The sequence below is a fragment of the Ovis canadensis genome, chromosome 17 (genome assembly GCF_042477335.2).
Source record: "Ovis canadensis isolate MfBH-ARS-UI-01 breed Bighorn chromosome 17, ARS-UI_OviCan_v2, whole genome shotgun sequence".
In the NCBI taxonomy this organism is placed as follows: domain Eukaryota; kingdom Metazoa; phylum Chordata; class Mammalia; order Artiodactyla; family Bovidae; genus Ovis; species Ovis canadensis.
The window spans coordinates 67580475-68157190 of NC_091261.1; the positions used below are offsets into that span (position 1 = coordinate 67580475).

The 576716-nt window shown below is 46.4% G+C and overlaps 1 protein-coding gene, 1 long non-coding RNA gene and 1 other non-coding gene across 3 annotated transcripts; 1 reads left to right on the forward strand and 2 right to left on the reverse strand.

Moving 5' to 3' along the window:
- Positions 1–5715: 5715 nt before the first annotated feature.
- On the forward strand, positions 5716–460683 carry KSR2 (kinase suppressor of ras 2). The gene is made up of 19 exons (XM_069557572.1): positions 5716–5895; positions 97931–98071; positions 101789–101939; positions 176946–177459; positions 263789–263973; positions 353104–353173; positions 356083–356166; positions 373720–373785; positions 376919–377045; positions 386156–386324; positions 394747–394788; positions 395455–395527; positions 398447–398495; positions 400323–400690; positions 447781–447877; positions 448837–448970; positions 453267–453398; positions 459430–459559; positions 460546–460683. The coding sequence occupies exons 1-19, from the start codon at positions 5716–5718 to the stop codon at positions 460681–460683; spliced, it is 2850 nt and encodes a 949-aa protein (XP_069413673.1).
- A 37046-nt stretch (positions 460684–497729) lies between these two features.
- Positions 497730–499695, reverse strand: LOC138422313 (uncharacterized). The gene is made up of 2 exons (XR_011249833.1): positions 499611–499695; positions 497730–497962 (listed from the first exon to the last, which is right to left on the reverse strand). It is a non-coding gene; the product is annotated as an uncharacterized lncRNA (long non-coding RNA).
- Positions 499696–548908: 49213 nt separating this feature from the next.
- TRNAE-CUC (transfer RNA glutamic acid (anticodon CUC)) lies at positions 548909–548981 on the reverse strand. Its single transcript has one exon. It is a non-coding gene; the product is annotated as a tRNA-Glu (tRNA).
- Positions 548982–576716: the final 27735 nt, after the last annotated feature.

A 576716-nucleotide genomic window follows, 5' to 3' on the forward strand; every position in this document is an offset into this window, starting at 1 on the left:
ATCATAGCACGTGCTTTGAGTCTCCACATGGTCCCCACGGAGGTCTCCAAAGATCCACCCCCACTGTGCACCCCTATGTGAAAGAACCAGCATGTAAGGACTCACCAGGACATGGTGGGGGGGTGGGTGGGATCTGACACTCAAATGTCAGATATATCTGTTCTCACTTGTTTCATCTATAGGTCCCTTGCACTCATTCCTCTGCTCCTGAACACCAGCAAGAGAAGCTGGAGAAAAGGCAGGAAAGGACATGCCCACCCTAGTCTCCATTGCACGTTCCTGAGCCATCTACGGTCATACCAGAGAGGGTGGGGAAGAGGCATTAAACTGAATGTGAGAATGAAGCATTGGTTTGGACTACAATGGACTTCTAATATGCAAAATTGAGATCATTCTTAATGGTTGAAACTAAAAGCTATGGGATCTTATGAGGGTTTGCCAAGTTCAGCTCATTCAGTAGCCCAGTAACAATAATTTATTTCCACTATTGATGAAGCTACTCTGAGATTTTCATCATTCAGAGCTCAAATGCAGTTTCTGGTGTGAAATACGATTCTCATCAGTTAGTTTCCAGGAAGGGAGCTGCTTCTTGGGGACAGAGAAGCCACAAAACTTTTGGCAGCCTTCTAAGGTTGGAAAGACAAAACTGGGAACTTGAAAGGCTGCTAAGTCACTTCAGTCTTGTCCGACTCTGTGCGACCCCATAGACCGCAGCCCACCAGGCTCCCCCATCCCTGGGATTCTCCAGGCAAGAACACTGGAGTGGGTTGCCATTTCCTTCTCCAATGCATGAAAGTGAAAAGTGAAAGTGAAGTCACTCAGTCGTGTCCGACTTTTAGCGACCCCATGGACTGCAGCCTACCAGGCTCCTCTGTCCATGGGATTTTCCAGGCAAGAGTACTGGAGTGGGGTGCCATTGCCTTCTCCTCTTGAAAGGCTAATACTGTGTAAAGAGGGAGTGGGGGACAGAAAAGTGAGCTTGATAGATGGCAATTTCCCACTTAAGACATTTGGCAAATTCTGAAACAGTGCAGGCCAAGAGGCTAAGGAGCCAAGCAAAACGTTTCTGAGAAACAGCAGAGTTTTCAACAGTCTTGTCATATTATGGAGACAAGGAGTAGAACCTAGGACCAGGGGGAGGGGCCTTGGTGAACACCTAAACTTCTCAGTTAGAAATACTGAAAGGCAAGGATTTAGAAGTGAGAGCCAGAGTTAAATGGTGTCTTATCAAAACTGCTATGCAGCCTCCTTCCAGCTCAGCCTCTGATTGGATTAGGATGGTTAGTCTTCATGCCATCTGTTTTGCAGAGAAAGGATGAGCCCTCTCCAGAGTTAGACAACATCAATCGGAGACTCTAGATATTTTTTTCATACACAGATACTGTATTGCATTCAAGAAACATTACAAGGCCTGCCAAGAGATAGGACCAAATCACCGAAAACAAAGAGAAAAATAGTCAATAGAAATAGACCCCCCTCCCCCCAGCTGACTGAGGCATTGGAGTTAGACAGGGGCTTTAAGACAACCATAATTAATATTTTCAAGAAAAACAAAAGTTGGAAAAAATGAATGAAGAGAGAATTTTCCCAGAGAACTGGAATTTGTAAATTTCATAATCCAAAAGATTGAGAACGAGAGAACACACTTGAGCTCCTCATGGATGGGGGGAAAATTTTGAAAATGCTGATTCAGCTCTGTTTGAGCCATTAAACCCCATGGGCCCACAGTCTAAGAAAAAGTTTGATATCTCCAGTTATCATTCTACATCTTAAGCAACTTCCTTTAAGGAATACATATTACCATGAGTTCTGAATCTACTCTGCTCTATAAGCCCAATCCCTGGAATGGAGCTCTGTTCACCTGAAGAAAGAGGTGCCTTTTGCCAATTATCCTAAATATATCCTTCGGGCAATGCGTCTTGGGAGTACTATCAGTCAAGATGGTCAGGGAAATGAAGCCTTTCTGAGATGACATTTGAGTTGACACAAAGTGACAGGAGTCAATCAGAAAAGTATTGGGGGAAATGTGACCTGGGGAGAGGAGACATAGGGTACAAAGATCTCTAAGACAAGAGCATGTTTGGCAAAAGTATGTTTAACCTGGGGATAGCAAACTTTTTGGTAAAGGGCTAGATAGTAAATATTTTAGGTGTTCCAGGTCATACAGTATCTGCTGCAACTAAATTCTGCTGTTATAATGCAAAGGTAAAGACACAAAATAAATAAATGTGTGGCAGTATTTCAATAAAACTTTATTTATGAACACAAATTAGAATTCCTTGTTAATTTTCACAACAAAATATTCTTTTGATTTTTTCTGAACCATTAAAAAATGTAAAATCCATTCTTTAAAGAACTTTTTTTATTGGAGTATCATTGACTTACAATGTTGTGTTTGTTTCTGCTGCACAGCAAAGTGAATCAGTCATACATATACATGTATCCACTCTTTTAAAGATTCTTTTCCCATGTAGGTCATTACAGAGTATTGAGTGGAGTTCCCTGACCATACAGTATAGTTCTTTATTAGCTGTCTATTTTGTATATGATAGTGTGTACATGTCAATCTCAACTCCCAATTTATCCTCCCCCTCCTTTATTTCCTGGTAACCATAAGATGGTTTTCTATATCTGTAACTCTATTTCTGTTTTGTAAATGAGTTCATTTGTACCTTTTTTAGATTCCACATATAAACAATATTATGATATTCATCTTTCTCTGACTTACTTCACTCAGTATGACAATCTCTAGGTTTCTTCATGTTGCTGCAGATGGCCTTCTTTCTTTCTTTTTTTTTTATGGCTGAGTAATAAGCAACAGTTAGAACTGGACGTGGGACAATGGACTGGTTCCAAATTGGGAAAGGAGTAGGTCAAAGCTGTATATTGTTACCCTGCTTATTTAACTTATATGCAGAGTACATCATGCAAAATGCTGGGCTGGAGGAAGCTCAAACTGGAATCAAGATTGCTGGGAGAAATATCAATAACTTCAGATATGCAGTTGACACTACCCTTATGGCAGAAAGCAAAGAGGAACTAAAGAGCCTCTTGATGAAAGTGAAAGAGGAGAATGAAAAAGCTGGCTTAAAACTCAACATTCAAAAAGCGAAGGTCACGGCATCCAGTTCCTTCACTTCATGGCAAATTAGATGGGGAAACAATGGAAACAGTGATAGACTTTATTTTCTTGGGCTCCAAAATCACTGCAGATGGTGACTGCAGCCATGAAATTAAAAGATGCTTGCTCCTTGGAAGAAAAGCTATGATCAATCTAGACAGCATATTAAAAAGCAGAGACATTACTTTACCAACAAAATGTCCATCTAGTCAAAGCTATGGTTTTTCCAGTAGTCGTGTATGGATGTGAGAGTTGGACCATAAAGAAAGCTGAGCACCGAAGAATTGATACTTTTGAACTGTGGTGTTGGAGAAGACTCTTGAGAGTCTCTTGGACTGCAAGATCATACCAGTCAATCCTAAAGGAAATCAGTCCTGAATATTCATTGGAAAGACTGATGCTGAAGCTGAAGTTCCAATAATTGGGCCACCTGATGTGAAGAACGGACTCACTGGAAAAGACCCTGATGCTGGGAAAGACTGAAGGCAGGAGAAGGGGATGACAGAGGATGAGATGATTGGATGGAGTTACCGACTCGATGGACATGAGTTTGAGCAAGCTTTGTGAGTTGTTGATGGACAGGGAGCCTAGTGTGCTGCAGTCCATGGGGTTGCAAAGAGTCTGGCATGACTGAGCAACTGAACTGAACTGAATATTCCATTGTGTACATGCACCGCACCACATCTTCTTTATCCATTCCTCTGTCAGGGGACATTTAGGCTGCTTCCATGTACTGGCTATTGTAAATAGTGCTGCACTGAACATTGGCGTGCACATATTTTTTCAAATTATGATCTTCTCCAGATGTATGCCCAGGAGTGGTGTTGCTGGATCATATGGTAGCTTTATTTTAAGTTTTTTAAGAACCTCCCCTACTGTTCTCCATAGTGGCTGCATCAACTTACATTTCCACAGTGTAGGAGGATGCCCTTCTCTTCAAACCCTCTCCAGCATATATTGTTTGTAGCATAAAATCCATTTGTAATTCTGGGACCATAGTTTGCTGATAGAAGGTCAGTTAGGTATTCTGGGATCAGATCATGCAGGACATGTAGGACACGGTTAACAATCAGATTAAGGCAAAGCCCCTTTCACTCTCCAAATGGAAAGTCACCCATTAGGGCGATTGAAGGCCTGGGTGTCAGTTCTGGGAGGCAGTTTCCTACAGCCCAAGGGAGAGCATCAGGTTTGTCCCCCTCCCCCCTGCCCCCACATACCATCAAGGGAGGACAAGCAAACACACGCACACCCCACGCCCCACCACACACCTACACCCACCCACCCACACCCACACACCCTTCTAGCCAGAAAGCCAGAGCGGACGTGCCCAGGTTCACGCTGACGTTTTTCCAGCACGCACTATGGGGTTTAAAGTTGGACACACACCTGCTCCCAGCCAGAGCGCACCTGCTGAGCCGCGCGCCGGCCTCCTCTCGCGAGAGCGGTGCAGTAGTAGTGTCCCCCACCCCCGCCCGGCCACCAAATCCCTCTCCCCGCCCCCTCGCCCAGTCTCCGCGCTCTGGCACACTCCCTGCCTTCTCCACCGCCCCCAGGAGCAGCCTCAGCCGCCGCGCGCGCTTCCCCCGCCCCCCGCCTGCCGATCGCTCGCTCGCACGCACGCCCGGTAGTAATTTCACTTTGCCACGCGAGCTCCGCATCCCCTAGAAATCCCGCCCTCCGCTCCCCGTACCCGCGCCGGGAGCCGTCCCTTTCCCCGGCCAGGTGCGCGAGCCTGCGCGCTCCACCTCCGCCTTCTCCAGCGGGTCCCTGGCGCGCCGGAGCCGGGGCCCGGCGGGGGCGGATGCGCGCACGGCGCCTCTCCACCAACCCGCTCCCCTGCAGGTCTCTCGCTCGCTCTCCATCCCTCGCCGGCGCTCCCTCGCTCCCCCCTCCCCGTGATTGACAGGCAAGATGTCGGTGTGGAGCGAGGCAGGAGCGAATGCAGCAGCCGTCACCCCCGGAGCCCGGCGGCGGCAGCAGCAGCAGCGCGAGGACGAGACAGCAGCCAGCCGCAGTCGCCGCCGCAGCCGCGGGAGCAATGCAGACAGCATCTTGAGAACGCGCTAAAGCACCCCAAACGGTGGACAATGCCGTGTAACTGCAGCTGGGAGGGGGGCAAACCAGATTTTTTTTGACATAAAAGCCAGCCAGCCAAAAATATATAATTTTGTCCTTCACGGAGCCGGTGTGTAAAGAGTGAGCGCTATTTTCCTTCTCCTCCTCCTCTCCCTCCCCCTCCTCCTTCTCCCCCGCCCCCCCGCTAAGTGTACAGACAGCATCACATCACCTGGTTTGCTTCTGAGAAACAGCATCTCTTCTTCTCAGGGACCAGAGACTCAGAGAGGGGAGACGTTCTAATGGAGTCTGCTTGACACCCCAAAATAAAATAATAAATTTTGGCTCTTGTCCCCTCCTCCCACCCCCACCCCCTCAACCCTGTGTGAGATGTTGGGTTTCTTCTTCATGAGACACTGTTGAGAAGTCGCAGTGGTTGGAGAGGCGTAGGGGATAGACTACCTCTACTCCCCCCCCCCACACCCCCCTTTTTTCTCTCTGGGAGGAGGAGGAGGGGAAGGGGGCTTGCAGAGCAAGCGATGGATGAGGAAAACATGACGAAAAGCGAGGAGCAGCAGCCTCTGAGTTTGCAAAAAGCCTTACAGCAGTGCGAGTTGGTCCAAAACATGATAGACCTGAGCATCTCCAACCTGGAAGGGCTTAGGACCAAATGTGCTACCTCCAACGACCTCACACAAAAAGAAATCCGGACCTTGGAGGTAGGTGTTGCCTATGGAAAAAAAAGAAAAAAAAGCAATCCTTCCTCCCCTCCCCTTTCTCCCCCACCATCCCCTTTTTCCTTGATTCTGTTTGTTGGGGGTGGGGTGGAGGGGGTGGGAGGATTGCAAGGTGGGCACGGTTCGGTCTTCGATCTTCTGTGATTTATCTTGCAAACCCTGCGCTTGGATGTCCCTTCACTGTACCGCTGTCGGCTGCCGCTTGGCTGGGTGGTGGGAGCAGTAGTAGTAATTGTTATTCTTTATTATTGTTCTGGCGGCTGTGGTTATCGTTCGCTTCCTCTCTGAGGAGTGAGTTCTCTCTTTTTTCCGCTTGTGGATTTGTTGATATGCCGCGGGGGGCTTGTGTGCAGGGTAAAGACATTAAGGCGCTGCAGAGAACCCACGTGACCTTGCGCATTCTGCAGGTGGTCAAAAGGTGGTTTTTGCTTGCGGAATGGGGCTGCCTGTAAATGTAGACCTCGTCTTTCTTGGTCTCCTTCCCAGCCCTCCCACCGCCCCCCACCCTGGGCTCCTTGGATTTGGCTTGTTTGTTTTCAGGGGTACACAAGTCAGGAGGCAAGATGCCTGAAAAAGAATTCCCCGTTGAGCTCCCCATTTCCAGTCGAATCATTTTGATGCAGGGAGCTGTTGCAGGCCTGAAGCATGCTTTTTTTTTTTTTTTTTTAAGAAAAAGCCTGGATCGGCACACACAGGTGGTGTGAGAAAATACTCTGGAATCTTGGTGGGACGGTGAAAGAAAAGGAGGGTGGTCGGGAGGAGGAGTTATCTTTGGCGTGTTATAACATTCTCTCTAACAGAACTTGAGGGGGAGTTTGAAGCAATTTTGTCCGGGGGGGAGGGGGGTGGGGTGGGGTGGGAGGTAGGATGGATGCAAAGTTACTCAGAAAGAAGATGGCAGAAATTATTCCTTTCCAAGGCCATCTGGTCAAAGGAAGGAGGTTTCAAGAGGTTTAGAAAATGCCTGGCATCCACGTTGTTCCAAACACCTGAAGGGTTTAACTCACCTCCCTCCCTCAAACCCGCCGGTGGTACACATGGCTTGAGGCTTGATGAAATGTGGGAACTCCCATTACTTGGCATTTGCTGAGGGTGGTGGCCATGGGCTGGGAGCAGAGGAAAGTGGTTCTCCTGTGGTGGAGCTGGCGTGTGCAGAGCTGGGAGGGCCCTTCGTTCCAGCCCGAGTGTTTCCAAGGCCTGCACTCTTCAATCCTGGACTGAATCTTTTAGCCTTTGTGCTCCTGTCCCAGCATGGATGAGCACCTCTCCCTGATTCACTTTCAAGTCTTTCTCCTCCATGGTTTTAAATTTGGCCAGATGTCAGTCAGCAGGCAGGAAGGTCACCAATTTGAAAGTGGAAGTTAGTGTGTGTGTGTGTCTGTGTATATTGAATATGCTATTTGCTCCCCTAGAATGTGTCTCTGTATGCACCTGTCACCTGGGAAAATAACTGTCAGAAATGAAATAAGTGTCAAGGGGTAGCAGAGGCGTGGGAATTCTGTTGGGAGGCACAGGTATTTTCTTTCTCAGAGCTTTGGAGAGCCATGCAGGGTGGGACTCTGCCGATGGAAGAAAAAGTGTGGGATGCCCTGGCCCAGCCTTCCGTCTCTGTTCGAGCAGTGCCTCAGAGAAGATTCTGTTCAGAATTGCATGCTGTAAATAAAGAAATAACCCAAAAGGGCCACCGGAGGTCTCTTCTGATCCTCTGAGTCAGAAGTCCCAAATGCTAGCTTGTGTATTAGTATGTAACTTTCTCTAGTTTTCTTTTCTTTTCAACATGCTTCATCCTCTGAGAGCTCTGTGGCTCATGGTGATTGTTGCAGTGGGCCACTGATTCCATTGCTTCTTTTCTGCATAGAGAGGTATTTTAAACTGGGAGAGGTAGGCATTGGTATGGTGGGAGGTGGCAATTACTGGGAGTGCATCTGTTTGTTTCCTAATCCCAGTATGCCGCAGAGCGTGCCAACTACTTTATCTATATTGCCCAAGAAAGGGTCTTGAGCAATTAATGCCAATTTAGGCTTTCTAGATCTCCAGGGCTAAGGTGGGGCCCCTGAGGAGGGCTGGTGCCTTAGGGTCCAGCCAGGTGCTGCCAAACCTCACATAGGTTTTGGATCCACAGTTGTTGTTGTTTTTGAATCCCAGAAGTTGTCAAATTGTTTGTATCAAAATCACCTGGGGGAGCTTATTGCAAATGCCCATTCTCAGCCTTTAACCCCAGAGATTCTAATTCAGTTGGGATTGGAGGGGGCCCAGTAAACTGTTTAATAAACAGTCAGGTGTTTCTGATGCATGCTTTCTGATTGACACCATGGAAAGACTAAATAGGAGATAGAGGCCATATTTCAGCTATTCGACGATGACCTCTCTCTGCTCACAAGCACTAAAGAAAGCAGTAAATTGAACAGACCATTCCTGAAATTCTTGCCTATACCCCTGTGGAAACAAAAATGTACGACATGGACTTAGCCTCCAAGAAGCATACTTTATGATGAGAGAGACGAGTAATAACGTACGTGTGAGATAATGATTAAGTTCAACAGTAAGTGATATGGGAGACTGCATCTGCATCCATTAGAAATGTGTTCAGCTGCGTGAAACAGGAAACCCAACCGGCGTGGTAGAGTAAATAATGGTTTCTTTCTCTTAAGTAACAAGAAATCTGGAGGTATATAGCTGCTTGAGTTGGCTCAGTGACTTAATAACATCAGGACTGATAGCTTTGTGAATTCTCATGGCCTCTATCTTACAGTTTCAAGATGGCTGCTGAAGCTTTCACCATTACACCCAGGTTCAAGGCAGGGAAGAGAGGGACCAGGTGAGTGGGAGGGAATAAAGGCATCATATCTTTGTTTGGCTTCCATAAAACACCTCTCCTCCTTACCCCACAAATGTTGTTTTAGTATGTCTTCTTGGCCAGCACTAGGTCAAATCACTCATCCAAGCTGCAAAGCAATGGGACCACTGCCATGACTGGTTTAGGTGGTTGCAATCCATTGCCTGGTTTGACCTGTTGCTACTGTGTATAAAACCAGGGTTCTGCTAGCAGAAGAGAGCTAGAAGGGATATTGGGTGGACAGCCAGCCATGCTGGCCACAGTACATTATCAGGAGGCACTCTGGCAGAGAAGAAAGGTCATGAGCTTTGGAGTTAGACCTATGCAGTCTTGTGTTCTTGCTTTTCCACCTATTTTATCTTGGCCTAGTGATTTAAGTTTTCTGACCCATGGTTTCATTTTTGGCAAAAGAGCAGTGGAAGAATAACATTACCTACCTCAGAGGTGGTTGTAAGGATGAAAAGAGATGACGTTTTCAAGGGTCTAACACTGTCTGTAGGCAATGCTTGCTCCTTTGATGGTGATGATGATCATCACGTGGTGTGGAGTCGATGACATGGGAGGGAACAGCTCAGATTAGAGGGACAGCAGAAGGAGCTCAAGCAGCGTTTCCAAAGTATGTTTTGTGGAACCCTAGTTCTGGGGGATGTCGACACTATTCATTTTTTCAACAAGTGCTGAATTCCAGCCACGGTACTAGATGTTGGTGGTCAACAACATAAAAATAAATAAATCCCATAGTTTACTCATTGGGGAAAGGCTGAGTTCAGCAAAAGAGATAGAAAGGTATCTTTCTATCTGCAGGACTTCTCAGAGCCTTTAATATACCATATTTGTACACTGTGACTCCAAGGAAGGTGAACACCTGCAGACGTCTTTTTCCAAAGATGTCTTTTGGGCTTGATGTTCCATAGAATTCACCCAGGGAAACATGGGGCAGAGTGGTTAGGGGAGCATTCTTGGCTAAAGAGCTGCGACTCTGAGTGGAGAGAAGGATGGAGAGGGTTGAAATTGCAGCGGGCCACGGGAGCATTCTGGGCTAGAACAACGAACGATAGAGGCACTGTCCTGCCTTCAAGGGGCAGCTTACAAACGGTTTGGCCCAGAATGATGAGTACCTGGGAGAGTGTCGTAGGAAACAAATTCAGGTCACAAACTCCTGGGGTCTGCGTTAGGACGGGGAAGTCAGACCAATAAAGTTTTTATCTCTTTGAGGGAGGAGGTAGAAATCTTTAAAGGTTTTGGAATGAATACAATTAAAAAGTTGCTTAAAGTTTAGTCCAATGGCAGGAGGGACTAACAGGAGGGACCAGCCGGCTTTTCCTGTGAAGGGACAGATAGTAAGTTGTTAAGGCTTTGTGAGCATGAGGTTTTCATTGCAACCACTCAGCTCTGCTGCTGTAGCTTGCAGTAGCCATGGACAATCCAGAAATAAATGTGTTCTTATAAAAAAATCACCTAGGGACCCTGAACCTTGAATTTGATATAATTTTCACATGTCATGAAACATTATTTTCCTTCTAATTTTTTTTGACATTAAAAATGTTTTCTTAGGGTTCAGGTCAAGCCTTACAAAAATGGGTGGTGGTCAGATTTGGCCCATGGGCTGTAGTTTGCTGATCCTTGATCTTTAGGGTAGATGGGGTGAGAAAGAACCTGGAGGCACAGAGACCATCTGAAAGATGACTGAGTGGCCCTAGGACTGGTGGGCAATGGCTAGGTGTGGGTGGTCCTGCTGCTGCTGCTGCTAGGTCGCTTCAGTCATGTCTGACTGTGAGACCCCATAGACGGCAGCCCACCAGGCTCTCCCGTCCCTGGGATTCTCCAGGCAAGAACACGGGTGGGTTGCCATTTCCTTCTCCAATGGTCCTGAGTTGGGTTCTATTTTGGTTAAATTATAAGAGGAGGGAGGTATCAGGGATTGGGTTGGGGGATCAGTAACAGAATCTCCTTTTACAGCATGAGCATTCTAGCCATTACTTATCAATTACTTGTTTTTAATCTGTTCTATCTCAATTATTAATAATGGTTAGAGAGACCATGCTGCTGCTGCTGCTAAGTTGCTGCAGTCGTGTCCGACTCTGTGTGACCCCATAGACGGCAGCCCACCAGGCTCCCCCGTCCCTGGGATTCTCCAGACAAGAACACTGGAGTGGGTTGCCATTTCCTTCTCCAATGCATGAAAGTAAAAAGTGAAAGTGAAGTCGCTCAGTTGTGTCCGACTGTTAGCGACCCCGTGGACTGCAGCCCACCAGGCTCCTCCATCCATGGGACTTTCCAGGCAAGAGTACTGGAGTGGGGTAGGTACCTAGACTTAATTACGTTTGGGAAACTGGACCTCAGACAATATCCCATTATTTTCAGTGATTCTGTGGGTTGGGATCAGCTGGGAAGTTCTGCTGGTCTGGCCTGGACTTACCGTGTGGCCACATTCAGCTGGCAGATGCAGTGGCTGCTGAGAGAGCTGAGCCTTTCCTTCCACGTGGACTCTCCAGTGGGATCACCTGGGTTTCTACATGGTCCCAGTATTCCAAGAGGGTCACAGGGAAAGTTGCAAGGGTCTTGAGATTCAGAAGTGACACAATGTCACTTTCATTGCCTTTTATGTGTTGGCACAAGTCACATGCCAGCCTGAATTTAGATGTTGGGGAAAGAGACTCTGCCACTAAGTGGGAGGAGCTGCAAAGCCCCTTTGGCCATATTTAATTTCTGACAGGTGTAGATACTTAGTGAACACTCACCGTGTGCCCAGAGTTGTTTTATGTACTAGAAACACAGTGGTAAATAAGGCAGGTGAGGCCCCTGCTCTCACGGTGCTTACATTTATGGGTGAATGTATTAGTTAGGAGAAGCTATATATACCCCCAAATTTGTAATGGCTCCAGTAGAGTAGAAGTCTTACTCTTGCTCTCTTGGTTGGGGGGTGTTTCTCTCATGGTCCAGGCCCCTTCCATTCTGCAACATTGTCATTTGTTTGCATCCAGAAAGGGACAAAAGTGTGGAGAAAACAAAGCCTCTTAAAAGCCTCACCCCTGAACGTGCCCTCATCAGTTCTGTTTGCATTCTTTTGGCTAGAATTTAGTCACAACATTGCCAACAGGATGGTGAAGTGGGCCCACACTGACTGAAGAGCTGGTAGTTCTCTGCCACGGCTAGTGAGAAGCTAGTGTAACAGTAACCTACTGCTCTAAAACTAGCCAACCCAGGACTTAGTGGTTTAAAACAACAGTTATTTATCTGCTTACAAGTCTGCATTTGGGACTGGACTCAGCCGGCCAGTTCTGCTGATCTTGCCTGGGCCCCTTGTGTAGTTGTGGTTATCTGGTGGGTCCATTGAGACTGAATGGTCCAGTGTGGACTCACGTGGCTGATGGTTGGCTAGTGGTTGGCTGAGGCACCTCACTTCTCTTCCACATGGCCTTTCCAGCAGGACACCCCAGATTCCTTCTTTCCTTCCTTCTATTCTGTCTCCTTAAAATTGAGGTATAGTTGATTTATAGTGTCTTCCAGGTTTCTTACATGGTGGCAGCAGCAAGTGTTCCAAGAAGGCTGGCTCTAATTCATAGCCCACTTTCAGCCTCTGCTTCTGTAACCTTTGCTAATGTCCCGTTGGCCAAAGCAAATTATGTAGTTGAGCCCGTGGTCTGTGTGGGAGTTAATATTCAAGGGTATGGATTTGGCAGGTGTGGTTCTTTGGGGACTAGTGAACAATCTGATGTAACTGAACCACATGGAGAAATTCCCAAATAAACCCAAAAGAGCATAGGAAAGAGAGAGAGGGGTATGGGATGATCAGCAAAGGCCCTCCCCCTTGGGGAGATCTCACAGATGTGAGGGAGCAAAACATGAAATATCTGGGGAGTGTACAAGGCAGACGGAATAGCAGGTACAGAGTTCTTGGGTGGGAATACATTCCACATATTATGAGAACAGCATGGGGGCCACTGTATTTGGAGCAGAGTGAGTGGGGAAGGGATGAGGGGCACAGTAGGAGGAAGACACGGGGCCCTGGTCATGGAGGGCTTGGCTGAGATACTTGGATTTTGTTCTAACTGTGAAAAGGGTGGGGGATTGACTTATTTAAAAGATCCTTTTGATTGCTGCAGGGAAAATAGTTGATAGGGGCCTAAGACTGGGAGCAGGGAAACAAACTGACAGGCTAGTGTGGGAGTCAAAGCCAGGAATGATGGTCCTTTTGATTCAAGTGATGATGAGGAGATGGAGCAAGTAGCTGGACTCAGAAGTTCACGGGCGTGAGAGGTTGCTCATGAATCCATGTGAGGAGCAAAGGAAAATACAGAACTGAGGTTTTTCGCAGGTGTTTGGCCTAAGAACTAAGTGAATGGCGGTGCCATTATTTGAAGTGTGAAGACTGGGGGTGCGTCAGATTGGGCTTGACGATTCAGTCCTGTTTAGACATTTAATGTTTGTGAAGTAGACAGTTGGGTTTGTGAGCCTGGAGATTTGAGGAAGACTGGATATATAAAGTTCACTTAATATGTCAAGAATATCTTTTCATCTTATTAAACAATATTTTTAATGGTTGTATAGTGTTATATGAATATACCAAAATTTATTTAACTTATTTAATGTAATTCTGTCAGTTGTATATGTTTACCATTTTCTACTATTATAAATAATACTGTGGTAGACATCCTCATGGCCTGTAGTAATGCTTGTCTTTGATTCACGAAGTAGAATTGCTGGATCTGGCAATATGCAAAGTTTCTGGACATTTGATAGGTCTTGCCAAATTACCTTTTACTTAAAGTTTGGGAAAGGACCTGCTTTTCCATATCCTTAGTCTGGATTTATGTTTTATTTTGGTTTTTGGTTGCCTGTATTTTGATGACCAAGAGCTTGGGTTTAAGGAGGCAGTTGTCTAGGCCAGAATTTCATCTTTCCAGTTTCTGGTTGAGAAGGACCTGGGAACCTGCGTAGACGAGAGGAGCACGTGGTTTTCCACAGACAGTGGCCAGCCTGCAGTGACCCAGCTCTGCCTTTTTCTCATAGAGACATGGGTGGAGCGTGGTCCCAAACATCTGAATCAGTGACAAGAGGTATTTCTGAAGGGTTCTCTGTGGATGCTCTGGGGTTTGGGAGTGGGTTCTACTAGGGAGCTCTAATCCTTCCTCCAATGGGTAGAAACTGAGGCGTCTTCCTCCTCTCCCTGAGGATGGCTGGTTTTCTGGGCTCTCTTCCAGCCATCCGCACCGGGCTCTATCTGTGGGACCGGGGCTTCCTCCTTGCTGCTCTGGAGCTGGGCAATGGAAGGTACTCAAAGGCCAAGGAAGCCAAGGGGGACATGGCAGCCAGGAAGGAGGATGGAGAAGATGAGGGCTGGGGAGGGAAAAGGGGCAAACATGGGAGAGGAGAAAAAAGCCTGATTTTCTTTGGCAGGGTTTCTGTGACCCTTGGAATGTCTCTCCAGTGGGGAGTGACCATAACTATAGTTGTTCCTGTTTTACAAGCCAGTTGCCTGAGGTTTGGAGTCACTGATCTAACCCCAATCCTGCAAATTCAGGGAGCCTTGGGTCTGGGAAGAGCTTGACAGCTTCTTCCTGGAGTCCCAAAGAGGGCCTGACCTGGAAGCAAAGAAAGCAAAGCTGAGGGCAAGTGCAGGTGAAGGAGGAAGGACAGACAATCAGAGCAGTGTGATCTGAGATGGGAGCTGGGGGATTCATGAGAAAGGTGAGGATGGAATACTCCACCACTCACACGCTCCCATCAGTGACCATTCCAGATGACGACGGAAGAGAAATACAGAACTGATGGAGACAAAGTAGGGCATTCACAGAGAAAAGGAAAGATGAGAAGAGGATTGTAGATCTGAAAGGTCCAGCCATTGGCCACTTTGGCTATTGATCAGTTGAAATGTGGCGAGTTCTAATTGAAATGTGCTATAGTTGTAAACTTCATGTGCTATGTGCATGCCAAGTCGCTCCAGTCGTGTCTGACTCTTTGCGACCCTATGGACTGTAGCCTGCCAGGTTCCTCTATCGATGGTATTCCCAGGCAAGAAGACTGGAGCAGGTTGCCATGCCCCGCTCCAGGGCATCTTCCCGACCCCGGGATCCAACTTGCATCTCCTACAGCTCCTGTATTGCAGGCAGATTCTTTACCACTGAGCCACCGAGGAAAGTGAAAGTGAAGTAGCTCAGCCATGTCTGACTCTGCAACCCCGTGGACTGTAGCCTACCAGGCTCCTCCCTCCATGGGATTCTCCAGGCAAGAATACTGGAGTGGGTTGCCACTTCCTTCTCCAGGGGATCTTCCCAACCCAGGGATAGAACCCTGGTCTCCCGCACTGCAGGCAGACACTTTAACCTCTGAGCCACCAGGGAAGCCCGAGCCACCGGGGAAGCCCCTGTGAAATACACACCAGATCCCAAACTCTTAGAATGAAGAATAGAATGTGAAATAGCTCACTGATTTTTTTTTTATATTGACAACATGTTGAAATTATACTACTTTAGACATATTGGGTTAAATAAACTATGTTAAAATTAATTTCATCTGCATCTTATTTTTTTCCTGAGGCTATTAGAACATTTTAAATGATACAGCCAGCTCAAAGTGTATTTCAGTTGCTCAGTGCTACTCTTGAGCGTTGAGGTGATTTCAGGCTTCCCTGGTGGCTCAGATGGTAAAGAATCTGACTACAATGCAGGAGACCCCGGTTTGGTCCCTGGGTCAGGAAAATCCCCTGGAGAAGGGCATGGTAACCCACTCTAGTTTTCTTGCTTGGAGAATCCCATGCACAAAGGAGTCCACAAGGTTGCAAAGAATAGACATGACTGAGCGACTAACGCTTTCACTTTCTTTCTTTCTGTGTTTTGTCATAATGGAAAGCTTGTTCTTGATAAAGACTGAAAGCATGGGCCCCCTGGAGTTACTAGGCAGCCATTGATTAAAGCCATGGATGCATTCCAAAGATGGATGCCTTCGATTTCCCTGGACCAGGAGAGAAAAATGAGATGAAGTCTCAAAAATTATAGCATAATTAGTCCTTGGAAATTTGGGTCAGTGCTCGAAGCAGTAGAGCTAAGTAGTTGGGAAGGCTTGGGCTCTGCAGTAAGACTGCTTGGATCCCAGTCTGAGTTCAGGATTTACTAGCTCAGTAACCTGAGGGTCAATGAGCTCTCCTTGCTGAGCCTCAGTTTTCTTGCTCATAAAATTGGGACAGTTTGACATGGGGTTGTTATGGTGATTCAGTGGACTCATGTATTACAAAGCTGTGTTAAGTGCCTGGCACACGGCAAATGCTTACTAGCTTCAGAGGTTTTGATGATCATACCCTCTGTAGATGGTCACGGGGAGGTGAGATGCTTCAGCCCTGGGTAGTTGATGGGGAGTTTCATTTATTCAGTCATTGATCACTGAGGCCACGGTGTGTGAGAGGCAGGGACTAACACAGCAAGACGTGAAAAGGAGAAGCCCATGGAAGCCTTCTATGGGATAATGGCATACCCGCTGGGCTGCAGGTGACATAAGCAATCAAGATTCTTATACCAGGACTGCATCTTTGAATTTGCTCACAGATGACTCACTTCACATCAGTGCCTGGCAGGCTTTAGTCTTTAAACCACGTGCTCATCATAACTCCAAGTTTGATAACAAAATACCAGTTATGGGGCTGGGCCTTACTACCCTTGAACTTGTCTCAAGCTTTTGAGGCAAAGAGAAGAGTCAGAAGCTGCGATATCCAAGGGCTTGAAAAGTGTGTTCTCTCAAGGTTAGAGGACCCTAGAGGTTGTGTGGGCCCACATCCTGCCCATGTCCAGCTTTGGCTAGGTGATTTGGGGCAAGCGCTACTTCACAAAGCTGCCTTTTAAAATTTTTTCGTTTTTTAAAAAATTGTGGTTATATATATATATATATATATATATATAAAACCTGAAATTTACCATTTTAACTGTTTTTAAATGTACAGTTCAGTGGCCTTAAGGACATTCACGGTGTTATGCAACCATCATCACCATCCATCTGCATAACTTTTTCATCACTCCAAATAAAAATTCTGTATCCTTTCTGTACCTGCCCCCGGCCACATGATCACGTCTATTCTATTTTCTCTCTCTAGGAATTTGACTAGTTATCTCATGTAAGTTGAATCGTACACTGTGTGTCCTTCGTGTCCAGCTTTTTTCATATAGCATAATATTTCTAAGGGTCATTCATGTTATAGTATATATACCAGTGTTTCATTCCTTTTTATGGCTGAATAATATTACATTGTGTGGATAGTCTATGTTTTCTTTATCTGTCCTGTGTTGATAGACCTTGAGTTATTTTCATCTTTTGACTCTTGTGAATAATGCTGCTGTGAACACTATTTTACGAGTATCTGTTTGGGTCCCTGCTTTGAATTCTTTGGGGTCATATATCTAGAGTGGAATTGCTGGGTCATATGCTAATTCTGTGTTAAATATTTTGAGAAACCATCATACTGTTTTCCACAGTGACTGTACCATTTTCTGTTTCCACCAGCAATGCCCCAGGGTTCCAATTTCTCTACCTCCTTGGCAATACCTACGATTTTCTGATTTTTTGAATGTGGTTTTGATTTGCATTTCCCTACTGACTATTTGCATTTCCTAGGTGGCGCTAGTGGTAAAGAACCTGTCTGCCAATGCAGATGAAAGAGACATGGGTTCTGTCCCTGGGTTGGGAAGATCCCCTGGAGGAGGGCACGGCAACCCACTCCAGTGTTCTTGCCTGGAGAATCCCATGGACACTGGAGCCAGGCAGGCTATAGTTCATAGGGTCTCGAAGAGTCAGACACAACCGAAGTGGCTTAGCACAGCACAGCACAGTGATTAATGAATTAGGCATCTTTTCATGTGCTGATTGACCACTTGTATATCCTCTTGGGAGAAATGTCTATTCAAGCCCTTTTGTAAGTCAGCCTTTTGATATGGGTGAGTTATAAAGGTTGGAATTACCCTCTTTATGTATACCTGTATCTGCTCTCTGATGACTTCTATCCTTGGTTCTACTCTCTGAGGAAAAGTCAGTCCTTCCTTTGGCTGACGAAGTCTCAAGAAGTGTTTGCATTTAGATCTGGAACCCGCCAGGCAGAGACAAGAGATAGCCGCTTCCACAGATTTCTGACAAGTCTCCAACCCAGATTTTGCAGCCACTGCCTCCCTGCTTTGTCCTGTGTGGGTTCTATTCTTACAGAATTCTGGATGCTGGGGTCACTATTGATGGCGACATTTCCTTTGCCTGTGCACCAATTCTACCCAGAGTATCGCACCAATCAGAAATTGTCATGAATATATCTCTTTGTGCCCATCCACAAAGGCATTGGCATGGTGCCTTGGGCAGTGTTGGGCAGCCTGGACTTGAGCAATGAGACTAATAGGTATAATAAAGAACTCATCAGGTATAAAAAAGAACCCATCCAGGGGCTTTGTTTTTATTGTTGTTGTTTAGTTGTTCAGTTGTATCATCTGACTTTTTGCGACCCCACAGACTGCAGCATGCCCAGTTTCCCTGTCCTTCACTGTCTCCTGGAGTTTGTTCAAACTCGTGTCTATTGAGTTGATGAAGCCATCCAATCATCCTGTCCTCTGTCATCCTCTTCTCCTGCCTTCAATCTTTCCCAGCATCAGGGTCTTTTCCAGTGAGTCAGCTCTTTGCATCAGGTGGCCAGAGTATTGGAGCTTCAGCTTCAGCATCAGTCCTTCCAATAAATAAATATTTAGGGTTGATTTCCTTTATGACTGACTGGTTGGATCTTGCTGTCTAAGGGACTCTCAAGAGTCTTCTCCAACTCTACAGTTTGAAAAACATAAATTCTTTGGCTCTCAAGCCTTCTTTATGGTCCAACTCTCACATTGTAAAAGTGTTAGTATTAGTTGCTCAGTCATGTCTGACTCTTTGCTATCCCATCGACTGTGGCCAACCAGGCTCCTCTGTCCTTGGAATTCTCCAGGTAAGAATACTGGGGTGGGTTGCCATTTCCTTCTCCAGGGGATCTTCCCAACCCAGGGATTAAACCTGGGTTTCCTGCATTGCAGGCAGATTCTTTACCTTCTAACTACTGGAAAAACCATAGCTTTGACTATATGGACATTTGTTATTATTATTATTAGGTAGGAGGTAGAGCAAAGTTCGGAGAAGGCAATGGCACCCCACTCCAGTACTCTTGCCTGGAAAGTCCCATGGATGGAGGAGCCTGAAAGGCTGCAGTCCATGGGGTCGCTGAGGGTCGGACACGACTGAGCAACTTCACTTTCACTTTTCACTTTCATGCGTTGGAGAAGGAAATGGCAACCCACTCCAGTGTTCTTGCCTGGAGACTCCCAGGGATGGGGGAGCCTGGTGGGCTGCCGTCTATGGGGTCACACAGAGTCGGACATGACTGAAGCGACTTAGCAGCAGCAGAGCAAAGTTAGTTGACACTTTTTATATTGTTATGCTTATCTGACTGGGAGAAACAGTACATTGTGATAAACCCCCAAAGCCATATTATCCTTTTAATATGTTGCTATACTATTATTTTAATGTTGCTGGATTTGATTCCTTAGTATTTTATTGAGGGTTTTCTGTGTCTTCATAAGGGATATTGTCTGTGGTTTCCTTTTTTGTACCATCTTTATTTAATTATCAGGGTAATACTGACCTCATAACATGAGTTGGGAATTGTTTCCTCTACTTCTCTTTCCTGGAAGAGATTGTGGAGAATTGGTGTTATTTCATCTTTAGATTGGAGATGGCAATGCCAACCCACTCCAGTACTCTTGCCTGAAAAATCCCATGGATGGAGGAGCCTGGTAGGCTGCAGTCCATGGGGTTGCGACTTTTCACTTTCATGGTTTGGAGAAGGAAATGGCAACCCACCCCAGTGTTCTTGCCTGGAGAATCCCAGGGACGGCAGAGCCTCGTGGGCTGCCGTCTATGGGGTCGCACAGAGTCAGATACGACTGAAGCAACTTAGCAGCAGCAGCAGCAGCATCTTTAGATGCTGGTAGAATTCACCAGTGAAACTATGTGGAGTAGAGACTTAATTTCAATGTTTTGTGGAAGATTTTTAACTACAACTTCAGTTTCTTTAATTTATTCTTGGGTGAATTTTAGTAGTTTGTGGATCTGAAGGAATTGGTACAATTTTTCTAAATTGCTGAATTTACATCCAGAGAGTTGCTCGTAGTATTTCCCTATTATTCTTTTAGTGAGGTCTTACATTCCTAACGTTGGTAATGTATGTTCTTTCTCTTCTATTCTGTGTTTCTGGCTAGAGATTTATTAATTTTAGTTTTATTTTCAGAGAACCAATTTTTAGCTTCATTTATTTTCTCTATTGTTTTTCTGTTTTTAATTTTATTCATTTTTTGTTCTTCTTCTTATTATTTCCTTTCTCCTGCTTGCTTTGGGTTTATTTTGTGCCTCTTTATTCTGTTTTTTGAGGTGGACACTTTGTTGAGTTGAGACCTTTTTCCTTTACTAATGTAAGTATTACTTTAACTATGTCCCACAAGTTTTGGTATGTCATATTTTCATTTCCCTTTAGTGCACCTATTTTATAGTTTGTTTTGAAGCTTTCCCTTTGATGCATATGTTCTTTAGGAGTGTGTCATTTAATTTCCAAGTACTGTGGATGTTTCCCGTTATTTTTCTGTTACTGACTTCTTTTAATAGTTCAATTCAGTTATGATGAGTGAACACATATTATATTGATTCTTTTAAAGTGTTTAAGGTTTATTTTGTCACTTAGAATATATTCTCTCTTGGTGAAGCTAATGGGTGCACTTGAAAAGAATGTGAATTCTGGTATCCATAGGTGCAGTATTGTATAAATATCAGTTAGGTCCAGTTGGTTGATGGTACTAAGTCCTCTATATCCTTGCAGGTTTTCTCTTAAGTTTTATTGATTACACAGAGGTAATCTGTGTTGGTATCTCCTACTCTAAATGTGGATTTCTCCATTTCTCCTTGTAGTTCCATCAGTTTTGGTTTTTATGTATTTTGAGCTGTTTTTAAGTTTATACAAATGTGGGACAGTTGTTTTCTTGGTGACTTCACCCTTCAGCATTATGTAAAGTTACTTTTTATCCTGATAATTTTCCATGCTCTGAAAACTATTTCTCTGATATTAATGTAGCCACCCCAGCTTTTCTTTTTCTAGGTTTTTAAAAATTGAGGTAAAATATGCATAACAAAAAGTCACCATTTAAATGCTCCTAAAGTATACAATTGAATGACTTTTCGTATGTGTGCAGTGTTGTGCAACCATTGACCCCATCTAACTTTAGAACATCTCTATCACCACACATGCAAAAAAACAAAACCAAAAAACTCAACAACCAAGAAAACTAAAACTAAACCTTGTACTTGTTAGCAGTCCATCCCAGTTTTCCAGTCCTCCATCCCCTGGCAACCTTTCATCTATTTTTGGTATGTTTTTTTCCTCTTCTGGGTATTTCATATAAATGAAATCATACAGTACTCAGCCTCTTATGCATGGCTGCTTTCACGTAACACAACGTCCTCAAGGTCGATCCATGGGGTGACGTGTCCCAGTACTTCATTCCTTTTTATGGCTGAATAGTATTCCATTGTATGGATCTGCCCATTTTGTTTATCCATCCATCAGTCAGCATTTGAGTTGTCTCTACCTTATGACTATTTGTGACTAGTGCTGCTGTGAATGTTTGTTTGCCTAAGAGGACGGGGCTGTTTAGGGGAGGAAACTGTTTTGCTTCTGCTACAAATGAAAGAAAGATGCCCCCAGGTTCAGGCTGGCACAGAGTTAGGAACTCTGGAGCTAGAAGTCCCTTCCATACCCTTTGTGATTGTACATGATGGTCTCTGGGACATTTCCCTGGAGATCTTGCAGGTGCTTCTGTGGCTCTTCAGGTTACGTATGCCAGGTTATGAGTCGTTCACACTGACTTCAGAAATGGAACTCATTAAATAAAATAGTGATTTAAAAGACATTTATAGCCATTAAAGCAAAGTATATTCACCCAAGGAAAAAAAGAGAATGTGCATTTAATAAAAAAGAAAAATGAGCACACTTATAATGCCACCATCCACAGATCAGCACTGCTAATACCTTGTTATAGAGCCTTACAGATTTTCCTCCATGCATATGTGTACTTCCATATGACTTTTATGAACAACTATATTTTATTTATTTCATAATGTTCTCCTATTTATTTCTTTTTCCTCTTAAAATTTGACTTAAGACATGAATGTCTTTCCCTGCCAAATCCATTTTTTTTTTTAATAGCAATTCAAATGGCTGGTAACACTCCAGCATAAAGATGTAGCATAATTGAGTTAAACAACCCCCTTTAGTGAGTTAGATTTATTTCTGGTTTCTTGCTCTCATAAACACAGCCTTAGTGACTACTTTTGAAATGAAATCTTTGTAAGCATCTTAAGAAATATGCCTAGAAGTAGAATTACTGTGTGCTTATAAGGCTTCTTCTCATGTATGACCATGGTCCTTTAGAAGGAGTGTCCATTTATAAAGCTCTCAAAGTTTATGAGAGTAGAGTTTAAATTGTTTTGCATCTGCAGGAATGACAACTGTGAGAGGCAAATGTTACTAGCAAATCTGTAACTTAATAGAATATATATGTAAAGTCACTTTACTACATCTGTGAATCCGCTTGTGATGAGCTAAGAAACTTGAGGCAGGCTTGGTTTTTAAAAATACATACTTTCAGTTGAAATAAATGCAGTTATAATCATGTTAATAGCTAGGACACCTAATTTAAGATGAAATTTTTCTGAAATGATTTCAGAAAGGGACATGAGTTTTACAGATGAGGTCATCTGGTTTCAGGGGATCACGCAGTCAGTTGTTTTCTGGAACCAGACAGGGAACGCACAGAAGGAAAACAGGCCAGGGGCTGGATACTTGGGAGGAGACATAAGGGCCATGATGAACTGGAGAGCGTATGTCATGTTTACAGATGTCAGAGTTGTCAATGAATTGGATGTAAGCTTCATTTTATCATGGAATTTCCATTTTCCAGCAGAACTCAGAAATCAAAACTGTAAGTAAAAAGCAGACACTGACTAATGATTATCTGATCAAGAACCTCACCAGAGACTTCCCTGGTGATCCAGTAAGACTGCATAATCAGGGGGCGCGGGTTTGATCCCTAGTTGGGGAACTAAGATCCCGCATGCCTTATGGCATGGCCAAAGTAAATAAAATAATAAGAGTAATAAATTAATTTTAAAAATAAATACTTTTTTAAAGGAACCTCACCATCCTCTCTCTTAGTATACTTAATGTTGGGTAAGGAAAAGGAAAGTACAGATAATCAGTGCTGTCTTGCCCCAGCTCTGCTGACATAACTTTAGACCGTCTTGAAAACTGTCTTCAGAGTCACGTTACAAGAAAACAAATCTCTATTTTCTCTTGACCTTAAATAATAGCCTTCAAAATGGAAAGCTACCATCTTAACTTGGCTTGATTGATTCTTGATGATTTTTGTCTGTTTAAAACAAACAAACAAAAAATAGGCAAGTCCACTCTCAAACAGGCCATGTTGCCATTGCAGATGATCCTGACAGTGCTCTGGGCAGTGTGTCTAAGAGGAAACTTGAGGAGAAGAGTCGTAGGTTTGATGTTGGGATAAGTGTTCAGCCATTTGCAATGTCTGTTCTGAAAGGTGACCTGGTTGATTAGTTTCAACATTCACTCACTCACTTATTCATTCATTCATTCATTCCATTTTGTGTCAAATGCATTAGACATACAAAGGAGACTGGCAAGACTTACAAAGTCTTGCCCATATGGGGCTTAGGATGTATGTATTTATATACAGCACATAAGGCAATGTTCTAAGTACTGGGACCTGGAATATATTGCCTCATGGATCTAGTGATGTGATGCTACAGCTAAGACATGAAGGGCCATGGAGTTAACTTGAGTTGAGGAAAAGCTCTTCCAGGGAGAGGGAAAGTGTGTGCAAAAAGCCTAGAGGTAGGAGCCAGTCTGGGGCTTCTGAGGGACCCGATGGAGCCCAGCATGGCTGGCACGCCAAGTGCTTCAGGCCCATTGGAAGGCAAAGGGATGGGACAGCTTGCTTTCCTTTCTCTAAACTGAGTTCCTTCACATCTTCTTCCGACTTCATCTCCTCATTATAGAAAAGTGAGGCATCTCATTTGCCAAATTGAATCAAGCTCTCTAATGTATGATCACCACTTCTCAAATACGACTTGAAAGCTTCACATGAGTTTATTGCTACCTGACCTGCCTCTTGAGAAATCTGTATGCAGGTCAGGAAGCAACAGTTAGAACTGGACATGGAACAACAGACTGGTTCCAAATAGGAAAAGGAGTATGTCAAGGCTGTATATTGTCACCCTGCTTATTTAACTTATATGCAGAGTACATCATGAGAAACGCTGGGCTGGAGGAAATACAAGCTGGAATCAAGATTGCCGGGAGAAATATCAATAACCTCAGATAAGTAGATGACACCACCCTTATGGCAGAAAGTGAAGAGGAACTAAAAAGCCTCTTGATGAAAGTGAAAGAGGAGAGTGAAAAAGTTGGCTTAAAGCTCAACATTCAGAAAATGAAGATCATGGCATCTGGTTCCATCACTTCATGGGAAATAGATGGGGAAACAGTAGAAACAGTGTCAGACTTTATTTTGGGGGGCTCCAAAATCACTGCAGATGGTGACTGCAGCCATGAAATTAAAAGATGCTTACTCCTTGAAAGGAAAGTTATGACCAACCTAGATAGCACACAAAAGCAGAGACATTACTTTGCCAACAAAGGTCCATCTAGTCAAGGCTATGGTTTTTCCAGTGGTCATGTATGGATGTGAGAGTTGGATGGTGAAGAAAGCTGAGCACCGAAGAACTGATGCTTTTGAACTGTGGTGTTGGAGAAGACTCTTGAGAGTCCCTTGGACTGTAAGGAGATCCAACCAGTCTATTCTGAAGGAGATCAGCCCTGGGTGTTCTTTGGAAGGAATGATGCTAAAGCTGAAACTCCAGAACTTTGGCCACCTCATGCGAAGAGTTGACTCATTGGAAAAGACTCTGATGCTGGGAGGGATTGGGGGCAGGAGGAGAAGGGGATGACAGAGGATGAAATGGCTGGATGGCATCACTGACTCGACAGATGTGAGTCTGAGTGAACTCCGGGAGTTGGTGATGGACAGGGAGGCCTGGCATGCTGCGGTTCATGGGGTCGCAGAGTCGGACATGACTGAGCGACTGAACTGAAGGTGGGGACAAGTTCTTTAACACCATGACAAATACAAGGCATTCCATAATAATCATTGATGCGCAAGACCTTGAGAAGGGTGACCTGGAGGGAGGGAAAATAAAGCCAGGAGAGAGAGAGTTGGCAAAATGGAAATACATTTTCAATCCCATGCTTTGTGGTTTATTATTAACAGCAAAGCAGAAAACATCTCTACAGAGTTATGAAAAATTCATCAGCAGCATGCTACAGGTCTGAGAAGCTGGTCATTGTTTGATCAGATTAATGATAATGAGAGCAGTCTTATATTAACTCAGATTAAGAGGAGGACTCTTCCCCCTACTATTCAGTCATTCACATATAATCACATTTCCTCACAGCCAGTTGCCCTTAGTTGTCTGCTAAGATGGGAACTAGGGTCTCTGCAAAGATAGACCAGGATGGCAGAGGGTGGGTTGAGCCCAGATGCCACTTTGAACCTGGGGTCCAATAGAGGAAGAGTCTCTAGACCTTCCCCTGTGCTTCGGCTTTTGTCTAGTCTCCCTGACACTGCCCTTCTGTTTTTCAGATCTAACTTCCTCCTAAACCTGTGTCATCCCAACTCATGATTTCTCAGTGTGGAGTCCCTGCAGTGTTCTGTGTGGTGTTCTAGGTGCCAGGGATACATGCAAGTGTAAAACGGGCACAGAGCCCTGCTGTAGTGCAGCTCACATTCCAACTGGTGGAGACAGACAATAAATACATGTAAAAAAAAAAAAGGAAATATCACCTTTTCCAGCTTCATGGAAAAGGTGACATTTGAGCAAAGACTTAAAGGAAGTAAGGGAGCCATCCATGAAGCTGTCTAGGGCAGGGGAAGGAACATTTAGAGCAAGGCAACATCTGGTACAAAGGCCCTGAGGCCTTGGAGAAAGCTTGTATGACTGGTGTGGAGTGTTGAGGATAAGGTCAGAGCAACAGAGTGAGACCAGATCAGTAGGGTCTTTTGTTATTATTTAGTTGCTAATTCGTGTCTGACTCCTTTGTGACCCCATGGACTATAGCCCACAGGCTCCTTTGTCTTTGGGATTTTCCAGGAAAGAATACTGGAGTGGATTGTTGTTTCCTTCTCCAGGAGATCTTCCTGACCCAGGGATTGAACCCACTTATCCTGCATTACAGGCAGATCCTTTACTACTGAGCCACCTGGAAAGCCCAAGTTTCTTTTAGGCGAGTGTAAAATTTTTACTAAGTGCGACGAGGTGCACTGGAGGGTTTTGAGCAGAGGAGAAACATGACCTGTCTTGAGTTTTATTTATTTATTTTTAATTTATTGTTATTTTAAAAGGTGTTTATTTACTTATTTAGTTTTGGTGGTGCTGGATCTTTGTTGCTGCGCATGGGCTTTCTCTGGTTGTGGGGATCAGGGGCTGCTCTCTTATGCAGTGTGCAGGCTTCTCATTGCAATGGCTTTTCTTGCTGTGGAGCAAGGACTCAAGGGCACCTGGTGTTCAGTAGTTGTGACACACAGGCTTAGTTGCTCTGAGGCATGTGGGATACTGTTTCGGGATCAGGGATTGAACCCGTGTCCCCTGCATTGGCAGGTGGGCTCTCAACCACTAGGCCACCAGGGAAGTCCCTTTCTTGAGTTTTAATAGCATCTTTCTAAGTAACAGACCATAGAAGGCAAGAGTAGAAGAAGGCAGACGAGTTGGAAGATTATCATCGATGGGAGACAATGGTGGGTCACACCAGGCTGGTGAGCTGTGGTTGGATTTTGGATATGTTTAGAAATTACGGCAAATAGGATTTCCATATATTTTTTACCTTGCCTATTGATTGATGTAAAAAATGATTATGCTTACTGGTTGCATTAATCTGAACTGTTTTGGTCACAAGTGACAGAAACATAACTTAAATTGTTTGTATAGAAAGTGGGAATTCTTTGGCTTATGTAACTGAGAAGTCGGCGCGGGCAGCTGACTGGTGTCTCAGAACCATGGCTGAGGCTGACGGGCTGCGGCAGCGCCAGCCCCTGTGGCCACAGGTGGTCACGGACGACAACCGGACACCGGAGGCCAAGGGCGGCAGGTAGGCCTGGCCTGGAGCGGGGCTGTGCCCCGAAGGTGGCGACAGCAGCTGGTGCCTCATTTAGTCCTCGGCAGCCTCACTTCGGGAGAAGGCAGTGGCACCCCACTCCAGTACTCTTACCTGGAAAATCCCATGGGCTTAGGAGCCTGGTAGGCTGCAGTCCATGAGGTCACTAAGAGTCGGACACGACTGAGTGACTTCACTTTCACTTTTCACTTTCATGCATTGGAGAAGGAAATGGCAACCCACTCCAGTATTCTTGCCTGGAGAATCCCAGGGATGGGGGAGCCCTTGCCTGGAGAATCCCAGGGATGGGGGAGCCTGGTGGGCTGCCATCTATGGGGTCACAAAGAGTTGGACATGACTGAAGCGACTTAGCAGCAGCAGCTTCAGTGTGGGTGAATCTAGATACTTATAGAGGGCAGACAGTACCTCTCTCTCCATATCTCAGCTCTGCTTTTGTCCTCTCTTGTCTTCGTCCAGTCTTTCTGTCACCTTAGCTACTATGGAGGAAGAGCACTGTTGTTTCCTAGGAGCTCCAGTGAATGTCTGGGATAGCCTTTCCGCTGATCAGGTTTGGTTCATTCCTGTACTCCTCCTCTCTACAGGAGGGCAGAGCATTCTTATAGGTCAGTTTTGGAACCAGGGTGAAAGATCGGCACTTTCAGGCCTCATGGACTGAGTAGGGATGTTCTAACCAGAAGATAATAAGTTCGGCTGGAGGGAACACTAGATTCTCATTCAGCAAATGTCAGGAATTTCAGCAAATGTCAGGAATTCTAAGGAGGATATAAGGAGCAAAGGGTAGAGCATACCCTGGGAATGTTGAGGTGCTTTGGAGTGGGATATTTCAGAGATCTTTTAACCCAGTGTTCACACAATCAGCAAATGTATCTAATAGTCTTACTCTGGTAGTCGGCTCTGGGCCTAAGGAACCTTTGCTTCCAATGCGTTCTCATGACTGACCTCCCTTTTGAGATGGGCTATGTATCTCTCTTGGGACAGTGATTAGATGGAGAGTTAGTATACAACATATGGGTCCCAGTTCTGCCACCCTCTTGCCACACAGATTTAGGCAAATTACATAACTTTAATGAACCATAGAGGATATTGGCAGGATCAAAGGAAAGACACTTTTTATTTTTAACGTTACTCTTTGGCCCCGCTGCAAGGCATGCGAGATTTTCGCTGTTTGACCAGGGATTGAATTTGAGCTCCATGGACTGGGAGTATGGAGTCTTAACCACTGGACCACCAGGGAAGTCCTGAAAGATACTTTTTAAAGTGCTTGGGAAAATGGACCCACGTGTCAGGGCCTTGGCTGGATTGCTCCTAGTTAAAGACTGCTTTGTATTTTCTGATCATGGGGTTGCCAGGTAAAATACAGGATATTCATTAAACTTGAATTTTGGATAGATAATGAATATTTTTCCAGTGCAAGTGTGCCCCAATATTATACAGGACGTGCTTATATCAAAAATCATTTTTGTATACATGTTAGAATGTCATTCTCCCAAATCATCCCACCCTCTCCCTCTCCCTCTGAGTCCAAAAGTCCATTATACACATCTGTGTCTCTTTCCCTGTCTTGCATACAGGGTCATCATTGCCATCTTCCTAAATTCCATATATATGTGTTAGTATACTGTATTGGTGTTTTTCTTTCTGGCTTACTTCACTCTGTATAATCGGCTCCAGTTTCATCCATCTCATCAGAACTGATTCAAATGAATTCTTTTTAACGGCTGAGTAATACTCCATTGTGTATATGTACCACAGCTTTCTTATCCATTCATCTGCTGATGGATCATGTGAATTGAATCGCCAGTCTATGTCTGACGCAGGATGCAGCATGCTTGGGGCTGGTGCATGGGGATGACCCAGAAAGATGTTCTGGGGAGGGAGGTGGGAGGGGGGTTCATGTTTGGGAATGCATGTAAGAATTAAAGATTTTAAAATTTAAAAAATAAAAAACTAAAAATTAAAAAAAAAAAAGATCCAGCACAGCCAAAAATAAATAAATAAACATTTTAAAGACAAAAAAAAAAAAAAAAAGAAAAGCATTCCAATTATCTTCAGATTCTTTGGATAGGAAGAACTTGGTCTTTTCAGTTTAGATTTATTTTTGTCCTCGGCAACTTTTTGTGAACTTTTGAGTCTGTACAATTTCTCTTGAATGCTGTTTATTCCATTAGCATTCTGTATTCAAATAAACGGCAAGAACCTTGAAAAACTAAAAAAAAAAAAAAATCATTTTTGTATATGAGACATTCAGATTTAGCTAACTATTCTTTTATTTGCTAAACCTGACAGCCCTGGGTGATCATGACAAGGGAAATAAATGTGTTATTATTACTGATTGCCCATGACTGTCTACTGACAATTCATACAAGGAGACATGACTAGTGTTCTCAGATTGGACATAAATGGATTTTTTGTTCTCTTTTTGGACTGTGGGTTTATGGCTAAGTTTAAATTCTTAAATTTGACTGTGTTAGAGTCATATATGTCAATCCTGCTGCTGCTGCTAAGTCGCTTCAGTCGTGACCAACTCTGTGCGACCCCATAGATGGCAGCCCACCAGGCTCTGCCATCCCTGGGATTCTCCAGGCAAGAACACTGGAGTGGGTTGCCATTTCCTTCTCCAATGCGTGAAAGTGAAAAGTGAAAGTGAAGTCACTCAGTCGTGTCCGACTCTTCGTGACCCCATGGACTGCAGCCCACCAGGCTCCTCCGTCCATGGGATTTTCCAGGCAAGAGTCAATCCTATACTACTATATTTTGAAATTCTCATTGTAAGAAAGATTTAAATCTTGGATAATAGTGTTGCTTCTTCCAGTTATGAGTCATAACCTTGGGCTTAACCTTCTCCGTGTCTCAGTTTTCCCATCTGTACAAACAGGAAGATGACAGTACTTACCTCATAGTGTTGTTATGAGGATTGGATAATATATGCAAAGTGCTTAGCTCAGTGTCTGGCATGTGACAAGAGCTCAATAAGCATTAGCTGCTGCAGTTATGGCAAAGCTCTAGAAATTAATCTGGTTCAGAAAAATATGTGTTTAGTTTTCCAAATTAATTTCTCAGCTCTATTTGGAAAATTTGGGGTTGAATTGTCCTATGGTTTGGGCTTTATGCTTACTAGATTGAACTCTTGAAGCAGCGTAACAAGATAGAGACTTGAACTTGACATATATGAACAGTTTTGACCTCCAAACTGTGAGATGAGAGAGAAATGAGGAGTGAAAACTAACAGTGATTTGGATTGTTGTTCCCAGGCTTGATTTTGGGCATGATTTTGGCAGTCTTAGCTCAAGATTTTGCCCCACATCCAAGGAGGCATGCCCTGTTTAGCAGGAGGATGGATGTAGGAACACGACTTGGATTCCAAGGCTATGGAGCTGTTCTCCTTTTTGAATCATTTTCTGCAGCTCCTATTTCTGATTCTCTCTATTCCTCACTCCATGGCAAATGCCAGGATTGAGTACAGATGAACTCTTGGTCTCCAGAAGTGTTTGAGGGCTGCCCGAGAACCGAGTCTGGACAGGGCCTGCCCAAGGTTCATCCTGTGTGCTATGCATGCTTCTTTTTCCTTGGCATCATTTAACATGGAAATGTTTTCAACCTGGGTGTTTTTATTCATATGCTGTTGTAAGAGGAAAGTTTTTAGACAACTGTGGGAGACCCAGTGGCTGAAGTCTCTGCAAGATTCTTGTAACTTCTGTAAAAAGAGTGTGCTTGGGGGTTATGAAAATTTCAAAGGCAAATCAAAACGTGCTGGTGTATACTGAATCCTAAGCACTCACCTGAGCTTCAGGTACATGGTTCCCCACAGTGTGGCCCACGGACAAGTGGTGTCAGTGCCACTTGGGGGCTGGTTAGAAATACAGAGGCTCAAACTCATCCACTTAGTTTATTTGTTTGTTTATTTTTGGTTGCATTGAGTCTTGGTTGCTTTGCGGCAAGTTACGGCATGCAGGGGCTCTTCGTTGTACTCAGGCTTCATTACGGTGCTTCTCTTGCGGTGGAGCATGGGTTCTAGGCCCATGGATGCAGCACGTGGGCTCAGTAGTTGTGGCCTGTGGGCTTAGTTGTTCCATGGCATGTGGAATCTTCCTGGACCAGGGATCAAACCCATGTCCCCTGCACTGGCAGATGGATTCTTATCTACTGTACCACCAGGGAAGTCCTGAATTGCATTTTAATACAATCAGATTATCTGCATGCACATTAAATTTTGTGAAGCACCAGTTTAATCCTTAGAACAACCCCAATATTATTAGTTCCATTAAAAATGCTTTTCTTGTGGTAAAATGTGCATGATATTTACCATTTTAACCATTGGTAGGTATACAGTTCAGTGATGTTAAATATATTTACAATGTGGTATAATAATCACCACTGTCTATACCCCAAACTTTTTCATCACCCCCAGGAAAAACTCTGTAACCATTGAAACAGTCACTCCCCCCTCCCACCTCTTCCATCCCTTGGTAACACCTATTCTCCTTTCTGTCTCTATGAATTTGCACATTCTAAATATCTCATATAAGTGGAATCATACAGTATCTGTTCATTTGTGTCTGACTTATTTCACTTAGTATAGTGTCTTCCAGGGTCATCTATGTTGCCATGTGTATCATCACCTCATTCCTTTTTACATCTGCATAATATTCCATGTCAAAGTGAAAGTTGTTCAGTTGTGTCTGACTCTTTGAAACCCCATGGACTGTAGCTTGCCAGGCTCCTCTGTCCATGGAATTCTCCAGGCAAGAATACTGGAGTGGGTAGCCTCCAGGGAAGCCCAAGAATACTGGAATGGATAGCCTATCCCTTCTCCAGGGGATATGCCTGACCTAGGGATTGAACTGGGGTCTCCTGCATTGCAGGTAGATTCCTTACCAGCTGAGCCACCATCTGAGCTACCATATAATATCCCATTATATGGAGAGGTCGCATTTTGTTTATCCATTCATCTGTTGATGGACACTGAAGAGTCATTCCTACCTCCTGACTATGGTGAATAATGCTGCTATGAATATTCATGTATAAATATCTGTTTGTAATTTTCCTGCTTTCAGTCCTTTTGGATGTATTCCTAGGAGCATTAACTCCATTTACACATGAAGAAATTGAGAGCAGAGACGTGAAGGAACTCGTCTCAAGTCATCCAGCTGCTAGGTGATAGCGCTAGGTTTCTGGATTTTTAAAAAGTGTTTTAGCTGCTGCACCTTGTGGCATGTGGAATCTTAGTTCCCTGACTAGGGACTGAACCTGTGCCCCCTTGCATTGGAAGGCAGAGTCATTACCACTGGACTGCCAGGGAAGTCCTTGGGTTTCTGCATTTATTTGGTTGCTTCTCTTGTTTCCAGGGGCCACATGAACAATTAAAGAGAAAGACAAGTATTGTTCTTCCTTTCTAAGGGATGACAGTGTGGCCTGGTGGTAAATATTGGGCTTAGGGGCCTTCCAGCTCTGAGTTGAAATCCCAGCATCTGCCCTTGCTAAGTTCAGTGTCTTGCACTTATTACCTGTCTAGTCTTAAGTTCCATTTTTCCATCTGTAAAGTCATAATACCCACCTATGGGAATTGCTGTGAGAGTTAAATGGGAAAAAGTAATGCAAATTCCTGGTTTGTAAATATTTAAGAAGCATTATTTACCATTAAAAATAAGGAGGCACCTTAAAAAATTAAACATAGAAATATTATATGATCTAGCAATTCCACTTCTGGATATATATCCATCAGGACTGACAGCAGAGACTCAAATAGATATTTCTACATGAATATTCATAGAGGGATTGTTCACAGTACCCAAGAGGGTGGAAACAACCCAATCGTCCATCAACTAATGAATGAATAAACAAAATATGGTCCATCCATACAATTGAATGTTATTTAGCCATGAAAAGGAATAAAGTACTGACACATGCTAAAACATGGATGATCCTTGAAAACATTATGCTAAGTGAAATAAACCAAACACAAAAGAATTAGCACTGTCTTTTTCTATTTTCATGTGATACCCGGCATGGTGAAATTCATACAAGCAGAAAGTAGAATTGTGGTTGTCTGGGGCTGGGAGAGAGGGAAATGGGAATTTATTGTTTAATGGGCATGGAGTTTCAGCTTAGGAAGATGAAGAGATTAATGAGATGGATGATGGTGATGGTTGCACAAAAATAGGGATATGCTAAAATGGTATATTTTGTTATATATATTTTACTACAGTATAAACATAAGGAGGAAAGGAAAGGGAAGAATGATTTTTCTAGGTACTAATTTTTTGCTGGTATGTCCCGACTACCTTGTTTTCAGCATACCAGTGTTTGACTGGTGTCCAGGAAAGGCTGAGTCCTTTATAATGATTATAAAATCATTACCCATAAGTGATCAGTGTTGTTATTGGATGCTGACAGTGCTGGGCAAACCCCTTTCCCTATATTATTCTATTTTCATCCACACAGCAACCCTGCGAGGTGGGTGCCCTCATATTCAACACATGCAAAAACTGAGGGATTAAATAACTTTCTGAAGGACACACAGTTAGTTGTTGATGGAGGCAGAATTTGAGAGCTTCAGGACCTGCTGTCCTACAAACCAAGCCATGCTGCCTCCCAGGATGTGCACCCAAAGGTGACCTGCACAGGGCACCCTCAGACCATACTTATGCCTCTCTATTGCAGGAAGAGGGTAGGTGGTGAAAGTCACTGGGCTATCTGTGGCTTTCCCTACCAGTAGCTACTGAATGAATTTTCTCCTCTGGGTAGGAATGAATGCATGACAGGAGAAGGGGTGTTCAGGGGACCTCCCTTGGTGCCAGAAAGAGCTCTTGGAAATAGTACCAGTGGATTCCCTCCCAGGAGAGATCAACTAGTTTCCTCTGTTTAAAGCAGCCTTGACATATGCAAATCAAATTTATAATTCACCTCAAAAGCAGCAGCTTCCAGATTCCTAACTGAGAGATGCTAATTAGGAATTACAGAGTGTTTGTCATCCTTGGGGTGCTTCGCACATGATGCTCGGTGCTCATAGCATCCTTGTCAACAAGTTATCAGGACTTTGTTTTTGTGGCAGAAAACAAGATGAGCTAGTGAAGCTTTGCCTGGTTTCCTAAGAAGGAAACCAAGGCGAGGATGGGGAGAGAGCTGACTTTTCTTCTCTTTTCTCTGTCGTTTACTTCCAGATCTACATGAGAAAGATAGACGGGCAGCCATTACTTCGTTTCTTAGAATGCCTTGAGCAGCATTCCATGTCAGATAAGCACACAGTTTAGAGTCAGCCCTGGGTTCAAATCTTGAATTTGCCATTTATTAGCTATGTGTCTTTGAACAACTCTATCAGTTTTATCATCTGTAAAATACAGAGTGTAACAAAACCTACCTCTCAGGGTCAGAATTTAATGAGATAATGCATGTAAAATGCCTTATATCAGGCATGCAGGAAGTAATAATATTAATACCCACAGCTATTGTCATTATTGTTGTTCAGTCACTGAGTCATGTCCAATTCTTTGTAACCCCTTGGACTGCAGCACGCCAGTCTTCCTTGTCCTTCATTGTCTTGCAGAGGTTGCTCACACTTACATCCATTGAGTCGATGATGTCATACAACCATCTTGTCCTGTTGCCTCCTTCTCCTCCTGCCCTCAGTCTTTCCCAGCATCAGGGTCTTTTCCAGTGAGTCGGCTCTTCGCATCAAGTGGCCGAAGTGTTGGAGCTTCAGCTTCAGCATCAGTCCTTCCAATGAATATTCAGGGTTGATTTCCTTTAGGATTGACTGGTTTGATCTCCTTGCTGTCCAAGGGACTCTCAAAAGTCTTGTCCAGCACCACAATTTGAAAGCATCAGTTCTTCAGTGCTCAGCCTTCTTTATAGTTAAACTCTCACATCTGTACCGGACTACTGGAAAAACCATAGCTTTGACTATAGGTACCTTTGTCACAAAATGATGTTTCTGCTTTTTAATATACTGTCTAGGTTTGTCATAGCATTTCTTCCAAGGAGTGAACAGTGTCTTTTAATTTCATGGCTGCAGTCACCATCTGCAGTGATTTTGGAGCCCAAGAAAATAAAATCTGTCACTATTTCTACTTTTTCCCCATTTATTTACCATAGAGTGATGGGACTAGATGCCATGATCCTGGTTTTTTGATTGTTGAGTGTTAAGCCAGCTATTTCACTCTCCTCTTTCACTCTCATCAAGAAGCTCTTTAATTCCTCTTCACTTTTTCCCACTAGAGTGGTATCATCTGCATATCTGAAGTTATTGATATTTCTCCTGGCAATCTGGATTCCAGCTTGTGATTCATCCAGGCTGGCATTTTGCGTGACGTACTCAGCATATAAGTTAAATAAGCAGGGTGACAATATACAGCCTTCATGTACTCCTTTCCCAGTTTTGAACCAGTCCATTGTTCCATGTCTGGTTCTAACTGTTGCTTCTCTAACCTGCATGCAGATATCTCAGGAGGCAGGTTAGGTGGTCTGGTATTCCCATCTCTTTAAGAATTTTCCACAGTGGGTTGTGATCCACACAGTCAAAGGCTTTAGCATAGTCAGTGAAGCAGAAGTAGATGTTTTTCTGGAATTCCCTTGCTTTCTCTATGATCCAGTGGATGTTGACAGTCTGCCTTTTCTAAATCAAGCTTGTACATCTAGAAGTTCTTGGTTCACATGCTGCTGAAGCCTCGCTTGAAGGATTCTGAACATTGCCTTACTAGCATGTGAAGTGAGTGTAACTGTACAGAAGTTTGAGCATTCTTTGGCATTGCCTTTCTTTTGATTGGAATGAAAACTGACCTTTTCCAATCCTATGGCCACTGCTGAGTTTTCCAGATTTGCTGGTATGTTCACCTCCACTAGGTTTGTTCACAATAATGCTTTCTAAGGCTCACTTGACTTCACACTCCAGGATGTCTGGCTCTAACCAGTGACCACACCATTGTGGTTATCTGGTCATTAAGACCTTTTTTTGTACAGTTCTTCTGTGTATTCTTGCCACCTCTTCTCAATCTCTTCTGTTTGTGTTAAGTCCTTGCTGTTTCTGTCCTTAATTGTGCCCATTCTTTCGTGAAATGTTCCCTTGGTACCTCGAATTTTCTTAAAGAGAACTCTAGCCTTTCCCATTCTGTTGTCTTCCTCTATTTCTTTGCATTGTTCACTAAAGAAGGCGTTCTTGTATCTTCTTGCTGTTCTCTGGAACCCTGCATTCATTTGGGTATATCTTTCCCTTTCTTCTTTGCCTTCCACTTCTCTCCTTTTCTCAACTATTTGAAAGGGCTTCTCAGACAACCACTTTGCCTTCTTGCATTTTTTTTTTCCTTTGGGAAGATTTTGGTCACTGCTTCCTGTACAATGTTATGGACCTCTGTCCATGGATCTTTAGGCACTCGGTCTACCAGATCTAATCCCTTGAATCTATTCATCACCTCCACTGTATAATCATAAGGGATTTGATTTAGGTCATACCTGAATGGTCTAGTGGTTTTCCCTACTTTCTTTATTTAAGCCTGAGTTTTGCAATAAGAAAAGTTGTCATTATTATACAGTTACTATCATGTAAAATATCACCACGTGTTAAAAATTGTCAGCATTAACTATCTTTTCCTATAAAGAGTAAGGTAAACAGGAGACTATTTAAAGTCTTTTTTAATGGAAAAAAGTAACAGATTGAGCAATAATCAGCATTTTGCTAGTCTTGTTTCATTTGTCTGTGTGTGTGTGTTAGCAGTGTTTTGAAGCAAATCTTAAGTGTTGTAAACTTTTATCTGTACTTCAGCATGTGTCTCAATCAGGTCAATAAACCTTTTAAAATAATATAACCACAAAGCTGTTAACCACAGATGCCAATATAAAAACTAATTTCTTAATGCAATTTAGTACACAGTTCATGTTCAGAGTTCTCCATGTGCTTTTAAACTGTCTTTTCGTAGCTGATTTGTTTAAATCAAGATCCATATGAGGGTCTTATATTGCCTTTGGTTGGTGTGTCTCTTAAGTTCTTAATCTTGATAGTTCCTGGTCCTTTTGCCCCACGTTACTTATTTGTTGATAAAACAGATTCATTTGTCCTGTAAAGTTTGTATGCTTCCTTGGAGTATGGTTTAACTTGTCCCTCTATCCACATGTTTCCTATCAAAGTGAAAGTGAAAGTCGGTCAGTCGCGTCGTGTCCGACTCTTTGCAACCCCATGGACTGTACAGTCCATGGAATTCTCCAGGCCAGAACAGTGGAGTGGGTAGCCTTTCCCTTCTCCAGGGGACTTTCCCAACCCAGGGATCGAAGCCAGGTCTCCCACATTACAGGCAGATTCTTTACCAAGGGCACTATTAGGGAAGCCCATGTTTCCTGTCAAATGATAGCTAAATCTAGAGATGTTTGATTAAGTTCAGGTTTACTTTTTCTTTTGCAAGAATACGTCATAGGTGATGCTGAGCATTTTGTAATGATCACACCAGAAAACACATAACATCTAAATACCGCCTTTTCAGTGACGTGAACATGGATCACACAGGATCATGTGCTGCCAACCTGATGTACCCATTATGTGTTCCAACAGTCTTTCACCTAATGACTGGCATCCACTGATAACCACAGCTAGGTCCTTGATTCCCTTCGGGGGTTGCAGTATCATGCTTTTCTAATTTGGTCATTCCTTCTGCATTTTAAGCTAGAAATACTTTATAAATAACCTTTCAGTTCAGTTCAGTTCAGTCGCTCAGTTGTGTCCGACTCTTTGTGACCCCATGAATCACAGCACGCCAGGCCTCCCTGTCCATCACCAACTCTTGGAGTTCACTCAAACTCATGTCCATCAAGTCAGTGATGCCATCCAGCCATTTCATCCTTGGTCGTCCCCTTCTCCTCCTGCCCCCAATCCCTCCCAGCATCAGAGTCTTTTCCAATGAGTCAACTCTTCGCATGAGGTGGCCGAAGTACTGGAGTTTCAGCTTTAGCATCATTCCTTCCAAAGAACACCCAGGGCTGACCTCCTTTAGAATGGACTGGTTGGATCTCCTTGCAGTCCAAGGGACTCTCAAGAGTCTTCTCCAATACCACAGTTCAAAAGCATCAATTCTTTGGCACTCAGCTTTCTTCACAGTCGAACTCTCACATCTATAGATGACTACTGGAAAAACCATAGCTTTGACTAGATGGACCTTTGTTGGCAAAGTAATGTCTCTGCTTTTGAATATGCTATCTAGGTTGGTCATAACTTTCCTTCCAAGGAGTAAGCATCTTTTAATTTCGTGGCTGCAATCACCATCTGCAGTGATTTTGGAGGCCCCAGAAATAAAGTCTGACACTGTTTCCACTGCTTCCCCATCTATTTCCCATGAAGTGATGGGACCAGATGCCATGATCTTCGTTTTCTGAATGTTGAGCTTTAAGCCAACTTTTTCACTCACCTCTTTCACTTTCATCAAGAGGCTTTTAAATTCCTCTTCACTTTCTGCCATAAGGGTGGTGTCATCTGCTTATCTAAGGTTATTGATATTTCTCCTGGCAATCTTGATTCCAGCTTGTGCTTCTTCCAGCCCAGTGTGTCTCATGATGTACTCTGCATAGAAGTTAAATAAGCAGGGTGGCAGTACATAGCCTTGATGTACTCCTTTTCCTATTTGGAACCAATAACCTTTACTTATCTCCTATATGGTTACTTTGAAATCAACTGATAACCTCATCAGTTGATCTAAATATTTAAAAGTTTAAATGGAAAGGCAGGAGAAACGTTGATCATTTCCCTTTACTTAACCAGTTTTTCAAATGTAGAGAGGGAAAAATGGCCAGTGATTTTAAAAGAATATGTATTCTTTGGCTGTGCTTTGCAGCAAGCAGGATCTTAGTTCCCTGATCAGGCATCAAACCCACACCTCCTGCTTTGGGAGTATGGAATCTTAACCACTGGAACACTGAGGAAGTCCCTTAATATTATTCTGAAGTCATGAATTTCAAAAATGTACTTGATGTGTTACAATCCACAACAGCCATGACTCTTTTTTGAAGCTCAAAATGCTCCATCTTTGACCAGTCAAAGCCCCTTTAAGCTGCCTCCCAAGTTCTTCAGACATGGTCTTGGTTGCCTTGAATGGCTTCCATGCCTTCTGGCACAAGTCTTGCCCAAATTATTATTTTGTTCCATTCTTAAAGAAGTCCTGCTTCCTTTGAGAGAAAATGGAATTTAAAAACCAAGTTGGGCACTGGGGGTGCTCATTGCTACTTTTGTAGATAGACTTAGAAGATATAAATTTTTCAAAGAGAGGAAAATGAACATAATTTAAATCTAAGATTATATAATTTTACTTAACTTTTGATTTTATATTTGTACTTCATTTCTCTTAAGCTAAGAATCTTGATTTCTATGTTGATCTTAATACTAATTATACATAATTCAAAATAATGATTTTTATACTGCTACTATTAAATAAGAATACTGAATATAATTAATATATTTTGAGTTTCTTTTTTGTCATTATGATGTCTTACTCAACAAAAACAGTTGAAACATTGTGTTTTAAAATCGCATGAATTTTTCCTCTATATAATTATGTCACTAACTTGATACACAGATTCATTTGTTTTAAGTTTTATTTTTTTAAGCTCCATTATTAAAGCAAATATTTATTATATATAGGCAAATATATACATATATGACAAATATATTAATTAATATTACCCCCGTTCTACATAAAAGGTAGAATACTATCTACACTATATACCCTAATAGTCTGAATAAAGTTCCCCTGTTTAGTTCTATTTCAGCTAAGTTGTTGGCTTTGTTGTGTTTATAGATTTGATTGAGTTGATTCTTGTTATTCATGGCAGTTATGTTCTATAAAGTCATCGCTGAGTTCACAAATACTGAACCATTGCCCAAGGGAAGATAGAAGGTTAGGTAGGTTCCCGCAAGCCTCTGGTCATAGTTTTGCCAACTGATCAGGACATAACCTTGCTTTATGTGTGTTACCATTTAAAGATATCTTATTTAGTATCACGACCAACTCTACTATAGCTCACACCTGACTGAACCTTATCTAACACAGGTGTTTTCTCCATAAGTCACATTCCCAGTTTTCTTAGGAACTCTAAACAGCTTTTCAGCCCTATGCTTGAGTGTCATTTGAAAAAGTGCAGTCTTTAAAAAAGAAGAAGGCACAAAAAGTGGCTCTAAATAACCCTGAAAAGGACACTTGTTTATAGAACCAGAGCTGAAACAAGAAGCCAGAGTGTCACTCCATTCAGCCTCATCTGACAACATACAGTGGGCAGCGGAATAGTTTCACTGCTTTGCGTATGTCCCCAAATGACTGTGAAAATGCTGTGAGTAAAGATTTGGGGGTTACAAATGCATTTTAGCAAGTAGGCAAATTTGCAACAGGAAATCTGTGAATAATGAGGATGGATTGCGTTTTATTTGCCTATCTTTATCTTCTTTCTCCTTCATTCTCCACTGCTGTAAGCTCCAGGAGGGGAGAGCTGGTATGTGTATGTGTCTTGGATGTGGTAGAAGCTTAATAATGATGGATGAATGAATTCCCAAATGAGAATGGGTATTTTCTACTTTGGGTCATATAGCTCTAACTATTGGTGTTTAATTTGGTTTAGACATGTTTCCATTCTTCTGAAATAGTAGTTTTTTGTCAGTAAGGCACTGGCCTAGCATATTAATCATAGAATCTATCAACTCTGTTGGTTCCAGGTCTTCAGAAATGTCTTACATGAAGTCAGACTCATGTAAAATTTCTCAAGTGCTTCATTTGTGACTGTTGGTCACCCTACCATATGATTTACCCAGGTTTTCTTTAAATAGGGGACTCTACTAATATGTGAAAAGTGTGCTTTCCTTTACCCCAAGTTGATTGATACGTACTGGTAGGTGATCTTCAGCCATGAATTTTTTTTAAACTTGTTAGGCAGAATTTCTCACAGAATTTCTCTGAGAAGAGGTTAAAACATTTGCATTAGATTGGTTGATGAGATTTTTTTAGATGTTTCTAATTTGAAACTCGCTGGGTTTGCCCTGTCTTCAGATAGGTGGGAACATTTCTGGGTGTGATTAGAAGCCTAAATATACCATGTCATCTTGCCTGCAAAGGAGTTAGGCTTCCAGAGAGCTTGGGAAAGAGTCCTGGCTTCTGTCTGGGGATGGCTTCTATTACAGCCTTCACCATATTTTGTTTACGTATAGTGTATCAAATTCTAGGCAAATAAAAGCATGCAGCCTCCATAAATAGCTGTCACACAAACATATATTTGCTAACCTCTTTAGGGATTTGTATGTGAATTTGTTAGGAAGAGCAACTACTATTTACTGATTACTTCCTGTTATTCTGAAAGGTTCAAACCACTTTACTAGCTACACATCCTCCTTGGTTGCCCTTATAACATTATTTGTGATGGAAAGGGAGTAGGATTAAGTGCACCCAATGCGGTGACTTAGTTGCTGATAGTGCTTACTGTTATTTTAATATTTATTATGTTCTAGACATTGTGCTAAGAGCTATATATTGATTGCGTTGAATTCCCCCAGCAGTTCTGAGGGAATAGTCTCAATAACTTACAGATGAGGAAGTTGAAGCTCAGAGAGGTGAAGCAATCTACCCAAAGTTACACAGCCTGTTAGTAGCAGAGTCTAAGTCAGCCTGATTCCAAAGCCTGTGTGTTGACCACCTCAGTTAGAAAAGTCTCTAAAAGCCTCTTTGTGATAAGCTTTCACTGTGTGGCCTCAAAGACAGTCTTATTCAACTTGCTTAATATGTATTGAACAGGTATCATATGCTAGACACCCCAGTAGGCTTTTATGGAATTAATAATAGTAGCAGCTATTACTTAATGTAGTATTTAATGTGCTCCACGCTATTCTGAGGATTTTACATATATTGGCTCTTATAATCATTATAACAACCATTGGAGGTAGGTTTTGTTATTGCTATCACCAGACAGATGAGGAAACTGAGGCCAAGAGTAGTTAAATAAGAAGTCAGAGTCACAAAGTGAGTGAATAGCAGCCAGGCCTCATGCCCAGCTGGACCACTGCACTCTGACTGCCTCTCAGATGTAAATCAAGAACCAGTATGGGGGTAAGAACAGTACCTCAAAAGCCATAATTTAGCACGAGGAGGGTTTTGTGCTTCTATCCACAGTGGGTCCACAGTTTTCCCCTAGATTTATATTTTTCCACTTGGGAGTTTGCCATCTGTGGACTGCAAACCCATTTTGAAGCCAGGTGGTCTCCGGGTTCAGAAACCCTGCTGCTTTGTGCTTGAATTTTTCCTCCCCTCTACCTTGTGCTACAGTGTGGGCCGTCACTCTGCCATCTCCACGTGAGCCCTGTGTTTCCTTATAGATGGTAGGAGACTGCATTTCAGGATGTAATCTTAGGAAGGGCTTCTCTGGTAGCTTGGATAGTAAAGAGTCTGCCTGCAGTGCAGGAGACCCAGGTTCAATCCCTGGGTCAGGAAGATCGCCTGAAGAAGAGAATGGCAACCCTCTTCAGTATTCTTGCCTGGAAAATCCCATGGACAGAGGCGCCTGATGGGCTATAGTCCATAGGGGCGCTAAGATTTGGCCATTTACCTTCTCAACTCATTGTGTCTTTATTTAAACCTGAGAGACCATAATTGCACCTCTCCCATGGGACTCTTGTGAGGTTTTAAGTTAATGCATACAAAGTAGCTGGTTTAGTGCCTGGCATATAGAAAGTGCTCAATAAATGGCATCAATGTCTTACTATTATTCATCTGTCTTATTTTAATCCAGGCAATTGTTTCTTAACTTTTCTTTATTCCAAGTCAAATCCACTATCATCAGACCTGTTTTACTTTTCTTTCATTTATATTGGTAAAACATTATTCATATAATGTATGACTCATTATCTTGGTAAAAAATTAGAGTATCACGGATAGCATTAAAATACCCTTAAACACCCCTCCAATTCTATGGTTTGTTTCCTGCTCCCCAGAGCTAACTAGTATGATTGGCTTGCTATGTAGACTGTTATCTGTATGTTTACGTATACATATATGCACTTGTAGGAAATACCTATCATTGTTTTGTTTGTATATAAATATATATTTATACCTTTATACGTTATTCTGTATTTTTTTTCACTTAATGTGAATCAGTTCCTACTTTTTCCAGCCTTCTCCATTTTTGCTGATTTTGTCTATGTCTATCATTTGTTGAGAGTGGAGTATTGAAGTCTCCAACTATTAGTATTAGATTGTTTTTTCCTCCCTTCAGTTCTGTGAGTTTTTAGTTCTTGTATTTTGGAGCTTTGTTGTTAGATGTGTATTTTGTATGGTTTAGCCTCATCTTTTAGAGTGCTGCATCGCATTCTATAGATTATGTGCCAGTCAGCACGGGTTAAGAAATGCTGCAGTGACAAATAATCCTCACATTTCAGTAGTTTAACACAACAACAGTTTATCCTTATTTCATGCTACGTGCTCAGCACAGGCCGGCGGGGATTTTGGATAATCAGAGCCGCTCATGGGTGTAGGCTGATGGAGGCTTCAACTTCCCAATCACAGAGGCAGATAAGGCAGATAAAGGGGATGTAGAGATGACCACACCGGCCCTTGAAGGCTTCCATTTGGATATGACACATGTCACTTCTGCTTGTGTTTCATTGGTCAGAGCAGGTCACATGGCCATGCCTTACTTTAAAGGATGTGGGGACGTGTAGTCTTTTGTGAGGCTTCCCACATGGTGCTAGGGGTAAAGAACCTGCCTGACAATGCAGGAGATGAAAGTGATGCGGGTTCGATCCCTGGGTCAGGAAGATCCTCTGGAGAATGGAATGGCTACCCACTCCAGTATTCTTGCCCGGAGAATCCCATAGACAGAGGAGCCTGGCCTGCTGCTATCCATGTGTCACAAAGAGTTGGACACGACTGAAACAACTTAGCACTAGTCCTTTGTGACAAATGAATATGGAATTAGTGAGTAGCACTAAGGAAAGCCATAAAGTGGATGTTTGGTGGTTTGACATTTTACTAGTAAAAGTCATCTAGGATACTTTTGACTATTTTTTTTATTACAACCATTATTGCAACAAATAGCCTAGTACATGCCTACTGGGGGATTTACCTTCTGCCACATTGTGTTTAAAGCTGAGGATGCTCCTACTTATTCCTTGGGGCTCTGGGACTTGTTCACCAACAAACTATATGTACAGCACAGGAGTTATTGAAAGCAGGGTCAAGATCTTGCCTGGTCTGATGGACCAGATAAGGTTTATCAGATACAGTATATGAAATGCGTATTGAAAGGTGGCTAGGAGACAATAGTGGGTAAGTGATAGGGTAATTAAGTAGCCGACAGGGCTTTCCTGGTGGTTGAGCAGTCAAGAATCAGCCTGCCAATACACGTCTGATCCCTAGGTTGGGAAGATCCCCTTTAGAAGGAAATGGCAACCCACTCCAGTATTCTTGCCTGGGAAAAGCCATGGACAGGGGAGCCTGGTGGGGCTCCATGGGGTTGCAAAGAATTGGACACAACTCAGCGACTAAACAACAGCAAGTAGGGGACAGGGCAAGGACGTTTGGAGTTTGTCGTGGAGCACACGGAAGTTGACTATTGAGACTGGGGCCATATCATCAAGAGCTTTGAATACTTAGTTTGGTGAGCAGTGGGAGACAGTAAAATTTCATGAGCAGGAAAGTGGCATGATCAGAGTCGTGTTTTAGGATGCTGTGCAAGGCATTATGTAGGGCTTAGGTTTGCAAACTCCAGTGCTTAGAGATGCCAAAGAGGCCATGATAATGAATGGGGTAGTGTCCCCTGAAATAAACATACGGTCGAAGCTGCTTGCTAGCTCAGGGCATTTCAGGTCAGCCTCCTCTTTGAATCAGAAAGCCATCCCTGGTGGAGCTGCTGCTGACTGGATGAAAGATAATAAGCAGAGGAGGGCAGGGAGGAGACAGAACAGGCTGGAAAGTGGAGACACCGGTACTGTGTTCCAGCTGGGGTTTCCAGGCACAGATGTGGGCTTAGAATTGCTGGACCTTCTGTTTGTTTTTCAGGAGAAGTCAGACATGTAGATTTTTCATGATTTCCCCTAACTTTCAAAGTTTGGCAACTAATGCACAATTAAAAGGACACTTTTATGGGCTGGATCTGACCTGTGAGTTGTCCATTTTTATCCCCTGGTGCTGGGCAGAGAACAGAACACAAAGAGGCCAGATACAGTAAGAATTCAGAGTATTGATTACATTCCAATATATCTACAGATATATCCATCTGTATCAGATATGATACTCTGTCAGTTGAAGTTTCTCAAACTCACAGAATATTCCTTTTATAAAGGAAAAAAGACTTTCAGAAATTTATATAGATTTGATAATTTTAAGTAAATAATTGTTTAATTAAATCTCTACTGACATAAGCTAAGTTCTTAACTTGGGCTGGATTTGCCCTTTCCCAGAGGTCCTTTGGAGAAATCTGGCGACAGTTTTGGTTGTCATGATTTTGGGGAGGATGACGTACCACTAGCCTCCTGTATGGAGAGGACACTGATCAACATCCTGCAATGCACAAGATGGCCCCAACAACAAAGGATTATCTGGCTCCAAATATCAGTAGTGCCCATATGGAGATTCCCCCCAACTCTCCCATCCCCCACCCTACCGCTGCACTGCCCTTGCACAAACTTAGATGTAAATGACTTATGCTGATAGATGTTAAACAGTGATTAAAACAACACACATTTGCAAAATTTAAACACAGACTGTTTCACAAACCCAGTATATTCCAGTGGAGCCCATCAGTGGGGCAAGCGCTACTTTACTTGAAGCCAGCTGTTTCCTGGGAGCCTAATGGGGCTCCACTTACTCCTGTATGGCTGCTTTGTCTTAGGTGAGGCTCAGGTGTGTGCCTAGGTGACCAAGTGCTTCTGTCCTGTGAGGAAGGAAGAACGGTAGGATTTGGCCTTCACGGGGAGCCTGTTATCTCTGTATTAAGTCCGCATCAGTCCGATGCTCATTAACCTGTGATAATTAAAGCAGAACAGCTCGGCACCAAAAGGCTCATAAATTACAAGCACTGAAATTGCCAGGCAGGACTGGTTTCCAAGGTGGGCATCCAGCAGGTATTTGTGTGTGTGTGTATATATATATAAATATATATATATATACATACATACATAGATATATGCATACATACATTCATATATATATATCCTGTGCCATTAAAAAAATTAGCTTTGAAGTGAAAACTCAAAATTAAATACTCATGTGAAATTTACAGACCTGCTTTCCCCAACCCCCACCACGCTGAAAGAATTCATCTGAGGAGCCTCAAGCTTTTAGGTATCCTAGTTTGAGGATCCAGAGAAGACGATGGCACCCCACTCCAGTACTCTTCCTGGAAAATCCCATGAACAGAGGAGCCTGGTAGGCTGTTGTCCATGGGGCCCCGAAGAGTTGGACATGACTGAGCGACTTCACTTTGACTTTTCACTTTCATGCATTGGAGAAGAAAATGGCACCCCACTCCAGTGTTCTTGCCTGGAGAATCCCAGGGACGGGGGGGCCTGGTGGGCTGCCGTCTATGGGGTCGCACAGAGTCGGACACGAGTGAAGCGACAGCAGCAGCAGCAGCAGTTTGAGGATCACCAGTGTGGACAATGTCAGAGTTGTTGAGTTGGGGGAAAAAGGGAGAAATGGAAATGGAATGATTTTGCTAATCTTGCAGTTGGCAAAAATGATAAATTGGCCATTTCCTCCAAGTCTGCTTAATGGTAGAGAAGGTTTTGGTACTCTGTGTGTGGGGGAGAGGGTGGGAGGGTGTTCTGGGTGTGCAGGCCGAGAGTATGCAGTTCCTCAAGGCTTAAAGAGGCTCTGAGGTGGAGGAGCTATTTGAATCAGGTCTTGAAAGAGGGGGGACATTTTTAGGGTATATCTCAAGCCAAAGCTTCTAAACTTGTGAGGGTCCACAGAAAATACACAGACAGGACAGTTTTCCCTGGAATTGCCAGGACAGGTTTAGTCTGGGATCAGCCTGATGGCAGAGGCCATATCTGTGTTCCTCTCCATTGCGTGCCTGCTGTCTGGTATGTATGAGTATGCAGCTGAGTATCTATTAAAAGGTTGAGTGCGTGGTCATCTCAGCTGAGAGTTCTCTGCCCCAGCATTCTCCTAAGTGTACTGGGGGCTCGTTAGATCTCGAATCTAGATTTTGGGGTAGAAAATAGGGGGCACAGACTGATGCTGGTACAGTAATGGCTCTGGGTGACCTTGTACCTCCCACTGACACTTGCTGTTGTGGACCTTCACCCTGTGACTGTAATCCTGGGTACCTGAGTGTCCTTTATTGACCTCATCCCTCTGAGATGCTCTGCTGACTCAGAGTCCCCCCACCCCCTTCAGATCCCTATATTCACACTGTATTTAGCTATTGCATGTGAAAATTTATCACTCATCATTTTCTTTTTTTGAAAAAAATTTATTTATTTATAGCTGCACTGGGTCTTCGTTGCTGTGCACAGGCTTTCTCGAGTTGCAGCGAGTGGGCTTTTCATTGTGGTGGTTTCTCCTGTTGCGGAGCACGGACTCTAGGCTCACAGGCTTCAGTAGTTGTGGCTTGCAGGCTCTAGAGCACAGGCTCAGTAGTTGTGGGCATGGGCTTAGTTGCCCCTCGGCATGTGGAATCTGCCTGGGCCAAGGATTGGACCCATGTCCCTTGCATTGGCAGGCAGATTCTTAATCACTGGACCATCAAGGAAGTCCTCACTTGTCATTTTCATTAAAGTGCTGTCCAGCACTTATTACCAGACACTGAGACAGAGGCAGGGTTGTGTGTGTGTGTGTATGTGTGTGTGGGTTAGCCGTTCAGTCATGTCTGACTCTTTGTGACCCAATGGACTGTAGCACGCCAGTCTCCTCTGTCCATGGGATTTCCCAGTCAGGAATACTGGAGTGGGTAGCTATTCCCTACTCCAGAGGATCTTCCTAACCCAGGGATTGAACCCAAGTCTCCCGCATTGCAGGCAGATTCTTTAGTTTGAGCCACCAGGGAAGCCCCAGAGGCAGTCATAGATGAGACAAATCAGGGATCTTATAAAGGCTCAATGCCCAATAGTAAAAATTCAGCCCTCTGAGCTTTGCTTTTTCATCTATGTAACCGGGATAATAACTTATACTTTGCAAATTTACTGTTAGGCTCAAACAACTCACAAAGTGGAAGCAGTTTGCAAACTGTAAAGGGATACCATTTTTGGAATTTATTATCTAGCGACTGCTAATTTTCCTGCCCAGTTTCAGAAACCTTAGAATCATTCATTATTCTCTCAGCTCCACTTTTATCCAAGGCTGTGCAGATCAGCTTAGGAAAAACTGTCAATGAAAGGGGCATAAATAGTTGAGTAAAAGCATCACCAGATAGGAGAGAGAAAATCAGTTGGATATTTCTTAAGTGTTAGTTGCTGTGCTAAATGCTTTGCATAGATGACTTCTTTGATCATCCTAGTAATAGAATACACCTAACACATTATTCTTCCAGTTTTCAGATGAGAAATCTGATGCTCCAGGAATTTAATGTAATATATATCCAGTGTCACACAGCCAGTAAGTGGCAGGACCCCCTTAGAACCATTTTGGGGCCACTTGCCCCCTTTGGAATGAAGAGAGCAACAGAGAAGTCACAGGGAGAGGGTGATGTGTCAGAGCTGGGTTCATGGGGCCAGGGTGGAGAACTTGGGGCGGTAGGTGTCTTCATTACATGGGGCTGCTGTAACAAAATGCCACAAATTTACTATAGAAATGTATTCTCTCGAAGTTCCACAGATCAGAAGTCCCCATGGAGGCATCAGCAGGGCCATGCTCCTTCCGAAGGCTCCAGGGCAGGGCCCTTCCTGGCCGCTTCCAGCTTCTGGTGGCTCCAGGTGTCCCTTGGCTTGCGGCTGCATCATCCAATCTCTTCCTCTGTCTTCACGTGGCCTTCTTTCCTGTGTCTCTCTGTGTGTCCTATTTCTGTTTCTAATAAGGACACGCTCATTGGATTCAGGGCCCACCCTAATTTAGTGTGATCTCCTCTCAATGTTTACCTTAATTACATCTTCAAGGACTCTGTTTCCAAATAAGGTCACATCCTAAGATTCCAGCGGAACATGAATTTTGGAGGGGACGCAACTCAGCACTACAGTAGCATGGACAGGTTTAAAGAAAGAGAGGCCTGGATCGGGAGGGAGTGTGGGCAGAAAGGCTGGCAGTCGTTACTGCCCCATGGTTCAGGGTGGTGGTGACTGCTTCCCTGGGGGCGACTTTCAGAGCTCCCGCAGCTCACTGGCACGTGAGCATCTCACAGCCAAAAGAAACCAGGTCCCTGCGTCCTGTTCTAGAAACTCATCGTTCAAATCCCAGGATGTTTCTCCTTTTGGGCCACGTGCGGATGGGGGTACTCTGCTTCTCAGACAATCTTGGGGTGGGGAGAAGATATGCCATTCATTTCCTGGTCTGAAGACTTCCTCACTCACTGTTCCTGGCTCCCCTGCTTGGGATAGGGCCTCTCACCTCTGGGCCTGCTGGAGATACTCATCAAAAGGTTAATTTGGAACAAACTGTTTTCAGAACTGCTGGAAACAGTGTCTGCCCTGAGGGGACTGACTGCCAATGAATTTTTTTTTCTTTTAACTAAGTAAGCCTCCCTAGCTGGCATTTCACTGTCTTTACAGGTCCCTGCTTGCATCTTCCTGAAATACAGCATTCAAGGGGCCAAGATCAGAGAAAACTCTATATCCTCTGGAGTGTTAAGCGCAAATCACTCTGCCTTTTAATCTGTTCCCTGTATTTTATATTTTAAAATCTGGCTTCCTGTTGAACATTTGGATAGTATGTAAAAGTGTTAAAGCGTACAAAGCAGTCCAATAATCGTACCACCCAAAAGCATTCACCAAAACATTTTTTATATTTTTTCCACTTTATAATATCAAGGTGATCTGCATTTAATACTTTAAATCTTGCTCTTCTTGCTTAATCCTATTTTCTTTTTTTGCACTTTTAAAAACAGCTTCAAAATCTTATATTCTTATTTGACCATTTCTCTGTTATTTCAAAACTCTTGGACTTTAGATCCCTGTGGACAAACAGATCTGTGGTTTTCCGTGAGTTTCTGTTTCATTATAACAGAAATCTCTGGCAAGGTTTTACTGTAAGTAAAACCATGCTTCCAAATGTTCTTAAAGTCACAAGTTTATTTTTTGTTTTTTGTTTGTTTTTTTCCTGAAGAACGTAATCTACTATCATTTGAGTAATATTAATCTCTACTTTTATTTTTAACAAGGAAGTTAAGACAAAGCATTAATCAGGGTTATAGATCCAAATAGCTAAGTACCAGCAAAATAGCTTTTCCCCAGTCAACTTGGCTGCTTAATCTGTTCTTGGGAGAAGTTAATTTTCATATATAGTATATAAGGCACTGAACATGTAAGATTCTTGTTTATTCAACACTTCCTAGAGGTTGAGAGCAATCTAGGCGATGTTCCTTCTGTTTAGTTTCCTGGTATGTTGGAAATGAAGAAAAATAAGGAGAGGCCCAAACAAGATTATGCAAGTTGGTGATTTGTTTTAAATGTTTTCATTTAGGAAATCAATACATTTTACCCTCACAATGTAGTGGGATTTTTGGCATTTTGAGATGGTATTGGATGTCTGGGTCCAAGATTCTTTGTGGATTCAAACCTAAGGATAGGTGGCCCTCTTAACCTAAGAAGCCTAAGCCCTGGCTTCTTGCCAAGCAGTATGTTGGTGTGTTTAAAAATCCAGCTCATGTTTGCTATCTTATGCCTGTCGTGATTGAGAATTTGTAGTCATGGTGAATTGCAGTATCTGTCCAGTCAACGCTAGTATATCAAATACCTGTCATATAAGAAACTGGAAGAGATATGGTTCCTGCCTGCAAGGAGCTGTCTTATAAGGACCTGGACTTGTACATAAGAGCACTTAGAGCATGGTAAGTCCTTGAATAGAGACGTGTTCAAGTACCGTCATAGTGGAGGAGGGGGTCTGGATACAGCGTGTATCAGATGACCGAAAAGTAATGCCAGGGTCGAGGGCATGCCCTTTGAGGGCAGGGGGACCAGCGAACCTTGCCTTCCTGAGCCTAATACAGGAACAGGCATAAAGTAAGATCCCATGAGCTGACACTGGTTGTTTTCTATGCCAGGAACTGAGCTGGGCGCCTTTCACGTATCTATTTTGAACCTCACACCATCCTATGAGGCAAGTATTGTTATTACAAATGAGGAAATAGAGACACCTGCTTAGAAGAAGGAGATTAGCAAACACTAGGAAGTTGTTAAGGACAGAATAGCACTAAGCTGAGACTCTTTTGGGATAATCTTGATGTAGTTGAAAACGAATCGGAGAAGGCGAATACGTTTCATACCACGTGATTCTGTGTGATTTAATGCCATGTGCAGGCACCAGCTAGATATCCCCTGATATTAACAGGAGTACGTATACCACACTTGGGTAGATTGTATCTTAGGTAATTGTTCTGGAGGGTAAAGCCAGTTGAAAGACACAGGAGCTGCAGTGGGGGCAGTGGAGGGACAAGTGAAAGTGCAGAGAAGTGTTCTCATTCTTTTATCACCGTCCTTTCAGTAAACAATGTCAGATAACTTAGACCCGGTAGGGAGGGAACTAGTGAATTTGCTTTATAGGAGACAACAACTGGGGTAATAACCTTTTTTCCAAGTGAAATCTTAAAGACTTCTATATAAAAAGTAGATGAAAGTCAAACTACTAGGTTGAAGCAGTTGGGGTTACTGGAACCCTGAGAGTTCCATGGAACATTGTTTTGTGCATATCCTTAGACATAGACCTTGGTCCTAGGAGGCACAACCAAGTGTGAGTCTCGGTGCTGGGGTCAACTTGCTTCTTGGCTTTGCATATTCACATCACCCCTTGGAGTCTTTCCGCACTTACAGTTGGATTTGATGAGAGGCCCTCAGGCTCACTTTCGTTTTCAGTGTTCTCTAGAGTTATATGTTGCAGTGAATTAAATACTGGAATTGAAAGTGATATTTCATTGCCCAGCTACCTCGTTGTCTTAATAGTACAAAAGAAATTCTGTAACTTGCTTTTGAACCTCAAGTGGGGGGGGCTTATGCAAAGTTCATAACTTTTCCCTGTATTGTGGTTGTTTTTTTTTTTCCTAAGTCGCTTCAATCGTGTCCAACTCTGTGTGGCCCCAGAGACGGCAGCCCACCAGGCACCCCCGTCCCTGGGACTCTCCAGGCAAGAACACTGGAGTGGGTTGCCATTTCCTTCTCCACTGCATGAAAGTGAAAAGTGAAAGAGAAGTCGCTCAGTCCTGTCTGACTCCTAGCGACCCCATTAGAATGGTGATTTATTAGCTGTATAGCACATAACTTCACCTTCTTAACAGGTTGTTTTCTCTTTTTTGCTGTTTTTATTTTATCTTACTTTTAAATTTGTTTGGCCACACCACAAGGAATGTGGGATCTTAGTTCCCCCACCAGGGGTTAAACCAGTGCATCCTCTGCATTGGAAGCATGAAGTCTTAACCACTGGACTGCTAGGGAAGTCCCAACGACTTCACATTCTTGTAAGAGTCACAGCACATTGAAGCCTCTTCAACCTCAGAGTGGCTGTTATAACAGCTAGCATCTCTTTGACCTTTGACCTCTGTGGATTTAGATCCCAAAGACAGGATTATCTTTGTGATTTTTGTGTGTCCTAGAGATATATTTAAAGAGCAGACATCCTTCAGATAGTAGAAAGGGCAGCTTTCGGGAATTGTGCTTCTGTTTACCATTCTATTCCTAAGGCTGGTTGCTTAGGAATATTTTGCCTTGACGAAGTCCCTTAAAGGTGAAGGTAGGTGTTCATTTCCACATTTGTTCATATTTCAGAAGACTTGTTTCTCCTCTCAAGGCAGCCTCACTCAGTAAACATGCCAGCAGATTCTAAAATATAATCCCGAAGAAAGCCAAACTCAGTAAAGAATTAGTCTTGCAAGAAAGCATAAACAGGGCCACAGTGAATGAGTTTTCCAGTTATTTTTTTTCCGGATGTTTATTTGGAAATGTGTATAAATGGATATATGACAGGTTCTATTTAAATATAATCTGTGTTTTGCTTTTCCATATATGGATTGTTTTCATTTCAACATGAGATACAAATAGAAGATATTGATGCCACTTTGTAAATTGATTACTGTTAACCACTCTATCCTGCAAATACTCACCCAAATATTTCTTTTTCTCATTACATTCTTCTTTGTAACTAATTAACACTTTACCTTTAACAACTTGAATCTTCCAGTATCTTCCAGCCCTCACTAGAAACTTTCACTTGATTCTTTTCTCTCTAAAAGACAAACAGTGTGATTATATTGAATACTTTTCCTGTAAGTTGGCAGATCCCAGGAGGCGCTTATCAACTCAAAGGGCATGAGTTTGAGCAAACTCTGGGAGATAGTGAAGAACAAAGAAGCCTGGTGTGCTGCAGTCCATAGGGGTCACAAAGAGTCAGATACAACTGAGCAACTTGAACAACAACAGCAACGAAGAGGCAGTGAAAGGATTATTAGGAAGCCAGTATCATATAGCTTTAGAGAAAGGAAAAAGGAAAAAATAAAGATGTGGCTACAAGTCCCCCCTCCAAATATTTCTGGAACCTTGCACATGAATTTCTCTTCATTTGCATTTTATGATTCAACAGTGTGAGGTCAGCTTCCTTTGACCTTGTACTCTTACAGGTGGTTGGTTTGCTTGCAGATTTTTCCATTCACTTTTTCTGATATTCTTCCTCTCTCCCTCTGCCTCTCTCTCTTTCTCTCTCTGTCTCCCCCTCCCCTTCTCTGTTCTGTGCTCTCTTAATCTCTAAACAGGTCAGGGCAGGAGAGCAGTTTCCACTGTGGCTGACGTCAATCCAGCCCTGCAGATTAGTTATCCCAGGGTGTTGCGAGAGGGGTGCAGCTGTTGTGCCTTCACCTGGAGACCAGGTCTCACCTGAGATGCCTGGTGAGTGTCATCTTGAGCTCCCAGACCAGGAACGTCCAGGCTTACAGGCTGGAGGATCGTTTCTTTGAGTTTTATACATTCTGGCAGGAAGAAAGTGCACCTGTTCAACCTTCGCTGAATCAGCACGGCAGGACCACCCTCCTGCCCCTCAAACAAAGACAGCTTATTGCAGTGGCAAATTTCAGAGATCCTGTAGTCAGAAAGAGCCGGGTGTGAATCTCGGTACTGTCCCTTACTGTGTTACTTTGAGCAAGTCATTTAATCTCTCTGAGCTTCAGTTTTTCCAGCTGTCCAACAAAGAAAATACAAGTACCTTTCTTATAGACTTGCTGAAAGGCAGTGGTTGCCAAAGAGGGGCCCCCAACCAGCAGCGTGAATAAACGTCACCTTGATACATATTGTGCTGTGCTTAGTTGCTCATTCATGTCCAACTCTGTGACCCCATGGGCTGTAGCCCTCCAGGCTCCTCTGTCCATGGGATTCTCCAGGCAAGAATACTAGAGCAGGTTGCCATGCCCTCCTCCAGTGATCTTCCCAACCCAGGGATCAGATCCCATTCCAGGACCCACTGAATCAGCAACTTTGAGAGTGAGACCCAGGCATCTGCGTATTAGCAAGTCCTCCAGGGAATTTGATGCACCCTAAACTTTGAGAACCACTGCCATAAGGAATCAAGGAAAGACTTGTTGGCACATCAGAAGCTTCTACCTCTGTAGAGCAGAAGTTTGGTGAAGACTAGTGATTTTATAATATATTTCACCCATATCCCAGCCCCAGGCCTTGCATATAATAGATACTCAACAAATATTTGTAGAATGAATGAATGAATGAATATTAACTATGATCCTAATCACCCAATTATCCTATCTTCCTACTTTTTAAGTCATGGAATCAGATGAGAAAAAGGGGAAGGTTGTATAATTTAGTCCAAATCTCTTCAGAAGGATAAGGATATACGATTCCCATTTTGTGGTTATGACTCTCGTGACCCCATGTGTTGCAGCCCACCAGGCTCCTCTGTCCATAGAATTTTTCAGGCAAGAATACTGGAGTGAGTTGCCATTTCCTCCTCCAGGGGATTGTTCCAACACAGGGACTGAAACCCCATCTCCTGTGTATCCTGCTCATTGCAGGTGAATTCTTTATCAGCTGAGCCATCAGGAAAGCCCATTTTACTTATTATTTTCCTCTTATTATGGCTCAGTGTCTAGTCCCCAGGCGTAAGGCAGAACTGTGATTTCAACCCTTGTCACCCACCTCCCAGGGTAATGCTTTTCTGCTGCAGAAAATATGTTCTTAGTGATGCAGAATTTTTTGTAGCTGCAGTGCATAGCCTACCCATTATCTTAGCTTTTTCTCTTTCCTCCTTTGGGTGCCTGCCTCCTTTTATTGTTTTTGCTGTTTCCAGAGTTTCAAGCATCCCAGACTGGCAAATTGACCAGCAATGGTACATGTACATAGTGGTTTAGGCCCAGGGTGTGGCACCTGGGCAAAACACTTTGCATTTTAAATAGTTACACGTTTAGTTTTATTTGTATTAAAAACACAGTACTAGCATATTAAAATTATGGCCTCCCAGACATTATGATGTAGGACAAGGCCAGAATGAGTAGTGATATTACTACTGAAGAAGTAGTAGTAGTTTTCCACTAACTTGAAGACAAATTTTAAAGAAATAACAATTGTGAATTTTAAAGACATGGCAGTGCCCATGGCGAAGGTCAGTAGAGTGGTATACAGGTGACAAGTTTTGGAAACTGGCCCAGGGACTAAAAGCGTCATATTTGAGGTTAAACACAGCTGGGTGTGAGTTCAGGATCTGCTGTTTACCAGCTCTGTGTGTACATGCATGCTAAGTCACTTTAGTTCTGTTGGACTCTCTGTGACCCTATGGACTGTAGCCTGCCTGGCTCCTCTGTCCATGAGATTCTCCAGGCAAGAATACTGGAGTTGGTTGCCATTCTCTCATCCAGGGGATCTTTCCCATCCAGGGATCAAATCCGTGTTTCTTGCATTGACTGGTGGATTATTTACCACTCAGCCATCTGAGAAGCCCCTACCAGCTCTGCTGCTGCTGCTGCTGCTAAGTCGCTTCAGTCGTGTCCAACTCTATGCGACCCCATAGACGGCAGCCCACCAGGCTCCCCTGTCCCTGGGATTCTCCAGGCAAGAGTACTGGAGTGGGGCCATGCCCTCTTCCAGGGGATCTTTCCCATCCAGGGATCAAATCCGTGTTTCTTGCATTGACTGGTGGATTATTTACCACTCAGCCATCTGAGAAGCCCCTACCAGCTCTGTAACCTCAGCCAAATCATTAAACATCCTTAAGCAATTATTTTGTTTATTTGGCTGCTTTGGGTTTCAGTTGTGACACATGGGATCTTCACTCCTAGTTGTGCCATGTGGCACCTAGTTCCCTGACCAGAGATCAAACCTGGGCCCCCTGCATTGGGAATGTAGAGTCACTGGACCACCAGGGAAGTCCCAGGCAACTGTTTCCTCATCCATAAAGTGGGAATATATTTTTCTTTCACAGGTAGTAGGGAGGAGTAAATGAGAAATGTATCCAAAATGCTTAGCAGAGTGCTGGTGCTTAGTATGTGCCCAATATGTGTGTGTGTTAATCGCTCAGTTGTGTCTGACTCTTTGCAATCCCATGGACTGTAGCCCGCCAGGCCCCTCTGTCCATGGGGTTCTCCAGGCAAGAATACTGGAGTGGGTTGCCATGCCCTCCTCTAGGGTATCTCCCCAACCAGGGATTGAATCCAGGTCTCCCACATTGCAGGCAGATCATTTACAGGCTGAGTCACCAGGGAAGCCCTGAATGCGCAATATACAGAAGCCCAATATGTTTAGGAGAGGAAGGGGTTATAATGCCATTGAAATCTGTTTTCTAGATTCTTAAAGATGGTCTGAATTTAAACAGTGTTGATGTGGAAATGTTAATATGAATGGTATGATAGTCCTCCATTTTTCAGCTCAGAGAGGTGAAGGGAACTTGCCCAAGGTCACACAGCTCGTAGGCGGTCAGTGCAGTTCAGTCGCTCAGTCGTGTCCGACTCTCTGTGACCCCATGAGCCACAGCACGCCAGGCCTCACTGTCCATCACCAACTGCCGGAGTCTACACAAACCCATGTCCATTGAGTCAGTGATGCCATCTAACCATCTCATCCTCTGTCATCCCCTTCTCCTCCCGCCCTCAATCTTTCCCAGCATCAGGGAAAGATTTCAAATGAGTCAGCTCTTCACATCAGGTGGCCATAGTATTGGAGTTTCAGCTTCAACATCAGTCCCTCCAATGAACACTCAGGACTGATCTCCTTTAGGATAGACTGGTTGATCTCCTTGCAGTCCAAAGGACTCTCAAGAGCGTTCTCCAACACCACAGTTCAAAAGCATCAATTCTTCAGCACTCAGCTTTATGGTCCAACTCTCACGTCATAGGCGGTAGAGTCAGGATTTGAATCCAAGCAGTTTGGCTCCAGAGACTGTTGTTGATCTCTCTGCATTGTTCAGTATATGTTTAAGATGAATCCATAAATGAAACCTTTGGAACCTTTGGAGAAATTTTTCCATCAGATCTGGTTTAGCAGAGACTCCTTAAAATAGAAGTCTATTGACGTTTGTTCCAAAGACTTCCTTTTCCTTTCCTGGTAATTCACCTTTAGCAAGAATAGACAAATTTTGCTGTATCCAGAATTTTCAAATTTTCAAACAGTTTGAAATTGTGTTCATTGTGTTTGGCCATTCAGTGTATATAAAGATGAAAGGATTTGACTGCTGACTGCTGTCCAGGAAAGGTGGTTTTGATAGTGTGGAGCAGAATCACACTGAGGCATGATGGGATAGGAAAAACGTGCTCCTCTCTATGTCTCTCTCAAGAGATCTGCCCAGGGAGTTCTCTGGCGGTTCAGTGGTTAGGACTCTGTGCTCTCATTGTCAAGGGTGAGGGTTCATTCCCTGGTCAGGGAACTGAGATCCTGCAAGCCACATGTCATAGCTCCCCGCCAAAAAAAAGATCTTCTTATATTCTGAGCTAAGTGGGAAAGTTAGTAAAAGCTCTACAATAAAAAGCATGACTACATGTAAAGCCTGCATTGTCCCATCTCTGAATGTCATTGTCGACCCCCCGAACCTGCTCAGTGGGGGATGTGGTGGCCTTACAGGTCTAGGGCTGATTGGAAAGGAAAACGCCTATTGCATACTAATTCAGGTTCTTAAAATGAACCATCAACAATGGCCTGTCTTTTAGAAATACTTGACTATTTTGTTCGTGAATCATTTTTTCCATTTTTGGGGAAATGTGTATTTTATTTATATTTTTATACATTTATTTACATTTTATTATTTACTTGTCATTTTCTGGCTGTTGGGTGTTTTGGCACTCCTTAACTTTTTTTGGTGGCAAACAATTTTTTGAGACTTTATTTTATTGAAGTATAGTTGATTTACAATGTTGTGTGAATTTCTGCTGGATAGCAAAGTGATTCAGTTACACATATACATATGTACTTTTTTAATATTCTTTTCCATCACAGTTTATCACAGCATATTGAATGTAGTTCCCAGTGCTATACAGTAGGACCTTGCTGTTTGTCCATTCTATATATAATAGCTTGCCTCTGCTAACCCCAAATTCCCAGTTCCATCCCTCTCCCTCCCGTCACCCTTGACCACCATAAGACTGTCCTCTGTGTCTGTGGAACTCCTTACATTTTGTATCCAAGGTGAATGCCTCGGCTGCATCACCCTAGCCCTGGTCCCTCCACTTCAGTGACCCTGCTCTGTGCTGTTTCATTCTTGAGCATTTGTCACAATGTACTCTCTTCACGGATATTAAGCTGACTTTTTGGTAAAAGTCTGTGATGCTTTTGAATTTACTTTCCCAACAGATTCTCTGCTAAGAAAGGTGAATATGTCTTTTGGTTTTAATGATTCAATGTCTTGCCATGCTGTTCTAAGCATTTTGAAGAGAAAGCATGCCTTTGCCAAAATACAGATTGGTTGGGAGGCATGGGAATGTATTGTGTCTAATCAAGCATCCATGTAGTCCAGAACTTGTCCCCCTTACATGTTGACCCATCACATTTGCTCATCGCAATAGACAGTATGGTCTAATGTCAGTTTATTCAAAACCTTATCAATGCTGAGTGCATTCTTAAACATAAGTTTTGGCTATGATGCTGATGTTCTTATGATAGGAAAAAAAAAACAGTGGGTTACAAGTTGTAGGTTGGGTTATATCTCTGGTGAAGATGAAACATATAAAGTCCCTGTCATGGTGCCTGGCACACACTAGATTTTCAATAAGTGATAGTCTTTATTACTTTGAATTTTATGTCTATCTTTCTGTTTTTCTCTCCTTTCTCTTACTGCATCCATGAAATGTTCTTTGATTACACACTGTGTGGTAAAGACTGACTGTAGCACCTTTCGTATAGGGTCTGTTCCTGATGGCAATATCTTCCTGGTGTTATGTTTCTTTCCAGCTGTGTAGAAAAATATACACCTGAAATATGTATGGGATTAGAGTTAATAAACCTCTGTACTGGATATTGGATGAGAGCCTGTGTGAAGTGTGAAGTTGCTCAGTCGTGTCCAACTCTTTGCAACCCCACGGACTGTAGCCTACCAGGCTCCTCTCTCCATGAGATTCTCCTTCAGCTCTTAATAGGTATTTAAGGATCTTTGTATTAGTTTTAGGTGCTGCATACAGATTATCACAATTTTAGCACCTTGAAACATACACATTTATTATCTCAGTTTCCATGGGCTGTCTGTCCAGACATGGCTTAGCTGGGTGCTGTGCTCAGAGTCACACAGGGCTGCAGTCAAGGTGTTGACTGGGCTGCATTCTCATCTAAGGCTTGACTGGAGAATAATGTGCTTCCAAGTTCATTCATGTTGTTGGCAGAATTTATCTCCTGGCAGGTCTATGCCTGAGGACCCCAGCTTCTTACTGACCGTTTGCCCGGAGTCCACCCTTACGGCCCAGAAGTGAGCCATGGTTCCCTGACCATATGGCCATCTCTGTAGTGGTTCACAACGTAGCTCTTTGTTTCTTCAAGGCCAGCAGAGAAGTCTTGTTCCCCAGTCCACTGGGATGGGAGTTTTATAGAATGATTCCTAATTATAGGAAAGATATTCCATCACCTTCACCATATTCTATTGGTTAGAAGCAAGCCACATATTCTACCCACACTCAAAAAGTAAGGGTTGTACAAGGACATAACAGGTCATGTTGTTGTTCAGTCACTAAGTCATGTCCAACTCTTTGTGACCTAATGTATTGCAGCCAGGCTTCTCCGTCCTCCACTGTCTCTGGAGTTTGCTCAAATTCATGTCCATTGACTTGATGATGTTATCTAATCACCTCATCCTCTGTCACGCCCTTCTCCTTTTGCCTTCAGTTTTTCCCACGATCAGGGTCTTTTCCAATGCGTCAGCTCTCTGCATCAGATGGCCAAAGAATTGGTGCTTCAGCTTCAACCACACCTTCCAGTGAATATTCAGGGTTGATTCCCTTTAGGATTGATTGATTTGATCTCCTTGCAGCCCAAGGGACTCTCAAGTCTTCTCCAGCACTCCAATTCAAAAGCATCAAATCTCCAGCATTCAACCTTCTGTGGTCTTACTTTTACACCCGTCCATGACTACTGGAAAAAACCATAGCTTTGAGTATATGGACCTTTATCAGCAAAGTGATGTCTCTGCTTTTTAATACACCAAGTTTGTCATAGCTTTCCTTCCAAGGAGCAAGCGTCTTTTAATTTTATGGGCCCTCTTAGAATTCTGGCTACTATAGCCTTCTTGGAGAAAACATGTCGATTTTAGTGCATGGGCCTCATTAACACTAACTTTTCGTAGGACCTCATCTACAGTTTACTTTATGGTTGTGGCTCAAAGTGGGGAAGTTGCTGGAAGTGTGGCCTGGGAATAAGTAGTGACTTCTGTGTGTTTATCACATTAAGTATCCATGATAGACCAATCAAATTTATGTAGCTATTGAGATTATCTGTGTTTATGTTGGGATCCATCATATCAAGGTTTTATGAAAGGGGGGACTTTCAACAACAGTTTGCATGGAAGGAAGAATCTGAGGTCATCTGATCTTGCTTCCTGCCTCTAAGGAGGAATTTAGCTAGTTCTTACCCCTCCCAAACAAAAACAACCCAGGAGACAAAACAGCCCCGCAAATACCCCCTAATGTTTTCTTAAAAGAAAGTGGAAAAAAGAAAAGCTTCACTAACCTCTCCTTCAGCTGGAGGACTTTTGAAGTATGATTGCATTTGGCTCTCTACTAAGAAGACAGTTGTTGAGAGAGGGGTGATTGACCATCAGTGTCTGTGTTCACAGTCCCAACACCCTTTTGAAGTGCCTTTGAGTGTCTTAACCCTTGGAGATGGGGAACTAGTTTGCAGGAGGTTGATGTGCAAATGATGGCTTTCAGGAAGCCACCTGGGAGGGGTGCTAAGTTGCTGAGCTGAGGGTAATATATGACTGTATGCATGCACTCCCTTGTGCTTGTGCACATACGCGCATGCACACACACGCACACACACACACATGCTCATACACTCTGGCGAGGTGCACAATAAATTGCCAACCCTTTTGTGTGGGTGGACATATTCTCAAGCCAAGTGAAACTTATGCGGGGGTGTTTTCATAGAAGACTTCAAAATAAAACAATATTCCCGACAATTTTGGGACGTCAGACCATTATATTTGTGGGGCATCTGCTTGGTGGTTTCTGCTGCTTTAATGATCTGGCGTCACCAGGTTTCTTTGCCCTGCAGACAGCTAGCACCCAAGTCACCCAGCTCACACTGAAAAAAAAAAAAGAAATAGGAAAATAACCAACCCAGTGCTTATTTTTGTACCAAAGGGGATTTCCACAGGGGGAGAATTTTCCTCCCTTCTGAAGGCTGTTGCTACCTCAAAGGCATGTCTGCTGAGCCAGGTAATGGGGACAAGTATGCAGACAGAAAGAAGCCAGGACTTGGCCCCTTGCATGGGAATCGCAGGAGACGCTACTAAGCTTTGATTGTATTTTTGGACACGGCAAAGCTGATGTGGTTTCCTAGTCAACCTTTCATGCTTCCTGATAATAGAGGCTGCTGGGAAGACTGGAGTGCTTGCTTTTTCTCTTAAAAGAAGCCGAGATCTCAGACTGCTGGGTCAGGGAAAGCAACCTTCTCACCTTTCTGCACAGCATACTGAGCGCCAAAGCTATTCTTAGTTCGCGTGTATTTCCTTGGCATCCATGCCGTGGTTGTTTTTTTTTCCCCCTCTCTCCAGATCATTTCTGCTGTGGATAACGTGGCTTGAAACTGGCATCTGCCACAGCTTGGGAGACAGATCCTAATGAGGCGATAACTCCTGATAAGGGAAGATGCTACCCACTTCCTCCCCCACCCCCCACCTGGAGCTGAGGACCAGTCCCTGTTGATTTGGGCAAGGAGGAACAGGGCGAAGGGGAAGAAACTGTTCCTCTCTAACACCTTCTGGTTAGTGGAGGAAGTGGCACAGCCCTGCCCTGTCAAGCTCCCCGAATCTGATTGCTATCGGAGCCCTGACCTTGCTGAGATGGGCAACTACCAGCACACCCATTTTATGAAGATGGAGACTTGACTGCATGTTAGTGTCATGTGGAGGCCTTTTTTTTTCTAATTGAGATATAATTCACATAATATAAAATCTCCTCCTTTTGTGTGTACAGTTCAATTGCTTTTTGCATAAGGAGCAAGGTTGTGCAACCATCACCACTATCCAATTCCAGAATATTTTCATCACTCCAGGAAAATATTTGCATCACCCCAGGGGCATGCTCTGTAGACTGGAGTCTGTTCTCACCCACCTCTGGCAACCACCAACCTACTTTCTGTCTCTGTAGATTTACCTATTCTAGATATTTCATATAAATGTAATCATACAATACATGGCCTTTTGCGTCTGGCTTCTTGCACTCAGCATAATATGTTCAAGGTTCATACCTCGAACCTTGAAAATGTTGTAGCCTATGTCTGTACCTCATTCATTTTTATGGTCAAGTAATATTCCATCATATGGCTAGACCACATTTTGTTTATCTCTTCTTCAGTGGGTAGACATTTGGATTGTATCCACACTTGGGCTACTGTGAATAGTGCTGCTGTATACTTTTGTGTGCAAGTTTTTGTATGAACATAACGTTTTCCAGTTTTCTTGGTCTATACCTAGTAGTGGGCTTCCCCCAATGACTCAAGCAGTAAAGAATCCTCTTGCTAGCCATCCGTATGTCTTCTTTGGAGAAATGTCTATTTAGTTCTTTGGCCCATTTTTTGATTGGGTCGTTTATTTTTCTGGAATTGAGCTGCATAAGTTGCTTGTATATTTTTGAGATTAGTTGTTTGTCAGTTGCTTCATTTGCTATTATTTTCTCCCATTCAGAAGGCTGTCTTTTCACCTTGCTTATATTTTCCTTTGTTGTGCAGACGCTTTTAATTTTAATTAGATCCCATTTGTTTATTTTTGCTTTTATTTCCAGAATTCTGGGAGGTGGATCATAGAGGATCCTGCTCTGATTTATGTCTGAGAGTGTTTTGCCTATGTTCTCCTCTAGGAGTTTTATAGTTTCTGATCTTACATTTAGATCTTTAATCCATTTTGAGTTTATTTTTGTGTGCGGTGTTAGAAAGTGATCTAGTTTCATTCTTTTACAAGTGGTTGACCAGTTTTCCCAGCACCACTTGTTAAAGAGATTGTTTTTACTCCATTGTATATTCTTCCCTCCTTTGTCAAAGATAAGGTGTCCATATGTGTGTGGATTTATCTCTGGGCTTTCTATTTTGTTCCATTGATCTATATGTCTGTCTTTGTGCCAGTACCATACTGTCTTGATGACTGTGGCTTTGTAGTAGAGCCTGAAGTCAGGCAAGTTGATTCCTCCAGTTCCATTCTTCTTTCTCAAGATTGCTTTGGCTATTCGAGGTTTTTTGTATTTTCATACAAATCTTGAAATTATTTGTTCTAGTTCTGTGAAAAATGTGGCTGGTAGCTTGATAGGGATTGCATTGAATTTGTAAATTGCTTTGGGTAGTATACTCATTTTCACTATATTGATTCTTCTGATCCATGAACATGCTCAACATCACTCATTATTAGAGAAATGCAAATCAAAACCACAATGAGGTACCACTTCACACCAGTCAGAATGGCTGCGATCCAAAAATCTGCAAGCAATAAATGCTGGAGAGGGTGTGGAGAAAAGGAAACCCTCCTACACTGTTGGTGGGAATGCAAACTAGTACAGCCACTATGGAGAACAGTGTGGAGATTCCTTAAAAAATTGCAGATAGAACTATCTTATGACCCAGCAATCCCACTGCTGGGCATACACACCGAGGAAACCAGGATTGAAAGAGACACATGTACCCCAATGTTCATTGCAGCACTGTTTATAATAGCCAGGACATGGAAACAACCTAGATGTCCATCAGCAGATGAATGGATAAGAAAGCTGTGGTACATATACACAATGGAGTATTACTCAGCCGTTAAAAAGAATTCATTTGAATCAGTTCTGATGAGATGGATGAAACTGGAGCCAATTATACAGAGTGAAGTAAGCCAGAAAGAAAAACACCAATACAGTATACTAACACATATATATGGAATTTAGGAAGATGGCAATGACGACCCTGTATGCAAGACAGGAAAAAGGACACAGATGTGTATAACGGACTTTTGGACTCAGAGGGAGAGGGAGAGGGTGGGATGATTTGGGAGAATGGCATTCTAACATGTATACTATCATGTAAGAATTGAATCGCCAGTCTATGTCTGACGCAGGGTGCAGCATGCCTGGGGCTGGTGCGTGGGGATGACCCAGAGAGATGTTGTGGGGAGGGAGGTGGGAGGGGGGTTCATGTTTGGGAATGCATGTAAGAATTAAAGATTTTAAAATTAAAAAAATAATTAAAAAAAAAAAAAAAAGAATCCTCTTGCTATGCAGGAGACCCAGGAGATGCAGGTTTGATCCCTGGGTCAGGAAGATCCCCTGGAGGAGGAAATGGCAATCTGCCCCAGTATTCTTGCCTGGAAAATTCCATGGACAGAGAAGCCTGGCAGGCTATAGTCCATGGGGTCATAAAGAGTCAGACATGACTGAGTGGCTGAGCACACACAGTACTTACTAGCAGAATCTCCCATGTGGTAACTCTGTTTAGATTATGAGGAATCACCAAACTGTGTTCCACAGCAGCTGCACCATTTGACATTCCCGCCAGCAATGTATGTGAGTTCCAGTTTCACCACAACCTCACCAACACTTGTCTGTCTTTTTGATGATAGACATCCTAGCAAGTGGATGTGAAGTGGCTGTTGTTCAGTCGTTCAGTCATGTCCGACTCTTTGCAGCCCCATGGACTGCAGCATGCCAGGCTTCCCTGCCCTTCACCATCTCCTGAAATTGACTCAAACTCATGTACACTGAGTCATGATGCCGTCTAATCATCTCATCCTTTGTCATCCCCTTCTCCTCCTGCCTTCAGTCTTTCCCAACATCAGGGTCTTTCCCAATGAGTTGGCTCTTTGCATCAGGTGGCCAAAGTATTGGAGCTTCAGCTTCAGCAGGGGAAGTGGTTAGGATATCTTTTTAAAAAATACCAAATGTCCATACCACCTGCATCTCTCTTCATTCCAATGAATTGGTCTGGGGGCTGGGCGTGGGCATCAATTTTATCATTGTGTGCTAGATTGCTAGTCATGTCCAACTCTTTGCAACCCTATGGACTGTAGCCCTTCAGGCTCTTCTGTCCATGGGGTTCTCCAGGCTTGAGTTGGTTGCCATGCCCTGCTTCAGGGGATCTTCCCAACTCAGGGATCAAACCCACGTCTCTTATGTCTCCTGCATTGGCAGGTGAGTTCTTTAATACTAGCACTGCCTGGGAACACATGGTTTTATTATTACCATATTTTAAATTCCCCTGATTGATTTTCTTGTACAGCCAGGTTTTACAACCATGGGCCTGGGAGCACTTTCTAGCACATTAGTAGATATTTTGTAGGGCTCTACCCAGGGCTGGGGGTAGGTGAGGTATGCAAGGCACTCCACTTGGGCACAAAATTTAAGGGCCAGATGTGAAAAAAAAGTCAGTGATCAAGATATCTAATATTTTAATGCAATATTTAAAAATCAAAATTAATGCAAAAAGTTCTTGATAAACAAAATACCACAGTTTATATAAAGACAGCCTATGACCCCAAACTGGCATGACTTACCTCATTCCCCTCACCCTAATCCTGGTACTATTAGATCCTATTTTTATTTAAGATTGTGAGCCTGATGCTGGGAAGGATTGAAGGCAGGAGGAGAAGGGGACAACAGAGGATGAGATGGTTGGATGTCATCACTGATGTGATGGACATGAGTTTGAGTAACCTCTGGGAGTTGGTGATGGACAGGGAAGCCTGGCGTGCTGCAGTCCATGGGGTCGCGAAGAGTCAGACATGACTGAGCAACTGAACTGACTGCGAGCTTTTATTCTTTGTAGATTTTTTTTTGGTATTAATTTTGATTTTTTAAAAAATATTGCATTAAAGTAGAATCCAACTTGAATTTTGATGCCTCCTTGAATTTTGCATCCAAGGTGAATGCATCACTCTCCTCAACTCTCTCCCATCCCTGCCTTTACCTGCTTCTAGATATGGTGAAAATTAAGCACTTACTATGTTCTAGTTACTTTTAGTTGCTCTACCTGACTTCATTTTATCACACCTAATTCTCTCAGCAATCTGCTTAAAGTAGGTGATAGAACTCTCAGTTCATGGATGAAGATACAGGGTTCAGAGATATGGTGAAAAGCGAAAGCGTTAGTCTCTCAGTTGTGTCTGACTCTTCGTGACCCCATGGACTGTAGCCCACCAGGCTACCTTGTCCATGGAATTCTCTAGGCAAGAACGCTGGAGTGGGTTGCCATTGCCTTTTCCAGAGGATCTTCCCAACCCAGTGATTGAACATGTGTCTCCCACGACTCCTGCACTGCAAGCAAATTCTTTACTGCCGAGCCACTGGAGAGATAGTGACTGTGACCCAAATCCCGCAGGTAGCACGGGTGGTAAGGCTGGGTTTGGACTCAGATCTTTGTGCCACCAAATGGTGCTTTTTGTATAGCACTGTGCTGCTGCCTGCTGGGGTGTCTGACATGTTCACATTCACAAGCCTCAACTAACTCTGTAAAGTAGCAAGGATGGAAAATGTGAGTCCCCATGTGCAGATGAGAAAGCTGAGCCTTAGTCACTAATTCATTGGAGACTTGGTCACTTTTTCTGAAAAGGCTTTTTCAGTTTACATAGAATCTCATTCTGTTTTTCCCTTAAATTTAATTAGTAATTTATTTATTTGGCTCAGCAAATAATTACTGAATCTAGCTATGTGCACTCTTTCATATTGGTTGTGGAGTCAGCAACAAGATGGCCAAAGTCCTATGTGTGGATTAGTGATGCAGTACTATTCGTAAAAATGTATTTTACAAGCAATTCTCATGAAATTGATTTTTAGTTTTGTATGTGGAGCAGGGGTTAGCAAACTTTTCAATAAGAAGCCAGATGGCAAATATTTTGAGCTTTCCAGGTTCTGCAGTCTCTGCAGCAACTATTCAACTCTGCAATTATAGCACGAAAGCTGTCACAGACAATATGTAAATAAACGGGTGAGTCTGTGTTTCAATAAAACTTTATTTACAAAAACAAAATAAGGTCCAGATTTGACCTGTGGGCAATAATTTGCTAACCCCGGGTGTAAAGGAAGGTGTATCTTTCACCAGAAGCCAGTATGTGGGGAAAAAAATGCTTGGGAATCTCTGAAATTGGCCTGTGGAACATAGAATCTTGAAAGGCTGGAAACAAAACGAATTCTAAATGGAAGAGGTGGAAATACTGTGTTGTGAGAATCCTTAGCCTTTCAGGCATTAGGGGAATGAGAAACAAAAAAGATGTGCCAGTTTTTGAGGGGATGTGAGGACTTAGTTTTTAATTTAATCTTGAATTTTAAATAGGGAGGGGAAATGAGAATGTAAGTTAGAACAAAGATGTTGAAAAGGATATATAACCTGCTTTTTTTTTTTTTGCTTGACTCTCAATTGTCTTTTAACAAATTATTAAAAATTTTTATTGTGGTAAGAACATTTAACATGAGACACACCCTTTTAATAGTTTTAAGTGTATAATACACTACTGTGAGATTTCTATGGTCACAATGTTGTATATCAGATCTCTAGAACTCTTATCATCTTGCATAAGTGGAATTTTATACTTCTTGGTTAGCAACTCCCCATTTCCCCCTCCTCCCAACCAATTTTGAATGTCACTTTAGATATAATAAGACATTAAATTTTTTTTTATTTTCTCCTCTTTTGGCTGTGCAGCCCAGCATGTAGAACCTTCCTTTCCTGACCAGGGATCAAACCTGTGCCCTCTGCAGTGGAAGGGTATAGTCTTAACCAACTGGACTGCCAGGGAAGTCCCAAGACATTTCTAATAAAAGAAATGAGCACTAGTGATTGGAACTAGAGGCCTAAGAATCGAGGAACCTCACTTACTTTCTCCCCCCCTGACATAAACACTTCTCCTGTGAACTTTGAATGATTTAAAGGGATGACAGTGCTTAACCACATAGCAAGGTGACCCAGTGGTAATTCCTTGTCCACAAGGGAACAGTAGCCCTTGGAGGGAGAGAATGGGCTGTTGCAATATTCCACTTTGAGACTTCCTTTTCCCATCTGCTGGAACCCAAGTCTCCTGGCTCCTAGTCCAGTGCTATTTCCATTACACCATTCGAGTGTGATGCAAGATTTGGCAGAAAAATGTCCCATGGTGGATCCAAGTGGGAAGAAAAAAACCCTATGGTTTATGGATATATAAACAACTTTAAAGGCAGTAAAATGGATGGATCTGAATGAAACATGGGGAAGGGGTCCCCACCTAAAGTCAATCAGGCATGAAATCATGGGTGAAATATTTCTTCTATATTAAATTTCTACAACCCACAAAAGGCTTTAACACAGAAAGGACTGTTAAATAGTGATCTTATTTAAAAATATTAGATTTGTAAGCAGTGTTTCCTGGAGAACATGATTATGGAATTCTAAGCTTGGTCCCCTTATTCTAAAACTTAGAAGCTTCACTGATAGAGGATTGTGGTTGCAGAAGGCACTTGCAAATGGTACTATCCTGGCTTCCAGGCCACAGTGGCTGCACGCTAAAGCCTTTGGGTCCACATGGAGGCTGGAGAGTGTATACATCTGAGCTTGAATACTGGTTCTGTCATTTAGTAGCTTGAGTGACTCTGGGCAACCCTTGTCCCCTTTAGAGCTTTTGTTCTCATATTCATAAGGTAGGAAGAACAGTGTTAATGCCTCAAGACTGTTGTGAGGATGACTCAAGTCAGTGCATCTCCCACTGTTGTCCCTGGACCAGCAGCATCAGCATCACCTGGTTGGATATGAAGTTGGGCCTCTCCCCAGACCTACTGAATCGCAGCTCTGAGGGTGCAGTCCAGCAATCTCCATTTTTAACAGGCCTTCCAGGGGATTCTGATGCAGCTCAAGTTTGAGAGCCATTGGCCTAGGAGAGGGTTTCTCAGCGTCTGCACTACTGAAATTTGGGGCTGGAGAATTGTTTGTGTGGGGGGCGATGGGAGAAAATGGGGGATTATCCTGCACACTATAGGATACTGAGCAGGAGGGAGCCCTGGCTTTTACCCAACTGATGAGCGTAGCAACCAGCCCTCCGCCCCCGCCACAAGTTGTGATAATCAAAAATGTCACCAGACTTTGCCAAACATCCCCTGGGAGCCAAAATCACCCCTAGTTGGCAACCACTACTTTAGTATAAAGCAAGTTCCTAGAACTATAGTAGACTGTTAATTAAGCGTTAACTTGCTTAACTTTCTTCTATGGTTTAGCCATTTGAATTGTAATAAGAAAAAAAGGAAAAAAGTGAGATGAAAGTTTTTTTTTTTCTTTTCTTTTAACTTCTGTTGGGTGTGCTGACATTGTGGCCTGATGTTTCATTTAAAAATAGTCACACCCTTTAAACTTTCTAACAAAATTTTCCTTTAGGTTGAAGCTAAACATGGAAAATCTCAGCCTTGGGGACCCGCGTTAATTCTCCCCCAAGAACTAAGTGGCTGCACATGGGGATTTTGGTGGAAAGTTTTAGGCCGTGGTGAGTGCAGGGCTTGCTGCCTAGATGCGCGCACATGCTGGCCCTGCACTTCATCTTGGGCTTCTCTCCCGTGAGAGCCACACAGCTGGTGCCCTCCACACCCGGCTTCTTGGCCTGGCTAATAATAACCAGAGGAGATCTGTTTTCCTTTGCTGGTGAACTGTCACTGGTGCTGGATTTTCCTTTGACATGTGCCCTGAGTGTGAAGAGGCATCCGAGGCTGGGGAAGGGGGGCATCATCCCCGTGTGATGCCTCGGAATTGGGTGACCCTGGTTCTAACTCTGCCTCTGCCGCTGACTTGCATGGGAGATGCCAGGCAAGTCGTTCGGTTTCTACATCTGTAAAATGGACACTACAGTACCTGGGGCTTCTGTGGGAGCATGATTTTTCTTTTATTTGTAAGATACACACATAACATGTTGTTGTTCAGTCGCTAGGTCCTGTCTGACTCTATGCGATCCCATGAACTGCAGCACCCCAGTCTTCCCTGTCCTTCACTATCTCCTGGAGTTTGCTCAGATTCATGTCCATTGAGTTCATTGACGCCATCCAACCATCTCATCCTATATCACCCCCTCCTCCTCTTGCCCTCAATCTTTCCCAGCATCAGTCTTTTCCAATGAGTTGGCTCTTCAAATCAGTTGGCCAAAGTATAAAACTGTTTGAACTGTACAATTTAGTATTAAGTTTATTGGCATGTTGTGTAACCATCACCATGATCCATTGCCCAGAACTTTTTCATCCATCCCAAACTCAAACTCTGTATCCCTTAACTCCCAGTCAGCCAGGGTTGCCATAACAAAATATCACAGAGTGGGTGGCTTTAACAATATGCATTTATTTTCTCACAGTTCTGAAGATTGGAAGTCTAAGATCATGGTGCCAGCATGGTCAGGTTCTGGTGGGGGCTCCCTTTCTGACTTGCAGACAGCTGCCCTCCTGCTGTATCCTCACGTGGTGGAGAGAGTGCTTGGGTTCCTTCCTTCTCTTATAAGGCCACTCATCCCTTCACTGGGGCCTCACTCTCCTGACCTCATCTAAATCTTGCTTAGTCACTTCAGTCATGTCTGACTCTTTGAGACCCTATGGACTGTAGCCCACCAGGCTCCTCTGTCCATGAGATTTTCCTGGCAAGAATATTGGAGTGGGTGGCCATGCCCTCCTCCAGGGGATCTTCCCAACCCAGGGATCAGGCCTGCATCTCCTGTCTTGTAGGCAGATTCATTACCACTGAGCCACCAGGGAAGCCCCATTTAAACCTTATTGCCTCCTAAAGTTCCCAGCTCCAAATGCCATCACATTGGGGATCAGGGTTTCAGCATATGAATTTTGGGGAGACTCATTCAGCCCATAATGCTTCCTATCCCTCCCCCGCAGACCTCTACTCTAGTTTCTGTCTCTGTGAATTTGACTATTCTAGACACCTCACATAAGTGGAATCGTCCGATATTCGTCCTTTCCGAGGATGTACTTTTGATATGGTGGAAGCTCTTATTTGTAGTATTGGCCCTCTTTGAGTTTTCCCAGAAGCCTCATTGAGGGCTGAATTGAAACCCTGGTGGAAAGTTTGGAAGTGCCCTGGGGAAAAACCAAAGGTCAAACATCTGAATAAAAACTAAAAAAAAAAAAAAATTCTGGTGGTTTTAGGGTTATCCTTAATAGGGGTTTAAACCACAAGTTATCTGGGGCTGAAGTGAGATAAACACTGGGTGTGGCAGACACTCTTGTTTGCCTGTCCAAAGTCATCCATCTTCCTCCCTGCTTCCTGAATTCTAATATGATTTTGTTTGTGTTCATTTGAGTACCACTGCCCTTCAATGTGGAGAAGCCAGTGGCACCCCACTCCAGTACTCTTGCCTGGAAAATCCCATGGACGGAGGAGCCTGGTAGGCTGCAGTCCATGGGGTCGCTGAGAGTGGGACACGACTGAGCGACTTCACTTTCACTTTTCACTTTGATGCATTGGGGAAGGAAATGGCAACCCACTCCAGTGTTCTTGCCTGGAGAATCCCAGGGCCGGCGGAGCCTGGTGGGCTGCCGTCTATGGGGTAGGACAGAATCGGACACGACTGAAGCGATTTAGCAGCAGCAGCCCTTCAATGGGTCACTCCTGACTGGTCCAAGTCAATGACATTCTCTTTGCAATGATTGGCTAGTTCTTACCACATGACCGCCCCATTCTGGCCAATGGGATGCAGGGAAGGTCTAGAAGGAGGTGGGCTCCTGGAAAACGTATGTATCACTCATAGAAAGAGACCCTTGGTGAAAATGTTGCCCCTTCGTTGTCACCTATGGGGAACTGCTGCAGCCACTTGGTGCCCACTAGGAAAGAAATCATTCATGGGTCCTTGCTGGTGGCAAAGAGCCAAAGAATGAACCAACCCCAGGAGCTACCAGCCTCTGAATTTCTTGCTCTGTGACTGAAAGAGTCCTCTGTTGAAGCCAGTTTTAAGTTTTTAGCTCCCTAAAACAGAGCATCCTATGGATAGGCTTGATTCTCAGGAATTGATCCTGGACCTGTGTGGTTTCATTGAGACCTGTGTATACTGGATTTTGACCGAGGTGGAACTGCATGTAAATATCACAGGCACCTCCTTCCTTCGCTTTCAACATCTCTTCTTAGGACCTTTATACAAAATAAGACAAGATATTTTTTTCCTCTTCCCCAGGGGGATGACCCAGTGTTTTTTAATAACCCAGGTAATAGTTGCATTAAAATGCATAAAATGCATAGCAACCCCCCCAAAAAAAGATATACTTAACAATTAGATATATACATCTGTATGTGTGTATGTAATGGTGTTACCCATTTGTGTATATACACATATGATTTCATGTATATTATAAAGATAGGGTATGTACGGCACACATGCACACACACACACTTTTGCCCCAGAGATAACCCTGGCAGGGTAACATAGTGGTTGGGTGTCTGGGCTCCAAGCAAGACCTCCTGCATTCATTTTCAGGCTCCATCTTCTCTGGTTGTGGAATCTTGGGCAAGGTGACTAACCTCTCTGTGTGTCAGTCTCCTTATCTGTAAAAAGTGATTAATAATAATAATTAAGTTTATTGGCATGTTGTGTAACCATCACCATGATCCTGCTTCATAGTTTTGTGGCGCAGATCAAATGAGATATGCATGCAAAGTGCTTAGCCCAATGCCAAGTGTATAGCGAGCTCTCAATAATTAGGGACAGTAATGACTCCTGTGACATTCACTGGCAAGACTTGGATTCCAGGTCCAGCTATGCCGCCTTGTAGCTGTGTAACCCTGAAGGAACCCTTTTGTCTCTCTCAGCCTGGGCTTGGCCATCTGCACCCAACAGGGCTGTTGTGATCATGCCCGTTGCAGTGGGATCCAAGACCCAGGTAGATGAAGTGACGTGTCCAAGGACACCCAAGTCAGCTCTGTCTTCCCTCCTCCGGGCTGTGGCATCCTTTGGCATTACCTATTGAACATTGGGAGGGAAGACAGAAATGCATTAGTTACGTGCAGTTTTTCTACATGGCAGGTGCTATTTTTGCTTCTACTCCCATTTGTGAGACTTAAAGAGAAGGACCTGAGTGGACGGTAGAGAGGCTGGACACAGACAGGGCTGGAGAATTCTAGTGCCTCATTCCCTGAGTTGGGTTTTGCGGAGGTCTGTTCAGTGCCATATTTTGCTTCTGCCTCTCTCCTTTCCACTCACTTACTATGCAACAGCTGCAGAGGTCAGAAATTTTCATTTTATTTTTTAATAACTCCTGCCAGATTGCTTTTCATAAATATATGACTTCTTGCACATCCACCAGAAATATAAGATGGTGTGTTTCCCTCAGTCTCAAGGCAGTATTTTTTTTGGCAGCACTCTTCTGAGTATCATCTTTTGGTGGAAGCTGAATATATGAGGCTGGCCGGCCATCAGGATTCTGGGAAGCCTTTTTTTTTTTCCCCCACCACTACAAGTAATAGGTTTTCAGAAATTTCCCTTTGAGAAGACCATTTTAGTTCTGGGAATAGCTGGTGTCATTGAGGATTTTGGCTGTGTGATATGGAGACAAAAATGTCCATCTGAGCTCCAGGACATGCTCATTAATGTTTGCTGTGCTGAGGCCTCGCTGGAGACAGGATTCCCCCTCATCCCCGGTTTCATGTCTTCTTTTCTCTCTTTTTGCTTCTATCATTTGCTCTGGGATTGGGGATTATGCTGGGGTATATTTTGTAGAAGAGCCTTTACTGTTAGAAGGCAGGAGGAGGCTGAAATGGCCAGCTGGAATGGGTTGCAGAGTTACAGATCCAGAACAGATGGAGAAGCCCCTTAATCACCTGGTGCCTCTGTTTACCCATTTGTAAAATGGGCATAGTGACATTGGCCAGACCCATCTCTCATAAGGTTGCAGATGAGATTGTTTACTCGTTTTATCAGGTAATAGCACCTCTTGCTTAAAAAACTTCTGCAACATGGATAGACCTAGAAAGTATCATACTGAGTAAAGAATTGGCTTGCCAATGCAAGAGACTCAGGTTTGATCCCTGGGTCAGGAAGATCCCCTGGAGGAGGGTATGACAACTCGACTCTAGTATTCTTGCCTGGAGAACCCCATAGACAGAGGAGCCTGGTGCTACAGTCCATGGGGTCACAAAGAGTTAGACACAACTGAAGTGACATAGCACTTATCACAAGCCACAGAAAGACAGATATTATATGACATCACTTATAGGTTGAATCTACAGATAATACAAATGAACTTATTTACAAAACAGAAACAGACTCATAGACATAGAAAACTTATGGTTCTCAAAGGGGAAAGGGAGGGGGTAGGAATACACTAGGCGTTCAGGATTTGCAGATACAAACTACTATATATAAAATAGATAAACAAAAAGGAATTACTGTATAGCACAGGGAACTAGATTCAGCATTTTTAAATAACATATAATGGAAAATAATCTGAAAAAGATATATATATATATATATATATATATAAATGAATCACTTTACTGTACATTTGAAGTTAACACAATATTGTAAATTAACTATAGTTCAAGAAAAACAATACAAAGTAAAACCAAAAATCATCTACTGCTCCCTACGGCATAGAGATAAAACCTCACTCCTGGCGATGACTATAATAGACCCATGTGACCTAGCCCCTGCCTGCATCTTTGACCTCATCTCCTCCTTTTCTTCCCTTTGCCTATGATAATCCAGCTCTCAGATCCTGAAACATGCCAAGTACTTTCTCACCTCAGGGCCTTTGCACACACTGTGCTTGGCTGCATAGTCCCTGACGCAGGGAGATTTCCTCTGGCTGGTTCAGGCACCCATCTTTCCCTGCTATATTCTCTAAGCTCTTTTTTACAACCATAGTAGTTATCACAATCTGTGATTAACATTTCTTAGTTGTTGTTTCTCTCTCCCAAGATAGAAGTTCCATGAGGGCAGGGACCAAGCCTACCTCATTCATCATTTTATCACAGTGCTTAGCACAGTGGTTGACACTTGCAGGAAATCAGCCATTTACTGATTGTCTACTATGTGCCAGGCACAATGAGAAGCACTTTTAAAACAATATCTTATTCTACTGTGTGGTTGTTTGTAAACTAACTTTATTGTCAAGACTAGTAGAAATGTATATCACTTAGGTATAACAACTACCCAAAGCATGAAGTGCCCAGTGTGATGTCAGTGGCTTTCAAGATGGGAATCCATCCTGGCTTCCCTGTGTTTTCATCATATGGTGCTAGGCAGGTACCATCAACGACATGCTTATGTGATGAATGGATGATTGCATGGATGAGTGGATGGAAGGAGGAGTAAGTGGGTGAGTGGGTGAATGGGTAGATGTTTGATGGGTAGATGGATGGGAAAGGAGAATGGCTAGGTTCCAGATCTCTGCAATCATAGGATACCAGGGTGGAAAGGAACCTCCAGATTCATCCAGTTCAATCCCCATCCACATGTAGCTCCCCTCTGCTCAAATGAAAGCTGGTGTGGATGTGTTTTTGTGTGTAGGGGACAGATGAATGGTGACTGGGAACACAGGAAATCATGAATGTCTGACAAGGCTGGCCTTGGATGCTGCTTCCTCTGGGGGATTTTCTCAGATTGTCCCTCTCAGAAGTCATCTCCCTGTCCTTGGAACACTTGGAGCTGTTTCCCCTGTCACTGGTTGAAGGAGCTGTGTGTGTACCTGGCCACTTCACTACCCTCCCAGCTCCTTGAGAGCGGGGCCTGTTTGGGAGCTGCAAGGTGCTTTCATCTTGAGGTTGTCTGCCCTTTTATACCTGCTGACATGGACATCACCAGATGGTCAACACCAAAATCAGACTGATTATATTCTTTGCAGCCAAAGATGGAGAAGCTCTATACAGTCAACAAAAACAAGACCAGGAGCTGACTGTGGCTCAGATCATAAACTCCTTATTACCAAATTCAGACTCAAATTGAAGAAACTAGGGAAAACCGCTAGACCATTCAGGTATGACCTAAATCAAATCCCTTATGATTATACAGTGGAAGTGAGAAATAGATTTAAGGGCCTAGATCTGATAGACAGAGTGCCTGATGAACTATGGAATGAGGTTTGTAACATTGTACAGGAGACAGGGATCAAGACCATCCCCATGGAAAAGAAATGCAAAAAAGCAAAATGGCTGTCTGGGGAGGCCTTACAAATAGCTGTGAAAAGAAGAGAGGTGAAAAGCAAAGGAGAAAAGGAAAGATATAAGCATCTGAATGCAGAGTTCCAAAGAATAGCAAGAAGAGATAAGAAAGCCTTCTTCAGCGATCAATGCAAAGAAATAGAGGAAAACAACAGAATGAAAAAGACTAGAGATCTCTTCAAGAAAATTGGAGATACCAAGGGAACATTTCATGCAAAGATGGGCTCGATAAAGGACAGAAATGGTCTGGACCTAACAGAAGAAGAAGATATTAAGAAGAGGTGGCAAGAATACACGGAAGAACTGTACAAAAAAGATCTTCACGACCCAGATAATCATGATGATGTGATCACTAATCTAGAGCCAGACATCTTGGAGTGTGAAGTCAAGTGGGCCTTGGAAAGCATTGCTACGAACAAAGCTAGTGGAGGTGATGGAATTCCAGTTGAGCTGTTTCAAATCCTGAAAGATGATGCTGTGAAAGTGCTGCACTCAATATGTCAGCAAGTTTAGAAAACTCAGCAGTGGCCACAGGACTGGAAAAGGTCAGTTTTCATTCCAATCCCAAAGAAAGGCAATGCAAAAGAATGCTCAAACTACCGCACAATTTCACTCATCTCACACACTAGTAAAGTAATGCTCAAAATTCTCCAAGCCAGGCTTCAGCAATACGTGAACCATGAACTCCCTGATGTTCAAGCTGGTTTCAGAAAGGGCAGAGGAACCAGAGATCAAATTGCTAACATCCGCTGGATCATGGAAAAAGAGAGACAGTTCCAGAAAAACATCTATTTCTGCTTTCTTGACTATGCCAAAGTCTTTAACTGTGTGGATCACAATAAACTGTGGAAAATTCTGAAAGAGATGGGAATACCAGACCACCTGACCTGCCTCTTGAGAAATCTGTATGCAGGTCAGGAAGCAACAGTTAGAACTGGACATGGAACAACAGACTGCTTCCAAATAGGAAAAGGAGTACGTCAAGGCTGTATATTGTCACCCTGCTTATTTAACTTATATGCAGAGTACGTCATGAGAAACACTGGACTGGAAGAAACACAAGCTGGAATCAAGATTGCCAGGAGAAATATCAATAACCTCAGATATGCAGATGACACCACCCTCATGGCAGAAAGTGAAGAGGAGGTAAAAAGCCTCTTGATGAAAGTGAAAGTGGAGAGTGAAAAAGTTGGCTTAAAGCTCAACATTCAGAAAACGAAGATCATGGCATCTGGTCCCATCACTTCATGGGAAATAGATGGGAAAACAGTGGAAACAGTGACAGACTTTATTTTTTTGGGCTCCAAAATCACTGCAGATGGTGATTGCAGCCATGAAATTAAAAGACGCTTACTCCTTGGAAGAAAAGTTATGACCAACCGAGATAGTATATTCAAAAGCAGAGACATTACTTTGCCGACTAAGGTCCGTCTAGTCAAGGCTATGGTTTTTCCTGTGGTCATATATGGATGTGAGAGTTGGACTGTGAAGAAGGTTGAGCACCGAAGAAGTGATGCTTTTGAACTGTGGTGTTGGAGAAGACTCTTGAGAGTCCCTTGGACTGCAAGGAGATCCAACCAGTCCATCCTAAAGGAGATCAGTCCTGGGATTTCTTTGGAAGGAATGATGCTAAAGCTGAAGCTCCAGTACTTTGGCCACCTCATGCGAAGAGTTGACTCATTGGAAAAGACTCTGATGCTGGGAGGGTTGGGGGCAGGAGGAGAAGGGGACGACCAAAGATGAGATGGCTGGATGGCATCACTGACTCGATGGATGTGAGTCTGAGTGAACTCCAGGAGATGGTGATGGACAGGGAGGCCTGGCGTGCTGTGATTCATGCAGTTGCAAAGAGTCAGACACGACTGAGTGACTGAACTGAGGTATGTATTTTATACTTGCTGAGGTGTTTCCCTGCTGAGGGCTATAACTGCCTGCAGGTTTTCAAGGAAACGTATGTCTTCTGTAAATGTACCCAGGACACCTCAGCATCCCCTTTGAGGGGCTCTGGATAGGACTGTGGTCCTGGGGTGAGGCCCTAAGCTATTCAGTGTCCTGTCCTCTCTCTGTTCTCATGATCTTGAGGGATGAATTGGACTAAGATGCATAGAGTCACTAACCCTGCTAGACTTGACCACAACCTTGGCCTCTGATTCCACCTCTTACCAACTCAACTGGCCATCGTGGCTGTGGAAGCCCTTTGGCTTTGAAGCAGACAGCCCGGGGGTCAGCTCTGCCACTGGCCAGCTAGCGTTGCCCCGGACAAGTCCACCGACCCCCTGCTTTTCTCATTTGCAAAATGGAAAAAGTGAAGCCAATCACGTAGGTTTGCAGTAAGGATTGGAGAGGATATACATAAAGAGCCTGAAAAACGGAGTCTGCTGTTGCCATTTATTAGCTGCTGAGATGACTAGGAGAAATGACACTGCAGGGGCTGTAGGATGGTCACTGTGCTAAAGAGGGTCAAGTGATCAAAAGAGTCTCTCTTTTGGAAAAGAATAGCTTTCCGCTTCTCTCTGTTGCCAACGACCTCATCTCTTGGTGAGTAGCAGATGGTTGGAGTTATCAGTCTGTTGTGTTTGCATACCAAACCCCCTCCACACCCCAAAACACACCCAAACAAATGAAATAAAATGGTAATCCAGAGTTGAGGGTGGGAATCCGAAGCTAGGACCTGTGGGGCAGCTGTGGGTTTTGGGAATGGAGGCCTTCCCTTTGGTCATTTTTGCGCATCTCTCATTCATTCATGAATCCATTCTGCTGTTTTAATTATTTCCTATGGGGACATCACTCTGTTCATCGATGGGAGAATGCAAAGGTAGTAAAGACAAGGCCCCTTGCCCGTAAGATACTTAAAATCTGGTGGGAGAATTAAGACATGAATAGACCCCCCTTTAAAACAAGGGAATACATTTTAGCTGTCAGGGATAAACATTGTGGTCTTTGAGTTGTAGATGGTGGATTGTACTTTTGGGTGGTTAGAGAAAAAAGAAGGCTTCCAGGGAGAGTGAGCATTGGAGCTAGAACTTGAAGGATGAACAGGAGGCTGAAGGGTAGGTAGGTTATTTCTGAAGCCCAGAAGGGCCTAGAGCGAGAGCTCCCACACTTGAACGTGCATCAGAATCACCTTATGAAAAACACATTGCTGGGTCAACCCCCAGAGTTTCATTCAGTGGTTCTGGGGTGGGGCCTGAGAATTTGCATCACTAACAAGTTCCCAGCTGATGTTGATGGCCCTAGTCTGGGGACCCCACTTTGAGATTCCCCTGATGAAGGTAAAGGGGCAGAGGAAGAAAGTCTAAGAGATCTTTCATTCACCCACTTTCCCGTCAAACAGGTATTACACACTATGCATCAGGCCCTGTGCTAGGTGTTGAGGATACGGAGGAGGATAAGAGAGACTGCTGTCAGGGCAGGGAGAGAAACATGTTAAGCAGAGACATCAGGGGATTATGATTGGAAGCTGTGGTAAGTGCTATGAAGGAAAAGAACGTGGTGATACAGGGGATAATAACAGAGTGGGGGGTCTCATCTGTTTTGCTGGAATGGACATGGCATATGCGGAGGCTCTGCAGGATAAGAAGGATCTGACAAGACGTTTGTAGGGAAGGTTCCTTGCGAAGGGCCAGCATATGCAAAGGCCTTGGGGGTAGTAGCGAGCTTGGCTTGTTTGAGGAGTGGAAGAACCTTCTCATGGACTTGGAATAAAGAGTTGTGGGGTTCATGGTGGAGTAGAAGTGGGCAGAGCCCTGCAGCCAGAGTAAGGCATTTGGATGGTACTCTGAGTGCACTGGATATCTATCAAACGCACGTCTTGGGGGAGAAGTGGAGAGAGTTTAGGCCACAGGACAGGAAGATCTTGGATGACAATCTCAGGACTCTGGACCTTTACCCATGACCACAGAAAGATCTGAACGGGGACTGCCCTGAGCTAGGCTGCACAGTGCCACGTCATACCTCCGAAGGGACCTGCTCTTAGCAAACCCTCAATCCTCCACAGTAGTTCCTTTGTTCAACCCCTAAACATGCCTGGAAGGTAGGGAGCAGCAGGCGTGGGTTCTTGCTGAGGGGGAGGAAAATGGGGAGAAGAAACACCATGGAGAAGGGCTACATCAATGCTGTCCAAGATGGTAGCCACTGGCTGCAGGTGGCTATTGAAAACTAATCAATGTGAAATACGACTTTGAATTCAGCTCCTCGGTCACATGGAGAAGCGACACTTCAGGCACTCAGTTGCCACAGGTGACTGTGGCTCCCATCTTGGATGCTGCCCGTACCAGGCATTGGATAAGTGCTGCTATAAGCAAGATTCTATCAGTTTGTCAGATGGGACAGTCAGATGGGACCCCGGTCTCCTGAACAGCTCCCAGCATGGAACTCTTTTTGCTCCACGATTTCCTGTCCATGGCAGCCACCTGTGCCATCACATGTATGGACATCTCCCTGCTCTCTCAGCTTTGCTTGCTCGCACGCAAGGCCAGGAGGCTGGTGCCTCAACCCCGAGCCCTGCCTGCCTGGCCAGGATTCTCTTCTGAAAACTGACCCTGTTCACAAGACCCTAAGTGCAACACAAGGAGACACAAAAATGGTTTTTCCCTGCCCAGCGAGGTCAAGACAAGTGTGTAAAACTTGGTAGGAAGGTTTTGCTTTTCCTTCATCAGTGTCACTTCTAAGAATAATCCTGAAATCTCTGAACTTGGGGTCACTCTGGAGAGTACTTCTAAATCTTTCACTGAATGGATAAACGAGCCTGTGAGGGCTCATGGGGCTTGCCTGGCACCTCATGGTTTCTTAGTTACTAAGCAGAGAGTTGAATGCAGCCCCCTGACTTTTAGTCTTTTTCCACCCTGGCATTCAAAGAGCACAGTGATGTCGTATGGTTCATCTTTAGCTATACCTTTTTCTGGCTCATTTGCAAATTTCCAAGTTTATTTTTGGGTCAGAATCCTTTAGGTTGCCTGTGAAATGTAGCAAATGGGGGAAGAAAACCAAGCTCAATTAAACCACTCCCTGGTTCCCGGTTCAGAGCCGCTCAGTACTGAGTGGGGATCAGAGTGAGAGCAATATCGAGAATTTGGCAAAACTCCATCATCAAATAAAATGGACAGGGGTAGAGGTTTATCGCTTGTATGCTTCCTCCTGCAGACTTTTATGGATTGTCTTCATTCTGGAGTAAATTTCACAGCCAGCATTCCCTGTACTGTTCTCCGTCTCTCCCATCCCAAGTCCCCTCTGGAGCTTGCCTCTTGTCTTCAGGAGCCTGCATTTCCCAAGCATTTTCCAGTCCTGAACATCTTGGAAAGAGTCAAGTTGTCCCCTCTGGGGGGAAAGGCTTTGGGGTGTTTGTTTCCTAAGAGATCTGCTAAAAGCTGGAGATGTGTGTAGGGGAAACACCCTATGAGTGACGGACATAGTCTACTTTTGTGTTGTTCAGCACCACAGCTGCTGGCCACACATGGCTGCCGACGACCTGAAATGTGGGTAGTGCAACTGAAGAAAGGAATTTTTACTTTTATGTAATTATTTTTTGGTCTTAGAAGTTAATAGTTTATTAAAGCAAAATTTTTTTCAATACCCTTATTCTCCTTATGCTTTAAATTCAGCTGACAGGCAGTATAATTCTAGTCATATACGTTCAGGACATTTTAGCAATCACATATAAGGGAATTTTGCATAACGTTTGCGTCCGTTGACAACCTTAGTGAATTAAACACCTTCAAACAATTTTAACTATATTTATAAATTTGAGATACAGAATTTTTGAGTACTCAGTTGACAGACAAGCCTCCCCAACTACTTACAGAGCACATGGAAATCTAAAAAAATAAACTTGTAAAATATACTGGGCCTTAAGCCACTTTCTAATATAGTACATGAATGGAGTACAATTTCAACTTAAAATGTAAACCAGTTATTCAGTTACACATTTGAAATTAGAATTAGGAAGGTGAAGTCTTCCCCTAATTGACCCTATGTAAAACATTAAGAGAATGTAAAAGAAATACTCCAAAGGCACAGACTCTTTAATTTAAATATTACTATTACAGGTTTAATTATCTTAAATATGTCTAATAATTCATCATAGATTTTCCCAGAGCCTAAAGATGCTAACCTGTTCAGGAAACTAGTTTACCTCATGCAATTATAAGCTTCCATTTTAATGATGTTTTTGGGAGGTGAATTCTCTGATTGTCTGAGGTCACTTAATGGCCAGTCTGGATTTTTGCTAGATGTTGCTTTCTGGATTTTTGTTAGCAGTACGCATAAGCTGCCTCAACCTTGTTTAGTCAGTATGTTGATTATTTATGTAATTTTAGTTAATTTAAAGGTACCTATACCGAGCCATGTGTGCTGAGTGGCTGGTTATTGGAAAGCACAGCTCTAGATGGAATAGGTTTCCAGCATTAAGCTGGAGTAGTTGCCTGGAAAATCCCATGGACGGAGGAGCCTGGTGGGCTGCCATCCAAGGGGTCGCGAAGAGTCGGACACGACTGAGCAACTTCACTTTCACTTTTCACTTTCATGCATTGGAGAAGGAAATGGCAACCCATTCCAGTGTTCTTGCCTGGAGAACCCCAGGGACGGGGGAGCCTGGTGGGCTGCCGTCTATGGGGTCGCATAAAGTCGGACACGACTGAAGCGACTTAGCAGCAGCAGCAGCAGCAGCAGCAGCAGTTGCCCAAATGAGACCTGCTTTCAGTGTTCGCAGGTTTTGTGTTTTTCCCTTGCGTCGTCTGGTCTTGCTTTATGCCTGTAAGTTCTACTTTCCCTCTCATTTGGACAGTGAAGAGTAAGGCAGCACAAGGCCCAGGCCAGACCTTCCACAGATGTTCTTGTCTGCTCCTCTTTTGAGTCTGGCTTTCTTCCCCCAGTAGCACAGGGACCACAGACAGGGCCCCCCAAAACTTCCAGCCATGCCTCCTCTTATGCCATGCCCACCCACTGGTCTTTTTTTTTTTTTTTTTCTTTTTTAAATAACTTCATCTATCTTTGTCACTTGCCAGGAAGTCTCATGCTTCGCAGTGTAGGTACAAAGCGTGCGTCCCCACCCTGAAAGCTTATATTTCTCTGTACAGCTTGGTCCCTGGTGGACGATTAAGGGAGGAGGGCCAGGGGATGGGCAGTGAGAGGTCATTTTGACTGTCTGGCTTTGCCCTCCTCAAGCCGGTCCTGGTCAAAAGTGTGTGCTATTTCTTATTACTCTTCACACAGGCTGTCCTTGTTCCAGAAAGGTTGGGAGAGGTTACAGCGGGGACACAAGCTAAGGTTTCCTGAGGGGACCCTGCAATCTTATTTTCCCCCTGCTTCTCCTCATTTTCAGGACGATTGGTCACTAAGCCCTCTCCGGAATTCGAGCCCCTCCAGACTCCCTCGTTTAATCAGATCACCTAATTGGCGCTGCAGTGGCAGTGGCTAATAAAGAACCCTTCGGCAGTGGTTCTGCACCTCTCTGCCTCTGTCAGAACTCTCTGGGGACCTTGTTTAAAAGGAACAAGAAGAAAAGCCACCCCCCACCCCCGTTCTCAGGAGTATTTGATTCTGCACGTGTGGGTTGGGGGGAGCAGGGGCTCAGCCTGTGTGCTCTTAACAAGCTCCCCTAAGGGAGCTAAAGGTCGACATATTTAAAGTGTGGAATGGAAATAAGGAACGGACCAGGCTTTCAGCCCCTTCTTGTTATCTCTCTGACCTTAGGCAAATTATACCATCACTCTGTACCTCCATTTTCTCATCTTAAAAATGAAATTAGGGAATGCCCTGGCAGTCCAGTGGTGAGGGCCCAATGCTTCTATTGCAGAGGGGCATGAGTTTGATCCTCAGTTGGGGAACCAAGATCCTACAAGCAGCACAGCCAAAAAAAAAAATTTAAAAATAAAAATGGGGAATGATAAAGTTCTTGGCTCTTAGGGTACATATGACAATCAAATAACATGAATGAAGCATTTAGCGCAGTGTCTGACACATGGTAGGTAGCTCAGTTAAACTTAGCTATGATTATGAATATATTATTGCATAATAGATCATTGATAAGAGCATCATTCTTAACACAACTAAAGCAGTAGGCATAGGGCTGGCGTATAAAAAGTATCAACAAATGTCAGTTTTATTATTATAGATATATATGCTGTATACTAGAGATATTGCTATGTTTAAAATTATCTTATGTATTATAGATTTAGAATTAGATGGTAAAGAATCTGCCTGCAATGCAGGAGACCCTGGTTCGATCCCTGGGTCAGGAAGATCCCCTGCAGAAGGGAATGGCAACTTACTCCAGTATTCCTCCCAGAGAAATCCCACCGACAGAGCAGCCTGGTGGGCCACAGTCCATACAGTGCAAAGAGTCGGACATGACTGAGTGACAAACACTTTATCACTATCTATGATATATATAAGAATATGAATATGTATTAGGCAAATAAATTATATATAATATACAATCCACAATAACATAATACATGTATTTACATATAATAAACTGTGTATGTTATGTAGTATAGCAAAATATATTGTCATGGCAAAAATATTAAAATTGTAATTTACCATTACGTGAGGCAGTGACCAGTGGGGCCGGCATCTAAGTAAGTGCTCATTAAATGTATGAAGCCTTTTTTTCCCTAGAGTTTGTAATATTCATTAGCAGTAAGACTATAGAGAAAAGGAAAAGCCACCAGGAACATTGAGGACTTTAACCCAAGGCAGCGGGCAGTTGTGGGCAGAGGGAGCCAGAGCTGGACTGGTGCCTGAGGTTGGCCTCGGCCAGAGGAACCCTGTTTTAATTGGGATCCGGTTTGGAGAAGGCAATGGCACCCCACTCCAGTACTCTTGCCTGGAAAATCCCATGGACAGAGGAGCCTGGTGGGCTGCTGTCTATGGGGTCGCACAGAGTCGGACACGACTGAGCGACTTCACTTTCACTTTGGCAGAGGAGGAAGGGCGTGTCTCCCAGGCCTCCAGCCCTCAGTACCGGATTTGCCTGCGGATGCAAATGGCCGGTTACTTGAGACGTTTAGCGAGTCAAATAATTCTCTTCTGTTGTCAGCTGGTCCCCCCAGCGCCGGGGATGTTATGACAATGGTCGCCCTGGCAACCGCGGGAAGGCGTTGGGCCGCCGGGGCTATTGCTTTACCCTCGGAGAGCCTGGGTGGCAAAGCCAGGGCCTGGTTGGCCTGGCTCTGAACGTGCAGCGCCCGCTGGAAAAGCAGTTGAGATTTCTGGATAGAGGCTTCGGCACTTACCCCCACCCGCCTCCTCGCCAATGATGCTAGTTCATAGAACGACCAAGAAAAATGTCTTGTATTGCCAGGCACTGATCTGAAAGCTGGGAGGAAAGACGGGCAAAAGCCAGTGCTCTTTTGAGCTGATACTCCGATGGGTGTGTGAGATGATGAGGTGGGGTGAGGGGGGTGGGGGTGGGGGGGTAACCATGGAAACCAATAAACAGGATAATTTGTGGGATAGCATGAGTGCTCCTGAGGAGAAAAACAGGGTGCTGTGATGGTGACATCGGGGGATGGTTGGGAGGGGATGACACCCAGAGGACAGGAAAATGCCATTTATGTCTAACGCCAAAGGAAAAGAAGTCTGGGCGGTGGGAAGACATGAACCGTTCCGATTTAGTGCTTTGAGCTCCTCACAGCTAGCCGGTTACTGTTAAAGAGAAGGCAGGAATGCGGGTGGCTGCTGACGGGCAGCCCTGAGGGGGTACAATGGGCTCTGGAGCCTGCCTGTTCATTCGTGTGATGTTAAGGCCAGTTATAGCTCTCCTCAGCCTCAGTTTCCTCATGTGTAAAATGGGCATGTGAACCATGAGGTTCACACGAGATGCTCTGTGAAAACCCACGTAGATCCTCGTTCTGTATTGCACTCCTTTCCAGTGCCCCCAGACTCTGCTTTAGTTTTTTTTGTTTTTGTTGTTGTTGTTTGTTTTAATTGTGCTTTTTAAAACCATCTGAGTGGTGAAGGTTTTGAACTCCAGCAAACCAAACCCCAGGGGCTTGCTCATGGGTCTCTGGGTTTATCTTGGTTTAGATTCTGAGTGAAAAGTACCCATTTTCACATTAGAGATTTCAGACATGATTATTTATAGCTCTGTCACATGTCTTGACTTTAAACTTTTTTTTGTTGTTTATGCTGCTAAATTTATCATCATGCTAATACCGAGTACTGTAATAAGGCATGGAAGATGCTGAAATCCAGGAAGGTCTGAGAAATTATTCCATCTATTGTGGACAGTGCCAGGCTGCCCCCTGGTGGGAAGCTGGGGAAACACACATCTCCGTTCCTACTCTTCCCAAGTCCTGTGATCCTTCTGACCTCAGGCCCGCAGAGACCTGATTTTGTACCGGACAGTACAGGGGCCAAAGGTGGTGGGCTCAATTTGGATGTGCTGTTTCCAGAAACCCAATGCTTCTCACTTAAAGATGGGATTTCTTTGGACGTTTTGCAGTTCAGCTCTGCATGGACTTAAATTGAGGGTGACCTAAAAAGAAATCTGGACACCTGGCATGGTGAGGACAGACCAAGGCCCTTTTCTAATTGTATTTCACAACCTCGACGTCAGGTGATTTGAACCTTCTGCTTTGGTGGAGAGTTATGGTGAAGAGGGAGCCGAACTGGAAATTAGCTCCCGAGTTCAAATCCTGACCCTCCTGCTTCTTTAGTGATGGGCTTTGACGTAGTTCCCAAGCTTCAGAGCATCAGTTTCACCGTTTGTAGAATTTTGTTAATAAAAGCCCAACACCTGCTTCAGGACTGTCATGATGCTCTTATAAGGCAGTATCTTTAGAATCATTTTGGAAAATAGTTTAGTTAGTGGTGTAGGGAGATTGAGATCAATCCATGAAAATTCCCCAAGGGGAGGTCAGTGCCTCTCACACCTCGTGTGGGGGAAGAATCAGCTTTGTTCTTTCCTGGTACTTTGGAGCCAATACTCTTATAAAAATATGATAAAAATTGTATACTTACTAGAAAAATGAAATGGGCCCCAAACCCCAAACAAAATGGAAGCTTCACTTTGAAACTATCACGTTCAACAAAACAAAAAACTACCCTGTCAAATAGCCATTAACATGTCTTGTCGTTTAGTTCCTCGGTCGTGTCCAGGCTTCCCTGTCCTTCGCTATCTCCCAGAGTTTGCTCAAAATCCTGTCCATTGAGTTGATGATGCCATCTAACCATCTCATCCTCTGTTAAAATGTCTAAATGCTCTCAGTTTCTGTCCTTAACTGAAGGGGGCTGGCCTTCAGGGCCTTCCCATATTTGAATGGCCCTTCCTTAGGGCGGGGAGGGTGTAACAGATCTTGGATCCCACCCCTCTCCCAAGCTCTTTGTATTTACCTGAAAAATCTTAAATGAATGAATGAGAAGGTTTACTTCTCTTAGGAAGTAAACGTGGAACGCCCACTTGTACCACCCTGGGATCTTGGAACACTGTTGTGTGAGAGGCTGTTTTCGTGATTTTTTCATCCTTGGTGCCTGTGCTGAACCCTGGCTGCCCTTCTGCTCCTGTTCTCTGCCCCGTGACTGTGGTGATTGTGTTTGCCCGGCTGTCTTGTCTGCCCCACTGGGAGCCCCTTTAGGCCTGGATCTGTGCAGCCTGCTCTTTGGATTCCCGTGGACTCCTCCCTCGAGCTCCTGCTGAAGGCCTGCTGTGCAGCTGCGCCCACAGCCCTTAAAGGGCACTGCTGGCAGGGGTGCTGCACCCTGGCTTCTAGAAATGTTTTTTGGCCCTGATTTTGTTGCCCAAGAAAGAACCTGGATGCTTAAGCTTGTCTGAGAAGCAACTAGCTTTCATTACGTAATTCAGATAGGAGATGGATGTTTCTCAAGCCTGCCTAACGCTCAGAATCCTGGGGGTGCTTGCATTTCTGTAGATTCCTGGCCCTTCTCTAGATTCCTTGTATCAGAATGTCTGGATCAGGGCATGCGTCTGGAAGTTTGATTTTTAACACCTCCAGGTGCTTTTTTATGGTTAGGAAATTAGGGAAAGAGGGAACTAACTTGTAAAATTACCTAGTGCCTTAGGAGGGCCACTTAAGCTCTATGGCTCTCATTTTCCTCATCTGTAAAATGGGAATATGTGTGTGTGTTTATACATAAATAGAAATTTTATGTTTCTTTATATATTATGTATGTATTTAAAATTTTATTTAATTTGAAATGGCTAACATTGTGAATGACCCACATCTTTATTTTTGGCAACTATCTGATTTTCATGACATCTGTAGCTATGATTTAGATAACTTAGGCTTATAGAAAAATTACAAGATACACATGCACAGAAATGAGCAAATAAGTCTCACCTTTAATAACCCAGAGATGCAGGTGCTAACATTTTGGAGTATTACCTTCTTGTCTTCTGTGTGTGTCTGTACATGCATTTTATATTCAGAAAATGAGATTATACTGTTCCTGTTGTGTTATTGCTGTTGGTAAGTAGATCATAACACTCTTCGTGTGTCATCAAGAAATAAGAGTTTGTTAGACTTGGGTTCAAATCTTGATTCATTCACTTAGTAGCTGAGTAACCTTGGGCCAATTATTTAACCTTTCTGGGCCGTGATTTTCTCAGTCATGGAGCTGGGCAGTGATTGAACCTGTGCTGTGATGTCGTCATGAGGATTAAATCAGTAATTCGTAAAAAAGCACTTCTCACGGCATCTGGCTCAGAGGGAGCCCCTTTTAGCTGACAGCCTTGGTTGTCCTGTACCCACCCTCCCTGGGCCCTGGTGGGAAGAGCTGCTGAGCCCCAGGGCCCCTATGTGGGAGGTGCTGCGTCTTCTCTGCCCAGTCTGAGCTCACACTGGGGGCAGTTCCCTGGGTTCTTCCCTGCTTAGACCAGCCATGCTCTTCCCTGAAAGGTGATCTGTGCTCCTCTTTAACTCCGGGGGAAGCCCTGGACTTGTCTTCCAACCCGACTCTTCCCCTTCATCTGCTTCCTACACTGTTTCTCTCCCCAATTCTACTGAATCATAGTGGGGATGTTCCTTGCTTCTGGCTTCTGGGCAGGTATAGGTCCAGTTTCTGGGTGACCCTGGAAACACCTCTCCAGAATCCAAAGTAGTCAGGACACAGTGTGTGTGTGTGTGATGGGGGGCTCAGCCTGTCTTCTGTACAGACATCTCCTGTGATGGCTCAGTAGGCATGTGAACAAAGGTGATATATACCCATTTCACAGATGAGAAAGTAGAGGCCCAGGGAACTGATATGACTTATCCAAGCCTCAGAACTGGAATTTAGAAATGTACTTCTCCCAAAACAGCCAGTGGGTTTCCCAAGATGAGTGAGACCATTTTCCTGCCCTTGCGGGGTCAGTGCCCAACTTTTGAACTTCCTGTTTGATGGGAAGGACCCATGAACAACTCATAGTTTAGTATCCTGGCAAAGAGGGTGCTTTGGGATCATACCCTGGTTCCCTGCTTAAGTATTATGACTTAAGTAACTTTGTGGATCCGGGCAAGTGATTTAACATTTTTACATTTTTGATGCTCAGTTTTCTCATTCACAGAATGGGCTCAGAACATCTGTCTCATAGTTAGCATTTTTGTGTGCATTAAAAATGAACAAACATATTCAAAGCACTTATCTCACAGCACCAGACACACTGTGCATATTCAGTGAATAGTGGTTATGTTCAAGGCCATTCCCTGGTGGCTCAGACGGTAAAGCGTCTGTCTACACTGCGGGAGACCTGGGTTTGGGAAGATCCACTGGAGAAGGAAATGGCAATCCACTCCAGTACTGTTGCCTGGAAAATTCCATGGACAGAGGAGCTTGGTAGGCTACAGTCCATGGGGTCACAAAGAGTTGGACACGACTGAGCGACTTCACTTTCACTTTCAAGGCCATTAGTCCCAAAAATGCTTTATGGGAGCTGACAAAGACACCCTCAGCAGACATCCCAGAACTGCTTGCATCATGGGCTTTTGACCCTGGTATCAAAAAAATCTCTCATGCCAAAGATTAAAAAGAAAGAGGTAGATCAGTATGAGCTAGCAGGGAGAGATCCTGGAGGCTTACTACCAAGTGAAAAAATATGATATAATTGATGTGGAAAACAACAACAACAAACAATCCTGCCCATCAAACCACACTGCAGAGTTTCTACATGTATGTACATTTACGGAAAGTAGGGCTTCCCAGGTGGCTCAACAGTAAAGAATCTGCCTGCATGCAGAAGACATGGGTTCGATCCCTGGGTTGGGAAGATCCCCTGGAGAAGGGCATGGCAACCCACTGCAGTATTCTTGCCGGGAGAATCCCATGGACAGAGGAGCCTCATGGGCTACAGTCCATGGAGTTGCAGAGTCAGACCCGCCTGAAGCAACTGAGAACTAGCACATATGTGAATGTACATGGGAAGGGTCTGGAATGATGGACACCAGACGAATCTCAATAGTTTCCCCCATTTTCTCCATGGAGAAGGAGGCCAGCATGAGAAAGGGTGGTCACAGAGAGCTTTGTCTGAAATGTTCTAGCTCCTCCTTTACGAGGAAAATATATAGATGTGTTTATTAAATAATTAAAATAAGGTGATCCTTTCTGCAACACTGAGTCTTTGGAATCAGATTGGGTTTGAATCCCTGCCCTCTTCTTAAGTTCTATGACAGGGAGCAGACAACTTAATCTCTCTGGGCCTCGTTTCTTCATCTTTGAAGTGTAGCTCTTAACAGCACCTGCCTCCAGGGGATGTGGGGAAACACTGACAGGATGCACGTACAAGCACATGCAAGCACTCAGTAATGCTACTTTTATTTTTATCAGTGATGCCATTTTTATCAAATAGCAATGATGCGTATGGGCTTATAGGCCTCCCTTGTAGCTCAGTCGGTAAAGAATCTGTCTGCAGTGCAGGAAACCCAGGTTTGATCCTGGTTTGGGAAGATCCCCTGGAGAAAGAAATGGCAGCCCACTCCAGTAACCTTGCCTGGAAAATCTCATGGACAGAGGAGCCTAGTGGGCTGCAGTCCGTGGGGTTGCAGAGTCGGGCACAACTGAGTGACTAACACTTACTTCAGTTCAGTTCAGTTCAGTCGCTCAGTCGTGCCCGACTCTGCGACCCCATGAACCGCAGCACGCTAGGCCTCCCTGTCCATCACCAACTCCCGGAGTCCACCCAAACCCATGTCCATCGAGTTGGTGATGCCATCCAGCCATCTCATCCTCTGTCGTCCCCTTCTCCCCCTGATGCTTATTTCACTTATTCTTCCAAATCTGCAAAGGATTCCTTAATCCTTTAATGAAGGGATGAAGATTCCTGTGTCTTCATCACTCACCACTTATGATGTGAGGAAAACAGTAATAAAGTTTATAATACTGTATGTACAAATAAAATGCCAGGAAGGAATTGATAAAGACTTGCTGGAGAAGGTGACATCAGAGATGGGCTTTGGGGACAAAGTCAGATTTTCATGAGTTGATGCGGTGGTGTATCAGTTAGCTATGGGTCCCACTAATGTTCTCCAAACATTTTTTTTCTATTGATAAGCAGGCAATACATACACATTGTATTTTCTAATATTGCTACAGAGGAGCAAACAGGAAAAAAAATAGGTCACTTGTAATCTTACTGCTGCTAATATTTTGTTATATATTTTCCCAAGGTTAGAAACAAAAATTTCTTTAATGTTTTTATTTCCTTTTGGCTGTGCTGCTGCTTTGCTTGGGCTTTTCTGTAGCTGATGCCAGCGGGGGCTACTCTCTAGCTGCAGCGCATGGGCTTCTCATTGCAGGGGTGTGGCTTCATGCAGAGCACAGGCTCTAGAGCGTGCAAGCTGCAGCACCTGCAGCACATGGGCTCAGCAGTTGCAGCTCCCAGGCTCTAGTGCACTGGCTCCATAGTTGCGGCACACAGGCTTAGTGGCCCCGCGGCATGTGGGATCGTCCCAGATCAGGGCTCGAACTTGTGTCCCCTGCTTTGGCAGGTGGATTCTTTACCTCTGAGCCACCAGGGAAGCCCTCCCAAGGCTTTTTTGTATGCATCTATACCCATAAAGTTTTATAAATCTTTTAATATATTATTTATATATTACAAATGTTACACATACATATTTAATACATTATCTTAATGGTATGGCATTGTATGAATATATTGTAATTTATTTACATAGACTTCTGTCATTGAAGAGTTGGAAGGTTTCCAATCTTTCATGTCTATTATCCACTTGGAGCAAGACCTCATGAATAGCCTTAATTATTTCTTTAGGATGAAACCCTAGTGCAGCATTGTCCATTAGAACTCTAATGAGAGTGACAGATGTGAGCCAAATGTATAATTTAACATTTTCTAGTACCCACATTAATAAACAGATGAAACTAATTTTAATAATACATTTTATCTAACCCAGTGTATCCAAAATATCACTGAAATGTGATCCATGTAGAAATATTAATGAAATATTTTATGTTATTTTTTTTCCTATCAAGTCTTTGATAGCATGTATTTTACACTTATAGCATACCTCAATTCAGACACTAAAATTTCAAGGTTAAAGTAAAATGCGGCTCTATCATAACAATAAAATTATGTTTAACAGAAAAATATTGTACATGACTTCCATTTTCAAATTTAAATTAAATTTAAAGTTCCATTCCTTAGTCACACTAGCCATACCCTAAATGTTCAGTTAGCTACATGTGGCCAGTGAAAGAACCATTTTGGTCATATTGAGACTGAGATTAAGTCAACCTCACTAACATCCACTTCTCAATGTGTGAAACCAAAGCACAGCTGGGGATGGGGCCTGAATTTGGGATCTGAGAGCCCACTGGCAAATGTCAAGACCTGAAACAACAACAGCAACGTGCCACAAGCAGCAGCAAGGCAGGCCACATGGTCTTGCAGCCCCACTCCTGGGCGTGTATCCGGACGAACCGATGATTCGAAAAGATACACGCGCCCCTCTGTTCACAGCTGCACTATGTACAGTGGCCAGAACACGGCAGCAACTGACACGTCCGCTGACAGACGCGCGGGTAAAGCAGACGTGGTGCGTGCATGCAGTGGGATAGCGCTGGCTACAAAAGAGAAGGAGTGTCATGCGCAGCCACAGGGACGGGCCTAGAGCTTGTCATACCAAGCGAAGTAAGTGAGAAAGAAAGAGGAAGACAAGTGCCTTATGATATCGCTTATATACGGAATGTAAAATACGGCGCACATGAACTTATCTGCAGAACAGAAGCAGACGTAGAGAGCAGACTTGTGGTTTTGCCAAAGAGGGTGGGGTGGGGCAGGGAGGGGTGAGCTGGGAGTTTGGCACTGGCAGACACAACTGTTATACATAGAAACGGATAAACAACAGTGTCCTATAGTAGGACACAGGGATGTACCAAAATATTCATTATCCTGTAATAAACTATAATGGAAAAGAATGTAAAAAAGAATATATACATATGTGTGCATGTGTATATATGTAGCATGGGTACATGCTTGCTCAGTTGTTAAGTCATGACTCTCTGCAACCCTATGGACTGGAGCCCACCAGGCTCCTCTGTCCATGGGATTCTCCAGGCAAGAATACTGGAGTGGGTTGCCATTTCCTCCTCCAGGGGATCCTCCCTGACCCAGGGATTGAACCCATGTCTTCTGCACTGGCAGGCAGATTCTTTAGCTTTGAATCATCAGGGAAGCTCCATGAATATACGTCTAAGTGAATTACTTTGCTGTACAGGAGAAATGAGCACAACATGGAAAATCAAGTATGCTTCAGTTTAAAAAGCAGCAGCACCAACAATGCAGGCAGCAGAACCAGGGTGAGGAGGCAGCCCCGTAGGGGTCGAAGTTTCCTAGGGCAGCACCCACGCAGGGCAGTAGCCTGGTGGAGTTGGGGAATTAACTAGATTCAGCAGATGGAGCCAATACATATATCGGGGATTGTTTTTCCTCACTGTCTGAGAAGAGTGATACAAATGTGGGGAGGGGAAATGCTAGAGGAAGCCCTGTGGTGTTGACTAGGATTAGAGGTGTCAGTCAGCTATACATAGAGATAGCAAAATCAGTGTAAGTGCAGCCTAATGATATTTATGTGTCTACATATTCATACATGCATTGCACATACCTATGGTGCCCAGGCTGTCTACAGAGGGAACTGGAAATGTCAATGATCTCACCAAGTACCCAAATCTTGGTTTCTGAATACCATGAGGAACCAAGCAAGACTCCTTGGAGAAATGACTGATCTAGGGTTGGGGCAGGAAAAGGAGATGATGAACCTGGAAAACTTTGTTGTGCCAGAAAGTAAGGAAGTACTCCAGGAATGATGGGGATGCGTCAGAGTGTCGTTTTTCTTTTTTTCTTCTGTGTGGTTTTCCGTACCCGTGTAAAGATAACTGTCAATCCACTCATAGAATAAAACGACAGACAGACAGCAGAGTTCTATAGATGTCTCAGCTGAGAGCCTGGCTTTGAGTTCTCAGTAGGTCAGACCCTATTCATTCAGAAATAAGTTAGAGAAGAAAGACATTCTTTTGGACATTTTTCTATTTTAACACTCGAAACAGATTCCAAATGACAGGTATTCTAGGTACATTGGCTCATTAATGTGATTATGATGCCTGTTATTGCAATGGAATGTGGGCTTGTCAAGAATGGCAACTTTCTCTTTGTTAGTAAGGTGAATAAAATTAATGTTAGCTTAAAAACCACTTTTCTGATTTCTTCCAATGCACTTCAGTGTCAGGCAGCAGGAATGCCCTGGCAGCTCCTGGCGTCTCTGGCACCCTCCTGACAGTTCTCGAGGGGAGTGAGGGCTGTCTTCTGAGTGCTTGCGAAGGGAGCCTGGGGAGGCTTTTCTGTGGCCCAGCCCGGCTCACTTGTTATCCCTGATCCCAGTGCTCTGGCCAGGCGTGGGTCGCCAGCCCGCCCTGCAGCCCAGGTGTGGTGGGTGGGTGAGGCCAGCCTCGTCTCAGCCATGTGAACTGGGAGCCAAAGTGTCACGCGAGTGTATGTTCCTCGGTTCTTTGTCTCGTCACAACAAAGATTTGGAGTGACGGACATTGGCGCCCCCTCGGCGAGTCACAGCTCTCAGGTCTTGGATAGACCGTGTTATAGCTCTCAGGTCTCAAATGGACTGTGTTATAGCTCTTAGACAAATCAATGTTACAGCTCAGTGTTACAGCTCTACTTTATTTAGAAGATAGCAGGAAGATCCATCTTCGAGGCGTGAGGGCGCGTTGATCTAAAGACACGAGGAGAAGAGCGCCCCAGCGCGCGGGAGAGTGAGCGAGAGAGCTGGCTCTGGCTCCTCTGTTTATATGTTTCTCTCTCCCTGGGCCTGTCCTATGTAAACTGGGCCAGCCAGGAGTGTTGCTTGTTTTACCTGAGGTCCTCACTCCGGTCCTCGGACCTTCTTTTGTTTCATTTTCGCGGGCTTTTCCCTTCCTTGTCTGTGGCCACCGCCATTTTGGACTCCTCTTCCCTGTTCTACCTGCCTAACAGTAGGAAGGTTCCCCCTAAAGAGACTCAAACGGTCTTTACCAAAAGAAGGGCAGTGCTCACCAGCTGAACAGAAACACACGCCTGCTCCTGTCATTCCTTGCTCCAAATTATGTGATCCTAGAATTCCAGGGGGCTTCTCTGGTGGCTCAGTGGTAAAGAGTCCACCTGCCAACATAGGAGATGTGGGTTCGATCTCTGGGTCTAGAAGATCCCCTGGAGAAGGAAATGGCAACCTACTCTAGTATTCTTGCCTGGAGAATTCCATGGACAGCGGAGTCTGGCGGGCTACAGCCCATTGGATCACAAAGAGTCGGACAAGACTTAGCGACTAACCAACCACAGAATTCCAGGACTGTCTTCTTGATAAATATTGATTGACAGGTGCTTTGAAATGTCAAAGGCATTTATATACCTAAAGATTTTTATTTTTGTTTCATTGAGTTATCTTTATTAAATAGATTTTATATCACAAAGATGATAATATACTTTGGGTAACTATTGAAATAAGGCAAAAATATATAGAGAAATGCAAAGCCATTTTTTGTCACCCCATCTATAGGTCCTCCCCATCCCAACTTAGCAGGCTGGGGGGTGTGTCTTGCACACTTTATCCTCTGCTCATACATGCCTATTGCCTTTCTTTTGTTAATGTTGTTAGCTTTTACAAAATAGGCAGTAAAAAAAAAACTTGCCTTTTTCACGCCATGGCATCCCTCTAGAAGCATGAGTTCAGGTCCATCTCATTTTATTTTTAAAATTTATTTGTTTGGCTGCTCCGAGGGGCATGCAGGGTCTTAGTTCCCCAAGCAGGGATGGAACCCGGGTCCCTCTGCAGTGGAATCACGGAGTCTTAACCACTGAACCACCAGGGAAGTGCCGGGGTCCATCTCATTTTAAAAGTATTTGTTAATTTGTGAATATCTGCATGTGTCTTAAGATTGAAATAATACACAACGAGTTAAACAAAGGTTCCTCTCGCGTCTGCTACCCACCCTCCCTTTTCCCTTCCCTAGAAGATTAGAGATCCTTCCAGAGTGTCTGCGTTTACAAAGATCTACAAATGTAAAATTTCCCACATGAGTGAGAGTATTTTTTTTTTAATTTTTATCAGCGCATCTTGTCTCAGTACAATAGCACGCTTCCTCGCTTTATTCTACAGCTGCATAGAGCTCCTTGTGGGCCTGTATCCTCATTTATGAAGAGTCTCCTACATATGGCTCCTTGGGGTGTTTGCAGTCTTTCACCATTGCAAACAGATGTGTAGGAAGTATCCTTTTCTGGTCATTTGCCATAGGATGAGGGGTCTGAGAGAGAAGTTCCCAGACGTGCAACTGTGAAGGTCAAAGGAGACCTTTGTGCAGTGGAGACGTGGATGGATACAGCCCAAGTCCCACAGCCCCACTACGCGGGAACTTTGCACGCCTCGCTCCCCGGCAAAATATTGGAACCTGCCTGTGTGTCCATCTTCACCAACACAGTTGGGTCATGAGTGGAAACTGGGTCTCACTACAGCTGAATGGGTCTTTAAAATAGAGCTGGATGGACTTGGGGTGGGAGGGAACGCTGGCGAGATGCCTGCCTGTCCTCCTGTGGTAATACCTCTGAGACGCGTCCTCTGTTCTCTGTGTCTCTCCGCAGAGCAAGCTGGTGAAGTACTTCAGCCGGCAGCTGTCCTGCAAAAAGAAGGTCGCCCTGCAGGAACGCAACGCTGAGCTGGACGGCTTCCCCCAGCTCCGGCACTGGTTCCGGATCGTCGACGTGCGGAAGGAAGTCCTTGAGGTGACTGGAGGCGACCCCTGCCCCATGCCCCTTATCGGCTGGTAGCCAGCCCCCTCAGGCAGTGGGGTTTTGGCTGTGTCTGGCACACAGTAGGACTTGAATATGTGTGGGATGAAAATACAGAGCATCTCTGATGCTCTGAATGAATGAAGTCAGTGAGAAGGTGTTCCTAGGGACTTCCCTGGTGGTTCAGCGGTTAGGGATCCGTGCTTCCACAGCAGAGGGCACAGGTTCAATCCCTGGTCAGGAAACTAAGCGCCCACACACAGTGTAGCCAAAGAAAGAGTGTGGTTCTAGAGTCAGGTAGGCCCTCTTTCAACTCTGCCACTTAAGGACTCGCTTGGTGACTTGGGTCAGATCATTTTACCCCTTAGATGGGTGCTGTCCAGCAGAATGTTCCACTATGATGGAAATATTTCATATCTCTGCTGCCTGATGCAGTGGCCACCAGCCGGATGTAAGCTACTGAGCACTGGAACCGAGGTCAGTGCATGTGACTGAGGAACTGAATTTTTAACTGTATTTAATGTTCATTAGTGAGGCCAGTGGCCACTGTACCAGGCAGCACGGTCTTAAGACATTAGTTTTCTCTCCTCTTCTTAAGTAGCTGGTGTGATAAAATGAGATAATCTGTGTAAAATGTTCAGACCATAGTCTGAGACCTAATTGTACCCAGGAAATGTCAGCTTACTATTGTTATTGTCATTGCTGTTGTTGAAAACTTAGGAAGTAATGGGTTTTCCAGTGACAAAACCAAAACACCTGTTGTCTTGTGTCCACCCTCCAGGGTGGACCACATCCTTAAGGTTTCAAGGGTGGTGAGATTTCCTTACCCTCTGGGATCTTGGGTCCCCACAGTTATTAGTGACTGCGTGGAACCTTTCCACATTCATTGAATCTTCAGGGCCAGGCATAGTATTGAAGGCTTTACATGCAGGCTCTCAGCTCTGGAGAGTGTTCAGACCCTCACGATGACCTTTGAGGTTGGTCTGACTGTTACCCCATTGTACCGAGCAAGGAACTGAGGCTGGGAGATGGAGGGACTTGCCCTGCTAGTGAGTGGGAGGGGCTAGCAGGAAAAGCCAGCTCAGATAGACTCCAGAGGGTGAGGTGGGAAGCACGGTGCTTTCTCCTTGTTTTCCTGATGTGGGGGCCTTTCTGAGCTGGGGAGAGGAGGTGCTGGGTGTGCCCCTTGCCTGCAGGGCCAAGTGCCGTTTCTCAAGGCACTCCCTGCTTCCTTCTCGGAGAGGTCTGAAAGATCCTCTTCTGCCTTTTGTCTTTTTTTAGACCTCGTCCTCAGTGTAATCTTGCCTGAACCCACCACATTTAACAGTCCTGAACTGGGGACGCAGGACCCTCCCACGTTTCCCCATCCTCTCCATCCTCCCCACCCCATCTTGCGCTGGCGCACCAGATGGCTTATGCGTCTGTGTTTCTTAGTGTCATTCCCAGGATGGTGGTTTCTTGTGAACATCCTTCAAATGAAAGGTCTCATAAGAGTTCAAGCAGTACATTTTATTTGCTTGACCCTGTATACACTTTTCAGAGGCTTTTGGAACCATTTATTTATCAAATGAGGCGAATAAGACGGAGACTAATCTTCAGGGGTTGAAAACTAGTGGCCCTCTGTCTTATCTTGTATCTGATGCACAGATTATTTTTTGTCTGAAAAATTATTTTTGAGCCCATATGTAAAAGTTGAAAGAGTTTGCATTAAAAACCCAGGTCTTCGACTTCTCTTGAAAAATCGGAATTGCTGACACACAGAACTGAATTTGTCTGGTGTCAGTCTGCCCCTTAGGAAACCGCAGGCGAGTTTGCAGCTTTGTTCATTTACATTTACCTGGGCTGCAGGTGCTTGAGCTCAGGCTCTCACTTTAGTTTGTTGGAATAAACGAAGTCCAAGGCCATCCACCAGGCGGTGTGGACGTAGCAGGGTTTCCAGCTCTCTTTCTGCAACTCCCGCATATGTCCACAAGAGGGCCACCTTCTGCGGAGGAAGAGGCACTTCAGAGAACGCTCCCAAGAGAGACTGCCTGGGTTCAAACTTACTCACTGTGTGACCCTGGGGAGTGGTCTAACTTTTCTGAATTCTAGTTTCCTATGTACAGACTGGTGATGATGGTAAAAGTACCTGCTTTATGTGGTCTTTGTGACCTTGAAAGAAAATCCACGAAGAGCACTTAAAGTGGTGTTACATCTATTTCGTTTATTATTATTATATCCAACAGAAATGCTTCTCCTCTTTTGGCTCAAGCATGTTAAAGCCTTCTGCATTTTTTTCTGCCTTTTTCCTTTTGTGATGTGTGGGTGTGAGCTATAAACTTTAGTGTAAATTGAGTATTTTGGAGGATACATAATAGGATTAAAACACGCAAGTGACTCTTGCAGCAAAGTGGAGAATTCTTTTATGTTGTGAATCATCCCTTCTAAATGTATCTCGTTTTATATCAATACTTCCAGATCTTGGTCCATCACCTTTCTTAAAGTGGCGCTACCCCTGTAACAGTCCCTGTTTGAGAAAGCTTCTATGTGACTCATTACTATTCTCTCCACCCCTGACCTAGTGAGTTGGAAAGGCGCTGACTGGGTTTCAGCTTTTGCCTGGCAGCTTTTTTTTTAAATAGAATTTTTTGTGCCGATGCGGTTTTCATCTTTCTATTGTAATACATAGATATGGCCACAAGAGGGCAGAACTACTCCACAGTAGTGCTTCAGAATCGCCATTCTTTGATATCTCAAACTCTTTCTTTCAAAATAAAAATAATATGTAAAAACACTGGTTATCATTAAGTGCTATAATGTGAAGTCTAGTTTTTGTGACTACATAAACATAGAAATCGACAAATTTCGAGGTATGTCCGTTCTGTAGTGTACAGAGACACACGGTTTGGGGGAGGGGAGTGGTTGCTGACAGTGGTGAAGGGACATCTGACTCACACATTTATACTCGGGAATCTTCCTTTTCTTTTCCCAGCCCTTGTCTTCAGAGGTGTCCTTTTCCCCCACTCCATGCAATGCTCCCCTTTGTCTTAGGTTGCAAAATCATGCCTTTAGTCGGGCTCAGACACAAACCCTGTTTCACTGACAGCATTGAACCACCCACAGGGTTCCAGCCCCCATTTCCCCTTAGGGCTCCTGAACCCCCAATCTGAACCCTATAATCTATAATGTGTGTGGCTTGGAAAAAAAGAAGCACGGAATGGAGACCAGCCATCAGGAGACTGGGGCTGTCTGGTTTGCTCTGCTCTGAGGTTACCCGGGATTTGCAGCAAGTCAGTGCAGTCCAAGCCGGGCAGGAGGCATGCAGAACCCTCCAAGATGAGTAAACTGGAGCCTTACCCATAAGGAGTTCAGGAGCTGGATAGACAGACAGACAGGTAATTAATGGCTACCATTTGCAGAGCTCTCTAACGGTGTGGATACATAGCATGTGAGCATATATGTTACTTTACAAAGCTCATGAGCTTAACATTCCCATTTTACAGGTGAGGAAAGTGAGGCTCAGAGAGGTTAAGTTATTTGCCCAGGGTCATTTAGCTACCGAGTGGCAAGGCTGAGATTCAGATCCAGGCCTGTCTGACTCCAAGATAGCAATCCCAAGCAGACGTCCACCCAGAGCCTGGTGTTCCGCTAGGTACCACTAGAGGATGGCATGGAGGCCTCCTCTCAGGGCGCTTCGGGTCTGGTTACCCTTCTCTCTCTTCCCTCCTCTAGGAGATCACCCCGGGCCAGCTGAGTCTGGAGGACCTCTTGGAGATGACAGATGAGCAGGTGTGTGAAACCGTGGAGAAATACGGGGCCAACCGGGAGGAGTGTGCCCGCCTCAATGCCTCCCTCTCCTGCCTCCGGAACGTCCATATGTCAGGTGAGCAGACCCATGGGGATGGACACTCGTCCCCAGCGTGCGCCGGCGTTCCCGCGGGTTCCTGTTCCCGCACCTGCAGGCCAGGTTAAGGCGGAGTCGGTTCTGGATGGTGTGTGCCGCTCATGAGCAGAGGAAAGGGGTCTGGGGTTCGGAGCCAGAGGTGGTCAGGGCAGCTGTTCTTGCCCACCCTTCTGAGGTCGTTCAGCATTTGGTTCTGGATAATTAAGGTCCAGATATGGAAATATTGGACGTGTGTGAAAGTTGAGGGGTCTTGTTACTTTAGATATTGTGATGTGCCTTTGTATTTAGGCTCAGCATCTAACTTATTTTCTTACATAAATAATATAAATTCATTGTAAAATAAGTTGAAAAAATAGATAAAATAGCAGCCCCAAGTCCCCACCCTCTACTGTTATCGTTTTGGTATAGTTTTTGGTGTAATTCTTCCTGACAAATGGATATGTATGTAGTGTCTTTAAATGGTCAATGATAAAACCATAAAATTAGGGCTAGCCATACATATGATTTTGAAACCTACTTTTTTCACCCAGCAAAATAAGCTCTCACTTGTTTTATCAGTTTGAGGTCCAAATATATTGTCATCTTCCGTTGCTATTTCTCATTAATTGCTCAAATCTCTGTTTGCCCTGATTAACAAGACATCAAAAATCGTCCTGACTGAGGCTTCCTGCTTTCCTCTAGTCTCATGATTTTCCCACAATTTGCGGGGCCTTTTCAGTCCTAAGAGATCAGCTCTGCAAACATCAACCAAAGAAAAGCATTATTGGTCCACCTGCGCTGTTGTTCCAGTTCCTGCCACAAGGAGTCACTGCTGAGCACCAGTCTGGCACAGTCAGGTGGATGTTCATAGGTGCCCTCGATGGATTCAACATGCAACATTCGACGAGCATTTATCGGCTGACTGTATGTGCCAGCAGGGCTCGGTATATGGAAGTGGACAGAGTAGAACATGCTTGAAGCAGGTCATTTGGCCAGGCTTTTTGTGTTCTTTCTTGCTAGCGGATTCTAACGATGGCTACAGTCACCATCAGGCATCCCTGAGTTGGGGGCTGTCTTGCCTTGAAGGATATTTGGTGGCTTTCCTGGCCTCTGTCCACTAGACACCAGTAGCACCCCCTGTCACGACAAACAGAACCATCTCTAGATGTTTCTAAATGTTCCAGGGAGGGTGCACAATTATCCCTGGTTGACTAACTATAAAGGCCATGTTATTCTTCACTCTGGTACAATGCTATTGACTCACCTAATATTTGCGTAGTTAAGAGCGGCACTCAGCGCAGACAAAACCTGCTTCAAGGTGACTTTTCTCCCCCTGCTGTGAGAAGCAGGTGGCAGTTTTCTCACCCTTAAAAACTGCACCAAATTGCAGTATTATATCACAGACAGCTTCCTCTGTCAATAAATGCATTTGCTGCTCATTTTTAATGCCTGAATTCTGCCACCATTTATTTCACCCCCCTCCTAGTTCTAGAAAGATACGTTGTGTCTGTTTTTTCTCCTATGATAGGCATTGCTGCAGTGAACAGTTCTGAGTGTTAACTTTAGGTACATCCTTGGTGATCCCTGTAGTGTGAATTCATACGAGTGGGGTTCCAGCAAAGTATGTCCATATTTTAAAACTTCTGGTGAACCTTGCCACATGACCTCCCCAAAATTTGTGCCAGTTTTTGCCTCTCTCCAACCCCTACCCCCCTACAGTGTATGAGAGTGAGCATTTGAGGTTAGGTTCTTAATTGCTTTTCAGAGTTAATATCTTCTCTTCAGAACTGTGCTGCTGAGTTTGAAAAAGTCCTTATAAATGAGCTAGACCCCAGTTCCTCCTGAGAAAGGGGTTTATGTCACTTTACCATGGGCTGGGCCATCATCCTCTGTAACATCCTGGGCTGGCTGAGACTTGAGAAGGACTCTAGTCTGGAGTTTTCCAAAAAGTTTTTGATCACGATGCACAGGAACAAATATGACTTATGTTGCAGCACTTTCAGCTCAGATCAGTTCAGTCGCTCAGTCGTGTCCGACTCTTTGCCACCCCATGAATCGCAGCACGCCAGGCCTCCCTGTCTATCACCAACTCCCTGAGTTCACCCAAACTCATGTCCATTGAGTCAGTGATGCCATCCAGCCATCTCATCCTCTGTCGTCCCCTTCTCCTCCTGCCCCCAATCCCTCCCAGCATCAGAGTCTTTTCCAGTGAGTCAACTCTTTGCATGAGGTGGCCAAAGTACTGGAGTTTCAGCTTTAGCATCATTCCTTCCAAAGAACACCCAGGACTGATCTCCTTTAGGATGGACTGGTTGGATCTCCTTGAAGTGCAAGGGACTCTTAAGAGTCTTCTCCAACACCACAGTTCAAAAGCATCAGTTCTTTGGTGCCCAGCTTTCTTCACTGTCCAACTCTCGGATCCATACATGACCACTGGAAAAACCATAGCCTTGACTAGATGGACCTTTGTTGGCAAAGTAATGTCTCTGCTTTTGAATATGCTATCTAGGTTGGTCATAACTTTCCTTCCAAGGAGTAAGCATCTTTTAATTTCATGGCTGCAGTCACCATCTGCAGTGATTTTGGAGCCCCCCAAAATAAAGTCTGACACTGTTTCTACTGTTTCCCCATCTATTTGCCATGAAGTGATGGGACCAGATGCCATGATCTTCATTTTCTGAATGTTGAGCTCTAAGCCAACTTTTTTACTCTCTTTCACTCTCATCAAGAGGCTTTTTAGTTCCTCTTCACTTTCTGCCATAAGGGTGGTGTCATCTGCATATCTGAGGTTATTGATATTTCTCCCAGCAATCTTGATTCCAGCTTGTGCTTCTTCCAGCCCAGCATTTCTCATGATGTACTCTGCATAGAAGTTAAATAAGCAGGGTGACAATAAACAGCCTTGACGTACTCCTTTTCCTATTTGGAAGCAGTCTGCTGTTCCATGTCCAGTTCTAACTGTGGCTTCCTGACCTGCATATTGGTTTCTCAAGAGGCAGGTCAGGTGGTCTGGTGTTCCCATCTCTTTCAGAATTGTCCACAGTTTCTTGTGATCCACACAGTCAAAGGCTTTGGCATAGTCAAGAAAGCAGAAATAGATGTTTTTCTGGAACTATCTTCCGTTTTCCATGATCCAGTGGATGTTGGCAATTTGATCTCTGGTTCCTCTGCCCTTTCTAAAACCAGCTTGAACATCTGGAAGTTCACGGTTCACGTATGGCTTACGCACATGCAAATACACAAACACACGTGTACACATTCACATACGCAAGGAAGCAGAGTCTCCATTCCTACTGTGCGTGGCATTTTGTGCACTCTTTTCTCGTGTATTCCATGTCATTTACTGAATGCTGGTGATGACCCAAAGTGGTCCACACCCCACTTTGGACTTTGAGCCACAGTTTGAAAAGATATTGATCTTATTGATCCTCCTGCCACCACCAACCCTTCCCAGGCAGCTAAGATTCCTTCAACGATGCCCTACCTCTGATGCCACCCTTTGAGCCACTGGGTCCTCTAAGGGCTATGCCCATGCCCAGATTCTTCCAGCACCAAGGTCAGCTTGGAGAGAACCTCAGTGCAGTAAAGCACTGTCCACTCAGCTCTGAGTCTCTCTCTCTCTCTTTTTTGCTGCACCTTGTGACACGTGGGATCTTAGTTACGCCACCAAGGATGGAACCCAGGCCTGCTGCATTGGAAGGCAGAGTCTTAAGCCCCGGAGCGTTGGGGAAGTCCCTGAGTCTCCTTAATATCAGTATTGGACTTTACTTCTGCACTTCGTTGATGTTATGGTGCCACCTTTCAGATTTTAATTTAAACTTTTTTAAAGAGTGTTTTTTTCCTAAATGGATGCCTCTCTTCCTTAGTAGACTTAAAGCTGCAAGAGAACAGGGATTGTATCTGTTTTTGTTTACCATTTTATTCCTAGCTATATAGCTAACCTGTAGGAGGGACTCAGTAAATATCTCAATACACCTTCTGCCCTCATGTAGCACAGGAAAACTCCCCAGTGCCTGCACGTACAGGCTCTCTTATGGACGCCAGCCTCCTCAGATTCCAGCTCCCTTCTGGAAGCCCACTGTTCACATTTCCCCCAACAAGTCCTAAATACCCAATTAATCTATTAGTTACTTAGGGTTTCCTAGATCAGACATGGATTTCCCATCTCGACACCCACCTCTCTGGCTAGAATTCCATTCCCCTTTGTCCTCCTGATGGATCCCTGCTTATCCTCACAGCCAGCTCCTGCCTCTAAGCTTCCACACCTTATTGAGTGAATGGATGAATGAATGATTCTACCACCGACTGACCGTGTCTAACAGTGACTTCCAGCGTCCTTGACTCACGCCCTCATCTGACCGTTACGTCTCTGAAGCAGGCGCGGTTGGCCGCATGCCCTTCACCCCTCTGTTGCTGGCAGCGGGCCCAGGTTACCTGCCCGTGGTGAAGGAAGTTTGGGAAGACCGCCTGAAGTGCTTGCTACTCATCTCCACCAGGGGGAAGCAGTGAGCCACCCTTCAACAATCCTTGCTTTACGTTCTCTTCTCTAGGAAATGACCATCGGTTCCTTGAGGCTTCAAACTCTCTGGGGAGCTGGATGGTTCCTGCCATTTCCCCCACTCTTCACCTTAACCAAAAATGTATCCCAAACTAGAGGAAAACACACACACACACACACACACACACACACACACAAACACATGTGAGTCTTTCCCACCAGATTCTTGTTTCTTGAGGGTCATACCATATTCAGCTTTGGTATCCCAACGTCTCAGCCAGAAAGCTGGAGCTTCCAACAGTCAGTGAAATCAGATATTTAAAATTCTGGTGTGTAGTGGGGACTCAATGTGTGTTTGTTGAGTGACTGAAGGAATAAAAGTTGTGTTGAGAAACCCATCTGGAAACCAAGCTTGTGGAGACAAAGGGAGCTTTCTGTTTGGCCAGGAATGAGTGTAATCTCTGCCTCTGTCTCAGAGCATAGGGGCAGGTTGATTTTAGGGTTGTTAACTCTAATCTTAGTTTTTCTCCTTGGGTTCTGGGGCTCCCCTTATTTCCAGGTTCCCAAGGAACCCCAAAGATAGGAAAGCTTAACCCTTTCATCTCTTCTCACAGTTTGTTAGATCAGCTTTTGCCTGACACCAAAGAATACTCAATCCTCCCTTCAACAAGCTCCAAGAACCCCAAAGCCAGGGTGTCTTAACCTTTCCTTACCATATCAGCTGTGACCTGAAACCGGAAAGCATTCATTCGCTCATTTAACAGAATTTATCAGTGCTTCAGTTATGCCAGGCACTCTCTGAAAACACGTGCTTAGATATATGTCTTCATGGAGTTTACATTGTAGCGGGGGGAGACAGGCAATAAATTATATCATAATAAGCATGTACATTATAAAGTGTGTTAGACTAAGAGCTGTGGAGAAAATGGAAAGTTGAGCTGGTGAAGGCGGATCAGTAGTGTCCCCTGGGAACAGGGGACAGCTGTCATATTAAAAAGAGTGACCAGGCAGGCCTCCCTCCCCGTCACTGTTTTCCTTTCCAGGGTCTCCTTAGTCCTCAGTCGTCTGCTCGGAGTATGGAACCTGGCATCAGACAAACCTGTCAGCTGGGTGACTTTGAGTTTGGTACCTCCTGGTTCTGAGCTTAGTTTCGTGAGTAGAGTGGAGATGACGGTCATTTCCACCCCACTGACTTTTGGGTGGATTACAGGAGATGATGCAGGCGGTGAGAGACGCGAGTTTGATCCCTGGGTTGGGAGAATCCCGCCAGAGCAGGGCACAGCAGCCTGCTGCAGCATTCTTGCCTGGAAAGTCCCATAGACAGAGGGGCCTGCAGACTACAGTCCATGCGGCCTCAAAAGAGCCAGACACGGCTTAGTGGCTAACGCAAGGGTGGAGGTGATGGTCGCTTCCACCCCCCTGATTGGGTGGATTGCAGGCACTGGTCAGGCAGGGCACTGTTCCTGGTCTGGGTTAAGTACACTGTCGTTTTTACTCTCATTATTGCAGTAATTATCACCGTCCCACACCCACCATCAGCACCATTCCTGCTTCAGTTCCCGTGGTCACCGTCATCGCCATCACCGTCATCGCCAGCGCCATGACCGCCATTACTGTCGTTGGAGCCTCTAGCCTTTCTCTGCCCCCAGCTCACTTTCCTCCACCTTCTTTCCATTCTCTCTCTCTCTTTTTTCCTTCCAAAGGGACCCTGGGCTTCCGTTTTCTAACTCCACTCTCTAATTCTTTGTTTCTCTTCCCTCTGAGCCGCTGTCTTCCTCAACCTTGATGATTCTTTAGAACCTATTTCCCACTTTTTGCCGGCTTGATTGTTCTCTCGTGGTGGCCCGCCTTTCCCTGGCTAAAAAAATAAAAATAAAAGTCCAAGCTATACCCCACTGCTGTGGTTACTATAGACCTGAGGTCCTAGCGTGAAACTGATTTCGCTGCTAGAAGAGTATGTTCTCGCCATTCTTCCCACCCTCCGCCCCCCAGCTCCCTCCAGCCCAAGGCTTGAGACCTTGGATACAAAGACCACGGGCTCCCTTCCTGAAATTTCCTTTCCTGAGTCGTAGCTGCCTTACCAGAGGAAAGCCTGGTGGGGGCATGGCTCCGATGTCAGAGTGCTGTTGCTGTGGCTTTCTTTCTCTTTTCCAAGGCTTTCTCTTTCTCTCTATGCTGTCTCTTGGCTTTTTGATTATTTTCAGCCTAATAATACATGGTCACTTGTGTCTTCACTTTCCTAAGGGAAAAACCAGGTTCAAGATAAAGGAAGACCTTGCTTTTCTCCCTCTTCCTCACCTCTCCCTCATGTACATGTGTCAGGCACTCACGACACATCTGATACTGTGCAGGGTTCCAGGGCTTGAGGACTCTCTTGGAACTTCAGCCTGGAGCTGAGACCAAGAGGAGGAGGAGGTCTCCTGATGACTCTGGGATGGCGGGATCATGTGGAAGTGTGTTGCTTCCACAAGGGAGCATGGAGCATCCCAAGCATGGAGAGACCAGTGTAGGGCTGGCTCACTGGGAATGCTGGGGAGAGAAATGGGAGCTGGGGTCAGACAGAGGGCAGGCCAGCCCTCCCGGTGGACCAGGGCATGGAGCTTGCATGGCAGGGTTTTGAGTTGAAGATGCCTGGATCCCTTGTCTAGTTTTCAAACAAACACTGGCTGCGGATTGGGTGGGTGGCTCGGAGTGAGATGCCAGGAAGTGTCAGAGGAGCCCAGGGGTGCCACTGGCAGACAGGTGTCCTGGGGGCTTGCTGGGGAGCACCCACCCCAGCTCCTCCTCCCCTAAAGGTTAGGGCTTGGTGGAGGGTCAGGGAACCAGCAGCCAGGAGACAAACAGGAGGCAAAGTGGTCCCAACCTAGGACAGCCTCAGATGCTCTCCGGTTTCTGCGCAGTTTGGGGACTGAGTGAAGCCCACCAGGACCCCGCCTTCCGCTAGAGCCTTCCCTCCACTGGAACAAAGAGTAGGTGCCATCTTGACTGCCCTATGGTTTCAGTTGCTTCTGACTTTGGGAGGGCTGGGCAGGGTGGTGCAGGATGAGCCGCCCCTCCCATAGCCCCCAGGTTTGCTATGCTCCAGTCCCTGTTCGTCCTCCAGAGTCTTGTTTCGTGGGTTTTCAGGAATCCCTGGAAACAGCACGGCCCCATGTTAGGACTCAATGCAAGTGACCAAAACGTAACGTGATCACCCTCATGCAGACACAGCTCATTCATTCACCCCCAAAATTATGACTGAACGTCACAGCGGGGGACTAGAGACCCAGTAGTGGGCATGGTGAGCCAGCTCCCACGGCCCTTGTGTTCTAGACCTGAGCCATCCATTACAGCACCAATAGGCTCATGTGGCAAATTAAAGTTATATTCATTAAAGTGAAATAAAATGTTCCTTCTTCCATGGCACTAGTCACTCTTCAGGTGACCCATCGCCACCTGTGTCTAGTGGCTCCCCTATTGGAACAGCCCCGGCTTCTAGGCCATTTCCATCATCACAGAAAGTTCTGTTGGGACGCTCTGCTCTCGAATATACAGAGAGAAACAATAAGCAAGAGAAGTGACAATCGGTGATCAGTTTTGTGCAGAGAATTATAGGAGAGTGCGATGATGGTGACTCGGTGGCTGGTTCTGCTGGGGAGGCCACAGAAGGAGTGTCAGTCAGGGCTCCACCAGAGAAGCAGAGCCCCAGGGCAGCACCCCGTCCGGGGCCTCACCTGCCCTTCCCGATCCAGCCTCCTCTCCTGCTTTCTTGAAGGCTGCCTTTTGGCCCCTCTGTATAGCCCACTTGTTGCTTCCCCTGCAGTGACCAGCTCTGGCTTTTGTGAACCTCCCACCATCCCTCTGAGATGAGAACAAAGAAAGCCTGGCCCCCTGCTGTCACCTCTGATCAGCACCGAGGTTGCTCCCAGCAGGTGCTGAGCAGAAATGGGCACAAAACTGACCCTGAACTTGTACTCTATGGTCTGCGGGGGCTAAGCTGTTTGAGGATTGTGGTTCCACGTGCACCTCACTGGATGAGCCAGGTCAGACCCAGACAGACCGTCACATCCGTAATCAGATCACAGCTCCTCCGCCCAGGCTCTCCATGTCTCTACCAGCCCACCACGCCCGGCTCCCCCAACTTTGCTTTTCCTTGGAAGGCCTGCCTCAGGGCCTTGGCATGGGTCTTTTTTCTGCCTGGAATGCACTACCCTAGTCTGCCTGTGGCTAATTCTTTGTCACTTGGGTCTCAGCTCAAATGCAACCTTCTCCTGGTCCCACCTCCCTCTCAATCACTCATTTCTTCACAGTCCCTATCATAAATACAATGATTTTTTTGCTTAAATGTTTGTTTCTCTACCTCTTCTCACTAGAACAATGGTTCTCAGACCTGAATATGCATCAGAATCCCCCAGAAGGCTCTACCCCCAGAGTCCGTGGTTCAGCCAATTTGGGGCAGCACCCAGGAATCTGCATTTTTTAGCAGTTTCCCAGGGGATGCTGCTGCTCCTGGTTTGGGGCCTGCCCTGTGAGAACCACTGTGCTGGAATTGTCCCAGGGCCTGACTCAGAACCAGAGTGTCAGGAGGAGTTACTGAGCAACTAAATGAGTGACAGTCCAAGGTAATGGTCATAGCAGACACTGCATTCTTGCCGGGCCAAGAGCTGTTCTGGGTAACTGACATGCAGCCTTAGCTTACTTAATTGTTTCCACAATCTCGTGAAGTCTACGTGATTCTATTTTCTGGTAAGAACTCTGAGGCTCAGAGTCACACAGCAACTGAGTATCAGAAACAGGGTTTGTGGAGAAGGAAATGGCAACCCACTCCAGTATTCATGCCTGGGAAATCCCAGGGACAGAGGAGCCTGGCAGACTCTAGTTGATGGGGTTGCAAAGAGTCGGACATGACTGAGCGACTAAGCGTGCTCCAGTGTCATATCCTGGCATGGAATACAGTCATGGCTTTGGGTTTCCCAGAGATAAAATCAAATCAGCTTAGTGGAAGAGCTTACCCCAGAGAAAGTACAGCATGTCAATTCATAGACTATAAGAGGGAAGAGATAGCTAGTCCTGATGCCCTGAAAACACTGGTATTTCAGACTGCATGGTTAGTTGAGTGGCTGAATTTGCTTTAATATCTAGATTTTGTCTGAGGAGTCAGAAATCCCAAACCACATTTATTTTCTATAAACATTAAATCCAGACCAGCCAAACAAGGAAAACACACAACACAGAGTTTGAACCTGGGTCCCTCTGACTCCTAAGCTGTGGCTCCCTCCTAGGAGAGAGGTGAGGGCAGCTTTCCCCTTACCTCTGAGAGCTCCATGTGTCTCCCTCCATTTGCTCTGCTGAAGTGACTGCCCTTGGTGGGGGAAAGGGGTTGCAGGGATGTAACAGCTTAAGCCAGAACAGAGATAAAAAGAAAGAACATAAAGCCTGAATGATATGTAGCCACCAAACTGCCTGTTTGCAGAGCACCTTCAGTTGTAGTAAGAACCCACACACAGATAGCTCCTTTCGATTCTCACAACCAGTTGAGTGGTAGGTAGGCAGACCAGGATGAGTACCCATTCCCCAGATGGGAGCACTGAGGAAAAGAGAAGGTTACTCTGAGCCAACCAGGATCTCACAGAGCTGGGACTGGAACAGCAACGTCCCTTTCCTGCTTCTCAGTGCAGAACCTCTTCTCTTGTCTGGTGTCAGGAGTTGGGTGGGGATGATGGCAGTGGCCGTGTTTCCCCTCCAGGTAGGATCCTGAAGCTGGGGAGAATGGGGTGCTGCCCCAAGCTGGGCATGGCTGGGAAAGCTCAGGAGTCCCTAGATCTGCTTCAGAGTCTGGGGAGACTCCCCCCTTTTCCTGGCAGGGTTAAGTCTGACTTGATGACTATTTCTCCCCTTTTCAGCCGTGGAGGCATCCTCAGGTATATGAATGTGTTTGAAAAGTTCAGTAAATGTGCAGGAGGAAGGTAGAAAGGGCAGGGATGATGGAGAAAGATGTTATGATGTCATGATATTATTTGGAACCGAGCTATTTTCCCCTCCCCCTAAAATGTCCCAATATTGTGACAACACATTGCTGGAAACTATGAGAGGATTCTAGTTCGTAATAGTCAAGCTTTTTACTCAGGTAGTGCCCCCCCCCCATTGTTTAGTAGTAAATAAACTATTTACTATTTAAATAATTTTCCTATTTACTGACTTATAATCTTATATGAGAAGTATCCAAGCTATTGTTTGGGGAAGGGAAAAACAAGGCTTTGTTTTAACCATAATTTGCATGTTAGTTAGTATTTTAAAAATGGATTCATAGGAGGAATAATGTCTGGAAGGAAACACTTGGATGTTTAGCACAGTTTTTGGATTAGGGTAATTGCGATTTCTCTTCTGCTTGTCTGCTTTTTCTGTCTTTCTGGGTAAGGAACAAACAGTTGTGTAATTTAAACAAAAAAGGAAAAAATTCCTCCTTGAACCCAGTTTGTTTAGCTCTTTCTGTACCCACCCCTTCAGTTATTTCAACAGTTTCTTTGTTGATTAACCCCTTTCTTTGCACCTGTTCAAAAGGGAAAACTTCCTGCTGCAGTTTCCTGAAGTAAAATTCCCTGTAGCTTAGACAATTCTTGATGATGCCCCCAAAGCAATTTATATGCCACCACTGCTGGGAAGGCTTCCTAGATTGCCCCTTCTTCACTTTGCATTAATGATCCCACAGTTCTCATGTAATTTTTTTTTTAAGATTTTTTTTATGTGGACCATTTTTAAAGTTCTTATTGAATTTATTACATTGCTTTTGTTTTATATATATATATATTTTTTCAGGCTGTGAGGTATAGGGTATCTTAGCTCCCTAACTAGGGCTCGAACCTGAACCCCCTGCATTGAAAGGGGAAGTCTTAATCACTGGACTGCCAGAGACATCCCTCTTGTAGTTGCTTTGATATAGAAGTCTTTCAGATTAGAAATCCCTCATTAGCAGGAGCCATCACAAATAGCTATGAGTTATTAAAAGCATGCTCTGTATCAGGTATCGTTCTAAGCTGATTTCAAGGATAACTTCACTTAATCTTGAGAACTTGACCATGAGATAGGGAATTTTGTAGTCCCCAGTTTTCAGATAAGAAGACTAAGGAGCAGGGAGGTGAACCTGCTGACCCAAGGTTACATGAAGTGACTTGCAGGGCACCAGGATTTGAGCTTTGGCTGACCACAGGCTCTTTTTTCTTTCTCTCTCTATTTTTTTTTTTTTTTGGCTTCTTTTGTTTCCTATAAATTACTTACCACAGTAGCAAAAGTACCATTGAAGCAGTTAACAAATACATGGAAGTAAAAGTCTCTCAGTTGTGTCTGACTCTGCGACCCCATGGACTATACAGTCCATGGAATTCTCTAGGCCAGAATATTGGAGCGGGTAGCCTTTCCCTTCTCCAGGAGATCTTCCCAACCTGGGGATAGAACCCAGGTCTCCCTCATTGCAGGTAGATTCTTTACCGGTTGAGCCACAAGGGAAGCCCATGGGTAGCCTATCCCTTCTCCAGTGGATCTTCCCGACCCAGGAATCGAACCGGCAACTCCTGCATTGCATTGCAGGCAGATTGTTTACCGACTGAGCCATCAGCAAAGCCCTGAACAAATACATGAGCAGTCATAGTTTAATCATGGAGATGATGCTCTTGGAGGGAGAGGTTGGTGCATTTCTAGATTTGCTCCAGGAGAGAGAAGTGAGAAACAGATATTTTCTGCCTATATCACTGAGGGCTTGTGTGGTGGAGATAACAAACAGATAATGAAAGAGAATTCACTCTGAATCAGGGGTCACTGGCCAAATTCGGCCATCTGCCTGCTTTTGAAAATAAAGTTTTATTGGAACATTGCCACACCCATTTATTTACATTGTAAAATAAAATTCACATTTTATGTCAAGATAAGAAAAACTTGAACATAAAAATGTTTTCTCTGCCCTGTGACCTCCCCTCTCAGCTCTACTGTGCTTTGCTTCTCTGCGTTATGCGGTGACCAACCTTCTCCATCGGCAGAAATACCTGTTCAACCATAAAAAGCAACATTCTCCTAGCATCAACAGGACAACATAAAGAGAACATTCCTTCTTGGTCTTAAGAGGCCATGATGATGCTTAGATCTGGATTGTGTAAACTGTCAATAATGTGCCATTTAATGTATAGCCCTCTGTCTCAAAAAACTTACATGACTGTGCCTTGACTTCTAACAGGCAGAACAGTTCTTGGAACTTTCCGAGATGCCATTCTTGGGTTGCAATCCTCAATTTAACTCAAATAAAATTTTCCATTTCTTTCTTAGATCAATGGGTTAAATGTTCATCGACAACATATTATGTTGTCTATAGCTATTCTCACACAGCAATGGCAGAATGGAGACCATCTGGCCTAGAAAGTCTAAAGGATTTACCTTCTGGCTTTTACAGAGGAAGTTTGCTAATAACCCTTACTGTAAAAGACCAAGCAAGAGATACTGAGTGTTCTTTAAAACAAATAGACACATGCTGTGTATTTGATGGGACACTGATGGTGGAGAACTCTGCCACGAGGGTGCATTACTGTTTGTGCAGTACAGCATTACCTGGAGCTGTCCTTTATCGAGCACTTACCATTCTAAATGCTCAGAGGAGGGAAGAAACGGCAGGAAGGATGGACAGGCCCAGAGAGGTTGAATAGCTTGCTCAGGGTCACACAGCTGCTACAGGATAGAGCCTGCCCTCAGGCCTATGCCAGACTCAGTCAAAACACTTGCTTTCAGGGAACTTCCCTGGCAGTCCAGTGGTTAAGACTCCATGCTTCCACTGCAGGGGCCGTGGGTTTGACCCCTGGTTGGGGAACTAAGATCCCACATGCCAATTTTGCTGCTGCTGCGTCACTTCAGTCATGTCTGACTCTGTGTGACCCCATAGATGGCAGCCCACCAGGCTCCCCCGTCCCTGGGATTCTCCAGGCAAGAACACTGGAGTGGGTTGCCATTTCCTTCTCCACACATGCCATGCGTTGTGGCCAAAAACACAAAACAAAGTGAAACAAGCCCACATGCTTTTATTGCAGTGTCTTGCACGCCGACTTTTCCTGTCTGTTTCCTGCTAGATGTGAGGTTTGGGGGGCTGGGGATCACATTGTATCTCTCGAGTGCCGCCTCGGTTGTGCCCCTGGAGCGGCACTCTCATTTAGGGGGGTCTGCGGGTCTCTTTGGGCAAACATGTCACACCAACCCCGTAGGATTCTGAAGGCAGGGGCGCCTAGCACTCCAGGTCTCCCAGCTGCCTCCTTCTCAATTTGGAAAAGGAAACCCGAAATGCCTCCCTTCCCCCAGTAACGCAGGCCTGTTGATGTGTCCACCCTCCACGTCAGCTCTGTCCTTGGGAACAGAGCTCAGTTTAGCTCCATCATCTGATCATCTTCTTTCTTTAGCACTTTTGTTTTTCCCTTCTCCGTCTGGTACTTTGTGGAGGAGAAATGAGGCGGACAAGCTCTGTAATCAGATACCAGGACACCCTCGGTGACAGCGAGTTTGTTTTTCTAGCTCTAACTTCTAAAGACCTTCTGCCTTCATTGTCACGGAAGGCGGGGGTACTAAGTGGCAGGCTGTCTGTTTTGCTTTAAACCTTAGGCTCTTTGCTTGCAAAAGTTAGGGTCAAATCGCTGGCTGGCTGGACACACTTGGATGATTTTTCCTCCCTGTGTTTATTACCTTGGACACCATCCAACCGGGGCTAGTACATGATGACTCCTGATGGCCACCAGGGGGCGCTGCCTGACAACCATCCTTTAGCTGAGCCGGGAGTGGGGGAGGGGGGAGATCTACATTTAAGGTGTAAACTGGAAGAAGGAAGTTCAGTCTAATCATCTGAACTTTCAAATAGGGAAAAAAATAGAGTCCCGGAGAGGAGAAAGCCCTGACCCATGTACAGGATGGAAGAATGTGGGCTTAATTCTGTGTTATAGACAGAGCATCCGGGCAGGCTGAGAACCAGGGGAACTTTAGTCCCTTGTGCCAGCTGGCCTTGTGTGAGCTACACAGCATCGGAGCAGCTCCTGGTTCCTGCCTGCCTCCAGTCGGCTCAGGCGAGGTCTTGCAGTCACTAACCTTCCTACAGCCCTCTTGTCACCGAAGCTCTCGCCCCCCAGCTCCTTGCCACACTGCAAGACCAATTAAGAGAAGAAAGTGATCTGTAAAGGAGGAATGCTGAAATGTAGTCTCCAAATAACAACGATTGGAGATGCAGCAGGAGCTCGGTAGTCAGTGGCCTCATTCCCTTGGGAGACATCTGGCAAGAGCAGGGGGCCAGACGTGGGGTAACTCTGGCCGTAAAGGAGCCTCCTGGAGGCCAGGAACAGGGTGGCCACGAAGAGAAGTAGCAGGACTTGCTTTGATCAAAATAATCATTTTAGCCTTTGCCATGTGCCCGGCATGGAGATGTAGAGATTAAAAAAACACGCGGGCTACAGTTGGCAAGGGGCTGGGCTCCTGGTTTCCTCTTCTAGCCAGCCTGGCCAGGTTTTGGCACAGTCGGGAGCATGTGTGGGTTCTGAGCCTGGGGTGTGAGTTCTGAGCCTGGGATGTGAGTCCTGGCAGGGCCACTGGGCTGTACTAAAGCCAGTTCAGCCCTTTCCCCATCAGAGTCTCTGTCTTTGAAGAAACGGGCATGAAAACACCTGCCTATTCAGTGTTGTCGGGAGGAACGGGTGTGATGATGCGTGTTCCTCCCCCGTCAGGGGTTGCTCCCCTGCCCGAGCAGAACCTCAGTTTAATCCTTTTGGCTGCAGTGAATCAGAAATCATATGAGCCAACTGAACGGGATGAGCCAAAGGTTTCTCTCTCTTCCCCAAAGGCAGGCTCCTCAGGAGCTGAAAGGTCCTGGGGCCTCAGAGCTGGTGGAGCCCACTTGCTGACATGAGTGGGCAGCCAGGGGGCATGCCATGACTTCAGACAAGCCCCTGAATTAGCCAGAGCTAATGCCCCATGGATGGAGGGTGGGCAGTGCAGCCCGTTTTATTATTTTGGAGCAGAAAAGAGATACCCCATCACAGCCTTCTTTTCATACACTTGAGAGGTTGGAAAAGTTCTCTCATCATCTTTTACAGAACCATAAGACTCTTATTTATTCCTCCAAAGTGACCAAGCTTCTAGACTAAAGAAAGGGCTTTTAAGGCAGGGGATCTGTCGATTTCCACAGGGTTTTTCCTCACACTGCTGACTGTCTCCGGGCATGGGGTGGGAGATATTGTGCTTAAGAACAAAGATCATTGTCTGTTAATCCCATCGATGTCACGGTCACCAGATCTCAGGCCCCAGGCAGGAGGTTTTCTTGGGCTCCTCAATGACAGCAGACAAAGGGCAGCTCAAGGTTCTCAAGCAGCACTGTTGACACGTCTGGCTCGATGATTCTTGGTGGTGGAGGCTGACCCGTGCATTGTAGACTGTTTAGCAGCGTCCCTCCGTGCCCTGAGCTTTGATGCCAGAAGCATCCATCCTCCAACCCCCTCCTCCTTCGTGAAATCCAAAATGCCTCCCAGCGTCCTCAGATGTGCCAGGTGGAGAACCGCTGTCTTGATTTCTCCGAGGTGCTCCAGGCTTCGCCCAGCTGATGATGCTCCTGCTCAGATGATGGTGGTGATGATAAGGATGTCAAGGATGATGACAAGTGAAATATTCTGAGGCCAGATGAAAGCCAGGAAATTTTGTGAAGACTGAGGGTCTATAAAAGCACAGAAAACTGTAATTGAGTTGGACTTGGGCTTATCATGCCCAGAGCATCATTTTCCCAGGGGTCTTTAGTCAAATTTCCAGAGACCAGATGAAAGCCAGGAACCTTGATGTACCACCCTCCTTCCAGTGAGCGCGTGCGCACACACACACAGACACAGACACACATACACGCTCACATTCACATGCATAATCCTTCCCTCTCTCTCCCCAGGGACCTAGTTAAAACTTCCATCACTTCTGCAGGTAGATAGCTCTTGATGCCCTGACTTCACCTGCTGGGACCGCCTGGACCCACCATGTGGCCTCTCTGTGCCTGTGTCTGTAAAATGCCCGGGACAGGAAGGATGAGCATGAACCCTTCCCCCAAGATTCCGTGTTTCGGGTTTGACCTTCATGCCCGGCCAGTGAGCTGACAGCAGTGAGCACATCCCCGCTCTCACCCACAGCTGTGCGGTTCAGACGGCAGCTTCCAGTTGTGATGGTTGTCGTTGCATGGATGCCTGAATCAGCTCAATGACACCTTGTGGGGATCCTTTGAACATAAGAAGCTCATTCCCACCCTTGCCCTCGTCTCTTCTGCCCTCTTCTGACACCCTTCCTGGGGGCTGGCTCCTTCCTACTATGTGCTGCCAGCTCTGGTGTGCTCTCACTGCGTGGAGTTCCTCTGATTACTTTCTCCGTCATTACTCCGGGAGCACGGGGGCTGGGAGAACCTGAGGGGAGGGGCTGGGAGGACCTGGGGGGAGGGGCCGAGTGCAGCCCCGGAGAGTTCCAGGGAGCTTTCTAGAGGAAGGAACCAGCTACACGGAGTTCCGAGGATGGCAGGCTGTGTTTGGGCTTCTTTGCCTACTTCCCGAGTTGATTATTTTGTTTTATTGCCCACCAGTGCCAACTCTCAGATCCACTCAGGGTGTCGTTGCTTTTTTTTTCTTTCAAATATCCTAGCTCAAAAAATTTTTTTTTCATATTTACAATATCTTTGGGGGATGTTTTGGGGGCAGTATCTTCCTGAACCATTTTGTGTTGTAAAAGCTGCCTGCAGACTTTCAGTGCCAAAGCCAGTCATGTGCATGTTCTTTTTTTGGAAAGAAGGATGTATATACAGAAAATGGCAGGATCTGACCCAGCTTTATCCACTTTCCTTTGATCCCATGACCAGAAGATGAAAGACAAATTTAAGTTAAGTTCTTCCTAAGCCTTGACTACGGAGAAGGCAATGGCACCCCACTCCAGTACTCTTGCCTGGAAAATCCCTTGGATGGAGGAGCCTGGTGGGCTGTAGTCCATGGGGTCGCTAAGAGTCGGACAGGACTGAGAGACTTCACTTTCACTTTTCACTTTCACGCATTGGAGAAGGAAATGGCACCGCACTCCAGTGTTCTTGCCTGGAGAATCCCAGGGATGGGGGAGCCTGGTGGGCTGTCGTCTATGGGGTTGCATAGAATTGGACACGACTGAAGCGACTTAGCAGCAGCAGCAGCTAGCTCTGACCATGGGCTTTATTTGGCAAGGTCTTTCATGTTCCTGGGCAATGCCAGTTCTATGAGGAGACACTGGCAAAGGCAAATTATGGCAACAGGGCCGGGCCAGAAAAGGCTGGGCCAGAGTTTAGGTTAGAGGTTTAGTTATGCAGGAAGGGCTTGGCGTCCAGTAGATTTTTTCCAAACATTCATGGTGCCAATGAATGTGGAAAGGGAGGATTTAAAATGCCCCTCCTGCCCCTGCCTCGATGTCTCTCTGCAGAAATGATTGCTGTTCCCCACTGTGTCCAAGGCATTGTTCTATGCTTACAATGTGCTCAACACACAGCATATAGGGAATTTCTGTGATGGCCACCTGTTGTCTTTATAACAACTTTGTCAAGTTGGGGCTGCCCTGTGAAAAGGGAGGAGATGGGGGCAGAGAGGTGGACGAATTTAGCTGAGACTGCATAGCATAGGCAAGTCAGGAAGGCAGCCTTGCACTTGGGAGTTTGGAGTGAAACCACTGCTTTAATACCACGCCCCGAGGCCCTGAGGAGAGACAGGAAGGGAGTGGCATCGATTGAGAACCCAAGCGCGCTACAGAAGTTGCCCGGCCAAGGTCACCTGGACTGGCAGGTCTGCTTAGGCGTGAGTTTTGAGAATCATGAACTCATTGGGTGGCAGTGACCTATGGGCCCAGGTAACGCCAGTGGATGATTTGAAGCCCTGGGAGTAGATTGGAATGGAGCCGCTGAGCTGACCGAGTTGCACCAGGGCTGGGCCTGGAGCAAGTGGTACGTGAAGGGGAGGGAGAGGTGAAGTGACGCAGGAGGGGGCGGGTGGGGACGAGGCCCAGGGCCTGGAGGGGAGTCCTGCTGTGTGGTGTCAGGCAGCTGCTGGCCCGAGTGCTCTGGATCTCTTTAGTGGGAGAAGAGTAGTAAGGAAAGTGTTAGTCCCTCAGTCCTGTCAGACTCTTTGCGACCCCTTGGACTGTAGCCCACCAGGCTCCTCTGTCCATGGGATTCTCCAGGCAAGGATACTGGAATGGTTTGCCATTTCCTCCTCCAGGAGGAGTACCTGTATCTCCCCCCAAAGGAAGGATGCAGTGAGGTGATGTATCTCAAGGCTGTGGCCAAGCCCTGGTGCACAGTGTGTGCTCAGTAAATGCATGGCAGACGCTGCTTACACTGTTACTGCTAGTGATCAGGTTCAAACAGAAACAGCTCGGAGCAGGTAGGCATAGCTGCTGCCTGCAGAAGTTTCTTTAAGTGAAACGTCAGGCGAAGGGGAGACCTGGGGTTTGATGCAGTTAGAGGGAAGTCACAGCTGCTTGCTTCCTGGTGTGCTGAGCTCCCATTTCTGCTGACAAGGACCAGTTCTGTGGTCCAAAGGGCGCCGTTCCTCAGTGCTAGCAGCCCGGGGAGATCCCAGGAATATGCCGGGGATCTGGGTGGGCTCTGCTCAGGGGGAGGGGAAAAGGACGGAAATGGGAGGGACTCTTCCACAGATCAGCTGAAATCTCATTAAACGTTGGCCTTGCTGTCACATGGTCCAAATGTCACGTGGTTTCAAATGCTGGGCTCCTGCAGCTTTCCTGCTCGCAACTTTGGGAAGTTGATCCACTTCTCCAGGCATCAGCGTCCGCTTCTGCACAGAGGGAAGAGGCTGTGGAGTTGGAAGGGCCACAGGAGCCGAGAGCAGTTGATGGTTAGCAAGCTGGAGAGGGCCCAGAGGAGCAGGCAGGGACTGGGGCAAGGGGACCAGTGGGGGTACCAGAGATCCAGGTGAGCAGGGACAAAGGTCAGCATCGATACTGCTGGGCGTCTGCCCTGCATTTTGCACCTGTGTTGCTGGGGTGATGCCTCTCCGGTCAAAGAACGTCCCTGGATCCTACAGCCATCAGCCATTTCTCTCTCCCTGACCCACCAGACTCTTCGCAGATGTGAGCAGGGAGCAAAGTCTCCCCACACACCCCTCACACCCCTCACCTGCCCTGCCCAGCAGAAAAACAATTCAGAGCACAGCACCCCAGGCTGGGACCTGAGACCTTCCTGGAATCCTCCTGGTTTACTTCCTGGGTCACATCGCTCAAGCCTCACTTCCTCTCTTTAAAGAAGAGAATCAGAATTCTCACTCTCCTCACCTGCCTGGGTGTCAGTGAGGATCAAACCAGGTGACATCCAGGAAGGGCTTTGCCAGCCATCTAGTACCTACAGTGGGGAGGGGTAGTTACTTTTACTGAGGACCGCTGGGTCTGAAGCACCAGCTTTATCTGGGGCCTTGAGCAAAGAAAAGGTGGAATCTCTCTTGAAGCAAGTTCCCCGGAGCTCTGGTTTGCTTCCCCCAAACAGATGTAGGCAGACACAATACAAATGTTACAGCAAGGCACACAGAAATCTTCGATGGCCCATCCTGGGAAAGCAGAGCCTGGTTAGGAGGTTGTGACAGTAGCGGGATGATGATGGTTTAGTATATAGTTCACTCCTGTATTCAGCTTGAGCCGGTGTTAATCAGTTACCTCGCTGTGCCCCGGGGGACAGTGAGTGAGTCATTTCATCTGTGAGCCATCATTTCCTGGCCTGAAAATTCAGGTGATCGTTGTCCCTCCTTCTTGGCTTCTTGTGAGGATTAAACGAGATGAAATATGCAGTGACAGTGCCTGGCATGGTGTTCCCATGGAGCCTGATAACTGGTCCTTTGCTCTTACTCTCATTGATCAATAACTGTCGTTACTCTTCGGATTCTCCGGTTCTGTTCTCAGCTCCTGGGAGTCCTGCAAGAGTTATTTTCTTCCTCTTCTCATTGGCACTCCCCTTTCCCTGCCCTGTTTTCTGTGTGGATTAAGTGCCTGAGGCTCATGGTCCCAATTTATGGATAAAGAAAGAGGTACCGCTGTCTACGCCAACTGGTCCAGGTCTCAAAGAGGCAGAGAAGACGGGTCTTGGGTTTGCCCCTCCTGTGCCTCTGTCAAGATGGGCCAAATTTGGGATGGTTTCCGCCAGTGCAATGCTTGTATAAAACTTCTCACCTAAGGAAAGAAATGGCTGATGCTGGGTGGAGACAGAGTATCAGCCAAAACATAGGACGAAAGAAGAAAAAGTTGACCAAACTTTCTTTTCAAATGCATTTTTGGGGGAAGGGGAAAGAGCAAAATGAACAAGTTCTGCCTGAACAGACATGATTTCATGTGGCCAGGGCATATTGATAATATCAGGAAGTTTCTTGCTCTGGGTGAAGTATTTGGATTTTTCATGCTCCGCCGGTCCCTCAGGAGACAGGGACCTGGGAGGAAGCTGGACTTTGGGAACATTTCTTATCTCTTTTCTTTTACAGTCAAGAGAATATTTATTTAATTAAATTTCCTTTGAGTTTGGTTTTTCCCTTGAGCTAATTTTCTCTGCTGTTTTCTTTCTTTCCCAAGACGTCAGTTAGGGCAGAATTTATCAATAGAAATGACAGTATTAGTAACAATAACAATAAAGATTGTAATAAAATCCAAACAGCACCACATCCTCTGTTATCTTAAGTATGTGGCTGAAGTCACATTGCTCTCTTTAGAGGAATCTGTCATTAACTTGCAGCTTATATACATTTTGTTCTTCCCATGTCCACCACAAGGGTTTGAAGCTTGGGGTCTGAGTTTTGAGAAAATCTTTTTAATCATCCAGAAAACTTTCAGGAAATGGCATATCCACCCCCTGCCTCCTTTCTTCCTTTCCCCCTCCCTCCACCTTCATCCCTCCATCCTTCCATCCTTTCCTTCTCTATTGTAGCCTGGCCAGCTATCTTTGGGGGAAAATAGAGGAAGACTTGCTAAGAATGAGCCTATCTTCTTTATGGCATTTTGAGATATATCAGATAATCTAATCCAGGGGCCAGCAAACTATGGCCGGTAGGTCAAATCTGACCAGCTGTCTGCTTTTTAAAATAAAATTTTATTAGACCACAGCTACATCTATTCATTTGTGGCCGCTTTTGCATCATAATAGCAGAGTTGAGTAGTTGCAGTAGAGGTCATATGGCTCACAACTTGAGGTATTTTTACTATCTTGTCCTTTACAGAAAACATTTGCCAATCTCTGGTCTAGTCCTTGACTGTACATGAACATGATTTTTCACTTTTCTTCTGCTGTGTGTGATGTGAACAAGTAAGCTCATTTATTTATTTATTCATTCATCAAGCATTTAGGAAGCACTTTTTTGGCACCAAGCCCCCTGTTAGGCACAAGGGGTATTTTTTGTCTTTAAGAAAGTATTGAAATACAGTAAGATACAAACAGAGGGCTATGTATGTAGTGGTGTCAGTAAGGAGGAAATAGGCAGTGTTTTGGAGGCTGAGTATAGGAGAAAGCTAGGGAAACCTTCATAGAGGAGGAGATATTTGAGATGGGTATAAAAATGGGAAGTTACCAAACGGTTGGGGGACCATGACCTCCCAGGCATGGGAACAGCCTGTAGTGAACCACTGGTTGTGATAAAGCATGACCAGCTCAGAGAGTAGGAAGTCAATTTGTAGGACAGTTTGGGTGATAAGAGGAAAAGTTGAAACTAGTAAGAATAGGAGAAGCTATGTGGGAGCACTTTAAGGACAGGAATGGTGACTTCTGTGTCTTTATTCTGTTGTGATTGTCTCCAAGCCACAGCTTTGGAGTGGTGTGTGGGCAACGGGGTCCGTAAACCTAAGGTGTATCTCAAGGTCACCACGTCTTCAGGTGGCTTTGAAGCTGGCTGATCTGGATGCAGGTTGACTTTCCATTTTTATACCCATCTCAAATATCTCCTTTGAAAATACCTCTGCTTTTGAGGTCAGTGAGAATGTTAGCAGTAGAATTCTCCAAGGAGGCACAGTTCCTATTTTACAGTACAGATGGCAGTTAGGAGGCTGACCAGAGGAGAAGACCCTGAAATCTGGTGTATTCCATTAAGTGTCTGAGCAGGTCCCAGAGGGACAGCCATGTGGTCTGGATATTGTATTCCCACTGAGGGCCTGAGATCAGGGCTGATAAGTTCCAGGCTTCCCAGATGGTGCTAGTGGTAAAGAACCTGCCTGGCAATGCAGGAGATGTGAGAGACATGGGTTTGATCCCGGGTCAGGAAGATTCCCTGGAGGAAGGCATGGCAACCCACTCCAGTATTCTTGCCTGGAGAATCCCGTGGACAGAGGAACTTGGTCCATAGAGTCACAAAGAATCAGACATGACTGAAGTGACTTTGCATGCACACATGACCTTGAACACTGGCTGCCCCTGTAATTTGGGGACAGCCTGGCCACAAAGGCAGGTCCAGGGTTGTACATTTGCTTTATAAAGGGGCTTAGAGACCTGTGCTTCCTTATCTGTGAAATGGGATAATTATAATTCTAACTCCTTAGGATTGTTGTGATAATTTAGTGAGTTATGCTAGAAAGAAATTGTCTTGGACAGTAAGTACTTGACAAAATGATTCAGCAATGAAATTGTTATCCAGGATAGCATTTTCTAAAGAATGTTGAAGCGTTTTACTTAACAAACGTGTTTGTTTCCTGTAAGGCTTCTTGGTGTAGGTAGTAAGTTGCTATGTACTGTGATTTTACTTATAACATCAGGATTCGACCCAAACTTGGCCACGGCTCTCTGTTTTCACTGAGTGTATGTTGAGACAGTATTGCACAAAGCAGGCTTTGGGGAATTCTGTTTAAGGTAAGGGTGGCGCCTAGCGAGGGCTTCTTCTGCATCTGGCACTGTGCTTGGCTCTGGGGACAGAAGAATGAGTAAGAAATCCTGGCCTCACAGACTCTGATGGTAGTTCCTAGAGTTCACATGAGAGTCCTGAGCTGCTCTGTGCCTCAGTGTTACACTCTGTAAAATGGGAACAGTGTGAATCTCTGCTGCCTCTTATCTTGCCAGGAGGTTGGAAGGGTGATGAGAAATACTGACTTGGCAGGAGTTAGTAAAACTGAATTGGGGAAGAGTCATGCTTAAGCCTAATGTAGGAGCTAATAGCACAGACCTTGCAATCAGTCAGCTGAGGTTGGAGAACCAGCTCTGCCTAACTGTGGTCTCTGACTGTGTGATCTTGTGCAAGGTACTAAACCTCTCTAAACCTGTTGCCTCTTCTACAGAATGAGGAGAGTACTCCTACCTCACAGGATTAATATGAGAATTTAATGAGTTATAAGGCACTGACATGTATAAAGTGCTTTATAAGTATTTAATAAAAGAATAGTCAATAGCAATGATAATAATAACAGCCAACACTGGTGGATTGTTTGCTCTGTTCTAGGCACTTTGCATGGATTTGTTTAATTTATTCCTCGCAACAACCTTACCTGGCAACGACTGTTATTATCTTCATTTAACAGATGAGAAAACTGAGGCTTACAATTAAGCCCCTATCAAGAGGACACAATTTGTTAATGTCAGAGCTGGGTTGACAAATTCCAGTGCCTGAGGTTGTAGCCACTGCCCCATCACTCTGTCGCTGAGATTATTGTGGAGCAGACCATGTTACCAGGCAGGGGTCCAGCTTGTGGATGCATGTGGAGAGGAGAGTCCAGCAGAGCTAGGGGGCAGACTGCATTCGGTTTAGCATTTTCAGAGATCAATCAAGCCTTATCTTTCTTCCCTAGACTTTCAGGAACCTGTACACCTTCTCCTTTTCTTCTCTTTCAAAAGGCAGACTTGATTCTCTTCCCTCCTCCTCTCTCTAGCCTTTGTAATGGGCTTTTGAAGTCAGAGATATAGCTCAGGGCTCCTAAGAACAGATCTGTAAAAGAGGGAACTACTTTCTACAGTGTTTAAACAAAAAGTGTAAGGACATGGGAGCTCTGATACTTTAATCAGTTCTCTGTGTGTATATGTGTGTGTTCTGTATGTGTCCTCGCCAAATGCTAATGCCTGCCTCTGCTGATGTCAGGCAGGGCTTCCCAGAGGTCACCCTTCAGACTTTGCTTGTCTCCTGCTTGTCATCCTCTGAGTATTTTGAGAGTGGGGGGCTTGACCCCCTCTGTAACAAGCAGTGTATTTTAAGAGTGTTTTTTTGTTGTTTGTTTGCCTATCCCAGTGTTTTTTTTTCTCCTTGTCTTTAAAAATCTTCCTTTTTCCTCTTTCCCTGTGCCCCATAGTCTGACCCTGCCTTGCTTATCTAAGACAATAAAACAGGAACAAGCTAACGTTAACCCTGGGGACAGGCCGAGGCTGCAGAGCAGAATTGCCATGGCCTTTATGAAGAGAGAATTTAAGTCCCTTAGCAGCTGGGAGGGTTGAGTGTCTTCTCTGCGACTACTCTGGGCTTTGTCAGCTGGTGATTGAGTGGAGGCTGAGTGAGACTTCTTTAAGCAGGGTTGGGTTGTCCTGAGTGTGGGTCAGAAGGGAGTGGGTGCATTCATTCCCTCTCATTCATTCATCCAATTTTTCTTCCTTCCTTCTCTTTTACCCTCTTCTCTTTCTGTCCTTCTATCCTTTGTTCCATCAATTGATCCATCCATATATCCACCCACCCATCCATATACCATTCATCCATCTATCTGTCTGCTCATTCACTCACTCCCTTACCTACATGCCAGCTCATACATCCACCTGGCCACCCAGCCATCCATCCACTCACTCATCTGTTCATCCACCTATCCATCTTCCATCCACCCCCTCATCTGTCCATCTACCCACCTATCACATTTACTCACCCATCTATCTATCCATCCATCCATCCATCCATCTATTTGATAGGTACCAAGTCCCTTCTATGCACCAGATACTCTGCTGAGTGCTGCAGATTTAGGAATGATGAGCAAGGCCCCTCCCCTTGTGGAGGACAGAACCAGCTAATGAGGGAGACAGACAATAGACCATTAAACAAGGAAATGAGTTAATTTGAGAATCTGATAAACACTATGAAGAAAGTTAAGTGAGAGAACCATGTTAGTTAGAAGAGTCAGTGAAGGTTTCTCTGAGGAACATTTGAACAGAAGCCTGAAGAATGTGAAGGGGAGAGAAAGTGGCAGAAAGAGTTCCCTAGACCCAGGGAATGGTTGTGCAAGAAGGAAAGTACTTCCAGCTTAAGGAAGTAACCAGAGTCCCCTGTGGCTGGAGCCACAGCATCCATGCCCCCATGAAGGTCCCCGTCCATCCATGCCCCTGTCCACTCACCCATGCACATCATGCACATCCCATGCATCCCTGGATACATCCATGTGTGCATCTGGGTATATCTGTCTATACCCACTCATCATCCCTGCTCACATCTGTCCTGCACCCAGGCACATACTCATGCAACCATACGTCCATCCCAGAGAATGTGCCCATTCGCTCTTCTGTGAGGCCATTCACCATGCACTTATCCACTAACTCATTCATCCATCTGTGCATCCATCCATTATCCATGTGCACATCCATCCACACACCCACTCATCCATGTACCCGTCCATCCATCTAGCCATACATCTAGCAAACTTTAGCAGACAACTTATATCAGACACATCTCTTTTTTTTTCTTTCTTTTTTTTTTATTGAAGGATAGTTGCTTTACAGAATTTTGTTCTTTTCTGTCAGACCTCAACATGAATCAGCCATCAGTTCAGTTCAGTCACTCAGTCGTGTCTGACTCTTTGCAACCCCATGAATCACAGGACGCCAGGCCTCCCTGTCTATCACCAACTCCTGGAGTTCACTCAGACTCATGTCCATCGAGTCAGTGATGCCATCCAGCCATCTCATCCTCTGTCATCCCCTTCTCCTCCTGCCCCCAATCCCTCCCAGCATCAGAGTCTTTTCCAATGAGTCAACTCTTCGCATGAGGTAGCCGAAGTACTGGAGTTTTAGCTTTAGCATCATTCCTTCCAAAGGAATCCCAGGGCTGATCTCCTTCAGAATGGACTGGTTGGATCTCCTTGCAGTCCAAGGGACTCTCAAGAGTCTTATAGGTATACATATATCCCCTCCCTTTTGAACCTCCTTCCCATTTCCCACCCCATCCCACCCCTCTAGATTGATATAGAGCCCCTGATTGAGTTTCCCGAGCCATGCAGCAAATTCCCCATTGGCTATCTGTTTTACATATGGTAATGTAAGTTTCCATGTTATTCTTTCCATACATCCCACCCTCTCCTCCCCTCTCCCCATGTCCATAAGCCTATTCTCTATGTCTATTTCTCCATTGCTACCCTGTGCATAAATTCTTCAGTACCATTTTTCTAGATTTCATCTATATGTGTTAGAATATGATATTTATCTTTCTCTTTCTGACTCACTTCACTCTGTATAGTAGGCTCCAGGTTCATCCACCTCATCAGAACTGACTCAAATGCATTCTTTTTTATGGCTGAGTAATAGTCCATTGTGTATATGTACCACAACTTCTTTATCCACTCATCTGTTGATGGACATCTAGGTTGCTTCCATGTTCTAGCTGTTGCAAATATGCTGCAATGAACAATGGGATGCATGTTGCAGACACTTCTCTCTTATCTGACTTAATCTCTCAGGAGCAGATACAGCCATTGGCCACATCTTCCTTTTGGAAACATTCTCTTCTCTTGGTTTCCAAGAAGGCACACTCTCCCAATTTACTTCTACTTTTCTGGTTCCTACATGCCTAAAACAGAATTTGCTTATCTTTCTCTCAAATTGCCCTTCCAGTAATTTTTTCCTTCTTAGTTAAGTGGCAGCACCAACTCGTTAGTTAAGCTGAGAATTTGGGAATCATCTGCATTTCAGCCCTACCCTCCCTCCTCACATGCTGTACCTCCCCAGGTTATGTTAATTCTGTCTCCAACATGTATCTCAAGTATGCCCACTTCTCACCACTATAGCTTTACTCTTCTGCCTGGGTGACTGCAGCAGCCTCCTACCTGGTTTCCAGGCTTTTGTCCTTGTTCCTCTCCACTGCCTTCTCTACTTAGAGTCAGATTAATCTCTTATAATCCCAAGTCAAATCATGTGGTTCCCCTGATTAAAGTTATATGCCCACATGAAAAATACATTAGGAAGGGAAGTTCGATAAAAGTAATTCAGACAGTAACTGTATTTACCATGGATTAATTACTCTGTGCCAGGCAGTGTGCTAAATGCTTTATATGCATTATCTCACTTAGTTCTCCCAACAGCATGGTGAGGTAAGTTCTATTAGTGTCCCCATTTTATAGATGGAGAGACTGAGACACAGAAAGGTGGAGTCACTTGTCTAAGCACTTACAGATCAGAGGCAGAGATGGAATTGGGACCTAGAGCTATGAGAGTCTCAAGTTCTTGCCTCAACCTCAGCCCTGCAGGGCTTTGACATAGCGAAAGCTCCATAATCTATCTATAGACTTGGAGAAGGGTGACGTCAGCTCTTCTGGTGGTCTTGGCTAAGCACATGAATGTTCTTTTGCTTTGAGAAGAGAGGTAGACCAGATGAACCCCATTTGGGACTGTAGAACTAGTGCTCCTTGATAGGCCCTAAGTGACAGGGGCAACTAGATGTTTTTTCTTTACACTCTGCTGCCAAGTTCTGTTGCAAATGTGAGGCCAGTCTGCCGCCGCTGAACGTCTGGGCTCAGGGCAGAGGTGCAGGTGTTTGCCTTTGGTGTCAGGTGGTCCTGGGTAAGAATGTGACCTTGCTGATGCCCCGAGTCTTTCCACTTCTTCCTATTCCTCCTTCCCCTTGGGATCTGGAGCCAGAGTCTGGTTTTCAAATTGCAAGATAACGATCTGATTTAGTGATTTATCTGATTAGGCTTAAATGTATTTATTACATGCTTAAACATATTCCAGCGAGCTCTGAAAACGAACTGCAGGACTGTCCTGGGATGAATTTCCGGGACCCATTGGAGTGAGTTCAAGAAAAGCATAATCTACTTAGAGGAAGACAGAACCAGGCCCTAATCCAATCGGCATCTGCGTTAGGGAGCACATCCCCCACCCCCTGTCCACAACCTCAGAGCCCCCAGACGTGGGTCTGGAGGTTAAAAGGAAAGTCTGATTCAAAGGAGCCAAGGTCATCTCGACATCAATACGCCTCTGGCTTCTCCTTCCCCACAGAAGTGGTATGGGGAGATCACCTTTGTATACTTTACTTATTGTTCTAAAGTAATATTTATTTTTCTTTTTGATGCTAAAATCATTTTCATTTGTAAAATTCTGGAAAATAAAGAGAATAGAAAAAGTAAACCCATATCATCTATCCTCTTGCTCGTAGTCACATTTTATGGTGGGTCCTTTCAATATTTAAAATGCTTTCAAAATTTCCCAAGTAACACAGTATATATGTGTGTGTGTGTGCGTGTGTGCGTGCATGCACACGTGCATGCTCATGTTCAGTCACTTAGTCTTGTCCGACTTTGCAAGCGACCCCATGGACTCCTCTGTCCATGAGATTTTCCAGGCAAGAATACTGGAGTGGGTTGCCTTTTCCTCCTCCAGGGTATCTTCCCCACTCAGGTATCGAACCCATGTCTCTTGTGTCTTCTGGATTGAAAGGCAGATTCTTTACCACTGCACCACCTGGGAAGCCTAAATAACCCAGGATTGCATTTAAATTATAATTCCTTGGCTTTTTTCTACACATTTTTAGCAAAATTGCAACAGTACCAAGTTGTGTAAATTGTCTTATGCCCTTTTCCCTTCCCTCAGTTTTTTTGGGGGCTATGTCATTAATAACTTTTGAAACCATCACACCTAGTAGCTACACCTTATTGCTTCCTGCAGGTGTGGTGAATTTGCACGCACACTGTCTTCTGGTTCTCTTGTACTTTCCTTTCTAATTATTATTAGCACTAGTGTCCTGAACATCTTTGTATCATCTGGTCTTGGTAGCATCTACTCTCACTCTATTTCTTTTAAAGACGGTATATTTTTTAAGAGATTCATTGAGTTATAATCAGCATATAATAAACTGCACAGATCCAAGTATACAATTTGATGAGTTTTGACATATGTATACTCATTGGAAAAGACCCGGATGCTGGGAAATATTGAAGGCAAAAGGAGAAGACGGTGGCAGAAGATGAGACAGTTAGATAGCATCATGGGTTCAATGGACATGAATCTGAGCACACTCCAGGAGATGGTGAAGGACGGGGAAACCTGGAGTGCTACAGTCCACGGGGTTGCAGAATTAGACACGACTTAGCGACTGAACAGTACACATGCAAACAGACATCACGAGTCAAGACAGGGAATGTGTCTGTCGCCCCCAGCCTGTTCTTGAGTGACTTTGTTTTCCTGGCACTTTGCGGTGACCTCACATGTCTAGGATGCTCTTAGCAACTTTGGATCCCCTTCTGGGTCCCAGGGCACAGCTTAGGACATGCCCTGCATGTAGCAGATGGATACCACAGTTCACCAAATGAAGGAATGCAACTTCACACACATCTGCCTTGAATGCCTTCAGTGACAGAGAGCTCACTACCCCCAAAGTCAGCTTCCTTTCATGGCTGACTGTTCTGCATGCTTCTCCCTTGACCAGTCTCTCAAATGGGCCTCCTGACTCAGTGTATACTCTATGGTTTTAATTCTGCCTTCTGATCTTTTCAGAAGACATTCCTTCTCTCCCTACTGACTGAAGCTTCTTTCCCTGTTCATTCATTCCCCACCCCGGGGCTTGACGTTAAATATTTTGACCACAGCTGTGACTGTGACATACATTTTGATCTCCTCGGACTCATGATTAGGTGCGGGAGATAGATATTCAACAACCAAGTATGTAAATACAGCTTAACCCTGGGATGAACCTCATGCTGAAGGAGAGGGTAAGAAGCTATGAGAGCTTATCACAGGGTGCTGACCTGTTTTGGGAGGCGGGGAATGCCACAGTCAGGGAAGCCCTCTATAGAAAGTGGCATTTAATGTGCTTTTTCTGTTGGGAGGTAGCATCTTATGCTTCTTTTCAGTTTTCTCTTCTCTGGACCAAACATTTTCAGTTCATCCAGCTGTTTCTCATTGGGCAGGACTTTCAGACATCTCCATCCCCCTCTACTTTTTGTCATCCTTGCATGCCGTGACAGAAGGACACCAGGAGCTCTGTCTTGAGGACATTACCTGCCTAATCACCCAGTCAATGACTGCATTCACGTTCCTCCCCCAGATGCAGGAAGTGTTCAGCAGGATCAAAGGCTGACTGAGAAGCAACAATAACCACAGTCAGACACCGACACCCACGAACACCTATCAGATGCTCCTCTTACCTGTGCTAAGCCCCTTCCCGGGAGCTCACTCACCTCACTGCTCCCATGACAATATAAACTCACTAGTAAGAGCCAACCCTTTATAGCACATGGGGGGGGGGTGAAGCCTCCATTGTGAGCAGTTTATGCCTCGTCACTCACTTCATCCTCGTAGACACCTGCCAAGGTAGGTATTTGGGCTATTCCCACTTCACAGATGAGGATGCTGGGGCCAAGAGAGAGGTTAAGCAATTTGCCCCAGACCATCCAGCCAGGATCAAATCCCCAGAGTCAGTGACTGGAGCCAGCAAGCATTCTATGACCTCTGTTATGGCTCCTGTTTTCCAAGTGAGGATATTAAGGTTTGGGGTGGGGAAGCGGTTGGGAATCTCCCCAAGACCAAATGGTGACACTGGGATTGGGCCCCAGAGGTATGACTCCAGAGGTTGTCCTCAAACCCTGCTCTGTTCCACCTCCTCTTTGGAGGAGCATCTTGAGGACAGGAGGTTGCGGGTGCGAGTCCCAGGTTGTGCAGAGAGAAGTAGTCTTTCTTTCTCCACTGTCCCAGCCCCTGGGGTCTAATCCAGGTGTTCTGGGAGCACAGTGTTGGCCTGCAAAGATGAGGCATTGCAGAGGACCCTTCATAGCGCGAGCCAGAGCTTGGATCCTGGAAGCAGGGTGCCCTTTTCTCTAAAACGTGGCAGGCTTGCTGTGGGAAGGTAGCTCGTTCAGGGCTGAAACACGTATCCCCTTTTCTTTAATTATTGAGTCATTAATTAGAGCCGTCTAATTTCCTCTGCCATTTCCAGTTGGGGATGTGGGGAGGGTGGCAGAGGGAGGGAGAGATCAGATCATTGTCTCTTCTGCCACACTCCGAATCTAATGAAGTTTTGCTTGAACAGCTTAGAAATTCAGATGTGATCCGACAGTAGGTCTTAAGGGACTTCTCTGTGTCAGCAAACTTTCTCTTCCAGAGGAAGAGAGGCTGTCACGGAGAGGCTCTGACAGCCTCAAAATGGCTTATCAAAACTTGCGCGAATTAGGAGTTGGTTAAAAGCTGAGTTCTGGGACTGCCGGCGACATTTGTCAAGAGGGCATTCTCCCTCGTGGACTGGCCACTCCAGACAGAAGCATACCCGTCTGTCTGGTAGCTTCTTTGTGCTGTGTGTATGATGGTTCAGGGTGTAGACTACAGGACCCGCCAGCACAGCCCTCCCTGGGTTGGAATTTCTGCTCTGTCCTTATGAGCTGATGAACCTCCAGCAAACTCACTTTACTTCTCTAGCTTTGTTGCCTTCTCTGCCAAGTGGGTAGTCATTTCTATGTGACAGGTTGTTGTATGAATTAGCTAGAATTGCATGAAGCCCTCAGCTCAGTGCCTGCTGCCCAGTGAACACCAAGGGTGGGCCAGTTTCTGTGCTGGTCATTGAGGACATAAGGATGATCATGACCTAGACCTTAACCTTCAAGGAACTCACGAGTTGCTAAGGGAGACAGAGATATAAGCTAATAAATATAGTGAAGAGTCACACCAACTATGCTCCAGGACTCTCCCCTTCAACCATCATGACTTTCCAGTTGTTCCATGATGGCCAAGAGAAGACAAAGCCACTTCACAGACATTTGTGAAATCTTGTCACAGTTATCACTGCCATGTAACAAACCACCCTAAACTTAATGATGTTAAATAGCAACCATTTTATGATGCTCATGGATTTCTAGGGTCAGGAACTGGGACAGGGTACAGTGGGGATTTGTCTGCTTCATGATGACTGGGGGCTGAAAGCATCTAAAAACTGACCTCCACTTACATGTCAGGAAGTTGAAGCCAGCTATTGGCCAAAACCTCACCTGGGGTCCTCAATGAAACTCCTACACTTGACTTTGCCCTGTGGCTGCTTGGGTATCCTCACAGTATGCCATAAAAACAGTTTAAAGTTTCCTCATAGCCACGCTGGAAAAGAAACAGGTAACATTAATTTTTATTAATTATATATTATATAGTATGTAATTATATATTACTGACATATAATTAGTATATGTCAGAAAACCTGGCAAAAATTAATGTTGCCTGTTTCTTTTCCAGTGTGGCTATGAGGAAACTTTAAACTGCTTTTGTGGCAGATTGTGAGGGGTCGCAAAGAGTCGGGTACGACTGAGCGACTAACGCTAACTTTGGATAAGTTTAAGGTGTATGATATGATGATGAGATATCATGTGTGGTAATCAATGATTACCACAGTGAGGTTAGTTAACAAACATGTCCTCCGCCTCATGTAATTACCTGTTTGTTGTAGTTGTTGTCATGGGGAAATATTACAGCTCTACTCTTGTACCAGCTTTTACGGGTACAGTGCGTGATGAGTGATGCGTGCGCGCACTCAGGTCGTGTCTGACTCTTTCCGACCCCGCGGACTATAGCCCTCCAGGCTCCTCTGTCCATGGGATTTTCCAAGCAAGAACACTGGAGTGGGTTGCCATTTCCCCCTCCAGAGGATCTTCCCAACTCAGAAATCAAACCCGCATCTATTGTGTCTCCTGCTTTGGCAGGAGGATTCTTTACCAACTGTGTCACCCGGGAAGCCCCTTATGGATACAATATAGTATTGTTAGCTACAGCCACCACGCTGTACATTAGACCCCTGAAACTTATTCGTCTTATAACTGAAAGTTTGTACCCTTTGACTAGCATCTCCCCATCCCCCCCACCTCCAGCCTCTGGCAACCATTATTCTGTTCTCTTTCTCTAGTTCAGTGTTTTTAGATTAAAAGAGATCACAGAGTATTTGTTTTTCTCCAACATATTTCACTTAGCATAATGGCCTTAAGATCCATCAGTATTATCACAAAAGGCAAGATTTCCTCCCTTTTATGGCTGGATAATATTCTTCTCTCGGTGTATATGTATGTGTACATACACATATTGGGTTGTACAAGTTTCTTATAAATTTTGGTTATTAACTCCTTATTAGATTTATGGTTTGCAGCATATAGACTGGTTTATTTTCTCCCAGTCTATATGTTGTCTTTTCATTTTGTTGATTGCTTCTTTTGTTGTGTAGAAGTTTTTTAGTTGGATGTAGTCCCATTTCTTTATTTTTGCTCTTGTTTCTTGTGCTTTTGATATCATATCCAGAAAATCCATTGCCAAGACCAATGTCAAGGAGCTTTCTCTGCATGTTTTCTTCTAGGAATTTTATGGTTACAGGTTTTGCATTTAAGTCTATTCCGTTTAGAATTAATTTTTTGTGAGTGTGTAAGACAGGAGTCCAGTTTCATTCTTCTACATGTGGATAATCAGTATTCTTGATACTATTATTGAAGAAACTATGTTTTCCCCATTGAGTGATCTCGACTCTATTGTCAAGTATTAATTGACAATATGTGGGTCTGTTTTTGGGTTCTCAATTCTGTTCTATTGGTCTGAGTGTCTGTTTTTGTGTCAGTACCAAATTATTTTGATGACTATAGCTTTGTAATATGGTTTGAAATCAATAAGCATGATGCTTCCAGTCTTTCTCAAAATTGCTTTGGCTCTTTGGGGTCTTTTGTAGTTCCATACAAAATTTAGAATTTTTTTTCTATTCCTGTGAAAAATGATATTGGAATTTTGATAGGGATTGCATTGAATCTGTAGACAGGGAACTAATTTTAGTGTGTTTTATTTAACTCTGCATATCCAAGATAAAAGTATTGCAATATGTCATCAAAATAAAAAATTATTGAGACATTTTACATTAAAAAATATATAATGCTAAGTCTTTGAAACCTGCTGTTTATTTTACACTTAGAGCCCATCTCAGTTCAACTAGCCACACTTCAAGGGCTTAACAACCACACTTGGCTAGTGGCTACCCTACTGGACTGGGCAGCTCCAGAGCTCTCCAAGGTGGGTGGTTTGTGAACAAGAAACATCTGCATTGGACTTTAGCCCAGTGTATTCCAAGCAGAATTTTGCTTCTCCCAGAACCCAAGCTCAGGGAGCTGACTCCCAGTGGGGACTTTCACCAGGCACATTCAGCTGGCTTGTTGGATAAGGAAGCCAGTATCAGTTCAGTTCAGTTTAGTCGCTCAGTTGTGTCTGACTCTGTGACCCCATGGACTGCAGCATGCAGGCCTCCCTGTCCATCAACAACTCCCAGAGCTTGCTCAAACTCATGTCCATTTAGTCAGAGATGCCATCCAACATCTCATCTTCTGTCATCCCCATCTCCCCCTGCCTTCAATATTTCCCAGCATCGGAGTCTTTCCCAGTGAGTCAGTTCTTCACATCAGGTGGCCAAAGTATTGGAGTTTCAACTTCAGCATCAGTCCTTCCAATGGATATTCAGGACTGATTTCCTTTACGATCAACTGGTTGGATCTCCTTGCAGTCCAAGGGACTCTTAAGAGTCTTCTCCAACACCACAGTCCAAAAGCATCAATTCTTCAGTGCTCAGCTTTCTTTATAGTCCAACTCTCACATCCATACATGACTACTGGAAAAACCATAGCTTTGACTAGATGGGCCTTTGTTGGCAAAGTAAAGTCCTGCTTTCTAATATGCTATCTAGGTTGGTCATAACTTCTCTTCCAAGGAGCAAGCGTCTTTTAATTTCATGGCTGCAATCACCATCTGCAGTGATTTTGGAGCCCCCCAAAATAAAGTCTCTCACTGTTTCCATTGTTTCCCTGTCTATTTGCCATGAAGTGATGGGACCGGATGCCATGATCTTCGTTTTCTGAATGTTGAGCTTTAGGCCAACTGTCTCACTTCCCTCTTTCATTTTTATTTGAGGCTCTTTAGTTCTTCTTCACTTTCTGCCATAAGGGTGATGTCATCTGCATTTCTGAGGTTATTGATATTTTTCCCAGCAATCTTGATTCCAGCTTGTACTTCATCCAGCCTGGCATTTCCCGTGATGTACTCTGCATATAAGTTAAATAAGTGGAGTGACAATATGGAGGCTTGACATACTCCTTTCCTGATTTGGAACCAGTCTATTGTTCCATGTCCAGTTCTAACTGTTGCTTCTTGACCTGCATACAGATTTCTCAGGAGGCAGGTAAGGTGATCTGGTATTCCCATCTCTTTCAGAATTTTCCATGGTTGGTTGTGATCCACACAGTCAAAGGCTTTGGCATAGTCAACAAAGCAGAAATAGATGTTTTTCTGGAGCTTTCTTGCTTTTTCAATGATCCAACAGATGCTGACAATTTGATCTCTGGTTCCTCAACCTTTTCTAAATCCAGCTTGAACACCTGGAAATTCATAGTTCATGTACTCTTGAAGCCTGGCTTGGATAATTTTTAGCATTACTTTGCTACTATGTGAGATGAATGCAATTGTGTGGTAGTTTGACCATTCTTTGGATTGCCTTTCTTTGGGATTGGAATGAAAACTGACCTTTTCCAGTCCTGTGGAGTTTTCCAAACTTGCTGGAATATTGAGTGCAGCACTTTCACACCATCATCTTTTAGGATTTGAAATAACTGGAATTCCATCACCTCCACTAGCTTTGTTTTTAGTGATGCTTCCTAGGGTGTACTTTACTTCTCATTCCAGGATGTCTGGCTCTAGGTGAGTGATCACACCATCATGGTTATCTGGGTCATTAAGATCTGTTTTGTATAGTTCTTCTCTATATTCTTGCCACCTCTTCTTAATATCTTCTGTTTCTGTTAGGTCCATACCATTTCTGTCCATTATTGTGCCCATCTTTGCATGAAATGTTGTATCTCTAATTTTCTTGAAGAGGTTTCTAGTCTTTCCTATTCTATTGTTTTCCTCTATTTCTTTGGATTGATCACTGATTTCTTATCTTTCCTTGCTATTCTTTGAAACTCTGCATTCAGATGAGTGTATCTTTCCTTTTCTTCTTTGCCTTTAGCTTCTCTTCTTTTCTCAGCTAATTGTAAGGCCTCCTCAGACAACCATTTTGCCTTTTTGCATTTCTTTTTCTTGGGAATGGAAACCCACATAATCGTGTCCTTTCCCAGGCTCCAGGCAGGGCTGTGAATCTCCAGATGCTGCCAGGAGATGCTCTGGCTCCCTGCAGTGTCTCCAGATGCTGAGCAGGCAGATCCACAAAGACCTCAATCCAATTTAGGACTCGCCCTCTCCGTAGCTACCAAAACTTAACAACTAGGTAGTGACGACACCGGCAACTAGAACCAGCGCTTGCCAACATCTTCACCAGGCTCCAGGCACTGCATTAGCCCCATCACACCCCTTATCTCACAACCACCCTGTGATGTGGATACTTCTGATGTGCCTATTTGAGAGAGGGGACACTGGGGCAAAAAGAGGGTAAAGTAACTGGCCAAGGTCTTAATGTGAAGCAGTACATCTAAACTCGAGTGTGCGTCAGAATCCCCCAGAGAGCTTATAACACCACAGATTGCTAGTCTCTGTCTCAGAATTTCTGACTCTGTGAATCTGGGGTGGGGCCTGGGAATGTGTGTTTTAAAAAGTTTATCTATCTTTGGCTCTGCTGGGTCTTTCTGCTATGCACAGGCTTTCTCTAGTTGGGGCGAGCGGGGACTCCTCTCTGGTTGCAGTTTGCAGGCTGACTTTGGTAGCTGCGGCGCGTGAGCTCAGTAGCAGTGGCTCCTGGGCTCTGGAGCAGTGTCAGTAGCTGTGCACAGGCTTAGTTGTCCTGCAGCATGTGGGGTCTTCCCGGACCAGGGATCAAACCCATGTCACCTGCACTGGCAGGCAGACTCTTTCCCACTGAGCCACTCAGAATGCCCAGGAGTGTGCACTTTAAGTAGGTTCCCAGGTGATGCTGATGCTGCTGGTCTGGGGGCCACAGTTTGAATAGCACTGTGCTGAAGTCAGCCCTTCCTCCAAGCTGCTTCCCTTGCAGAAGGGTGAAGGTGCTGAAGGTGTTTGTCCTGAAGCGGAAGCCAGGAGGGGCACAGCCTCACCTGGGTGCCGCATGTGAAGAGGGCTGTCAGAGGGCACCAGGGTCTGTGCTGTGCGAGTATAGAGTGCAGAGCAGGGCCAGGAAGACAGAATGTACCTTGACTGGACCTGGGCTCCAGAAAAGAAAGAGCTTTCTGTTAGCCAGACCTGCCCTCCCTCCTTGTAAGAGGGTTTGAGCTGAGACCTCACATTGCTCAAAAAGCAGGAGAAAAATCCTTTCTTTGTTTGCTACTTTCTTAAAAAAAATCATAGCACATTTTAATTTGGATTTAATTTTATTTTGTTTCACAACATCATTGTTATTTATTCATTTATTTTTAGCTTTGTCCTGCCAAGCTCATTAACTCTGGCTTTTTTTAAAATTTCTCTTTTCTCTTTTCTCAAAGCAACCAAAAATAATACCCACAAAACAAAATAAACACAAAACAACGACTAAGTCCAGGATGGCTAAACGTGGTTTAACCATCTTCATATTGCAGTAGCTGTCTGTCATCTCTCCTGTATATTAGCTGGCTGTCATCTCTCCTGTATATTAGCTGGCTAAGACATGATGGTTTAATTGCCAGTCAGGTATCATCTTTAAAATTGAGAAAGGATTTATTTAATATTAAACTGGGGTTTGGGCTTCCCTGGTGGCTCTGCTGGTAAAAAAAATCTGCCTGCAATGTGGGAGACCTGGGTTTGATCCCTGGGTTAGGAAGAACTCATGGAGAAGGGAAAGGCTGCCCACTCTAGTATTCTGGCCTGGAGAATTCCATGAATTGTAAAGTTCATTTGGTCTCAAAGAGTTGGACACAACTAAGCGCTTTCACTTTCACTTTCAAGCTGGGTTTCGATAGAGATACTCTAGAGTCAGGATTAATGCAGTGATAGCTCATGAATATTGTGGACTCTGTTGTTTGACCTAAAAAATCAGATTGGTTTGTGAGGTTCCATTGGCCAGAAGCTCACTGGTTGGTCTGTCCTTAAGGAGCAGATGCTTCAGCAAAATTTCCAGGGGAAAGAAACCTCAAGTATAAACAAATCCCTAAAGTAATGTATTAGTTAATATAATGCTGGCTGTTATATAAGTCTCAGCAGCTAAATATAGCAGAAAAGTTTATTTCTAACTCAGTTATAGTTTAAATGGATGTTTTTGATGGGAGGCCAGGCAGGAGCTCTGTTCATTCAGTAACCCAAGGCCCAGTCTTCAGCATCTTCAACACGGAGCTACCGAGGTTGTCCTGCATATTGATTGACAATCAGAAGGTGGATGGTGGAGGGCAGGGGTTGGGGGAGGACTGAGCAGGTGGTTTTTTCTTTTCTTAACACACCTTTCTCTGTGGTCTGCCTTGCTTCCATCCATGTTCCACTGGCCAGAACTCTTAACTACAAAGGAGGCTGAGAAACGTCCAGATGTGGGCTCAGTAGGAAAGGGAGGTGCTTTCCATGAGCTGGGGATTTGGGAGGCCCAGTAAGGAGTTCACCAGGACTGGAATGGGTGGGAGAGGGGAGCGTGTAGGGGCTGAGGTTGAAGGGATAGTCATGGCTTCAGTCTGAGGTAGACAGACACTGTTTTCCTAGGAACACTGGCCAGTGAGAGGTAGCAGGCAGTGGGCCCCGGGCTAAGCCTCTCTCCATGAAAATATCATTTAATCCTCACACCAACTCTTTGAGATTGTTACTCTTATCATTCCCCTGTGAGAGATGGTAAGATGATAAACCTCTGAGGTTTAGAGAGATGAAATAACTTCCCATAGTCCCATATAATAGCTAATAAACGTTGGAGCTGGGATTTAATCGCAGACACCAAGAAGCCATGGTAGAGACACTAGGCTAGTGTTTCCCAAACTTTTGTTGCATCAAAGTCATCTAGAAGGCTTGCTGGGTCCCGCCTTTCTAGTCGTGCTTAGACCGATGTGTGGGGTCCTTGAAGAGCACCGTATGTGTAATATTGACTCACTGTAACCCACTTGGTGTTTTCCAGGAGCTTCTCAGGGATTCATTCAGTGGGGATCAGTGGGGACTGGGGAGCAAACAGATTCCTTTCCCAACGGAGTTTACAATTCAGCTGAGAATCCAGGACATAAAACAGGAAATATTAACAACCTAAGAGATCATGAGATTTCTAACATCATGATCTGGGAGCTGGCACAGGCAGAGCACAACTGATTTCCTCCTGCATGGTACCGACCATAAATATTATAGGAGCTGAAAGAGGAAGATGTCTCCGCTGATTGGAGGGGCCCAGAAAGGTTTGTTGAGATCTTTCAGGCAGGCACTGAAGGAGTAGATTCAGGTGTTGTTATTTTTGTTCATTTATTTACTTACTATGTCTCTACCTACCTGAATAGAAGCTCCTTGGGTGCAAGGATCACAACTCTTCTTGCTTCCACATCCCTAGTACCTCAAATTGTGCCCTGCACATAGTAGGTTCTCAATAAACATTTGGAGAACAATGATTCAATTTGTGAATCCTTTAGGGACTTTTAAGATGCCTTTACAAGCAAGGGTCCACACAGGCAGAGGAATATTTCTGTGATCGGATGCGTTAAATGAAATGACCATAGTTTCCCTTCTTGCAGGACTTCTCAGGACCATTGATTTACAAACTTGCTTAGAGAATCTTTAATATGGGGAGCTGACAATCAGTGATACCCAAACTTAGAGCATCTGGTCTCTCTTTTCCAGAGCCCCTGACAACCTGCTGTGAAGCGGTATTAATGTGGGAGTACAGCCTGGGGGATATTCTTGAGAGTGATGGTGGTTTTCTTCTGCATCTTCTCTGCCTCTCTCCCTTGCCACTTCCAAGCCCTGCGTGGTTTCCAAGTGGTTGGGGGCAAGGGGCACACTCTAATGTGCACATAAGTCATCTGGGGATGTATCACAGTGATGATCTGGGCTCAGCGGGTCTGGGATAGTGTAAGAATCTGCATTTTCCAACCAGCTCTTGAGTGATGCTGATGCTGCTGGTCCAGGGACCAAATTCAGCCAGGGTCTAAAATGCAGATAAATCAACATGTGAAAATTCAGGTCCGGAGACTTTTTAAAAAGGGTTATTTTTGTTGATTTATTTTTGTCTGTCCCCATTTGTATAACAGGGACAATTGAAGCACTTACTTCAGAGAACAGGTGTGAGGACCAAAATGACCAGAGCATGTAAGACAGAGTTCAACAGTAGCTCTCTGGTGCTATATGCTTTTTGAAAAAAAAAAAAAAAGGCTGCGGGGGTTTCCCTGGTGGCTCAGCAGTAAAGAATTTGCCTGCCAATGCCGGTGATCCTGGTGCTATCCCTGTCTTATATGCTTTGGTCATTTTGAGGACAAATGAGGACAGTGAGGCTGAGAGGCAGAAAGTAATGTGTCCATGCCTGTACAGCCATGCTGTTGACCTCTGCTTTCCTCCGCTTCCAGGGAAAGGACAGAGGCGGTCCAGACCTATGTGTCTTGGCTCAAGATGGTGCAGAGATGGCCAGGGTAGTATTCAGAGTCCAAATTCAGCATAGCCACCGGGTCCATAAAAAGGTGTGTGTGTGTGTGTGTTAGGATTCAACAAGTGGGTCCCCTGAATTAAAAGGTCTGTAGTTGAAGAGACTTCCACGGTGGTCCAGTGATTAAGAATCCATGCTTCCACCACAAGGGGTGTGGAGTCGACCTTTGATCGGGGAACTAAGAATCCCACAAGCCAGGCAGATTGGCCAATCAAGGTCTGTAGTTGACCTCGGCAAGGCCTCCTGATGGAGCAATCATATGTCTAGGGTGCAGGGGTGACCAGCTCATCCTGGTTTGCTGGGGATGTCTCTGATTTTAGCTTTGGAAGTCCTCGTCCTTGGAAATCACCCCACTCCTTGGCCAACCAGGATGATCTGTCCCCTACTGAGAGCTCAGGAGTCCTTCCACAGCTTCCAAGGGTGCCAGGTTGGCTATGGCTGGCGGGGAAAGGTGTCTGAAGATGCCCCTCTTGTGTCCCCACACATGGCTGGTCTTGGTAAATGGCTTCTACCTTTGTCAACCTGTGTTCCTTTGAACATCCCTGGAATTGTGCTGTGATGGGGGAGGAGAGCAGCTTGCATTTCCAGAAGAGCCTGTTGAAGGATGCAGTTGCAATTTAAATTCTCATGAAGATGCTCTGCTGTGTTTAGTCGCCCAGTCGTTTCCAACTCTGTGACCCTGTGGACTGTACCCTGCCAGGCTCCTCTGTCTCTGGGGATTTTCCAGGCAAGAAAACTGGAATGGGTTGCTATGCCCTCCTGCAGGAGATCTTCCCAACCCAGGGATCGAACCCAGGTCTCCCACATTGCAGGTGGATTCTTTACCACCTGAGCCACCAGGGAAGCCCAAGGATACTGGAGTGGGTATCCCTTCTCCAGGGGAGAAGAGAGCTTCCCTATCCCTTCTCCAGGGAAATGTCCCAACCCAGGAATGGAACTGGGATCTCCTGCATTGCAGGTGGATTGTTTACCAGCTGAGCTACCCAGGAAGCCCCATTAAGATGCTAGGAATGTTGAAAAACTTAAACTCTTATGTTGAAGGTTCTTATGATTTACTATGGAAAACACAACATTTATTATCTTGAAGGCTAGCTCCATGGTGGGTGGTTGGCAAAATCTGTCTTTCTCAAGGAGGTAACGATAGTAAAAGCAGCCTAATAACAACAGTAATAAGAAAACAACAATGATAATGATTATTTTGGCTGCCGTTTACTGAGCGCACAGTGTAGGGTCTCCAAATGGACCGTGAACTTGCTGGCAAAGGATATACAACCAGAAGTCAGCAGGCTCTTTCTTAAAGGGCCAGAGAGTGACTATTTTAGACTTTTGAAGGCCATCTCATCTCTGTCAAAACTATGCAGTGCTGCCATTGTAGGGAAAAATCAGCTCCAACAATCTGTCAATGAATGTGGCTGTGTTCCAATAAAATCAGTTACCGAGGTATTAGGTATCGGCCCTGGGCTGCAGTTTGTCACCCTCTTGTGGAGTGGAAAGAGCACCATCTTCCGGAGTCCGGCTTGGGTTCCAGACCCAGCTCTGACACTTTCTAGCAGATAACCCTGGACACGTACAACCTCGTCCTCTGAGCCTCAGTGTGCTCATCTGTAGAATGGGGACAGTGGTAGGTCCAACCTCACAGAGTTGTAGGAAGGATGCATGAGCAGAGAGCCTGCAGGGTAGCTAGTTCAGTAAATGTTAACTCATTTACATAAGCGCCTCAATGTGGAGTGGGGGTAGGTGGTGGTCACCCCAGGACCTCTTTCAGATCCCTTGGCAGGAGGGTGATGTATATTGTCCAAACTTGCTCCTGCATGGCCTGCAGACTCCCATCTCTCCGCCATGCACCTCCTGGCTTTCGAAAGGAACACCGTGTTCCTTCCCGCAGGTGCTGTTTGATGGAGGGGAGGCTGAAGTCCTTCTCTCTCTTTGTTTTCACGCCCAATAAATCACTCTGACAAGGGCTTGTTATTATTTAACTCTGTACATTGTTTCGGCGGTTGCCGGTAGGAGACTGGAGGGGAGAAAGGCATCATTTTGCCCAGAATTGCTTTAGGGATGGAAATATTTTTTTGTGAATTAATATTCATCAAATAGATCAGGTAAACATCCAGTAATGACAATGCACGGGCAATTTATCAATTCCGGTTCAGAATGCAGTTATCAGTCCAGTAACGCTGAGACACTGTAATGAAGCCTGCCTGAAAAATCCCATTACTCCCAGATCGGGGTGGGGGTGTGTGTGTGAAGATTCATTTTTCACTTTTATATGAAGAATGCTACCCTCTTGTAAGAGAATAAGTTTCTCCTGAGCCTCAGCCTTGGACAGGTAGTTTGGCAAACCCCAGTTCTAAAGATGCAACAGGCCTCCTGGGGTTTTCGGGTAAAAGAGTGGGAGTGGGAAAGGGAAGGGGATGGCCCCCAAACGACCCCCTCCGCACCAACCTGCTCTGTCCCTCTTGCTGTGCTAAGAGATCATTGCATCCTGTTGTCATCCTCACATAAACTCAGGGTATTTGATACTATTATTATTACTGTCATTTTCATTGTCTCCATTTTACAGGTGGGAAAACTGAGGCTCAGAGAGGAGAAGGCACTTGCTTGCTATGGACTCCAGAGATGTTCTTGTTGCCCTAATCTCTGGAACCTTACATGGAAAAAGGGACTTTGCAGATGTGATTAAGGGTCTTGAGGTGGGCAGATTATTCTGGAATGTTCAATGGGTGCAATGTAATCACGGGGGTTCTTGTAAGAGAAAAAGGAAGGCTGAAGGGTCAGCCTCAGAGAGAGGGGCCTGAAGGTGCTACACAGCTGGCTTTGAAGACGGAGGAGGGGGCCAGGACCCGAGGAAGGTAGGTGGCCCAGAGAGGCTGGGAAAGGTAAGGAAATGGCAGACCATCCACTGTAGTGACGCCCTGATTGCAGTCCACTAAGACCCACTGGGGTTTTGACACCCAGAACTCTGAGACAGTAAATGAGGGTTACATTGAGCCACTGACAAGTGACACTGAAGTCGCTCAGTCATGTCTGACTCTTTGCGACCCTGTGGACTGTAGCCTGCCAGGCTCCTCCGTCCATGGGATTTTCCAGGCAAGAGTACTGGAGTGGGTTGCCATTTCCTTCTCCAGGGGATCTTCCTGACCCTGGGATCGAACCTGGGTCTCCCGCATTGCAGGCAGACAGTTTGCCATCTGAGCCACCAGAGCCACTGGGTTTGTGGTGTTTTGCTTCAGTGGCCACTGGAAACTGATACACTTACCTGAGGTTAGTGGCTAGTCCCACACCCCATCTATGACCTTCTCAGTCACCCTTTTCTTGGAAACAAGTTTCCATGATGAGACACTCAGATAATGTAAACTTCTTCAGCCCCAGGGTCACTCAGGAGTCCCAGACCAGCTGCTTGATGGCCTTCAGTCAGCTACAGGCACTACTCCTCCCCTGGGCCCTTCCCACCCCCTTCTTCTCTATCTGGTTAGAATCTGCTTTTCCCCCAACTGAGTGGCCAGTGGGCTTGGCCTCCCCAGATCCCCAGGGGACGAGCACCCAGGCCTCTGTGACTCAGGGTTCTCTGCCGTGACGGTCAGGGCGAGCTGGTGAGGCAGCACTCATAGGAGCTCCGTCTTTAGAGCTCCTCACTCCCAGGAAGTGCTGCCGTAACAGCAGCCTGCCTTCCTGGTTCCTGTGACCACCTGGAAGGGTGTCCAGAGGGCCCTTGGAGCTTCTGCTGCCCCTTTTACTCCTAACTCTGGAGTGAAGTTACCAGAGGTGAGCAGTAGGCGCCCCAAAGCAGTCTAACCACGGGTGGTGCTCGGGTGTGTGGGATTGCCAGTGGCTCTTTAGAAAGGCTGGTGCCCATAGTACCTGGGCTCGGGTACGTCCTTTGTTTTGTTTTGAACATTTATTGAAGTATAATTGATTTACAGTGTTGTGTTAATTTCTGCTGTACAGCAAAGCGATTCAGCTATCTATCTATATGCATTCTTTTTCATAGTCTTTTCCATTTTGGTTTATCACAGGATGTCGAATGCAGTTCTCTGTGCTATACAAGAGGACCTTGTTGTTTGCCCATCCTATATATAATAGTTAATATCTGCTACTCCCAACCCAGCCCTCCCCCAGCCCTCTCCTGGGCAACCACAAGACTGTTCTCTGGGTCTGCAAGTCTGTTTCTGTTTTGTAGGTTAGGTCCATTTGAGCCATGATGTAGAATCTACATCTAAGAGATATCATACGGTATTTCTCTTTCTCTGTATGACTTACTTCACTGGGTATGATCGTCTCTAGGCCTATCCATGTTGCTGCAAATGGCATCATTTCATTCTTCTTTATGGCTGAGTAGTATTCCAGTGTATATTACATACCACATGGAAGATGTCCTTTGGCTGTTTCTCCTATCTACAGGTAGTGCCACGATCACTGAGTTATTAATACCACTCCACTGTCATCTTGGAGGCACATAGCCGCCACGTCTCACAGAACCCAGGAGTCAGCCTCAGAGGCAGATTGGTGCCTGTCCTTATTCTCAACACAGAAGGCTCCAGGAGGTGGGAAAGAGTTCTGATGCCTCTTAGCCACACACCAGTTCTTAATACTCATCACTATTGATTCGATATTTAAGCCAGGCACTGTGGTTTATATCTTTACTCACAATAACTCTTATCTCCGGGTATTTTCTTTTTAATCTCTCTGTTTATTTATTATTTATTATTATATTTTGTCTAATTTGTTTAGAAAGAAAAGTAATCAAATTATATTTTTAATGCATGAAAAGAATGGGTCTTTTTGCTTAGAATTTGAAGGAGTCGTTGTTTCAAATTCAACTTCAATAACCTTTATTGCTGGCTTCTGATGTTCTAAGGGAACGTATATGGAGGATGAAGAATAGGACCTATCACATTTGGGAAATCAGGGTAGCTCTGGGTACTATTATAGATTGGAAAACTGGCTCAGAGACATCAAGTGTCTTATACAATATCACACAGCTTGGAGGTGGTTGCAGCTGAGCTGCAGACACTAATCTGCTTGACTCTTGACACCAGTTCTCTGAATTTTGCGTTTAGAAAGAATAAAGCCAATAACTTCCCATCATCTATTAATTTTTTAAAATTTGTTTATTGTGCAAAATAGATTTGAAATAGCTCAGCTGGAATTCCATCACCTCCACTAGCTTTGTTTGTTGTGATGCTTCCTAAGGCCCACTTGACTTCACATTCCAGAATGTCTGGCTCTAGGTGAGTGATCACACCATGGTGATTATCTGAGTCATGAAGATCTTTTTTGTATAGTTCTTCTCTGTATTCTTGCCACCTCTTCTTAATATCTTCTGTTTCTGTTAGGTCCATACCATTTGTCCTTTATTGTGCCCATCTTTACATGAAATGTTGTATCTCTAATTTTCTTGAAGAGATCGCTAGTCTTTCCCATTCTATTGTTTCTCTCTATTTCTTTCGATTGATCACTGATGAAGGCTTTCTTATCTCTCCTTGCTATTCTATGGAACTCTGCGTTCAAATGAGTATATCTTTCCTTTTCTCCTTTGCCTTCCTTTAATTTCTCTTCTTTTCTCAGCTATTTTAAAGCCTCCTCAGACAACCATTTTGCCTTTTTGCATTTCTTTTTCTTGGGGATAGTCTTGATCACTGCCTCCTTTGTGGCTCAGCTGGTAAAGAATCCACCTGCAATGCGGGAGACCTGAGTTTGACCCCTGGGTTGGGAAGATCCCCTGGGAAGACCCCTGTACAGTTGGGAAGACCCCACTGTACAGTCCATGGGGTTGCAGAGTCGGACACAACTGAGCGACTTTTTCACCATTTTTAACCATTTAAAGTGTACAATTCGGTGGCATTGATGACACTCACAGTGTTGTACAACCGTCACAATCCACTTCCCAAACTTTGTCATCACCCCAAACAGAAACTCTGTACCTGTTAAGCAGTTCCTCCCCATCCATCTTTCTCTCCCACCCCCTGGCTAATCTACTATTCTGCTCTTTCTCTCTGTGACTTTGTCTTTTCCAGGTATTTCATATAAGTGGAATCATACATTTGTCTTTTGTTCTGTGTCTGGCTTTTTTTTCCACTTGGCATAATACTTTCCAAGTTCATCCAGGTTGTACTTCATTCCTTTTTATGGCTGAATAGCTATCACTTTGTGTGGACACTATTTTGTTTATCCATTCAACCATCAATGGGCATTTGTATTGTTTCCACTTTGGGGCTATTGTGAATCGTGCCCCGGTGAGCAATGGCACACTGCCCTGGCACTATGTGGAGCGCCTGGTGCTTCAAAACACTTACTCCTGTTACACACAATCCAATCTTTTATTTAAATTGAGGTGGAACTTACATAACATCAGATTAACCATTTTAAAGCAAACAATTCAGTGGCGTTTAGTTGCACTCACCTCTATTTACAGAACATTTTCATCACCCCAGAAAAAACCCTGTCCCCATCAGGCAGTCACTTCCCACTTCTTCCTTCCTGAAGCCCCTGGCAAGTACCGGTCGGCTTTCTGTCTCTGTGGATCCACCAGCTCTGGGTATTTCATATACATGGAGTCGCTGCGTATTTTCCTTCTGCGTCTGGCTTCTTTCACTCAGCATCATGTTTTCGAGGTTCATCCGTGCTGTAGCATGCATCAATGCTTCATTCCTTTTTTGTGTCTGAATAATATTCAATTGTATGACTAGGGCACATTTTGTTTACCCATCCATCTGGGTTTCTTTAACCTCTTGGCTACTGGGAATAGCTCTGCTGTGAACATTTGTACACAGAGAGTTGTTTGAGCACCTGTTTTCCATTTTTGGAGTACGTACCTAGGAGTGAGATTGCTGAGTCATGTGGTGATTCTGTTTAGCTTTTTGAGGACCCATAATCCAGTCTTCCAGCCACGATGATTTGCAAGGATCCCCCTGGGCACGGGAGATCCTTTCTCATCTTCCTTGAGCCATTCTGGGAAGGGGAAGCCAAGAAAGCCCTCCCTTTGTCCATCCTAAAGGAGATCAGTCATGAATATTCACTGGAAGGACTGATGCTGAAGCTGAAACTCCAATACTTTGGCCACCCGATATGAAGAACTGACTCATTGGAAAAGACCCTGATGCTGGGAAAGACTGAAGGCAGGAGGAGAAGGGGATGACAGAGGATGAGATGGTTGGATGGCATCACCGACTTGATGGACATGAGCTTGAGTAAGCTCCAGGAATTGGTGATGGACTGGTGTGGGTGAGGGTGATGGGAAGCCTGGTGTGCTGCAGTCCATGGGGTCACAAAGAGTCAGACATGACTGAGCAACTGAACTGAACTGTGAGCCCTTCCTTGTTCCTGGTTCCGTGATGAGAAACTCTGTTTATCTTCACACCTACTCTGGGAAGTAGACGTGATTAGCTCCATTTTATAGCCGAGGAAACTGAGGCTTGGGAGAATTAAGGACAGTGTGCCTGGAGAATTAAGGGCTGGGATTTGAACCTAGGTCTGTTTGAGTCCAAAGGCCATGCTCTTTGCCCAATTGAACAGTACTGTTTCAGGTATAAAGCTTCACTGGGCACTCTCCGGTATGTAACATGGGTCTAGAAATTTACTGGGCAGTTTGCACCCCTTCCACACTTCCTCAAAGGTGATGAAGGGACTTCCCTGGTGGTCCAGTGGTTAGGACTCCATGCTTCTGCTGCAGAGGGCCCAGGTTCTATCCCTGGTTGGGAAACTGAGATACCACAAGCTGCGTAGGAGGGCCAAAAACAGAAAGAGTGATGAATATGATGATGATGAGGAGGAGGACAATTCAGTGTTTACTGTATGCCCAGCTGGTGATGAGTGATTTCCTTGCATCATGTCATTTAGTCCTTAACCACCACCTTACACAGAAGATATTGTCCTCCCTAGTTTATAGAAAAGTAAACTGAGGCTCACACTTCTCTTGTTCACAAATGCATGAGAGTAAGAGGCAGAGCTTGGATTCAGTCGCAGGCTTCTGACCCCACCCCCGACTTGTCCTCACCCCACGTTCTCCTGCCAGTGAGCTGTCATAACCTCCTTCCTTCACCTTAGTGACAAATGGTGTTCTCTGGGCACCAGGGACAACTGGGAAGTTTCTGGATGGCTCCCAGAACATCTCCGTGTACTGATAACCCAAACCCCGCTGTGCCTCCCAGGTCTTCTAGCCTGTTCCACCTGGCAGGCTGAGCTGTGAAAAGTTGGCATCGTTTTCCAGAGTGAGTGTCATTTGTCACCAGGAGGCACCGGTGATGTCCCTGGAATGGTGACATGATTGACAAGTTGGGCTGCCTCTCTTTTCTAAGAAAGTCTAGAGGTTTTAAAAAACCTTGTGCTCATGGCCCCTGATGTGTACAGGGAAGAAGGAAAGGGTCCCATAGTTGAGGGTGAATTTCTTCCCCACCGCAGCTTCCCAGGCACTTTCAGTGGCAAAGGATGTATTTCCAGTAGCTAAAGAAAGATGAGTCCACTTCCCTCTGTGTTGCAACTTGGGATGGCATGCCTGGGAGCCATTCCCCTGCTAAAGGAGGGAAGCAAGACACCAACTTAGAATAGCGGATGCTCTCGTGGCAAATGAAGTCCAGAGAGGTCGCTAGAGCTGGAAGTCAGCGCCTCTGCTGTAGCTCCAGGGAAAATGTCACCTGGCTGCGTTCTCTGACACCGTAGTCAGGCTGCCTTGTCCTGTTCCCCATCCGGGCTGGCTACTGTCCCCAGCCTTAACTCACTATGAGGGTGATAAAGGACTGGAGGACTTTTCCTCCCTGGTTGAAGTTGGTGTGTTTCCCCATTCCATTTAAAGTGACTCCTATGTGTTTGTGTGTGTGTGTGTGTGTGTGTGTGTGTGTGCGTGCATGCACACACGCTCATGTGAGGATGCGTGTGCCTGATGCAACCCAACATTCATCGTGTCGCCTTCACTTATGAGACGCCGGGTTATTTTTAGGGATGACGCACCCGACATCAAAATAACTGGTTATTTTTGTGATTGGGTGCATCAATCACATTATGACATATTCCAGCTCCAGAGAAACAGCAGCTAAACAGCAGGCAAGACGTGGAAAGGGAGCAGAGTGAGTCAGACACCAGGACAGAGCCAGAGGTCCAGGGGCTGAGGGGCCGGGAGAGGCTGCTGAATTGATTTAAGTGGCTGACGTTCCTAATAATAGCTCCCTAGGTTGAGGGCTTGCTTAGTGCCAGGCACAGCGCCAAGCCCTCTACATGTAGGGTCCTGTTTACTCCGTGCCAGCATCTTCTGTGATGGGGGGGCCATTATCCCAATTGTGCAGATGCAAATACTGGGGCCCAGAAGTTAAGTGGGCTGCTGAGGTGTTGCACAGAGCGTAACCAGCTCCGTCCAGAGCACCATAGTCCCTTGTGTCTTATTGGGAGAATACTGGTCTTTTCCCTCTTACAAGCTCCACGTGTTTATAAAGTAGCAGCGTATAAAATAGTCCACTCACTGTGTATATTGAGCCGTGCAATTTATCTTTTAGGGTGGAGAGAAGTACAGAGACAGAGACATGGAAAAGTCATCTCCATTTCTGAAATACACAGAGAGCAGTTGAGTCAGACAAACAAAATGTTTATTTCTATTGGCTACATGATTCGAGTATCTGGGCAGCGTGGTGGGCCGACTGTAATGGGGTTTCGATCTTCGAGGCATCCTTTCCTTGGCCTCCTCCACATCTTGTCATTCATTCATTCCTCCCAAACGTCGCTCGAGTTGGTCTGTGTCATGCACACCACACACATCACACACACCACAGCCACAGAGAACCTGGCCATCCTAGCCTCTGCTGGATTTCCAGATCAGTCTCCAAAATGATCTCTCCCTTCTTCCCACGCCTTTCCACTTCCAGCCAGAGGGATCTTCTATAAAGTGCCTCTGATCATGTCATTCCTTGGCTGGAGATCATTCAGCCTTATTTCCACAGATGCAGTGTTCTGGTCACACTGAGTAGTGTGGGGTTTTTTTGGCCATTTACTCCCTCACTCACTCGTGCGGTAAATATTTGTGGTGCTGTTGTGTGCCAAGCTCAGTTCGAGGTGGGAGAATGGTAAACAAAATACAACAGAAGTTCCTGCTTTTCTAGAGCTTACATTCCAGTTGGGGGAAGCAGACGGTAAATGAATAAACGGGCAAATAGAGAATGGCTCAGTGCTGCGAAGAAAATAGCGCTTTGATGTTATGGGGAGTGATTAGCAGGAGAGGAGAGGCCTCCCCAAGAAGCTGGTGTGTGTGAGACAAGGGGCCAGCCTTTGAAGGGTCTGGGGAAGAGCTTTCCAAACAAGGAAAAGCAAGTGCAAAGGCCCTGAGGTCAGCTGGTGTGTTTGAAGGAAAGTAGGAAGGCCAGTGCGTCAGGAGGTCTGAGGGTGGGAGAGGAAGAAGGGAGGAGGAGGGGAGGCTTGTAGGCCCTGGGAGGGAATTTGGATTCTAGGAGTAATAGGGAGCCATTGAAGTTGACAGTAGGGAGGTGAGGGCTTTTTGTATGATTGTAAGATCAGTTGTCTTTGGAGAATGGTTTGTAGAGGAGCTGGAGAGAAAGTGAGGAGACTGACCAGGAGTCTGCTACAGCTATGTAGCATGAGATGGTGAAGCCTCAGACCAGGCAATGGCCATGTGATGGAGAGAGCAGGGGGTGTGGGATGTGTTTGGAGGCAGTGTGGACAGGTCTTGCTGTGGGGAGAGAGGGAAAGCTGCATCTGAGCATGGGACCCTGCTGTATTTGGAGCTGGGGAGTCATGGAGCATGATGGAGGTCTGGGGTGATGGCCAAGGGGTTGACCCAGGGCTCTTCTTTGAACAGCACACCTTCCTCCAACTAACTTGACCTCTCCTCTGAGATTCAGCTTAGAATCCTCCTCCCAGAAACCCTGTCTGAGCTGCCCTGTGTCAGCTTGTGAACAAGGGGTGCACACTTTCTGACAGTTGTCTGTCTCCATGACTTTGCTCTAACCCCAGCAGGGATGCGCGCCTGGTCTGCCCTGTTCACTGCTGTGTCTGCAGGTACCCGATGCTTAGTAGCCCTTTGAAGAACTGCATGGAATTGCTTACAGGAGGAATCAGGGAGGGGAGGGCCTTCTCCCCTCAAGAATTTATTCCCAGGGATTTCCTTGGTGGTCCAGTGGTTAAGACTCCACACTTTCTATTGCAGAGGGTTCAGTTGGGGAGGTTTGGCATGTCGTTCAGTGTAGCCAAAAAAAGAGGAAGAATCTGTTCTCAATATAGGGCTTCCCTGGTGGTTCAGTGGTAAAAGTATCCACCTACCAGTGCAGGAGACACAGGAGACATGGGTTCTCTTGGGTCGGGAAGATCCCCTGGAGTAGGAAATGGCGACCCACTCCAGTATTCTTGCCTGGAAAATCCCATGGTCAGAGGAGCCTGGCAGGCTGTTACAGTCCATGGGGGTCACAAGAGAGTCAGGCATGTCTTAGTGACTAAACAACATTCTCTGTATAAAGGTAGAGGATTGGAGGAGAAGAAATAGGAGGGCGTGCCAGGTGGCGAGAAGACGGTCATGTAGTAGGAAAAGCTCCAAACATAAGCTCAAAGGATGAGGGTTCACACCCAGCTCTGCCTCCTTCTACTGTGTGACCTTGGCCAAACCCACTTTACTCTATCTGAGCTTCAGGTTTACCATCAGTAAAAAGGGAACCATGGTAGTTTCCTGGAAAGGTAGCCATAGCGGATAAATGAGAGAGTGTGAGTGAAAGCACCTAGATGAGGTCTAGGGAAAAAAGTAAGTATGTGATTGGATTAGAACATGGGAGGTCTGAACAGGGCTGGGTGTCCTGTCCAGGCTAATAACACCCCTGAGTGTTCTCTGGTCACACAACTGGCAGAGGAGGGCTTTGCGGACTAGACCTCTATCACTAAGGATCAGATTCTTCTTTCTCTCCCCTCTCCACTTCCCACCTTTTGAAGTGAGAATAAAAGATCAGAATTATGAAGGCTTGGAGATTAAGTCAGTGAGATGACATGGAGCTCTCTGACTCCAGGTTGGTCTTCATCTTAGATTGTAGACAAACAGTTTTCAGAGTGTGGTTCTTGCACCAGCAACATCAGCGCTACCTGGGAACTTGTCAGGTATGCAACATATCAGACTCAATTCCAATCCAAGGCATCAGAACCTTGGGGTGGGCCCCACATTCACTGTTTTAACAAGCCCTATGGGGAATTCACAAGCATGTTCAAGTTGAGATCCAAAGCCTAGAGCTTCCAGTCTCTAATACTTCTTTCCCTTTAATGGAAAGAGAATCAGAATGTTCAGATCAAGAAGATCAGAATTATTGTCTAGTCCTGGTTATTTGAAACACATTTTATAGACCATGAGTTTCACCCATGTGTGGTGGAAGTTAAGTCATTTGGATTCTATGATCAAATAAGTCTGAGAAATGCTGAGTTTCTACTCTACAGGACTTGTCAGAGCCTTTAATATGCTAATGTGCTTTGTGAATCTCCAATGGAGGGCTGTAGCTTGCAGTCTTTTTCAAATTTACTTTCAGGGCTCATATTCCATGGCACGTGGTTTGGGTAACATAGGTCTAGTTCAGTCTGCCATCACATGGACAAACCCCATCTGTGAATTTCTGGTTATTCAGCATTTTCTCCAAAGCTTCTGATACAGGGACTATCAGTATCATAAGTATCAGACTTTATGAGGTCACCCATTTCTTATTTTAGAGAGGCTGTTGGTAACTACTAGCATTTGTACTAAGCCAAATTTGCTTTTCTTTAGTTTCCTCTTATTGGTTTTAGCAATGACCCCTGGAACCATCTGGGACAAATCGAATTCCTTTTCTGCCTGATGGTAGCAGGAAGATAGGTGTCCATCCTCAATCTCTTCCAAGGTTTCTCTTTTCCATTTCTCATCCCATAAATATCATTCGATTTCTGTAGTTAGGGAAGTACTGGGATGTTGCCTCTTTAAATTGGCTTCTTTCATAGAAGTGATTACAAAGAACAAACATTTATCATTGGGCAGACATGTATTTCAAGAATCGTCTGTAGTAGTTTTTCATCATTCCATCCATCCAAGTAGTCCAGTCTATTAATAAAGATCTGGGGAGATCACAGTCTTTCTCATTCATCTGTTCTGGTGAAGACCAGTAGTTTTGCTCATCTGAAATCTCCTTCGTATGCCTAACTGCATGGTTTGCTTGCCCGTCTGCTCCTAAACCGTATTTGCACTTCACTTGTACTAAACAACCAATTGACCAGCTGACTGACTTCTCCCGTTTGTCTCTTTATTCATTCATCTGCAAATCTTTGGGTGTCCACGCTGTGCCAGGCATCTACAAGGGGCGACAGAGCTGAGCAAGACCGATTTGATCCATGCAGTCTGTAGGGAGAAGAGTGGTGACAGAATGAAAAGAACACATAAATACACATTTTAAATGTGTACTAAGTGGCTAGGCAGTGATGGGGAATGACGAGGGGTGCGAACTAACCCAGAGAAGATGGTCAGGGAAGGATGCTTGATGTTTGAGCTGAGAGCTGATGTACGTAATCGCAACCTTTTTTTTTGGTTTCTGATCGTGTCATTATAATCAGCCTTGTAGTGTAAGGACTGAGAGGGCAGGGACTAGGTTTTCACACTGTGTTCAGTATAAAGACGTAAGCATTGTGGTGGATGCTGAGGAAGATTTGAATACCTCATGTACAGTTGGAACAAGCCTCTCCCTGTAAAAAAGCAATCCACAAGCTATTACCTTTCTTAAACATCAGAGTATACTAGAGCAAGAATAATGTCATCATTTATTAAGGATCTTCTCTGGTCTGAGTTTCCACTCTGACTTGACATTATATTAATAGTTGTCATATGCGTTACGCCTGCAAACATTGAAGTAGTCTTGGAGTATCTCCTGGGCATTTGGAATATTGTGAGATTCTGAATCTCCTTTGGAGAGTATCGATCATTGTTTGTTTTGTGTTGATTTTCTTAAGCAATCCATCCGGTTAGGTTCAGGCTGTCAGTTTTGCTTTACTTTCTGTGGGTCCAACACCGGGTGATTTCTCTGAGATTTTGCGATGCTTCTTTGGATTGGTCTGAGCAGGTACAGTGTTCCACACACAAAATTAGGAACCCCCTTCTCCTGCTCTTCCTTCTGGGGAAATCTTCCCTGTTCTCTGTTTCCCAGGGGCCCCTTTCTCCAGTTCTTCTGTCCGGAAGATGGGGTCCTCTCAGAGGGTAGTCTGGTGCCCTGGTGCACTGTTCTGAATGACTGAGCCTGATCTTGGGATGAAGTAGTGAGGAAAGAGAGAGAAAGACCCCCATGGATTCTCCCTCATGTTATGCACATCACACAGACCCCTATTCCCAGTTCTTCCATCTAGAGGGATGGGTTTTCTCTTGGAGTCCTAGGAAAGAGAGAGAAAGACCCCCATGGATTCTCCCTCATGTTATGCACATCACACAGACCCCTATTCCCAGTTCCTCCATCTAGAGGGATGGGTTTTCTCTTGGAGTCCTAGGTGCCTGTGTTGTTTCTGTGTCATAAGAGGAGTGGTTTTGTGTCTGGGGTGACCTGGGGGCAAGGCTGCAAGAGGAAAAAGAGAGAGAGAGAAAAAAAGAAGATTCTCCCTACCTTCTTCTGTTCACTGGGCCCCATGTCTGCATCCTTTAGCTAGAGAGTTGGGCTGCTCTGGGAGTTTTCTTCTGTGTGCCCGATTGCATAGTTGCGAGATCCTGCCCACTTTCAAGGCAAAACAGGGAGGCGAAGGAAATTCATAGCATTAGTCCTTCTTCAAATTTTACTTTCCTCCCTTCTTCACTGGCTGTTGTTTACTTGTTTGAATCCTCAGTTAGCTGTCTTTTTGCATTTTTTTCCGAGAGTTAGGGGCTGTAATCAGCGCTCCTAAGATAGTCTTTCTCCATCACAGCCAGACCCAGAACCTGCATAGGTATTTTGTAAATGTCAACTCATTAGACCTTCCAAACAATCCTGTGAGGTAGGTGATACCGCCCCCATCTTACAGGTGAGGAATCAAAGGCTCAGAGAGATGAAGTCATGAGATAAACCCTCAGCTGACTGCTGTTCTCACTCTACCTGGTGTCTTGCCTAAAGCATCCTTGTACCATCAGAGCTGCTCACCTGGGCCCCTTACCTTGCGTCCTCCACTGGGATGCCCTTGGGGCCAGCGCCGATATCCTCCTTGCCCCTCATATTTAAAAGGAGGAAATACTGGTGTCTGCCACATAGCAACAGTGCAAGGACTGGATGTGGTAATACGAGTGTTTAGAATAGTGCCTGGCGTGCCATACGCTCCCAGTGAAGGGTGACTGGGAGCATTGCCACTGCTATTGTTTCTTCCTTGTATATTAGACATTTCTCGGCACAATGACTGGCATGCCATGGGATTCAGTAAATATTTATTGATTTCAGTCATTTGTGACACCATTTTATCCTTAACCACAGTGGATATTACTTTGTCGTTTCTCTTTCAGAAATACATTAGCACTCTGGGCCATTATTCCTTTTCCTCTCCCGGCTGCTGACATGGCCCAGAGGATGTACCCGGGGGGCTGAGTCTCAGGTGCCCATTCTCTGCCCTTTCCCAGTTTTCTTCTTCTTTTTCTTAGATGCACTTCCCCGCCTTCTTCCTTATCATCCTCCACCAGAAAAGGAAGAAAGAGGAGCTCTGGTTTCAGGTTTTGCCTTTCTCATTCAATAGCAGTATAGCTTAGGACAAGTAAAACTTAGACCCGCACCCTCCCACCCCACCCCCCACAACACCCAAAACCTCATCTGTACCTTGTGAATAATTGCTTCCATCTGTGAAATTTAAAAATACAGGCAAAACATCTAGCATGATGTCAGGCACATAGTAGGTCCTTTTAAAATGTTCCTTATTAACGCCTGATAGTGTGATATCCAGAAGCTCCGACTGCAGTGTACAAGGAGTTATTCCAAATGTAGGAGGAGTTATGGTCCAGATACAGTTTGCAAAAAGTTGCCCAAGGCTTCCGACACCTCACAGGTGCTTGCTGCATAGTAAGTGTTCAGTGAGTGAGTGTGAGATGAGTAAGCCCCCTCTCGACTCAGTCTTGGTGCCTTGTCTGTCAGCATGAGACGGCCCTTTGGAGTGAGTAGCCATGAGGTCTGAGTTGCTAATATCTAGACACCCCGAGTTCCAGCTCAGGCTCTGATTTGTTTAAACCAGTTTAAAGTGTTTCATTATTGTTTAGACCTGGAGGGATATTTTTTAATTTTGCATTTTTAAAAAAATCTCTGGACTCAGCAGCATCTCCTTTTGAGTATCCTTTGGAAGCATCATCAATGTGATGCTTGGGCTCCAGTAACAGCCTGGGTTCCAGACAAGGTTAGTCGCTACGGGCCCAAGATGGTGTGAGGAGATGGGAAGTGCCAGGATGTGGCCTCTGACCTCCAGGAGTTGGTGGTCTAACTGTGGATGTGGACAGGTCCAGAGCGCCAATGAAGTGGGCTCGCTTCCTGAGGGCCGGTCATCAGTGTCTTGAGAGCACAGAGGGCGCCGTCCTCTGGATGAAGCCTCAGCTTCCCACCTTGGCCCGCACCCCACCTCACCTCCCCACCAGGTTACCATCTTCTAAACCCTGGCCCATTGGCCCCGCGAATTTCTTCCAGTGGGCCCCATCCTTAGACATGCGTGTCCTGGTTGGGGCACCTGACCCTCTTTCTTCGCCTAATTAATCACTGCTCAATCACCAGACTCCAGCTCGGGGGGGGGGGGTGCGGGGGGGGGGCCTCTTCCCAACCCTCTGCTGTCTCAGTTCCAACTAGATAATTAAAACACAAGTCTATGTCTAATGCCTGCCTCTTCTTTAGATCTGCTCTGGATCATATATGTATGAGAGGACGATAAGGCAAGCCATGTATGTATAGATAATTTAAATTTTTCTAATTGTCACAGTAAAAAAGAAACAGGTTACCTTTATTTTTTATTCTGGCAAAGTATACATAACATCAAGTTGCCCATGGTAAACATTAGAAGTGTACTGTTTCAGAGGTAGTATTTTTACAATGTTGTGTTATCATCTCAGTTATCCCTCCCTAAACTCTTTTTTGTCATCCCAAACTGTTACTCTGTAAACATTAAACAACTCCAGCTCCTGGCAACCACCATTCTACCTTCCTGTCTATGTAAAGTTGACTAGGGACCTCATATAAGTGAAAACATAATGATATTTGTCCTGTGAATGGATTATTTCACTTAGCATGTTTTCAAGGTTCATCCATGTTGTAGTAGATATCAAAATGCCACCTGTTTTTATGGTTGAATAATGCTCAGTCGTGTGGATGTTTGTTTTTTCATTCATTGATGGACACATAAGTTGTTTCTACCTCTTGGTTACTGTGAATAATGCCACTGTGAACATCAATGTACAAGGATCTGAGTCCCACTTTCAATTATTTTGGGTATATACCCAGAGGTGGAATTCCTGAATCATATAGAGTGATGTTTAACATTTTAAGGAATGACATTAAATTTTACGATATATTTTATGTAGCCCAGTATTTTAAAAAATTACCCTTTCACTGTGCAGTTCACATAAAAATTATTAGTGAGGGTTTTTTTTTAAGCTTCTTTTTCATGCTAAGTCTTCATAACCCTGTTTGTAGGGTATAAATTCCATGTGGATGGAGAGCCACTGGTTTTGTGGGTCCAGGTGGCTTGTAATGTATGCTAACTTGCTTCAGTCGTGTCTGGCTCTTTGCCACCCCTGGACTGTAGCCCACCAGGCTCCTCTGTCCACGGGATTCTTCAGGTGAGAATACTAGAGTGGGTTGCCATGCCCTCCTCCAGGGATCATCCTGACCCAGGGATTGAACTCGCATCTCCTGCAACTCCTGCACAGCAAGGGGATTCTTTACCGCTGAGCCACTGGGGTGGGTGTCTAACCTGAAAGATGTATGTCTGTAGCTTCCTGGAGAAGGAAAGAGGATTGTAACTAAACAACACTAGCAACGATCGTGACAACGAGGGCAGGACTGTTTTATTTTCACGAATTTTCAAAACAACCCTACAGAGCTAGTGCCTTTCTCATTCCCTTCTGAGATATGCAAATGGAAGTTCAGAGAGGTTAGGCACCTGACTCCAGGTCACACTGCTAGTATTAGCAGGGCTGGGATTCGGTTGGGTGCTGCTATTCTGTGACAAGGAGTTATTGCAAGAGGTGCTAAATCTCGAGGTCCCAGCAAAGCCCTCTGATGCCCACAGATGTGCCTGCTTTGGTCAAGAGGGGTGGTGGAGGATAATACAGGTTTTCCCACCACCTTTTTTCCTGGAAGCATCCATGTTTCTGCCTATGGGGGTAACCTGAACAGATGGACTGCCTGCCACACCCCAGGCTCTAAAGCTTTCACAAGCAGTTTCCCCGCTGAGGAGTGGGTGCTGGTCCCACTGAATCCCCACAGCGAGGGAACTGGCAAGAGGATTAAGAAGACCTGCCATCCCAGTCAGGTGTCTGGAGATAAAAATAGGGTGCCTTGCTGCACCTAAGTTCATCTAAAGCTGCCTTCCGCTTTCTCGAATTTGCCAACACAAGAAGTTATAAAACTAATATACCTCCTGTCACTCAAAGGGAGATACAGTGATGGAGCAACAGAGGGTTCTGGAATCAGAGTCTCAGAGAGCATCCTTCACTAATGTGGCTTGTTCCTTTGTGGGCTTTCTCCTCCTGCATCACTGGGCGAGCTGGTCCTAGCCCACTGGGCACCTCCCCCAACTTCTAACCTCCCCTTCTCCTCCCTCAGAGGCCCATGGGGCAGACCACCCTTCTGCACGAGGCTGGAACAGGGCAGAGACACAGCTGTTACTCAGAGGGTGTAGAACCAGAAGGAGCCAGGCTCAAGATAAGGACATCTTATTTTTCTTCGGTCATTATTTCTTTAAGGACTTTATTTCTTAAGATTTTATCTTTCCAGAGAAGCCCTCAGCATCTCCAGGGACTTTAGTTATGGTAAAGCATTTCCCACCTCACCCCTTGATAAATTCAGGGTGGGTGGTATAAACAAGATGATCAATCATGGCAGTTACAATGTCTGAAGAATCGATTCAGTCTACAAATATATACTGAAGCAATGTATAATATATGCATTGAGACAAAAGTCTTTATTTAAAAAATTTCCTCTAGTTTTGTGGAAAATTCTTAAGGAGATGGGAATGCCAGACCACCTGACCTGCCTCCTGAGAAACCTGTATGCAGGTCAAGAGGCAACAGTTAGAACCAGACATGGAACAACAGACTAGTTCCAAATTGGGAAAGGAGTACATCAAGGCTGTATATTGTCACCCTGCTTATTTAACGTATATGCAGAGTACATCATGTGAAATGCTGGGCTGGATGAATCACAGGCTGGAATCAAAATTTCTGGGAGAAATATCAACAACCTCAGCTATGCAGATAATCAAAAAAATGAAGATCATGGCATCTGGTACCACCACTGTAAAGCAGATAGAAGGGGAAATAGTGGAAGCAGCAACCTATTTTGTCTTATTGGGCTCCAAAGTCACTGCGGATGGTGACAGTAGTCGTGAAATTAAAAGGCACTTGCTCCTTGAAAGGAAAGCTATGACAAACCTAGAGAGCAGGTTAAAAAACAAAGACGTCACTTTGCAGACAAAGGTCTGTATAGTCAACGTTAGGGTTTTCCCAGTAGTCATGTATGGATGTGAGAGTTGGACTCTAAAGAAGGCTGAGCACTGAAGAATTGATGCTTTTGAACTGTGGTGTTGGAGAAGACTCTTGAGAGTCCCTTGGACTGCAAGGAGACCAAACCAGTCCATCCTAAAGGAAATCAACCCTGAATATTCACTGGAAAGACTGATGCTGAAGCTGAAGCTCCAGTACTTTGGCCACCTGATGCAAAGAATCACTTGTTAGAAAAGACCTGATTCTGAGAAAGATTGAAGGCATGAGGGGAAGGGAGCAACAGAGGATGAAATGGTTGGATTCCATCACCGACTCAATGGACAGGTTTGAGCAAACTCTAGGAGACAGTGAAAGACAGGAAAGCCTGGTGTGCTGCAGTCCATGGGGTCGAAAAGGGTCAGATACAACTTAGTGACTGAACAGCAACAACCTCCAGGTCTATCAAGATATAACGGCAATTGATAAATAACACGGTATAAGTTTTAGATGTACCATATGATGATCTGATATACATGGGGTTTGGGGGAAAAATATCTGTCTTTGTTTATTGCCAAGCACTGTGCTAGGTGCTGGGCGACGCAGTGACGGGAAAGTTAGCCCAGGGCTCCGTGTTCTTAGAGCTCGTATTTCAGTGAAGAAGACAGATGATAAACAAATAGTCTTTTAAAAAATTTTTAAATGTTTTAATTTATAGCTGCTCTGGGTCTTTGTTGCTCTGCGCTGGCTCTCTATAGTTTTGGGGCTTGGGCTTCTCATTGCAGTGGCTTCTCTTGTTGTGGAGCACAGGCTCTAGGGTGTTCAGGCTCAGGGGTTGTGGCACACGGGCTCAGCTGCCCCACGGCGTGTGGATTCTTCCCAGACCAGGAGTCAAACCCATGTCTTCTGCACTGGCAGGTGGATTCTTAATCGCTGGACCACCAGGGAAGTCCAGTATAGTCAGTCTTAATTCTTTGTGGGTTCTGTATTTATCTCCTTGAATTTGCCAACTCCCCCAAATTTATTTGAAATCCTAACATCAATACTTGCATTTGTGGAGTGGGGAGAAATGTGAGTGACCTGACGTGCACGTCCTCAGCTGAGGTTGCTATTTCAGCTCTCGTACTGTCCAAAAGGCTTTAAATTTTTTTTTCATGATTTTTTTGGGGGTGATTTCTCTGTCTAAAATGCCCCATGAGCATAGTGCAGCAGGTGCTGTCCCGTAGTCCTGAGCAAGGAGGCTGCCACATGCCTTACAGAGAAAACATATGTTATGTAAGATTCCTTTATTTAGGCAGGAGTAACGGTGCTGTTGGCCATGAATTGAACCTTAATGAGTCAGCAATATAGATATTCAGTGACTTATCAAATTCTGTTTCTGAACAGAAATATTCATAAAACAAGATTATGTATGGATCAATAGATGAAAATGTGACCCAAGGCTCATAGGAACATAACCTTGTATTTCTTCTAGGAGCCATATCTGTGCTTGCAGTGACTTTATAGATGATAATAATGGTGAATAATGAGAACAGACGATATGAAAGAATAGTTCCACCAAGTGGTGAGGAGTGTGAGGAAAATGAAGCAGGAGGAGGAGGAGGGGAGAGAGGAGGAGGGGTGGGGTGGAAGCGAGGATGGGTGCTTGGCGCCGTGGGAAGCTTGGAACCCAGGAGTCCTGGTGTCCGGTGTGCTGTGCCATCCACTCTGCCTTTGTGTTAGGCTGCTCAGAGCTGCTGTGTGATGCTGATGGTCACCGGGGTTCAGAACCATGGTTCCAAGGAGACTGCAGTGTATGGTGTGAGAACCGTCAGTACCTCCAGGGTTCACTGCTATCAGACATCCTAACCACAGCTCCTCTGGGAGCTGTCTTGTTGGAGTATTCTCCATGTAGATTTTCACCGTGTTACTCACCAGGAAGGGCTTTTTTTTTTTTTTTTTCACTTTAAAATGCCCAACAGATGGTGGCAGTTGCTCTCTTTATTCTGGAGACTGGATGCATCCCAGCCACAATTTTAACTTTGCTTAACAATTAAAACACTCAATATTGTAAAAGAATGTATAGCAGAGGGAAGAACATGGCTTTTGGAGTCGGAAATACCTGGAACTTTCTAGATGGGTGGAACCTAGGAAAGGTCCCTGCTGCTCTGTGGGGCTCAGTTTCTCCATCTGAACAATTGGGCTGGTAATACATGTCACCTGCATGTCCGCATGGATTAATTCAGATGCGCTATGTATGGCTGCCAAGAGAATGCAGTCTGTGGTTAGACTTACCAGGGTTTGGAACTTAGCCTCAAGCAAGTGTTTTAATTTTCCAAAGCCTTAATTTCCTCACCAACCCCACAGGATTGCTGTGAGAATGAAATGATGTTTCAGGATGAGAGATGGTGAGGTGTACAAGTAGCTATGGCCATGATTAAAAGTGCTTTGTTGGGAATACTCTGATGATCCAGTGGTTAGGACTCCATGCTTTCTCTGCCGAGGGCACAAGATTGATCCCTGTGTTGGGGAACTAAGATCCTGCAAGATGTGGGGGTAGGGGGCAAAAATATAGAAATAAATTAATTAATTTAAAAAGAAGTACTATTAAAAATGCTTTGTTAAACATTCATTAGGATGGCAATAATGATATAATAATAATTTTGAAATAAGTAAATAATGAAACAAAAAGTAAAAGGAATTGGCTAAGATTGGAACAAATTAGACCCTCGGACATTGCTGGTGGGAATATAAAATGGTGCAGCCACAGTGGATAACAGTTTGGTGGTTTCTCAGAAGGTTAAACATAGAATTACCAGGTGACCCACAATTCTACTCCTAGGTGTATACCCCTAAAGAACTGAAAACAGTTGTTCAAATAAATACTTGTATAATATGTAAATTTTCACAGCAATGCTACTCGAGACAACCGAAAGATGGAAACAGCCCTCATATCCATCAGCTCATGAACAGATGAACAAAACGTGATCTACCTACAGAATGGAATATTTCATAGAAAAGGAATGAGATTCTGATGTAGACTGCAACATGAGTGAAACTTGAAAACATGATGTAAAGTGGGAGAAGCCAGTCACAAAAGAGCACATATTGTTTGATTCCATTTATGTGAAACATCCAGAAGAGGCAAATCCAGAAAGACAGAAAATGGATTAGTAGTTACCAGAGGCTGGGAGAATGGGGTGAGGTGAGGAGTGGCTCTTTAACGGGTATGGGATAGTTTTGGGGGGGGGATTGACGGAAGGTTTTTGAAACTGATAGAAACAACATTGTAAAATTTCATTGAATTCTGCACTTTAAAAGTGGTTGATGTGAATTTTACTTCAATAAATTTTTTTTAAAAGGAGCTTTGTTAGAACAGAAAAGCCACCCTAAGGTTAGTGACCAAAAGTTAATCTATCTAGATCTCCGTGAATAATAAAATGACAAAAATCATATAGAGCAAGACCTAGGAAGCATTACTGGGTCGGAGCCCAAGCTCCCTGCCATAACCTATCTCCCAGACGACTTGCACAGACTGGGGTCAGTGCACTTTTTTGGTCCTCCTTGGGATGTCCTGGGGGCAGAAACAGTGTCCAGCGGGACCCACAGTTTGACCAAATGCCAAGCTCATTAATGTGATCTTAGATTAAGATTCTTGCCAATGTTGAATTGCTTTGGCAACAGTGTGTTTTTCATTTGTCCTTATTTACTTCTCTTTGCAAGCACTCCAAACGAGAAACTTGAAAATCCGTCCTGGATTTCTGGTTTCACTCTTTCAGGCACAGTGGCTGTAATGAGTACAGTATTTGACTTTGGAAGGGTCACATGGCATTTGCCTCTAGTGCTGATCCAAAAAGACTGTGTCAAACAGTTCAGCCTTTCAAGGGCTTGCTGGCTGGCTGTCTTACTTTCTGAGGGCATTGCGAGGTTCCTAGAAAGACCTAGATGAAAAGGGGTACAGATCTGCATTGCAAACCCCACTGTACCGCTTATTAGCTGTGTGACCTTGGGTAGTTCAGTCTCTTTCAGATAATCCTCCGTTTCCTCTGCTGTAACATGGAAACAACGGCAGAGTTTTTTTCCAAAGGGTCTTGTGGGGATGATGTGATGTGGTACATGCAAAGTACTTGGAATGCTCTCTCACACATAGTAAGTGCTCAGTATATAGTAGATCTTATTCGTGTTAATTGTAAATGTTGTTACCTTTTTTTTTTTTGCTTTACCAATGGCTCCAGGGAAATGTTTTCAACCAGCATCTAAAAGTTCTGTTTCTTGTCACAAAGTTATAGGGATTAAAGTACAAACTCTTTGTTTTTGTTCCACCCAGGGCTTCAGTCTCTTCTCTTCAACCAGCATCTAAAAGTTCTGTTTCTTGCTGAAAAGTTATGAGGATTAAATTGACAAGCATTTTGAAATAGTCACAAAAGTTACAGGCAGGGGTGATTCTGAAATAGTAGCATATATGCATTCTGATGCTGGCTCTGAAACTCAGACAAGGACTAAGTCACACATTTGTCTGTTTATAAAATTTTAATGGAAAGGGACAAAAAAGGTAGACCCTTGCCTAGACTTTCTGAAATCACTTTCTCTCCTGAGAATGGCTTTTATTTCTTGTAGACGCTTATCGGAGAATGTCAAAAGAAAAATCCCTGCACCTTGAAATGTCTTTAATCAATCCTCAGACCTTTCATTTCTTAAAACCTATTCCCTTCTCCCCGCCCTTTCAAGACCTCAAATAAAATGATTTTCCAGAAATGGATGACAAGATAGCAAGGGCAACGATTAATAACCCCAGAGCACCTTGGTACCACACCTTCCCTATTTAAAATGAAAAATTACACTCTTCCCTCAGACTTTATTAAAAAGAGGATCAAAAGAGAGAGGGGAAGGGTTGATGTCAGTACAGCCCATCAGTGAAACACTTCTGAAGCATCAGCACAGAGAAGTCGACAGTTGAACAGCTGGCAATTTGGATAATGAAATGAGGCTTTTTGCTTCTCCATCCCCAAACATTACATTTTAAATGTAAGAGTGAAGGAGAAGAGAATTCGATGGAGAAGGAAATTTGGAAACAGTGAAGCTTTTTTCCCTCTTTTTTATCTTTCAGAACTTTGAAACTTTAGGACAAGGATCCTTGGGGCCAACTTAGTACTTCCTTGAATCTCATGGAGGCGTGTGTGTGTGTGTGTGTGTGTGTGTGTTTGGAAGAACTGTAGGCTGTGCAGGGCAGGGTAGGGGGGCAGGCACTGGATCTCAGCTCAACTTCAGTTGCTACATGATCAACGTAAAGATTGAAGATGAAGTTTATTACCAGCTATGGGAACTTTAGCCCTGTCCCTCATCTAGAACTTATTTATGAAACAGCTCAATAACACCTACCTCATAGGGCAGATAAGACAAGCACTGAATCCCCTAACTGGGGATTAGTTGAGATAAACATTGATATAGACACTCAGGGAATTAGAAGAATCAAGAATGATTGCCTCTCTAACTGGGATGGAGAAGGATTGGGCAGGGGACTGCTGTTAGCAGCAAAAATGTTTTCATACCTTTTTGCTTTCAACCATGTGATATATTTCTTTGATTAAAATACATTTTTTTTTTTTTTTTTTTTGGTGCACTGCAACAGCTTACAGGATCTTAGTTCTCCAACCAGGGCTTGAACCCAGGCCACCACAGTGAAAGCCACCGTGTCCTAACCACCTCCAAAAGCTGACCTTTGTTTTGTTACTCCCCAGTCCGGATTCAGTAAACACTGTTGACTCCCTGTTGAAGGCTCTGTTACTCTCCCAGATCTACTGTAACAAAACCACCACAAACTAGACAGCCTAACACAGCAGAAGTGTACCCTCTCACAGTTCCAGGGCACTCAAAGTCGAGGACCAAGATGTTGGTGGGGCCATGCCCCCTCCAAAGACTTGGGGGGAGAGTCAGTCTCACCCCTCTCTCCCAGCTTCTGGTGGCATCTAAGTTCCAGTTCCAGTGGCTACATCACAACAGTGTTCGCCTCTGCGTTCACATGGCTTCCTCCTTTGTGTGTCCTTTCCTCTTCCAGTGACACCAGTCATGGGATTAGGATGTGCCGTAATCCAGTGTTCCCTCATCTTGACTTGATCATATCTGCAGAGACCCTGTCTGTAAATAAGGCCACATTCACTGGCCCGGGGGGTTAGAGTTTCAACATAGCTTTTGAGGGGATACAGTTTAACTGCAATAAAGACTCAGAGGCTTTTGTGTCTTGGGTTTGCTTTCAGTACGGGATGGCAGCAGGCAAGATCAGGGGTATAGGCACTGAAGGCCAGGCATCTGTTTATTTTATTATTATTATTATTATTACTTGGCTGCACTGCGTGGCATGTGGAACTTCCCAACCAGGGATTGAGCCCATGTTCTCTGCAGTGGGACTGCGGAGTCTTAACCGCTGGACTGCCAGGGAAGTCCTAAAGGCCAGACACATTATATATATGCATATCAATCTCATTCAGTCCTCACCAGCATCATGTAAAAATAGGTGGTTTTACTCCCATTTTCGTTAACATTTATGCAGCATTGGCTGTGTGCCAAAGATCATACTGAATGTTCTACCTGTATGGTCTTATTTAATCCTCAAAAGAGTCTAATGTTATCTCCATTTTGCAGACTAATAAACCGAAGCACAGGAAAGGTAGGTACAAGTTAATCTCTACGCATCATGTTGCAAAGTCCAGGGTGTTCTGTGCATATAGAAAGTCCCATTTCCTTACTTGATATTTACTTGGAACCAGTTCTTGTTCTTTCGGCTCAGAAAGCAAGTCTTCAATGTGCGGAGGCATCGCTTCTCTTTCTGGGGGAGTCAGTCACTGGGTGCTGTGCTTATGTAATTCAGGGCGATGGATGTCTGCTCTGAAGATTCAGGGATCAGATGGGAAAGGAGGCAAAAGGTGAAGTGTCATGTCTTTCTTAAAAAGAAAAAATTATAAAATGAGCCTGACACTCCTCCATAGACTTAGAAGGTTTTAGAATCCCCCGACCAATTCTTTCAGGCTCGACAAATAACTTCTCCTTAAGCAGTGCTGCCAAGATTTCCAGGGAGCCAGAGGAGGAGGCGGAATTCTGCTGCCTCCCAGGCATCGCCACCCACGTGTCCTGCACGAAGCTCGGACTCGGCTGGTCTGACCCTGAACTTCCGCCACGTCCTTCATGTGCTCCTTGAGCTTCACTGCTCCATGCGCACGTCGCTCCGTGTGCCCCACTCCCTTCTGCATTTTCCACTGCTGTGCTGACCCGAGATGAGGGGTGGAATCAGGACGTCAGCCTGGGCTTAGTGTCATGCTCAGGGGCACAGACTCCAAGCCCAGCTGTCCTTCTCTCCAACTGTATTGTCTTGAGTGAGTCATTTCAACACTCTGTGCCTCAGTTTCCCTGTCTACAAACTAGAGTGATTTCTGGCTACTTTGTAGGATTGTTATGTGGCTATTAATTTGATACAAGTAAATCACTTGGAACAACAGTGTCAGGAAAATGGTAAGTTCTCAATCAGGACAGCTATTTGTTTCTCCTCCTCTTATACTAGTCACCCCACCCGTCTCCGTCTCTGCTGTCACCATCCATTCCTGGTCCCCATCATCTCCCATCCAGGTGCCTCAGCAGCCTCAGGCTGGGCCTCTGCGCTTGCCCTTGATTTGTCTGATCCTTTCTCCATACTGTGGCCAGATAGCGCCTTTCCACAACACTCACCTGGTCATGTCCTCTGTGCACAGCAGGTCCCACTGAGCAAAAATGGATGCCCACACAGCCCTGTACCAGGGCCTCTGGGCCATTTTTAATCACAGAGGGACAGGGGGAGTAGCCAGTGTGCGCTCTGGGCCAGCACACTGGGCCCAGCAGGACTCCATGGCACATGGACCCACTCCCTTAGCCTGTGTGGTTTTTAAGCCATGGAATGAGAGAAGCACCAGCCCCTCCCCTGGTATGAACAAGGGGTGGGATATAGCAGTGATGTGAGGGCAAAAACGCTGGTCCCCAGCCCTAACCCATTTCTCAGCATTTGCCCACTGGGAGAGCCAGTCCTTCCCTTGGCATGAGCAGGAGTTTGGGTCCATGGCATGTGGATATAACAGTATGGCCAGGCAGGAACTTGGCGTCTGTATCATGATCACTTATGGTTGGGGGAGTGCCAGCCCCTCCTTGGGCATGACCGTGAGGCTGGGGTCGAGCTTCCAGCTGCATGGTGTGTTGGAGCAGAGCTTCCCCCTTGTCATTTCTGGGTTTGATGGCCTTGAGCCTTCGGCTGCCTCAGGTTTCCAGGAGCTCCATAGGAGTCCCATGCAGGGGATCAGCTTAGGAGAACAAATCCCTGGATAGTCCCACTTTGCCCTTCTTTGCAGCCTCAGCTCAGATTTCTTCCTCCCTCGGAACATCTCCAGCCACACCAGACTGCCCGAAGTTCTCCAGAGTCGCCCTGTTCTGCCATCATCTGGCTCTTGACCCTGCTGTTCCCTCTTCCTGCATCCTTCCTCCCATACTCTCCACCCCACTCCTTCCCAGGACCTTCTCCCTCATCCTCAAGGTCTGGGCATAGGTGCCCTCTCCTCCAGGATGCCTTTCCACCTCCTTCCCCAGGGGGTTGGCTTCCTTTCCTCTTCTCTCACCTGCGCTTTCTCCAACAGGGGCTTCCCTATTTCGTATTGTGAGTACTTTAATTGAGGTGAAACTCACAGAACATTAACAATTAACCATTTAAAAGAGAATGGGGACGTCCCTGGAGGTCCAGTAGTTAAGACTCTGCACTTTCAATGCAGGGGGCCATGGGTTCAATCCCTGGTCAGGGAAGTAAGATCCCATATACCACATCAGTTCAGCTCAGTCACTCAGTTGTGTCCGACTCTTTGCGACCCCATGAATCACGGAACACCAGGCCTCCCTGTCCATCACCAACTCCTGGAGTCCACCCAAATTCATGTGCATTGAGTTGGTGATGCCATCCAGACATCTCATCCTCTGTCGCCCCCTTCTCCTCCTGCCCCCAATCCCTCCCAGCATCAGAGTCTTTTCCAATGAGTCAACTCTTCGCGTGAGGTGGCCAAAGTATTGGAGTTTCAGCCTCAGCATCAGTCTTTCCAATGAACACCCAGGACTAGTCTCCTTTAGGATGGGCTGGTTGGATCTCCTTGCAGTCCAAGGGACTCTCAAGAGTCTTCTCCAACACCACAGTTCAAAAGCATCAATTCTTCGGCACTCAGCTTTCTTCACAGTCCAACTCTCACATCCATACATGACCAATGGAAAAACCATAGCCTTGACTAGATGGACCTTTGTTGGCAAAATAATGTCTCTGCTTTTTAATATGCTGTCTAGGTTGGTCGTAACTTTCCTTCCAAGGAGTAAGCATCTTTTATTTTCATGGCTGCAGTCACCATCTGCAGTGATTTTGGAGCCCCCCAAAATAAAGTCTGACACTGTTTCCACTGTTTCCCCATCTATTTCCCATGAAGTGATGGGACCAGATGCCATGATCTTCGTTTGCTGAATGTTGAGCTTTAGGCCAACTTTTTCACTCTCCTCTTTCACTTTCATCAAGAGGCTTTTTAGTTCCTCTTCACTTTCTGCCATAAGGGTGGTGTCATCTGCATATCTGAGGTTATTGATATTTCTCCCAGCAATCTTGGTCCCAGCTTGTGCTTCATTCAGCCCAGCATTTCTCACGATGTACTCTGCATATAAGTTAAATAAGCAGGGTGACAATATACAGCCTTGACATACTCCTTTTTCTCTTTGGAACCAGTCTGTTGTTCCATGTCCAGTTCTAACTGTTGCTTCCTGGCCTGCATATAGGTTTCTCAGGAGGCAGGTCAGGTGGTCTGGTATTCCCATCTCTTTCAGAATTGTCCACAGTGTATTGTGATCCACACAGTCAGAGGCTTTGGCATAGTCAAGAAAGCAGAAATAGATGTTTTTCTGGGACTCTCTTGCGTTTCCGATGATCCACACGGGGTGGCCTAAAAAGAGAAGTGAGCGATTCCACAGCATTCAGTGCATTCGCAGTAGTGAGCAGCCATCATCCCCTCTGTCAAGTCCCACAATGCTTTTATCACCCTGAAAGGAAACTCTGTACCCATTAAGCAGTTGCTCCCCTTTCCTTCCTCCCCCCACAGCCCAGCCCCTGGCAACCACTTGTCTGATTTTTGTCTTTATGGGTTTGCCTATTCTGGAAATTTCATATAAATGGAATCATGGGCCATTCTGATCCCACTTGGCATCATGTTTTGGAGGTTCATCCAAATCATAGCATGTAACAGTACTTAATTCTTTTTGATGGTGGAATCGTATTCCATTGTATGGACACGCCACATTTACCTTACCCATTTAGCAGTTGATGAGCGTTTGAGTTGTTCTCACCGTTTGGCTGTTGCGACGAGCATTGATATGAATATTCACATACAAACACTTGAGTGCTGCATTCAGTTCCTGTGGATCTGCACCTGGGAGTGCAGTGGTGCTTGCTTCCTCCTTGATCTTCCCAGTGGACTGTGAGCTCCGTGAAGACAGAGGAAGACAAACAGCCGACCCCAGGGGCCGGCCCAGCGAGTGCCTGGGGAGCAGATGGGACGAGTCTCCAGCATCCAGTCGCTGTCTCACTCATCCTCACCCACCTGCCCATTTGTCCGCATCATCCCATGGTCCAGACTCTACTGACTGCTCGACTCATCTTATCTCATTATTTCACTCCTTGATTCACTCCGATAATTTGTTCAGATGCCCGCTCATCCTTTCCTGACTGAGGTATCCCCAGCACACTCTTGGTACCCAAATCCAGCTTTCTTTTCCTCCATGCATTTATTATCACTGACATATAGACAACATATATATTATATATGACATCTTATAGATAATATACTGTCACTTTTTTTGTTCATCCCACTCTCTTCTCTCTTTCTTTACCAAGAACGTGTACTCTGAAGACAGGGACTTTCAGCTCTTTTGATCATTGCTCTATCCCTGTGCCTAGAACAGTGCCTGGTGTATGAGAAGAGTTCAAATATTTGTGAAATATACTTGGATGAATGAATGAGTGTGTTTAATCCTCACTGCACCCTCCAAGGGAGCCATGAGCATTCTAGTTTCACAAACCCTGAAACAGAGGCTCAGAGAGGTCAGGTAACAGGCCCAAGGTCACAGAGCTGATCAGCTGGATCTTTCCGAGCCACGGTCCCATCTTCTTTTCACTTCACTCAGGGGACCATGAGGTCTAGTGATAATGCCCAAAGTGCTTCCTGTGGCCTTGGGGTGCAGTATATGATTAAGATAACTTAAAAATAGATTTGCTTTCCTAAACATGCTTTAATTAGGCCCATTTGGCAATATGTTTGTATTTCCTGAGCAAATACATCAGTCAGGAGTTTACCGCGTGATGGAGAAGCTGATCTGGGCTTGACTCTCTGTCTGTCCCCAGCTCTCAGAGCTATTCGGCCTCTCTGAACCTCATACTTCCTAGAGGTACACAGAGTGGTGACGTCACCTGGTGCATGGACAGCTCTCAGCACAGGTGCATACACTGTAAATGGGAGGTAGCAACATGTCACCATGGTGTGGGGAATGACAATACAAGCAGCTAACATTTATGGAGTGCCCGCTGTGTGCCAGGTGCTGGGCTCAGCACGTTGTGTGTGTTATTGCATCTGAGCCTTACACCCCATGGGGCATATCTATTATTATCCTGTCTTACTACTGATAAAGTCAAGACTCAGAGAAGCCTGATGAGTGCCAGGGTCACACAGCCAGGAAGCAGGTAAGCCAGAATTAACGCCAAATCACCTGACTAACAGAGCTGACTCTCTTGTCACAGGGCTGATGTATATGTGCAAATATTTTGAGAATCAACACCATAATGATGGTGATATTGGTAGAATGTTCTGGCAAAGTCTCGGAGGAGGGAACAGGGTGACTCTTGCCAGAAAGAGCCCTGGCTCCAGCTCCTGCTCCCGTTTAGCTCATTACGATGGTCCAGGGTCTTCGGTGAATGCAGGTCCCATTCTTTCCCAGATGCCTGGTCCCCTCCTTGTTGGAGTGGCTGAGATCCTGGGTTTGAACCCCGGCTGCCAGTCCCCACCTCTGCTGTAACCTTGCAAACATCATCTCTGCCCATACATTTCCTTATCTACAAAGTAGAGATCAAAATGGCCCTTTGCACACAAATTTATGAAAATTAAGTAAGATGTGGAACAGTCTCAATATAACAAATGAAGAAAACATGACAAACCATTAAATAAGATCTTATGGCATTTCTTAAAAAAAAAAATGCACAGCAAACCATCTGACAGGCTCCACAGCCGAGCGTTAATAGGGATGACGGCTAAGCTGTAGAACAGCATTGCCTTTCTCCTTATCTGAATTTTCTAATTTTCCTATAATGAATATGTAATAACAAAATGAGTTGTTTTAATTAAAAGGGGGGGCAGTGAGACAGTGTTCATGAAAGCACTTTATAAACTGTCAAAGGCCCTATGAATTAGCTCTCGTTATGGCCCTTATCATAATTATTACTGTTACTGCTAGTCAGCCAGGAGTTGGGATTTATTTCTGCCCCAAATCTCCTTCCTTGGGCTGTGGTGGGAGGGCCCACTCGACTGCCTTCTGCCAAGTCCCACCACGTGGTCCTCCATTGACACCTGCCGACTTCTCTGCACCTCTGCTGCCACCACTCAACTGGAAGGCAGTATCACCTCTTGCCTGGAGCACTGTGATACCCTCTAACTGGGTTCTCCTTGTCTGTACAGCATCCTCAGTATCTTTGAGAAATGAACTTTCTTTTATTTTTTTGGATTATTTAAAATTTTATTTATAATCATTTTATCATCAATCTATCCATCATCATCTATCAATCCATATATCATCTGTTATCTCTATCTATCATCTGTCTATCCATCTTCTGTCTCTATCTATCTACATCTAAATATCTATCTTGCAGTTTTATTGAGAAATGTTTGACATACAGCATTGTCTATGTTTAATGTGTCCCGCATAATAATTTGACCTACATACATCATGAAATGATGACCACAATAGATTTAGTGAATATCTATCATCTTCTATAGATAGATACAGAAGAAAAGAAACAAAGTATTGTCTTTCCTTGTGATGAGAACTCTTAGGATTTATTCTCTCAGTAACATTCATATGTAACGAATGAGAGTGTTAATTGTATCAGTCATGTGGTAATGACATCCCTAGTACTTCCTTATCTTGTAACTGGAAGTCTGTACCTGTCGACCGCCTTCATTCAGTTCCCCTCCTCCCCAACCCCTGCCTCTGGGAATGACAGATCTGATCTCCTTTTCTCTGAGTTTGTTTGTCTTTTGAAGTATAATTGACCTACAACACCATCTTAGTTCCTGGTATACAGTACAGTAATTCAAAATTTCTATATATTACAAAATGATCACGGTAAATCTCATTATAGTGTGGGGAATATAGTCAATAATATAATATCTTTGTACGGTGACAGATGGTAAGTGGAGAAATGAACTTTTAGATCAAAACCCTCATTGGCTTTCCACGGAACTTGGTATAAAATCCGCCCTGCACCTAGACACCGGAAAAGAGACCCAGAGAAGTACCTGGCTTGACTTCGATGGTTTCGGATCCTGCAGTTTGGTATTGGTATCTGACTCGTGCTTTTGCGTCACTTTGCGTAGACGGTATAGAAGGGCTGCATTTTGTGGCCTGAGGTCCTGTGCATGTTTGTACTCTCTGTACAGAAAATGAGTGAAGAACGTTAATACACTAGTGGATTTATTTGTATTTTCTGACGTAGCTCGTATCAGGGCTGAAAACCTCAAGTTGTGTCCAGACAGTAGGATATTTTTCTTATATTACTTTTTCAGTGCTCCATTTTTTTTCTAATAAACTGTTATAAAACAAACAAAAAATCCCCTTCCCACTGCTATGCTGTTGTCCTTGCCATCCTCCTCCTCTCTCCTCGCACCTGCAAGTTCTTTCCTTGGACACTTAAATTGTGGGCTCCCCAATCCTGGACAGTGGAGGGCAAGGCTGTTGAATGAGGCTTATGGTGAGAGGGTCAAGGAAGGGTTTCTTTCTTTTTGCTGGGGCCAAGTGGGTGTGGTTGAATATATGTAAATTGTGCGTACAACTCATGGTGCGTAAACTCACCCTGTAACCAGCAGGCAGTGTTCAGGGTGTTATGTGCTTATATGGTAAGGTGCAGATGGTGTAATTAAGCAGCTTTCTCATAGCTCACCTGTCGTCTTTGCTTCTTTGTTCCAACTCAGGAGGCAACCTTTCCAAACAAGACTGGACCATCCAGTGGCCCACCACGGAGACGGGGAAGGAGAACAACCCGGTGTGCCCCCCGGAACCGACCCCGTGGATCCGCACCCACCTCTCCCAGAGCCCCAGGGTCCAGTCCAAGTGCGTCCAGCACTACTGTCACGCCAGCCCCACCCTGGGGCCGCCTGTGTACACCCACGTGGACAGGCTCACTGTGGACGCCTACCCGGGCCTGTGCCCGCCCCCGCCGCTGGAGTCCGGGCACCGGTCCCTGCCCCCATCACCCCGGCAGCGGCACGCGGTCCGCACCCCACCGCGCACCCCCAACATCGTCACCACCGTGACCCCGCCGGGCACGCCGCCCATGAGGAGGAAGAACAAACTGAAGCCCCCGGGGACCCCGCCGCCCTCCTCCCGGAAGCTGATCCACCTCATCCCGGGTTTCACGTCCCTGCATCGGAGCAAGTCTCACGAATTCCAGCTGGGTCACCGCGTTGACGAGGCCCACACGCCCAAGTGAGTGCATTTGGTGGGGCCCCCCGGGGTGGCTGAGCCTCCCAGTCAGCCAAGGCACAAATCGGCTGTATTCCCCTCCTCCTGTTGAAGGAAAGGTGGAGTTTCTCTAATGGCTGGGCTGGAAAATGAATAGAAAAGAATTTCCCAGAAATGACCTCTTTTTATATTATTCATGCTCTAAAGTCAGATTTGGAAAACTGTAGCCCAGGAGCCAATTCTGAATTCATTGCACCCCATCCAGGTTCATTCCCTTCTGTTTTGTCTGTGATTGCTTTCTTGCTGTGATGGATGAGTTGAGTATGGCCCACAGAGTTGAAATCTTTACCATCCAGCCCTTTTGGATGGAACACTTGGCAGTCCCTGCAGGGTCTGCCCTAGTGTTGCCCCTAGATATAGGGTGCCAGCTGCACATGCAGCCTTCTGCTTTCTGGAAGCTGCCTTAAAAAAGAGTAAAAAGAAACAAGTGTTATTAGTTTTCAAAATACGTCATTTAACCCAGTCTATCAAAACATGATCATTTCAGCACAGAATCAGAGTAAAATATTACTTTGGAATTTTTTTTTCTTTTCTCTTTATTAAGTCTTTGAAATCTGGAGCGTATTTTGCACCTCCAGCTCATCTCAATTGGTTCTGGCCATGTTCCAAGTGTGGCCATGTTCCACCTGTGTCTGGTAGCCTCTGTGCTGGGAAGCGCAGCTCTGATAGACCCTGTGCGTGGGACTTGCTCTGAAAGTGGATATGTTGTATACCTGGCTCCGGTTTGGAGGGGTCTTGCTGGCAGCACATAGTATCTGTGGCTAGTGCTGGCTAATGAGAGAAATGGGACAACTCTCTGCAGGGTCCCTCAGAGGCTGACTCTGACCTGGGTCCCTTGTAGACTATGAGGTTCTCTGTGTATTAGAAATGGAAGAAATGCTAAACAGGATCACAAAAGTGGGTAGCATGTTTTAAATATTTACATTTAACAAAATTGCACCTGAGGCATAGAAGATAAGGGAAAAAGGGAAGTTGCTCAGTCGTGTCCGACTATTCGCGACTCCATGGACTGCAGCCCACCAGGCTCCTCCGTCCGTGGGATTTTTCAGGCACGAGGACTGGAGTGGGGTACCATCGCCTTCTCCAATTAGAAGATAAAGTGGTTATGTATAATCCTGTTAGGAGATATGGGAAGGAGTCTACACTTGGGGATTGTTGTTTATGAGAGGTGTGGATCTTGGTTCTGGGAACTCTGATGTGGGGGAGCACTGGGGAATGTTTCATTGTGTTTCCATCTCAACAGTTTAGCGGTTGTTTCATGAGCTCGCATTACCATGCGTCCTGTGATAAAAGTTTTAAAATGTGCATCTTAGAATTGATGAAATGGGGTAGTTCTAGGCTCTGGGCTAGTTGGCAGGGGTATAATGGAAAGGAAGAAGAGACATAGCCTTTGGTCCTGTGAAGATCGACATTAATCAAATAACCACACGTAGGTGTTATACTCTTGTGTTCAGTAATTACAAACAGCATTACAGGCCATCAGGAGAAAGTGTAGGAAGCTGTCAGAGCTTATAACCTGGACCTGATTGAGTTTGCACTGGCAGGGAGGTGAGTGGCCGGGGAGTTGGGGAGGGGTAGTGGGGGAGGGGCACTGGGGAGGGTTCCAAAGGACTGTTGGGACTGAAGACTAATTGGGGATTAAGATGGTGGAAGGGGTGGGAGGTGTTCCAGGAAGGGAGTGTGAGTATGACCCTCTAGAGAACTCAACTAGAAGGCCTCTGTGGCTAAGGGAGCAGACAGGTGATGCAAGAAAAGACTCATAGCTTGGGCGGCAGCACTGTTCACAACAGCCAAAACGCGGAAACAACCCAGCTGTTCATAGGCAGGTGAAGGGATGAACCCAGTGTGGTCCATACAACGAAATATTATCCAGCCATAAAAAGGGACGAAATTCTGACACCTGCTACAACAAGGATGAACCTTGAAAATGTCATGCTAAGTGAAATAAGCCAGGCATGAAAGGACAACTGTGGTCTGATTCTACTGATGTGAGGTGCCTAGAACAGGCCAGTTCACACACAGAGAAAGGAGGACAGAGGTTGTCAGGGACTGAAGGAGAGAGATGAGGTTGTGTTTACTAGGGACAGAGTTTCAGTTTGGGAAGTGGAAAACTCCTAGAGATGGAGAACAACAATGACAAAAAACGAGTTAGGCAGGAAAGCCGGGCGTGGGCACGCTTTTCTGTGAAGGGCCAGGTGGTAAATACTTTTGGCTTCGCAGTCCAGCTGTTCTGCGGCATCCCTGCCGTTGTAGCGAAAGCAGCCACAGAGAGTAGCTGAGTAGGTGGACGTGGTGATGTCCCAGGAAACTTTGCTATAAAACCAGGTGCCTGTCAGCATTTGGCTAACCCTAACCCTAATCCTGTGGGCTGTGGTATGCCCTAACAGAAGCCCAGTTGTAAACAGTGAGGGATTCTCCCTCCTGAGGCCTGAAAGGGAAGCCCTTAAAGTGATTTACGTGGAAGACATGATTGCATCCGATTTTAGGAAGGTTAGCAAGCTTCTGTGTGAGGTCTGGATTGGAAACACTCTGTTTCACCAGGCCTATTTGGGACATCAGAGACCGAGGCAGAGGGCCGATGCTTTTCTGATTGGAGGTTGGCTTGATTTTTATGGTTTCGTGAGATCCTGAGGGACTGAGAGTGCTGCTGAGACCTCAGGGTGAGGGTGTGGGAGGGTTTCAGGAATGCAGGCTACCACTGTGGAAGATGGGAGAGGCATTTCAGGTTTGCTGGCCATAATCTGTGGTTCTGTGTCCACAGATTATACATCTTCCATATCCCTCCTTGTGTTGACCACAGAGTGGGGTGGAATTTAACCAGGAAAGCCTGGCTGGACAGACACACCATCTTCTAATCTATGAGGTGGGGGCAAAGTGAGAGAGGCTGCCCTTTGCCTGTTTGTTTTCTCCCAGCGTTATTGAGATGTAATTGACAAATAACACTCTGTAAGTTCAAGGTGTGCCGTGTGATGACTTAGTACACACACATATTGGGAAATGATTACCACAATAAGGTTATTTAACACATCCATCACCTCGCATAATTACCTTTTGTGTGTGTGCAGTGAGAGCAGTTAAGATTTGCTCTCTTAGCAACTTTCAAGTACTAACAATACATACTGTTAAGCAGTCAACACGGGTACACTAGATTCCCAGTACCTATCCTTATACCGGGAAGTTGGTACTGTTTGACCAGCGTCTCCCCATTTCTCTCACCCCCTTGCTCTTGGCAACCACCATTCTACTGTTTCTATGAATTCAGTGGTTTTAGACTCCCCATGTAACTGAAACCATAGTATTTGTCTTTCTCTGGCTTATTTCCCTTATAGCCTCATGCTGTCACAGTCAGCCCACGTTGTTGCAAATGTCAGGATGTTTTCTTTTCTGTGGTTGAATAATATTCTGTTGTGTGTGTTATATATATGTATATATGCCATGTTTTCTTTATCTGTTCGTCCATTGGTGTGCATGTAGGTTGCTTCCATGTCTTGGCTATTGTGAATAATGCTTCAGTGAACATAGGGGTGCAGAAATCTCTTTGAGGTGATAATTTCATCTTCTTTGGATATATACCCAAAAGGGGGATTGCAGGGTCGTATGGTAATTCTGTTTTTAAGTTTTCAAGGAATCTCTGTACTGTTTTCCATGGTGGCTGCACTGTTTACATTCTTATCAACAGTGCCTAAGGGTTTTCTTTGCTCCACCTCCTCACCCACACTTGGCATCACTTGTCTTTTTCATGGTAGCCATTCTAACAGATGTGGAGTGATGATATCTCATTGTGGTTTTGCATTTCCTTGACGATTAGGGATACCGAACCCTTTTTCATGTAAATATTGGCTTTTTGTAAATTTGTAAATCTTCTTTGAAAAAACGTCTACTCAAAAAATGTCTATTTTGCCCATGTTTTAATTGGATCTTTTTTTTTTTTTTTTTTGCTATTGAGTTGTAGGAGTTCCTTATGTATTTTGGATATTAACCCCTTACCAGACATATGATTTGTAAGCATTTTCTCCCATTCTGTAGATTGTCTTTTCATTTTTGTTTCTTTTGCTTCTGAGTCTGATATAGTTCCACTTACTTTTCCTTTTGTTTCTTGTGGTTTTAGACCAGTATTAAGGAGCTTATATTTTTGGTCTATTTTTAAAATTGAAGTATAGTTGCTGTACAACATTGTATGTTACAGGCATATAATATATAGATTCACAATTTTTAAAAGTTACACTCCATTTATAGTTATTAGAAAATATTGGCTATATTCCCCATGTTGTGCAACACATCCTTGTAGTTTATTTTATACCTAATAGTTTCTACCTCTTAACCCCCTACCCCTCTATTGTCGCTCCCTCCTTCCCTCTCCTCAGTGGTAACCACTAATTTGTTTTCTATGTCTGTGAGTCTGCTTTTTTGTTATAGTCACTAGTTTGCTTGTTTGTTTGTTTTATACTCTGCATATAAGTGATATCATGCAGTGTTTATTTTTCTCTGACTTATTTCACTTTAGCATAGTGCCTTCCAAGTTCATCCATGTTGCTGCTAATGGCAACATGTTGTTCTTTTTCATGGCAGAGTAGCATTCCATCGTGTAAGTATACCACATCTTCTTCCTCCTTTCTTCTGTTGATGGACACTTAGGTTGCTTCCATATCTTGGCAGCTGTGAATAATGTTTCTATCAACACTGGGGTGTATGTATCTCTTTGAGTTAGTGTTTTTTATTTTTTTGGATATATACCCAGGAGTGGGCTTCCCTGGTAGCTCAGTCGGTAAAGAGTCTTCCTGCAGTGCAGTAGAGCCAGGGTCAATCTCTGGGTTGGGAAGATTCCCTGGAGGAGGGAATAGCTACCCACTCCAGTAGTCTTGCCTGGAGAATCCCATGGACAGAGGAGCCTGGTGGGCTACAATCCATGGGGTCACAAAGAGTCCGGCACTATTGAGCGACTAACACACACACACCAGGAATGGAATTGCTGAGTCACATGGTAGTTATCTGTTTAGTGTTTTGAGAATCCTGTTCTCAGAATACTGTTTTCTGTAGTGGTTGTTCCAATTTACATTCCCACCAACACTGTACGGGGTTCACTTTTCTCAAGGAGCTTATTTTAATGGGCTGTGACCAGTGTTAAGAATATGAAATAGACTATCCCAGACTCAATTATGTTGGAATGCACTGCCTTTAGTGAGGCTAAGTTTTAGTATTGCTTTGTGAAACTTGTGTCTGATATACAGTCGTCCCTCTGTATCTATAGACGATGGGTTCTGGGACCTATCGAGGAAGTCTCAGAGTTGGCCCTTCATTTCCGTAGTTCCAACCACAGTTTATGTATGATTTATTGAAAAAAAATTGTGTAAGTAGCCCATGACGTTCAAACCCGTATTGTTCAAAGGTCAACTATATACAAATTTTTTCTTTCTCTGGGGGTTCTTCTCGCTCTGGACAGCTTTGGTTTGGGGATAAACCCCACCAGGGAGCAGGTGAGAAGGTTTGAGAAGGTGGCCTTTAATTCTGTGGAATGTGGCCAGAGGCATGTCCAGAATCCCTCAGCTCATTCTGGTTTCAGTTAGTCTGTTTAGTATCTGATTTCTTCTCTCCTTCTGTCTGGTAGCCCTGCTGGGGATGGTTCTTTGCTGCCAACTTGGTAGTTTTCATCTTGCCTTTATTTCCTCTCAGTGGGATGTGGGGTTTCAGAATACCTTTCTCAACTTTTTAGAGGTCTTTCTAAGCAGAACTGAATCTTTCAAAACCATCATTTCCTATGAGTTTTTCAACACCAACACCCTGCTAGATTGTGGGTTTGAGGAAGGCTGTGTTTGAGACCATTTATCCTGGGCACTCTCAGGCATACCCACAGTGGTGTTTAGCAGAGATCTGTTGGGGTTCAGTCTTGTCCCCAGTAGCATCTCATGGGCATTTGTAGGAAAAGCATGACAAGAAAGCAAGAATATATTTGCAGTAGTCCGTCTCTCATCACTGGAAGCCTTGCGGCCCAGGTATATTGGGCTGGATCACAACTGTTGTGATCAGTCTTGGCCAAAACCATTTCTCCTGCTTTATAGGCATTCTCAAAGACGTTTTTATGCACTCTTGCCTGGAAAATCCCATGGACGGAGGAGCCACATAGGCTACAGTCCATGGGGTCACAGAGTCAGACATGACTGAATGACGACACATTTCCTTTTTTCTTTTCTTTTGCATCTGAGTTTATGAGTGTGATTTTACTCCTATGACATCACTAAAACACACACACATACACAGAGGGGGAAGAACGATTTTTTTTCCTCTGGTAAAGTAATACCATACTCACAGAAAACTAGTCAATCTAATCACACTAGGACCACAGCCTTGTCTAACTCAATGAAACCAAGCCATGCCTGCGGGGCAACCCAAGACAGGCGAGTCATGGTGGACAGGTCTGACAGAATGTGGTCCACTGGAGAAGGGAATGGCAAGCCACTTCAGTATTCTTGCCTTGAGAACCCCATGAACAGTAGGAAAAGGCGAAATGATAGGATACCAAAAGAGGAGCTCCCCAGGTCATTAGGTGCCCAATATGCTACTGGAGATCAGTGGAGAAATAACTCCAGAAAGAATGAAGGGATGGAGCCAAAGCAAAAACAATACCCAGTTGTGGATGTGACTTGTGATGGAAGCAAGGTCCAATGCTGTAAAGAGCAATATTGCATAGGAACCTGGAATGTCAGGTCCATGAATCAAGGCAAATTGGAAGTGGTCAAACAAGACATGGCAAGGGTGAACATCGACATTCTAGGAATCAGCGAACTAAAATGGACTGGAATGGGTGAATTTAACTCAGATGACCATTATATCTACTACTGCGGGCAGGAATCCCTCAGAAGAAATGGAGTAGCCATCATGGTCAACAAGAGAGTCTGAAATGCAGTACTTGGATGCAATCTCAAAAATGACAGAAGGATCTCTGTTCGTCTCCAAGGCAAACCATTCAATATTGCAGTTATCCAAGTCTATGCCCCAACCAGTAACGCTGAAGAAGCTGAAGTTGAACGGTTTTATGAAGACCTACAATACCTTTTAGAACTAACACCCAAAAAAGATGTCCTTTTCATTATAGGGGACTGGAATGCAAAAGTAGGAAGTTAAGACACCTGGAGTAACAGGCAAATTTGGCCTTGGAATGTGGAATGAAGCGGGGCAAAGACTAATAGAGTTTTGCCAAGAAAATGCACTGGTCATAGCAAACACCCTCTTCCAACAACACAAGAGAAGACTCTACACATGGACATCACTAGATGGTCAACACCGAAATCAGATTGATTATATTCTTTGCAGCCAAAGATGGAGAAGCTCTATACAGTCAACAAAAACAAGACCAGGAGCTGACTGTGGCTTAGATCATGAACTCCTTATTACCAAATTCAGGCTCAAATTAAAGAAAGTAGGGAAAGCTGCTGGACCATTCAGGTATGACCTAAATCAACTCCCTTATGATTATACAGTGGAAGTGAGAAATAGATTTAAGGGCCTAGATCTGATAGATAGAGTCGCTGATGAACTATGGACTGAGGTTCGTGACATTGTGCAGGAGACAGGGATCAAGACCATCCCCATGGGAAAGAAATGCAAAAAAGCAGAATGGCTGTTTGGGGAGGCCTTACAAATAGCTGTGAAGAGAAGAGAGGCGAAAAACAAAGGAGAAAAGGAAAGATATAAGCATCTGAATGCAGAGTTCCAAAGAATAACAAGAAGAGATAAGAAGGCTTTCACAGCGATCAGTGCAAAGAAACAGAGGAAAACAACAGAATGGGAAAGACTAGAGATGTTTTCAAGAAAATTGGAGATACCAAGGGAAAATTTCATGCAAAGATGGGCTCGATAAAGGACAGAAATGGTCTGGACCTAACAGAAGCAGAAGAAGAGGTGGCAAGAATACATGGAACAACTGTACAAAAAAGATCTTCACAACCCAGATAATCATGATGATGTGATCACTAATCTAGAGCCAGACATCTTGGAATGTGAAGTCAAGTGGGCCTTAGAAAGCATCACTACGAACAAAGCTAGTGAAGGTGATGGAATTCCAGTGGAGCTGTTTCAAATCCTGAAAGATGATGTTGTGAAAGTGCTGCACTCAATATGCCAGCAAATTTGGAAAACTCAGCAGTGGCCACAGGACTGGAAAAGGTCAGTTTTCATTCCAGTTCCAAAGAAAGGCAATGCAAAAGAATGCTCAAACTACCGCACAATTGCACTCATCTCACATGCTAGTAAAGTAATGCTGAAACAAGCCAGGCTTCAGCAATACGTGAACCATGAACTCCCTGATGTTCAAGTTGGTTTTAGAAAAGGCAGAGGAACCAGAGATCAAATTGCCAACATCCGCTGGATCATGGAAAAAGCAAGAGAGTTCCAGAAAAACATCTATTTCTGCTTTATTGACTATGCCAAAGCCTTTGACTGTGTGGATCACAAGAAACTGTGGAAAATTCTGAAAGAGATGGGAATACCAGACCACCTGACCTGCCTCTTGAGAAATCTGTATGCAGGTCAGGAAGCAACAGTTAGAACTGGACATGGAACAACAGACTGGTTCCAAATAGGTAAAGGAGTACGTCAAGGCTGTGTATTGTCACCCTGCTTATTTAACTTCTATGCAGAATACATCATGAGAAACACTGGACTGGAAGAAACACAAGCTGGAATCAAGATTGCCAGGAGAAATATCAATAACCTCAGATATGCAGATGACACCACCCTTATGGCAGAAAGTGAAGAGGAACTAAAAAGCCTCTTGATGAAAGTGAAAGAGGAGAGTGAAAAAGTTGGCCTAAAGCTCAACATTCAGCAAATGAAGATCATGGCATCTGGTCCCATCACTTCATGGGCAATAAATGGGGAAACAGTGGAAACAGTGTCAGACTTTTTTTTTTTGGGCTCCAAGATCACTGCAGATGGTGACTGCAGCCATGAAATTAAAAGACGCTTACTCCTTGGAAGAAAAGTTATGACCAACCTAGATAGCATATTCAAAAGCAGAGATATTACTTTGCCCACTAAGGTCCATCTAGTCAAGGCTTTGGTTTTTCCTGTGGTCATGTATGGATGTGAGAGTTGGACTGTGAAGAAGGCTGAGCACTGAAGAACTGATGCTTTTGAAGTGTGGTGTTGGAGAAGACTCTTGAGAGTCCCTTGGACTGCAAGGAGATCCAGCCAGTCCATTCTGAAGGAGATCAGCCCTGGGATTTCTTTGGAAGGAATGATGCTAAAGCTGAAACTCCAATACTTTGGCCACCTCATGCGAAGAGTTGACTCATTGGAAAAGACTCTGATGCTGGGAGGGATTGGGGGCAGGAGGAGAAGGGGACGACAGAGGATGAGATGGCTGGATGGTATCACGGACTCGATGGACGTGAGTCTGAGTGAACTCCGGGAGTTGATGATGGACAGGGAGGCCTGGTGTGCTGCAATTCATGGGTCGCAAAGAGTCGGATACGACTGAGCAGCTGAACTGAACTGAACTGAAAGTAATACCTGATTATTGTGGAAATTGAGACAACACAGGAAATATGATGAAGACAGTGGAAAGTTTATGCTACTGCTTTTGTTTTACACATGCACACACACACAACATGCATTCTCACAGGTGTGAAGTCACTGCCAGTGGGGCACAGATTGACTTTTAGGAAAGCGAGGTGGGAAAAAAAATGCTAGATATAATCAGTTGCAAATCTCCATAGAGCAATACACATATAGATACTCAGTATATCTGTGGTACTCAAGTTTCCTTGGAAGTTGGGGGTGATGATTAGAAAAACCATCTATATAGTTTCTTTAGGGGTCATTGAAAAAAAGTCTGGGAAATGCCGACATAGATCTGTGGAGATAATCCTGTAGATAGAGTTAGCCATAAACATTGAGGGTTGTTAAGTCTCCCCAATGTTCTCAGTGGTCTTTCTTGTTTCTTTCTCCATCAGCCTTCGTGGTCACATTTACATAGGTAAACTGGCACTGGTTCCTTACAGTCAGCCAAGTGAAAAGTTAAAAGTTAAGCCAACCTCGAAGATTCTGGTTGTCTTGGCCTTCAGTACATGGATTCCATGGTCATAGTGTTGGAAGAGAGAAAAACCTAACAATTCTTAAGAGTGTGATGAGTTGTCTGTCTTTAAACCCCCAATTGGCCCCCCATCACATAAATGACTTGCTTTCTCTTGTCAGAGCATCTGAAAGGGTAAACGGGATTTCTGTAAACTAAATCAGCTTTTAAATGCATAGGAGTAGCTCAGTATTAAAAAAGAATTCTATTGTAACCTTCTCCCCCTTTTGGCAAATTCCTTTTTAAAGGTAATTTCCAATTATAATTTTGTTTTAATTACACAGTTAATTCCCAAGTACAGCTTCATTTAGAAAGTAAAAGCAATATAAAATGTAAACCACCCAAGGTCAGAGTCCCCTTCCCCTTGCCATAGAGAATACCTAGAGCTTCTCTCGGAGAAGGCAATGGCACCCCAGTCCAGTACTCTTGCCTGGAAAATCCCATGAATGGAGGAGCCTGGTGGGCTGCAGTCCATGGGGTCACTGAGAGTTGGACACGACGCAGTGACTTCACTTTCATGTATTGGAGAAGGAAATGGCAACCCACTCCAGTGTTCTTGCCTGGAGAATCCCAGGGACAGCGGAGCCTGGTGGGCTGCCGTCTATGGGGTCGCACAGAGTCGGACACGACTGAAGCGACTTAGCAGCAGCAGCAGCAGCAGCAGAGCTTCTCTTAACAAGAGTCCTTGTGTACATATTTGTGTTGTATGCATCTGTAATATCTCTGCTTCCCTCTCTTCATAATTGGAACCACACTGTATGGCTTTTCCAATGTGACTTGCCTTAATTAGTCCTGCATAAATATAAACATCCTGCTTATGACTTTCTCACACCTTATCTCTTTTAGAAATTCTTTTGTCTCCCCAAAGCTCATCTAGAACATTGTTCCTATCTCTGCTTTCAGCCCTCTGTATCATTTCTGTATGAGCACAATTCCCCTCTGCCCTTCTGGGACAGAGTATGAAAACCTCAGCTGACCTGGGAGCAAGGAGAACAGGCTGGATGAAACCCACACTCAGTCCTCATTCTGACCCTCCATTCCACTGAGTTCACATTTCTATATCTGAGATCTGTGCCATTTGTAGTTCGTATGAGAACAGACCCTTCTTGACATATTCCTTATGTATATAAGACTTCAAGGGGGCTCTCTTCATTTATTTTAGAAAACTAATTATGGGCAAGCACTTAGACTCTCTGACACAAACCTACAGATCATTGTGCTAATTAATACAACACTCACTAGTATATTTATAAGTGCAAGAGTGAGTGATTAGTTTATATACCATAGCATATTCATTAAATTAGGAAGGTTTCTGCTAGGCTCATGCAGGGGATTCTTTTAGGTCTAACTAAGCATTCAGACACACAAGATTAATACTAATCACGCTTGGCATCCGACTGATGCCGGGCAGCCTCAGGCATCTCTTCCGTGGGTCCCTGGGGGCTGCTCTTCCTTGCCTTCATCTCCAAGTGGCAGTTCAAGTGCAAGGTGGTGAGATACACACTAAGCAGGTGTGGGAACCATCCTGGCTTAGGGCACAAGAACTCGGGTAGAAACTCCATCAGTATAGCTGCTTGCGTCTCCACAGGGGACGTGCCCAGCTAGCACAGTCATGCTGCTCCAGGATCCCCGAAGGTTGTGGATTCCTCATCAGGTATTTCAGGTTCATACTGAAAACTCCCAGTCTGTGTGCGGTTTACCCATCAGAGGCCAGGTCTGCCGCTAGCAACAGGGTCTATTGACAGAGTCGACATTCCCCCTTGAGATTCAAAGGATTAGGGCTAGAAAGTCAACCCAAGGTCACCTTCCCATCTGCAGAAGATGAAAAGGTTGAGTTCACCCTTCACCTACAGCTTCTCTTGAAAAATCCTATAATTTTTAAATGCCTCTGATTTGCAGTGAATTTCTTATTTTGAGTCAGTGAGGTCTTTAGTAAGGTCTTTTATAATTCATATAATAATATATAACATGTATACATTATATACGGTCCCATCACTTCATGGTAAATAGATGGGGAAACAGTGGCTGACTTTATTTTTCTGAGCTCCAAAATCACTGCAGATGGTGATTGCAGCTGTGAAATTAAAAGATGCTTACTCCTTGGAAGGAAAGTTATGACCAACATGGACAGCATATTAAAAAGCAGAGACATTACTTTGTCAACAAAAGTCCATCTAGTCAAGGCTATGGTTTTTCCAGTAGTCATGTATGGATGTGAGAGTTGGACTATAAAGAAAGCTGAGCGCCGAAGAATTGATGCTTTTGAACTGTGGTGTTGGAGAAGACTCTTGAGAGTCCCTTGGACTGCAAGGAGGTCCAACCAGTCCATCCTAAAGGAAATCAGTCCTGGGTGTTCATTGGAAGGACTGATGCTGAAGGTGAAACTCCAATACTTTGGCCACCTGATGCGAAGACCTGACTTGTTTGAAAAGACCCTGATGCTGGGAAAGATTGAGGGCAGGAGGAGAAGGGGACAACAGAGGATGAGATGATTGGATGGCATCACTGACTCAATGGACATGGGTTTGGGTGGACTCCGGGAGTTGGTGATGGACAGGGAGGCCTGGCGTGCTGTGGTTGATGGGGTTGCAAAGAGTTGAACTGATACATTATATATAACATTATTATAATTATTTGCCATAAAATATATGCTTAATGGAAACCCACTCCAGGACTCTAGCCTGGAGAATCCCACAGATGGAGGAGCCTGGTAGGCTGCAGTCCATGGGGCCACTAAGAGTTGGACACAACTGAGCGACTTCACTTTCACTTTTCACTTTAATGCATTAGAGAAGGAAATGGCAACCCACTCCAGTGTTCTTGCCTGGAGAATCCCAGGGACAGAGGAGCCTGTTGGGCTGCCGTCTATGGGGCTGCACAGAGTCGGACACGACTGACGCAACTTAGCAGCAGCAGCAGCAGCAGCAGCAGCAGCATATGCTTGTTAGTTTTTTTTTTTTTGGTTAAATATTATCATTACTTTACGTAAGAAAGTTATGTTCACAGCTGAGACTTCCCATTCACCCTTGACCCATGCCCTCTGGTCTAGATGCCAGGCCCTCTTCCCTAGGGCTGGAACAAGAGTAGGCTCTTACTCTCATGGATACCTTTCCTTTCCCTCAAGCTGCTGAACCTTTCAGTCCTGTGATAACTCCAGTGAAAGTCATTTAGAATAAGTTTGTCTTTCCAGATATTAATAAGATTATCTTTCTCCATTTGCCCCAGAGGCTTATAAACACAGCACAATGAACTATCATTGCTACACTCCTATTGACATAGCAACCTAGAAATTCCACAGTGAAAACTCAGCTAGACAATGTGCTGATTGTATTATGACCTCTTGTGGTGAAGCGTGCTGTGGGTTGGGGAGCAGGTATTTTGTTTGAGGTGCTTTGTACAAGGAATAACTGAATTTATTATAGGTGAGATTTATTCTATGTAGAGTCATTCTGCTTCCCCAGCCCTGCCTCTGTCTCTTGTCTCAACTTCTTAAAAAGAAATTGAGAGTTTCCTCAGATCTCTCATAACAACTCCACCTGGGGTAGCTCCCAGTTTTAGAAGGAGCTTGGGGCAGCCCCAGGGCTTCCCAGGTGGTGCTAGTGGTAAAGAACCCACCTGCCAATGCAGGAGACGTGGGTTCAATCCCTGGGTTGGGAAGATTCCCTGGAGCAGGGCATGACAACCCACTCCAGTATTCTTTCCTGGAGAAATCCCCATGGACAGGGGAGCCTGGTGAGCTATAGTCCATAGGCTCGCCCAGAATTGGGTACAACCGAAGCAACTTAGCATGTGTGCATGGGACAGCCCCAGTGTTGCTGCTGACCAGCTTTTGACTGTCAGCAAGTCTCATAGGAGCTATTGCTTCCAGTGAAAGGAAGATATGTATGCCCACATCTCAGGGCAGGTGAGGCCCTGCCTATCCCTCCCGCTGGGTTGCATGTTACCTGCAGCTTTGATGAACAGACCCTGTGCATACCTCTCACACGTGTGTCTCTGCCTGGGGGCCTTTTGGGGCCAGTGGTCATGTCTTGCTTGAGTGCAGGGCAACCCACACCCCCAGGAGCAAGCTTCAGTCAACAGGGTTGAGAGTTCATGTATAAATTTGTCCTCAGTGAGGCCATTCTGATGTGTTCTCTTGGAAGGTTCTCAGAGGGGCCATGCCCCAGTTGCCCGTGGTGGTACAGACCCATCATAACACATTGTCTACAAGCTTCCTTCCTTCCCTGCCTCACCTCTCCGCTTCATGTTTCCAGGGGCCACTTCCCAAGTATCCTACTTGTATTCCAGACCCCTCAGGGTCTGGTTTTGGGAGAAACGGAACTAAAACAGGAATAAAGGTAATCATTTATATAATCACATTAAGCTCTACACAGAGCTGTGTGGACACATTTCTACTTAAAAGATTTGCCGATTGGATGATTGTTGTAATAATGCAAATTATAGCTGTCACATACTGTATATTGTACAGCTTGCTGTTTGCTGGCACTTTATGTTTTGTATTTTATTTAATCCTCAAACATTCCACTTTACAGGCAAGGAAATTGGCTTTAAGAGAGGATATGCTGCCTCCAAATCCATTCAGACTAGTTAAGTACAGAACTGTGGGGTTCCTTCTAACCCAAAGTCCATGGTGCCATTGAGTGATAGGGTGAGTAGGGGCCATGGGCCCTGGAGTCAAGGGACCTGGTTAGCATTCTGCCTTTACCACTTGTTGGCTGTGTGACCCTGTGTGAGTTGATTACCCTCTGTTAGCCTTGATTTTTTCATCTATATAATGAGATTCATATGGTTCCTAGTTCATAGCATTGTTGAAAGAGTTAATATATGTCAAGTGCTTAGAACAGTGCCTGACCCACAGCAGGGGCTAAATAAGTGCTCCTCACTGTCACTATTTTTAAAAAATACCAGAATCCATGATAATAACCTTGGTTATTTGTAGGTTTCCTGCAGGGGAATAATCCATTAATAATACTGTGAGGCATAGGAAAGAGGATCTCATAGGATCCCTGCTGCTTTTAAGGAGCTTCAGTTCTTATTTGAGACGACCAGCATATCATTAAGGCCTAATCTTAATAATGTAAGGCAGCTCAAACACAGAAATAGATTTGGAAGTAGAGACAAAACTTAACTAACTTGTCACCCCTAGCCCCGGGCTCCAGGTGCTTCTGCACAGGGTGGCTGTGAGTGGCCACATTGCCATGGCTCTCCTCCGTTCCTTCCCTTCTTGCAAGCTGAGTTAGAAAACTTCTGTCAGATCTTGGGCTTTCCATAAGCCAAGCTCTAGGCTGGAACCACAAAGTTCATATCAGCCTTTAACTGGGGCACTGCTTTCCTTTCCTCCCATGTTGTGGGACATATAATGTGACTGATACAGTCTTATGAATCTACCAGCCCACCGTCTGTAACCCAGTTACAGGTGGGGTAGGTCCTGGTACCCAGAATGGATGGATGCATGGGAAAAGCATCACTATAAATTCAAGGAGGTAGAGAACTGACAATTACTAAATACATATATGGAGGGCCTGACACTCCGTGTGTGTGTGTGTGTGTGTGTGTGTATGCACGCGCTTAGTTGTTCAGTCGTGTCCAACTCTTTGCGACCCCGTGGACTATAGCCCAACAGGCTCCTCTGTCCATGGCATTCTCCAGCAAGAATGTTAGAGTGGGTAGCCATTCTCTTCTCCAGGGAATCTTCCCGACCCAGGGATTGAACCCGAGTCTCTTGCATTTACTTCCCGCCAGGGAAGCCTGACTCTCCACATGTGGTAGTGTAATTACTTCTCATTGTAAACGGGAGAGGTCGTCGACTTTATCCCCATTTTACAGATTAGAAAACTGAGGTTCAGGGAGGCTGACTAGTGTCGTGCAGCTTTGTACGCAGCAGAGGCAGGATGGGAACCCAGCCTGACGCCGGAGCTCTTGTTACTGTGCCATGATGGATGTTGCTTGCACTGAGCAGATGGTGTAGAAACCAAAGATTATAGGAATCATATGCACTAGGGAGCATGCGGCGTGCTTGCTGGCTTGGGACAGTCAGCACCTACAGATGGGGATGTTTGGTAATAAAGTGAGGGGGCCAGAGAGTTCAAGCAATGCTCTTGGCACTTTCCAAGAGCATCTTGATTTGTAACCTAGTGGCCAGGTTGAAAGTATCCAGGTAGTAGAGAAACTTCTGCTCCCCTGAGTCCCCCTGAATTAAAAGGGCTCTACCATGCTTCTGAAATCCTTACCATTTTAGAGCCAACTTGTCCATCAGTGACAGAAAAGTAGTAAGCCTCAAGGCTAAGTGTGCAGGCAATAGAGCCAAACAGACTTGGGTTCACATCCCAGTCATGCGACCTCCTGGCCAGATTTCCCTGGAAAGATAACTTGTCTGAGCATTCATTTTCTCTTTTGCAAAATAGGGGCGGTTGTAGTATTTATAGTACAGAGTTATTGGTGCAGATTCAGTGCTATGGGTATATTGTAGGGGATGCACTCGCAGAATATACCCACGCACCTCACTGTGTGTATAGACTTGCATTGTAGTCAGCCTGGAGGCAAAGGAGGAGCCCTGTGCTCCTTTTGTCCTCCTTGCCATTTGTAATCCAGTTCTTCTCATCTCTGGTCTGCCCTTTACCCCTCTGAGAAGTTCGTTGTGGCCTGTAATCCAAAAACAGATTCTTCCACAGCAAGTGACAGAGCTGAGGGTGACCCCAATCCTCAGTGAAGATGAGGTGTCCTCCTTCCTCAGCTTCTTCAGCAGAGGCTGGTGGTGATGAGGCGCTCTGCCGGGAGCCTGAGCGGTGAACTAAAGACATTGTTATTAGGATTTCTGTGTGTTTATGGGGGACACATCAGTTCAGGTCAGTTCAGTCACTAAGTCGTGTCTGACTCTTGGCGACCCCATGAATTGCAGCATGCCAGGTCTCCCTGTCCATCACCAACTCCCGGAGTTCACTCAGATTCACGTCCATTGAGTCAGTGATGCCATCCAGCCATCTCATCCTAGGTCATCCCCTTCTCCTCCTGCCCAGACTCCCTCCCAGCATCAGAGTCTTTTCCAATGAGTCAACTCTTCGCGTGAGGTGGCCAAAGTACTGGAGTTTCAGCTTTAGCATCATTCCTTCCAAAGAAATCCCAGGGCTGATCTCCTTCAGAATGGACTGGTTGGATCTCCTTGCAGTCCAAGGGACTCTCAAGAGTCTTCTCCAACACCACAGTTCAAAAGCATCAATTCTTCAGTGCTCAGCCTTCTTCACAGTCCAGCTCTCACATCCATACATGACTACTGGAAAAACCATAGCCTACAATACCCAGCTGTGGATGTGACTGGTGATAGAAGCAAGATCCGATGCTGTAAAGAGCAATATTGCATAGGAACCTGGAATGTCAGGTCCATGAATAAAGGCAAATTGGAAGTGGTCAAACAAGACATGGCAAGGGTGAACATCGACATTCCAGGAATCAGCGAACTAAAATGGACTGGAATGGGTGAATTTAACTCAGATGACCATTATATCTACTACTGCGGACAGGAATCCCTCAGAAGAAATGGAGTAGCCATCATGGTCAACAAGAGAGTCTGAAATGCAGTACTTGGATGCAATCTCAAAAATGACAGAAGGATCTCTGTTCATTTCCAAGGCAAACCATTCAATATCACAGTTATCCAATTCTATGCCCCAACCAGTAATGCTAAAGAAGCTGAAGTTTTATGAAGACCTACAAGACCTTTTAGAACTAACACCCAAAAAAGATGTTCTCTTCATTATAGGGGACTGGAGTGCAAAAGTAGGAAGTCAAGAAACACCTGGAGTAACAGGCAAATTTGGCCTTGGAATGCGGAATGAAGCAGGGCAAAGACTAATAGAGTTTTGCCAAGAAAATGCACTGGTCATAGCAAACACCCTCTTCCAACAACACAAGAGAAGACTCTACACATGGACATCACCGATGGTCAACACCGAAATCAGATTGATTATATTCTTTGCAGCCAAAGATGGAGAAGCTCTATACAGTCAACAAAAACAGGACCAGGAGCTGACTGTGGCTCAGATCATGAACTCCTTATTACCAAATTCAGGCTCAAATTAAAGAAAGTAGGGAAAGCTGCTGGACCATTCAGGTATGACCTAAATCAAATCCCTTATGATTATACAGTGGAAGTGAGAAATAGATTTAAGGGCCTAGATCTGATAGATAAAGCGCCTGATGAACTATGGAATGAAGTTCGTGACATTGTGCAGGAGACAGGGATCAAGACCATCCCCATGGAAAGGAAATGCAAAAAAGCAAAATGGCTGTCTGGGGAGGCCTTACAAATAGCTGTGAAAAGAAGAGAGGTGAAAAGCCAAGGAGAAAAGGAAAGATATAAGCATCTGAATGCAGAGTTCCAAAGAACAACAAGAAGAGATAAGAAAGCCTTTTCAGTGATCAATGCAAAGAAATAGAGGAAAACAACAGAATGGGAAAGACTAGAGATCTCTTCAAGAAAATTGGAGATACCAAGGGAACATTTCATGCAAAGATGGGCTCGATAAAGGACAGAAATGGTCTGGACCTAACAGAAGCAGAAGATATTAAGAAGAGGTGGCAAGAATACACAGAAGAACTGTACAAAAAAGATCTTCACAACCCAGATAATCATGATGATGTGATCACTCACCTAGAGCCAGACATCTTGGAATGTGAAGTCAAGTGGGCCTTAGAAAGCATCACTACGAACAAAGCTAGTGGAGGTGATGGAATTCCAGTGGAGCTGTTTCAAATCCTGAAAGATGATGCTGTGAAAGTGCTGCACTCAATATGCCAGCAAATTTGGAACTCAGCAGTGGCCACAGGACTGGAAGAGGTCAGTTTTCATTCCAATCCCAAAGAAAGGCAATGCCAAAGAATGTTCAAACTACTGCACAATTGCACTCATCTCACATGCTAGTAAAGTAATGCTCAAAATTCTCCAAGCCAGGCTTCAGCAGTACGTGAACCATGAACTCCCTAATGTTCAAGCTGGTTTTAGGAAAGGCAGAGGAACCAGAGATCAAATTGCCAACATCTGCTGAATCATGGAAAAAGCAAGAGAGTTCCAGAAAAACATCTATTTCTGCTTTCTTGACTATGCCAAAGCCTTTGACTGTGTGGATCACAAGAAACTGTGGAAAATTCTGAAAGAGATGGGAATACCAGACCACCTGACCTGCCTCTTGAGAAATCTGTATGCAGGTCAGGAAGCAACAGTTAGAACTGGACATGGAACAACAGACTGGTTCCAATTAGGAAAAGGAGTACGTCAAGGCTGTATATTGTCACTCTGCTTATTTAACTTCTATGCAGAGTAAATAATGAGAAACGCTGGACTGGAAGAAACACAAGCTGGAATCAAGATTGCTGGGAGAAATATCAATAACCTCAGATATGCAGATGACACCACCCTCATGGCAGAAAGTGAAGAGGAGCTAAAAAGCCTCTTGATGAAAGTGAAAGAGGAGAGTGAAAATGTTGGCCTAAAGCTCAACATTCAGAAAACGAAGATCATGGCATCTGGTCCCATTACTTCATGGGAAATAGATGGGGAAACAGTGGAAACAGTGTCAGACTTTATGTTTTTGGGCTCCAAAATCACTGCAGATGGTGACTGCAGCCATGAAATTAAAAGAGGCTTACTCCTTGGAAGAAAAGTTATGACCAACCTAGATAGTATATTCAAAAGCAGAGACATTACTTTACTGACAAGGTCCGTCTAGTCAAGGCTATGATTTTTCCAGTGGTCATGTATGGATGTGAGAGTTGGACTGTGAAGAAGGCTGAGTGCCGAAGAATTGATGCTTTTGAACTGTGGTGTTGGAGAAGACTCTTGAGAGTCCCTTGGACTGCAAGGAGATCCAGCCAGTCCATTCTGAAGGAGATCAGTCCTGGGATTTCTTTGGAAGGAATGATGCTGAAGCTGAAACTCCAGTACTTTGGCCACCTCATGCGAAGAGCTGACTCATTGGAAAAGACTCTGATGCTGGGAGGGATTGGGGGCAGGAGGAGAAGGGGACAACAGAGGATGAGATGGCTGGATGGCATCATGGACTCGATGGACATGAGTCTGAGTGAACTCCAGGAGATGGTGATGAACAGGGAGGCCTGGTGTGCTGCAATTATGGGGTCACAAAGAGTTGGACATTACTGAGTGACTGAACTGAACTGAACTGACTAGATGGATCTTAGTTGGCAAAGTAATGTCTCTGCTTTTGAATATACTATCTAGGTTGGTCATAACTTTTCTTCCAAGGAGTAAGCGTCTTTTAATTTCATGGCTGCAGTTACCATCTGCAGTGATCTTGGAATCCCAATAAATAAAGTCTGACACTTTTTCCACTGTTTCCCTATCTATTTCCCATGAAGTTATGGGACCGGATGCCATGATCTTCGATTTTTGAATGTTGAGCTTTAAGCCAACTTTTTTGCTCTTCTCTTTCACTTTCATCAGGAGGCTTTTTAGTTCCTCTTCACTTTCTGCCATAAGGGTGTTATCAGGGGGCCACATGGTGATTGGCTAATTGCATTGTATGGGAGAGACAAGTCCTTGACCTTGACCTGGAGAAGCTGGAGGTTCAGATTCTCCTGGAGGGGAGGGTTCTAGTTCCCTTCAGGAGCTCACAAAGGTGATTGAGTAAATGTCATGGTCCCAGCACGACTCCCAGGTTAGCCACACTTTGTAGAAGTGAAGTAGGATATTTATCAACTGCATTCTGATCACAGATTTTGGCTCAGTTATCTGGTATGTGGGTTTCCTCATGATGTAACTATTCTTCCAGGGGGTGGATGGCTTTGATTCAGCAGAGACGGACTCACTGATGACCATTGTTCTATTCCTGTCTAGATTTTAAAGATTGACAGGGTTGGTTGTGCTTTCAAATACTTGGAAGGGAAAAGTCTCTTTAAAGGTCCCTTAAAGTCTGTTTAAAAAATGTTTTTGAAATTATTTCAGGCTTGTAGAAAATTTGAAAGATCACTACAAAGAATTCCTTCCTAATTCTCTTCACCCATATCCCAAACATTAATATTTTATCACATTTGCTTTCTCCCTTTATACACCCATTTATCCATCTGCCTGTCCATCCAGCCATCTATGCATCCATCCATCCATCCATATTTCTTTCTGAACCATTTCAGAATAAGTGGCAGACGAATACCCCTTTGGTCCTACCTTCTTCAGTATGTATTTCCTAAAATCAAGAGCATTCTCTTAAATAATTACTATATAATTCCCCAAATCAGAAAATTAACACTGATGAAGTACTGTTACCTAATCTCAGACTTTATCCAAATTTCAGTTATCTTCATAATGCTCTTAATAGCAAAAGAAAAACCCGAATCAGGCATTGAATCCAGTTATCATGACCCCTTAGATTTCTTTAATTGGAAGAGTTCCTGAGATATGCTTTATCTTGTAGACCATCTCTCAATTTAGGTTTTTCTGATGTTTCCTTACGTTTGGGTTCAGGTTACACAGTTCAGCCAGAATATCACAGAAGCCATGTGGAATTCTCAGTGCATCACAGCAGGAAACACACGTTGATTTGTCCCATTCCTGGTGATGGTAGTTATGGTCATCTGGTGAAAGCGGCATCTGAGGGAGGGCTCCATAAGAAAAGTATTATTTTGCCCATTAAAATAAATAAGCATCTGGTGGGGAGATACCTTGAAACTATGTAAATCTTTTGTTGCTCTTCAAAATTTCACCACTCATTTGAGCATCCGTTATTGATGATTCTTGCCCGAATCTGTTATCTTGATGGTTTCCAAATGGTCCTTTTCTAATTTCATCATTTCTTTTACATTTGAAAGGAAGAGTTTTCCTTCTCCTTCTTGATTTATGTCAATGGGGTCTCACAGATTCTTAGCTTATTCATCAGGTTATAATCCTTTACATAATATCATTATTTATCTTGCTACTCAAATCGTATCAGATTTGCCCAGTGGAAGCCCCATCAAACTGGCTCCTGCATCCTTCAGACATGTTCTCATCTTTATTTGAGCATTGCCTTATTTTCTGGCACAGAAAGTTGTGAAATCTCTATCTGAAGGCAGGTGGTTTTTATTTTTTCCCCAAGTATAAGATACTGTGTATACAGAGCTGAGCACCATGCCTCATGCAAAGTAAGTGTTAACTCTTACCATTCATGTCATCACCGCTGTTATGATATGCAAGCCCTTGACTCTCCTCCCTCCTCATCTTTTTCTAGCAGCAGCGGGTAGGCAGGCTCTGCCAGACACAGATGTCTGTCACAAAGGCACAAAGGCTGTCTCTTCTGGTGCCCAGACTCTTAACTCACTCCAATACAGTCTTCAGGGGATATCCCCTTGCTGCTGCTGCTGCTAAGTTGCTTCAGTCGTGTCTGACCCTGTGTGACTCCATAGACGGCAGCCCACCAGGCTCCTCCATCCCTGGGATTCTCAAGGCAAGAACACTGGAGTGGGTCCACTATTTTTTTTTTTTTTTAGAAATTAGAAAGTTTATAGAAAGGTGTAATGACTCATATAACGGACACTTAGGTTCTCATTACTCAGAATGAACATGCCTTAACATTTTCTTCCATTTGCTGCTGCTGCTGCTGAGTCGCTTCGGTTGTGTCCGACTCTGTGCTGTTTGCACTGCCCCCAAATAACAACAACAGCAACAACAGAAACTGGCAGATAAAGTTGAAGATCCCTCTGAAAACTCAGCCTCACTCCTGCCACGTCTCAGAGGCAGCCGCTAATGCATTCCAGAGTGTGTCTTTCCTGGGTGTGTGTATTATTTTGTGTACTTAACATTTTTATGTAACTGGTATGTACATATGTGCATATCATTGTTTCTTGCTTTCCTTCAAGATGTTCTTGAGACTTTTCCGTGTTGATATATACATAGCTTCATGTTATTCGCATTTCAATGGCTGTATTGTGTATTATGCAAATATACAACATGTGTATACAAATATGTATACAAGTATACCATAGTCACATATTTATTGATTCCCCTGTTGATGGACATCTAGGTTGCTATTAAATCTTTACCATAGCAACTAGTGAGAGGGTAGACACGTCCAATGTGGGTGACACACATGTCCAAGTTCATGGAGGTAGAAAGCTGGGTTTTGAGCTGTATATAGAAGATTTTGGATTGCAGACTGGGGAGAAGTACAGTCTCCCCTGTGGCTTTCCAGTTGGTTAATCTTCATGCTTTCCTCTAAGCTGTAGAGCATGGTTCTTGGTGGGGAGGAAACTCTCCTACTCTGGAATAAACTTATTGGCATTTACCGTGGAAATGTATCCATACACCTTATTAATTTTAACAGTTCTTGTGATTGGATGAGAATGGGATGGAATTTGTTCAAATGCAACATGAATTCAACAAATTATTTACTGGGCCCCTTTCATGATCCAGCCATGGTGATAAGCATGATGGACAGAGAGACGAACACGGAGGCAAGTTTCCCTAGTCAGTGTCAAAGTGCCAAAGAAAGAGTAGAGTTTACTTTGTAAAAAAATTTATGTTATTGAGGAATAGTTGATTTGCAATGTTGTGTTAATTTCTGCTGTGCTGCAAAGTGATTCAGTTATATATACATTCTTTTTTATACTCTTTTCCATTATGGTTTATCACAGGATATTGAAACTAGTTTCCTGTGCTCTAACAGGACCTCGTTGTTTATCCATCCTCTATATAACAGTTTGCATCTGTTAACCCCAAACTCCCAATTCACCCCTCTCCTATCTCCCACCCCATGTGGCAACCATGTCTGTTCTGTGTCTGTGAATCTGTTTCTGTTCACATAGATGAACGTTCATAGATAAGTTCATATTTTAGATCTCACACATAAGTGATATCATATGGTAGTTTTGCTGACTTCCTTCACTTAGTATGATCACCTCCAGGTCCATCGATATTGTTGCAAATGGCATTCTTTGTTTTTTACGACCGAGTAATATTCCATCACACACACACACACACACACACACACACACATACACACCCCTTCCACATCTTCTGTAACTGTTCATCTGTCTGTGGACATTGAGGTTGTCAGCATGTCTTGGCTATTATGGATAGTGCTGCTGTGAACATAGGAGTGCATGTATCTTTTTGAATTATGGTTTTGTCTGGGTGTATGCCCAGGGGTGAGATCGCTGGATCATATGGCAACTCTAGTTTTAGTTTTTTGAGGAACCTCCATTCTGTTTTCCATATTGGCTGCACCAACTTGCATTCCCATCAAAAGGATGACTTTACATTTTTGAAGAAAGAAATATTTGTTCTCCCCAGGCAGAAGGGAATACTGCCAAGGAAAGCTCAAGTGAAAAAGTGATACTAGGTTACCATTTAATGGCACCTTGTGGGAGGTGATTGACTTGGCTGGGCACAGAGAATGGGGAGAAATTTCAATACCCATTTTACTGAATTCCGCTATGGTCAAAGGACCAATGGTAGGGTTGGCATGTCTGCTATGTGTAAGACTGGCCATTCCCCTTCCAGTTCCAGGAACAGGCATTTTTCATGGACCCTGTTAATGACTTCAGAATCCTTCTCAACATAACATCTTGGGAAAGTCACCATCAGTCACTTGATGCTGAAATGTTCGATTAATTAATGTTTGTGCATTTCCGTCCCTCTCCAAAGCCCTTCGTTCTGTTGATTAGAACAAATGGTTCTTCTCTTGATGAGCATGTGACTTCAAATATGAAACAAAGACAGATAAGAAAAAGCTGGAGAAAGGGTGTCACCCTTAAGCTGTTAAAAGTATTTTTTACCTACTGTTATAGAGCAGCCTGTGGTTTTGTGGTGCCATGATTATCTTATAGACGCACTCTCCCCAAATCATCCAGAAGTGTCGTCCTGTGGGCCCATTGTTCATGCAAGTCCAGAGCTGCTTGGCCGCAAGTGGAGTGAGACATTTTGCACTGCACTGGTATCGGAGCTGTGTGTTCACACAGTGAAATCAGGCCCCACCTGACACCCTGTACCACTGTATGCCAGGTGGAAGGACTTGGTGACTGAGTTTCATTCATTCATTCATGCATCCTTTTGAATGTATAACAATAGTTACTGTTATTACCACAATTAAAGGGAAAGCATTAGAATTAAACTCAGGATTGAGGTGCCTAGGAATAAAAGTCCGTCTTGCATGCAGAAAACTGCAGGCTTTCCTGATTGAACTCATTCACTGAGTGGAATTTATGGGTCTTTTTTATCTTTCTTTGTGGTAATGATGTTGAGTTTTTGCTTCCCTCTGCTCTGCCTCCCTCTCTTTGCTCTGCCACTGGCAGGCGCCAGGCTTCTAGGAGGGAATGTCTCTTGATTGCCAGATTAAATACCCCAGATCTATTCACTCGAGAGAATGGTATCATTTCTGGAAAAAACAAACAGGAGGCACTGTTCTCTATCTTGCTATCTGGCCTGTCTGATAGAATTTGAGACAAACCTTTTATTGTGATAAATGGGAAGACAGAAAAGTTCCTCCCAGGGCCAACTTCACCCCTGTGTTTGGCTCCCAGATGGCAACTTGAGTCATAGAGGGCAGCTGCCCAGCACTTTGATTTAAGATAATGGGGGCCGGGATGCAGGAGTGATATCAGCGTGGGGTGGAACGGTCATACTGAGGCAGGCTTACAAGTGAGGCCTTTGAGAGCCAAGGCAGAAGTCAGGAACAAGGCTGGGTACAGCTGAGACCCCAGAAATACATCCAGAAAACTGGAAGCCATGGTGGAGAAGCTGTTGGAAGCCAAGTGTGTGGCCTCAGCATGCAGGTGCGAGATCACCACGAAACAGTCATGACTATCCTTGTGGAAGGTACTCTGTGTTCCCGTCTGTGTCCCCTGTGGTCAGGGGCCAGTCTTGGGCCCGCTGCAGAGTACAATCAGGCCCCATCTGACATTCTGTACTACTGTATACCGGATGGAAGGATTTGATGTTTTGTGGTTCATTCATTCATGTATCGTATGTTTTTGCCTACCTGGTACCAAGTCCTACAGGGATTCCCTGGTGAGCATATGACCCTCACTTTCCAGGAGCTTACAGCTGAGCAGAAAGGAATGGTCAGTTAGCAGACCAGAATAGTAGTGTGTGCTGAGCCCTGGGGGCTGTCTTGGAAGGCATAGTAGGATTTGAAGTATGGGTCCCAACTTGGAACAGTCTATCCCCAACCAGCAGTGACCTTTTCTTCTCTTCTCTCCTTGTGTTTGCCCTGAAGCCATTCCCCAGGACATATTTTAGGGCTTCTTTGTTCATTGGATGGGCCAATATTTGAGCCTTCCCTCTTTTCTCTGTTTATCCCAGGAGAATAATGCTGCTGGGAAGTGTCCTGACCAAGTTGCCAAGAGCCTGAATTAGTTGTACCCAATTTAATGGTATTATTGGGCTCTCCAGCCCTGCATCAAACACTCACTCATTGACTGATTCTTTCACTCAGAAAAAATGTATTTTTCCAGCACTTAGGATGTGTAGGATCTGTGTGAGAAGCTGGGGAAGCAGAGTTGCAAAAAGAAAACAGTATTCCTTTCAAGGAGCTCAGGATTTAGAGGCTACAGACTAGAAACCTATATTATAACTCAGTGGGGAAGGGTCTGGAGTAAGGGAAGTAAGAGCAGGACTGAAGGAGCCCAAGTGAGGATAACCCAAAACATTGGAGGAAGCCAGGGACAGCTTTGTGGAGGAACCATTATCTAAGGCAGCAGTGGGAAAGCTTTCTGTAGCTTTCTATAGGGGTCAGGTAGTAAATACATCAGCCTCTGCAACCCAATGGGTTCCCTGGCATCCACTCAACTCTGCAGTTGTAAGCGAAAGCAGCCATAGGTGGTATGCAAATAAGTGGGTGTGGCTGTGTTCCAATAAAGCTTTATTTACGAAGACAAGTGAAAGTTGCTCAGTCTGACTCTTTGCGACCCCATGGACTGTACAGTTCATGGAACGTTCCAGGCCAGAATACTGGAGTGAGTAGCCTTTCCCTTCTCCGGGGGATCTTCCCAGCCCAGGGATTGAACCCAAGTCTCCTGCATTGCAGGAGGATTCTTTACCAGTTGAGCCACAAGGGAAGCCCAACAATACTGGAGTAGGTAGCCTATTCCTTCTCCATGGGATCTTCTTGATCCAGGAATCAAACTGATGTCTCCTGTGTTGCAGGCAGATTCTTTACCAACTGAGCTATCAGGGAAGCCCGTGGTGGGCCAGATTTGGCATTTGGGCTGTAGTAGTGTGCCAGTTCCTGGCCCAAGATGAGACCTGCAGGGTGAGTGGAAGTTGTCCAGGTGAGGAGAGAAGGGGAAAGATGTGCAGGCAGAATGGCAGGTGGAAAGGCCTGGAAAGGAGGGCTGCTTGGGGAGCTGAAAATATTTATGTGACCAGACTGTAGCGTGTGTGTTTGTGTGTGCGTGTGTGTGGTGTGTGGTGTGGTGTGTGTGGTGTGGTGTGGGGTGAGAGGGAGGATTAAGGATAAGCTGTTGGGGAGTTTGGAGTGTCTCCCTGAGGTGGTTGGTAGGGAGCCTCTGGAAGGACTCTCAGTGCTGAGGAGCAGGACCTGAGTCATTTTAGCTGAGAGGCATTTTGGCCTCAAGGCCTCAGTCCAATTGCTCTGATCACTTTTCTTCATGTTTTCCATTAATTAATTCTTTCAGGTATGTGGTGTCCCTTCCAGGACACAGGAGAGTATAGCTCTGGTAACTTGGGAGGTCGTACCATCTGCTCCTGGCAGCTGATAGTAGAGAAGGGGGCCCCTGACCCTACTTCTAGAGCTGCCCATTTCATCCAGTGCCTCCTGGCCTGTGGTCCCCTTTGGGCCCTGTCGGGACTCTGTAATTTAGAATGAACGTGGCCGGGGCTCTCCCCCCGACAGCAGTGAGTTCTCCACCCCCTGCTCTTGCTTTCCTCAGACTAGAGGTATTTGTCAATACTAACTCGAATTAACGGAGTAAGAATAAAAATTTTAGTAACTCTTGAGGCGTCCAGCTGGGGCCCTGGATGCTGCAGACAGGCGAGTTTAATGTTCTAGAATGGTGCTTAATGATTGTTAGGAAGCCATCAGCAAATCCTTCCTTCTAGCCCTGGTTGTGTTTTGGGATCGTGACTCTGACATTAGAGAGAGATGGCCTTTAGGTGCCTGTCCACTGGATCAGGCACAGCTGTGTGGCTATCACTTTACCAGCCTGGATTTCAACCACCAAATAGGGGTGTGCTTTGTCTAGGGAGACCCAGATGTCAGGATGTCATCTCCTGGGACCTGAGGTTGGCACCGACTTTGATGTCACTTTCCAAGATCCTGAGACTGAAAACATTTTGTCTTCTGTGAAAATGAGGGGGAGTATCTAAGGAACATGTTTGCACAGTGAAGACACCGATTAATTTTCTTACACCTTTGTTTCTTTCATCAACAGTTTGTGTGTGTGGCCTGAGAAAGTTCCCGTTTTCAGAGAGCTTTTTTCTTCGCCCCCAGAGAGCTTTTTGGACCACTACTGAGCCCTTCAGGGTAGTTGGGTGGGTTTGTCCTTGTTCTGACACATAGGTATGTTGTTGTTGTTCACTCACTAAGTTGTGTCTGACTCTTTGCGACCCCGTGGACTGCAGCACACCGGACTCCTCTGTCCTCCACTGTCTCCCAGAGTTTGTTCAAAGGTCCATTGAGTTGGTGATGCTATCTAATCATCTCACCCTCTGCTGCCTGCTTCACCTCTTGCCTTCAATCTTCCCTGGCATCAAGGCCTTTCCTAAAGAGTTGGCTCTTCACATCAGGTGGGCAGAGTTTTGGAACTTCAGCTTTAGCAGCATTCTTTCCAGTGAATATTCAGAGTTGATTTCCTTTAGGGTTGACTGGTTGGATCTCCTTGCTGTCCAAGGGACTCTCAAGAGTCTTCTCCAGGACCACAGTTCGAAAGCATCAGTTCTTTGGCGCTCAGCCTTCTTTATGGTTCAGCTCTCATGTCTGCACGTGACTGCTGGAAAAACCATAGCTTTGACTACACAGACCTTTGTCAGCAAAGTGCTGTCTCTGCTTTTTAATACATTGTCTAGGTTTGTCATAGCTTCCTTTCCAAGCCTTTTAATTTCATGGCTACAGTCAACATCTGCAGTAGATTTTAGAGAGACTCAAATAGGTAACATTGATTGTGGTTTCCCTCACACCAGATGGACCCTCCACTCCTTTCTGCCTCTGCCAGCACAATTCTGTATTCATACTGTAGTGCAGTGAGTAATAAGTAATAATAATGATAATTATTTATTGCATCCTTACCATATTGTGAGCACTGTGCTAAGTGCTTTACATGTAGTATCAGCTTCTGCCACCCATGCAATAGGTGATTATTATCATTTCTCTTTAGTATTGAAAGAAACTGAGGTGAAAGGAGATTATATAGTTCACCTAGGATGACATCTTCTCCATCAGATATTGACAAACTACCACCTCGGAGCAAAATCTGGCCCTCCACTTATTTATGTAAATAAAGTTTTATTGAAATGCATCATATCCATTCACACTACAATGCCAGTGTTGAGTCATTGAGACCAGAGCCTGAAATATTTGCTTTCTGGCCCTTTCAGAGAATGCTTACAGACTCCTGTCCTTAGCTGAAGTCGTGATTGTAATACGTTTCAGGCCCAGAAGCTGAATTCATGATCTTACACATGCTAGGCCACCTCTGTAATTGCCATGCTTGCACCTGGCACTTTTCCTCCAGCAGGGTTTAAGTCTCTCTCCTTTTCTAGACCCTGGACTGTGAGTTCTTTGAGAGGAGGGATGCTGTCTCATTCATCTCTTTCACTTCTCTGCTTAACACAGCACTGGCTGCAGAGTTAAAGGCTCAATAAGTGTTTGTTGAATGACTGGATGAATGGGTAGGTGGATGATTCTCCCAGCACCCCCAGTATTGGAAGCCCCCACTTCCTACCCTCAGTCTAGTACTCTTCCCATTACAGAGTGAATGTGAGCGAAGCTGCATAAGGAGGGCCCTTGTCCAGTTTGCTCCTGTACGTCAGGGAGGGAGGTGAGTGATGTTGTCCCTGGCAAAGACACCGGCCTCATGGTTTCCGCCTCCCACCTGCTGGCAGAGTAATGTGGAAGCAGCTGGCAGAAGCCAGAGTAAGCAATCTTTACTGTTCATCTGGACAAATCTCATGGAGTTGTCCTTGTCTGGAATTCAGGTTCTGAATGTTCCTGACACCCTATTCTATTCAAGCAGCGTGTGTCAACCAGCATGGTGAGCACAGTCCCGAATGTGAACTCGTGGAGCCCCTTTGCTGGAACTTCTGCACAAGGCCTGAAGGAGAGGAGGGCTCTGTCACTCAGCCAGGAATCCCAGGAAGGGGCCAAAGCAGTGTCACCCTCCTCAAAGGGCAGCTGTGAGGCCAAGCCCAAAGGCAGGCCCAGAGGCATTTCATCCAATGTTAAGGCCACAGAAAATGAAGTCTCTAGCGGACAGCTTTTTTAAAAGCAGGGAATGCAATTCACATGGAGTTTACAGTCTTTAGGGTGCTGCTAACCTCCTTTCACAAGAGGAACCCCGTGTTTCCTGAGTACTAGTTCCCTGTCTGTGTGTATCTTAGCATCTTCCCATTTCTCAGGTTGGGAAATGATGGTGTAAAGAGCCCAGGGAGGAGGCAGTCTGGACACTTGAACTTTGGGCTATCTGGAGCCAAAGTTAGGGACTTTGGCCTTTCCCCGTGTTTGCAGTGACCCCTGGTGTGGCTTGGCTGTAGGTGAGGCAGCAAGGAAGGCTTTGACCTCAGACGCTGCTTCCTACCTGAGCCCTTAGGTGTCTGCAGCTCCACACAGGCCAAGTTCCCAGCATTGCCCGCTGCTGTCTGGGCGGTGACAGCAGCGCGGTCATTAGCCTCACTCGGAACGTTTCATGCTTTGATGCCAGCAAACCTCACAGGTTGCTCAGCAGGCACTGAGATCTGAGTTTTTCTCCATTGTCCATTTATGTTTTCAAGAATATTCCCGAAGTGTGGGGTGGCTAGGGGCTCTCTGGGAGCCAGAGGGGCCTCTCAGAAGTTAATGTTCCATTCCAGGTTATAATGGACAGCAGCTGGGATGTCTGCCTGGGCCAATTTGCTGTGAACAGCTCTGCAAACTTGGCCTCCAGGGGGGAATTTTCGAGTTTACTTACCCGTGGCGAGCACAGGTGTAACAGAGTGACAAAACTTGTTGGAGGTGGGGACGCAGTGGCTGGCGCGTTTGCAGTTGGTCTTTTTCTGATGCGGCCACTTACTTTCTCCCTCTCTTTTCCTTCTCTGACCCTTATCATTGTGAGAACATCCCATGCTTCCCAGTTTTCTTTTCTTTTGAGCCTCTTTATTTCCAGTTTTAAAAACTAAGCATTAATTTACATACAATAAAAAATACAGATTTAAAGTTCAGTGAGTTGTAATAAATATATATCGCCAGATACTCACCACCCCAATCAAGGTACAGAATATTTCTCATCCACTCTGGAAAGTTCCCTTGTGCCTCATTCTCCAGTTGTTTTCCCTACCTTGAAGGCAACCACCATTCTGATTTTTATTACTTTGTAAGAGGCTGAGATATCTTATAAAACTTTATTACAAACAGAATCCTGCATTGTACATATACTCTTTCACGTCTGGCTTCTTTCACCCAGCATGATGCTTCTGAGCTTAATCTATGTTGTTGTGTGTATCGGTATTTTATTCTTCTGTATCACTTTATTGTGTGTGTGCTCACTCAGTTGTGTCTGACTCTTTATGACCCCATAGACTGGAGCCTGCCAAGCTTCTCTTATCCATGGGATTTTCCAAGCAACAATACTGAAGTGGGATGCCATTTCCTACTGCAGGGGATCTTCCCGACCCAGGGATCGAACATGGGTCTCTCACCTCTCTTGCATTGGCAGGTGGGTTCTTTACCACTAGCACCACCTGGGAAGCCCATCACTTTATTATTATCTGTTAATAATACCTCATTGTGTGACGAGACCACAGTTTATTTATCCCTTCTCACTGTATTTATTTCCTAGGGCCATTATAACAAAGCAATACAAACCTGGTGGCTTAAAACACCAGAAATGTATTAACTCACAGCTCTGGAGGCCAGGAGGCCAGGTCAGGGTGATGACCGAGCCTTACTTCCTCTGAAGGATCTCAAGAATCCGTCCTTGCCTCTTCTGGCTCCTAGCAATCCTTAACATTTCTGGGCTGGTGGCTGCATCATTCCAGTCTCTACCGCAGTCCACACAGAGCCACCTTCTTCCCTCCTCTTCTTATAAGGACAGCAGTCAGTAGATGTCAGGCCCCCTCTAATCTGATATGACCTTATCTTAACTTGATTATACCTGCAAATACCCTATTCCTTGTAGGGTCATAATCATAGTTCCTGGGAGGAGGGCGGTTAGGGCTTCAGCATATCCTCCTCCCAACCCCCCCCACCAAATTGGGTTCATTTATTTATTTATAGCTGCACTGGGTCTTCATCGCTGTGCTTGGGCTTTCTCTAGTTGTGGTGAGCGAGGGCTACTCGGGTCCAGTACTCGTGGGGCACAGGCTTCAGTAGTTGTGGCGCGTGGGCTCTGCAGAATGTGGAATCTTAGTTCCCTGACCAGGGATCAAACCCACGTCCCCTCCGTTGGCAGGCAAACTCTTAACCACTGGACCACCAGAGAAGCCCCTAACATATCCTTTTGAGGGTACAATTCAGCCCTCTACACTCACATAGATTGACATTTGGGGTGTTTCCAGTTTGGAACTATTGAGAATAAATCTGCTATGAACATTCCATACAAGTTGTTTTCTTTTTCTTTCTGTCAATGTATATTTTCATTTCTCTTGGGTAAATACCTATGAGTAGAATTCCTAGGTTGTAGTGTATGTATATATTTAACTTTATAAGGCTCTGCCAAACTGGTTGTACATTTTACAGCTCACCAGCAGTGTAGGGAAAGTCAGCAAGTCTGCATCAGTGGTTCTCAATATGGGGCAACTCTGTCTCCCAGAGGAGATTTGGCAACATCTGGAGACATTTTGTGTTGTCACAACTTGGGGGGAGGGTGCTGCTAGCATCTAGCTCCTGGGTGAAGACCAGGGGTGCTGATAAACATCCTGTAATGCATGGAGCAGCCCCCACCTTTACCCTCCCCTCCTCAGCAAAGAGTTTTCAAACCCAAAACATCACCAGTGCTGATGCTGAAAAATTGTTCTATATCCTTGTCACCACTTAATATTGTCAGGCTTTTGTTTTTGTCCTTTTAATAAGTATGAAGTGGTATCTTATTATGTTTTTATTTGTACGAATTAATTGATTTGCATTCCCTCATCCCTGGGGGCACAGAAGGTAAAGAATCTGCCTGTAATGCAGGAGACCAGAGTTCAATCCCTGGGACGGGAAGATCCCCTGGAGAAAGGAATGGCAACCCACTCCAGCATTCTTGCCTGGAGAATCCCATGGAGGGAGGAGCCTAGTGGACTATGGGATAGCAAGGAGTCAGACACAACTGAGCAACTAACACTTTGGGGGGCTTACCAAGTGGCTCAGCGGAGAAGGCAGTGGCAACCCACTCCAGTACTCTTGCCTGGAGAATCCCAGGGATGGTGGAGCCTGGGGGGCTGCTGTCTATGGGGGTTGCACAGAGTCAGACACGACTGAAGTGACTTAGCAGCAGCAGCAGCAGCAGCAAGTGGCTCAGTGGTAAAGAGTCCACCTACCAATCCAGGAGACACAGGAGAGGTAAGTTTGCTCCCTGGGTCAGAAAGATCCCCTGGAATAGGAAATGGCAACCCACTCCAGTAATTTTGCATGGAAAATTCCATGGACAGAGGAGCCTGGCGGGCTGCAGTCCATGGAATCGCAAAGAGTCGGACACAACTGAACACAACACACATGACTCGAGATGTTAAACCTTTCCTTGTCATTTAATCTCTCTTTATGTGAATTATCTGTCCATGTCTTTTGCCTATTTTTTAAGTGTTTATCTTCTTACTACTGTATTGTAGACCCTTTATCACGTTATGCTGTATGGATACTGTCTCTCAATCTGTAACCTCCCTTATCACTTTCATACAATTAGTTGTCTTTCAAAGAGCTGAAGTTTTCCATTTTAATGGAGTCAATGTATCAGTTTCTGTTTAATGCTTAGTGCTTTCTATATCCTGAGAAATCTTTACAAATCCCAAAGTCGCTAAGATATTCTCCTGTTTTCTTTTAGAAGTTTACAGTTTCAGCTTTTATAATCTAGATTCATTATCCATCTCCCATTAATTTTTGCACATGGTGTGAGGTAAGGGTTAAGGTGTGAGTATCCAGTTGCTCCAGCTATTTTGCTGTAAGGAGCACCTATTCCCCATTGAATTACCTGGTGACTTTGTTGCAAATAAATGAGCCATGTGTATGTGAGTCTATTCCAGGCCTCTTTTTCTGTTCTATTCTCATGCCAGTCTTATACTGTCTTGATTACTGTAGTCTCCTCGGCCCTGCTCTGCTCATCCATCTCCTGTTTTTTTCCCTCCCTAAATTTCCCCTCTTTCACTGGGCTTGGGATGAAGGCAATTGGGAGGAAAAAAAAAAAAACTATTTATTTCTTCCATTTTCATGCCTCTTTGCATGCCTCTCTCCCTTTTCATTTTCTCTCTCTCCTGTGCATCTGTGTGAGTGAGAAAATTGACGTAGCCAGGAGTGAAAAGTAGTACCTGACTGCATCCAGCATTCTTGTCCTTGTTAACCAGTTTCCTAATTTTTTACGTATCCCCTGAGTTCTCACTCACCCCAAGAATGTCCTGTTTAAGCAGATTGGCCACAACTTATTCTTCCCCTTGTCTTTGATTCTGTTGACTTCTTGAAATCCTTGCCCTCCTCCACCAGTCTTCCTGGAATCAACAGAAAAAGGTCATGTTTCTCTCCTAATGAATGACTCATCAAGCCAGGACTGAAAACTCACAAACAGCCATCCCTATAAGGGATCAAAAATATTTCTTGTCTCCGTTGATTCTGTTTATTCTTGGCATGTTCCTGAGCATCTGGGCTGATGCCACTGGTTATGTCCTGGCATTGCAGACCCCCTGCCTGTTTGATGTGGCTCATGGAGTATCCAGCAACTCAGAAATGCACAGAGGGAGGAGGGGGGCAAGGCTATCTTTTGCTAATGATCCAGAGAGATGATGCTTGTTGTGTAGCTACCAGCAGCAAAGCCACCTAAAGTCCCATGACTCTGCAGGACTACAGGGAACGGTTGTAGTGCCCATCATATCTGGGAAAGTCTGGTGCTTTTATATGCAAATGATCTTTAGAACCTGCCCTGATTCCTCAGTGTCTGAGAGGCGTTGCTGCTTATTTCCAGGTATACCACAGTGGTCCCCAACCTTCTTGGCATGAGGAACCAGTTTAGTGGAAGACAATTTTTCTACAGAGCAGGGACGGGCATTAGTTTTGGGATGATTCAAGAACACTGCATTTATTTTGCCACTTTATTTGTGTTATTGTTACATCAGCTCCACCTCAGATCATCAGGCATTAGATCCCAGAGGCTGGGGATCCCTGGTTTAAAAGATTTACAGCAAGTCCTGTCCCCCAAACATACGTTTTAAAGAGTAAAAAGTGAATGTTATTTGCTCAGTCATGTCCGACTCTTTATGACCCCATGGGCTGTAGCCCACCAGACTACTCTGTCCATGGACTTGTCCAGGCAAGAATCCTGGAGTGGGTAGCCATTCCCTTCTCCAGGGAGCTTCCCTACCCAGGAATTAAACTCGGGTCTCCCACACTGCAGGCAGATTCTTAACCATTTGAGCCACCAGGGAAGCCCCATTTTACTGTACACTGAAATAAATAGTAAGAGCAGGCTTTAAAGACAGCTTGAATCTGAAATACTTACCTGAAAAATTTAGGATTTCCATTATCTTTAAATGATTTTCTTTCTTAAATCATAGACTAATACTTCAATGTAAAAAACATACAATAAACATTTGCACAACTTCCAAAAGACTCAACTTAAAAGAACTTTTTATTATCAAATGGTTTAGGACTCCCTTTGAGAATTCCTTGGTGGTCCAATGGTTAAGACTTGGTGCTTTCACTGCTATGGGCCTGGTCTGGGAATTAAGATTCCATAAGCCAGGTGGTGAGGCCAAAAAGAAAAAAAAAAAAAAAGGTAGAACATAAGAATGGTTTAGGACTCCCAAGAAGTTGTCATGCAGAAGTTTCTTCCCCCAGCTTCCCCCTGCATGGATGGTGTCTTACTAACCACAGTATGTTGTCAAAACCAGGACATTAACACTGGTACAATACTGCTCACACAGGTGTGGATCTTATTTGGATTTCATCAGTTTTATATGCATGCTTTTTTTTCAGCTTTTTTTTTTTTAAATTATCATATTGTCCAAAAGATGACTTAAAATAATTAAGGAAAATTTTGGAGCAAGAAAACCTGGGGGCAAATTTCATCTTTGCCACTTATCTGTGGGATCACGGGTGATTTACTTTCTGAGCCTCAGTTTCTTCCTCTATAAAATGGGGATAACTGTAGCATTATTGTGAGGCTTAAACAACTTATATGAGCATATAATGCTTGGACACTGTTGTAATTGGTTTGTTGAAAAGTCTAAACTCATCAGAGCGTGAACATGAAGGAAGCAGTTTGTTTTTCCTGTAGTTGAGATAAGCTGAATGTCTCCTTTCCCATCCTTAATGACAACTTGGACAGGTTTGTTCACTTTTGGTTGGAAAAACTTAAAACCAGGCTTGGCTTCCTGGGTAATGCTCTGGTTTGGTCTTCTGCATGAGTGACTTCCATTATAAGTGGGGAGCATGGTTTTCCCTGACCTGTCTTCATGCTCGTACTGACCGCCTCTCCCGTCCCTGAGAACCACCCTCCTCAGAGGATCCCGTGGGGCCCATCTGGGGCACCACCCTTGGCCCCTTCTCTGGTGGCCACCTAGACATGGATAGATGCCACTCACCCACTAACCTGCAGGCTCCTTCCCCTGGACCCGTGGGAGCACTGGGGTCCCTTCTCACCCTGTCTGAGGGGGCAGAGATCAGGGATGAAGTAGAAAGTTTTCCCATTTTCTCCCCCGGCTCACCACTTCTGTGTCCCCCAAAGTGTTTAGATAACTAGTGACCTCTCATCCATGGAAACACCTCGACCTGTGCTGTCCAATATGGTAGTCACTATCCACAGCTGGCAGTTATTTAAATTGAAGGCAATGAAAATGAAATAAGGGCTTCCCCAGTGGCTCAGTGGTAAAGAATCTGTCTACCAGTGCAGGAGACCAGGGTTCAATCCCGGGGTTGGGAAGATCCCTTGGAGTAGGAAATGGCAACCCACTCCAGTATATTTTGCTTAGAAAATCCCATGGACAGAGGAACTTGGTGGGATACAGTCCATGGGGTCACAAAAGAGTCAGATAAGACTTAGAGACCAAACGACAACAAAATGAAACAAAATGAAACTTTCAGTTCCTCAGTTACACCAGTCACATCTCAAGTACTCAGTAACCATGTTTGGGCGGTGGCTGCCATATTGTGTAGCACAGGTATAGAACATTTCCATTATCACAGAAAGTTCTTTTGGACATTGCTGGTCTAGACATCCTTCACCTTCATTTCTTCCAAGAACTGTCCCCCACCCTTCTCTGCTTGGATGGTGGCATTAGAGCATGGCTGTAGCATCAATATTTCAGCAGCTGTCTACTCAGGATATGAGACGCCTGTTTCCCTTTTCTTGCAGATACCCCAGGGAACTGGATTGTACATACTTTGTGAATTCTGTACCCTCACAAGGGCAAAGACCACCCCATCCCCCTCTTCTTCTGTAGAGGAGGAGGTGGCAGTGATCACTGGGATGTGGGGCTGACTCTGTCCCCTCTTTGCTACCCTGGTGGGAAGGAGTCTGGTCCCAACTTTAGCTTGTGGGCAGTTCTCTTTAGAAAGTGGAGTTATGTGTTTCATTTTTAACTTTGGGCCTAAGCCATAATTCCAGGATAGTAGGAGAAATCCCCCTTGATATCCTATTACACTGTCATTATTAATAGAATCATTCTGACCATATATCCTTCTAGACATGCTTACAAGTATGGAAGTATCTTGCCCTCCACTTCTTCTCTACACTCTTATATAGCTGTTCATTTCTCACATGCATGTCCCCAAATTCCTACTTCAACTAGAATTTCCCTTTTTAGATAATATCGCATCATGTTGATGCCCATGGTTCTCTAGTGATCCTCATTTTCGTTGGAGATTTCCATTCTTTCCAGAGCTTTGATGTTATAGATAGCACAACTGCAAGCATCTTGGCATATATAACTCCTTGATCTGGATGATTTCTTTGGAGAGATTTTCCCAGGATTGGGACATGGGATTGAATTTATGGACCTCTTAACTCTGTCAGAGCTTAAGCTGGCCCCCCTTCCCGCACCCATAGTGGATCTAGAGGCTGATGGGGCTGTAAGAGTCTATCTAGGTGACGTGTCTGTGTGTCACCTGTGCAGACTGCACACCTGTCTTTCCTTTCCAGTTCCAGCTCATTCCGTTCTCCCAGCCCTCCTACCCCAGAGGTTTTGCCTGCTGTCTGCTTCTTCTATGTGTCCCTTTCTCCCCCTTTAATTAATTTCTCTCTGTCCTTTAGATTTCTGATCTAGGCTCCAATGCCATTCTCTTTGAGAAATCTTCCCTCACTCCACGACCTTCAAATACATCAGACTCCCTTGTCAAGAATGATGCCCATTCTTCTCTGTCATAGCATTTGGCACGGTGTGTGCTTGGATGTTCATTTGTGTAACAAGTGGCCTGGTGTTTGAGTCCTTTATTAGGACACACAGTGGAGCTCAGCACCAAGTGCCTGGCGAGTGCCTGGCATTGGGCAGTGTTGAATGAATACCTGCATCTGAATGTCAAACGAGGAGACTGCCAGTCAGGATGTCTGGGCTTTTATCAGTCTTGTCTCTGCCTCATCTCACTTTGAATAACTCCTCTTTGGGAATGGAAACCAATCAGGGATTAAAACCAATCTGAAGTCTATGAATGGGCTTCGGGGGCTGTGAGCACCAGGACATTATGTGTACAAGTGTGGTGTGAACAGGTGGGTAGCTTTCATCAGATTCTCAGAAGTGGGGGAAATGAACCCTCAAAGTGATGATAACTGTCATCCTAGATGATCGTCAGGGTCTTTGCAGCACTCAGGAGCTAGCTCTCCTTCTCTCATTCTCTGCTGAGCTTTGAATCAGTTGAGAAATACGAGTAAAGAAAGATGCAGATGGGGATCAAAGTACTCTCAATCTGGAGAAGGATGAGGAAGCATAGGGGATACACTGGCCCAGTTCTTCCTCCAAACTTTGAGTTACTGAATCTCCCTCTCTCTGTGGGAGGCGTGATGGTGGGTGAAGAGGGACCCTGTGTGGGATGTGGGTGGAGCTTCTTTCCCGTGGAAAGATATACTAAAGGTTTGAGAAGTACCTGCCTCTCTTCTCCCTACCTCCTTCCGCCAGTGGTCTCAGAAAGCTTGTACAGTTCTGGTATCTTCTGAGTCCAAAGGGGTCTTAGAAGCCTCATCTTCTTTCACCTCCTGGTTTACTTGAGTTTTACTAAAACAGTTTACTATGCAGTTAATTCATGTGCATTTTGCAGAGCTGGTGAACTCCAGTATTTAATAGGGCCAGGCAGGAAATTCAGACAGACAGAAAGGGCCTGGTATAAAATGACAAATGGCAACTCACATTCTGCTTCAGACAATAGGGCAGGGTGGGGAGTGGGGCCAGCCAGAGAGCCCATGCCCCCATCTGCACTCCCCATCTCCAGCTGACTGTTGCTGCGGAGAATGCAGGCTGTACATTGCTTTGGTTTATCAAGTGAAGCCAGAAGTATGGCACTTTTTTCATGTGAAATTTCTCTGTTAATAAAGTGTTGCCAGCAACTCCAAACTTAAGCCTCGTATTGAGCCAGATAAAATTTGTCTGCTGTCCAAATGGTACTGTATAGGTCACCCCGTTGCTTACTAAATTCAAAGTCTTATACATTCATTTAACAAATATTTTCCTTGAAGTCCACCAGACTAGAAAGCCTGCTGGGTCCACTGTAGGGTGGTTTGTTGAAAGTCCTCTTGGGACTTCCTTGGCAGTCCAGTGGTTAGGACTCCGAGATTTCACTGCTGAGCGCCCAGATTCAATACTTAATGGGGAACTAAGATCCCACAAGCCTTGCAATGCAGCCAGAAGAAACCAAAATAATAATAAAGGTTGGAAGTCGTCTTTTTTAGGGAGATGGTGACTCTATGACCTCAACTGGACCTTGTCAGTGTCTCCACGTTCAAATTATATATGGCAGAAGGGACACACGGCAAACCAGCTGAAAGGCCATACTTTGCCAGGGCTGCTGTTGGCATATGTCTTGAAGCCCATGCAGAAGAAGCTGAAAAATAGTCTGGGGTGTTGGGTGATTGTTTTAACCCCTCCCAGGTCCTTGCCAATTGTCACCTTATTAATCTTCATGTCATGGAGCCTGGCTTGGAGGGCAGAGCTGGATTTCTGAAGTCCACACGTTTATTTCTGACTGGGTATGACACATGTGACCCTCAGTTTCCCCATCTCCCCATGAGCCATCTTCTCACTAACCTTGTGAGGTGGCCAGGAAGGTGACCAGCAGGCCAGGATTTCAGGGTAAAAGTGGAGGTTTCTTGGTGGCATTCCTGGTGGCAGGTTTTTCTCAAGTAACAAGACTAAAACTCTGAAGCCCACATTAATTTAAAACCCCAGTAATCCAATTCTGAATTATTCCAAGTGGAGTGACTTGTCTGAAGTTTACTTCTGAAGATCAGGACCTTTCCTTCCATGGGCAGTGAACAGTTGAGTTTCAGTAAAATGATCCCAGTGAACGTGACCCTTTCATGAACTTCTGTGCATTCTCAGTGACTTTAGAAGAGGCTGTTTGTGATTAATTCATAATATAGTTATAAAGGATTCTTAGTGGCACCTATGGACAATACTCTGTTAAACCCAGATGGAGTTGTTGCATTAATTGAAAGTTATAAAAGTAAAATTCTTTTAAATGTGCTGTACTTGATCTCTTTTTGCTTTAGAAAGGTTTCTCTTGGTGGCAAGTGATTACCTCTCAAGTTAAACTGACTTCTCCCACAAAATGCACTTGTTGGCTTTTGGGACTGCCAAGTTCAGAGGCATTCAGAAGTCACTGGCTGCAGGTATAGTTGTATCTAGGTGACTGAACAGGGTTGAAGAGGCTGTCTGCCTTGACCCTTTCTCCATGATAGTCTAGCTTAGCTTTCTCATGGTGGCCTGCTTCTCTCAACTCTGTGTCCCAAGTAGTTGCAGACTTATCATCCAGTGGCAAGATCAACTCTTCTTTCTTGAAGGTTCCTCTAGATCAACTTCAGTCTTGTACCCTTCCTCAAAACCGTCACTGTGTCCAGGGGGATGGAATAAACTGATCAAGACAGGCACACATACACCTGTCTGCCCTACCCTGACTATGTGGGTGAAGACCAGGGGAAGAATGGGTCCTTAATAGAGCAATGATTATGCATTTGTGGGAACCAGAGGAAGTGGGTGATAGGTAGACTAAACCTACAAGATTTCTACATTTTAAAAATAATTGAAACTTCAGCCCTGCTGCTGCTGCTGCTGCTGCTGCTGCTGCTGCAAGTTGCTTCAGTCATGTCCGACTCTGTGTGACCCCATCGACGGCAGCCCACCAGGCTCCCCCGTCCCTGGGATTCTCCAGGCAAGAACACTGGAGTGGGTTGCCATTTCCTTCTCCAATGCATGAAAGTGAAAAGTGAAAGTGAAGGCACTCAGTTGTGTCCGACTCCTAGTGACCCCATGGACTGCAGCCCACCAGGCTCCTCCATCCATGGGATTTGCCAGGCAAGAGTACTGCAGTGGGTTGCCATTGCCTTCTCCACCTCAGCCCTAGGTCAGCCGAATTAATATAGAGCTCTCTCGAGGGTACAGTTGTCAATGGGCAGTTGTAGTACAAGAGGAAGCTGTCTGAATAATTAAGTTTCCCTTGACATCACTGTTACTTGAAAGATCACCCTGAGTGGCATGGGAATGTGGCTCACACACTGACTTTGATGAACTTGAGAAGTGTGACAGTGGACTTATCTTGCCAAACTCCTCAGCTTCTGGAATTCTGTCCCCAGGGCAGGAGGGATGTGTCACTTGGGAGAAAGAACCAGTATTGATTCCAGAAGTGAGACCATGAAAATCAGAATTTGGAAAGGATGGAGCAAGTTAGGTCATAGGAGCCAGGGAGGCAGGGGAAAAAACACCTTGGGGATTTAGAAACAGAGTCAGAAAACCTCATTACAGAAGAGCTTACATCTATAAAGACTTTTTCCCAGGCACTTTCCTATCCATTATCTCATTTGAGCTACACCACAACTCATGTATTTGGCAGGTCAGAAATATTCATTTGTTGCATAAAGAAACCAAGACCTGTTGAGGTTAATTGACTGGGCCAACATCAGAGAGCTAATTAGTAGGAAGTCTGGGAATAGAATTGGGGAGGTCTAAACCAGTGCTACTTAATAGACATATAATTTTAAAAACTTTACCCACTCCAGTGTTCTTGCCTGGAGAATCCCAGGGACAGAGGAGCCTGGTGGGCTGCTGTCTGTGGGGTCTCACAGAGTTGGACACGACTGAAGTGACTTAGCAGCAGCAGCCACATTTTAAAAAAAAGTAAAAAAAATCACCCAGTGAACAGATGAAATTGATTTAAATAATTTATTTCATCTTGCCCTGTAAATCTCAAATACCATTTCACCATAAAGAAAGCTGAGCACAGAAGAATTGATGCTCTTGAACTGTGGTGTTGGAGAAGACTCTTGAGCATCCCTTGGACTGCAGGGAGGTCCAACCAGTCCATCCTAAAGGAGATCAGTCCGGGGTGTTCATTGGAAGGACTGATGTTGAAGCTGAAACTCCAGTACTTTGGCCACCTGATGTGAAGAGCTGACTCATTGGAAAAGACCCTGATTCTGGGAAAGATTGAGGGCAGGAGGAGAAGGGGACGACAGAGGATGAGATGATTGGATGGCATCACTGACTCAATGGACATGGGTTTGGGTGGACTCCGGGAGTTGGTGATGGACAGGGAGGCCTGGTGTGCTGTGGTTCATGGGGTCACAAAGAGTTGGACACGACTGAGCAACTGAACTGAACTGAACTGAATGGATATAGTCAGTTTAAAAACTTGAGATATTTTACATTATTTTTTTTCCATATGAAGTCTCCAAATCTGGTGTGTGTTGTATACTTATAGCTCAACTCAACTCAGACTACCCATATTTTAGTTGCTCACTAGCCACATGTGACTGGTGGTCACCATACTGGATGGCACAGCCTAAGCTGTACTTGCTATAATGGGTGGAGGTCATACTTTGGCATCAACTTTTCTGGGTTTATCAACTTACCAGTTCGGTTCAATACCTATTTGTTGAGCATCTGTTATGTGCCAGATGCTGAGAATATAATGGCAAATGAGAAAGACTTGATCCCCACCTCTGTGGAATTGATGTGCTAATAAGTGAGGTTGACACAAAACCTCCCTTTCATTAAAATGAAATTAATAAAATCATTTAAAGTATACCCAGTGCTATGAGAGAAACACACATGGTGCTGAGATGGAGAATGATAGGGTTGTCAGGAAGGCCTCTCTGTATCAGAAGCTGAGATCAGAAGGATCACAGCAGTAGCTAGGCAAAGAGCTGGTGGTGTGGGGATGGAGGAGGGTGTGGTAAGGGGAAGAGAATAGAGGCCCTGAACAATATTCAAAGGTCCTGTGCAAGGAAAGCACTCACATGTCCCAGGAGCTTTCTGACAACCCGTGTAGGCAGAGCTACCTGGAGAAGGAGTTGGAGGAAACTCATTTGTCTTGATATCCAAAGGTTCTGACATATGGTAGGTTGTCAATGAATGTTCATTGTATGGATAGATGGATGGATGGATACATTAATGAGCTGGTGGATGGACAGATGGATAAATGAATGGATGGATGGGTGGTGTTGGTTGGATGGTTGGATAAATTAATGAATAGATGGATAGCTGGATAAATAAATGAATGGATGGACAGCTGGATGGACAAAAGAGTGCATGCCGTATGTATTGTCTACAGCTGCTTTTCTGCCAAAAAGGCAGTTGAATAGTTGGAACAGAGATCCTACAGACTACAAAGCCTAAAATATTTACCATCTTGCTCTTTACGGAAAAAAGTTTGATGATCCCTGGGTTATAAAATGGGGTCGGCAATAATACTGACTTCTTCAAACAATTGTGATTTAATGAGAGGAGGCTGTCCCTTGCCTGCTCCAGTGACTAGGCTTAGTTTACCCTCAAGGAGGTGGATTTTCTCCTTTGCATCCCCTCCCCCATTCTTCTCTGAACTCTCTGTTCATCCTTCCATGGACGGCTCATGTTCCAAGGCAGGTGAAATGGGAAATTGACTTCTCTGTCTGGATCAGAGGTTCCTCCTGAATGTGGCGTTTCATTTGCTTGAGGGGGCAAGGGTAGGATGGGGTGGTCTGTAGCTCATAGACCCTGCTGCCATCACCCCATGCTACAAAGCATCTTAGGGGTTTCATTAACATTAATTACAGCTTTGCTTCATTTCAAGGGAGCCCAGACTTTTCTCACTGCTCTCGGTAGACAGAAACTTTGACTGCACCCCTTAATGAGAAAGTTGTGCTTCTCTCGCCACCGTGAAATTGTGAGCGTGAGCATGAATTTAGATGAGAATTTATGTATCCAGGGGCAACGCAGAGAGGCAAGAATTCCCCACATACCTGCTCACTACCAGACGAGTTTTGTTGCAGGCATTGGGCAAAAATATAGGAGCACTGGGTAGAATTTCTAGATTGCCAGGGTGAAAGCCAGGGGGCTGTGGGAGCGATTGCCCATGGCCTCCACATAGTACAAACCTTCTCAGCCTTGGCACTGTGGACATTTGGGGCAAGGTAATTAAGGGGCTTTCCTGTACATTGGAGGGAGGTTAATAGCTTCCCTGGCCTCCAATTAGGACACTGCCTCCCCCCAAGTTGTGACAACCAAAGACATCTCCTGACATTACCTAATGTCCCCTGGAGGACAGCTCTGTCCCTGGTTGAGAAGCAGTGGTATAGAGGGAACCATCGGCTGTGGACACCTGTGTGAGTTAAGAGACAACTGCTCCAGGTTTGGGGCTTAGAGGTCAGACTAACTGACTTCAAGTCCCTGCTAGCTGTGTGACCCTGGGCATGCCACTTAACCTCTTGGAGCATAACTCCTGCTTGAAAGGTCATTGTAGAGATGCTGTGGGATGGTTTCAGTGAAGTGCTGGGCACCAGGGAGGGCCTCTGAGTGTGGATTTCTTTCCTTGCTTCCTGTCCCCCACTGCTACCGCCTCCTTGTCCTCCCTGCTCCCCAGATCCTGGGAGTCTTTTCCCCTCTGAGCTGATCCGTAAGGGCAGATGGGTGCAGGCTTCATTCCAGGTTTTCCCCTGTTCTTCTCTTGCCTTTCTTCAATGAGATCCAGCATAGGAGAGCACCTGTCGGGGTGAAGAAAAAGTTGCATTTGATTACTTAAAGTTCTCTTCAAAGAATGGTGCGGTTTTCTAATTTGCAGCTGCATGAAAGAGTTCCACCTGCGGCTCCAAATAGAATAATAGATCAGTGAGATTCGAACCTTAAATCGGATCATCCTCCTGGAACGGTGACAGGCATCCGGATGAATATTTAACGAGCCCAGCTTTGCTAACGAAAAGCTGCTTCTTCCCCCGATCCTGCCCTCAAATCAGAAAAGAAAATTCCTCTTCTTCATTCCAGCCTCTTAGATGAATGAGGAAAGGATAAAGTAAAATAGTGGGGAATAATTTGCCCTTCCCAGCCCCGAAACATCACAAGTAACACCATGCCGCCCAACTCATTTAATTCTGACTTCAGAGCAATGAGTTGCTGGCATCCAGGGAGCCCGAGGAGTTGAGACTGAGTCAGCGTCCAGAGTAATTTGTGTTTTTGCTGCATCCCCTGGGGAGCAGCCCCATTTCACCTCTCCCTCTAGAAGCCCTTTTGCTGGTATTTGCTCATCAGGGCTTACAGAAAACAGGAGGGAAGAGAGGGCAAGGATATGGTTGTGGAGGCTGGACCGGCTTTCCTTTGCTTATCCTGCCCTGTCCTCTCATCCCTCCCTCTCACTGTCCCTGACCATCCCTCCCCTTCCCCTATTTTAAATGATAAAGGTAAGCTGTGCTTCTGTAACAGACAGATGACACACAAGTACATAGAGTAAAACAGTGAGGAGTCCCCCTTCCCTCTAGCCCCAATTTTACTCCCCAGATGACTGCTTTTAATCCTCTGCTGTGCATGGTTTGGGGGAATAATAGCCAACATGCCAAAGAATCTGTATTAGTCAGGGTTCCCAGAGAAACAGCCAAGAGGGTGTGTGTGTATAGCTCTATCCTATCTCTAGATTGTCTTTGTCTCTGTCATTTCTATCAATATTATCTCCATCAGTATCATTTATATCTATATCAATACCATCTACATCTATATCAATACATGTATCTATATCAATATCATATATATCTATTCAGTTCAGTTCAGTTCAGTCACTCAGTCGTGTCCGACTCTTTGTGACCCCATGAATTGCAGCACGCCAGGCCTCCCTGTCCATCACCAACTTCCAGAGTTCACCCAAACTCATGTCCATCAAGTCGGTGATATCTATAGCACCTATATTTATATCTATTCAGAATTTGAGGGATTGACTCATGGGACTGTGGGGGCTGGAAAGCCCAAAATCTGCAAGGCAGACTAGTAATTCCAGAGTTGATGCTGCAGCCTTGAGTCCAGAGACAATGAGGTGACAGAATTCTTTCCCACATGTCAGGTGCCGTGTTAAGCCCTTTAATGGCATCGTATTTGCTCCTAGAGATACCTGGAGTAACAGGCAAATTTGGCATTGGAGTACATAGTGAAGCAGGGCAAAGGCTAACAGAGTTCTGCCAAGAGAATGCACTGGTCCTAGCAAACACCCTCTTCCAACAATACAAGAGAAGACCCTACACACAGATATCACCAGATGGTCAATACTGAAATCAGATTGATTATATCTTTGCAGCCAAAGATGGAGAAACTCTATACAGTCAGCAAAAACAAGACCAGGAACTGATTGTGGTGCCGATCATGAACTCCTTATTGCCAAATTCAGACTTAAATAGAAGAAAGTAGGGAAAAGCACTAGACAACTCAGGTATGACCTAAATCAAATACTGTATGAGATTATACAGTGGAAGTGAAAAATAGATTCAAGGGATTAGATCTGATAGACAGATGGACAGAGGTCTGTGACATTGTACAGAAGGCAGTGATCAAGGCCATCCCCAAGAAAAAGAAATGCAAAAAGGCAAAATGGTTGTTTGAGGAGGCCTTATAAATAGCTGAGAAAAGAAGAGAAGCTAAAGGCAAAGAAGAAAAGGAAAGATATACCCATTTGAATGCAGAGTTCCAAAGAATAGCAAGGAGAGATAAGAAAGCCTTCCTTAGTGATCAGTGCAAAGTAATAGAGGAAAACAACAGAATGAGAAAGACTAGAGATCTCTTCAAGAAAATTAGAGATACCAAGAGAATATTTCATGCAAAGATGGTCACAATAAAGGACAGAAATGGTATGGACCTAACAGAAGCAAAAGATAATAAGAAGAGGTGGCAAGAATACATGGAAGAACTGTACAAAAAAGATCTTCATGACCCAGATAACCATGATGGTGTGATCACTCACCTAGAGCCAGATATCCTGGAATGTGAAGTCAAGTGGGCCTTGGAAAGCATCACTACGAATAAAGCTAGTGGAGGTGATAGAATTCTAGTTGAGCTATTTCAAATCCTGAAAGATGATGCTGTGAAAGTGCTACACTCAATATGCCAGCAAATTTGGAAAATTCAGCAGTGGCCACAGGACTGGAAAAGTTCAGTTTTCATTCCAATCCCAAAGAAAGGCAATGCCAAAGAATGTTCAAACTACCACACAATTGCACTCATCTCGCATGCTATCAGAGTAATGCTAAAAATTTTCCAAACCAGGCTTCAACAGAATGTGAACTGTGAACTTCCAGATGTTCAAGTTGGATTTAGCAAAACCAGCTAAACCATGCTGACATCCGTTGGATCATCAAAAAAGCAAAAGAGTTCCAGAAAAACATCTACTTCTGGTTTATTGACTACGCCATAGCGTTTGACTGTGTGGATCACAACAAACTGTGGAAAATTCAAGAGATGGAAATACTAGATCACCTTACCTGCCTCCTGAGAAATCTGTATTCAGATCAGGAAGCAACAGTTAGAACTGGACATAGAACAACAGACTGGCTCCAAATATGAAAAGAAGTATGTCAAGGCTGTATATTGTCACTCTGTTTATTTAACTTATATGCAGAGTACATCATGTGAAATGCTGAGCTGGATGAAGCACAAGCTGGAATCTAGACTGCCAGGAGAAATATCAGTAACCTCAGATATGCAGATGACACCACCCTTATGTCAGAAAGCGAAGAACTAAAGAGCCTCTTGATGAAAGTGAAAGAGGAGAGTGAAAAAGTTGGCTTAAAGCTCAACATTCAGAAGACTAAGATGATGGCATCTCGTCCCATCACTTCATGGTGAATAGATGGGGAACAATGGAAACAGTGAGAGACTTTTTTAAAGGGGGGGCTCCAGAATCACTGCAGATGATGACTGCAGGCGACTGCATGAAATTAATAGATGCTTGCTCCTTGGAAGAAAAGCTATGACCACCCTAGACAGCTTATTCAAAAACAGAGACATTACTTTGCCAACAAATGTCCATCTAGTGAAAGCTATGGTTGTTCCAGTAGTCATGTATGGATGTGAGAGTTGGACTATAAAGAAAGCTGAGCACTGAAGAATTGATGCTTTTGAACTGTGGTGTTGGAGAAGACTCTTGAGAGTCCCTTGGACTGCAAGGAGATCCAACCAGTCAATCCTAAAGGAAATCAGTCCTGAATATTCTTTGGGAGGACTGATGCTGAAGCTGAAGCTCCAATACTTTGGTCACCTGATGTGAAGAACTGCTCATTAGAAAAGACCCTGATGCTGGGAAAGATTGAAGGCAGGAGGAGAAGGGGATGACAGAGGATGAGATGGTTGGATGGCATCACCAACTCGATGGACGTGAGTTTGAGCAAGGTCCAGGAATTGGTGATGGACAGAGAAGCCTGGTGTGCTGCAGTCCATGGGGTTGCAAACAGTTGGGCATGACTGAGCAACTGAACTATTTGCTCCTGTAAGTGACCTAGGAGGTAGGAATGAAGCTCAGTACCCCATCTTATAGGTGGAAGGAGTGAAGCCCAGTCACAAGAGTGTTCCTGTGACTGGGCAGAGAAGAAAGCCCCTCCGGCCAGTGATGTTTCTGAGGTTCTCCACTGCGGATTCCCTGACTTGTTTCTAGTAGTCCCTGCCTTCTTGGAACTTAGAGGCAGAAATAGTCTTTGAACAGACAATTGCACAAAGAGTTATACACATGATAGAATTGTGTTAAGGAAAAGGAAGGGAAATAATGGGCATGATGAAGGATGAAGCCAGGAGGATCTGACTTAGACGGGACAGATGGAAGAAGCATCTCTGATTAAGTGACATTCAAGACAATCTCTAAAGGATATGTTAGACCTTAAGTGTTAGTTGCTCAGTCTTGTCCAACTCTTTGCGACCCCATGGACTGTAGTCCACCAGGCTCGTCTGTCCATGGAATTCTCCAGGCCAGAATACTGGAGTGGGTTGCATGCCCTCCTCCAGGGGATCTTCCCAACTGAGGGATTGAACCCATGTTCTCTGCATTGGAGGTGGATTCTTTACTGTCTGAGCTACCAGGAAAGGCCAAGAATAATGGAGTGGTTAGCCTATCCCTTCTCCAGGGGATCTTCCCAACCTAGGAATCTAACCAGCGTCTCCTTCATTGTAGCTGGATTTTTTTTTTTTTTTTTACCAGCTGAGCTACCAGGGAAAGCCCAGCATAATGGTACTTACCATTTATTCTTCCCTAATATGTATTAGGCCCTGAGTAAAAAGCTTTTTTGTAGCTCCTTTAATTCTTACAAGCCCAGATAACATTATTCTTAGGGTATAGATAAAGAAATGGAGACTCCCAGAGGTTAAGTGACATGTCCAAAGTCCCACTCCCGCAGCCTGCAGGGACAGACCCAAATTTGAACCCAGAACTCCAAAGCTTTTAAATCCCACAATGCACTTGTTTCTGTCTACACTTTGTTCCAGTATCAGGTTCCTTCTGCCTCAGCATTCAAGGCCACCAGAGGTTCAGGGAGGTATGAGCATCCCCAGCTCCCCTATAATCCACCCCAGGAACCAGCTTTCTGCCCAGCCCTGATATGAACATTTTTTCCATAGGGCACTCAAATGTTCTATTATTTTCATTCCCCCCCCCCCAGTGCTCAGAAACTCTCTCATTTCCTTGTGCTTCCCCCGCCCCCCATTTCCTTGTTAAATAAAAGATGAGAAGCAGATAATGAAATCCAGATGCCCTCAAGGCCTGCAATGTCACCTGCCAATTTTTCTGTTGGTCATTTTTTTTTTCTTTAAACAAACAGCAGCGATGGTTTGATGGTTCGGAGCAAGAGGCCATATTCAAATGGCATCATTACCTGTCGGGCCTCGCTATATTTTATTCACTCATTTCTCTCCTTGGATTCAGGGCTCCAATTCAATATTCCAATTGCCTTGCAGACAATTTTTCAAATATGTCTCAAATGCCAAAGGTACTGTCCATATCCACCCCCTTGAGGGCTGAGAGCCGTCTCACTCTGTGATCTTCTTTCTGAGGATAAGAATGGTGTGAAACTAGACTCTTTGTGATCAAGTGTATTTAGTACCTGTCTCTCCCATGGGCCAGTGGTTCTCAATCTGGATGGTTCTGCTCCTCAGGGGACTTCAGGCAGTGCCTGGGTCTGTTCTGGCACTGTTGGCATCTGACAGGTACAGCCCAGTGATGCTGCTTGATATCCTGCAATGCGTGGGACAGCTCCTCTCATCAAAGAATTTTTGTTGTTTAGTTGCTAAGTCATGTCTGACTCTTTTTTGCAGCCCCCATGGACTGTAGCCTGCCAGGCTCCTCTGTCCATGGGATTTTTCCAGGCATGAATACTGGAGTGGGTTGCCATTCCCTTCTTGAGGGGATCTCACCAACTCAGGAATCGAACCTTCATCTCTTCAGTCTCCTGCATTGGCATACGGGTTCTTTACCACTAAGCCACCTGGGAAGCCCCAACAAAGAATTACCTGACCCCAAAAGTATCGAAGCTGGGTGATCCCGAATCAGACTGTGACTCCCAAGGGAAGCTGTTGTCTTCAGCACTGTGTCCCCAGGCTAGTTCTGGGCACTCAGCAGAGACTCAACAAATGTTGGTTGAACAAATAGTCTCATTTGGCCACTCTTAGCAGGAAGTTTGGGAAATGGCCCACCTACATCCCCCATCCTTCCATGGTCCACTCCAGCAACCCCCAAATCTGTGTAGTTTTTTCACTTGTTCCTTTCCTCATGCCCTTCCTTATCTTCATCTCCTGGCTGATTCCTGTTTACTCTTTAACACTCTGTTCAGGGATCACCTCCTCCAGGAGGCCTTCTTTGACTCCCTCAGGCTATGCTCTCTTCTGAGCCCCATCACACTCTCCTCTCACCCAATCACAGTGCTCATCACTATGTGAAGTCCACTAAGTTGTGAGTAAGTCCGGCCCCTTCCCTCCCAAATGTCTCCCCTGTATTGTAACCTACCACCTACTTCCCCTGACTTCCTGTTCCTGCTGACCACCATCCCCTGACCCCCTTTCAGGGGAAAAAATCATATAGAGATTAAGAACTGACGTTTCTGGATTTGCAAGCTGTATGAGTCTCCCAAGGCTGCTGTAACCAATGACCACAAAGTTCATGGCTTAGATAACAGACGTTTATTCTCTCACAAATTTGGAGACCAGAGATCTGCAATCAAGATGACCTCAGTGTTGATTCCTTCTGGAGTTCATGCCTCTCTCCTAGCTTTTGGTGGAGGTTGCTGGCAATCCTTAATGTTCCTTGGTTTAGAAACTTATTGCTCGAATCTTTACCTGGTCTTCGTAAGACCTTCTCCTCTGTGTGTCTGAGTCTCAAATCTCCCTCTCCTTTTTCTTAAAAGACATTAGGCGTTGGATTTAGGGTCTGTCCTAAATCTTTGATGATCTCATCTTGAGTTCCTCGATTACATCTACAAAAAATCTTATTTCCAAATAAGGTCACATTCCTGCTTCTTAAAGCACTTGGCCTGTACATCTACATTAGCAGTTGGTCCTCACTCTTTCCCACCCCAGCCCCTGACAACCACTAACCTATTTCTGGGTCTGTAGATTTGCCTGTTCTGGGCATTCCGTATAGATGGAATCATATACTGTGTGGCCTTTTGTGTCTGGCTTCTTTCACATAGCGTGACGTTTTCAAGGCTCTAGCATGTGTCAATACTTCATTCCTTTTTATGGTTGGATACTATTCCATTGTATGGATGGACCACATTTTGTTTATACCCTCTTTAGTTGAGGAACATGTGGGTTGTTCTGACTTTTTGGCAATTATGAATAACACTGCTGTGAACATTTATGTAAAAGCTTTTGTATGGACATACGTTTCCATTTCTATTTTAACCCTTCTATTTGTGATAGTATATATTTTATCTTTATAGCCATGTTTATAGCCATTTACAGCCACGTTGACCAGCTCATTTTGGGGGAAATATAATCATATTTGTTCATTTTTTTGGGAAACAATATCATATTTGTTCATATTTAAGCTACATACCATAAAATATATCCATTTTAAATACAATGAATGCATTTTTAGTAAACTTACAGAATTGTGCAGCCTTCACGATATCCTAGTTTTAGATTGCATTCATCAGACCTTATATCTGCTGGCAGTTAATTCCTGCTCCTACCCCAGATCCAGGCAACCGTCAATCTGCTTTCTCCACATTATGTGTCTCCACATATGTGACTCGGCCATGTTAAAATCTGTTTTGCAAGCAGAATGGTTACTACTTAGAGAAGATGCTATGCTTTCTGAATGTCTATCCATCATGGAAAATGTGGATCAGGGACAGGTGACTTGGGCAGGTGACTTTGCCTCAGTTTCCCTAGATGTGAAATGGGATTGATTACTATAGGATTAGAAGTTGTAACCAGTGAATATATTCAAAATACTCAGCTTGATGGTCTTTATGTGGGAGGTGCTCAGCAAATTTTGGGCATCCTGATTACCTCCTCACCTTCTCCTAACAACTCTGTGAGGTGGGTGCAGCCCCATTTTACAGATGAATATACTGAGACTCAGAGCAGTAGATGGAGGTGCTGGGAATGAATTCCAAAATCAGTGGCTTTCGGAGTCTGGGCCCTTTCACTTCACTGGCTTCTCAGATTTTGCAACAAGAAGAGTTCCCAAAGAGGAGGGGAAGCCCCCACCCCAACCTTGCCTGGCGAGTTCTGAGTGCTTTGTTATGGCCCCATCTCTCAGGAACCAATTAGGGCCGAGAGTACTTAGCTGTAAATGTGGTTTCTGGGTAAGGATGGTAATAAGGCAGATGGGAACTGTCATCTGCAGCTGCTCGCCACCAAGCTAAGGCCAACCTCGAGGCTGGGACTGTGGGATCTGAAGATATCAGGATGAGAACTGGGTTAGGCACCTCTGCTGAGTGTCCCCTGGAGCCCTGTCAGGGAACCTGCCATCATGCATGGAAGAGCTAGGAAAGGGTGTCCCTGAGCCACATTGCCCTGTGTCCTGTGTCCCCGATTCCAGACTCCTAATGGCTTCTCGACAAACAGGGGGCCCTGTTGCATAATCCAGAGAGTGTGGGAGCAAATGGACAAAGCTGACACTTGTTAACTCAGGTTGAGAAACTGCACATGTACGCATCTCCCACTCTGGGAACATCCTTTGCCTAACCCCATCTGGTCATAGCTTTCCTGGGGAACCTTCCCTGGCCCCCTTCACTAGGCTATGTGCCCCTGATCTTCTCTGAGAGGACCACCCTTCCATAGCACTTTCCGTAGTTTCAATGAAGCCATGCTTTATGGAATGAGCTCTGAGTCCCTTGGAGGCGGCACTTGGCTAGTCTCGTCCACACCACACCCCCAGCATTTAGTCCAGCATCCCACACAGTCTAGGCCCTTTGTGGGGCAGGTGATGAATAAAAGGCCAGACATCAAGCTCTTGAGACCTTGCCCTACTCTTTAAATGTAGAGTTAGTAGCTTCTAATGGAAACCATCTCAGCTCTAGATCTTTTTCCATTGCGTCTTGAGTGTGGTATATTACAGAGGTCAGAACACTCGTTTGTAAAGGGACAGATAGGAGATACTTCAGGCTCCCTGGGCCATACGGCCTCCGTTGCAACTAAGTGCATTTACCATGTGCAAGCAGTCAGAGATGGTATGTCAGTGAGCGGACTTGGTTGAGTTGCAATAAAATTGATTTACAGAAACAGGTGGTGGGTCAGATTTGGCCAGAGGGCCACAGTTTGTTGACCTTGGGTGTGGAGGGCCATAGGCAAAAGATTGGAAGATCTGGCGTTGTGAAACCTGGGCCCTGAAGAGGAAGGTGGTCCAGACCATGTCTTTGAATTTGGAAGGGGATTGTTTTCAGGGTGTGTGTGTGTGTGTGTGTGTGTGTGTGTGTGTGTATGTTTGTGTGTGTTTTCAGCTCATCAGATCCTATGCAGTGATTTCCATTGGAGGGGTCAGAATAAGTGGAGTGGACCCAAGTTAAAAAAAAAATCTTTGGTTGGAGACAAAGAATTCGATGGAAGTCTTGGCTTAGAGAGTGTTTGTCTCAGTCAAGGTTGTAAAGGATGTAAGGAGCAGAAGTCCCTCCTTTTTAAGAACATTCACACTTTTACACACACAGTGAGATTGGTTGGAATGGTAAGGGTGCCCCAGGGAGGCTGAAGTTGGGAACCCAGGGGCTACTGACCCCCCTGCTCCTCTGTATAACCCCTGTTCCTTTGCAGGTCAACCTTCCTGACTCTGTGCACATTCTGAGTGGCAGCCTCAACCCCAAGTTCACGTGCCCTCATAGTGCAGCATCTGCAGCTAGCCAACCATATGCACTAGGCCCAATGCCAAAAATCCCAGGAGAGAGACTCTGATTGGCCCCTCCTAGGTCCGGAGCCCTCTCTCATCCAATCACCTGTTGCTGAGACGAGGGTGCAGGGACACATAACGCAATACTGGCTGAAGGGGGTAGCAGTCTTCACAGCGGGAGATATGGGTATCTTGAAAGATGTCTGCTAAGTGTAGGTGCTAGGGTGTTCTTCCTGGTGATGAAAGAGCATGAGCAGTGAGCTGATAGAACAGTGAGCCCCCTCTCCCCAGCCAAATCACGTCCATCCGGAACTACAGGATGTGACCTCATTAGAAAGAAGAGTCTTTGCGATAAGAATCAAGTTAAGATGAGGTCATTCTGGATTAGGGCGCACCCTAAATCCAGTGACTGGTGTCCTTATCAGTAGAGGAGTGGGACACTCGGAGACACAGAGTCCCACGGAGGAGAAGGCCATGGGAAGACAGAGACAGAAACTGGAGTGAATGCTTGCACACCGAGGAGTGCCAAGGTGTGCTGAGAGCCCTCAGAAGCTGGATGCAGGGTTCTTCCTGGGAGCCTTCAGAGGGAGCGTGGCCCTGCCAACACCCTGATTGTGAACTGCTGGCCTCCAGAAAATAGATTTCTGTTGTTTCAAGCCACCCGGTTTGCAGGAGTTGATAACAGCAGCCCAAGGAAATGAGTACTCAGAATAGCTGTATTGCTCAGATAGTAGCTGACATGGTAGTGATGTAGGGGCACCAAGGCTTTCACATACTATCTCATGTGATCTTTACAACAGCCCCCCGAGAGAGACGTCATTATCATTCCCATCCTTCAGATGTAAAGCATGGGGCTGGGGTTTAGACCCAGGCATCTGATATGGAGCCCATGTTCTTTGACACCTCTGCCTCTTGGCATTCCAGGGGTCCGATTCAGTGATCTTCCTTCTCTCCCCAGCCATCTGGGTCTCCAAGGTTGCCTTCATTGCTCAGTTATTGAAGCAACACAGAAGTAAGCTCCAAGGTCAATGTCAGCTGGGTTCTTCCAGCTTCATCCAGTACCGATTTCCCCATCCATGCCGGAAACAGGCTTTTCCACTGGTCCACTTAGCTGGAGATGGTGGTGTGTGGGTTTACAGTCCTTGGAGGGAAAGACATGTTTCTGTCACTGGAAGTGATGGATGTGAAAGATCTTTCAGGGGCACCTGCAGCTCAGCAACTGAGCTGGGTGATGAGCCCAGGTTCATCTCCAAGGCATGAATAGGAACATCTTCACCTGTGAATACAGAATGTCCTTCTCAAATTCAGATAATCCTGAAGATTACAGGTCTTCTATTGGAACTTCACAGAAAGCAGTGCATGGATCAAATAAGACCCCCAAGTGAGACTCAGCTTTTACCCAGAAATCGCCTGAATGCCTTCTATTTATGTTGATACATCCCAGTTGTGGGCATGTCCTCTTTTGCCCTCCCCCCTCCCCCCCAACAGTTTCTTTGCAAAATGAAGAGACTAGCTGATTCCACTGCTTCTTTCTTACACTGAGTGGAGAGAGGGTAATTTTGGTGCTCCCAATCCAGACCCTGGTGCAGTTGGAGTGCCCAGCATGCAGATTGGGAGGACCGACACTCCAGCAGGGCAGGTCTGGAAGAGGCTGATATTTATTGGGTCTGCTTGAGTTAATTTCCTTTGGCCTCTAATCCTGCTCTCTGGGAAGATTGCTGGGTAGCTGTGAGTGTTTGATAAATTCAGCCTAGCCTAGGACACATGAGTGGTTTTTCAGCAGGAGGTGGAATTGCCTTTTAAGAACTTCAGGGAGCAATTTCTTTGCCGTTATTTTTGTTGTTGTTGTTGTTGTTGCGGCCAAAGGGATCAGTGTTGTAAAGTATAGACAGGCTTTCCCCCTTCCAGCTCCTAGACTTCATGACTGCAAAACGGACTTGGTGGTGTTCTCCCAGGACCCCTGCCCCAACACCAGAGCCAGGGTTGGGCGAGTAAGGCGCATATGGAGTAATGTTTACAGAGATGCTCACTCAGGGCTGGGCCAGTGCCTGAACCTTGGCCCCAGCTACCTCCCCCAGCTCCGCCTAGTTCCAGCCCTGCCTAACACGTTGTTGGCATTCCATGAGTACTTGTTGAATGAACAAATGAAATCCTGCTCCACAGCTTCAATGAGACTATGCGTGCGTGCTGAGTCCCTTCAGTCATGTCCGACTCTGCAACCCCAGGGACTGTAACTCCAGGCTTCTCTGTCCGTGGGATTCTCCAGGCAAGAACACTGGAGTGGGTTGCCATGCCCTCCTCTGGGGGATCTTCCTGACCCAGGGGTCGAACGTGTATCTCCCGCACTGCAGGTGGATTCTTTACCGTTGAGTCACCTGGGAAGTCCCTGAAATGAGACTAAAAGAGGTTAAATAATTTGCCCAAGATTTGGCACATGGCAGCTCCTGAGTTTGTGATTGGAACCTAGGCTTGACTCCAGGGCCATCTTGCTCTCCCACCATGGCCCCCTGCTCCTTCCTGTTCAGTTCAATTCAGTCGCTCAGTCATGTCCAACTCTTTGCGACCCCATGAACCGCAGCACGCCAGGCCTCCCTCCCAGACTCATGTCCATTGAGACGGTGGTGCCATCCAGCCATCTCATCCTCTGTCATCCCCTTCTCCTCCTGCCCTCAATCTTTCCCAGCATTAGGGTCTTTTCAGATGAGTTAGATCTTCACATCAGGTGGCCAAAGTATTGGAATTTCAGCTTCAACATCAGTCCTTCCAATGAACACCCAGGACTGATCTCTTTTAGGATGGACTGATTGGACCTCCTTGCAGTCCAAGGGACTCTCAAGAGTCTTCTCCAACACCACAGTTCAAAAGCCTGGCTTTCCTCAATTCCCCATTGTTTCTGGGTTGGGTTTTTGGAGGAGGTTGATGAGTTTGAATTTAGACAGAATGAGAAGGAACTGAGTCCGTTGCTGGAAAACTGTCTTTCCTCACTTTTTCTCCTTCTCATCCCCCCAGGGGAAGCTGGCTGGTTTTCCCTTCATCCAGTCAATTGTCCAGATGTGAATAGAGAAAAATGGCCCTGAACATGTAATAATGTAGCTCTGGGAGATCTCACGCCAAGCTGAACACATCCCATTAGCCGGAGAGGAGCTTTAAGAAGGCCATGGTGTGCCGGTCACCAGCTCCAGCAGCTTCATTGAATTTTTCTCCTTTTGCAAATGATCAGAGTCTTGGCCTTGGTCTCTGGGAATATTCCAGTTTGGTGGAGGCATGGATAGAAATGATGCTTAATGAGGAAATTAGTTCTGCCCACACTAGGGAGTCTGGAAGACAAGATGTCCTGATTTGACACCATCCAAAGGCTCTGAAAGTTGTTCCTGAAAACTTTGATGTGGCTTTGGGAAAACAAGTCAGGCTAAATTGCCTGCTCACCTCAGAGACCTTTTTCCCCCACCCTTTTTAATTTGATGGGTCTATTTGAAGTCTGGCTATAGAACCTATTTCTGAGGTTCCCTGAATTACTCCTCCCTTCAATATTCAATCAGGTCTTCAGGGATCTATTATATATCAGGCACTGTGTGCACAGCTCTAGGGACAGGTGTAGAAGACCAATGTGATGCTCACCCTCATGGAGCACTGTTGATGGGGGAGATGATTGAATTCCATACCTTGGCAATGGTAACAGACATGACTACCAAGGAGAGGGGCATGGTAATGGGAAGAATTCTAACAGGGAGCTCACGCTTAGCCAGTGACATCAGGAAAATGTCCTTTAGGGCAGTTATGACTGATGCTTTCTGAAGGTGTAGGAGAAGTTAACTGGGGGCAGACAGAGACAACATCACGTGCAAAGGCCCTGGGGTGGGCAGGAAAGCCTGTTACATTTGAATGGCTGAAGAAGGGCAGTGCAGGAGGAAGAGATCAAGAGCAAGTGTGAGGAGTGAATCCCATGGAGACTTTGGAGGCTGTGTAAATTTCCTGAAAAGTGAAAGCGTTAGTCGCTCAGTCCTGTCCGATTCTTTGTGACCCCATGGACCATGGCCCGCCAGGCTCCTCTGCCCTTCGGATTCTCCAGGCAAGAAAACTGGAGGGGGTTGCCATTGCTTCCTCCAGGGGATCTTTCCCACCCAAGGATGAAACCTGGATCTCCTGCACTGCAGGCAGATTCTTTACGGATCTGAGCCACCAGGGAAGCCCAAATTTCCTGGGGCTGCTCTAACAATTTACCCTAAACAATAGGAATTAATTCTTTCACAGTTCTGGAGGCCAGAAGTCAGAGCAGGGGTGTAGCGGATGCCCCGCCCCCTCCATAGGCTCCAGGGGAGGACCCTTCCTGGCCTCTTCCGGCTGCTGGCGGCTTCAGGCTTTCCTCGACTTGCAGCTGCATCACTCCAGTCTCTGCCTCCGTCTTCACACGCCTTCTACTCTGTCTCCTCTTCAATCTGAAATCTCCCTCTCCCTTTCTCTTGTAAGAACACTTGTCGTTGGATATAGGGCCCCACTGGATAATCTAGGATTATTTCATCTCAAGACCCCTGACTTAATTGCATCTACAGGAACCTTCTTTTCTTTTAACAGGTTTTTATTCTGAGGTTGGGGAACAAAATACATTATGCTTATCTCTTTATCATGAATGCATAGGTGCGGTTTTTATACAAATGAGGAAAAGTGGCATGATCCCCATCCTGTCCGTGCCCCACATCTGAGCTTTGGGTCCCAAATGTACTTGTACAAATAGTACAAGTACAAATGTACAAAAGTACAAATGTACTTCCCCCCAAATAAGGCAACATTCACAAATCCCAGTGGATGTATCTTTTAGGGCAGGGGGGAGGGGGAAACCATTCAACTCACTACAGAGGTGATGATAAAGAATTTGATATTTATTTTATGACTTTGGGAAGCCACTAAAGGGTTCTAATCAAAGGCATGGCATGTCCAAATTTAAACTGTTAAAAAGTTTTCTCTTCTTTAATGCAATGAGAGGACTGAAAGGCATCGGATGTAGCCAAGACATTTTTTCCTCCAGGAGAGAGATGCTGGGGCTTATCCTGGAGCAGAGGAGGGAATGATGTTAAAGAAGTGAATGGAAATAAACTAGAAGTTCCTTGTTGTCATCTAGGATCATTTATTCAGTGTTACCCTGCATGGTGGCATGGGTGTTGAGAATTGTTAAGAGGACGTTTCAGCAGTTTCAGCGAGCTGTTCCCCCTCATCTGAGAGATGCCGACATTTGTTCTCACACAGACAATTCCCCTCATTACATGGCTTTCTTGTGAATAAATGTTTTCTTCTGGGCAGTTAATAGCATCCTTACCTAGTTAAGTACACACAGTGGCAGGAAGCCAATTAAAGCCTGGGAAGGCTTTATATATCTCCATATAGCTCCAAGGCATCAGTGCAGCATCATTATTTTCCAGTGACTTAAAAAGAAACAAAACAAAAAAACAAGCGGACCAGTCCTGTGCAGCAGAAATAAATAAGAAAAGGCAATTTCGTGGTTACTGTTGCTTGCATTTCATTTGCATTTCTTGAAGGATCTTGCTCTGCTGTGATGCTAGTTCAAATCATGGCTGGGGAGACAGAGTGGTATGTGGTGAGCTTAGGAGGCGAGTGGAGGGGGCAAGGAAGGTGGTTCTGCCCGGGGCCTCTGGGATCTGGTGTCCTGCCATCAAATCCTGCCTCCACCGCCCCATAGCTGTGTGTCCTTGGGTGAGTCACTTAGCCACCCTGTTTCCATCTGTAAAAGGGGATAATCCTAATGCCGACTTGATTGGGCTGCTGTGAGAATTAAATGAGATACCGTACTAACAATAGTCCACCAAAGGGTAGTGCTGATCATCACAGACGTTTTACGTAAACGCTACAAGATGGATTTGTTCACAGGCATGTGTTGAGTGCCTGGCACGTGCCAGGCACTATCTTAGGTGCCAGGCTACAAGCAGAACAGAATCTTGAAGGCCCTGTGCTCATGTGGCCTCGCGGGGGAGATAGAGGGAGGTACATAAACCAGTAAGTATGCACAGTGTCCGGTGATGATTACTGCCACGAAGAAGCTGAGAGCCAAGGGAAGGGAACAGAGTGTGTGGGAGAGGAGGCTACCACTTTATTTGTTCATTTATTTTCTAGATTAATTTTTTTGGAGTATAGTTTCTTTACTAAGTTGTGTTAGTGTCTGCTGCAGAGCAAAGTGAATCAGCTATACATATAAAAGGACCCTGATGCTGGGAAATATTGAAGGCAGGAGGAGAAGGGGACGACAGAGGACGAGATGGTTGGATGGCATCACTGACTCAATGGACGTGAACTTGAGCAAGCTCTGGGAGAGAGTGACAGACAGGGAAACGTGTCGTGCTGCAGTCCATGGGGCTGCAAAGAGTCAGCTCAGGACATGACTGAGTGACTGAACAACACCAACAGATACATATATCCCCTCTTTCTGAATTTCTTTCCCACTCAGGTCACCACAGAGCACTGAGTAGAGTTCTGAGCTGTACAGCAGCTTCTCATTAGTCATCTATTTTATGCACGGTGTCAATAGTGTGTGTGTGTCAATCCCATCTTCCAGTAAAGGGGATGGCTACCATCTAGATAAGGTGGGTGAGATGGCCTTACTAATGAGGGCACGATGGAACACAGAGCTGAATGAAATGATGAAACAAGCTGTATGGACTTCTGTAGAAAGAGTATTTCAGTTTAAGACAACAGTGTGTGCAAAGGCCCTGAGGCAGCCAGTAAGACTCCATGGCCCCAGTCAGGAGACAGGCAGAAGATCAGTAAATGAGAGGTAATAAAACATCAGGTGGGTGCAGGGCAGAATGCAGCATGGGAGACTGCTGGAAGCCTTTTGAGGGGGAGCAGTTCAGGGAAGGTCTGTTTGAGGATGTTGACATCAGAGCGGTGTATGAAGTGCTAGAGAGCTCGTCTTTGGGAGCGGCTCGGCAGCATCCTTTTTGCTCCCCATGCTGAAGGGGCTTATGATCTTAGATAGAGGGAAGTGATGGGGCTGCTCTTAGCTGTGGGCCACTGCCCCAAAGGTCCCAGCGGGTACCACTCTGAAGTGGGCGTGGAGCTCTCAATCCAGGTGTGCCTGACCCCTCACAGCGGCGCCACGAGCAAAGCTAAGAAGGGATAACAGATAACGGTGATTAAAACACATTCTCTGGGAGTACACACAAGAAGCCCTTAACAAGTGAGGACCTCTCAGGAGCTTGACTGAGAATGAGAGAAACAAACAGAGGAAGTGTATTCATTTCGTAATAGCCAAGCACTGTGAACAGGATGGCATACATGACAAGTTTACTGTCTCACAGATCTGCAGGCTAGAAGTCCAAAACCAAAGTGTTGGCAAGGTTGGCTCTTTCTGGAGGAAGAGCCTGTTCTAGCCTCTCCTCCGGCCTCTGGCAGTTTCCCGGCAGACTTTGGTCTGTAGAAGCATCACTCTGCCCTCTGCCTTCATCTTCCCATGGTGTTCTCCATGTCCCCTCACTTGTCTGTGCCCAACTTTCCCCCTTTAGTAAGGACAGGTCATGTTGGCTCAGGGTCCCCCCCTATTCCAGTGTGCATATGTGCATGCTAAGTTGCTTCAGTCATGTCACCACCCTGATAGCAATTCTGTGTGACCCCATGGACTGTAGCCTGCCAGGCTCCTCTGTCCATGGGATTCTCCAGGCAAGAATACAGGAGTGGATTGCCATGCCCTTCTCCAGACTCTAGTATGGCCTGGTCTAGATTTAACTGATTACATTTACAACAATCCTAGTTCCCAGTAAAGTCACAGTCTGAGTTACTGGAGGTTAGAAAATTGACATAGTTTGGGGGTAGAGCCCACTTCAACTCAGAGAGATCTGAATTATAACAAAGGGATCTGAAATGTTTTTATTGAAGGAAATGGCAGCCCACTTCAGTATTCTTGCCTGGAGAATCCCAGGGACAGAGGAGCCTAGTGGGCTGCTGTCTGTGGGGTCACACAGAGTCAGTCATGACTGAAGTGACTTAGCAGCAGCAGCAACGTATATATAGAACAATGCATGTTAGTATGTGTATAGCTCTTGGATTTTCATCAAATAAGCTCACCTGTGTGATCAGCTCCCAGACCAAGAATCTGAACATTACTAGCTCTACAGAAGTCTTCCAGAGGGGCATTTCATTTTTCATTATGTACCTTCTAATGCTGACTTTGACATTTTGAAATGGTGTGGGTTTGCTTTACAATAAAATCAAGTTGAACTTAGAAATAAAGAACTCAAGCCTGTGGGCCTCCTAGGAGCAGGAGCGCACATGGGTCCCTCCATCATGGCGCAAGGAGAGCAGCTTAGCGCATTGTCTGTGCTCATGCTTTTCAGTGGAGCTTCTCCACCAGTGTCCTGTAAAATGGCTTAAAGGTGCATCAAAGCATTGACCAGCTCAGTCTCCTGGGTGCCTGGGGCAGCTGGACCCCATCATCTGTGTCACATTCTGCATGAACCATGGGGTGAACACAATTCAGGAGCCCAGCTTGACACATGTCATCTCAGGTAACCCTGAAACCTCAGGAGGCAGACACTACTGTTAGTTCCATTTTACAGGTATGGAGGCTGAAGCTCTTGGAGGCGACTTCCCAGGTCCAGTTTCTTAGGTGTTTTCTTAACATCAACCAGATCTGGCAAGGGGAGGCCATGGATGTCCTTGGATGTCTGGAATCGCTCATTGATTTCCATAGTAGCTACTCTTAGGGAAGGTTGGAGTGAGAAGGGTCCTTTGGGGAATGGTGCTCTCTAAGCCAACCCAGTCCCTTAATGAGAGAGGTTAAGCACCTGAATCAGCCCAGGTGCTCCACTGCAGAACTGGCACCTGAATCCCATTCCACCCCCTGAGCCCACACAGAGAATGGCTCCATGATACCGCCTCTGGCAGTGCAAGGACGCAGGACATCCCTTCCTACAAGAGAAATCCAAGGTGTAAGAGAAACAAGTTCCAAGCTGGTCTGACTCCAGATCTGCATTCTTCTTGGCATCTAGTGCTCTGGCTGCTCAGATTATTACCATGACCCTTTGAAAGCTTGTGCAAGCTGTGCTCCTGAGAAATCCACTCTCGTTTAGAGTTCACTGTCCACTGGTTTCCTTATGATCCAGATAATGTGTCGATCATGGGTGGAATGGGACCCCAAGGACACCCAAGCTGGGGCTCAGCAGCCTCCTCAGGGTGGCAGGTGGCATTGGATGTACTTGAGCAGGTCTGGGTTTTACAGCTCCTTTGCCAGTGTTCATAAACTTGGCATTTGCTTTTGGTGCTTGGGAAGCACTGACTCTCTAATGAAACTGGGTCTGAGCAGGTGGAGAGCACGTAGCTAGAGGAGGTATATGGAAAAGGCGGGGACCCAATTGGAGCTGGCTGATGGCTTCTCTCATTGTGGTGGCTGTGCACTTTCGTTCCCACAGTTTAACTTCCTTTGCCTAGAAACTCACACCCTGGTTCTGCCACGGGTCTCGGTGGTCCTCTCTTTGCTCTACTTAAAGAAAAGCAGTTTCCTCTCCAAGCATCTCTCTTTCTCTCTCTTCCCCTGCAGGACTTTCCTCCCCAAACAACATCACTGGATGGGTTATCCACTTGCTAACACAGTTTTAAAATTGTGATAAAACATGTGTGTGCTTAGTCACTTGGTCGTGTCCGACTCTTTGCGACCCCATGGACTGTAGCCCACCAGGCTGCTTTGTCCATGGGGATTCTCTAGGCAAGAATACTAGAGTGGGGTTCCTATGCCGTCCTCCAGAGGATCTTCCCAACCCAGGGATCAAACCCAGATCTCCCACATTGCAGGTGGATTCTTTACCGTCTAAATCACCAGGGAAGCCCACAGATACTGGAGTGGGTAGCCTGTCTCTTCTTCAGGGGCTCTTCCCAACCTAGGGATCATACTGGGGACTCCTGCATTTCAGGATGATTCTTTACCAGTTGAGCTATTATAATATCAGACAGGTCACTTTAACCATCTTTAGGTGTATGGTTCAGTGGCATGAATTGAACATTGTTCTGTAGCCACTACTACCATCCATCTCTGGAACTTTCCCCATCTTCCCAAACTGAAATTTTGTTTCCATTAAACATGAATTCTTCATTCTTCCCTTCCCCCAGCCCCTGAAAACTCCCATTCTACTTCCCATCTCTATGACTTTGACTATTCTGAGTACCTCGTATAGGAGGAATCATACAACATTTATCCTTTTGTGACTGGCTTATTTCACTGAATGGCATCAGGGGTTCATCTTTATTGTAGCATGTGTCAAAATTTTCTTCCTTTTAAAGGTTGAATCATATTCCATTGTGCGGATAGACCGCATTATGTCTATCCATTCTTCTATTGATGGACACTTGGGATGCCTCTACCTTTTGGCTATTGTGAATAATGCTGCTATGAATATGGGTAAACCAAGATCTGTTTGGGATTTTGTGTTCCATTTTGGAGGGATTATATACCTAGAAGTGGAATTTGGGGTTGTATACCTAGAAGTCTTATGGTGATTCTGTTTACATTTTTGAGGAACTGCCATATTGTTTTCCTCAACAACTATACCATTTTCCATTTCTACCAGCAATGTGCTAGGGTTCCAATTTCTGAATACCCTCAATGCATTTGTAGGTCCTTTGGGTAACTCTCTTATGTCTTGCCCAGACAAAGTTCAAGGGCTGAATGATGACCCTTCAGCCATTGCAGACCAAGGAATATGGAATTGAGGAAAGGAATCTGTTTGAGTAGCAAGAGCAGAGTGGTTTAGCCCCAGGTGGACTCAGAGAAAGGGTAATTCTTAAAGCCTGAGTTTGCTGCTCACAGGACAGATGATTTGAGTAAATGACGCTCCCTTCTAAGTCTTAGGTGTCCCAACTAATCAGTGGGATAACAGCAGGACCTGCTTTCTAGGTTTGGGAGGGTTCCATGAGACTGTGCATAGGAAGCATCTAGCATAGAGACTTGACAGGAGAAAAGCATTCTGGGAGTATCCCTAGTATGGATAGAAGTCATCCCTCCACTCAGGAGTTATCACCTACTAATGCTCAGCCTTGGAATTCACAGACACACCTACTATCTGTCGTGCTTGTTGCTTCTCAAGGCCTGGGCTTTGAGATGCAGATGTCTTTAGAAATAGTCACATCTTCAGTGACCTAGTAGAAATGAAGAGGAAGTCTAGATTTTGAAACGTGAGCTTCTTCCTCCAGTTCAGGAATGTCCTAGAATGTCAGTCCCGTCCTCTGGGCTTCCATCAAGCATGGATTGGGAGTCATTTATTGCCTGCAGGTGGTTCATTTTATGTTGGTTCTTACTCTACAGCACTCTTAGATTCTCCTTTAAGTAAGACCAACAGAGAGAGGGTAATTCTTGAAGCCCGAGTTCACTGCTCACAGGATAGATGACTTGAATAAAAGAACACTATATGTCCCCCTTTGTCTCTATTCACTTTCTGTGTATAGTTTCTTGTGGGAGTCCATCTCGTCTCCTCAACTAGAGTATCAGCAACTTGAGGGCAGGTGCCTCTTCATATATCCTGCCCTATCGCTCGGTAAATATTTGTTCAGAGATTGAATGGATGTTCTGACTAGATACTGCCTCGGTTTCCTTATCTGTAAAAGGAAGACGGTAGGACTAGCACCCACCAAGGAGTATTTGGAAAAATTAAATTGACTTTATTAATTTACACAGGAAGCCTGGCAAATCGGAAGTCCTTACTAAGTGTTATTTCATAGGGATGACAGTTTGTTTGCAGTGTACTACGGAGCTCTAGGGAGAAGGCAATGGCACCCACTCCAGTACTCTTGCTTGGAAAATCCCATGGACAGAGGAGCCTGGTGGGCTACAGTCCATGGGGTCGCTAAGAGTTGGAGACAACTGAGCGACTTTACTTTGACTTTTCACTTTCATGCATTGGAGGAGGAAATGGCAACCCACTCCAGTGTTCTTGCCTGGAGAATCCCAGGGACGGCCAAGCCTGGTGGGCTGCCATCTATGGGGTCGCACAGAGTCGGACACGACTGAAGCGACTTAGTAGTAGTAGTATGGAGCTCTAGGGACTGCTGATGGTTAATATGATAGTTTGGGAAAACGTGAAACATTTACCAAGCATCCATTAAGCGAGCACAGCTCTTTACATGCGTCACCCCATTCAATCCTCATGCCAGCCCTGGAGGGAGGCGCCAGGTCCATCCTACAGTGGAGTGAGTGCAGGCCTGGGCCCTTGGAGTGACAGCTAGGACACAGCAGAGCTGCCATCTGGCTGCCTCCAGGATCAGGTGACATGTTCATCTTCCCCTTTCCTTTCCTAGTCTGATTCATCTTTTCCCTACTGTTTCATATCCCACCACACCAAGTATCTCATTTGTGCAACAAATACATTCCCTTGAAGCAAGACAAGAAGTACGTGGGTGATGTCAAATTCTCTCTCGCCTGCCTGAGGTTGTTCTCCAGACTTTATGACGCAGCTCAAAGAGCCCCTGAGTGCAGGCTGAGAAATAGTAAATGGTATCCCCACTCCCTGAAAATTTCAGGACTGACTGCAATTCAGCAGAAGCCACATGGCCCTCATGCTTGTTTGCCTGTGGTCCTTTCTCAGGGGAAAAATTCTTTGCATGTCAGTGGCACCACCAAGCCCCACATTGCCCATCGTGTAATCAGAATCAACTCGACCCTCTGCCCTCACCACACGCCTCTAAACCTCTCCCTTCACCAGAGCTGTGGGAATCTTCAAGAGTAACTCTGTCCCCACACCTGTCCTGTTTCTATTTGCTCCTGGGCATGTGTGTGTGCTCAGTCGTGTCCAAGTCTTTGCCACGCATGGACCATAGCCCACCAGGCTCCTCTGTCCATGGAATTTTTCAGGCAAGAATACTGAGGTGGGTCACCATTTCCTACTCCAGGGATCTTCCCGACCCAGGGATCGAACCTGAGTCTCCTGCATTGGCAGGCAGATTCTTTGCCATTAGTGCCCCCTGGGAAGCCCCTGGGAAGTGATCTCAAGGGGTAGATAAAACAGGGGCTTAGGAGCTATGTCAACCCAGGTTTGAGTCCCTGCTTTCCCATTTCCCAGCTGTGTGGTTTCAAGCAAGTGAAAAAACCTCTTTGAGCCTCAATTGTCTCCTCTGCTCTGAGATGGGGTAGAGGGCTGGGTTCCCCCAGGAATAAGCCTCTTAGATGAAGTTAAGCACAGTGGATGTTTATTATGGAGTGCTGTGGGGATCCACCCCTATGGAAGGGAGAGGGCATATGTAGGAACAGACAGAGGGGGATGTCAAGTGGTGATGGAGGTCAAGTGAGACAGTCTCAGCCCAGAGACCCCATGGGAGCTCGGGAGCCAAAATGTCCAACCAGAGTTGACTTGCAATGGGTCCACATGGCCAGGCCTTTATATTCCTATGTTTTTGGGTCACTGGATGAGGGCTTTCCCCAAGAGGTATGATCTTGGGTGAGCCAGTCCCTAAAGGGCAGCTGGGGAAACAGGTTCTTCCTGAAGGCCCATCTGGGTGGCACCTCACAGCGTCTAGCACTCAGGGTGCACAGCACTCTTGGCTTCATGGATCTGTAATGAAGATTCAGTTTTGAAAGATGTGTATAAAATGGTATAGCACTTGGACTATTGTACATGCTCTATAAATGAGAGTTACTAATATTGTTCACATTGGATCCAGCCTCAATCCCCCATCTTCTGTAAACCTTTCACTGATTTCTAGAGTTGGAATGAATCCCTCCCACCCCGACCCCCACTCACTTCTGGAGCAGCTAGATGGTTATGCAGTTCCTGCTGAATTCAGAGGTTTCAGCAAGCAGACCTGTAGCTTACTATCAAATTCCCAGTACCTGCACATAGTAGACCCTCAGCCAGTGCTTGTCGAGTGAGGGCATCTCTAAGAGCCTGTTCTGTGACTATGTTATCCAGCAGGCAAGGAAGCTGAGGCCCAGAGAGACCGATGGAGGTGGCCCATCATGGAGCCAGTAGTGACAAAACCTCCAGGTCTCCTGACGTCCATGTTTCCACTTTTGCAATCCCCCAATGTCCCCATTTCTTTGGATGCCACCCTTTTTTTTAAAAGTATTTTTTAAAATTGAAATAAAGTCACTTTTGCAACATCAAAATTCAGAAAACATGAAACAAACTCTTTTGAAGCGAACAATGCAGTGGCATCTGGTAACTTCATCGTGTGCAGCCACCATGTGTGTCTAGTTCCTAAACATTGTCATCACCCCAGAAGGAAAGCTCATACCCGTTAAGTAGTCACTCCCTGTGCCCCTTCCCGGTAGCCCCTGGCAGCCACTACCCTGCTTTCTGTCTCTATGGGTTTGCTGTTCTGAACATTGCACATAAGTGGAATCGCACAATATGTGACCATCGGTGTCTGGCTTCTTTTACTCAGCGTCCTATTTTCCAGGTTCATCCATATTATAAACCTTCCTTCCTTTTCTCAGGTGAATAATAATCCACAGCATAGGTATGCCACCACTTGTTTAACCATCCGTCCTTTGATGGGCATTTGGTCATTTTCACCTTTCGAGTAATGCTGCTATGAACATACGTATACATGTATTGGTCTGCGTTGTTGTTTAGTCACTAAGTCATGTCCCACTCTTTTGCAACCCCATGGACTGTAGCCCATCAGGTTCCTCTATCCATTGGATTCCCCAGGCAAGAATACTGGAGTGAGTTGCCTTCTCCAAGGGATCTTCCCAACCCAGGGATCAAACACATGTCTCCTGCATTGGCAGGCAGATTCTTTACCACTAAACTACCAGGAAAGCCCACATTTGCCTGAGTACCTATCCCTATTTTTAATTCATTTGGAGATAAATCTAGGAGTAGGGTTGCTGGGTCCTGTGGTCACATCATGTTTGAACTTTCTGAGGAGCCACCAAACTTTCCCATGGCAGCTTAGCCATTTTACATTCCCACTAAGAATGGGCAGAGGTTCCATATTCACATCCTTGGCAACACGTGTTATTTTCCTTTTTAAAGATTTTAGCCACCCTAGAGTTGTGTGAAGTAGTATCTCATTGTGGCTTTAACTTGCAATTGACTAATGACCAGTGTTGAGCATCCTTTCATGTTTTGGCTGGCCACCATTTGTAGATCTCCTTTGGAGAAATAGCTATGCAAGTCTTTTGTGCATTTAATAATTGGATTGTTTGTCTCTTTGTTCCATACTCTCTTCGAATCCACATTTGTCATTTCTCCTTCTCTTGAGCCCCCACCAACTGTAGCAGTAGCACCTTTCAGAGGTAAAGGAGTATAGACTTGTAGGCAGCAGGGTCTGGGTGGAGTACTACGTCTGTGGGCCCTTGGGTAAGCAGCTTCCATTCTCTGTGCCTCAGTTTCTACATCTATAAAATGAGGACATGGTCCTCTGTTTCCTACATGAGCTCTAAAGATTGGAAGTAATGTAGGGGAAATGCTTATTCCAGTGCCGAGCATGGGGAGGCCCCCTGAGAAATAATAACCCTAATTAGCTTGAATATTATTCCTGCTCCTTGACTGAATTTGCAGCTCATGGCTGGGCTCATGACATATACTGTCTTTCTGGATGCTTCTGCATCCACTAGCGATCTGGGATGGATGCTGCAGATAGTGATGGAGACAGCTTAGGGATTCTGTACCAAAGCAAACAGGGGCAGGAGGGAGCCTTTTGCAACATCTTGATGGCTGTGCTTACACTCAGCACGGCCTTTGGTGGGCAGCCGTCTGTCTCTGTCAATCTGCCAAACCTCTCTGATACATAATTCATCTTGATGCCGCAGTCACACTGAAGGCAGCAGAACCCAAAGGGCAGGCAGGTTAGCATATTCAAGAGGGAGAGGGGAGCCTCTTTCTTAGTAGCTTCCCAGGTGCCTGTGGCATAAGGTGAGGGCCAGTGACTCAGTGTCCACTGCAGCTATCTTTCTCTGTAGCAGTGAGACTCCAGGTTGTATCATTTCCCCAAGACTTAAAGATTATACTTGACATTGCTCCCTCCAGTCTGCCAGTCGAGACGCCAATTGCCCTTGATTCGCAGGCACTGCGGAACAAAGTGTCCAAAAGCACAGCAGTTTTCTCACTGCTTTAAAAACCCTCTTGCGAAGCCTCCCATCTCTCCTGCCACCCTCTCAAAAAACATAGCCCCGATACTTTTGAAAGTCACCTTTGCAATGTCGTCACTCCATATTGGTCCCCCTTTAAAGCCCTGTTCCTGTTTTTGAGAAGGGATTTGCAGATTTTCCTCCAAATCAGAATCTGTTTGCCTGTGGTTGGAAAACACTGCCTGGCATTTAGAGATGTGGTTTCCGTGGAGATGGAAACATCTGCTGGCAGATCTGGGGACCCGCATGACCGCAGACCAGCTTTTGTGCCTGGCAGTAACTGGGGGCCCGGTCTCCAGATGTGGAGCAGAAGCCAGAGTGCTGTTGCTTTTTCTAAAGCAGCCCAGTGCCACAGAGCGAGAGCCCTTTGATGTGGTATTGAGAGAGTAAGAATTGTTTTGTTTTGTTTTTTAAAGATCACTGCCATTTAATTAACCTATATGCTGACAGCAGTTAGTTTAAGGTATCTGAGTAACACACAACCAGGTTCCCTTTATATCTGCTCGTGTCAAGGGCTTAGGGTAATAGTTGACTTGTTAGTTTCCTAGATTCATAGAGAGAGGCCAGGTTTTATTCATTCTTCTAACAGTTATTTCTTGAGCTCCTACTGTGTACCAGGATCTTCTCTAGACACTGCCATGTCCCTGCCCTCACTGAGTTGGTATTCTAGATTAGACCATGGTCCATGGACCAACTCTGCCCACTGCCTGGTGTTGTAAATAAAGTTTTATTGGAACACAGTTTTCCTTCTGTCCTTCCCCTCTCTCCCTTCCTCCTTTGCCTTTTTTCTTTTCCTCTCTTCCTTCCTCCCTTCACTCTTCCCTCTCTCTCCTTTCTCCTAGTTTCCTTCTTCTTCCCTTCCGTCTCCCCTTCCTTCCAAATCACACACATTACACTCATGGTAAGCATTTTCATTTACCTTTCACATACACAGTCAAATGTGGGAGTTTCTCCAACTCTCTTACTCCCACCACCCTTCTTCTGTGACCTTAAATACATCATAGGAATATATAGTAAATATATTCAAACATTGCACAAATGCATCTATACATATTTTTATATATTTATATTTGTAGAGATGAGATCACACTAGATGTGTTGCTGGGCAGTTAGTTTTCTTCATAAATCACTCTCTGGTGGCATTTTCCCCATCTGCTTATGGAGAACAGGAGTTGGTAAACCAGGGCCCCAGGTTCAAATCTGGTCCACTGCTTGTTTTTGTAAAAAAAAAAAAAAAATTGAATTAGGACACAGCCTCACCCATGTGTTTATGTGTTGCCAAGGACAGCTTTTGTGCTTCATTGGCAGAGTTGAGGAGCTGTGATGGATACCCCCTGGCCTGCAAAGTCTGTAGAATTTGCTACGTAGCCCTTTATAGAAAAAGTTGGTTGATCCTGGCTATAGAACTACCTTATCCTTTTTCAAGATTGCATAGTAGTCTAAAGTGTGGATGTATTGTATTTTATTAAAGTAAAGTGAAGTGAAAATCACTCAGTCATGTCTGACTCTTTGAGACACCGTGGACTATACAGTCCATGGAATTCTCCAGGCCAGAATACTAGAGTGGGTAGCCTTTCCCTTCTCCAGGGGATCTTCCCAACCCAAGGATCGAACCCAGGTCTCCTGCATTGCAGGTGGATTCCTTGCCAGCTGAGCCACCAGGGAAGCCCTCTGCTTTAGTCTCTGTATGTACTCTAGGGGGGACCCACTAACTCAGGCTCTCTCTGTGATGCCTCCAGTTTGACATAAATATTGTGGGCTTTTCTGGTGGGGAGGGTGGTGAAGCCTTAGCTTTCAAGCTTGCACCAGAGATGGGCAGTGTGGCTTCTGCAGCTGTGTCCCCATGGCTGTCTTGGGGAGCGTGTTTCGGTGATAGCTTTCGTCTCTTCTGGCATACTCTCGCCCCGGTCTGGCCTAAACTCTCAGACCGTGAGGTCTGGTCCTTGGAGAACCTGAGCAGATGCTGGCAAGGCAAGTGGTCCTTCATTTCAGAGTGTCAGCCTGTGCCACACCTGCATTGGTGTTGAATTGGCAGACAGGGCAGAGGTTCTCGGGAGTGTGGAAGTGGTTTTGGAAAGCCCGTTAAAATGCAGATGTCTGGGCCCCACCCCAAAGGATTTGAGAAACTCTGGAGTTGAACATATACTGCCCAACACAATGAAAAAGGGAACCATAGACATTCTTGGAAAAGAAACTCAGTTTCATTGGCTCCCTCAAGGGTGCACTAGGGGTCTTGGGTTGCAAATGACGGAAGCCAATTCTAGCCAGCTTACACAGAGAATGGACCTACTTGGAAGATTCCGGGATAACTCTCAGGATCTACTGGAAAGCTTGGAAAGGAGCAGGACCCAGGGCGTCCCAGAGGCTCTCATATCAGGAATGACTTGAAAGGGTTTGGGGGAGCTGCCATAAATCAGCTGAGCTTCAGAGTGATTTTTTCCATTGTGTCACACCATTCAAGATTCACATTTCCCTGGAGAGAGTACGATGGGTCTGATTTGGCACCTGGTGACTTGGGGTGGGCAACGTCTGTTCCCTGGTGGACACCTCCAACAAGATTGTGCAGAGAGGAGAGAGAATGCCCCCAAACAGTGGGGGGTGGGTGGGTGGTCACAATCAAATGTCCATTGCGAAACAGCTGGACAGGCCATTGGCTAAGAATTTTAAATACCTGAGATGTGCTGAGCAGAGAGAAATACATGGACAAGCGCATTAAGTTACAATCCCTGGTGGACCTGCCTTCTGTATTATTTGATCCCCAATGAATACATTTTGTATCATAACAAGTCACTGTTGGATGCAGAAGTTGAAACCAGGTGGAAGGCCTTGGTTTGAAAAGCAAAACAAAACACTGGTTTCAGGCAACAGTGTTCAAACTCACATGGAAAAAGGGTTTCAGACCTTCTCAGAGTCACCATAAGACAGTACCGACTTATCGAAAATTCCGCACTGCTGGGATCATAGCGCCGAGGTTTCACCCTGCTCATGCTGACTCATTTGCCCCCAGAGAAGCGAGGGGTAGACAAGGGGTCTGGAGAGGTTGTCCCACAGTATAAATAAGAAGGCTCAAAGCCTTGCGGTTTCTGACCTGCCGAAGGTCACGGTGTAAGTCTGGAGGAAAGAGGGCAGAATCACAGAATCGTCACAGTGAGGATGGATGAGCTTTTAAGGATGATCTGCTCTAAGCCCTCATTTTATGAGTGGAGTGGCTGAACACCCGCTGGGGTTAAGTGGCTGGCCTGAGTGCCCAGCCGGTCCTGATGCTGTCTGAATCCTGCCCAAGCCCTCAGGGCTGTCAGAGGCTGCTGTCTGTCTTGCTGGCTCTGATGGACGCCTTTCACGTGGCTCTTGGAGAACCACCAGATTGAAATATGTGCTTTTTAGGCTTGTCTGTAAAGATTCACTCCCAATTAATTTTTCCCAGGGTAAAGGAAGCTTCTTTGAAGAGCTTTATAGGTGGCACACACGAAAAAATCATGGTTTCCTTGAAGAAACATTTCCTGCCAACCTCTAGCTTTGCAGAGAGAAGTCTCTCTGCTGGCCCACCACCTGGCAGACAATTGTCAATTCTGCCTTTGCTTAGGATGCTGACCCTCAGTCAGTGCTTTCATTGGGGGATAAAGGGACGTTAAGAATGCAAGTGACAGCTTGCCTCTGTGCCCCAAGCAAATTCAGGTGTCAGGGAGGCTGCGATATATTTCAGGACCAAGAGCACCGAGGTCAGACAGAACCAATTTCAAGTCCTGGCTTCTGTCCTTCCTCACGTGCAGTGTGACCCTGGGGGAGTGGCTCAGTCTCTCTGATCCTCTGTATCTTCACCTAGAGATGACAATCCCCGTTTTAAAGACTAAAACGACTGAACACCTATACAGTGCTTAGCACAAGACTAGGCTTATCATAACGGCTTAATGGATGGTGCCAAGATACCTGGACTGGGAAGGGACAGATACAGCTTGGCAGATCTCTGCTTTGACAGGAAGGGAAACCAGCCTCCAAGGCTGCAGTGACCTGCTAAGTAATGACGGAGCCAGGGCAGCAGCTCAGCCTCCTGCCTCCATACCCAGAGATCTTATCAGCACAGCACATGACCCCCTCAGGGTCACCCTGGACAGGCCACACCATCCCCGGTAGGGTGGGTGTCCCTAATGGTGGTAGTGGTGCTGCCGAATTTCCCCTTCCCGGCCTCTCCTCTCTGTCTCTCCTTTTGTTGCTGTTCAGTCGCTCAGTCACGTCCAGCTCTCTGTGACCCCAGGAACTGCAGCACGCCAGGCTTCCCTGTCCTTCACTATCTCCCCGAGTTTGCTCAAACTCGTGTCCATTGAGTCAATGATGCCATTCCAACTGTCTCATCCTCTGTCGCCCCCTTCTCCTGCCCTCAATCTTTCCCAGCATCAGGGTCTTTTCCAATGAGTCAGCTCTTCAGGTTACCAAAGTATTGGAGCTTCAGCGTCAATCCTCCCAGTGAATTATTCAAGGTTGATTTCTTTTAGAATTGATTGGTTTGATCGCCTTGCTGTCCAAAGGACTCTCAAAAGTTTTCTCCAGCACCACAGTCTCCTTTAGGGTTTCTGATTTTAGGGGATGTTTGGTTAAAGCATTCTCTGCCCAGGAGGAGGCCAAGAGAAGCGGGAAGAAGCCAATACCGGCTGTCACTTATGGGGCTGATGAAAGCCTGTCCACATCCTACTGTCCCCAGGGAGACAGCAAGAGCAGACCTCTGTACCAATTCATCTTGGAAATTGTCTTTTCTTCAGGCCAGGGGAGGGGGAGGGAAACCTAAAAGAAAACATCCAGCCACATGCCCGTGAAATCTCTGTCCAAAATCAGTCATCCTTTCTAATAATGAGGGCTGTCATGAGCCTTGGTTCATTCGGAAATGACGGCCTGTGTAAATATTTGGTCTGTAACTGATTTATGAGTTGGGGAACAAAAATATAAGATTAGTTCCTAATCACAGAGACGCAGGAAAATCAGTGGGCCTGGATGCCAGCACAGATCAGGCCTGGAAGGCAGAATTGGGGGTGGCTGTCTGGGTGAGCTCAGATGGGGTAGGGGAGGCTGGAGAGGGAGCTGGAGAGGAGCCTCCGGGTCATCCCACAGGTCAGAAGCAGCGTTGTCTGTGTCCAGGTCAAGAACTGGTCAAAACCGCAAGATGCCTGGCTTGCAACTGTAAGATTGATTGTCCCCAGCCAACCCCCGTATCAACAACCTAGACAGCTCTAGAACTGCACAGGCACCACTGTAAGATGGGAATACGTGTGGTCAGCTCTTATGGTGGGATTGATAAGGCGATTAGGAATTGGCTTTGAGGTCAGTGAAATCTGTGATCATGCTCCTAGCCTTTATCGAGCTGTGACCTGGGTATGTTAAGTGTGGAGAAACCCAGTTGCCTTCACTGCAAAATGGGGGTCATGATTGTTCCTACTCCAATGAGATAATATGTCCAGAACACAGCATCTGACCCCTTACCTCTCAGCCAGGCCAGTCTTAATGCTGACATTAGCAGTCCTAAGAATACTGGAATTCAAACCCCACTCCCCTCCCCAGGTGGCTGATGTGGGCACATACCTGTCCTGCAGGTTAACCAGCCCCGCAGCCACTTCATATAGAAAATGTCTCCTACCAGAAATAAATGTATAGGGTGGGTGCCAGCCTGGCACCCCCCACCTATGGCATCGAGGCAAAGTGTGTGTACTTGAGTGGGTGTACTCGCTGCCAGGAGGAGCCCCCGAGCATTCAGGCGATGGTATAGTGGGCACACTTGAACCTTCAGACATTCATTTCGTTAACTGAGCTCTTATTATGTGTCAGACTCCACACTGGGCCCTGGGGATCCACACAGAACAAGTCACACACGATCCCTGCTCTCCTGGTGCTTCCAAGTGGATGGGAGAGGTCCATGTTCATCAAATAATTAGAAAAACAGATGTGTATTCCAGAACGGAGCTAGAGCTTGAAAGCATGTCCAGGTGCTATGACAAGACCCAGCCTACCCTGGACAGAAGGGGTCAGGATGAGGAAAGGAAAGACACCAAACGAAGTCCAGCAGGCAGGGGTGGCAAGCTCATGGGATGAGCCAGGTGATGGGAAGTGGGAGTCGGGGTGAAACAAACCAGAGGAGTTTTCCTGCTTTCAGGTGAGTCCAGACCCTACTAGGACGGGGTTGGCAAGCTGCAGCTCACATCTAGCCCAGCGCCTACTTTTGTGGGTATTTTGTTGGAATACACCCCGTCCGTTCATCACTTGTCACCTGGGACTGACTGAGCTTGTGCTACAAGACCAGAGCTGAGTAGCTGTGACTGAGAGCTTAGGGCTTGCAAAGCCAAAGATGCTTACTTTCTGGCTGTTTACAGGAAGTTTGTCAACCTCTGCCCTGGAACATCTTTCCTTTCCTCTCCTGATCAATTTTGTCTCCTGTACTATTTGTGCTTGGGAAATCCCATGGACAGAGGGGCCTCTGGTGGGCCACAGTCCATGGGGTCACAAGTCAGACATGACTGAGCAACTAAACAACAACTCACCTTGGGTCTGAAGTGTATCTTAGTGGATGAGAGGACAATGTGTGTATGAGGACTGTTTGCTCTTCCCTAAATCAAGTCTTGGTAGAAATCCTTGATATTGAGAGCTGATCTGTTACTGAGTGAAGTTTAAAAAAATACAGTATATCTGTTCTTAAGACATTTTCAAGTGTGTATTTATACATACATTCATATATGACATATTTATATGTCATTTAAAAATTATGTATTATGTACTATATAGAAGTTTACATATATTTAATTATATATCATATATAAAATGGACTTCCCAGGTGGCACTAGTGGGAAAGAACACGCCTGCCAATGCAGGAGACTTAAGAGATGCTGGTTTGATCTCTGGGTCAGGAAGATTCCCTGGTGGAGGTCATGGCAACCCACTCCAGTAATCTTACCTGAAGAAATCCCCATGGACAGAGGAGCTTGGCAGGCTATAGTCCATAAGGTCACGCAGAGTCGGACACGACACGCACAGTCTCATTTAAGCTGTAGAGCAGGATTTGGCACCCATGCATGCCTGCATATATAATATATAAAAATATATGTATATGTTTACTTATATATCATGTAAATATAAAAGTACAAACATGCATAAATATATGCATCCATAAAAGTTATGTACTATTATATATAATTAATATATACCAACATAATATTATGTAATTAAACATATATGCTAAATTTCTAAAAATACATAACCACATTTTAATATCTGTTAACTAAATCTGAGATACTAACTGGTACCAATCATATGGAAAACAAAATTCACCTCAAATTTGATCTTCAATATAAAACTTGAAGTAATAATGAAACATCATTGAAATATTAAGTAACAATTAAGCACATTATTCCACGCCCATACCTCTTGTTTTCTAGAGATTTTTTTCATTTTAATAAAATAAAGAGGAGACATTCAAGCAAATAGTACAGTATGCATTTAAAGATTTATTATTATTATTATTATAAAATAATACTCCCGTGGCTAAGCTCAAATGGCAAAGAAGTCTTAAAGTAATAAAGTACGTACTCCGGAAATCCCAATTTGCCAGTTGCTTCTTGTGTAGCTTTAGACATGAGTGTGTCTACCTAAGACTGGGGGTCTGTATGACACACCAACTTAGCACACGTCTCACGTCTCTTCCTGTTTCTCCCCTCACACTGAATTGGCCAGCAAGTCCTGGGAGAGCTGAGTCCCGAATACCTCCTCTCCCTCTTCCTCCATGACCCAGACCTTGGTCCATGGCACAGTCATCTTTTGCCTGGGTGCCTTCTGCAGCCTCCAGTTCAGATTCCCTCATCCCATTCTTGCTTCCATCACGGTCAACTGTCTACACACCGGGGAGAGTGATCTCTTAAGAACAGAATCAGATTTCATTATCTTCCTTCTTAAACCTCTCAAACAGGTTCCCATCACTTTCCCAATCTCCTTTGAGTAGCCCCCCTGCCTCTTTTCTCCTCTCTTGCTGTGAGTTGACCTGCCCTGGCCTTGACCTTTCCTCATGGCCTTGTCTCTCTCCCTTCAGATCTCTGCAAGTCTGGCTTTCCTTGACATGCAAGTCTCGGCCTAAAGGCCGTGTCCCCAGTGAGACCCCGCCACCGAGCCACTGCATCACCTGCTTTTCATTCTCCCTGTAGCTCTTATTATTAACCAGTATTTCCTTGTCATTTCATGTATTTGTCTGTATCCCCCACCAGGATACCAACCCAGGGACAGCATGGCTCTTGTTTCTGCCTCCTTCATTGCTGGTGTCTAGCACCTCCTTGTCCTAAGAATATTTATTGGATTCATGTTTTTCACTAATATATCTTTTAATGACACAAATGAGGTCATGCTACATATACTGTTTTCTCCTCTTCCTTCCTTCATTTTGTAATAAGTGGTATTCTCCCTATCCAGATTCTTTCAAACACCTACACAGCTCCATCAAGTGGAGTTTCCATTTCATACCGTTTAATGGGTCAGCCCCCTATGATACATATTTCTGCTGTCTCCAGGCTTTTGCAAAGCAAAGTTAATTTTACTATTAGGAGAGGGCGGGGGAAAATCAGAGAGAAGAGAGGGGGTGGGATGAAGAAGATGCTCTAATAGCAGAACAGTGATCACCTCACCCCGTGTGGCCGGGAACAGGGTGCCTTAGAGCAGCAAAGTCCAAAAAGAGGTTCCAGTGATGCTGGAAGTGCTGTGTCCAAAATGGCAGCCACTAGCTGCAGGTGACTTCGGGGCATTTGAATTGTGGCAACTTGAGACTGATGAACGGAATTGTAAATTTTATCTTACTGAATTTTAAAATTTTAACAGCCACATGTGGCTATGGTTACTGTATAGGCTGGCCTAGATTTAGGCAAAGGGGTTTATACTTACACGCAGGGATGTGGCCAATGCTTGACCCTGGATGATTCAGGCCACCGTGGCTGAGCTACAAGGAGAGAAGGGAATAGGAAGGCGGAGTGTTTATTATTTAGCTGCAAAACGTCAAGAGATGCTGTCACTTGAGGGAAAATAAATTCCAAGCCGGCTCTGGTTCTTTTTAGAATTTTTTCATGATTAACATCTGTGGGCAGGGAGCCTAGAACAGGGATTGGAAACTTTTTCGGTAAAGGGCAAGAGAGGAAATAGTTTCTTTCCCCTGTGTGGGCCATACAGTGTGTGCTGCAACTTAACTCCCCCGTTGTCAAGCTAAAGAATTTACAGACAATGTGTTATGAATGGGCAAGGCTGATAAAACTTTATTTACAAGAACCGGCTAGGAGGTGGATTTGGTCCAGAGTTGGTCCATAGTTTGTCAGCTCCAGGACTAGAAGAATCTGGCTGGATCTACCCAGCTCAAACCAGCAGGCAGCCTCCCAGAGAACAAGAGGAGAACAATACCCAAGGCATAACTCAGGGTTTCTTGCATTTTGCACACCCAGCCAGGGTAGGAGGTAGCTGGGATGACCTACTTCCAGTGAAAGACGATTTCTGGTGGGTTACACCTGAGTCTGAGATTCCTGCTCTGCTTTGGTGGGATACTCTCAGCCATAAAGCAGGTGTGGAACACACTCCTGCTTTCTGGCCCAGGTCCACACTGGTGTGGAAGTGGTATGCAAGGTGGGGCTGCTGAGAACAAACTGGGCTCACATTTCCTTTTTTATGTCCCATGGTGTCCAACACAGTACCTTACACTTAGAGTGTGCTTGGGCATCCAAATGCCACATCATCTCTGTGAGCTTCAGTTTCCCCATCTGTAAAATGGGAATGACTGTAGCACCTTCCCCACAAGGCAGTGGGGAGGACCGCAGGAATTACTGCCTGTGTAGGGTCAGTGTCTGGAATGCAGTGAGCACTCGGGCACGACAGAGATGCACATGCTGGGCTGTTGATGGCAACCCAGCGTCAGATGGTTCTGGAGGGATCAGAGCTGCTCATCCTCGAGTTCAGCCTCTAAGGGTGTGCAGGGAGAAGATGCGAGAGGGTTCTAGGAGAGTGAAGGCACAGGGAAGCTGAGGTAGCGCTCACTGGCAGTAAGAGGAAACAAGGAAAACAGAGCTGAGGTCGCGTGCCTTCATGAAGTAGGAAACTGACGGGAAACAATACAGATTCATACCAAGAGGATGGTGCCAGGCCTCACACCTTTCAGATCCCTCTAGTCTCCTGTGGTAATTTGCACACTTGGATGATAGCCCTCAGCAGAACAAGGAAGCAACCAGCCCATGACCACAAAGCTAACACGAGGGGAGCAGGACCTCCACCCAGGCTACTTGACTTCCAGGCCTTGGGAAGCACATTACTGTGCTGTCTGCGGTCCTTATCCACAGAAAACCACAGGATATCAAATACAGTTCCCTGTGCTATACAGTAGGACCTTGTTGTTTATCGCTCCTACAAAATATACCATTTTAAAGAGTACAATTCAACGGCATTAAGTATATTCTTAATCTTGTGCAACTATCACCTCTATCCAGTTCTAGAATTTCCCATCAGCTCAAATGGAAACCCCAGACCCATTAAACAGTCATTGCCCATTTACCCTTCTGACCTCAGCCCCAGGCGACCACTAATCTGCTTTCTGTCTCTATAGGTTTTCCTATTCTGAATATTTCCTATAAATGGAATCATCATATGTGTGTGGCCTTTGCATGTGTTTTTTTCACTTAGTTCAAGTTTTTGGGGTTCATCTACATTGTAGCACGAATCAGTATTTCATAATACTGAGTAATAGACCATTGCCTGGATAGACCACAATTGGTTTATCCATTCACCTGTCGATGGACATTTGAGTTGTTTCCACCTTTTGACTGTTGTGAATGATGCTGCTATAAACATTGTGTACAGTTTTTGTTTGAACGCCTGTTCTCAGTTCTGTTGGGAATATATCTAGGAGTAGAATTGCTGGGTCAGTAATTCTGTTTACTTGTTGAGGAGTCATCAAACTGTCTTCCACAGTGGCTGCACCATTTTACAGTCCCACCAGCAGTGGACACAGGTTCCAGTTTCTCCACATCCTCACCAACACTTACTGTTTTATGATTTCTTGATTATGGCCATCGTAGTGGGTGTGAAGTGGCATCTCACTGTGGCTTTGATCTGCATAATGCTGGACATCTTTTCATGTGCTTGCCAGTCATTTGTGTACCTTCTTTGGAGAAATGTCAGCTCAAATCCTTTAATCTTTCACTTTTTAATTGGGTTGTCTTTTTTTTTTACTATTGTCTGAAAGACTTTTTCTTAAGGCATAACTTCCACTCAGAAGTAAAATGCACAATTTTTGTGTACAGTTTGATGAATTTTGTTTATCAGTACCACCCAATCAACACAGAGGACACATCCGGCAGCGAGAAGGATTACTGGTTCTGTTTCTAGTCAATAACCTCCCCAAAAAATCACTCTTCTGACCTCTGTCACTATGGATCAGTCCTGCCTGTTCTTGAACTTGATGTAAATGGAATCGTGAGGGACTCAGCATATGCTCTTCTGTGGCTGGCTTCTTTGGCCCAACACCGTATCTTTGAGACTCAGCCATATTGTACTATAGCAGTAGTTTCCTCTTTTTCATTGTCATGCAGTTACAGTCAAATATATGAGTATGCTACGATATATTTATCCATTCTATTATTGATGGACACTGAGAGTGTTCCCAGTGTGTTTGCCCGTATGAACAATGTTGGCATGAACATTCTTACACAGGTCATTCTGTGGACACGGGCAGTCATTTTGGTTAAGGACATAACACCCTGGGGTGAAATCATTGGATCAGAGTATTTGTTCAGTTTCAGTAGATACTGTCAAATTGTTTTCCTAGATGGTTGTACCAATTCACAGTCTCACCAGGATTTTATAAGAATTCTGGTTGCTCTGAATTGACATTTGGTGCTGTCACCTCTGTTAGCCACTCTGGTGAGACCTATACGAGAATTTACTTGACTTTTTTTTTTTTTAAACCAATGTCTCTTCTCCATCTCCTTTCTTCTTCCTCATCTGCGTCTTCCTCTTTTTCTCTTTATTTTCCTTTTTCTTCTTTCCCTTCCTCTTCTTTTAATTCTTCTTATTGTATTTTACATAAGGCTGTATACTGGAAATTAACTGCATGAAATTATAGATTTGATGTACAAAATCAATACAAATTTTAACTATTAAAATACAAACATGAAAAAAAAAATACAAACATGATTCCGTGTCTCATCTGAAAGTATTGCCTGTTCATCCACACCTGGGGAAATGCAACTTATGCTGTTTGACTGACTCATTGGTGCCTCTGTTTTTGCCAAGGCCCCCGTTGATTCTTGCCCTGCTCCAGGCATGCTTAAGCCAGAAATGAGGGTTGTTGCCTGTGGCCAAGGAACAGAGTGGATTCTCAATAAACACTCTCCCAGCCTTAGGCTTTTCCAAACCTTCCTCTTCCTCTGAGCATTTGAGTCCAGGGTCCCTAAGTACCCCCCACCCCAACTGTCACCCCTTCTCATCCACGAACTGGTGTTATTCTTTGCTTTTTGAAAAGGGTCTTTCTTGGAAGAGACTGACTGCAAAAGATTTAAATGGCCCAATTTGAGAAGGAGGAGCAACTCACACAGCCCCGGGTTAGACCAGAGGGCATTTTTCCTGTTTGGGGAAATGGCTCCTGGATTAGCCCTCTGCCACCCAGGGTGGTGTGTGAGAACGCACGTTTCCGCCTGTCCTCCTGCCATGCCCGAGAGGAGCTTGTCTGTCCCCAGCCCTGTCACTTCCTCCCAGTCGACAGGCCAGATGCTCCAGACCCTGTTAATAAGATGCTGAGGGATTTGGCCATTGAAGGCTTTCGAGTTCAAGGGGACATAGCCCACCCCTGACGCAGCTGAGGGGCTGTGAGCCGGCAGCTCAGCTCAACTCAAGATCCAGCAGGCTCTGGGGAGAGGAATTGGTGCAAAGCCCAACCATCAGTTTGGGACTTCCCTCGGCAACCTTTGTGATGAAAGCTCTGAGAGGCAGGTTGGCAAATAGGCATTCATCAGGAGCCTTCTGAGTGCAGAGCTGTCTGCCAGACCCAGGCAGAGATGGCCGAGGCTGGCAAAAGAAATAAGGTGCATTTCCACCCTCTAGGAGCCCATAGTTGAGAAGTAACTGGGAAGATGGGAATAAACAGTCCTCCTGACTCACAGATCAAATCTGGGCCACAGTCCTTTAGAATTTTCACAAGGTGGAGGATGTTGGTTCCCAGCCTGAGCTGGGGCACATGGACTTGGATGGGAGTCTGTGGGCCCGGCTCTGCCACTGTGGGGTGCCTGCTTTGTGTCTGCACTGACATCCAGCTTAACCTGGTCGTAGTTGCATTAATAGCAGGTAACCTGAACCCTCATTCTGTGGTGCGCCCCGTGTCATGCACATGATCTCATGTATTAATATCACGATTTCCTTCTTAGGTAGGGGCTATGATTTACCCCCATGGTCAGGCGAGGAAACTGAGGCACAGAAAGGTGAGATGTCTTTCCTGAGGTTACAATCAGGACCTGAGCTCCAGTCCTCCCCCAGACCCCAAAGCCTATGTGAATGTAACTCCTACTCCCTCTGTGCAGACACCTTTTTGAACCTCCACAGCTGGACGCTCATGTGGAATGAAATGCCGCGCCCTTCCCTCTGTCTCCAACCACGGGCAGGGTGAGCCAGAAAAACGCCGCCTGCCATTCTAACAAGAGGCCTTGCTGCCGACCCCTGGAGGGATAATAAGCAAGGCTGCCAGTGCAGGCGCTGCAAGGGGACGACTCTGCAGGCACCGCTAGAACTCCTTAAAGCCGAGGAGGAGCAGACCTCCTGGAGAGGGTGACTTCTAGGCTGCCTGTGTGGGAGGCCTCCACCCTCAAAATTAGCACTCTCCCGCCCTCTGTCCAGAGCTGTGAAAATCTGCAAGGCCGGTTTGCTTTGACCACAGGAGGGCGCCCAACTCCTTGCCACACCTGAACAGGGCACTGGGGTAGGGGGAGGTGAGGGGGAGAGAAGTGAGGGTAATTTTGAGTGCAGTTTTAAACCTAACTCTTCTCAGCCGATCACATGAGCTCCTGGGGGAGGGCAGAAACATTTCAAAACCAGCCCAAGAGGGACCTTCTATTCAGCTGGGGCTGAGCTAGGGGCTGAGAGTTCCAACAACAGAAATGACAGGGTCCGACCCTCCAAATAGCGTACAGTCAGGAGAATTCAAACGCCGTTGCTAAGTGTCCATCCAGAGCGATCATTTAACAAGCATTTCATGAGCACCGACTGTGTGTCAGACTCTGTGCTGGTTGCCAAAGACAGAAAAACGAAAACAGTACAAAATCATTGCCCTCAAAGAGCCACATGGGAGAGAGAGAGAGAGAGAGAGAGAGAGAGAGAGAGAGAGAGAGAGAGAGAGAGTGAGAGAGAGAGTGAGAGAGAGAGAGTGTGTGTGTGTGTGTGTGTGTATGCGCGGGCAAGATTAGTGGGGTCCAACTCTTTGTGACCCCATGAACTGTAGCCCACCAGGCTCCTCTGTTCATGGGATTTCCCAGGTAAGAAAGCTGGAATGGTTGCCATTTCCTAATCCAGGGAATATTCCCCACCCAGGGATTGAACCCGTGTCTCTTAAGTTGGCAGGCAAACTCTTTAGCACCGTGCCACCTGGGAAGCCAGACAAAGCCTACAGGAATAAGTTTGGGAAAAAAATAGGAAAGTGCAGACACAGAGATACATAGAGAATGCTTTAGAAGGGTGGAGGAGGAGCACCAACCGAAACTAGGAGGAAATGGGGAGTATCAGGGAAGACTTCCTGGAGAAAGAACACTCGACCCTGGCTGGGATGGACTACAGTGTCAAGGAAGGCTTCTTGGAGGAGAGGACAGGAGAGCCAGAGTTATAAACGACATGTGGGGGTCAACCAGGCAAAGGAGGAGTGGGTCTTTCAGGCGATGGGAACAGTATAAGCGGTGGACTGGAGGTGAGGAACAGCACAGACTCTAGTGCGGGGAGCCTAGGGAGAGAACGTGGAAGAGGGCGGCAAGGCCAGGTGGAGATGGGGGGTGGGTGCAGAGTGCTATGGTAGGAGATAGGGCCCCCGGCTGTCTTTGTGTGTGCGTAGGGATACATTCCCCTCTTCTCTTTCTGTCTCCTTTTCAGAGCCAAGAAGAAAAGCAAGCCCTTGAACCTCAAGATCCACAGCAGCGTGGGCAGCTGTGAGAACATCCCCTCCCAGCAGCGCTCCCCGCTGCTATCCGAGCGCTCCCTCCGCTCCTTCTTCGTGGGACATGCGCCCTTCCTGCCCTCCACCCCTCCCGTGCACTCCGAGGCCAATTTCTCCGCAAGTAAGTCCTCTGTACCCGTGCCCGGCTGCCCTCCGCGCCCAGGGCGCGCCCCCTGCTTTTCCTTCCGCGAAAGTATACCTCTTCCACGCTCCGCCAGCCGCCACCCCTTGCGCCACCCCATGCCCCTTTGGAAATGGTTTAGGAGAAAAGGGGTATAATTGGGAGGCTGTTGTCACTGGTCCCGTGAGCCTGCAGGTGTGCAGGGATGACAGCGAGAAGCAAGGTTGCAGGACATTAAAGGAAACAGCAGTCTTTTCTCTCCTCTGCTTCTCAGCTGCCCGGTCACAGGATTTTCCCTGGACACCATGGGCTAAGGCGTCTCTGATTTAATTTTGTAATTATCTTCCCCGCACCGGTGGATGCGTGTAACCTTTACATCTCCATGATGGATTTGCGTTCACACTGGGCTGAACGGGGCCTGAGGTGGCTTACATTCTGCTGTCATGAGTTTTGCGGCAAAGTGGTTATTCCTAGGGGCGGAAATGGAACTTTCTGGTGATCAAGGATGAAGTCTCAGAAGGCGTTTAATCTTCTCTGCCCAGAGGCCCGTTTTGCGGAGCAGGCGCAGATGTGGTCAGAGGGGAGCCCCTGAAAAAAGCTCAACCAGTCCTACAGCCAAGACAACTTGGGAACTTGGGAAGAGGAGGGGGTGCTAGAATGTGGAGGAAATAACCACTTGCCCTTAATACAGCCAGACTGTGTCCACGTGTTGCTGCTCTGATAAGTGATGGTGCTCACTGAGTACTAGTATGTGCTAATCAGACACATGTGTGATGTCATTAGTTCTTGCAACAATCAGTGGTACACATGGATTATTCCCATTGTATAGATGAGGAACCGAGAAGGCACTGGCGACCCACTCCAGTACTCTTGCCTGGAAACTCCCATGGATGGAGGAGCCTGGTAGGCTGCAGTCTATGGGGTCGCTAAGAGTCGGACACAACTGAGCGACTTCATTTTCACTCTTCACTTTCATGCATTGGAGAAGGAAATGGAAACCCACTCCAGTGTTCTCGCCTGGAGAATCCCAGGGACGTAGGAGCCTAGTGGGCTGCCGTCTATGGGGTTGCACAGACTCAGACACGACTGACATGACTTAGCAGCTTAGCAGCAGCATAGATGAGAAAATCGAAGCCCAGAGACATCAAAGAATCACCTAAAGTCACACAGCTATGGAGTAGTTGAGTCAGGATTTGAATCTGATTCCTTCTAACTCCAGAGTGTACCAGTTTAACCATCATGCCTGATTTTGTAACCAAGTTCCTCAGATACCCAGCAGGACATTTTTCTCTAAATGTGGGATTCTGTTCTTTATCTTTACATAAAAGTTTTTAAAACTTTTTAGGGAGCCCATGGACCTGTTAAGGATTGGATGCAATCTATTAGTTCTCTCCCTGGAAGACTGCAGATGGAATGTCCAACACAAATGTGTGGAGTCAGGACTGCCAGGTTCAGAAGCTCTGCCTTACCCAGCTGGATGGTTGGCCCAGAGCAGAACTGTGAACTCAGTTTACAGGTCACACATGTGTCTCCTGAGTCCACGGCAGGACTCGGTGGAGGCTCTGGTACCGGAAGAGACTTGTTGGACATCAGGAAAGGCTCCAGAACTGGCTTATCTCGGTGCCCAAGGCTACTGGCCCTGAATCAAGCAAACTAAAATAGTGCTCACGACACATGTTGACACCAGAAAGCCAGTTTATCAGTTTTCAAGGGAAATCACTGTCAGAGGGATTAGAGACACTCCATGATGGTGGGCGGGCCTGGGGTGAGCCTGGTCAAGGGGAGGGGTGATGACACTTGCAGTGGGTATCGGCAGCCGACTGGAGCAGGGTGTCATGGCTCTGGAGGGGACTGCCTGGGTTCCAGCCCCAGCTCTGTTATTTCTGAGCAGTACGCTGACCTCCAGCAAGTTAAGAGCCTCTCTGAGCCTCAGTTTCCTTAATCTGTGAAATGGGAATAACAATAGCTTCATGTCACAGATGTTTGTGAGGACTGGATGAGCTCGAGTTTGTCAAGTTGCCTGCACAGTACTTGGCATGCAGTAAGTGCCTCATAATGGCAGTTGGTATTCTGTTGTTTGTTGTTTCCTTCTCCTAGAGTCATTTCCATCCTCTGGCTCCATGATTAATTTTGAGGCTGTAGCTAAGTGCCTTTTAGTTTACCCCAGCACCCCCAACCCAACTCCCTTTGGCCCTAAGAGTGCCTGGAATTTACCTTGGCGTGATGCTGGGCACTGCCTTTGGCAGCCATCTGTCTTCAGGCATCGCCATCAAATGAGAGAATGTCAGCATGGCTGCCTCAGAGGGTTTGACCATAGCCCTGGACTTTAATCCAGCCAGAGGAGAAATATCTCCATCTTACCTTAAAAAAAAAAAAAAAAAAAGCTGTCAGACTTGCACGTTCAGACCCCTGCTTCTTCCAGAGTTTTGCAAGGATTCACCGTAGTTTCCCATTTTCATGCCTGCCCCCATCTCCATCTGGAGGAGACGCTTCCCTGCCTGCCCGTGGGCAGGAGCAGAGTCATCCTGAATTAAAATCAGCTCCCGATACTATGAGGCCCTATAAGTACAATTTTCTCTCAGGACAGTCCTTGTCCTTGTATGCAGAGAGGCCCCTCCCTGATCTCCCAGGAAGGAAAAAGCTAGCATTTGCGTCTCAGGGAGAGAACAAGTGTGTAACCCAAGTTATTAGCTGGACTCCCATGGACCAGTCCTATTTTCAATGATCCTAACAAATAATAGAAGCAGAGGCAGCCTGGTGGAAGAGGCTCCAGATCAGGAAATGAGAAGCTCTCCACTGGATCTTGGTGTTGTCACCAGTGGCCCGTGTGACCTTTGTCCTTGGCATGTCGGTGGCATTGTCACAGTTCAGATGCATTGCACTCTGGGGGCGGATATCATTATTCCCATGTTACAGATCAGGAAACTGAGGCTCTGAAAGGTGAGTGACCTTGACCACATTATAGGTATTGAATCCAAACGCAAACTCTAACCTGCATCCCGTCTTCCTTTCTCTCCTTGGGTCTCAGTTTGCCCAACTGTACAATAAAAGACTCCATGCAGGTCCATTCCGGAGCTTAGGAACTCTAAGGCTAACCCAGTGAGTATGCAAAGTGGCTTTTCCTAGGCAGATATTTTGACTCACTGAGAATGCCAGTTTGGGAGTCTCTGGGTCAGGGTTGTGGGGAGCACACAGCTGCAGGCACCGGCTCCCCCATACTGCTGACAGTCCTGTTCTCACGCCACTCTGAGTTCCAGAGGAGAACTTCTGGCCTCTGGGCCCCAGTGCCAGCCTTCCTCCCCTGACCTGGCTGAGGGAACCTCTGAGGCGGTGTCCCTGCCAGGCTGAGTCCGTCCTCCCGTTTGTCACTGTCAGCTCTGACTGTGGCTGCGCTGTGAAGGGTGGAGATCCTGCGTCCTGTTATCCCCGATGGTAATGCCGGGAGTCAGCATTAGGAAGACTCTGGCTGCAGAGTGGCTGGGCCTTGGACCCGGGGTGCCCAGCCACCTCGAATGAGCTGCAAGAAGGACTTGACCTCCTTGGGGCTCGCCCTGCTTCCCTGGTCTGGGGATGATGGGCAGGGGAAGGAAGGAGAGTAGGAGTCCTGGCTCCTGAGGAATCCGTCTCTAAGATTAGCCATGGACAAAACACCAGATATCAGACTCTACTGCTCAACATGGAGGATGCAGACCCAGGAGTGAACCTGCTTCTCGGAGGAGTAGAGAACCATCGCTTACCTCTCCATCCTCGTGTATTTATTTACTCCATGCTGCGTTCATGCATGCCACATTGCCCCTGTATTGTCTCATTGGATGCCTTCCACCCATGGACCATTTTTGGACCAATAAGCTGTGTTTCTATGGCACCTTGGAGGGCATCTCTGATCCCCAGCTGACTCAGTTCAGGTAGCCTCTATGATCCTGATAAAGGAGCTTCTTCAGAATGAAAAAAAAAATTGCTGCCTACGTGGGAACAGTAATTATTCATCATCATTCAGTACCGGATGGTGGAAGTGATTTGGGGATTATAGCAACCAAGTGGTGGCTGACGTACCATTGGGCATATCACTGAACCCCGTGGGTCTGTTTCTACCCAGCAAAGATGGTAGTGAGGGTAAAATGAGGAAATCGTGTGAATTTCCTAGCATGGGGGCCAGAACTGAAAGCACCAAGTCTCAATGAAGGGTCGCTTGGGGAGCTCTTGCTGTACATTATGTGATGGAATAGCTTGTAACAATGAGGAAAATGACGATAATAATAGCAGTCGGCATTTATTGCGTATTGACAATGTCCCAAGCTTCATCAATTCAGGCAAAGCAATTTACTTCTGTTGTTTTGTTTAAGCTTCATAGTCCTCCATCAGGTAGGTATTCTTCAGTTCAGTTCAGTTCAGTCTCTCAGTCATGTCTGACTCTTTGCGACCCCATGGACTACAGGCTTCCTATTATGATGCCCATTTTACAGATGAAGAAGCTGGGGCTGAGAGATATAAGTCACCGCCCCAAGGTCACAGGCTAGGAAGGGGATTGCTCTCATTCAGAATCCGCCAAATCTGTAACACTGGCGTGTAAAATGGCAACACCTTTTCCACGGAAACTTCTTTGTTCAGCAAGTAGGGAGCTTACCTTGTTCAAGGTTTCTCTCTGGCAGCCTTGCCTCGTTGGGAGACTGTGTGATGGGGGCCAGTCTTGCTCCAAGGATGCCTCTTGTTCCACCAGAGCACAGTGCTTGCTCAACGATCAGCACCCACGCTGGCTAGCAGACTGTTACCCACCAGACTCTGGTGTTTATACTCAGGGGATCCATTGTCCCACGCGGTGGCCATCCCTGTGTGTGTGTGTGGGGGGCAGGCAGCTGCAGAACGCACCCAAAAGATGTCATCCTGAACATCTTTGGTAGGAGATGAGGGGTGATGGGGACTTCTTTTGCCACCTGCAGTTTTGGGGATGTTTATTAGCTGTCTGGGTGGATACTTCAAGGCAGCAGCTGCCAGAACGAACAAGTGACTGATGATACCTGGACATGCCCATCTTGGCCCTGAACACCAGCTGCAGTTGGATATGAGACCCCAGTCTTATGAAATACTGTCCTTCACCAGGTGTTTGAAGGACAGCATGCCCTCGCCTTGCCCCGTCTCACTGTGCCCTCTCATCTCTTTTCCAAGAAGCTCCTGTTCTTTGTTCCAGAGACACAGCAACAGGCAGCTGACCCTCAGCCAAGGGCCTGGCCTCCTGTGCCTTGGCGGGGATGAGTCAGAAGCCCAGTTTGTTAGGGAGGCAGCCGCAGGTAGCAATAAAGTCTGATGAAGCTGAGCTTCGGACTCCCAAGAAACCAGCCACTGGAAGGGTTATAAAGAGACTTGGGATGGGGTGCATTATATAATGGGGTTTAATGAGGCTTGAGGCCAAGGTTCATTACCGCCACCCCCTGGAAGAGGGGAAAGAGGAGTGCGTGCCTTGACAAAATTTGACTGCCTGAACCACGTTCTCATCTCAGAATTGAGAGAAATTTTGAGAAATTTGAGTCTGACCTGGCTCAGTGGTGGCATATCCAAGGGGAAGACATGATATCCCATACGAGTGACCCAAAGGACTTTTCTCCCCTAGAGTGAGCCAGTGGAAGTCCTGCTCCCCACACCCCCACCCAGGAGACCCAGGAAGCGCCCATGTCCCATGCCACCTGGCAACTTTAGAAACTGAGGTCCCAGCAGGTTGCTAACACTTACTGACCATCTGCCACTTGCCAGGCAGGTGCTGCTGTAGGTGCTTTATAGGCTCTCAGATATGTGCACCTGGGAACAAGTGAAATGGTACAGAAAGGTTCATAATGAGGACTTTTGTCCCTCGCATCCTCCCTCTCCCAGTCTTGCTTTTAAAAAATGCTTTCCGTGTCTGCTGCTGCTGCTGGACTCACACAATTTAAGCTAGGTTATAACCGCTTTGTTGTTCTCAAATCATGTCTCAGACTAGCACCATCCCAAAGCTTGTGAGAAATGCAAATTCTTACTCTTCTCCTTCCAGACCCACTGAATCAGCACCCCTGGGGAGGGTCCAGACTTCTGTATTTTCACCAGCCCTTCAGAATAGTGCAGCCCTATTCTGCACTTGAACATTTGAGATCACTTGATTATATCTCTCTCTCTTTTTTGGGAAATAGTTTCAAGCTTACAGAAGAGTTGCAAAAACAATACAAAGGTTTCCTGTACCCCCTTAGCTCAGAGTCATTAGTTTTTATCATTTCTTTACATTTGCGTCTTCTCTCCAATCCCTGCCCGCCAACCTCAGTTTCTCTTTCCCTCTCTCCCTCCCTCTCTCTCTTTCTCTCCTTTCTGTGGACCATTTGAGACTAGGTTGCATATTCTCTTACATAACCACACGTAGTTACCAGATTTAGTAAACTTGATATTGAATCAAGACTTTGATTTGACCATCTTCCAATTTCAGCAATTTGTCTCAATAGCATCCTTTATAGCATTTTTTTTTTTCCTGGTGCAGGATCCAATCTGAGGTCACATACTACATTTAGCTGTTTTGTTGACCTTGAACAGTTCTTTACCCCTTGTCATTTTGACTTTGACATTTTTGAAGAGTAGAAACCAGCCACATAACAGAATGTCCCTCAGTTTAGGTTTGTCTGTTGTTTTCCTGTGGTTAGACTTGGGCTGTGCAGCTTTGGTGGGACTTCTACTCAAGTGGTGCTGTGTTTTACTTAGTGCAGCCCTATTCTCTGTGGGCCAGGGCTGCAAGACCTTTAGCTTTAAAAAAAAAAAAAACACAAAAAACAGTCTGAGACCATGACGTTGATGAGAAAGCTCCAAATCTTAAAATCTAAGCACCCAGTGAAAAATCTTTCAACTGTGTGTGAACCAGTTTAAATAGTCCCACAAGCTTATGAGTCCTACTTGGTCTTGGGTTTCCCAGTTTCTAACCTCTGTTCTAGAATCATGGAGATCAGAACAGGTAGGTGCCTCAAAAATAACCAAGTCCAAGCCCTCATTTTTACAGATGTAGAAAATGAGACCAGAGAGTGGAAGGGACTTGCCCCGGGTTACAGAGCTAGGTTTGGACCCAGGTCTCCTGATGCCCAGCTAATGGTTCTCTCTGTTACATCAAGATGGTTGGAAAACTGAAGCTTCATAAAATTTTGTGCTGTAAGTGCCCCAGAGGAAGGAAACAGTGCCTTTGATTAAAAGGCAATGTATTTTGTATGTATGGAGGGCTGGTGATGTGTGTGTGTGGGGGGTGTGTGTGTGTAGGTGGCTATGTACGTTTTATGCAAGGCCACTATTGGGTTTTTATCAACTCCTTCTCTGATGTGCCCATGTATTTTGTAATTCCTGCCTTAGCACAAACAGTCTGGGCTCAGCATGCAGTGTGGACAACCTTAGACCTTTTGTTATGATTGCTCCCACCAGGAACTATGGCAGCAAAAATTGGTTGGTAAGTGGTTGGCACTTGGAACTGGGTGGGGGAGTCATTTGTGCCTCTTGGAGTGAGTCCTGATCCTCAGTCAGGTGCACATTGTCAGCATGGACATCCTATTCCTGTGTCTGATTGTGCCTTTGTCCCACCAACAACCCCTCCTGCACAAATAAATATTTTTGAACAGACAGTACCATTTTTGAGCATGTGCTTTGTGGCCAGCATTGTGAGTCTATAGCTACCCAACATCTTGAAGGTAAAGTAGAAAAGATTCTGCTTATTGCCCTTCAGAGCTGCTGAGCTGGATGGTTTTGGCATCACTGAGGTAGGAGCTGAAGTTGCTAGACTTCAATGCAGTCTTTGTATTTTATGGATGGTTTTCCTGACCAGACAAACAGGTGTCCAAGCAAAATTCTGCCAAAAACTATTTTGTTAATCAGAAAATAAGCAGGTCTTTATTGCTTCATAATAGTGGTTGTACGGACATATGGCTTTGTTACAAGTGACAGTAAACAAACTTGAGCTTTTTTTTTTTTTCTTAACTGTGAAAGTGATTTATTGGCGCATGTAAGTGAAAAGTCCAGGGGTTGTGTGAGCGTTAGGAATGGCTAGATCTAGGGGCTCAGTTCACGTTGGGACTCTGTATCTCTCAGCTCTGCTCCTCTCCAGGGTGGCTTCACTTTTAGGCTTTTTGTGGTGACTATATGGCCTCAGAAGTTCCAGTCCCTTCCCTCTTCTGGTCCATAGTAAAGGAGTGAGATTGTTTAAGTCTGAGATTCACTGAGTCAACCAGCATGTGCTCGCCTCTGAACCAATCAGTGGAGTCAGGGAAATGGGGTGGAAACTTACTTGTTTAATCCTGAGCTGTGATTTTTACTTTGGGACTTAGAAATGGAATCTTTTTGCCTAAAAAGGGAACATGAATGCTGGGGAAGCTGACAACCAGTGCCCATTAGAGTAGAAATGAGCAACAATGGTCCCTGTCCTCAAAAGCTTTGAGGAGAATCTTTCTGGCCAAATTAGTTTATGATCCAAGTTAGTGGGGCCTTGTATCTCCCTTGGGCTGTAGTTCTCAGTGATCTCCGGCAAGGAGTTTCTTTTCTATCCCTCTGACACTCCTGTGGTGGGGTCTCCAGGAAGCACATAGCCTGTCAGGGAAGGTTAACCCATGGTTCCAGGTGGAGACTCAGCTCCACTCACAATTTGAAGCCATAGCATCTTGGCATTAGCCAGGCATGGGATGGAGAGTTGGACAAACCTGGGTTTGAATCTCATCTCTGCCATTTATTACTTAACATCTCTGAGCCTCAGTTTCCCCATCTTTAGGAAGGGCCTAATAGGCCTTGCTCATGGAGTAGTTCTTAGGGTTTGAAATAAAAGGAAGCTGAGCACTGCGCCTGTTGCTTAGATCTGTTTTGCTGTGGTCGTCAATACTATCATATAGGGTCTGGGTTTCAGTCAGCTTTGATCCTCCCTGGTTTCTGCTGGACATCGGTCCAGACCACCCCTGCCACCCACACCACACCTGAATGGAACCATCGCTACTGATTGAATGCCGGACGAGTAAAGTGTGATACTGAGCAACTTAGTCCTTGTGGGCTTTTCTGGTCCTTGTGCCCATACCTGCCTTAAATGACATGTCCTTTGCTAATTCTATTAACAGAAGGTTTTCTTTTCACAGACATCGAGTCCACTCTTCTCATCCCCAGGACTGTGCTCCCAGACTCCCCTCCTGATGACCTTTTCCATCACTCACGTGACACACAGGCTGTCCTGTTCTAGGATGGAGCTCTGATAACTCTGATCTTCCTCCTGGACATTTTGTCTGTTACTCCTTTTGAGTGGGGCTTCCCAGGTGGTTCAGCGGTAGAGTCTGCCTGTTAGTGCAGGAGATGCAGGAGACATGGCTTCAATCCCTGGGTCAGGAAGATCCCCTGGGAGAGGAAATGGCAACCCACCCCGGTATTCTTGTCTGAACAATCCCATGGGCAGAGGAGCCTGGCAGGCCATAGTCCATGGGGTCATGAAGAGTTGGACACGACCTAGTAACTGACCATGTACACATTCCTTCTCAGCGGGGAGAGTCGCCCTTCTGCAAAGACCAAGTTGCCTCCTGGGCCTCAGGTGGCCTCCTGGGCCTCAGATGGCAACTGCCCCACCCCTGCTGGCCTGGGCGCACCATCTTACTGGTCATGGGTGCACGCCCTGGTTTGAATGCCCCACCCCACCAGCATCCAGGCTGGATCTGGGCACCTGTGTTTCATTCCAGGCACATTCTTCTCAGCTCTGTCCGAGACCCCTGTTAAAGCGAATCTCCCCTCGGCTGAAAGTCAGGGCATCGCCGGGCAGGTGTGGTGGACACGGTGCTGCCCCCAGCTCTTCCCTTCTGTTTTCTCTCCTCCCCCTCTTTCTCCATCCTGTCTGTCTCTCTGGATTGGTCAGCCTCTTTTTCTGTTGGTTTTCCCTGGGAACACTGTCACGCTCCTCTTTTCTCCCATGGTGTCATCTTCACACTTTCAGTCCCCCTCCCTGCTCTTCCCCTTGCTGACTTCCCCTCTCTCTTTTCTCCTCTGTCTTTCTCTCCTCACCCTGCTGTCTCCAGTTACCCACCTTCCCAGCCTGACTCTTCCACTCTGTGCTGTGTTCCTTGATAGAGGTGATCTGGATTTGGTGGCTTGGGGGCTGGAGAGAGGGATGCCTAACCCCATCCCCCAAGAAAAAAAAACCCAGACTGCCTGTCTTTTAGGGATTCATCACAAATCGTAGGGGTAGATGGCAGAAGTGTCCTGTTTGGGGCAGGGGCTGGCCTGCCTCTTCCTGGCAAACCCCACTGCTGATGCCATCATGACAGAACTGGGATCTTAGGTCCTTAGGTGCTAATTGGCGTGGCTCAGCCTGCTTCCAGCCAGGGTCATTATTTTCTGTTTCCCCAAGCCTTCCATGCTGCATTTGGCCTCAGCACTTTCTGGAAACCCCAGGAGACACTGAGAGTATTTAGGCCAGGGCTCAGCAATTTTTTCTGTGACCAGAGAGCAAATATTTCCAGCTTTAAAAGTCAACAGTCTCAACTACTAACTCTTCAATAGTAGCATGAATATAGCCTTATGTAACCAAAGAGGTAGGGCTGTGTCCCAATAAAGCTTTATTTACAAAACAGGGGTTGGGCTAACTTGGGCTCAGACTTGGAAGCTAAATAAGACCTGTTTTCACCTCCCAGCTCTACCCGCTATCGGTTAGGAGACCTTGGGCGAGTGAGGTCTCTGAGCTGCTGTTTCTCATCTGCAAAGTTAGGAGAACATTTGGGCTTCCCTCATAGGGTGGTTTTAAGATTACATGAGAGAATGCCTGTAAACTGCTAGCACAGGGCCAGGCACATGGTGAGCAGGCAATAAATACCAGCAATTATTATTTATATAATGTTACTAATATGTGTACATGTTATATATAACATTCATATATGTTATATATGTTACATACATACATATATGTTTTTATTTATATATATATATACACACACACACACACACACACGCACGCACACACAGACATACACAAATGCTCCATGAGTTGCAGTTGTTTTCTGTGATGGATTTGGAATTACAGGAAGAACCAAAACAGTGTGGTTTTTGGTGAGGCTTCTGCACCCACCTTGCTTAATGAGGCCGCTGCACAGCTGGTCCTCATGAGAAGCCAGGGCTTTACTCCAGGACCCGTCTCCTCTGTGAGGGCTGCCATTGCCACCAGCCAGTTCACCCACATTGAGGTGACTGCCGTCCACAGCGCCTTCCAGGCAGCACGGGATTCTGCCTCTGGTGGCGGTGAGTGAAGAGACAGACTATGAAATCGAGATTTGCGCCAGGGCCAGTACAGCCCCTGCTCATATGTAAACTTAATCCCAGGAGCAGACACATGGTTTGGGAGGCCCAGGCGTCTAGACAGAGGAAACAGTCTTTACGCGCCCAGTTTCACTTCCTTTTGAAATCCCATAGAATCTGGACAAAAGAGTGGGGGTTTTTAAAAAAAGAGTGGCGGTTGCTGGTGAAAGAAGAGTATCTGGCTTAGACACCTCCAAGACTGCATTTATCAGGGCTTTTTCTGATGCAGAGACCTTCCACATACTGGCTTCAGAAGATAAAAGGGAGGTTGCTGGTTTAGGTACTGGGGGGAAAAAGCCTAGACATAAACAAGGTCTTCAGGAATGGCTGGATCCAGAAGCCAGTGTCATCAGCTCATGCTCTTTTTGTCTCTCATCTCACATTATGCTTTCCTTTTTATGGGCCTCATTCTCAGGTAGGCTCTCCCTTCGTGGTAGCCTTTGGCTGGTCCAGGTTTCCATCCTTATAGATCTAAGTGCATCACTCCCTTGAACCAACTGGATTGCAGTTAAGGGGCTAGATCTCCAGGGAACACCAGGGTGATGTAACATCCAGAATAGGGATGCTGAGCAGATAGGAGCAACAACTTCTCCTACAAAACTGTGGGTTGAGTACTTATGATTCATTCTCTCACTTGTTTCTCTCCTCATTGAGGAGCCAGGGGAAATATGAATGATTAGTAAATCAGAAAAAGAGCGTGAACCTATTTGATGAGTCCACTTCCCTTTCTGTTTACTTGAGATTCCCACTTTCAGAGGGTGTCAGGAATCTTTTCCCCTTCAGTCAGCCATGAAATAAGAAGGAACTCAGTGGTTCCATGGAGAAGGCAACGGCAACCCACTCCAGTACTCTTGCCTGGAAAGTCCCATGGACAGAGGAGCCTGGTAGGCTGCAGTCCATGGGGTCGCTAGGAGTCGGACGCGACTGAGTGGCTTCACTTTCACTTTTCACTTTCATGCATTGGAGAAGGAAATGGCAACCCTCTCCAGTGTTCTTGCCTGGAAAATCCCAGGGACGGGGGAGCCTGGTGGGCTGCTGTCTATGGGGTTGCACAGAGTCAGACACGACTGAAGTGACTTAGCAGTAGCAGCAGCAGCAGCAGCAGCAGCAGCAGCAGCAGCAGCAGCAGTGGTTCCAACCCTGATTGTACATCCCAATCACCTGGGCAGGGAGGGCTTTTCAAAATCCTGATTCCCAGGCTGAAGCCCCTGTCCAGTGATACCAGTCTCTGGAAGGTGAGGCCCAGGCATCAGTACTTTTCAGTGCTCCCTTGGTGATTTCAATGTGCAGCCAACATCAAGAACCACAGATCCAGCTGGAGTGGCCAGCATATTCAGAAGCTATCCTAGACAGGCGGAGGTAAGTTCTTGTAGGATTTTCTGAAGACCTATGTCATCTCTGTGGATACTGGGAACTGTCTTCTCATCTCAAGCTTTAGAATTAAATAGAAGACAGGTTTAGGTCAGCAGTGTGACCCATGTGATTTACAGGTGTTGGGCCCCTGCTGGGGCCATGATTCACCACTGCTGTTCCTGCTTGCTAGCACACTGATTACTGTCAGATTATCTGGTCTCCTTGCTGCATCTTAAGCTGGGCTGACACTGAGGCAGCAACACGAGATTTTGAAAGCATATATGCAGAGGTGGAGGAAGTAGGTGGGCAGACAGGTATGAAATACAGACAGGACTGTGGTTCCTGGGGTGGATGACAGACAGATCAGGTTAGGCAACAGGGCCAATGAGGAGACTTGGACACCTGTCCAGAGGGCTTCAAATATCTGCAGTTTTTCTCCTGGGTTCATTCAGTGCTGGTGACGGGCTGACAAAATCAGGAGCTATGCAGAAGCATCTGAACCTCCTCTTGTTGAGTGAGAGGAGACCCTGGAAGGTCCTGTATTGGTTCAAATGGATCAGCTGTTCAAGAGTCTCTTTCCTATCCCAATCTCTGAGGCTGGGCCCGGAATCTGGGAATTGAACAAGCACCCTTGAGTTATGCCCCAGTTTGGGACCTGGGGCTGTTTTTAACTGGCTTCCAGCTAGATAAAAGAAATAAGGACAAGGAACAAACTGTGTTTCCACGAAGTATGTTAGTGAACTAAATAAGCAGCCTTTTGGTTTGAGATTGTTGTTATTCAGTCGCTCAGTTGTGTCCGAGTCTGCGATCCCATGGACTGCAGCAGACCAGGCTTCCTTGTCCTTCACTATCTCCCGGAGTTCACTCAAACTCATGTCCACTGAGTCAGTGATGCCATCCAACCATCTCATCCTCTGTCTCCCTCTTCTCCTCCTGCTCTCAATCTTTCCCAACATCAGGGTCTTTTCCAATGAGTCAGCTCTTCACATCAGGTGGCTAAAGTATTGGAGCTTCAGCTTCCAATGAATATTCGTTCAGGACTGATTTCCTTTAGATTGAGATAATATCCATCCAAACTTTTTGGTATTAAATATCCTTTTTAAAGTGAAATGATGGATAATTATAGATGGTGATTTTTTTTTTTTTTTTACATAGCATGCTTCCTTAGAAACAGACATTGCTAACTGTAAGCCGTCTCCTGTTTATTAAATATTCTGGTCTGTAAAATTCAAGTCAGGAACTCTTTCTCTATATTGGAGTTTTAAAGGTTGATTATTAATATTATTGAACTAAGCCCCTTCTTCAAAAAGAAGTTCATATAACCCTGTACAGTATGAATCAGCAGATGAAAAGGGAGTTGTACTGGGTTTTGTAAACCAGGGAGCCTGATGTTCCATGCCCTGGCCCTCCCCTCAGTGATGGCTTTGGAGATACTTCTTTGAAATTCAATTTGGAACTGCAATCTCAGAAATTTCTTTAAATGATTCGAACGGGAAACCCGAGGCCTTAGGATGGAGAGCATTCTCTCAAACTCCTGATTCCTAATTGGGTCCAGTCATCCCAGGGGTTCATGTCATTAATGAATTAAAAAGACCCTCCCATCCTCCACCAACCCCAGAATGGATTTAGCACCTGGTGGGGGCATCATCTTCACTGTAACAACCCCTGTTTTCTCACTTTGAAAATGAGAAGAACATAGCCCAGGGAAGTGACATGACTTTCTCAGGGTCACCAAGAAGGAGGAAGGACTTGGGGTCAGGACTTGGTTCACCTTGAGGTCCAGAGGACCTTTCCACTTTCCCTTATGGGACAAAGCTGGCTCTGGCGTCTCGGAGGGAGCTTCGAAAACATTAGGGAACTATGGCTTTTCCCATAGTATAACACATGAGTCTATCTCTTCAAGAGTCATTCCTCCATCTGTCCATCCAACCAAAAATATTTCAGATTGCCTCCTCCCTGTGTGGGTACCAGGGATACCAGGATGTGTAGACATTCAAGATCTCCGTCTTCACGGAGCAGCCAGACTGCCGGGGGAAACAGATATAAAGAGTCACTAGCTATGGCGGTGATGAAAGCTGCGGGTGAATGTCCAGGATGCTGTGCAAATTAAAACAGGAGTGATGATGGGAGTGGGCAGAGCAGGGATGTCTAGTCCAGCTGAGGAACCAGGGAAGGCTTCCACGAGCATAGGCGGTTTATGCTGAGACTTGAAGGCTAGATGGGGCCAGTCAGATAATGTGATGCCTTTAAGGCAGAAAGAACAGCCTGGGCTGAAAGAGTTGGACAGGTTTCAGGAACCCAGGAGTCTGTGGATGAGGCAGGGCAGAGACAAAGAAGTGAACAGGAGCCCAGATCCGGAATTTTGGTTTAGTGTACGGGGTTTAGTGCTGAGGGGAGCTTTTAAGCCTCAGGCCTCAGGCACTGACCCACCTGTGCTGTTTCACCCTTCCCTTGAATGGCATCTCGTGCTCTCTGACAGGTGGGTCTGTTATGGGTTGAATTGAGATCCCCTCAAAAATAGGCTGAAGTCCTAGCCCCCTAGGATAGAACATGCTCATATTTGGAAAGGGGGTCATTGTAGGGATAATCAGCCAAGTTACAATGAGGTCATAATAGATCAGGGCAAGCCCTTCACCAACATGACTGGTAATCCTTCTAAGAAGAGGGAAATTTGGACGCCAAGGCAGAAACGGACAAGGGGAATGACGAAGGAAAGTGGAGGCAGAGACTGGAGGGGCACAGCTGCAAACGAAGGGGCCCCCAAGGTTGACGGCCACCCCTAGAAACTGAAGGAGACAAGGCAGGATTGCATTTAGTCGTGATTTCAGATTTCTGGCCTGTAAAACCATGAGAGAATGCGTCTCCACTGTTGGAAGCCACCCAGTTTGGGGCACTCTGTTACGGCGGCCCCCGGACAGTAACAGGCGTCTCTAAGGGCTACATCTTCAGCCCTGACGTATGTGAGTGTCGTGCTCATGAGTCAGTCTCCTGGTGACTGTATAATTGGTCTGGGAGTAAACTGGGTGCTTTTTGGGAAAATGACATGAGTTCTTCTCAGCTGTGAAATTGCTCGTCAATCAGTGCGTTCGAGTGATCACCTGGCAGACGGCCTCTTAGTGACCGTAAAGAGTTAGTGCCGCTTCCCAAAATGGCCTGCTGGCTCCCTGGATGGCTGTTTGCCACAGAAGAGAGTCTGGACATGTGGCCCACGGGGCCTCTTGACGGAGGAGAGGGTGGGAGCCAATTAGGCACAGCTGTTGCCGCCCACCCTCAGGCGCACGTGTCTGTACTGCCTGCAAAGCTATGGGAATAAGCTCTTTGGAATCAGCCATTGTCCCAGCCCAGAAAGCCTCAGTGGAAGCCCCTTTGTACCCTATTGTCACCCCATTTTGTGATTTAATGGTAAACTGGGTACGGCGCCTCTCAATTTCCAAAGCATGTGAGTCTGATGTTGGCGTCTATGTAATGAGTGTTGAATGGATTAGAAACTCCCCGGTGTGAGCCGGGGCCTGTGATCCCTCACTGTGCAGTGTTGGCAGGGTTAGTCAACCTCTCTGAGACTCAGTGTTCCCACTGGAAAGTGAAGATTCTGCTACTTCTCCACACAGTAATATGATAAAGATTAGATTCAAGAATGGATGGCTAAGCGGCTTCTGTACTGAAGAATTCGGCCCCATTGGGGAAGGCTATTTGAAGGAGTTGCTAGACAGGCTGACAGAGGATTTTTTAAAAAAAGAATTTATTGAAGCACAGTTGATTTACGATATTGTCTTAGTTTCAGGTGTACAGATTTATACACATTTTATATATATATGACATATATTCTTTTTCAGAGTTTTTTGATTGTACATTATTACAAGCTATCATGTGGTTCCCTGTGCTATACAGTAGGTCTTTGTTGGTTATCTATTTTATATATGTGTATATGTTAATCTCAAACTCTTAATTTATCTCCCCATCTTTCCCCTTTGGTAACCACAAGTTTGTTTTCTATGTCTATGAGTCTGTTTCTGTTTTGTGAAAAGTTCATTTGTACCTTTTTTTTAAGATCCCACATGTAAGTGATATCACATGATATTTGCCTTTCTCTTACTTCACTTAGTAGGATAATTTCTAGGTCCTGCTGTGTTGCTCCAAATGGCAATATTTCATTTTTTGTGGCTCAGTAATATTCCACTGTGTGTGTGTGTGTGTGTGTGTGTGTGTATATATATATAAAAACATACATACACATACATATATATGTATATATTCCACATCTTCTTTATCTACTTATCCTGAGGGAGGTTGGAGTGAAGCCCCCCACCCCTCTGTTTGGGGTTCAAGGTAGAAAACATCCTTTAATCTTACTGAAAATGCCTGATGAGTGGTGGCTGCAGTAGAGATCTCCCAGCCCAATGTTGTTCTGGGTATTCTTCTCACTGTTTTTTCCTTTCTGTAAAATATTTACAAAATATATATCCCAAATGAAAAAATAGTGTATTTGCATATATACATAATACATATGTGTATGTTTACAATCTGTATACACTCAAAAGAAAAATATTACAAGCTTAATGCAATATTTTAAGATAATAGGCGGACAGACTACAGTGTGTGGGCCAGCTGTCAGTTTTTGTTAATAAAGTTTTATTCAAACCAGGGCTGGGATTAGGGAGTACCAAGTGAGGCAAGGTCATGTAAGTGCTTGTATAAAAGTCGGCTCTTTTGTTTCTAGTGGATCTTTTGCGCTCAGTTAAAAATGCCGCTTCAAAATATTTTTATCTTGACACCTGAGCGTTTTGGCCACCTCCTTAAATTCCTGCAGGCTAATGCCCCACTTAACCTTCCCCTAGTGCCAGCCCTGATAATAATGCTCAGGAAACCAAACTTGAATTTGAGAATACGCATCTCAGGCTCCTGTTTATGTGCATTCCTCTTCTGTTCCCCTGAGGGACTGACAGCATCCTGGGTTTGTCTCACCACTCTTGCTTTTCTTTGTGGGCCACCTCACAGATGCAAGTCCCTAAACAATACATAGTTTAGTTTTGCATGAATTTGGCTTCACAGAAATGGAATCATCCCTCACATATTCTGTGGCTTTTCCCCCTTGAAAACTCTGGTTTTGAGATTCATTCAGGTCTATATAAATAATTGTAGATTATTTTCATACTGTCACATCCTGAGTTTCACCAGCTCTAAGACGCACATGTCCCCCCACAGTTCAGCACCGCCGAAGCTGGGCGGTGACTTGCAGTTTCTGGCACCTCTTGGTCGCTCTCCTCCTGGCAGGGTTTCAGGCTGTCATCATTTACCGCCCATCCGTTGCACACAGACATGGCTCTTCATAATGTTGTCACTTCTGAGGGCCTCTGCTGTTTTGATCTTACGTGAGTTGAGTTTCACTGGAGTTGAAAAAGTCTTACACAGAAAGGTGTAAGAACAGAGCCGCATGATATATGATAAAATATGTCTAATTAAGTCTAAAAGGTATTTTACTTATTTTTTAATTTTTTTTTTGTTTATTTTTCTGGCTGCACTGCATCTTCATTGATTCGTGAGCTTTTCACTAGTTACAGTATTCTGTAAGTAGTGCACAGAGCTTCTCATTGTGGTGGCTTTTCTTACTGTGGAGCATGGGCTTTAGGGCTGACGAGCTTCAGTAGTTGTGGCTTTCAGGCGCTAGAGAACTGCCTCGAGAGTTGTGGTGCACTAGCTTAGCTGTTTTGCAGCAAGTGAAATCTTCACTGATTAGGGACTGAACCTATGTCTCCTGCATTGGTGGTGGATTCTTTACCACTGAATCACCAGGGAAGCCCTAAAAGATATTTTATTTTATTTTATTTTTTTAATTTAAATTTATTTATTTTAATTGGAGGCTAATTACCTTACAATATTGTATTGGTCCTGCCACACAAAAACATGAATCCGCCACGGGCGTACACGTGTTCCCCATCCTGAACCCCCCTCCCACCTCCTTCCCCTTACCATCCCTTGGGGTTATCCCATTGCACCAGCCCCGAGGATCCTGTATCGAACCTGGACTGGCGATCCGTTTCTTATATGATATTATACATGTTTCCATGCTGTTCCCCCAAATCATCCCACCCTCTCCCTCTCCCACAGAGTCCAAAAGACCATTCTATACATCTGTGTCTCTTTTGCTCTCTCGCATACAGGGTTATCGTTCAGTTCAGTTCAGTTGCTCAGTCGTGACTGAACTTTTGCTCCTTTGCTTTTCACTTCACTTCTTTTCACAGCTATTTGTAAGGCCTCCCCAGTCAGCCATTCTGCTTTTTTGCATTTCTTTCCCATGGGGATGGTCTTGATCCCTGTCTCCTGTACAATGTCACGAACCTCCGTCCATAGTTCATCAGGCACTCTCTCTATCAGATCTAGGCCATTAAATCTATTTTTCACTTCCACTGTATAATCATAAGGGATTTGATTTAGGTCATACCTGAATAGTCTAGTGGTTTTCCCTACTTTCTTCAATTTAAGTCTGAATTTGGCAATAAGGAGCTCATGATCTGAGCCACAGTCAGCTCCGGGTCTTGTTTTTGCTGACTGAATAGAGCTTCTCCATCTTTGGCTGCAAAGAATATAATCAATCTGATTTCGGTGTTGACCATCTGGTGATGACCATGTGCAGAGTCTTCTCTTGTGTTGTTGGAAGAGGGTGTTTGCTATGACCAGTGTGTTCTCTTGGCAAAACTCTATTAGCCTTTGTCCTGCTTCATTCCGTTTTCCAGGGCCAAATTTGCCTGGGTTATCATTACCATCTTTCTAAATTCCGTATATATGTGTTAGTATACTGTATTGGTGTTTTTCTTTCTGGCTTACTTCACTCTGTATAATAGGCTCCAGTTGTATCCACCTCATTAGAACTGATTCAAATGTATTCTTTTTAATGGCTGAGTAATACTCCATTGTATATATGTACCACAGCTTTCTTATCCATTCATCTGCTGATGGACATCTAAGTTGCTTCCATGTCCTGGCTATTATAAACAGTGCTGCAATGAACATTGGAGTACACGTGTCTCTTTCAATTCTGATTTCCTCGGTGTGTATGCCCAGCAGTGGGATTGCTGGGTCATAAGGCAGTTCTATTTCCAGTTTTTTAAGGAACGTCCACACTGTTCTCCATAGTGGCTGTACTAGTTTGCATTCCCACCAACAGTGTAAGAGGGTTCCCTTTTCTCCACACCCTCTCCAGCATTTATTGCTTGTAGACTTTTGGATAGCAGCCATTCTGACTGGCCTGAAATGGTACCTCCTTGTGGTTTTGATTTGCATTTCTCTGATAATGAGTGATGTTGAGCATCTTTTCATGTGTTTGTTAGCCATTTGTATGTCTTCTTTGGAGAAATGTCTATTTAGTTCTTTGGCCCATTTTTAGATTGGGTCATTTATTTTTCTGGAATTGAGCCACAGGAGTTGCTTGTATTTTTTTTTTTTTTTTAAATTTGAAATAGGCATTTTTAACAAGTAGACAAATAGCATAACAAAAGCAAAAACAACTAATTCACACTAAGAATTTAGTTAATAATTTTACAGAACTCACAGAAATAATACCTAACAGAATAGCAAAAATTCTGTAATTAATATGTTAGGAACACAATCAAAGTTAAATTTATTTTTTTTTATTTTTTTTTGATTTTTTTTAATTTTTTTTTAATTTTAGTTTTTTATTTTTTAAATTTTAAAATCTTTAATTCTTACATGCATTCCCAAACATGAACCCCCCTCCCACCTCCCTCCCCATAACAACTTTCTGGGTCATCCCCATGCACCAGCCCCAAGCATGCTGCATCCTGCGTCAGACATAGACTGGCGATTCAATTCACATGATAGTATACATGTTAGAATGTCATTCTCCCAAATCATCCCACCCTCTCCCTCTCCCTCTGAGTCCAAAAGTCCGTTATACACATCTGTGTCTCTTTCCCTGTCTTGCATACAGGGTCGTCATTGCCATCTTCCTAAATTCCATATATATGTGTTAGTATACTGTATTGGTGTTTTTCTTTCTGGCTTACTTCACTCTGTATAATCGGCTCCAGTTTCATCCATCTCATCAGAACTGATTCAAATGAATTCTTTTTAACGGCTGAGTAATACTCCATTGTGTATATGTACCACAGCTTTCTTATCCATTCATCTGCTGATGGACATCTAGGTTGTTTCCATGTCCTGGCTATTATAAACAGTGCTGCAATGAACATTGGGGTACATGTGTCTCTTTCAATTCTGGTTTCCTCGGTGTGTATGCCCAGCAGTGGGATTGCTGGGTCATAAGGTAGTTCTATTTCCAGTTTTTTAAGGAATCTCCACACCGTTCTCCATAGTGGCTGTACTAGTTTGCATTCCCACCAACAGTGTAGGAGGGTTCCCTTTTCTCCACACCCTCTCCAGCATTTATTGCTTGCAGATTTTTGGATCGCAGCCATTCTGACTGGTGTGAAGTGGTACCTCATTGTGGTTTTGATTTGCATTTCTCTAATAATGAGTGATGTTGAGCATCTTTTCATGTGTTTGTTAGCCATCCGTATGTCTTCTTTGGAGAAATGTCTATTTAGTTCTTTGGCCCATTTTTTGATTGGGTCGTTTATTTTTCTGGAATTGAGCTGCAGAAGTTGCTTGTATATTTTTGAGATTAGTTGTTTGTCAGTTGCTTCATTTGCTATTATTTTCTCCCATTCAGAAGGCTGTCTTTTCACCTTGCTTATAGTTTCCTTTGTTGTGCAGAAGCTTTTAATTTTAATTAGATCCCATTTGTTTATTTTTGCTTTTATTTCCAGAATTCTGGGAGGTGGATCATAGAGGATCCTGCTGTGATTTATGTCTGAGAGTGTTTTGCCTATGTTCTCCTCTAGGAGTTTTATAGTTTCTGATCTTACATTTAGATCTTTAATCCATTTTGAGTTTATTTTTGTGTGCGGTGTTAGAAAGTGATCTAGTTTCATTCTTTTACAAGTGGTTGACCAGTTTTCCCAGCACCACTTGTTAAACAGATTGTCTTTACTCCATTGTATATTCTTGCCTCCTTTGTCAAAGATAAGGTGTCCATATGTGTGTGGATTTATCTCTGGGCTTTCTATTTTGTTCCATTGATCTATATGTCTGTCTTTGTGCCAGTACCATACTGTCTTGATGACTGTGGCTTTGTAGTAGAGCCTGAAGTCAGGCAAGTTGATTCCTCCAGTTCCATTCTTCTTTCTCAAGATTGCTTTGGCTATTCGAGGTTTTTTGTATTTCCATACAAATCTTGAAATTATTTGTTCTAGTTCTGTGAAAAATGTGGCTGGTAGAAAGTGATCTAGTTTCATTCTTTTACAAGTGGTTGACCAGTTTTCCCAGCACCACTTGTTAAAGAGATTGTCTTTTCTCCACTGTATATTCTTGCCTCCTTTGTCAAAGATAAGGTGTCCATAGATGCTTGGATTTATCTCTGGGCTTTCTGTTTTGTTCCATTTATCTATGTTTCTGTCTTTGTGCCAGTACCATAGTGTCTTGATGACTGTGGCTCTATAGTAGAGCCTGAAGTCAGGCAGGAAAGTAACATCAAATTTAAAAGTTTTAAGTGTAAGAAAGCACTGTGTCCTAGATAATTGGTAGCCTCTCTCTATCTTCAGTTTAGTTCAGTTCAGTTGCTCAGTTGTGTCCGACTCTTTGCAACCCCGTGAACCACAGCACGCCAGGCCTCCCTGTCCATCACCAACTCCTGGACTTTACCCAAACTCATGTCCATTGAGTTGGTGATGCCATCTAACCATCTCATCCTCTGTCATCCCCTTCTCCTCCTGCCTTCAATCTTTCCCAACATCAGGGTCTTTTCAAATGAGTCAGCTCTTCACATCAGGTGGCCAAAATATTGGAGTTTCAGCTTCAATAACAGTCCTTCCAGTGAACACCCAGGACTGATTTCTTTTAGGATGGACTTTTTGGATCTCCTTGCAGTCCAAGCGACTCTCAAGAGTCTTCTCTAACACCACAGTTCCAAAGCATCAATTCTTCAGCGCTCAGCTTTCTTCATAGTCCAACTCTCACATCCATACGTGACCACTGGAAAAACCATAGCCTTGACTAGACGGACCTTTGTTGGCAAAGTAATGTCTCTGCTTTTTAATATGTTATCCAGGTTGGTCATAACTTTCCTTCCAAGGAGTAAGCGTCTTTTAATTTCATGGCTGCAGTCACCATCTGCAGTGATTTTGGAGCCCCCCAAAATAAACTCTGACACTGTTTCCACTGTTTCCCCATCTATTTCCCATGAGGTGATGGGACCAGATGCCATGATCTTCGTTTTCTGAATGTTGAGCTTTAAGCCAACTTTTCCGCTCTCCTCTTTCACTTTCATCAAGAGGCTTTTTAGTTCCTCTTCACTTTCTGCCATAAGGGTGGTGTCATCTTAGTGGTTCATAAATTGATGACCTTACACTCAACAGCATCTTAAAAGCCAGTGAAATATGGTAATATTCCATTGTATGAATAGGCCACAGTGAATGCATGCATTCCTCTGTGGATGGATGTTGGGATATTTTCCTGTCTTTATTTATTTTGGCTGTGCTGATTCTTCGTTGCTGTACTTGGATTTTCTCTAGTTGCGGGGAGCAGGGACTATTCTCCAGTTGCTCTGCACGGGCTTCTCATTGCAGTGACTTGCTACTGAGCACGGGCTCTCGGGTGTGCAGGCTCAGTGGCTGCGGTGCACGGGCTTTGTCGCCCTGCAGCATGGGGAGGCTTCCCAGACCAGGCATCAGACCCGTGTCCCCTGCACTGGCGACGGATTCTTAACCACTGGACCACCAGGGAAGTCCCTTTTCCCTGTTTTTTACTGAAGCTTTCAACTTGAGGTCAGAGTTTCTTAGCTTCAGAACTATTGACACTTGAGGATGAGTCATTTTTCATAGTGGAGCCTATCTTGTCTGTCTTAGGATGTTTAGCAGCACCCCTGGCCTCTCCCTCTGAGATGCCAGGAGCACCCATCCCCAAAAAAGCACACTTCAGAAATCAGAAGCTCTTCAGACATTGCCAACCTTCCTCCAGGGGCAAAAATCACCCCATGGCTGAGAACCGCACGACCAGAGGATGTATGGTTGGTGGCCACAGTGGTTGCCTCAGTTAATATACATGTTCACCCAGTGATGCACTGGGGTTCTCCATCCTCCCTACTCTTGCCAGCTTTCATTAGGCCGGACTGTTGAACTCCTCTGCCCATGTGGTGAGAATAACGCTGCATCTGGGCTTTGTTTCTGTTTGCGTTTCCCCTGTTGCCAGTGTGGTTGAGGATCTTTTCAAAAGTGTTTTGACCTCTCATGTTTCCTCCTCTGTGTCTTTGGCCCATTTTTTTTTTTTTCCTAATGAGTTGTTTCCTTTTTTTTTTTTCACCTTATTGATTTTTAGGGACTAAAAATATTCTGAGTTCTAATTCTTTGTTATATGTGTGGCAAATATCTTCTGATTTGTGGCGTACCGTCTCACTTTATTGTCTCTTTTGATGAATAGAAGTTTTTAACATTAATGTAGTCAGATGTATCATTTCTTTCCTTTATGGCTTTTGCTTTTAAGAAATCTTATTTAATAAAGTCTTTCTGCCCTGAAGTCATAAACACATTGTCCTGTCCACCTGGAATTGATTTTGATGTATGGTGTAAGGGCAGCTCTCTTTCTTTTTTTCTTCCCCAAATGGGTAGCCAGTTTCCCAGCATCACTTATCAAATAGGCTTTCTTTTGCCCCACTAATCTGCCATTTCACCTTGTTATTGGTCAGGTGCCTAAGTTCACTCAGGACCATTCCTGTGCTTTTTATTCTGTTCCGCTAGTTGTCACTTCTTCCTATCCCCCCCCCTTTTTTTTCAAGTATATCTGAATAATTTTGTAAATATTGTTTTAATTTTCTTTAAAAAGTAGTCTGTCTTAAATGCACTGGGGTATCTCAGAGCAGAAAAGGACACTGAGGAAAAAACTAGTGAAATACAATAAAGTCTGGTGTTTACTGAATAGCAGTGTACCAACATTGGTTTGTTAGTCTTGACAGAGGTACTGTGTTTATGGAAGAAGCTACATGAAAGGTATATGGGAATTCTCTGTGCTCTCTTTGCCAAGTAGTACGTTGATTAAAACAGATTTCTCTCATTTAAAAAAAACTTTTTTTTTTTTTGCCTTCTGTTACTAACACCATCTCTAATGCCTTCTCTAATCCTTACACCCATCACTTACTTTTACATTTTTTAATTTATCATCTCTCGGCTGTAAACCATTTGTCTTAATCTTCGAGCTCTTTTGCCCTCCACCTTTAAATTTCTGCTTCCTTGACTGATAGCCATTTTTTATTTTAAGTCTCTTTTCTTTTCTCTCACTACATAAGGCAAAAACTCTAACTGTCTTCTGCTTATCGACGTCCTGACTCATTTTGAACTTACGGGTTATTCATCGCTTTAGTTCACTCTCACCTTTCATCTCTTCATAGCCTTCTACCCTCCCTTTAAAATATTATATATTTTAAATATATAATATTATTACATGTTATATAAATACATATTAAAATATGTGATATTTCTCTCCTCTGCTTCTCTCTGAATACCTTTTTAAAGTTTTGGTCGTGTTTGTAACAGTAGAAAACCCTGGCCATAGGAAGCCAGCAAGGAGGAAACCCTCAGCATGAATGGGGATGGGGAGGGGGTGACAGCTGGTCTGCTTCCTCCCTCCCCTGAGTTTTAGCGCTGGACTCCAGTTCTCCAGAGGTCCCCGCTCTGGGAGCACTGCCGTGGGTTAACCCTCTACAGGCAACTGTTCTGAGTGCAGATGGCATGTTTGAGTTGCTGGGGCAGCAGCTTCTGTAACACCTGGGGCAGCAGCCATCACGTGGCACCTCCTCCTTGAAAGTCCCCGGTCTGGTATCATTGCATCTGGGCCTCCTTCACCTCTGTTGACTGAACTTGATCTCACTGCTCTCATATCCCCGACTTTGGGATGGTCAGACGATCTGCCTCTGGGCCTGACTGAAGTTCTCCAGGAAGATAGATATGGCGTATCTCAACACTGACATTTTCCTTGCCGAGGAAAACACCTTCAGCTTGGAGGTAACCCTAGTTGACTCCAGAGTCCTCAGGGCAGGCCAATCATCTCTGGGACTCTGAGTGCTGGGTGTGGCTGATCCAAGGGGACCCAGCCCTGATTTCCTACCTTCCTTGTGGTCAGTTCGTGTGACAATGAAAGTATGACTTGAAATGGAAATTCTTCCTCAGGTGGTATATTTCAGCAGCAGGCTGGGGGAGAGACAATTCCTGTAAGATTTTATCCTGAGGGCATCTCTGTCTAGCCACTTTCTGCTTCAAGTGAAATTTCTTCTCCTTTACATCTTGGCCTGGCAACTGTCTGCCTTCATGATTGGCTTGTGGAAGTTGGTGGCTGATGAATGCCTAGTGGGGGCTTTCAGATTCTACAGGAAACCTGAGCTTTGTGAGGGCCTTTTAAAGGTCCATCATACAGACCCAACTTTTTTCTTCCATCAGAATAAATAAATCTTTTATGAGGGCTTTGAAAGATTTTTTTTTAACTTTGGAATTTTGTTTAACGCATGGTAACAGCTCATATTCTGTATAATGCTTTTTAGCTTAAAAGTGCTTTTTCGTTTATAATCTCATTTGATAAATAATGATAATTATCCCTATTCTGCCCCCAAGGAACTTGTTTCATCTCATTTGTGAGTATGTAGAAAACACTGAGGTTTCATTTGGATTCCGGGTGTTAATTAACATTTAGTATGCTTAGAAAAGGAACCAACTAAAGATTATCTAGATTTATTATCATAATATTTAGCATATTGGAATATAGATGAAGAAAAATAATTAGGCATGAAAAATATAGATAAAAGTCAAGATTTTTTTTTTTGATGGAGAAGAAAAGACTTAGATTAATAATAATCACAAACAAGGATCATGAAGTTGTTTTTCGAGCTTGAGTCTAAATATTTTTCAAAAACAGAAATAGTTATAAGAGGTCAGGCCATCATCCAGGCTTGTAGTTTTAAAATGGCAGGTTCCAGGCAGCTCCAGACTTGGCTGATCATTCATTCTTTCAATAAACTATTCAGAACCTTGTTTTTCCATCTGTCTCTTTCTTGGCAGCCTGGAGAAGAGTTTTACTTTTCATGGAGTCCACTGGCCTGGGTTGCAAATCCTCAGGTCTTTGATCAATAGATACCAACAGGAAATAGTACTGTTGTCCTTTATCTTCAGGGTCCCTGCTTTTTGCAGAAGACATAGTCCTGACCTCTACCTTGTCCAGCTGTCCTCAACACCCTCCATTCTGCCCACCAGGGCCTCTTTTCTTCACCCATTCAGCAACCACACACCCACAAAACCTATGTCCCTGATTCCTCCCTGTTGTCACTTCCTAGTGAGTTCTCAAATTGCATCTTTACATTCATGGTTTCCTTCTGGGTCAAAGCCATCACTTCCACAACCACAGTCCCCTAACTCCTTTCCCTTCACCTTCTTCCGATCCATGACCCAGCTGAAGCCAAGGAGATCTGTGCAGAAGGCAACTCTGGTCAGTTCCTCCTGCTTAGAATCCTTTCAAAAACCCCCATTGCTCTCAGGTCAGCGGTGTGCTAAGTTGCTTCGGTTGTGTCCAACTCTTTGCGACCGCATGAACTGTACCCCACCAGGCTCCTCTGTCCATGGGATTCTCCAGGCAAGAATACTGGAGTGGGTTGCCATGCCCTACTCCAGGGATCTTCCCCACCCAAGGACTAAACCCACATCTCTTATGTCTCCTGCATTGGCAAGGGGTTTCTTTATCACTAATGCCACCTGGGAAGCCCTAGGTCAGAGACAAAACTGCTCAGTGTGGCCACCAGGCTGTGTGCTCTGGCCCCTCCCTCTCTGGCTTCATTTTGTACCCCCCCCCCCACCGCTACACACACACACACACTTCTCTCTCTCTCTCCCTCCTGCCCTCTCTCTCTTTGCCTCATCTCCACGCTCCCTCTTCCATATGTACTGGTTTCTTTCAGCCCTGCTTATACCACCCTGTTCTGTTCTGCCTCAGGACTTTTGCACGTGCTGCTCTCTCTGCCTGGAACACAACTGAGCACCCAGAGTATGTCTCAGCCCTCACCCTGCAGTAGCTTTGTGTTTCCATAAGGAGACACTGAGAGACAGTACTTGTGGGAGTACATATATTAGGCATGTGTACCATCACTTCCTTAGAATTTCAGGGTTCTCCTTGCTTCCTCCTGGATGTGCTGGAAGGACCTCAAACCTACTTAAGAGAACTCTCCCTGGCCTGTCTGTAAACATTCCCATGACCCACTTCTGTGTGAGCCCAGTTGGCTGAACAATAAAGCAGATGGTAGCATACTCAGTGAAGCTGGAGACAGTCCCCCTACTAGAGGACTGGCTAATGTTTCTTATTTTGCATAAAGTTGACTGAAGGGAGCAGAGCTTATGGAGGGTATGTGCACATTTCTTGATATACCAAGTAAGTTTCTGGGATGATACCAGGACTGAATCATTTTGACTTCCCACAGGATTCCTTCCACCTACACTGTGGCTCTTATATTTCCTCATCGTTAACTGAAACATTTTAGGATGATCCCAGGAGGGGTATGTGGCAGATGCTGGTTGCCTTGGTAACCAGTATCCTATGGAGGACCTATTTCTGTTTTCAGTAACAGGAAGAATTGTGATTCTCACACTTTCTTGCTTCGTTTTTTATATTATAGAAGCAGTGACTGGGTCAAGTGACTGATTGTATTTTCCTCTTTGCACGGGCTACCAGGAAGCTCAAGATCAAATCTTTGGCCAGCTGCCCACAACTATCAGCTTAAATGCTACATCTGTTCTCTTAGGTTTTAGATTTATTTCCTACTCTCATTTTCTTTTTGCTCAGCATTTTTTATTAGCTCATTCAAAAAACTTTTTTTCCTTCTATAATGTCTGCATATAAACAGTTTTAGATCCTTTCTGGAATAAAGAAAGGAATTAAAAATATACAAATGTTAAGTATCATTGTATATATGGCTACTCACCCTCCCCACCCCCACCCCAAGGGCCCATGGGGAGTCTATCACATGGCAGGCACTCGTCTACATGATCAGATTTGCATTATGAAATTTAAATAAAAGGAAAATGAGGCTCAAAGAGGTTGGGTAGCTTGCCCAGAGTCACACATCAGCACTGGGCTGAGTCTAGCTTCTTAAAAACTGGGGTTCAAGCCACTAGCTTAAACTTCCTCCAGTGGAGTGCTTGCCTACCTCACTGCATTGTAATTGTTTGGCTTCTTGTCTTTCTCCCAGATCTGACTGTATTTCAGGAGGACAGTGTTCACACATGTTGTCATATTCCTGGCACTGAGCACCATGTCTAGAGTATAGAAGAAGTTCAATAAATATTTGTTGAGTGGGTATCAGCTTAAACTAGGTTTTGGGAACAGTTTCCCCTTATTCCTAAAAGTGGAGTAAGGAACATTTCTAAATTCATGATTCTGAAAATTCCATTTAAAGTTTTTTTTTTTTTTTTCTGGTGTATAATGGACCTGGAAGTTTTGTGCAGATATAAGAGAACCTTTTTCAATCAGTGTGAGTTAGTCATGGTTTTGCCTTTGTTCAAGGCAGTGGAAGATATGAACATGTGTTTAATCATGTTTGACCTTGTCTTCTGGGGACAGGGAAAAAAAGAAATCTTGATAACTAAATTGCACAACACTCAAATTGCACAAATAGGCTCACTGAGAAGGAGATGCCAGTTGAATAAAGTGACTTTCGTTGTCTTATCAAAGAGACTCTCTGCAATAGGATCTTCTGCTTTGCAGCTGTTTGGGGTGCAGTCTGTGAGGGCTAATTGTGAATCCCGATCGCGTTGACTCTCTGAGCTCTTGAATTACACATGTAAAATAAGATGCAGGAAATGATGATTCAATCCTCAGCAAGTGCTTTTTTCCACCTCTCCTCTTTTCTGAAGAAATCAAAAGTGCAGAGAATTATGGTGACCTGCCTATGGTTGCATTGGAGAAGGAAATGGCAACCCACTCCAGTATTCTTGCCTGGAGAATCCCAGGGACAGAGGAGCCTAGTGGGCTGCCGTCTATGGGGTCGCACAGAGTCGGACACGACTGAAGTGACTCAGCAGCAGCAGCAGCAGCAGCAGCAGCAGCAGCAGCAGCAGCAGCAGCAGCAGCAGCAGCCGCCCATGGTTGCATTGGGAGTCATTGGTGGGAATGGTCTGAGTCTCTTCTATGAAGATGGGCTTGAGGTTTGCAGCTGGTGCCATCTTGCTTGTGAGCAACACAGTCATGTAACTTTCATGTGCTGAATGAGATCATCCCTTAGTGCCTGAAAGTGACAGAATAGAGTATGCCAGTGCATCCCCAGGTAAACCATGGAGCGTCTCTGGCCCCTTCATCTGTCTCCCTTTTGCAAATTAGTATAGTGGAGGCTAAAGCATGGAGGTGTGGATGGTGTTGAGGAGAAGGTCTGTGTCATGATGATCACTTTTATATTGGGCTTAGGAATTGTACACTTTTTTTAAACTTTGAAATAACAGTGCGCTGTTATTAAATAACAGTGGCTCTTCAGAGAAGAGCCCAGATAGTATAGGATTCCTGTGTACTCTTCACTCAGCTTCTCCCAGTGACCTTAACAAACATAGCTATAGTACTGATCTATTACCATTACCAGGAAAATGATCAGTACAGTTCAGCTGAGTTGCTCAGTCATGTCCGACTCTTTGTGAGCCCATGGACTGCAGCACGCCAGGCTTCCCTGTCCATCACCAGCTCGCAGAGCTTGCTCAAACTCATGTCTATTGAGTCGGTGATGCCATCCAACCATCTCACTGTCTGTTGTCCCCTTCTCCTGCCTTCAGTCTTTCCCAGCATCAGAGTCTTTTCACATGAGTAAGTTCTTTGTACCAGGTAGCCAAAATAGTGGAGCTTCAGCTTCAGCATCAGTCCTTCCAATGAATATTCAGGACTGATTTCCTTTAGGATGGACTAGTTGGATCTCCTTGCAGTCCAAGGGACTCTCAAGAATCTTCTCCAACACCACAGTTCAAAAGCATAAATTTTTAGGTGCTCAGCTTTCTTTATGGTCCAACCCTCACATCCATACATGACTACTGGAAAAACTATAGCTTTGACTAGATGGACCTTTGTTGGCAAAGTAATGTCCCTGCTTTTTAATATGCTGTCCAGGTTGGTCATAGCTTTTCTTTCAAGGAGTAAGTGTCTTTTAATTTTATGGCTGCAGTCACCATCTGCAGTGGTTTTGGAGCCGCCTCCTAAAAAAACGTCACTCACTGTTTCCATTGTTTCCCGATCTATTTGCCATGAATTGATGGGACCTGATGCCGTGATCTTAGTTTTCTGAATGTTAAGTTTTAAGCCAACTTTTTCACTCTCCTCTTTCACTTTCATCAAGAGGCTCTTTAGTTCTTCTTCACTTTCTGCCATAAGGGTGATGTCATCTGCATATCTGAGGTTATTGATATTTCTCCTGGCAATCTTGATTCCAGCTTGTGCTTCATCCAGCCCAGCATTTCTCATGATGTACTCTGCATATAAGTTAAATAAACAGAGTGACAATATACAGCCTTGACATACTTCTTTTCATATTTGGAACCAGTCTGTTGTTCCATGTCCGGTTCTATCTGTTGCTTCTTGACCAGCATACAGACTTCTCAGGAGGCAGGTCAACTAGTCTAATATTCCCATCTCTTAAAGAATTTTCCAGTTTGTTGTGATCCACACAGCCAAAGGCTTTGCTGTAGTCAATAAAGCAGAAGTAGATGTTTTTCTGGAACTCCCTTGCTTTTTCGATGATCCAACAGATGTTGGCAATTTGATCTCTGGTTCCTCTGTCTTTTCTAAATCCAGCTTGAACGTCTGGAGGTTCACGATTCACATACTGTTGAAGCCTGGCTTGGAGAATTTTGAGCATTACTTTGATAGCGTGTGAGATGAGTGCAATTTTGAGGTAGTTTGAACACTCTTTGCCATTGCCTGTCCTTGGGGTTGGAATGAAACCTGACCTTTTCCAGTCCTGTGGCCACTGCTGAGTTTTCCAAATTTGCTGGCATATTGAGTGCAGCACTTTCACAGCATCATCTTTTAGGATTTGAATAGTTCAACTGGAATTCCATCACCTCCACTAGCTTTGTTCATAGTGATGCTTCCTAAGGCCCACTTGACTTCACATTCCAGGATTTCTGGCTCTAGGTGAGTGATCACATCATTGTGGTTATCTGGGTCATGATGATCTTTTTTGTATAATTCTGTGTATTCTTGCCACCTCTTATGATATGATACATTGGTATGATACTATTAACTAAACTAAAAGAGAAGGTCTGTATTATTTACATGCATATATATGTAGATTTTGGTCATCTGATGCGAACAGCCAGTTCATTGCAAAAGATCCTGATGATGGGACAGATTGAGGGCAGAAGGAGAAGAGAGCGTCAGAGGATGAAATGTCTGGATGGCATCACCGATGCAATGGACATGAACTTGAACAAACTTTGGGAGATGGTGAGGGACAGGTAGGCCTGGTGTGCTGCAGTCCATGGGGTTGCAAAGAGTCAGACACGACTAGGTGATTGAGCAACAACAATATGTGGATGCAATCACTGAATTCTTGCTCTGTACCAACCCCTTTGCATGCTGATACCATTTAAGTTCTTGTAAGAACCTGTTGAGGTAGATGCTATCATTGTCCCCATTTTACAGATGGGGAGAGTGAGACACTGGTTAAAAAAGGTGCCTAAAGGCATGCAGCTGGCAAGTGTGCTGTTGTGATGCTAACCTGGAATCTGACTCCAGAGCCTACATTCTTAACCTCTTTTCTCTACTGCCTTCCAGCTCAGTAGTAAAATTCTTTGGAAGTAGAGGCTTAGATTATATATCCTCCTACTCTTACTGCAGTGATTTACCTGTGGTAGGGTCGGACACGACCGAGCGACTTCACTTCCACTTTCATGCATTGGAGAAGGAAGTGGCAACCCACTCCAGAGTTCTTGCCTGGAGAATCCCAGGGACGGGGGAACCTAATGGGCTGCTATCTCTGGGGTCGCAGAGTCGGACAAGACTGAAGCGACTTAGCAGCAGCAGCAGCGTGGGTTTACTACATATTTAGGTTTGTTTGGGCTTCCCTTATGGCTCAGCTGGTAAAGAATCTGCCTGCAATGCGAGAGACCTGGGTTCAATCCCTGGGTTGGGAAGATCCCCTGGAGAAGGGAAAGGCTGCCCACTCCAGTATTCTGGCCTAGAAAATTCCATGGACTATATAGACCTTGGGGTCACAAAGAGTCGGACACGACTGAGTGACTTTCACTTTCACTTTGAATACATGATGGGTAGGGTCTATGAAGCGGGCTTCCCTGGTAGCTCAGCTGGTAAAGAATCCACCTGCAATGCAGGAGACCCTGGTTTGCTTCCTGGGTCAGGAAGATCCTGTGGAGAAGGGATAGGCTATCCACTCCAGTATTCTTGGGCTTCCCTGGTGGCTCAGATGGTAAAGAATCCACCTGCAATGTGGAAGACCTGGGTTTGATCCCTGGGTTGGGAAGATCCCTGGGTTGAGAAGATCCCATGGAGAAGCAAACTTCAGTATTCTGGCCTGGAGAATTCCTTGCACAGAGGAGCCTGGCAGGCTACAGGCCATGGGGGTCAAAAAGAGTCAGACATGACTGAGCGACTTTCACTTTCAGGGACTGTGGGGTATGACCAGAGTGAATCTTTTTTTCCCTCTACATCCCCAGAACTTGGGGATGGCTAAGTCTAAGCCACGAGAACTAGAAATGAAAGATGCTGGGGAAACAAAGGAAGAATGGGAAATAGCCACACTTTGGTTTTTGGTCATAAACCACTTGATCTGATACCAGCATCCTAAGCCATGTTGTCAGCGGATGGGCTCACCTTTCTGGCATTTGCCTAACCCATCATGGAGCTAGGAGCAAACCTAACCTACCGCTATCAGGGCACAGATATCTGTTCATCAGGAGCTCTGAGGTGTGTGAGCTCCAGTAATAGTTAATCCACAAACTATTGTGCTGCGTGTGCTTCCTTAATTTCTTCATTTTTCTTTGTTTGCCCTTGGTCAACCATGACACAAATGTGTGATCCTGAGGAATATATCAACTAATGACAGTCAATATGAGGTCACTCAAAATGGTACCTGGGGATAATGAATAAGGATAGGGGCAGGAACTAAATAGGATAAATTGACTTCAGTTCAATGAATAATTCCTGAACACTCCAATGGGCCAGACACTGCTCATCACTCAGGATCTAGGGACCATTGCGACTAGCTCTAGTTTCCAGGCATCTTGCACGTGATGGTGGCAGTTTGGTAGAGGGAAACAGCTCTCAGACATGGGTTCACATCCCAGTGCCCTCATCATTAACCAACTGATGAACTTTGAGCAAGTCTCTTAACCTCTCTGACCTTCAACTTTCTCATTTGTAAAATGAAAGGAAGAGTGCTTTCATTAAAGATCAACTGTGATAAATGAAGGAAGGCAAAGACCTTGTTCCCTACAGTTTCATTTATATGAAATGTCCAGAAAAGCAAATATATAGAGACAGAGAGAAGATTAGTGGGTGCCTGGGGCTGGGAATGGGAATAGGAAGTGACTGTAAATGGGTACAAGATATCGTCTGTGGTGATGGAAATGTTCTAAAATTGAGTTGTGACGATGATCACAACTGTGTAAATTTACTGATAGCTCAGTTGGTAAAGAATCCCCTGCAATGCAGGAGACCCTGGTTTGATTCCTGGGTCAGGAAGATCAGTTAGAGAAGGGAAAGACTACCCACTCCAGTGTTCTTGGGCTTCTCTTGTGGCTCAGCTGGTAAAGAATCCACCTGCAATGTGGGATACCTGGGTTCGATCCCTGTGTTGGGACGATTGCCAGGAGAAGGGAAAGACTACCCGCTGCAGGATTCTGGCCTGGAGAATTCCATGGACTGTACAGTCCCTGAGGTTGCAAAGAGTTGGACATGACTGAGTGACTTTCATTTTCACATTCATTGAAGTGTACCCTTAAACTGACTGAATTTTACAAATTTGTAAATTATACCTCAATGCATGCATGCTCAGTCGCTAAGTTATGTCCAACTCTTTGTGATCCCATGGACTATAGCCCACTAGGCTTCTTTGTCCATAGGACTTTCCAGGCAAGAATGATAAGAATGACTTCCAAAAAAAAAAAGAATGACTTCCAGGCAAGTTGACTACCACCTCCTTCTCCAGGAATATTTCAAAAAAGCTGTTTTTTAAAAAGTATTCATTGGGAGGCTCAGTGAGATGATGGGAACGGAATCACTTAAGACATTCTGACACTCTCTACATGTGTGCACTATCATTAGCATTTTCAAAACTGGAAGTTGGCTGCTCTCTGAGGCCAGCTGCACAGAGAAAATGTTGCTGGGGAGTACCGTTGCACCAACTTGGTAGCCTGGCAGTCTAGCAGACATCCTTGTAGTAAATAATGTGTATTGAAAGTTGTCAGTTTTTGGAAGGTAGGGGCTGGCCTTGGATCTGGGTCTCCCAAAGGCCCTCAAGAAATTCCTCCTTCCAGTAATGGCAATCTGTACTTTTGTGGACCAACTGTCCTGCCAAGAATAACTGGAAATACTGGATAAGATATTTTTAAAAATCTATATAAAGACATCAGTAAGGTACGCAGTTAGTGAGGCTCCCAAAAAGAAAGGTCACACAGAGAAGTGACCCCATAGTTCAATGCTACTTTTCCACTCAAATTATTGGTTAAATCCAAAGTGGCAGCTGAGAGATTAGGAAGCTAAGAATTTCCTTCACCTCTTGGGGCTGGAGGAACAAAAATTGGAGCTCAGGACAAACAGAAGACCTTGATAAATAGTAGTGTGTCTAGTAGGGATCTGAGAGGCTATACTCTAGGAGTAAGGGTAAACTAGAAACATTCAGTTCAGTTCAGTCGCTCAGTCATGTCTGACTCTTTGTGACCCCATGAATCGCAGCACGTGAAACATACCCATGCTTATAAAGATAAAGCTGAGCTTCAAATCTCATCAGTCCCTGTTTGGATTAACATGATTTCCCCCTTCCTTAACTGCCTGCCAAAAGCAGAAGCAAAATCTCCAGCCCTTTCTGGAGAAAAATAACATCTAGCATCTCGAATTTCCTCAACTTTCGGACAATTTTGGGAATTCAATTAAAAAAAAAAAAAACTATACCAAGCATATTAGGAGGCAAAACCACATGACTTAAAACCAGAAGGAAAGGACAGACCAGAGGAGTCATTTGAGGGCTTTGTCTTTTGTTTTATTAAGATTTAATTTCTTAATTCATGTGATTCAAGATTTGCCAGAATTAGAAGCTGTCTGCTCAATTAGCTTAGGTCTAATTTAACTTTTATAAGATCAACACTATTGAGGTATAATAAGTTGCACCCATTTAAATTTGCTGTTGGATGGATTTTCACAAGTGTATTCATCTAGGTAACCACCACCACAATGAAGATATAGAACATTTTCATCATTCCAAAAAATTATTCAATATCCCTTTGTAGTTAATCTCTTCATCTTCCCAGTCCCATCAACCATTATCTTCTCTATGTCACTATACATTATTTTGCACTTTATAAAACTTCATAAATAGATTCATATGGTATGTATTCCTTTGTGTCTGACTTTTTCCCACTCAGCATAATGTTTCTGAAATTCATTTCTGTTGTTACAGTTATCAGTGTTTTGTTATTTTTATTGCTTATATTTCATCTTAAGACATGGGTTTTAAATAACTATAATTAAGATACATAAGAAATTTGATGACAAGCTGGAGAATTTCAGCAGAGATCTGGAAATGAGAAAAAAATCAAATGAGCATTCTATAAATGAAAGGCATAATAATAGAAATTAAATATGTGGGTTCAAAAATTAGCAAGTTAGGCATATTGAAGAGAGAATTAGTGAACTGGAAGATGGGTCAGAAGAAAATACTCAGACCTAAGCACAAAGGGAGTATATTGTAAAGTAATTAACCTCCAGTTAAAATAAATAAATTTATATTTTACAAAAAGATAGGTAAAATATTGAGAAGAATATATGTGAGACATATGGGAGATGCTTGGATGACATATGGGAGATGCTTGGATGGTCTAATAGTTGGGATTTTGGAAGGGGAGGAGATGAAGAGACAAAAGCAACATGTGATAATGATAATGATAGAGACATTTCCAAAAATGACAAAAGATGTCAAGCTAAGAAGTGCTTTGAACCCCAAATAGAATGAATACAAAGAAAGAATACACCCAAGCACCTCTTAGTAAAACTGGTAAGATCCAGTTCCTGTTTCATGGAGGGCTCTCTGTCATTGCTCGTTACATGCATGTATGTGTGAATGAATCGTGAAGGAAAGGAAAGAGGGAAAGAATTAAAAACGGAAGGAAGATGAGTCATGGAGCCCAGATTTCTTTCCCTGACCTGCCATGTGTTGTAGGTAGTTTCCTGGGAAACAGAATCTGAGATGGGAATTACCATGTGGGAAGTTTCTTGACCACTGCTGGAACCTACAGCGAGGGGCCAGTGAAGGGTACAAACTGGGCACAAGGAGAAGTTGGGCTGTGATGCAGTCTCAGGGAAGACCTCATTGAACCTCACAGGACACTTGAGCTGGGCTGGTGATGCAGAGATGTTCTTAATAGGGACAAAGTACTCAGGTCTTGACATGCCTTCATTGGCCAGTTTTGGTAATGTACTGTCCTCAAGGAGTGGGGGTGCTTTGGGCAAGGCTGCTTTCTTCAGCCAAGAGTGGTTGCTAGGTGGAGAGTGTATCTTGGGGGTATCTCGCAGTGTTCATTCACTCTCTGATACTTCCTTTCATTTCTTTTCCCCATGAAAAAGAAATGATATGGAAACCCAGCGTTCCAAGTTTTAAAGCCTTCTCGAGTTACCAGTTCTTTAACACTCATATAAAATAACTTACGCCCTCATACTGTGTGAATGAAGAAAATCCGTTTACCTTGTGGGACGTGATGACTGGAGTGCTGCTTACCTATTCTGATTTTTTTTTTCTGATGCTTTTCTTTTTTTCAGAATTCACCCATTTAATGATTCATCATTATTAAAATATTAATTAAATTATTTTTGAGATACTGTACTAGGTACTGAAATTCTTTTTTTTTTTCTTAAAAATCCATATGTTATCTGTTGCTGGATGACAAATTATCTCAAAACTTAGTGACTTAAAATAACATATCTTTATTATCTCACAGTTCTGTAAGGAATTTTGGAGCAGCTTAGTTGGATGGTTTTGGACAAGGGTCTTTCATGAGAGTGCAAGCAAGATGTTGTTGGAGCTAGAGTTGCATCTGAAGACTTGACTGAGATGGTCTTAGTCTATTAGAGCTGCTATAACAAAATGCCATAGACTGGATGGCTCATAAATGAGACGTTTATGTCTCACAGTTTCAGAGACCAGAAGGATCGTGGTACCAGCATAGTCATTAAGAGGGCCCTCTTCCTGGTTTGTAGCTGGCACTTTTTTGCTGTGTCCTCACGTGATGGAAAGAGCTAGGGATCTCTCTGGAGTCTCCTTTTATAAGGCGATTATTCTGTTCATGAGAGCTCCTCTCTCAGGCGTAAGCACCTCCCAAAGGTCCCACCACTCATCTCACATGCTAGTAAAGTAATGCTCAAAATTCTCCAAGCCAGGCTTCAGCAATACGTGAACTGTGAACTCCCTGATGTTCAAGCTGGTTTTAGAAAAGGCAGATGAACCAGAGATCAAATTGCCAATATCTACTGGATCACGGAAAAAGCAAGAGAGTTCCAGAAAAACATCTATTTCTGCTTTATTGACTATGCCAAAGCCTTTGACTGTGTGGATCACAATAAACTGTGGAAAATTCTGAAAGAGAAGGGAATACCAGGCCACCTGACCTGCCTCTTGAGAAACCTATATGCAGGTAGGAAACAACAGTTAGAACTGGACATGGAACAACAGACTGGTTCCAAAGAGGAAAGGAGTACTTCAAGGCTGTATACTGTCACCCTGCTTATTTAACTTCTATGCAGAGTACATCATGAGAAACGCTGGACTGGAAGAAGCACAAGTTGGAATCAAGATTGCCAGGAGAAATATCAATAACCTGAGATATGCAGATGACACCACCCTATGGCAGAAAGTGAAGAGGAACAAAAAAGCCTCTTGATGAAAATGAAAGAGGAGAGCAAAAAAGTTGGCTTAGAGCTCAACATTCAGAAAACGAAGATCATGGCATCTGGTCCCATCACTTCATGGGAAATAGATGGGGAAATGGTAGAAACAGTGTTAGACTTTATTTTGGGGGGCTCCAAAATCACTGCAGATGGTGACTGCAGCCATGAAATTAAAAGACGCTTACACCTTGGAAGAAAAGTTATGACCAACCTAGATAGTATATTCAAAAGCAGAGACATTGCTTTACCGACTAAGGTCCGTCTAGTCAAGGCTATGGTTTTTCCTGTGGTCATGTATGGATGTGAGAGTTGGACTGTGAAGAAGGCTGAGCACCGAAGAATTGATGCTTTTGAACTGTGGTGTTGGAGAAGACTCTTGAGAGTCCCTTGGACTGCAAGGAGATCCAACCAGTCCATTCTGAAGGAGATCAGTCCTGGGCTTTCTTTGGAAGGAATGATGCTAAAGCTGAAGCTCCAGTACTTTGGCCACCTCATGCGAAGAGCTGACTCATTGGAAAAGACTCTGATGCTGGGAGAGATTGGGGGCAGGAGGAGAAGGGGACGACAGAGGATGAGATGGCTGGATGGCATCACGGACTCGATGGACATGAGTATGAGTGAACTCTGGGAGATGGTGATGGACAGGGAGGCCTGGCGTGCTGCGATTCATGGGGTCGCAAAGAGTTGGACACGACTGAGCGACTGAACTGAAAAGGTCCCACTTACTGAACCATGATCCTTTGGCAGTTAGGATCTCAACACATGAATTTGGTAGGTACGGGTTTAGAACGTAGCAGAGGCTGCAGGATCTGCTTCCCAGATGTTGTGCTTAGATGGCTAGCAAGCTGCTGCTGGCTTTTGGCAGCAAGACTTCGTTTCTCTCCATGTGTATCTTTGTGTAGGGCTCTTTGAGTGGCCTCATGACACAGCAGCCTGAGTTTCACAGGAGCTAGTTCCCTCCTCTCCACATTGTGTTGGTCTCTCCAATCTGCTTTGTTCCAAGGTGAGCAGAGTCGTAAATTGATGTTTTACCGAAGACTAGAAACTTGGGGATGGACAGGTAATGGAGGAAGGGCAGGGGAAGTGGTGAAGAATGGTAAAGCGTTTAGCATTGCTTAGCAGATCGTACTCTTCTCAAGGTGCTGGGTCATTCAGAATTTAACCCCTGTGTCTGAGCTGCTCTTAGGTCTTTAAAGCATAGCAAGTTCTTCTAGACCAAAATGGAATATGATGCCTGAATGGGTTGTATAACTGGAGAGAAGGGAACATGCCTTCTCAGCACTCTGGGTATATTTCACCAGGAGAAGATGAGTGGGTGGTCACCTCTGCTTTTACCCTAAGATTCTTCTCTCTGTAGCAGGTCCACTGAAGTGGGGAACACCCCAGACACCAAGGGTGTTCCTGGTGTATGCTGGGTGTTCCTGGTATGTGTACTCAGTATTTCTGGTTCATATATTTGGTGTTCCTGGTGCATATATTGGGTGTTTGTGGTGTGTATAGTAGATGTTCCTGGTGTATATGTGGGGTGTTCCCGGTATGTATATTGGATGTGTACCCAAGTGTGTATGTTGGGGTGAGAGGCAAAGAGAATAAAATAAATATTCTTTTAAAATAAATGTTATCACCATTGCAACCACTATTAACAAATCCGGGCCAAGTCTTGGCACGTCAGAAAAGATGTCAGGACAGGAAGCAGACAGCAAGTGTTTCCACACTCGCATATTAATAGAGAGATAACACTCAGAATATCCAAGTAAATTTCAGAGGCAGTGGTGACATTTCCAGGATAAACATTAGTTAAACACTTATGAACGACCGTCAAAATTATTTCATGGGTGTAAATTAAAAGCCAGCCCTGTAATGTTGATTCATTTTCCTCTCCCCAAGTTCCCACAGTTGAATGCGAAAAAGTACGACAGGAAGATATTAAGCGACCTTTCTCCACATGGAGATGTCAATTGCCTTCCCTTTTATCATCTATGAGGTTCCTTTTTCAACAGGATCTATCATTTACTCCTAATAGTGGTATTAAATTCACATTTTATCAGATGATGAACTGAAGTTCTGAGTGGCCCACCCAGGGAGAAGTATTTCAGAGAGTTTCAGGGCTTTTTTTTTTTTTTTTTAAATCTAGCCTGAACAAGTCCAGTCAATTCTGTTATCCATTTGTAATCTTTATTCTGTGTGTCTTATGCGTAGATCAGGTTTTCTCCAGATTTTTGCAGCTTTTTATTTTAATTACAAAAAGTAATTTATGCTAACAAATTCAAACAAACCAAGTGTATCACATAAAAAGGTCTCAAGTTCCACCATCAGGATATGTCCACATAAACCAGTCTGAGTCTATCCTTCCTGAAGTTTTTTTCTATACATATAGTAGTATTCTATTTTAAAAATGTATTGACAGTTTGTATATTTTCACTTAATATATCAAGGACATCTTGTCACATTATCTGTATATGTCCATGCTTTTAAAGACATAATATTTCATACTTTGGATACAACATAATTTATTTGCTTCCATATTTTTTAAATCTGAGGACAGTTGATATACAATATTATATTGGTTTTGGGTGGACAACATAGTGAATTCGATATTTTTGTAGATTATACCTCATTTAAAGTGAATATAAAATATTAGCTGTATTTCCCTGTGCTGTGCATTAATTACATCCTATCTTGTTTATTTTATGTCTAGTATTTTGTACCTCTTCATCCCCTTACCCTATCTTGCCCCTCCCCCACCCCCTCCTCATTAATAACCACTGGTGTGAGTCTGTTAATAACCACTCTGTGTGAGTCTGTTTTATTATTAAAATTGTGCCCATATTTTACCGAACTATTGTTACCACAATGTCTCATATGCAGCTCTCTTAGCGTAATGTTCATTGTTTTAGCCTGTCTTGGAACACAGAGTCTAAGGCAAGAATTAAGTGCTAATGCTTTGCTTGGGTGGTGCAATCCCAGGGCATCAAGAGTGAGAAATAAAGGAAGAAGCGGAAGCAATGCCGTCCTGGCCCGCGGTCCACTGTGAGCCACACAGAAGCACCACATCACTCGGCAGGTGTGTCTGCTCTTCCATGTGGGGTGTCCTAGGACAAGCTGGGCAGAGAAACTGTACCTCAAGAGCTGACCACTCAGGAGAGGAAGGGAGACAAAACACATCTGCCCACCAGCCTCTCTCAGCCTGTCTTCTGGTGGTCGTGGTTCATCCTGCAGTGCATTAAGCCTCCCGCCCTTACAGGTTGTGTCTTTCAGCCCATTTGGTAGCTGCTCAGAGGCCAGATCCCCTGCCTCATGGGATGGTGGTATTTCTTCTTTTCCTGTTTAATTTATTTTGTTGAAGTATAGTTGATTTACAATGTTGTGTTAATTTCTACTATACAGCAAAGTGATTCCGTGATACATAGCTATACCCTCCTTTACATATTCTTTCCCATCATGGTTTACCACAGGATATTGAATATACTTCCCAGTAGAGTTGTTTTTTTTTTTTTTTTCATGGGGCCAGTACAGGAGGCTGCAGAGGCTCTGAATGTGTTGTTGATCAGTCTCAGGTGACTAAACAACGCAGGCCCCATGGGATGGGTCTGAATAGGCAGTTGGCACAGAATGAGGTTTCAGGAGGCACCATTCAGTTCTGTTGCTCAGTTGTGTCCAACTCTGTGTGACCCCATGGATTGCAGCACACCAGGCTTCCCTGTCCATCACCAAATCTCGGAGTTGCTCAAACTTATGTCCATCGAGTCAGTGATGCAATCTAACTGTTTTATCCTCTGTTGTCCCCTTCTCCTCCTGCCTTCAGTCATCCCCAGCATCATGGTCTTTTCCAGTGAGTCAGTTGGAGTATTGGAGCTTCAGCTTCAGCATCAGTCCTTCCAATGAGCATTCAGTGTTGATATCCTTTGGGATTGACTGGTTTGATCTCCTTGCAGTCCAAGGGACTCTCAAGAGTCTTCTCCAACACCACAGTTCAAAAACATCAATTTTTCGGTGCTCAGCTTTCTTTATGGTCCAACTCTTACAACCATATATGATTGCTGGAGAAACCATAGCTTTGACTAGATGGACATTTGTCAGCAAAGTAATGTCTCTGCTTTTTAATATGTAGTCTAGGTTGGTCATAGCTTTTAATCCAGGGAGTAAGCATCTTTTAATTTCATGGCTGTAGTCTCCATCTGCACTGATTTCGGAGCCCCAGAAAATACAGTCTCTCACTGTTTCCATTGTTTCCCCATCTTTTTGCCTGATGGGACTGTGATCTTAGTTTTTTGAACGTTGAGTATTAAGCCAGCCAGGAGGCTGGGATAGTCTGGGGAGGCCAGTGATGTGTGTCAGATAAACTCATACTTCTATAAAATGTACTACTAGAAGAATTGTTCATTCAAAGGTTATGTGCATATAGAATTTTGATAGATTCCAATGAATTTCTTTCTAAAAAGGTCCTACAGATTTGTAGTCTCATAAGAAAGCATGAGAGAGTCATTTCTTATACTTTCACCAACTCAGGATACTGTCAGTCTTCATCGAGGTTTCCAACTTGATAGGTGAAAATGGTTTTGGTTTCACCTCTGATTATTTAATTATTAGTGAGGTTAAACATTTCTTTCATAGACGTATTGGTCATTGTTTTTTGTTGTTGTTTTTTTCTGTGAATTGCCCATTCATATGTCTTGGAACAACTTCAGCTTTTCTATTTTCTAGCAAGTTCCTGGATGCTTTTTCTGGGGGGAATAAATGCATTTAAGTATTGTTTAAAGGGACCCTAGAGAAAGGAAAACTTCTGCCAAAAAAGAACTGCAAAGTCAAACACAAATGTGATTTTTTTTTTCTGTATTTTTATTGTGGTAAAATATATGTAACATAAAACTTACTATTTTAACATTTTTTAAGCATACAGTTCTGTGGCATTAACCATATTTGCATTGCTGGGCAACCATTCAGTTCAGTTCAGTTGCTCAGTCGTGTCTGACTCTTTGTGACCCCGTGAAACACAGCATGCCAGGCCTCCCTGTCCATCATCAGCTCCCAGAGTTCACTCAGACTCACATCCATCGAGTCAGTAATGCTATCCAGCCATCTCATCCTCTGTCATCCCCTTCTCCTCCTGCCCCCAATCCCTCCCAGCATCAGAGTCTTTTCCAATGAGTCAACTCTTCGCATGAGGTGGCCAAAGTACTGGAGTTTCAGCTTTAGCATCATTCCTTCCAAAGAAATCCCAGGACTGATCTCCTTCAGAATGGACTGGTTGGATCTCCTTGCAGTCCAAGGGACTCTCAAGAGTCTTCTCTAACACCACAGTTCAAAAGCATCAATTCTTCGGCGCTCAGCTTTCTTCACAGTCCAGCTCTCACATCCATACGTGACCACTGGAAAAACCATAACCTTGACTAGACAGACCTTTGTTGGCAAAGTAATGTCTCTGCTTTTCAATATGCTATCTAGGTTGGTCATAACTTTTCTTCCAAGGTGTAAGCATCTTTTAATTTCATGGCTGCAGTCACCATCTGCAGTGATTTTGGAGCCCCAAAAAATAAAGTCTGACACTGTTTCCACTGTTTCCCCATCTATTTTCCATGAAGTGATGGGACCAGATGCCATGATCTTCGTTTTCTGAATGTTGAGCTCTAAGCCAACTTTTTCACTCTCCTCTTTCATTTTCATCAAGAGGCTTTTTTGTCCCTCTTCACTTTCTGCCATAGGGTGGTGTCATCTGCATATCTCAGGTTATTGATATTTCTCCTGACAATCTTGATTCCAGCTTGTGCTTCTTCCAGTCCAGCGTTTCGCATGATGTACTCTGCATAGAAGTTAAATAAGCAGGGTGACAATATACAGCCTTGACGTACTCCTTTTCCTCTTTGGAACCAGTCTATTGTTCCATGTCCAGTTCTAACTGTTGTTTCCTGACCTGCATATAGGTTTCTCAAGAGGCAGGTCAGGTGGTCTGGTATTCCCATCTCTTTCAGAATTTTGCACAGTTTACAGTGATCCACACAGTCAAAGGCTTTGGCATAGTCAATAAAGCAGAAATAGATGTTTTTCTGGAACTCTCTTGCTTTTTCCATGATCCAGTAGATGTTGGCAATTTGATCTCTGGTTCCTCTGCCTTTTCTAAGACCAGCTTGAACATCTGGAAGTTCACGGTTCATGTATTGCTGAAGCCTACTTTACTAGTGTGTGAGATGAGTGCAATTGTGTGGTAGTTTGAGCATTCTTTGGCATTGCCTTTCTTTGGGATTGGAATGAAAACTGACCTTTTCCAGTCCTGTGGCCACTGCTGAGTTTTCCAAATGTGCTGGCATATTGGGTGCAGCACTTTCACAGCATCATCTTTCAGGATTTGAAACAGCTCAACTGGAATTCCATCACCTCCACTAGCTTTGTTCGTAGTGATGCTTTCTAAGGCCCACTTGACTTCACATTCCAGGATGTCTGGCTCTAGTTGAGTGATCACACCATCATGATTATGTTGGACTTGAAGATCTTTTTTGTACAGTTCTTCTGTGTATTCTTGGCACCTCTTCTTAATATCTTCTGCTTCTGTTAAGTCCATACCATTTCTGTCCTTTATTGAGCCCATCTTTGCATGAAATGTTCTCTTGGTATCTCTAATTTTCTTGAAGAGATCTCTAGTCTTTCCCATTCTGTTTTTTTCCTCTATTTCTTTGCATTGATCGCTGAAGAAGGCTTTCTTATCTCTTCTTGCTATTCTTTGGAACTCTGCATTCGGATGCTTATATCTTTCCTTTTCGGTTCTCTTCTTTTCACAGCTATTTGTAAGGCCTCCCCAGACAGCCATTTTGCTTTTTTGCATTTCTTTTCCATGGGGATGGTCTTGATCCCTGTCTCGTGTACAATGTCATGAACCTCCGTCCATAGTTCATCAGGCACTCTATCTATCAGATCTAGGCCCTTAAATCTATTTCTCACTTCCACTGTATAATCATAAGGGATTTGATTTAGGTGATACCTGAATGGTCCAGCAGTTTTCCCTACTTTCTTCAATTTAAGTCTGAATTTGGTAATAAGGAGTTCATGATCTGAGCCACAGTCAGCTCCGGGTCTTGTTTTTGCTGACTGAATAGAGCTTCTCCATCTTTGGCTGCAAAGAATATAATCAATCTGATTTCGGTGTTGACCATCGGTGATGTCCATGTGTAGAGTCTTCTCTTGTGTTGTTGGAAGAGGGTGTTTGCTATGACCAGTGTGTTCTCTTGGCAAAACTCTATTAGCTTTTGCCCTGCTTCATTCCGCATTCCAAGGCCAAATTTGCCTGTTACTCCAGGTGTTTCTTGACTTCCTACTTTTGCATTCCAGTCCCCCATAATGAAAAGGACATCGTTTTTGGGTCTTAGTTCTAAAAGATCTTGTAGGTCTTCATAGAACCATTCAGCTTCAGCTTCTTCAGCATTATTGGTTGGGGCATAGAGTTGGATTACTGTGGTATTAAATGGTTTGCCTTGGAAACGAACAGAGATCATTCTGTTGTTTTTGAGAGTGCATTGAAGTACTGCATTTTGGACTCTTTTGTTGACCATGATGGCTACTCCATTTCTTCTAAGGAATTCCTGCCCGCAGTAGTAGATATAATGGTCATCTGAGTTAAATTCACTCATTCTAGTCCATTTTAGTTCACTGATTCCTAGAATGTAGACGTTCACTCTTGCCATCTCTTGTTTGACCACTTCCAATTTGCCTTGATTCATGGACCTGACATTCCAGGTTCTTATGCAATATTGCTGTTTACAGCATCGGACCTTGCTTCTATCACCAGTCACATCCACAGCTGGGTATTGTTTTTGCTTTGACTCCATCCATTGATTCTTTCTGGAGTTATGTCTCCGCTGATCCGCTGCCCCTCAGGAACGGGGTCCTCCCAGCTTCTGCTCCTGACCTCGGATGTGGAGTAGCTCCTCTCGGCCGCGCTATGTGCGCCGGTTGCAGCCACGTGCGCTATGGGCAGCCATTACTGACACCCAATTCCAGAACATTTTCGTCTTCCCAAACAGAAATTCTGTGCCCATTTAGTACTGCCTTCTCATTCCCCCTCTGCTCCTGCCCTGGAAACCATCATTGTACTTCCTGTCTCTGTGATGTTGACTACTCTGAGTATCTCCTATCAGTGGGTTCAGACATGATTTGGTCTTTTGTGACTTACTGATGTCACTGAGCATAATACCTTCAAGGTTCAGCCAGATTGTAGCATGCATCAGAATTTCCATCCTCTTTGAGGTGGAATACAAGTGTGACTTTGAATTATCACTGGTTAGGATTGTCTGTGGGATTCCCTGGTGGCTCAGATGGGAAAGAATCCACCTGCAATGTGGAGACCTGAGTTTGATCCCTGGGTTGGGAAGATTGTCTGGATGAGTGCATGGGAACCCACTCCAGTATCCTTGCCTGGAGAATCCCATGGACAGAAGAGCCTGGCCAGCTACAGTCCATGGGGTCGCAAAGAGTCAGACACGACAGAGCAGCTAAGCACAGCACAGGATTGCCTGTAGTTTCCCAGTAGAGCATGGGTTTCTGAAGCCATCCTTAGAAGAGGCCCCAACTGGCTATCTGAGCACTGGGTTCAGCCATCACCTCTGCTCCAGATCTGTTTTTTCTTGGCCACATCATGGCTCCTAGGCGCCCCCAGGTGTCCCCTCACCGTCTCTACCTGCTTCCTGTGGACATAAGGTTTATTAGCGCTTACCTCTGCCTTGACCCTCCACTTCTCACCCTGCTTACTGATGGCAGACAATCTGTAATGAATACACACGTGTGTGTGTGTGTGTGTGTCTTTTCAAGTATTGACAGATTTCTGTCATGCTGAGAAGCATGATTTGACTAATTTAGAAATTTTGAAAGAGACCATATGTTAACCCTGGAAGTGCCATGCCCTGTGGGACCTTCTAAGCTTTCTTTTTTTTTTTTTAATTTATTTATTTTTTTAAATTTTATTTTATTTTTTTCCATTCATTAGGTTTTCCTTTTTTTTTTTTAATTTTAAAATCTTTAATTCTTACATGCATTCCCAAACATGAAACCCCCTCCCACCTCCCACCCCATAACAAATTTCTGGGTCATCCCCATGCACCACCCCCAAGCATGCTGCATCCTGCGTCAGACATAGACTGGCGATTCAATTCACATGATAGTATACATGTTAGAATGGCATTCTCCCAAATCATCCCACCCTCTCCCTCTCCCTCTGAGTCCAAAAGTCCGTTATACACATCTGTGTCTCTTTCCCTGTCTTGCATACAGGGTCGTCATTGCCATCTTCCTAAATTCCATATATATGTGTTAGTATACTGTATTGGTGTTTTTCTTTCTGGCTTACTTCACTCTGTATAATCGGCTCCAGTTTCATCCATCTCAACAGAACTGATTCAAATGAATTCTTTTTAACGGCTGAGTAATACTCCATTGTGTATATGTACCACAGCTTTCTTATCCATTCATCTGCTGATGGACATCTAGGTTGTTTCCATGTCCTGGCTATTATAAACAGTGCTGCGATGAACATTGGGGTACATGTGTCTCTTTCAATTCTGGTTTCCTCGGTGTGTATGCCCAGAAGTGGGATTGCTGGGTCATAAGGGAGTTCTATTTGCAATTTTTTAAGGAATCTCCACACTGTTCTCCATAGTGGCTGTACTAGTTTGCATTCCCACCAACAGTGTAGGAGGGTTCCCTTTTCTCCACACCCTCTCCAGCATTTATTGCTTGCAGATTTTTGGATCGCAGCCATTCTGACTGGTGTGAAGTGGTACCTCCTTGTGGTTTTGATTTGCATTTCTCTAATAATGAGTGATGTTGAGCATCTTTTCATGTGTTTGTTAGCCATCCGTATGTCTTCTTTGGAGAAATGTCTATTTAGTTCTTTGGCCCATTTTTTGATTGGGTCATTTATTTTTCTGGAGTTGAGCTGCATAAGTTGCTTGTATATTTTTGAGATTAGTTGTTTGTCAGTTGCTTCATTTGCTATTATTTTCTCCCATTCAGAAGGCTGTCTTTTCACCTTGCTTATAGTTTCCTTTGTTGTGCAGAAGCTTTTAATTTTAATTAGATCCCATTTGTTTATTTTTGCTTTTATTTCCAGAATTCTGGGAGGTGGATCATAGAGGATCCTGCTGTGATTTATGTCTGAGAGTGTTTTGCCTATGTTCTCCTCTAGGAGTTTTATAGTTTCTGATCTTACATTTAGATCTTTAATCCATTTTGAGTTTATTTTTGTGTGCGGTGTTAGAAAGTGATCTAGTTTCATTCTTTTACAAGTGGTTGACCAGTTTTCCCAGCACCACTTGTTAAAGAGATTGTCTTTACTCCATTGTATATTTTTGCCTCCTTTGTCAAAGATAAGGTGTCCATATGTGTGTGGATTTATCTCTGGGCTTTCTATTTTCCATTGATCTATATGTCTGTCTTTGTGCCAGTACCATACTGTCTTGATGACTGTGGCTTTGTAGTAGAGCCTGAAGTCAGGCAAGTTGATTCCTCCAGTTCCATTCTTCTTTCTCAAGATTGCTTTGGCTATTCGAGGTTTTTTGTATTTCCATACAAATCTTGAAATTATTTGTTCTAGTTCTGTTTAAAATGTGGCTGGTAGCTTGATAGGGATTGCATTGAATTTGTAAATTGCTTTGGGTAGTATACTCATTTTCACTATATTGATTCTTCCAATCCATGAACATGGTATATTTCTCCATCTATTAGTGTCCTCTTTGATTTCTTTCATCAGTGTTTTATAGTTTTCTATATATAGGTCTTTAATTTCTTTAGGTAGATATATTCCTAAGTATTTTATTCTTTTTGTTGCAATGGTGAATGGAATTGTTTCCTTAATTTCTTTTTCTACTTTCTCATTATTAGTGTATAGGAATGCAAGGGATTTCTGTGTGTTGATTTTATATCCTGCAACTTTACTATATTCATTGATGAGCTCTAGTAATTTTCTGGTGGAGTCTTTAGGGTTTTCCATGTAGAGGATCATGTCATCTGCAAACAGTGAGAGTTTTACTTCTTCTTTTCCAATTTGGATTCCTTTTATTTCTTTTTCTGCTCTGATTGCTGTGGCCAAAACTTCCAGAACTATGTTGAATAGTAGCGGTGAAAGTGGACACCCTTGTCTTGTTCCTGACTTTAGGGGAAATGCTTTCAATTTTTCACCATTGAGGATAATGTTTGCTGTGGGTTTGTCATAGATAGCTTTTATTATGTTGAGGTATGTTCCTTCTATTCCTGCTTTCTGGAGAGTTTTTATCATAAATGGATGTTGAATTTTGTCAAAGGCCTTCTCTGCATCTATTGAGATAATCATATGGTTTTTATTTTTCAATTTGTTAATGTGGTGAATTACATTGATTGATTTGCGGATATTGAAGAATCCTTGCATCCCTGGGATAAAGCCCACTTGGTCATGGTGTATGATCTTTTTAATGTGTTGTTGGATTCTGATTGCTAGAATTTTGTTGAGGATTTTTGCATCTATGTTCATCAGAGATATTGGCCTGTAGTTTTCTTTTTTTGTGACATCCTTGTCAGGTTTTGGTATTAGGGTGATGGTGGCCTCACAGAATGAGTTTGGAAGTTTACCTTCCTCTGCAATTTTCTGGAAGAGTTTGAGTAGGATAGGTGTTAGCTCTTCTCGAAATTTTTGGTAGAATTCAGCTGTGAAGCCATCTGGACCTGGGCTTTTGTTTGCTGGAAGATTTCTGATTACAGTATCAATTTCCGTGCTTGTGATGGGTCTATTAAGATTTTCTATTTCTTCCTGGTTCAGTTTTGGAAAATTGTACTTTTCTAAGAATTTGTCCATTTCTTCCACGTTGTCCATTTTATTGGCATACAACTGCTGATAGTAGTCTCTTATGATCCTTTGTATTTCTGTGTTGTCTGTTGTGATCTCTCCATTTTCATTTCTAATTTTATTGATTTGATTTTTCTCTCTTTGCTTCTTGATGAGTCTGGCTAATGGTTTGTCAATTTTATGTATCCTTTCAAAGAACCAGCTTTTGGCTTTGTTGATTTTTGCTATGGTCTCTTTTGTTTCTTTTGCATTTATTTCTGCCCTAATTTTTAAGATTTCTTTCCTTCTACTAACTCTGGGGTTCTCCAACTCTTCCTTTTCTAGTTGCTTTAGTTGTAGAGTTAGGTTATTTATTTGACTTTTTTCTTGTTTCTTGAGGTATGCCTGTATTGCTATGAACTTTCCTCTTAGCACTGCTTTTATAGTGTCCCACAGGTTTTGGGTTGTTGTGTTTTCATTTTCATTAGTTTCTATGCATATTTTGATTTCTTTTTTGATTTCTTCTGTGATTTGTTGGTTATTCAGAAGTGTGTTGTTCAACCTCCATATGTTGGAATTTTTAATAGTTTTTCTCCTGTAATTGAGATCTAATCTTAATGCATTATGGTCAGAAAAGATGCTTGGAATGATTTCGATTTTTTTGAATTTATCAAGTTTAGATTTATGGCCCAGGATGTGATCTATCCTGGAGAAGGTTCCATGAGCACTTGAAAAAAAGGTGAAATTCGTTGTTTTGGGGTGAAATGTCCTATAGATATCAATTAGGTCTAAGTGATCTAATGTATCATTTAAAGTTTGCGTTTCTTTGTTAATTTTCTGTTTAGTTGATCTGTCCATAGGTGTGAGTGGGGTATTAAAGTCTCCCACTATTATTGTGTTATTGTTGATTTCCCCTTTCATACTTGTTAGCATTTGTCTTACATATTGTGGTGCTCCTATATTGGGTGCATATATATTTATAATTGTTATATCTTCTTCTTGGATTGTTCCTTTGATCATTATGTAGTGGCCTTCTTTGTCTCTTTTCACAGCCTTTGTTTTAAAGTCTATTTTATCGGACATGAGTATTGCCACTCCTGCTTTCTTTTGGTCTCTATTCGCGTGGTATATCTTTTTCCAGCCCTTCACTTTCAGTCTGTATGTGTCCCTTGTTTTGAGGTGGGTCTCTTGTAAGCAGCATATAGAGGGGTCTTGTTTTTGTATCCATTCTGCCAGTCTTTGTCTTTTGGTTGGGGCGTTCAACCCATTTACGTTTAAGGTGATTATTGATAAGTATGATCCCGTTGCCATTTGCTTTATTGTTTTGGGTTCGGGTTTATACACCCTTTTCGTGTTTCCTGTCTAGAGGATATCCTTTAGAATTTGTTGGAGAGCTGGTTTGGTGGTGCTGAATTCTCTCAGCTTTTGCTTGTCTGTAAAGCTTTTGATTTCTCCTTCGTATTTGAATGAGATCCTTGCTGGGTACAGTAATCTGGGCTGTAGGTTATTGTCTTTCATCACTTTAAGTATGTCTTGCTATTCCCTCCTGGCCTGAAGAGTTTCTATTGACAGATCAGCTGTTATCCTTATGGGAATCCCCTTGTGTGTTATTTGTTGTTTTTCCCTTGCTGCTTTTAATATTTGTTCTTTGTGTTTGATCTTTGTTAATTTGATTAATATGTGTCTTGGGGTGTTTCGCCTTGGGTTTATCCTATTTGGGACTCTCTGTGTTTCTTGGACTTGGGTGATTATTTCCTTCCCCATTTTGGGGAAGTTTTCAACTATTATCTCCTCAAGGATTTTCTCATGATCTTTCTTTCTGTCTTCTTCTTCTGGGACTCCTATAATTCGAATGTTGGAGCGTTTCATATTGTCCTGGAGGTCTCTGAGATTGTCCTCGTTTCTTTTAATTCGTTTTTCTTGTTTCCTCTCTGATTCATTTATTTCTACCATTCTATCTTCTATTTCACTAATCCTATCTTCTGCCTCCGTTATTCTACTATTTGTTGCCTCCAGAGTGTTTCTGATCTCATTTATTGTGTTATTCATTATATTTTGACTCTTTTTTATTTCTTCTAGGTCCTTGTTAAACCTTTCTTGCATCTTCTCAATCCTTGTCTCTAGGCTATTTATCTGTGTTTCCATTTTGATTTCAAGATTTTGGATCATTTTCACTATCAATATTCAGAATTCCTTCTCCGGTAGATTCACTACTTCTTCCTCTTTTGTTTGGTTTGGTGAGCAACTCTCCTGTTCCTTTACCTGCTGAGTATTCCTCTGTCTCTTCATCTTGGTTATATTGCTGCGTTTGGGGTGGCCTTTTTATATTCTGATAATTTGTGGAGTTCTCTTTATTATGGAGCTTCCTCACTTTGGGTGGGGTTCTATCAGTGGCTTGTCAAGGTTTCCTGGTTAGGGAGGCTTGTGTTGGAGTTTTGGTGGGTGGAGCTGGGTTTCTTCTCTCTGGAGTGCAGTGGAGTGACCCGTAATGGGTTATGAGACATCAAAGGTTTTGGGATAATTTTGAGCTGCCTGTATATTGAGGCTCAGGGGAGTGTTCCTGTGTTGCTGGAGAATTTGGGTGGTATGTCTTGTTTTGGAACTTGTTGGCCCTTGGGTGGAGCTTGGTTTCAGTGTAGGTATGAAGGCATTTGATGAGCTCCTATTGCTTAATGTTCCCTGAATTCAAGAGTTCTCTAATGTTTTCAGGCTTTGGGTTTAAGCTTCCTGCTTCTGGTTTTCAGTTTTATTTTTACAGTAGCCTCTAGACTTCTCCATCTATACAGCACTGATGATAAAACATCTAGGTTAAAGATGAAAAGTTTCTCCACATTGAGGGACACTCAGAGAGGTTCACTGAGTTACAAGGAGAAGAGAAGATGGAGGGGGTAGTTAGAGGTAACTGGAATGAGATGCGGTGAGATCAAGAGAGGAGAGAGCAAGCTAGCCAGTAGTCACTTCCTTATGTGCGCTCTATAGTCTGGACCGCTCAGAGGTATTTACAGAGTTATACGGGGAAGAGGAGAGGGAGGAAGTAGACAGAGGTGACCAGGAGGATAAGAGAGAGGAATGAGTAGGAGAGAGACAAATCCTGCCAGTAACCAGTTCCTTAGGTGTTCTCTACCGTCTGGAACACACAGAGATTCACAGAGTTGGATAGAGAAGAGATGGGGGAGAAAAGAGACAGAGGCCACCTGGTGGAGAAAAAGGAGAGGCCAGAGGAGGAGAGAGTGGTCAAGCCAGTAATCTCGCTCTCAGGTAAACTTGGGTAGTGAAGTTTGGGTTTTTAAATGTACAAAATTGACAACAAAAACCTAAGAGCAAAGATTAAAAATCTGGAGTAGAGGTTGGATTTTCAAAGATACAATATTAAAGAAAAGCAGAAGGAAAAAGGAAGAAAGAGAAAAAAAAAGAATTATTAAAAAACAAATAAACAAAAACAAAACAAAACAAAACAAAACACCAACAACCATCCAAAGAGTATATATGGTGTTTGCCTTAAAAAAAAAAAAAAAGTCTTTTTTTTTTTTTAAATAGTAATACTAGGTTATAGAAATAAAAATTAGAGGAGAAATAGAAGACTTAACAATTAAAAAAAAGCTCGGAAAAAAATGAAAAAAAAAAGCAAAAAGCAAAAAACAAAAAAAAAAACAAAAAAAAGAATGATTTTAAAAATATTAAAAAATTAAAAATATATCTGGCTCTTCTCTGATGTTATGGGCCGTGTGGGCTCACTTCCAAGGTGGTTCCCTCTGTTTAACTTCTTCTGTTTGCTGGTTTTTAGACTCACTAGTTCAGTCGCGCTGTGGGGAGGGGGGATGCTGCAAACATATAGCACTGTCGTGTGCACACAGTATTTCTGCCCCGCTTGACCTGTCCTTTCTCACGGCGCACAAACCGCTCCGGCTCTACGATGCTGAGCCGGGAACCGTCTGGGGCCGGCCCTAGGCTGCGTGCACTTCCCCGGTCCAAGCCGCTCAGGTTCGGCCCTCAGGCAGCCCTCAGAGGCACATATGCGGCTGGGACTGCGCTTTGTGCCCTTCCCAGGTCCGAGTAGCTCAGGAGTTTGACGAGCGTGATCGCTGCGGCTTGTCACCTTTTCCGCCGCTGCCGCTCAGCTCTCTGGGTGGACCGCTGGCGCACCCCGTGAGGCAGACTGTGACTGTCCAGCACCCCCAGAAGTCTTAGCAAAGGAGCCTGCTTGCAGTTAGGTAAGTAAAGTCTCTCCGGGTCTGCAATTGCCCCTTTCCAGTCCTTACGGCTCTGGCTGCCTGTCCCCGGCAGGGGATGGTCTGCAGCCGGCTTTTTCCGCTCCGTCCTTTGTTCTGTGCTCGGTCCTGGCGGTGTCTTATGTTGGAGCTTTTCGCGTGGTAGCTATCCCACAGTCTGGTTTGCTAGCCCAAGTTAGATCGTTCTGGTTGCGCGTGGGGCGTTCCTGCCCGATTCTTACAAAGCTCTGCAGCCCGCGCCTCCCGCGCGTCCCTGCCCTGCCCCCACTTCCCAATGGCGGATGCAGGCGTCTGTGCTGCTTTTCCGCTGGGGGAGTTACTGGTGGGCTTGTAATCTCTTGGTTTTAATTATTTATCTATTTTTCCTTCCTGTTATGTTGCCCTCTGTGTTTCCAAGGCTCGCCACAGACTCGGCAGGGAGAGTGTTTCCTGGTGTTTGGAAACCTCTCTTCTTAAAATTCCCTTCCCGGGACGGGCTTCCCTTCCCGGGACGGAGCTCCCTCCCCACCTCCTTTGTCTCCTTTTTCGTCTTTTATATTTTTTCCTACCTGTTTTTGAAGACAATGGTCTGCTTTTCTGGTTGCCTGATGTCCTCTGCCAGCCTACAGAAGTTGTTTTGTGGAGTTTGCTCGGCTTTGAAATGTTCTTTTGAGGAATTTGTGAGGGAGAACGTGATCTTCCCGTCCTATTCCTCCGCCATCTTTCCCAAATGTCTAAGCTTTCTTTTGTAAATCCAGAACCAAGTTACGATTGCCCAAGCTTCCCTTGGAGCTTCCCAGGTAGCGCCAGGGGTAAAGAACCTGCCTGCAATGCAGGAGCCACAAGAGATGCGGTTTCAGTCCCTGGGTCGGGAAGGTCCCCTGGAAGGGAGCACAGCAACCCACTCCAGTATTCTTGCCTGGAGAATCCCATGGACAGAGGAGCCTGGCAGCTATAGTTCATAGGGTCACAGAAAGGTGGACACGACTGAAGCGACTTAGCATGGCAAGCTTCCTGCCCCACCCATGGATTCCTACTCCCTGCAGGCTTCATTTCACAACTCCAAGCCCACATGTGGTGCTGAGGCTAAGAGGAGAGGAGGGAGGAATGATGATTTCAGTTTCATTTAAAATTAACAAGAACTTGATTTTTACACAGTGCTAATAATAGTCTATTGCAGAAGTAATCTTGCTTCTTAGAGTGTGTTCTTAGTTATATTGTGAAATGTTCTCAGTGTTTTTCTCCCCTCCCCCCCCACCACATGTATTTTTGTTTATATATAAAATTTTGGAATATCTGGGTCTAGATTTGCTAATTAGGATCAACTTTAATAGGTACATAGCATCTCATGTCCTGTGTTTTATTTACCCATTCTCTTATTGTTTGACATTTGGGTTGTTCTCTAATTTGGGGGCATTCTAAATAATTTTACAACTTTCAAACAATCTACATAGCTGCAGAGCTTTGTGTGCAACCACGATTATTTCCTTAGGCGGTGTTTTTTGGAAGAATAATTTCTGTGTCAGGGAACGCGCATATTTATAAAGCTATTGAATTATGTTGCCAAATTACGCTATGGAAATTGTACTGATTTATACTCCCTGAAAACTAAAAATCTTCCTACCCAGGAGGCTGGTTAATAATATAGTAGGAAGAACACTCCGGAAAAATATAAAAATAAGAAAACTACCCAGCTGGGAGGATCTGGGCAGTTCTGTCTCCCTCCCCACAATGGTTTCTTCATTTATGCAGTAGGGAAGTTGGGTTACGGCTGGCACTGGCAAACTTTTTCCCTTAAGGGCCTGATAGTAATTATTTTAGGTTCTGTGGGCCATATGGCAGTAGTTTTCAACTGGGGGTTATTTTCCATTGCCAATATCTGGAGACACTGTGGTCATCACAACTAGGGAAAGAATGCCATGGCCATGTAGTGGGGAGAGATGAGGGGTGCTGCTCAACAACCTGCAACGCACAGAACAGCCCCCACCACAAAGATTTATCCAATGCCAAACGTCAGCAGTGCTGAAGCAGAGAATCCCTGCCATAGGTTCACTGACATAACTTCTCAACTCTGTCCCTGAAGTCCAGGAGGAGTCAGGGATGGGTACCACTGTGCTCCAGTGGAGCTTTGTTTATGGACCCTGAAATCTGGATTTTGTATAATTTTCCCATGTCACAAACTGGTCATTAAAAAGCTTTTTTTTTTTTTAAGTAACTTAAAAAATATAAAAACCATTCTTAGATTGAAGCCATAAATGGTGGACTGAGTTTGGCTGTCAAGCCATTTTGCTGACCTCTGGGTTAGTTGGACTCTATAGCCTCTTGGGTTAGCTGCTCAGAGATTCTGTCAGAGGGAGGCAACAGATGTTACTCCTCTAGCATTTGTTCTCTGCCAGGAACTGTATGCGGATGGTTATCTTGCTTCCTCTCATGTCAACCTCATGCAAGGTTCTTATCCTTGTTTTAAAGGTGAGGAACTTGAGACCAGAAGAGAGATGAAGTCACTTGTCTGAGGTCTCTCACTTACAAAGTGGTGGAGCTGGGATTTGAACCCAGGGATGGCCCCTTCTGGACCCAGAGCGTGAAATCCACACACCGCCTGGCTCCAAAATGATATACCTCTTCCCCAAACCTATATGTGTGTGTCTGAGGTTGGGACGAAGGTGAGATGGCAGGCGGTGGGGGGAATAGATGGGACCGTAGGGAAGAATGAGGAGTGTGTAAAGGAAGGAGGTTGAGAGAAAGCCCTGCTTCCTGTTGGCAGAAGGTACGAAGGAGGCTCCCTGGCTAAGGATGCACCCCCAGTCTGAGCTGTTATTCCCTCGCCATGTCCATCTCAGACCTCACAGCACTTAGCTCCATCAAGAAGCCTCCACTCCTGGGCTCCACATGGCTCCTTGTGGCTGTGTTCCCGCTGAGTGCCCTAAGGCACTTTTCCCTTCGTGGGCCCCTTCCTCCATTAAAACATTTTTTAAAATCCTGTTTTGCTACTACGTTGTTATCCAGACTGTTGTTGATTATTATATACCCATTATTCATGCATTAATTTCTTCCTTCTAGTTTATAAAGAGATGAAACCAAAAACTTCTTACATCATTCATGGGCCTCCAGCACTGAACTTCCTATGCCGAGCAGAGTAGCTGCTCCAGTGCTGTTTCCCCAGAGTTCTGGGATCAGGTCATGACTGCTCTGAGTTCTAGACAAATCTCTTTATTCTCAGAGCTGCGATTTCCTTGTTTCAAAAGTAATAACAATGCCTTACAAATCTGAATCAGGAGGCGATGATGAAATGATCTGAGATTTCTTTCCTTTGTTCCTTCCTTCAGTCAGCAGATACTGTTCTTATTAATTGAGCAATTACTACATGCCTGGTACTTTTCTAGGTGCAGCATAAGACACTGCTGTGCTTTGAGGAGCTTGTGGTCCAGGTTGAGCTTATAACAAAACACTGGTGAGTCTCAGACATCATTTGGCACTTGATGGGCAGTTTGTCACTTAACAAGCCCAAGAAGCAGGCACTGTTTTCTGCTCCACTACTTATGAAGATGCTGAGGCTCAGAGAGTTTAAATAATATTTCCCACTTGGTGGGACACTCCTCTTGCACAGTCGAGCTGATCCCTCATGGTGGTGGTTCCTGTGGCCTGGGCGTCCCTGCTCAGGAGGCATCACTCATGCTTCAGTGACCTCGGGGACAACCCAGTTTCATGTGGCAGCAACTGTGCCCAGACTCTGTCCCGCTGTCTCCGGAAGGTCCCCTGTGGTGTCAGAAACCCTGTCCCCTCCTGACATACCTATCTTTTGGCCTGAGATCCTCAGAACCCCTGGGTTAATCTCCTGTCTGCTGGATGCCTGAGACTATCACCCACCCTGCCCATCAAGCTTGTTCATTGCTCCTCTGAAGTTTGCTTTCCAGGAAGTGCTGTTGATACAATATGGGTGGTGGAGCATGAGTCCAGGACAGCTCTGAGCTTTGCTTGACTCCCCTTCAGGGATCTCCCTACTCAGAGAGACATTAGGGAGGTTGGAGAGGCAAGAAGATCCCCAGGTTCCCAGCTCCCCATGCCAGAAGGGAGTAGTGGTCCCTCCAGGGTGGTGCAGACCTGACCCTCTGCAGCCTTCCCAGGTTACCCACCCTGAGCTTAGCGCTGGCTTTGCTGCTGACCAGCCGTGCATCTCTCTGAGCTCAGTTTCCTTATCTGAGAAATGGGCACATGCATGCCTCCCCATCCCATAGTCCTTGGAAAGACAGTGAACATATTTCAGGTAATTACTATGAGAAGGAATCCCTCTGTGTGCAGACTAGCCTAGCCCACCCTCACTTTTATGTACCTAGATCTTCAGTAGCCATTCCTCTGAGCGATACAGATCCTAGGTCAGCACCCAGGAGACTGAGATGAACCAGATCTGACCCTTGTTCTTGAAGATCATTGCCATCACACACAGAAAGATAGCCCAAATCAGCCTGCAGGTGCCTCTCAGGGACAGGTCAGGGCTGCACAGGGTCCCATCCCCTACAGAACTGTCTGTGGATTCCAGGGTAGATAGAACTTTGGGAAGGCAAGTGGTGGGGGCTGAGTGGGTGGAGGGCAGCTTCCAGAGCCCCCTCCTTCCCGTGTTGGGCAGGAACTTTTCTGTCCCCACTTCTGGGTTTATTCACAGGAGCCTCTCTCTACAGCACTCATTTTCCTCTTTGTTTTCTAGCCATTTAGGAATGTGTCTAGAAGGAACTGTTTGTTTCTTAGGGAAAAGGATGTCCCGTTATTCTTGTTTCCATGTTCCCAGAACCAAGACCAGTGCGTGAGCCAGAGAAGGCAGTGAGCAGATACTCACTGGTGGAAGGAGGGAGTCAAGCAGTGTGAGAGTCAGCAGGAATCACCAAGAAGACTTTTAGTCAGTTTGGGCTGCTGTTAGCAAAAGTTCCCCAGACTGGGTCATCTAAACAACAGAACTTTGTTTCTCACTTCTGGAACCTGGCAAGCCCAGGATCAAGGTGCTGACAGGTCTGATGTCTGGTGAGAACCCCCCTTTCTGGTTTGCAGCTATATGCCTTCTCATTGTGTCTTCACAATGAGAGGGGAAGAACAGAGAGAAAGTGTCTGAAGGGGCACTAATCCATTCACAGGGGCTCCACCCTTATGACCTAATCACCTCTCAAAGGACCCACCTCCTAGTATCATCACGTTGCAGGCTAGGATTTCAACATATAGATTCTTGGGGAGGGGAGAGCTGGATGGGGGGAGGGTGGCACAAATATTCAGTCTGCTATGGAGCCTGTCTCTGTTTTGACCAAGGCCTTAATGCTTTGTTTAAACTTTTTAATTTGTTCACCTTTCATCTGCACAGCCTGCCTCTGTGCTCAGCTCTATCCTTAAACGCTTTGCATGCATTATCTCTTTACAGCATCTTACATGAATCATGACCACCACCCGGGGGCATACACATTACTGATGTACAACAGGTGAAAAGAACGGAGAGCAGTAACTCACCTAAAGTGCCCGACTAGGCAGTGACTGAGCTGAGATTTGAGCTCTTGCTGCGATTCTCATTAATGGGTAGAGTTGGAGGGCTTTTCCTGTCCTACCCTTCCTTAGAGGGAACCTCTGTGATCCTTCCTCTCCTTTTTGGAGTGAGGGTCACAGTTGGAGAGGGGAGCCGGGAGCTGGGGGTTGAGGACTGAAGCTGGGATGAGGCAGGTGGAAAGATGTTTAGAAGCTTCAGGGGGCTGTAGGCTAACCACCAGCTCTTAGCCTATTGGGGGGGATCACTCCATTGGCCCCTTTGTGGACCAGCCAAAAGCAAGGAGGGAAAATCCTGGGTGTCTGTTATGTTTGTTGAAAATTAGTTACGTGGAATGTTAATAGGTGTGATGGGAGGGAGGGTAAGGTCCCAGGTCAAACACATTTGGAAAGTCTAGGTTATAACAAGATAAGCAGGTCTCTTTAACTACAAGACTTTTCAAAAGTGATGATATTGGTAATGGTGACTCTTCAAAGCTCAGTGTATATGGCATCCTGGTTTTTTTCACGAGACATTTATCAGGATTATCATGGTATATGTAATAAGTATTGGGATGCACAGAATTATATCTTACAACCCCAAACACTTTGATCTTGCAAGTCAGAAAGCGGGAAAAATGCTTACCAGGGTCTCCATCTAACAGGCAAAGAAACCGAGAGGTTAGCAGAGCATCCCTAAAACTCAGCCTGATCCCAAGCCCAGTGCTCTTACCAGCAGACAAAGCTTTATTGCAAATCTTCCAACTCACTGCCATAAATATTTTGGAAGAGACTGTCTACCTTTTGTGGATGAATCTTCTTCATTTTGGCCTCACTGTTTCTTTCACTGGTTTCTTTTGCTTATTTCTGGATTCCATCTGAGGCATGAAATAAGCCTATTGTCATTTAGTCCAGTGGCCCACTGCCCCATCTCCCGTTAAGTGACAGCATAGGAAGTCTGGGGTTCTTGTCAGCAACACTAGAGGAGCTTTAGTGGATGTCAGAGCCTTGTTGGCTTGGAGAGAGCCTCCTTAAAATACAATCAACAAGTTTGTCACAGTACCACTCACCCGAACTCAGGATGCACGCATCTGTCCATCAACAGACTCCTGGGAGAACCTCAGAACACAAATCCTCTCAAGAGACCAAAATTCTCCAAGATCCCAGAGAATCTGTTTGTCCCTCTCTTTAGAAGAAGCCACCAACAAACTTAGAAGGAAACACAAGAGATCAGACCTCTTAAATACAGACTGTTTGGCCCATGCAGATGAATCAGTCTTTCCCCGGAATTAATTGTCAACGTTTAAAACTTGTGAAATTTCATATGAAAATCTGAATCTCTGGTTTCTCAAAGAAAAAACAGAAAATCTGGCAGCACTGGACCCTCGTTCCTGATTGGCCACAAAGGCCTAGAGCCGAGTGGCGGCCTCTGCTATAAGTCAGTATGCAGAATGCACCTCATCACAGAACCCGCCCTTCCTGTTTTCTCTCTAGTAGCAAGGCAGAATGCCAGCTGCCACCTAGCAGCTGCGTGTACTCCTTGTTTTAATCTATATTTAATTGGATTAATTATCATAAACAATTTCCTACATCCATGTTTCTATAAAATTTAAGAAAATTATGAACAGACTGAGAGGGCCCCATGTTTCATTTTTCTAACGCTGTGGTTGTTGTTGTTCAGCTGCTCAGTCAAGTCTGACCTTTATGACCCCATGGACTGCAGCACGCCAGGTTTCCCTGTCCTTCACTGTCTCCCAGAGTTTGCTCCAACTCATGTCCATTGAGTCGGTGATGCCATCCTACCATCTCATCCTCTGTCACTCCCTTTCTTGTTTTGCCTTCAGTTTTTCCCAGCATCAGGGTCTTTTCCAGTGAGCTGGCTCTTCACATCGGGTGGCTGCAGTATTGGAGCCTCAGCTTCAGCATCAGTCCTTCCAATGAATATTCAGGGTTGATTTCCTTTAGGTTGACTGGTTTAATCTCCTTGCTGTGCGAGGGACTTTGAAAAGTCTTCTCCAGCACCACAGTTGGAAAGCATCGATGCTTGGTGCTCAGTCTAACTTGCAGGCACTGAGATTTCATCTCCTTGCTCTAGATCGAGGATTGCCAGACTATGAGTCACCAGCAACACCCGGCCCACTGAAGGCAAAATGGCAGAAAGGAAGACGGGGTCTTCCCAGGTGGCTCTGTGGTGAAGAATCCAGGAGACTTGGGTTTAATCCCTGAGTCAGGAAGATCCCCTGGAGGAGGAAATGGCAATCTGCTCCAGTATTCTTGCCTGGAGAATCCCATGAAGAGAGAGTCCTGGCAGGCTGCAATCCATGGGGTCGCAAAGAGTTGGTCGCTAAGCAACTGAGCATGCACGCACTGTGGAACACAGTTTGGCAGTTCCTCAAAAAGTTAAACTTAGAATTACCATAAAACCCAGGAATTCTACTTCTAGATGTATCCCCAGAATAGAAAACAGGTTTTCAAACAAGTACTTGTAGAGAGATGTTCACAGAAGCAGGATTCACAGTAGTCAAATGGTGGAAACTACTCATATGCCCATTGGTGGATGGGTGGATAAACAAATGGTGATCACACAGTAGAATATTATTCAGCCATGAAAGAGTGAAGCACTGATGCACGCTACAGCTTGGATGGCCTTGAAAACATGATGCTTAGGGGCAAGAAGACAGTCACAGGAGGTCATGGGTTGTATGATATCATGTACGTGAAATGTCCAGGGTAGGTACCATCTACTGAGACTGAAAGTGGATCGTTGCTGGGGGCTGCCAGTGGGTAGAAAGCAGGCAGTGGCTGCTTCATAAGCCTTTTTGAGGGTTTATGAACATGGTTTGGAACTAGACAGAGGTGTGGTTTGCACAGCGCTGCGAATATGCTAAATTCCACTGTATCCTACACACTGAAATAGTTAATTTTATGCTATGTGAGTTTCCCCTCGTTAAAAAAAAAATCTAGCCCCCTTCCTGTTTTTGTGCTGCCCGCAAGCTAACAATGTGCTTTTACATTTTTAAATAAGTGAAACAAAGGAAAAGAAGAATAATAGTTAATGACTCGTGACCACTATATGAAATTAATTTTAGTGTCCATAAATACAGCCTTATTGGAAAACAGCCATGCCAGTTCATTTATGTATTGCCTGTGGCTGCTTTTGAGTTACAGCAGTAGAGTTGAGTAGCTGTGACAGAAACTATGTGGGCTGAAAAGTCTCCCATGTTTCCCATCTGGTACTTTACTGAAGAAGTTTGCTGACCAGGTGATGGAAGTCAGATGGAAATTAGTATCTCAGGTTCCCAGAGGGGAGCACAGTGGTCACTGGTCTTGATCCAGGAGGCAGAGGGATGGACAAACAGGCTTCCCTGGATGTTCAGTGTGTTAGCCCCAGGGCTGCTCCAGCGAAGTTCCACAAACTGCGTGGCTTAAACAACAGACATTTATTCTTCCCTATTCGGCTCTAGGGGGGAGTCCTTCCTTGTGACTTGCTAGCTTTTGGGGTTGCCAGCAGTCCTTGACTTGTGGACACATTGCTCTAATCTCTGTTTCTGTCTTCACACGGCTTTCTCCTTGAATGTGACGTCACATCTTCCTTCCTCTTTGTGTCTCTGTATCCATTTTCCCCTCTTCTTATAAAACCATCAGGTTAGGACCCACACTAACCCATTATGACATCATCTTAACTTGACTGCATTCCCCAAAACCCTATTTCCAAATAAGGTCACATTCTCACAAATGAAGTCATCTAGGAAACAGACTCACAGATATAGAGAACAGACTTGTGGGAAGTGGTGGTAGGGGAGGAGGGATGTATTGAGCATTGGGATTAGCAGATCCAACTAGTGTATATAGAATGGATCAGCAACAGGGTCCACTGTAAAGAATAGGGAACTATATTTAATATCCTGTGATTAAACCATAATGGATAAGAAAGAACAAATCAGGTCACATTCTGAGGTTCTGGGTAGACATGAATTTTGGGGGGACCCTATTTAACCCAGTACATCAAGCGCCCCCAAGATTTTTGATTCTGAATGAGTGAGCATAGACTGCTACTGCTGCTAAGTTGCTTCAGTCGTGTCCGACTCTGTGCGACCCCATAGATTGCAGCCCACCAGGCTCCCCCGTCCCTGGGATTCTCCAGGCAAGAACACTGGAGTGAGTTGCCATTTCCTTCTCCAATGCATGAAAGTGAAAAGGGAAAGTGAAGTTGCTCAGTCGGAGCACAGACTACTCACGCCTAATTGGAAGCATCCTGAGGCTGAATGGAAGTAAGCAGAGGGCTATTAAATATGAATTAAGCACCTTTTAAGTGCTGGAAATGGTTTTAAGTGCTTGATTAATCCTCTGAGGAACCAGTGAGGCACAAAGAGGTTAGACAAGAACTTTCCTGAAGTTTTGCAGCTGACACGTAGCAGAGGATGCCAGCCCAGGCAGCATGACTCCAGGGCCTTATTGAATCCGTTGGCCACCTCGCGGGGCTGCTGTCTAAATTTTCATTTCGTGGGTTAAGTAAGTAAACAGTCTCAGAGAGGATAGTGGACTCAGCCACTGGCAAAGCTGAGCTGTAAACTTAGGAAGCAGGACCTTGCTCTCTCGAGCACACAGGCGTCCCCTCCCCACAAGCCCCCACCTTTAATCTCCGTTTCTTCCTTACATGCATGGAGAAAGTCTTTTGCCTGCCCTCACTCAAGGGTGATATCTAGGGATGAAAGAAGCTAGCGGATGCAATAAGAGTCACCTGGAGGCTTTGATGAGGCTCCAAAATCCCTGAGCTGGCTCTGAGCATTCACCCATGAAAACCCTTTCAGCCTTTAGAGAATCAAGGTCCTATTGACAAATGTGAAGATGTTGACACGGGCTCGAGGCTGACTGCCCGCCCCAAGGTGAAAGGCATATATCAGGCCGGTGAATGTGCTTCCTCGGAGTTCATCAATCCTGCCTTTGTTTTGTGCATAAGTGAGGATGATCACATTGAAGGAATCCATCATTAGGTTGTGTTCCCTTCTGCAAGCACAGAGGCACCAGGGAGAAGAGACGGGGGGTGTGGTGTGGTCCAGGAGTGCATTCAGAGCCCACCTCGACGGAGAATGGGGGCAGGTGTCGGAGCGAAGAGGCTCTGAAAACATGTCTGATTGCATCCAAACCCATCCATCAGCCCTGGGTTCAGCCCCTCTTCCTTTCTCCACCAGCTGTCAATCACGTGGCTTTTTCAAAACCTGAGAAAATTTCACCTTAGGGTTTGGCTTGCTGAGCTGGAGAATTGGGAACCTGGGGCCCCTTTTGTGAATTTATTTTCCTCTGTGACATCTGCAGTCACACCATCTTTGAACACTGGCCCTGAATGCCTTCGACAGCTCAGACTCAGTCCTCAGGATTAGTCTGAAGATGATGAGCCATGTGGCTGGTTGAACCTGTGGCTACATGACTGACCTTGTGATGCCCACAGGAGTCACAGGCTTGGGCAGCCTGTCCCAACCCCCACACTCACCATTCACCCCACACCATTGATAAGTAGTTGGGACCATAGTCAAGAACCCAAGATGTTTGGGGCTCCCATTAAGTGGTTCCCTTCTTCTTATACATTCTCAGTGTCTTTGGCCTACAGCAGCAATTCTCAACCAGGGCCAATGCTGTCTCTTCCCCACCCACTCCCCAGGGACACTTGACAGTGTTTGGAGACATGTATCGGAGAAGGCAATGGCACCCCACTCCAGTACTCTTGCCTGCAAAATCCCATTGACAGAGGAGCCTGGTGGGCTGCAGTCCATGGGGTCGCTAACAGTCGGATACGACTGAGCGAATTTACTTTCACTCTTCACTTTCATGCATTGGAGAAGGAAGTGGCAACCCACTCCAGTGTTCTTGCCTGGAGAATCCCAGGGACGGGGGAGCCTGGTGGGCTGCCGTTTATGGGGTCGCACAGAGTCGGACACGACTGAAGCGACTTAGCAGCAGCAGCAGCAGCATATGTGTCACAGGTGGGGGTGCTGCTGGCATCTAGTGGGTGAAGACCAGGGATTCTGCTCAACATCCTATAAGGCACAGACAGCCTCCAACAGAGAATTATCTAGCCCCAAGTCTCAATCATGCTGAGGTCAGGAAACCCTGATCCAGAGCATCATTCTCAAGGTGCAATCACCAAACTTTACAGCAGTGTCCACATCACCTGGAACTTGTTAGAAACACACATTCTTGGTCCCTACCCCAGACTCGGTGACTCAGCAACTGAGGCCCAGAAACCGGTATTTTACCAAGCCCTCCAGGTGACCTGACACATGGAGTTGGAGAACCACTGACCCAGGGCAATGCGTTTTATAAAAGGCCAAGAGAAGCCACTGTGGGCCCCCATCTCCCTGCATAGACCACAGAGATGCCTCTCTGACTCAGAGTCCATGTTCACCATCATTCTCTCCCAGTCCCATTTGAACTTGTGCCAGACTACAGATACCTAACCTTCCACACCAGGGCCTGCATGCTGTGCTAAGTCATTTCAGCTGTGTCTGACTCCTTGAGCCCCTAGGAACTGTAACCCTCCAGGCTCCTCTGTCCATGGGATTCTCTAGGCAAGAATACTGGAGTAGGTTGCTATGCCCTCCTCCAGGGGACCTTCCGAACCTGCGTCTGTTATTGGCAAGTCAGCTCTTTACCACTAGCGCCACCTGGGAAGGCCCACATCAGGGCCTAGGGTTGGTCTAAGAGGCTAAAGAATTTGTGAATTAAATGAAAAAACACTGCTAAACGGCCAATGGGGGTGAGAGCATACCTTGGGTTTCTCTGGATGTTGCCGGCTCTTGTGGGCTTGTTAGATTACGTTGTTGCTTGACTCCACAAAGAGCCAGGGCAGGATTTCCCTTGGTTTTGATTTCCATGGAATGTTGAATCTTACTCACAGATACTACTGTGCCTGCCTCATCACTTCAGGATGCTAGATGCATGAACAGATTCCCTCGCTCCCCCATGGGAAGTTTCTGATAAAGGAAGTAGCAAGAAATTCCTCCCTCCTCCGTTTCGCTGTGTTGGTAAATTACTGAACTCTGAGCTGTAATCACCAACTCAATGGAAATGAGTCTGAGTAAACTCTGGGAGTTGGTGATGGACAGGGAAGCCCAGCATGCTACAGTCCATGGGATAGCAAAGAGATAGACACGACTGAGTGACTGAACTAAACGGAACTGAGCTGCGATTTTCTCTTCTGTAAAATAGGATAGGGTCCTGGTCTTTCTGGAGAATCCTGTGCCTAAAATGCCATGCACAGAGTAGACACTTGATAAATGCCCATTTATACTTCTCCTTTGAAAGAAGAGTTGGGAGGCATATGGCCCTGTCAGTTCCTTATTGCTGCTGTAACAGATTGTCATACATTTAGTGACTCAAAACCACATGTACATTCTCTTACAGTTCTGGAGGTCAGAAGCCCAAAATGAGTCTTGGTGGGGCTAAAATCAAGCTTTGTGTCTGCATGGCTGTTTCCTTCTAGAGGCTCTAGGTGTGATCTAGGCGTTAAGACATAGGTGTCTTTGGGAGGCCATCGTTCAGCCTACAGTGTCTTAGCCCATTTGAGCTGCTGTAACAAAAATGCTACCGATTGGGTGGCTTAAATAACCAAACATTTAATTCCCACAATTCTGGAGGCTGGGAAGTCCAGGATCAAAGTGCCAGCAGGTTCAGCATCTAGTGAAGCTGGCTTCCTGATTCCCTGATGCCCATCCTCTTGCTGTGTCCTCATATGGGAGAAAGAACCAGGGAACTTCCTGGGGTCTCTTTTCAAAGGATCCTAATCCCACTGAGGAGGGCTTCACGCTCACGATCTCATCACCTCCCAAAGGCCCCACCTCCAAATACCATCCCATTGAGGATAAGGCTTTCACCATGTAAATTTTGGAGGGACACAGACATTCAGTCCATAACACTAAGATCATTGGCAGTTCTATAAATAAAGTCCTTTGTAGGAGACACAGTAGTGAAAGGGCCCCAGCACTAGGTTTGGTGACAGGGTGATGTTTGAGTACTGCCATTCCTGAGGCATTCCAAAGTTTATGGCAGGTGGGGAGCAGCAAGCACCAACCAGTGTTTCTCAGAGCAGGGCACCTAGATTAGAAGCACCACAGCACCCAGGAACTTGTTACAAATGCAGATTCCCAGGTCCTGATCCAGATGTAACTAAATTAGTTTCCCTGGCAGCAGAGCCCAGTTAATCTGCATTTTAGCAAGCTCTCCTGATGGTTCTGATGCCCATTCAATTTTTTTAAATAGTAGTTTTATTGAAATAGCATTCACATACTTTAAAGTTTACCCTCTTAAAACAATTCACTGGTTTTCGGTATATTCACAGGATTGTGCAACCATCAGTTCAGTTCAGTCACTCAGTCATGTCAGACTCTTTGTGACCCCATGGGCTGCAGCACACCAGGCTTTCCTGTCCATCACCAACTCCCAGAGCTTACTCAAACTCATGTCCATCGAGTCAGTGATGCCATCCAACCATCTCATCCTCTGTTGTCCTCTTCTCCTCCTGCCTTCAATCTTCCCCAGCATCAGGGTCTTTTCCAGTGAGTCAATTCTTTGCATCAGGTGGCCCAAGTATTGGAGCTTCAGCTTCAGCATCAGTCCTTCCAATGAGTATTCAGTGTTGATATCCTTTGAGATTGGCTGGTTTGATCTCCTTGCAGCCCAAGGAACTCTCAAGAGTCTTCTCCAACACCACAGTTCAAAAGCATCAGTTCTTCGGTGCTCAGATTTCTTTATAGTCCAACTCTCATATCCATACATGACTACTGGAAAAGCCATAGCTTTGACTAGACAGACCTTTGTTGGCAAAATAATGTCTCTGCTTTTTAATATGCTGTCTAAGTTGGTCATAGCTTTCCGTCCAAGGAGCAAGCAAGTATCTTTTCATTTCATGGTTGCAGTCACCATCTGCAGTGATTTTGGAGCCCAAGAAAATAAAGTCTCTCACTATTTCCTTTGTTTCCCCATCTATTTGCCATGAAATGATGAGACTGGATGCCACGATCTTAGTTTTCTTAATGCTGAATTTTAAGCCAACTTTTTCACTCTCCTCTTTCACTTTCATCAAGAGGCTCTTTAGTTCTTCTTCACTTTCTGCCATAAGGGTGGTGTCATCTGCATATCTGAGATTATTGATACTTCTCCTGGCAATCTTGATTCCAGCTTGTGTTTCATCCAGCCTGGCATTTCACATGATGTACTCTGCATATAAGTTAAATAAGCAGAGTGACAATATACAGCCTTGACGTTCTCCGTTCCCGATTTGGAACCAGTCTGTAGATCCATGTCCAGTTCGAACACTTGATTCTTGACCTGCATACAAATTTCTCAGGAGGCAGGTCAGGTGGTCTGATATTCCCATCTTTTAAAGAATTTTCCACAGTTTCTTGTCATCCACACAGTCAAACGCTTTAGCGTAGTCAATAAAGCAGAAGTAGATGTTTTTCTGAAACTCTGATGGCAAGAGTGAACAGCAGTATTTTAGGAATCAGTGCACTAAAATGGACTGGAATGGGTGAATTTAACTCAGAGGACCATTGTATCTATTACTGTGAGCAAGAATCCCTCAGAAGAAATGGAGTAGCCCTCATTGTCAACAGAAGAGTCCAAAATGGAGTACTTCAGTGCAGTCTCAAAAACAACAGAATGATCTCCGTTCGTTTCTTAGGCAAACCATTCAATATCACAGTGATCCAAGTCTATGCCCCAACCAGAAATGCTGAAGAAGCTAAAGTTGAACGGTTCTGTGAAGACCTATAAGACCTTCTAGAACTAACACCCAAAAAAGATGTACTTTTCATTATAGGGGACTGGAATGCAAAAGTAGGAAGTCAAGAAACACCTGGAGTAACAGGCAAATTTGGCCTTGGAGTACAGAATGAAGCAGGGCAAAGGCTAACAGAGTTTTGCCAAGAGAATGCACTGGGTCATAGAAACACTGTCTTCCAAGAACATAAGAGAAGACTCTACACATTGACATCACCAGATGGTAAATACTGAAATCAGATTGATTATATTCTTTGCAGCCAAAGATGGAGAAGCTCTGTACAATCAGCAAAAACAAGACCAGGAGCTGACTGTGGCTCAGATTGTGAACTCCTTATCGCCACATTCAGACTTAAATTGAAGAAGGTAGGGAAAACCACTAGACCATTCAGGTATGACCTAAATCAAGCCCCGTATGATTATACAGTAGAAGTGACAAATGGATTCAAGGGATTAGATCTGACAGAGTGCCTGAAGAACTATGGGCAGAAATTTTCTTGACATTGTACAGGAGGCAGTGATCAAGACCATCCCCAAGAAAAAGAAATGCAAAAAGGCAAAATGGTTGTCTGAGGAGGTCTTACAAATAACTGAGAAAAGAAGAGAAGCTAAAGGCAAAGGAGAAAAGATATACCCATTTGAATTCAGAGTTCCAAAGAATAGCAAGGAGAGATAAGAAAGCCTTCCTCAGTGATCAATGCAAAGAAATAGAGGAAGAAAATAGAATGGGAAAGACTAGAGACCTCTTCAAGAAAATCAGAGATACCAAGGGAATATTTCATGCAAAGATGGGCTCGGTAAAGGACAGAAATGGTATGGACCTAACAGAAGCAGAAGATATTAAGAATAGGTGACAAGAATACACAGAAGAACTGTACAAAAAAGATATTCATGACCCAGATAACCATAATGGTGTGATCACTCATCTAGAGCCAGACATCCTGGAATGTGAAGTCAAGTGGGCCTTAGGAAGCATCACTATGAACAAAGCTAGTGGAGGTGATGGGATTCCAGTTGAGCTATTTCAGATCCTAAAAGATGATGCTGTGAAAGTGCTGCACTCAATATGCTAGCAAATTTGGAAAACTCAGCAGTGGCCACAGGTCTGGAAAAGGTCAGTTTTCATTCCAATCCCAAAGAAAGGCAATGCCAAAGAATGTTCAAACTACCTCACAATTGCACTCATCTCACATGCTAGCAAAGTAATTAATGCTCAAAATTCTCCAAGCCAGGCTTCAACAGTATGTGAACCGTGAACTTCCAGATGTTCAAGCTGGTCTTAGAAAAGGCAGAGGAATCAGAGATCAAATTACCAACATCCGTTGGATCATCAAAAAAGCATCCGAAAAAAAAAAAAAAAAGCATCCGAATTCCAGAAAAACCTCTACTTCTGCGCAACCATCACCACTCTCTAATTCCAGAACACTTCTATCACCCCCAAAAGAAGCCCCACACCCATATGCTGTCACTCCCTGTTACTCCTCCCTCAAACCCTCGACAACCATTAATCCACTTTCTGTCTCTGTGGATTTACCTAGTCTGGACATTTCATGTAAATTAAATCATACAATCTGTAGCCCTTTGTGTCTGGCTTCTTTTACTTAGCATAAGATTTTCAGGACTCATCCATGTTGAAGCAGGAATAAGTACTTCATACTTTTTCGTGACCAAGTAATATTCCATTATTTGGATAGACTGCATTTTGTTTATCTGCACATCACCTGTTGGACATTTGGGTTGTCTTTACTTTCTTGATATTATCAGTAATGCTGTTATGAATGCCTAAGCTTGAGAACTACTGAGAAAAAGAATTCATCAGAATTCAGAAAACTGGTCTTTGCCAGTTCAGAATATAGAGACTCCTAGAGTTAGTCATGTTAACCAGACTTTTGAGGCTGATGTATAAAGCTGAAATCTATGTTTGTTAATGTACAAGGAGAACTCACCATCACCAGTACTGCATTTCTCAAGGGCCACTTGATTTGCCCATTTCCTCTCTGCAGTCTGCCCTTCCTGAAGGCCAGATTTTCACTGGGAGGCTTCCTGGTGATTCTGGAATACAGAAGAGGAGGGTTTGCTACATGAAATGTTGAAGACCCCAAGCTGGGATAGCCTGCTTTTCCTGGGCAGGGTAATGAGGAGTATAGGCAAACTGCCCAGGGATAGATCCTGGCCCCACCACTGGAAAACTGTGTGACCTAGAGCAAGTCACTCAACCTCTCTGAATGTTACTTTTCTTCTCTTTGATTTTGAGATCATAATAGTGATGATCTTATAGGACTATTGTGCAGATTAAATGAGGTAACACCTGTAAAGTGTTTAGTGCTAGTGCCTAGTCTGTGGTCCATGAATTGTGGATATGAACACCTTCACAGTGATTAATCATCTCGTGTTTGGGAGTGGGTTGCTATAGGGATTGAAGATAACAGAAGTCTGCTCTGAGGTCTGTCTGTGTGACCTTGTATAAGGACAGCATTCTTCTGCTTATAAGCGAAATAACTCAACCTGCTTCACATGTTTAAGAATGAGGATGTAATAGAGAAGCTCCAGGGGCCCAAATGATCTGTTAGCCCTTGGTTTCTCTGCATTCCTCCACTCTGTTTTCAGAATGTGTTGATTTCCTTCTCAGGCAGGCCCTTCCCATAGGTATGCTCAGGTGGCCCTGGGCACTCAGGTGTGCAATGCACCAACTTACCTACTCCAGGGAACAGAGGGTTTCCTTTATTAAAAAAAAAAATCCCAGAGTGTTTTGTGGACTCTGGCCCCTCTTAGGTCACATGCCCCTGAACCAATCACAGTGGTCAAGGAGTTGGAATGCTTTGGACTCTCTGTGCCTGGGTAAATGCTCTGCCCCAGGACTGGGAGGTCCAGCCTACCCTGAATCTCTAGGACTGAGATGCTGGAAGGGGTGCTTCCTGCCGGGAGCCAGCACAGGAGATACCACCCATGACAAGGTCATGCAGAGAGGCCTGATGGGCAAGGCAAGTCAGGTCTCAAGGGGTCCTCTGTCTGAGCATCTACCCCGAAACCAAAATCTGTCTGTTTACTGTCTGCTATACTATACTCTTCTGACATTACCACCTTTCTCTGGAAAGAGTTAACTCAGAGCTCCAGTTAACAGTCTCCTGCATATAAAAAGAATGTCTCAGTTTAAACCCCTTTGATGGCTTTCTAACTTATCTGACCGGTCTTTGCAACTTGTGGATTGTTTACAGCCCCCAACTATAAGAGGCACGAAGCTTAAAACATCTTAAAGATATAGAGCCTTTTAGAGCTAAGAATTAGTTTGGTGAAGGGTTCCACTGTTGAGTTAATGTTTGCTGCCAGGCCTCCATATCCTTTATCTTTTAGGCACCTGGGAGGATATTAATCAATGTAAATGGTAAACAGAAATAGGAATATAGTAGTTTTGATATTAGTAACAGTAGACTTTTGAGTTAATTATTTTTCTCTTTGTTATAAATCACTGTACTTTACTTTCTTATTATAAAGTGTTGTATCCTTGCTATGTAAGAATGTAACTTTATTTAGTGTTTTCTGAGAGTGGCACCAGACTTTGGAAAGAACAACACTGTTAAGGCAAATAAGTCTTCTGGTTGACAAACCCTTATCAGAAAAGGGCTGTAAATGTTAATTGGCCTTCTGGCTGGAAGATTATGTAAATCACATAAGACTTATGTATACAACTAGGTATGCAGAGAGAAAGCCTGGTCTCAAAAAGAGTCAGGGCTGCTGACGCTGCATAATTTTGTATTATCCATTGATCTCTATGTAAAATCAAAAGTATATAAGGCCTTTCTGGACAATAGAGGATGGGCCAGTCACTGGACTGGTTTTCCCCATGTCTTTTTTACTCTATTTTCAGGCTGAATGTCCATCTGGGGTGTGGAGGCTCGCCATGTCTACTTACTTGCCCCGGCTTCTAAGATCCATGAGAGAGGGAGCCCAAGGCGGGGCACCCTCTGCTATTCAAATGGGCGCTGGTGGCCTAATGTAGATGGCGCAAATCTCTTGTCCTGAGGTTTTATTAGTTCTCCATGTAAACCAAGTTATTCAGCCTCTTTTCTCCACTAAATTTCCCACTACACTATTCTTTCCTAATCTCTCTTTTATATTTCTAAATAAGTTTTTCCTCGCCTACACCGTCCCCACTTCGAATTACCCTGGATCCACTGGGGCAGGACCCTGGCAGTTTCCCAGTGGGAAACCAGGCTGCTGTTCCTGGAAGAAGGAATAGGCTCTGATGCCAGAGTCCCCCATGCCCTGGATGGGCTGGGAGAGTTGAGCCAACATCTGCCTCCTGGACTCCCTTTGCTTCTCTTTATGGTTGACTAAGGGCTTCCCAGGTGGTTCAGTGGGTAAAGAATCCACCTGCAATGCAGGAGACTCAGGTTCGATCCCTGGGTTGGGAAGATCTTGGGTTGGGAAGAGGAGAGCATGGCAACCCACTCCAGTATTCTTGCATGGGGAATTGCACAGACAGGGGAGCCTGGTGGGCTACAATCCATAGGGTCACAAACAGTTGGACACGACTGAAGTGATTGAGCACACACATAAGCATGGTCGACTCAGCTCCTCTTTCAGTCTGCCTTACCATTTAATCTGATTACAGCAGGCTCTGAATCTAGATCCCTTCCTAACAGCTCTTTGGATAGGGATTCTCAGCTATAAAACTGTGGCCGTTTAGGGCTGGATAATTATTCGTGCTGGGGGCTGACCTGTGCTATAGGGGATGTTTAACAGCATTCCCGGTTTCCACCCACTAGGTGCCAGTCACACCATCCCTCAGTTGTGACCCTCCCAAATGTTTCCAGATACTTGAGAACCACTGCTTTAGGTTACTGTTGTTCCACTGCCCTCCGATCCATTAGGTGTTGTGCTGGATTCCCTCTTGGAAGATCAACTTCCTTACCTCCAAGTTCTTTGGGTGGGGGTTCTCTGTCCACCCCAGTACTGACAATACTTTGCTGATAAACTGCGACCCTGTTGGAGCCGAGGTCCCCTGTCTCCATGGCCTCACCTTCAGGGCTGCCGCATCAGGACCAGGATCTGATGTCACATCTCCATCACCTCAGCCCCATTTAGAGATGCTTTGGCATGTGGGCACCCCATCTTGACCTTGGAATGTGCTCCATCACAAGGCTGTCTCCACTGTGTCTGCAAACTGCAGACAGTGTGACACCTCTTTGGACATCAGTTTGAGCATCACAGAACTGAGACGGGGAGCAAATCTATCGCCTAGAGTTCAGACCCAAAGATGCCTGGCATCTTGGGTTTCTTAAAGTCAGACTGGGGTCTCTCCCAGCAAGCTTACCTGGTCTGTCCCCACTGAGCCTGCTAAGGCAGTAAATTCCACAAAATGACTCCATGTGGGGAACTTCTCAGCAGCCCTTTATTCTATGGATAATTAACTTTGGCCGAACAGTGACTATTGGGTGACTGCATAATTTAAAAAAAAAAAAAGTGCCACTGTTCCATGGGGGAAGAATTTCATCTCAGGCAACTCTGAACGGCTCTGATTTAAGATCCATAAGTCCAGTTCAAGGCAATAAATATATAAGTAATTGATGATGTAGTGTGCAAGCAACGTAAGACCCATCCATCACACCCAGGCAAGCGAGGGCTGTGGACACGCTCAGAGAACAGGATGATAGGAGGGGAATAAATGGTCAGAGGGACCTAGACAGCTCTGCTTTCCCCATAACTCACCACTGCTTCTCCAGACTTGTGGCCTCATTCCCAAAAGAGCTCCTCCACCCCCTAGTTTTGTCTTCTTGGGCCAGAGAGAAGGGCCACTAAGGAAACAGCAGACAAGAACCTGGGTTGCTTAAGGGGGAAGCCAGCCTTGTTGCATACCAACTTTGTACCAGGCACTTGCTTCATATTCCAGTGCCTAATTCCCAAGGAAAGCCCACAAGATGGGTTCTATCTGTCCTCTGCTACAGAAGTAGAGGTCCAAAGAGCAGAGAACAAAAGCATCACAAAGGCAGAGTCAAGGATTGGGACTCAGGTCTGTGCCTGTAATTAATGCCATCTTGTCCCTCTGCCTCTCAGGCAAAAGAGTGGGCAGGGCCCCTGGGTTGCCTGGATAGTGGACCATGCCATCCATGAACGTGTTTGTTGCCCATTTCTGGGTCCAGGTGTCAAGCCCAACTTGCAGATCCCAGACTGTAGTCTGCACGTCCCCCCTGCCCCGCGCCTGTCACTGATACTGCCTTTTCTGTGGCTCTGTTTCAACATGAGGCCATTTATTAATACAGCTGAAATTGATGGAGCACAGATCTGACTGTTTTCCTCCCTTCACAGGGACATTTGCAGTGATGGCAGCGTGTGGCCTCTGTCTGTCAACTCTTGTTTTGTCCTCGTTTAAGCCTGAACCAGGCGCAGTAAGCCAGCCTCTTCCAATTAGCATTTTCCTTGAGGTCAAGGAGAATGGCCCTGTATCTGTGTGGTCTGGGATGGCTCTGCATGGCTGGCGGGACCCCGAGCTTCTTCAGGTTTCCAGGCTGCCTCTCCTCTTGCTCAGGACTCCTCTCCTAGGGAGGGTGCACAAGAAGACCCCCTCACTGACACTCTGCCGGTCTCTCCTCCTTTCTGAATATCTGAAGAGGGGCCACACTGCTCACGAATAGGGCTCTGCAGTCTAGGAGTTTTAGGTTAAAGTCCCAGAAGGACATATTCCGTAGGTGACCTCTGAGCCTCCGTTTTGCCATTTGCAAAATGGGATCGTTAGTACCTACCTCAGAGGGTAGATTCTTCTTTCGTTCATTCATTCATTCATTCTCTCATCAGTAAGTATTTGTGGAAATGCCACTTTGTACCCATCCCTGTGCTGGCTGCTGGGGATACAGGAGGGAATGAAACAGACATGTTACAAAGAATCAGTGCGCTAATATACATGAAACACTTAGGCCAGTGAGTCTCAAGCTTGACTGTGAATTAGTAGGGTGTGAAGACCTTTTGAAATGTTCAAAGCCAGGCCATACATACCCCAGCATAATTAAATTGAGGATCAGCAAACTTTTAATTAAAGAGCCAGATAGTAAGTATTTTAGGCTCTGACAGCCATCAGGTATCCATTATGGCTACTCAGCTCTGCCCTTATAGTGCAGAAGCAGCTGTAGACAGTGGGCATGTTGATGTGCCAATAAAACTTTATTTATACAACAGGTTACAGGCCAGATTTGACCCTTGCACTTTAGTTTGCTGAACCCTGAATTAAATCACAGTGCAGGGGAGGGGTCCAGGCATCAGACAGTTCCAGAGTGCTGACAATTGGGAAACCACTGACTTGGGCAATGCCTGGTTCATGTTAGCTATTACAATTCCTAGGTTGTAGCTCAGAGAAGTCAAGTACCTTGCCCAATTTGGGGGCAGAACCAGGACAATAACCCTGGTATTTCTAACCCTGAACTGCATTCTTTTGATCATTTTGCTTTTCTGTTTTAAGCTCTTGGAGCCTCAGTGTCTTCACCTGTAAAATGGGATTGATACTAGACCTCCCTGACATAGTAGGTAAGAGGCCTAAGTGTGAACACTGATGTATCTTGCAAGGAGGGACTCTATGGTGAGAGTCAGGAGGAGCTGAAAATGTTCCAGTGGCTCCGGAAACCCTGGGGCCCTGGACAGGCACATGGGAAAAGGTTTGAGTGAGGAAGTGGTGGGCTCTGTTTTTGAGCAGATGAGCTTCATTTGGTCAGCCACCCTAGCTGAGGTCCAAACCCCCACCCAGAGCCTGAGAGCTGGGGCTAGAGCCATGGGTGGATGGCCATGGCAAAGTAGAGTGCCTGGCTTCCTGGGATCCCTCCCTGGTCCAGGCACTGCAGGGCCCTGGAGAAGTGAAGCCTCCATTTGGAGGGATAGGCTGCTGGGTTTTTGCTGGAGTTAGCAAGAAAAACCCTTCACCTCTCTATTAAGCCAAACTCTGAACACATACAGATGAGTGATTGGCAGCTCCTACTGTCCAGGAGTGGGTAGTCAAGTGGGTAGTCAGGAGATCAGATGTGTTAGCAGAGGCTCTCGTGCAACAAAGCAAGTGACCTGGAAAAGTCAGCACAGGATGCTACAGGAGGGGCATGGCAGGGCATGGCTTCCTGGAGGAACCCTGCCTGTGTTGGATCTTGGAGAGAGTTGGCATGAGTTGGACTAAGAGAAGTAGGAAGGGAATAGAACATACAGAAGAATGTTCTAGGCAGAAAGACCAGTATCTTTGAAGGGAGGAGGTGCAGAACAGCAGATGCTGGTGCAGAACAGCAGTGCTGCCAGGGGCAGTTTTCAGGCCAGGACTGGCTCTCAGTGCTGCACTTCTGCTATCTCAGAGGCACTGGGCATTTCTTCCTCTTTGGCCTGGAATCAGTGTAGCAGTCCTCCTCACCTGACTTGTTTTGGTCACTTGAGTAGACATGATGCCATAACAGAGGTCCTATGATATACCAAGTCTGCCCTCAGGATTATATTTATGGGATCCACCACCTTCCCCCTCCAGAAGCACCACACATATTTCCTTGCATGCGTGCATGCTAAGTTGCTTCAGTCGTGTCTGACTCTTTGCGACCCTGTGGACTGTAGCCTGCCAGGCTCCTCTGTCGGTGGGGTTCTCCAGGCAAGAACACTGGAGTGGGTTGCCATGCCCTCTTCCAGGGCATCTTTGCAACCCAGGGATTGAACCTGCATCTCTTATGTCTCCTGCATTGGCAGGTAAGTTCTTTACCACTTGCGCCACCTGGGAAGCCCACATATTTCCTTATTGATAATTAATTTCCTGAGTGCTTTGCAAATAAACCATCGTGGACCCACTATCCTGATGAGATTCTTCTGGATTTCTAGATAATGTTTTATTCTCCCCTTTTTGCATTTTAAAAATATTATTATATAAAGTGATTTTGACATTTCAAGGAGATGATCCCTCTCCTCTTTCTAGACCATAGGAATAAAGTTATATCAAGGGGAAATCCAAGGGGAAGGTTTGGAGTAAGGATACAGGGAGAGAGAAGGAAGATGGGTTTTCTAATAGGTCTTATTTTTAGAATTGCGGGAAAATGGATAATTAGTACCACTCCCCCTACTCCAATCTGTATGGTGGTGTCTTATGGAATTAGAGGCCCATTGCTTCATTTTCTTGTCATATCCACCCCCTCATCAGCCCCCAGTCCCCCAACACTGCCTACACACATCCTCAGCCTACTGTTAATGTCTGAGAATCTCCATCTATCATCCCCACAAGGACGATAATTATTCGTGTGGCACCTGGGTGTCCCATTGTTTGGTTACGAGGTTAAAAATCCCTGATACACTTTAATAAATTCAACAGTGAGCACATTATAAAATGTAATTAAATGCCTCAGCCATCTTCACTTTCTTTACCGGCAATGAAATTTAATTGAGGCCACGTGAGGGGGCTGAGATAAATCACGGGTGATGACTCCACGTTTCACGTGTCTACTGGGAGAGGGCATGATGTTATCTGCTGTCTACGCATGTAATTTATGGGCAGCTCAGGGGATCCCAGCTCAGCAGTTACCTGCCAGGACTCAGATGCGAGGTGGTAATGTTCTTTAAAAAGGGGAACATGATTCTGAAGTGGGGCGGGGGGTGTTACACACGTACATTCTAGTTTTCCCACTAGATCCTGAAGGTAATTCCAGTTTGGTTTCACCACTTAAATTTTTTTTTACCCAGGCCATGGGCCAGGAGGGACAGGTGATAGAGGAGAGCTTGGATTCTAACTCCTTGTGCCATCATCCCCTTTCCTCCTCTGCACTCTTCTGCCTCTCGCCCCACGCGTCAGTCCTCTCTGCACTCACATTGCTTAGTGGCCTCACTGCCCACCCGTCCCACCGAGCTAGGCTTTCACCTGGAGACACCCCCAGGAGACCACTTCATCTCTTCCCCTCGGCCGCGACCAGCACCGCCACCTCTCCCGCTGTAACTTACACGTTCTCAGGGTCTTCTCTCTGCTTTGATGGAGTGACAACCAGATAATCGTATTAATTAACCTGGACAGAAGCAGTGAGAGGAGAGGGTTAATTTTTTCCCCTCTGTCTCCATGAGCTGACATAGATTTCAGCAGTGGCATGTAATCAGAGACATTGCCTCATCACAGATTATTCTACCAGGAGACAGAGCTAGAAAGAAAACAGGCATGGGGTGAGACTGGGCTAGGTTAGAATCTCGGCTGGACCGCTTATTGGTCCTACTCTGCCTGGCTCTTCTCTTCTGTAAAATAGGCATGGAAACAAGACACCCCATGCCGTGTTAGGATTAGGTAAGCAGAGGGGTGACACCTTGTGGGTCATGAACACTTCAGCCTGGAGAATGCACACCATTTGTTCAAGAATTCCCACCATGTAAATGGCTGAAGTGGGTCTACAACCCGAGCATCTGGCTTCAAAGAAAAAAAAAAAAACTTTCACAATGTATACTTACGTCAAACCATCACATTATATACTTTAAATATCTTACAATTTTGTCAATTATACCTCAGTAAAAGTAGAAAAGTACTTTCCCACTAATCAGCCAAGGAAATGAGTTACATAGCTCTTAGTCAGTGTTTGACATACTTTCTCAATAAAGGGCCAGGTAATAATTAGCTTTTGACTTTGTGGACCACATTGTCCCTGTCTCAGTTACTCAAACGCTGCTGTTATAATGCAGAATCAGTCACAATGTGTAAATGAGTGGATGTGGCTATGTGCCAATCAAACTTTATTTATAAAAGCAGGAGATGGGCCAGTCTTGGCCTGAGGGTCATAGTTTGCCAACCTCTGTTCTAAATCATCGTCCCTGGAGAGCTTTGTCAGGTTCTAACTGGTGTGTTAATTCTAGAGGCGGAGTGATGATGACAATGACAAGGACAAGAATGACAATAATATGTCAGGCACTCGGCTGAGCTCTGTTCCAACTGTATTACCCGCTTCATCCTCCTATGAGGGGGATAGTGTGACCCCCCCTTTTTTTTTGCTGGAGACAAGGAAAGACACCTTTCACAGAGGTGAAAATGCCAACATCTCATCGCTGGGAAGTGGCAGAGCTGATGGGTGAACACAGGTCTGCTCACTTCAAAATCCCACACTCTCCTGGGCAGCTTGATAACCTGGAGGCCCTTCCCATTCAGAAATGAACTCTGCTGCCCTGCCTTCAGAATAGGTCTGCACTCAGTGCCTTGTAGGTGGCTTGAACCCCATATACATGCAGGTTGGTTTACCCTATACCTCCGTTCCCACAGTTTTCCTATTTCTAGGCTGGTGGCTTCACACCATTGCCCTTTGTTTTGCCCCAATGCCATGCGGACCCCTAAGAATCTCCTCTGAAGGGTCTCTTCCTTTAAGAGTGAGCAGCACAACCTTTGCTCACGCCAGGAACCTCTTTATCACTGTCTGTCCCTTCTGCCTTATTGCTTCCCTGCAAGACCCAGGACCCAGGTTCACTTTCATCTACATACTCACCAGTGCTAAGTGGTTCCCCGGTCACCTCCATAGCCATCATAAGCCCCCAGATGATGAAATTCGCATCTTGAGAAGTGGCATGTAGTTGTCACAGGGAGAAAATTATGTCCATCTACGCCGAGAAACTCAATTTGGCCCTGAAGCACCATGGAGCTGTAACCTTTAGAGATAGCACAGAATGAAAAGACTCTTGGATCTGATTTGAATTGGATATTAAAGCAAATAGAGTTGTTCGCCACTATGTGAATAAGACTGTGAACAGCTGTAGTCAAGGATTGGTTGGCACCTTGGATGAATCAGTGGGATTTTAGCTGGTGGCTTGAACGCTCTAAGTTTTATTAGTTTCAGGAGCCTAAAGAATTTGCTGCTCAAAAAAAAAAAAAAAAAGAATTTGCTGCTCGATTTGAGTGCAGCACCATTGTTAAGTTCTCAGTCTGTCCTGTCTCTGGGCTGGAAGCTGAAGGGCAGCTGGACCTTCTATTTCATCTGTGGCATTTCTGAGGATAAGGCCTGGCGTTGGGCTGTCCTGGCTGAAACCCCAGCTCTCCCGCCTAAAAAGCAGTTAGGAGATCAGATGAAATAATACATCTAAGCATTTAATCTGAGTCCAGCCATATAGTAGATACTCAATAAATGTTAGCCGTTATTATTAATAGTATTATGTGCTCAGAAGTCTTTATCTCCATGGAAACGTTTAAGGTTAGCATAGCTCCTCTTCTAGCCAACAGAGTTTAGGGGCTAGACTGCAGTAGATGGTTTCTTGTGGTCCTGTCCAACTCAAGGATGCACAATTTGAGCAATAATTTTCACACTCATCTCAGGAGACATAGCATAGGAAGGCAGGATGGTGTAGGGGTGTAAAGCAAGGCTTTGGTTTTTATAGGAAACTGAAGTCAGCTCTCAGGTGCACCAAAGCAGTAAGACGTTGAATAATTAATTATCCTCATTTTCCTTATCTCTGAACTAGGGATACAACCTCGTGGGGTTGTCAGGATTTAATGAAGAAACAGCTCCAAGAGGTGAATCCTTCTTTGGGATACGTACAAGAAATAGCCTTGCTCCTGTGCCAGCCAGTGGACTGATTACTCAGGGATATGGGTTTATTTTTTAAATCTGTATTTATTTGTTTGTTTTACTTTTCCCTGTGTTGTGCCCGCATGGGGATCTTAGTTCCCTGACCAGGGATAGAACCCAAGTCCCGTGCAGTGGAAGCTCATAGTCTTTAACCACTGGACCACCAGGGAAGTCCCTGGGGTATGTTTTTATTTTTTTTTTCAATTGGGGGCTGCAGGTGAGATCATGACATGACAGCTCAAATGAGAAAAGCCTGGCCTGGGAGATGAATGGCCTTGTAAGGGTCAGGGCTCATATTTTGGACCGCAGCTGGGGTGGGGAGTTAGAGATTTGGGGTGAGGGTGGGACCCTCCTGTTTTTATCACAGCCTGGCAGGCTGTTCTGCACTCGGCCGCCAGAGGGAGAACTTATATGTATAAGACGCCCCCGACACAGCATCCCGCTCTGTTCTAAGAGACTTGTTCAGTCTCTCAGTCATGTCCCACTCTATGAGACCCCATGGACTGCAGCACGCCAGGCCTCTCTGTCCCTCACCATCTCCTGAAGTTTGCTCAAGTTCATGTCCATTCCATCGGCAATGCCACCCATCCATCTCATCCTCTGACACCCTCTTCTGCTTCTGCCCTCAGTCTTTCCCAGCATCAGGGACTTTTCCAGTGAGTACTAGACGGTTCCCATTGCTTTAACACAAACCCCAAAGTCCTGTTTTATTTCATTCATCGCACGTATCACATTATGGCTGCCCCTATAGACTCTTAACTCTCCTGTTCACCATGCCCACCCCCAGTTCCACTCCTGGCACTTTCAGTGCTCTGCCAGTTTCCTGTGGCTGCTGTAACACATTAGCAAAGCTCAGCAGCTCACAAAAGCATAAATGCATCATTGCTCAGTTCTGGAGGCCAGGAGCCCAGGACCGGTCTCGGTGCTAAAGGGAAGGAGTTTGCAGGGCTGTTCCTTCTGGAGACTCTAAGAGAGAAGCTGCTCTCTTGCCTTTTCTGGCTTCCAGAGGCCACTGCATCCCTTGGCACTTAGCCCCTATCCATCCTCAGAGCCAGTAGATCGCCACATCCCCACGTCTCCGACTCTGACCCTCCTGCGTCCCTCTTTTACCTGATTACATCAGGCCCACCTGGCTCGTCCAGAGTAATCTCCCATCTCAAGATCCTTGACTTAATCACACTGACAAAGTCTCTTTTTACCTGTTAGGTCACAGGATGTGGACATCTCTGGGGGTGGTTCAGTTCAGTTCAGTTGCTCAGTTGCGTCCGACTCTTTGCGACCCCATGAACCGCAGCACACCAGGCCTCCCTGTCCATCACCAACTCCCAGAGTTCACCCAAACCCATGTCCATTGAGTCGGTGATGCCATCCGACCATCTCATCCTCTGTTGTCCCCTTCTCCTCCTGCCCTCCATCTTTCCCAGCATCAGGGTCTTTTCCAGTGAGTCAGCTCTTCGCATCAGTTGGCCGAAGTGTTGGAGTTTCAGCTTCAGCATCAGTCCTTCCAATGAACACCCAGGATTGATCTCCTTTAGAATGGACTGGTTGGATCTCCTTGCAGTCTAAGGGACTCTCAAGAGTCTTCTCCAACACCACAGTTCAAAAGCATCAATTCTTCTGTGCTAAGCTTTCTTTATAGTCCAACTCTCACATCCATACATGACTACTGGAAAAACATAGCCTTGACTAGACAGACCTTTGTTGACAAAGTAATGTCTCTGCTTTTTAGTATGCTGTCTATTTGGTCATAACTTGGAGGGTGGGCAAATTCAACAAAATATTTACTGAGTAACTGCATGAATGATAGTCAGAATACACAGCACACTATGGCATCACTTTCCAAGCCTCTGTGGCCCTTTTGAACTGGCTGGTTCTCACCTTCCCTTCACTCTTCTCAGAAGTAGGAAGCGTGGACAGTTACAGGGTGGGCTGAACTCTGTGTATCTGGAGGGCCATCTGGAATGGAAGCATCCAGCTTGTTCCTGTCTGTGGTTCAAATCCCAGTTCAGTGACTTCTAAACTATAGACAGTTGCTTACTGCTTCTAAGCCTCAGTATTCCCATCTGTGAAGTAGGGATGAAATTGGCTGTCGTTTATTGAGCCCCAGCTAGGTAACCTGAATTAAAAAAAAAAACAAAACCAACAACCCAGTCTTAGCCTTTACACGCTGTGTGACCTTGGACAAATGGCATCACTTCTTGATTTCCTCGTTGGTGAAGTGGCACCAGCGGTAACAGCTGATACATCACATGTGCTCATACATGCAGCGTGTGCATAAAATGAGATCACATATGTGAAGGGCTTATTTGGCAATAGTGCTTGGTGCATGGTAACACTCAACGCAAAGCATATTTATTGTTTTTCTTATTTCTCATTTAAAAAAATTCTTACCATTATTCTTATTTCTCTCCTCCTCTTCTTTTTCCTCCCTTTCTTTTGCTTTATAATCAGCCATTTAAAAAAATTTTTGAGTCACTCCAACTGTTAATCTTTTTTTTTTAAATGTATTTATTTATTTATTTGGCCTCACTGCGCGGCATTTGGGACCTTAGTTCCCTGACCAGGAATCAAACCCATGCCCCCTGCAGTGGAAGCGTGGAGTCTTAACCCTTGGACCTCCAGAGAAGTCTCTCATCACCCGTCTTCACGTGTTGTCTCTGTGATAAATGTTTTCAAGCGTGCTCTCCATGCCTGACTCCTCCATTAGCCTGAGTTCAAATTCACCAGGTCAGAGCCTGAGTTTTTAATTTTAAAGTTCTACCTACTGTGATGATTTTATTAATATTGGTTCCTTCTATCATGGGTCCTGTTTGTCTGTCTGGCTGCCAAGGTGTCAAAGACCAAGCCTCCTGGTTTCTCCCCTTCTCTACAGAGGCACTTCCGAGAGGGCATCAACAGTGGGACCTAAAGGAGGGAAGAGGAACCCTCCTTCCCTCCAACCGTCTCCCTTTCCATGCCCCATGAATGAAAATATCTGGGAAGAAGTATCTGTTTTCCTGTTATCCTGCCCCTGGAACGGAAGGCAGCACGAATGGTCACAATTCTGCCTCCGTGTCTGCCTGACTTGTTATCAGAAAATGAGAGTAGAAAAGAAGCTTTTGTTCAGCTATGGAGACATCTTAATAGGCACTTTGATTGTTAGACAGAAGTTTCTGTATCAGCTTAATTGCTCTAAATGCTGTTTGCCTTCTCTGTTATGATAAGGCCTGAATTTTCATAGATTTTCCTTTTAAACAGTTCTCCTTTGCTTTAAGCCTTGCATTGGCAAGTTTAATGAAATCCAAATGAAGAAAGTAAAGAGAAGATCTCAGAGTTCAGATCTGCACACCCACGGATGAAGCCGTGTGGCGGCTATTATTGCTTGAGACTAATGATGTCGCAGACACTGAATGTAATTGACGGAATTCACCCCTTCAACCAGATATTGAGAAATGAAACCAAACTACTAAACTTAATTACATCTACTTTTCTAAGAAGGTGCTGTAATTGAGAATAACAGAATAACTAGGATATGAGTCCAACGGTGGGATGTGCTTGTAATAAAAGAGGATTTGTTCTCTGCCTGGTTGAGCTTCACAAGTACCATCTCGAGATGTTGAGGGGAGAGACGGGGGTGGGGAGACGGCCAGAGAAGTGAAAAACATCTTGATAAGGGTTTCTCAACCTTGGCACCATTGCCATTTGGGTCTGGCTAGTTCTTTGATGCAGGGGTCTGTCTTGTATATTATAGGGTGTTGAGCAGCATCCCTGGTCTCTACCTAGTTCGATGCCAGTAGCCCACCACCACCACCACCTCCTCCACCCCATTTGGCAATATCTCCAAACAATGCCAAATGTGCCCTCGGGGCAAAACCTCCCTGACTGGGGCTTTTGGACGGCTCATAAACACTTGCAGAGTTATTCCTTGAGGATCTACCAGGGCCCGGCTGTGTGACCTTCAGCAAGTCACTGCAGCTTTCTGAGCTCCTGTCTCTTCCTTTGTGCTGTGGGAATAATGAGAACACCGACTGCACAGAGGCATAGCTTCTGGGTATAAGCTGCACAGAATAGTGCCTACCACATATGGAGCACTCAGTCTATTCACTCTTTCTGTGATACTAGTCTCAGATTCAGCAAACATGTATTACATGCTTGCTTTGTCCAAGATGCTGTGCTGTGAGACAGTGATGCCGAGATGAAGATGTGGTCCTTGTCCTTGCAGGAGCGGCAGAAACGTGCAGACTTTTTGGTATTGCCTTGTTCTCCACCCAAGGCAGACATGCAGAAGCAAATGGCAACCTCCTCCAGTATTCTTGCCTGGGGAATCCCATGGACGGAGGAGCCTGGTGGCTATACAGTCCACGGGGTCGCAAAGAGTGGGACACAGCTTAGTGACTAAACAATGACAAAGTGGCAGACATTGCTAATCAATCCCAATGCTCTTTCCTCTTGAGCCTCAGAATCCTTCTGAATACACCTTTCTAGACAGCCACTACTCACGTCCCGTGAGATGAAACCTCCTTGGTGCTGCTACTGATAATTCTGTGGATGCCCCATGAGGAGGCTGTGTATCTGAGCTGGTGCACTAGCTTCCATTCCAGCAGGTCATTCCACCGCCACCTACTCCTGGCCTGGAGAAAGCATCGTAAGGAGTTAGCAGGTCGCATCCTTCCTCCGAAATCTGACTTCAGTCCCCTGCTCTCTTTCCTTTAAAATTATTTTTCTTTCTTGTTTTTTGTTTGTTTCTCCCACAAGTCGGAACAAGTTATAAAATGGGCTTGGACTTGATCGCATTTAGTTTTTAGTTAGCCTGGAAGAGATTCCACTGGCTATGATTCTGACTGATACATCATCCTGTCTCTCTTCTGGGTTTTCTCTGCCCTTTGGGACTTACAAAATCATTTGCTCTCCCAGAAATGGTCCCAGCTTTACAAGGGCGGAATTGGGGTTTCTGGAAACAGCTTTCAGATGGCTGTCAACAGTGTCATTAGACAAAAGGGAGGCGTGAATGGGTTGGGGTTAAACGCTCCCTGATGGGTTCAGACATGCCCAGCTCCCCAATGAGCACGCCACTCCATAACAATTGCTGTGAAAAATGAGGCATGCATTTGCAGCTCTGAGGACGGGGCACCAGCTCCATCCATCTGGCCTGAGAAATGAGAGCTGGCGTGTGGGTCAGCCACTTCCTTCTTCTCTCCCCTAACTGGTGGAGGCTTCACAGAAAGCACCAGTTCATTTCTGCTGTTGTTTCACACTTCCCTGGGGCCTGTGAGGTCTGTGAGGAGGATGATGCAGGCAACCAGGCACTGGAGTGAAGGTGGAGGCTGGTGCTCAGAGGCTGTGGAAGGAGTCCTGGAACTCAGTGGTGGAGTGGTGGTATGGGCCACTGGGATGTAGCCCAAGGCATGAAAGAAAAGACTTGATGAGAACAGGCGCCCAGTCTAAAGTCCACGTGATTTATTGCTTCCTCCTCATTCCCATTTATCCATCAGATTATCCATCCATCTAGCTGTCCATCCTTCTGTCCTTCCATCCACTCACCTACCATCCATCCATCCATCCATCCATCCATCCATCCTTCCTTCCTTCCATCCATCCACTCACCTAACAGTCCATCATCCGTCCTTCCCTCCACTCACCTACCAATTCATTGATCCACCTACCCATCTGTCCACATTGCAGCTCATCTGTCCATCTTCCTGCCTATCCAACCATTCATCCACCCAGCTATCCAAACAGCCATCTATCCATCCATCCACCTACCAATCCATTTACCCACCTTCCCTTCTGTCCATCTGCTGACTCACCTGTCCGTCTGCCCACTCATCCATCCATCATTTCTTCTAGTGTGAGTTTAAGGTGGTGCATGGTTAGACATATTCTAAACAGTTAGTTATACAGAAAGTGATATTGACTTTCCATATAGAGTTTACTTTGGGAAAAAATGTGTTTAAACAAACAAATAAGTCGACTTAATTAAGTTGTACAAGGGCATACAAAAACTAGGAGAGAGGTAGCTGTATGACCAGCATTCGGAATCTGCCGAGTCAGAGCCTTGCAAGCACGGGCGTGTGTTCTAGGTGAGCCCAGACTCAGCTGGTGTGCCGTCTACAAGGTGTGAGGCCCTTGAGCACATGGCTTCCCCTCTCCAGGCCTCAGCTTCCTTATCTGTAAGGATGGGATGCTGACAGTCTCTAACTTTGTTTTGAGGATGTCATGAACTCAGGCATGTGAGTCACGTGGCACACACCTCGCTCACAGTAAGTGCTTACTGATGGGAGCCAGGCTCAGCTTTATTCTCCCTTGGCTGCGTTCTTTCCAGGCACTGACTGGAAGCCTTATTCCAGGGACCTTGCTTGAGTCAAGATAACAGAAGCTAAACCAGTTTTCCACTTCCCTTTGGTTTAGCAAGTGATGGCGGCCAGTGCCCTTCCTGAGGCCAGCAAGCCTGCGTCTTCCTTCCAGGGCTTGGTGAGAGCCCACCTCCTCTTCCAGTTTTCTGTGTAACGCGACCTTCTTGTGTCTTGTCTCCCTGCAGACACACTGTCAGTGCCGCGCTGGTCCCCACAGATCCCTCGCAGAGACCTCGGCAACTCCATCAAGCACAGGTAGGCTGGATTCCTGAGTGCATGGGTGGCTCTCTCCCAGCATGTGAGGGCAGGGGGCTCTGGCCCTGGGGTGGGGAAAGGCTCGGCAGAATGTTCTGCCCCAGTTCCTGGATCGCCCTGCTCTTCCCTTCTCTCCTCTGCCAGGTTGAACCTTGATGTGGCAGGGCACTGAAATGCCTGCTTCTTTTTCACCTGGCTCTTACAAAGTTAACACCTAGTGGTTAAAAGCCAGGGCTTTGGAGTCAGACTGACCTGTATTCCATTCCCAGCTAGTAAAGCTTTGCACCCTTGAAGAAGTTACTTAACCTCACTGAGGCTCAATTTTCTCATCAGATAATTCTACCTACTCATCGGGTGGTCGTGAAGATTAAGTGAGGTAATGTATGGAAGTGCTAAGCGAAGGGCCTAGCATGTAATAACCACTCAGTATTGAGACAAATGCTTGTCCTAATTTTGAGTCTTTGTACCCAGAAGACAGGATTGCAGAGGTGCTCACTTTCTGTCAGTCCAGAGCTCCAGCTCTGTTGGATGCCGGGTTCAGCCTCTCCAGGAGTGCACTTGCCCTTTTCAGGAGGGAGATTTCTGTCCACTAAGTCACCCCTTACATGAAGTTAACTTTTTACTTTTTATTGTGTTACTTCACAATCTGTTCACAAACTCAGCGGGGTAAGTAGCACAAGTGTGGTCACATCCATTTGTCAGATAGGGAGACTGAGGCCCTACATAATTAAGTGATGACTCAGCAAGCTAACTAACCCCGGAACTTTGTGTTCTTTTGACACCGCTGCTGAGAGTCTTCTGTGCACTGAGGCCTCTGTGACCAGCAGAGTTCACTCATTCATGGTTTTTTTTCTCTAGTGTTTATAGAGAGTATCTGAACCAGAGCTGCAACGCTGAGCGCCACAGAAGGCTTTCAGCCTCGGGGAGCTCACAGTCTAGTGGAGGGATAGACATTTAACAGACCATGACAGTACAGAGGGGATCGGGGCTATAAGAGGTGGGCAGTACCAGGGGCAGACACCTAAGGGTATCCTGGGGTGAGGCAGGAGTGGGCACACTCTCTCAGAATGTCATCCCGTCAACAGTTTTTGAAAGAAATGTGTTGACAGGATAGTTGCTAAGACTCAAATGAGAAAATGGTGAAGGAAGCCTTGAGAAATACACGATAGACACATCAGTAGACAGGCAGTGAGATGCAGAGAGAAAGACGTCAAAAAGAAGGGCCTGTTTCTGTTTTCTTACATTCTGCTCCCTGACGTCAGCTCCGCCTCTGACTGGCCACACCCCAAGCTCAGCTTCACGCCCTGACTTGGCTCCACCCCAGTTGCCCTCCCCGTGGCTGAACCAAGACACCAGACTCTAGCATCCTAACGTTAGACCTGGTGGTGCCTCGGATTCAAATGCTGATCCCAAGAGGAGGAAAATCATCTGGTGATTTTGGGCATCAGGAACATCTTCTTAGAGGAGCTAGCACTTAGGATTCCCTGTTACTCTCCAGTCTCACCCTGTGTTTCTCCCCGGCTCCATGCCAGGACAGAGAGACTTGGATTCATCCTAGCCTTCGTGGAAAAATGAAATTAAATTCGCACCATCCCCGGTCCTCAGAGTCACTTCAGTCACATCTTAGGAAGAGGGATTGCTGATCCGCAGGATGAGAGAGGGCTGGAAAAGAAGGAATTCCCATCTGCCACTCATACTCTTGATTCCCACACTGCTGGCTAGTGGGTGGAACACGAGCCCCTTTGCCATTCCCCAGAGCTGCTAAATCCTGCAAAAATAGATCCTGCCAAACTCACTGGCCCTACAGAATGGGACTTAGCCAGCCCCCAGTCCAGAACTGGAAAGGGAGTGTTCTTGGCCACAAGAGTCTGTGTTCAGAATATTGCCATTTGCTTGTACATGGAGGCTTCGGGCTGCAGCTCATTCTGTTGGAGAGTGACTGACCCAAATCAGGCAAGATGGTACAGCAGAGGAATGCAGGCTTGCCCTCAAAATTTTCAAGCACCAAAGTTACATAATCACTTCCAATTTTCATTTTGACACTGTGAGGCAGTGGAGATTAGATACAACTCCTGCTGAAGGTGACAAAAATTGAAAATGAAAATTAACTCTGACCTGGCAACCTTCAGTACTTTTTTTGGGCCCAGCCCTGCTGCTGCTTGGTATCTCTGTGTGAAGAAAGCAACCTGGCAACAGCAGGGAACCCCGGAAGTTAATGCACCTCTGTGCCCACTAGTTCTTAGCTGTATATCAGAAACCTCCAAACTGCCTTCTGTTTGCAGCAAGTGGTTGTGGCTAGGGAGGAAGGTGAGCTGATGGTCCAAAAAGGCTTTCCCTTTAGAGGCCTCTTCTCTGCTACTAAAGTTTGGGGGTCTCTACTTTTTTGGGGACATTTCCTCTTGAAGCTCCCTAACCAAGGGATGTAAATAGCAATGATGAGGAAGGCTCAGCTCAGTGATAGGGAACAGACTCGCAGGGAAACTGCACCTTGCTTTGTGGTTCTCTGAGGATAGTCACAGCCCCATCCGTCTGTCCTGGAACTGAAATTGGCACATAGTAGGCCTCCAGGCATGTTTGTTGAATGACTGTTTTGAATGTTTGGCTAATAATATAGTCACAACCCCATGCAGTGACCGCTTTCTGTCTATCAGGCCCTGTGTGAAGCCCTTGACATGCATGACCTTGTCTAATCCTCCAAACAACTTATGAGGTCAATAGTGTTATTATGCCCACTTTCCAGATGAAAAGACCAGAGCTCCAGTGGTTTAAGCAGTTTGATTAATCACCTGGTTTGGAAGAAGCGGGGCTGGAATCAAAGGCGCATTGCTGTTCCTTCCAGCGGTCATCCTTCTGGAGCTGGGTCAGTCACCATCACCTTGGCCTTGAACCCTTCTGTCTCTTCCTCACAGGTTTTCCACCAAGTACTGGATGTCTCAGACGTGCACGGTCTGTGGGAAAGGAATGCTTTTTGGCCTCAAGTGTAAAAACTGCAAGTAAGTGGCTGTTCCCACAAGCGCCTTTTCATAGTGCCTGGTGTCAGGCCGGAGCCAGCTTGGGCTCTGAAATGGCTTAGGGGGGTTCGTTCCTTGGCTCTCAGGAGAGCTGCTTGCTCTGTGTTTTGGAAATATGCCCTAAAAGAACACCTGCACTTGGGGACAGGGTCAGGAGAGTGCTTGTGAGTAAGAACTGGAGCTGATGGTCTATGCTGGAAACGCAGAGTGCTGTCTGCAGAGTACAGCGAGAACCTGCATTTCCACAGGCTCTGAAATCAGGGGTTGGCAAACTGTTTCTCTGGTTGACCAGAGAGTAAATATTTTAGGCCTTGCAGCCCACAGGGTCCCTCAGCTCTGCTGTGTTGTTCAAAAGCAGCCATAGACAATATATAAACAAATAAGCACAACAGATTTATCTATTCCAATAAAGCTCTTTGTACAAAGACAGGGCATGGCTGGTTTTGGCCCCTCAGCCGTGGTTTGCCAATCCCTGAGTTCAACTTTGTAAAGCACTTTTGCCCTTAATTTTTTTCTCCTCATGGTGTCTCTCCGAGTAGGAGTGGTTCTGATTCTTCCCATTTTACAAATGTGAAAGCTGAGTTAAAGCTAGGATAAGCCTGAGGTCACACAACTAAGAAGTGGCAGTCAAGACTTGAACCCCCAGACTCTTGTTCTTTCTGTGGCATCATGCTGGTCTTGAGTTCCGGCAAGAAGACCAGACCATACAAGCCCCCACCTCCGCCGGCTTCCATGTACCCACCCCAGGTCGCATCTGGCAACGGGATTCAAGAGGGACTGTCAGTCAGACTGAGATAGGTTTTTACATCTTGGTCCCGCCACTGTTTAGCTCAGTGACCGTGGGTGAGTTGCCTCACATTTCTGTTGCTAGGATTTTCATCTGCACCAAAGAAATGATCATCACACCTGCCTGATGTGGCAGTGAGCGTTGAGTAAATCAACACCAAAGGACATAGCCCAGTGCCAGGCTTTCTGTCAAAGGTCACAAACGCCTTTCTGTTTGGTCTTCTTCTTCCCTCCTGTATACTTGTACTAAATACCTGCTCTGGTCTGTAAAATATTAACGTTCAACTGTATCAAGGGTTACAAATGAGTATGCATCTGATCGCTTTATAGGGGCCACTAAGTTGAAAAGTAGGACTCTTTCTTTCTCCTCCAGCCTCCCTCTTTCTTGTCCAGCCCAGGTTGGGAACTGATTCAAGTTGCATCAGGCCTCCCCACATCGCTGCCCCGTGAAGGAGTTCTTACTCTCCCTGCAGCCTGGATGTCTCAGTGATAAGGCAAGGCTGAGCCCCGTTCCCTCCTGGAGTTGTGGGGAGGATTAATTAGTTCCAGCCTCTAAGGGACGTTAAACTCCATGGCACGCGGGGACAGGGTGGGGGCAGTAGCTACCAGGTGTTAGTGTCTGGAGGCCCACGTCCCCACCTTGGTCCCAGGTGAGTCCCCAGGATGGTGGCCTCTGCTCTTTCTGACCCAGAGATGCACGAAGCCAGGCCTTCGGGTCCAGGTGGAACTTCGGTCTGCTTTCCCTGGTGCACCAGATGCTTCGGGGTCCGTCTCATCTGTGTGTAGTCACACCACGTTCTGAGGGGGAGATGGCAGCTTTCACATCCTCACACCTGCCGAGCGGCGGCTTTGAAGTCAGGTAATTAGGTGACAGGGACGCAGCCAGGAGTCCGCAAGGCTGAACGCTTCCTAAGCCGTTTTAATTTTCAGCGCTAGAGGCAGAAGTCTGAGGTAGCCTTCACTCATGCTCTCTCTGTTCTGGAAGTAATGAGCAGAGGCTCAGACCCTGTGGAAGGTTGGGGGAGGGATGGGGACCTGAGAGAGAGAGGTGGGTGCCTGCCAGAGGCTCTAAAGCAGGCAGAACCAAGCTGGAGTACCAGCTGCACTGCCGAACTCCCCGTGTGACCTTGGGAAGGGGCTCTCATCGCGGGCTGTCTCCTCACCTGCAAAGTGGGCGGTTAGTACCCCTTCCCCACCCCCACCCCCGCCACAGGGCTGTTGGAAGGAGTCTGTGAAAGGTCCTCGCCCCAGATGACAAACATTTTATCAAACATTCCTCCCCACCCTTACCTTTTACAGAAATGCCTCCTGGAATTGTAAGAGGCAGGATTCAGACCAAGCCCTGGTTGGAAGGAACACTTGATCTAACCAATTTGCTCAGCCCTTGGGACTTCCCTGGTGGCTCAGGCAGTAAAGCGTCTGCTTACAGTGCAGGAGCCTGGGTCCAGTCCCTGGGTCGAGAAGATCTCCTGGAGGAGGAAATGGCAACCCACTCCAGCATTCTTGCCTGGAGAATCCCTATAGACAGAGGAGCCTGGTAGGCTACAGTCCATGGGGTCGAAAAGAGTCGGACACGATTAAGCGACTTCACTTTCACTTTCTTTTACTTTAGAACAACCACCCAAAAGGTGAAAGCAGAAATCTGTAGCAGCCGCAGACCTTCAGGATGCCTCAGGAACTTTGATGCTGTACTCACCTGATGTCAGCAGACTTTAGTGCTCTCTCTGGTGTGTAATTGTTGCTGTTGCTGTTTAGTTGCTGAGTCATGTCTGACTCTTCTGCGACACTGTGGACGGTAGCCCACCAGGCTCCCCTGTCCATGGGATTTTTCAGGCAAGAGTTACTGGAGTGGGTTGCCATTAGGAACTTGCATGACTGATATCATCTGTTGAAGTTTGGTTTTACTCTTCATCAATGAAATTCTGCAGTTTTTTGCATTCATTGTGAGAAAGATGGATGGCTGTTTATGTGATTTAAAAGATGGGCAAAATTTTAGTTGAAAAGATTTGGATGAAGGACAGAAAAGGGAAACAGACCCCATTGTCAAAGAGGTTAGGGGAAGACACACCTATAAAGAAATGAACTTGGGTGAAGCTGAAGTTCAGGCATACAAGCAGTAGCCAGTGAAATCCCAGAGAGCAATGCTGAGAATGGGGAGGGAGCTGGTTACAAAAATGGGCAGAACTGTTTGTTCACGTACTCTACCAGTGTTTATTGAGCATGTACTGTGTGCCAGGAACTGTTTTACTGTTAGTTGCTCAGTCGTGTCTGCCTCTTTGTGACCCCATGGATTGTAGCTCGCTAGACTTCTCTGTCCATGGAATTCACCAGGCAAGAATACTGGAGTGGGTTGCCATTTCCTTCTTTAGAGGATCTTCCCCACCCAGGGATCAAACCTGTGTTTCCTGCATTGCAGGGAAGATTCTTAGCCGTCAGAGCTGATTTTAAAAATGGGCAGAACTATTTGTTCATTTACTTGACTGATGTTTGCTGAGCATGTACTATGTGCCAGAAATGGTTCCCGGAACAGGGGAAACAACAGTCAATGAAACAGACAGAATCCCTGCCCTCACAGAGTTTACATGCTAGTGGGGGTGGAGACAGGGAGGCCAGACAGTAAATGAAGTAGTGAAATAGGTCATCTGTTCAGATGATGCTGAAGTGCTAAGGAGAAGAACAAAGCAGAGCAGGGAGGCAGGAAGGGCCAGGGAAGGGGCTGCAGTTTTAATTGGAGTGCTCAGGGAAGGTCTTAAACCTGACTGGGAACCTTGGGGGGAAAAGTGGTGTGTGATGCGGGTCATTTCCTATTACCCTAAAGCAATATCCAGAGGCTTGGGTTTGAATCTGTCCCAAAGGTAGTGATTCTCCACCCCCACCCGCCACCCCATCCCTGCCTTTTTAAAAAAAGAAAACCCAGAACAGGGCTTACCTGGTGCCTCAGACAGTAAAGAATCCTGCCTACAATGCAGGAGACCCAGGTTTGATCCCTGGGTGAGGAAGATCCCTTGGAGAGGAAGATCCCTTGGAGAAAGGCATGGCAACCCACTCCAGTATTCTTGCCTGGAGAATTCCATGGACAGAGGAGCCTGGTGGGCTACAGTCCATGGGATCACAAAGGGTTGGACACAACTAACCTAACAGAAGCAGAAGATATTAAGAAGAGGTGCCAAGAATACACAGAAGAACTGTACAAAAAAGATCTTCACGGCCAAGATAATCACGATGGTGTGATCACTCAACTAGAGCCAGACATCCTGGAATATGAAGTCAGGTGGGCCTTAGAAAGCATCATTATGAACAAAGCTAGTGGAGGTGATGGAATTCCAGTGGAACTACTTCAAATCCTGAAAGATGATGCTGTGAAAGTGCTGCACTCAATACGCCAGCAAATTTGGAAAACTCAGCAGTGGCCACAGGACTGGAAAAGGTCAGTTTTCATTCCAATCCCAAAGAAAGGTAATGCCTAAGAATGCTCAAACTACCGTGCAATTGCACTCATCTCACACACTAGTAAAGTAGGCTTCAGCAATATGTAAACCATGAACTTCCAGATGTTCAAGCTGGTCTTAGAAAAGGTAGAGGAACCAGAGATCAAATTACCAACATCTGCTGGATTATGGAAAAAGCAAGAGAGTTCCAGAAAAACATCTATTTCTGCTTTATTGACTATGCCAAAGCCTTTGACTGTGTGGATCACGATAAACTGTGGACAATTCTGAAAGAGATGGGAATACCAGACCACCTGACTCTTGAGAAACCTGTATGCAGGTCAGGAAGCAACAGTTAGAACTGGACATGGAACAACAGACTGGTTCCAAATAGGAAAAGGAGTACGTCAAGGCTGTATATTGTCACCCTGCTTAATTAACTTCTATGCAGAGTACATCATGAGAAATGCTGGGCTGGAAGAAGCACAAGCTGGAATCAAGATTGCCAGGAGAAATATCAATAACCTCAGATATGCAGATGACACCACCCTCATGGCAGAAAGTGAAGAGGAGCTAAAAAGCCTCTTGATGAAAGTGAAAGAGGAGAGTGAAAAAGTTGGCTTAAAGCTCAACATTCAGAAAACGAAGATCATGGCATCTGGTCCCATCACTTCATGGCAAATAGATGGGGAAACAGTGGAAACAGTATCAGACTTTATCTTTTTGGGCTCCAAAATCACTGCAGATGGTGACTGCAGCCATGGAATTAAAAGACGCTTACTGCTTGGAAGAAAAGTTATGACCAACTTAGATAGCATATTGAAAAGCAGAGACATTACTTTGCCATCAAAGGTCCATCTAGTCAAGGCTATGGTTTTTCCAGTGGTCATGTATGGATGTGAGAATTGGACTGTGAAGAAAGCTGAGCACCAAAGAATTGGTGCTTTTGAACTGTGGTGTTGGAGAAGACTCTTGAGAGTCCCTTGGACTGCAAGGAGATCCAACCAGTCCATTCTAGAGGAGATCAGCCCTGGGTGTTCTTTGGAAGGAATGATGCTAAAGCTGAAATTCCAGTACTGTGACCACCTCATGCGAAGAGTTGACTCAGTGGAAAAGACTCTGATGCTGGGAGGGATTGGGGGCAGGAGGAAAAGAGTGCGACAGAGGATGAGATGGCTGGATGGCATCACCGACCTGATGGATGTGAGTTTTAGTGAACTCTGGGAGATGGTGATGGACAGGGAGGCCTGGCATGCTGCGATTCATGGGGTTGCAAAGAGTCGGACACGACTGAGTGACTGAACTGAACTGAGCAACTAAAAAATCTAGGACAATTCTGGTGGTGTTACTGCCAGAAACTCCATGGCTTAGACATATGCTACTCCAAATGTGGTCCCTGGGCTTGTAACCTGTAGCAGCAGCAGCAGCACCTGAAAGCTGTTCAGAAACTCAGACTCTCAGGCCCCACCCCAGACCTGCTGCACCCAAATCTGCATTTTAAGATTGTCCCAGTGACTCTTGTGCACATTAATTTTGAGAAGCACTACTCTCATGAGCTCCAAATCCCCTTGCAGAGCTGATTTTACTTCTGTAGATAATGGATCTCAAACTGGAGTGTGAATCAGCATCCCCTGGAAGGTTGAATAGAACACAGCTCCCTGAACCTACCCCAGAGTCTCCAGTTCAGCGGGTCTGAGGTGGGTCTCCAGAATCCGAGTCTCTGACAAGTTCTCAGGTGATGCTGATGCTGCCAGTGCTGGACCTGGGACCACAGTCTGAGAACCATTGCTCTATATATGAAAGCACTGGTTTCCCAAGATCAAACCTTATTTTAGCATGAGTTGTTTTTCTTTAACGTTGGTCCGTCTTTGCTGATTACTTTTTAGTCTCTTCTGCTGTTACATCCCTTGGCCTCACTCTGTAGACATGAGTCTTGCTCGTCCTGGTCTCTCCAGTAAATTCATCCAGTAAATATTTGTGTGCTGAGTCAAAAAAGATACGCTATGATTAGGAACCCAGGCTGTAGGTCAGACACACACACACCTCTCTTTGAATCCTGACTCACCACTAACTGTGTAACCACTTCTAAGCTTTAGTTTCTTTCTACATACGTGCTAAGTCACTTCAGTCATGTTCGACTCTTTGTGACCCCATGGACAAGAATACTGGAGTGGGCTGCCATTTCCTTCTCCAGGGGATCTTCCCAACCCAGGGATCAAACCCAGGTCTCTTACATTTCCTGCACTGGAAGGTGTGTTCTTTGCCACTAGCACCACCTGGGAAGCCCTTTTGCTATATAGGAAGAAAAAAATGACATCTATTTTACTAAATCTTTTTTTTTTTAATTGACTAAATAAGGGAAAATGCTTAGGCTGGTACCTGGCCTACTATAAGAACTTAATAAATGAAAGTTAATGCTGTTATTAAATTAGTTTGGGAGTACCCCTCCACCCAGGAAGCCGGAGTACTTCTGAATGTTTAACCCCTCTCCCCCCTGCTTTGGTTCGGTGCCCACTTCCTCCGGAATTATCATCAGCTGTCTTGTCAGCATTGTGAATAGAGAGATTAATGAACTAATAGGAAATTATGCTCAGAAAGCAATTTGCAGTTATCTAAAATGAGGCGTTTTCGTCTAATAGGTTCACGAGCACAGAGTGGAGTTTAGTTCTAAGTGGTCGGCTGTCAGTACAGACCATGTATTGTCTGATAACCATGGATTCAGCTGGCTGAAGTTTGCTTTTGCAGTTAAGATGCTGATGGATTTCCCTAGCTCAATCGTGTCTTATCTGCACCCTTCCCCCTTCTCAGGGTCCTTCCAGAGAAGGACACTTCTGCAGGGCTGAGGTCAGGTTCCTTGGAAACCTCTCCACATCTCTCTGGGTTTCTTGTGGGAAAACCAGCAGTGGTGCTTTGAGTGGTTGTGTTCTAGAAAATAAGAGTTTGAACCAAGGTGACTCTGACCCAGACTCTTGGTGTAGGGCCTAGAAATCTGCATTTTCAGTCGACCTCCTAGATAATTCCTATTTGCACATAAGCATGAGTGTCCTGGGCTGAGCAAACAGCACAGACAAAGGCTTGGCTCAGAATTTAGTGTTAGTCGCTCTGTTGTGTTTGACTCTTTGAGATCCTGTGGACTGTAGCCCACCATACTCCTCTGTCCTTGGGATTCTCCAGGCAAGAATACTGAAGTAGGTTGTCATTTCCTTCTCCAGGGGATCTTCCCAATCCAGGAATCGAACCTGGTCTGAGCATATTTTGCAGGCAGAGTCCAGGGTAGAGAGGAGACTGGTTCTGCTTTGCAGCCACGGTACCAGCCCTAGGACTCCTGTTGTTGCTTCCTGAGGCTCCAGGCCCGTGGAGGGGAGGCACCCCTTACCATCCAGCCAGCTGCTCTTCTGGGAAAGCAGTCTTGGGCTCTGGAGCTCCCACCACCCTGGACCAGCTCGCCAGCTAGAACGAGGCCCGGTGCAGGGAAGAGAATGTGTTGTCTGGATTGCCGTGCCTCTGGGTGGTGGTGGAGAGTCCTGCTGTGCTCTGAGTCACCTGCTCTTGGGGCCTGAGACAGGAACCGTACGGGTCTCAGAACACCTTGCAGATGTATAAAACTCATTTTCCTCTAGGACCACAGAGTACTTGCTCCTCTTCTTTGAAGATAGGATGATTAACTTAGTATCCGCTGAGCGCAGTACCAGTGACCTCGTTTAGGGATGCCGGTGCTACCAGTTCAAACCTGAGACCTTCCCTGGCGGGGCTTGCCCTTGGCTGATTGTAGCTTCTCCCCCAGGGGGCTCAGAGGCAGGCAGTCAGGGCATAACTGGTGCAGGTGTGCAAAAGGCCAGCTTCCTTGCCTACAGGCAGACATACTCAAGGGTACAGTTCACACCCCAGAGACCCGCTGTGGGGTCAGGCTGAGACTAGAGTCACCTGCAACCATGTCCTTGCTTAGCTTCTCCCCCATCCTGCTGTGCTAAGGAACATCCTGTAGAACTCCCTCCATAAATCACTTGCCAGATTGCCCATCTCAGGATCTGTTTCTAGGGAGCTCGACTTAGGACAGGAAAGCAACAGCACGATCCAGACTCTGGAGCCAGAGAGAGCAGGTCCTGGTTCTGCTGCTTCCAAGCTGTGTGACTCTGGGAAAGTTTCTAAACCTCTCTGATATAAAGTGAGGCTACATTTGATGTGATGAGACATGTGAGTGCTCTAGTCACATTAATGATTTGATGATTCTTTCAAATCAGACTCTTTAAGATGTTCAGCAGTTATTTTATTACAAAAGTGGATTCTCTATTAATATGAAATATGAAAAGAAACAGACTCACCAGATCACCTCCGAGGATTTGAGCAATGTTGAAGTTCTGGAAAACTTAAACCATTTCCTACTTTTCTGTAGTCCTTGTTCCCCATTTTGCTTTGGGGATTTTCTGAACCAGCCAGTTTCCTGGGAGACTAGTTAAAGGCTTTGTACCAAGGTTTCTCAACCTTGGTACTCTTGACATTTTGAGCCAGATAATTCTTTGTGGTAGGGAGGCTGTCCTGTGCATTGAAGGATGTTTAACGCCATTACTTCCACACACACACCCCCGCTCCACCCTTCCCCTACTCCACCCTCAGCTATGACAATCAAAAATGTCTCCAGATATTGCCAAATGTCCCTTGTGGTGTGTAAGGGGCACAAAATTGCCCTTGGGGGAGAACCACTGTTTTATATCGTAAATCCCTCATCCCCAACCAGTGGGGCTGTATATCCATTATTCAGCTTTTAAGTGCCAGCATTAGAGTGCCATTACTAAAGTATTCAATAGAATGATCAAACCGCTCGGGTTGCCTGGGACTTCCCTGGGTCAAGCACTGAAATTCCCAGGTCCCAGGTGGCCCAGGTTGGGGGAGGCAGGTCTGTGCCGGTAGAAACATTTTACATGCTCCAGTTAAGGTCACTACCCGCTTCCGTAGGCGTGAGAGCCATAATCACTTCCCTGGAAAGGTAGAAAGTGATGTTTAGAAACAGCACACTATTTCCAGTTCATTCCAGTGTGTTTTAATGCATTTTCCATAGTTCCCCCTCCTCCTGCCCTCAGTAGCCTGGTTAGACATGCTTGCACTGAATTCTTTTCACGTAAGCAGTCCCTTTGCCATTTTAAAGGTACTTCTTTATCTGGTTTTGCTCTGTTATTGGGTCTTTTCACTTGGATTTCATATGCTCTTTGGTGCCCTCCTTGCCCTGCGTGTCCTCCTCTCCAGTGTCCTTGCCTCAAAGTCCAATGTTTTATCTCAAGTTTTCCTGTGTTTGCAAAATGACTTCAGCCACAGGTGACAAGGAGATAAAAGCAGGAAGTAAGCCATGGTTGGTTTGAGCCACTGGGCGCTCTAATTTTTCCAGCTCTTGCAAAACTAGGGAAATGATGAGCTGGTATTGCAGCTGCTGCGAAGTTCCTGGAAGCTTCAGGAATTTGTACAACGGGCAGGATATTGGCAGGATATAATTATGAGCATGCATTTCAGAGATCACCAGCTTGAAGCCTAAACTTATTTTTTTCCATTAATAGAAACACTTCAGTTTTTGCAATAATCATCATGAGAATTATTGGTCCCTTATATGAGTTTTTACCTATTATATGTGCTAAGTTGCTTCAGTCATCTCCAACTCTTAGCCTACCAGGCTACTGTGTCCATAGGATTCTTCAGGCAAGAATACTGCTGTGGGTTACCATGCCCTCCTCCAGGGGATCTTCCTGACCCAGGTATTGAATCCGAGTCTCTTATGTATCCTTTATTGGCAGGAAGGTTCTTTACCAGTAACACCACCTGGGAAGCCCCTTACCTATTATGCTGCTGCTAAGTCGCCTCAGTCGTGTCCAACTCTGTGCGACCCCATAGGCAGCAGCCCATCAGGCTCCCCCATCCCTGGGATTCTCCAGGCAAGAATACTGGAATGGGTTGCCATTTCCTTTTCTAATGCATGAAAGTGAAAAGGGAAAGTGAAGTCGCTCAGTCGTGTCCGACTCTTCGTGACCCCATGGACTGCAGCCCACCAGGCTCCTCCATCCATGGGATTTTGCAGGCAAGAGGACTGGAGTGGGTTGCCATTGCCTTCTCCGGTTACCTATTATAGTTCAGTCCAATTACAGTTGTATGTGAGGGTGGATTATAATTCTCCTGGAGCTTGGGGTGGGGATTGGATACAAGGATGATGGTGATGGTCATGGTATCATGTATCGAGGGCTTGCTGAGTGCCAGACATTCTGCTAAGTACTTTACATGCATGAACTCATTTAATTCTTACAACAACCAGGGAAGGTAGGGTATATTTATTATCCCCATTTCTAAGAAAACAGAGCCCTTCAGGGATAACTCGTTGGCCCAAAAGTATCACTGTGGGTGAATCCATTCCTCAAACCCACTGATCCCTCTGATTCAAGATCCCAGAGCCTTAACCACTTTATGTGGGCAAAGAACCAGCCACACAGCTGCCAGTCCCTACTCTGCTTCTCTTTGAACCAGACAAGCAGAAGATGAGACTCTGATCTCAACCTGCAGCTGGACCAGAGCCATCAGTCTTTTCCTCCCCCACCTGCTGCCTTCTCCCATCATCCCTTCTTGAATCGAAAGATGATGAATGGGTCTCTGTGATGAACCCCACCCCACCCCACCCAGGTGCTGGGAACCCAGAAGACTCTGTGGTCACGGTCTCCTCTCTCAGGGAAGCGGGGTGTGAGGTTGAGGGAGGCGTCTCCAACAGGTAATAATTCTATAGCTTTCTTATGGAGACCTCTTATGGAAAGACCGGTGCTGGGGTTTTCCTGGTTATCGTCCATTATGTTGCTGGAGCATTCATTCTGATTTCTGTGTTAATACTCCCCATCTCCCTTGCTTATTTCAGCTGTTGCCTTTCTCTTTCTAACTCAGTTGAAGGCCAAAGAGCTCAACCCCACTGGGCGGTCAGCAGTGAGTTAAGGAGGGTGTGTTCTTTGAGGTCCTTCACCGAGACCATAAGGAGATGTTTCTAGAAGTATCAGCTCAAATGACAGACCCCAGGGGAACCAAAATTAGACAAAACTGCTCAGTTGGGGTATTCATACAAGCCCACTGCAAAGAGGGTACTGATTTGGTTTAGTGATTTTGCAAGAAGCCTTCAGAAGCACCTAATGCAGTGATGTTGGGGGGGCAAGCAGAGGCAGGAGAGTGAGGAGGGATAACCCGAGAGGGGCACTGGCTGCCCTGTAAGTGTGAGTATCTGCTTCCCAGGGTGGGGCAGGGGTGGGGGAAGTCTTTCCAAAATGCTTATCCAGGCATCACCTCCCTGTTTAACACCCTCCGCCTCCCTGTTTAATACTCTCCTTGGTTCCACTCAGTTCTTAGAATAAAATCCAGGTTCCTGAGCAGACCTGTGCCATCCTTATTTACCTCTCCTTCCTCCCCTCTCACCACGTCCTTCCTTTTGCGCAGAGCTCCAGCTTCCCCATGCCACCAACCCTGCAGCAGCACCCGTGCCCACTCACTGATGCTTCTTTGCACCCTAGTGCTTCAGCCTAGGTCTTTCTTGTGCACCTCTGCTAGCTCCCTGGGCTCAGCTCAGTTATCACTTCCTCCAGCAAGCCCTCCCTGACTCCCCTCAGTTCCAAAGTGCCATATCCTGCCCTTTCAGATCATCCCATGTACATATGATGTTGTGTTTGTCTGTTTACCGCTCTGTCCCTCTAACCAGACTTTGCTCAAGGGCAGGGCTGTGTCTGCTTTGTTCACTGTTCATACAAACAGGGTGAGCACAATGCCTGGCACAGTAAGTGCTCAGGAAATACTAGATGGTGGAATCGATCTCAAAAGGAGCCTCTGGATGGATCCCAAGGCCCTGGGATCCTGGTTCCCATCCAAATGGGGTCATTTCTAGGAGGTGACTTGACTTTGAGGCAATGAAATGAGTGAAATGGCATTCATGTTTGAAAGGACAAGAGATGGGTTTCCATACTCATCTAGATAGTAAACTCCTTGCTAGATGATTCTAAGAAAGGTGGTTAAAGAAGAATTCTCCCTCTATGTTATTATACACTGGCAGTGCCTCACACAGCACCTGGCACAGAGGGAGAAGATGATGTTGTTTTATGTGAGCATGAATGAATGGTTATCCTGATTCTGCTGTTTACCATCTGTGTGATTGGGCTGCTTCTTGAGCCTAGGTCTTTTTGACTCTAAAATGGGTGTAACAGTATCCATCGCTCACAGGATTGTTGTTCAGAATTGCCCAGGGTTATGTAGGAGCACCTGACTCCAACTGGGTGTTTGCTTAACATTTCTTCAACTGGATGTTGGGGACCAGGTATTTAAAAACATCCCATTTGCACTCTGTAAGGAAAGGCAGATGCAAAGTGAGCTGGTGTGGGATGAAAGAAAGGATCAGGGATTTAGGCTGCCCGGAGCAAACTTTTCATAAATTGGTTCGACTCCGCTGGCAAACCACTTGAAATGAACATATTAATCTTCACCAGCAAGGATCATAATAGTGCCTCATCCAGGAAGGCTGCCTTTCTGATCCCAGCCCCGCACCACTCTCCAGGCTTGTATCTGCTCTTAGGGGGTGCTGGGGGCCAGGACACATCCATTAAGGAAAGGGCAGAGCTGCTCATAAAACTGTTTGCCTCATGTAGTTCCTGGGCAGGATCCACAGAATTCCAGTTTGCTTGTGGTCAGGTCCCCATCTCCCATCCCCACGTTGGGGAGGAAGGAGGGCGGAAAGAAGGGAATGCAGGAGGGGTGTGTTTGCACTTCACAAACTGCAAGGGATACAATTTATAAGAAATAGAAATAATTTTCTAAAAATTGATGGAGACTTGGGACTTCCCTGATGATCCAGTGGTTAAGATTTCACCTTCCAATGCAGGGGCCACAGTTTCAATCCCTGGTCAGAGAGTTAAGATCCCTCATGCCTCACAGCCAGAAAACCGAAACATAAAACAGAAACAATACTATAACATGTTCAATAAAGACTTTAAAGAGTAGTCCACATCAAAAAAAATTCAGAAAATTTGATGGAGACGATTCATGTTCCCAGCGCCAGGAGCAATCTGGGGGCATTCCCTTCTGCTGAGCTGCCTTCCTGTTTCTTTCTCTTCTCCTCTCTCCCTCCATCTCTCCAGTGTCTGTTCAGCGTGTATCAGGCACCAGCCACAAACCAGGCACCGACAGCAGGGTAGGAAAGTTGCTGCAAGGAGGAGGAAGACCCAAATCCTGCCCCCAAGATAAATTCACATATTTAATTTTCAGACAGAGAGGATGTCTCATTCGGCCAGCAGCTAGCTCCTTTGGAGAATGAGATATCCCACGTAAGCAACTTTTCTTGATAACTGAAGCTTATCCTGTTAGCCTTTGAAGTTGGAAAAAATGAACTCTTTTCCATGAAAGTTTTAAGTAAATCCTTTCCAAGTGTCCAGGCTGCCTGGGGCTCGTGTGACATTTCCTGTGTGCCCTCAAGAGTGCCTTGGCCCTGCCCGCAGAGACATTGACCTATTTGCCGTCCAGGTGGGCACCACTTGGACATTTTCTCATTGGGTCCTCATGGCAGTTCTGCCTACGAGGAACCTGGAACTTAGCCAGGCAGGTGGATGCCTCCTTGGTCTGGAAAAGGTAAAACTATGACCCAGGCTCAGGTCAGCTGGATTCTGAAGCCAAGGCTTTTTACCTGGAAGCACATATGACCTTTACCTGGTGCCCTGAGTTGATCAGAGCTACCATCCTAACTTGCAGGGCTCCTCAGGGCCATGTCTGGTACGGAGATTTGTCCAGAGCGGTCAGCGGGGTCCTTCCCACCTCTCCATTTTCCTCCTTGTGGAACGGAGCACGTGGAGGACCCAATTCCTTAAGGACTGTGGGCTCAAGGGACACATGAAGGACAAGGAGCAGAAGGCTTGGTTTTGATGTGAGAGCTTTGGGGCAGACCGTGTCAGTGTTCCAGACCTCCTCTAATAAGCATGGTAACTTAGTTGGGCTCCCCTTTTTCTACAGACCCTGAGACAAAGATCTGGGACAAGTAGTTTCTTTGAGAGGTGAGCCCAGGCCATCCCAGTGGTGGGGGGGTGGGTGGTGTTGAGAAGTGAGAGAGGGACAGGAAGGGAAGGCAGCCTCTCCTAGGTCCTAGAAGAGCAGGTGATGGTCATGGGCACCTGGGGTCCAGTCCGTTGACAATACACCCCTGAGTTGTCCCACAAATTGTTAGTTTGTGGAACACTGTGTAAGCTAACAATAAACACAACTCCCACAGTAAAAACAAGAGTACCTGCAACTTCAAGTGCTCATCCTAGGCACCTCTGTTGTATCATTCATCTCTACTGTCCTGTAAGACAGATGCTGTGATTGTCCCCACTTTACAGATGAGAAAACTGAGGCTCAGAACGGGTCAGCGACTTGCCCAGCTTGTCACAGTCTGGAGGTGGTGGTGTCAGGCTTTGAACTCAGATTTGTTCAGTATATTATCCTGACACCATTTCCTTTTACTTTTTTAATCTGTTTATTTTGGGGGGTGATATGGAGCAAGGAGGACCCTGGCTTCTGGAAAACTTAGGCATCCAGACATCTCTTATCTGGGAAGTAGAGTGTGTCTCTCTTCTGTGTGGTCCTTGAGCTCTGGCTTGCATTTGCTGAAAACCCACACTCCCAGCACTTCCCGGGTCAGAACCAGAGAGGGTATGCCTTGGGAATCTGACTCTGAAGTAGATGGTCTACCGATAAATTGCATGCTAGTGGCTCTTCTTTCTTAGGCAATGAAAAGGAAAAAATCTAATTTTGGTGGAATCGTGCATGTTTCCTGCTGTAAAAATGATTCTTCATAAGTGAGGCATGTCTGGCCTCAGTCCCTGTAGCCCCTCCCCTCCAGGGTCTGGGTGATTCCAGTGCCCAGCTCATCCTACTGTCTGGATCAGCAAGTCCTGAATGTGTGGGCTCTAGTTTTTCACATGAGAACCTCTGTGCAAGGTTTCACTGTCTGGGCATCAGAGAACGATCTCTCGGGGTTTCTGCAGGAGCAGGGGCCATGCTCCCGGCCCTGGCACTGCCCTCTGAAGCCATGGCTAGAAGGATGCATGTTCCATCTCCCACCCTGCAGCCAGAGCTGGAGGAGGGCTGCTCCCTTCCTGCAGAAGACGGAAAGGAAGATGCCAGGAGGAGACAGGAGAAGGCTGAGGTCACAGGGGTCTTGCCTGCCTCGTCCTGATTTGGACACAGTCCAAAGGTAACATTGAGTTGCTTGCCCTCGCTTCATGGCGCTGCCCATGACAGGGAACGGGGTGCTTCACACCTGCCCATCAGCCTTCCAGCTGGGTTTGCTCAAGAAGACTCCTAGGTCAGGGGTGGCAGAAAGGAACAATCTCTTTCCGGAAGTTTCCAGAAGTTGAGCTATTTCAATCAGGGAAGAGTACAGAAACCTCTTGATCTATCGTTTGTCATCAGCAGTCTCCCCAGTTCAGGTGTATTCATCTGACCCAGTCATGGTTGTCTAAAGCCTCTAATTTCTTCTGGGTGTTTGTGGGATCAAATAGACTCTCCGTACTGGGGCTCTGCCGCCCTCTCCTTCCTCAAATCTTCCTTTCACTCTGGTTCTCTTCATTTCAGCTTCATCAGCCTTTAACTTCTGACCTTTGAACCCATCAGGCTTGATTTTGCCCCCTAACCTTTGTGCCTCTGGAGCCTTTCCCCTCCCACTCCTGTCAATTTCCATCTCGTTTCCCTGCTTTATTTTCCCACCATCTTCCCACACTGGCAACGATCTGATATTTATGTGTTTATTAACTGTCCCCATAAACATAGGGGCTTCATCTGCGTGACTGTTGTGTGTGTCTCCAGGACCTGTTTGTAGAATGAATCAAAGGCTAATTTCACACTCAGCAGGGTTTTCCATCAGGGCTTTGATGCAACACTAGTTATCTCCAGGGGAGCTGAGACCTTCCCGATGGGTCTGAGTCTGGGGGCCTTAGAAAAGAAAAAGAGAAAACCAAGTCATAGTACCCTTTGAAATCTGACAAAGGTATGGGGAAGAGCAAGGTGACATCTTGGATTTGTCTCAAAGGAAGACATTTTGCTTCCAAACTCTTAAACATAATACCAGTAAAACTTAATACCTGTTACTAATCTCATCCTAATTAGAAGTCTGGGTTGGCTGTCTCCTATAGAATGAGCCTTTAAGAAAAAAGTGAGGCTGCCTCAGGCACCACTGAGCCAGGGTTTCTGCCAGGACAAGTCAGTTAATCTCAGCTTTTCTATCTGTAAGATGGGAAGAATAATACCTATTTCATAAAAGTGCTTTAAAGATCTAATGACCTGGCATCTATAGAATGCTTGATACAATGGCTGGCAAATGAGTCTTCAGATAAGCAGGTGGTGATTGAATGATGATGACAAATATAGACTGGTAGATAACAATGTCTTTCAAAGCATGAAGTCCAAGTGGACATTGTTGGTTAAACAGTTGCTTCCCGCTCTTGGACTACCCAGGACTGACCTGTGAATGTGGGATGGCAGGAAAACTCTCTCCAGAGTTAATTTCCTGGGTTCCAAGGGTATGCCTTTGCAGTAGCTGTCTTATCTCACCCCCACGTCTTGGTATCCATAGCACCCAGAGCTTTCTGAACCATTGGTGTGTCTCATCCACCCATCTACCCAGCCATATATTCACCCACCCATCTATCCATCCATCCACTGATCCATTTAAACATCCATCTATTCGTCCATCCATCCATCTGTTCATCTGCCTACCCACCCATCTATCCATCTACTTAACCATCCATCCATCCATCCCCTCACCCATCCATCCATCCATCCATCCATCCATCCATCCATCCATCCCCTCACCCATCCATCCATCCATCCATCCACTCACCCATCCATCCATCCCCTCACCCATCCATCCATCCATCCATCCATCCATCCACTCACCCATCCATCCATCCATCCCCTCACCCATCCATCCATCCATCCATCCATCCATCCATCCATCCACTCACCCATCCATCCATCCATCCATCCATCCATCCATCCCCTCACCCATCCATCCATCCATCCATCCATCCATCCACTCACCCATGCATCCATCTATCCCCTCACCCATCCATCCATCCATCCATCCATCCATCCATCCACTCACCCATCCATCCATCCATCCATCCATCCATCCATCCATCCATCCATCCATCCACTCACCCATCCATCCATCCATCCATCCATCCCCTCACCCATCCATCCATCCATCCATCCATCCATCCCCTCACCCATCCATCCATCCACTTGTTCATCTTGACATCCATACATCTATCCATCCTTCTCTCTTTTTCTCTCTCAGGTTAAAGTGCCACAACAAATGCACCAAAGAAGCCCCGCCCTGTCATCTCCTGATCATTCACCGAGGAGGTAAGTATTTAACACTTCCTGCCCTGGGGTAGTAGTGGGGGTTCCTGCAGGCCATCTGAGATAGCTGTCCATCCAGGTAAAGTTTGGAAAAGCCCTTGATCCTTACCCTTTGTCTGCCTCATTTCTTTCCCTCTGACCCCCTCCTCCTGGCATCTGCCTCCTTAATCCATCCCGGTGCCCGTTCTCCCTGATCTTTGTCCTCACTCTGGTCTCCTTGATACTTTAGCCCCAGATTCATCTCCCCTCCCTAATTCTTTTCTCTCATTCTTGTCCTCTCTCCTAATTTTTCACTCTCCTCTCTTCCCCCCCAGCCCTATTCCTTTCCTTTCCCACTGAAAAAGAGCACTAGCTGAGTGTTTTTCCACGGTGTGCTCTTCAGACTCAGTCAATTGGCCCTGTAGAAATAGGCACAGAGAGGGGTCTTGATCACACCTGTTGGTTTGGGTCATCCGTGTTCCGTCTCCTGGGGCCTTGGGAGTGCCTGGGCCAACCTGGTTGGGCAGGGAGGTAGCCAGACACTGCCTCTGGGAAGCCACTACCAACCTTCCACCAGGCAAAAGCAAGACCAATTTAGTTGGAAGGAAAGACTAGAAGGAAAAATTTTTCCCTGCCTGCCAAGAATACAATAGGAGGCCTGGTAGTCCAACTTTCAAAATGTAGTTCCCCTGATTCTTGGGGCAGTTTTTCCATTATCGACACTGTACATCATCTAGTGGGGAACTCTCTAAGCCTGTATTGTTCAATACAGTAGCTACCAGCCACATCTGACTGTTTACATTTAGGTGAATTACAATGAAATAAAAATAAAATTTTAATTAATCACACCAGCCACATTTCAAGGCCTCCGTGGCCACATGCAGCTACTGTACTGGACAGTGCAGATACAGCACGTTCATCATTGCAGATATTGGCCATCGCTGGTCCAGACCATTACTCTTCCAGCTGTGGCCCATGGACCAGCAGTAACACGGGAATCACCTGGGAGCTTGTTAGAAATGCACAACTTTTGGCCCCACTCCAGACCTGTCGAATCAAAATCTGCATTTTAAACAGCATCTGCACGTGATTTGTCTGCACTTTAAAGTTAAGCACCGCTCTGGAGTAGAAGTTGCAAACTCAGATGCCTACCAGGGTCAAGCAGGTACCCTGAATGACAGATGTTGGCCGGATGGGGCCATGCAAAGCAGAGAGAGAGCCCAGGCACCTCCTAGAGGGGATGGCCACTCCAGCAACGTGACTTGCATTGTACCATTTCTCATGTTTCTAAAAGAGCCCAAATGGCTTCATATGCCATATACTTATTTTTAAAAGTTGTGCACGTGTGCTAATTCGCTTCAGTCGTGTCCAACTCTTCGTGACCCTATGGACTGTAGCCCTCCAGGCTCCTCTGTCCATGGGACTCTCCAGGCAAGGATACTGGAGTGGGTTGCCACGCCCTCCTCCAGGGGAATCTTCCCAACCCAGTGATTGAATCCGAGTCTCTTATGTCTCCTGCATAAGCAGACAGGTTCTTTACCACTAGCGCCACTGGGAAGCCCAAGTAAGCAACTTATTAAAATTGTGAAAATTCTTGCGGGCCCCCTTCCCGCCACCCGCCTTCTGTAGGTTGGGTGGAGGCTTAGCACCAACTTTGGGGAACACAACTTGTTAGTCCTTGTCCTCCTCCTCCACCTCTCCCAGCCCTCCTGGCCTTGGGTCAGCGTGGGCTCAGGGGAGCCTGCCCTGTTCTCAAATGAACCGAAGAGAAACTTAAAAAAGGAGGCAGATGGCTGCCGAAAGCGCTGGCTTGTCTTCCAGAGCCAATGGGCCGTTGGTTTTCGATGATCTTTGCATTGCTTTCCTCCACAAGCAGAGGAAATTGCAAGAGAAGGAAAGGTCTGCAGCTCTTTCCTCTTTCCCCTTCCCACCTCACATCCTTCATTAAGAACCATCTGTTCCTTGAGCAACTGTATACACACCCCAAGCCTGTTTTAAACCTGAACTCTCACTGCTCTGGAGACCTTGTCTTGCAAAAGATTCTTTGGGGGAAATCGCCTCCCGCTGAACACCCCTCCGTGGTAGCCTGCTGGAGCCCTGACTCCCATGTGGAGACCGGAACCAGCCTGCTGGGAGGTGACCCGCTCTCAGACACCGACATCTGAAGAAGGGCACCCTCCCGCCCACCCACCGTCAGGGCCATGCCCCCTTTACTCAAAGAGCAAACAGGAACTTTCCAGCACTCTGCTAGCTTCTTGCTCTACCCACTTCTGTTTGGTAGGAAGTTGAAAATATAGTTGGTTTCCATGGTGATGGTAGCTCAGGCTTAAGAGAGAAATTAAATCCCTGGGTCAGTCCAAAGCTGTAACTTTCTCCCTGATGGCCCCACCCCCGCAATAAAAAACAGCTAACCAGTAGCATTACCAGGCATCACATTTGCATGTGAGCTTCGCTCCTCCCACAGCCCCTGTAAACAGTAAGTAGCAGAGGGCTCACAGAGAGAGGGGCTCAGATGGCATGGTTGGAGTCAGGACGCGTTTGTTTAGCACCGCCTGCTGGTCCAGCTTTGGTGTGCCTTCAGGGATGGATGCAGAGGGGAGACTGGGGGAGCCGAGACCTCTTCAGGGATCCCCAATGACCTTGTTTAGGACAAATGTGCCTTGACATGCTAGAGGCCGCTCGGGCCTGAGAAATCCCACAAGTGATGCAGGATGATCGTAACATACAAGCTTAGATGGGGGAGGGACAGGTGGCCACAATGAGCTGTCCACTGATGATAGCGCCTGAGAAATCTGGAGCCGCCTGTCTTTCAAAGGAGGTTCAATTCTGAAATGAACACCAATGTGAAACAATTATGATACTGGAGAAAAAAATTCCGATAGCTTCAGTTTCATTATTAGAAGTTTTAATTGTCAAAATAAAATTGTCAAAATTGTCGTACCGTGTGTTGACGGTACGAACATCTTAGAAGCCGCAGAGGACACACAGGTAGTGGGGAGCGTGTCCCGCTACTGTAACACAGCATGACGACTGTCATTTCTCGGCAATTCCCTTCCGGCCTTGGAGGTGTGCCTTTGAGGAGGGGTCTGCTCTCCTGGCATCAGTATGGAGCAGAAGTGGTACTTAAACTCCCAAATCTCTGTCTTTACCCCTACGGATCCAGCAAGGTTAGTCCGGACAGAGTCTGTCCCGTGTGACATCAACAACCCTCTACGAAAGCCACCCCGGTATTCGGACCTGCACATCAGCCAGACGCTCCCCAAAACCAACAAAATCAACAAGGTGAGACTGGGGTTCTTCTGGGTTCAGGCGTGCTGGGTTGGGGCCTTACCAGACGAGGAGCAGGAGGGAAGAATGTTCTCAAACAGGACTCAGTGGCTTGATCTGGGAGCCTTGCCCTTACTTCCCAGCACCCCTGGGCTCTCTCCTCCTTCTGTGTGACTTGTGTCTAGGAAAGTTTTGGGGGGCATCCAGCCATCAGTGCAGAGCGAATGTGCCAGAAGTCTGTCTGATTTAGAGAGAGGGCACCTGGCAATGGGAATGAATGAAGGTGTTGATGGGGGCACAGTAGGGATGGAAGGAGAGCCTGAGAGGGGATCCTTAGTTGTCCAGGCTCCACCCTCTTTGCTCTGAGCTGTTTCATCATCTGCCAGGATGAGCTTTGCAGAAGGTTCTGCACTCTCTGACACATCTGTTGAATCTAATCACCCTGGGAGAAAGGTCTGTTTCTGAGCTCCTGCTGGAGACCAGGTAGATGGATCTGTGTGGGATCCCTGAGCTCTGAGCCATAGCCGATCTGGTTGGCTTCTGATTGGTCCTCAGATGGTGGTCAGCAGTGGGCCTTTCTTTGTGTCTTTCTTTCTAACATGGCCTGGAAATTTCCACTGGGGATTTCCTCATTCTTTGTTTGATCTGTGGGTTGGACGACACCAAAGGGATCCCAGGGACACCTAAAGCCTCATGGATGAGGAAGAGGTAACACATGCCAGCAGGTGGTTTCTCAAGCCCTGTGGTGCCTCCGTGCATTGTGTGAAAGGTGGATAAAGTGTGGGCCAGTCCAAGTGTGTGGACAGTCACCCACCCAGATGAGCATCTCTGGCCGCTTGACCTCTCCCTGGCAACCAACCATACTCTCCCTTCTGTGCATAAGGCTGGGGAGGGCCTAGCCCCCTCCCTAATCCATTCTCCACACAGCAGCCAGAGTGATTCTTAATGAATGTAATTTGAATCATGCCACCCTCTGCTGAAAAACCCTCCTGTGGCTTTCTGTCGAGTGGAGGAAACAGTCAACCCCTTCCTGCAGTCTGCAAGCCTCCATGCACAACGGGTCCCTCCCTCCTTCTCCGACCTCCCTACCAAAGCCCATATGTTCTTTTTCTCTCTAGCTGTCACCTACCGCACTGGGTCTCAGTCATTCGCCATCTGGCTCCTGTGGTGTCGTCTTAGGACTTGATGATACACTTGGCCTCTGAAGTCAGGCAGACTTGGCAGCCAGTCTTGGCTTCCTCCACTTACTTGCTCTTAGAGTCTCTGGGCAAGTTACTTAATCTCTCTGAGCCTCAGCTTTCCTGTGTGTAAAATGGGCGTGTTCCAGTTATTCACAGCTGTGCAAACCAACAACCTCAAACTTAGTGGTGGACATCAACAGCTCTTTAATTATGCTTGTGGAGGCTGTGGGTCAGGTATCTGGAAAGCAGTACAGTGGGAATGTTTTTTTTCCTGCTTCATGATGCCCAGGGACTCAACTGGGAAAGCTGATGCAGCTGGGGGCTAGAATTGTCTAGAATATAGATTGGCAAACTATGGCTCACAGGCCATATCTAGTTCACAGCTTGGTTTTTTTTGTGTGAATTAAGTTGTGTTAGAACAAGCCACGTTCATATTTTCTATGGCTGCTTTCAAACTGGAGAAGGCAATGGCACCCCACTCCAGTACTCTTGTCTGGAAAATCCCATGGATGGAGGAGCCTGGTAGGGTGCAGTCCATGGGGTCGCTAAGAGTCGGACACGACTGAGCACCTTCACTTTCACTTTTCACTTTCATGCATTGGAGAAGAAAATGGCAACCCACTCCAGTGTTCTTGCCTGGAGAATCCCAGGGACGGGGGAGCCTGATGGGCTGCCGTCTATGGGGTCGCACAGAGTCGGACACGACTGAAGTGACTTAGCAGCAGCAGCAGCAGCAGCAGCAGCAGCAGCAGCAGCAGCAGCAGCAGCTTTCAAACTACAACAGCAGAATTAAGTAGTTATAACAGAGAGCACTGGCTCACAAAGCCTAAAATGTGTACTAATGAGCCATTTCGAGAAAAAACTTGCCAACCCCTGAACTAGAGGCTCCACTCACGTGTCTGGGCTGGGATGAGTCACAGGCTGAACTCAACAGAGGGTCTCTTTGGGAGCAACTACACACAGTCTTGCCTTGTGGCTTGGGCTTCCTCACAATATGGCTGCTTCAGGGTAGTGAGCTCTTCTTACACGGCACCTCAGGGCTTGCAGAGCCCTTCTCATCCAACAAGGTGGAAGCTGCAGAGGCTTTCATAACCTAGCGATATAAAAGCCCCATGCACTGTCTTGGCTTGTCACTAGCCAAGGGCTGTCAGTGTTGCTTCTGCTGTACTGTGCTGGTAGAAGCAGTTGCAAGCCTACTTAGATTTGAGGGGAGGAGGCGTGGTCCCACTTGTCAGTGGGAAGAGTCCAAGGAATTTGGGGCCACATTTTTAAAATGTCTCCTGCTGAGCAAGAAGAATACTAACCTCAGAGAATGGCTGGGAGGATGAAATGAAATAATCAGTGTAAGGCGAGGCACTTGGGAGAGGTTCCTGGCATGTGGATAAGTGGCCAGGAAATTCTAGCTATTTTTATAAGCTTAAATCTTGGGCTTCTAATCACAGTGTCAGGCTGGGTCCACTTTTCCTTTATTTTTTGGTAAACTATGTAGGTCTCTAGGGGAGGGTCTCCCACTTCTGAAGTTGGGGTGCTTAGGGGGTTCCAGTGGTGAGGCTCCTGGGAAGTAACTATAACCATCCTTTCCTTTATGACCTTTTGAGGGGTGAGTGGCACAGAGCCATCTCGAGACCTTTCTCTCTGGCTTTACAGACACAGTGAGCCTCTCGGTGTCAGGTGGGACAGAAACATGGGTCAGATAGATCGGTGACTCTGACATTGTTCTGCTTGTCTGCCAGCAGGAGAATTTGATAAGAGAAATAAATTAACCTCTATTTAGAAAGCAGCTTTGGCATGAAGGTGGACAGGAGCTATCAGAGAACTGGGTTATTTTTTTTCCCCCTACTTCTCTTCTCACTAGCTCTACACAGATTCTTTCTGTCAGGCAATGATGTGGTTAGTGCAATAGATATCTGAGCCAATTTGGTCTGAAGACTTCCTTTCGTTGCTCTGTCTCCTCTCTCGTCTAGCTCTGTCAATCTAGTTTCATAAAAACCTAGCCTGTTCACCCAGCCTAATGGTTTGAATGTGCATTTTGGAATCAGAAGGTCTGGGCTTGAAACTCAGTTTCTTCATATGCTCTGACCGAGCCAAGATCCTTCTGCCTTTGTTTCCCCCTGTGTAAAATAGGCATTCTAATAGTAGATGTATCGGGGGTTGTGGAGAGGATTCGGTGCAGTGATACAGGTAAAGGGTTTAGTCCTGACACTGGATCCTCAGCGCATGGAAGAGCTCAGGGGTGAGGAAGAGAGACAGTGGGGAGGAGAAAGAGGAACAGGAGGAGGAGGAGGAGGAAGAAAAGGGGTGGAGGAGGAGGGAGAGGAAGAGGGAGGAGCAAGAATAGGAAGAAGAAAGAAGAGGCAGGAGGAGGGAACGGAAGAAAGAAGAAGGATGAGGAGGACGGAGGACAGGCAGGAGGGTGAGGGGATGGAGGAGATGAAGGAAGCGGAGGAGACGGAGGAAGGTGAGGAGATGGAGGAGAAGCGACAGCACCAGGAGCATCTGCAGGCTCCCAAGGGGTCTAGTCTGTAAGGCGCATGCTTCCACATCAAGGCATCGAAAGCCCCACCTACCTGGGTGTCCGAAGCTGAAGATCTGCCCACTGCAGGGATGCTTTCTGGAGGGGCTGCCTTCTCGCTGTCCTTTTCAGCTGGTTGCAAGGAACAGAGCCTCATCTCTGCTAGCTTAGCACGAGGAACTGTCTCTTGGAAGGATTGGGCATGGGGCAATAAGAGAAAGAGGAATCCTGGTTAAGGAGCTTAGGCTCATGAAACTGGACGTAGAGGACAGACTTGTACTCAGGTCAGCAGCTCAGACCCCCAGCAAGACCATGGCTCACTGTTCTGGTCCTCCATCAGGACAGTGGTCGGCTACTGTTTGTGGGTCCCCTCTGGTCTGTTACTGTTGACTGTTTTCCTCATCCTCTGCTCTCCTCTTTTCTCCCATCTTCACTTCTGCAGCGTAGAAGCACTCCTGCTCCTTGTTACCTCAGCTGATCTGTTTTCTGGCCTGTCGTGGCTCCTCTGTCCCCTTCAGCCTCATCTCCTCTCCACCTTTGCTCTGCTTTCTGCTATTATTCCTCTGGGACCCACTCATGTTTATTCCAGGTATCATAGGTCATTAAGCAGCTGCTGTGATGCCCTGACTTTTGGTCCTGAGTTGGGAATGGGCTTTGGAGGTCACAAGACAAGGCTGTTTAGGAGACTCTGTTGGGTTGGAAGTGGAGAAGGGCATGGCAACCCACTCCAGTATTCTTGCCTGAAGAATTCCATGGACAGAGGAGCCTGGCAGGCTACAGTCCATGGGGTTGCAAAGAGTCAGACACGACTGAGCGACTAACACTACTACTACTACTTTGGGGTTGGAGGTGGGGACAGTTTCCATGGGAGAGAGAGTTATTATTACTGCCATGTCAAAGTCAGTGCACAGCTGGTCGAAGGGGAACCTGGGAAGCGAACATGTTTCTTTTGATTCTCAGAGTCAGATGTGAGTTCTCATTACTTGGTTCAGCCTTCTGTTTCTGCTTCTGGGCTGGAGATGGGGACCTGGGCCACTAACTCTCTGTATGACTCCAGCACATTGCCCCGGTGTCTGAGTCTCAGCGTCCCCATCTACGACATGAAGTGGGGGGCTGGATGGTTTCTGAAGGATGTTTCCACATTTTAGCTGCACTCAGAAAGAGGGATTACACCATTAGCCCTTCCCTGCATGATCTGAGAAAGTCTGAGTTTCCCTCTGATGGAAGACAACCTCCTATTGGGACACAGATCTGGGTCTGGCCCAAGGAAGGAGTTCCCCCTCCCATTTAGCTATTCTGCTGGGGAATGTGGGCACTGTGAGCACTTTTCTCTTCTGCTGATTCTGTTGATTCACACCAGCCCTGAGCCTCAGATATGAAAGAGACTGAATTCCTGCCTTAACTGTTTTCCTCCATAAAGACAACTTCTCCTTGCCTCCCTCTCTTTATCTCGCCTCCCTCCTTCCTTCCTTTCCATTCACTGATACATATAACACTTACTAGCCACATCTTATGTTTTTGTTTCTGTGCTAAGTTTTGTAGATTCCAAGATAAATAAGGCACAGTCTAGTAGGAGGACATAAACCTTTTCTCCCCACCCCCTTCTCCTTATCCATCCGTCTTTTCATTTCTATTTTCCTTCCTCTAGCACACATTTTTCAAGGGACCACAGTGGGAATAGGGAGCTTCTAGCCTTGAGGACAAAGACAGACAAGCAAGCTGAGAAGTGATGGTGTTGAAGCAACAGCAGAAGCCAAGACCAGTACTAGAGCAAGCTAGTACCAGGCAGGGCCATTCCCAGGAGGAGGAATGTGCTGACCTGGTTGGTTGAGTGGGAGGTCAGGGGAGCTTCTCGGAGGAGGGGCAATCTGAGCTGCATTTTGAAGAAAGAGCAGGCATCTTCCAGGCTGACTGGGGCAAAGCTGGGAAGATAGTGTTAGTCACTCCGTCGTGTCCAACTCTTTGCGAACTCATGGACTGTAGCCTGCCAGGCTCTTCTGTCCATGGAATTCTCCAGGCAAGAATACTGGAGTGGGTACCCATTCCCTTCTCTAAGAGATCTTCCCGACCCAGGGATTAAACACAGGTCTCCTGCATTGTAGGCAGATTCTCTACCATCTGAGCCACCAGAGAAGCCCGTTCCAAGGAGAAATAATAACATCTCCCAAGCCTTGGAGATGTGAGATAGCCTGGTTTGTGTTGGCAACTGTGGGCCATTTGATGTGACTATGGCAGTCGTTGTAGGAACGCGAGAAGAGGAAGTGATGCAAGCCCAGGTCCAGCCTGAATGTGTGCATCAAGAACCAGCATTTTCATTTAAACATGCTCCGTCATTTGAGCCTGATCTGTATGCCTAGCAGGACACAGTTTTTAGCACAAACCTTTATGCTTTTTAAATAAGGCTAATGTGTTTTTGCAGAGCATCTATGGAAACTTCTTTGCCCATCTATGAGTAGAAGTTCAAAGAAGAGAGTCTTGCTAGGATGGATAGATGCCTGACTTTCATTTCCCTTTATCCCTCTACTGACACAATCAGTCGCTGACTTCCTCTGAAAACCTCCTATGCCCCCTTTGACTGTGTGGTAGCTTCACAGCCCAGCCACATAAAACTTAGCCCACATGTCACTGCCTTATTTTTCCTTACATTAACAAGTCTGTTGCCAGGAACATGTAATTACCATTAGGTAAATTAGGATGGAGTAAGAAGACTGGCCTCCTGATACCTTGCTATTAAAATCAGATCAGAATTACCTCCAAGGTGGTCTTACGTGGAAGGTGGCTAGAATGAACTAGAGCATGACCGTGCCTGGAATAGGACTCTGTCCAGGGCATGTTTGTAGTTGCTTGATCCACACGAGCCACAGAGGGTGACAACCTACCGGTCCTTCAGTGGATGGTTAATCAGATAAACTGGGTACATCCATATCGTGAAATATCACTCAGCAACAAAAAGGAACAATCCATTGCTGCATGAAGTAACTTGAATGAATCTCCAGAGAACCATCCTGAGTGAAAAAAAGCCAATCCAAAAAGATTACGTACTGTATGGTTCAATTTATAGAACATTCTTGAAATGACATTATAGCAATGAAGACTAGATTAGTGGTGCCGGGGGTAAAAGATGGGAGGGAGGGGTTGTGAGGAGAGAGAAGGAAATGGGTGTAGTTAGAACAGGACAGCATGAGGGATCCTTCTGGTAATGGAAACGTTCTGTATCTCGACTGTATCAGTTCAGTGTCTGCCTTGTGATTTCATTGTAGCCCAGTTTTGCAAGATGTTATCATTGGAAAAAACTAAATAAGAATGCATTGTTGTTGTTCAGTCACTAAGTCATGTCTGACTCTTTGCGACCCCATGGACTGCAGCACACCAGGCTTCCCTGTCCTTTGCTACCTCCCAGAATTTGCTCAAACACATGTCCATTGAGTCGGTGATGCCATCCAACCATCTCATCCTCTGTTGCCCCCTTCTCCTCCGGCCCTTAATCTTTCCCAGCATCAGGATCTTTTCCAGTGAGTTGGCTCTTCGCATCAGGTGACCAAAGTATTGGAGCTTCAGCATCAGTCCTTCCAATGAATAGTCAGGGTTGATTTCCTTTAGGACTGATTGATCTCCTTGCAGTCCAGGGGACTCTCAACAGTCTTCTCCAGCACCACAGTTGGAAAGCATCAATTTTTCATCACTCAGCTTTCTCTGTGGTCCAACTCTCACATCCGTACATAACTACTAGAAAAAGCACAGCTTTGACTGGGATCCCTTAAAACTGCATGCAAATTTGCAGTTATCTCAAATTGAAAGCTTAATTGCAAAAATAAATGCTGTCACAAATATAATTGCTTCCATTTATTGATAACAAAATGCCTTATCCCAGTGCTAGGGATTTAGGTACATACATCACCTTAAACTTCACAACAGAGCCACACAGTGGGTGTTCTCAGCCCACATGAAGGACAAGGAGAGACTGAAGCTCGCAGTGGGGAAGTCACTGATGTGGAGGCAGTATGACCTCATGGGAGTGGAATGACCTCTGGGAAAGGGGCATGCACAACCCGGTTGAGTGCCCACTGGGCCTCCAGACGAGGAATGCCTATTCCCCACCCCCCACCCTCCACCCTTCTATGCTCGTTGGTATTTGCTATACTGACTCTGGAGTTTGGCAGGTAAACACACCTGTTGACAAAATCAGATCACACAAAACCATCCTTGGGTACCTGGGGCCATGCTGAGTGGTGGAGCTCTGAGTGATTCAGGGACCAAATTATCCATGTGCTGTGAGTGAACAGGTTAAGGTACCCCTGAAAATGCTTAGCTCTGCCGACTTTGAGAGGTAGGAACCTCTTTCCTGGGATGCTGAGGTTTGCTAGTATTCCCATTTTACAGAGGGCAAAACTGAGGAATGGTGAGGTTAGGCATTTTGTTCAGGATGCATGGGGAAGAGGTGGCTATGTTCCCCTTTCCCTCACTGGGAATTCTGCTCTTATTACTTTCCTGGGGCTGCAGAAACAAATTACTGCAAACTGGGTAGCTGAGACAAAACCCATCACAGTCTGGGGGCCAGGAGCCTGAGGTCAAGGTGTCAAGCAGGGTTGGCTCCTTAGGGAAACTCCACGGGAGAATCCATTCCATGCCCCTCTCCTAACCTTCAGTGGCTCCAGCAGTCCTTGGCATTTCTTGGCTTCTAGAAGCCTGTCTTCACAGCACCATTTCCTCTGTGTGTCTTTCCTTTCCTATTTTTCATAAAGACACTTGACATGGGAGTTTACGCACCCCACCCCACCCCAAATCCAGGATGGTCCCATCACATTTAGGTCACATACTGAGGTTCTGAGTAGACATGTCTTGGAGGGGAGACAGTATTCAGCCCACTGCATGGATACTGGCCCCACCCTGACCAGCGCCATTCTGAGGATGTGCACACGGATTCTGTCTTCATCTTGGCTTTAGAACAGTTTCAAGGGCCAGAGGAGGCTGTGCTGGTTCCAAACGAGATGCGGGCAAAGATGCTGCAGGCTGGCTCTCGCACTCTCTCTTGAGCTGTCAGGCTGCTGATTCTTTAATAAAACACTCGGGAGGAGAGGCGTTAGGATGGGAAGAGCTCTCTGGGCACCTCAGCAAGGGACTTTCCAAAACCAGAGGCCCGAGGAGTGTGGCTATCGCCCGCCTGGCTTTCATTACGTGGTAACCTTTCAGCCCGGGCTCCAGGCAGTGGGCAGGAACTTGACTCAAGAGACTGCCTTCCACAGCTGGATGCAACCCAGTGGGGGGTGTGGGGAGGCAGGTGGGACTTTGTGGGGGGTGGTGTCTGGCGGTTGAGGAGGAGGCACTGAGGATGCGGAGGGGGTGGGCTTCCCCAGCAGCTCAGCCTCACTGCTGCAGTGTCTCCGCCTCTCTGCCTGCCCCTGCCCCCACCCTGCCCTGTTTTCCTTCTTCAGGACCACATCCCTGTTCCTTACCAGCCGGACTCCAGCAGCAACCCCTCGTCCACGACATCCTCCACGCCCTCCTCGCCAGCACCCCCACTCCCGCCCAGCGCCACGCCGCCTTCTCCCCTACACCCTTCTCCACAGTGCACAAGGCAGCAGAAGAATTTCAACCTGCCAGGTACCTTCTGTGCATGGGAGGTCACGGGGTGAGAAGTCGGGTTCATCCAGGCCAGTCCGCGTGAGGGGTGATAGGTTGGAAGCGTATGGATCAAGCCTTACCGTATGCAGGGCAACTGCTGCATAGTCCCTTATGTGACCTTTAGAGCAGCCACAAGGTAAGTAGGATCAGCTCCATTTTACAGATGAGGAAACTGAGGCTCAGAAGGTGAGGGGACTCTCAGAGACTCTGTCTTTTGGGAAGCAGCAGCCCGGGTTCTCTACCTAAGTCTGAGTCACAGGGGGAGCCATCTGCTCTGGAGCTAGACATTGCCTTCAGTGCAAAACCCCTGGTGGGCCGGTGGCTAAGACTCCATACTCCCAGTGTCGGGAGCCTGGGTTCAAACCCTGGTCAGGGAACTGGATTCCACATGCTGCAACTAAGTGTTTGCACACTGAAAGCTAATGATCTCGCATGCCCCTATGAAGATTGAAGATCTAAGAAGAACTCAGACCTAGCGCTGCCAAAGTAAAGAAGAGCTAAATCAGTTGAAACTGGCAGTGGGATCCTGTACCAAGGATCTCAGGGCTCACACACCTGAGCAAGGCTGCATTCTGAGTCTGCGCAGCCATCAAGACAGGGCTCCGCAAGAGCGAGCTGGCATCCAGGAGTCAATAGCCAGCTCTCTCATGTCCCTGCCCTGTGACCTCTGGCTTCAGTTTCCACACCTCTGAGAGGATGCAGGTGGACAAGAGGACCCCAAAGGGTCTTCTGGCTCACAAACTCCAGGGCACTCCGCCACTGACCTGAGACCATGTGCTGGGCTGTGAGACCATGGAGAAGCCCTCGTGTGCAGTGTTCTGGCTTCTTGGACTTAGGAAAGGGATCTTTCTCAGCTCTCAGGTGAGACAGACCTGAGTGTCTTCCCACCCCTTCTGGGGCTCAGCCCAGCCCACCTCCTGTTCTCCGACCACAAGGACACTTCCAGCTCAACCATATTTGTAGCACCATAGCTGCCTTCAAGACAGAGGCTGGCAGGATGAGGTCTGGTTTGACGAGTTGGGACCAGAGTCTAGCTCTATGTTGTTCACTATGGTACAGACTAGGCACACATGCCTATTTAAATTTAAATGAATTAAAAATAAATACAATTAAAATTTTAATTCCTTGGTCACGCTTGCCACATTCCAAGTGCTTGAGAGCCACTTGTGGCTAGTGGCCACCTTGTTGGGCAGCACAGGTATAGACTATTTCCCATCATTGCGGAAAGTTCCACTGGACAGTGCTGGTCTAGAGGTTGGTTTCCCCTTGAGCCAGAGAGCTTCCTCACAGGGAGAAAGGAAAAAACCCCAGGTCCTCAGTAACAGGTCACACCTCCAAGCCTACCCAGCCGCGAGAAAATATCTGGGAAACAAATGAAGACTCAGCCCCACATTTGGGCAACACCCAGATACATCCACTCATTGAGCATAAGCTGCTCATGTCAACGTGCCCACACCGCTTTGATCTGGGCTGTGTCCGAAGGGATAGAGTGCGTCCTAAAGACTTGCATCATGGGGAATTTTTTGGTTCAGTCCAGTCCCAAGGCAGCCTCATACCTGTGGTGTGAGGGCCCCTCACCTGGCAGCCAGCAAGGACCATAACGGAAATCATCAGCTGGAACCATCTCAGTAAGTGCCTCCAGGTCAACCAGGCAACAGTGCCCAGCGTCTCCATAGACTGAGGGTTCCCACCAGCACCCCCAGCCATTTCCACTTCCCTGGAAGGAAGCGAATGGGAAAAAAGCCCTTTGATACCCCCTTTACCCCTTTGACCCCTCCCCCCTCAATCTCTCCTAGAGCTGTTCCACCCCTCACCCAAGATATTCACTTCAGGGCTATTTTCCTTGTAACCATTTGCTGCTTGTTTACAGACAGGAGGCTGGCAAAGGACCTCTTAAGGGGGAACCGCACATCAAAGCACCAGCACTCTTTTATCTCTAGGAGACTCTGCTGGCATCTTGAGTCGCCAGGGGTGGTCCCTGTTTCCTTCATCCCTTTAGTCAGAGCCGTGGGGAGGGGTCTTGACCAAATTACTATGCTAGCCTTCCAGCAGGTCTGCATCTACTCCATGGCAGGTCCCAATAGTGCCCTGACCCTCTTTGGGGAGTGGACTAGCGGGTCCTCTGGGTGAAGGCGCTTTAGAACAGCAGTGTGAGCTCTGGAACTGGGCTAAGCTAAGCTAAGCTAAGTCACTTCAGTCATGTCTGACTCTGTGCGACCCCATATATGGCAGCCTACCAGGCTCCCCCATCCCTGGGATTCTCCAGGCAAGAACACTGGAGTGGGTTGCCATTTCCTTCTCCAATGCATGAAAGTGAAAAGTGAAAGTGAAGTCACTCAGTCATGTCTGACTCTTCACGACCCCATGGACTGCAGCCTATCAGGCTCCTCCATCCATGGGATTTTCCAGGCAAGAGTACTGCTTGGGTTCAAATCCCAGCTCCATCACTTAATATCTATGTGCTGTTGAGCAAACTACTGACCTCTCTGTGCCCCTGTTTCCTCATCTGTACAATGGGGATAATAATAGTACCTACTTTGTAGAACCCTCAAAGGGCTCAACATTACCATACATGTGCAAAGCTTAGCAGAGCACCTGTCTCGTCCAAGAGCTAACCGAAGGTGAGCTACTTTCATCATTATTAGATTAAACACAGGGTTAGCAAATTACAGTGGCTACCAGTGCTAAGTAATATGCCCTAACCAGAATTGTCGAAATAAAGATGAGGTCCCTAGATACCCTGAAATTGAGAGTAGGAATTAAATTAAACTTTTAGGGGAGGTAATTTGGCATTGTCAGTGTTTCAAATGTACTTTCCCTGGACCAGCAGTATCACTTCTAAGAATTTATACACAGAAGTGTTTGCACAGGGATCTATAATGATTTTTTTGGCAGCAGTGAAAAATCTGGACTCAACCCAAATGCCCATCAGGAGGGGAGTGTTTGAATACACTGTAATATATCTGTATAACCAAATACTCAGCCACCCTTGAAAAGAATGAAGTAGCTCTTCGTAAATATCCTGGACATGGGAAGAAATCCATAATATCTTTTAAGTGGAAAATAAGTGATTTGCAAAAGCACTGGTATAATAGCATCCTATTTGTTGTAAAATGATTTAATGTATTTACATGTCTATATTTATATGTGTGTGTGTATGTATTTGTATATGCGGACAAATGTCTGCAGGACTTCATGGCAGGTGTTCTTTCTAAGAAGAGGAATTTTATTTTATGCACTTCTGTAGTGTATATAATAGCAAGAAACATGCATCCATTTTATAATTGAATAATAACAATAAAATGCAGTGTTGGCGTAGAAAACAAAATAGGATGCTTCCCTGGTGGCCCAGAGGTTAAAGCGTCTGCCTGCAATGCTGGAGACCTGGGTTCAGTCCCTGGGTTGGGAAGATCCCCTGGAGAAGGAAATGGCAACCCACTCCTATATTCTTGCCTGGACAATCCCATGGACGGAGGAGCCTGGTGGGCTACAGTCCACAGGGTTGCATAGAGTCGGACACGACTGAGCAACTTCACTTTCACCCTCTAGAAGGACAGTCAGACCTTCCCCCACCCCCGCCGCCTGCCTAGGCGGTTTTGGCAAAGTTCCTCCAGGGTGACAGGCATCTATTCTGTTCACACAAGGCCCCGGTCACCTGTTACATACTCCAGACTGTGAGTCTCTGTTGATGGGAAAGGAGCTTTGGCTCTGGTTTCTTGCCAGATATTGAGTTTTCTGAAGATAATTCAAGCTAACACCTAGGTATAACAATGCCCCTGGCACTGGTTACTCTAGAACATTCTTTTTGTAAAGAGACTGTGTGGTTACAGGCATTTGACTCAACGGTTAACCTCAGGGCCCTTGAAGGACACCCTTCACAGAATCTGGGATTGTGCTCTGCTGGTTGGGTGGACCCCCTTGCTCTTTGCCACTCCCTTCAGAATCTTGGTGCCATGTTGGACATGGCACAGTGAAGGGTGGAGGGCTTCGTTTGGATCCCAGATTTGCCCTCTCCCACCTCTATGGCCTTGAATATGGCACTGACTCTGTTTAGGCCTCAGTTTGTCATCTGTAAAATGGTCTGACCTGCCCGTTTGTATGACATTTGCTGTGGGAAGGTACATGAAGGGACTTTTAAGGGACTGTTGTATGGGTTCCTCAGACTAAAATGTTCAAACGCCTTCTTCCTTTGGAGTAACCTGGTGCCGTGTTTAGTGTCTCCTCCATCAGAAAGTCAGCTCCATGACACTAGGAAACTCATCTGCTTCACCTACCCCTACACCCAAAGCCCAGCCCAGTGCCGACTGCTGAAGGCACTAATTAAATGTTTGTTGAGTGAATGAACAAGTGAGCAAGTGACTTGAGGCTCGTTTACCTCCCAGAACTGTGGGCTCTTTTTCTTTAAACAGTCTCTGGCCCTGAATTCCATCCATTCATTTCTTTGATGAATGTTTATTGAGCATCCACTATATACCAGGTACTGTTTGAGGCACTGGGTAAGGAGCAAGGCATACATCAGATGTGCCCTGTATGAGTTGACTGTTGCCGCTGTAACAAATTGCCATGAGCTTAGTGGCTCGAAGCAGCAGAAGTTTATAACTCTACAGTTAAGGAGTCAGAAGTCCAAAGTCAGTTTCACTGGGCTCAATATCAAGGTGTCTGCAGAGCTGGTTTCTTTAGGAGGTTCTAGGAAAGAATCCATTCCCTTGCCTTTTCCTAGCTCCTCAAGGGCCGCTTGCGTGCCTTTGCTCATGGCCCTACCTCTGTCCAACCTCTGCTTCGTTATCACATCTCCTCCTCTGATCCTCTGACTTGGATCCTCCTGCCTCCCTCTCATAAGGACCCTTGTGATTATACTCAAGGTTCACCCAGGGAATCCAGAATAATCCCCTTATCTCAGGATCCTCACCTTAAACTTATGCAAAGTCCCCTTGGTCATGTAAGGTAACATATTCCCGGGTTCCTAAGACTAGGATGCGGACGTCTTGGGAATGGAGTTGGCGGGAAAGGGCCTTGTTCTGCCTGTCACAGTCTCTGCCCTCATTGAGTTTATAGCTTAGTGGAAGAGACAGGTGTTAGCCTAGCAGACACACGAAAACAGGATTTTAAATTGTGAGTGCTGTGAGGAGAGAACAGTGCTATGAGCAAAGTCAAGAGGCTGAAATGTCAGAGGCAGCTGAAGGCAGGAGGGAAGTTGTTCAGGCAGACAGAGGGGAGCACATGTAAAGGCCCTGTTACCAGAAAGAGCTGGAAACTTGTGACTGATGGCTCAGAGTGCCCATAACCAAGGCACCAGGCAAGGCTCCGAGCTGCAGGGCTGAGGCCTGGGGGGGCCTTGCAGGGAACTGCGTGGTTTAGGCAGGAGATGATTTGATCTTTCCACCTTCCTTCTAGAGCCTTTCTTTCGGATGGCCACTGAGGCTGCTCCTGAGGAGTCCATGGGGAGGGAATGTGGCTTTGAGAGTGGAAGAGCCTTCAAAGTGGCCTGTTTGTCTCTCTGACCTCTGGTCACCTGCAACCTCTCAGTTCCCGAACCCTCTTTGATACCAGACAGCCAGGAGCCACTCAGAGTCATCAGCTGCCCCTGCTTCTCTCTGGTGTCCATCATCAGCAAGAACAGGCGGGGTTCACAGCACCCTTTCCCTTCTCTGGCCGAGACTCTTGCCCTTTCAGTCATCAGGAGCGAGCTGTCCTCAGGCCACGGAGGGGTCCTGGCAGGAGTCGGAGGCTGTGTGTGGAGGCATTTGCCGGGTGTCCCATTGCTGGACACCTGTCCCTTCTCAGAGTGACACCCATTCCCCATCACCAGCCCCTCCTCTTTAAAAGAATGTTTAACTGCCAGCTAACCTTTTCTGCAGACACTGAATCCCCAGTTCCAGTTGGGGAGGGAAGAAATAAGCCAAGTCTCTTGAGAATCCCAGGTAGTTTTTCTTTTTTAATTTTAGTCCTGTTGACTAATAAAATGTCCACATGCAATGAAAAAAAACCTAAGTTATCTAATGGAAGAAGGGTCCCTGACATCACGGAGGTCAGATTTCTTTTAAAGCTGTGTTCTGTAACCTTAAACGAGTTGCTGCCCAAACTGGGTACTTTGTTTTCCAGAATTAGAAAAATGCATCCATTTGGGTTCCAGCTAGCTAAGATATTTGGGGGATTGCTGTGCTAAAAGAGACTTGAGTAATTTAACAAACATGAGCAGCTCACTCACTGGGTGCAAGGCTCAAAGCCAGGTGCTTGGATCCTGAATACCAGAACTTGCTGTCCATTCTGGGATGGGGGTGAGGTTTATAAACCAGTTCCATCCTCAGGGCCAGCTCACGACTGAGTTGTTTGAAACTCTCTGTCTATGAATTATAAAGCATTCTTGTCTATTAGTTAAGAGAACTTAGAAAGATATCAGCTTATGCATCGCTGTTAACCCTGATTCTGCATCGTCCCTGAGCTCTTATCTCATATAATGATGAGCTCAGCCCTGTGTAGGAGAGATTATTATTGGTCCTCATTTCACATATCTGGAAACTGAGACTTGGAGAGAGATGCCCAAACTTTCACAGGCAATCAAAGGAGGAACACAGATTCAACCCTACAGGATTGGGTTCTGGATTCCAGGTTTGGAGCCACTGTACTGATTCTTGCTGAGCCAGCTTGTCCCTGAATGGATAAAACTGTTTCTGGAAATGTATCCACCAGCTCAGACTCATATCTGATCCCATCCCTGCTTACTGCCTTTACTTGAGGATATAAAACTCTGTGTGACCTGTCTCCTGCCCCTGACATCCCTCTTGGACCCCGATCCAGGTTCTTCACCCCACTGGAGCAGTGATAACACTGGAAACCTTGGGGATGTCTGGAACAACTGGCCTCCAGTGAACAGACAGAAAGTAAAATGAATTCTAGGAAAATCAGCAGTAAATCTGAGGAATTTTCTTTTATGTTATCTTTCCTTAGATACAGAAATTTGTGCCTTTGCTAGGCAGGATAATGGTCTCATCCTGGGTCCTGTGAATACGTTACTTTACACACCTAAAGGAACTTTGCCGCTGTTACTGAATTAAGGATCTTGAAGTGAAAAGATTACCCTGGATTGTCTGGGTGGATTCTAAACACAGTCATGAGGATCTTTTATAAGAGGGAGACCAGGCGATCAAAGACAGTAGAAGGCGACGTCAGGTTGGAAGCAGCAACTAGGGTGATGGGGGCGTGAGCCAAGAAATGGAGGTAGATTCTCCAGCTGGAAAAGGCAAGGAGAAAGTTCTCCTTTGGGGCCTCCAGAAAGAAGAAGCCATCTATGACTGTTTTCAGGCTTCTGACCTTCAGAACTCTAAGAGGAGTTTAACTCTAAATTTGTGTTAAGCCATCGAATTTACAGTAATTTGTTACAGCAGCAATAAGAAAACCAATACAATGCTCAGTGCAGAAAATTAGGAAAACATGAGAAACACATAGACCGCCTTGACCCGGTGCTCCTGGCCCTATCCCCAACTTCTGGCAGTCCCAAATCTGATCTCTGCTTCTGTGAGTTTGATTGTTTTTTAGATTCTGCATATAAGTGAGATTGTATTATTTATCTTTCTCCATCTGACTTATTTTACTTAGTATGGTATCCTCGAGGTCCATCCCTTCTGTCACAAACAGCAATGGCAAGATTTTATTCTTCATCATGGCTGAATAGTATTCAATTGTATATGTGTGTGTGTGTGTGTGTGTGTGTGTATACACACACACGCATATTTTCCTTATCCATGTGTCTATCAATGGGCACTTAGGTTATTTCCATAACTTTGGATGCTGATTTCTTTTCCTTCAGATATATACCCAGAAGTGCCATTGCTGGATCATCTGGTCGTCTCATTTTTACTTTTTTAGGAGCTGCCTACTATTTTCCACAGGGGCTGCACCAATTTACATTCCCACCAAGGGTGCACAAGGGTTTCCTTTTCTTTACATCTTTACCAATATTTGTCATTTCTTGTCTGTTTTGATAATAGGCATCCAAACTGTGAGGTGATACGTTATTGTGGTCATAAAGGATTTTCTTAAGCCACTATAATCACTCTGCCAGAAGGGAGAAAATTAATTCCCTTATGTTAGATTATAGATTAGAGGCTTTCTCTCTCTACGTGTGTGTCTTTATGGGTTTAACAAAGATGAGATTGTGCTCAGGATGGCTCTCCAAGGTGGGGTGCTCTGTCTTTAGGGAGTTTCAATGGGAGGGTTGGCTTGAGTATTTCTGGATTCTTTACACATGTTCTCAGTCCCTTAGAATTCGGGGTGTCTGCAGAAGTCTGGAAACTGTCAGGGGTGGGCAGAGGACCACAGGGTGGCTACAGGAGCCCCATTTGTTACCTGAAGGGCCAGCTCCGGGGCAGCACTCACTGTGGTATTTTCTTTCTTTTGCAAGCGTCCCACTACTACAAATACAGGCAGCAGTTCATCTTCCCAGGTGAGTTTCCTGTGAGCTTGGTTTCTTCCAAGCGAGCCCACTGAGACGTGGCAGCTGCTGTGAGGGGACAGAGGTGAATGTTGCTGGGGTGGACGAGCCCAAAGAGGATCAGGTGGAACCACCCAGACCACAGGCTAGTGACTGGCTGTGGAGGCGGAGGGTAAAAAGGATGGGTAGTCCAAGGATTCAGTGGAACCAACGAGGTCCCAAAGCACAAATGGAAAGGCCTGAGTGGGTGATCTGCAGTGCAAGGATGGGAAAGGGTGGGGAAGGGTCCAGAAGCCCTTGGTGGAGGAGAGATGGTCAAAGAGGCTGGAATTGGGCATAGGACACATGAAACCAAGAGGCCTCATTTTCCCAAAGGGGACTTAGGAGTGAGCAGGACCCAGAGATGATGCTTCAGTGGTGCTTCAGGCCAGAGGCTTGGGGGCTCCAGCAGCCCCATAGGTGCCGATGGGGAGTTTTGTTCAGGATGTCATCTTGACTACTCATGCATCTCAGCAGGTAAATTCAAGTGGCCAGGGAAAGAAGAGAAGGGATTGGGCAGCCAGGGACTCCTGATCTGTCGAGAAGTTTCCCACCGCTGGCATCTCCCAGGAATCAGGCTTTAGGGGGAGCCCGTGGACCCCTTGTCTGGTTTCTGACTGTCCAATCTTTGGCTCTCAGATGTGGTGCCAGTGCTGGAGACGCCGACGCGGGCACCCCAGGTCATCCTGCATCCAGTGACCTCAAATCCAATGTAAGTGGGACAGAGACCTCTCCCCCTGCCCTGGCCTTCCAGTTTGCTCAGGATCCCTGTCTTCTTTCTTCCTCTTCCTGGAACTGATGGGGTGGGAGGCAGGGTCGGGGGGGAAGCCTGAGGGGGCCATAGAGACAAGGGAATAACTTGGGCAGAGAGAGGGGAGAATGTGACAGCCCAGGCCGAGAGGGACAGTGCTAGTCCCCGTGAGTCACTTCTGCCGTGTGTCTCTGGTCTTGCCAATCAAGTGTGACTTCCAGGGGCCAGACCATTTCCTTCAGACCCCCAGACCCTCCTGTGATCAGAAAGACAACTTCCCCCAGGCAATAGCTAAACCTTAATGGAAGGGCAGTTATTCTACATCATTATCCCCTGTTTAAAAAGGAAAATTTAGGTTTATGCTAGAGATCAGTAACTTACAGCAAATGGGACAGACCCATATTTTTGCAAATAAATTTTTATTGGAACACAGCCATGCCCATTTATTCACAACATGCTGTCTATGGCAGCACTCGGACTATAACAACGGAAATGAGTCATTCCAACAGAGACCACCGTGTGGCCAGCAGGCTCTAAAATATTTACTATCTGGCCCGGCAAGTTTGCCGATCCCTGGTTTCTAACATTACAAAAATAAAACGAGCTTATTTTGTGAAATTTAAACTATTCTATAAAAAAAGAAAAAGAATAATTTATAATTGCACCACTCTTAGAAGTGTGCTGTATTCATATTTTACATACTTGTGATCTAAACTGTGTGCAATTTCCATCCTGCTCTGTTTATCCCTTAATGCTTTAACATCATATTTTTCATACTATTCCAGACTCCTCATACACATGGATTTTAAAATACCATATTGAAGTGGAATGATTTCCTTAACCGTTTCTCTACTGCTGGATCTTACATCTTCCCATATTTCACTGTTATAAACAGTTCGGCAATGAACATCTTTGTGTGTGATGTCTTTAGCATCCTTAGGATACAGGCCCTCTTTCTAGGCACTCTATTGCTCGTGCAGCCAAAGTGAAATCACCTTCCATAACTTCTGTGGTTGTGACCCAACTCTAGGGCATGCTAAGGACCCAACTTTGGTTTGACATCTTTCCAAACTCACATTTTTGCCTACCTGGTTTTTCTTCCAGCTCCCGCAGCTGCGCCATCCTTTCTGACCCATGTTACCCACTTTGTTAAAGACCCAAATGGTACATCCCTGAGATCATAGGAGCAGCAGTTTGCCGGGGGATGTTGTGCTGACATCTAGCTCCAGATCGTTTCTCTGCAGCACATAAACTAATTCCACAATTTGTGCAAGATGAACTCCAGGTTATTAACTGAGAGTCAGGGAGTGCCAGTGAAAATCAGAGTCAATAAGTGCCCACGATCTGCTTAAATGTGCGTGGAGTGATGGGAACTGACTCTCTGCAGCAGGGAAACCATTTAATAGCCCTGGCTGCTGTAATCGCGCCTTGATGCAAGCCGATGGGGGCAGCCCATTCTGTTGGGTGTGGGGAGGGACTCCAGCTGCATTGTTCCATCTCCCCCAGGGCATCAGATTTCCAGCGTGCGGTTTCTGCCTTTCGAAGCTGTACTATAAATTATTGGTTAATAGGATGGCAAATGCTACTTCTTTCTTCTTCTTCTAGCTCTTACAGTCTTTCAGGCTCCCTCTCACCAGGAGTCTCTCCAGCAAGTGGACTGACTCTGTCTGCAGGGTTGGCAGCTTCCTGGTGAGGTCTGAAGGTCGAGATAGGGGAGCCCCCTTCAAATAAGGAGATGGGGTGGGGGAATCGGCTAAGCTTCCAGCTGGGAAATAGGAAGGGGCCGTGGCGGCCATTGTGATCCTTTTCTCCCACCAGTTCCAGTTCCCTCTGGAAATATCCTCTACCTTGAAAACCCACCCCGCCCCCACCAAATTCTTTAACACACACTGTTCCTTGCATCTCCCTCACGTATCCTGCGCTCCAGCACGCCCACAAATCCCCTGCATGTGCACCCAGCTCACGCGCACGCAGAACAACCCCCTCACAGAGCACATCCCATGATGCCCACACGGCCCTCAGTGGACACTTAGCACTCACGGTGTGTGTGCCCCCAGCTCCCGTACCCTGTTTGTTCCCATACTCAGAACACAACTGCAGCTCAGCAGCTCAACAATGCATGGGATACCCACACACTCGCACATACTCGCACACACACCTGTGTCTTCCAGTCCAATACAATCTGTCTCCTCTTCATTCTCACCCACACATCTCCACTGAACGTGATTGGCAAGGTCCAACTCAAAACACTGTGAACTTTCAAATTCATCCAGTGATCCTCTCTCTCGGGCATTTCCATCACCATCCATTTATTCAGTTCATACCTAACTTTTGACCCATGTTACTCATAGCCTTTCTGCACTAGTACTATACATATTCCTTAAGGTCAGGAAGCCATGTCAGTCTCAATGCTGTATCCCTCTGAGGGTCTGGCACTGTTCCTGACTCTTAATTCTAATCAAATGGGTGAATGAATGAATGAGCAAAAACAGCCAAAGAATCCTTCCAAAAGATTCAGAACTGTAGAGATCTGATTAATCCTTTCCTAAGGGAACACCTAGAGCTCTGGGGATCCTGCCATCCATGGCATTTTATAAGGAATTTATAAGGCCAATTTATACAGAAATTGCTAGATTAGGGGAAACCAACAAAGAAAAATGAGCCCTGAGCAGACCAGAAAGTTCATTTAAAACAGTGTCCTTGTGCACCTCTCCTTGGTGGCAAGGTTATGGATTATTTTAGACACAAGCAGTGAAGGGAAATTGGAGAAAAAGGCTTAATGGAGAGCTTCACATTTTAATATGTTTCATACATGGATCAAGTCAACGCATGCACCCATCATTTCACCCAAGGGTCACATTTATTTTTCTTTCTTTAAAGCTTGGAAGGAAATCCATTACTTCAAATTGAAGTGGAGCCAACCTCGGAGGTAAGAACTGGAGAGCGATGAAGCAAATGAAGCAGCTTTTTCTGGGGGCTGCCCACTTGGCAAAGGCGATTGATGTCTTTGGTGACGCAGAGGGCTTGGGGTGGACTAGGGGTACAGTGCCCTGCTTGATGGATGTTCTAACTCCAGGACGACTAATGAGTGAGGGGCCCCTCCTGGCGCCAAGCCTAATGGGCCGTTAACATGGTGTGCATCACGGAAAAGCTAGTTTTGCAGAAGTTGGCAAGTGATCTGCATTCTTAGTTGAAAATTCAGCTCAGGGCCAGTGAGTACCAAGAGGGACGTGCCCCACTACTTTCTGAAGAATATGTGAGAGGAGGGGATGAGGGCCTCAGGGTCTCTGGCTTAGTAGGGTGTTAAGAATGTTCTGGGGCCTCTTCCCACCTGCCAGAACCCCTAGGGGACTAAACAAAGTCTTTGGGGCGAGAACCAGAGCCCTGGCTCCTCGGCTCTGCTGTTCTGTCCTGAACTGAAGGGAATGGAGTCAGGGTGCCCAGAGCAAATCATGTCCTTTTCTAGAACGATCGCAGTAGCTGAAAAGTGACTCTGAAAGAAGCCGTATTTCCCATGTCATTTCTCCTGAGCATGCCTTTGGGAGTAGCTTGCTCAGGTTTGGGGTTTAGAGAGACTGCACCCAGCCAAGGGGTCTCCTCCGGCTGTCTCGTCAGGCTCCAAGCCCCTGAAAATCACCACCACCTCCTCATCCCACCCCCACCCCCACTGGGCTCAGGGGTGCTTGCCCATTCTAGCTGAACAAGCCAAGGGACCAGGCCCCCTAGCCTTAGGTGCCCCTGGACACCACGCTGAAAAGGCGGATCCCTAGGCCTGGAGTTTCTAACTGTTGCAGTGGTCACGTCTAAGTGTGCCTGAGTCATGTGGGCATGCAGTGAAAATGCAGAGTCCTGGCTCTGGCCTGCTGATTTTCTGATTCAGAAAATCTGGCTGGGGCCCAGGAGTCTGTATTTTTTTTTCAGCCATCCTGGCAGTTGTTTCATACAGGCAGTCAGGTCTGTGCAAAGAACTCAACAGATCTTTGCCTCACGGAAAACCTCACACCACCCCCAGGGGCAGATGTCATTAGCCCCACTTTATGATGAGTCAAGGAAGGCCCAGAGAAGTGAAGCACCTTGCCCAAGGTCACACAGCGGCCAGATTCCAGCTCCTCTGGTCTGACTGTTGAGCCCACTCTGTCAACCTCTCACTCTTGTATCTCTTGCTCTCCCAGCTGCACAGGAACCCTGGGCCTCCAGCCTATCCCGAGTACCTCTGACATCTCCTGGTTTCTGCCTCGTGAATTCAAATTCCTCCAAGGGAATGAAGGCCCTCCCTGTTGAGGATGTTATATGAAGGTGTATAGGGTGTCTGTATTTCAGCCTGTTGTCTTTCCTACTCCCACATAAATAACCAGACAAGTCAGAACTTCATGGTCTAGTAGGAGGGCATCGAATATTAGGAGTCGAGAGACCTGATTCTTAACCCTTGCTCTGCCTGGCGGCCTGACCAGAGCTAGGCACTTCCCACGGGGACCAACCATCCCTGTCTGCCGGTTTCCCAAGTGTGAGACTGTCAGTCCCCAAATGGGCAAAGTCCTGGGAAACCAGGATAGGTGGTCCCTGCCCCCCAGCATTTCCTGTCTCTGAGCTTCAGTTTCACGATCTGCCTTTCAGCATCTTCACTTCAGCACAATGACAGACAGGAGGTACCTGGGCAAATAGAGACACGTGTGCACCAGCGGGCAACACACAGCGGGGACCTGGCGGGCAGGCGGGATGCTGACGGGAACTGACCCCTCTCCCGCTCTGGCCGTAGAATGAGGAGGGCCACGACGAGGCCGAGGAGTCGGAGGACGACTTTGAGGAGATGAACCTGTCCCTCCTCTCGGCCCGGAGCTTCCCACGCAAGGCCAGCCAGACTAGCATCTTCCTCCAGGAGTGGGACATCCCCTTCGAGCAGCTGGAAATTGGCGAGCTCATTGGGAAGGGCTGCTTCGGGCAGGTGTACCACGGCCGCTGGCATGGTGAGGTGGCCATCCGGCTGATTGACATCGAGAGGGACAACGAGGAGCAGCTCAAGGCCTTCAAGCGGGAGGTGATGGCCTACAGGCAGACGCGGCATGAGAACGTGGTGCTGTTCATGGGCGCCTGCATGAGCCCGCCCCACCTGGCCATCATCACCAGGTCAGTCCCGCCCGGGTTCCCCACCACCATAGTCATTCCCAAAGCTCTGCTTCCAGCAGTGTTGAGCAGCGGGGGTTCTGGTAGATTCAACATTCTGGTAAATAGAGAGTCTGGCTTTACCAATCACAACATCTATGGTTTGAAGCTTTGAGATTCCAGAAAATGCTTTTTGTGCTATAACTCTGGTTGAGAAGTGCTCTGGAGAGAGCTCCCTGTGGGAAGTCAGAAAAGCTGGTATTGAACCCCCTTGTGCTCCACATTTGTGAGAAAGCATCTTTGAGGCTCACTTTCTCCAAATGTAATTGAATGGATTAGACTAACTCGGGTGTCAGCAAACTTTTCCTGTAAAGGACCTGATAGTGTTTTTGGCCTTGCAGGCCATAAGGTTTCTGCAGCAACAGCTCATCTCTGCTACTATAGTGTGAAAACAACCTCAGATAAACTATAAGTGGATGTCTGTGGCTGTGTGCCAATAAAACTTTATTAACACAACCAGGCGATGGGCTGGGTTTCACCTGCAGACCCTAGTTTGTTGAACCCGGATCAACATTCTGATGACTTATTCTGGCTTTCATTAAAACAGCAGAGCACATTTGTAGGGCTCCACCATTGTTGTTTTAAATATTCAGGATCCATGATCTATAGCTATATAAAAGGGGTGGTTAACAGAGAAGTGACATTAGGAACATATCAGATGTTGGGAACTTTTTTGGACTTGCTGTCTCTAACCTCACACAGCGATGTAGGCATTGGAAAAAAATAACTGTAGCTTCAGTTGAGCAGTTGTGGAACAATCTTTTGATGTGTTTTTAAGCTGAGACCTTTGCTCTCCTATCACTTAGGACTAGCTACAGCATCAGTGTTCTTGGTGTGGCCTGTGATGCCAAGGGTCCATTAGGAATCTTCTCATTCTTAATCTCAATACAAGCAGTAAGATCCCAAGTACACAAGCCTTGCATCTTGGCAAGTGCTATGGTGGGAGCTGTGAGCTCAGGGAAGATCTGGTATGTCTTTGATCTATTCCCTTGTGATCCATACAAACCCTCTTTGAGTCCGTTCGTAAGACCTGGGTGATGGGTAGAAGCTGTGTTATCATCTGTCACCATTGATTATGCAGCTGGTGGGTTGACTGGAACTTGTGTGTCAAAAGGTAAGTGCTTGCAAAGGATTAGAGATCTAAGGATGGCCCTTCAACCCTTCTTTAAACCAAGGTAGAAATTGGCAGCTCTCACTTCTACACATCCAGGTATGACCTAAGTCAAATCCCTTATGATTATACAGTGGAAGTGAGAAATAGATTTAAGGGACTAGATCTGATAGACGGAGTGCCTGATGAACTATGGACAGAGGTTCGTGACATTGTACAGGGGACGAGGATCAAGACAATCCCCATGGAAATAAATGCAAAAAAGCAAAATGGCTGTGTGAGGAGGCCTTACAAATAGCTGTGAAAAGAAGAGAAGTGAAAAGCAAAGGAGAAAAGGAAAGATATAAGCATCTGAATGCAGAGTTCCAAAGAATAACAAGGAGAGATAAGAAAGCCTTCCTCAGTGATCAATGCAAAGGAATAGAAGAAAACAACAGAATGGGAAAGACTAGAGATCTCTTCAAGAAAATTAGAGATACCAAAGGAACATTTCATGCAAAGATGGGCTCGATAAAGGACAGAAATGGTATGGACCTAACAGAAGCAGAAGATATTAAGAAGAGGTGGCAAGAATATACAGAAGAACTGTACAAAAAAGATCTTCATGACCCAGATAACCATAATGGTGTGATCACTCACCTAGAGCCAGACATCCTGGAATGTGAAGTCAAGTGGGCCTTAGAAAGCATCACTACGAACAAAGCTAGTGGAGGTGATGGAATTCCAGTTGAGCTCTTTCAAATCCTAAAAGATGATGCTGTGAAAATGCTACACTCAATATGCCAGCAAATTTGGAAAACTCAGCAGTGGCTGCAGGACTGGAAAAAGTCAGTTTTCATTCCAATCCCAAAGAAAGGCAATGCCAAAGAATGTTCAAACTACCACACAATTGCACTCATCTCACACACTAGTGAAGTAATGCTCAAAATTCTCCAAGCCAGGCTTCAGCAGTATATGAACCATGAACTTCCAGATGTTCAAGCTGGATTTAGAAAAGGCAGAGGAACCAGAGATCAAATTGCCAACATCCACTGGATTATTGAAAAAGCAAGAGAGTTCCAAAAAAAAATCTATTTCTGCTTTCTTGACTATGCCAAAGCCTTTGACCGTGTGGATCACAATAGACTGTGGAAAATTCTGAAAGAGATGGGAATACCAGACCACCTGACCTGCCTCTTGATAAACCTATATGCAGGTCAGGAAGCAACAGTTAGAACTAGACATGGAACAGCAGACTGGTTCCAAATAGGAAAAGGAGTACATCAAGGCTGTATATTGTCACCCTGCTTATTTGACTTCTATGCAGAGTACATCATAAGAAACGCTGGGCTGGAAGAATCACAAGCTGGAATCCAGATTGCCGGGAGAATATCAATTACCTCAAATATGCAGATGACACCACCCTTATGGCAGAAAGTGAAGAGGCACTAAAAAGCCTCTTGATGAAAATGAAAGAGGAGAGTGAAAAAGTTGGCTTAAAGCTCAACATTCAGAAAACGAAGATCATGGCATCCGGTCCCATCACTTCATGGCAAATAGATGGGAAACAGTGGAAACAGTGGCAGACTTTATTTTTGAGGGGCTCCAAAATCACTGCAGATGGTGACTGCAGCCATGAAATTAAAAGACGCCTACTCCTTGGAAGGAAAGTTATGACCAACCTAGACAGTATATTGAAAAGCAGAGATATTACTTTGCCAACAAAGATCCATCTAGTCAAGGCTAGGGTTTTTCCAGTGGTCATGTATGGATGTGAGAGTTGGACTGTGAAGAAAGCTGAGTGCCGAAGAATTGATGCTTTTGAACTGTGGTGTTGGAGAAGACTCTTGAGAGTCCCTTGGACTGCAAGGAGATCCAATCAGTCCATCCTAAAGGAGACCAGTCTTGGGTATTCATTGGAAGGACTGATGCTGAAGCTGAAACTCCAATACTTTGGCCACCTCATGCAAAGAGTTAACTCATTGGAAAAGACCCTGATGCTGGGAGGGATTGGGGGCAGAAGGAGAAGGGGACGACAGAGGATGAGTTGGCTGGATGGCATCACCAACTTGATAGATATGAGTTTGAGTGAACTCCAGGAGTTGGTGATGGACAGGGAGGCCTGGCGTGCTGTGATTCATGGGGTCAAAAAGAGTCGGATGTGACTGAGTGACTGAACTGAAACGAACTGAACTTCTACACAGGACCAGAAGTGGCTATCAGATAATCAGCTCAGATCATATTCAGGGACTGAGCTGCTCTGAGTAGAGGAGTGGAATAGTAAGCTTTTCCGAGTAACAAACACCCCCAAACTTCACAGTTTCTTGCTAGTCTGCACACAGTTCTTCTGGGCTAAGCCAGGCTCAGTGGCTGGGGTCTTGGATGTGTCTGTGGTCTGCTGGCAGGTCAGATTGAGGGCTGGTCAGTCTCGAATGCCCTCACTCACATGTCTGATGGTTGGACACGTGTTTGATGGTTGACAGATTGTCAGCTGGGGTGCCTCAGTTCTATACGTGGCCTCTCACCCCCCAGCAGGCCAGCTTGGGCTCCTTTCCATGGTGGTCTCAGAGTTCCAAGTACAGCAAGACAGCAAGAGGTCAAGCCCTGATGGACAGAGGCATTCTCATCTCTGTCTGTGTTGCACTGGCTGATGTCCAGTGGCCAAAGTAAGTCACATGGTCAACCTCTATCCAAGGTGTGGAGAACAGACTCTACCTCTGGCTGGGAGGACTGGGAATGCAATTGTTGCGAGAATGTTCATGCCAGGGAGAGGGCCAGTGTGTGGTGGTTTTTCCCACCTACCACTGCCAGCAAGCCCCTTAGCTCCCTTTTCTTTCTCCTTCTGGTATGTATCATCTATATCAGCAGGCTGTCTGCAGCCCTTTACTTGGGGTACACAAGTCTGATTAGAAGATGGTCTTCCCACCACCACTGGTTTCTGTCCCTGTTCCCACCAGTCTGCCATCCCAATTCCTTCTCTCTGATCAGCTCCTCACCTTCTGGCCTGCTAAACCCCTCTTTTTCTAATCCCCAGATTAGAAATTCAAAATCCATCATCTCTTCCCCTGTGCCTTGACCCTCTAAGGACCACCTGGCCTCTGACTTTTTCCAGGGGTAATGGTGGAACCCGCTTACCCACATCTCCTCCCCTCTTCCCCAAGGGCAGGCTAATTGGAAATGGATGGATGCAGTTAGCAGCCTTCCTTGAAAAAAAAAGAGTGGCTATTATGAAAATGTGTCACTCCCCCTGCAAGCCAGCTGCGTTGGCGGCCCCTTTTCTATTATATACAGAATCCTGAGTCCCCCTCCCCAAGCACCATAACTGCTTGCAGATTTCACAAATAGCACAGCCTTTTCCTGGCACCACGATAAAGACTCCGCAGCTTTGGGACATATAATTGGTCTCTGAAGTGTTTTGGTATTTTGTTTGAAGAAGCCAGATGAGCCCCAAAGAAGTGGCATTTATTCCGTATTATTGTGTCATTATATGTTTATCTGAGGGAGGGGCCGGGTGCCCTCCTCATTCCTGTTCAACACCGTCCACTTGTTGGCCACCAGGTTTCTTATCTGAACATTCAGTTTGAAACCAAATATTTGAGTAATTTGATTAATCACTCACATTCGTGCAATTGGCTGGCAGAGGTTGATGGTTGGATGCAAGCCAACCAACTGGAACAGCTTCTGGACCCTGGATTTATTTTACAGGGAACATAAAACCAGATAATCACCTGGCATATTCTGGATATATTCACAATGGCATGTTCTAGCCAATTACTTAGTAATTATCATTGAAGTTAACACAGATTTCTAAGATTAGCTTCCTTGTAATGCGGTGTGGGTGGCTCTTGGGGAGTGAGTAATAACCAACTAGTTACCCAGTTGCTAGAGCCACAAATGCAATTAGCAGCAAGATTGCTAAATCGTTTCACAATTGGGTCATTATAGGATTATTGCAAGGCTATAGACCGTCTGCACAATCACTCATTTTTTTTAAGCCCCAGATGGAATTTGAAAGCTAATATAGATAGAGTTGAACGAAAGCATCTCTTGTGCTTTTCCCTTGCTGCAGTGTCTCTTAGATCTCAGTTTCCCCATCTGTAAAATGAACAGGTAGAAGCAGATGTTGGTTGCAGGGTCCTTCTTTGGTTCCCTGAGCCTGGGCTGCTTCAGAAGCAGTCTGGAACAGCCCTGGAACCATGCTTCCCAAAATGCAGTCCACCAGGGCCTCCTGCATCAGAGCCACCAAAGGGAGGAAGGTTGTTAAAATGCAGATTCCTGGGTCCCACCTCTATTCATTTCCTAGGACCATCATGACAAATGGCCACAACCTTGATGGCTTCAAGCACCATGCATTCATTCTCTTACAGGTGTGGAGGTCAGAAGTTTGGAGTGGGTCTTGCTACAGCCAAAGTAGGGCTGCTTTGTTTTCTGGAGGCTTTGGAGCTTTTAGAGCTCCCAACTTTTAGAGCTGCCTTCCTTGCATCCCTTGGCTTGTGGCCCCATCCTCCATCTTCAAAGCCAGCAACATGTCATCTTACTTCCACTGTCGCAGGTCACATCTCTCTAATAAGAACTCTTGTGGTTACATGTAGGAGCTACCCAGGTAATCCAAGATAATCTCCCATTTCAAGATGTTTGACTTAATGGCACCTGCAAACTTCCTTTTGCCGTATAAACTGACAGTCATAGTGTCCAGCAATTAGGAGCTGGATATCTCTGGGGGCCATTTTCCAGTCTATTGAATTGTCCTCAGTCTGGTGGATCAAGTCTATTTGTAGGTGAAGCCTTTTTCAACCAAGCTCCCATTCTAATTCCAAACAACACTTGGGATCCTGCCCTAAAGAGTATCACCAGGGAATATTATTAAGTGCACAGCGTAGGTGTCAGATGCGTCCAGCTAATGCAGAGGGAAGTGGAAACGGAAATTTCCAAGGAGACAGACAGGACAGAATTACAAAGGGCTTGGACCTCAGAGGGGAGGTAATGTGTTACCTATCTGTGACAGGAGTCTGGGCTAACCTGCCTTAGCTTGATGCCATGGAAACAAAACAAATCCCTGAAGCTGATGTCTCCAGAAGGGCTTCCCTAGGGCAGCCTGATGCCACTGAGCCCACCCTGGTCATGTCACAGACATGGAAACTGAGACCAGGAGAGGCAAGAAGGAGCCAGGACAGGAGCACAGGTCTCCATCATCAGTGCACCTCATCCCCTGCCAGCTTGAAAATCCCATCCTTCTCCAGTCTTGTCCAGGCAACCATCCATCCATCCATCCAAACAACAGGTATTTAGTAAACTCTTATTAAGCACCAGGCATTTTGCTGGATGTTAGGGGATGATAGTGAGCAAGACAGGCACGGACCAGGTTCATAGAGGGCTGTTATTTTATTTGGAGAGACAGCAGTAAATGCTGAAGCAATAGAGATCAGTGGAGTAGGCCCAAGTCTGTTGAAGGAAACAAACTGGAGAGATGTGCTGCAGAGGAACTTGGGTGTCAGGGTAGTTTTAGGGGTGTGTGTGTCGGGCTGGGGTGGTGTCCAGGCAGCTCTCTGAAGCAGTGGTATTTGGGCAGGGACCCTGATTTTAGGAGCCAGCAATGCAGACATGGAGGCAAGGCACACCCCGTAGAGGGAACAGCAAATGTGAAGGCCCAGGAGTAGGAATGAGCAGAGGGGGCTTAAAAGACCAGAAGGAAGACTGTGGTGGCAGAGCCTGGTGGGTGAGGGCAAGAGGGTAGACAACGAGGGTAAAGAAGCTGGCAGGAGCTAGACTGGGGAGGGAAGGGGCTCTCTAGCTGGTTTGGGGGCCAGGGTTTAAAACAATACCGACACCTACCCCAGTCTCTCATCCTCAGCACTGGCACTGTGACCTTCTCATCCTCAGCCCTGTGACCTTTAGGGCTGGACGATTCATTAATGGGGGATGTCCTGTGCATTCTAGGCACTCCCAGCCCCCTGCCCACTAGGCACCAGGAGTACCAACTCCCTAGTTGTGATAACCCAGATGTCTTTTAGATTGCCAATATCGCCTGGGGGCAAAGTCACCCCAGTTAAGGACTCTGTAGTTCCCATAGAATCTCTAAATAGCCTGGATGGGGCTCAGCCCTCAGTACAAAGCCTCCCCAGGTGATTCTTTCAGCTGCCAGGAGACCCTCTGTCGTAGGACCTAAAAACTTGAGAGGTCTGAGTTTTATGCTCAGTGCAGCAGGCAGGAAGAGTATCTGGTGTGTTTGGGGGCAAAAACTGGGAAATTTCTAACATGAAGGATGTTGCGGAGTGTTTTTGAAGCAGGGAGTATTTTGATGGCTGCCAAGGCAACAACAGTTCAAAGAAATGTCAGTTTATCTGCCCTAACTTCCCAACATGATCAAAGAGCTGGTGGTTTCGCTGGGTGCCAGCATCCACTCCCACTGCCCATCCCACTGCCCCTGGCCAGACCAGGAAGCACTGTGTTATAAAGACCACCCTGTCGTGGCTGCTGTATTAACAGTGAATGAGGATCTGCACCAGCGGAGGGGAAGCTGCCAAGTGTGAGCCTAGGGAGGAAGAAGCTGCCCCATTCCTTCCATGAAGGTTTATCACAATGTCCCAATGTCCTCCTTACATTCTACATCAGCCAGGACAGGAGGACTTGGAGAGCTGTGAGCCAGGTAGAGGCTCTTCTTGCCTTTTCTTACAGCTAAAGGAGTCAGCATAGCTGATCCTCATTGTTAAAACCATTTCCCTAACTGAGGAACGTTAATAATTTAACGTTAATAAGTGCAGAATCCTCCAGAAGAAACAGATTCCACCAGCCTTCAGCAAGGCACAGGGACAGTCTCCTGGTATTGAACATTTTCAGTTCCGTTCAGTTGCTCAGTCATGTCCAACGCTCTGCAACCCCATGGATTGCAGCATGCCAGGCCTCCCTGTCCATCACCAACTCCTGGAGTTTACTTAAACTCATGATCATTGAGTCAGTAATGCCATCCAACCATCTCATCCTGTCGTCCCCTTCTCCTCCCACCTTTAATCTTTCCCAGCATCAGAATCTTCCAGTGAGTCAGCTCTTCATATCAGGTGGCCAAATATTGTAGTTTCAACTTCAGCATCAGTCCTTCTAATGAATATTCAGGACTGATTTCCTTTAGGATGGACTGATTGGATCTCCTTGCTGTCCAGGGGACTCTCAAGAGTCTTCTCTAACACCACAGTTCAAAAGCCTCAATTCTTGGGCGCTCAGCTTTCTTCACCGTCCAGCTCTCACATCCAGAAGTGACCACTGGGAAAACGACAGCCTTGACCAGACGGACCTTAGTCGGCAAAGTAACGTCTCTGCTTTTCAATATGCTGTCTAGGTTGGTCATAACTTTCCTTCCAAGGAGTAAGCGTCTTTTAATTTCATGGCTGTAGTCACCATCTGTGTGATTCTGGAGCCCCCCCAAAATAAAGTCTGCCACAGTTTCCATTGTTTCCCCATCTATTTGCCATGAAGTGATGGGACCGGATGCCATGATCTTAGTTTCCTGAATGTTGAGCTTTAAGCCAACTTTTTAACTCTTCTTTTTCACTTTCATCCGGAGGCTCTTTAGTTCTTCACTTTCTGCCATAAGGGTGATGCCCATTTTACAGATGAGAAAACTGAGGTCAGAGAAGCTAAGGGACCCCTTGTCCAGATCATAGAACAGATAACTGGCAGAACCTGGAATTGAGCAGATGTACATCTGAATATATAGACATTCTCCTGATGGGTTGGTAGTTGAGGTAATTGGGAGTCAACATTATTAACCTTCTGGTTCCAGTGGGTCTGGAATCTGCATGCTTTTGGACAATGTGTAGTTAACTTCTTCTACCTAGGGGTTTCAGTATCTGCAAAACAGGTCATAGGATATAGCTCAGAATATTATCTACAGCCCTTGAAAGTGAAAGTGTTAGTTCCTCTGTCCTGTCCGACTCTTTGAGACCCCATGGACTGTAGCCGGCTGGGCTCCTCTGTCCATGGGATTCTCCAGGTAAGAATACAGGAGTGGGTAGTCATTCCCTTCTCCAGGGGATCTTCCTGACCCAGGGATTGATCCTGGGTCTCCTGCATTGAAGAGGAACTAAAGAAAGGTTCTCGACTTTGCTTAATGGTTGAACTATTATTATTTTGTCTTTCTTGGCTGTTTTCCCTTGTCTCTGCATTTTCTCATTTTTCTAATTAAAATTTTCCTCCCAGGGAAGGCCTGGGAGGCCAAAATTTTCCTATAAATAAGAGGCAAGGGAAGGATATGGAGGACGGGGTTTCTATCCCCAGAAGGCCCCATGGGTTCTGCTCAGCTGTGATCCCCTCTCTTCTTTGATACTCTTCAATCTTGAGAAGAAACAGGTGCAGGATGAGAAGAGGAAATCCTAAACTTGGCAGGGGAACCTGGTTTTAGGCGGGGACTGGGTTTCAAGATGGGAATGAAATGGGCATGTCTGAGGACTACAAGGAAGCAAGAGCGAGTGATGGGGACCTGGGGGAAGGAACTACAGGGCCTCAGAGGTGCAGGTGAAGCCTTGGAGCCTATCCTAATGCAGGGGGAAATTTTTAAGCAGGAGCTGTCCCACCCCTCTGGAAGTTTCCTGAAGGCCAGGCTGCTGCCTCCTTTGACTCTCACCTGCTTGATTCAACTGTGTCAGAACTCATTTGGTTGAGAGCAACAATGCCGTCGACCGAGCCCAGCTCTAAGGGACACAGACCGAGAAAATGGGACTCTGGGGTGTCCTGGCTGACAGCGTGGTGTTTCTAGAGCTTTGGGAAAGATGCTGAATTGTTCCTCTGCCTTTGGGAACACAGTGAACTTCACCGCAGTGCTCTCACAGGGATGGAAGTAGGGGAGAGTGACATGTTAGGGGCATTACCTTAAATAAACATCTGGTCTCAAAAGAGGGGCTCGGGCTGTGCGCCCCAGGAAAGAGAGGGAAGGAAGGAGAACATTTCTCCACAGCTCTTGAGCGGACTTTATCTCTCATTCAGTGCCTGGCGTCAGCCCCCTTGCTGGGCGCCTGGAGTCCAAGTGCAATTCTGCAGTCGTGTCATCCTGACTGTTCTGCCGGCACGCACAGGACATCCACAGCCTGTCCTCATCTCCCAGGGATGAGACAGGAATGAAATCCCACGGGGCCTCATTTGCACAGCTTTTTAAGTCTGGTAAATATCAGGAGTTATTTAATAGGTTATTTATTTCCAGCTCCGAATCAGTTCCTATTTTTCACGCTTCCAAACATAATAACTCCAGGCTGCTATCTTTGACACACGGAGGACCCTGCCCTCTGCTAAGATGGTAACGTAGTGCCTGAATGAGGTCTTTTTTGTAACTCTACGTATGGGCTTTCTGATTTTTTTTTCTGTCTTCAGGCCACTTTGATTGTCCTAAATATATCATACAAGAGTTGGCAGGGGGGGAAACCTGAGCACATGAAGATTCCGTTCCCCCCCTCATCTAGTGGAATTGACTTCCTTTTATGTTCATAAAGCTGAATTGCTTTCTCTTTATATAAAGCACAGCTGAAAAGATTTTTTTGTCTGTGGCTGTCTTTAATTGTGCTGGAGTGTAAGACGCCCCGGGACCTTTGTGAAGGAAGCCTGTAAAAGTGCACCATCATCATCATCATCATCATTATTAGCATCGTCTCACTTACACTGTACATGCCTGTTGGTAAATGATCATGTGACCAGCAGAGGACTTGCGTGGGTGAAAAGGTACGCCACTGCTTTCCTCAGATCTGAAAGATTCTACACTGGCCTGTGTGACACCATCTTCACTTGCCTGCTGTGTCTTATTACACAAGTGATAACTCATTTGTTGTTACAGCAAAAAGAAGAAAGTGAAATTCACCCAGAGTGTCTCCAGCCAGAGGCATTTTGCTATGTATCATTCTAGGCAGTTTTCTGAGTATATATGCCAACTCACCGTTTGTATTCGTCAGAGTAACAAGTAGCTGCTGTAACAAATAAGCCTTAAAACATTAAGTGGCTTAATACAAGAGAAATGTATTTTCTTGTTTATGTAACAGTCCAAGATATGTGTTTCTGGATGGCAGGTGGCTGTTCTCCATGTGTGGAAGGGTTCATGCTCAATCCCATCTTTTGGAGCTTTTCCTAGGGCTGAGTCCTCTGCTTTCAGTGGGGGAAAGAGGAAAAGCATGCACGGTCATATGGGTCACATAATAATGCTACCATTTCACTCATATATCATGGACTGGCCCAGCCCCTGGGCCACACCTGACTGCAAGGGAGGCTGAAAAATAGCTAAACTATATCCCTGGAGAGAAAACAACTTGGGTTTCAGTGAAGAACCAGCAACTGTGAAAAACACACATTTATGGGTAGGATCGGTAAGATATGGGGAAAGAGATGGCGACCCACTCCAGTATTCCTGTCTGGGATATCCGATGGGCAGAGGAGCCTGACAGGCTACTGTCCATGAGGTTGCAAAGAGTTAGATACAACTTAGCATTTTGTTGTTGTTCAGTCACTCAGTTGTGACTCTTTGCAGCCCCCTAAACTGCAGCATGCCAGGCTTCCCTGTCCTTCACCATCTCCTGGAGTTTGCTCAAACTTGTGTCCATTGAATCAGTGATGCCATCCAACCATCTCATCCTCTGTTGCCCCCTTCTCCTCCTGCCTTCAATCTTTCCCAGCATAAGGGTCTTTTCCAGTGAGTTGGCTCTTTGCATCAGGTGGCCAAAGTATTAGAGTTTCAGCTTCAGCATCAATCCTTCCAATGAGTATTCAGTGTTGATATCCTTTAGGAATGACTGGTTTGATTTCCTTGCGGTCCAAGGGACTCTCAAGAGTCTTCTCCAGTACCACAGTTCAAAGCATCAATTCTTCGGCTCTCAGCCTTCTTTATGGTCCAACTCTCATATCCATACGTGGCTACTGGAAAAACCATAGTTTTGACTATACTCACCTTTGTCGGCAAAGTGATGTCTCTGCTTTTTAATATGCTGTCTAAGATTTGTCATAGCTTTCCTTCCAAGGAGGAAGCGTCTTTTAATTTCATGGATGCAGTCACCATCCACAGAGATTTTGGAGCCCAAGAAAATAAAATCTGTCACTGTTTTCATTTTTTCCCCATCTATTTGCCATGTAGTGATGGGACCAGATGTCATGGTCTTAGTTTTTTGAATGTTGAGTTTTAAGCCAACTTTTCCACTCTCCTCTTTCACCTTCATCAAGAGGCTTCTAGGATGATGACATCTGCACATCTGCTTTTTGTCATTAGGATGATGTCATCTGCACATCTGAGGTTATTGATATTTCTCCCGGCATCTAAACCACAAGTCCTTCTTCATTTAAAATAGACTTCTCCACCAACCCTGTTCATGGCTAGCTGTTTTCACTGAACGATTTTTGCATGAACAATACCTGTTTGGGGTTTGAGTCTATTATTGCCAATGTCATCACTCCTGTTTGCCTCAGTTTCCTCATCTGTAAAATGGGGCTGACGTTGATCTCTTTTTCTAGGGAGGGGTAAGCATTGGAGATCTTGTATGAAAAGGCTGTAGCTTAATGCCTCTGGTAACTAGAGGTGCTCAATACCTTGCATCTCCTGGTTGCTATAGTAATGACAACATTCTAACAGCAACGACAACAATAATGAAAATGATAGCAACAATTAGGAGAAGTAGCGTATTTTTAGGTGCCAAAGCCTTAGCGCTACAAAAAGATGTTTTGTGTTTATTATAACATCAAATGATACAAGGCAATGACTGCAGCTTGATGCTTGGGCTTGTGACCCAGCTCTGCTCCAGGCTTGAGCCTTGGCCACGTGGCTTAACCTCTGTATGCTTCAAGCTGCCCAGGAGGAGATGTCAAGTCAGGGCTTGAATATGCTGGTCTAAAGCTCAGCTGAAAGGCTGGAGCTGGAAATAACTGCATGTGAGTCATCCAAGTAGAAGTGGTGATAGAAGCCGTGGGCTTCAGTGGAAGCTGAGATCACCCTCCTCTCCCCTGGATGACCCCGGGCAGGACAGTAGGAGCAGCCAGGGGTCTCGGAGTCGGGAAGCCAATCCACAGCACCTCCCGCCGCCCGGCCTCCCCGCCGCCCGGCCTCCCCGCCGCCCGGCCTCCCCGCCGCCCGGCCTCCCCGCCGCCCGGCCTCCCCGCCGCCCGGCCTCCCCGCCGCCCGGCCTCCCCGCCGCCCGGCCTCCCCGCCGCCCGGCCTCCCCGCCGCCCGGCCTCCCCGCCGCCCGGCCTCCCCGCCGCCCGGCCTCCCCGCCGCCCGGCCTCCCCGCCGCTGATCCCGCCTATGCTGTCATGTGCGCATGCTCAGTCGCTTCAGTCATGTCCAGCTCTTTGCAACGCTATGGAGTGTATCCCACTAGGCCCCTGGGTCCATGGGATTCTCCAGGCAAGAATAATGGAATGGGCTTCCATGCCTTCCTCCAGGGTATTTCCCCGACCCAGGATTTGAACTCACATCCTATGTCATCACTGTGTTTTATTTTCTATCGGGCACTTCTCACCATAAGATAATATTTTGTTCCTCAATTCATTTGCTTCTTGCCTCTTTTCCCTACATTCCCTCCCCAACCTTAGAATATAAACCCCAGGAACACAGAGCCTCAGCTATTTGACTCACCCATGTATCCCCAGCCCCTAAACTATTAAGTCCTCCTTAAATACTTGTTGAATGAATGAATAACAGTTTCCAAAAATACATTCACTCATGTTATCATAGCCTGCTTCTCTCGGCAAGTGTAGCAGCAAACAATGAATGGTACTATTTACTTAGAATCACTGAGGAATGAGTGGGACATAAGTAAAATATAATGCAAACTAGTCAGGGGGTGGCTTGAGGATGTGGGAGAATTCGTGGTGATGGCAAGAGGAAAGATGCCAATAAGGTGATGTTGGTGATAAAAATACAGTAAGGAAGCTGAATGGCTTGGGGGTGTTTGCTTGGAACACTCATCATGTATAAGGTCCTGGCCCTGATGCTGGGAATGAAAAGAAGTGGGCATGGCCTCTCCATCCGTGGTGCTTTCTAGTAGACAGGTAACTGGGTGATTCTCTAATGGTGTCCTAATGGCTGCCATAGGATCCTAGGGGGCTGACTGGGGCCCCAGAGTGGCCCCCTTATTCAACCAATTGGCCAGATGTACAATAAGGTATTGGCATTCCTAGTAGAGGGACCGGCATGTGCAGAGGGCAGGAGGTAGGAGGCAGCAAGACCAGGGGGTAGGGGTGGGGCTAGGACACAGCTGGAGTCACAAGCTGGAATATAGGATCCGCATGGGGAATAACAAGAGATAAGAGTTGGAGATGCTCTTAAAGGACTTCAAGAGCCAAGCTAAGGACACAGAACTCTTCTCCTAAAGTCAGCAGGAATCCTCCCCAGAGTTGTAACCAAAGGAGTGACAACGTCGGGTTTGCAATTTAGAAAGACCACTTTAGGGCAATCCCTTTTCTTAGGAGAGCTTGTCACAGGATTGTTGATGTGCTTCTCTGCTTTGAGAAGGGTGTAGATAGTCGGTGCTGATCCTCATCCGACGTCAGTGGGAACCAGTGCAGGTTTTAAAGCCCTCGGTCCTGAAAGATCCTTGGCTTGACTCCCTAAGGGGAAAGCAACTGTGAGCTGGCAGCCCTGTGGAAACGAAGGCGTCTTCAACAGCTTTCTCTATTTACCCGAGTTAAAAATAGCCACTGCACTCCCATGTTTTGAAGGCAAACGTGGGCAACATCAGCTCCTTACCATGTATTCCAGAAACCAGAGGAAAGGTTTCTTCTGCCCGGCTGGCAGGCAGTAGTTAAACAGAAATTCAGTAGTCCTGGGGGCGGAGGCAGCTTCATGAGGCGAGGGAGGTGAAATTGTCGTTAAAAGCTGGTGCCCCGCATCCAATCGACCTGGGTACGCATTCTGGTTTTCCGGTCTTCTGAATCATGCTAACAACCCTCTGAAGTAAGCACCATGCAACCCTTCCATTTTAGACAAGGGAATGGAGAAAGGAAGCAGGAGGCCTAAGGTTATAAGGCTTAGGAAGAAGCAGGGTTCAAACCCAAGATTGTCTGGTTCAGACCAAAGTTCATAGTAAACCATCTTCTCCTCTTTCCCTTCCCAGACACACCTAAGTCCATCCCCCTTTCTCCATGCACCATGGACCTCTTAGAACCCTCCGCTACTGGGTCCTCTGCCCCAAGAAAAGCAAAAGCTGACCCACATCCTAGTCAGATTCATTGTCCAAGCCACCAAGCCTTGCCTGGCATGCAGAGTTGGCCTTGGTATTTGTCCCTTCTCCTTCCTCCCCAGATGGCAGACTCCAAGGTGGCCCCAATGGGCAGAGGATGGGAAACGTCAGATCAGTGGGTTTTAACCACTTCTGGGAGCTTGCCGGCCTTGGGGTTAGGTCTGATGGCTTCCCAACCTGGCTACAGTTGCTTGGGCACTGCTCAGCTTCTGCTCTGTCCCTGCCTGATCATGTTTAAGATAATTAAGCCCATAAATCAAATAATAAATAGCTATTGACTCTTTGTCGTGAAGTATATCAGAATTGATTGACCACTGGGAATACTGCTTTCCTCAATCAGTGGGGAACTGGGGGGATAAATAAATCTTGATAATGACTGGCTAGAGGAAGATCAATAGGTATATTACTATATGCATTGGGAGCATATATCTTCAAAAGTGAAAAAAGAGTTTGTTCTGGGAGAAGGGGAGAACAGGAGAGCAGAGACTGACCATTGGTGTCCCTGGATACCTGAGCAGGGTACCGGGCACACCGTAGGCACTCGCTGATTCCTTGGTAAGCTGCAGAAATCCAAGGAGAGGTTTGCTTTAAAGAGAAACTATATTTAGTGTTTGCATGTGTATGTGTGTGCTCAGTCGTGTCTTGATTCCTTGTGACCCCATGGACTATAGCCCACCAGCCTTCTCTATCAATGGGATTTTCCAGGAAAGAATATTGAATGGAGTGCCATTTCTTCCTCCAAGGGATCTTCCTGACCCAGGGATCAAACCCGAGTCTCCTGCGTCCCCTGCACTGCAGGCAGATTCCTTACCGCTTGAGCCACTGGGGAAGCCTCTTATTTTGTGTTTACTGTTTCTATTCTCTGGATGTCCAAGCACCCAGAGACCCCCTCTGCCCAAGGGCTGTGTCGTTCCATTTGTGTTTGGCCTTCCAGTATCACTGGAAGGAAAGAGGTAGGAAGGACTGGAAATGATGATGGGGTGGGGAGGGCGGAGGAGGGGAGTCCAGGCTGCTTGGGTACTGGCAACACACACAGAGAAAGAGGTTTGCAGAACCTCATCAGGTTCAGGGAGCAAAATCAAGAGTTGGGTTGAGTTTGAGGGGCCGCTGAATTTTTCAGGAGGAGATGTCTTTAAGTAGGCATTTAGATAAATTGTTGTTCAGAGATGAGTTATAGCCTTGTTGCTGTTGTTCAGTCGCTAAGTTGTATCTGACTCTGTGACCCCACAGACTGCAGCATGCCAGACTCCTCTGTCTTCCATTAAATAACGTCTTGAGTTTGCTCAAATTCATGCCCATTGAGTCGGTGATACTATCTAACCATCTCATCCTCTACCGCCCCCTTCTCCTCTTGCCCTCAGTCTTTCCCAGCATCACGGTCTTTTCCAATGAGTCAACTCTTTGCATCAGGTGGCCAAATTATTGGAGCTTCAGCATTAGTCCTTCCAGTGAATGTTCAGGGTTGATCTCCTTTAGGCTTGACTGGTTCGATCTCCTTGCAGTCCAAGGGACTCTCAAGAATCTTTTCCAACACCACAATTTGAAAGCATCAATTCTTTGGCCCTCAGCCATCTTTATGATCCAACTCTCACATCCATACACGACTACTGGAAAAACCATAGCTTAGACTATGAATCTTTGTTGGCCAAAGTGATGTATCTGCTCTTTTAATACACTGTCTGGGTTTGTCATAGCTTTTCTTCCAAGGAGCAAACGTCCTTTAATTTCATGGCTGCAGTGATTTTGAAGCCCAAGAAAATGAAATCTGTCAACGTTTCTACTTCTTCCCCATTTATTTGCCTAGAGATATAAAACTGGGAGCTGTCTGTACTGTGAGGAATTAAGAGCTATGGACTTGGGGAGCTGGCCCCAGGCTGTGCTTCTCAAACTTGATTGTATATTAGAATGTCCTGGAGGGCTCGAGCAGACACAGGTGGTGGGCTCTACCCTCAGCTTTGGATACAGTTGCTCTTGAATTGGGGCCTAAGAAATCGCATTTTTCCTGGAATTCACATGTTCCCAGGTGATGCCGATGCTGCAGGTGTGGGAACTCCACTTTGAGGACCAGCAGCCCTGGGGGAAAAGATCAAAGTGAGAAGAAAACAGGGGGTAAAGACTGCTGAGTAGTGGCCAGAGAGTCAGAGGCAATCCAGGAGAGTATGTTATCATGGAAATCTGGAGAAGACAGTATTTTTTTTTTTATTTCCCACAAAGGAGGAGTGATCAGCTGTGTTGAAATGACAGGCAAGATACAACTGGAAAAGTGGCCCTCAGACTTATTGCAGCCTTGAAATTTGTTGGGTTGTGATTTTAGACCTGCTTAAATTTCCTGTTCACCTGCCCAGTGACCTTTGACACCCCACCTGTGATCCTGGGTGCCTACCATGTGCATTCCAGGTTAGGGCTAGGTTTCAGATCATAATGGAGTGCTTCACCTTCCAAACCGGAAGGATGGTGGGACCATTTCAGAGATGTTAGTGACAGCTGTCAGAGGGGCCTGAAACACAGGTGGAAGACCCATCCCCCAAAAACAGTTCCCAAAGGAAAGAGTCGAAATTCATCTGATGGCTGTGTGGGGTCCCTGAGACCAGAAATTAATCTCTGCTCCAGGGAGAGACTGCACAGTATTGTTCTCAAAGCCTACTCAGCCACTACCATCCTTTTAAAAATAAGGGAAGTTGTTGGCTTGGTCGAACCATTGTAAACATGAAAGAGAGCTTTGCTGTGAAAAGGCACTCTGAATATTTATTAAGGGAAACGTTTATTGAACATCTACGACATGCTAGGCTCTGTGCTAAGAACTTTATGGACAGTGATTGTTGTCCCCGTTTTATAGATGGGAAACCTGGGGCATAGAGAGATGAAATGGTTTGTGTGAAGCTAAGTCAGGGTCTCACTTGATCTTTCTGACCCCAGAGTCTGAGCCTTAAGTACACCAGGCTGTCCTGTGCCATCTTAGACTGAAATACCTCTTTGTTTGAATATTTTTTTGATTATTTATTTTTTCCTCCCAGTTTTATTGAGATATAATGGACACGCGGCACTGTGTAAGTCTGAGGTGCACTGTACAATGATTTTAATTATGTATGTCATGAGATGGTTACCACAAGTTTAGTGAACATCCATCATGTCACATAGATACAAGATTAATGAAATAGAAAAAATATATTTTTGCCCCTGTGATGAGAACTCTTAGGATTTTCTCTCTTAACAACTTTCATATGTAACAAATAGCAGTATTCTTTTTGGCTGTTCCCCCAAGGCCCTCCAGCTAAGTTTTATATAGCTCAACATCACAGTCTAGCCACTCCTCTCAGTCTTGGGCATGGAGTCAGATTTCTGGGAGTTGACCCCCATGTAGAAATTTTAAACTGATTAAGAAAGTTCTTGCCTGTCAGAGTCAAGCTTCTGTGGGTCTTCCAGCGATTGACCTTGTGGATTATCAGAAAATACCAAGCTGATGGTCACCAAAACATTCCATAAGAAAAGGTCTGGTTGACCAGTTGTCTGGATCTAGTGCAGCTTTGCCAGTGCAAGTTTTTCTTTTGTACTGATAAGATTTCACCTTTCTGAGCCTTGATTTCAGCATCAAGGAGACACCGGAGATAACGATAGCTTTCACCTCTTGGTATTATTGTGGGAACTAAGTGAGCTCATATATATATAGGGCACTAAGATCAGAACCTGGCACACACCAAGTGCCATTTAAGTGTTAGTTAGCATTCGTTGTTGCTGCAGTTTTTATTACTACTAGCCCTGCACGAATGGAAGTGACAAAAATAGCACTCCTGTCCTATGCTGCAACAGAAAGAATATCAGATATAGAGTTCGGAGTCCTGGGTGATTGTTCTAACCTGATTACTTGCCGACTGTTTGACCTTGGACAAATTTATGTCACCCCTTTGAGCCTCAGTGTTCTCATCTGTAAACTGGGAGTAACGTAATTCCTTGGGTGTCTTAAGAGGAGCACATGAAATACCAGAACTGAAAATGACTAAAGCAACGTGGGATAATTTGAACCTTTGTAGTAGTAACAATAGTTCAGGAAGCATTGAGCACACGCATGGTAGTGTGCTAAGCCCTTCAGTGGTGGCTTAGTCACTCAGTCGTGTCTGACACTTGCGACCCCATGGACTGTAGCTTGCCAGGCTCCTCTGTCCATGGGATTCTCCAGGCAAGCATACCGAAGTGGGTTGCATTTGCTTCTCCAGGATATCTTTCTGACCCAAGGATTGAACCTGGATCTCCTGCATTGCAGGCAGATTCTTTACCAACTGAGCTACAAGGGAAACCTCTAAGCACTTCGACTTTTCCCCACTACCAGATAAGATCAATACTTTCGTGGTGATGGAGCAGGGATTTGAACTTAGTTCTGCTATTGTCAAAGCTAGTATACGTAAATACTTCATTGGCTAAGAGAACTTTCTGCTTGAATTGGCAGGCAGCAGTGACCCAAGTTTAAAGTTGAGGGGACCTGCATTCAGTCTGCCTTTCTTGGGGTTCAAGCCTTTTGGTCTCTGGGGAAGTGACCATCCTTAGGATGTAACTGACAGATAAGATGCAGGGACCCCTCTCCTGAGCCTTCTTATCATCTTCTCTCTTTGATTGAAACAGAGAATCTTGTGGCTGAGAAGTTGCTCTTGCCTTTAATCAAAAGGCTTGTCTCTGAGTCCTCTCCAAAAGCAGATTCCTTTTCTTCTAGGCATGCAAAAGACCCAGAGGAGCGCAGAGCAGGGAACAGATCAAGTACCTTCAAAGGCAAGGAAGGGGTCGCAACCATCTTCAGCATTTCCCCAGCTGAGGCCAGTCCCTCCAAGGCAGTTATTAGCACAGCCCACTGGGATTTGAGGCACAGATCAAGGATTCTCAGCGGACTTGTTTGGAAGTGTTTGTAGGCCATTGAGGGCTGGCATAGCATCTCAGTCACTAGAATCTGATCTCTCTCTGAGCAACAAGAGCTGCCTGTGGCAGTTTCTCAAACTTGGAGGTGCTGCACTGCAGCCCAGTGGATTATTAGTCAGTCTTGTTAATAAGCCACTGTTTCTCTGGCTCTGCTGGCCTTGTAGCCCTTCCTTCTGCAGAAACTCTGCTGCCTCTGGCCTCCCTGTTCACCTTCTTCCTCTCCTGCTTTCAGCCTTGGTGCTGGCATATCCCAGGGACTAATCTTACCACTCCAATATGGAGTATAGAGATGAAAACCTGAAGCTGTTTACTCAGCTTGTAGAACAATGGGTATTCCATCAGGTGCTGAATATGACAAGGAAAGAGCATGGAGGGAGGAAGGAGCCAATAATTCAAGAAGTTCCTCTGCTGTGACCTTAGATAGGCCTTTAACCTTTCAGTTGCCTTGTTTGTGAAATGATTATAACATTACTTACTTCCCCCTTTGTAGGGTCATTTCCCTCCTTGTCTGGACCTGGTTGGCCTAAGCTGAATGCTTAGAAGTGAATGAGCCTCATCCATCCATCTATCTTCACATCAATTTGTCCATTCATCTTATACCCTCTCCCCCTTCGCAGACCTATCCACCCACCCTTCCACCCATCCCATACCCACCCACCCACCTGCCTTTCCCACATATTCACCCATCCAACATCTGTCTTTTCAACTACCCATCCATCCACCATCCATCTATCCTCCCACCTCTCCGTTCATATACCCATCCACTCAGCCATCTAATGATCTAGCCATCAAGCCATTTAGTGAATAATTGTTGAGAGCTGTTCTCTTAGGCACTGCCATTTTACTAAGAATGAGTATTTGGGGCTTTTCTTCGGGGATGTGATGGAGTCAGCTTGTCAGAGGTAAAGCCAGTCCTTTGATGCAGCACAGGATGGCAGGGCCAAGTGGGGAGACTGGTTAGCATCATTCTGGTGTCACTGGGCTGGAGTCAACAATCAGTGACTCCACAGGCACATCCACGGGTGGGAGTTTCAGCAGACTGCACATCTGTGGAAAGGAACTGTAGTCCATATTACCAGATATGAAATGGAAACAGACCACTCCAGTGAAAAACCAGGCAGCAAGACTAAAAGACTCAGAATCATCTTTGCCTCCGTGTTTTCTTCCCTTCGGTTCTATTTTTGTGGAGCTCTGCTGAGAAGTGTGGAAGCTGAGACCCTGGGGATAAATGGAGGAGGGAAGACTGGTCAGAGGGTCATCTTGGGCTGTGGGGGATGGGAGAAGAAGGTGCCCATTTAATAGGCTCTCTGGTAGCTTAGCACATTTTCCAAAAGTTGGTGGTTGGGTGTTGGGCGGGGGGGCTGCTGCAGACCAAAAGGCTCAGGGCTGTTTGCTGCCTGTGTTACACCCCATTAACTCTCAACTCATGATAATTTATCACTGGCAGGCTGGAGTTTACTTATTCATTATTTATTGAGAAAGTGTTTGCTAAGCAAATCAACAGTTCAAACAAGATCACAGTAGGGTAGATTTAACCCACTCAAGAAATCCTACCAGAGCACATTCACTGCCTGAAGGCAGACGGAATGCTGGTGGCAGATGGACACCCACTGGCCTTCATGGTTCCTGCCTTGCAAGCTCAGAAACCTTCACTTGCTCTCTAATGGTCTCTCTCTAAGGAACACGCCTCTCCCCTTCTCTTGCCCCATCCAACCCAGTTTTACGGTTAGCTTTGTGTTGCCATTTTAGTATCACGGTAAAACCCTTTGGTTAACCTTAGTAAGAATATCTTTGGAGTCAAGTGTCCAAACCAGGTCCCTTGAGTCCCTTACCTTATGCGAGGTGAATGGCCCTGGCTTTCTTTAAATGCCCTGAAGATCTGGTCCTTTTGTCTGAGGAAGACCTCCTGGTCTCGGGGTTGGGATCCCTGGTTTCCCAGCTTGATGCTGGATGGCCTTGGGCGAGTCATTTGGGCTCTGGGATCCTCAGCTTCCTCATCTGTACATGGATCTGCGCAGGGCACATGGATCCTTATTCCACAGAACTGTTTCAAATAATAGATTAAGCCAAGAGATGAAAATGTTTTATAAACAACAACAACAAAAACAGATGTGAAGAGGAAAAGAGTTTTTTAGAAGGATTTCAGTGAAAATAAGGTGTTTTTTTTTTTCTTCTTATTCCTTTGAGTCAGGGTGAGTGGTTTCAGCTTTTCCAGTAGTTCTGAACCTTTTCACATTAGGATTAATATCGCCTAGGGGAGCTTTTTAATCCTGAGTGGTGCCTGGACTCTCCGCCCCTTGCATCCCCCCAAAGTCCTGATTCAGTTGATCTGGGGTGGGGCTTGTGTGCCATTCTGTTGGGCCTCCCCAGGTCATTCTATCCTGGAACCAGGATGAGGAACCTCTGCACAGTTCCCAGAATGAACCATGTCAAGCTTTCTCCCCACTCTCAGGATCAGAAAAGCTTTGTGACAGGGCACCCGGAATCTTGCAGACTCCGGGACAGCCATGCCTCTGTCACTTCCTCACTGCTGTGTTCATCCTTTAAAAAGGGGAGAATGTCTCAGTGACCACTGTTATTGAGAAGGGTAAATATGATAAAAGCACAGGTGCCTTTCTTTACCTAAAACAGTTCGGGCTCAACAGTTGGTACCTAAAATCACTGTTGTTACTTGCGAGGGGTTGACCAATAAAATCCCAGGTACAAATGGGATTGGGGGTTCCCTGGGACAAACTTCAGTTTCCAAAGATCAGTAGAAGCCATGGCGATGGCAGTAGCTCTTGCTAGAAGAGCAGGAGTAACCGTAGTAATGACCGTCAGTATGAAGTACCTACTAGGTCCCGGTTGTTGTTCAGTCACCCAGTCGTGTCCGACTCTTTGCAACCCCATGGACTACAGCATGCCAGGCTTCCCTCTCCTTCACCAACTCCTGGAGCTTGCTCAAACTCATGTCCATCAAGTCGACGATGCCATCCAACCATCTCATCTTCTATCATCCCTTCTCCTCCTGCCTTCAGTCTTTCCCAGCATCAGGGTCCCAGGGCTCTTGCTAAATAACCCCTTTACTTGGATGATATGAGATCATCTTAACAGCTAGCTTCCTTAAGGAGCTATAACTGTTATTACCACTTGACAGCTGAAGGACTCAATGGAGGTGATTTCCTGAGGCATTCAGGGAGGAGGCAGGCTGGGGTTTGAACCCAAGAGTCACGGAGAAAGCAGATAATAACCAGAGAGGTGCTGCCCTGGATGGTGAGGCATCGTCATCCATGTGCCTTGAACCTTTTTGATCCTGCTAAAGCGGTTCATGGGGTCACAAAGAGTCAGACATGACTGAGCGACTGAACTGAACTGAACTGAAAGCAAAGGGAACATCTCCACTCCTTGTCTTCTCAAGAGAATGTAGATCTGCCTTCCAGCTCAGGATCCCTCAGTTAGTGCCCTAGAGAGAGCAGGACATCACTTTCCCTCCCTGAGCCTCACTTTCCTCCACTGTCAAATGGGGATAATGAGAGGACCAACCTCAAAGACTTACATGGAGGCTTGAAGGTGGTGATGCCTGTAACAGACTCAGAACATGCACACGAGGAGTGCTGGTGAATGGTGGTGATGCTTTTAGCTCTTGCTATGAGCCAGGCACAGCAGTAAACCCTAAATATATTGTTTTCAGTCACTCAGTCATGTCCGACTCTTGCAACCCCACAGACTGCAGAATGCCAGGCTTCCCTGTCCCTCACCATCTCCTGGAGTTTGGTCAGACTCATGTCCATTGAGTTGATGAGGCCATCCAACCATCTCATCCTCTGTTGTCTCCAGCCCTCAATTTTTCCTAGCATCAGGGTCTTTTCCAGTGAGCCAGCTCTTTGCATCAGGTGACCAAAGAATTAGAGCTTCAGCTTCAGTCCTTCCAATGAATATTCAGGACTGATTTCTTTAGGATTGACTGGTTTGATCTCCTTGCAATCCAAGCGACTCTCAAGAGTCTTGTCCAGAACCACAGTTCAAAAGCATCAGTTCTTCGGTGCTCAGATTTCTTTATGGTCCAACTCATATCTGTACATGATGACTGGAAAAACCATAGTTTTGACTATATGGACCTTTGTCAGCAAAGTAATGTCTCTGGTTTTTAACATGCTACCTAGGTTTGTCATAGCTTTTCTTCAAAGGAGCAAGCATCTTTTAATTTCACGGCTACAATCAACATCCACAGTGATTTTGGAGCCCCCCAAAGTAAAGTCTGTCACTGTTTTCATTTTTCCCCATCTATTTGCCATGAAGTGATGGGACCAGATGCCATGAACTTAGTTTTCTGAATGTTGATTTTTAAGCCAGCTTTTTCATTCTCCTCATTCACTTTCATCAAAAGGCTCTTTAGTTCCTCTTCGCTTTCTGCCATAAGGGTGGTGTCATCTGCATATCTGAGGTTATTGATATTTCTCCCAGCAATCTTGATTCCAGCTTGTGCTGCATCCAGCCCAGCATTTTGCATGATGTACTCTGCATGTATGTTAAATAAGCAACAGTGGTGATGGTTGGTTTAGTTGCTAAGTCGTGTCCAACTTCTGTGACCCCATGGACTGTAGTCCACCAGGATCCTCTGTCCATGGGATTTTCCAGGCAAGAATACTGGAGTGGATTGCCATTTCCTTCTCCAGGGAATCTTCCTGGCCCAGGAATTGAACCCAGGTCTCCTGAATTGCAGGCAGATTCTAAATAAGCAAGGTGACTATATTTATCCTTGATGTACTCCTTTTCCAGTTTGGAACCAGTCTGTTGTTCCATGTCCAGTTCTAACTGTTGCTTCTTGACCTGCATACAGATTTCTCAGGAGGCAGATCAGGTAGTCTGGTGTTCCCATTTCTTGAAGAATTTTCCACAGTTTGTTGTAATCCACATAGTCAAAAGCTTTGGCATAGTCAATAAAGCAGAAGTAGATGTTTTTCTGGAACTCTCTTGCTTTTTTGATGATCCAACGGATGTTGGCAATTTGATCTCTGGTTCCTCTGCCTTTTCTAAATCTAGCTTGAACATCTGGAAGTTCACAGTTCAGATACAGTTGACGCCTGGCTTGGAAAATTTTGAGCATTAGTTTACTAGCATGTGAGATGAGTGCAATTGTGCAATAGTTTGAACATTCTCTGGCATTGCCTTTCTTTGGGATTGAAATGAAAAGTGACCTTTTCCAGTCCTGTGGCCACTGCTGAATTTTTCAAATTTGTTGGCCTGTTGAATGTAGCACTTTAACAGCATCCTCTTTTAGGATTTTAAGTAGCTCAGCTGAAATTCCATCACCTCCACTAGCTTTATGCTTCGTAATGCCCAATTGATCTTACACTCCAGGATGTCTTACTCTAGGTGAGTGACCAGGCCATCATTGTTATCCAGATCATTATGACGTTTCTGTACAGTTATTGTATGTAATCTTGTGCCCTCTTCTTAATCTCTTCTGCTTCTGTTAGGTTCTTACAATTTAGATGTATTATCTAAATGCATTTTCAGAGCAGGGTTGTAGGCTTATTAAGTCCAGCTTACAGATGAAAAAAATGAGACTTGGGAAGGCAAAGTATTGGTGGAGGTAGGATTCACACCTGAACATTTCCTTGACTCTCAGGAAGATGGTCTTATCACCTTTATCTCAGGTTTGGAAACTGAGGCCCAGAAAGGTTTAAAAATATGCCTGGGTTACTCAACTATGAAGCACTTGAGCCTGTGTGTTGCTCTGAGGCCCATGAGCTCGCTCCTTGCTCTCTGTCCAGCGTCCAGATCTTGGAGAAGATCCTCCAAGGTCTGCTTCCCAGCTCTTCTCCTGGAAAAAGCCCCCAGGCCAGGCTCCCTCCTCTCATCTCCTATGTGCCTTTTGAAGCTGCCCTAGGAAGCAATAGTCAGGCTTGTGGTCAACACAGGGCTCTTCTGACACCAAGAGGATGGTGTTTCTGATTCTCTGAAGTGAGCAGACCCTCATCTCCACACACCAAAGGAGGATACAATCTCAAGCTGAAATTGACAACTCTGGGGGAAAAAATATCGATGTTTGTTAAGTGGGAAAAGAGGTGATATTGGCTAGGAGAGAAATGTCATTTTCAGGCTGCCAAAAAGAGCATAAACATATAATGTGGAGAGCCAATAAAATCCATAGTCTGATTCTTCTGAGCTGCCTGGTTGAAATAATTTATGAAATTTCATCTGAGAGCCTTGCATGTAGCTCCTAATCTTGATAGAGATGATGTTTTGTTGGCCCAATGAGGCAGTATGCATTGTCAATGCCCAGAATACATGTCTCCAAACAAAATGTTCAGAAACAGCTTTGTTAATAATCCATGTATCCGACCATCCACTTGTCCATCCCTTCATCCACCCACCCAACTCATGAGAAACCCAGCAATCATTATACCGGATAGGAAGGGTTGAAACAAGTGTGCAAAGTGTGATGAGAATTCAAGGAGCAGGGAGGTGGGCTATGTACTGAAGAAGAAGACATTTGGAAGAAATAGAGGAAGGGTGTTCTTGATGGAGGGAACAGTATAGGCAAAGGCAAGAAGGTAGTAGAAACAAGATGTGACATTTAGAAAAGTAACAATAGTTCAGTTAAGTTGGTACACGTGGTGTCAACTGGAGCATGTACAAGAGGCACCAAAGTGTGAGGTCTCTTGACCCTCAAGGATAAGTAACCATAATAAGAGTAAGTGATTATTGAGTTTTACTGTGTGCCAGGCACTATGCCAAGCGTGTTACTTTGGATTTTTTAAATATTTATTTTTATTTATTTATTTGGCTGCACCAGGTCTTGGTTGTGACACTCAGGATCTTTAGATGTAGTACTCAAGATCATTTTTAGTTGCGGCATGCAGGATCTTTCTGTTGCAACATGCAAACTCTTAGTTGTGACATGTGGGATCTATAACATGATACTTTGTTACTGAATGCTCAGGGCCAGCCTGAGAAGTAAATGATTCTTCTTCTCCGTCTGATAGACCAGACTCTATTTTAGTCTGTCCTGGCTGTTGTAACAAAATGTCACAGACTGGGTGGCTTATAAACAGCAGACATTAATTTCTCGCAGTTCCAGAAGCTGAGAAGTCCAAGAACAAGGCACCGGTAGATTCAGGGTCTGGTGAGAGCCCAATTCCAGGTTCATAGATGACTGTCTTATCACTGTAACCTCACGTGATGGAAGGGGTGAGGGACCTCTGGGCACTGGTCCTCTTCATGGGGGTTTCACTCTCATGATCTAATCAACTCCCCAAGGCCCCACTTCCAAGTACCGTCACATTGGGGGTTAAGTTTCAACTTATGAATTTTAGGTGGAGGAATACAAATTTTCCCTATAATTCTGTCCAGGAAGTTTTGTTACTTGTCCAGGTTTCCCTGGGTGTGAGCAACAGAAGCACAGCTCAGTCTGAGCAGGAGGCTGGGGTGATCTGATCGGAAAAGATGAAGACATGGAAACAGAATGGTCTGGGTTCTACTCTTGGGTAGAAGAAGTAGCATCTCCACGTGCTGGCTGCAGGGTTTGAGTTAAACCCTGAACTTCCATTTCCTTGGTGTAAACTGGGGCCAGCTAGACCCATTCAGGCAGTGTGCATGAACTGATGTAGCATAGAGGACTGGATAGGGACTGATATGAGGTCAGGACTCTGGTCCTGAGCTGTGTAGACTGAATGGCCTGGCTGGTCCTCACTTCTCTTATATGCATCCCAGCCCCAGGCCTGGGCATCGCCTCCCACAACCTCCCTATAGCATCTCAAAGCACATGAACCTTGGGTGTCAAGGTGGCCGGGCCTTTGCTTGTCAAGATCCCTGCATCTTTGCCCTCAAAGCTTTGCAGATAGAAACTAGAGTGCCTCTGGGAGTTAAGGAGGCCTGGAAGGGCAAGATTACCTGAGTGAATATTGGAAAGGAATTCTCTTCATGCCCTGGAGTTAAAAGTTTAAGGGGAGAAAAGAACCCCAGATGAACCTGAGTGACGATTCTCACCTATCTTTGAGAAATTGGCATAAACTTACATTTTGTTCCTATACCTTCTAAATTGGTTTCTGGGGAACAACAGGACTTTACACTGAAACAGATTACCAAAGTGAGGCTAGGTGACTAGTGGAAATATTTGTAATAGGATTACATGGAGTTTTCATCTTTCCCATGAAGATGCCACGTTGTCATGTGACAGCACTTCGGGGCACAGAACCTGTGTTTTTAATCTCTCTGGACACTTATTTTCTGTTTTTAAATGATTGAGAGGTAAGGTCACATCCCTGGGGTGACTTGCTTTCTATCTGTGTGAAGCAGGAGAAAGCTATTAACAAAAACATGAAATAGAATCTTGCTGAGCATAGGTTCCCATTTGCCTCTGCTTCTTTAAAACCACTGCCAAGTTATAGACAAATGGAGGTGTCTGTGGGCCATTTGGTAAAGAACCATGCTTCTTCACAGTTCCCATCTTGGAGACTGGTTTCCCTGGTGATGGTTGCTGCAGAAGCATGGCCCTAGCCAGAGTATCTTATTTTTATTTTACTATTGTGTCTATTTCTGTTTTCTTAGGTCCTCGCTCACTTCATCTCTGTGTGAGTCAGTGCTCTTTGGGGCTGGTGGTACCTGTCCTACTTGCTGGGAAAGCCCTACACCTACAGACCTTTCCCTCCTGCTAATTACTGTGTTGTTGTTCAGTTGCTAAATTGTGTCCAGCTCTTTGCAACTCGTGGACTGCAGCATGCCAGTTCTTCCTGTCCCTCCCTATCTCCAGGAATTTGCCCAAGTTCGTGTCCATTGAATTGATGATACCATCCAACCATCTCTTCTAGTCAAGGCTATGGTTTTTCCTATGGTCATGTATGGATGTGAGAGTTGGACTGTGAAGAAGGCTGAGCGCCAAAGAATTGATGCTTTTGAACTGTGGTGTTGGAGAAGACTCTTGAGAGTTCCTTGGACTGCAAGGAGATCCAACAAGTCCATTCTGAAGGAGATCAGCCCTGGGATTTCTTTGGAAGGAATGATGCTAAAGCAGAAACTCCAGTACTTTGGCCACCTCATGCGAAGAGTTGACTCATTGGAAAAGACTCTGACGCTGGGAGGGATTGGGGGCAGGAGGAGAAGGGGACGACAGAGGATGAGATGGCTGGATGGCATCATGGACTCGATGACGTGAGTCTGAGTGAACTCCGGGAGTTGGTGATGGACAGGGAGGCCTGGTGTGCTGCTATTCATGGGGTCGCAAAGAGTCAGACACGACTGAGCGACTGAACTGAACTGAACTGAACCATCTCATCCTCTGCTGCCTTCTTCTTTTGCCTTCAGTCATTCCCAGCATCAGGGTCTTTTCCATTGAGTTGGTAGATTGCATCAATTACCTGCAAACCAGGTACTATAGTCAGGATAGGATAGGCTTATGCTGCAGTGACAAAGAACCCTGATATCTCTTTGGCTTACTCAAAGTTTCTCACTCACTTGAATTTGCTATAGGTTGGTCAGTGCTCCAGGGGAGCTGTCTTCCATGCAGTCTTTCAGGGATCCAGCAAACTCCAGTCTTGTGACTCTACCCTGTCATCATGGGGCCTCCACATTGACGGTGGTAAAAGAGGCTGCAGACTCAGCCATAGGCTTCTCTGTACCCCAACCAGAAAGCTCCGGGGGTCTCTTGCCATTGGCCCAGAACCAGTCACGTGGTGCTGCATACCCACAAAGAGACCAAGAAGTGGTCTCCAGGGGAGTTGGAAGGGAGCAATAGGGCACTGAACTTGGTGAGCACAGGACCTTTTGTCTTCCATGCAAGAGTTGTCTAATTTAATACCCCCTGACCTGAAAGGTAGTTTCTGCCTTGTCCACCCACATTTTTTTATCTTTAGCAACATGTCCAGAGGCTTATAACATAAGAGGTCCAGGCATGGATCTGGAGCCCAGTTCTGCCCAACTCCAGAGTCTGGGCTTTTAACTGCTGGACACGGCTGCCTCCCCGGTGAGTTCTCTCCCACTACCCTCTTTTCCTATTTCTTCTTCTATTTCTGTTTCTGACTTCTCCCAGTGCACTCCTCTGTCTCTGGATTCTCTGTTTCTCTCAGGGTAATGAAATGGTAGTTCATTTCCCTGCCAGTGTTCATCCCAGTGATTCTGTCCATCCAGCCTGTCTTAACCCCCTCTCAGTGCTGTAGATTTATCTACAAAGCTTCAAGTGCAGAGGACACAGAATTTCTTGCTGTCAGCCTGGTAAAGCCATGGGTTCTAGAAAGTTGAGGAAATCCCTCCCTGGTAAAATTTCTTCCCAGGCTGAGAAATCAGCATTTTGTTTTTCCCCAGACCAGGGCTCCTCTGTAAATGTAGTGAGAATAAGTGAGTGGGAGAGTGGGAATTTTTGTGAATTTCCAGTTTTTTTCTTTTTTAAACAACTTTATTGATTTTGTATCTATCTATCTATATACATATATATTTAGATAAAGCCTATATATATTATCCATACAGTTCAGTGGTTTGTAATTTATTTACAAAGCTGTGAAATTGTCACCAAATATAATGTTATTGAAGTATAGTTGATTTACAATATTATATTAGTTTCATATGTACAACATTGTTGTTGTTCAGTTGCTAAGTCCTTCTGACTCGGCAAGATATACAACATAGTCATTCAATAATTTCATAGATTACATTTCATGAAATGTTACTATATGATTTTAGAACATCTTATCACCTCACAAAGAAACCCTGTACCCATTAACAGTCACTCACTAACTCTAGCCCCTGGTAACCAGAGCCTCCAGTTTTCAGACCAAAAAAAGAGGTTTTCATTAGAGCATTCCAGAGGCTGGGGGAAATGAAGACAGACTGCTTTTCAAGGGGAGAGAGAGAGGCTGTGGCCAGTTCTGCAGCTGGCATGACCGTACCTGTTTTCCTTTCCCCAATTCTGAAGTGAAGTGAAGTCGCTCAGTCGTGTCCGACTCTTTGTGACCCCATAGACTGCAGCCTGCCAGGCTCCTCTGTCCATGGGATTTTCCAGGCAGTGGTAGTGGAGTGGATTGCCATTTCCTTCTCCAAGGGATCTTCCCAACCCAGGGCTCAAACCCGGGTCTCCCACATTGTAGACAGACGCTTTACCGTCTGAGCCACCAGGGAAGTCCTTTCCCCAATTCTAGTCACAAAAAAAAGGGGCTTTTTTTTTAATGGGGTCAAGTGCCTCTGCCTGTATGCATGCATATGTGCATGTAAATATGTGTATATTGTTTACATGTGAGTGAATTCATGTGTGTATGTGTGCCAGAAGGCAGTAGTATGTGTATATACTTGTGTATATGTGTGTGGGGGGGTGTCTTTGCATTTATGGGTACACTTGTGTAGAGTCTACCTATGGATATGTTAGAAGCCAAGTGAGGGGAGAGTTGGAGGGGTGACTGACAGGATCACCTCCCCAAGCGAGCACGGCATTCATTCTCCCTGAAACACAGCGCCCAAGGAGCAGAGGTTTCAAGCCAAAGAACCAAAATAAAAAATAAAAGGAAAAGAATTCCCAGAGAAAGGAACCGTGAAGTCTAGAAAGGCAGAGTGAACAGTGGAGAGGGACACAGAGAAAGAGGAGGAGGGAGGAAGAAAGAGGAGGAGGGGGAGGAAGGAGAGCAGAAAAACGGAGAGAGAAGAGGGGAGAGGAAAGAGAGAGAAAGAGAGGAAAAAACATGGCGCTTGCGAGCTGTATGTTAAACATATCCATAGGTAGACTCTATACAAGTGTACCCATAAATGCAAATACATCCCCCACACACATGTACACAAGTATATACACATACTACTGCCTTCTGGTGCACATACACACATGAATTCACTCACATGTAAACAATATACACATATTTACATGCACATATGCATGCATACAGGCAGAGGCACCGGTATGCACAGACATGTCCTTTGCTACAGGGATCCTTTGCTGGCAGCGGATCGGGTAACCTCCCCCTGCTGGCCCTGTCCAAGCCAGTGGTCTGCAAGAAAGGCATTCTAAAGCAATTTGGGATTTACCTCACTCCGGTGAACATTCGTCCAGCTAATTTCATGCCCAGGGGCCACCTGGGAAGGCTCTGGTAGGGTACGGTGTGGGAAATCAGGCAGGGGATGGCAGAAGAGGTAGGAAACTCAGAAACATGTAAATTGTGTGACATGAACTTGGTGTGTGCTTCCCGGTTAGAGTCGCGGCATGCCAGGCTCGGGTGGGTCTTTGATGGAGCCTCCCTCCAGTCAGGGGTGGCAGCGGGCAGTACATCCATCTCCACTGTTGTGGAACTTAGCTTGCAGAGAAGCTCCTGGCCTGCATTTACACTGGCCCCAGACTCTCGCGTTCTCCCACATTTGCCTGGCTGAATCCCCAGCGGAGAGCTGTGCCCCTGCACCTGTGACACCGCCCACCCACCCCTGGTGGGGAGTGTTGGCTCAGGGCATGGGTGGATGGGGAATGGTTGAATGTATGAATGAGGGAACAAATGAATGGAAAAATTTGACCTTGACCACACCTGGTTCTCAAAGCAGAGAAGAATGGTTCAAATTTGTCAAACTCCTAGACCTAGTAGTCCAATTTCTGCTGACCCACTCCAGTTTCTTAGAACAAAGGTCAACAGCCATTTTCTGTAATGGGCCGGACAGGAGATATTCCAGCTGTGTCAGTCCGTGTCGTAACTACTCAACTCTGCCACCATGACGCAGAGGTGTCCACACACAATATGGAAACAAAGGGTGTGGCTGTTCTCCAACAAAACATTATTTCACAGAAATTTGAATTTCATGTAATTTTCACATGTCACAAAATACCATATCTCTTTTGAATTTTTTAAACTTTTATTTAAGGGTGTTAAAAGTAGCTGTGGGTCTGTCATATATGGTCTTTATTATGTTGAGATATGTTTTTCTAGCACATATGAGTGCTAATTTATTTACTTTGACAGCACCAGGTCTTGCAGCTTGCTGCAGGATCTTTTAGTTGAAGCATACCAATAAAGGATTCCCTGGTGGCTCAGTGATAAAGAATCCGCCTGCCAGTGCAGGATACACAGATTTGATCCCTGGGTCAGGAAGATCCCCTGGAGAAGGAAATGGCAACCCCACTCCAAAATCCTTGCCTGGGAAATCCCATGGACTGAGGAGCCTGGCAGGCAGTCCATGGGGTCCCAAAGAGTCAGACACAACTTAGTGACTAAGCAACAACAACAATAGGAACTCTTGGTTGTGGCATGTGGGATCTAATTCCTTGACCAGGAATGGAACCCAGACCACCAGGGAAGTCCCAAATGGATGTTGGAAAAGTAGGAAGATGAAAAGTCCCCTTCCCCACCGACCCCCAGGTTTCTGGTGAGAGGGAGACAAGCATCAGTCTTGTCTCAGGAGCTCAAGAACATTGGTTTTCTCAGTTCTCAGCCTCTGTTCTATTTCCCGAAGAGGCTAAGTAGCTTAGAGATTGAGAGCAAGATGTACGTGTCAAATAGACCAAGGGGAGAATGCCAGTTCTGCCTCCTGTATCTTCGCTGTGTGAGCTTAGAAAACAACCTCACCAGTCTGAGTCTCAGTTTTCCCATCTGTGAAGTAGGAATGATACCTCCCAAAAAGGGTCAAGCTTAAGAGTAAGACTAAATAAGATCATTCATACAAAACCTTTAGCATAATGCTCACGAGAAGGTTCAATGAATGGTATTGCTTATTCTTAGGAGGCAGCATGGCTCTGTGGCTGCAAGTTTCTTCTCAGACAGGTCTGGGTTCCAGCTCAGCTTTGCCAGTCGAAGCACAGCCTTGGGAAATTCTATCCCCCTTCTGCTTTTTGGTTTCCCCATCTCTTCCGTGACAGACGAGAACCCAACAACTCTAGAAATTTCTGCACATATTCTCTTTCCCCTTTTCTCCTCCCCCTCTTCCCTTTCTCCTCCTCCCTCTCTTCCCAAGGGCAGAAAGGACACAATTATGTTATGGGATTATACACACCACTCATCTGTCTGCCCCTTCCCCTTTACCAGCCCCACAGTCACTTTGTCAGACTGAGTGAAGTCAGAGAAGGACAAAAACCATATGATGGCACTTTCATGTGGAATCTTTAAAAAAAAAGGTGGGGGGGGGGGGAGACAGAGGAGTGTACAAATGAACTTATCCACAAAACAGAAATAGAGTTACAGATGTAGAAAATAAATTTACGGTTACTAGGGGGTAATTGTGGGGGAGGGATAAATTGGAAGACTGGGATTGACATATACACATTACTATAAGGAGATCAAACCAGCCCACCCTAAAGGAAATCAACCCTTCATTGGAAGGACTGATGCTGCAGCTGAATCTCCAATACTTTGGCCACCTGATGCAAATAACCGACTCATTAGAAAAGACCCTGATATTGGGAAAGATTGAAGGCAAGTGGAGAAGGGGACGACAGAGGATGAGATGGTTGGATGGCATCACCAATTCGATGGATATGAGTTTGAGCAAGCTCCGGGAGTTGGTGATGGACAGGGAAGTCTGGTGTGCTGTAGTCCATAGGGTCACAAAGAGTCGAACATGACTGAGAGACTGAACTGAACTGATACATAAAATAGATAGCTAATGATAACTTGCTGTACAGCATAGGAACTCCACTCAATACTCTAGTAGTTTATATGGGAAAAGAATCTTAAAAGGAGTGTATGTATGTATTATTATGATGTTCACTTTCCCATACATGTGAAACTAACACAGCACTGTAAACCAACTAGACGCAGATGGAATTTTTTAGAATATCAAATATCAAATAGTCAAGTTCATCTTCTTCATTAGGGATGCAGTTTTTCAGAGGGAAGGAGATCCATTGGGACTTTCATGTAAGGGTCAGTCACTGGCCATGTGCCCTGACCAGGCTGTAAACCCTGTGCAGAAGACTGGGGCCCCACAGTCAGTGGGCAATGGGGTCAGGACCCGAGTCCAAGTCTCAAATCATCTTTCCAGGATTTCTTAAGATCCCCTGGGAAAAGGATGGTTTCACAGAGCAGGAACTGGCAGAGCCCAGCTCAGAGGAAACCGCTTTCTGACCTGAGAGTCACAGCCGGAGAGCCTTCCAGGCGAGGCTGGGCTCCCGGGAGGAAGAATTTTGTTCCCGCTCTGCTTTCTCATTTCAGTCTGTCACTACTAGTTCAATATTTTCCAAACCGTCTATAGCATAAACACATGTCAAGTCTGACTCAAAGTTGCTTTTTTTCTCAGTTTACAAAAGTAATACATGTTTATTGGAGAAAAATTAGGAAAGAGAGATAAGCAGGGAGAAAAATTGTCTTGCAAAGCTTCTAATCCCACGACCCGGGACTAGGCCTGCTAACACCCTGGAGTCTATCTTCTCTGTGAGTTTTAATGCATATGAATTAGGTGGTGTATGTATACACTTAAAACAGTCATTCAGTTGACTTTTCCGTTTACAAAAATGTGGTTCTGGTCAGGGGCAACAGTAACATATCCAGCTGAGTTTTAATATCCAGCTCCGGAGGGAAGGACCTGGGTCGGTCCAGTCTTTTCATGCCGCAGAGAGCCTTGGGCAGGAACGAGACCTGAAGCTTCCTTGCTGAGTGGGTCTGGTTTGGCACATAGTCAGTTTCATGTGCTGAGCTGGTAAGGAAGACCTGCTTTGGCCCAGAGCGCGGCTCTCCCAGGTCCCACAGGCGATGGGAAGAAGGAGAGTGGCTGGAGTGCCTCATTTCTCTGTTCATCCCTTCACCCATTCCAGAAGCACTTCCTGAGCTCCTCCCCCAGACCTGGCCCATGTGTATTGCCTACTGGACTTGGCTTGCATGGATGCATCCAGAAGCTCTCCAGATCCTCTCCCACGGTCTAGCTCCCTGCAGCCTGCCTTGCCTGTTTTTGGGTGGCAGCTGGGAGTTCCCAAACAGAAGCAACAGAGTGGGTGATGAGGCCAAACATGGGCTGACCCTGAATTGAAAGGGTGGAAGGAGAGGCCTAGAATTGGGAAGGGAGGGAGAGTCTCAGCTCAGTGGATAAACAAGGGTTTCTAAGGTCAGGTCCTCTGAGCTGGGCTCTGCCAGTTCCTGCTCTGTGAAACCATCCTTTTCCCAGGGGATCTTAAGAAATCCTGGAAAGATGATTTGAGACTTGGACTCGGGTCCTGACCCCATTGCCCACTGACTGTGGGGCCCTGGGCAGGTTACTTAACCTTCCTGCACATGAATTTTTCCATTTGTAACATAGAGCCTCCCCTCCGGTGCAGGCTGGCATGACAGGGTCTCGGCTCAGTGCCTTGTAGAGAGACCACCATCAACTCCAGGCAGCTAAGTGCACATAGAGATCACATTCCTACTCACACGGATAACCAACCCTTTTCCGGAATCCTCTCTCCTCACAGTTCACAAAGCACTCTGAGTTCCAAAGATTTCAGGTAACTTGCCCAAGACCACACAGCTAAGAAGGGACAGGCTGACTCACTGCCTCGGCTTCCTCATCTATACAAAGGGAATAACCAGATCTATTTTGCCAAGTTATTAGAAGCATTCAGTGTGATGATACCTGGGAACCTTTTGGCTCTGTCTCAGTCCCCAGGGAAGCCTTAGGTAGATGGTCGTCTTCCTAAACATGATGAGGCCTGCCCTTCTTGGAGAGATTAAATCGGGGTCATTTGGTTGGATGTTGCCAGAAGTCACTCCACAGTCCTTGCCCTGAAACAACAGAACAGGATGTGGTTGGAAGGACTCCCTGCTGCTCACCCTGGCTACCTGTTCAAAGAGGCACCCTCCCCATGCTCATGGTCTGCCTGACCACACATGTGCTTCCTCATTGCCCTCATCGTCACCTACAATTATTCTGTGTGCCTGTCATGTCTCCCCCACTAGAATGTCAGCTCCATCACCAAGGAAATGATCCTTTTTATCTTGTCACTGCGCATACCTGGCCTGTGTGTGTGTGTGTGTGTGTGTGTGCACGTGCTCAGTCATGTCTGACTCTTTCCGGCCCCATGGGCTGTAGCCCGCCAGGCTCCTCTGTCCATGGGATTTCCCAGGCAAGAATACTGGAGTGGGTTGCCATTTCCAGGGGATCTTCCTGGCCTAGGGATCAAACCCGTGTCTCCTGCATTGCAGGCAGATTCTTTATTCACTGAGCGACCTGGAAAGCACCTCCCTGTTAATACCTAATTGGCAGGAGGGGAAAGTTGTCAGGCCTAAGGATTAAATGAGCCCAGATTTCCCAGAAGTTAGGACAGGTACCACCAGCCCCAGATAATGTTGAACCACTAGTGGGATCATGATTTTCTTCTTAATTCTCTCTCTATCCTTCTGGTGACATTTAGGAGAAACTTTTCATTCAGTTCTGGTATTTAATACCTTCCTAAGTACTCTTGCCTGGAAAATCCATGGATGGAGGAGCCTGGTAGGCTGCAGTCCATGGGGCCGCGAAGAGTTGGACATGACTGAGTGACTTCACTTTCACTTTTCACTTTCATGCATTGGAGAAGGAAATGGCAACCCACTCCAGTGTTCTTGCCTGGAGAATCCTAGGGATGGTGGAGCCTGGTGGGCTGCTGTCTATGGGATCGCATAGAATCAGACACTACTGAAGTGACTTAGCAGCAGCAGCAGCAGCAACCCTTACTTGCTGAACATTTAAACAAAAAGAGGAGGCCTTAAGCTTCAACCATTTGGCAGGCCATGATGCCAAGCAAGGGTTTAATTTTGGTTTTTAGTGGGTTTGTTTTCATTGTATATCTATTTTTACACTTATTTGGGGCTAGAAATTCTGAGTTTCCTTCTGATAATGATAAAAGGTAATGATACATTTTCTTCCTAATATACACTTATTTTTCAGAGGCAGTGCATCTAAAGGAAAACTATTAGCAAGTGATAAATAATATGAGCTGGCCAATCTGGCAAAAAATCTTTAGGTGGTTTTGGAATGATTGCAATGTGGGAGGTACCAAGTGAAATCCTCACTGAACTTTAGGTGATGCTGAGAAAAGATATTGTAGAGACCGGGAGGAACGTTCTTTGGATGTCTTTCAATTAAAGTCAGAAGAACAGGTCTTGGGCAGTGGCTGGACCACACAGTGTGATGAGAGGCAAAGAAAGCAGCAAGAAGTTTTTGTAGTGAACTAGAGGCCCAACCCTCCCCAGCTGGATGTCGGTGCCCCTGGAACACTCCCTCCCTCATAAGACACAGACCAGGGAGGACGAAATGTCACGGTCAGCGGCTGGGGCACCCCTTAAAATGTACAGAACCCCTGTCTCAGTTCTTGTAGGGCCCAGAGGAATTCAACACTTGGCCTTTCTGGATTTAGCAAAAACGGAGAGAGGAATCCAGTGAAGTGGAGATTATAAGCTTCTTTTTCCTTCCCACTTCTCCAAGCATGGCAGGGTATCAAAGGCTGGGTGGGGCTGGGGGTGGTGCATTTGCAAAAATAAAGAAAAAGTGCTGAAGCCCTGCTTTCAAACACTGCTGGTTTCTGCTCTGCATATTCCGAGGCCTTGAGGGTCCCTGTCATCTTTCTTGTCTGGCTGGGACATGAGCCTTCCCCAGCCAGCCCCTCACTTAATGGAACTCTATAACTCTTCATTTCCTGGACGCATGTCGGGTTAAACAGGTGGCACACAGCTGGCATTTCTCACTCGCTTTCTGGCATTTCCCATTTTTATGGGAAGCTAACCTGGCTTTTTTTTTTTTTTTTTTTTTATAAAGCCCCAGAGTTCCAAGGTTTAATATCCTCGGTGTTAGATTCACAAAGTACTTGGAAGTTAGAGATTGCCTGCGGCTGGAATTTGATGGAGCAGCAACTTGTCACTGGGTGTGTGATTTATTTGCTCAAGGGAAGGGGAAAGCGCAGAGGGCAATTAAGTGGGTTTTGAGTTTTGAGAGATCGGGGATGCTGAGAAGTAAGTGAGGAGGAGGAGCAGCTGAGGGGTTGTAAATCCCTTCTGACAGAACCCAGTGTTTTTAAAATAATAGCTGACTTTTGAACCAGCTAAAAATCAGGCAGAGCTGAGGACGGTTCCCACCCAGCTGTTTCTTTTGTCTGGAGGATCAGCCCTTGGGGAAGGCAGATACCTCTAGATGCTCTCTAGAGTCCGGCCATATGGCCTGGGCTGTGCGATCGAGCATACTGCATTGGTCCTGCCTCAGGGCCTTTGCACCTGCTGGCCCCTTGGCCTGAAGGCCTTGTCTCCCTTATTTCCAGGCAGCCGGCTTATTTCTTTTGTCTCAGCATGCCATTGCCTGGAGCAGCTTTCCCTGAGAGTCCTAGCCCAGAAGGTTCCCAGCTCCTCCGCGTTTTCCCAGTAAGTCCACTCATCCTGTTCATAGTACTCATTCCTCTCCCGACAGTTCATCAGTTTGCTGGCTTACGTGTTTATCACCGAGATTCTCCTCATCCCGGCAGGCCCAGATGAAGATGGGCCCGCCTCACTCACTGTATCTGTTACACCTAGAACAGTACCAGGCCCACATGGCACTCACTAAAGGGACTGTGATTGTGAACTTAATGATCTCTGGGGCTCAGGAAAACAAGATTGGCTTGAAAGGCAGGTCTCAAAGTGGGGTCCCCAGACCACCTGCGCTATTAATAGCGTCACCTGGGAACTTGTCAGAAAAGCACATTCTCAGGGCTCCCCCTGGACTCCCAGAATCGGAATCTCTTGTGGGTGGGAATAGCCATCTTTGTTTTCCCAAGCCCTTCCAGGGGAATTCTCACGTATGCTCAAGTTTGTCGGCCACTGCCCTAGTGCTTAAATACCTGTGAGGCCCAGGCAGGCGGTGTCACTGCAAGAAGTGGACAAGGTGTGGCAGAGGAGACACTACGCGCCCTGTCGAGGGACATTCAAATGCAAGACCAAGCCTGCCCAAAAGTCTAACACCCCTTCCTTCCTAAAAGGACCAATTGTTACTTTCATCCGGAGCCCCTTAGAACTCCCAAAAAAAGCCCACAAGCAAAACAAGCCAAGAAAAGTAAAGATACAGGCCCCTGAGAAGGTGTTTTTGTTTGGTTGGATGTGATGTGGATGCTCTGGTGGGGATCCCACACCCAGGAACCCTGGAAGAGGAGGCCTGGCCGTAGGAGGCACCTGGAGCATCGCATCTCTCCATCCTTCAGACGCTTTTGTGTGTTGGGAGGACAGCGGCAGCCAGGTAGGCTAGACCCTCCCTTCGTGGCGTGTACAATCCAGAGGGAGAGACGGCCCGTAATCAAAGACTCCAGCTGGCCCATGTGGAATGGCAACCACAACAAGGGCTGCAAAGATGGAGTGCCCGGTGCCGCAGGGGCCGACGGGAGGAGGGGCCGAGCTGGGGAGGCATCTGAGGCCAGATGGGGAGAGCATCGCAGGCCGAAAAGATGAGCTGGCGGGCAGTGGCCCTGAGCTAGGCCACTGTGGCTGGAGCTCCATGAGCAAAGGGGTGAGCTGTCTGCTGGGGTCAGACTCTGCAGGACCTTTGGATGCTGGAGGAGTCAGGTCTGCGTCCACTGCTGGGCAGTGGGGAGCCATTGTAGTTGGGGGGTGACCTGGTCAGCCTTGCATTTTGAAGCTGCCACTCAAAAGTCCTGGATGGAAAATGAATTGGGAGAGGCAGAGTGGCCATGAGGGGCTGCATAGCCATCCAGACAGGAGAGTGTTATTATTAGAGGTAATATTAGAATATTATTAGACATAATAATATTAGAAATAATATTCATATTATTAGGCACGATGTGAGCCATGTTCAAGGAGTACATATTCTGGCAAGTTGCTGGGCCGAGCACTGTACTTCCATGATCCCATTTCCCCCTCATACCCTATCTGCAACACTACTTCCTACCCCTGAGTAAGTCAGTTGCTGCAGGAAGATTACCATGAGCTCAGTGGCTTGGAACAATAAAAGCTTATAGCTCTGAAGGTTAGAAGTCCAAAATGGGTCTCACAGGGTTACAGTCAGGGCTTGGACAGAGCTGCATTCTGTTCGGGGAGGGGGTCCTTGGGGAGAACCCACCCCTTGCTTTTTCCAGCTTCTCTTGGCTCCTGCATCCCTTGGCTTGCAGCCCCTTTTCCATCCCCACAGCCAGCAAAGACTGGTTGAGTCCTTCTCACGTCACATCACTCAGCCTCTGCTACCGTCCTCTGATCTCCCTCTGCCTCTCCTTTGCCTCCTGGTTCACTTGCCACCTTCCCTCACTCAACTCTTGCCTTCCTTTTACTAGGACCCTTGTGATGACATGTTGGGCCCACCCTGATCCTCCAGAGTAGTCTCCCCGCCTCAAGAACCTTAATTTAATCACAGCTACAGAATCCCTTTTGTGCGTAAATATTCTCTCTCCACACATGCTCCGTAGTGTCTGACTCTGCTACTCCATGGACTGTAGTCTGCCAGGCTCCTCTGTTCGTGGAATTTTCCAGGCAGGAATACTGGAGTGGGTTGCCATTTCCTTCCCCAGGGGATCTTGACCCAGGGATCTAACCCCTGTCACCTGCATCTGCCACGTCTCCTGCATTGGCAGGGGGATTGTTTACCACTGCACCACCAGGGAAGCCTGTGGATATCTTTGGAGGACTGTTACTGAGTTGATCACTGTTACCGATGGGAACATAGGTGAGCCACAGTGAGTCCCCAAGGCATGTGGGCTCAGAGGGGGCAGAGCTGGGCTGGGAGCCGGTCTGTCAGTCTTCAGAGGAGGTTGCCCCCCGCCCCCACTCCCCGCCATTTACACTGGCCTGGCTCCCTGGCTTTGATGGTGAGGAGTTTGTGGGAGAGAAAGGAAACAGCTGCTACGGCGTTCAGATTTCTTTCCCAGCCACTGATTTGGCAAAATGAGCCAGTTTGAACAGAGGCCCTTGGAGAGAAACCCACTAGATGGTTTTATCTGATCGGTTTTGACAAGCCTCTTTTAGGACAGTTTATAATAAAAATCTTACACTTGCCGCACCAAAGGTTTACTGTGTCACCTGGGATGTGGGATCAAAGACAGCCTTCTATGAGCTGCCTGCGGCCAGGGCTGGGAGGGACGGTGACCTGTAGATAAGATGGTCCATGCTCCTCTTCTCGGAAGAACACAATCTTTGTTGTAGAGAGAGATGCTGTGTGTACACTAGCTCTTGAGCCTACGCCCCAGAAGCTAGAGAGGTTCTAAATATATCTGCAAGCCACCAAAACACCTTCTCTTGACCTTCAGACTAGCTCTGCTACCGAGGGCAGTGGACGTCATTAATCTTCATTGCTGTCAGTGATGTTCGTAGCGATATTACAGCCACCATTTACTGAGGGCCTATGATGTGTTGGAGTCTGAAAAAAATTGTTAAGACTCAAAAGATGGGAGTTAAGAACATAAACCCTGGAGCCAGCCTGCTTGGGTTCAAATCCCAGGTCAGCTTCACCTCCCTGAGCCTCATCTGTAGAAATGGGGCTGATTCCGAACTCGGTGAAGTCGAAGATGCCGTCGGCTAGAACATGTGCCGTGTCTTCCATGTACTCCAGAGAGAGGCAGTGCCCGTGAAACTGGCACCTGTCCATGAATGCAAAACGCATTCTGATTTCAAAGATGCTCTTTACAATGTGAGGAAATGCCCATTGAAGTCAGTGAAACACCAAGAGAGCACCCACCTCCTGGGTTCTTAGGCTTAGACTGGCGTCGGGCACATAGAAAGGGCTCGGCCTGTGTTAGCTGGTATTGTTACTATTGTCCCCATTTTACACACAAGGAAGCCGAGTTTGAAGTCAGTTCCCAAGGTCACCCAACAAGCAGTAAAGGGTAGAGTTGGAATTTGGATTCCCTCAGCCCTGTGTCTCTTTCCTGGCCCCCGAATCGTGTCCAGCACCTGGGCACCCGCACCGTGGATGCCGTGGCTGTGTGTCCCTGACACAGGTCGTCTGCCCCTCTGGATGTCTGCATCCTCACCTGTAAGAGGTGGGTGACAACGTGGACCCTCCAGGGATGCTGCGAGGATGCTGGGGGCGAGATAGGTCCCACACGTGCTCAGAAAACCATCCTGACCTCCCTTCCCTTCCGCACCGCACATCCACAAGTGGCTTTTAGGGCACTGGCATTAGCCACAGAAACTCAGCGCTCGAGCAGTTGCCGCAGATACTTGGACCGACCTGCCTGGACTGTTGGAACCTCAGCCACTTGTGTGCCTGCCCGGTGCCTGTTCCTGCTCAGAGCTCAGCCCTCACCCTACACCTCCTCTCACTCAGCCACTTATACACACCTGAGCAGGCACCGCCGTGCACCCCTCCTCTCCCCTGCAGGTACTGCCCCTCTGGACTCTGTGAAGCATTTAGAAACGGATACCAGGGATGTCGATATTGCCTGAGATTTTGTTTCAACACCATGTGTTAATGGTTCATCCTTTCCTCACTGATTTTTTAAAATTTATTTTTAATTGGAGAATAATTGCTTTACAATGTTGTGTTGGTCTCTGCCATACATCAACATGAATCAGCCATAAGTATCCATATGTCCCCTCCTTCTTGAATCTCTCTCCCTCCTACCTCCTGCCCTATCCTGCCCCTCTTTGTTGTCACAGAGTACCTGATTTGACCTCCCTGTGTCATACAGCAAATTCCTACTGGCTGTCTGTTTTATATACGGTAATGTGTATGTTTCCATACTACTGTCTCAGTTCATCCCACCCTCTCCTTCCCTCACTGTATCCAGCAGTCTGTTTTCTATGTCTGTGTTTCCATTGCTGCCCTGCAGATAGGTTCATCAGTACCATCTTTTTAGATTCCATATGAATGTGTTAATATACAACATTTGTTTTTCTCTTTCTGACTTACTTCACTCTGTATAATAGGCTATAGGTTCATCTACCTCATTAGAACTGATTCAAATGTGTTCTTTTTCCTGGCTGAGTAATATTCCATTGTATGTATGTACCGCAACTTCCTTATCCATTCACCTTTGATAGACATCTGGGTTGCTTCCATGCATGTCTTAACTATTGTAAATAGTGCTGCAGTGAACATTGGGGTACATGTGTCTCTTTCAATTTTGGCTTTCTTGGGGGTATATGCCCAGTAATCATGGATTTTTTTTTAAGTTTTTTTTTTTTTTGGAAGGATAATGTATCTACCACAGTGTTCATATCCTAAGAGCATAGCTTGATGAATTTTCACTAAACACACATCCATATAACCAACATCCACATCAAAATATAGAGCATCACCTGCCCCCAGCACCCCTCACGCCCTTTCCAGCCACCCCACGAAAGGTCACCACTGTGCTAACTTGTAACACATAAACCAGTTTTGTCTGCTTTTGGACTTCATATAAATGGAATCATTCAGTGTTTGTGTGGCTTCTTTTGCTCAGCATTTCTTTAGAACTTCATGCCTTTTGCAGTTAGCAATAATTTGCTTATTAATAATCCAGTATGCATTTATTTTGTTACATGGATATATCATCATTTTTCTGTTGGTGGACATGTGGGTAGGTTCCAGTTTGGGGCTAATATGAATGGATTGCTATTAACATTCTAGAATATTCTGGTACATTCTGGTACATGTCTGTAGGTCAATATGAGTATGCATGCCTGCTGGGTACATGCTTAGGGAAGGAATTGCTGGTCCTGGCTTATTTGTATATTTCACCTTAGTGGATGTGCCAAGCTGTGATCTTACCAACTGATATCCTACCAGCCCATGTGTGTGCATGTGTGTGTGTGTGTGTGTGTGTGTGTGTGTGTGTGTCCACGGGGCTCCAGATGCCCTAAGGTGGAAAGAGAAGCACAGACTTCAGCAGCTGCTGCTGGAAAGGAGGATGTGAGCAGGGGAAAGGAGACAGGCATGGACATTTGGACCCTGCAACTTCTACACAACCACCCTGAGAGTCTAGGAGTCTCGGAGCCTGTTGCAGCTGTTCACTGTGCTGTCTACAGTGGGGACGTATAATATTTCTTCTGGGCTCTGGCGGGTAATCAGCGTAGGTGACTATTCCGGAACAGCGTCTCTGGGTGAGGGAATCCACCCACAGTCTCTACCATCCTGAATACTTAAATGTCACTTTGGTCTAATTGGCTATGCAGCCCACTCCCCCCTCCTCCACCGTGCCTCCAGCAGCCACAGCAAACGCACTACCTGAGCCAGCAAGAGGGGACAACCCTGAGTCATCGTGGCTGTCACCCGCCGACAAACTGCACAACCCTGGACAGGAGAATCAGCCTCTCTGTGAGTCAGCTACCCTGGGAATCTCACCTTACGCAGGTGAAGAAACCAACCTTAGTCGAAGATCATGAGTGATTACAGGTAGCATGATGAACAAGTGGATAGATGGGTAGATAATATGTGGACAGACCAATGCGATGTGTGTATAAATATATAATTCTTATATATATTTGCACACAAGTATGTGTGTGTGTGTTCACCGTTTTATTGATCATGTACCACCTCTCATAATAGCCAGCATTTCAGGAATAGTGACTGTATTGGGCATGGAGACTTGCCTATACCCTGACACACCCGATTTCATGTGCTTCTCCTAAGAAACCTGATAAAAGCAAAATCTGTATTGACCCCATTTTACAGATAATGAAACTGAGGCTCAGAGAGGTTAACTCTCCTGCCCAGGGTCACAGCCACTGACAGACAAACCACGGTTCCAACCCAATCTGACACTAGGCCCCTGTTCTAACCACTGTGGACACCAGTGAGAGAGATCTTTCTCTTATGCAGTCCTCACACTAATTCTGTGGCTAGGTCTCGTTAATTCCTTCGATAGATGCGGAACCTGAGGCCCAGAGAGGTTAGGTAGCCCACTGAAAGACACAAAGATGCACAGTGGGTGAAGAGCAGAGCCCTTCTGATAGCAACGTTCTGGCTATAACCACGTGATCTCAGCTGATTCTAGCCCACAGCAGGGCTTGGAAACTATTAAAGGAATGAACAGGATGCCAAGAACATTTTAGCAGTCAAGTCACAGATTAAAAGAAAAGTTCATGCCATCATTTTGACACAGAAAAGGAACGTCCCTAGTGCCCTTCCTTCTTCTTTCAGCCAGTAGTGGATGCAGTGAGCGAGATGTGGTCCTAGGGACGGGATGCCTTGGTGAATCTAGAACTCATTCCGTCTCTCGTTCATTTGGTGACTGTTCATCGAGTGCGTGGTCTGTGTGCCCCAGGCATCGTGCTCATTGCAGAGGAAATGGATGGACAAACATGCCGGCGATTAAATGGGGTGTTACTGTTACTGTATAATGTCCTTTTTCATCTTGTCATTCATCTGGAACCGCTGGTCCTCAAAATGAACTCAATGAGGCTGAAAATAGTTTGAAAATCCTCTGTCCAGACAGGCATCTGGTTTGGGGGAGTGTTACTGGAGTTTACACACCCCTGTTCAAAGGCTTGAATACATCATTCACTTAGTACACATCAGCGACGGCTTTGCTGGTCTTTCGTCACTGTCCCCACACACCAGTGGCTCCTGGCAAGTGATGGCAGCTGGGATGAGGGGCCAGCAGAGTGCCGTCTGAGTGCTGCCTGTGGACTGCCACACACAAGTTACAATTTTCACCTGTGGGAGCCTGGGTTAGACAGTGGGTGGCATTCCCACTTCTGGGCTAGGCTAGACTCTGAAGGTATCCTTGGATGCCGAGGGGGGCAGGGGGAAGCTGGTGAAGATCCGGAAGAACCCCAAAGGACTTGCTCCCAGACCCGCATCCCAGAACCAGAATCAAGGTCCAGTAGCAGGCTTAACATCTCAGGGGTGTAACAGCGGCGTGTCCACACACGCCCCACTCTCTACTTGTCACTTGTCGTGTGTGTGCCGCACAGCTTGCAAGATCTTTGTTCCCCAGCCAGGGATCAAACCTGGGCCCCGGCAGTGAAAGCGCCAAGTCCTAACCGCTGGACCACTTGAGAATTCCCTCTGTGCGTCGCTTTTGGTAGCTGTTGTGGGTGGCCCTTATCTTGACAACTGCCAACCATTAATTTTGTTCTTTTGCTTTCCAGCCTCTGTAAGGGCCGGACCCTCTATTCTGTGGTGAGAGACGCCAAGATCGTCTTGGATGTCAACAAAACGAGACAGATTGCCCAAGAAATTGTGAAGGTACCGTAGGGTCTGGGGCCTCCTCCCTGAACCTCAGAAAGACCTGGCCCCATCCTGAGACTCATGGTGTGGCTTCAGACCAACAGTGTGGGCTTAAAAGAAATTAAACTTGACCTGAGTGACACCGCGCTGTGTGTGTATGACAATTGCTAAAACAGCCATTAGAGACGGTCAACCAGTGTTTGGTTTCCTTCTGGTGTCCTGTCATCAGGATAACTGGGTGTGTGCGGGGACCAGGGGGCTCTTCTCATTACTAGAATTCCTTACCCCCTGAATCCTTGAATTCCCATGAGTGTAAACCATCTCTCTCCATAGCTGCTGGGAACTATCAAATTGTTGGGTGTTGTTTGGGATTAGAACAAACGAGAACATGCTGTGTTTTCTGGTGGGCACCTTGTGACTCCGTAGTATTCAGGTTTTTATTCTCCATTGGATGTGTTAGGACTGAACTTCAAAAAAGAAATAAAACTGTGACTGCTCATTCAGGCAAAAATAGAAATCTAGGTATTTCACCCTTGAGCCTGACCTCCCATAAGCCCTTCTCCATGTTCTTGATAATCGCCTCATGATACGTCTCTTGAGGAACACAAGTGAATTTCTGCAGTGGTGTGGAATAAGATCGAAGGGGTTCCTGTCTCTTGAGGGCCCTCTTTTCAGATTTGGCCCTGCTCCTTTCCCTCGGGGGAGATCTTCCCTTGCTTCTTTTTCAGGAAGCAGAAGCACTTAGACGGAGATGGTTTTGCTACGATCTGAGGCTGGTGGCAGATTTCTGCCTTGGGGACCCTGCTCAAGGCTGTTCCCACTTGCCACGCCTTCTCCACCCTACTTGCAAGCCTGGGTGTTTGGGCCCCAGGTCTGCAGCTGTTCAGCATGTGTGGTCTCAGTGGAAAGGCAGGGCGTGTAAACCATGAGCCCAGGCCAGGCTCCAGTGAGCACAGAGGTGTGCTTGTCTCCTGCAGGGCATGGGCTATCTCCACGCCAAGGGGATCCTGCACAAGGACCTCAAGTCCAAGAATGTCTTCTACGACAACGGCAAAGTGGTGATCACAGACTTTGGGCTCTTCAGCATTTCCGGGGTGCTGCAGGCTGGCAGGTGAGTGCTGGTTGGAGGGGCCCCGAGGGGTTCTCGAGAGGTGATGGTCAGGGGATGGGAAGTCACCCACATGGCTTTAGTGACCTAAACATGATGCTGGACCTGAGATCGTTTAGCCAAGGGGTGAGGCTGCTATGCCTGTGGTGCAATGCTGGTGCCCAGGTCAGGCTCCGAGTCCCATGGGGCCTCTCTTGAAAGTGGTGCCTTTGAATGGGCACAGAGCTTCCTTCAGTCCTGCAACACCCTTGCCCTTTAATTTCACCCAAGGACTCTTTTCTTCCTCCAAGCATGCACATGGAAGTTGGACTCACCAAACACCCTTGCTCAGTTTTCATATGAATTCCTTCATTTCAGTGCAGCTGGAGTGTAGTTGAGAGCAAGAGATTTAAGGTCAGACCCGCCCAGGGCCTAGCGTGGCCTGGCCACTCATTAACTGTGCCTTCACGTTCCTGCAAGAAAAATGATGATGCCTACCTTAGTGTCTTTATGGGGGTAGAATAAGAGCACACAGCAAGCGTCCAGCACAGCGCCTGGAGCACATCAAGCAGACAAACAATAGCCACTGCGGAGCTGCTCTAATTAGTATGAATTTGCATATACCTCCCCAGTATCACCCAGGAGGATCATTAACTATTGTTAAGTAATTAAAGCTCAGCCACCACTCACCCTGGAGCAAGCTGCCTTGAGCTGGCCAGTGAAGAAACAGCCGGGATCTCGAATAAACAGCCCATAATTCCGAAGGTCTGCCCTTTGTAACTTTTAATTTGGAGAGTTGTGCTCACGCGCACTCCCGTGCACACACACACACACACGCACTTTAACCCAGTGTGTTTTCTCTAATCACGCCTCTATAACAAATGGTGTGCCTCTCCAGAAAGACAGCTTTGCACCCCCTCCAGGCTTCTGTATTTGTACTCCTGTTTCAGCTGATTCGGGGAATCTCTGATCTCTTTGAGGTATGCCCGAGGAGCCCCAGTACTCCTCCCCGCACAGTGAATTTTCTCCATGCTCTATAATACTTTGAATCTTGGTCAGACCATCTGAAATTTGGCAAAACCTGATCTTGCTGTTCTTTGCGATGCAGTAACCATCAGAAGCTTAAGGGTTTGTTTGTTTTCAGATTATTACTTCGCCCAAAGAGATTCATCTTCCAAAATGATCTATAGTCCCTAAGATAAGAAAATAAGGAGACAGGAAATTAATAGATAGATGGAGAGGGTCATCAAGGCAGAACCTAAGAAGCCAGGAGCTCACTGAGGTTCCAGTTTCCTGGTTGGGGAATAGCTGTTTCCATCACCCCAAGGCCAAGGGCAGAGAAAGCAGTTGGTGACATCATTATGAACCTAAGTACTTTGTGTCAAGACACGAAGAGGCTCAGCAAGTGTCTTTTTTAACCTAGTTCAAGGCTCTTTAAAAAAAACATCGGATTCTTCCCTCCTGGTGGCAGGTCCACACTCATCCTCCTGGCCAGTGGCTTTTCCCCCAAGTGGGGGAAAGTGGGGCAGGGCCTCTGCTTTTTTTCCGTTTAGAGTCATGGTTTCTGAAGCCATAGAAGAAAAAGCACGGGGAAAGGGAATGACCTTCAGCTTAATCATGGAGGCCCCATGCCAACCAGGGAGAGAAGTCAAATGAAGGGCAAGATGGCTTCTGGCCTTGTCCCCCAGATAGCACCCCGCCCCAACCGTGCCCCAGTCTGGTTGTCAATGCAAACCCAGTTAGTGTCACAGGGTGCCAGGGAACCCTCAGTAACACCTCCCCACCAGAGACCCACATCACCTGGCTACCCAGGAGGAGCCATCAGTGACTTCCTGTGCTTTTTTTCTGTTGCTGGGACAATAGGGCTCAATTCAGACCTTTGCTCCCAAATGGTGCCATGGAATCTTATAGGACTGTGGTTAGGAGTCTAGTTGCTGGAGTTTTAAAGACTAGCAATCAAACAGATCTTAGTTCTTTCACTTTTTATCTCCGTGGCTTTGCCAGGGTCACTTAAGCTTTTTGGGCTTCCCAGGTGGTTCAGTGGTAAGGAATCTGCCTGCCAGTACCAGAGACATGGCTTTGATCCCTGGGTGGGGAAGATCCCCTGGAGAAGGAAATGGCAACCCACTCCAGTATTCTTGCCTGGAGAATCCCATGGACAAACTTGCCTGGAGGGCTACAGTCTATGGGGTCACCAAGAGTCGGATACAATTTAGCAGCTGAGCACACACACACACTTAAACATTTTTAAAGCTATTTCCTCACCCATAGAACAGCGGTGATCCCCAGTTGATTGTGGGTGCCTGAGAATTAAATGGGCTGGAACTCCTGGTATACAGTAGGCACTCAGCAGGAGCTACTTGCCTTCCTGCCCTTCCCTCAGTTAGACCTTGGGGGCATCCACAGTGCTCCGTGCCCAGAAAGGGGAGATCAGCTGGCCCTGGGGCAAGGGTGAGGCACAGTGACAGTGAGCACATTCTGGACATCCAGACAGACGCCAGGGCTCCCCTGAGCCCATCCTCAGCATTGCCTTGTCTATAGCTGTTCTGCCATCATCCAGAAAAGGTGTCATTTAAGATGCCAGTGCTATCATGCCAGCTGCCTATAGTGATAGCCATAATGAAGACAATTTGGGTTGGTCACTGATAGGCCCATCACCAGGGGAACAGGACACCCCAGGGTGTCTGTGCCAGGCCTGGGTCCCAGCCCCCTGCCAGGCATGTGCCTACATCCACCCCAGGATGATGGTTATCGAGTGACCCAGCCTTACAGTTCCGAAGCTCCACTGCCCCAGCAAGTCAGGAGGAGGCAGAAGGGGCTGTTGAGTAAGATGGGAACTGGCAGGTTTGTCCTTCTGGTAACAGCATCCTACCCTACACAGCCTGGTCATGCCAGGAGAAGGGCGGCTGGCCCAGGACACGACCCCTCTCTCGGATGACATTCTTACTTTGGACTCTAACCTCCATTCTGTTTCTGAGTCCTCAAGGCGCAAAAACATCCACAGGGAATATTGATGTCCAGGACTCGTGTAGCCCTGGCAGCTGACCCAACCCTTCTCCTCTTCATTCTTGCACCAGTCATCTGGAGTCCAAGTTCATGTGTTCATTTCACAGATGGGAAAGTGGAGACTCAGGTCTGTTCAAAGATGCACACCTAGTAAGCAACAGATGGGTCCTTAAACCCCTGCAGGTGTCCCCGATTCTAAAAGCAAGAACTCATTGGACCTTGCAAACTCATGGTTTGTTTGTTTTTTTAATGAATGAATTTGAGTCCTATTTTCTAGCAGAGGATGCGTTCTATCAGGTCAACCTATACACACATTCCCGACTGAGGTCCAAGGAGAGGCTGCCATGCAGTCTTGCTTTGGCTGTTGCTTGGAGATGACCAGGGCATGGACACAGGAGTATGTGGTGCACTGCAGGGCAAGAAGCTCCAGCTCTGGGGCCAGTTGGATGGGTTTTGCAATTCTGCCTCCCTGGTAGAAGGGCAGCCTCAGAGCAAGTCAATACTTCTGAGCCCCATTTTCTCTTGTGCAAAATAAACTAGACTAGGATGAGTGAGTTGTTTTTAGGATTTAAGATTAATGTGTATGAGACACATGCATGCAAGTGTATATATTGTATAGCTCCTCCAGGAGTATTAACTCAGTCAGTTCAGTCTCTCAGTCGTCTCCAACTCTTTGTGACCCTGTGGACTGCAGCACGTCAGGCTTCCCTGTCAATCACCAACTCCTGGAGCTTGCTCAAATTCATGTCCATTGAGTCGATGATGCTATCCAATCATCTATCCAACCATCTCATCCTGTCGCCCCCTTCTCCTCCTGCCTTCAGTCTTTCCCAGCATCAGGGTCTTTTCTAGTGAGTCAGTTCTTCACATCAGGTGGCCAAAGTATTGGAGCGTCAGCTTCAGCATCAGTCCTCTCAATGAACATTCCAGACTGATTTTCTCTAGGATTGACTGGTTTGCTCTCAGTATTCACTAATCCAGTGTTTACTGAGGCTCCGTATAGAACATAAGTGCCATGAATAACGAGGACCAGCTCTACTTGTTCGATGAAGATGGAGGAGGGGGCGCCTCAGTGGCAAAGGAACAGGATGACGGTTTGGGTGTTGGATGTCTCTCTCCAGACCATCCTGTCTTGTACCTCCCGCTGGGTCTTGGCCTCAAGCACAAGGTCAGGCAGTGCCTGATGGGGAGCACAGGGCAGGGGAGAAACAGAAGGAAGCCAGCAGAGGTGGTCCAGGGACTTGCAGTCAGTGATGGAAGACCGGTCCTCTCTGGGCTATGAAACAGGGCTCACCCTGTGCTTCACTTCTCCAGGCGTGATGACAAGCTACGTATCCAGAACGGCTGGCTGTGCCACTTGGCCCCAGAGATCATCCGCCAGCTGTCTCCCGACACAGAGGAGGACAAGCTCCCCTTCTCCAAACACTCAGACGTCTTTGCACTCGGGTAGGTGGCCCAACCCAGGCTCTTCAGAGCCCCAGCCTGAGCAGAGGGGCACTTCCCTTTTGGAAGGGACAAGGCGTCTGTCTGAAGATTTCTGGGTGAAATTATGGGGGGAGGGGTCTGAGTGGGCTGTAGTAGAGAGACCATAGCAAACCTCCATGCCTGCTTTCTAACTGATGATGCAAACGTGGCAAATTGCCTGACTCACTCATTCATTCATTCATGCAAGAGCTTTGTCCTGGGTGCTTAGTATGAATGAACTGTCAAAAACTTAGTGGCTTAAAAAGACATTTATGATCTCAAGTTTCTGTGGCCAGGAGTTTGGGAGTGGTTCTGAGCTGGCTCAGCATCTCACATGAGGTCACAGTCAAGATGTTGACTGGGGCTGCAGTCTCATCTGATGGTTTGACATCTGAGGATCTGTTACCAAGTTGTGACCACTCACATGGCTGCTGGCAGGAGGCCTCAGGTCCTTACCACACAGGCCTTTCCACGGGCTCGGCGGCAAGAAGCTGCACTGCCTTTATGACCTGGTCATAGAAATTATATATAGTCACTTCTACCGTACTCTGTTTGTTAGAACCAAGTCAGTAAATCAAGGTGAGGAGAATTAAGCTCTACTTTTTTTTTTTTTTATAAAAAGGAGTATCAATTTGTAGATGTTTTAAAACCACCATAGTTTCCCTATTCTCTCTTGCCTAACAGAAGACAGACAAGGAAACAGTTGTTTTTACAAAATTCCATGGTAAATGCTATGCTGAGGATAAGCACAGGACTGTGGGGAGAAAGGGGGAACTAAATCCCGTCTGGGGGATCACAGAGGGCTTCCTGGAGGAGGAGACTCCCGAGCCTGTGTTAAAAATTGAGTATAAGTAGTCCAGGTGAGGGCAAGGTAACGTGTTTCTGATAGAGGGAACACATGAAAAGGAACACGGATGACAAGGAACAAATTGTCCACCATGGAGGAACACACTGGGGAGCAGGGCAGGGGGAGGAAGGAAAGCCGATGGATGACGAATCAGGGGGAAAAAATGAGACTAAGGTGGTGAGATGAAAGCCTAGAGCGGAAAGAAGGCACACTGCAGGGACTTAGAGGCTGAGTTAAGTAGTTTCCACCTTCAGGGCACTAGGGAGCCACTGATGGTCATTAAGCAGGAGAATGACATAATCACATGTTGAGTTTTAGAATAATCTCTACTGTGTCAAAAAACAGAAAGGAGGAAGACAAATGGGGCCAGGTGACCAATGCAGGGTGAGACCCTGAAATTCTGCACCGAATCAGTGCCAGGGGAATGAAAGCTGGGATTGGACATAAGAAGCAGGATTTGGGGAGTGGAAGTGATAGGGCTTGACTATTGGTTTAAATGCGGGTGGTGGCAATATCTTCCTGAAACAGCTGGGTGGAAAGTAGTGTCCTTTGCCAAAGTAGAGACCCGCCTGGGGGATGGGGATTGGGGGTGGGATGTACCAGGAAGGCAAAGAGAGCAGATCTAGACACAGTGCGTTTGAGCCACTTTGGAGTCAGCCAATGGAAGCGACCAGAAAGCAGCTGAATCTGCACATTTGAAGTCTGGAGACAAAGAGCATAGGACTCATCAGCAAAGACAGAATAACTGCAGCCACGGGAGAAAATGAGTTGTCTTTGAAAGTACAGAGGAGGGAGAGAGGCTCCAGGGCACTGTCCTAAGATGCAGGTCCCGGCACTCGGAAAAGATCCACTAGGAGCCTCATCTTACCTTGACTGTGGGGGGCGGTTGCAAGAACTGGCAGAGATGACGCTGGGGAAGCTGTTTGGGAAAGCTGGAGGCTCGAAGATGTGTGAAGTTAGATTTTAGCACCACCGGGAGCTGGTACAGAGACCATCTTCCACTGAGAAGTACCCCGCTGTGTCCTCTCCATAAATCGGGGTGGGGGCAGCATTGGCTGGCACATCAGGATCCTCACCATCTGTCACTTGGACCCCTTTAGAGGCTGTCACTTGTTCCAGCTAGTTTATGCCCAGATCTTTATCTAGTTAAATATTGTTATCTGAAACCAAATTGCAGTAATTAAGTTGGTATATTTTAGTATCAATTTAGCAAAAGAAAAAAAAGAAGAATGTAATTAACAAAATGTACCAAAGTAAGTAATTGGTTTTCCATTGGAGTTTTAATCTTGAGCAATTTTTTTTCCCCCTTAAAGCAAGTTTCTCTTGAAAGTTAGGTTTGAAAGGAAGTTTTAATGAGACCTTTATCCCTGACACTGCTGAGTTCCAAGGAACCTGGTGCTCTTGGTTTCCTGCCAATTAGCTGCATCTTGTTGCTTGGGAACCTCATGCTGGGGCATGACTTGGAACAAAAATGGATTTTTAAAAGTGTGTTGAGCACCGTGTTAAGCTTGTCATGGGCACTATCTCAGAACATCTTCAGAGGTACAACTTTGAAGCAGGTACATTCGTTCCCAATTGACAGATGAGGAAACTGAGGTTCCGAGTGGCTCAGTGACTTGCCTTACAGTAATTAACCATGGAGCTGGGAATCAAACTTGGGTCATCCTAACTCCACAGCTGGAGCTTTTAAACACAGAGCCCCCGATGGGCTTGAGAGTCATTTCACCACTCAAAACCCTACGTCCCTCAGCCACAAATCGAAGTTAATAAAGCCATTGTGATATTCTAAGGACTGAAGGAGAAAACATCTGTAAGGCACCCAGCACAGGGCCAGGCTTCCAATAGTCTCCCTTCCGCAGTTCACATGAGCAGCGCCTACACTCTGTGCCCCTGTCGCCAGGCCCCAACCATCACCTATAGGGTCACCCTCCCAAGTAGTGCACTGCCCCCGTTGCAAAGGACTCTCAGAGAGAACCATGTGTAGGTTTCCCATAGAGCAGGATGGCCAGTGGTGTGATTCTGCGGTCAGATGGTCTCAACTCTGGCTGTGACCTCTCACAAGCTGTGTGACCCTGGGTAAGATACATAACCCTCCCGAGCCTCATTTTCCCAGCTGTGAAATGGGGCTGATATTAGCACTTCTTGTTTTCAAATGTAGGTTTTTAACTTTTTTCCAGTATGATGTGGCCAGTAGATCAGGAAACAACTTACCATTGGATAGTTTGTTATTCAGCTCAATTCAGTTCAGTCGCTCAGTCATGTCTGACTCTTTGCGACCCCATGAATCACAGCACGCCAGGCCTCCCTGTCCATCACCAATTCCCGGAGTTCACTCAAACTCATGTCCTTCGAATCAGTGATGCCATCCAGCCACCTCATCCTCTGTCGCCCCCTTCTCCTGCTGCCCCCAATCCCTCCCAGTCAACTCTTCGCATGAGGTGGCCAAAGTATTGGAGTTTCAGCTGTAGTATCAGTCCTTCCAAAGAACACCCAGGACTGATCTCCTTCAGAATGGACTGGTTGGATCTCCTTGCAGTCCAAGGGACTCTCAAGAGTCTTCTCCAACACCACAGTTCAAAAGCATCAATTCTTCGGCGCTCAGCTTTCTTCACAGTCCAACTCTCACATCTGTACATGACCACAGGAAAAACCATAGCCTTGACTAGACAGACCTTTGTCTTGTCTAACTCAGTGAAACTAAGCCGTGCCATGTGGAGCCACCCAAGACGGGTGGGTCATGGTGGAGAGGTCTGACAGAATGTGGTCCACTGGAGAAGGGAATGGCAAACCACTTCCGTGAGAACCCCATGAACAGTGTGAACAGTTTGTTATTCACAGCTCCCAAAAGGAGGGGGCACATTGTCCCATGCAGGGGTTCATGGGGAGGCACCAGGGTCAATCAAGAGGCAGAAGGAGCAGGAAGAGAATATAGGCAAGAACCATTATTGTGGTTTCCCCAGGAAGGAAAGGATGAGGCAGGGTAGGCAGATTTAAGATTGGCTGGTTTGACTAACTTCAGTGGGCACAGGGTCTGAGAGCTGTCTTAAGTAGGACAGGGGAATACCAGACCTGAATGTGAGAGCCTGATAGAGGAGATGGGGGACAGAGCTTTGGATTAGTGAGTTTGCATATGAAAATCACCACTTACAGATCAGCTGTTTACTGTCTCTAGAAATTGGCTGGCCCTGAGAGGGGCAAACCCTCCAGGGTCAGCAAGACCCCAGATATCAAACCATCGGAATAAAAAGGCTTGCTTAATACACCTCCTCCATAATCATAACAAATACAAAGGGCTTAGATTAGTCCAGCACAGAATGAAAACTCAGTAAGTGTTATTATTTATGATGATGATGACTAGAACCATCCAGCACCCTAACTTGAGAACTTCCTGGCCATCTGACTCAACAGCCCAACACCTGAGCATCACCACCCCTGCCTGCCCCAGATGGATGAGGTTAGCAGGGGAGAGAGTATATTGAGAGGTGGGCCCCTAGAAATAGCTGGTTTGATATAGTCCTCTACTAGCTCAGTTAGTAAAGAATCTGCCTGCAATGCTGAAGACCCCCGTTCGATTCCTGGGTCAGGAAGATCCGCTGGAGAAAGGGATAGGCTACCCACTCCAGTATTCTTGGGCTTCCCTTGTGGCTCCGCTGGTAAAGAATCTGCCTGCAATGTGGGAGACCTGGGTTCAATCCCTGGGTTGGGAAGATCCCCTGGAGAAGGGAAAGGCTACCCACTCCAGTATTCTGGCCTGGGGAAATCCATGGACTTTATAGCCCATGGGGTTGCAAAGAGTCAGACACGACTTTCACTTTTCATCATTAAAAAGGATGACCAAGTACTCCATATTCTTTAAAGCAAATTTACGTAAATTACCTTAGGTTAGAGGAAAGATCATTTCCTGGCATTGTTGCAGATATTTCCTGAGTTGGGGAATCTCAGTGAGTTGAGACCTATCCCCACGGCCCAATTCAGTGATAGCCCAGCATCCTCTGAATCCCCTAGGGCATCTGCCATGGTCCTCAGTGCCGACCACACCTCTCCCAGCATCCCTTCAGCACCACCCAGCCCATCTCCCCTTCCATCCCATATGTGCTGCTCACAAGCAGTGGTTTCTTCAGTCGTTACCATATCATGATGTATGAAGCAGAGGTGATAACATAGTTGATCCCTCTAGAATAATCTCAGCATTGAGTTGTTCTGACATTCAGCCTCCCAGATAAACATTCTTCCACTGCAGTTTTATCATCATTCTCATTTGGCAGGTAAGGAAACCTGGATTCAGAAGGGAAGCAACCCACCCAGTGACATACTTCTAGCGTAGTGTAGAACAGAATCAGGACTTGAACCCTTCAAGGCAGTCTGACCTTCAGATCTTTATTTTTTCTTTCCGTTGTTTCACAGGAAGGTTCCTTCTTAGAAAACACAAATATAATAGAAAAAATATGTCCTTTCTATCTCTGAGAAAAGACAGTTTGCTAATATTTTGCTGTGTTGTTATTAATTCTCTTTATATCCATATACATATGTGTATACATATATAAATCATGCATTATTATATATATCAATATGTATATAATGGTTTTTAAAAGTGTAACATATCTAATATACAGTTTTGTGTCCTGCTTTTTTTCACTTAAATTTATATATTTAGCATTTTTATATCAGCAACATTGAAATTTCTAATAATAATAATAATAAAGTATTCCATTTCATTTTAATGATTTACCATCATCCCTATAACCAATTCTTGTTGAACAGTTTTGTTATTGCTACTTTTTTTCAGTGTCCTATATAATGGTGTACAGAAGATCCTTATAAATGAATTTTTGTTTATATCCCTTATTTTCTCCTTAGAATAGTTTTCTAAAATTACAAACATGGGGCCAGAGATCCTAGCCACATTATATTAAACTGTTCCATTTCTAGCTTTTGATTCATTTTAATTCAGGCACCAGAGAAGATATCCTGGGATAAGCAGGACTTCTAAGACATCATGAAAGCTTAAAGTACATCTGAGGTAGCAAAACAGCTGTCCAGTGTGGCAGAAACTCAGGGGCCAGTGTGATTAGCCAGCAGGCTGACTGGGTGGGTGTGTGTTGGTGAGGGACACAGAGTTGCAGGTGACATATTGCCCCAGCATCCCTTAACAATGTCTTCCCACAGGACTATCTGGTATGAACTCCATGCCAGGGAGTGGCCTTTCAAGACCCAACCAGCAGAGGCAATAATCTGGCAAATGGGCACAGGCATGAAACCCAACCTCAGCCAGATCGGCATGGGAAAAGAAATCTCGGTAAGTCCCAGGATGGTGCCAGGTCTGGGAGACGAAGGGAGAAGTAAACACAGTTCTAGGCACTCCTTTTCCCACACATTAAGGTTGCAAATGCTTCCCTGGAGGGTGATGAAAATGCCTGCCTACAGCCTTGTCAGATAATGATTTGGAGCTTCGAAGGCAAAGCTTTCAAACTATGCCTGCAATTCAGGTTCCTACCATCAGGGTGCAGTACACTTGGCCAGATTTTTCCTAGCAAGGGATTGAGTCTAGTAGAACCAATGAATCCTTTTTTTTGTTATTTTTAAAAGATATACATTAAACTATCACCAGTATCAATTATTCTAATTTTATTTAAATGCACATAAAAAGTTTAAGGCATCATCCAACTCAGAACAAGATACATAAAAACACAGAGGCCCGAGTATAAATTAATAATCAACCTCTGAAACACATCAGGAAGAATCCTCTGTTGATCAGAAAATAGATGAATCAGGGAATGTGTAATTATCTGGTATTTTTTTTTTTAAGGATTACCTTTCTCTAGATTTCCTTTCTCATGTGAGGCGATCACTGGTAGAGTAATTTTCCCCTCTGAGACTTTCAGAGGCACTTATAGTATTAGATGTGGATAGAAGCCTCAGGATCTTCCTCCTCCCTTTTGAGAAAACTGTCAAGAGACTCCTTGGGGAGCACTATTAATTTCAGTGTATCCCATATCCTCTATAATAGGATTTACCTAGTTAGCTATAGAGGCTCAAAAAGTGGATAAGTAAAATGATGGATGATACATGGGTAAATAGTGCATGGCTGGATGATAGATGAAATGTAAAATACACGAATTGAGATGGATAAAGGGGTAAGTGCACAATAGGTGAGTGCATGATGGATGGATGGATGATAGTGGAATCTGAAAGTGGAGCAAATGGGTAGACAGATCCAATGAGACGCCAAGGAGTACTCAGCAGTTACTATTTACATTAAATCACCACGTTGGTTCCTTTTAGGACATTCTTCTCTTCTGCTGGGCCTTTGAACAAGAAGAGAGACCTACCTTCACCAAACTCATGGACATGCTGGAGAAACTGCCAAAGCGAAACCGCCGCCTGTCTCACCCTGGACATTTCTGGAAGTCTGCAGAGTAAGTGTTCCTTCCCTCTTAGCATCTCTTCCCACTCCCCTCTCACCTGTGGCTTTTGTCACCTTTTTGCTTCCACTCCAAACTCCTCTGCCAACTATCTCCTTTCCGTGTACCCACCTCCCTCCCCGACACAACACCCTTTCCCGGTGCGTTTCTGTTCAGGGGAGTCTCCTCTGGAATCTGGGTCCTAGAGGTGTCCACACAGGGCACAGATCCCAGTGGCTACCATGGCTATCTCATTGCCCATCCCTTCCTGATGAAGATTGACACCCCAGTGAATCTGAGCATCACATGGTGAAATGGTACCCTGAACCCACCAAGCCCTACATGTCAGCTATTCATCAAAGTACAGAAGTCCTGAGGAGTACCTATTTCATGGATGATAAACGTGTATGAGTTGCCTCTGCCCTGTTCCTGTACTGATGGCAGGCATGACTAATCTCTCACCGCACATTTGCCATCACTCAGTGATGCTCATCAGCAGTTACTTAGAATCAGCACATTGATGCCTTTCCTGGCCATTCCAGATTTGGTCTAACTCCTTTTACACATGGAGATACTGTGGCCCACAGAGACATTCAGCAGCTCAGCCACATCTGCATGGGGTGTTGGTGATAGAACTGGGGACACAGGTCAGGCTCCAGTTCTATAATTTAGAATTTGCTCTCCCCACAACCTCAGCCCCTACAAATTCCTCACTCACACTCATCTGGCTTTGAGATGGTTACTCCAATGGTGTGGTCCTTCCAAAAGCTACCTGGGTTGCAGTGGATTGGGGGAGTGCTTGACTAAAGTAGGCCCAGGATCTGGGCCCTGTCTAGGGCTTTGTCTGCAGAAGGGACCAACCAAGAGGTCTCAGCTGCAGCCGACATGTTCCAAGGAGGTCAGCAGCTAACTCAAAACTCACCCCTGGGATCTTGGGTGGGCCCTTCCATGGCTCAGATGCCAGAGGAGCTGGCATTTCTAGAATCCTCGCACACGGCAAGTTGAAGGCAAGATGGGCAAGCCTGTGTTCCAGAGCAATGCATCTCAAAATTTAATACACATTCATATTACCCAGGGGCTTTGTTAAAATGCAAATTTTCATTCTGTTAGGTCTGGGGTGGGGCCCGAGATTTTGTATTTTTAACAAACTCCAAGGTGATGCTGATGCTGCTGGTCCAAGGACCACACCCCCCCTTCAGACCTGTGTTGTCCAATAACAGCCACACACTGTATGGGGCTATTGAACAGTCAAAATGGGGTGGATCTAGATTGAAATGTGCTCTGAGTATAAAGTGTACACAAAATTTCAAAGACTTGGGAGAAAACAACCACAGCAGTTAATCCCTTCTCTCCCTAACCCCTAATCTTTCATCTGTGTTCTGTCTCTATGAATGTACCTGTTCTAGAGACTCCATTTAGCCAGTGCATACAATATTTGCCCTTTTGTATTTGGCTTCTTTTACTCTGCATGTTTTCATGTTTTATCCACATTTAGCACAGCGGTCCCCACCCTTTTGGCACCAGGCTTCGTGGGAGACAGTGTTTTCCACAGACCATGGAGGATGGTTTGGGGATGATTCTCATAAGACACATGCAACCTAGATCCCTCGCATGCCCAGTTCACAGCAGGGTCCATGCTCCTATGAGAATCTAATGCTGCCTCTGATCTGATAGGAGGTGGAGCTCAGGCGACAATGCAAGCAAGAGGGAGCAGCTGTAAATACAGAGTAGCTTCACTTGCTCACCTGCCACTCACCTCCTGCTGTGTGGCATGGTTCCTAACAGGCCACAGACCAGTACCAGTCTGTGACCCAGGGGTTGGGGACCTCTGTTGTAGCATATATTAGACCGTCATCCTTTTTCATGGCTGAGTGATATTCCATTGTACATATATACCACAGTTTTTTGTCCATTAACCTGCTGCTGGACACTTGGTTTGTATGTGCTTTGGGGCTATTGCGAATGGCATCGCTGTGAACTTGGTGTGTGAGCATTTGTTCAAGTCCCTGCTTCCAGTTCTTTCTTCATCACCTCGACCACCAGCACCATCTCCATCATCTGGGCATCATTTATTAAGCACATATGTGTGAAAGGTGCTGTGTCAAGCATTCTATCTGCGTCATCTCACTGAATCCTCAGAACCCCCACCCCTTCACAAGAGGTAATCTGGTAACCCCAGAGGAGTGCCCAAGAGATTAAGTGCCTATTCCCAGGTCACACAGCAAGTAAGGGGCAGAGCAAGTATTGGAACCCAGCTTGGTCTGGACCTTGATCCCTCCACTTCACTGCTTTCTAGGCAAAGACTGCCTGTGTACTTTCTGGGTCTCTTTCTAAAACCATTCAGGGAGAGTGGGCATAAATTCTGGCCCCAACAGCCCAGATCAAGGCTCAGCAGCAGTCAGCAGAGCCTCCACTCAGAGCTGGGGTCTGTGATGTGGCTCTGGTCTCCCCTCCTCCTCCTGCATCTCCATCCCCCACCGAGCATTCTCAGCAGCTCCACGTGGCCTCAACCCAGCCACACCTGGGTGACCATCCCTAGTCCAGAGGTCGCTTGCTCCAGTGAGGAGAGCCTGCTACTTGCAGGCTGTGCACCCTTGGGCAAAACACCTAACCTCTCTGAGCCTCAGTTTTCGCATCTGTAAAAGGGGTACAGTGTGCCTTTCTTGCGGACCGTCCTCAGGTTTAAGTGAGATCAGGTATGTGTGGCACTCAGCCCCAAGCCCAGGGCCCAGCAGGACCACCGCCTTTTCTTGCAGAGCATGGGAACCACTCACCTCAGACCACCTGCCCTCCGACAGGGCGCTGATTCACAAAAGATGATGTTGTCACACCCATGTGACCTCTTGCCACTCTCTCCCTTCTCTCTGCGCTCCAGGCTGTGACCGCTGAACCAAGGGGACAGCGCTCAGCTGCCTCAGCTCCCAAGCCACCTCTCCTCCCCCGCTCTGCCCTCTGCCAGTTCAGGAGGCCAGAGGCTCACCATCAGAGGGTACCGACCCCTGCCAGCCTGGGAGCGCTGCACGACTGAGCCCGGCGGCTTCCCTGCACCCAGACTCGCGCCTTTGCTCGGGCAAGGGCAGGGACCCCCCCGCCAGGACTTTGCAGGACCGGCTAGGGGGACACGGAGTTGATCAGTGAGCCCCGGGGGACGGTGTAGACAAGAGAACGACGGGCTGGATGCGGAGCCAATGGGCCATGGAGACAAGGGCAGGGGGCCCACATGGGCAGGCTCGCAGGGCCTGTGTGTGCATGTGTGTCTACGTGCGCGATGCCATCTGCTCTCAACTCCTCTTGACAACAGGAGTCAGGCTGCCCAGGTCCAGAGCGGGGCACCCCACCCCCAGCTGTTTCGGTGTCTTCATGGGGGGTTTCGGCTGCGCTCTCTGCAAAGATGGTGAGAGGGCTGCAAAGCTGAGCACCTGCTTAGTGGAGGCTACAGGGCTGAGATCTGGGCAGGGGGCTCAGCTGTTCCTTTGCAAGCGTCTGTTCTCAGAGGCTCCACCCAAGCCCGTCAGGGTTTGAGTACTTTGGCATCTCGTTCCGAAGTGCATGGCTTCTGCCCTCTGGGTCTCTCTGGGGTACGCTGCCCTCTTTCTGCCGCCTTCTCCTGTTCTGTGACAGCCCCATCCCTTTTTTCCTCGCTGCCCCCCACCACCACCATTTGGAAAGCACAGTGGCTCCCTGGCCAGGATGACTTCAGGGGGGCTCCTTCCAGCCCACCTTTATCCATGACACCCTCTGAAGTCTGAGCTTTGGGAAATGGGGCTCTGGGAGGGACACGTTCTAGGACATTCTTTTTCCCTCCCTCTGCTCTGGCACTCACACCAGCTAAGTTTGTCCACCACGATGACAGATACGGGTTGCTAGGTTATGTGTGTGTATGTGACAGGTTGTATGGCGTGTGCATGGCATCCTGTTTGCCAGTGATCCCTCGCCCACCCCCACCGCTTTGCCCTTAAGAAGTCCTTGGGGAGGCGAGGAGGGCGGCTGTTCTTCAGGGCTTTGTGTCCTGGGCTCTAGCCGGTGCCGAGCCCCAGAGTGGCTTCCCCATCCGATGTCTCTGCACACTCGGTTCCCCCACCTCCCATCTCTTGCCCCCTCGCCACCTGGACCAGCTGCTTTTTCTGACCACACTGGGGTCCAGTGTTCTACATGGAGGTCGCTGGGAGCAAGTTAGGTGCAGAGCGATAAGGAGAGCCTCTGTCTTATGTTACTTATATTACAAGGGAATGTCTTTCGTTCCCCAAACCCTGCACCCCACTCACCTGACCTGGCATAAGGGGGAACTCTGTCCCCCAGTAGGGTACTAGCAGGACAGCTGGGCATTAGGCAGGAGGCCCGGGGTCGGCCCACAGTCCTGCCGAACTTCCTGGGCAGTGCCCAGGCTTGGTTTATTCTGATCGCCACCTCATCCAGACATCTCCCTCCCAGAGAGGGGACCTCAGACTTCAAAAGCCCAACCTAGGCTTAGACTCAACATCCAACCAGAGAAACGGGGATCTTTCCCACTCTGGGTGGCCCCCAGACAGGCTCATTCTCTGGGGGCCAAGCCTGCTTCCAAACTGGGGAAAATGATGAGACCAGTCATGCTTCCCAAGACCCAGGCCGAGGAGGAGCCCTGTGCCTCCCCAAAGGCCTTCCTGATCACCTTCCCAGTGCTCCCAGCCGCCTGGGACCAGAGACTCCAGGCCCTCACACGGGCCATTCCCGAATGTTCCTTTTCTGGGGGCATCTGTCGCTGTGGCCCTCGAGCCATCTTTTATGTGTCCTAGAGCCATTTATACATGTTTGCACAAGCCCCAGCTGCTCTGATGTTGCTGCAGGCAGCTCTTGTCAGTGGCTGCCTCCCTGTCCAGGCAGGTCCCCCAGCAAACGTGCCCCAGACCTCCGCTTGAGCCTTCTGAGAGTCTTGCATCTCTTTAGCCCAATCAGACTTCTTGGGTCCCTGGACCCCAGTCTTTATCAGGGACCTCTGTGCAGGGAAAGGAAATGGGGAAGGGGAGGAGCAGTCAGGGTCAGCTGCCTAAAGCCAAAATGCTCATCAGAACCTCTGGTTGCTGTTGTTTCCAAAATTAAACTAACACGCCACCCAGAGCCTTTGGCAGGGCCCAGCGGCATCTCCACAGGCTAATTTTTCCATTTGTTCATGAGCACCAGCTTGAGATTAAAGACAGGGCCTGAGAGACCAGGGAGAAGCCCCCTGCGCCTTTGCAGCTCCTCTGCCTGCAGAACTGGGTCCCACGTCACCTGCTCTCGCCTCCTCCCTCTTTTCCTGGGTCTTCGCTTGGCTCCCTCCTTCATCATTCTCCACTGTAACCAGTCCAGCCTCTCCCTGTTACCTTCCTCCGGCTTCACCGCCCTGAATTGTTTAGAAGCCAGCTTTCACAGAAAGAACCAAACTGCTGCTTCCCCTGCTGACCTCCATCCTCATTCACTGAAGCACTGGGAAGAGGTCACGTTCATTCATCTTCTGCAAGGAAGGAAAAGGGGTGTGTGCATTTAAATCATAGTTGCCAGACCCACCATTGGCTCACTCCACAGAATCCACACGACACAGAACGTGTGCACACGTCCCACCACAGCTGCACACAGGTGCCCAGCACCCAACTGCCAGTTGCTTCTGTCTCTGCCTCACTTTCAGCAAACGCTCACACGCACTGGCTTCCCAAAGGGACCAGTCCGTGGGGTAAAGATTCACTAGTGAGTCATGACTCTGCCTTTTTTGCAGGGTGTGTGGATTTGCACACTGAATTCCACCTGGCTCTTCCTGGCCACAGGTCTTTCATAAAATGGGGCTAGGGGGAATCCCCTTGGAGGGAAACTTCCTTGACCTTATGTGGGGCCATCTCCACATGTCACCATTCCCAGAGTGGACTGGAGATCAGAGTCTGCACTTAATTGTTTTGTCCTGGTTTTCCTTTTGCTGGTCAAAGAGAAAACTCTCATCTTGCCAGGGAGTCCCCCAACTCTCTCTATATTTCTATCTTGGATTCTTTGCCAATAGAAGCTCTGGATTGCTATCTGGAGACTAGATTCCTGTATCTGGGAAACCCTGGTCTGTCCCATTTCCACCTCCCGCTGCACACATCCTGCCCCACCCCACATCTCCTGCTGTTTTTGTGATTGGCTAAGGGACAGGAAAGAAGTGATATGCACTGAGGCCCAGTCACTATGTTTAAAACTCTAGACTTAGGGTAGGCAGAATAGACTGTATCCAGCTCATCAGATGGTTTGTACAGTGTTTAACTGGAGGGAGGAAAAAAAAAAGAGAAGGTTTCATAGTATGTGAAAACCCTACGAAATTCAAATATCAGTGTGAATAAACAAAGGTGGTTGGTGCATAGCCACACCCACTCATTTACATACAGGCCACAGTTTCATTTGTGCCATGACTACTTGTAACGGAGACAGGGTGGCCCTTCAAGCTGAAAATATTTACCGTCTTGCCCTTCACTGAAGACTTTTCCTAACCTTTGATCTAGGCAACTGTCAGAAGGAAGGAAAAACCAGCTTGCACATGGCTCCCAGCTGGGGGAAGCGGGAGCTGGGATGGGAGTCACAGGGGCCAAGAACATAGCCTAGCAGGGGAAGGACTTTCCAACGGCTCGCTCTGGGAGGCAGAAAGTTCCCCATCCTGGGAGAGGTATGCGGACATGGAGACCACTTTGTGGGCAGAATCTGGAGGGGAATTCAGGCCCTACCTCAGGAGGGCTCCTGCTTTCGTCCAGTCTGCTCGGGCTGCCGTTGCAAAATCCCATAGCCTGGGAAGCTTCAACAACAGAAACACATTGGCTCACAGTTCTGGAGGCTGGAAGTTCAAGATCAAGGTGTCAGGGTTGGTTTCTTCTGAGGCCTCTCTCCTTGGCTTGGAGACAGTCAGCCTCCCACTCTGTCTTCACGTGGCCTTTTCTCTGGGCGCAAACGTGCCTGGCATCTGTGTCTTCTAAGGACACCGGTCACATCACACTACCGTCCTGCCCTTACGACCCAGTTTGACCTTAATTACCTCTTTAAGGACCCTCTCTCCAAACAGCCACAGCGGAGGTTAGAGCTTCAACGTATGAGTTGGGGGAGGGCAGTGTGTACATAATTCAGTCCCTCACAAGGACCCTTGGGATTTCAAGGACTCTGACTTGGGGGCCTTTGGAGGCAAAACTCCCATCCTTGGCTGGCTTTTCCATGCTTGTTCTCAACCTTGAGTTCCTAAATTTGCCCGCCCTGTCCTCATCCTTCACCCAGCCATCCCCTTAGGGCCAGTCTTGTTTCAAATATGCCGCCAATGCACTCAAGCCCCTTGCCCCCTCTGTACCAGCTGGCTAGGGCTGCTGGAGCAAAGTGCAAAGAGCAGGAATTGATGTTCTCAGATCTGAAGGCTAGAGGTCTAGAATCAACGGCTGGCAGGACCACAGCTCCCCTGGAACGCATAGAGTTCTTAAGGAGTCCTTCCCGGCCGCCTCTCTACTCCCCTTGGCTTCCTGGCAGTTTGGGCCTTCCTTGGCTTGTGGCTTCCTCCAGCCTCTGCCTCTGTCATCACGTGGCCTTCTCCTTGTGTGTGCCTGTCATCTCCCAGCATCTTCTCCTAAGGACATGCCAGTCATGTTGGACTAGGAACCATGCTACTCAAGTTCAGCTTTCTCTTAACCAATGACACCGCAGTGACCCTCTTTCCAAATAAGCTCACATACTAAGGTAGTCGGGGTTAGGACTTGAATGTATCTTTTTTTAGGGTGAGGGGCTCATTTCAAAACCCCTGACATCCTCCAAGAAGCTTTCGGTTGTGCCTTGGGTGGTCACTTTGGTTCTTCCATAGCAGACCCCCAGAGATAGATTCCCCAGACCTCTGGGCCGCAAGAGTCAGCCCACTGCTGCCACTTTTATCAAACCTGCCCCCTGCCCCCCACACCCCATCACTGGGGTCCAGTAGTCCCATATTTCAATGCTATGGATGAGGGTGGGCAGCCCACGTGTAGCAGGACAGTCACTTGACCACTGAATGCTCTTCAGCCCAGTCCGAAAGGGTGGTGGTGACATCATGACGGCTTCTGTTGACATTCTCTCTCAGCAACAAAGGAACAGACCTCAGTGAGCCGCACATTTGCTGTGTCCTCTTTCAGCTTTGCCTGTGAAGTGAGGAAGGTTTTGAGCAAGCTCAGGCGGACACTCTCCCTGGCCCCCCAGCTTCACCTCACCAGCCCCCAGCCCCAGCCCAGCCCTCACCTGCACACGCCTGTAAGAGTAGTCCTGACCTCCAAGGGGGATGAGACACAGCCAGGGTCAGCCTGGAGGCTTGGAATGTGGAAGCCTTGTGTCTGGCAGGTTCTTCCTGGGTAGCCCCATTCCTCTCCAGCCACTGCTCCTGATTATCACCCCAAGTCACTGACTCCCCTCTCAAGGACATGCCATCCATGCCCTTCCTGTCTACCAGCTGGGGCACGAAGTTGGTGGGAGACCTTTAAGCTTCCCCAACTTTCTCAACTTACCTACACACTGCCACCAAGCATAACACCTGGCACGTCATAGGCACTCAGTAAATGCTTGCTGAATGCGGGGGGCTGGGGGCTGGAGGGGGTCAGTGCAAGGCCCTGAGACAGGGGACCACATGTCCTTCCCTGCAGCCAGGAGGGTCCACTGGCAGGGCCTAGTGGTAATGGGATTCCCCACACCCTGGCCCTGTACTGTGGATTCCACATCACCCCGAATGAATATGCCAGATTCAGTGGTGGTGACTCACAAAGAGACTTGCTGGGGCTGGTGTCGCAGGTGCCTAAGTCCTGGGATGCAGAGTGATGATGCATCTCTAACAGCCGCCCTTCACCAAGCACTTGCGCGCCAGGCTCTCTGAATCCCCCTGACAGGATGGCCCTCAGAGGTGGGTACCATCACCTGCATTTCACAGGCAGAGAAGTGGTGGGACTCAGACATAAACCAGCCTGTGAGGGCCAACATTATAAATGTGATTCTCTGGGCTCGTTCCTTCCCAGGAGCCCACCACCACCTTGAGCAGTAGATGCCAGCTGTCTGTTGGGGTGTGACAGGCCCCGCCCCTGGTGTTACCTGTAGCTTATAACCAGAAAAGGAGAGGATTCAGGCGAGGGTGGGGACCCTCCTGGGAGTTTGCATGGAAGCTCCCACTTATACTCCCAGACTGACAGGCAGCCAGGAGCTGCACATTTCCAGGAAATGTGTATCTGGGTTGGCAAAGCCACTCCCAAGTTTCTTCAACACTTCTGCACTAAGCAGCCTACACCTTCAGCCCAGCCCTCTTGCTGTACCACTCTGAACATTGAACTGTGGTCCTCTGTCTTGGGAGGCTCAGCAGTGAGTCCCCCACCCTCCCACTGGGTCATGCTGAATACTAGCATCCTCCAGCCCCTTTTCCTAACACCAAGAATACGAAGAATTTGTCGCCCTGGGGTTGAGATGGCTGCTGTCCCTCTGTCGAGGGCCAAGCTGGAGGAAATGGGCTTTGTCCGGAGCTTGCCTGAGCCAGGTTGACCCAGTTTACCAGGTACGTCGCATAGGCCTTTAATTCCATGGCAGATTAGATGAATGTTGCATCGTTGGAAGGGTTCGAGACAAACACGCATTGGAAATGCTTAGGCAGGACAAGATTGAGCCGAGTTGTTGATTGCAGGGCTTATCAGAGCTTTGAAGACACTACCTTGTAGCTAAATCTCTAAAAGACTGACAACAGGCTGCTCTTTCCAAGCTTCCCCAGCTGGTTTCTGAATCCCCAGTAAAGTCAACCTCTGTGAATTCGACTTGATGTCCTGCATGGTGTTCTGAGAGCCAGTGCCAGCCCTCAGAAGAGAACAGCTGACCCCCAGCATTTAGCTGTCACCTGCTAGGAGCTAGGAGATGGAGATCAGCCCTGCCTCCCCTGGAGGCTGGCTCTGTGAAGACGATGAACCTGGAAGCCGAACAAGATGCACTGGGCAGAGGGATGCAGCTGGAGAGTGGCCAGTGGCTATTCTGAGCCCCAGAAAAGTTGAATCTGTCCCTGCCACCTCACATTCCCTCCCCAGGCCTGCTGAAGGAAGAGCGTGGTTCCATGCATGAGGACAGTGATTCCACACACAAGGGCCCCACAAAGGAATACCCTGGCTGGTCCTGTCTTCCCACGGAGGGTCAGATGTGCTGTGTACCGGCGACTCCCCACACACTGTGGCTCAGAGACCAATGCAGAAATAGCGGAGGGCAGCATGCCCTCACAGGGGCCAGCTAGGTCCAGACCTGAAGTTGTATCTCAGCCTGGTCATTGCAGAAAAGGCCTAGAATGATCTATATCCAGAAGATCCAGAAGGACGACCTGATCCAGAGGGTACAAATATGTGACATTTCTGCCACCACTGCACCTCCCGTACTAGTGGCAGATACTGCTACAATCACAGCATGCCTTCCTCCTTCATATGGACACAAGTAGCCAGCCTTATCTCATGCCTCCCCTCCTAATACAGGAGAAGGAACTTGGACCCAGAGCATGGAAGATGAACTCTCCCAAGCCAGGGCCCTTCTCAGAGGCAGATTTAGAACTAAGGCCCCAGAAATTTCCAGAAACTGTCTTGGCTGTTGCTGGTGGACTCAATGGGCTTTATTTGCAGTCAGGTAGCTTAAAATGCAGAAAGAAAGATTCTATCCTAAGACCTTGAGTATGATCCTATTTGATAATGTGTTTGCTTGGAGAGAAATCATTTAACCTCCTAGGAACAGCTTCCCCTCAAGACCTCATACCCACTGGGCTGAAAGGCCCCACTGTTGTTCAGTCGCTCAGTCATGTCTGACTCTTTGCGACCCCGTGGACTGTAGCATGCTGGGCTAACCTGTCCTCCACCATCCCCCAGAGCTTGCTCAAACTCATGTCCATTGAGTCAGTGATGCCATCAACCATGTCATCCTCTGCTGCCCCTTCTCCTCATGCCCTCAATCTTTCCCAGCATCAGGGTCTTTTCCAATGAGTCAGCTCTTCGCATCAGGTGGCCAGAGTATTGGAGTTTCAACTTCAGCATCCATCCTTCCAGTGAATATTCAGGGTTGATTTCCTTTAGGATGGACTGGTTTAATCTCCTGGACCTTACGAAAATATGGTGTGTATGTGAGTGGGTGGGTTTCTTCACTTGAGGCAGTTTATAAAAGTTTCTGTGGTTCAGTCTGGATGTCTCTGAGATATGGAATGCTGCCTGCAGAGAGGCAGAACAGAAATCTAATTGCAGTTGTCTTTTGGTTGTTTCACTGTGTGGAAGGCTCAAAATCAAGTTTTCACCCAGATAAAATTCCCTGGAATCCTAGTGGACCAACAGCTCTATCTTTGAGCTTTTGAAATGCCTTTAGTAACCAGCTTGGTGGCTGAGAGTACTTTCTGTATGCCGCTTTTCTTCCTTTCCTTTCTCCCCTTATCCTCTACCACCACTGCCTCCTGCCAGATAACATCTCCCCCGGACCATGAGCCGAGGAGAAAGTTACACAATAGTAGAGATGAAAAATAGCTGCCATGTATTTAGCTTAAATTAGCTCAGAAGAACAGTTCCCTCCCTCCATTGAGCGGGCAGTCATTGTTTATGCCAACGTGCTATTTGCATCCTGCCTTCTTAGATTTGAAAGTCTAATGATTAAAAACAAATCTTAGTTTTTCTTTTCCACCACTTAAGAAAAAAAAAAAAAGACCAGCTTGGCTAGTTCTTGTAGTTTAAAAATACCCTGACCTCCAGCGCTTAGAGTGAGAATTTTGGAGAGACTGGTGCCAGGATAGCAGCAAGCAACAACAGAAAGACAATAAGAGACAGAGAAGCCTGTTGTGAAGGAGGGAGCGACGGGCTGACCCAGGAGGGAGACGGACTTTTTGCACCCCCACACGGATGACAAGGGCCAGATCAGATCAGAATCCCGTAGGGCTTTTTCTTCACATGCCATGTATGCAACAGGTTATTTATTGAGCATCTACTATGCTGGTGGACCCTGGGCATTCATTCAGTGATGAGGGAAATAAAGTCTCTCCCCTTTCTGAAACATAGAGCCTAGTGGGGGAGGTAGACAAGAAGGCAGCCAATGACAAATATATAAATTACCACTCACATAGCGCCATCCCCCCCCCCCAACCCAACCACCCACCACCACCACAAGAGGATCAGTAACGCAAGATGAGACTATAGTTGAGGGAGCAATTGGCAAAGGTCTTTGCCGGGAGGTAACATTTCAGATGAGATTTCAGGGAAGAGAAGGAAAGGGGCGCTCGTTCTAGGCCAGGGTCCCTCAGCCGCGACACTGTGGATGTTTGGGACCAGGAAATTCGTGTTGTGAGTGGGGCGTCCTGTGTGCTGGAGTGTGTTGAGTAGCATCCCTGGCCTCCACCCACTAGCTGCTGGTGGCACCCCCACTTTCCTGCCACCCCTGAGTTGAGACAACCAACGATGTCTCCAGACATTGCAAATGTCCCTGGTGGGGAGGAGGATAGAATCACCCTCCCTCGCCCATTTGAAAGCACCATTCTAGGCAGAGGAAACACAAAACACAAAGACCCCGAGAAGAAGACAAGTGTGGCATGGGCCAAGGCGTGGCGGGAGACCAGAGAGGGGATGAGCAGGGTAGACAGTGGATGAACCAGGCTGGGGGCTGGGGAGTAGGAGCATCCCAGGCTGGGGAGCATCTCAAAGGTCTTCAAAGGGCAGCGGGGGAGCACTGGCGCTTTTAAGGGCTCCATCGTCACCATCTGATTTTCACTGTTTTAAGCGAAGGCGTGACATCGTTTGCACACTGTCTTCTGGCCATGTCACTAGGACCCACATTTGGCCTCCTGCCATTCTGCAGCCTTTCATGAGAGAAAAGGGAAATCAGACGGAGGGGAAATGGGAAAACCCAAGGAGGGGGCTCTTTGAGAACCTAAGGCATGGAAATAGGTTTTAAAGGCAACCTTCAATGGTTGGAAGGCTGCCTAGGCAAGAAGGAAGTACCTAAGGCACGGAAATGGGTTTTAAAGGCCATCTTCAATGGTTGGAAGGCTGCCTCGGTGAAGAGGAAATTGACTTGCCCGTCACCATCTACATGAACATGACAAGGTCTGAAATCCCAGCTCACAGGCTAGGAAGTGACCCACGGGTCATGCACCCGACGCCCCAGCTCTCCCTGCCGCATCCTCCCCCGTTCCTTCCGTGGTGGCTGGCCCCCTCATCTTACTGTTGCAGATCCTCTCATTGAATGGAAATCTCAGCGCTTGCATCAGCAGCCCCAGTGCTGCTCTCAGGGGCTACTCAGGGAAGTCCCCTCTGTCCTCCCCAGGAAGGAGAGTCCCCTGACATCCGAGGGCCTCTCCTACCCTCCTTCCAATCCCCGGTTAACTGTGGGGAAGAGAGTTATAAGGGCTGTCTCTGGTGGGGACGGAGTCATAAAACAGATGATGTGAACAAGAGGGGGCTGTTCAGTGCCGTGCCGTGTGACTGATTTGGGGATGGAGGTGGGTGGCGGGGTATGCTGCTCCACCCCTGCAATCAGATCCTGGGGGGTTCCCATGGTCCCAGGATGGGGGGTGCGAGGAAGTCAGGCATCGCAAAGGACTGGGGCTGGGAAAGTTGTTTTGGGAATCAGGGACACTCAGCCCCGCACCTTCCAAGAAGGATGCTGAGTCGAGACTGGAGTTCCATTCCCCAAGGTGTTGACTTTTCCCCACCCTAGCCCTGCCCGGCTTGGGGCAGTGGCAGTTTAAATGCATCCTTGTCAGTGAATGCCATGCATTGGTCCCCAAGACTGTAGCCACTTCCCTCTGTTTATTTTCTGTGTTGCTACAACTACTACTAATAAATGAGTGCCTATGAACCCGTGTAAGTTCAAGTAACTGCTCTGTAGCTACAGTGTAGATACCAGACTACCCTAATGTACCTGTCTTGCCACACCAAGCCCTTCCCAGTGCCCACCCACTCACACTCCCAACCGGCCTCCCACGGAGTCCTGCTCAGCCCCCCTATAAATGCCCAGCCAGCTGGGCAGTGGTGGGCCAGACTGGGTCATTAATGGAGGGGGCACAGCCAGTGTGGGTGCCCTTGGCCAGGCCTGAGCACAACTGTGAGATGCCTGAAGACTGTTCCCAGCTTCTTCCTCCTCTCTCTCTCATGTCTTTCCTCTGCCCCGGTGCCCCCTACCTCAGGGAAGGCAGTAGATTTTCATTTCCCTTTCTTGGCCCATTCATCCTGACCTTGCTGTCCAGAATAAATCCTCAGAAAGCCCCAAGCCTTGGAGCTGGATGCCTGAGCAGTGTCAGGCGTGATGTCACCCAGGCCTCTCTGACACCCCCTTCCCAAGCTGTCATCCAGTTGGTAGCCTTTACCCACTGTGGGCTCCCCGAATCCGCATAGACTCCCACATTCCACAGGCGTTGCTCTATGTTGTGGTCCCTGAGTATCACTGTAGCTCCTACTTTCTGGCCCTTTGATGGGTTTAAGATGCTTCCTATTGAGCAGTTGAAGGACTCAAAGAAGGTCTTCCCAGTATTTCAAAAGCCCGTGTCCCCAGCCACGCTGCCTATACCCCCAGCAGAGCTCAGCATCAGGCAACGTGTGTCCCTTCATTCCCCAAGACTTCATCTCATGCACTCATCCAGTAAATATTCAGTCAGTGCTTCCTGTGTTCCTGGAAAAAGTGAGGAGGTGGCCCCTCCCTGCAGGGACCTAAGTCCAGAGGAGGAGACAGAGAAGTTGTGACCGGGTTCTGAAGCTCCAGAGGATCACCCTGCCCCAGCAAGGGCCCTCAAGAGAAGCTTCTTGGAGGAGGGAACTCCTGAACCTTGTCTTGAGATTTGAGTCACATGGGAGTGAGTGGTAGGGAACAGTGTGCCAGGTGGAGGGAACAGCCCATGTGCAGGCCCAGAGGCAAGATCTCAATTTATTGAAAGCCTGCCCCCTAGGAACTAGCCCTGCCCTTCCCCTGCTTTCCCCAACCCTGGTGCCAGACCCTGGGAAATTCCATCCCTGAACAGAAGGTACCCTGGCTCAGGTGTGGAGTCCTCAACTTCTCCCCCCATCATACCTGGTCCAGGCTCTTGGCCTTGTGCTGAGGAAGGAGGTGTCCCAAGTGAATCTGCGCTTGCCGCATCAGACCAGTGCTTAGGCTGCCTAGGACTCCCTTTGCCTCCCCGCCTCTGGCTCTGTGCTTCCTGTCTCCACACAGTGCCTGTTTCTTCGTGCCCCTTCCCTGGGCAGGACTCAGGGGCATCGCTTATTAGATGGATTGGCCTTCACCCCTTCTCTTTAAGGCATGGTCCTCCCTGTCTTTGCTTCTGCCTCCTCTTGCAACCTGTGTCTCTGATCGCTGAGATCCGCGCATCTGTCTTGCCACACCAGGAAGCCTCCCTCAGCTGTGTCACCAGGGCCTCTTTGCTGGAGAGTTTAATGTCAGCCTGTTCATAGGCCACTGGGGTGTTGAAATGAAGCACAGGCGTAAACATGGAAATACCCTACTTTAAGGGTCTCCCAACTAGATGTGACAGGTGTGATGGGCGAAATATTGGTTTGTTACAGAGTGGCTGAAGAAGACCTAGGGGTCCTAGTGGGCCGCAGGCCATGTCTGCAGCGCAGCTGAAAGTGTGGGAGAAAATGCATCTACGCTGGTGATGGAATGGTGTGTGTCATTGTCCCTATAAATATGAGTCAGAGCTTGAAGGATAGGGAACAGGGTATCTTTGCCAACCATAGGACTCCCGGGAGAGTGTGTGTGTGTGTGTGTGTGTGTGTGTTGCTGTAAATTAACAGGGCTTGCTCACCTGTTTCATTGTGACAACGTGTATTTCGTAAGCCACGCTGGATCGTGAATAATGACCTCTCCATCAGTTCTCAGCACCAGCACTTCCCCCCAAACATTCCTTGGATCTTCTTAGCTTCATGCAGCCTACGAGTGCTTTGTATATCCCTAACCCTCAAGGATACTGGAGGGATCAGCTGAAGTCACGAATGTCAGCAGCATCGCACAATGCCTGGCACAGTTGTAGGTGCTCAGTAAATGTGGTTTCTCTTCTCCATGACCCAACTGAAGCTTCCCCAGGAATTCCACCTCTAAGGGGATCTTCCTGAAAAAACGGAAGGACTGGAATAGAGAGATGGTAGGTGTTAGCTATTTTCTTAGATGTTGGTGCCCTGATAGACATGGGGTGGGATGCCCAAATCTCACAAGGACACCCCCCTCCACTGCTGTGGGGGTCAGCATCCATAGGGCGAGGCTCACCCTCAGGGAGCTGGAGAGCCTCTGGCAAGACCAGCCGCCCGCCCCCAGGGCCCCAAGACAGAAGCCAGAGGTAGGCACTGGGGCCAGATGAGTCTGGTCACACCCGGTGAGCGCCCTTGCCCATGGCTGGGCCAGGCTGAGAGCATACCACTTGGGCAGTCAAGTCCCACCCTAAGCCTTTCGTTTCTGCCTCCCTGAGCTTTGATCTTCCACTGGGGTCCACTCTACACACTTACCGCATGATTCATTTGGTTGATTACTCTCAAAGTTATTGACCTTAGGAAAATTCTCAGTTGTAAACAAAAAAAAAAAAAAAAGGCTTTCTCTATGTAAATTATGCTGTTACTTTTTTCTATACACAAAGTATATATACCTATAAATATTATACATATATATATTATATATATATAAAGACTAATTCTTGTACAGACCGACATGGACCGATGGCCCATACTTTCTTCATGTTCGTGCTGTCACAGAATGAGTTCATATAAGAAGTTGGTTTCATGTTTTCCTTTTGGGGCCACTTCTTTCCTTCCCTTGTTCTGTCTATCTTTGTCTGTCTTCGTCTCTGTCTGTCTGTCCGTCTCTCTCATTGCCAATGTCTCATTGCTGGGAAAGAACTGTCGATTCAGATGCCATCCAAGAAAGGAAGGCCAGCTGGATGGAGGGTCCACTGTGTATATTTGTACAGAATCATTTATAAAGTTTTCTACACTTCTCAAATAAGTATTTCTAACTTGGGCTGTTGGACAGGTTGTGAGCCTCTGGGCCGGCAAGCCTATTGTTTCTTGTGTTTAGTGCAATGTTTAGTGAGAATCCAATGTCTGAATTATTTATGCCAATAAAGAATTTGAAAAATTACTGCATCGCACTGCCGCCAAAACAGGTGTGAATTCTGTTGTTGTCTGTGGTATAAAGGGAATCCTGTGAAGTGACATCAGCCAGTGTCTCAGTCAGCCATTGACACAACAATGCTGTATAACGAATTTCCCCACAAACTTTATGGCCAACAACAGCTAGCATTTATTCTCATGCTCCTAGGTCTGGAGGCCCACACTGACTTAAATAAGGGTCCTTTTAAGATCAAGCCTGCTCTACCCACCTCCCTAATTCAGGACCCAGGCTGAAGGAGAAGTTCCCTGGGGCATGCTCTTCTATGGCAGGTCCCCAGAACAGAAATGCTAAGCCAAACTGCATATAAAGACATTCAAGGCATCTTCTCAAACCACATTCACTAACATTCCAGTGGCCAAAGTAAGTCATGTGATCCAGCCATTCATTTGGAAGGGGCCGTAAACTCTACCCGGAGTAGGAGGGGGAGGAAACTGAATGTTTGCTCAAGAGTAATGCAAACTGTCACAGCCTGGCCAAGAATCCTTCCATCTGGCCAGCCATGGATAAGTTTTCTCCCTAGGAGTGCCTATGGTAAGAATGTATAAATACATACACAGGCATGCACACACTGTGTACACACACACACACACCAACATGATTCTACACATTGAGCACCTGCTCTGTCCCTGGCCCAGAAAGTATTAAGCACGGTCATTAATCCCCACAACCACCCAATTCCCTTTGACAGAGGAAGCCGGTGCAGAGGGATGAAGTAACTGGCCCAAGCCAAGGTGTGAACCCAAAGCCCGCATTCTCTTGGGCGCACACACAGCATGACAGGCTCCTCGGTCACATGGATTACGAAAGCCCACTTTACAGAGTGCTTTTAAGAAACCAGATCACTTCTCATCAGGGAAACTAGCCAGTGAGTCAGGGGTATTCAACTCATCCAAAGCAGGAGGAACTGAGAGCTGGGGAAACAAGCCAAAGGGTAACTGACTCAGATTCCCAGCCCCCGTCCTGGAGACCGTGCTGCAGAGAGATGAACTGGCCTCCTTGGCCCCAGTAAGTTCTTCCCAGCACGCACTCCAGGAGCACCGGCAGCCTGATGGACCTGGAGTCAAAGTCTGGCTCTACCACATGCAAGCTGTGTGGCCTTGGGTAAGTCGCTTAGCTTCCCTGAGCCTCCATTTTCATGTAATAGGCATAATTGTTGTAAAATAGGCATAATTGTGGCTTACGTGGAAGAACATAACTACTTGGAGCAGTGCCAGCTTCTAGTAAATGCTCTACGGATGTTAGTTGCTAGTGTTAGAGTTTGTTACTAATATGGCTGTGGAGTGGGGCCAGCCTTAGTGAGTAAAGGACAATCTCCACTCCAAGTTTCTGTACCACAGAGTGCCCCATCTCTGCTGGGAGGTGACCCAGGCACCAGCCCACCCTCAATGTCTCTCTCAGAGAATATCACCTGGTATCTAATGCTCTAAATTCACTGACCTGCCTTCATAAGCATGATTTCTTTTTCCCTCTCAAAACAATCAAATGGGGAGGGGTGGGTTGTATGAGTTGCCTCATCTTACAGATGGGGAAACTGAGGTTCCAGGAAGCGAAAGTCTCCCACAGCACCTGAATTTCAGTCCCAGGTTATGTTACTTAGACCAGCCTTGTGACCTGGCTGGGCCGTGATGTCAACTGTCACAGCCTTGGTTTCTCGTGACTATAAAATTGGGATAATAATTGCTCTCACTTCAGAGGGCTGTGATCAGGATTAAAAACAGGTAAAATACTTAACACACTGCATGACATAAACAACCAATAAACATTATATATTTCCAGCCTGGATCTGACATTTAGCCCTGGGATAGTGTTGACGTGGGAAGAAAGTGTGAGACAGAGCAGAAACTTCCATCCCCTCCTCTTCTATTTCGAGCAGAAAAGAAGGGGAGAGGTTTCCCTGGGGCCTGGAACTAATTGATTGTCCCGGTTCTGACTTGTGGTCCACTGTGGCCACAGGGCCACCATCAATCAAGCACAGCCGGTGTTAAGCTGAGTACGGGAGGCCTTTCGAGTCAGCGGAACTGAACGGCTCATTAACCACCATGCACAGGCTGCAAGGAAAGTGCCTGGGAGCGAGAAACAACAACAGAGGTGGTCACCCAGCCGCCCCAGTGGCAGGGACAAGGCCTCTCAAACCTTTCTGGCCCCTGGGGTCCTCCTCACCTTTGCCCAAACTGAGACCTTGCGGAGCCTACCCTCATCTCCTGTCTCCTATCAGCCTCTTCCTAAGCACGATGCCACTAACAAGCCAAACAAGGGTATATGCATTCTTATGCACTGAGAACAGTGGCTTCAGCCAGTGCCCAGAGTTTTCCTGAAATATGTCAATAGCAGGCTAGTGAGTGTGATCAAAAAGCAAAGAGGCACTGGGGAAAACGAAATGAGGTGCTGTTTCGTTGCTACAGGACTTGTCAGGGCCTTTACTATGCTCCCAGAGTGGACCAGAGTATATAGGTTTCCCAACTCTTTTGACCCCAGAACCCTTTGTTCACTGTATCTTAGAAGATGCATATTCCAAGGGAGAAACATTGCTCTCAGCCACGGGAAAAATTCAAAGTATATTCTTGGGCCTTTTACAGACCATATAGTATGAGACTCCACGTTTCCCGCATTGTTAGATGAAAAGGAAAAATGGGGTAACTGATGCACTGTCTCAACTTCTTATTTCGTTTTGTCAAAAAACAGCAAAATCCAAATAAGATCTCTCCACCACTTTACTATCATACTTCCCAGGTGGCTCAGTAGCAAAAAAAAAAAAAAAAAAAAAAAATCTGCCTGCCAATGCCGGAGACACAGGAGATGCAGGAGACTTAGGTTCAATACCTGGGTTAGGAAGATCCCCTGAAGGAGGAAATGGCAACCCACTTCAATATTCTTGCCTGGGAAATCCCATGGACAGAGGAGCCTGGAAGGCTATGGTCCATGGGGTCACAATGAGTCAGACATGACTTAGGGACTAAGCTCCTTAGTGTGCACCTTACTATCACCACTGTTTTATGAAAGAAAGGCTAAAAATTAGAGCAGCCACAATTTGGGGGAATAAAAATAAAAATATCCTTATATTTTTCATTTCTCCAAAGCCCAGTGAGCACGCTGACACAGACCAGCACGAGTCTGTATGCAAGTGTCTGGGGGCCTCACGCTTGGTGTGGAAGGTCCGGGGCTCTAGGGTTGACACCAGGACTCTGAACCCCAGTTCTTCCATTCATTGCCCCAAGGCCCTGAAGAGCTGCCATTCTGTGTGCCCTTCCCCTTCCTCTAAGGACAGCTCTACCTGTGATCCCAGGAAGACCGTCCTCCAGCTGCTAGAGCTGCTCTTGCATCCCCCTAGGGCAGCTGTTAGCCAGGACTGGACTGGTCGCAGAAGTACCAAACCAGGCAGTCTTTGTCTTAAAGGAGGATGACCTCCAAGGCATACCTTACACTCTGGAGTACCTCCTCCCCTGCAGGATCAGGCTGAGGCTGGACCTAGCCTGAAATGGCTCCTTGCCTGCCTTCTCCACACCCATCATCCCTGGGAACACGTCTTTAATAAATGACTCACTCACGACTCCTTAGGATCTGCTTCTGGGAGAAGCCAAGCTAAGACAGTCACCCATGCCAGTCTCAGAGTCTCAATTTCCTCAGGCATCATATAGGGACAATAATCATATCTAACTTCTCAGCTTCAGGGAGCTGATATATGTGAGCCATTTAGCATGGAGCCTAGCTCATAATTCAAGAAAAGCTGATACTTGCCTTTGTTATTACATTGTTATTGGAGCCTATGTGTCTTTGGAGTTTGCAGCAGCTCTCTCCCCAGCTCACAAACCCAAGAGATCAGTCTCATACAAGAAAGACTGGCTTTTGAGCAATGGTCCACCTGTAATGTCCTCACCTATAGACCCAGCCCCTCCCCTGCCCCCACTCCCTGCCAGGAGGTACTCCCAGAACAGGGGCTAGAGCTTGAAGCTCTAGCACCAGACTCCTTCCCCTCTGACTGTTCATCCAGAAAGAACGAAGCTTCAATGCCTCCAACCATACCTCTGAGGATTTCAATTTATTTGATCGCTTCCTCTTCTTTTAATATCTTACTCGCTACCAGGAGCCTGACTATGGGGTTAGGCTTCAGAGGGAGGGTGGGGAGCAGAACTGTGATCTTCTGGTCCAGCACCATCCTGACTCTTTGTTCTATGTGACATTTTCCAACCTCAATGAGACTTTTTTTTTTTTTAAGGAAAATCAGATCCCACGTAAAGAATAATGGCTAGAAGTTCTTCAAGGAACAAGAAATTACAATACCACTTTGATAAGGAGGCAGAGGTGAAACATAGCTGAATAATGTCCCCTACACACTGACCTGGGGGAGGAGGTGAATTGACCAGCATCACTCACTTAGGCCAGATTTGCAGTTGTTTTATTACATGTCTAATTAAGTCCTCCTAAGGCTGGTTTAGCTTTCACTTGTAACATAATTGAAGTGATGTTTGGTTCCACTGCTGCTTTCTCTCTCTTGAAGTAAACCTTCTGATCAAAGGACTTAATGTTACTCTTCATGACAACAGGGTATCAGCAACCTCCAGCCCCCAAGCCCCATCTGACTAGCCACCTAGTTTTGCACAGCCCACAAGAATGAGTCTTTTATTTTTAAGTGGTTGAAAAAAGATTCTGTGACATATGAAAATTATATGGAATTCAAAATTTCAGTGCCCATAAATAACATTTTATCGAGACACAGCAACACACATGGTATGGTTTGTGAAGCTAAAAATATTTACTATCTGGTCCTTTACAGAAATTTTTCGCTGACTCCTGCAGTACAGAATTGTCAGCACTTTCTAGGGAAGGAGGAGACAGGTCTGTTCAGAGTAGGACAGTGAGAGGACATCAAGCCACACTGAGTTTGGGAGGAGGGTTCTTTGCCAAAGGTAAGGGTCCCTTTTTCCTTGGCTGCCCACCCTGTCTTCTCTGCATGGATATCCCAGCAGTCCTTTCTGCTCCATGACTATATGATTAAGCCCCGCCTACCCATAGCTGATTGGTTTAGGGGTAGACACCTGACCCAAACTGAACCAATCAGATGTCTTTTCCTGGGAATTTTGAATTCTGAACTGGGGTTTGCAGGGAGGGATTGATTAGTATTAGGAGTCAGTCTGTGACTCAAAGACCTTCAAGAATTCTGCTGCTGACAGAATTTCTGCATTTCCTCAGATTCCTTGGATTCTCCAGCTGGATTCTAATCAGTTGTTCCCCCTTTCTCCTCTTTTCCCCAAAGCTCGGTTAGATTTTTGTTGACGTTGTTATTTGCAAACCGAGCAAACCTGAAACCCAGGGCTCTAGCCCTTATCTCTGCTCATCATTTACGTGATATGATGTCAGGTCTTAAGGTCACTTCTTCTCACAAAGGAGCCTTACGAAACACCCAGAGTCAAGAGGATGAAGACAGTGACCCTCTAAGTAAATTGGAAAGATTAAATTTGAGCAAAGATGACAGGCTTTATTTTTAAATACAAAAACATTGTACAAACCAATTTCAGAGTCAATTTCATTAACAGTGTTCTTAACACTAATATTTTATTAGATAAGTTGTTAAACCTATCGGTGGCCCAGTTTTTTTCATCATCACCAAATGATAGTATGACGTGACCTTGTAAAACTAATGTCAAGACTGATACAGAATTACTAAGAAGCCATGGAAATATGAAAGGAGTTGAACAAGGAAACCGTATCACACAGCAGAGAAAAGAGAGAGGGCTTCTCAGCTCTGTTGCTGTGTGACCTTGGGCAGGTTGCTTAACCAATCTGAACTTCAGTTCCACCATTCACATAACAGACAGTACAAGTCTCAATCACGTGTGCATGCTCAGTCACTCAGTCATGTCTGACTCTTTGTGACTCTGTGGACTGTAGCCCACCTGGCCACCCTGTCCATGGGATTTTCCAGGCAAGAATACTGGGGTGGATGGCCATTTCCTGCTTCAGGGGATCTTCCCAACCCAGGGATCAAAACTAAGTCTCCAGTATCTCCTGCACTGCAGGTGGATTCTCTGCTGCTTGAGCCACTGGGGAAGCCCACAGGTCTCTGTGCCATGGAGTTATTGTGAGCAGTAAATGATATAATTCACAGTAAGCCATTTAACTCCATGCCAGGCACAGAGGTGGCCCCCAGCAACTGATAGCTGTTGTCACCAGTTTTATGATAGATTACCCACAGAAAGGCCAGCACTATTTCAAGGTGGCAGTCACCCTTCCTCCCCATTTCTCACAGTTTAAACAATCTTGTGGCCTCCGCCTCACCTGCCCCTACCTCAAGTGTGTGGGCTACCTGGTTCCAGCTAACCTCTCTTTCCTTCTCATCTTCCCATCAAAGGTTGATGTTCAAGATGCAAGGTCTTTGCAGGAATGAGCTTGGAGCCTTCCAGCACCTCTGAGAGAGCAGGTTCTTCTGAGGCTTTCAGGGCCCTTTGCATCCCAGTAAATTGTATCAAGATATTTGCATTTCAAATAGCCCCACCCTAATCCCCTCCAGAAAGAATGAAGGGATGGAGCCAAAGCAAAAACAATACCCAGCTGTGGATGTGACTGGTGATAGAAGCAAGGTCCGATGCTGTAAAGAGCAATATTGCATAGGAACCTGGAATGTCAGGTCCATGAATCAAGGCAAATTAGAAGTGGTCAAACAGGATATGGCAAGAGTGAACGTCGACATTCTAGGAATCAGTGAACTAAAATGGACTGGAATGGGTGAATTTAACTCAGATGACCATTATATCTACTACTGCGGGCAGGTATCCCTCAGAAGAAATGGAGTAGCCATCATGGTCAACAGAAGGGTCCGAAATGCAGTACTTGGATGCAATCTCAAAAATGACAGAATGATCTCTGTTCATCTCTAAGGCAAACCATTCAATATCACAGTTATCCAAGTCTATGCCCCAACCAGTAATGCTGAAGAAGCTGAAGTTGAACGGTTTTATGAAGACCTACAAGACCTTTTAGAACTAACAGCCACAAAAGATGTCCTTTTCATTATAGGGGACAGGAATGCAAAAGTAGGAAGTCAAGAAACACCTGGAGTAACAGGCAAATTTGGCCTTGGAATGCGGAATGAAGCAGAGACTAATAGAGTTTTGCCAAGAAAATGCACTGGTCATAGCAAACTTCACCGTCTTCCAACAACACAAGACTCTACACGTGGACATCACCAGATGGTCAACACCGAAGTCAGATTGATTATATTCTATGCAGCCAAAGATGGAAAAGCGCTATACAGTCAACATAAACAAGACCAGGAGCTGACTGTGGCTCAGAACATGAACTCCTTTTTACCAAATTCAGACTCAAATTGAAGAAAGTAGGGAAAACTGCTAGACCATTCAGGTATGACCTAAATCAAATCCCTTATGATTATACAGTGGAAGTGAGAAATAGATTTAAGGGCCTAGATCTGATAGATAGAGTGCCTGATGAACTATGGAATGAGGTTCGTGACATTGTACAGGAGACAGGGATCAAGACCATCCCCATGGAAAAGAAACGCAAAAAAGCAAAATGGCTGTCCGGGGAGGCCTTACAAATAGCTGTGAAAAGAAGAGAGGCAAAAAGCAAAGGAGAAAAGGAAAGATATAAGCATCTGAATGCAGAGTTCCAGAGAAGAGCAAGAAGAGATAAGAAAGCCTTCTTCCTTGATCAATGCAAAGAAATAGAGGAAAACAACAGAATGGGAAAGACTAGAGATCTCTTCAAGAAAATTAGAGATACCAAGGGAACATTTCATGCAAAGATGGGCTCGATAAAGGACAGAAATGGTATGGACCTAACAGAAGCAGAAGATATTAAGAAGAGGTGGCAAAAATACACAGAAGAACTGTACAAAAAAGATCTTCATGACCCAGGTAATCATGATGGTGTGATCACTAATCTAGAGCCAGACATCCTGGAATGTGAAGTCAAGTGGGCCTTAGGAAGCATCACTACGAACAAAGCTAGTGGAGGTGATGGAATTCCAGTTGAGCTGTTTCAAATCCTGAAAGATGATGCTGTGAAAGTGCTGCACCCAATATGCCAGCAAATTTGGAAAACTCAGCAGTGGCCACAGGACTGGAAAAGGTCAGTTTTCATTCCAATCCCAAAGAAAGGCAATGCCAAAGAATGCTCAAACTACCACACAATTGCACTCATCTCACACGCTAGTAAAATAGTGCTCAAAATTCTCCAAGCCGGCTTCAGCAATACGTGAACCATGAACTTCCAGATGTTCAAGCTGGATTTAGAAAAGGCAGAGGAACCAGAGATCAAATTGCCAACATCCTCTGGATTATCGAAAAAGCAAGAGAGTTCCAGAAAAACATCTATTTCTGCTTTATTGACTATGCCAAAGCCTTTGACTGTGTGGATCACCATAAACTGTGGACAATTCTGAAAGAGATGGGAACACCAGACCACCTGACCTGCCTCTTGAGAAATATGTATGCAGGTCAGGAAGCAGCAGTTAGAACTGGACATGGAACAACAGACTGGTTCCAAATAAGAAAAGGAGTACGTCAAGGCTGTATATTGTCACCCTGCTTACTTAACTTATATGCAGAGTACATTATGAGAAATGCTGGACTGGAAGAAACACAGCTGGAATCAAGATTGCTGGGAGAAATACTAATAACCTCAGATATGCAGATGACACCACCCTTATGGCAGAAAGTGAAGAGGAATTCAAAAGCCTCTTAATGAAAGTGAAAGTGGAGAGTGAAAAAGTTGGCCTAAAGCTCAACATTCAGAAAACGAAGATCATGGCATCTGGTCCCATCACTTCATGGGAAATAGATGGGGAAACAGCGGAAACAGTGTCAGACTTTATTTTTGCAGGCCCCAAAATCACTGCAGATGGTGACTGCAGCCATGAAATTAAAAGACGCTTACTCCTTGGAAGAAAAGTTATGACCAACCTAGATAGTATATTCAAAAGCAGAGACATTACTTTGCCGACTAAGGTCTGTCTAGTCAAGGCTATGGTTTTTTCTGTGGTCATGTATGGATGTGAGAGTTGGACTGTGAAGAAGGCTGAACACCAAAGAATTGATGCTTTTGAACTGTGGTGTTGGAGAAGACTCTTGAGAGTCCCTTGGACTGCAAGGAGATCCAACAAGTCCATCCTAAAGGAGATCAGCCCTGGGATTTCTTTGGAAGGAATGATGCTAAAGCAGAAACTCCAGTACTTTGGCCACCTCAGGCGAAGAGTTGACTCATTGGAAAAGACTCTGATGCTGGGAGGGATTGGGGTCAGGAGGAGAAGGGGACGACAGAGGATGAGATGGCTGGATGGCATCACTGACTCGATGGACGTGAGTTTAAGTGAACTCCGGGAGTTGGTGATGGACAGGGAGGCCTGGCGTGCTGCGATTCATGGGGTCGCAAAGAGTCGGACATGACTGAGCGACTGAGCTGAACTGAACTGAATCCCCTCAAAATTCCTGGTGGCTCAGAGGTTAAAATGTCTGCCTGGAATGCGGGAGACCCGGGTTTGATCCCTGGGTCCGGAAGATCCCCTGGAGAAGGAAAATGGCAACCCACTCCAGTACTCTTGCCTGGAGAATCCCATGGAGGGAGGAGCCTGGTAGGCTACAGTCCATGGGGTTGCAAAGAGTCAGACTCTACTGAGTGACTTCACTTTCACTTTCACTTTCAATTCCCTTAGAGGCTTATTTTCTGGACCTTGAGGTGATTTCCTCACACCCACATCAGTACTCTGAGTACTGTAAAGGAAACTCCACACACGGTATAGCCTCTCCAGCCTGGTAAACCAGGCACCAAGCGGGGAAGGCCTGCTTTGGGCCAGGAGGTTTAGACTTCATCCCCCACAGTGATGCTCCAAAACTGTGCTGATACACTGTGGCCAGCAGCCACTGGTGGTTACTTACATTTAAATTTAGTTAAAATTGGGCTTCCCTGTTTCAGATGGTAAAGAATCTGCCTGCAATGCAGGAGACTCTGGTTCGATCCCTGGGTCAGGAAGATCTCCTGGAGAAAGAAATGGCTGCCCACTCCAGTATTCTTGCCTGGAGAATTCCATGAATAGAGGACCCTGGTGGGCTGCAGTCCATGAGGTCGGAAGAGACAGACACGACTGAGTGACTAACAGTTAAAATTTGAAAAACAAATCTCCATCAGACCTGCCACATGTGGATAGGGTTTAACCACCTCAGTGCCCACATGGCCATTATGGCAGGAAATCCCACTGAGTGCACCGCACCAAGTGAAACGGTCATCACTCCCACTTTCCAGATGAGAACACTGAGGCTCAGGGCCATTCAGCTGTGTAGTTAAGCCGGGATAGACACCAGGCCTCTGATTCCAAGCCACCAGACTATACTGCTTCTCCTACAAGAGCCAGGCTCTGGGGCTGGGCTCCAAGGAGAACAAGACAGATGAACTTGGAAGACAGAGAGGTGAGTAATGAAAAGCTGACAGTACCATGCGACAGCCCACAGGCTTTGTGGGCCCAGGGATGCCTTATCCATTGCGCTCAGAATATCCTACCTCCTGTGTTCATTCCCACGATCAACAAACTTTCTAGAATGCGTGCATGTGCTCACTCACTGAGTCATAGCTGATTCTTTGCAACTCCCTGAACTTTAGCCTGCCAGGCTCCTCTGTCCTCGGGATTTTCTAGGCAATACTGGAGCAGGTTGCCATTCCCTTCTCCAGGGAATCTTCCCAACCCAGGAATCGAACCTGCATCTCCTGCATTGGCAGTCAGATTCTTACTGCTGAGCCCCCAGGGAAGCCAGTGGTGTTACCCAATACAGAACTACAGGCTACCTGTGGTTATAGAGCCCTTGAAGTGTAATGAGTCTGAATGGAGATGTATATGTACAATCCACAGTGGATTTCTAAGGTGTTAAAAAAAAAAAAGCAAAATGTAAACTATCTTCTTAACAATTCTGTATAATAGTTATATATTGATGTGATCATTTCTGACTGCTGCTGCTGCTAAGTCGCTTCAGTCGTGTCCGACTCTGTGCGACCCCACAGACGGCAGCCCACCAGGCTCCGCCGTCCCTGGGATTCTCCAGGCAAGAACACTGGAGTGGGTTGCCATTTCCTTCTCCAATGCAAGAAAGTGAAAAGTGAAATTAAAGTCGCTCAGTCGTGTCTGACCCTCAGCGACCCCATGGACTGCAGCCTACCAGGCTCCCCCGTCCCTGGGATTCTCCAGGCAAGAGCACTGGAGTGGGGGGCCATCGCTAGATCCAGTTAAATAAAACACCTCACTATCATTAATTTTGCCTGTTTCTTGTCAGCTTCTTTTCAGGCTACTGCTAGAAAGCTTACCGGAGAAGGAAGTGGCCCCCCACTCCAGTGCTCTTGCCTGGAGAATCCCAGGGACGGGGGAGCCTGGTGGGCTGCAGTCCATGGGGTCGCTGTGGGTCAGACACGACTGAGCGACTTCACTTTCACTTTTCACTTTCATGCATTGGAGAAGGCGATGGCAGCCCACTCCAGTGCTCTTGCCTGGAGAATCCCAGGGACAGGGGAGCCTGGTGGGCTGCAGTCCATGGGGTCGCTGTGGGTCAGACACGACTGAGCGACTTCACTTTCACTTTTCACTTTCATGCAGTGGAGAAGGCCATGGCACCCCACTCCAGTGTTCTTGCCTGGAGAATCCCAGGGACGGGGGAGCCTGGTGGGCTGCCGTCTCTGGGGTCGCACAGAGTTGGACACAACTGAAGCGACTTAGTAGCAGCAGCAGCAGCAGAAAGCATATAATTAGGTCTTTGGCTTGCAGCGTATTTCTCCCATCTGTTGCTGCCCTGGAAAGCCTACTGGGTGCCAGGCCCTGTGCTCTGCAAAGGGCTGCAGGGTGAAACCAGAAAAAAATTCAGCTCCAGGCTGACAGCAGACCCCTGGAGCCCAGACAAGGAACCCGCTATGCCGCTCTGAAACTGGTCTCTGCAGCTGGTTCCCCAGCTCCCAAGGTCCACCGGCCCTGCCTTCTGCACAGGGATGCTGGTAAGCTACGTGTGCAGGGCTGCATGTGCAAATCTGGGGCCGTAAGCAAATGACTACTCTTTTCTGTTTCCTCATCTGTAAAATGAAAATAATTGCCCCTGCCTCCTAGAGTTATTTTAGAGATGGAGTAAATGAATGAATGCCAAGTGCATATCCCATAGTAGGTGCTTCACAGATAACTAAGGTTAGCAACTAGGGGTGGTGTTTTCCCCTACGGCAGTTGGCAATGTCTAGAAACATTTGGGGTGTCACACTTGAGGGAGGAGGTTGCTAGTGGCATTTAATGGTGGAAACCAGAGATGTTGCTAAATCTCCTACCATTCAGGGTACAGCTCCCACCTCAAACACTAATCAATGAATAGCATTGAGGTTTAGAAACTGTGCTGTATGGCAATGCTATTATTGTTATAAATAAAAACACCTGTGAAGATTACCTAATTAAAGGTACAATCATGAGGCGGCAGACCCCCTGAAGACAGGGACTTTTTATCAGTCTTTATCACCGCTGTATCCCCAGAGCCTAGGTCAGTGCCTGGCACATAGCACGTGCTCGGGAAATATTTGTTGAATGAAGAATAAATGAGTGAAATGGCGAGACTCCTCCTTGTCAAAGTATCAAATGCACAAAGTATGAAAGGGCATGGTAGATCATCATTTCGATAGATACATTTTTTAATACAAGAAACATTTGCTGAGCACCTACTGTGTGCCACACTCTGTCTTTGAGTACTGAGGGTTTCATAGTATAAAGGGGACAGAGGAGATGGGGCTCAGTTTTGTGGGCAAGATGGACAAGTGAACTGGCCCTTCTGGCAACGGGCAGGAAGTGCTGACCGGGGGCAAGGGTGAACCCAGGGGTGGAGGGAGGTCAGGGAAACACCTGACAGGCATGGGAGATGGACTCAGAAGAAGCTTCCAGGAGAAGGTGATGTCAGGAGAATCGACTAGCTTTTCTAGAACACTCTCCCCATTTCTGGAGTCCCCTTAACAGCATCCTGCTGGAATCTTTTGACTGACAGGGAACTCATTCCCTCACAAAGCAGAACATCCTGTGATTTCTCACTGCTTTTTTTTTTTAAGATTGTTTTGATGTGGATCATTTTAAAGTCTTTATTGAGTTTGTTACGAACATTGCTTCTCTGTTTTATGTTTTGTTTGTTTTGGCCATGAGGCATGTGCGATCTTAGCTCCCCGATCAGGGATCGAAGCCACAACCCCCACCCCTGCATTGGAAGGTGAAGTCTTGACCACTGGACTGCCAGTGAAGTCCCTCTCACTGCTTCTTTCTAGAATATTCTCTTTACTAGTGAGATAACCAGGGGCCAGGGTGCAGTCACCTAACTCAGAGCCCTTCCCATCTGGAGGCCCCAGTCTGCACCCTGGCCAACTGCCCCATGTCTGGCTCAGAAGGACCCCGTGGCTCACAGCCCAGCCAGCTGCCTGCTTCCTTCTCAGCCTGACAGGTCAGGCCGGCTGAGTCACGGGCTCAGCTTCTCCCAGCCCACGTGGGGTCTGAGACTGGGCAAGGGGGATGGGCTGCTGGCCAGATTGCCCGTCAGTCGCACCAAAAAGGAGCCCATGAACCTCATTGAGGATTAGACCTAAGAACATTCTGGAATGGCACGCTCCACCTTGGAGCTTCCTGAGGGGCAGACCCAGCAGACAGGCATGTTATTCTACCAGTGAGGACACCAGGGAACACAGTGTGTGTGTGTGTGTGTGTGTGTGTGTGTGTGTGTATTATAAGACCAGAGAATGGTCTTATAATAATTATTATTGCAATGGATTGTCATGGTTAATTATTAGAAATTGTCAGCTCCATGTGGACAGGGGTCCATCCTCACTGTTCACTGCTGTATGCCCAGTTCCTGTAAGAGTACTTGGCACAAAGGAGGTGCTCAACAAGTTATTTTGTTGAGTAAGTGCATAGACAACAAGCAATAGCTACTTCCTATTTTTGGAGGACATTCTACAAGGAATTACGTATATATGTGTCTTTTAAATTTATCATCAGTCTCCATCAGCAGGGCACATAGCGCCCAGCGTGGTAACCCACGCACAGTAGATGTTCAGTAGATGTGATTGAGTAAAGAGGCAGGTGCTGGCATTTTCTCATTTATTCTTATACGGCCCAGGCAGAGAGGCACCTCTTTGGCATCTCTTAGAGATGAAAAATTGAGCCCCAGAGAAGGGAAGTGACCTCTGAAGGTCACCCAAGTTGGTGAGAAAGAGCCAGGGCTTGAACCCATGTCTGTGTGGTTGCAGAGCCTGTGGGTGCTCTTAACTGCTAGGTCCTGCTGCCCCTGGCAATGAGGGGCTAGGGCAGGGGTGGGGGACCTCTGAGAAGGGGTACTGGGGACAGAGTAGGGACCACTTTAGAACTCTCCAGTCTTGCCCTGTGTGTCCCAGGTGCAAAGCCCTTTTGACATGGCATCCCATTTGGTGTTCACTGGAGCTTCAGCAAAGCCCAGAGAGGTAGAGGAGCTTGCTCAGGATCACACAGCAACTTCAGCACAGGTCTCCTGAGGCTGTGTCCAATGTTCTTACCCCTAAAGTGCACCTATGGCTCCACCTCAGAGTCCTAATACAAGCAGGGACTCGTGCAGGTCAGAAGAGAAAGCCTATGTTTCAGCATACCCACAGACTTTGTTTTTCCAGGCAGCCTGACCCAATACGTCTGGTGGTAAATCCAAATTCCGCCCTTCGCTCTATGACCTTGAGACTTGGCTTCCTGTCTCTGAGCCTTGATTTCCCTGTCTGAAAAATGATTCCTCACTTTGCAGGTAGCGACTAAAATCCCTGATTGGTGCCTCTCCTGCTGTGTGACCTTGGGGGAAAAGCTTAGCTTCTCTGAGCTTTGATTTTTTTTTTAATCTGCTAAGTGGGGTTAAATAAATACCCACCTCTCAGGGCCCGAGAGAGTTAATGGGAGGGGTCCGTGTGGGGACCGTGCAGGGGCCTGGCGTGTAGTAAGTGTTCAGTAAAAGATGGTTTGGGGATCCTTTGTGATTGCAGTGGGTGGCCCTCCTCAGGACCCTGCGGTCCCAGCCGGGCCACTAGAGACCCAGCGCACATGCTCCCGGCTGCCCCCGGCCAGCTGGGGGGAAACCTGAGCCACCCTCCTCTTGGGCAGAGGCTGTCACTGCTACTGCTGCCTCTGAAATGAAAGAAAGGTCAGAGCCTAGGGAAGCCGGGCTGGGTGTGCGATGGAGGCGGCCGGCAGGCGAGGAGGGGCGGGGTGGCCAGTGGCTGCCTGACTGCCCTGATCTCTCCAGGGGAGGCCTGAACCGGCCAGGCCTGGGTGCAGCCCCCCTTGCCCCGGCTTTGACCCCCTGGCCCCAGCAGAGCCGCCTCCCAGCCTGCCCCTGGGGAGGGGCCACCTGGTGTCAATTAAGCCCCAGCCACAAGGCTCACGCCACGCCAGGCGGCTGATTAGTGCCGCCGGCCTCTCCAGATGGGGAGCAAGGCCTGAGAGGGGCGCCTGCCACCACGCCAGGAGGAGGCCTCGCCGGAGCCAGTGAGTACCCAGGTTGGGGGTCCCGCTCCCAGGCCGGTGGGCCTGGAGAGCCCGACTGGGCCGTGGTAGGGCAGGGGGGCTCACTGTGGTCTCTGCTTTGCTGGGGCATCTCAGGCCTCTAGCATCCCTGACCCCCTTTGCTTTGGCTTGACCTGCAGGGACCAAATGCCAGCCTGGGGGCCTTCTCCCTGGATGGTGCAGCTGCAGGGGCTGCCCCCGGCCTGTGGCTGAAGGGGACCTGAGGGGTGAACAAAGAGCCAGTCAGCCCAGAGGGAGGCTTTAGGGTCCCTGAAAGAACTGGCTCTTTGTGCCAGCCCGTCTGTGCAACCAAGGCCACTCATGTCCCTCCAGCCCACCAGCTCGTGTCGTGGGGTGGCCCTGTTTGGTTGCCTAGCATGAGACCCCTGCAGGAAGCTGACATGGGGGGCTGCTCCCTCCCCAAGCCAGAGCTCAGGGGGAGTCCTCTGGTTTCAGAGTGCTGCATGGTTCGGTGCACGGCCGGGGGCAAGTAGGGCCCTGGCCTAGGACCCCTGAGGCTTCTGGGGCATCGTCCAGCATGCAGGCTTCCACAGGGTCCGAGCCACCCCATGGTACCCAGTGGGGAGTCAGTCCCAGGAGTGGCAAAGGAGGGGACAGCTGCCAACCCATGGCACAGACTAGGGGGGCGGTCAGAGAGAGGTCCAGCTCGGTACCTCCCAGCTACAGCAAGACTTGTCCTGGGGCCCACACTTTGACCTGTGGGCCCCAGTTCCTGGCTGAGAGGTGGGCTATTATCCATTAACCGCGTCCCTGGTGACAGATGGCGTTGTCCCTTGGTAGTACCACTGGGTGGTCTGTGGCCGCCGCCAGCTTGGGGCAGAGGCAAAGTGTGTTTGGCACAGGATGGAGGGCCTTGGGGGGATGGAGTGATGCCGGTGTGTGTCCACGTGCTTGCGCAACGTGGGGTGACTTTAAGAGCTGAGGAGGATCACCTGTGTGGATCACTGGAGCCCGTTCTGGACGGTGGCTCCAACACGTGGCTGGCTCCGACACGTGGGCTCGGGAGGAAGGATGGGCCGTGGGCAGAGAGCCCTGTGGCCAGCAGGGCGCAGCTACATGTCCCTACCAGTGCGTATGTGTGTGGTTGTATCGATGCCAGTGCTGTGCAGACGGGGGCTCCTTGGCAGTGTCCCCGGGTCGTTGCAGTCTGCTTTTGCCAGCTCAGTCCATCGTGGAGGTTAGGGGGCAGTGTTTCCCAAGGGGAGCACCCACGAGCTCCCTGGCAAGCCAGCTAGGTCCCCGTCATGCACCCCAGGCCCTGAACCTGCTCTGTGTCCCAGACGCCATTCCCACTGGGCTGACTGAGGCCAAGCCAGGCTGGTGGCTGGAATCCGAAGGCTCGGTCCCTGGAACGTTGTCTGTGGGCCTAGGGTGAATGGGGGCGACCGCAGCTGAAGCTCAGCCGCTTTCTGGGAAGTACTGGATCTAGTTCATTTCCTCCATAAATATTTATCACAGCCCTCCTCCAGGCTACAACCTGGGCTCAGAACTGGCACTGTGAGAGTGAACCTAGAATTCATTCGTTCACCCAAAAGGATTGAGAGACCCCTAAACTTGGTGGTGAGTCATTTGGTGGTAGAGTTCAAATCCATTCCTTTCATTCCTTCATTTACCCCACAATATTTGTGGAGCGACCGCTATGTACCACTATGCTGGGCTCACCACGGCAGCTGCACCAGCGAGTCTGGGAAATGGGAAATCATCATCTCTTCCAACTTTCCTTGTCATCTGTACACAGCAAGCCTGGATCTGGAAGAAAGCCAGGTGCTTAAGAAACAGAAGAACCTTGAGGGCCCTTCTCTGGTCCTTTCACAGCAAGGCATAAGGGCCCCATTTAACCATGCAGCTGCCACTAGAACGTCCCCAGTGTTTACCTGGAATTGGTAACTTTCATTGGAACCCAGTGGTCATGACAAGAACAGGGTGAGCTTTGCACACAGACGTGGTTTAACTTCCTTTTCCAAAGGAAAGTGTGATCATTTTGATGATTAACTACCAGGCATGCCTGAGGCACTTGCTCAGGTAACTAATAAATACTAGAAGGTGCCACTTATTATTTTCCACAACTCAGGCATATACAGGATTCATCTTTTTGAAGTCTTGCCCAGGTCAGCTGGCAGCCCTATTACTTCCTCATTTTGTAGCTATACAAAAATGAGGCTATGAGGGGGCTTCATGACCTGCCCCAGGCCTTTCTGACTCCAGAGCCTGAGCTTTTAACCTCTAGGCTAGAGTCCTTAGGGAGTTTCCGTCTAGATAGGGACATGAGCAGAACATCTACACACAAAATTTGAGTGGGGCAACAGAAGGGAGGATGTGCCCCATGCAAGCGGGCGGTGAGGCAGCTAGAAAACGCAAAGAGCTTCCGAGTCTTTGCAGCCGCAGAGCACTTTTGTCCAAAAGTAGAGCAGAGCGGAGCTGGCCTGGGTGTGAATCTCGGGTCGGGGTCTGGCCCAGGACAGCCCGGGCTCCCTCTGATCTCCTGCCCTTGGGGAGGAAGGCAAGGTCCCTCAGGGAACCCCTGGGGTGTGTGGGCAGCTGGCAAAGCACTTTGGTGTGAAGTCAAAGCCAGCCAGGGTAGACATGGCAGGTGAGGTTACCTGGCAGGTGATGGCAAGGTGGCCGGAAAGGCTTGGAGAAGGGCAGGCATCGGGGCTGGGGAAAGATGAGGCGGCCATTTGCTGGCTCATTCACTGACTCACTCGCTCGGCTCCTGCTCCAGGCAGGGTACTGGTCAAGGCCCAAGGATTAGAGGGGTGACGATGGTAAACCACGCTCCTTCCCTCTGCCAGGGACTGATCCTCAGCACAGCCTGAGAGAGCAGAGCCTCTGCACTGAGGGCAGAAGGAATGGCTCCTTCCTTCAGTAAGGGATACTGCCACCTGGCCTTGATCTTGGCACTGGGGTTATAATGATGAACAGGTGGAGGGAGTGCTTTCTAGAAAGGGAGAGTGGGGGAAGCAGGAGAGGGCAGCCGAAAGGGCTTAACAAGCCTGGAGACGCTCAGCTGACCCCATGGGGGGCTCCGGAGGGTGAGTGGCACGGCGGAGTTGATCCCACCTCGAGGCAAGGGGGCGAGCCTTTAGGATCCGCATGTTGGCCAGTCACTGGTGCTGTTAGGGTGAGGGGTGTCATCTTTCCCCAACAAACCGGCTTGGCTGCATAAGGCCGTTCTCCGGGAATAAAGATCAGCAGCTGGGGAGTGCGTACATTGCTGGACAAAAGACACTTAGGCAGGGCACCAAACTGGCCTTCTGTGCCGCCCCTGAGAATTTCCTAGTTGGGTGGAGGAGGCAGGCAGTGGACAGGTGAGGGAGGGTGCCCTGGCCCAGTGGAGAAGCACAGAGGGCTGAGGAAGACCAGAACGGGGCCCCAGACCCAGTGTGGGAAGTCAGGGAAACGTGGCCTTGAGCAGCCTGGGGCCTGGATTCAAATCCTAGCACTGCCATTTGCCAGGTGGCGGCCCCAGGCCAGGTCCTTCCATCCTGGAGCCTCTGCTTGGTCGGCTCTCTGCTGTGGATGCTACCTGGGGCTCCCTGCTGGAACAGTGGGTAGGACTTGCATGTGATCCGAGTGGCCCCATTCCTGGCACACACGGTAAGTGCTGGGACGCTGCGGATGGCGGAGCTGGTGGATGGACATGGGGTCAGGTTATAGGGTGCCGTGAGCCTACAGAATCCAGTTCTTTCCTGCAAGTCCCAGAGAGACATGGGAGCCTCGGGCGGTGAGCCAGAAACGGCTGCCAGGGTCAGGTCCCAGGTGTCATCAGTACTTTGGGTCCTTCAGGTGGAGGCAAAGAGGGGATGCATGTGGACGGAGCGGAGTTGCCCTCAGGAGGGAACAGGGCCCTGGAACTGACCGAGAGGGGGCAGGCCCCCGTGGTCTCCCCACGCCTTGCTCCCAAAACACAGAGCCCGGGTCTGAGCAGACCATCTCTTCCTCTAGGTACCATACCCTTGTCCAACCATCCATCCATCCATTCATTTATTCAATAGCTATTTCCAGAACTCCGGCTACATATGCCAGGCTCTGAGGATGTGTTTATAAGACAGAAAAGATCCCTAATCTCATGGAACTCAGTTTGTGGTGGGGAGGGGGGTCATTAAACACCAAGGACAGGGGACAGAAAGAGGGACATGGCAAAGGGGTTGAGAAGATGGAAGCTTTGGGCAGTTTCTGGGCATGGTAGGGGTTGGAGGGCAGAGGCCTGGGTGCAGGGCAGTAGGCGTGAGCTCAGCAGGGGCAGAGGACAGAGGAGCTACTCTGCTCTTGACCTTGGGTGGCTTCAGCCTGCAGCCACGTGGAGCCAGGTTTCGGTTCCCAGCCAGGCAGTGGCAGTGAGCGCTAAGTCCTAGTCACTAGACCAGTGGCCTGTGGCAAGGCACTTGCTCTTCGGCTTTGCAGAAAAGAATTCCCACAAAGACGGAAAGTAGTGGAGCAAGTTAAATGTTTACTAGGAAGAAAAGAATACTGTATGTGTAAATAGACACGTGGGTGGACTCAGAGAGTCGCACCCCCCGTGGCAGCCTGAGTCACGTCTTCGGGGCATCTCTTCCTGGTTTCCTTTGGCCAGTTGTCTTGCTTTGCCTGATTCCAAGGTCGTATTTGGTTTAAGTCAGGATCCTCCCATGTGCGCACACGCATCTCTCAGCCAAGATGGATTCTGGTGAAGAGGCAAGGGTAGGTTGACATCACTTACTGTGAGGTGACGCTCCCACCCTTTTGACCTCCAAGGAGCCTTTCTGGGCAAGTATAGTTGGGAAGGTCACCTTGACCTTGACAATGAGGAATACGTGGTCTCTTATCTGAGCAGGACTCAGCTCCTCCTCCTCTCCATCTTGGAGTGTCTGTCCACAGGGGACAAACTCCAGCTGCCCAGCCTGGGGCCCATCCATCTCCTGCCTCATTTTTCATCCAGAGCTCGGCTGGGAAAGGGAGGTGGCGTGCAGGCCAGGAGGGACTGTCTAACTGAAGATCATGTGAGTGCATAAGAATGTGCGTGTGGGGCTGTGTATGGACGATCGTGGGAAGGGGTGGGTGGATGTGTGAATGGAAGGGTGTGTATGTGTGCAAGAATGTGTTTAAGGGCATGTGTGTTATAAACAGTGTAGAGGGTATGTGTATGAGTGTGTGTGAGTACGTGTGGTGAGGAAACCCCTGTGAGGGTGTGTGTGTGGGCAGTTGTGGGGGGATACACATGTGTATTGAATGGTGTGTATATGGGTATGTGGGGGTGTGTAATGAATGAGCTTGCCTGTGTGTGGTACCTACACAGGCACACGTGAGTGTGTGTGAGAACCAGCAAGTGAGAAGGTGTGTGGGGGGGGTGGGGGGAGGTGTGTATCTGTGTGCATGGATCTATACTTGCAAGTGTGTGTCTGTGTATTTTCATCAAATTCTGGATTCTAAGAGCCGGAGAGAGTCTTGACTCCCCTTCAGTCCAACCCCCACCTGCCCACCCCAATAACAAACCACCTCATGTGTGCACAGCACCCTACAGCTTGCACTTTTCCTATTCATTCATTGTTCCCTCCCCCACCCCCAGCAGCCCCGGAAACATGGCTTCAACCCATTCGACAGATGTGGCAACTGAGGCCCCCAGGCCAAGAGGGAGGTGGGGGCAGTGCCTCTAGGTCCCAGGACTCTGTTTCTGGCCAGATTCCAGCTCTGACTGCTCCTCCCTGTATCTCTTCCAGCTCAAGCACTTACCCACATAACAAGATGCCTATTCAAAGCCCACACACATCCATTACACTATTTCTTTTCTCCTTTGATTCTTACTTTCTCTTTTTATCCTAGTTCTCCTCTGGTTCCACTTCCCTTCCACTTCATTAGGGATGAATGAGTCTGTAACTTTGACACATTCCTCACCCACACCCACTCCTGCCAAATGTCTTTTTTTAAAAATCACTTTAGAATTAACAGGAAAAACTCTTATAAAAATGTTTAAATCAAAGTGGAGCTCATTATTCAAGAAAATTTAGGGGAAAAAAAAATGGGTTTGCAAATGCTCACCAGGATTCCCCTGGAACAATGCATTATACAGAGACGTTCACTACTTACAGAGAAAAACAAACAATCTCAAATAAAGACCAAATATTTTGGAAGACTCAGACCCCAAAGCAGAGAAAACAAATTCAGTCTTAAGGAAGCCGGTTGTGCAATTGGCCAGCAATCCCTATGGATTCAGGAAACAAGCTGCCTTCTGCCCACTGGATCTGCATATTAGCTAACGCCCTCAAAGGATCTTCCTACTTAGCCTCAGGGCCCCCTGGCTACCCTCAGGAAGATAGAAGCGGTGACTCTCTTACATTCAGAGGAACGGAGGGTCAGTGCTGAGCTCCGGGACCCCAGTGGTGTGGTCTGAGCTTAGCACAGCCCAGCCTTGGGCATCCCCGCTCCGGGCGGCCAATGCTCTGTCCCCACAAGGTTCCTCTTCCGGCGGGGCTGTGACCTGACCCTCTGGTCTCCCAACTGGGACCTCAGCAGCCAACAAGACAGCCCCAAGGAGCCTGTGTGAGCTGGACGCAGCCAAGGGTGGGAGTTGGGAGGGAAATCTCTCAGGACCGTGCCAAGTTAGCACTGGGGAGGGGACAGAGGGTCGAGGCAATGAGGCCCTCCCCTCCTCTGTCTCTCCCTGTCTCTCCCTGTCTCTCCCTCCCTCTCCCTCCCTCTCCCTCCCTCTCCCTCCCTCTCCCTCCCTCTCCCTCCCTCTCCCTCCCTCTCCCTCCCTCTCCCTCCCTCTCCCTCCCTCTCCCTCCCTCTCCCTCCCTCTCCCTCCCTCACTGGCTCTGTGAGCATCTCTCTGGCTCTGCCTCATCACTGCCACTCTAGCGATAGTAATGGTAGCCTCTCAGGTCGCTGTCACTGCTTGCTTCTGTGTCCCTTCCCTGGCCTTCCCCCCACCTGCTCTGCGAAGTGGGTGAGACTGGGACGATCCTTTGTCCTCCTTCATATACTGAGAGCCGGAGGCTCAGAGAGATTAGGCAGCTTGTCCCAGGTCACACGGAGCTGGGCTGTCCCCTGAAGACTGTGTTTTCCAGTCCAGAATGTTCTTCCCCGTGTCGCCATGGAGCCCCCATGTCTCCTGCCCAGGTGTCCTCCACTCTGGCTGGCACTGTTTCCTTATATTCTCCTCTATTCCCTTGACCAGGTTGTGAGATGCAAAGACTGCTATGTCAGGAGAGAATGTTTTCATACCATCGGGTGTCACTTCCATCAGTCCCGAGAGCCAGCAATGATGCTGGTATTGGTTGTGGTTGCTACCCATCGGGTACTGATTGGTGTTTTACGGGCTGGTTTGAGCCATTGGCACCCCCTGCCCTTACCTTCCACGGATGGAAACTGGCACAGACTAGCTGAAAATGATTAAATCGAACTATTTGGATTCAGTGAAGAGCCTGTCCATGGGGACTGGCAGGATTGGAATTTAATTCTAAGTGAGCAACAGTTTTTGAGCAGTGGGTGTAGCCTGCAAGATGACAGCATATAATTAAAAAAAGAATGAAATAATGCCATTTGCAGCAACATGGACAGACCTAGAGATTATCATACTAAGAGAAGTAAGTCAGACAGAGAAAGACAAATACCCTTTATCACTTGTGTGTGGAATCCAAAGAAATGATACAAATGAACCTATTTACCAAACAGAAACAGACTCACAGATATAGGGAGTAAATTTTTGGTTAGCAACGGGGAAAGGGGTTGGGGAGGGATAAATTAGGGTTTGGGATTAACAGATACACACCACTGTCTGTAAAATAGCTGACCGTGTTTGGCAGAAACCAACACAAAGCTGTAAGGCAATTATCATTCAATTAAAAATAAATTTTAAAAAACCAATACAACATTGTAAAGCAACTACACTCCAATAAAAAATTAATTAAAAGATAATAGTTAACCAACAAGGATCTACTATATAGCACAGAGACCAATATCTTGTACTAACCTATAATGGGAAAGACACACACATTTATATATCTGACTCAATTTGCTGTACACCAGAAACTAATACCTCCTTGTAAATCAACTATACTTCAATAGAGAATAAATAAAGAAATGGAAAGGGAAACTTTAAAAAAATTCAAAAGATGGCATATAGATCCATGTCTTTCAAACATGGTACACTTTTCAAGGGCACATTCTCACAGACACTCTCCCTTAATGTTGTCATAAAATATTTTGATTATGATGCTGCTTAATTGTGTACCCGCAGAACAGCAGGTATGAGTTCTTCATGCTTATATTCCTACAAAACCAAAGCAAATCCACAAATTGAACACCATCCCAATTACAGAGCAAATCAGATTTGAGCTCAAAACACGTTAGTGATGGCTTGAGTGAAGTTCTGTTTGCAACATAAGTATAATACATGATGCATGGACCAGAAGGCCCTCGGGGGTCCCCCAGGTTCTGCCCGCCAGACCCTGTGAGGACTTGATTTTCCCTCCCTCCCCCCTCCTCACACTGCTTAGAGCCCTCTGTCTCTATAACATGGTGTTCCAGTCTTTGCCCTTCTCCAGGCACGGGGAGGATCATTTCTGTATCGTGCCAGCGGCCTCTTCTCATTCCTGTGCAGTAATTAAAGCAAGACAGCTCAGCCCAGCTGCCATCATCACAGAACAGTCACTGGAATCATGTGGCAGCCCCCAGTGATGAGACCGTCATCAGCAGATCCAGGAAAGCTGATGGTTGTGTCCTACACATCAGTGATAACACTTCTAAATGATCAGAGTGTCTTATGAACCCCTGTGGGGACCGCAATACTTTGGCCACCTGATGCAAAAAGCCGACTCATTGGAAAAGACCCTGATTCTGGGAAAGGTTGAGGGCAGGAGGAGAAGGGGACGACAGAGGATGAGATGGTTGGATGGCATCACTGACTCAATGGACCTGAGTTTGAGCAAACTCTGGGAGACAGTTAGGTCAGGGAAGCCTGGCACGCTGCAGTTCATGGGGTCGCAGAGTTGGACATGACTGAGTGAACAACAACAAGGGGACCCCAATTTCAGAAATGTTAGTTCAGGTACATCCAGTAGTATGAAGAAACGTGCATTCCAGTTAGGGGGCCCAGTTAGGAGGTTATGGTTAAGATTTGCTGCTGGGAGGGCTCCAAAAGCTAAAATGGGACAGGTCTGAGTGGTGGGCTGAAGGCAAATTAGGCAGAGTTTGGGCTTGACAGTAATGCTCAGAGAACTGGCATGGGGTTCCTGGAGCCTCCCAAAGCCGTGAGGAGCCAGGAGAGAGGAATTAGCAGGAAGCCAGGCAGGAAAAGAGGCTCAGCTTTTCCCAGGCACGCTGGGATCCTGGGCTTGGCTTCCCTTGACTTGTCCCATCCTCAGCTTCTTGGTGGGTTAACTGAGACCTTCTACCATACTTGGCGGTACAGACAAGCAAGTCAGGGGATGAAGTGATCGTGGTGCGAATTCTAGCTCTATGATTTCCCACCTATGGGACCTCAGACAAGCCCCTGAACATGTCTGCAGCTGTGTTTCCTTGGCTCTGAAAGGGAAGTTGAATTAGAAACCTTCTTACGGTTATTGTCAAGGTCAAACAGAAAGGTCTGGAACCTTGTGAGCTCAGAAATTGCAGCTTCTGCTGCTGCAGTTCCTGTGATCGTACCTCTATGTCATCAGCTCATCCCTTCCACCAGCACCCTCTACCCTCCGCTCCATCAGCCTGAGTCCCTGCTCCCCTCAGCAGGTGCATCCTCCTCCCCCAGTTTATCAAACGCCTGCACCCCTAGCTGCTTTCCTATCTCTAAAGAAGCTTTTCAACCTATCTCACACCACACACCCTTTGGCCCTCTCACAAAACCCACAGACCCCTTGGCAGAAGAGTGTTTTTCAATGCATAAAAAATAACACCCAGGATTGTGAAGGAACCAATTTTGTTGAGTTGTAGTTACCAAAAATGTATTTTTATTAAAAAAAAAAAAAACAAATAGAGAATACATGTGTCTATCCGTTAACTAAATGAGTAGCTGTGAGCCTAACACACTGCGAATTTGAAGATGTGATGAGCATAAATATTTTGGGATATTTGTCAACAGCTATAAGGTAATATGAAAATACCTACTATTTCCTATCAATGATAAAGTCACAAGTCTGATAATACCGATGTGGCTTTTCCCCTGTATTTGTAAGGAAAGCAAATGCTAAATTTCAGCTCGAGGTTAATAACATAAAGATGTAATTATTTGTTCCCATCCAAGTTCACAGCCCCTCTTAATTGTATCCAGAGACCCTTTGCTCCAAAGCCAGTGGTGTTAACTGCCTGCACCATGCATGTAGCTTTTGCCACTGACTCTTTTAAGCCAAGATTCCTCTCCATTTGAGTGTTCAAAATCTCTTATCTAACAACATTCACATGGTAAAAGAAAAAATAAACAGGAGACAAAGCCTTACACTGGGAAGTAGCTCCCTGCCCCACCCCTTCCTACCCTTAGTCAGCTTCCCAAGGGTTCCCATTTTTATGTCTTCTGGCAGTTTCTTCTGTGGTTATCTCCAAATCTCTCAATGCCACGCATATACTTGATGTTTATTGATTTCTGGACCTTAGACCTTATCTATCAGCATGTCCTGCCCTGTCCTCCCAATGTAAGTCTATCACTATTTTCAGTCCCACATTGGTTACCTTGGCAACTTCAAGAAATGCCTTCCACTTTCATTTCTTATTTCGTCAGCCACAAGCAGGGTATTTTGACTCCATGACCATTTCAGATGAGACGCTGATGTTCTATCTTCCTTCCTTTTTCTTCTCCCTCTTTTTCTTGCCTGATCGATGTGGGTCACTGATTCATTCTATATGCGGGTCCTATCTACCTAATATGGTTATAAGCTTCTGGAAGCCAGGGTCCTGATGTGGTTTCTCATGGATCCAGCACGGCGCTTGGCACACAGTAGGTGGCAGTGAGTCTGTATCCTGTGCTCTGTGCCTTGGCTGAAGTAGGTACCCCTAACCTGGCAGCAGGCCCCCAAACACCACCATGGCCAGGGGAGGAAACGGAACGTCACTACTGACTGAGCAAGGGATATCATTGCCGTAATTAAGCTCTACAGAAATTCTTTCTTGGACTTGGGGTCTGAATTTCCCATTAGAGCTTCGAGGAAGCTTCTTGAGGGAGTGTATTAATGACTGAGCGAGAATGAGCCATTACCTCCCTTCCTGCCAGGATCACTGGATTTTCAGCCAGGCATAAAATGATTCTGGGAAAACAGACGGCAAATTTCAGAAGAAAGAAGCCTTTCTCGCATCATTCTGAGTTTGATGACTTGCTTCCCGTGTGCCATTCCTGTTCAAAAAGGAAATCCATTTCCTGTGAGAGGGAAGTTTCTAAAGCCACTCCCTTCACTCAAGCCTCTTTACAACCATCCATGGCTTCTCAGTTTCTTGGGACAAAGTCCAGGCTCAGCTCAAGGCCCTGGACTCTTGCCAACTCTCTCATTCCTCCCAGCTTCACTTCCCATAGTCCATCCAGGCAGGACGGAACTTACTGTTCCCCAGCTCAGCGCATTTCCTCTTGCCCTCGCCTCTGCACCTGCTTCTCCTGCTGCCTGGACAGCCCATCTCCCCAAGAGCATCCCCTGCTGGTCCTTCCTGCCTCAGCGTAGACATCGCGTCTGGCAGGAACTCTTGCTGGACTCTCCTAGGCCTTGTGTCCTCCCTTAGACTCTCATACACACTCCACCATAATCCATATCATGCCAAATAGAAAACTCCTGTTTACTTGCTGTCTGTCTCTCTTGAATGTAAATTCCTTGAAAGTGGGATCCATAGGTGATTCAGCGATAGGTCACAACAATGTCTAGCACAATGCCTGGAAGCTGGAAAGTGTTCAATAAATACATTAATGATGGGTGTTTAGCTTGATAGATGTACTAATAGATGTATGAGTGAATGGATGGATAGATGAATGAATGCTTAGATGGGTATTTGAATGGTTGGATAGATCGAAAGATGAGTGTTTGAATGGATATTTGGATGCATGGATGGATGGATAACTGGAAGGATGGTATGGATGCACAAGTGGGCGAAAATGTTTGCAGTTAGAAGAATGGAAGGGAGATGACTATTTAATCCCTGCAGCAGGCTACAGTCCATGGGGTCGCAAAAGAGCCAGACACAACCTAGCAACTAAATAACAACAACAACAAAAAGGAGTGTATAATAAGAAATACCAACAGGCTTCATATTTCTTTCATCCTAAAATTCCATTGTTGGTGGAGATATCAAAACATGTACCACAAAAAAAAAAAAAAAAACCCATGTACCACAAGATGGCTTAATTTGTCCTATTGCGCATAGCCTTAAGGTTAAGTTCATGTCCCAACCTTCCCCAGCTCTCCCCAGTAACCTAGCAGGGATATTTCAGTCAAAAATTTCTCTGAACCTTCCTGAAACCTGTACTTTTATGAAGTGCCTCTGGAGCTCTCAATGTTCGATGTTAACCATCAGTGGTGTAAGCAGGACTTTCTTTGAGTTTATTGTTCAGCAGCAAACATTTCCTGATGCTGTATTATGCTCCAGCAACTATGGTAGGTGCCAGGGACATGGAAATAAACAATCATTGCCTCCCTGGAGCTTAAAACGTGGGGAAAGTAGTGGATGTGACTGTGCACACCATGGATAATAACACAGTAACAACAGCAGTCACTGTTGCTAACGCTTATTGAGTTCATGCTCAGAGGAAAACAGATGGAGATGGAGAAAGAAGAGAGGGTGGTCTTGATGGGAGAAAGTACAAGAAAAATAGAATACCCTGTCATGTGAGGCAGGTACTATTTAGCTTCATTGTATAAACATAGAAAGTGAGGCTCAGACGGATGAGGTAAGTCACTCAATCACAGAGCTGATCAGCGGCAGAATCAGCATTCTCCCTGCCTCCAGGGGCCGACTGATTGGAAAAGACTCTGATGCTGGGAAAGATTGAGGGCAGGAGGAGAAGGGGATGACAGATGATGAGATGGTTGGATGGCATCACCGACTCAATGGACATGAGTTTGAGCAAACTCTGGGACATGGCGAAGGCCAGGGAAGCCTGGAGTGCTGCAGTCCATGGGGTCGCAAAGAGTCAGACGTGACTGAGGGACTGAAAATCAACAGCCAGGACCCAGGCTTTTAACAACTGCCTGACTGGGGTCTGTAGCCCACAGCAGAGCATGAGAGAAGGCCCACGAGGGGGTAAGCCAGGCACTGGGGGAGTGCTTGGAGAGGGAAGTGCACTCGTCCTTCTGGAGGGGACGTGGAGTCTCCATGGGCCTGAGCGTCATCATCCTGTGGGCTCTGGTGCCTCCATGCCTGGTGAGGTCTATGAGGTCAAGCTTGAGCTGAGGCTCTGACCAAGGGCACTTCCTGGCTGGGGTACCTTATTGGGTTTCCCCAAGACACCACAGTACTAAGGACAGGACTCACCTTGGGATCAGAGTGTCCTGAGCTGAAATCCCAGGCCAGTGCTTGCCAGTCATGGGACAAGCAAGTGGCCAAGTCCAGTGTCTGGCTGTCAGATTGAGCTCCCCAAGCCTCTGTTTCCTCATCTGGAAAATGGGAATGATGGTACATACTTTGCCCAATTGTTAGTATAGGGATAATGTATTTCAACTTGGCGCCCAGGCTCAGTAAGCAATGGGTCCCTTTTGCCAGCCCTTGGGCACAAGCAATCTACTCAGAGCATGCTCAGATATGATCCCTTTGTAGACAGAGAACTACTTGGAAAATCTGACAACATCCAGAACCTCCCTCTGAAGAAAACATCACATACACTCTGCACTGCGTGTGTCATCTCAGGAGGCTCGTACACCACCCTGGGCCAGACCCCCTGGTCTTAAGGCCGAGGAATAAGCCATGCAGGTGCTCACATCAGCATTTTAGCGATCTCGGATTTTGGAAACCCAGGGAACCACAGATGACTCGGTTTGAAAATCTCTCTACGAACAAACAAACAAAAAAATGCTCTAAAGCACCCACGAATTGATTTTTAAGAAAAAAGAAAAAACCACCACCACCACCATTGTTTGGACATTTCCCAAGTTCTGAGCATGGCATGAAGCCTCTTACATTCATTCACATTGTTTTGTCCAGACAAAGCAATCCCACGTATAATAAGCCCCGGTTTGCAGGTGAAGACACTGAGGCTCAGAGAGGTGAGGTTACTCGCCTAGGATCATTCAGTAAGCCACAGAGCTAGGATTTGAGCCTGAGTCCCTTTAACCTATGCTTCTGATGTGAGAGGATGTTATTACACACAGCCCACAGATAAATGCAGTAAGATGGGGTCTTTGTTGGGCCAGAGCTCACGAAGGTAGATCAGCAGCAGAGCAGATACATCGGGACTCCCTGGTAAGATCCTGGAGGAGACTGCAATGCGCTCTGCTCCCAGCCTTGGGGCACACTGGGCATGTGGCTGCATGCTGAGCCTGTCTCTCCCAAAGTCCCCTGAGATTTCCAGGGCAGGATGCCCCCAGTTGGCGGGATGTGGGCTGCTCTCCTCAGTGGCACAGAACAGCGGGACAGCCCCATTCATGGCAGCACATGGGCGTTCTTTCCTTTCATCAGACGCTCAATCTCACTCCTAGAACTCTGAGACTGTCTAATAATAGGAGCAAACAGTGGGAGTCATAGGAAGCTGGTCGCCTAGAGGCTGTGTCTCCTGGCTGGGACACAGTAGCGGGTTCTGCCCCACCGTGCCTCAGATAAGCAGGGAAGTACCAGGCTGCTGATGGCTCATTGGCGACGTCTCCGCATGCACAGGGCCACGGGAGCCACTCATGTAGGTGACTTCCATCCCCGGGCCCCTCCTGGGGGCTTGGCCACTATCCACAGGGTGTTCAACAACCGACCAGCTCATGCCAATTAGACCCCTCATCAGCCTTTGTCTCCTTCTGTCATCTCTACCCACAGAATGTGGGAGATATCACCAAAGCAGAAAGGAGGGAAGAGCCAGCCTGGAAATGGTCCAAGTCCACCCCTTGCTCAGGCCCAGAAGTGCTGGGGGACAGCGGGTGTATGTGGTTGACATTGCTGGGTGCCCGCTTCTGAAATGCGAGGGGACCGTGACAATACTCTGCAGGGTATGCACCACTCTGGATATGAGATGTGTTCATTTGCGAGGGCCGCCGTAACAAATTCCCACACACTGGGTGGCTTTGGTGATAGAAGTGTATCATCTCACAGTCCTGGAGACTGCAAGTCCAAGACCAAGGTTGGGGGACACCTTCCGAGGGGTGTAGATGAGAACATGCCATGTGCCTCGCTTAGCTTGGGCTGCCTCAGGGTTCCCCGACCTGTCAGTGACATGGCCCGGTCTGCATACCGTCTTCCCTCTGTGTCTTCACGTGGAGTTCTTCTTATAGAACAGTAGTCACACTGAATTCCCGCTCCCCTCCAGTAGGACCTCATCTAACTATTTAATACGTCTGCGATGACTTGTGTCCAAATAAAGTCACATTCTGCGGTGCTGGGTGTTAGGATATCAGTATATGAATTGGAAGTGGCAGGGTTGCTGCTGCTGCTAAGTCGCTTCAGTCATGTCCAACTCTGTGCGACCCCATAGACGGCAGCCCACCAGGCTCCGCTGTCCCTGGGATTCTCCAGGCAAGAACACTGGAGTGGGTTGCCATTTCCTTCTCCAATGCATGAAAGTAAAAAGTCAAAGTGAAGTCGCTCAGTCATGTCCGACTCTTCGCAACCCCATGGACTGCAGCCTACCAGGCTTCTCTGCCCATGGGATTTTCCAGGCAAGAGTACTGGAGTGGGGTGCCATTGCAGGGAAGTACCAGGCTGCTGGTACCAGGGAGCCTAATTCAACCTTAATGAGAGGGGACTTCATAGCAACTCAGGACCATGTTAGGATGGCTTGGAATCTGTGATCCCTTTAATAATTGAGTGGCCCAGCGGTAAAGAATCCACCTGCCAATGCAGGAGACTCGGGTTCCATCCCTGGGTGGGGAAGATCCCCTGGAGTAGAGATGGGCAGCCCACTCCAGTATTCTTGCCTGGAGAATCCCATGGGCACAGGAGCCTGGTGGGCTACCATCTATAGGGTCACAAACAGTCAGATACAATGGAAACAACTGACCACACAAGCTCACAAGAACAAATGTCTGTATGCTGGGCTCCCAGCTCACTTTGTGTCTCTGTGTCACATTTTGGTAATTCTTACAATAATTCATTCTGTTCCAATTATCTGTTTGTTACGATGGTCTGTGATCAGTGATTTTTGTCACTGTGGTTCACTGAAGGCCCCTGGCCTTGGAGGAATTTGCTGTGTGGCCTTGAGCAACATGCTTAAGCTCTCTGAGCCTTGGTTTCCCCAGTCATAACGTACACATAATTGCCCACCCCCCGGGAATAACAATAGCTTCTAGTCATTTGGCTATGTGAGAATTCAATGAGAAAATGCTTATAATGAATGGTGCCCAACAGAGTAAAGACCCAACACAGAGTAACTGCAATTATTTCATTTATCAATTGTTAATTCTCTAATGACCCAGCACCTTGTTGTTCTTCAGTTGCTCAGTCACGTCTGACTGTTTATGACTCTGTGGACTACAGCACGCCAGTCTTCTCTGTCTTCACTATTTCCTGAAATTTGCTCGAACTCATGTCCAGTGAGTCAGTGATGCCATCCAACCATCTCATCATCTGTCTCCCCTTCTGCCTTCAGTCTTTCCCAGCATCAAGATCTTTTCCAATGAATCAGCTCCTCGCATCAGATGGCCAAAGTATTGGAGTTTCAGCTTCAGCATCAGTCCTTCCAATGAACACCCAGGGCTGATCTCCTTTAGGATGGACTGATTGGATCTCCTTGCAGTCCAAGGGACTCTCAAGAGCCTTCTCCAACACCACAGTTCAAAAGCATCAATTCTTCGGCGCTCAGCTTTCTTCACAGTCCAACTCTCACATCCATACATGACCACAGGAAAAACCATAGCCTTGACTAGACGGACCTTTGTTGACAAAGTAGTATCTCTGCTTTTTAATATGTTGTCTAGGTTGGTCATAACTTTCCTTCCAAGGAGTAAGCGTCTTTTAATTTCATGGCTGCAATCACCATCTGCAGTGATTTTGGAGCCCAAAAAAATAAAGTCTGACACTGTTTCCACTGTTTCCCCATCTGTTTGCCATGAAGTGATGGGACCAGATTCCATGATCTTAGTTTTCTGAATGTTGAGCTTTAAGTCAACTTTTTCACTCTCCTCTTTTACTTTCATCAAGAGGCTTTTTAGTTCCTCTTCACTTTCTGCCATAAGGGTGGTGTCATCTGCATGTCTGAGGTTATTGATACTTCTCCCAGCAATCTTAATTCCAGCTTGTGTTTCTTCCAGTCCAGCATTTCTCATGATGTACTCTGCATAAATGTTAAATAAGCAGGGTGACAATATACAGCCTCAATGTACTCCTTTTCCTATTTGGAACCAGCCTGTTGTTCCATGTCCAGTTCTAACTGTTGCTTCCTGATCTGCATATAGGTTTCTCAAGAGGCAGGCCAGGTGGTCTGGTATTCCCATCTCTTTCAGAATTTTCCACAGTTTCTTGTGATCCACACAGTCAAAGGCTTTGGCATAGTCAATAAAGCAGAAATAGATGTTTTCTCTGGAACTCTCTTGCTTTTTTGATGATCCAGCTGCTATTGCTACTGCTAAGTCGCTTCAGTCATGTTGGACTCTGTGTGACCCCATAGACAGCAGCCCACCAGTGTCCCCTGTCCCTGGGATTCTCCAGGCAAGAACACTGGAGTGGGTTGCCATTTCCTTCTCCAATGTATGAAAGTGAAAGTGAAGTCACTCAGTCATGTCCGACTCTTTGAGACCCCATGGACTGCAGCCTACCAGGCTCCTCTGTCCATGGGATTTCCAGACAAGAGTACTGACGTGGGTTGCAATTGCTTTCTCTGCCATGATCCAGCAGATGTTGGCAATTTGATCCCTGGTTCCTCTGCCTTTGCTAAAACCAGCTTGAACATCTGAAAGTTCACGGTTCACGGGTCTTTTTCAATGAGTCTGTCCTTCGCATCAGTCCTTCCAATGAATATTCAGGGTTGGTTTCCTTTAGGATGGACTGGTTTGATCTCCTTGCCATCTAAGGGACCCTCGAGAGTCTTTTCCAGCGCTACAATTCAAAAGCATCAGTTCTTCAGTGTTCAAGCCTTCTTTATGGTCCAACTCTCACATCTGACCCAGCCCTTACCTCATGCCAAGTTCTGGGGGCTGAGTGAGCAAGATACTGTCCCTACCCTCCAGGGTGTCACAAACAAGTTGGGGAGGTAGACATACACATAAGAGAGAAGGCAGCCGTGCCTGGTGTCTCTTGCAGGCATGGGCCAGGGCCAGGGGGGATTTGGGGGAAGAGGAAGAAGCTGTGGTATAGATGAGCAGTGAGAACAGTCCTTGGGATCCCCAGTCACAGCTGCCAGCCCCAGAACACAGAGCAGAGTAACTTGATTGGGGCTAGAAATCTCTCCTTGGTGTGAAGAGACCAAGGGAGGGTGTGTGTGTGTGAGTGTGTGTGTGTGTACTATGGCAGGGGAGATTGCCTAAACAGCCCAGATCACAAGGCTCGAGGTTTGTGACAGCCACAGGGTCACGGGATCCATGCAGGAGGCGCCACCTGAGATGGGAATGGCATCTCTGGCCTTCCTGGCCCTGTCCATCGGGGAAAGGGCAGGAGTGAAAATAGCTCCAGACCGTCAGGAGCTGCAGGCTCGGGAGGACTTCGGGAGGGCACCTGGCCTGCCTCCGACCTTGTCACCTCTAGAGAAACCCCAGCCCAGACACATTGCTTATAATAGTAAAAAAAAAAACTGGAAACAGCCTGAATAACAGGTGCGAGGAAAGTATGTGAGTATAATGCAGTCTCTTTGAGAATACAGCCATGTATTTTATTATTTTTAAAATTTTTATCAGAGTCTAGTTGCTTTACAATGTTGTGCGCGTTTCTCCTCTGCAACAGAGTCAGCCGTCTGCATACACATATCCCCTCTCTTTTGGATCCCCTCCCATTTGGGTCGCCACAGAGCACAGAGCAGAGTTCCCTCTGCTGGATAGTAGGTTCTCATTTGTTATGCGTTGTTTTTAATGTTTATTTATTCATATTATTTATTTTGGCTGTGCTGGGTCTTCGTCGCAGCACGAAGCCTTCTCTCGTTGCAGGGCGTGGCCTCTCTAGCTGTGGCACTCGGGCTTAGCTGCCCCTCAGCATGTGGGATCTTAGTTCGCAGACCAGGAACCAAACCTGCATTGGATTCTTTACCGCTAGACCACCAGGGAAGTGCCTCGTTATCTGTTTCACACATAGTATCAATAGTGTGCATATGGCCAATCCCCATCTCCCAGTTCATTCCATCCCCCCTTTTTCCCCTCAGCATCCATACGTTTGTTCTCTATGATGAGTACAGCCAGGGTAAAAAACTAGTCTAGAAAAGAAAAGCGTTTACATGACAAGACCGCAAACACATCCGCAGAGTGAAAAAAATTTATGGAGTAAGGTACAAAAGGTGATAATATTCCCATATATTTAAATACGTGTGCATATACAAAATCACGCTATATATTTACTTTATCGATATATATACTTGTTTCCATCAGTATAAAGCAAATTTGGAAAGACGGGAAACTCACAGCATAGAATTCCCCTGGGAACAAGAATGTTCAGGATATGTGATACCTAGAGCGGGTCACTTTCTGAGAAAGATACTGTTTCTTTAATAATTGTATTTGTTTGTTTGGGGCTCTGCTGCATGGAATTTTCTCTAGTGGCAGTCCATGGGCTTCTCATTGCGGTGCCTTCTCTTGTTGCTGAGCACGGCCTCTAGGTGCGTGGGCTTCGTAGCTGTGGCTTCCAGGCCCTAGCGCACAGGCCCAGTATTTGCGGCACACTGACTTAGCTGTTTACGTGGTGTATGGGATCTTCCTAAACCGGGGATGGAACCCATGTCCCCTACATTGGCAAGCAGCTTCTTTACCAATAAGCCACCAGGGAAGCCCCAAGAGGGGGTCATTTTTCTAACACTACCCACCTCTACAGGGCAAAATATTTTCTGTAATAGCAAGCATTATTTTCAGGGCTTGTTCTTGGGTTTTTAAACCAAAAATGTTTAATGGAATACATTTCAATGTATTCAAATTCAGTAAAATAGGTCATAAATAAACTAAACATTTGTGCTTGACAAAAAACCCCAGAAAATTTACATCTAACAATTTGTACTCCATTTCACTGTTTTACATTTTAAACACAAATTAATTTCAAACACTGCTCCACACGGTGGCAAAGAATAGCAAAACTGCCTATAATCACTGTTTAGTTTGAATCTATGGTTTAAACATAGGAATATATATTCTCTCAGAAGCTGGAGACACAAATTGAACCCAAAATGACTTTGAACAATTCCAAGCTGTTGGGAATATTTGAACTTTCAAAACAATTATGTGTAACTGAGTTTGCCTGTGTCAGGGGCCAGTGTATAATTGAGGGGTTCTCTGATTTAGCTTCCATAGGATACTGTGATCATTAAAGCATGAGTAATAAAAATGGGCTAATTTGAAGCTTATTATTAAACCTTAACAGCAATGCAGCAATCGTTTAGAACCTAAAACACTTTCTTGTGGAGGAGTATTTGATCACCGACTAGAATCAGTGAATACATAGTTCGTGGTGATAATAAAAAGCAGACCAACTTAGCTTTACTGTAAACTTTTCTACAAACAGCTCAGTTCATTATTTTATGCTTACGGGGTGGTCCATCCCCTCAGCCCAACACTTGGTATCCCATTGCTAGGGAAGGCTGGTAGGGACCAGGGTCAGGGTGGGGGTGTCAAAGGAGACTTCAACTCTACCCGTAATATTCTGATTTTTCGAGCATGGGCTCTGAAATCAGATTGCTGGGTTTGAATCCTGACCCCAGGATTGTATGATCCTGGGCAAGTTACTTAATCTCTCTGGTCTTGTTTTCCTCATCCGGAACATGCAGCCAGTAATACCTGTTTCACAGAGGAGCAATGAGAATGTCATAAAATTTATACACTTACCATCTGGCCTATGGCACATGCTCAGTAAATGTCAGCCATGTTTCTAGAGGACCATGTGTTCACACAGAAATGATATAAGTTTTAAAGTATATGCCTAAGCATGCTTGGGGCTGGTGCATGGGGATGACCCAGAAAGATGTTATGGGGAGGGAGGTGGGAGGGGGGTTCATGTTTGGGAATGCATGTAAGAATTAAAGATTTTAAAATTTAAAAAATAAAAAACTAAAACTAAAAAAAAAAAAAAAAGAAAAAAAGAAAAAAAAATACAGTTTTTATCACCCTTTAAAAAAAATAAAAAAAATAAAAAAATAAAGTATATGCCTAAATATATTCTTATCATACGATCCAGCAATCATACTCTTGATACTTACTCAAATGATTTGAAATTTTAGGTCCAAACAAAAGCCTACAGACAGATTTTATGGCAGCTATATTCATAATTGCCAAAATTTGGAAGCAAATAAAATGTCTTTCAGTAGGTGAGTAAACCAACTGAGGTACATCCAATGGAATATTATTCAGCACTAAAGAGCAATGAGCTCTCAGGCCATGGAAAGATCAGGAGGAAACTGAAATGCATGTTACTAAGTGATAGAAGCCAGTCTGGAAAGGCTCCATACTGTCTGATTACAATTATATGACATCCAGGAAAAGATTTAAAATTCAAAGACAGTAAAAACATCAGTGGCTTCCAGAGATTAGGGAGGAGGGTGGGATGATTAGGTGGAGCACAGAGGATTTTTAGGGCTGTGGAACTACCCTCTGTGATACTGTAATGATGGATTCGTGTCGTCATGTTGCTGTTCAGTCTCTAAGTCGTGTCTGACTCTCTGCAACCCCATGAACTGCAGCCCAGCAGGTTTCCCTGTCCTTCACTCTTCACTATCACCCTGAGTTTGCTCAAACTCATGTCCATTGAGTCTGTGATGCCATCCAACCATTTCATCCTCTGTTGCCCCCTTCTCCTCCTGCCCTCTATCTTTCCCAGCATCAGGGTCTTTTCCAATTAGTTGGCTCTTTGTATCAGGTGACTTCAGCTTCAGCTTCGGTCCTTCCAGTGAATATTCAGGGTTGATTTCCTTTAGGAATGACTGGTTTGATCTCCTTGCTGTCCAAGGAACTCTTAAGAGTCTTCTCTAGCATCACAATTCAAAAGCATCAGTTCTTCAGTGCTCAGCCTTCTTTATGGTCCAACTCTTACATTGTCATTATACATTTGTCCAAACCCATTGAATGTCAAACCATGGACTCTGGGTGATAATGAGGTGTCCATGTAGGCTCATTAGTTTGACAAATATCCCACTCTGAAGAGGGAGGTCAGTGGTGGAAGAGGCTGTGTGTCGGGGGAGAAGGGGTTGGTTGGCAGGAGGCATATGGGAACTCTGTACTTCCCATTCAGAGTGAACGTAAAATAAAACCTTAAAGCGTATGTCTAGAAAAAAGGCCAGAATGCCAAAATGTTAACTAAGATTAATGCTGGATGGTCGGATTATGTAGGGTAGTTATTGTATTTTATTCTTTGTATTTTTAAAAATGTATGACCTGCCCCACCTTGAGACTGGAAGGCTGGGAGAGGGTCTCTCTGAGGCCTCAGTGGCTGAAACAGCGTCAGCCCTCAGTGTCCCCTTCCGCTTTGGGTCTGAAGCTTCCAGCCGTGCTCAGGACAGCTCTGACCCGGCCTATGGAACTCTTCAGTGTGACCCAGGAGGCAGCTTTTCTCTCTGAGTAGACTTTCTTTGTCTAGGGTTGGAAGCCCAGCTGCTGAGAGGTTAGAGGGGTCTCAGGGCAAGTTGGCAGAGAGATGGGGAGAAGCCTCGAGGTTGGGAAGGTCTCAGGATGGAGATACAGGGAGGGAGACTGGGCAGGAGCCGGCCTGGAGTGCTGACCTTGGTGCCTGTCCATCTGCCTTTCCCTGCCTTTGTCCATCCAGCCATGCATTCATCCACCCGTCTACCCACCTTTCTATCTGCCTGACTGCCAGTTCCTCCTCTCAAGCAGCCACTTCATTCATTCATGTATTCCACAAGTACTTTTTGAGTACCTACTATGTGCCTAGTACTATGCTAGGCCTGGGACATTGGAACAGACACAGTCCCCGCCCTCCCAAGGCTGACATTCTAGTAGGGGACACGGCAATAACAAGTAAACAAACAGCCAAATATATAATCACTAGCTGGGCCAAGACTCTGGGGAAGATAACTAGGCTGCTGCCTGTCTGTCCATCTGGCTGGCCGTCCATCTGCCAGTGCTCCAGCCTGTCCTTACCCTTCTCCTTCGGTCCTGCTAACAACCTGGGCCAGGGGTCCTGCTTCAGCAGAAGCTTCTTTCCAGAACCTTCCTTCACCCTTGCCTCAACTGGTGCGGACTTCTAGTATCCTTCTGTGGATACCCCATGCAGGACCTGGAATCCTGTTCTGACAGCAGAGGAGACGGTGTGTTCCGCCCGGGGTGAGCGAGCTATCTCGGCACCCCCTACACCCCCCACCCCAGCTGCAGCCCCGAAGCCTCCCGTGCAGCTGCAACATCACGGGCACAGCTGGGCCTGGGAGACAGGGCCCCGGGGACGCACCTGGGCTGATTCTCACAGCCCGGAACCCTGGGGGCAGGGCTTGCAGAGGCCCAGGGTCAGACTTGGTCAGCACCAGGCTGCCAGGAGCCTGTGGAGAGCAGGCCAGAGGTGTCCTCAGGACCTGCTGGCTCTGAAGAGGAGACTGAAGCGGAGGAGGAGAGGAGGAGACTCAAAGGGTCTCAGCAGCCTCAACAGGTACAAGGCCCAAGCAGGGAGGAGCCCAGCCAGTCGGCCTGGTATGGGAGGCCTTCTGCCAAGACTCCGCGCGGCCCCCAGGGAAGCCCCGCCTGGGTACCAGCCACCCTTACAATCCCAGGCAGCTTCTGGATTTGGTGAAGGAAATGGCCCATTGTGGCTGGAGGGGCCAGGGCAGGCTTGAATGGGCAGGAAAGAATGAGAAAGGCGTTCCTAGCAGTGGCCACAGCAGGGCATTTGACAAGGATCCAGAACACCCTCATTTCCTGAGGCTCCTGGTATATGGAAAAAGGAGGAAATTTCTAAGCAGAGTTTAAAAATTCTCCACTTTATGTTTAATGATTGCAGTGAACTAATACAATTGTATTTAACAGCCACCAAGAACGCTGGCCAGAAGAAAATGACAGGATTTTTTAAAAATATGAATTCATAGTGTCCCATGAGCAGAAGTTAAAAGTTACTTGATGAATGTCATCTACTTGAGATGCTATGGCTGTGTCTTGGTGACTGTATGAATGAGCACACTTGGAGGCCACGTTAGGTGACTGAGTTTGGGGCTCTTACTTGCTGAAGTATAAAACCTGTGGATGGGTCATTAGGGAGACATGGGATTCCGGTGGAGTGCCCAGGAGATGTGTTGGATGAGGCAGGGCAGTGTGGGAGGATGGAGGAAGCATCTCACTGAGCCTGGGCAAACTAGGGGAACTTCCTGGAGGAGGTGGCTCTAACCTAGGACCTGAATGATGATTAAGCATGAACCAGGTAAGGAAGGGTGGAAAGGAGGTACCAGGAGGAAAGAACAGCAGAAACTGGTCAGATGAGGCTAGAACCCTTGGTATGAGAACTGAGGATGGAGAGGTGGGCAGGCAGGTGCAGACAAGGAAGCCCTCTCTAGCATATTCAGAAACTGGAACTTTAATTCCTGCAGTCACTTTAGCCAAGCTTTCTTTATTTGTGAATATTGTCAATGTGGTTTTTAAAACTTGCATACATCTGTGTTCCTTGTAGACAAATGGGAAAGTAAAATGATCAGGACTGTTTGTCATTAGGAGTGTGAAAGTACACAGGTGTTGGGATGGGGTGGCTCTTTCCCTCCCTCCAAAATAACATTAAAAATCATAGCTGCCATTAATTGAGAGCATCAGAACTATATATATAGCAGACAATGTATATATTTCTATTTAGTATTTAATATATTATAGTATGGAGAAGGCAATGGCACCCCACTCCAGTACTCTTGCCTGGAAAATCCCATGGACGGAGGAGCCCGGTAAGCTGCAGATATGTTATTATATATATATATATAATATATATATATAGTCTATTGTCTATATATATATATATATAGTCTATAATATGTATATATATATATATGTTGTCTATTGCTGCATAAAGTCACTGCAAACTGAGTGGCTTATAAGAACACACAGATGTGATCTCTGTTTCCATGGGTCAGCAATCCCAGCATAGCTATGCTGGGTCCTCTGCTTCAGTGTGTCTCCTGAGACTGAAATCAGGCTGTTAGCTAGGGTTTGGGTCTCATCCGAAGGTTCACCTGGGGAAGGACAGGTTTCCAGGCTCCTGCGTTTGCTGAAAGCAGTGAGTTTCTTGAGGGTTGGTGGACTGCGTGCCTGTGGGATTCTCCAGCATGGCTATTGACTTCACCAAAGCGTGTAAGCCAAAAAGGCAATAGCATCTGCTGTCCGGTTGGAAGTCACACTCTTCTTCTTTTTTTTTTTTTAATTGAAATATAGTTGTTTTAGCATGTTGTGTTAGTTTCTACTGTAGAGCAAGGTGAATCAGCAATACGTATACATATGTCCCCTATTTTTGAGTTTCTTTCCCGTTTAGGTCACCACAGTGCACTGACTGGGCCTCCCTGCTAGCTCAGCTGATAAAGAATCTGCCTGCAATGCAGGAGACCCCAGTTTGATTCCTGGGTCAGGAAGATCCCTGGAGTAAGGGATAGGCTACCCACTCCAGTATTCATGGGCTTCCCTGGTGGCTCAGATGGTAAAGAATCTGCCCGCAATGCAGGAGAGCCCAGATTGATCCCTGGGTTGGGAACAGCCCCTGAAGGAGGGCATGGCAACCTTCTCCAGTATTCTTGCCTGGAAAATCCCATGGACAGAGGAGCCTAGTAGGCTACAGACCATGGGGTTGCAAAGAGTTGGGCATAACTGAGCGACTAAGCACAGCCCAGCACAGCACAGAGCACTGAGTAAGTTTCCCTGAGCTATACAGTAGGTTCCCATTAGTTACCTGGGAAGTCACACTCTTGTGTAAACAAATCTCAGGACTGACAGCTCATCACCTTTTCTGTATTCTGTTAGTTGAAAGCATATCACAGGTCCTGCCCACCACTCAAGGGTCATGGATTACACAAGGGGGTGGACACCCGGTGATGGGAACCATCGAAGGCCATGCTAGAGTCTGTCCACCACAGGTTCGCATAATGGTTTCAAGAGGTCTCTCTCCATATCCCCACTTTATAAAAGCAGAAACTGAGGCTCAGAGGAGTAGGAGAGGAAGCTGCCAGGGTGGCTTCCCATGTACATCTAAATTTTATTCTTTATCAACAGGCTCTGAAATTTTATTTAATGTCCGACAGTTCAGTGCCTACAATACACAAAGGACAATACTAGGCACTAGGATATACATCGGAGAAGGCAATGGCACCCCACTCCAGTACTCTTGCCTGCAAAATCCCATGGACGGAGGAGCCTGGTGGGCTGCAGTCCATGGGGTCACTAGGAGTTGGGCACAGCTGGGCGACTTCACTTTCACTTTCATGCATTGCAGAAGGAAATGGCAACCCGCTCCAGTGTTCTTGCCTGGAGAATCCCAGGGCTGCAGTCCATGGGGTCGCGAAGTCAGACACGACTGAGTGACTTCACTTTCACTTTTCACTTTCATGCACTGGAGAAGGAAATGGCAACCCACTCCAGTGTTCTTGCCTGAAGAATCCCAGGGATGGGGGAGCCTGGTGGGCTGCCGTCTATGGGGTCGCAGAGAGTCAGACGCGACTGAAGCGACTTAGCAGGAGCAGGAGCAGCAGCAGGATATACAGAAATAATTAAATCAAGGTGTCTGTGTTCAAGGAGCCTCCAGCATGTTGTTGTTGTTGTTCAATTGCTGAGTCATGTCCGACTCTTTGGGACCCCATAGACTGCAGCACACCAGGCTTCCCTGTCCTTCAGTATCTTCCAGAGTTTGCTCAAACTCATGTCCACTGAGTCAGTGATGCCATCCAACCATCTCATCCTCTGTCGTCCCTTTCTCCTCCCACCTTCAATCTTTCCCAGCATCAGGGTCTTTTCCAATGAGTCAGTTTTTCACATCAGGTGACCAAAGTATTGGAGTGTCAGCTTTAGCATCAGTCCTTCCAGGGAATAGTCAGGACTGATTTCCTTTAGGATTGACTGATTTGATCTCCTTGTAGTCCAAGGGACTTGCAAGAGTCTTTTCCAACACCACAGTTTCAAAACATCAATTCTTTGGCACTCAGCCTTCTTTATGGTACAACTCTCACATCTGTACATGAATACTGGAAAAATCATAGCTTTGACTATATGGACCTTTGTCAGCAAAGTGATATCTTTATTTTTAATATGCTGTCTAGGTTTGTCATAGCTTTCTTTCCAAGGAGCAAGAGTCTTTTAATTTCATGACTGCTGTCACTATCCACAGTGATTCTGGAGCCCAAGAAAATAAAATCTGCCACTGTTTCCCCTTCTATTTGCCATGAAGTGATGGGACTGGATGCTGTGATCTTAGTTTTGTGAATGTTGAGTTTTAAGCCAGCTTTTTCACTCTTTTCTTACACCGTTATCAAGAGGCTCTTTCATTCCTCTTTGCTTTCTGCCATTAGAGTGACATCATCTGCATATCTGAGGTTGTTGATATTTCTCCCGGCAATCTTTATTCCAGCTTCTGATTCATCCAACCTGACATTTCCCATGATGTACTCTGCATATAAGTTAACTAAACAGGGTGATAGTATACAGCCTTGTCGTACTCCTTTCCCAATTTGGAACCAATCTGTTGTTCCATGTCCAGTTCTAACTTTTGCTTCTTGACCTGCATACAGGTTTCTCAGGAGACAAGTAAGGTGGTCGGGTATTCCCATCTCTTTAAGAATTTTCCACAGTTTGCTGTGATCCACATAGTCAAAGGCTTTTGTATAGACCATAAAACAGAAGTAGATGTTTTTTTGGAATTCTCTTACTTTCTCTATGATCCAACAAATGTTGGCAATTTGATCTCTGGTTCCTCTGTCCTTTCTAAACCCAGCTTGTACATCAGCAAGTTCTCAGTTCACGTACTACAGAAGCCCAGCTAGAAGGATTTTGAGAATAACCCTACTAGCATTAAAAATGAGCACAACTGTATGGTAGTTTGAATATTTTTTGGCACTGTCCTTCTTTGGGATTGAAATGAAAACTGACCTTCTTCAGTCCTGTGGCCTCCAGCATATTAAAGAGCAAAGACAGGCATTAAAATAAGTTTCTCTTCAAATAAATGAGTGATTAGTAGAGATATGCCCAAGCAGATGATCTTATAGAGAAGGGAATAATTCATTGAATTGAGGACAGGGAGGAGAGCAAGGAAGTCTTCCTGGAAGAGGTGGCATTTGAGTGACATTCAGAGTCATTTTGTAACATAAGAAGCTGTGGCTTCAAAAGCATGAGATGGTTTGCTCTGCCTGAGTAGACACTGGCATTCTTTGATTCACCCTTTCCCTCCTTCACACATGCAGCATACATTTTGAGCACCTGCTGTGTGCCAGGCCCTGGGTAAGGTGCCCTTAGACATCATATGCTGTCAAGCCCCTGTAGCAGCCTTGTTGAACAAGTATGCAGGGTGTGTGTACTGAGTGCAGAGGACGGCACTGAGCAGGGAACACCCCCATCCAACCTGCATGGAGCTTACACACTTGATGGTCAGACAAGGCAGGGGCTCCGTCAGAGACCACCCCCAGCCAGAGGTGACATGGGGGATGTACCAGCTATTTAAAAAATAACAATGTTTACAAAGTGTGCGCCACTGTCTTCTCAGCATCCATACCTCTGACCGCCTCCTCTTTGCACCTTCTCCATAACTCTGACTCAGGACTGTTTCTGAGTGTCTGGGGGCTTCAGCTCTTGAGGGAAGGATTCTGACTGGCTGGCTGGATTTGGAGCGCCAGCCTCCATCACAGCTCGCAGGCTTGGACACGGGGTCAGGTGGCAGGCACGGTATCTGGCACCCTGTTCAGCAAAACACAACTGCCTCTGCACATTCCTCTTCTCATCTAGTGCTTTCCCTGACTGCCTGCAGCAGGCGTGCGTCCAAGCTCCGTGTCCCGTGCACGCTCACCAAGACTCCTTCACTGTGTGCACAGCTACTCTCCATGCTCATTAACTCCCAACAGCCAGAACCTGCTTTGCCTGGGAGAGAACCTGAGGGCCCGGGAATTGACATCCTCTGTGGGTGACCCCTACCCAGTGATTGAGGAGGGCAGCATCCTTGTGTCCTAATAGGGCCAACTCCGGGCTGTTAGCAAATCCTCTCTTGGTCACCTTCCCTTCCTGGCTCCTCCTTCCCACTCTCTCCTACCACTCTTCTTCTTTTTTTTTTTCTTTTGGTATTTATTTGTTTTGCTGTGCTGAGTCTTCATTGTGGCAGGCAGTTTCTTTTAGCTGTGGCTTGGCATGCGAACTCTTAGCTGCATCATGTGGGATCTAGTTCCTTGACCAGGGATGGAACCTAGGCCCCCTGCATTGGAAGCTCAGAATCTTAGCCACGGGACCAGTGGGAAACCCTCCCCGACCACTTTTCATGGAGACATTTCCAAAAATCACCCAAATCCTCATCTCAGGGTCTGACGCTGGGGAACCCAACCAAAGACAGTATCTCTTTCCATCTCAGCCTCCAAGGGGCCCCTCCCTCCCATCCTCACCCTCCCCATCGCTCCTCCCCTCTCTGCCTTCCCCTCCCGGACAACCCCCTCAGGCACCTCCACCACCAACTTGGAAACAGATGGCATCATCTGGGCAGGAGAGCTCCCTCCACAGTGACTGATGGTTCTTGATTGGGCAGTCGGTATTTTTAGCATCCTCCCTATTTTCTGCTGTCCTCCAGGATGGAGGAAGTTCAGCCGTGTTCTTTGGGCATCAGAGGGTGGCTATGTCAGTGCGTTTTCAATTGGAGACAATTTTGTCCCCTGAGGGACACTTGGCAGTGTCTGGAGACATTTCTAGCTGTCACAACTGGCATCTAGTGGGTAGGGGCCAGGGGTACTGCTAAGCATGTTGCAATGCACAGGACAGCCCTCCACAGCACCACCACTGCAAAGAATGATCCCAAAGGTCAATAGTGCTGTGGTCAAGAAACCCGGGGCTGTGTGTTTCTCTACTTCTTTTAACTATTTCTAAATTTAAATTTATTAATTTTTAATTGCAGGATAATTGCTCTACAATACTGTGTTGGTTTCTGCCGTATATCAACATTTTAACTTTTTTTTAACCTCATCTTTCCTTAAAAAAAAAAGCCATTTATTTATTTGACTGTGGCCTGGTCTTGGTTGTGGCATCTGGCGTCTTTTAGTTGCAGCATGCAGGTGCTAGTTCCCTGACCAGGGATTGAACCCAGGACCCCTGCATTGGGCATGCAGAGTGAAGTCCTTCTTCTAACTCTTTGTTATAGTATCACGATATCACACCCTCCTCTTGTAAATATCAGTACAAGAAGAGCAGCCAAGACGCTGTGTCCTGCTGCCTGGAACCTATAATCAGAGGAAGACCCAGGAGGGATATCACCTAACACAACGATGATGCTAACTCTGTGCTAAGCCTGTAGCGAGCAGGTTAAAGCATTAGCAATCCTTTGATGTTTTTAAAAACTCCTCATTTTACGAATTGAAAAAAATGAGGCTCTGAGAGGGAGAGTGGCTTTTGAGTATCTCAGTTGACCCTGGCCTTGTCTCCAAAGCCCATCCACTTAACACTGCTAGATCGTATCAGTGATACAATAAAACAGTTGCTTTTTATTGGGGTTGCTGTTTTATGGGGAACACCTGCATATGTTCAGTGCACAGGAGACATCTGGGTTCCCAACTTTGGAAGTCCCCAAGGGGATGGATCAGAAGACTGCATGGATGGAGGCCCTGGCCTCATGAAGGAGTGAGGTCCTAACTCCATAGATGCGCAAGTCTGACAGATGTCGGGCCAAAAGAAACTCTCTCTCCTTGTGATTTATCAGTGAGCTTTGGCTGTGAAACAAACCACCCCAAAAGCAAATGCCTTTTTAAAAAATTTATTTTTAATCAGGGGATAATTGCTTTACAATGTTGTCTTGACTTCTGCCATATAACAACATGAATCAGCCATAAGTATATATATACGTCCCCTCCTTCTTGACCCTCCCTCCCACCCCCTACCCCATCTTATCCCTCTAGGTTGTCACAGTTCTGGGTTGAGCTCCCCGTATCATACAGCAACTTCCCATTAGCTATCTGTTTTACATATGGTAATGTATATGTTTCAGTGCTACTCTCTCAGTTCATCCCACCCTTTCCTTCCCCTCCCCTGCTGTGTCCACAAGTTCATTCTGTATATAAAGTCACTATAGAAGTTCACCATCTTGTGAGTCAGCAGTGTGAATCTGTGGTCAGCTCCCAAGTTGGCTGGGGGCTGGCTGATCTAGAAGACCTTTAGCTGAATGACTCGCCTCTGTTCCACCTGGTCACTCAACCTCTAGTGACTAGTCTGAGCTCATGTATGTGGCAGTGGCAGGATTGTAAATGTGTGAGAGGAGATACGTGGAGTCTTGGTGCCTTTGCTGGTAACTGGGTATTGTCACTTCTGCTGCATTCTACTGGTCAAAGCAAGTCACATGACCAGTCCGGACCCACAGGGTGGGGAAGTAGATTCCACCCAAAGTATATTATCACCATCCAGTCTCCTCTGATGGGGTTTTCCTTCCAGGCCAAGGTACCTATTTATGTGGTCGTCATGGTTGGTGGCATCAGCACTTAATCTGGTTCCACAAAGCTGTCAATTACTTAGCTATGTGGCCTTGGTCAGTTACTCAGGTTCTCTGGGCCTTGGTTTTTCATTTATATTATAGGAAAAAATGTACTCATCCTGCCTGCTTCGCAGGTTATCACAAAACTCAAATAACAGTGGAGGGAGAAGGGGCTCTTATCCTATTACCTGGCCTTGAAACAGAAGGAGGCCCAGCTGCTCACATCAGGCACGTGCCTCTCTCTCTGCGGGAGCCACGTCTCCTGCAATTTATCAGGAGCCAAAGCCTGACAAGCTCCTGGTGAATTCTCCATCAATCCTCCTGTCTCTTTTCCCAAGGAAAACTCAAGTGGTTTTGCCGGAAACTCTTAGGCTCTTTTTCACTCAAGTTCAACTATTAAGTCTTGACTAACAGCCCCTTGTATAATTTCATTATTTGGTCTAAGAGCAAACATGGTGATTCTGTGACCTAGACTGGTCTCACTAACCCCTCTCACCCAGTAGAAACTCTCCACCACTCAGTAAATACAGCCTGCATGCTCTGAGACATCTTCTAGGCTGCAGGTTCTGAGATGGCAGGGAAGAGCTGTGTCCTCCTGGATGGGGCCAGGTCTGTGGAGGAATATCAGGCTGGCTCAGTGGATGGTCCCTCTCCTGCAAGGGAGCCCAGGGATCAGCCAGCCTCCCACAGTCCTGGGGAACCTGAGACCAGAGGTGCAAAAAGAAGAACATGATCATTCCATTTGGGGTAAAGGGACCTTTAAGTTGTGGGATGAATGAACACTGTCATTTAGTTATTACAACTGATTGATCCCTGTTATCGAATGCTGACTTGGTGACATGTCCCCTGCTCAAGGCCAGGGACTATTCCTGTGTCATTCACTGTCATACCCCCATACCTGGCGTCAGGCCCTGTCTAAGAGATCCAGGACGGTGTGGAGTGATCTCATTTAATTCTCCAACCACCCACCCAAGCAGGTACCATCACTACCACCTGAATTTTGCAGATGAGAAAACTGGGGCCCTGAGCATAGAGAGAATTCATCTACATCACACAGGTGCGAGGTGGCGGAGTCAAGACTCAGACTGGTTCTTTCTAGATCTGAAGTGCATACACCCAGGACAACACAGCAACCCCTTCAACTCTGCTGGCTCCAGAGAGTCTAGACCTGTGGGCAGGACATGGGAGCAGTACAAACAAAAACAGGCAACGCAGACCGAGGCCCTGGGGGTTCTTTCTGCAGGAGGGCCCAAGCCACTGTCCTTTCTACCCCCTACCAGTCAAATGCACCTTGCCCTTCTCTCCCCGAACCAGGGTGGCATGTCACCAAGAGAACCAATTTGACCCTTTTGTGCTGATTTCATACTTTTTACACCCTTGCTTGTACCAGGCACTGTTCCATGCACTCCCCCTGCATTAGTTTTCCAGCCTCAACACTAGGAAGATTCTGCAACCTTCCAAAGTGATCCAAATGTGGGGGTATCACTGGCATGCAAAGCCAAGATTTCCTCACTACCACCACCACCACCACCATCATCATCATCATTATTGCAGTTACCACTGACTTCTCACCAAATGCCAAACACAGGTTGAGTATTTTATGTGCTCAGATCCTCACATCAGCTCCCTGAGGTAGGGCTCCTTATGACTCCATTGTACAGAAGGAGAAACTGAGTCACAGAGAAGTGAAGTCACTTCGCCAAGACCACACACATAGCAAATGGCACAACCAGGATTCGAACCCCAAGCTGGCTAAGACTGGAGGCCATGGTCTTACTCACTGGGCTCCATCACGCCTCCTGTGGGCTCTGAGCCTGTTGATGATGCACATTACATGAGATTGAGAGAACAGATTAATGCACGAATGTGTGAATAAAAGAGGCCACTTCCAGGGACACTGCCCCCTCACCCCAGTGACCAGAGGCAACAAGAGGGAAGGGGGCCTCTGTTTAAGTCTTAGTTTGAGAGCAGCTGGTTTCAAAGGCAGAGGATGGGGCAGGGCTGCTGGGAAATCCCGGGGAAATGTTCACTGCGAAAGCATCATCCTCTTATTAAGCCCCTGGAGAGGGGCCTCTGCTGGCCAGTTCTCTGGGGTGCCGAAACCTTTCCTGGCTGGACAGGGAAGAGCAGGGGACTTTGGAGGTAGGTCATCCTCCCTTGCCGGCAGAAAGGTCACCACATGCTATGTTAGTGAGAACTTGTCAGTGACTCCTCAGTCCCCTGAGGAGGGCATGATTCCACTTCTACCAGTGGAATTGCCCAGAGCTTGGCGGAAGCAAGCCACCCAAGCAAGGCACGGCGTGCCCATCAGGCCTTACAAACAGTCACTGCATAGCCAGGGCCCTCTAGGAAAAAAGCACAGTTAGGAAAACAAGGGACCAAATGGACATTTAAGATACCTCTTCTTCCCCCATTCTTTACAACAGAAGAGAACACTGCTTTCTCCTGGGTATAAGTTGTGTTATATGATGTTTGTCTTTCTCTTTCTAACCTACTTCACTCAGTAGGATAATCTCCAGATCCATCCATGTTGCTGAAAATGGCTTCATTTCATTCCTTTTATGGCTGAGTAGTAGTCCGCTGTGGGGCTTCCCTGCTGGCTCATGGTGAAGAATCTGCCTGCAGTGCAGGAGACATGGGTTTGATCCCTGGGTCGGGAAGATCCCCTGGAAGAGGAAATGCCAATCCACGCCAGTATTCATGCCTGAAAAATCCCATAGACAGAGGAGCCTGGTGGCTACCGTCCATGGGGTCAGAAAGAGTCAGACATGACTGGGCGAGTAAGCATGAGCGCAAGTATTCCATTGAGTAAATGGGCCACGTCGTCTTTATCCATTCCTCTGCTGATGGACATTTACGTTGTTCCATGTCTTGGCTGTTGTGAATAGTGCTGCTATGAACATTGGGATACATGTGTCTTTTTGAATGATAGTTTTGTCCAGTTACATGCCCAGGCGTGGGATTGCTGGATCATGTGGCAACTCTATTTTTAGTTTTCTGAGGAACTTCATACTGTTTTCCACAGTGGCTGCACCAATTTACATTCCCATCATTGTGAAGGAGGGTTTCCTTTTCTCCACACCCTTTCCAGCATCTATAATTTGTAGACTTTTTAAATGATGGCCATTCTGACTGGTGTGAGGTGGCGCCTCACTGTCGTTTTGATTTGTATTTCTCTAATATCCGTTGCAGCTTTTAATTCAGCAATTATGTTTTCATCTCTTCGGTCTTCCTTAATCTCAGATATGCCTCTTTCATGAATACTTCCTGTAGTTTCTTAGGGGTAACATCCATTAGAGTTGTGCTGAGAATATGAGCGAAAAATTTAACCAAGTTTTTTTCTGATTTCTTTTAATCCTTCCCTCCCAAAGGATGCATCATCTTATTCTCTTGGACACACCCCCGTTTTTTAGGTTTCACATCTTTCCTCTGCTTCCTTCCTAAGGGAGCTCTCTGCTGTAGAGTGTTGAGTCGAGTTTTAGGGTATTGAGTTGAGTTTTTCTAAGGTTATGCATCCTTTTGGTCCTTTCAGTCACAGTGGGAGTGAGAGGGAGTAAAATAAAGTGGTTACAGAGGAGCATTTCTGGTTTGGAATGCTGGGGACCTGGGAGAGCAGAGTGGAGATTTGCACCACACCGCCAGCTTCCTTAGGAAGCACAGCTTTGGGTCAAATAGTGTCTTGTCTCTGACAATTGTGGAATAGCTAAGGCAATACCCTTAACTCCTCGCCAAGCCCGGCTTCCCTCAGTGTCAGCCAGTCATGGCTATGCTAGCAGCTAACCGGCTTCCCCTTGGGGTTCCCCACAACGCAGCGGCCCATACTACACCCTCCCAGAGGCACCTTGGGACTTCCCTGGAGGTTCAGCGGTTAAGGCTCTGTGCTTCCAGTGTGAGGGGCACCAGTCTGATCCCTGGTTGGGCAACTAGCATCCCATATGCTGTGTGGCATGATCAAAGAAAGGTTTTAAAAATCCAATAAGTGAATGGCTTGTTACTCCGCATTCCTGAGAGTGGTATGCTCTGGGGTCTCTTCTCCTGACTTGACAGTGACTTTTTCTTTTTTCAAAAAATTGTATTGGGATATAGTTGATTTATAATGCTGTGTTAGTTTCAGGTATACAGCAAAGTGAATCAGTTATATATACATCCACTCTGTTTAGATACTTTTCCCCTATAGGCCATTACAGAGTGCTGCATAGATGTTCCTGTGCTCTACAGTAGCCCCTTGCTGATTAACTGTGTGCACATAGTATGCATGTGTGTGTGTGTGTTTCCCTGGGCTATGCAGCAGGTCCTTACTAGTAGTGACATTCTTTCACACATGACCTTCCATGGATCTGTTTAGACCTTCCTCCAATCTAATCCCATCTCCATGCTATTTTGCACAATTATCTGAAGTCTGGGGCATTGCGAATGCCAAACTTCCCTAGTTTCTAAGGCTTTTCTCTAGCTTTTATATTCCCCGGGTAATTTCAACAGATGTCCCAGAGAGAAACACAGGAGAGACGCGGCTGCAAAAGTCATCCTCTAGCCCAGAAGTCTTTTCACCATTCCCTGGAGCCATAGGAAGCCGGCATCTAATTAAATAGAGATCAGCTCTCACCTGTTAACACACTCCTTGTATTTCATTACACAATCCAGAAACCTTCTTCTGAAATCTAAATTGCACCCATGACTAGGTGATGTGTATTCATGACCTAGGGGCTGTTGTACTGCTGAAACCAAGGTACCTTCAGGTTTTGAGAAAAGGGGAATGGAGTTACATGAAGACCCTGAAGCCTTGGAAGAGCTTTTGTTTATGAAGGAGGGGGGGTCTGGGGCCAGTTTCTACCTCAGAAGCAGCTTCCTTTTTCCCCAAGCACCTTGAAGTCAGTGAGTCCACTCCAGCTAGGTGAACAGCCCAGGCTTTGGAAAAATCATAGATTACAAGGCCAGCCAACACCAATTTCCTTCCAGGCTCAGATACGTGTTCCCGGCAGCTCTGTCAAGTACATGCATTGAATATCCCATTCTACAGATGTGGAAACAGGCTCAGAAGGGTCCAGGGGTATGTGGCAGAGCCTAGATTTGAATCCACATTTTATCTCCTTTAATTCTCAGAGCAGGCTGATGAGGTAGGCATCATTATTTCCCCTGGAAGGTAAAACAGCTGAGACCCCAGAGAGTAAAATTGAGAGGCAGGTGCCCTGCCTCCTTGTGCAGGTACAGTGGAGCCCTGATTCCACCCAGGCAGGGGTGTAGGGACCTGCTGGGAGCTCTAGATGGAAGTGTGAATTGATGGGAGAGCTTGGGGACATGGCAGGGGGAAGGTGATGGTTGAAGCTTCTGGAGTGTGTAAGAGCCCAGGACAGGAAAAAGAGGAGGGGCTGAGAAAAACCCTGAACAGAGAAACATGTGCTGGACAACAGAGGAAGAGGCCTGCAGAGAGCCCGAGGAGGGGCAGGGCAGGGCAGCAAGCAGAAACCAGAGGAGATTCTCCCAGAGGGTGGGGGCCTCAAAGGCCAGAGCTTCCCCTGGCAGAGTCTCGGCACAGAGCAGCTTATCGCCTGTGGAGGGGGAGCAGGATCACCCCCAGGGCTTATGAAACTCAGGTGCCCGGGCCCCACCCCAGAGGCCCTGAGTCAGTCGGTCTGGGACAGAGCGGGAAGGTTGTTTGTCAGTCACTCAGTCCAACTCTTTTGCAACCCCATGGACTATAGCCCACCTGCAGACTCCTCCATCCATGGGATTTCCCAGGCAAGAATGCTGGAGTGGGTTGCCGTTTCCTTCTCCAGTGGATCTTCCTAACCCAGGGATCTAACCCAGATCTCCTGCATTGGCAGGTGGGTTCTTTACTGAGCCACCTGGAAATCCTACCCCCGGAGGGCAGGAATTTGCAATTCTACCAAGTTTCCATTCGATGTCCACTCACCTGGTCTGCATTCCAGAGGGCCAGCTTTTGTATGAGGAGGAAACATGAGCGAGGCTGGGGTTCAAGGTGCTCAGCCGGATCCCTAAGCTTTTCTTCTCTGCTCCCCTCACTCAGCCCTTTCTGCAAACTCCCCCAGACCCTCCATTTCTCTATGGCTCAGGAATAAGTACATCCAGTAAAGCACCCTCACCTTAGAGGACCACACTTGATGGATATTTACGTGGTTGTACACCTGTGTGTCCACCACCTGGATCAAGATGCAGAACATTCCCAGTGTGCCTGGCTGTCTTTCTCCTGTGCCCTGTATTCAGTAACCTGCCCTAAGAGGTATTCTAGGAAGGAATAGTTCTTTTCTCTTGAGCTTCCCAAGATGCAGTCACACAGTATGCATCTCTTTGTGCCAGAGGCCCCTTCTTGGTAGCTGACCGGTGTGTTATTTATTCGTCGCTCGCTCTGAACCCTTGGTCCAGAAACCACAGGTGACTGCACCCATGAAAGTTTCCTTGTGCCTCATCTGTGTAAGACACATTTTCCTCCGGAGCCTTCTGCTTCTTTGCAGTTCTCAAAAAGTTCTTTCTTCCTTCTCAGTAAGGAAGGTATTTTTATTTCTGCATTTTGCAGGTGATAAAACTGAGATTCAGAGGGGTTAAGACATTTGTCCCAAATCCCACAACCTGTAAGATGCAGCCTCAGGTAGTTTGAATCCAAAGCCTGCCTTTAACCCTAAGCCCATCCTACCTCCCTCCCAACAGAACCTTATTACCCAGCAGACAAGCATGATGGTGTTATTTGACTGACTTACTGAAACAAACCCCCTCCCCACAAAGCAACTGTTCTGTTGATCTTTGGAACTGCTGTATTAGAAACAGCCTAGGTTAACTTCCCAGGGCTTAAAGCCAGGCCAGCTTTACTCACAGGCGAACAATGGAATCATGTCACCAGTGGTCTGGCCTCAGCCTGACTCACACCTGAGCTGGCCAGTCTGGGAGGCTGCGTCCTGGGGCCTGGAGGTTGGGCTCGGTGAGACATGTCCCCAGGAGCCACCAAAGGCCACAGCTGATGGCACTCTCTTGAAGCATCCTGGCACCTCTCAGGTTCCCCAGCTGAGATCCATGTGTGGCATTTAAACTACCCAGAAGCTCGAGACTGCTCTGTTAAACGGCTGAAGGGAACTTCAAGACAGCTGAACAGCCAATAGCCTTTGTGCTAGCAGAAGAGATACAAAAGATGTCAAAAAAAAGGATAGTTTTCTTTTTCTCCTCTAGTTTTTCAACACTGATTAAAAAGAGAGAGAGAGGAAGAGTGGGGAAATGGGCCTGCTTATAAATGAGGAGTGGCGTGAAGGTAATGATGACTCATATTTTAAACTGGTGTTTGACAAGAACAAGAAAGAACTGAAACCAGGACAATTAGGAATAATGAAAGGCTTAAAACACAGACAGCAAAGCAGGTGAGGGAGGGATCCCAGAAGGCCGTGCCTGGAAATGACTAAGAGTGTCTTCGGGGCCAGACTGGGGGTGGGTGTCCCATAGGTGAGCCACCAGAATGATTCTAAACAGTTGATGCTGATGAGTGGGGCTCAGAAAGTCCAGTCAGACCACCAGCCTTGAGTCTGCCCATTCCTGGCGAAGTCCATCTTCTCCACGCTGCTCCAAGCCCCTGATGTCTCTCCCTGGAGCCTGAAATGACCACCTTGCTGGTGCCCTTCCTTCCTTCCTTCCTGTCTCTGCCTCTTCCCAAGTGCATTCATCTCAAGTGCCAGAGGAGTTCTGCCTAGAGTCAAGGTGACTGCCATTCCCTTGTTCCAGATCCTTCTATAGCTTCTCAGAGAAAATTTCAAGGCCTCACCATGATCTGCAAATTCTAATCTAAATGATGAGCTGAATCTACCTGTCCTGCCTCATCTCAAGCCATGTGGGCCCTCACCCTGTCCCCATCAGGATTCTGGCATCCTCAAACATGCCACATCCATTCCAACCTCAGGACCTTTGCACACGCTCTCTCCTTTGTCTGGAATACTCCCATCTTCACATGAAAGGCGGGAGGACTCATTCAAGTTTAAGCTTCAAGTCAGAATAATGTTCCAAAATACCTAGCTGAAGGAAATCCCCCATCATTCTCTTTCACCGCACCCTATGGCATTTCTTCTTAGCCCTTATCATGGCTCATAGCAGTAGCTTTTGTGCACTTGCTTGCTTTTATGTTGTCTAGTTCCTCCTTTGGACTAAAAAGGCAGGACTATGGATGTTTTATTTATCAGTGTACAACCCAGAATCTAATTCAATGAGTCACACACAATAAACGAGACAACAATCCCATACAGCGACTCCAGTTCTGGCTTCAGGCGCAGTTGGATCTAGGTGACTGCTGTCGTCAGGAATCTTTCTCTGTTTACTCAGAACTGCTCTCCTCTGTGCTGTCTTCATTCTCAGGCAGGGTCTCCTTGGAGCAAGTTTCAGCAGCTCTAGTGGGAAAAGAGGTTCTCTTTTCTAATCACTTCAGCCATGTTCAAGCGACCATTTATTCACTGGACAAGTCTTAACTGAGTGAGTCCTTAACTGTACTTCAGCACTGTTCCAAGAATTGAAGAATTATCAGTAAACAGAGTCAGTCCTTGTGCTTTGGGGCACATGCCAGCGGGGGAGACAAACAATCAACAAGTCAGGATAATGAGCTCCCTAAACCAGTGAAAACTGGAGGGAGTTGGAGAGTAATGGGCAGGGGGTAGACAGGGGAGAATTCAACTGATGTGTAGGACCTCTGACTGCCCTGGCTGGAGGGCAGTTCCTCACCAATCTCATGACAATGAGAGCAAGGGGAGAATTGTCCCAAAAGAAAGTAATGAGATGTTCCCAGAACAGGGTGGGATGGAGACAGTCAGGCAAATCCAGGTGGTGTGTCCTCCTCAGACCATGCAGGGAGTAGATTCAAAGACTCAGGACCCAGGATCACAGACCCTACACCAGGTCCCGTGGTGTGTACCCTCTCTGTGCCAGGTGTCGTGGAGGAGATTCTGGGCACCAGTGGGGAGAAGTCATTTCTGGCCTCATGACTTCTCGCCTCCAGGGTGGGACAGTGGCATGTTGTCATCAAGCAAGGGACTCTGGAGCACCTGAGCATGTCAATACCTGACTCATTTTGAAGTAGACTGCAGGAGGCCCCTGAGAAACTCTCACACACATAAGGGAAGGATGGCAGCATCACAGATGCATGGGGCTCTGCCCCCATCATCCACCCAACTTCAGCCACACCATGCCTGACGCCATGAGCTCCTGACGGGTGGGGGTTGGCAGTCCTGGAGACCACCAGCTGTTGCACTGTGTTCCTTCTCTGCTCAATGTTTCTCTGGCCCATGAGAGTGCACTGCCTCATCTGTTTTGTGGGTCTCAGAAGAGAGAGAGTTGAGATTTGCAATTTAGTGGGACTGAGGTGGTATTGACTCCTGAAAGGGCAGGTCCCAGAAACAGTTGTGTTTGCGAAGGAGGCCAAGCTTCAGGTTGGGTTTGTTTTCAGCAATCTTGGAAGAGTTTTCAGGTTTCCTCCATATTATTGGGAAGTTATCTGAGGTCCTGAGATTGGTGTCCAAGGAATTAGACATGTTGCTTTGTCCTCAAGAATACTGTGAGTGACACCTAGTTTCATCTCAAATGCCATCTCAGAGGGCTTGGTAATGGCTGCCTGGACCACTGTGTGGAGCACAGATACATGATCAGGAGGAAGGTGTGCTGTGAGCCACTAGTAATGTCTGCCAGGGACACAGGAAGAGTGGGTTGTGTATACATTCCAGATATTTACCACAGCTGATCAAATGGACAACACTGTGCTTCCTAGAGAAAAATGCCCCACTAGAAATAGATGCAGAGTGGTAACAGGGATTGTCCCAAGGTCACATGCCACAGTAAAGAGCAGAATCTGAGATTAAACCACTCCTGGCTCCACCACGTGTCTGCTGTGTGATCTTGGGCAAGCCACCTACCTCTCTGAGCCTGTTTCTTCTTTTCATTATTGCAGCAATGCCATCACTGCTATCACACAGGGTTTTAAAGGATTAAATGGAATCATATATGTGGAACAATTGAGTGAGCCCTATTTCCCCTCTTCCCATCCTCTCCCCACCTGCAGCCATCCATCCTGAGGAGGCGGGAAGTCAGACAAGGGAGGAAGGACACCCTGGCATAACTGGTGAGGGCATGTGCAGAGGGGCTTCTGTCTGTCACGTCATCACCACACGAAAATGAGGGACATTGAAGAAATCACCCCAGGGGAGAACTCCTCCAGCTCCACCCAGGAGATGTACCCTTCCTGCTGTCTGGGGTTGGAGGACCTCAGAGGGCGCCAGGTGACCACGCCACACGGAGGCTTCTGAATCCCATCCGGGCAGATGGCGTCCCCCGGGTCCTTCACTAATTATCCTACAGCAGAACCTTGCCGCTTCCCACTCTAATGCCTCATAATCAGCCAAGAAACCTCGCAATCCGCTATTTGGAAACTATTAGCCCAGTTCACGGCCTCTGCAGCATCAATTAACATGGACGTGGACATAAATTATGGGGAAGCAGGGACAGACACAGGGGATGAGGTCACAGCAACCATGAACCTCTGGCTCAGATGAGAGTTCCTGGGAAGGAAACTGACCGTGGGGATCCCTCACCCTTCAATCATACAGGTGGGGGCCACTTTCCACTAGGGGGGCCTCCAGAGACCCACAGTCAGAGGCCTGTGGCCAGGGCCTCTGAGTTTAGCTCCTGGTTATCCAGGGCTCAGACAGACCACCTCAGCCATCCCCCTGCCTCCACTCAGGCTGTCCCAGCACCTCCTCAACCTAAGAGGAGGATGCTGCAAACCCATTGATCTCTGGTTCTCTTGGGACCAGTCTCAGCTTTGGCAGACCCTTGGGAAAGACAACACGGATGACCTTCGCCAACCCTGGCACAGGCTAAGGATGTTTCTTGAATGAGAAAGGGCTCCCTAGGCCCATTTCTCAGAAGACTGACTCAGATTTGTCGGGAGGCAAATGTTCATTGACCGGGCCCACTCTGGCAAGTCCCAGTTTGGCCCCATATTGGCTGTCTGACTGTGCACACATCTCTTAAACTCTCCCAGCCTCAGTTTCCACATCTGCAAACTGGGAATTTGAAATGTCAAGCGGACCAATGGGCTCAACATTGTGTACTTTGGTCTCAAGAGGTTGAGTTGGCAGTTGCTGGAGTAATAGTTAACAGAAAAATAGCAAATCCCTTAGAGGGCTTCAGAGCTTGCTGCTGCTGCTGCTAAGTCACTTCAGTCGTGTCCGACTCTGTGCGACCCCATAGACAGCAGCCCACCAGGCTCCCCTATCCCTGGGATTCTCCAGGCAAGAACACTGGAGTGGGTTGCCATTTCCTTCTCCAATGCATGAAAGTGAAAAGTGACAGTGAAGTCGCTCAGTCGTGTCCTACTTTTAGCAGAACACTTTAAAAACCACAGTCCCAGGACTTCCTCGGCAGTCTAGTGGTTAAGACCCCACCTTCCAATGCAGGTTCAATTCCTGATCAGGGATCTAAGGTCTCTCATGTTGCCAGGTACAGCCAAAAATTTTTTTAAGTAAAGAAAAAATAAAACCATAGTCCTCATAGACTCCCCAAAGGGTGAGGCAAGACAGAAGACCAGCAGTTATCTCCAGGCTCCATTGCAGGAAGATCCACTTCCCAGCTAGTCAGCAGGTCTCTGCAGTGTGGGTCTGGCTGCCTGTTGCCAGGAGACATCGGCTCCTCACCGCAAAGTAGGGCTCTCCGTCGTCAGCTCCTGGCTTTCTCCCCAGCTTCCCCCAGGGCGAAGACTCCAAGAGAGAGAGCCAAGGTTAAATGCTTTTCAGGCATTGTCTCACTTAACCCTCTCTAAGGCAAGGACAGGAGAAGGAAAGAAGAGAGAAGCTTCTATCTTTTCAGAACCAAATCTAGGAAGTAACATCCATTGCTTTGGCTGTGTTCTCTTGGTTAGAAGCAATCACTAGGTCCCAGCCACACCTCATTGGGGGAGAGTTCAGAGGGATGCAAGGGAGATTACTGGGAGGCAAGGTCATCGGGGACACCATGGGGGCTTCCTACCCAAGAGAGACAGTGAGCATCCTCACTGAATGCCAGGTACTGGATTAAATGCTTTGCAGGCATCACCCATTTAATCCTCACTACGGCCCCCTAGGCTAAGTCTTACCCACCCCTTGGCAAAGGGTGAGCAGAATGAATGATCGTCCAACAGAGAAAGACAAACCACCCCTTAAAAGATGGGGGTGCTGATAAGAAAGGAAAATGCATACTAAACGGGAAAAAAAGTCTTCCAAATACTGTTCAGTTCAGTTCACTCTCTCAGTCCTGTCCGACTCTTTGCAACCCCATGAATTGCCACATGACAGGCCTCCCTGTCCATCAACAACTCCCGGAGTTCACTCAAACTCACGTCCATTGATTCGGTGATGCCATCCAGCCATCTCATCCTCTGTTGTCCCCTTCTTCTGCCCCCAATCCCTCCCAGCATCAGAGTCTTTTCCAATGAGTCAACTCTTTGCATGAGGTGGCCAAAGTACTGGAGTTTCAGCTTTAGCATCATTCCTTCCAAAGAAATCCCAGGGCTGATCTCCTTCAGAATGGACTGGCTGGATCTCCTTGCAGTCCAAGGGACTCTCAAGAGTCTTCTCCAACACCACAGTTCAAAAGCATCATTCTTCGGCACTCAGCCTTCTTCACAGTCCAACTCTCACTTCCATACATGACTACTGGAAAAACCATAGCCTGGACTAGACTGACCTTAGTCTGCAAAGTAATATCTCTGCTTTTGAATATGCCATCTAGGGTGATCATAACTTTTCTTCCAAGGAGTAAGCATCTTTTAATTTCATGGCTGCAGTCACCATCTGCAGTGATTTTGGAGCCCCCCAAAATAAAGTCTGACACTGTTTCCACTGTTTCCCCATCTATTTCCCATGAAGTGATGGGACCAGATGCCATGATCTTAGTTTTCTGAATGTTGAGCTTTAAGCCAACTTTTTCACTCTCCTCTTTCACTTTCATCAAGAGGCTTTTTAGTTCCTCTTCACTTTCTGCCATAAGGGTGGTGTCATCTATATATCTGAGATTATTGATATTTTTCCCAGCAATCTTGATTCCAGCCCAGTGTTTCTCATGATGTACTCTGCATAGAAGTTAAATAAGCAGGATGACAATATACAGCCTTGACGTACTCCTTTTCCTATTTGGAACCAGTCTGTTGTTCCATGTCTAGTTCTAACTGTTGCTTCCTAACCTGCATATAGGTTTCACAGGAGGCAGGTAAGGTGGTCTGGTATTCCCATCTCTCTCAGAATTTTCCACAGTTTATTGTGATCCACACGGTCAAAGGCTTTGGCATAGTCAATAAAGCAGAAATAGATGTTTTTCTGGAACTCTCTCGCTTTTTCGATAATCCAGAGGATGTTGGCAATTTGATCTCTGGTTCCTCTGCCTTTTCTAAATCCAGCTTGAACATCTGGAAGTTCATGGTTCACTTACTGCTGAAGCCTGGCTTGGAGAATTTTGAGCATTACTTTACCAGCGTGTGAGATGAGTGCAATTGTGCAGTAGTTTGAACATTCTTTGGCATTGCCTTTCTTTGGAATTGGAATGAAAACTGACCTTTTCCAGTCCTGTGGCCACTGCTGAGTTTTCCAAATGTGCTGGCATATTGAGTGCAGCACTTTCACAGCATCATCTTTCAGGATTTGAAATAGCTCCACTGGAATTCCATCACCTCCACTAGCTTTATTTGTAGTGATGCTTTCTAAGGCCCACTTGACTTCACATTCCAGGATGTCTGGCTCTAGGTGAGTGATCATACCATCATGATTATCTTGGTCATGAAGATCTTTTTTGTACAGTTCTTCTGTGTATTCTTGCCACCCCTTCTTAATATCTTCTGCTTCTGTTAGGTCCAGACCATTTCTGTCCTCTATCAAGCCCATCTTTGCATGAAATGTTCCCTTGGTATCTTTAATTTTCTTGAAGAGATCTCTAGTCTTTCCCATTCTGTTGTTTTCCTCTATTTCTTTGCATTGATCGCTGAAGAAGGCTTTCTTATCTCTTCTTGCTATTCTCTGGAACTCTGCATTCAGATGCTTCTATCTTTCCTTTTCTCCTTTGCTTTTCACTTCTCTTCTTTTCATAGCTATTTGTAAGGTCTCCCCAGACAGCCAAATACTGTTACCATCCCTATTTTATGAGTGAGAAATTTGAGACTCTGAGGAGTTAGGTAACTCTCCCAGAAACTGAAATGAGCCACGGGAATCTGAGCCATGTTTCGATCATTGACCTCTCACTCCACAAAGGTCAGGCCACTGTCCTTTGGGACCAGCCTCAGACCGACTGGGCCACCCTGAACAGGGAAGTTGACTATCTGATTAATGGGGTCAGGAAGCCAGCCTACTGGCTGGTCAAGGGAAGTTTGCAAATGAACCGTAATTCGATAATATGATTTCCTTGCCCGGGTCAGCAGAAGGAAACTCTTTAGCCTATCTGGCTTGGTTGTGTTGGATACTTGAAAGTTACTGGAGAATTGTGGCCAGCTAGCCAGCCTTGTTTGCTCAGGTTAAAAGCAAGAGTGTAGAGCTGGTCCCATTGGTGAAGAAACTGCCTTGAACTTCAAAAGGTGGTAGAACCCAGAAGGCCAAGAGAATGATCTCATCCCTTCCTGACCCTATCAGGGCAGCAGGGCAGGCTTCCCAAGCTCAGACCCACAGGGATGGGGACACACGCCCCAGCCCAGGCCTGGTTCCTTGCCCTACTTTGGCCACCGTCTGACTGCAGGACTTTGAGCAAACCACAAACCCCTGGAAGCCCCAGCTGCTAGCCCTCAAAGAGGAAGTGATGGTAATCCAACCTCGCAGGACCACTGAGAGGATGAGAAGGCATGAGGCTGCAAAGCACCCCTCAGAGAGTGGGTACCAAGCTAACACCATCTCTCCTCAGCACACGGGATGTGCCAGGCAGAGGTGTGCTGCCCTCATGCTGGTGTCCCTGTGCTGGGCTCAGACCTGGCTAATCAAGTAAACCAGCAGGGAAGAATGCAACTTCTGGACAGGGCGAGGGCACAAAAGATGCAACTTCAGGAGCTGGGACCTTTCTCAGATGTGTAATCGCTACAAAGTGGGTCATGGCCCTATTTCTAAAGAAGGCTTTGATCAAAAGAGTCATCGATGGCAAGTGTGTGTGTTTCAACCACCACAAAAGAAGAGCATGCCCCCGACACCTGGGAGGCAGCCAGGTGCAAGCCTAGTGAGGAACAACCCTTGTCGCTTGTTGCACAGGGCTTCCCGAGCCCCCCCAGGGACATGGGCTGGTCTGGGGTGTCTCCCGTATGCCAGCTCTACCCTGGACCCTTCTGCATGCGCTGTGACAATTCTCAACTTACTAGAAAACCCTGAAATCACACAAATGCTCTGTGATCTTGGGAGAAAGCCCTCACCTCTCTGAGCATCAGAAAATGGGGTTCAGTATCAGAGACATCCTCAGGACTTGAAGGTGACAGTGGGTTGCAGCGCCTGGTGCCTGACAGAAACCTTCCATTGCCGGGAAACCCCGCTGCGATTAAGAACTGTGCCTCTTTAGAATGATTCTGTAACGCCTCAGGACCCCTGGGTCCCCAAGGTGTAAAGCTGGTTGTATCTTCCCGGAAGTGGATCAAGAGAGTCAAGTGCTGGCGGGCAGCTCACAGGAGGGAGGGGACCAACCAGGCCTTTCTGGTGGCTTAGGGCATGCCAGAGGCAGATAAAGGACACCCTGCCCTTGCCAGTCATGAATGTCCTTGGCTATACCCAGAAATGTTGATGCTTTCCCTTCAGCTTGATGTAGGGGACCAAAATCCCCATTATTGTAGCTTGGTGTCTACCAGGTTCCTAAGGAAAAGCAGGAGCAGGCATGTGACAGGGAGATGGATGGTTTCAGTCTCCATCAGAGCTCACGGGACCCAAGGGATTGAAGCCGTGTGTGTGTGTGTGTCTGTGTCTGTGTCTGTGTGTGTCTGTGTGTATGTTGTCTGTGTGTGTCTGTGTGTGTGTGTGTGTGTGTGTGTCTGTGTGTGTGTGTGATGCGGGGTGGTGTGTGAGGTACTGTATCTTCAGTGACAGGTCTTCTAGAACCAGCAGCAGCAGGATATACAGTGTTGCCAGCAGACCCTTTTCATCCACGGGGAGGGCTGCCTGCCAAGCTTGGGGGCTGCTGGCTGCAGACGGTCAGATATGAAGTTCCACTCGGCCTCCCATCTGGGGGTGGCTCTGGCCAGCCGGGAGAATTCCCGAAGGGCCGGCTCTGGGCTCTGGCAAGCCACTCTGCCCCAAGCCAACCCTCTAGTGACCCTCAGACAGGGCTGCACTCAGCTAATCAGGAGGGTCCCCCAACTCCGGCCAAGCATCCCGTCATCTCCTGCCATCTTTACACACCCTTCCAAGTCTGCTCCCCCCAGGCCGGGGCAAAAAGAGCATGGGACTCGGCATCATATTTGCTGGGGGCCCCATCTTGACTCCTCCGGGCATGTGCCAGGACCTGAGTCTCCATTTCCTCCTCTGTTTTACCCACGTCCCATGGCCATCGGGTGGATGAAATAAGAGCTCACACAGGTGGAGCAGGGTCTCCAGACCTTGGCACAGTCGATACATTGGTCTGGATAACTGTTAGCGATAGGGGGCTGCCCTGTGCTTTGTAGGGTATCAGGCATTGTCCTAGACCTCCACCTACTAGATGCCAGTAGCACCGCTCCCCCAGTCGTGGCAACAAAAATGTCTCCAGATGTTGCCTCGAGTCCCCTGGGGTCCAACTCAGCCCTGCTGAGAATTACTGGTGTGGAGCACTCTGTGCCGTGACTGGCATGTGGTCAACACGTGATAGACCAGCAGCGATGTCTGAATTCAAAGCAGCTGCAGCCTAGAACATCACAGGGCCGTGGTAAGCACGTGACAGATGTTCCCTGTGCTTGTAGTTGTCTTGCCAAAGGCTCTTTCAAGGCCTTTGAAAGGAGGTTTTTGAAATCTGCGATTTAACAATCAAACATCACGTGTGTACAGAGAGCTAAAGGCCAGCCTGGGATGGATACATATGTAAGCCCAGTTCTTTTTTATTTTTTTTTTCATTTGAAGTACAGTTGATTTACAGTTTGTCCATTTTCTTCTGCACAGCAAAGTAATTCAGTTACACATATATACACATTCTTTTTCGTGTTCTTTTCCATCGTGGTTTATCACAGAATACTGACTAGAGCTCCCTGGGCTATACTGTGACAGGTTGCCTCTGCTAATCCCTGACTCCCGATCCATCCTTCCCCCACCCCCTCCCCCTTGGCAACCGCAAGTCTGTTATCTGTGTCTGAGTCTCTCTGTTTTGTCGATAGGTTCGCTTGTGCCTTATTTTAGATTCTGTGTATAAGTAACATCATGTATTTGTCTTTCTCTGACTTTTCTTGGTGTGGTCACCTCTGGGTCCATCCGTGTAGCTGCAAACGGCATTATGTCATTCTTTGTGATGGCTGAGTCGTATTCCACGGTGTATACACACCACATCTTCTTTGCCCATTCATCTGTCGATGGATATTTAGGCTGTTTCCACATCTTGGCTGTTGTAAATAATGCCGCTATGAACATTGGGGTGCATGTATCTTCTTGAATTATAGTTTTGTCCAGATCTATGCCCGGGAGTGGGATTGCTGGATCAAAGGGCAACTCTTTAATTTCTTGAGGAACTTCCGTACTGTTCTCCATAGTGGCTTCACCAAATCACACTCTGGGCTTCCAGTTCTTAAGTAGGTGAGAGGAAAGGACCAGGGGAGAAGGGAGGTGTGTGTCCTGGTACCCCTAAGAGGTCGCTTCTCTTACGTTTCTGTTGTGTGGACGAGGAGATGGAGGTGTCCCAGCACCTTGCCTGTGGGCACCAGCAGCAGGCTGGAGGGATTTTCACAGGGTCCCAGAGGGGTCGTGTGAGGGGAGGGGTGACTGCCACTCTGCCTGGAACCCGGCTGTCCAGCCAGCAGGTGAGGAAATGGGGGCTGAGAGTTGACCTGGATCTTGAGCCATGAGTAAGATTTCTTTTCTTTTTAATATAGATATATTTGTTATTGATGTATAGTTGCCTTACAATGTTTAAGGTACATAGCAAGGTGATTCAGTTGTGCACATACATTATTTTTAAAATTATTTTCCGTAATAAGTTATTACAAGATAATGACTATAGTTCCCTGTACTATACAATAAACCTTTGTTGCTGGAGGAAAGGAGGGGAGGAAGGCAGGTCCAGGCAGAGGGTCTAGCCTGAACAGGCCCCGTGGCTGGAAAAGTCTCAGCTTTCATTTCATAGGGTGTCTGACATCTGGGGGAAATTATGCAAGAAGAGAAAGGCTGGCAGCCCACAACACCGGGGGTGAGGTGCTGGGGTTGTCCTTGTCAGCTCCCCAGTAGCCACACCCGATCTGCCCTCAACCTCGGTATCCAAGAAGTGTTAGGATCCCACTTAGGGGGCGTCTGATGTGCTTGGGTGACCAATGGTCCCAGTGTGCCCAGGGCCGAGGGAGTTTCCAGTAGGTGGAAGGTTCACTGATAAAACTAGGACAGTCCCAGGCAAACCGGCACCGTCGGTCACCCTGCCTGTGGCTCCCCTGGTTTGCTGGCCCTTTACCCCTGTCATCCAGGGCTTCCACAGACTAGTCAGTGCCTGCGGTGATTCAGACCCATTTCCCACCCACCTGCCTTCTAATCTGCACCCCAAAAGGGTAGGCTTGGGCCACGTGGTCAAACAGCTGTTTCCCAAATGCTTGGCACAGCCCATCCGTCCAAGGCGGGAGACTCCTTGAGCAGCTGGGGAGACCTTGGAAGGAGAAGGAACCTGCTCAGGGCTGCCTGGAGAGTCTCCAGGAGAGCTGGGAGGGGAGGCCGGGCCTTGCGGTGAGCAGAGTCATCTTCATGTCAGTCCTCAAAGCAGAGCAAGAACAAACACAGAGGTTTCTCCAGCTCTTCCTACACCCCACACCAGCCCAGCACTGAACCCTTCAGTGACCTCATAGCACCGAATGCCCATTCCGACCCCAATACGTAATACTGTCCTCTTCAAGACAATTTTACATGAGGGGGAAACTGAGGCACAGAGAAATTTAATGGCTTGACCAGGGGCACCCAGCTGGGTGATATTATATAAATAAAATTATAGTAGAGACAATATTCAAACCCAGGAAGCTGGACACCACAGTCAGAGGAAGTAACCACTACACCACAGAGCCTCTTACCCGGCACCTGGGGACAATGCTGCTGACGACTCTGAATGTGAGACCCTTGCAAAGTACCGGGGTGTAACACACACACACACACACACACACACACACACACACACACCCCTTTCCAGGTCTTTTGTCCCATAGGACACTCCCTTGACACCAGAAGTGTTGCTGACTTTGTGAGGTCTCTACCTGAGGACCCCCCAGAAGGGAACAATGCTTTCTTTTGACCCTGACTTGCTACTGGTGTGGGTTCCTGCTCTGTGGTCGATTAGAGCTGTGGGGACAGGGGGCCCCTTCCGTAACCTCACGCTCCCTACCTTGTGGAGGACCATTAACTCTCTTTATAATCCACAGGGCCCTGCAGGCTCGGGAGGCAGAGGGGAAAGAGATGGTATTCATTCAGAAGTCTTTCCTGCAACTCTGTTAGGCAACAGAAAGCCAGTCAACCCTGAACATGACACAGAGACAGAGATGGCAGGCGGGGAGCCAAGAGTCGTGTGATCTGTGCTGGAACGGAGCCCAGAGAACTCAGGAAACCCAGAGGGGGCCATGTAGCCCGGTGTCAGGAGATGGGAGAGGCCTCCTAGGGGCAGTGAGGTCCCAGCTGAGATGTGAAGGAGAAGTAGGGTTTAGCCAGGTAAAGAGGGAGTGGAAATGTCTTAAAGGCATAAAGAAGCACTTGTGCAGAGGCCCGGGGTGAGCCCCTGCTAACAACTGTGAGTCTCTGTGTTTGGCTGGAGTCTAGGTCATCAGGTGGGGGAGGGGAGAGCCAGGGAAGGAGGACTGGGCAGAAGATGCACTTGATAGGAGTTAGTAGTTCATTCTATCTTGAGGGTAATGGAAGGCCACTGATGAAGTTAGGGGGTGACAGGATGATGTCACTCTTCTTGAGGTAAGAAAACTGGATTGGATGGTAGGGTGAAGCTTGTGTGGACACGGGGCTCTGCGTCCTCTTGATTCTCTGATTCTCTTTGATACTTATGACAGTAGAGGGGTGGGAGAGAATGAGGGAGGAAGGAAAGAACCAATCATTATACATTGCACAGCACCCAAGAGGTGACCTCTTCAGAAGATCACTGAAATGTAGCAGACCTGGGGCTTCTCTAGTGGTCCAGTAGCTAAGACTCCACGCTTCCTCCACAGGGGGCCCAGGTTCAATCCCTGGTCAGGGAACTAAGACCCCACAAACCACAACTAAGCAACTAAGCCCCAGTGTAGGCAAGCACATACACTTACCTAATAAATAAATAAATGTAGCAGAACTAAAATGTGGGGCCTGGGGGACCATTGGGCCACTAAGGGTTCCCATGCTCTGAAACATGTAAACCTGATTCTGTGGTTGCTTCCACTTTTATTCGCCCATCCCTTCCCATTCATTACTTTATCCAACAATATTTTTGAGCACCTGCTCAGCTCCAAGGATTCAGCAGCGAGCGAGACACACAGCCCTCCCACTCGAGGTCTGGTTTGCTCCCCATCACCATCATCTTGATTTTCTTTCTCACTTACTGAAAAACCTAAAAGGCTTACCTCACCAAAGTGAAGTGGAATGAAGTGAAAGCCGCTCAGTCATGTCTGGCTCTTTGTGACCCCATGGACTATACAGCCCATGGAATTCTCCAGGCCAGAATACTGGAGTGGTAGCCTTTCTCTTCTCCAGGGGATCTTCCCAACCCAGGGTCGAATCCAGGTCTCTCACATTGCAGGTGGATTCTTTACCAGCTGAACCACAAGGGAAGCCCAAGATACTGGAGTGGGTAGCCTATCCCTTCTCCAGCGGATCTTCCCAACCCAGGAACTGAACTGGGGTCTCCTGCATTGCAGGCAGATTCTTTACCAACTGAGCTATCAGGGAAGAGGGGCTTAAAAATACACACACCCACACGAATTACGGTTCACAATTTATAGAGCTGAGTTGATGAACTTGCACTGGTTCAATAGCAATTCCAAAATGATTACATATTTCCCCCCCACGGGTAATTACTTAGGAAAGAGGCACACGTCCACCCCACAAGTCCCTGAGGGCTGCAAGCTAGTTTCAAGACATCATATGCACAAGCACATGTTCTTTGTTTGGCCCACAAACACTGTTTAAATGTAATTAGTTGCCAGCATTTTAAATTCAGATTTCATATAAAATCTGTATTTGAAGCATCTCTTGAGAAGTCAGAAGACCCAGTAATACTGGACTTGCATTCCACATGGCAAAAATCTCTGGAACCCCATTGCAGCCATCCCTTTAGAGAGAGCCTGTACTCCCCAATTCTTCAAGTCCCCATGTGGCCGGTTTCTTTGAGTCCGACTGGCGGGCCCCTGCAGGTCCAATCAGCCCTCCACGTCCAGTTCTGCAGAGACGCCCAACCACCAATCCCAGTGCTTTGCAATCACCAGTTCTGCATTTTCAGTCCTTGGTTTCTGGAGTTCAAGAATCCAAACCCACAGATGCAGACCCCACAGATACTAGAGGCCAACTGTGCTTCCCCATTGTATATAAGGGACTTGAACATCCATGGATTCTGGGATCACTGGGGGTGGGGAGTGGTGTCCTGGAACCAATCCCCCATGGATGCTGAGGGGTGACTATGTTTGTTTTGCTTCCCTGAAGTTAGAGGCCATTGGGCGAAAATACCAGCTCTGCCAAATATTTCTTCCAAACTGCCTTCCCAGTCTGCCCAGAAGACATTCCCTATGCAGCAGGTGCTATAAAACCTGGGGAATAAAAGACCCGGGAAGAGACAAGTGGCCCCATCTGGAGGCAGGTGAAGCCCAGCCTTGCTCTTTCACACTGTTTTCATACCCCAGCCCATTAGGTGAAGTTGCTTGAGGACATAAAAGGCAGAGATACAAGTGATTTCATTGCATCAAAGAGGAGTGTTTTACCCAACACAGCAGAAGGCAGTTTCAAGCGTCATCAGAATTACCTTCATTCAGCCTTTGAATAGCTAGATTCTCAACTTTTTCTGAGCTCAAAGGGACTCTGCTTCAATGAGCAAAGGAGCGCAGAGCAGAGTGGGTGGTTGTTCAGCTTGCTGTTGGGGTGGGGATAGAGGTCATTAACTGCTTTGGGATGATTTGCGCTCGTCGACTTCCAAATGCTGAGTAGAAGTGAAGAAGACATGACTCACATTCCGATTCAGAGAACATTTATCAAGGACCTACTATGTACTTCAAACGCTGTCTACAAAACAACAAATCTCAAACTACATCACTGGCTCAGACCTCTTCTGAATTCTTACATCTAACTTTTTACTTAATATCTCCATTCGAATGTCTCCCAAACATTGCAAACATCATGTTCTAAACTTAACTCTTCACTCCTACAAAGAAATAAAAGGAAGGAAGAAAGAAGGGGGGGGGGGCGGAAAACTCTTTTCCATCTTTCTCATCTTCCTCAGCTCGGGAAACACTAACTTCCTCTGCACAATTGCTCAAACCAAAACATAGAAGTTATTCTTGACCTCCTTCTTGCTCATCCAATCCATCACCAAGTCCTGCTGGTTCTTTCTCCTAGCTGGTCTGCCCATTGCTTTGTCTAACTGTAACAGTTAGACTCCACAATCTCAGTGGCTCTGCAGAAGAGAAATGTGTACATAGGTCAAATAAAGTCCACTTAGGGGTCCAGATAGTGATTCAGGGACCCAAGGGGCTCCCATCTTATGCCTCCTCCATCTTGTAGGGCTTTTTGCTTCCAACCAATGGACAGGAAAAGAGAAGGTGGAAAAGACACACTTGCTCTTAACTGCTTCAGTTCAGAAGTGAGGCCATCACTTCTGCTCTCATTTCACTGGTAAGAACAAGTCACATGACCTTATCCAGCCACAAAGGGCACTGGGAAGTGCAGTCTCTGGCAAGAGAGCTACTTCCCAGCCACAACAATACACTATGGAAGTGGCTCTGTGATGGCCAGCAGGCCATCTCTGCCTCAGCTCATTTCCTCCACCTTCACTGCCTCTTCTGCAGCCTAAGCCACCATCCTGTCTCATTTGGGCAACTGCAACAGTCCCCTCTGGTCTCCCTGACTCCACCCTGGCCCATCTCTAGTCTGTCCTTCATACAAGAGCCAGAGTGGTCCTTCAAGCCATAATTCACACCACCTATGTCTTCTCATGCTCAGAATAAAATGCAGACCTGTCACTGGGGGAGGCAAAGCTCTGATTAGCCTGATCTCTGACACCTCCTCTTCCTCATCGCCTGTTCCCCCGTCACTCCCAGCTCCTCCAACAGCCACCTCTGCCCTGACATATCTGTTATCTTGGTTCACCCTCCAGCTGGCCTTCCTCATACTCCAAGACTCAGCTCACACACTAGCCATTTCCTCAGAGAAGGCTTCTCAGTCCCATTCAGGCCCCCCCATAGAAGGACGTCCACAGTGAACGACTGGATATTTGGTTGTATGGCTCCTTGTCTATATGCCTTTCTCCACGTAGGCTGGGAGCTGCTGGAGGGTAAGAGCAGTATCTGTGCTCTCTACTGGGGTCCCCAGCACCCAGCACATTGCCAGGCACATAGCAGGGGCTCGATACATTTTTTAATATTTACTTTTATTTACTTATTTGATTGCACCAGGTGTTAGTTGCATCACGTGGGATCTTTGATCTTCATTGTGGCATACAGGTTCTTTTGATTCTGGCATGTGCAATCTAGCTCCCTGACCAGGAATCAAACCTGGGCCCTCTGCACTGAGAGAGCAGAGTCTTCGCCACTGGACCACCAGGGAAGTCCCTCAATACATATTTGTTGAGTGAGTCAGTGAATGAATGGATGAATACCTTGATGTCATTGACCCTCCAGCAGCACCCAACGCAGGAAGTTCTATTATCATTTCCCATTTCACAGATGAGAAGATGTGGCTCAGAGACAGGAAGCAGTTTTTCTCAAGGTCACACAGCAAGGAAATGGTGAACTTATACCTCAGAGCTTGTTCTAGCTGGAGCTCTTCTTAGCATTCCCATTTTAGGGGTACTTTAGGAGATTTCTCTTTGTCTTCTCCCAGGCCTTCCATCCCCCACCCAACCCCCCATGCACCCAGGACCCCGGGAGACACTCCACAGTTTCTAACAAGCAGGCACAGATGGTGGCAGATGTCTCCCCTGAAACAGTCAAGGCCCTGGCAAGAAAAGGATACGCTTATAAACTATGTAATTGGAGGGGAGATTTGTGGAGGGTCAAGGGGAACCAGCAAGAGGCAGTGCAAGACCCAGAACTAGTTGTTGTTGTTCAGTTGCTAAGTCACATACAACTCTTTGCAACCCCGTGGACTGCAGCATGCCCGGTTTCCCTGTCCTTCACCATCTCCTGGAGTTTGCTCAAACTCACGCCCATGGAGTCTGTGATGCCATCCTACCATTTCATCCTCTGTTGCCCCCTTCTCCTTCTGCCCTCAATCTTTCCCAACATCAGGGTCTTTCCTAACTAGTCAGCTCTCCACATCAGGTGGCCAAAGTATTGGAGCTTCAGCATCAGTCCTTCCAATGAATATTCAGAGTGGATTTCCTTTAGGACTGATTGGTTTGAACTAGGGGGAGCCTAGAACTAGGGGGAGCCTCAAAGAGCAAGAGGAAGGGGCCATTAACAGGACCTGGGGAGGGAACTGTGTGTGAAAGACTGCCTTTAACAGAGGGGCACAGCCACTGCACCTCTAGCCCTCAGGGAGGGGCCCAGGAGGACACTGTTGTGTGATGCTTTCCATTGGCTGAATCCCCCTGCAAGCTGGATGCAAGGGACTAGGCTGATTGGTTCAGCCTCCAAGGGCACCGTGCAGAGTACAGAAGAGCCCAGGTGGACCTGGGGAAACTACAGCCAGCTCACAGCTCTTTAAGGCTGAAAGAGGAGAGGCGGCCCACCCATCAGGGTTTCTTTGGTTTCAACCACCATCCACTGAGCCTGACAAAACAAGGAATGTATTGGAGGAATTCAGGGCAGCTCTAAGATTTTGCTGCTGCTGCTGCTGCTAAGTCGCTTCAGTCGTGTCCGACTCTGTGCGACCCCATAGACGGCAGCCCACCAGCCTCCCCCGTCCTGGGATTCTCCAGGCAAGAACTGGAGTGGGTTGCTGTTTCCTTCTCCAATGCATGAAAGTGAAAAGTGAAAGTGAAGTTGCTCAGATTTTGAGGAAAGGCTAAACAGCTGTGCCTCCTGGGCTCCAGGACTGTATGTGAAAGGGAGGCAGTCAGTGAAAACTGGGCCCACAAAAACAAGAGATGTCCTCACAAGACTCACTCCTACCAAAAGGGCAATACAGCCAAGTCAGTGGAGAGGCTAATACCTCATCAGACCTCAGAAGAATCAGTGTTGCTCAATCACCATTTGTGGGATGGAAAAATTAATGAGCCGAGGAATGCTAGAGAATCTGGACTTTAAGCACTCGAGGGCACTGGAGACTTTGACATAGTCACATTTGCGTTTTGGAAAGGTGACTCTGATTTGTGTGGGGAGACTGGATCACAGCAGGCAGGAAGCCTCTTGTGGCTGATGGAGTGTCCCAGATGAGGAAGATGGCAGTTCGGACTAGAGCATGGTCAGAGAGAAGGAAAGAGAGGATCACATCAAGCAATTGGGGCTTGAGGGCACAGTCAGAGCCTTGGAGACTATACATAGACGACCACTGATCAAGCTGCTCAAGGTGGTCCACAGCACCCTCAGAGGGCCCGGGTGAGAGGCTGCCACCCTGGGTAAGGGCAGCAGCACGTGCTGACAACCTCATCAGATGCTGTGTTCACCCCTAATCGCTCATCACCTCTGTGGACTCCACAAGCTAATCTAAGAATCAGCACAAATAGCCTTCATCCTGCTGGGATGGTGGAGTCCAATCACTGACCCCAGGGATCTCCATGGCGCCCAGGGAGACGGGCACAGGATAACCTCACCACCTGAAGGAGGAGTAGGGAATCCCCCAGAATCACCCCTAAGATGCCCACACCACCCACACAGCCCTTCTGGGGAGTGCCAGCCAGCCTAGCACTAAAGCACAGCTCTGTAAATGTGATGTCCACTCGGCTAAACCCTGAACCACACAAAATAAGGCAAGGGGTTAATTCTACCTTTTGGCAAAGCTCTACCTCCCAGAGGTTCCTGAACTTGCCCTCACTTTCAAGCATTGGATGTTACTGGAACGAGTTTCTCCCTCTCCTTACCTCCCACCATTGCTGCATCAACTTGAACCTTCTCCATACCTCAACTCAGAAATTATACCCACAGGCATAGGAGTTCCTTTACCCCAGACTGGGTAGGCACACCTCCTCTATGCTCCCATTAGCAGCCCCCCTCGTGGCACTTAACAGACTGCATTGTCATTGCGTGACCGTGAGCGAGTTCCTTAACCTCCTCTCATCCTCTATTTCCTCCCCTGGAAAACGGGGTTATGGTAGTAGCCACCTAACAGGGTCTTTGAGCTTCCCTGGTGGCTTAGACAGTAAAGAATCCGCCTGCCAATGCAGGAGACTTGCTTTCAATCCCTGAGTCAGAAAGATCCGCTGGAGAAGGAAATGGCAACCCACTCCAGTATTCCTGCCTGGGAAATGCCTTGGACAGAGGAACCTGGCAGGCTGTAGTCCATGGGGTCACCAGGATTCGGACATGACTTAGTGAATAAACATCAGCAGCAAACGGGGTCTGTGTGAGCCTCCAACGGCTGTGGCCCTTATGATACTCTTAGCAATGTGCCCGGTGCCAAGGGAGCAGGAAGTGAGGGTTCACTGCTGCTGGTTTTAGCCACTTCGTGGTCATGAGACTTCCTGCAGCAACTGTTTCAGAACCTGCTCTTCCAGTGCCGTGCGGTTTCCCAAGACCTCAGACAGCCCCTCATTGATTCTGGCCGCACTCCTACTCGTATTGATCAAACATCAAGGCTGCCTTCCTCTCGGGGGTGTTAATTGGCCCAAGTACTTGTCTGTGTTGGGGACCTAACAGATTTCTGAGTGAAGTCATTGAAATCTCTCCTGTGGCATCAACTCAGAGAGGCGTCAGAAGGGTTTGAAGTGTTTGGAACAGTTTTCTGTGTTGAAGATGCTCTTCTCATTGTGGTGGTACTCACTGACCGCAAAAGCTAAGGCTTGTACTTCCTGTGTTCAGCAACCTTTACTGAGCACCAGTGGTCTGCACATCCTCCAAGACCCTCTCCCTGCCCCAGCTCCCTCGCTGTCGCCTCGCCCTGCTGTCTCTGCCACCGTATGCTTCACAGAATGACGTTACAGTCTTTGTCTACGCGTGGGCTTTTATGTTTGCCTTCACTTGTTTGTGCTAAGTCACTTCAATCATGTCCGACGCTTGGTGATCCTATGGACTGTAGCCCCCGGGCTCCTCTGTCCATGGGATTCTCCAGGCAAGAATACTGGAGTGGGTTGCCATCTCCTTCTCCACTTTACTTGTTTGCATTCGGTCAGCTCCGTGAGGGCTAGGAATGGGTCTCTTTTGCTTACTGCTGGCTGTATCCCCACAACATAGAACATACCCTGGGTCACTGAATTTTTATCAGATAAGTGAATGCCAAGCCCTGGGCTAGGCAATTCGCAGGGGAGTAGGAAATGAACAAGAAGGTGTGGATTCTGGCCTCAAAATGCTTATTCATTGGGTCATCAGGGACAGACTGGAGAAAAATAATTGTGATTCTTGGATGTGCTCTAAGAAAGAAGCCTGAACATTCTGGGGCTTCATACACTGAAAGCAGCTCAGTCTTTTCAGGCTTCTTTATCCTCTGTCTGTTTCTCTGATGGCCTGACGGTAGGCAGCGTGCTGACAGCAGGGACCCTGTCTGGTTAATCTAGGCATAGGATCACACCTGGCAGGCACACAGTAGGAGTGTAATCAACGTCTTAGTCTCGTTTGAGTTTTTGTGTCCCAGAAGCAGAACCTGAGGTGCTGGAGTACAAGGAAATTTCTTCAGGAGGAGAGAGTGCAGGTGGGATGGGGAAGGGGAGGAGCCAGGAAAGCGGGCACCGTCTAGTAAGTTACCACTGTAGGCAACCACAGCTGAGCCTTGTAGGGGCACCTGGGAGCCAGTGTAGACCATGCGTCTCAGAGTTACCCTCCTCAGGGGTCAAGGGAGCTGAAGTCTTCCAACTCCTATCAGGTATTGGGTAAAGGCACTCCAGGGGGTGGGGGTGTTAATTTCCCATTATCTCCTCTACAAAAGCATTGCAGGTACTGACAGCTGGGAGTTGGGATGTGAGCACATAGGGGAGTGAATGGTGGACACCAAGGTGATCTGGCTGGGGCACTGACAGGAGGCGCTACAGTCAGTGCTTACTCAGTGAGTCAATCAGTGAATGGCATTTGGCAATAGGGCATTATTTGAAGGCCTACTACCTACCCAAGTGCCTTGTTTGTTAACATGATCTTCAAAGTTTTGAAAGGCAAGTAGTTGCTGGGGCTCAGAGATGTTAGGTAACTTGCCCAAGGTCATACAGCCAGCAAGAGACAGAGCCAGGATTTGGCCCAGTCTCACTTCACTTCCCTTATAGCTCAGTTGATAAAGAATCTGCCTGCAGTGCAGGAGATCCAGGTTCAGTTCCTGGGTTGGGAAGATCCCCTGGAGAAGGAAATGGCAACCCATTCCAGTATTCCTGCCTGGAGAATCCCATGGGCGGAGGAGCCTGGTGGGCTACAGTCGATGGGGTCCCAAGAGTTGGACACGACTGAGCGACTAACCCACCACCACCTGGCTCCAGGGCCCACACACTTTTTCATAACGTGAGCTGGCGGGATACAACTGTGATGTGGATACTCTGGGCTAGAAAGTTCAGGAAGGGCCCAGATTTTCTCGATCATCCTCTTTGTCTGTCTTCTCTTTGGCTCCAAGGCTGGGCCAGCCCAACCTTGTCCCCAAACCCAGTCAACAGACTCCCTTGCCCTGAGGTCACTCCAACTTTCTAAGGCTTCCCCTTCACCCTTTTAATCCCCTTAAGAACCTGGGGGTTGGAGTCCAAGAAACTTAGGTTCAAATTCTGGGTTTGCCACTGCTTAGCTGTGTGTCCTTGAGCAAGTAATTCTACCTCTCGGTGCCTCAGTTTCCCCAGAAAATAGGCCAGTAACATCCAATTTGCCAGGTGGCTGTGAAGATGAAGGAGGGTTAGCTTGGCCCATAGGAAGCACTCTGGAAATGGTAACCATGGTGATCTTGAAGAAGTGATGTTTATCTTATTTGTCAGTTGCTAGCCTATCTTTCTAAGCCCTGAACTGCTCCTTCTTCCCATTTCTTTCTCAGTATCAGCAACCATCATGTAATGGTTAATTGCATAGACCTTGGAGCCAGTCTTGCTGGGTTCAAATCCTGGCTCTGCCACTTACCAAGTAGGTGAGAGGTAACATATTGAAATGGTGACATGTAGTAAGTGCTAAGTGATACTGAGTGTACAAATGGATGCATGAGTGGGTGGATAGATGGGCGGGTAGGTGAGGAGGAGGAGGATGAAAAATCATAAGGCCATACTTTTTCAACTCTATTTCCAGAAGTCTTAAGTGTTTGAGGACTCCTAGGAGGATAGGCAGGCAGGGGTCTTGCCTTAACCCATGATTCCTAAGTAGCTTCTCTTTCACCTATTATATCTTGACTTTTGAATATGATTTCATTTGGAACTTTTTTTTTTAATATTGCTAAGATTCAAAACAAGTTTGAAAGTCATTAGTGTAGAAAGGTGATTCTCAAACTTAAAAATGCATCAGAATTTCTAGAGGCTTGTAAAAACCCAAAGTGCCAGACCGCCACCCCCACCTCACAACCTCCCAGAGCTGCTGAGTCAGTGAGTCTGAGATGGGTCCAGAAAATCTGCATTTCTAGCTCCCAGGTGATGCTCACACTGCTGGTCTGAGGATACGATTTTGAGAACCACTGTAACAGAGAATTTCTCCTGATTCCTCCATGCAATTAGATAAATCTAGCTATTGAGTTGGAGAAGGAAATGGCAACCCACTCCAGTGTTCTTGCCTGGAGAATCCCAGGGACAGGGGAGCCTGGTGGGCTGCTGTCTATGGGGTCGCACAGAGTCAGACATGACTGAAGCGACTTAGCAGCAGCAGCAGCTATTGAGTGCCTAGAATGTGCCAGCAAACTGTTAGGTATATTGGAGAACATCAAAAATGGATTCAGATACAGCCCAAATCCCTCAAAGAGCTTCTGATCTCAAAACAGAGATACGAACCACACACAATATAATATATATAATATATAATATAATAATAGTTTCAAAAGGAGGGGGAACTACAATTAATTGAACTTGTACTGAGTGCCAAAGACTGTGCTTGCTAAGGACTTCACAAGCACAATCTCATCTAATCAGCACAATCCTATCAGGGAGGAACTATCATTGTCCCCATTGTCCCCAAGACTCAGAAAGGGTAATTAATCTGCCTAAGGTCACACAGCCAGCAAGAAGCAAAACCCAAGACTGACTCTGAAGTTTTGAAATCACACCATAAACTTGCAGACTCTTCCCTTCCCCACAATTAGAGAGGAGTATAAGACAGTTTGCTTGAGTGTCAGTTTGAATAAATCAAATGCCAAAATACAAGACGCTAATGAAACTCTGGGCTGTCAGGCTGGGGAGAAGGAAGTGGGTTCTCTCATTATGGCTTTAAAAGTCAGAGTAAAGCCAGCAGGATCCCTTTCTGGGGTTCGGGGAGGTATAGTCGGCATGGTGCCAGCTCACCAGCAGGCTGGCTTGTCACCGCTGATGGGCTGGGTGTTTGTCTGATTTCCCCCACTGGACTGAGTGTTCCAGGAGCCAGAAATCCTGCCTAGATTGGGGGGGGGGGTCTCAGTTGGCCCAGCCCATGGCCCACCAAAAAAGAGGAGGCAATAATGAATGCCTATTAAATGGACAATGGAAGATTCCACAGAAAGCTTCCGGACCTGTTGCTCTCACTTGTTTTTCAAATGAAAGCTAAAGGAGGAAGCTAGACGCATAGTCAGAACAGAAGCCGGTCAACTCAGGAATGGCCGAAGAGTCCCCAGCACCCTTGCCCCTCCACTTGCGTGACTGCCAGCGCCCAAAACACTGCTGCAGAGCCCCAGGGAAGTCCTGGAACACAGGAGGGAGCTCTGCCCTAGTCCAACCCCCTTAATTTTATAGGAGGGGAAACTGAGACCCAGAAAGGGGAGGCACCTTGGCCAAGGTCACACACACAGTAGACGAGAAGTCACGCACCATGACCCCACTCTGGGTAGCTTTCTGGAATACCGAGCTGGAATTGCACCTGCCCTCTCTCTACCACCTCCCCATTGCCCTCTCCCAGGGACTGGTCTCAGAATTTTCCTTAGTTCTTAGAAATAAGCCCAGGTATGTCATCCTTTCCGTGCATGTCTGCAGTATGGTGCGGAGGAGGAGAATTACGAGAGGGCCACTTGATGGGGGAGGGGGTGTCATTGTTGCTAAGATGCTGTGTCACTGAACTCCGAGTGCCTGCAGGCTGAGGATGAGGCCCCACCCAGCTCACTGGGGTGGACGGACGGGCACAGAGTAGACAACATGGGGCCAGAAGGCCACCTGCCTCAGCTTCCACCAGGAGTTTGCTTTAAAAAAATACCACCTCTTGAGACCTACAGATTCATACTCTGTGGAGGCAGAGTCCAGGCAGCGGCAGCCCTCATCTCATGCAATTTTTGTGTACCTGACAGGTTAAGGATCTCTGCTTTTTTTTTATTCTGAGTAAGACTTCCCTTGCATTCAAACACCTCCACTCAGGTGCTGAAGTCCATTTTCTTGCTCAAAGTTCTCCCACAGGTGGGCCAAAGCTGTTTAGTCTGGTAGAAACTGTTGCTTTGGAAACATTTGCACGTGAAGCCCTTTGGTTGGGGGCACTCCCTCCCATTTAGCCCCAGGCCCCACCACTCCCTGCTGTCTCTGATCCAGCCAGCGTCCTCTGTTCCCCAGTGGCACTGGCTTCAAGGTGCACATACAGACCGTCAGATGCTCCAGGTTTACAGGGTTCTGAGAGTTGGGATGTGTTGAATTGGAACGGGGAAGCACAGGTGTGTAGGGGGGACTATATTTGGGTTGCAGGGGATATGAACACAAAACTTAGGGTCCCTTCCCATTTTTCAGGTGGTCTCCTCTGGCAGAGACCTCCCCTCACCCCTCCCCTATGCACTAATGCCCCTACACTCATATCCTTTTCCATGCCTCCTCTGTGGACAGACGCTTGCAAGACAGGGTGGCAACCAGGAGATACAAACAGCCCAGAGGTGGCCCAGCCCTCTCATCCCACTCAAGTCAGCCCCGCAGAGCAGGGACCCAGGCCCCTGGTCCCCAAAGCTGAGTAAACAGAAGCCAGGCAGGTCTTGGGGAGAACAGGAAAGCTACAGTGAAGGTTTAGCGCCATCTGTCGGTCATTTGGGGAACTGCCTCTCTGCCAAATAGGCTGCGTGGGGCAAAGGGTGTCGGGCAAACTTCCCCGCCAGGTTCCTCAGCAATGATATCTCCTTTTTCTGCCCATTAAAGCGCCCCGAGATATCATTTGATTCAGTTCCAATTAACCTTTTCCAGCTCTCAGCCTTCTTTTAAAAAACCACTTAATACTATGAATCCTCTACCCCAGAAAAATACACTTCTGCTTGATTTTGCATGATTCCAGGGAGCTGACTATCCTTGGGTTAAGATCACCTCTGAGACCCAGAGATTCCAAGGGGTTTGCTCAAACTCACACGGCCGGCTAGTGGCAAAGCCAAGTCTGAGAGTCAGATGCTGTAGTGCGTCTTATGCTCAGGCTGCCTCTTTAAGCCTTAAAGGGCTCCTCCTCCTCTCTTCCCTCTCAGAATCCTGCAAATGTCTGCAGGGTATCTGACCAGAGCAGCCATCCCAGGGACTGTGACACCCTCACACCTTCCGGGGGTTCCAGGCTCCTAGACAATTCTGTTTCCTGTACCCTGGCTCTGCTGGCCTGCCATCCCGGGATCCTCTAGGGATACACTCTCAGGGATCCCAGCCTTCTCAGGGATTCTGAGTTGGGAGCCACGGCAGGAATCTGATGGGCCACTAACTGGCTCTTGCCCTTGGATGAGCTGCCAGACCTCCCTGGACCTTGACTTCCCTGTGTAAAAAACCAGGGTTGAGAACAGTCATCTCCAAGGTTGCCGCAATGCCGGGGCTTCTCACTCTAATTTTTCAAGACTGACCACCAGGCACAATCCTTCACAAGCACATCTGAGCGACTTCCCCAGCCAAGACCCCAGCAGCAGGCCTGAAAGCTGAATTCTCTTCCAGAATCAGGGTCCCTGGGTGGATTGGTATGCAGCTGATGGCTAATAAGGGAGGTAAGGCTGTTACATAGCTGGATCCCAGCAAGCTCTTCATTCATTTATTCAACCAAACATTTTTGAGGGTTTGGGGCTGAAGAAGAGGTTCTCCTATTTGAGTATGGATCAGGACCACTTAGAGAGTTTGGGCAAATTACAGAGCACCCAGCCCACATCTGAGTATCTGGTTCAGCAGGTCTGGGACGGGACCCAAGGCCTTTCAAATACATTCCCAGGAGATGCTGAATCCTCTGGTCCAGGGAACATGTTTTGGGAAGCACTGGCTTCCGGGGACAAATGAGACAGACCTGCTGTGCCTTTGTGGAGCTGTAACAGTCCAGCTGTGAACCAGCAAACATTCTAGAGTGTGCTGTGATACGAGAGGGGAGGGGCAGGGTCTTCTCCAAAGAGGGGCTGTTTATGCTAAGACCAGAAGGCTAAGTAGAACTGACCCAGCAAAGCAGCAGGGGAGTGGGGAGGTTTCGTTAAATATTTACTGAGTAGGCGCCAGGACTCCTCTCTCATTTCTCATCTATTCCTCCCCGTTAATGGGAGGGAGTCAGGATTAGCCCTATTTTACAGATGGGGAAGCTGAGGCTCAGAGAGGCAAAGGACGGGTCCAAGTTCAAGAGCAAGAAAGGAGCCCCAGCTTGTAATGAGGGCACCTGCTAGCTGCCACATCCTCTCTGCTGCTTCTGCCCTGCAGCCCCCAGGCTCCCCTCCCCTGGGAGAGCTACCGCTTTGACACAGCTGCAGGGCTCTGCCAGCCAGCCGCGCTCTGCCCACTCCCCCACCCCCCCTCCGCCCCAGCCCTTCAAGTGTTTTCACTGCTGGGTGAATTCAGCAGATGCCTTTCGATCGCAGCCTATTAAATTAGACCCTCTCTGCAGCCAAAAGAAGATAATTATGTTTTCATTAGCCCTGGATAATGTATTACCCCCTTGGTGGCAGCACACTGGCCAACTCCTCCTTCCCTCTCCTCCCCTTGGCCACCCCAGAGCCCTCTGCTCCCCAAGGCTCACCTCTAAGCTGCTGGGGTGGCGACTGGTTAGGGTCCAGAGGGGCAGAGAGCAGGTAAAGGGGACGGCCCTCTCTTCAGCCGGGAGAAGACTTTTACCCACCTGCCGAGCACACAGGGGTGGAGGGTGTGGGCCCAAGAGATGATCCAAGAATAATCGTTATCATGGTGACCATTTATGGAGAGCTTGCTCTGGGCTGACCCCTGGTTAGGTCTCGGCCTTTGAGCACTACAGTGCTCTGGGCGGGGTTGTGGGTGAAGGGAGAGAAGCGTATCAACATCTCCCTTGACACCAAGGAGGTCCTGAGGAATCCGTTTAGAGGGAAAGCCCCAAGCAGCCTAGGAAAAGGAAAGACTTCCCAGGGTACCACACCTGAGGAGCGTCTGGGGGGCAGTCCCTCTGCACAGTTCGAGGGCCACCACGTGGCTTAAAAGCACCAGTTTTTGAAGCCCTCTGGCACAAGCAAGAAGGGCCTCCAAACGCCAGACGCTCCCCTGCCACCCGGAAAAACAGCAACATCTTCACTCCCTCTTTCTCCACAAGGCGGCGGTGGGGAGGCAGGAAGAGCCTCACTCTGAGGTCAGTACGGACCAGTGCTAATAGCTGCTTTTACCACCAGCTAACTGGAGTGAGTCACTTTGCCTCTCAGAGCCTCTGCTTTCCCCTCTGTACAACGGGAATAAGAGAAAGCAATCACCCCTTTCAATTTCTGTGATTATTCAGTGAGATACACCTAGAGAAGGCTTGGCTCAAGACTGGCAAAATGAGACATACTCGATACAAGACAGTCATTATCCTTTCTGCCGCAATTAGTACTGTTACTAGTCCCCTTGTCCCTACAGAAATAACCAGAGGAAGGGGAGGATCTGTTTCTTTCTCTCTTCGTTTCCTCTCACTACCTCTCTCTCCTTCTCTCTCTCTCTCTCTCTCTCTCTCTCACACACACACACACACACACACACACACATACACACTCACAAAACCCATGGTGGTAACTGGCTCCCTCCCTGGACTTGGAAGCCCACCTTCCCGAATCTCCTCTCAGGACCTGCGTGCCTGTGCTTTGCTCTCAGACACCTGCTGGTGAGGACAGCAGGTGATGAGGGGGCGGGGGGTCTGTCCCCCTCCCCCTGAACCCAGGCTAACTCTGCCTTCTGTGAGCACAGCCAGCCTTGGCCTGGACCCCACCATCTTGTGGCTGCCTGTCTCCTACCAACCATCCGTTTCCCCGAGTCAGAGCAGCTGGTGATCCAGAGGAGGTGCCCCCCTCACCTGGGGTCTCCCCCGGCCCCACCCCCACATGGACAGGCATGCACATGGTAGCTGTTTTGAACAGGTGAAGGGCCAGCCCAGTGGAAGAGCAGCTTCTCTTCCTCTGGCTTTCTGATTTTCCCCGGTTGCCATGGTAATTGAGGGGAGCAGTATTCCGAGTCTGACTCTGATAGCACTGAAGCCCAGCGCTTAACTTTGAAATGGTTCAGGCAGGGGAAGCTGGGCCCAGGTTGAATGCTTCCCTGGGATACCCTATCCAGCCTTTATGCTCCTGTTCTGATTCTCATCATGGTTGTTATTACTTGGAGCTACTGTTTACTGAGCATTTACTATATGCCAGGCTCTATGCCAAGAGCTTCCCCAGCCAGCATCACCTCGCTGTCGGCATCTTTACAACGACCCCGGGGCCGTTTCGCCACTGAGAAAACAGGCTCTGGACTTAGCGCCACGTGGCACAGGCCGGAGGTGGCAGAGCCCTGGGGCTGAGAGGGAATTTCCTGTGTGTTCCTTCCAGTGTGTTGAAGACCAGCAGAAGGCTGCGCAGCCAGCTCTCTGCCAGCTTCTTCACTCTTTCCCCCCCCTCCTCATCCCCACACCCCTCTTCCTGTGCCCGGTCACACCCCCTTCTCCTGGTGCTTGATGCGAAAAACGATTCGAAAAGCATTTATTAATGACAAACTGGGGGATTCCTTTTTGCCTCTTCAAGCCACCTAGAGCCAGGTGCTGTGTGTGTGTGTGTGTCTGTGTGTGTGTATTCTCTATTTCCCTGGTTTGCTCCCATTTTCCCAAGAGTGTGTGAGCAGCAGCAACAGTGAAATGCAAAATTCTTCGCAATCTGCCCGGGAAAAGACAGCTTTTGAGCCGGGTTTATATGGTTACCCATATGTTAGGGCCCCTAAGAAAGGAAGGAAAGCTTGCTTCTCTGCCTCCTCCCCTCCTCCCAGCCCAGCCCTGGGCGTCTCCAACCCACAGGTTTACCTGCAGCTTTTCCAGGCCACAGGTGAGCAAGCCGGCGCCCTCCGGGTCCATCCCCCTCGCCAGCTGTCAGGACTACCCGCTACTTCAGGGGAGGAAGACCAGAGCAAGGCAGCATTTCCTCCACCGGCCCCTCTCTTCCTGTCTGCCCACCCAAGAGCCAGAGCCAGAATTCAGGCTGGGGTGCCTTTTGGCCCTGTCTAGAGTGAAAGGCAGCGCACCCCACTGTCCCGTTGAGGAACGTTACCCCAAGGCTGATGGAGAGGCAGAAATAACCATCTCTGCTTTCCACGGGGCCCTCTCTACCCAGAGAGCTGCCCTGTGGCTACCGCACGGAGCCCCCTCCAGGCTCCCAGAAATTGTCATGGGGTGTGTGTGTGTGTGTGTGCGTGTGTTTCCTGATAGAAAAAAAGATGGAAATTAGGTTATATAAAAGATCTATGTTTTGGAGCCCAGAGAGGCTCTTTTAGTGAGGGTTGCGACGTTTCCCTCCCCACACCCATAAACCAGCCGGGTTGGACGTCACCGCTAATTTGTTTCAGCGATGATAGGATAAAGGAGGGACATTAAGAAATAAATTCCCCCTCACGACCCTCGCTGAGCTCACGGCTCTGCCCCTACATATTTATGCCGCGTTTCCGGCCTCTGGGCGAGGAGCTACTTAGCCCCGGGGCTGCTCCGAGGGGCAGCCAGGCGGCGAGCGGCTGCCGGGCGGACGGGGTGAGCCAGGGGCGCGCGCGCGGGGCGCCCCGGCACGGCGCCGGGGAAGCCCACAGCCTCCGTCCCGAACTTGGGTTCGCAAGGGGCGGAGGGAGGGGAGGGGACTTGGGGAGGGGTTGGGGCTCGGGAAGAGGGGGCGGGAAGGGATCGGAAAGGCGGCGGGGAAGGCGGAGGGATGCGCGCGGCTCCTACCCAGAGGTGAGCGGGTACGACTGGCGCCTTACAGCCGCGCGGGGCGTCGGACCGGGAGGGTTTGGAACCGGGAGCGCGGTGGCTGCAGGAGCCCGGGAGAAGGAGGAGGAGAAAGAGGAGGAGAAGGGAGACGGAGGAGGAGGAAGGAGGCGGGCAGGCTCGCGGGCCGGCGGGCTGGCGGGTGCGCCTCGCAAAGAGGCAGCCTCGGCACTGCCCGACTCGGCAGCAGGTGAGTTCTCGGCCCAGGCGTCCCGCGTCCCCTCGGTGTCCCCTTGGGCTCCCAGCCCGCAGTGCTCACGGGCAGGCATGGGGGGCTTGCTTGCGTCCCAACTTGGTCCCAGTGGCCTCGATCTCCTCCCCAGCCGGCAGCCCCAGGCCGGCGGGCTCGGGTCCCAGCGATCGTCGCGCCCGCTGCGCTCTCGCTCCAACTTTGCGGGGACCAGCGTCCCCGTTCTGCTGCACGCTCGGCTCGGAGCTGCGCGCCTGCGGTAATGGCGGCCCCTTTGGCAAGGCGCGCTACCCCCCGCGGGCAGCCGGAGGCTGGGGGACGCCAGTCCCCGGGGATCGTTGCACCTGCCCAATCTCAACTTTCAGCTTTCCTCCGCGCCAGGCTCTGCAGAGGCACGGCCACCGCCAGCCCGGTAATGGCGGACTCTTCGGCATCGCTCGCCACCCTCGGTGGGGGGCCCAGAGGCCGGGAGGATTGTGCTCCTGGGTGGGGTACGTTGTTGCTCCCGCCTGGCTTGCAACTTTGCTGCGCTCCCGGTAACGGCGGGGCCGCCTACACCTCTTACTTCTAGCGTCCGGGCGGGATTGGGGTGCAAAAGCTCTGGCTCCCGGAACCTAGGAAAGTTGTGCCTCCTGCTCGAAAGAGGTTCTAGAGCTCCCAGACGGGCGAGGGGCGCACTCTGCAGGGATTCGGGGCCGGGCCTTGTATCACCAAGAGTGGTAGTTTTTACTGCCAGGTAGCCAAAGGCCAGAGCTGGGTCCCTGTGAGATGCAACTTCTAGAGCCACCCGAGGGGTCCTTGTCCGGACAGGCTTCTCTGAGCTGTGCTCTAGGGACCTCCATCTCCTGGGCGCTGTGGCCAAGGCGCTCGCTCACTCGGACAGCATTGCCTGGGTTGGCACCCAGAAAGGAGAAGCCCTCGGGCCAGGAGTCACTAGAGCGAGGGCAGGCATCTTTGGAGTGACATACCTAGGTTCTAATCCTAGATTTACTTTTTACTTACCCCATGGTTTTAAGTTAGTCCCTTTACTTCTCTAAGCCTCAGTGCTTTTGCCTGTAAAATGGGAAAACAATACCTTTCTCATGAGACTGTTGTGAGAACCTTAAAAAAATCACATAGCCCAGCTCAAACCCTGATTTTGGACCCCAGAAGAGCACACAAACGACCAGAGGAGACAGTGTCCATGGGCAGAGGTGCGTGCGGGGCTAGGAAGACACCCAGAACGCATTGTCTGGTCTCTGGTGGTCCAGAACCTTGGAAGAGAGAAGGAAGGAGCTGATCTCTCAGGCCCCAGAGGAATGAGGGAAAGCTTCTCTCTTTCTTGTACATTTTTCCAATTGGGATTGGGGCAAACAGGTTGCATTCACAAAGGTGCAAGGGAGCATCAATTTTCCCCTGATTGTTATTTTGAATTTAAGATAAAACAGGGAAGGAGCCTCTTGTGCCCTCGCTGGCAGCGGAGTGGTGTCCATTCTCCTCTGCCCTCAGGATCTTAGCAGACAGATTTGAGAAGGCTTGGCATGTATCCAGAGGGAGTCGTTCCACCCCACCGTTTCCACCACCATCACCCCAGTCCTTTCCACCAATCCAGTTTCTAGGAGCCCCTGAAAGGGTTCACAGCTCTGGGTCGTCTTCAAGGTGCTGTTACATACAATGTTTACCACACCCCCCCCCCCACCGCCGCCCCTGCCCAGGCATACTCTTAAAACCTCCCCCAGGTCACCAGCACAGTGATCTGACCCATTTGGCAGCTTTGGAAACTGAGGCAGGGCAAGCCAAGAGACCCACCCCTAGCCATCTACCTGGTAAGTGGTACAACTGGAAACCTCAGTGCCGTTTTTTAGTTACTTAATTTGGGGGGTTTTGCCCACATCTGGGCACACAAGCAGTCTGTGCTCCTGCCTTAGCACCCACAGCTTCATTTCCTGATACGTCTGCACAGCCAGAGGCTACCCCAATAGTCAGAGACCTGACTGCATCCCCAGAAATTGTGAGTTCCCCACAAAATCCCAGCCATGTATGGAGAGGAGCAGGCCGCACAGTAGAGAGATCTGGTAAGGACCCCTGCTTGAGGCCAAGCTTAGCTCAGTCCATTGGCTGTGTGACCTCTGGCTGAACACTTGACCTGATAATGGGCTTCAGTTCCATTATCTGTAAAATGAGAACAATAACTTCCACAAGGGCTTGCTCTGAAGATTTTGTGAAAAGGTATGTGACAAGTGTTCTGCAAACAATGGTTTTATGCCAAGATTGGTGATAATAGAAGAACCCAAGAGGGAAGTCTGTGGCACTGTTTGGGGCCCGTAGTGTTGATGTTTTTTCTAGATCAGCCTGCTGTTTGCTTGTTCTTTCTGCCTCTTCTTCATTTTCCCCAAATGGCCAAAGCCAGCTTCACCCCACCACCTCCTCGACCCTCCCCATTCCCCAAAGGCTCTATCTTCCCTGGGGTAGGACCTCACCAGAAAGAATGAGAGGCTAGGAATTGTGTGGTGGGGTAGGCTGCTCTCTGAGGGTCTCCGCTGCTGAGCCACAGGGAGCTGTCCAAGGTACCACCCAGGCAGTTATCCAAAAACTTTCCCACCCACTGGTGGGGGGGTCGCTGATTTCCTAGCACACAGGGAGACTTGGGGGGCAGTTCACCCACGTGTTGTGAGCCCACCTGGGTCTAGCTGTGCTGCCTGCTCCAGTGTATGTTCTGAGGTGTCTTCATGACAAGACGGCTTATGTTGCCTGTCACTCAGGTTCCTGGGTCTGTACATGCCGTGATGAGCCTTGGAATGTGGTTGAGAGCTGCAGGCAACAATCATAACCCTTAGAACTGGAGCTTTTTCCTGTTAGAAACCAGAACACTCAGAAGTTGAATCTGGCATCATTCTGGGAGTAATTTTCATCTGGCCAGGCATTCTTCCCACCACTGGTCAGTGTGGGTTTACGTAGTTACCAACATGAAGGCTGCAACAACCATAAACATGACCATTTTCCTCATTCTAATACAGGATAGCATTTGGGCATATCTAATCTGGTAGATGCCAAACATCAGCCCAGTGGACCATCAACCTCGGAATCCACCAAGGAACTGAGCAAAAGCAGAGATGCCAGGCCCCACCCCAGAGCTCCTTAATCAGTATCCCCAGGGGAGACATGTGGTTTCTGTGTTCTTAACAAGACTTCTCCATGAGGTTCCAGTGCCCTCAGCTCTTGTCCAGGACCCTTGTTTTACAGATGAATCCAAAGCCCAGAGAAGACACATGACTTGCTGAAAGTCACACAGCAAGGATTGACCAAGCTAGGATAGGGCCTCCGTGTCTTGGCTCTTTGCCCAGTGCTTGTTTATGATAATGCCACATTCACTTCAGTGTAAAGAAGCCCTACAGATTCAGTACTGAAAGGAAATGTGATCCCATCTCTTTCCCGATTGTCATCACAGGTTGGATAAACTGTTCAGGAAAGACTGAGCGTGAGCCCGGCCACCTTGACCTTGTTGTGCACGAAGCCCCGAGTCCTCATCTAATGTTGGGCGTTAGCCCCTTCGGTTGATCCATCTGTCCTTTCAAAGAAGAAATTCCTTTTTTAAAGTGAGCTAGTAGGTATGACTTTAGGAACCAGGTAGTCACAGGAACTAATAAACCTTGTCTACCTATTACCTACCTATCATTGATTTCACCAAAGCCATTGATTTGGGCTCATTTCAGCAGCCAAGTCAGCCCCTACCCCAGCTTTGCAAGTCCTGCGTCCCTTTATGCCACTTACATGCCTGTTCCTAGGGATGGAGAATGGTGAGCAGGGTCCTGCAATGCTGGAAAATTGAGTCCATGTGAATCTACCAAATGAAAAAGATCTCTCAACAGAAAACGCCCCTCAGTCCCCAGTGCAAGTGTAGCCGACAGGGTGCAGCGGACATGGATCTTGGCGTAGCTGTGTTTAGCAATGATCAGCCAGAGATGAGCAGCAGTTCTGTGTGGTTCTGCGGCAGATGTCAGCACATTTGTCAAATGTGTAATGATGAGTGCTAAATGGCAGACCCAGAGTCCAGCCCCAAGGGCAGGTGCTTGGATTAAGGTGGTGCGAGCCCTGCTCTGACACAGCCTGCAGTCCAGTTGGGTAGTGGGCACCAGACCAGCCCTATACCAAGCTCAAAATTTTGACAAGAGAGGTGAAATATTGCTGCAGCGCTCAGGACAGGTGACTGGAGGTATCAGGGAAGGCTTCACAGAGGAGGTGACCTCAGAACTGGTAGCTGTCTGACGTGTAGCACCCACTCAGTGGGAGGGTCTCCGATACCAAACTGGGTCAAGTGCAGCCAGGTCGAAAGGCAGAGGAAAATCGAATGAGGATGTCATCTGGGAAAGCGTCTGATGCCAGGCTCAGGCACTTGTGGATTCTGTGACTCGGGGTGAGTGAGTTAAGGCCTGTCATCAGTAAATAGAGGTTATAATGACTGCATGGTGTTGTTGGAAGGATTCAGGGAGGTGGTGTAAACGCAGTTCTTGAAAGGGGACAGAGAGCATCAGAGCTGAGTTAATATCAAAGGAAAGAAATGCAAGAAAGAGAGACCGTTTAGTTAGCGAGCTGATGTGGGCCCTGCCCGTCCCCTCCCTCAGCTTCAGTTTTCTCATCTGCGAAATGAAGGAGCTGGAATCCAAGGGCGACTCCATTCAGAGACGTGCAAATGCATTCTATCTGGCTGGCACACAGTTTGCATTTTGCTTTGGTTTGGTCATTTTTCTCACCTTTGGGTCACAGACCCCTATCATTAAACACTGTATGTATTACTTGCCTGCTTTGAGACGTTTCCATGTATGAACCCTGGACTAACTTCCTCCCAAGATCTTTTCCACCTTACATTCTGGGCCTCACCCGAGAAAAACATTCTTGTCCATCAGTGGCATTTGTGATTTCTGCTGACAGTTCCTTAAAAAAGAATGGTTCTGTTAGGATTGAAAGCAAATGCCCTTTGCAAAGGCGTAGTCTCCATTTGCAGCCTGGGAAGTGTCTTCTTTTCCCCCACCTCTTGTTTGTATGTTCATTAGATCACCTCTTCTCAAACGGGATTCCTGGAAAACATAAACCTTTTCTTTGGCCATGCAATATGCTTCTGCATGGGCTAAAGGCACCTGAAAGAAATTCCCCTGATTTTCAGTGGTGTCCTAGAAAGTGCTGCTGCTGGGAACTGTGCCCACCAGCATTAACACTCAGGACTCTCTTCTTTATTCCAAGCCGGACAGCTAGCTTGCCCCCATGGGGGATTGAAGACGTGAGTCTGTCTGGGACCCAGCTGCAGGTAGGAATGAGGAAAGGAGCTTGTGAACTCAGACAGCTTGCCTGACTTTAAATGGTGTTCAGCAGACACTGTTTCTCACTTAAAGGATTTCTTGTCATGAACAAGGGTCAGGGCAGCAGCTCCTTCATCTGAGAAGCAAACTCTGAGCTCCCAGCTCCGAGCCAGAACCTATAGGACAGGCTGGGGCAAAAAGAAGTGGAAGACACCATCTGTACCCCCAAGCAGTTCCTGAAGCCCAAGAAAGGGATCCACTTGCCAGTAACTGGAATGCAACAGGGCAGGCGATACAAGCAATCTTTCCTATTTGGTCATGAAAATAGCCGCATGGATTTCATTGTGCTGTATTTCATTCCAGGAATTTTAAGCATAAAAATGTAACCCACAGGGATAAATCAAAATGGTATTCGATAGCCACTGACATATTTTGGGCAGGCTTTTCTCTTTGATTTCTGAAGCAGTCTCTTTGAAATATTCAGTAAGGCAAATGAAAACCAATTATATTCATGTACCAGAATTCAGGTAATGGAAAGAGTCAATAATATGTCCGTGCTAGTTTATTAAGATAAGTCTTAGCTGCAAAGACCTTCATTTGCCATTCCTGTCCGAATATCATGGTCATCACCGAACTGAAATCCCTTGATTTCTCACAAAGTGTGTTCTAAAAGGATGAGACTGATTGGATTTGGAGGCTTGCAATTTTTGTTTTTTTGATTATTTTTTAACAAATATGCACAACTTTTGCTTACAGATAAAGGTTGTTTCCTTAACTACTGCCTTCAATGTGCAGGGTTTCTTGGGGGTATCTTCATCAAGACTTGCCTTCAGAAATTACAATATTTCTTTCTGAATCTCCCTACCAGTGCTACCTCTTTGGGCTTTTAAGAGTTCATTTGCTTTTCAGAAATAGCAGGAAGGCATTGGGAGCCACATTTTGTTAAAAGCGCAGGTTGCACTGAATGAAGTCAGGTGATGATTTCGTTAGGAGGGGGCCTTTTTTAAAAAAAATAATATCGTGTAATCACACTGGGTTTCTTGTCCAGTTCTAAACTGGCATCTAAGTCAAGCATCATGTCCTGTGCATTTCACCTTGAAACCGTGATGACGGCTCCCAGCCATGAAGCCAAAAATCTTCCCGTTTAAGAAACCCCTGACAGCTTGTTTCTGTGCAGTAGATTGCCTCTTCTCTCCTGAGCAGTAGCTGTTGGACTTATTACTTTGATTGCCATTATTTAAAACATGACTTTAGCTGAATATTTGGTGAAATTTGCAAATATCTTTAGGTGTAATGATGGTGCTGTGAGTTTTGTCTAGGATGTGCATGCTTCAGAATTTAGAGCTGAGGCATCATGACGTCTGCAAGTTATGTTCAAATGGTTCAGTGCAAAGATGATAGAGAGAGATGGGAGATAACTGATACAGATACATGGGTAGGAAGAGAGGTGGATGGATGGATGAATGGATGGATAGATAGGTAGGCAGGTAGAGTCAAAGAAATGATGGATGAGTGGATGGGTGGATCGATAGGTAGATGATAGATACAATAGGCAGGGCGAATATGGCAAATGCTAATAACTTGAATATAGTTGGAAAGCTTATAGATATTATTATATTTTCCTTTTACATTTTCTGTGTTTAAATATTTCAAAATAAAAAGTTGGATGGCAAGAATAGCTTTAGTTAGACTTTGTTCTGTATTAAAATTACCCAAGTTTCTTAAGAGAATAATATTCAGCCTCCCCACCTCCAACCCCCCTCCCCCCACACACCCATTAAGACATATGCACACACGCACTCATAAGCACCTCTTTTCCTGGAAGAAAATAATCCTGCAGTTTAGCAGAATGTCACTGTTTTTCCATGGCAGCCTTTCTTTACATTTTTCCCTCAGCATTTTAATTAGAGCTGTGAGTCACTGTGCCTTATGAAGGCTGGTGACAATGTCATTTACGGCTGTTTAGCATCCCAGTCGAGCCCTCTTCCACGGTGCTCATTACATCAGGGGCAATGAGCAGGCGACAGTTCCTCTGTCAGCCACAGAGCAGGCTCTGGGCCTCTTGAGGAGTTGAGAAATAAGCTTGAGGTTTGTCCCTGGAATATCTTCCAAAGTTGCCTTTTCCACCACAGGCTTTACAGCCAGGAAATGCCTGAATGTGTGTGCGCTCCAAAGGGTGATTCAAAACTGCAGCTTTGACATCCTTCTCAGTGTCAGCAAGCTTTTCTCCCAGGCACTGGGGTCTAGCTGGCCATGATATCAAGTCTTGAATGTATCAGAGGCCTCTGGACATGAGGGGAGGCAGAGGAGGCAAGATTCAGACCAAGCTGGATTGGAGTCCGTCCCGTGCCCTTCACCCTGTAACCTTGGGCAAGTTTGTTTAATCTCTCTTGAAATGTCCTTTTGCTCTTCTGTTCAGTTCAGTTCAGTTCAGTTCAGTCACTCAATCATGTCTGACTCTTTGTGACCCCATGGACTGCAGCACACCAGGCCTCCCTGTCCATCACCAACTCCTGGAGCCTACTCAAACTCATGTCCATCAAGTCGGTGATGCCATCCAACCATCTCATTCTCTGTCAGCCCCTTCTCCTCCCGCCTTCAATCTTTCCCAGCATCAGGGTCTTTTCAAATGAGTCAGTTGTTTGTATCAGGGGGCCAAAGTATTGGAGTTTCAGCTTCAGCATCAGTCTTTCCAACAAATATTCAGAACTGATTTCCTGTAGGATGGACTGGTTGGATCTCCTTGCAGTCCAAGGGACTCTCAAGAGTCTTCTCCAACACCACAGTTCAAAAGCATCAATTCTTCAGTGCTCAGCTTTCTTCATAGTCCAACTCTCACATCTATACATGACTACTGGAAAAAACATAGCCTTGACTAGATGGATCTTTGTTGGCAAAGTAGTGTCTCTGCTTTTTAATATGCTGTGTAGGTTGGTCATAGCTTTTATTCCAAGGAGTAAGTTTCTTTTAATTTCATGGCTGCAGTCACCATCTGCAGTGATTTTGGAGCCCCCCAAAATAAAGCCTGTCACTGTTTCCATTGTTTCCCCATCTATTTGCCATGAAGTGATGAGACCAGATGCCATGATCTTAGTTTTCTGAATATTAAACTTTAAGCCAACTTTTTCACTCTCATCTCACTTTCATCAAGAGGCTCTTTAGTTAGTTCTTCTTCACTTTCTGCCATAAGGGTGGTGTCATCTGCATATCTGAGGTTATTGATATTTCTCTTGGCAGTCTTGATTCCAGCTTGCGCTTCATCCAGCCTGGCATTTCTCATGATATACTCTGTATATAAGTTAAATAAACAGGGTGACAATATACAGCCTTGACGTACTCCTTTCCCAATTTGGAACCAGTCTGTTGTTCCATGTCCAGCTCTAACTGCTGCTTCCTGACCTGCACACAGGTTTCTCAGGAGGCAGGTCAGGTGTCCTGGTATTCCCATCTCTTGAAGAATTTCCCACAGTTTGTTGTGATCAACACAGTCAGTCTTTGGCATGAGCAGTAAAGCAGAAGTAGATGTTTTTCTGGAACTCTCTTGCTTTTTTGATGATCCAACGGATGTTGGCAATTTGATCTCTGATTCCTTGGCCTTTTCTAAATCCAGCTTGAACATCTGGAAGTTCACTGTTCACATACTGTTGAAGCCTGGCTTAGAGAACTTTGAGCATTACTTTGCTAGTGTGTGAGATGAGTGCAATTGTGTGGTAGTTTGGGCATTCTTTGGCAAACTTTGGGGTTTGAAATGATAAGTGACATTTTTCAGTCCTGTGGCCACTGCTGAGTTTTCCAAATGTGCTGGCATATTGAGTGCAGCGCTTTCACAGCATCATCTTTTAGGATTTCAAATAGACTTAAATTGAAGAAAGTAGGGAAAACCACTAGACCATTCAGGTATAACCTAAATCAAATCCCTTATGATTATACAGTGGAAGTGACAAGTAGATTCAAGGGATTAGATCTGATAGACAGAGTGCCTGAAGAACTATGGATGGAGGTTCATGACGTTATACAGGAGGCAGTGATCAAAACCATCCTCAAGAAAAAGAAATGAGAAAAGGAAAAATGGTTTTCTGAGGAGGCCTTACAAATAGCTGAGAAGCAAAAGCCAAGGGAGAAAAGGAAAAATACCATCTGAATGCAGAGTTCCAAAGAATAGCAAGGAGAGATAAGAAAGCCTTCCTCAGTGATCAATGCAAAGAAATAGAGGAAACAACAGAATGGCAAAGACTAGAGATCCCCTCAAGAAAATTAGAGATACCAAGGGAACATTTCATGCAAAGATGGGCTCAATAAAGGACAGAAATGGTAGGGACCTAACAGAAGTGGAAGGTATTAAGAAGAGGTGGCAAGAATATACAGAAGAACTGTACAAAGATCTTCGTGACCCAGGAAACCATGATGGTGTGATCACTCACCTAGAGCCAGACATCCTGGAATGCGAAGTCAAGTGGGCCTTAGGAAGCATCACTATGAGCAAAGCTAGTGGAGATGATGGAATTCCTCTTCTGTTAACAGGAGGTTGACTCCACTTCTCTGAGTACTTGGGACCAGTCAGTGCTTAACTCTCATTGTGTGCTTGTGTGTTTATTAGAAAGGATGTGTATGTGCTCAGGCGTGTCCAACTCTTTGTGAACTCATGGAGTAGATAGCTCACCAGGCTCCTCTGTCTATGGGATTTTCCCAGCAATAATACTGGAGTGGATTGCCACTTCCTCCTCCAGGGGATCTTCCCTGACCCAGGGATTGAACCCATGTCTCTTGCATCTCCGGCATTAGCAGGCAGATTCTTTATCACTGTGCCACCTGAGAAGCCCTTAGAAAGGATGGGGATGGCCATTAGGATGCTTCAGTTGAGACCTGCTATGCCCTTGACCATGGCATCACTTCTTATATGCCTCATCCCTGAACCCAGCATTCAATGAGGATGAAGGTTTGTTAGACAGGGTCCAAGCAAGAAACAGAAGGCACCTGTGGCTGTGAGACTTTATTCCCAGATAATTTAATGAAGGAATTACTTAAGAACATGGTTTTAGGCACCAACCAGGGAAGGCGGATTGTCCAGGGGCTAGCAGCAAGGGGAGTGAGGATCACCCAAGGCCTGCTATAGCTGCAGGAAGTCCAGTGTTGCTGAAGCCCTTTGGGCCATGGGGTGGGCTGGCAGAGTCAGGGAATGGGGGGTGGTAGGCCTCTTCAGACCACAGCACTGAGATGGGAGAAAGCAGCCTGTCTCTCCTTCGTCTGTCTCATCTTCTTTGTGTGTCCCCTTGGAGGCCTCCAGTGAAAAGCCAGAGGACCAGGAGCCTATTGATACCCATAGAGCTCAGCCTCCTCCCAGGACCCAGAGAAGGTTGGACAACAGATCTGGGAACAAAGGATGGAGAACAACCAGCACAGACGAGACAAAGAGGATGAGTTTGCTGGTAATGGTCAGCACAATCGAGCTCAGTTCATCAGCTCTGAACAGAGAGATGCTTCCCTGTTCTGGGATGTACTGGGGTGTCCCCAGCTTCCTGTTGGATCCTCATAAAAGCCTTAGAATGATTCAGGCATTTGCTTTCATTTCAAACATTAGAGTACATCCCTAGGTACTTTGAGGAAATGGGACTGGGCATTAGAAAATCAGATGAAGAGTTCTGGGGCATTGAGACTTAACCAGCAAATTGTAGGATGGAGTCCTGGGTCAATAAGGCATTTGGTCTATTGAAGAGACTTGTTGAATAAGCTGCTGAAATGGGTTCAGTATTCAGTCAACAGGTAACTGGTTTATTATCTGTTGAACTTCCATTCTGCATTCTGAGCACATGTCTGGGCAGTGGGCGGCCGTGTCATTCCAGCCAGCTGTGCGCTTTGTGAAAATAGGAGTTCATGAATGCCAAGCAAGGCATTCTAGTGGTGGTATCCCAAGGTCCCTGAGATTTTTTTTTTTTTTTTGGATACCTTCAAGAACTGTAGTAGATTAAACATGGAGGAACTATCTTGGTGAAAGCAATGTCGTGTTGTTGGAAGAATTCCTGTGGTGGGAGCTGGGAGTCTTATGTTACTCCTACAAAGACACTAACACTAGCCAACATTTTTCACACATTTTCTGAGGACCAGGTACTATGTTAAGTGCTGGGGTTTCATAAGCACAGATTTTCCAAAATATGACATTTATTCCACCGGTAGGGCCCATTTTTATTGAGATACGTAACATGAACTTCATCATTTTAAAATATACACTTCAGTAGCTCTAGTACATTCACAATATTTTACAATCATCACTTCTGTCTAGTTCCAAAACATTTCATCATCCCAATAGGAGACCCCATACCCTTGGGTTTTGAATACAAGTGTTCAAACAAAAGGTTGAACACAAATGTTCAAAGCAGCATTGTTCCCAGCAGTCAAAAGGTGGAAACTACCCACATGGCCATCAACGGATGAATGGATAAACAAAATGTGGTCTATGCATTCAATGGAATATTATTCAACTGTAAAAAATGGAATGAAGAAGTACTAATACCTGCTACAACATGAATGGACCTTAAAAACATCATGGGAAGTAAAGGAAGCCAGACACAAAAGGCCACCGATTGTAGGATTCCATTTAAAGGAAGTGCCTGGGACAGGCAAATCCATAGAGACAAAAAGCAGCCTAGTGTTTGCCAGGCACTGAAGGGAGAGGACAAACGACAGAGACCGATTCACTGGTCCCCACTTTTTCAAACTTTTTATTTTGAAGTAATTTTAGGCTTACAGAAAAGTTGCAAAATAGTATAATGATTTTCTTTATTATCCCTTATCCAGCATCCCCTAATGTTATCATCATTCCCAGCCACAATACAATTAATTATCAAAAGCAGGAAACTGACAATGAAGCAAGTTATTAACTGAACAACAGAGCTTATTTAAATTTCACCACTTTTCCCACTGATAACCTTTTCCTGTTCCAGGGCTCCGGATCCCACAGCCCTTTCAATGCACGATTTCTCTTCTCTGATCTGTGAGTTTGTGAATCTCTCCTTGCCTCTCGTGCATTTGAGACTTCTAAAGATGAATGGTCAGTTATTTTCTGTGTTGTTATGCTAGTCACTCAGTCCTGTCTGACTCTTTGTGATCCATGAACTATATAGCCCACCAGGCTCCTCTGTCCATGGAATTCTCCAGGCAGGAATACTGGAGTGGGTTGCCATTCCCTTCTCCAAGGGAATATTCCTCATCCAGGGATTGAACCATGGTCTCCTGCATTGCAGGCAGATTCTTTACCACCTGAGCCACCAGGGAAATCTCAGTTACTTTCTAGAACTCCCTAAATTGGATTTTGTTCAATATTTTCTCATGATTGGAGCAAAGCGGTATCCATTTTTCAAATTCACTCCTTCAATATTTGTTTTGTTAATAGAAAAATGTAGCTGGCACCTCTGTACCATAATTTCATGAATGTTATTCCTTTGGATGAGGCCATGGTATGTTTTTAAGGGAAAAAATGAGTCGACTTTAAGGGAAACTAGTAAATAAATAATTGTATAGTACAAGGCACAGGTATGGCACAAAGCTATGAAGGTGGCAAGACCAGTCAGGGAAACGTGATGTGATTTCATAGAATCGTCACCAGAGCCCTGCAAAGTAGATACTGTCGATACTTGATATTTTCCAGATGAAGAAATAGAGGCACAGAGATGCTAGATGTCGTGTCCGAAGCCACAGTCAGTCATTAGCAGGGTCAGGATTTGAACCCAGAATCTAAAATCTTAACCACGATCTTCTCCCATAAGCCTTCCTTCCCACCTCTGTGATGAATGTGTAGATGCTGATCCCAGTGACATTATTTTTTTTTCCTGTGATTTTATTTCAGGGGGAAATTTGCAGAACTCTGGTAAGGCTGAATCAGGTGGGAATGTGTCCCTTAGTGCCAAGGAAGGGATATCTTCGAGGGGCTTACCAGGTGCACTGGCATAGCAGGAGATAAATTCCCAGCCAGCTCAGGGAACCCAGGTGGAGTCACCAAGGAAAACGTATAGAGTCTGGGACTGTGTGTTTCCTCCCAATAGAGGAAGGACACTGGTTTCTCTTCAGCTCTCATTGGAATGAGCAGGCACAGACCAGCTTGACATCGAAAGAAAAAGCTCCGTTTAGAGAGAGAGGTGTCACTCCAGGAAAGGGTTTTGTAAACAACCCCGAGGTATGAGAAGAAGCAGATAGGGAGTTGGGGTTACTGCCATGTGGAGTGGGCTCCCCTCATGGCTCAGACAGTAAGGAAACCATCTGCAATGCAGGAGACTCAGGTTCGATCCCTGGGTCAGGAAGATCCTCCCGATAAGGGATTGGCAACCCACTCCAGTATTCTTGCCTGGAGAACTCCATGGACAGAGGAGACTGGTGGACTACAGTCCATGGGGTCACAAAACTGAGTGATTCACACACACACACACATGCACGCACGCGCACACACACACACGCACACGTGCACACACGCATACACACTCTCTCTCTATGTGAAATGCTGTCCTATTCTCAGTGGCTTTAACCCGGGGAGACGAGGGCAGAGTGAGCATCAACC

What these genes read in the sequence shown, in the direction of transcription:
- KSR2 (XM_069557572.1), top strand. Translation starts at nt 5,716, where the DNA reads ATGGATGAGGAAAACATGACGAAAAGCGAGGAGCAGCAGCCTCTGAGT. An exon ending in AAGAAATCCGGACCTTGGAG is followed by an intron (nt 5,896 to 97,930) that starts GTAGGTGTTGCC and finishes GTCTCTCCGCAG; the next exon opens with AGCAAGCTGGTGAAGTACTT. An exon ending in AAGTGGAGCCAACCTCGGAG is followed by an intron (nt 398,496 to 400,322) that starts GTAAGAACTGGA and finishes CTCTGGCCGTAG; the next exon opens with AATGAGGAGGGCCACGACGA.